This window comes from Crinia signifera, chromosome 6, assembly GCF_055691185.1.
Source record: "Crinia signifera chromosome 6, ASM5569118v1, whole genome shotgun sequence".
Classification (NCBI taxonomy): Eukaryota; Metazoa; Chordata; class Amphibia; order Anura; family Myobatrachidae; genus Crinia; species Crinia signifera.
The window spans coordinates 13,363,306-13,938,878 of NC_139222.1; the positions used below are offsets into that span (position 1 = coordinate 13,363,306).

General features: G+C 47.5%; 19 protein-coding genes, 2 long non-coding RNA genes and 1 pseudogene across 40 annotated transcripts; 16 read left to right on the forward strand and 6 right to left on the reverse strand.

Moving 5' to 3' along the window:
* The first annotated feature begins 3,067 nt into the window (after positions 1 to 3,067).
* On the forward strand, positions 3,068 to 4,761 carry LOC146009521 (uncharacterized; annotated as a pseudogene).
* A 3,158-nt stretch (positions 4,762 to 7,919) lies between these two features.
* On the forward strand, positions 7,920 to 57,261 carry LOC146007453 (NACHT, LRR and PYD domains-containing protein 12-like). Its single transcript, XM_083145808.1, has 12 exons — positions 7,920 to 8,245; positions 32,924 to 32,981; positions 35,452 to 37,129; positions 39,422 to 39,505; positions 40,426 to 40,596; positions 40,692 to 40,862; positions 45,784 to 45,954; positions 46,065 to 46,235; positions 53,033 to 53,203; positions 54,306 to 54,485; positions 55,180 to 55,267; positions 57,012 to 57,261. Exons 1-11 carry the CDS (start codon positions 8,072 to 8,074, stop codon positions 55,229 to 55,231), a joined length of 3,081 nt encoding a protein of 1,026 aa, XP_083001934.1. The 5' UTR covers positions 7,920 to 8,071; the 3' UTR covers positions 55,232 to 55,267; positions 57,012 to 57,261.
* Positions 57,262 to 78,561: 21,300 nt separating this feature from the next.
* Positions 78,562 to 88,798, reverse strand: LOC146007454 (uncharacterized). Of its 3 annotated transcripts, none has more exons than XM_083145812.1 (5): positions 88,637 to 88,798; positions 87,225 to 87,358; positions 85,913 to 86,095; positions 80,868 to 80,991; positions 78,562 to 80,411 (listed from the first exon to the last, which is right to left on the reverse strand). In XM_083145812.1, the coding sequence occupies exons 2-5, from the start codon at positions 87,300 to 87,302 to the stop codon at positions 78,700 to 78,702; spliced, it is 2,097 nt and encodes a 698-aa protein (XP_083001938.1). In that variant the 5' UTR covers positions 87,303 to 87,358; positions 88,637 to 88,798; the 3' UTR covers positions 78,562 to 78,699. The 3 variants fall into 3 exon arrangements, with proteins under 3 accessions (XP_083001938.1, XP_083001937.1, XP_083001935.1); XM_083145811.1 differs by having other exon boundaries at positions 88,603 to 88,686; XM_083145809.1 differs by having other exon boundaries at positions 87,225 to 88,798.
* Positions 88,799 to 92,170: 3,372 nt separating this feature from the next.
* LOC146009522 (NACHT, LRR and PYD domains-containing protein 12-like) lies at positions 92,171 to 104,386 on the reverse strand. The gene is made up of 14 exons (XM_083149964.1): positions 104,282 to 104,386; positions 101,173 to 101,221; positions 98,778 to 100,470; positions 97,536 to 97,622; positions 97,266 to 97,350; positions 97,181 to 97,188; positions 96,929 to 97,099; positions 95,845 to 96,015; positions 95,555 to 95,725; positions 95,065 to 95,235; positions 94,163 to 94,333; positions 93,445 to 93,624; positions 92,887 to 92,971; positions 92,171 to 92,410 (listed from the first exon to the last, which is right to left on the reverse strand). Exons 1-13 carry the CDS (start codon positions 104,369 to 104,371, stop codon positions 92,923 to 92,925), a joined length of 3,096 nt encoding a protein of 1,031 aa, XP_083006090.1. The 5' UTR covers positions 104,372 to 104,386; the 3' UTR covers positions 92,171 to 92,410; positions 92,887 to 92,922.
* Positions 104,387 to 111,542: 7,156 nt separating this feature from the next.
* LOC146010075 (uncharacterized) lies at positions 111,543 to 163,274 on the forward strand. 6 transcript variants are annotated; one of them, XM_083150957.1, is made up of 20 exons: positions 111,543 to 111,673; positions 138,029 to 138,144; positions 140,486 to 140,570; positions 141,178 to 141,330; positions 142,816 to 142,938; positions 143,986 to 144,090; positions 144,225 to 144,362; positions 145,030 to 145,146; positions 145,460 to 145,582; positions 146,258 to 146,362; positions 147,284 to 147,388; positions 148,017 to 148,130; positions 148,922 to 149,008; positions 149,164 to 149,256; positions 149,666 to 149,785; positions 150,270 to 150,338; positions 151,762 to 151,830; positions 152,733 to 152,787; positions 162,394 to 162,442; positions 163,067 to 163,274. In XM_083150957.1, exons 2-20 carry the CDS (start codon positions 138,054 to 138,056, stop codon positions 163,081 to 163,083), a joined length of 1,818 nt encoding a protein of 605 aa, XP_083007083.1. In that variant the 5' UTR covers positions 111,543 to 111,673; positions 138,029 to 138,053; the 3' UTR covers positions 163,084 to 163,274. The 6 variants fall into 6 exon arrangements, with proteins under 6 accessions (XP_083007083.1, XP_083007082.1, XP_083007084.1 ...); XM_083150956.1 differs by lacking the exon at positions 111,543 to 111,673 and adding an exon at positions 126,496 to 126,585; XM_083150955.1 differs by lacking the exon at positions 111,543 to 111,673 and adding an exon at positions 136,986 to 137,850.
* Positions 136,900 to 213,841, reverse strand: LOC146010124 (uncharacterized). The gene is made up of 4 exons (XR_014444730.1): positions 213,643 to 213,841; positions 208,614 to 208,751; positions 138,012 to 138,125; positions 136,900 to 137,839 (listed from the first exon to the last, which is right to left on the reverse strand). It is a non-coding gene; the product is annotated as an uncharacterized LOC146010124 (long non-coding RNA).
* LOC146010025 (uncharacterized) lies at positions 168,415 to 190,261 on the forward strand. 6 transcript variants are annotated; one of them, XR_014444716.1, is made up of 7 exons: positions 168,415 to 168,472; positions 170,768 to 171,151; positions 171,681 to 171,845; positions 173,280 to 173,462; positions 174,807 to 174,930; positions 175,244 to 177,237; positions 182,098 to 182,389. XR_014444716.1 is itself a non-coding variant. In XM_083150832.1 (7 exons), exons 2-7 carry the CDS (start codon positions 170,774 to 170,776, stop codon positions 182,148 to 182,150), a joined length of 2,397 nt encoding a protein of 798 aa, XP_083006958.1. In that variant the 5' UTR covers positions 168,415 to 168,472; positions 170,768 to 170,773; the 3' UTR covers positions 182,151 to 182,389. The 6 variants fall into 6 exon arrangements, 5 of the variants coding, with proteins under 5 accessions (XP_083006958.1, XP_083006957.1, XP_083006959.1 ...); XM_083150832.1 differs by having other exon boundaries at positions 175,244 to 176,737; XM_083150833.1 differs by lacking the exons at positions 168,415 to 168,472; positions 170,768 to 171,151; positions 171,681 to 171,845; ... (1 more) ...; positions 174,807 to 174,930; positions 175,244 to 177,237 and adding exons at positions 180,745 to 180,940; positions 182,489 to 182,844; positions 183,755 to 183,907; ... (1 more) ...; positions 187,231 to 187,354; positions 187,483 to 190,256 and having other exon boundaries at positions 182,098 to 182,406.
* LOC146010012 (uncharacterized) lies at positions 197,776 to 208,337 on the forward strand. 2 transcript variants are annotated; one of them, XM_083150777.1, is made up of 6 exons: positions 197,776 to 197,931; positions 201,326 to 201,712; positions 201,951 to 202,121; positions 202,477 to 202,626; positions 203,770 to 203,833; positions 205,315 to 208,337. In XM_083150777.1, exons 2-6 carry the CDS (start codon positions 201,344 to 201,346, stop codon positions 207,405 to 207,407), a joined length of 2,847 nt encoding a protein of 948 aa, XP_083006903.1. In that variant the 5' UTR covers positions 197,776 to 197,931; positions 201,326 to 201,343; the 3' UTR covers positions 207,408 to 208,337. The 2 variants fall into 2 exon arrangements, with proteins under 2 accessions (XP_083006903.1, XP_083006904.1); XM_083150778.1 differs by lacking the exon at positions 197,776 to 197,931 and having other exon boundaries at positions 200,898 to 201,712.
* LOC146010055 (uncharacterized) lies at positions 213,818 to 222,170 on the forward strand. Its single transcript, XM_083150908.1, has 6 exons — positions 213,818 to 213,974; positions 215,675 to 216,181; positions 216,931 to 217,071; positions 219,854 to 220,033; positions 220,117 to 220,240; positions 220,326 to 222,170. The coding sequence occupies exons 2-6, from the start codon at positions 215,687 to 215,689 to the stop codon at positions 221,483 to 221,485; spliced, it is 2,100 nt and encodes a 699-aa protein (XP_083007034.1). The 5' UTR covers positions 213,818 to 213,974; positions 215,675 to 215,686; the 3' UTR covers positions 221,486 to 222,170.
* Positions 222,171 to 224,291: 2,121 nt separating this feature from the next.
* LOC146010006 (uncharacterized) lies at positions 224,292 to 239,754 on the forward strand. Of its 2 annotated transcripts, XM_083150765.1 has the most exons (7): positions 224,292 to 225,283; positions 226,740 to 226,929; positions 230,965 to 231,446; positions 233,123 to 233,260; positions 234,303 to 234,500; positions 237,180 to 237,258; positions 237,495 to 239,754. In XM_083150765.1, exons 3-7 carry the CDS (start codon positions 230,982 to 230,984, stop codon positions 239,561 to 239,563), a joined length of 2,949 nt encoding a protein of 982 aa, XP_083006891.1. In that variant the 5' UTR covers positions 224,292 to 225,283; positions 226,740 to 226,929; positions 230,965 to 230,981; the 3' UTR covers positions 239,564 to 239,754. The 2 variants fall into 2 exon arrangements, with proteins under 2 accessions (XP_083006891.1, XP_083006890.1); XM_083150764.1 differs by lacking the exon at positions 226,740 to 226,929.
* Positions 239,755 to 242,416: 2,662 nt separating this feature from the next.
* LOC146010100 (uncharacterized) lies at positions 242,417 to 250,038 on the forward strand. 3 transcript variants are annotated; one of them, XM_083151015.1, is made up of 5 exons: positions 242,417 to 242,715; positions 246,564 to 246,726; positions 247,632 to 247,820; positions 248,223 to 248,301; positions 249,067 to 250,038. In XM_083151015.1, the coding sequence occupies exons 2-5, from the start codon at positions 246,649 to 246,651 to the stop codon at positions 249,927 to 249,929; spliced, it is 1,209 nt and encodes a 402-aa protein (XP_083007141.1). In that variant the 5' UTR covers positions 242,417 to 242,715; positions 246,564 to 246,648; the 3' UTR covers positions 249,930 to 250,038. The 3 variants fall into 3 exon arrangements, with proteins under 3 accessions (XP_083007141.1, XP_083007144.1, XP_083007140.1); XM_083151014.1 differs by lacking the exon at positions 242,417 to 242,715 and adding an exon at positions 242,761 to 242,853; XM_083151018.1 differs by lacking the exons at positions 242,417 to 242,715; positions 246,564 to 246,726 and adding an exon at positions 242,741 to 242,853.
* Positions 250,039 to 262,992: 12,954 nt separating this feature from the next.
* Positions 262,993 to 280,740, reverse strand: LOC146009523 (uncharacterized). The gene is made up of 9 exons (XM_083149965.1): positions 280,477 to 280,740; positions 279,159 to 279,291; positions 277,756 to 277,944; positions 276,911 to 277,031; positions 275,280 to 276,661; positions 266,861 to 266,986; positions 265,808 to 265,912; positions 265,275 to 265,398; positions 262,993 to 265,032 (listed from the first exon to the last, which is right to left on the reverse strand). Exons 2-9 carry the CDS (start codon positions 279,234 to 279,236, stop codon positions 263,141 to 263,143), a joined length of 4,017 nt encoding a protein of 1,338 aa, XP_083006091.1. The 5' UTR covers positions 279,237 to 279,291; positions 280,477 to 280,740; the 3' UTR covers positions 262,993 to 263,140.
* A 235-nt stretch (positions 280,741 to 280,975) lies between these two features.
* Positions 280,976 to 378,573, forward strand: LOC146010035 (uncharacterized). The gene is made up of 5 exons (XM_083150861.1): positions 280,976 to 280,995; positions 291,890 to 291,986; positions 372,279 to 372,467; positions 373,570 to 373,648; positions 376,377 to 378,573. Coding segments are annotated over exons 1-5 (2,298 nt in total). The 5' UTR covers positions 280,976 to 280,993; the 3' UTR covers positions 378,308 to 378,573.
* On the forward strand, positions 294,672 to 301,844 carry LOC146007365 (uncharacterized). Its single transcript, XM_083145713.1, has 4 exons — positions 294,672 to 294,691; positions 294,788 to 294,815; positions 297,663 to 297,732; positions 299,777 to 301,844. The coding sequence occupies exons 1-4, from the start codon at positions 294,672 to 294,674 to the stop codon at positions 300,598 to 300,600; spliced, it is 942 nt and encodes a 313-aa protein (XP_083001839.1). The 3' UTR covers positions 300,601 to 301,844.
* LOC146010027 (uncharacterized) lies at positions 308,839 to 331,251 on the forward strand. Its single transcript, XM_083150839.1, has 5 exons — positions 308,839 to 309,046; positions 314,972 to 315,068; positions 319,817 to 320,005; positions 322,588 to 322,666; positions 328,830 to 331,251. The coding sequence occupies exons 1-5, from the start codon at positions 308,868 to 308,870 to the stop codon at positions 330,731 to 330,733; spliced, it is 2,448 nt and encodes an 815-aa protein (XP_083006965.1). The 5' UTR covers positions 308,839 to 308,867; the 3' UTR covers positions 330,734 to 331,251.
* Positions 350,077 to 361,221, forward strand: LOC146010118 (uncharacterized). The gene is made up of 3 exons (XR_014444724.1): positions 350,077 to 350,276; positions 359,312 to 359,405; positions 360,393 to 361,221. It is a non-coding gene; the product is annotated as an uncharacterized LOC146010118 (long non-coding RNA).
* A 4,769-nt stretch (positions 378,574 to 383,342) lies between the features above and the next one.
* Positions 383,343 to 402,251, forward strand: LOC146010067 (oocyte zinc finger protein XlCOF29-like). Of its 4 annotated transcripts, none has more exons than XM_083150936.1 (5): positions 383,343 to 383,898; positions 393,806 to 393,886; positions 397,325 to 397,510; positions 398,363 to 398,454; positions 400,530 to 400,659. In XM_083150936.1, exons 1-5 carry the CDS (start codon positions 383,815 to 383,817, stop codon positions 400,537 to 400,539), a joined length of 453 nt encoding a protein of 150 aa, XP_083007062.1. In that variant the 5' UTR covers positions 383,343 to 383,814; the 3' UTR covers positions 400,540 to 400,659. The 4 variants fall into 4 exon arrangements, with proteins under 4 accessions (XP_083007062.1, XP_083007059.1, XP_083007058.1 ...); XM_083150932.1 differs by having other exon boundaries at positions 383,351 to 383,898; positions 398,363 to 398,441; positions 400,530 to 402,251; XM_083150933.1 differs by lacking the exon at positions 397,325 to 397,510 and having other exon boundaries at positions 383,348 to 383,898; positions 398,363 to 398,441; positions 400,530 to 402,251.
* Positions 402,252 to 410,127: 7,876 nt separating this feature from the next.
* On the forward strand, positions 410,128 to 421,259 carry LOC146010043 (uncharacterized). Its single transcript, XM_083150881.1, has 5 exons — positions 410,128 to 410,237; positions 412,682 to 412,778; positions 414,018 to 414,203; positions 416,366 to 416,444; positions 418,097 to 421,259. The coding sequence occupies exons 1-5, from the start codon at positions 410,149 to 410,151 to the stop codon at positions 419,833 to 419,835; spliced, it is 2,190 nt and encodes a 729-aa protein (XP_083007007.1). The 5' UTR covers positions 410,128 to 410,148; the 3' UTR covers positions 419,836 to 421,259.
* A 3,161-nt stretch (positions 421,260 to 424,420) lies between these two features.
* On the reverse strand, positions 424,421 to 446,888 carry LOC146010090 (uncharacterized). The gene is made up of 10 exons (XM_083150992.1): positions 446,741 to 446,888; positions 444,666 to 444,854; positions 436,107 to 436,182; positions 435,908 to 435,993; positions 435,655 to 435,769; positions 428,380 to 428,477; positions 428,118 to 428,229; positions 426,614 to 427,165; positions 424,853 to 425,122; positions 424,421 to 424,772 (listed from the first exon to the last, which is right to left on the reverse strand). The coding sequence occupies exons 3-10, from the start codon at positions 436,147 to 436,149 to the stop codon at positions 424,474 to 424,476; spliced, it is 1,575 nt and encodes a 524-aa protein (XP_083007118.1). The 5' UTR covers positions 436,150 to 436,182; positions 444,666 to 444,854; positions 446,741 to 446,888; the 3' UTR covers positions 424,421 to 424,473.
* An 8-nt stretch (positions 446,889 to 446,896) lies between these two features.
* On the forward strand, positions 446,897 to 494,648 carry LOC146010114 (uncharacterized). The gene is made up of 7 exons (XM_083151036.1): positions 446,897 to 447,033; positions 447,549 to 447,738; positions 449,946 to 450,023; positions 450,121 to 450,218; positions 450,617 to 450,758; positions 465,705 to 466,940; positions 493,324 to 494,648. The coding sequence occupies exons 3-7, from the start codon at positions 449,990 to 449,992 to the stop codon at positions 494,352 to 494,354; spliced, it is 2,541 nt and encodes an 846-aa protein (XP_083007162.1). The 5' UTR covers positions 446,897 to 447,033; positions 447,549 to 447,738; positions 449,946 to 449,989; the 3' UTR covers positions 494,355 to 494,648.
* Positions 475,562 to 486,702, reverse strand: LOC146010096 (uncharacterized). The gene is made up of 7 exons (XM_083151010.1): positions 486,511 to 486,702; positions 486,295 to 486,388; positions 483,601 to 483,698; positions 483,336 to 483,471; positions 481,983 to 482,080; positions 481,775 to 481,883; positions 475,562 to 476,585 (listed from the first exon to the last, which is right to left on the reverse strand). The coding sequence occupies exons 2-7, from the start codon at positions 486,326 to 486,328 to the stop codon at positions 475,711 to 475,713; spliced, it is 1,350 nt and encodes a 449-aa protein (XP_083007136.1). The 5' UTR covers positions 486,329 to 486,388; positions 486,511 to 486,702; the 3' UTR covers positions 475,562 to 475,710.
* An 8,486-nt stretch (positions 494,649 to 503,134) lies between the features above and the next one.
* LOC146009524 (uncharacterized) lies at positions 503,135 to 563,174 on the forward strand. Its single transcript, XM_083149966.1, has 14 exons — positions 503,135 to 503,256; positions 503,581 to 503,672; positions 506,489 to 506,586; positions 507,777 to 507,933; positions 513,563 to 513,660; positions 513,793 to 513,904; positions 516,243 to 517,549; positions 540,669 to 541,706; positions 550,131 to 550,203; positions 556,039 to 556,136; positions 559,548 to 559,659; positions 561,400 to 561,497; positions 561,586 to 561,694; positions 562,151 to 563,174. Exons 2-14 carry the CDS (start codon positions 503,642 to 503,644, stop codon positions 562,882 to 562,884), a joined length of 4,065 nt encoding a protein of 1,354 aa, XP_083006092.1. The 5' UTR covers positions 503,135 to 503,256; positions 503,581 to 503,641; the 3' UTR covers positions 562,885 to 563,174.
* The last annotated feature ends 12,399 nt before the right edge of the window (positions 563,175 to 575,573 follow it).

Here is a 575,573-nt window from a genome sequence, read left to right on the forward strand (position 1 = left end):
CCATTTGATCCTGGACTACAAACCCGGAGATCTCCATTTGGACACCTCGCTCCAATTTTCCAAATTTGGATACAAATCTTTTCTTCATTGCCATACCAGGAGGTCGAGGACATCACTTTGCCCTAACAACACTGTGGAAGGAGTTGGTTATTGGTGCCATCTTGGGCCACTCCAACACAGTGGTTCTCCCCCTGGACTAGTGCTTGGGAAATAAGCTTTTCCCCTTGGACATACAAATCCGGGACTTTCCTTTACATCAGAGTTCCATGGTTGGTGAGGATTTCTGAGCATTTTACTGTATATTAATTTATCAATTTCTTATGATACCAATTTTTAACATTGCTGGTGAAATCCACCTTTTAGCATTTGCTAGCTATTAAATCATTGTGATAGATTAACCAATTGGCTATGTTTTATTTATTAGGGCTGCTCATCCCCCTTTTTCTGTTTTTGGTTTTGACTATCCTATTTTAGAGCAGCAGCTTGGCAAGGACAACTCCTGTCAGGCGCCCCTGGCCCAACCTCACTACGTGAATCTTGGTCCAAACCTACCCTTTTTCTATTCCCAGCATATAGTCTGGCTGGAGGAAGTTACTGCGTGATGTCAGGGATGTGTTTATTGCCGTGGAGAGTGCTGTATGCCCGGCAGCCTGACCTCAAGCACGGCAGCCTGACCTCAAACCTGGCATGGTTATTCCAGCTGCATATGGAGACCTCGATGCTGGTGGCTTAAGGATGATACGCGGGTTCCAGCAGTCACTTGCGTCCAGCATGTGAATGGTGCTGCTGATGTGTGCCGCTGGAGTCCGAGGTGGTGGTGATATTAGTAGGGATGAGGACTGAGGGATTTAGCGGGGGCATGTGTGGGGTCTCAAACTGCTGTCGCATTCTGCAAAAATGGGGGCAGTTGGTTCAGCAGCTATACATCATTGGTGGAGGCGCTCCAGACAATGAAGCATTTTGGAGGGCTGCATGACATCACGCGCTAAAAACTGCTACCCTCTACCCCCTAACACACCCACACCACCAGCCTGCCACCCTCTACTTCCTAACACACCCACACCTCCAGCCTGCCACCCTCTACCCCCTAACACACCCACACCACCAGCCTGCCACGCTCTACTCCCTAACACCCCCACACCACCAGCCTGTCACCCTCTACCCCAACACACCCACACCACCAGCCTGCCACTCTCTACTCCCCAACACACCCACACCACCAGCCTGTCACCCTCTACCCCAACACACCCACACCACCAGCCTGCCACCCTCTACACCCTAACACTCCCACACCACCAGCCTGCCACCCTCTACGTGTGAACACAACCAAACCACCAGCCTGCCACCCACTACCCCCTAACACACCCACACCACCAGCCTGCCAACCTCTACCCCCAACACACCCACACCACCAGCCTGCCACCCACTACCCCCTAACACTCCCACACCACCAGCCTGCCACCCTCTACGTGTGAACACACCCACACCACCAGCCTGCCACCCACTACCCCCTAACACTCCCACACCACCATCCTGCCACCCTCTACGTGCGAACACACCCACACCACCAGCCTGCCGACCTCTACCCCCTAACACACCCACACCACCAGCCTGCCACCCACTACCCCCTAACACTCCCACACCATCAGCCTTCCACCCTCTACCCCCTAACACACCCACACCACCAGCCTTCCACCCTCTACCCCTATCACACCCACACCACCAGCCTGCCACCCTCTACCCACTAGCACACCCACACCACCAGCCTGCCACGCTCTACTCCCTAACACCCCCACACCACCAGCCTGTCACCCTCTACCCCAACACACCCACACCACCAGCCTGCCACTCTCTACTCCCCAACACACCCACACCACCAGCCTGTCACCCTCTACCCCAACACACCCACACCACCAGCCTGCCACCCTCTACACCCTAACACTCCCACACCACCAGCCTGCCACCCTCTACGTGTGAACACAACCAAACCACCAGCCTGCCACCCACTACCCCCTAACACACCCACACCACCAGCCTGCCAACCTCTACCCCCAACACACCCACACCACCAGCCTGCCACCCACTACCCCCTAACACTCCCACACCACCAGCCTGCCACCCTCTACGTGTGAACACACCCACACCACCAGCCTGCCACCCACTACCCCCTAACACTCCCACACCACCATCCTGCCACCCTCTACGGTATATAGCAGCTTGTTCCTCTAACCAATCCTAGCACTACAGTATATAGCAGCTTGTTCCTCTAACCCAGGGCTGGGCAATTGCGGCCCTCCAGATGTTGAGGAACTACACATCCCAGGATGCTTTGCATTAGTTTTGCTATGTGGCCATGCTGAAACTGATGCAAGGCATGCTGGGATGTGTAGTTCCTCAACATCTGGAGGGCCGCAATTGCCCAGCCCTGCTCTAACCCATCCTAGCACTACAGTATATAGCAGCTTGTTCCTCTAACCCATCCTAGCACTACAGTATATAGCAGCTTGTTCTTCTAACCAATCCTAACACTACAGTATATAGTAGCTTGTTCCTTTAACCCATCCTAGCACTACAGTATATAGCAGCTTGTTCCTCTAACCCATCCTAGCACTACAGTATATAGCAGCTTGTTCCTCTAACCCATCCTAGCACTACAGTATATAGTAGCTTGTTCTTCTAACCAATCCTAGCATTACAGTATATAGCAGCTTGTTCTTGTAACCCATCCTAGCACTACAGTATATAGCAGCTTGTTCTTGTAAGGATCCTAGCACTACAGTATATAGCAGCTTGTTCTTCTAACCAATCCTAGCACTACAGTATATAGCAGCTTGTTCCTCTAACCCATCCTAGCACTACAGTATATAGTAGCTTGTTCTTGTAACCCATCCTAGCACTACAGTATATAGCAGCTTGTTCCTCTAACCCATCCTAGCACTACATTAGATAGCAGCTTGTTCTTCGTAGCAACTGATACAAGATGGAGTCTGTTGCAGCTAAGATGACTGTATGTATTTTGTCATTATTGTGTAACGCAGGACTCGCTGCCAGTGGTGAGATTGTAGTTATGACAACAAAGGAAACATCCGCTTACGACAAACATCAACATATTAAAGATAATATCATGCTAACAAGGGGACCAGAAAATGGAAATCCTTCTGTATACCAGCTGAGCATGGATCTTTCTGACTCTGGATATCGTACATACAGCCTGGGGAAAGAGAACCTACAGACACCCAATAAAGTGATTCTATTAGTAGGAGCTACAGGAACGGGGAAAACGACCCTGATCAATGGGATGGCCAACTACATCTTGGGTGTAGACTGGAAAGATGACTTTAGGTTCCAACTTGTCCACGAGGTTACAGGTAAATCTCAAGCTCACAGCCAAACCTCTGTAGTTACAGCCTACAAGATAAACCATGAAAGTGGCCACCGAATCCCATATTCCCTCACCGTGATAGACACACCAGGGTTTGGGGACACCCGAGGAATAGAACAGGACAAGAAGATCACAGAGGACATCGATGCATTCTTTACAGCGGACAGTGGTATTGACCAGATAGACGCTGTGTGCTTTGTAGTTCAGGCATCTCTGGCTCGGCTGACGCACACCCAGAGATATATTTTTAATTCTGTGTTTTCTATCTTTGGGAAAGATATCAGAGACAACATCCTGATCCTGATCAACTTCTCAGATGGAGCAAAACCTCCAGTACTGGCGCCATCAAGGAGGCTGAGATCCCAAGCCCTCTGAACAACGATGGTGAACCCGTTCACTTCAACTTCAACAACTCTGCTCTGTTTGCCAACAATCAGACCAGTGACATGAGCTTTGATGAGATGTACTGGAAGATGGGGGAGCAAAGTATGAAGTCATTTTTCAATGATCTGATTAAAATAGAAACCAAAAGTCTGAAGCTGACCAAGGAAGTTCTCCGGGAACGGAAAGAACTTGAGATTACGCTGCAGGCCTTACAGCCACAGATAAAGGCCGGGCTAATGAAACTGGATGAACTAAGTAACACAATGGAAGTTCTGCAGCAGAACAAGGACCGTATGGATGCTAATAAAGACTTTGAGTATGAGGTCACCAAAACTGTCCCCGTGCAGGAAGAGAACAACACAGGTGGCTTCATAACCAACTGCCAGCAATGTCACTTTACGTGTCACTTTCCATGTAAGCTTCTTGATGACTCAAATAAACATCGCTGTATTGCTATGTGTGATGGAAAGTGTACAATGTGCCCGGGTAAATGTGTTTGGAACGTGCATTTCAATCAAAAGTATAGGTGGGATTATGTGAGTAGAACAGAAAAAATAACCTACAATGAACTGCAGAAAAATTATGAAGCCGCTTCTGGAGAGGTGATGACTGCAGAAAAGTTGTTCAAAGAACTAAACATGGAATATCGTATTGTGAAAGAAACCGTGTTTGACATGATTAACAAGTCCTCCCAGAGCCTGAAGCGCCTCCGTGAGATCGCTCTAATACCAAACCCTCTGTCAACCCCTGAATACATTGACCTGATGATACAGAGCGAGGAACAAGAAGCCAAACCAGGATACCGGGAGAGAATAAAGTCCCTGCAGGAGGTCAGGCAGCAGGCGGAGTTGTTGGAGAAGATCGAAAATGGAGAAGAGCTGTTGCCTGAAGGACAGGGAATGTTTAGCAAAATGTTGACTACTGCCAAGGTTGCTGCCAGAGGTGCTGCCAAGGGTTTGGAGAAGACAGTGCTTTCCTTCTTTTCTAAACCGTAATGTGCACAATGAGTCCGAACACATCAAAGCCATTATTTGGAGAAAATAACAATAAGAAGTTGGTAATTCACATACAGCTACGAGGAAATTATCGTTATTTTATATATTAACCACAAAAATGTTGTTTTATTCTCACAGTATGCGGGTTATCACAGTGATAGGCGGGGTGTTAGGTGTAGGAACTAAAAAGGGGTGTTAGGGTTACACACAAAAAGGGGAGGGTTAGGCTGCCTGAGGGAAAGGGTTAGGAGGTAGTGATAGAGGGTTGGGGTACTTACGGAGCCTCAATCTGGATCCTCTGCATCAGGATTCCTTTGTCTGTCTTTTGACCACTGGCATCCTAAGAACCGGTAACACGTATGTATACCAATATTGGTCTTATTCCACAAATCACTGATGGAGAAGTTGCATTCCTACGTTATACTCCCACAATCTCCACAGTAGCTATGGATAAGTTGTCTTCTACTCACATTATGCTTGCTTACATATATATGTAAGGAAAGGCTTTACTGTACCTGTTACATACAGAGTGATAGGTGCATGTATATGTATAATTGTTTCTAAAGTATATTACACAATGTTTTCTGATTTGTTACACATGATACGTGTTAGAGAATTCATAAAATAAAGGCTATATAAGTACATGTGTGTCCTTGTATTCCTATACCAGATTACATGATGTACAGTAATAAACCATTTGGCACTATGAGCTGTATAACACTCTGTATTAATGCTGTCTCCTGTATGTCTGATCCTTATATAAAAACAGAGGAACCACTAGAAACTAGTGTTAAATAAGGCGCTTATAAATCCAAAAATATATAATAATTGAACACTGTGGGGGAAATGTAATAGGATGAGAGATTCAGAAAGTGAGAGATTTGGTAAGAAATCTCAAGTTTTTTAAAGCGGCAATCATTTACACTGCAAACCCTGTTTGATTGTTGAAGTATAAATGATCATCCTATTAAATTTCACCCTTAATGCAGGGTTGCCTACCCTCCCGGAATGGCCGGGAATCTCCCGCAAATCAGGTCCCCCTCCCGTTCCCCCGGGAAAGGTGGGCAACCCTCCCGGATTCAGGAGCCGATCGTGGCATTTAAATGCCGCAGTCCGTGGGTCTCAGAGGAGGGGCAGAGCTAAAATGTCACAATCGCGTCATTTTAGCCCCGCCCCCTCCACAGAGATCTGTGAATTAGGCTATTTTACATCCTGGGGGCGGGACTTAATGATGTCACGCTCAAGCCCCGCCTCCAAACGGCTGCTGAAAGTCTCCTCTCCGGGCTTTTCCCAGAGAGGAGAATCTAAAAGTCGGCATCCCTGCCTTAATGTTTGTTATAAAAATAAACAGCAGACCTCTATACAGTATGTACAAATAAACTGTCCTTTGCCTGATTCTCAAATATGCAGGGTAGGGACAGAGAGAGATTAAGGGTAACCAAAAGGTGGAGATATTGCACTACTTAATTTTATTTAGCGCACCATGAATGGATACACACACATGTGGACATTAATGGGGAAATTTACCAATATGAAAAACCTAGTTTTTCGTATTGGTATTTCCCCTACGGCTGCATACGACTGTTTGAGTCGTATGCAAAGTCGTGTTCCGGAGGGGAAATTACAAAGCAGTCAGCAGTAAATAATTCTCCCACTAGAATCAGAATCAGCTGTATTGGCCAGGTATACTTATGTGTACTGGGAATTTGGTTTGGATTGCTGTGCAACAGCCAGGGTGGGAACAAGTGACAGTACAGATCTATAGCACACATACAGATATGCACTAGGTGCATCCTGATGAGGGACACGGACATGGGGACATACAGTTGCTGAGCAGTACAGCGCCCAGGCAGCCATTTAGTGGCGCCACTTGGTGATTGCTACAGCCAGTTTGGTAGACAAATAAAAACAGTACAGATATAGGACACGTACAGATGGAGCGCCTCTCTTCTTTGGCTGGGGATCGCCAGCACGTCTCCGCTGGCGATCGCCGGCGCAGAGGCGCTCCATCTGACTGGGATGCGCGTGCATGTGAGTTTCAGCTGCTGCAGGTCCCTGCCCATCTCCACTTATGGGAGACGGACAGGGATAGGGGGACGGCGGGGCGTCGAGGGGCACCGGGGGAGGAGGCGGAGCCAGCTCTGTAGCCACGGGATGTGCACGAGCATCTCGCACGCGCACGCCCCTGGAATAGAATTGCCAGCCCCTGCAAGGAGGAGAGCTGCTACATCTGTATGCATTAGATGTATCCTGATGGGGGACATATAATTACGGAGCTGTACAGCACCCAGGCAGCCATTCAGCGGTGCCACTTGGTGATTGCGACAGCCAGATAGGTAAGAAGTAAAAAAACAGTACAGATATGGAACACTACAGGGGAAATAAGGGGTACATGTTTTGGCTGGGTGGCACAGATCCTAGGCAGCCATCAGCGGCGCCATCTTGACTTCGCTACTTTCAGGGCAGCAGTGAAAGGGCTTCTCCCCTTCAGCACGCTAGGGCCAGCATGGATGGATAGAGAGGCTGGCCTGCTGCTGGGGGGTGGGCCAGCATGTCAGGGGCCCTGGCTGTAGCTGGGGCTGGAGGGATTCAGTCAGTGGGGCGGGGGGGTTAGCAGGCTTCCGCTGTGGAATTGATAAGGGGCAGCTGATGCAGAATCAGCCCCACGGTGCTGTCAGAAGAAAGAAATCTAGATATTTCTCCCCTTTTTAGTGTGGGGGCGGAGGTGGATTCAGCCACACTCACGTAAATTCAGACCACCAATGTGCCTTCACAAAATGGTTCCCAGTCTTACACTCCGAGTCTGACTCCTCGCTGCACAGTTAATGTAGACCTTACCTTGCTTGTTATCTGAAGTGCGCGTCTCCACTACAAGTGTCTGATGTTTGCCCCAGATGTGTGTTGCTGCCACTGTATGGGATTGTGATCAGTCACCAGGGCCGCCGAGAGGCAGGGGGGGCGGGTACATTTTACCTGGGCCCGGGCCCCGACACACAAAAAAAAAAAAAAAAAAAAAAAATATTAAAGGGGGCGTGGCCACGGGTCCGCGATTAGGCCACGCCCCCGAATGTGCCTAAGCCCGAGGCGGGCTAGACGGGGGGCAGGGTGCCATCTGCCCCCCAGGCCAGTATAATTTATGTGTTACAGGGCCGCCCACCTGACTACCAGAGGCAGGTACATGTCATGATGCTCCGTCCTGCCTCCTGCTGCTCCCCATGCCCATTCTCACCTATGTAGTAGTAGCAGCACGGGGCTAACAGAAAATGGCTGCCCCCGTAGCTGGCTACAAAAAGATGGCTGCCTTTGACCAATGGAGAGCCAGGTTTCCTCTCCCAGCAATTCCAGAGGCAAAAGAGTGAAAAGGGGCGGAGCTTATCGGGGTTTGCTGCACTACGTAGTGCTAACTGCACTTCAAAGAGGAGCAGCATTAAAAGAAACCTTATGGAGCCCCCAGAGTCCAGACTGCAGGAGAGAGAGGGCAGAGGTGAGGACAGACTACTACTCCACTCCTTTAGCAATCAATGGCAGGGGCTCGGTTTACATAATAAAGTCTATATATATATATTTTTTTTTTGTGTGTGTTTGTATACAAGTTATATGTGTTGGTATCTTTGTTTTTCCCATTACATATGTTTTCCAATTAAGAAAAATTAGTTGCATGATTTTTTTTTTTTGCAGACATAGGGCCAGAAGCACTAAGCTTTCAAAGTGATAAAATAGAGAGTGCTAAACAGCCAGCCAATCAGCCCTTGTCTGCCATGTCACAGACTGTGTTGGAAAATGTCAGACGGGAGCCGAATGGTTGGTTGCTTATCACTCTCCATTTTATCACTTTTAAAGCTTAGTGCAACTCGCCCCTAAATCCTGTGGGTAAGGGATTTTTTTATTTTTTTTTATAAGCAGCCTGCCTGCCAATGGTGTGTGCGGGTGCAGGGTGGTGGTGGTGTAGTTTGTAGTTAGGGGTAGTGTTTCTGCAACTGCAGGGTTAGGGGTGGTGTAATTTCTGCGGGAGTGGGTGCAGGGTAGGATGTAGTGTAGTGTGATCAGGTACAGGATTAGGGGTAGTGTGTGCGGGGAGCAGGTGCAGGGTTATGGGTGGTGTAGTGTGAGTAGGTGCATGATTAGGGGTAGCGTAGTGTGTGAACAGAGCAGGAACATGGTTAGGGGTGGTGTTGTGTGTGCAGGGAGCAGGTGCATGATTAGGTGTAGTGTGTAAATGGAGCAGGTGCAAGGAGCGGGGGGGTGGGTAGTGCATGCAGGGAACAGATGCAGGGTTAGGGGTGGTATAGAAGAGCAAGTGATGGATTAGGGGTAGTGTATGTGGGAAGCAGGGTTAGGGCTAGTGTGGTGTGTGTGTGTGTGTGTGTGTGGAAAGTACGTGCAGGTCAGGGGTAGTTTAGGTAGTGTGTGTGTGAGGGATGTGGGGTTAGTGGTAGTATAGTGGGGTTAGTGGTAGTATGTAGGGAGCTGGTGAATTGTTAGGGGTAGTACCTGTCCTGTGCCCGGGACATGGAAGCTGTGTGCAATGCATGGGAAGAGACTAATTAAGCTAATCGGAAACTTTTAATTGCATAATTGCGTGGCCAGAGATGTCAGAGCAAGTGCTGACAATTTTTTTTTTTTAAATATGGATTTTAATTTTAACTGAGCTTAAAAAAAACTGAATATCAAACTTTTTGCGCATACCGGTAAACCCCACATGTGCCTAAACCACACCCACATTACACAAGCCATTCCCTGAACATTATTGTCATGGCTATGCCCCTTGAAAAGTTGGGCCACTTGCTTGTGTCTGTCCCCCAGGCTGAAAGTTGCCAGCCAGCCCCTGCCGGTCAGCGATGGCTGTCCTGCTCCAAGTTCCTGTTTCACAAGGTAATGCCGCCCGCAATGCATGGCTATGGACAGGGGGAACAGACAAAAAGCATGTGTGTGTGTAACAGACTGTGTATGTATGTATATATGTGTGTGTAACAGGCTATGTGTGTGTGTAACAGGCTGTGTGTGTGTGTGTGTGTAACAGGCTATGTGTGTGTGTGTGTAACAGGCTTTGTGTATATGTGTGTGTGTGTGTGTGTAACAGGGTATGTGTGTGTAACAGGCTTTGTGTGTGTGTGTGTGTGTGTGTGTGTGTGTGTGTGTAACAGGCTATGTATGTATGTCTATATGTGTGTGTGTGTGTGTGTGTGTGTGTGTAACAGGCTATGTATGTATGTATGTATGTCTATATGTGTGTGTGTGTGTGTGTAACAGGCTTTGTATATATATGTGTGTGTGTGTGTGTGTGTGTGTGTGTGTGTGTGTGTTACAGGCTATGTTCTGTATGTGTGAAGGAACAGGCTATGTATGTATATATATATGTGTGTGTGTGTGTGTGTGTGTGTGTGTGTGTAAGTAACAGGCTATATGTGTGTGTGTAACAGGCTATGTATGTATATGTGTTTGTGTAACAGGCTATGTATGTATATGTGTGTGTGTAACAGGCTTTGTATATATGTGTGTGTAACAGGCTTTGTATGTATATATATATATGTGTGTGTTTGTGTAACAGGCTATGTGTGTGTGTAACAGGCTATGGCCCTCATTCAGGTTGGTTCGCCCCCCCGCACGTTCACACAGGGGAGCGATGTTGTGCATGTGCAGCCACTTTGTGTGAGCGGGCGCGGCAAACCGATTATTTGCCGCCCCGATCGCATGCAGCAGTGTGAACGGAAGCGTGGGGTGGTGGATATGGGTTGCGCCGATGGGAACTCCTATGACGTGGGTGCCGGGGGAGGGCAGCTGATGTCACCGGATGTCAGCTGCCCACCCTCTTCTGGTACAGGAGCGCCACAGATCTAAGACCGCAGAGACTGACTTAGATCTGCGAGCGCTTGAGCAATCATTTGATGGTCGGCGACCGCACTGCCCGGCACACAAGCTGCAAATCGATGATTACTGTATGTAAAACATCCGTTCGCATGCGTGAAATCGGAGGTATTTAGATAACCCGCAAAGCTGCAAATTTTGCAGCTTTGTGGTCAATCAGAATGACCTCCAATGTGTGTGAAGGGAACAGGCTACATGGGGCCCATTTATGACAGATCATATATGGAATGCGATCTGGGTGGGACCATACTGCCCAGGATCACATGACATTAAAGAGGTTTAATGGACACAATCCCCCCTCTCCCTCCAGGTGCACATACCGCTGGCCATCACAATGCATCTGCTCTTGGCGCCGGATCTGTAGCTTTGGGGGACACAGCAGATACCGGCAGCTCAGCTCGGCAATACTGCAAGTAGTGGCATCTGCTGCTTCTTGCCAGAACTGTTGCCGCTTTCCCTGCTGCGTGTGTGAGCTTGGGATCCTTATACTCCAGAGGCGGCGCTTCAAATGGGGATGATCGTGCCAGCCACAGATCTTGGAGAGAGGATCCGTGGGCTAGCCACCCCTGCTGTATGGCATAGGGGTCTGGGCAGCGCAGGGGGGCAGAGGGTCCCTGTGACGGATGGGCAGACAGCAGTGGGGTCCTTGCGGAGGATGGGAGCTATTACCTAGTTCTCATCGTCCGCAGGGACCCTGGCGCTATCTGCCCATCCGTGACCACGACCCCTTACTCCCATGGGCGCAACCCATATCCACCACCCCACGCTTCTGTCCACACTGCTGCATACGAACGGGGCGGCAAGTAATCGATTAGAATTTTGGCTCATTCTGTGTAGCATAATGTGTAAGGGGCAAGTATAAGGGGTCTACTATTGTGTTGCATAAAGGGTATATGGTGTGGTACACACCCCTATATCCTTTAATGGCCACACCTCTTTTCTGTTGCTCGCCACTCCAGGGGGGCCCCGTGACGCTGTTGTACCGGGGCCCAGGATTTCTCTTGGCAGCCCTGTCAGTCACCACAGTGAGGTGCCAGCCCGAGATTTTAACTGCTCACACTATAGCTAAATACTTAACCTGACAAGAAAGACATGTTATTGCTATTGGTTGAGTATTGCTTCATGTCCACACTGTGATGCTACAGTCTGTATAATAAAGGTATTCAAATTTTGCAACACAGCAATGGACCTCTAACCCGGGTCCATCTCACAAGCGGCTGCTGGGATGGTTTTTTTTTGGTGGTCTGACGATGGCCTGTCGTATAGTCAGAGAATGGCTGCACGGGTCTCTGAATCATTGGCTAACCTCCCCCGTACACACATAGCAAACATTATACAGTAAATCCCCTCACACTGACTTTACATACTTCAAATGGCCTCCCAGGTATAATACATGGCAATGCCAATGAGTTAGACCTGAGCAAAGCCCCTTGTGTACCCTGATTGCTGGCCCCTGTCTTCTGGGATCTTGGGAAGACGGCATGTGCCGAATATCAAGTATCTGGTTTTCCTTTATTGCTCCTCTCCGTGATGTCACATAGAGATAATACATTTAGTACCACCATTTATCTCTATCTTACTAAGCTATACAGCAGTGAAAACACCATTCATATACATCCAGTGGTTTTTGCATGACGCCAGAACGAACAGAAAGACAAAAACTTGGAATGTTTTTAAAGCTCGTACACAGTCCCTAGAAGTATATTTCTCAGGGTTTCCCCTCATACATAGTGGAAGGAGGCTTCTCTCTGAGTACAGGGTGAAAAGGACCTGTTTCCCCCTGTATTTCTATAACCAGCACCAAGCTCTTGGCCAAAATATGGTGGACAAAAAGAGTAGGGCTCCAACAGCCAGCAGTGTCATGCCACATCCGAGGCTGGTCAGGTCCCTGAGGGGAGTGGGGATCGTCCAATAATGGGGTCCTCCCTAGGCTGAATCCCGGGGCTGTCCCCAGCACCCTTAGACTGAGTGCTGGGCTGATGTTCAGGGGCATCAAATTATTTATAGGTTGGGAGGGGAGCAAGATTTTGTATCAGTGCCCTCCTTTTATGTTCCAGAAGAGTGGAACAAGCAGCGCTCTGTTGCTATATATATATATATATATATATATATAACCCCTGGGCGTAACATCTCTTCCACCTCCTGCGTTACTGCTGGCCGCTCTGCTTCGGATATGCGATAGGGCCTTTGCTTAATGACCACCCCAGGTAGAGTCACAACATCATTTTGGATGATCTGTGTCATTCCCGGGATGGCAGAAAACACATCTTGGTAGCGCTTCACCAAGTTCACCACTTCCTGTTTCTGTCCAGGAGTAAGCGTGACTTCACCCTCCTGTCAGACACTGTAATTGACTGGTCCCACTGCCTCTATGATCTCATAAGGGCCCCACCATTGAGCATACATTTTGCTTTCTGTGGTGGGTACAAGCACGAACACTTTGTCTCCTGGGTTAAAGGACCGGTTGACTGAGGTAACGTCATACATTTGCTTCTTGAGGTAACGTCATACATTTGCTTCTTGAGGTAACGTCATACATTTGCTGCTGATGATGTTGGGCCCTTTCCATGTGTTCGTGGTGCAATCTTGATTTATTTATTTCTCTTTCAATTGTCCTGGTGACACAGCTCACATTGGGGATGTAGGAAGGTCCGGCGGAGCCAGGCACCTATGCTAAAAGCTTTGAGAGGTAGGCTCCTCCCACTGCATCCCAGCATAACCAGTTCATGTTAGGTGCCCACCGGAGTGGGTGCTATGCTGAAAGGGCTGTGACAGCAGCCAGAAGAATTGAGATAGGTGTTTTTGTTTTATTAATTTTACACTTAGTTAGGTAGGAAACAGTGTGAGGATTCTGAGAATTTACACATACTGTCAGCGCAGCAGGGGCTGGCAGAATCGCGTCCTGTTAGTGCCCTATGCACAGAGAGACGCTGTCTGGCCTCTCTGTGCAGCGCTACTCAGCCTCTTTTAGGAGGCTACCTGGGGTGCCCTGAACCGGCACCCCGCAGGGGGGGGGGATGGGCGCTCCGTGATAGCGGCGCCATTTTACATAGGGTTTGCAAGCTGAATCTCCTTAGAGAAAGCAGCTTGTTACAGGTGCCTGCGGGCGATTCCAAGTGATCCCAGCTTGCAGGGGAGGCACAAGGATTGGAGAATCTAACTACAGGGGGGTAGTTGGCGCCACTGAGCCACAGACCCCGCGGTAGCAGGGACGGGATGCAGTTACAATCCCGGCGTTCAGAATCCCGACGCCGGAATCCCGACCGCCGAAATGCCGACACTTTCTCCCTCCTGGGGTGTCCACGACACCCCTGGAGGGAGAATAAATTAGTGTGCCGAGCGTAGCGAGGCACCGGGCCCGCTGCGTGGCAAGCGCAGCGAGCCCACAAGGGGGGGCGATCCACGTCCCCCCCTTGTCGGCATTTCGGCTGTCGGGATTCCGGCGCCGGGATTCAGTACTGAATCCGCAGGGACAGATGGTCTCTTCCCTGCACTCTGTTGGCGCCATTTTGGAGAAGCTGGGTGCGGAGCTGAAGCAAATTCCTGCAGGGTGAATGATTCTCCTGGGCATCGCCACCCTCGCTGACCGGAGGAAAAGGTCGAGAGCTCCAGACAGATAAGTACTGGCATATATTTACTTAGTACTATACGCCTGACATTTTGCACTGTGTGGTTTCTTTTAATCATGACAGAAAGGCAGTCTGCTGAAATGGGGGAGGGAGTGATTAACACATTGAGGGCATGCAGAGTTTGTGCACTGCAATTAAACCCTGAACAGATGACTCAAGGGGATATGTGCCCCAGCTGTAGTCAGGGGAGCAGTTGTAGTCAGGGGAGCACCAGCTCAGAGGGTAGAACAGCCAGAACCAGCGTGGGCTGCGGCCCTGGGCAGGTCGGTCACTGCTTTGGTGCAGATGTTGGATAGACAGAGGGATGAAGTGGTAAAGTCTCCTAGACCAATGTCATCCTCTCAACAATCTTCTGGCTCCATTCCTTTAACGCAAGGAGAACCAGCTTATCTGCTAGTGATGCAGTACACAGCTAAGGGGATTAGCAGATTTAATGCACTCCTGGACAAGTATGAGAGAGATCCTGAGGTTGCTTCTAGACATTCCCATTCTTCTCCTCCTGCCTTAGAGGATTCATCTTTGGGCTACCAACCAGAATCTACTTATTTCTTTAGCACCTTCTAGAAGATAATAGACAGGGGGGGGGATTTACTAAGAATACAAATTCTTAATACAAATCAATACGACTGGCTACGGCTGTATTTTTAAAGAAATACAATTAGTAAATAGGGCAGATTTACTTATTTATGAATTCGTATTCGGCCGATGGAGTAGCCAGACGTATTCAGGCCAATATGAATTCGTATTTAACGACCATATATACGGCCACTAAAGACAAATAGGAGGCGGCAGCCTGCACGGATCAGTCAGATCCGTGCAGGCTGCACGGACCGAGCCGGTCCTGGTATTAAATAGGGGTTCCCTGTATTTTATAAAGCCAGCACCAGGCCCAAGGCCGGTCCTGGTTCCCAAAATACGGCGGACAAAACGACTAGAGGGCCCCCTGTATTTTGTGAACCAGCACCGGGCCCAACCAGCCAGCAGGGTAATGCCACAGCCGGGGGGGGACTTTTTATACAAGTCCTCCCTGCCAAAGCATTCACCCAGTCAGCCTGGGCAGGGGTCCTGGGGAAGTGGGGACCCCCCCCCCCCCAATGAAGGGGTTCCTCCTTCCAGAATTTACCGACCTAGACTGAAGCCTGGGGCTATCCCCGGTGGCCACCGGCCTGATGAATGTGTAAATATATAAAAAACCTATTTGGTTCTGCTGTGGAACTAGTGCCCGAGCAAGCCTGGGCTGCATATTGGAACTTGGAGAACCACAAGTCCCAGCTTGCTGGGACTCTTAGTTCCACAGCAGAACCAATAGTTAAATACAAACACACACAGACCAGAAAACTAAAACTTTATTACATTCAAACCATACTTATGGGGGTCCTCCGGGCCCTAGGGTGACCAACTCATCCCTTTAATCCGGGACACATATTAATTACACAGGTTCTGTGGCAGTTTAAACCAGGTGAAAGCCAGCCACAGAACCTGTGTAATTAATATGTGTCCCGAATTAAAGGGATGAGTTGGTCACCCTACCTCCGGCGTAGATCACATCCATTCTGTCCATCACAGCAGCAGTACGCACTGACTGGTCTCCAGAAACATGGCCGCTACACAGTGGACACTATTAACCACAAGTTCTACTCTGTTCACAGGGAGGCCAGGGCAGGGGCGGGGATAAAAGAAGCCGAGTAGGGGCCGGGCTGTTTCCAGTGCTGGGCGGGATCAACTGTCAGATCAGCAGCTTCATGTGAGAGTGACCAACATGATGTGTGTGTAGGGGGTGGGGAGACCTTGGCTGCCTGGTGCATATACAGTGTCAGGGCTGTGTGCTGGCTGCATGCTGTTATATGGCAATGGGAAGCGTGTACCATGGTGTTATTACACAGTGTCATACTGCCAGGGCTGTGTGCTGGCTACATGCTGTTATATGGCAATGGGAAGCGTGTACCATGGTGTTATTACACAGTGTCATACTGCCAGGGCTGTGTGCTGGCTGCATGCTGTTATATGGCAATGGGAAGTGTGTACCATGGCTGTTATTACAGTGTCATACTGCTAGGGCTGGGTGCTGGCTGCATGCTGTTATATGGCAATGGGAAGCGTGTACCATGGCTGTTATTACACAGTGTCATTCTGCCAGGGCTGTGTGCTGGCTGCATGCTGCTATATGGCAATGGGAAGCGTGTACCATGGCTGTTATTACACAGTGACATACTGCCAGGGCTGTGTGCTGGCTGCATGCTGTTATATGGCAATGGGAAGAGTGTTCCATGGCTGTTATTACAGTGTCATACTGCCAGGGCTGTGTGCTGGCTGCATGCTGTTATATGGCAATGGGAAGCGTGTACCATGGCTGTTATTACAGTGACATACTGCCAGGGCTGTGTGCTGGCTGCATCCTGTTATATGGCAATGGGAAGCGTGTCCCATGGCTGTTATTACAGTGACATACTGCCAGGGCTGTGTGCTGGCTGCATGCTGTTATATGGCAATGGGAAGCGTGTACCATGGCTGTTATTACAGTGTCACACTGCCAGGGCTGTGTGCTGGCTGCATGCTGTTATATGGCAATGGGAAGCGTGTACCATGGCTGTTATTGCACAGTGACATACTGCCAGGGCTGTGCTGGCTGCATGCTGTTATATGGCAATGGGAAGCGTGTACCATGGTGTTATTGCACAGTGACATACTGCCAGGGCTGTGTGCTGGCTGCATGCTGTTATATGGCAATGGGAAGCGTGTACCATGGTGTTATTACACAGTGTCATACTGCCAGGGCTGTGTGCTGGCTGCATCCTGTTATATGGCAATGGGAAGCGTGTCCCATGGCTGTTATTACAGTGACATACTGCCAGGGCTGTGTGCTGGCTGCATGCTGTTATATGGCAATGGGAAGCGTGTACCATGGCTGTTATTACAGTGTCATACTGCCAGGGCTGTGTGCTGGCTGCATGCTGCTATATGGCAATGGGAAGCGTGTACCATGGTGTTATTACAGTGACATACTGCCAGGGCTGTGTGCTGGCTGCATGCTGCTATATGGCAATGGGAAGCGTGTACCATGGTGTTATTGCACAGTGTCATACTGCCAGGGCTGTGTGCTGGCTGCATGCTGTTATATGGCAATGGGAAGCGTGTACCATGGTGTTATTGCACAGTGACATACTGCCAGGGCTGTGTGCTGGCTGCATGCTGCTATATGGCAATGGGAAGCGTGTACCATGGTGTTATTACACAGTGTCATACTGCCAGGGCTGTGTGCTGGCTGCACGCTGTTATATGGCAATGGGAAGCGTGTACCATGGCTGTTATTACACAGTGTCATACTGCCAGGGCTGTGTGCTGGCTGCACGCTGTTATATGGCAATGGGAAGCGTGTACCATGGCTGTTATTACACAGTGTCATACTGCCAGGGCTGTGTGCTGGCTACATGCTGTTATATGGCAATGGGAAGCGTGTTCCATGGCTGTTATTACAGTGTCATACTGCCAGGGCTGTGTGCTGGCTGCATGCTGTTATATGGCAATGGGAAGCGTGTACCATGGTGTTATTAGTGTCATACTGCCAGGGCTGTGTGCTGGCTGCATGCTGCTATATGGCAATGGGAAGCGTGTACCATGGTGTTATTAGTGTCATACTGCCAGGGCTGTGTGCTGGCTGCATGCTGTTATATGGCAATGGGAAGCGTGTACCATGGCTGTTATTACACAGTATCCTACTGCCAGGGCTGTGTGCTGGCTGCATGCTGTTATATGGCAATGGGAAGCGTGTACCATGGCTGTTATTACACAGTGTCATACTGCCAGGGCTGTGTGCTGGCTGCATGCTGTTATATGGCAATGGGAAGTGTGTACCATGGCTGTTATTACAGTGTCATACTGCCAGGGCTGTGTGCTGGCTGCATGCTGTTATATGGCAATGGGAAGCGTGTACCATGGCTGTTATTACAGTGTCATACTGCTAGGGCTGGGTGCTGGCTGCATGCTGTTATATGGCAATGGGAAGCGTGTACCATGGCTGTTATTACACAGTGTCATACTGCCAGGGCTGTGTGCTGGCTGCATGCTGTTATATGGCAATGGGAAGTGTGTACCATGGCTGTTATTACAGTGTCATACTGCTAGGGCTGGGTGCTGGCTGCATGCTGTTATATGGCAATGGGAAGCGTGTACCATGGTGTTATTACAGTGTCATACTGCCAGGGCTGTGTGCTGGCTGCATGCTGTTATATGGCAATGGGAAGCGTGTACCATGGTGTTATTACACAGTGTCATACTGCCAGGGCTGTGTGCTGGCTGCATGCTGTTATATGGCAATGGGAAGCGTGTACCATGGTGTTACTGCACAGTGTCATACTGCCAGGGCTGTGTGCTGGCTGCACGCTGTTATATGGCAATGGGAAGCATGTACCATGGCTGTTATTGCACAGTGTCCTACTGCCAGGGCTGTGTGCTGGCTACATGCTGTTATATGGCAATGGGAAGCGTGTTCCATGGCTGTTATTACAGTGTCATACTGCCAGGGCTGTGTGCTGGCTGCATGCTGTTATATGGCAATGGGAAGCGTGTACCATGGTGTTATTAGTGTCATACTGCCAGGGCTGTGTGCTGGCTGCATGCTGCTATATGGCAATGGGAAGCGTGTACCATGGTGTTATTAGTGTCATACTGCCAGGGCTGTGTGCTGGCTGCATGCTGTTATATGGCAATGGGAAGCGTGTACCATGGCTGTTATTACACAGTATCCTACTGCCAGGGCTGTGTGCTGGCTGCATGCTGTTATATGGCAATGGGAAGCGTGTACCATGGTGTTATTACAGTGTCATACTGCCAGGGCTGTGTGCTGGCTGCATGCTGTTATATGGCAATGGGAAGCGTGTACCATGGCTGTTATTACACAGTATCCTACTGCCAGGGCTGTGCTGGCTGCATGCTGCTATATGGCAATGGGAAGTGTGTACCATGGCTGTTATTACACTGTCATACTGCCAGGGCTGTGTGCTGGCTGCACGCTGTTATATGGCAATGGGAAGTGTGTACCATGGCTGTTATTACACAGTATCCTACTGCCAGGGCTGTGTGCTGGCTGCATGCTGTTATATGGCAATGGGAAGCGTGTACCATGGCTGTTATTACAGTGTCATACTGCCGGGGCTGTGTGCTGGCTGCATGCTGTTATATGGCAATGGGAAGCGTGTACCATGGCTGTTATTACAGTGTCATACTGCCAGGGCTGTGTGCTGGCTGCATTCTGTTATATGGCAATGGGAAGCGTGTACCATGGCTGTTATACTGCCGGGGCTGTGTGCTGGCTGCATGCTGTTATATGGCAATGGGAAGCGTGTACCATGGCTGTTATTACACAGTGTCATACTGCCAGGGCTGTGTGATGGCTGCATGCTGTTATATGGCAATGGGAAGCGTGTACCATGGCTGTTATTACAGTGTCATACTGCCGGGGCTGTGTGCTGGCTGCATGCTGTTATATGGCAATGGGAAGCGTGTACCATGGCTGTTATTACAGTGTCATACTGCCAGGGCTCTGTACTGGCTGCATGCTGTTATATGGCAATGGGAAGCGTGTACCATGGTGTTATTACACAGTGTCATACTGCGAGGGCTGTGTGCTGGCCGCATGCTGTTATATGGCAATGGGAAGTGTGTACCATGGCTGTTATTACAGTGTCATACTGCCAGGGCTGTGTGCTGGCTGCATGCTGCTATATGGCAATGGGAAGCGTGTACCATGGTGTTATTACAGTGTCCTACTGCCAGGGCTGTGTGCTGGCTGCACGCTGTTATATGGCAATGGGAAGCGTGTACCATGGCTGTTATTACACAGTGTCATACTGCCAGGGCTGTGTGCTGGCTGCACGCTGTTATATGGCAATGGGAAGCGTGTACCATGGCTGTTATTACACAGTGTCATACTGCCAGGGCTGTGTGCTGGCTGCACGCTGTTATATGGCAATGGGAAGCGTGTACCATGGCTGTTATTACAGTGTCATACTGCCAGGGCTGTGTGCTGGCTGCATGCTGTTATATGGCAATGGGAAGCGTGTACCATGGCTGTTATTACACAGTGTCATACTGCCAGGGCTGTGTGCTGGCTGCACGCTGTTATATGGCAATGGGAAGCGTGTACCATGGCTGTTATTACACAGTGTCATACTGCCAGGGCTGTGTGCTGGCTGCACGCTGTTATATGGCAATGGGAAGCGTGTACCATGGCTGTTATTACACAGTGTCATACTGCCAGGGCTGTGTGCTGGCTGCATGCTGTTATATGGCAATGGGAAGCGTGTACCATGGTGTTATTGCACAGTGTCATACTGCCAGGGCTGTGTGCTGGCTGCATGCTGTTATATGGCAATGGGAAGCGTGTACCATGGCTGTTATTACACAGTGTCATACTGCCAGGGCTGTGTGCTGGCTGCACGCTGTTATATGGCAATGGGAAGCGTGTACCATGGCTGTTATTACAGTGTCATACTGCCAGAGGTGTGTGCTGGCCGCATGCTGTTATATGGCAATGGGAAGTGTAACCCCTTAGTGCACCGCTCACCTTGGGACACTGGGGTACTGAGGTCCATTATGCTAATCCATTCCAGCAGAGCTTCCGTACTCTTCAATAAAAAGGGACGGTTTGGTGCAATTATTGTTGCTTTATTTTTGCAACCTTAAGCAAATATTAATAACAATTACAAGTGCATTCACACACATGGTAACAATGTTTCACCAGTTATAATTTGGGTACCAATACAATCCTATTACATTACTCTCTGTTCCCTTTTCTGATGGGACAAAACAACCAATATTCAACAAAACACTAAATTTTTTGCGTAAACCACGTTAAGTGAACACAAGCAATATGCAATCATGCGCCATCACTTAAGGTCCATACACACTGGGTGTCTATGTCCAGCGTGTATGGACAGCGATGACCACTGTCATCGCTGCGGGGAAAGCCGCTCAGTGCATACACACTGAGCGTCTTTCCCCCTGCCTGACGCCGACGGAGGGGGGAGGATGGCGTTGCATAGCGGAGCAGATGAGCGGCTTTCCCGGCGATGTTGCAGGAGCGCGCAGCAGCGCTCATCGCCGGGCCATACACACAGGGCGGCTTTGAGCTGAAAACCGCTCAAACCTGCTGTTTTGAGCGACTTTCAGCTCAGTCGCCCAGTGTGTATGGGCCTCTATTAGAACAATCTCACTGTGCTTCCTATATGGATTCTGTAATCCGACCTATGCACAGGTGACAGGATTTGCTAAAGTGCGGTAGCGTAGTGGGGAAATGAGCGCGTCCAGAAAGGGGCCAAGTGTGGAACATCCAATCCTGACGTGTAGTTACTAGCTTCAGCCTGGTGTACAAAACTACTGCCTGAGGCGAGTGACTGGTCTGCACCTGTGCCAGCTCCTAGGTAACGCTAGTGTGTGTGCTCTCACATTGCCACTCTCAGCTACACCCTTGATGTAGTCCTGTGGGGCTCAGTGAAAGGGGAAAACTGCTTCACTCTCCTTCTTACGCTCTCCTTGCAGGCGGCTTCCCCTTCTCCTCGCACACGCTGCACACCGCAGTGCTTGCGCTTCCCGGGGTCTCACACTGTGCACGCAACACTGAACAGCCAATCTCTTCTCCCTGCTGGATTGCTGACCTGATCCTCCTTTAGGGAGACAATGCTCTATTCCTGCACTTCCCTGGTAATGTATGATTGCCAGCACCTGTGGGGAGCTAGGTAACTGATAAGAAAGGTGTCACCACAGGTGCTGGCAATCATACATCACCAGGGAAGCCCAGGAACAGAACATTGTGTCCTCCTGGAGAGGGGCATGCTGGGAGGTATGGATAATGTATGATTGCCAGCACCTGTGGGGAGCTAGGTAACTGATAAGAAAGGTGTCACCACAGGTGCTGGCAATCATACATTACCAGGGAAGCCCAGGAGCAGAGCATTGTGTCCTCCTGGAGAGGGGCATGCTGGGAGGTATGGATAATGTATGATTGCCAGCACCTGTGGGGAGCTAGGTAACTGATAAGAAAGGTGTCACCACAGGTGCTGGCAATCCTACATTACCAGGGAAGCCCAGGAACAGAGCATTGTGTCCTCCTGGAGAGGGGCATGCTGGGAGGTATGGATAATGTATGATTGCCAGCACCTGTGGGGAGCTAGGTAACTGATAAGAAAGGTGTCACCACAGGTGCTGGCAATCCTACATTACCAGGGAAGCCCAGGAACAGGGCATTGTGTCCTCCTGGAGAGGGGCATGCTGGGAGGTATGGATAATGTATGATTGCCAGCACCTGTGGGGAGCTAGGTAACTGATAAGAAAGGTGTCACCACAGGTGCTGGCAATCATACATTACCAGGGAAGCCCAGGAACAGAGCATTGTGTCCTCCTGGAGAGGGGCATGCTGGGAGGTATGGATAATGTATGATTGCCAGCACCTGTGGGGAGCTAGGTAACTGATAAGAAAGGTGTCACCACAGGTGCTGGCAATCCTACATTACCAGGGAAGCCCAGGAACAGGGCATTGTGTCCTCCTGGAGAGGGGCATGCTGGGAGGTATGGATAATGTATGATTGCCAGCACCTGTGGGGAGCTAGGTAACTGATAAGAAAGGTGTCACCACAGGTGCTGGCAATCATACATTACCAGGGAAGCCCAGGAACAGAGCATTGTGTCCTCCTGGAGAGGGGCATGCTGGGAGGTATGGATAATGTATGATTGCCAGCACCTGTGGGGAGCTAGGTAACTGATAAGAAAGGTGTCACCACAGGTGCTGGCAATCCTACATTACCAGGGAAGCCATAGAACAGAGCATTTTCTCCCTGAAGGAGAGGGTCAGGTAGGGAGCCATGTGCTGGAGCATACAGAAAGGCTATAATCTATCCCAGTCTCCCCAGTGACCCCACATGTACTGGGATGGACAGGACATGAACTACAAGCTCCAGAGTAGCACAGGTTGCTGCATGTAGCTGGTCTGGACCCCTCTGTTATGTGCCAACCCCTCTATTATCTCCTATATATTTGGCTACATCTGTCACTCAAAGTGGGTGTCTGTGTGTATAACGCTCTGTTCCTGGACTTTCCTCTTAGGGCGGTATTCAATGAGAATACCTGCAAGGTGCAGCAAATCCTTTTTAGTATTCGCTGCACATTCGCCACGTTCCGGAGCCGGCGGGCTCCGGTATTCAACGAGTCAGGGGCTCGCTGCCCCTGACTGGCGAATATGAGCTCCTGCGGCGATTGCCGCAGGGAGCCTGAGGACGGTGCCAGGCAGAGAGATGGAAGTCTCTCTGCCTACCCCCGGGTGCCAGGCAGCACAGGCTGCCCCCCGGGGGTGCCAGCAGGGGAGCGTATATTCACTACACCCGATCGTAACGATCGGGTGCAGTGAATATATGAATATGTAATGAGCGGCTCGGCTCCGGCGCCCCCTGCTGGCTGTTGTGTAAAAAATATATATATATTTTTTTTTAATTAAATATATATTCATGTGCTTACAGCACATGAATAAAAATAGCATGCCCCTGCTCAGAATAAAATTCCTGATTTTTTGACACCAAATGTAAAAAACAAAAACACTTTATTTTAAAAGTTCACATTCCACTTCACCATAAAAAGATAGCGATTGCTACTCGGTGAATCATGGTGAAAAAAACCTTGAAATGTATTCGCCATGTGGTCATTGAATAGGGTGATTCACCGTTTTAGTCAGAAATTTGCCAAACAGCACAAATTCGCCATAAAAACATGGCGAATCAGGCTCATTGAATACTGCCCATAATGTGTGATTGCCTTCATCTGTGCTGAACACCTTTCTGAGAAATTAACCTGTTTAAAACAGGTGATGGCAATCATACATTAAGGGGAAGTCTAGAAACAGAGCATTGTGTCCCTCCTGGAGAGGGTCATGTTGGGAGGTATGTGACAGAGAACCAGCCCAGTGAGCCCACATGTTGCCCAGCACTGCTACTCCACAGCCACCAGGTGAGCGCCCCCCTCCCGCGATTTGCGGCAAAACCTCCCCCTCCGCGCGCCCCCCCCTCCCATGATTCGCGGCAAAAACACCCGCTTCCCCGCGACCCCCCACCGTGATTCGCAGCAAAAACACCCCCGCGACCGCCCCTGCCGCGATTCGCTGCAAAAGGAACCCCCCACGACCCCTCCCGCAATTCGCGGCATAACCACCACCCCGCGACCTCGTGCGAATCGCGGCAAACCCTCCCCCGCGACCCTCCCCCAATTCGCAGAAAAAACACCCCCCCCCCCCCCCCCGCGCGACCTCCCTCCCGCGATTCGCTGCAAAAAGAACCCCCTTGCACGATTCGCGGCACCCCCCCTGCGACCCCCCTCCCGCGATTCGCGGCACCCCCCCGCAATTCGCAGCAGCCCCAGGATTAAATGGCACATGCAAAACACTAACATGGCTATGGTCGACAATGAAAAAGGTTGACATGAGTTTTTGAAGATTTATTTTTAATTTTTTCATATTCATTGTCATGTGTCGGCATGGACACCAATGAAGTGCCACACTTATGTCAACATTTACATGTGTTGACCTTTCTGTGTTGATTTTTTCTTGTGGCGATTCGCGTCACACCCCCCGCAACCCCCCCTCCCGCGATTCACGGCACCCCGGCACCCCCCGCGACCCCCCCCTCCCGCAATTCGCGGCAACCCCCCACCGGAACCCCCATGAACCCCGCCCTCCCGCGATTCGCGGCACCCCCCCGCGATTTGCGACAGCCCCAGGATTAAATGGCACATGCAAAACACTGACATGGCTATGGTGGACAATGAAAAAGGTTGACATGAGTTTTTGAAGATTTATTTTTCATTTTTTGAATGTTTTCATATTCATTGTCATGTGTCGACATGGACACCAATGAAGTGGCACACTTATGTCAACATTTACATGTGTTGACCTTTCTGTGTTGATTTTTTCTTGTGGTGATTCGCGTCACCCCCCCCCCCCCCCCCCGCAACCCCCACTCCCGCGATTCACGGCACACACACACACCTCCCCCACGATTCTCGGCACCCCACCCCGTGACCCCCCCTCCCGTGATTCACGGCACACCCCCCGTGACCCCCCTCCCATGATTTGCCGCAACCCACCCCGCGACCCCCCTCCCGCGATTCTCTGCAATCCCTCCCCTCCTGCGATTCGCAGCATCCACCCCCCCTCCTACAATTCGCGGCACCCCCCACGCCCCCCCCCCTCCTGCAATTCGCGGCACCCCCCGCGACCCCCCCTCCCGCGATTCGCGGACACCTAAGTTGCAATACAGGCATCTTTCATACAATTCTAACCATATTTCTCATATACAAACGTTCACAAATTAAGGGGGCGCAGCCCCTTACGACGGTGTAAAGAGCGCCCGTAGGGCGCGATGAATCACCTAGTATAGTATATATTTCCTACATACACCAAGGCCTTGCCAAGTAGTGTCTGCAGTCACATGGGGGTCTGTGTAATTCTTGGCGCTGTGAATAGCGCCAGGACAGAGTTCCATATGCAATACTAATCAGCGCACACATGGTGCAGTATACGGGTACACAAACGCCTATATGTGTTGTCCCTTGTATAACGCTGGCCTGTTCCATGGCGCTGTACAATGGTCACAGGTGATAAGTCTTCTGACGTGGTGTGTAATATCCTGTCCCTCACTTGTACCCGAGTGTACTGACCCTTTAATCGCTGTAGTAGGACTCCTCCGTGTGACTGGGCTGCTGCCAAGTATTACATTACAGGCCTGTATAAAGGGGTCATGTATCCGATACTATGATGGAGATAATGGACCATGCAGCAAACCTGTGTAAAGGGGTCATGTGCCCGGTACTATAGTGGAGATGATGGACCATGCAGTGCACCTGTGTAAAGGGGTCATGGGCCCTGTACTATGATGGAGATGATGGACCATGCAGTGCACCTGTATAAAGGGGTCATGGGCCCGGTACTATGATGGAGATAATGGACCATGCAGCGCACCTGTATCAAGGGGTCATGTGCCCTGTACTATGATGGAGATAATGGACCATGCAGCGCACCTGTATCAAGGGGTCATGTGCCCTGTACTATGATGGAGATAATGGACCATGCAGCGCACCTGTATCAAGGGGTCATGTGCCCTGTACTATGATGGAGATGATGGACCATGCAGTGCGCCTGTATAAAGGGGTCATGGGCCCGGTACTATGATGGAGATAATGGACCATGCAGTGCGCCTGTATAAAGGGGTCATGGGCCCGGTACTATGATGGAGATAATGGACCATGCAGTGCGCCTGTATAAAGGGGTCATGGGCCCGGTACTATGATGGAGATAATGGACCATGCAGCGCACCTGTGTAAAGGGGTCATGTGCCCTGTACTATGATGGAGATAATACAGCGCACCTGTATAAAGGGGTCATGTGCTATGTCCTATGATGGAGATAATGGACCATGCAGCGCACCTGTGTAAAGGGGTCATGTGCCCGGTACTATGATGGAGATAAGATAGTTGGGGGATTGGGGGGTTCGTTGCACAAGATGGGGGGGACTCAGTTATTCAATCTGAATGGCCCCCTGTCATGTGATTAGGTGAGACATATCAGTCAATCACAGGGGTGTGCTACCACAGACAAAGTAGGTTAACAGTTAGGGTGTTGAGGAGAGGAAAGGTTTGTCTAGAGTGGTGCACCAGTTAGCAAAAATAGAGAATCATAAAATATACCTTTTTATTATTGAATTTTAAAAAGGACTGCGAAATATGACAAGCAACATGAAACAAGTGTATTAAAAAGATGCACGTGCGGAGTCTTGGATCCGCTGTCACAATACTAGTATGTGCTTATAGCACTGTTTGTGGGACACTTTGATTTCTTCCTTGGTCAGTATTATAATATTTGATAATTCAGGAGATATGTCACCAGCTAGTATGTGGTCTGTGTTTGACTATTAGCTGCTGGAGGTTTTGTTATTTAAGAGTAAAGCTGGTGGTCTGTTGTTCATATGAGGGTATATGTATTGTTTACACAGATGGTTAATTCAACAGCATATAAATCACACTTTCATACTCTTATATTGTGGGCTGTTATGATACACTACGGTGCAGCGGCACCAATAGGTGTTCTAATATTAAATCCATATACAGGTCAAGGAGATTCTGCTGTGGGCAAACAAACCTAGAAGCCGTTGTGGATAAACGGCTAAAGAATAAATCACCCGACAATAGCAAAGGATAGATTGTATTATTGCCAACACTGTATGGGCTATGATAGTCCCACTAATAAACAGTTGTGGCAAGATACACTGCGGTTAAGGTCTCCGCTGTTGTCACATGTGCTTTGCAAGTAACTGCCGTCTGCGGCGTCTCCTCTTCAGGAGAGCGTCAGCCGCGAGGCAGTCTAGCGTGTACTCATTAGCACGCTAGATGCCAGCTATCAGTTTGCAGCATATAGGTAATTACACAAAAAACATTAGAGTCCTGAAAAGGACTAGTATTCACACAGATAGATGTTACTCATCTTTGTTCTGTTTTTTCAAGAAAAGGAGTTTTTAAAAAAATTAATATTTTTTTTTCCTGTGTTTTTATATTGTTTTTATTGAGTGTTTATGTATGAATAAATTAGCATTTATTTTAACTCTGGGCGCCTATTGAAATTATCACATTCACCCACATCCCAGTGATTTGAAGACGTCCACACGGCTTGGTTGGCCGGCGTACGCTTCGCAGATCTTCCTCAGGGCAACCTCGTTGTGTATTGTGTAGTGACGTATGGGATGGGTGACACCTTGTCCTCCTGGCTGCTAGGGTCTGTCACCTTCTGATGTACTCCCGGTAGTGATGTATTATGTATGGGATGGGTGTCACCTTGTCCTCCTGGCTGCTGGGATCTGTCACCTTCTGATGTACTCCCGGTAGTGATGTATTGTGTATGGGATGGGTGACACCTTGTCCTCCTGGCTGCTGGGGTCTGTCACGTTCTGATGTACTCCCGGTAGTGATGTATTGTGTATGGGATGGGTGACGCCGTGTCCTCCTGGCTGCTGGGATCTGTCACCTTCTGATGTACTCCCGGTAGTGATGTATTATGTATGGATGGGTGACGCCTTGTCCTCCTGGCTGCCGGGATCTGTCACGTTCTGATGTACTCCCGGTAGTGATGTATTATGTATAGGATGGGTGACGCCTTGTCGTCCTGGCTGCTGGGATCTGTCAGTCTGATGTACTCCCGGTAGTGATGTATTATGTATGGGATGGGTGACGCCTTGTCCTCCTGGCTGTCGGGATCTGTCACCTTCTGATGCACTCCCGGTAGTGATGTATTGTGTACGGGATGGGTGACGCCTTGTCCTCCTGGCTGCTGGGATCTGTCACGTTCTGATGTACTCCCAGTAGTGATGTATTGTGTATGGGATGGGTGACACCTTGTCCTCCTGGCTGCTGGGATCTGTAACCTTCTGATGTACTCCCGGTAGTGATGTATTATGTATGGGATGGGTGTCACCTTGTCCTCCTGGCTGCTGGGATCTGTCACCTTCTGATGTACTCCCGGTAGTGATGTATTGTGTATGGGATGGGTGACATCTTGTCCTCCTGGCTGCTGGGGTCTGTCACCTTCTGATGTACTCCCGGTAGTGATGTATTATGTATGGGATGGGTGACACCTTGTCCTCCTTGCTGCTGGGATCTGTCACCTTCTGTTGTACTCCCGGTAGTGATGTATTGTGTATGGGATGGGTGACACCTTGTCCTCCTGGCTGCTGGGATCTGTCACGTCCTGATGTACTCCCGGTAGTGATGTATTGTGTATGGGATGGGTGACGCCTTGTCCTCCTGGCTGCTGGGATCTGTCACCTTCTGATGTACTCCCGGTAGTGATGTATTGTGTATGGGATGGGTGACACCTTGTCCTCCTGGCTGCTGGGATCTGTCACGTTCTGATGTACTCCCGGTAGTGATGTATTATGTATGGGATGGGTGACGCCTTGTCCTCCTGGCTGCTGGGATCTGTCACGTTCTGATGTACTCCTGGTAGTGATGTATTATGTATGGGATGGGTGACACCTTGTCCTCCTGGCTGCTGGGATCTGTCACGTTCTGATGTACTCCCGGTAGTGATGTATTATGTATGGGATGGGTGACACCTTGTCCTCCTGGGATCTGTCACCTTCTGATGTACTCCCGGTAGTGATGTATTATGTATGGGATGGGTGACGCCTTGTCCTCCTGGCTGCTGGGATCTGTCACGTTCTGATGTACTCCCGGTAGTGATGTATTATGTATGGGATGGGTGACACCTTGTCCTCCTGGCTGCTGGGATCTGTCACGTTCTGATGTACTCCCGGTAGTGATGTATTGTGTATGGGATGGGTGACACCTTGTCCTCCTGGCTGCTGGGATCTGTCACGTTCTGATGTACTCCCGGTAGTGATGTATTATGTATGGGATGGGTGACACCTTGTCCTCCTGGCTGTTAGGTTCTGTCACGTTGTGATGTACTCCCGGTAGTGATGTATTATGTATGGGATGGGTGACACCTTTTCCTCCTGGCCTTCTGGGATATGTCACTTTCTGGTGTACTCCCGGTAGTGATGTATTCTGTATGGGATGGGTGACGCCGTGTCCTCCTGGCTGCTGGGATCTGTCAGTCTGATGTACTCCCGGTAGTGATGTATTATGTATGGGATGGGTGACACCTTGTCCTCCTGGCTGCTGGGATCTGTCACGTTCTGATGTACTCCCGGTAGTGATGTATTATGTATGGGATGGGTGACGCCTTGTCCTCCTGGCTGTTGGGTTCTGTCACGTTGTGATGTACTCCCGGTAGTGATGTATTATGTATGGGATGGGTGACACCTTGTCCTCCTGGCTGCTGGGATCTGTCACGTTCTGATGTACTCCCGGTAGTGATGTATTATGTATGGGATGGGTGACACCTTGTCCTCCTGGCTGCTGGGATCTGTCACCTTCTGATGTACTCCCGGTAGTGATGTATTATGTATGGGATGGGTGACACCTTGTCCTCCTGGCTGCTGGGATCTGTCACCTTCTGATGTACTCCCGGTAGTGATGTATTATGTATGGGATGGGTGACGCCTTGTCCTCCTGGCTGCTGGGATCTGTCACCTTCTGATGTACTCCCGGTAGTGATGTATTATGTATGGGATGGGTGACACCTTGTCCTCCTGGCTGCTGGGATCTGTCAGTCTGATGTACTCCCGGTAGTGATGTATTGTGTATGGGATGGGTGACACCTTGTCCTCCTGGCTGCTGGGATCTGTCACCTTCTGATGTACTCCCAGTAGTGATGTATTATGTATGGGATGGGTGACACCTTGTCCTCCTGGCTGCTGGGATCTGTCACCTTCTGATGTACTCCCGGTAGTGATGTATTATGTATGGGATGGGTGACACCTTGTCCTCCTGGCTGCTGGAATCTGTCACGTTCTGATGTACTCCCGGTAGTAATGTATTATGTATGGGATGGGTGACGCCTTGTCCTCCTGGCTGCTGGGATCTGTCACGTTCTGATGTACTCCCGATAGTGATGTATTATGTATGGGATGGGTGACACCGTGTCCTCCTGGCTGCTGGGATCTGTCACCTTCTGATGTACTCCCGATAGTGATGTATTATGTATGGGATGGGTGACACCGTGTCCTCCTGGCTGCTGGGATCTGTCACCTTCTGATGTACTCCCGGTAGTGATGTATTGTGTATGGGATGGGTGACGCCTTGTCCTCCTGGCTGCTGGGATCTGTCACCTTCTGATGTACTCCCGGTAGTGATGTATTATGTATGGGATGGGTGACGCCTTGTCCTCCTGGCTGCTGGGATCTGTCACGTTCTGATGTACTCCCGGTAGTGATGTATTATGTATGGGATGGGTGACACCTTGTCCTCCTGGCTGCTGGGATCTGTCACGTTCTGATGTACTCCCGGTAGTGATGTATTGTGTATGGGATGGGTGACACCTTGTCCTCCTGGCTGCTGGGATCTGTCACGTTCTGATGTACTCCCGGTAGTGATGTATTATGTATGGGATGGGTGACACCTTGTCCTCCTGGCTGTTAGGTTCTGTCACGTTGTGATGTACTCCCGGTAGTGATGTATTGTGTATGGGATGGGTGACACCTTTTCCTCCTGGCCTTCTGGGATATGTCACTTTCTGGTGTACTCCCGGTAGTGATGTATTCTGTATGGGATGGGTGACGCCGTGTCCTCCTGGCTGCTGGGATCTGTCAGTCTGATGTACTCCCGGTAGTGATGTATTATGTATGGGATGGGTGACACCTTGTCCTCCTGGCTGCTGGGATCTGTCACGTTCTGATGTACTCCCGGTAGTGATGTATTATGTATGGGATGGGTGACGCCTTGTCCTCCTGGCTGTTGGGTTCTGTCACGTTGTGATGTACTCCCGGTAGTGATGTATTATGTATGGGATGGGTGACACCTTGTCCTCCTGGCTGCTGGGATCTGTCACGTTCTGATGTACTCCCGGTAGTGATGTATTATGTATGGGATGGGTGACACCTTGTCCTCCTGGCTGCTGGGATCTGTCACCTTCTGATGTACTCCCGGTAGTGATGTATTATGTATGGGATGGGTGACACCTTGTCCTCCTGGCTGCTGGGATCTGTCACCTTCTGATGTACTCCCGGTAGTGATGTATTATGTATGGGATGGGTGACGCCTTGTCCTCCTGGCTGCTGGGATCTGTCACGTTCTGATGTACTCCCGGTAGTGATGTATTATGTATGGGATGGGTGACACCTTGTCCTCCTGGCTGCTGGGATCTGTCACCTTCTGATGTACTCCCAGTAGTGATGTATTATGTATGGGATGGGTGACACCTTGTCCTCCTGGCTGCTGGGATCTGTCACCTTCTGATGTACTCCCGGTAGTGATGTATTATGTATGGGATGGGTGACGCTGTGTCCTCCTGGCTGCTGGGGTCTGTCACGTTCTGATGTACTCCCGGTAGTGATGTATTATGTATGGGATGGGTGACGCCTTGTCCTCCTGGCTGCTGGGATCTGTCAGTCTGATGTACTCCCGGTAGTGATGTATTGTGTATGGGATGGGTGACACCTTGTCCTCCTGGCTGCTGGAATCTGTCACGTTCTGATGTACTCCCGGTAGTAATGTATTATGTATGGGATGGGTGACGCCTTGTCCTCCTGGCTGCTGGGATCTGTCACCTTCTGATGTACTCCCGGTAGTGATGTATTATGTATGGGATGGGTGACGCCTTGTCCTCCTGGCTGCTGGGATCTGTCACGTTCTGATGTACTCCCGGTAGTGATGTATTATGTATGGGATGGGTGACGCCTTGTCCTCCTGGCTGCTGGGATCTGTCACGTTCTGATGTACTCCCGGTAGTGATGTATTGTGTATAGGATGGGTGACACCTTGTCCTCCTGGCTGCTGGGATCTGTCACGTTCTGATGTACTTCCGGTAGTGATGTATTATGTATAGGATGGGTGACGCCGTGTCCTCCTGGCTGCTGGGATCTGTCACCTTCTGATGTACTCCCGGTAGTGATGTATTATGTATGGGATGGGTGACGCCTTGTCCTCCTGGCTGGTGGGATCTATCACGTTCTGATGTACTCCCGGTAGTGATGTATTATGTATGGGATGGGTGACACGTGGTCTAATCTGTCTCCTTTCAGTTTAGGTCAAGTCTGGTCCTCACCGATTTCGGCACCATGGCGGATCCATCTGTACAAGGTAACTCTGCTCTGGATTGGTTCAAACTTGCAGACCGGTCAGCAGGGCTGCAATTTTTGCTGATGGACAAAACCATGCTGAACTGCAGGTGGGGCAGATGTAACAGGAGCAGAGAGAGTTAGATAATAATAAGGGGGGGTCAAGGGGGACAGCTGTGAGGGCCACGATGTTTTGAGGGGCCCCAGAACATGGCTGTGGGAGCAGTGATGTACTCAGCTACCGAATGTGTGTTCCCGGCCATTCCACCCGTTGATGTGTGGCACCTGCCGCAGGCCACCTTATGTGTGCTCCCAGCTGCCTGATATGTGTCCCCCGCACTTGGCTGCTTGATCTGCAGTCCTGGAAGGAGGTGACGAGGCGGTTATGATCAGGGCCACCAGAAACCGGTAAGCACAGCTGGGGTGTCAAGCCAGAGATGCTTTTCCCTCTGCTGACTATCCCCTTCTGGCTACCGTGACCCCATGCGGCACCCATCAGACAGATCTCCGGCGGCTCCTGTCCTGCTCCCCTTTCGGCTGACACTTCAAAATGCGTTCTAGCAACCAGCCAGTTAGAGCTCGTGGATCTGCAGCCACAATTACTGATTAGCTGTCGGAACACGAGCTCCGATTGCCTGACAAGCCCGCACCACATTTGAAATGTCCGTGGAGAGAGGAGCAGGAACAGAAACATGCTCCACTCTCCTCCTCTCCCTATCTTCCGGCTACATCAGCAGCAGCAGTGAAAATAATGTAAATTACACTACTCTGAGCATTGTGTGAGGGACACTACTGGGGGCATCATATACAGGAGTACTGGGGCATTACAGTGTGTTACATAATATGTAATAGACATTACAGTGTGTGACATAATGTGTAATGGGCATTATGGTGTGTGGTATAATGTGTGATTGGCATTACTGTGTGCAGCATAATGAGGGATGGGCATTACAGTGTAGATTTTTTTGCAGCAGGCCTTCGGTGCACACTGACCCTGTTTTTAGTGTGTGTGTGTGTGTGTGGGCAACAATTCCATTTCTGGCACAGGGCACCAAAATGTCTACTGGGCACATGTGTATTAGTGTTTATTCTAGCACCCGCTATATTTGAAAACCTATGCAGTTCCTCTTCCCTGCCTGGGGTGTCGCTGTCTACTATAGTGCTTCTAGCACAGTGTGGTCTGTATATCAGCACTGATATGCAAACAAGACCTGTGCTAGAAACACCACAGCAGACAGCGACACCCCAGGCAGGGTCTAGGATTGGGGGGGGGGGGGGGGGTGCAGAAATATCAGTGCACAGGGCCCCAAGATTTCTGTTGCCGTCCCTGGATGTGGTTGGGTTATATTTTTTCTGTGCAGGGTAAATACTGGCTGCTTTATTCTTACACTGCAATTTAGATTTCATTTTGAACACACCCCACCCAAATCTAACTCTCTTCACATGTTACACCTGCCCCACCTGCAGAGCAGCATGGTTTGATCCATCTGCAAAAATTGCAGCCTAGGTAACAGGTCTGAATTAGGCCGTTTTTGTCTGATTTCATATAGAGCCAATTACCGTTTTCATTGCGGTACATAGACTATACCGTCCTTCGCATAGGTCCCTGCAACTAATAACGCTTAGGGCAGTATTCAATGAGGCTGATTCGCCATGTTCTACGGCGAATGTGTGCTATTTTCATGCTCTAAGGTGAATCTTTTTGCTGAATAAGTGATTCACCCTATTCAACGAGCAATATTTGCCGACGGCGAACAGTGAATGACGGACAATTCACCGTCTGATAGTCTCCGCAATTCACTGTGGTTTTTCAATGGGTTTTTCAATGTGATTCGCCATGAGTGTATTCAATGATCAGATGGCGAATTGCTTTCTTAGTCACCGTGTAGCAATCGCCATCTTTTTATGGTGAACTGGAATGTGAACTTTTAAAATAAAGTTTTTAGTTTTTTTTAAATTTGGTGTAAAAAAAATCAGGAATTTTATTATGTGAAGGGGCATGCTATTTTTATTCATGTGCTTACAGCACATGAATATATATTTAATTTAAAAATTATTATTATTTTTTTTACACATAACAGCCGAGAGCCGCTCATTACATATTCATATATTCACTGCTCCTACCCGGTCCCCTGCTAGCTCTCCTGGGGGGCAGCTTGTGCTGCCTGGGTCCCGAGGATCCCTCCTCCCCCCCACATACATTCTGGGGCAGGCAGGGAGACTTCCATCTCCCTGCCTGCCACCATCCCCCGGCTCGCAGGGGTTAAGATTTGCCATCAGGGGCAGTGAGGGCTGCGGCATTGAATACTGTGACAGCTAGGGCTGGCAGCGAAGGCTCCAGCCCTCCGCAACATGGCGACAGTGCAGCGAATCCTAAACAGGATTCGCTGCACATGCGATTAATGTCATTGAATACTGCCCTTAGTCTAAATTAACTTTAGGTTGAAAGGAAACTGGTGAAGCCTTGTTTTATGTTCTCCTCTTATCTACAGACTGGAAACTACAGTATGTGATGTCTCTGAAAGAGGGCTACCGGCACATTGAAGAGAGGCACTTCCTATCAGCCAAGGCTACAGGCCTGGAGAGGCGGTACCCCAGACTACGTGTTCTATGGGGAGGGGAGGAAAGTTTTGGCGTCTTCAAGCCAGTGGAGGTCAGCAAGTCCCCAGGCACATATTCCCCATCCACTGTCCAGGCTCTGTACGTACCGGATCACATCGGTTATGTCCCCAAAACTGTGGTACTGCAAGGGAATGCTGGGATTGGGAAGACTGTGACCTCCCAGAGGATGACCCTGGACTGGGCCTCTGGAAGTCTGTACAAGGACAGATTTGATTTTGTATTTTATATGAGCTGCAGAGATATGAACCGTATCACTGGTAATATAAACCTGGCTGGGCTCTTGGCTAAAGCCTGCTATGCGCAGTGTTCAGACTCTGTGGTCAGATCTATTTTTAGTGATCCAGGAAAAATATTATTGATCATCGACGGCTTTGAGGAGCTGAAATGGTCCCTAGAGAAAAACCATGAAGAGTACAAAGACCCGTTCCAGGAGACCCACAAAGATGTCCTCCTGAGGGCTCTATTCCATAAGCAAGTGTTGAGTGACCTGTCGCTTCTGATAACCACCAGAAGGCTTTTCCTGGAGAAACTGCAGGATAATGTCCAGTCGCCATGTTCAGTGGAGATTCTAGGACTTACTGGTGGAGAACTTCAGGAATGTGTTGGCAACTTCCTCTCTAACCCGGAAGTAGCTGACCAGGTTCTTGACATAATAAGAGGAAACGAAGCTCTGGGTGCACTATGTTCCATCCCTCTGTTGTCCCAGATGGTGTGCACCATACTGAAACAGGGAGGAAGAACTGATTCTCTGGCTCACTGTAAAACGGCCACCTCTATTTATCTTCTGTACCTGAAGAATGTCATAAGGCAGGATGGTGGTAAGCAGACTGTCAACACCTGTATTAAGAAGCTTTGTGCTCTGGCCAATGAGGGAGTCCTGAGTCAGAACTCCCTTTTCGAGGATTCTGACCTTGTGAGACATGGACTTGCTCTGTCAGAAGTGGAATCTGTGTTTCTGAACCAGAATGTGTTCCATCAGGACACAGGGAACATCTGCTACAGCTTCGGTCACCTGAGTCTACAGGAGTTCTTTGCTGCTCTACATTATGTGCTTGGTGGGGAGACCAAGCCTGGGGAAGACTCCTTACTCCCCAAGGTCTGTAAAGGATCATCTCTATCGGATCAGTCTGCAGATCACCCACACCTAACACTGACCGTGAGGTTCCTCTGTGGTCTGCTCAATGAGAAGCAACTGCCAGAGTTTGCCAACTGTATTGGATGTGGTGTTACGCTGAAGGCCAAGCCTTTTGTTAAGAAGTGGATCTCTTCTCTGGATTCGAGGAACCGCATTAGGGTCTACAGCGATGCCCTTTACTGCATCTTTGAGATGCAGGATGAGGCCTTCAGAGGGCGAGCATTTCACCATGTGAACTTGATCTTTATTCCTGGTTCATATTCTGGCGCTATGGAAAACGTATGCACAAGAGAGCTATTCTATAGCCTGGTAAATATAGAGGTTTCTCTGTCTCTCGCTATAGAGAACTATTTGCTGCGTCCCGCTGACCTGGACGTGCTGTCTCCATTGTTTCACCGATCTCCAAAACTATCGTAAGTGTCTACTCCCATCTTACTCTATACTACAACTTATAACTGGGTATAAGTGTTTGTGCTAACCTAACAAAAGGCAATCAAATATTTATTAAGCATTTTGGAATGGTGGGGGGCGGGTTTGCTTGGGCTTCTTGAAACAGATTTGCTTTTAATTTTAAGCTAGTATTCTATAATTCTGTTTTGGATGGGTTCCTTGCTGTATCTATGATATGGGTGCATTAATTGTGGTGTTGGAAACACAAGAAAGGAGAGGTTTTTTTTTTTTCTTAGCATTTATAAAGTTACTCTGTGTAGCGAAACGTACGTCTGTGTGTTATGTTCATTTACATGAATTGCAGTTACAATGTTGAATGCAATGTTCTATTCATGTTTGTATGTTCCATATAAGTTAAAATACACATAGCATGGAGGTAGGCGGGACCTGTGAATAAGTAGAATTTGTTATACACTGGGGTTTTGTCAGAAAAAAAGACTGACAAAGAAAGAAAAAAACGCTTTTTGGGCGCACCTTTTGTTAATGATTTAATTGAGTAATTTAATACATAACTTTTATTAAAGACTTTTTAAAATTGGGTGGCACAAATATTTGGGTCATTTATATTAAAAATGTAGTGTGATCCTTGAACTGGTTTAGTTCAAGGAATATTCTTGGATTTGTCACACATTAATTTATCATTTGAGCACTGTTTTTATCAGAGGTACAATTACCTGGCTGGAATATGCCCTACAAAGAGGGTACCGTGCATCCAATGGTCCCAAAATATTGTTCACTAACGTGTTTCGCTCTGGCAGGAGCTTTCTGTTTGAGATACATATTCTCATTGAAAAAGCAACTCTGTGCAGCGAAACGTGCGTCTGCTGTGTATTCTGTTCATTTAAATTAGTCGTATATTACAGATAACACTGAAACCATGTGTCAGTTGGCAATGACTACACCTGTGCACCAGCTAGGTGGTCCGTTAGGACGGTGAGATCCCGACCCTAAGCTGGCTACAGACTGAGTATTATGCCGTCAGGTAGATCATACCAGCATATCACCTGCATCACTCAATTGTGTACCGGCGAAATCGGTTCATCCGTCGCATGCGATGATGTAATGATTGAACTAAGATATCACTAGCGAATGCATGCTAATGAAATAATCCTTCATTAACACCGTGCCAGTATGTACCGGCCCATCCCCGCTAACAGGGAATTGTTCCGATGCCAAATTATTCCACATCGCTCCAGTGTGTGATGAGTATTCGATCTTACTCATCACAACATTTCAGTTATTTATAAGCCACAATGTAACGAGGTGGCAATTCTGAGGGTTACATTTACTAAAGCAATCCGTAAACACAATCCATTAAACTAAAAGTTGGGCAGAAGTAATATTCTATCCGTTTGTGATTGGTCTACTTAAACAGATAATTAAATATTTCGTCGAGGTAAAAAATTGCACCTAATTTCCAGCTTTCCTTTCTAAGCACAAGTAGAGTATATAGAGGTGTAGCAAGATCAGTTTGGATGTGGCGCTGTTACTAATAAACTTCTATTACATGAAGAACCCATATCCCCTGGTACGTATGCTTTACAGTGGCTGAAATATTCCAGTCCCACACCTACACGCAAGACTGCAACCCATTCAGTTGTTTAATATCCTACATATATTAAAAGGCTACTGCTCCTCCTGGCCCCTAAGGGGGGGGGGATTCATGTGTAGTGCGTGCCATTACTGCCATTACTGTTATGACATTCTGGGCTTTGAACTAGTTTCTATTATAAGTACACAGCGTGACACCAGCTTATTGCAATATTAGATAGAGTAAAAGCAAGATGTAGGCATTAAAGATTCCAGTTTTGCTGGTCTCCATATTTGAATGAGACACAAGGTGGGAATTCAGTTGCTATGTGCTTCTTATTACCACCCCGCACGGACCCCCACCCCCTCACCTGTGTCCGTGCAGCGCTGTGCTGCCCAGACCAGTGACCTCCTCCTCCCGGCACTGTTAATCCTCTTCCAGGTGCAAGGAGGAGAGCCAGCCCACAGCAGCAGCATCCAGCCGGGTAAGGGAGGGAGGGGAAGCCACCGGGACCCGCTGCACATCGCTGGCCACATCGCAAAGGATTGATCTTAACGCAATTAATGCAAAAATGATCGCATATGTTAGGACATACGCAATAATTATCTCTGCGGTAGCCGGCGATGTGTGGCGAAGTGGGAGTGCGGATGTTAGTGCAACCCACCCTATATCTGCAGCTAGCATTAAACTCTGTATATTAACCAGTCTTTATTATGTCTTTAAGCTTTGGAAGATGCGGGTTTCCTGAGGAAGGAGAACAGCAGGCTTCCTGGCTGAGTAATCCTGACAGTAACATCCAGGAGTTGGAGTAAGTCTCTGATGTGTATATGCAGCGCATCTAACATGGAAACACTGCAGTTCTTCTTTCTCACCACTAGATGGCGGTAACACCACTGAGGTCTTTAGATACAGTGCTGGACGCCAGAGTGTCTGTGTGCGTTTTCTTAATGACTATCCTACCTTAGACTAGTGGTTCCCAAAGTTTTTTTTCAAACCATGGTTCCTTAGTGTATCAGAATTTTCTTTTTTGTTTTTCCAGCACCCAATGTCACATGCCCTCTACGATGCCACATCGGGTGCTGGGAGAGGAGTGGAGGGCGGGGCTCAGCGGTGGCAGAAGAATTTTAAAAAGTCATTTAAAACTCTGGACAGCCCTCTGATTGGCCAAGAGAGCTCTTTCAACCAATCAACAGCCGCCTGAATGTGAGGCATCTGATTGGCTGATAGCTCTCAGCCAATCAGAGGGCTGGCCAGTGTAATTATTTTTTTTATTTTCTGCCACTGCCAGTCCTCCTGCACAGCGCTGTGCTCCGCCGCCACCAGCGTACCAGGCTGCTGATCGCATTAAAAACCACATCCGATAACTCAAACAATTCGATATATATTATGTGCAGCACATAATATTTTTTACAAATAATATTACAATCTTTCGATTTATCACAGATGCAGTCGAAATTGAAGGATTGTATGCAATATCATCCTAGTGTATGGGCAGCATTAGGTTTAATTATGTGGTGAGGGTCAGGAATTACTTCTGTTTGTCCGCATAGTGCACGATTGGCAGCCACCAGCACTGGTTTTGCCTATAAAAATATCCATAAATAATTTGCATTGGTCCTGGGTCACCACTGCAAGGGTCTTTATGCACCCCAGGTTGCCACAGCACACAGTTGGGAACCGCTGCCTTAGGCTAGGTCTAAACCTATTCCACCTGGTCTCTCCCTGTAGGTTGCGGGAGTGTGTTTTGGCACCATCCTTCTATAAGGATCTTGGTGCCTCTCTCTATACCAACCGAACCATCACCAAGCTCAACCTAGGCCATCAGCAGCTGCTGGATGCAGAGTTAAAAATGATCTATGATGGACTGAGACACCCGGGCTGTACCGTGCAGGAGCTGACGTAAGTATCCTACCGTACGCATTACTGCGGGGTGTATAAACGGCGCTGGCCAGTACCTGGTTCTGTTCTGTTACCCAGACCCGTTATCTCTGTAGGTTCTATTATTGCGACCTTTCTCCGTTCAGCTGGGCAGGGCTTGGCACCACTATTAAAGCAAACCGTTCCCTCCGCAAACTGGAAATGGCGCTAAATAAGCTGGGGGATGATGGAGTCGAGGCATTGTGTGAGGGGCTGAAGGATCCGGGCTGCACCCTGCAGGAGCTAAGGTGAGCGTTCCGCAGCAACTTGTACACCGACCTGCATAATACCGAGGGGTATGGACGTCTGAGAGAAGGCTTGTTTATTAGATCGACATTCATCTCTACACTGACCATGATGATTTTTTTTTACATACACACACATACATACACACACACATACATACACACACACATACATACACACACACATACACACACACACACACACACACATACACACACAAATGGAGCTGGCACTCTTCAAAGCCTGGTCAACTCAGTTCCGGTGCCCTGCCGTCCAAACAATGAAGTCCAGACACCATATACAATCGTGTAACGGCACTCAGATCCTCCCAAATAATGACATTAGGCAGACAGTTTGTCTTATCAACGTTTCATTTCCAACACGGAAATATCATCAGGATACAAATCGCATATAAAATTATGCTCACCTTATACCCCAGAGGTAGTGCTGGAGTGACATTATCCCGGGCCGCCGATCAACGTGCGTCGCTGGACCGTCGCGTCACGACGCATTCGCTGTGACACGCTGACATCAACGCGCTCGGCAACAGCTGTCATGCGTTTCCAGATCCCGGCACTTGGTGTGACACTCCAGTTACTATGGAAACATAACAAAATTAACAAACCTACATATAATGTGCAAAAATAAACAGCGAGACAAAGTACATAAAACATAATGAATATATAACTATGTATGCTGCGAAATTTTCCAAAAACTGAAGCATATTCAAAAATGCTAATACTGTAAACTGAGTTACAGCGAAGTACAGTAACTAGATGACTAGTCCGCATAATTCAGAGCCCACAATAATGCATACAAATATACACCTAAAACATCAAGTTGCTCACAGGACCTTAGAAAGTTAGTCTACTGAAGTTCTAATACACGTAACCACTGTGGCCGGCTATAGCTCAGGAAAAACATGATAATGGCATGATCTCATTTAAGCCTTTTGGAAACAATACATTTAATCGATGTATCCACCTGGCTGCTAATAGAGCTGCATTCCTGTCACCACCTCGTGCCGATTGGCCAATATGATCAATCATTCGATATCTAGAAGAAGATTTTGACCCATCTGAACTTAAAAAACTTTTTTGATTTGGATGTGCAAATATTGCACTTGTTACGTTTAAAAAAGCCTTTGGCTTGATCCCAAGGATTGTGCCTTGCCGATTTTTCCTTTTCGGTAGCATGCTGGGCGCCAATTTATCTTTTTAAGCTACGTGCTTTTTTAAAAACCACAGCTGGTTGTGATGGTAGTATTTTATTCAGAATTGGGTCAAGCTGTAGGACATTCCAATGCTTTATCAGTACCTCCCTGATGAACCTTCCATGTGTATTATGTGGTGGTAAAATTCAATCCATCCTTTCTATTAGTTTTTTCTTTGCAATAGATCTTCTCTATTAGAACTCCTGGTCTTCTCAAGAGCTTGGTCCATTACTTCCTCTGGGTATCCTCTCTCCAAGAATCTATCCTTCTAAATCTTTAATTGTTCCTCAGTCAACTGTATCCGTACAATTCCTTTTAATTCTGGTAAACTGTGATAATGGAGTATTTGTTTTCCTCTGCTTCTTGTGGTTGCTTTGGAAATGAACGTATGAGTTAGCATCAACCTTTTTTATATAATTTTTGGTGACGACCTTGTCTTCCTCCTTCATCAAGACCAGATCTAAATACTCTAATTCTTCTCTATTCGTTTGGTATGTAAATGACAGGTTATACTCGTTCACTTCAATCCTCAGCATAAAATCTTTAAAATCCTCCGATCCGTTCCAAATTATTAAAATGTCGTCTATGTATCTAATATACAAGACAATTTTGTAAAGGAATGGGTTGTTGTAGATGTTTTTCTGTTCCCAGCTTCCCATGTGTAAGTTGGCGAAGCTGGGTGTACCCATCGCTGTCCCACACACTTTATTATAAAATTGCTCTAAAAATTTAAAATAGTTGTGACTTAAAATAAATGTTATTAAAGTGCAGATGAATTCTTTATGAGGAGTGTCCAGGTCTTCGCCATCATCTAAAAACTCTCTACAAGAGTTGATCCCCTTTTTATGATCAATTGAGGTATAAAGAGACTGTACGTCCACTGTTGCCCATAAATACTGCTCCTCCCATTTGATGTTTTTCAGGATCTGGAGAACAGCTGTGGTGTCCCTGACATATGATTTTAGACCTGGTACATATTTCTTTAGGAATACTTCCACGTATTCTGATAAGTTTGCCATCAAGGAGTTAATCCCTGCCACTATTGAGCGGCCCGGTGGATTCTGTAATCTTTTGTGTATCTTTGGTAAGAAGTAGAAAATTGGGATCACTGGAAAATTCTTTATCAGGAACTGTTACTCATCTTTGGTAATTACTCCTTTATGTAATGCCTGTACTAGTAAAGGTCTCAGTTCTTCGAGATAGTCTAATGTTGGATCTTTTTGTAATTTAGAGTATGACTTCTCATCTCCCAGAAGCCTCAAAGCTTCGTTCTCATAATCCTGTCTATTCATTATAACTATATATAATGTGATTCATCGCGCTCTTCACACTGTCGTAAGGTGCTTAGCCTTTATTGTGTGAAATATGGGTTGGTGACGGGTCTGGGTGTGCTGTGGATTGGGGAGAGCCCGTTGTGCTGTGTTGGAGGGGCAAGTGTGGTGTTTGACAGGTGGATGTGGGGCTGCTGCATGTGGTTTAGTGGTAGGTGGTGGGTGGGTGTGGCATTGGTGTGGGTGGGTAAGGGTCGGGTGCAAGAGGAGCAGCTGTGTAGCCGGTGTGTGCAGGGGTGGCGGGGGTACTGTAGTTGTGTTTGGCTATGGTACGGGTTGGGCGCGAGGCATGTGTGAGTGTGCTGCAGGTGGGGGAGGTGTGGTTGCAGTGTTGCTTGAGGTGCAGAAATATGTCCAGGGGTGCTGTTGGTGGGGATGGTGTGGTGGGTAGGGTAGGGGCATGTGCAAGGGTAGTGCAGGTGTAGCGGAGTAGATACCTGCTTTGCAGGTCACTGGCTCTGCACAGAGAAGCTTGTGTGCCTGGTGGGTGTAGGTGCCCCCCAGGTGCCGCAGTTGGGTGTAGCTGGGGTCCTTCCCGGGCCATAGCCATGCTCAGCTTGGGGCCAAAGGTCTGCAGGGAGGCCAGCCAGTTCTGGCCATCTGATCTGCGAGCACACTTACTACACAGCCATTAGCAGGGTGTGCCAGAACTGGCTGCCCTCTTGCGAGGCACTGCATGGGAGCGCCCAGGGGTGGTGTTATTGCAGGTGGCAGGGGTGGCTGATTGTTGTCCTTTATTCTTACATAGTCACTGCTGCCATGTTCCCGGGCAGCAGACCCCACTGGGCTGCATGGATGGATTAATCAGCGGGCGGTGGTTAGTATGGCTCCGTACAGCTGATGCTGGGCACATACTTAATGATGGTTGTGGCAGGGTTGGCCGGGTCCCTGGGGCAAGAGGCACTGTTGGGCAGGACGTGTGCCGGGAGACGGAGGGGGGCGGCGTCCTGCTCTGCCAAGAAGGTCTGCCGGGAGGCAGGCAAGCGCCTCCCGCACAATATATGCTGCTGGCAAAAAGATGGCAATCGGTGCAGACGCCATCGATGGTTGCCGTGGATGTTCAGCTCACAGTTTAAAAAAAAAAAAGTGTAAGAAATATGTTGATTAACGTTATGCTTCGTTATTATCAAATTGCCCTTTCAAGAATTCCCAGCAACTTGAACAGTATTGACTCCATGATCTGCCCTTTTCTGTTCAAAAATAATTCGGTAGTATTTAAAAAAAAAGTGTCAGGATAAAATAAGTGAAAATAAGTTACCTGTGAGATGAAGGTATGACATTGGCTTTACATTACTAGAATCAGGTGAAATGTAAATAAAACGAACAGATACTTAGTACACTCAAACCATAAATACATAATTTTTTCTCAAAGTGACTCGATGATCCATCTAAAAGATCCGGATCTTTTTACGGATTGAGCGCTGGGTCCAAGGGCGTAACTACCATAAGTGCAAGGGGTGCAGCTGCTATGGGGCCCAGAGGTAAAGGGGGCCCTTGTTTGCGGTCTTAGTAATATGTTTTACATACATTTATCACCATCAGTTAAATAGGGGGGCCCTTACAATCTTTTGCTATGGGGCCTACAAATATCTAGGTACGCCTCTGACTGGGTCCCAGCTCTTTTTGGTGGCCCATTTTGCCCATCTCTAGTTCTACGGATGGCCAGCCAGCTGTAGCAGTACTACGGACGTGGGAAGGCAATCACTGCGCGCTTGCTATGTACACAGGTTTGCAGCAGCAGCCTGCGACTGGCAGCTGCTAGCTATCTGCACTCAGCATCCATACACATGTCTCTGCCCTTACTGCTCTCACTCCAGAACTGTCACTGTGTAGGGCAGTGGTTCCCAAACTGTGTGCCGTGGCTCCCTGGGGTGCCTTGGGACACTTGCAGGGGTGCCCCGGGTTGGTGGTCCAGGACCAATTCAAATTATTTATGGACAAAACCAGTGATGGTTGTTGCCAATCATAAAGTATGTGTACAAACAGAATCAAATCCTACCCTTTATCACGTAATGGAACCTAAGAATCACCTATAAACACAATCTACTTCATTTTATATTTATTTTTATCCTTTTTTGGGGCTGAAGGGGTGCCCTGGAAAAATTCTGATACTCTAGGGTGCCATGATTCAAAAAAGATTGGGAACCCCTGGTTTAGGGCATAGTGACTCCGCCCAGCATTATACACACGCTCACAGATTGACAGTTCTGGGCTATTATATATGATATATATGTATGTTATTCCGGAGTGGGGGCACTCGTAGGACTTGGTCAATCAATCACACCAGACTGGGGGACTTGTTCGTTGTTATATTTCCCAGCATGCCCTGTCACGATTTTGCAGTTGAAATGTGTGATCTACTGTATCTTCTACCCACAGGATAGATTACTCTGGTCTGACCCCAATCTGCTGTGAGTATCTGCGCTTGGCTCTCCTTACTAACCGCTCACTCACCATTCTGTACATAAGGGATAATGATCTTGAGGACTTTGGCTTAAAGAGTCTCTGCGAAGGACTCCTACACCCAGGCTGCGCCCTGAAAGAGCTCAGGTAATTGTGCATGTGATATAATGCGTTTTCTCGGTTCCTTAAATTCATCGGAGTATTAGTGAAGGATGGAAACGAAACGCGTTGGATCACATGACATCATCTCTCTGCAGGTTACGTGACTGCAATTTCACCTCCTCCTGCTGTGAGGATCTTCGCGCCGTGCTGCTCACAAACCGATCCCTGACTGCGCTGGAACTGACGTACAATAACCTACAAGACGACGGTATTAAATGTTTGTGCGAAGGACTCCTGGATCCGGCCTGTACCCTGCAGGAGCTCATGTAAGATGTCCAGCTTATGTAGTCCCTGCTTTTTTACAGGGGATTCAAAGTTTGAAGAGTTTGGCTTGGTCATATATATGTAGGTCCTCTACGAGTATTAATAACTGAGTATTATATAGTCATCTCAATACCTGATCCTAGGGGCGGATTGGTAACTAAATCCAGCCTGGGAAAAATATTGAAGTGACTGGGGGGGGGGGGGTGGTAGTAACACTACTGACCGGGATGGAATGGAGATACTACTGACCCGGTAAGGGGGGGGGGGGTGCTTGTGTACTACTGCCGCTTGCCTGTCTTCTGTGCCATGCTCACCGCACCGCCATGCTGAAGCACTCTCAGGTGACATGATGACGTCAACCAAGGGTGACCAGCGGGCGGCCGCATCCATCTTCAAACTGGTCAAAGCCGCGGCCATACTTACTGTGGACAGCACAGCCAGGCCCAGGGGGGAAAGCGGCCAAATCTGAACCAACCCACCGGGAAATGCTCCCACCCTTCCTGCTCCTTATGTTAGTTACTGGGATACCAGAGTGTTTGTTTCACGCACAGTACAAAATACAATGTGTAGCCATTTTCTGGATCCTGGATCTCCAAGAGCAGGATTTTGCAATCTCTGTCCTCAAGGTACCCTAGGTGTTCAGGCTGTCCAGGCATAAGTCACATTCTGTTTGGGGGAAATGGGGAGCGGGGAAGTAAACCAGTGCACAGGTTTATATCAAATATATAAGTAGGTAATTGTAAGGTATCCACAAATATTTTTTGTATATAAAGGGAGAGAAAATGACAGCAAGTCTCCCTAATTAAGATGTGTGGAGATGCGCCCTAGAGAGTAAATGGAGTATTTGAGGGAAAACTGGAAAAATACTCCTTTTTTTTGGGGGGGGGGGCACTCTTTGAGAAAACATTACATGAATGTAATCTTAAATATTAATTTATTGTGATTTTTGACAATTTACAAGAATTAGTGGAACAAAGCGAAAGGTCACCTCCAAAAGAGCCTCTTATGCCCCTTTCAGACCGCACTAAAAAACCGGTGGTCCGCTCTGTGCATATCTAATGAGCGGACCACTATTGCCCCCCCCCCAACTTGGGCAGCGCAGGAAGGGAATGATCGCAGTGGGGGTTCCTGCAGTGTATGTTAGGTCAGTGGAGGGTCCCTAAAGCGGATGGGAATTAGTAGTACTAGTATCCCCTGCCCCCAGCATGATCATTCCCTTTCCTGCGCTGCACTGCCCAGGTAGGAGAAGGGGGGGGGGGGGTTAGACCACTGTTGTGCCGTCCCTCCAGCAGCGTCCGCCCTCCCACCCACCTGGCAGCGGTGTTTGCACTCCCACCCGACAGCACTAGCAGTGTCAGCGCGAGCACCCCCCAGCCCGGGAAGCAGGTATATGGGGTGCATCGGGCAATGGGTAGGCCGGGGGGACAGTGCTTAGACCACTGGCTTTGACCCTGTATTTGAAAACTTTAAAAAAATGGGTCGGCCAGGTATGCAAAAAAACGGCATTTAAACGGTAATATACCGTTAAAGAGATGCGGTGTGTAAGGGGTTTTACCAGGCAGACCCATTTTTGGAAACTTTTTCAAATACAGGGTCAAAGCCAGTTATGCGGTCTGAAAGCAGCATTACTGTATGTAATGTGTTAAGGTAGTGGTTCCCAAACTTTTTTGAATCACGGCACCCTAGAGCATCAAAATATTTTCAAGGCACCCCTAGGCCAAATGCTTCTTATCAAGAAATTCAGAAAAAAAAATATTAAATGAAGTGAATTGTGTTTATATGTCAGTTATGTGGTGAGGGACAGGATTTGCTCCTGTTTGTGCACATATATTATGATTGGCAGCCACCAGCACTGGTTTTGCCTGGTACATTGACCACAAATAATATGACTTGATCCTGGTCCACCAACCCAAGGCACCTCTGCAAGTGTCCTGAGGCACTATACCAGTTCAGGTTTTAAAAATATCCATGCTTGTGCACAGATGGTGTAAGCCAACTGTTCTTATGCATGGACAGTGTAACAGTTTACAGAGGCTGAGAGAGTGCTCTGAATGAATAAAGGGGTGTTCAAATTTAACTTTTAATAGTAAAATTTTAAAATAAATACTAGACAGATGTACAGACATCGACACACATAAGCAAATTGGTATGATGGTTAGTGCATAGGTATACTGCTTAGATTATTGAGGATACTTAAGCTGGGTACACATACATACAATCGTCGGGCCGTTCTTTTGATTATCGATTGTATAGGTGTGTACGCTGTCCCGATACCCTCTGTATGATCGATAAACGGTCTTGTCCGTCCATACTCGGTCGGTCTAAGGTTTAGTGCTGTTTAATATTCATCCGACTGGCTGGGCCCATATCGGAACAGAAATGCAGTATGTACGCACGTTTTATCGATATGATTGCCGTTCTTGCGAATATACTCCCAAAGCTGGAACGCCCATGTGGGTGTTGACTAGCTGCATGATCTCTCCTGTAGCACAGCATGTAAACAAGAAGCGTTCCCCTTCTCCCCTCATTATATATTCCGGCCATAACATGTATATTTTAAGAAATAATCGTTTACATATGTATACCTTTATTCCCATTGTTTTCTTTATAGAATTTCAATAAGAACTAGATATTAAAGATATCTGTGTGTGTGTGTGTGTGTGTGTGTGTGTGTAAATATATTAGGTACTTGTTTCCTAGCACGGCACCTGTCGTAGGTGATCGCATACCTTAACTTAAGGTATGCGATGCTTAAGGTATGCGATGCTTAAGGTATGCGATGGACGGGACCGACGCGATTTCAGGGCTATTTTTAGCCTTTTCCCCGACAATTAAAAAATCGCGTCCATCACATGCCTTTAAGTTAAGGCAAGCGATGCGATGGACGCAATTTTACATAGGGAACAATGTTAAATGGGCCAATGGACCTGATTTTTCATTGTATACCCACCTTTATGGGTATTTGACATGACAAATGCCCCCCCCCCCCCCCCCCCATTGTTAATGCCACCCCACGATCAACGCCAACCCGAAGCGTGGCGAGCGCAGCGGTACTTTTTCATACCCCACTATCCACGTCGGCGTGGAGTTGATTTTATATAGTGTGGCGAGCGCAGCAAGCCCGGTGAGGGGACGCGTAATACCTGTGAAGTAATGCAAGTCCCCTCCCGGGGCTCGCTGCGCTCGCCACACTCTATAAACTCCACGCCGACGTGGATAGTGGGGGTATGAAAAGGTCGGAGGACGCGAACCGCCGCCCCACGCGGGCTCGCTGCGCTCGCCACGCTTCGGGTTGACGTTGATCGTGGGGTTGCATTAACAATGGGGGGGCATTTGACCCATCAGGGTTGGGAAACAATAAAAATTGGGGTCTGGGGGCCATTTAACATTGATTCCAATGTAAAAATTGCGTCCATCGCATGCGATTTGGTTGCATGCGATGCGATTTTTGCGGGTCGCGATGGATACAATCTTTATCGCAGGCGCCGTGCTAGGAAACAAGTACCAAAAAATATATTCTATTTTTTTATAGACTGCAATGTTGTGGACCATAGCAGCAAGAATGCAAGCACAAACCTTTCTTTTCCTCAAGCTCATGATGGGAGTGATAGAAAACAAACGGAACGAACAAACGTCTGATGTAAAAGAAATCGCTTTTGTTTAGGTTCCGCACTCATGCCTCTTTGTTTTGGTATGCCCTTAACCCAGCCAAATTATGATAATATTGTTTATATCTGACGTGTCAATAGCCTGAATCGGGAGATGTGTACGGTGGTAGAACCTTTTTCTTGCGACTGTTTGGACGGGAGTAGATCAGACATCACAAGTAAAATTGTACAGGTGTGTACGCACGTATCGGCTGGTGTTTGTGGGTGGTCGGTCACGTGTATGGTCGAACGCTCGCAAGAAAACAGGGATTGTATAGATGTGTACTCAGCTTTAGGCCGTACAAAGATCTGGAACACTATCATTTCCTCTCCTGTTGGAGATCTAAAGCAGTTTGTTTCAAAAACCAGTTTACACACTGTCTATATAAAAGAAACAGCGTTTCAGATGTGGGCAAGTTTTTTGGCTGGTTATTTGAAGTTAATGCAGCAGGTTTGTGCTGTTATTGTTTAACGCTTCAGAATGCTAAGTACAATAAATCGTTAAATATTTGAGAGCGTATATTCTTCTAACATGGTTGTCAAAAACACCCTGTAGTGTCACCGAGTGACCCTATGCAACGTACACAATGGAATATAACATATGAAGAATTTCCCGTGAAAAATAAGGGTGTAAATTTATGAAGTATAATTTCTAACAGTGGCGTTTACAATACGCCAAAAATATATATATAATGTTAATGGTTCTCGTACATACGCCAGCCGAAAAGCCGCAGTTGTATATATGCAGAATTGTGATAAATAGGTAATAAGGTGTCTCTCCCCATAGAGGTAAAAAATTTGGAACGAAAAAAGGATGAGGGGGAAGAAACGGGAGAAGGGAAAATGAAATAGAAAAAGATGTGCAGGTGAGAGATAAAGTGGGAGAGAGATAAAGTAGAGATGAAAGTCTCCCAGAGAGATCCCTGACACACAAACTCAAACCGACTTTATATACCTTTTTGGCATAGGCGGGTTGCCTGATTAGTTTCGGGAAGTCACCTTTCCGTTTTGGCAGAGCCACCCAGGATTTGCCAGCTGCCACTCTATATAGGTGGGCTTTTTAGGTATTGTGGGAGATTGCTGTCATTTGATGGGGTCTGAGGGATAGAGGAAAAAAGAGGGAGGAGCTCTCTCCTCTATGAAGCAGCTGCTGCCCAGCTTTATATACCTGTAGTAAAGGTGGAAATTTAGCACCAGTTGTCAGAGAGGTCACCCTTCCCTTCTCTGTGTTATCCACACTTCTTCTAGGTATTATGGGTGAGCATGCTAAAGTGTAATGGAGAGAGTTTTTTTTAGAGAGGCAACGGAAGGGATACTGCTGTCCCTGTTTGTCCTAAGGGCCCCCTGATTAGATAAGTTCCAGTGCAGGGTGATCTCTTTGGGTATTTCAGGGATGAGTGTTCCCAGACAGGCCAATTTATGGATGTGATTTTATCTCCTCCCACAGGTGTGCTGCTGTCCTCCACTTGTAATGTGTTACAGTGGTGGGGGATGAGCGGCACCTGGTATAGTTGCCCAAGCGATAGGGGATATATATTATGGCTATAATGCACCCACAGTTGTGCTGCTGTCCTCCACTTGTAGCGATACTACAGTGGTGGGGGAGGAGCGGCACCTGATTCAGTCGCCTGGCACTGAGGGGGAGAAAAAGCTTCGGATAGATAAAGTGTACAGGTTGGCAGAGCCTGTGAAAGAATCGGCAGTAGAGATAAGAAGATAGTAGAGCCGGGGCAGAGGCGGAGAATACCTGTCAGTGCGCCCAGCGGCACTGCGTCTGCATCGGTCTGTGATTGGCAGCTGCGGGAGACTCTGTGAATTCGCGTCACTGAGTCCACGGACACCGCTCTCAAATATTTAACAATTTATTGTACTTAGCATCCTGAATTGTTGAACAATAACAGTACAAACCTGTTGCATTCACCTCAAATAACCAGCCAAAAAACTTGCCCTCATCCGACACTGTTTCTTTTATATAGACCGTGTGTAAACTGGTTTTTGAAACAAACTTTCATTTCCTCTCCTGTTTGCCAGCTAAAGTAGTGTTTCAGATCTTTGTTCTGCCTAAGTATCCTCAAATCAGTAGACCTATGCATTAACCATCATACCTATTTGCTTATGTGTGTCTGTCTATACGTCTGTCTGGTATTTATTTTAAAATTGTACTATTAAAAGTTAAATTTGAACACACCTTTATTCATTCAGAGCACTCCCTCAGCCTCTGTAAACTGTTATACTGTCCATGCATAAGAACAGTTGGCTTATGCCATCTGTGCACAAGCATGGATATTTGTAAAAACTGAACTGGTATAGTGCCTTAAGAGCCGAGCTTGGGAAACCTCAGACCTACAGGAACTATTGGGTCTCCCCTAATTCAGTTCCTCACAACTGAATGTAGTCCCCTTTGAAGGCACTTGGGATGCCGCTTGGTCCACAGCTTTTCCTACTGCGACCTGACCTCGGCAGCCTTTGACTATCTCCGTGCTGTCATCACCACAAACCGATCCCTGTGGAATCTAGAGTCTGTAGGGTTCTGGGGTGATCGACTTGTGCGAGGTGCTAATGAGTCCAGCCTGTGACCTGCATGAGCTGATGTGAAACTGTGGTAACGGGCTTCATAGACTATTGGGGCCAATCTCATGGAATATTGGAGAGGACATCTTGGAAGGTTACTACAGAAAACGGGTCTTCAAACCTGTTGGCGAGATGCACCAGAGCACAGCTGTACATGGACCAGATTGTTTAACTTGTTGTAGTTTTATGGGATGACTTGTGATGTTTTGCTTTACACAGGCATATTGTATAGGAGAGGAACAGTAACTACATGTACACGTCTGCCTTTCTTGTAGGATGGTAGCATCTGCAGTGTTTCCGTACAGGAGTATGTTAGACTTTTTTAGTAGGACCACTGAAATCTAATAATTGGACTCAACTGGTGCTCATACAGCATTTAAGAAGGGTGCTCTAATGTGGTCTCCTAATGAACAAAGTGGAGACTGCAGTCAGTTGAGCTGCTGTGACATCACCACACTTTGTATTTGAAGTTGCAATCCACAATGTAGATTTCAAGACCAGCCTGTCTTGAGCCCTAAGTGCATCGGTGGTGTGAACTTCGGGGTACTTCTAATGAATGAACACATGGTCTGTCTCCACAGTTTGAACGGCTGCGAACTGTCCACCTTATTCTTTGTTTACCTCCACTCTATCATTACTGAAAACCGCTCTCTGACCCACTTGGGCCTGGAGGAAAACACTTTTAAAGAGTCAGATGTCACGGTTCTGTGCCAGGCCCTCAAAGACCCAAGCTGTAAGCTGCAGGTAGTGAGGTAAGAGGTGGGATCAGAGATGATCAATCTGTGCAATGTTTATCATAAATGCTTTATTGAATGGGTGGCCAAACCGGTCCTCTAGATCTGTGGCTTAGGGGGCACTGTGACCACCCTCAGACTGAGATGGGCACAAGTATTGGTAAACTACACTTCCCAGCGTGCCCAGCCCCCGTGTCGGCATTCCCTAATAGGGAAACACTGGAAAGGCATGCTGGGACTTGTATTTTCACAACAGCTGGAGAGCCACAGGTTGCCCAATCCTGTCCAGGGTATGAGTCATTTGTGTCGACTCATATTAGGTCAACATGCATTGTCAACCACTGAAGGTTGACACAAGCAATAGGTCGACAATGAGATGGTCAACAGTTAAAAGGTTGAGGAACCCCACGAGGGAGAATAGTCCCTGTTGGTCAGAATCCCGACTACCATATGTGTAATAATGGGGAATTTATTATATGTAGACTGGACACATCGCCCATAGCAACCCATCTGGTTATAGCTATTTGTTACCAAGTGCAGTCTAGAACATGGCCAGAAGGTGGTTGCCATGGGCAACATCACTTTATTTTTTCTAGAAGCTTTGATTCCCCCTTCTAATGTAGGGATGGGATGGCCATTGGTGCGATGGCGATTCTGTCATTGAAGTTATACACTATGTGATGGACAACATCAATAGAATTAGCTATCGATGGTCCATTGTCTTTGACTGACTGGCCAATAGGCCAATCAGAATGTGGGGACGGGGCTTCCGGGTTTATCGGGGGGAGGAGCTATGCTCGGTGTCCCTGCACTTTGAAAAAAAAAAATAAACCATGTTTCTGCTGTGCCATCGATGTAAGGAAGCAATCTGGTTCTCCCCCATCGATGGCAAAAGTATTCAGCCCTAAACAATCGATTTATTTCGAATCATTGATGGTCGACACCCATTCCTATTCTAATGTCACTTGCTTAAGTTCCAAGCATGTCGCCTACTTGTGTTTGCACATACTGAGGGCTTAGATGGGTACAATCCATAAAACAGGTAATATGTATGTTGGGGTGGGGGGGGGGGTGTCTACTACCTGGAAAATGGCAGCTAAATGGGGTCTGTCTGTTACAGATTCGGTTTCTGTGACCTGACCAGCACCTCCTGCGATAATATCCTCTCCGTTATCAATGCTATTACATCTCTGACCGAGCTGGAGGTGACCATGAACGTTGGTGTGGAGCAGCCGCGCTCTGAGGTGGATGCTCTGTGCGAAAGGCTGAACCATCCGTATTGTACCGTGTACAAGGATAAGTAAGTAGAAGTAGCCTGTCTTGTATCTGTAGTGTATGGGTGCTGTGCCGCAGTCTCTGTATACCGCGCACATTGCTGACCCCTGGGGTGTCATGTGACTCGAAGCGCCCCACCTAGACAACCACAGACTTTGATCTACCCCTTGTAATTTTGTCCTTTAATGTGGTATCCCCAACTAGCTGCAGATACTGGTTCATCGTAACCATTGGTGGATCCAGAACTATGAATATGATACTACCGTATCTATGTATGTAATTATGAAATGATCCTATGGTACTGTATAGTCCTTCCTATAGAGTGATCTAGAACTCCCGGGAACACCTTGGCTGCTGGTGTAAGAACTTTGGCTTTGACAACCTAGAACAACCCCATAGTACAAAACTCCATCACATAAATTTAACAAATACAGTACATTCATCGTGTCTGACCGGCCAGGTCCAGGTGGTGGTGTCTTAAGCGAAGCCCAGGCTCTGACTGGTGTTCCCTATCCAGGGTGTGGTTGGAGCCGGGGCTTCAGGGTGAAAGGGGTATGAAATGATGCTAAATCTCCCCCTTCATCTAGCAAGAAAATACAAATCTTCCACAAGGTAACCTTCACACTGTGCTTGTAGACTGCACCGTGTCTTGTGATCCTTATATCATTGTGTATTAATGATTCCCCGTACACTACTCCATGAACTACTGTGTCTTTTAGTATGCTAGACGTATACTCGGTGAATCTTCGATACAAGAGACAGTCATGGTGAGCCCATTCCTGCGATTGTACGGCCTGGCTTTTAAAGGTAATATTGGATGCTTATTGTGAATATAAGGTTGTATTTACTAATCTGTAGAGCAGGCATTCCAAACCACGGTCCTCAGGGCACACCAACAGTGCAGGTTTTAGTGATATCCAGGCTTGAGCACAGGTGACTTAATTAGTACCTGAGCTAGTTTGATTCAATCATCTATGCTGAAGCCTGGCTATCACTAAAACCTGCACTGTTGCTGTGCCTTGAGGACCGTGGTTGGTAATGCCTGCTGTAGAGGATTGTTCTGCCTACTGGTGGGTGTGGATATAGGAATATGTGTGTAATATGTTAGACTATCAAGAAAAACAAAAAAGTCCTGCGCTACACCAAGTCGATGGTGTTTAGAGCCAATGGTAATTGGTCGGCCAGACCTAGCTCACTGTTAGGTGCTGCTGTTCTAGTTGGGATTGCTCAGGGTCCCAGACAGAGGCAAAAAAGAGTGGACAGATAGAACTGCGCACCCAAACTGGAGTTAGATAATACAATTTAATAATAAACAAATAAAATATACAGATAAAAATACAATAAAAAAAATCAAGAAAATAAAAAATAGGAAATATATATAGCTTTTTGCCATACATACTGTATACTCTCTGAAGAAGCCGCTGACAACTATGAACAGGCCGGGAAACGCGTAAGAGGAATATCTTATTGGCATTACATTTAAGAGGACTGGTACCCTAAAAACCACCACGACCAGCTTGCCTGAAAAACCACTCCGGACAAAGTTGTACATCTGGCTAACCAGCGCCATCAACTGGGAGAACAGGATATAGCAGCACTCGGGAATGTACAGTGGCTGCCATCAATAGTATATGTACTAGATATGTACTAGATATTACTAGGCTAGTAATATCTAGTACATATACTATTGATGGCAGCCACTGTACATTCCCGAGTGCTGCTATATCCTGTTCTCCCAGTTGATATATATATATTTCCTATTTTTTATTTTCTTTTTTTTTTTTTATTGTATTTTTATCTGTATATTTTATTTGTTTATTATTAAATTGTATTCTCTAACTCCAGTTTGGGTGCGCAGTTCTATCTGTCCTTTCTGTTAGAATATCAGACTGATGACGATGATGGGGTAGAACTAGTTCCCTTCTTCTGGCAGACAGGTCAAGTTCTTAAGGTGCCCACAGACGCATCAATTATCGAATGCGTTTTGTACTTTTTAAGCACAAATTCCATCTTATGTACAATTATTGGATGGTGTTTATGGGCTTGTGCGATGCGATGCGCGTTCCCGGGAGCCCGATATTGTATGTTTAAAAAAGTACGTGCTGCACATACTTTTTAGACTACATCTGAAATTTAACATTACAAACATGGGTTCATCACATGCATCCAAGTGCACATCTTATAGCAAGCTGGAAGAAAAATTGTATAGAACCATTGTACAGTCAAAAACGCAGAGCACAGTACAATTGTAGCGTCTGTGGGCACCTTTAGATAATGCGGTTGTTGGGACATGGGCCTAGCTTGGACAAGCCTGACTTGTGGCAAGAAGGGTTATGAGAAGATGAGCGGTAACAAAAAGGTGAAAACTTGGGTGGTGAGTAGTTATTGTGTCTTAGGGGTGTCCCAACTGCCAAGATGTGGATCTATATACAGAAAGTAGTGGGGTTCTGCTTGTAGCAGACTATGTATTGCAGTACTTATCTGTAGTACTTATTACCCTGTATGTGTTCTCAAGTCCTTTCAATTCCCCCTTTTATGTTTTTATATTTAGATCCAAGAACAGTATGACCTGGACATGTGCGCCCCACGGAATGCATCAGCGGTGTCTCTGGGGATAACGGAAACCCTATAGGCGCTAATGTACTTGCCACCCGTCGGACGGGTCTCCAGCATTTGATCTCCCAGGGAAAGCGGTCACAGTCATGGTGGCGCACGTGCCTTACATTTCAGCCCATTGTGTTGCCTTACTTGTAATCCAATGTATATGAAGCGTATCCAATAAAGTATCTCACTCGGCATAACGTGTCGTTTGCTAAAGGCTACCTGTGGTGTTGGGCTTATCTGGATGAATGTGGAAAGGTTTGTTTCGGTCTGCGGGCCAGACTTGTTCTCACTATTTATATATCTGACGACCCCTCTCGACCAGCACTCGCACACCATTCCAAATGCAGCTATACCTGTGTAAGATCTCTCTAGATCCAACATTCATTCCTCTGGGTGAGTGTGGCTTGGATGCTGCTGGAACCCTGAGGACAGTCCCATGTTTCCCTGGTGCACCCGTACATCGCCACCTATGGTCCTGGCCTCCCACTGCCTGTCTGTTATCGCTTGTGGAGCTCGTTATGGTGGTGCCACCTCATCAATGGTCCTACACCCACTGGGGTGCCCAGGGAATTGCCAGTGTATGTTGCTTGCTGGCCACCTGTGGTCATCTCCATCCTCCAATGGCAGGGAAGTCCAGGAGGCCATCTTTTATGGAAGTCGAGTTACACACACGCCATTTTAGGATAGTATGGCCGCCATTTTGGTTCGCAGAGTTGCGCAAATAAAGTTTCCATACCCGAGTATGCGTGGCAAAGTGGACCAGAAGAGTAGCCATACTATCACACATAAATTCATAAATACATACTGACCCTAAGTAAAATATAGTTAAAGGTTTAGAACGCCACACATAGCTTAGTTAGCCCTGCATACATCTATCTGTATCGTGTTTAGTACCGTTCCGTTCAGCTCATTATGCGAAGTATTCCGGTCATTGCGAATATATCGCAATGTACATTGCCCGAGAGATATGGACATAATCCATATTCCAGAGACAGTTTCTGTTGTAAGTAGTTAACAAAGGAAACTAGCTCAAACCGGTTCTTATCCTTGCTGACGCCGAAACCACCAAACAAAGGACTCTTAAAGTTCACTCCCCTGCACCTGGTCAGACCAGGTACAGCGTCTAACCTCCAATCACAGTGGACCGGACATATGATCTCTGACCAATGAGAATGGCCTTTGACCTCCCCCTTCTGACCCTATAAGATAGGCGACCCAGAGCAGCCAAACTCTCTTCGGCACATCTACTTTCCCTGGACCTTCCTACCGGACTATAGTTCATTCCTGAACGATAGTGAGCTCTGACCGGACTGCGCTTCGCATATTTGATGAGACGGGTAAACGGTTGCATTAACGGTATTTATCCTTATTGTATTGATTGGCTGATTGTGTCTTGTATCTGTTTTCTCTCCCCTTAGCAGAGTCTGTTTAGTATTCATTGTTAGTATATTGTATCACCTGTTATACCTGTTTATTCTTATTTCTGTAACCCCCTTTTGTCCATTAGGGACTTAAATACAAACCTTTTACGGAGTTCTAATCTCCTTATTCCTATTCAGTGGTCGTGTCTGTTTATTCGCATAATAGCGATAAGGTATATTGCGGACACAGTCCGATAAGGTATATTCGCAGATTAGAGACAAAGTACTGCGAAGGAATCTCTGAATAAGGTATTGGTTCTTGGTATACATAATACAATAAAAGGTACGCTACGCTGCGCTACGCTTTGTTCGCACGTAGTTAGGTATAAAGGGTACGTTGGTTGCGGACTTATTACGTAACCAACGCTTTTCACTTATCGTCACTCTGGTTATATTTTAATCACCATTAACAATTGAGGGCTCGTCCGTCCGCTCCACAGTCCAGAACTCAGTACCAGGCGTGCGACTCGACCTATACCAGCAAAAGGGTGGAAGTATTTATTTTGTTTCCATTGCTGGATAGGCCGAGTCCGCGGCGGTGCGGGGTTCGGGAAGTGCTAGCGCTGAACCCGGAGTACAATAAGTGAAAGCCACGTGTGTTAAAGCATATCATACCTAAGTGTTTAGTAGACTGTACTTCTGCCTGCCACAAGTAGTTTAACGGGGTATAGTGTCTTGGGCTGCTTGTTTATTATAGTATATGTACCACGTGCGATAAGGTTCGCACACGTGGAATCTGTGTTTATTATAGTACATAGAGGATCCCCTCTGTGCAAAACTATAATTGTTTATTGTTAGTTACCGCAAAAACAGGGACCACGCCACGTGGCGACAAGTCCTGGACCTTTTGCAGTAACGTAAAGCGTCTATTGTGTATTACGCAAGGTGCGCGCGCACGTGCCCATATCGGGAAATTTTCGCATCTTTGTACGTGATTTACGGATTAAGTGCGGGATTTATTTCGCATCTTGATACGTAACTTTCGGACGGAGTTAAGGGATTTATTCCACATTTAAGCGCAATTACTGCGTATAGCGAAACCCGAGTGCAACCTTGCAAATACACTATAGAACACGTGGGTGGCCGATTCATCGGCGGCCTGTGAACAGTGCATGTACACACGTGGCTGTTCATTGGTACTGCACATGCAGCACACATAGGAACGCAAAGGTGAACAGTATTTAACCACTAGCTTTATTTAAACAGTATAGCAATATACTGCGAATGAGGCGGTGATTAATAAAAGAAAATAAGTTTTTTTTCTTTTTGTTCATTTTTTTTTTTAACAAGCAACGCAAGCATTATTTTAATAGATTCCTATAGAGTGTTATAAGGGATTTATACCTGCATAAGTATCCAGTGAAAAGCTACCAACTTGGGAAGATTTTCTGTACAGAAATATTTCAAATATATGCATAAGACCAAGGTGTAACCAGCGCCCAGTGTGAAAAATAACTGAGGCGAACGGGTGTGTGACGACACGACTCAAGCGCAGTGTAGTCCAGTGTAGGACAGTCCAAGTAGGACAAGGTTAGGGTTCACGTGACGACGTGCCCATAGGAACTGCCCCTTCAGTGGAATTGATTCCGCTAGGAGGGTACAAGAAGATACATCGGAACGCACTTGTTTCCGATTAGCTACTTTAGAAATCCGATTTTTGGGGGTATAGGAAAACAAGTTTGTTATACCCTGGAAAAATTGTGCCGCATCAAGCAAGTTGGCTAGAAGTTCGCTGCTAGTTGAAAGACTTGGTGATTGAGTATCATACCTCGTATCCTTCGCACCTGCTTGACTGTGGGATGTTCTAGGAAGCTGTAGAAGTGAGTGTTTGGGGAGCTCTCAGATAAGTAATAACCCACCGATATCTATTAAGCTGTGAACGTTTATTCCTGTAACTATGGGTAATAACGGGTCACGCTGTGATAACGTGCATGTTAGGGAGGAAGCAAGCCGGCCAAAAGGATCGGCTGCTTTTATTATGTGCAAGAAGCACGGTGAACTCGCAGTTGTTTACCAAAATAAATGGAGAAAAATGACACAAGGCAGCAAGTTAGAATTTCCCAGTGTTGGTAGCTTCGATCCGGAAATCTTATCGGCAGTAAAAGATGAAATATGCCTACTCTCCAGTCGTAAGGAGAGAATGAAGCATATAAATATTCTTAAATTGTGGCAGAAGGAAGGACAGGAACAATGGGGAAACAGAGGTTTGGCAATACCTGACGCAATCAGCCACAATATAAATGCAACCGCCGCCACAATAGGAACAGCTCCCCCACCCCCATATGTGCCGAAGGGGATAATGACGCATAAGAAAGGAATAAGTAATAATGTATCCGTTGCTAACCTGTACCCTGTCTTATCCCCTTACAAGGAAACCCGAGAGGAAAACGAGCAGCTGTTGGCACTGGCCGTCTCTCATGCAATTAATATGATTGAGGGAAAAGCTCAACCCGCTGTTGAGGCCCCAGCACAGGAGGAGGAGACGGCTGATGCCAACAGCATAGTATCGGACTCAGGTAATGATGCACCACACAGCACAGACACAATTGACTCCCAAGCAGGTCCCAGTAATGCGAATGTGGTACAAACATACCCTGTACGCACACTGGAGGTTCCCTATGGTAAGGCAGACAGAGAGGGTGTGATACCTACCAGAAAGATGACCATGCTAAACCCATGGACACGGTTAGAGCTGCGGTCCATCATTACAGATTTCCCTGACCCAAGGAAAGATCTGGCAGTGTGCCGGAAATTTGTAAGGGATCTAGGAAACTCTGATGAGCCCACCAACAAGGATTGGAGAATCATGTTGAGGGCCTGTCTCCCCACTCACATTGACATCCCGAAATTCATTCAGGATAGTGGATTGAAAGTGGACAAGGAGATAAATGATGAGATCAACCAGGAGAATATACGCCTGATTAACTTACAGTTGGGAGTATATTTTCCTGCGGCAGTAGAATATAGCAAGATTTTCACCATCAAACAGAAAGATGGCGAAACTGCTGCTGATTATTTTACAAAGGCCTTACTGGAGGTATCAAAGTACACTGGTGTCTCCGAGCCTAAGGACGACCCCCACCTGAGGGAGATGATTGTCTCTGTGCTGGTGGAAGGGCTTAGGGAAAACCTGAGAGCCAGAGTCCAAACTTCTTTTCCAAATTGGCGTGGAATGACAGTGGATGCCCTACGGGAATCTGCTGTGGACCACGACCGCAACATCAAGAAGCACAGGGAACTGCAAACTGACAAACTGATGATGGTTAGCATCCAAGCCCTTACTAATGCCCCAAACAAAGCTGCATACCAACAACCACGAAACACCAGGGACACAGGTAGAAAACCAATTATCTGTTACAACTGCAATAGGGAAGGTCATTACTCAGCTCATTGTAGGGCAGGAAACCCCAGGAGTTACCAAACACATAAGCGAGAATGGGAATCTCACAGAGGTGAGACACGGAGATACCCAGCCCCTAGACAATGGGAGGAGACAGACAGGTCACGCAACATGCCTCCTCCCCATCTGATGGCTGACACTGTGCTAAGGGCAACGCAGGTCAGACAATAGGAAACAGGTCATACCTGTATCCTACAGCCAGTTAGATTAACTCAACACCTTGGAGAAGAACCTCAGGTGAAGGTTGATATAGCTGGAGTAAGGCAAACCTTTTTGGTTGATACAGGGGCGGCCAGATCTGTTCTCAACACTCCTCTTCACTTGGGTTTCACTAACCAATCAGTAGCGGCAATTGGGGTAACAGGAAAAATACAACATTACCCACTGACGAAACCAGCAGAGGTTACAATCGGGCCTTTGCATACCAAACACTCTTTCCTGTTGGCTGCAGCGGCCCCGACTAACCTTCTGGGTAGAGATTTACTATGCAAAATGGGATGTGTCATCTATTGCACCCCCGATGGGGTATTCCTGGACACTCCTAAAAATCTTACACAAGAAGTGCAAGATATGCTGGACAGTCCTCAGAGGCTAATGTTGTGTTCTACTGTTGTAGAATCAAATCCATCTAGGGTAGCTGAAATTACAGCACAAATACCGGGTTCCCTTTGGACTAAAGATGGACAGGACGCTGGGCTAATGGCAAATGTAGCTCCAGTAGAAATCCGCTTAAAAGAAGGCAGGATAGCCCCAAAAATACCGCAATACCCTTTAAAACCTGAAGTTGAGCTAGGAATATTTCCAGTGATCCAACGATTGCTCCAACAGGAAATCCTAGTTAGAACTTCCAGCACGGCCAATAGTCCCATCTTTCCTGTGAAAAAGAGCGGGGGGAGGGGCTACAGACTAGTGCAGGATTTAAGAGGGGTAAACAAGGTAGTTGAGAGCCAATTCCCCGTAGTGCCAAACCCAGCTGTCATCCTAATGCAAATCCCACCTCATTGTACTCATTTCACAGTCATTGATTTGTGTTCAGCATTCTTCTCCGTCCCTTTGCATCCTGACAGCCAGTATCTGTTCGCCTTTACTTACAGAGGAGTACAGTATACCTGGACACGACTCCCCCAAGGATTCATAGACAGCCCCAGCATCTTCTCCCAGGCCTTGCATGATTGTTTACAATCCTTTCAACCCATGAGTGGTTCGATACTGATACAATATGTTGATGACTTATTGTTGTGTTCTGAGTCACTGGAGTCATCAGTGGATGACACTAGACAGCTGCTGATGCATCTCTCAGAGACAGGACATAAAGTATCAAAGGATAAGCTGCAATTATGCCAGACCAGGGTTAAGTATCTGGGCCACTGCCTTACCCAAGGGCTGAGACACCTCACCGACGACAGAATCCAAGCGATTCAGAATATGGTACTGCCACAGACCCAGCATCAGATCCGTACGTTCCTAGGCATGTGTGGATACTGTCGCAACTGGATCCCAGGTTTCTCTATTCTGGCATTACCACTACAAGAGATGGTTTCCTCAACTAAGCCAGATCGGGTCTCTCATACTGAGGAATCTGAGCTGGCTTTCGAGGAACTAAAGGTGAGCCTAACAAAGGCCCCAGCACTGGGAATGCCAGATTATGGGAAACCCTTCGAACTGTACGGAACTGAATCAGGTGGGTGTGCGGCAGGAGTGCTTGTACAAAAACATGGTGATGCCAACCGACCAATAGCGTACTACAGTGGCCAGCTGGACACAGTAGCACGCTCACTCCCAACTTGCTTACGAAGTGTGGCTGCAATAGCACAACTAGTAAGTAAGAGTGAGGACGTAGTGTTGGGACACGATTTAACTGTTCATGCTCCCCATGCTGTCTCTGCCCTCCTAAATTCTGCCCAAACACGTCATGTGTCCTCAGCACGGTTCACTAAGTGGGAACTGGCGCTGATGGCCCCAGTAAATATTACCATCAAAAGATGCAACACACTAAACCCAGCCACATTCCTTCCTCATGTGCCTTCCAAGGCACAAAGGGTGGAGGGTGATGGGAATGTTGCTGAATATGGTAAAGCAGAGTTTAGTGAGAGTGAGGACAAACATGATTGCATGTCCTACCTGAATCAGACCTTCACAGCACGTCCTGACATAAGCGACAGCCCATTAAGTGAGGTAGACATAACCTTATTCACAGATGGTAGCTGTCATAGACAGACGGACACGGGAGAGCTGTGCACAGGTTACGCAGTAGTAGATGGAGAAGGTATTGTGGAAGCTGAACCCTTGGGACCACCTCACTCAGCACAAGTAGCGGAACTGGTGGCACTAACCAGAGCATGTGAACTGGCCCAAGGAAAATCAGTCAACATATATACCGACTCCAGATATGCTTTCGGAGTAGTCCATGATTTTGGAGCCCTATGGCGCCTCCGAAATTTCATGACGGCGGCTGGCACACCAGTGGCGCATGCGACATATATTAGGAGACTTCTGGGAGCTATTCAGCTTCCAGACAGAGTGGCTGTTATCAAGTGCAAAGCTCACACATCAGAGAAGGACCCGGTGTCACTTGGTAACAGCCGCGCTGATGAGGCAGCGAAAAGGGCCGCATGCCCTGTAAATATTTTCACCCATCCTACCAACCTTTGTACACTGAACATAGTATCCACATCCAAACTGATAGACATGCAGAATTTGTGTTCCCCACAGGAAAGAGCAGTATGGAAGTCGAAGGGATGTGGCCAAGAGTCTACCGGACTTTGGAGAGATGGACACGGGAAACCAGTGGCCCCCAGGGCATACCTTCCTAGTCTAGCCGAGGCGGCCCATGGGCTGACACATCTTGGGAAGGAAGGTATGTGCAAGCTGGTAAAGGCCTACTGGTGTGCACCAGGGTTCGCTTCTCAAGCAGGTAGAGTGGCAATGTCATGCCTCACCTGTTTGAGGAAGAACGTTGGAAAAGCCATCCCAACAGAGCCATCCCACATCCCTCCTACAGAAGGCCCTTTCCAGGTAATACAAATCGACTTCATACAGTTACCACCCTGTAGGAATTTGAAATATGTATTAGTTTGTGTTGACATGTTTTCTAGCTGGGTGGAGGCTTTCCCCGCTGCCTCCAACACTGCTACCTTTACAGCAAAGAAAATATGTCAGGAGTTTGTCTGTAGGTATGGTATCCCAAAGGTCATTGAGAGTGACAGAGGCACTCATTTCACAGGAGAGGTCTTCCAAATCATGTGTAAACTCCTGGGGATTAATAGTAAACTTCATACTCCATATCGTCCCCAGGCGAGCGCCAAAGTTGAGAGAATGAATGGTACTATTAAGAACAAATTGGGTAAAGTTATGGCTGAAACAGGGTTGTTATGGCCAGAGGCACTGCCTATTGTGCTGTATAGCATTAGGACCACTCCCAGGACTCCGCTCAACTTGTCCCCCTTCGAGATATTGTTTGGTCGGCAGCCACACATCATGATAGACCCACAGGATGATCTCAAATGTAACAATGAGCTAACTGTACAGTATCTCCTAAAGCTAAACAAACAGCTAAGGGAGCAACAAAAGCAGCTGAAATTACTGAACCCTGATATGCCTACAGAGAATTGTCATAATCTTAAACCAGGAGACTTTGTTATGATCCGAAATTTTTTACGCTCAGGTTGTTTGATAGACCGTTGGGAAGGACCGTACCAAGTTTTGTTGACCAGCACTACGTCAATTAAAGTCGCAGAGAGAGAGACTTGGATACATTCGTCCCACTGCAAGAAAGCCAGTAACCCAGAGTCCCAGTGTGCAGAGAGCGAGAGAGAAGAAGTGTCGCTAGAAGCATTGTTTCGGGAACACTGAGAAGCAGCCAAGGTCGAGCAACCTGAGCGAACAAAGGTCTAAGAGCAGAGCAAAATAAAAGTCCCCTGGTAGAGATGATGGAAGGACTCCAAGCAAAAGGTTCACAGCTATGCATATATGTCTTTGTTTTCTTTCTGTGTTCTTTTATTCACCCAAAGATACTCGGTGGCTGCCACATCCTAGAGCGATCGGAGCGGAGTTCTGACAGTGTAATAATGGACCCAGATATGGGTGAGGTAGAATCCCTAAACCAGCTTGACACTTTGCCCATGACAGGAGAAGGTAAAAGGTATGAGGGAAACGTAGTTCAAGGGCTATGTGATGAGTTATTGTCTGGTGAGTACTGTGTCTGTAGATATTGTCAACCTAAAATGGAAGAAGAATGCATCCAGCGATGTCAGTCGACAAGTAAGGCAACTACCGGCCGACATCCCTTGAGTGATTACCACTCACTAGTGGGTAAGGTTTTAAACCAAACAGAATGCTGGGTGTGTTCACAAGTGTTACATAAAAGGAGTAGTGTAGGCCTAGTCCCATACCCGCTTAATATTTCAGAGATAAGCGTATTAAATAAGGGGAGGCCATTGGATAAGAGATACCTGTATACCAGGTCCCCTAGTCTTAGATTACACCCATACCAAGTGGATAAGTCCCTGGTATGTATGAACTTCTCGAGTTCCAGAGCGATTGGTACTTGGGAAGTGACATGGCATAACCAGACAATAACTTACTCCCAGCGTCCAGATGGAGAGCCTATTGATAAAGAATTGTTGTTAAAAATCCGAACCAGTGGGAGACACTATAAATATGTCTACACGGTGAAGAGAAGTAAAATGATGGCCGGCAGAGTATCAGCCGGCTACTGTAATGTAACCCTACAGCCAGAAATCTGTGAGGAACAAGTCAGGGAACAGGGGACGGGGATGTTCTTATGGATAATGTGTGACAAGATCATGAAATACTCTGTCCCTTATTTTCTCCCTGACGATGTTTATTATATTTGTGGTAGGAGGGCGTACAAATGGCTCTCCATGAACTACGTTGGTATTTGTTATCTAGGCAGAGTGTTACCGGAAGTGATGACCCTCACACATGATGAGATGATGAACATACACAGAGGTATTTCTCCTCCTTACACTCATACCCATTATGACCAAATCCATAAAAGGGATTTAACCATCAGGAAAGAACCCCTAGCTTCCGAAATGATACACGAGTCGTTCGGTATCCAACTCCTCATTGCTTTAGATATCACCCATACCGCCAGAGGAGTCATAAATTTTAAATATATACAAGCATTAGCCAGCTTGATAGATAACATCACTGAGATTTATGATGACACCTTTAGATACACTGGAAAAGAGTTGCAAGCATACAAAAGAGAGCTGGTCCAACATCGGATGGTGTTGAACTATCTGACAGCTATGACAGGAGGATATTGTGTCACCCTTTCTACACAGTTTGGGGTGAAATGTTGTACATACATCACCAACAATACTGAAGACCCAGAAGAAATCATCGATCACCGGATGGATGAGATTCTTCAGCTTAAATGGGAATTTAGAAGGGAACATAATATCAGCCTGGCAGAAATAGGTAACAAAGTTAGTGAATGGACCTCCTGGTTGAATCCAATGCACTGGTTCTCTGGTTTAGGAGAATGGGCGCAAGGGATCATAGCTAGCATAGGAAAACTCCTTCTCTGTATCGGTGGTGCCATCATAGTCTTTGTGCTATTGTTCAAATGTATAAAGGTGGTGACCCGGGGAAAGACAAAACGTACCGAAATCATGAGTGTAAGAACGAGAGATACAGAGGAAGACCAGGGTTTGGTATATGACCCTAAAATCGAAACCACCTCCCTTTAAGGAAACCATATTTGTGAACGTGTATATGTTGTAACCACCCCTGTTTTTATTTTTATCCCAAAATTGTACATTATCCTTCGTGACCCTGAGTAGGTTGTTCGATAAATGCGGCCCATCGTTTATCCATGATCCTGGATCGGCCGAGAGCAGATGGCTTACTCCCCTTATATGTTTAATTCATGTATCCCAATTTCTCTGTTAGGATTATGAATTTCTGTATTGTCGTGTGAAATGTTTTTATATTGTAACAGTTTTATAATTACTGTTAAAGGGTGGACTATGGAAGTCGAGTTACACACAAGCCATTTTAGGATAGTATGGCCGCCATTTTGGTTCGCAGAGTTGCGCAAATAAAGTTTCCATACCCGAGTATGCGTGGCAAAGTGGACCAGAAGAGTAGCCATACTATCACACATAAATTCATAAATACATACTGACCCTAAGTAAAATATAGTTAAAGGTTTAGAACGCCACACATAGCTTAGTTAGCCCTGCATACATCTATCTGTATCGTGTTTAGTACCGTTCCGTTCAGCTCATTATGCGAAGTATTCCGGTCATTGCGAATATATCGCAATGTACATTGCCCGAGAGATATGGACATAATCCATATTCCAGAGACAGTTTCTGTTGTAAGTAGTTAACAAAGGAAACTAGCTCAAACCGGTTCTTATCCTTGCTGACGCCGAAACCACCAAACAAAGGACTCTTAAAGTTCACTCCCCTGCACCTGGTCAGACCAGGTACAGCGTCTAACCTCCAATCACAGTGGACCGGACATATGATCTCTGACCAATGAGAATGGCCTTTGACCTCCCCCTTCTGACCCTATAAGATAGGCGACCCAGAGCAGCCAAACTCTCTTCGGCACATCTACTTTCCCTGGACCTTCCTACCGGACTATAGTTCATTCCTGAACGATAGTGAGCTCTGACCGGACTGCGCTTCGCATATTTGATGAGACGGGTAAACGGTTGCATTAACGGTATTTATCCTTATTGTATTGATTGGCTGATTGTGTCTTGTATCTGTTTTCTCTCCCCTTAGCAGAGTCTGTTTAGTATTCATTGTTAGTATATTGTATCACCTGTTATACCTGTTTATTCTTATTTCTGTAACCCCCTTTTGTCCATTAGGGACTTAAATACAACCTTTTTACGGAGTTCTTATCTCCTTATTTCTATACAGTGGTCGTGTCTGTTTATTCGCATAATAGCGATAAGGTATATTGCGGACACAGTCCGATAAGGTATATTCGCAGATTAGAGACAAAGTACTGCGAAGGAATCTCTGAATAAGGTATTGGTTCTTGGTATACATAATACAATAAAAGGTACGCTACGCTTTGTTCGCACGTAGTTAGGTATAAAGGGTACGTTGGTTGCGGACTTATTACGTAACCAACGCTTTTCACTTATCGTCACTCTGGTTATATTTTAATCACCATTAACACTTTGCTGCCTCGCAGACAATTCCAGCTTCTACAGCCTTGATTAGTGGGAATTTCTGCCCCCTGATGATGGGTTCCACGTGATGAATCAGTGTGGGGTTCCTTTTTCTCATCATCCTCATGATGTTTCTAGGACCCATTTGTCGGTGGGTTCTACTGGCTGAAGAACACACTTGCACTATTATAACGGCTGGCTTGTCCTGCAGATTCATGGTGTGCACATGCCTCCTAGAGGGTTATGGGTAATTTTGTCACCATTTTTTGTGGGCACACCAGGGTCCTCCCTTGCCTGCCCATCAGTGAGCAAAGGAGCCAGCGAGTGTGAAACTCGACGAAGGTGTGGGCTCCGGGGCTTTGTGCATATTTGCGCATGCGCAAACCATCCACCATCAGGGCCAAAATCAAAACTGATGAGCCGGTCTGAATTGGGCCCATATGGATTTTAAAATAGATTATTTTCAACCTAGTTAATCCATGAGAGCCTGGGTGTATGCATTTTTTTTTAGCCGCATTTGCAGTTTTGCAAGGATTGAGGAGTCAATCAAATCAATATGGGAGGGGTCAATTGCATATGCCCAAATCCGCATTGGCCCAGGCAAAATAGCATCAGCCTCGTCCCTGTGACAGAATACACACTTCCACTACACAGCCCTGGCACTGTATAAGGACAGCCTATGTCTGAGCCTCGGGAGAAACCCATGATGCTATGCAGGAGGCATAAGGCCAGTGGCGCAGCCTCATAAATTTTGGGGATTACTTTTTTGGGGGGGCAATTGTATTCCAGTACTGCGCAGTTACATATTCTTATAGGGATTTATATATACTGTATATAGATATTTACATTTTCCTAGGATTGCGAATTTGCACAACAGCGATCAACTCTGATTTTCTAATGCGTTTTCCATATATTGTCCCATATTAAGCTGTTAAAGTGGCAACAGCACACCCAAAGTAGGGTGGTCAATCCCAGGATAGGCGGGAATTGGCCCCAAAATCATTTGGATTTGAATGCGCAGTCTAATGCCGGGCAGCATCTGAGCACTTGTTTAAACACTGCCCGGCTGTTTCTGACCAGGTGTGATGTTAGAGGTCATGCTGGGCAGGCCGCACCTACGCACACGTCTGCCACTTGCTCTGCTTCCACCCGCTCAGTTTGGCATCCCGCCCCGCCTTCTCCAATGTTTTTGTTGGGAGTTTTTTTTTTTTTTTTCAAAATACATTTTTATTAAGTCAAGCAGCAAAGTATACCACAATTACATCGTAAATTCACTGTAATATAATATACAGTAACAAATAGCTACATTTGAATAAGGAAAACTGAATACGATGTCCAAGAAATCAGAGAGCTGCATCGACTTATATTTATAGAGAAAAAATATGGGGGGAAAAGGAAACAAACTCAACCAGACAAACAGGAGGGAATAGGTGCACAAAGAGAAGGGGTATGCCTCAGATTTGTGACACATATATCAATAGAGAATGGGGGGGGGGGCGGGAGAATAAACAGCTCACGTAGTACTAGGGATGGCCATTGTTGCCTTTGCCATCGGTGTTTACCATCGATGGCAAAAGTGCAACTGACCATCGATTAACCATAACTATGCAATGGATGACCATCGATGTTTTTACACATCGATGGTCATCCATTTTCTGTGACTGATTGACCTGTGGGCCAATCAAAATATGGGGGCGGGGCTGCACTGGTGTCCTGGGCGGAGCTATGCTCAGTGTATCAGGAAAAAGAAAAACAAAACTATTTGTTTAACCTTGACATCGATGGTGGGAAACCATCTGGTTCTCCCCTATCGATGGCAAAACTATTCGCCATTAGCCATCGATGTTTTCTAATCATCGATGGACGATGGCCATCCCTATGTAGTACTGTCATGAGTAGGGGATAGCAATATAGACATGTCTATCTGGTTATGGGCTATGAGGGAAAGACCCTGCCTTTCTCTGTACTCGCTCCATTTGAGCCATTTGATATGGATTGATGAAGAAGAGGAGGAGGAGGAGTACTTGCAGTCGGCCGTCTCAAAGAGAAAATGTGTATGGACTTTGTTAACAATATGATGTATGTCGGGTATAGAGGGTGATTTCCAGAGCTGTCTGATATCAGCATTAGTAGAGACCCATAGGCGAATCTAGGGGGTGATCCGGGAGTACATAGGACCACCCATTAGGCTTTCCAACGAGCCCAGCCCCGTGTCTCTAGCCCCCTGGGAACCGGAGATACTGCCAGACAAAGCTGGAACGTTTTCCCTATAGGATAACATGGGACCCGCTAATTCCGACCCCCACCCAGTTCAACGGCTGCCAGTTCCCCCTTCGGCATCACTGAAGCTCGAGGTTGATCTCAGTCGAACCCAAATCGCTGGGCCTTCAATCTGATACCAGGCTGGATCCATATGGGTTAATTGGCTCCAGGGATATTGAGGTTAAACCGTTTTTTTTTTTTTTTTCATTTCTTAAATGTAATTTCATGACTGTTTATGTTCTTTGAGGGCAGATTTCTCTGGAACCAAACGGCCCAGTTTCACGGGACCAAAATCATTCGAAGCCAACTCAAAAGTTCTTCAATATGATACTGGTCTCATGTAAATGGGTCAGTTGGTTCCGAAGATATAGCTGGTTGGTTAAAGGGGGGTAGGGAGATGGGAGTGGTTGTCTCGCCCCTCACACCAGAAAATGCAGGGACTAGGCTGGTGTATAAGGGGTCAGCCTGGGAATGTCCCTGCATGATCCTAGGACCATATTCCCTGGTAAATCCCTGCATTTTCTGTTGTGAAAGGGGTATTCTTTCAAACAGCCTTGACCTGCAGTTCTCTGAATACAGCCGGGCAGCCCCCTGCTCTCTGCCCAGCTGTCAATGATTCTGCTCCAATTCGTCTCCCCGCTTTCACCTCAACCCACCCCCCCCTTTAATCATGTGGTGCCGGCGCCCGGCGTGCTCCCCCGACGTCACGCACAACAACAGCGCTCACAATATTTCACATGTCCACTCGGCTAGAGGGGACACCAGGAGGGGAGTGGGAGCGTGCTCTGCGCTGCGCTCTGCTCCTCTCCCCATAGAAGCAGCTGCACCGCTCTCCATCTCTCCCTGCAGCAGCAGCGAAGGCTCATATAAATATTTACAGTAAGTGGCACTTTTGGGGGCATTGCTTAAGGGACGCTACAAGTGGCGGTATGTAGGGGCATTACGCATAATGTGTGGCTTAATGTGTAAGGGGTATTACGGTGTGCAGCATCATGTGTAAGGGGCATTATGTGTGCAGCATCATGTGTAATGGGTACTATGGTGTGCGGCATCATGTGTAATGGGTACTATGGTGTGCGACATCATGTGTAATGGGTACTATGGTGTGCGGCATCATGTGTAATGGATACTATGGTGTGCGGCATCATGTGTAATGGGTACTATGGTGTGCGGCATCATGTGTAATGGGTACTATGGTGTGCGGCATCATGTGTAATGGGTACTATGGTGTGCGGCATCATGTGTAATGGGTACTATGGTGTGCGGCATCATGTGTAATGGGTACTATGGTGTGCGACATCATGTGTAATGGGTACTATGGTGCGCGGCATCATGTGTAATGGGTACTATGGTGTGCGGCATCATGTGTAATGGGTACTATGGTGTGCGGCATCATGTGTAATGGGTACTATGGTGCGCGGCATCATGTGTAATGGGTACTATGGTGTGCGGCATCATGTGTAATGGGTACTATGGTGCGCGGCATCATGTGTAATGGGTACTATTTTGCACGGCATCATGTGTAATGGGTACTATGGTGTGCGGCATCATGTGTAATGGGTACTATGGTGCGCGGCATTATGTGTAATGGGTACTATGGTGCGCGGCATCATGTGTAATGGGTACTATGGTGCGCGGCATCATGTGTAATGGGTACTATGGTGCGCGGCATCATGTGTAATGGGTACTATGGTGCGTGGCATCATGTGTAATGGGTACTATGGTGCGCGGCATCATGTGTAATGGGTACTATGGTGCGCGGCATCATGTGTAATGGGTAATATGGTGTGCGGCATCATGTGTAATGGGTACTATGGTGCGCGGCATCATGTGTAATGGGTAATATGGTGCGCGGCATCATGTGTAATGGGTACTATGGTGCGCGGCATCATGTGTAATGGGTACTATGGTGCGCGGCATCATGTGTAATGGGTACTATGGTGCGCGGCATCATGTGTAATGGGTAATATGGTGCGCGGCATCATGTGTAATGGGTACTATGGTGTGCGCATCATGTGTAATGGGTAATATGGTGCGCGGCATCATGTGTAATGGGTACTATGGTGCGCGGCATCATGTGTAATGGGTACTATGGTGCGCGGCATCATGTGTAATGGGTACTATGGTGCGCGGCATCATGTGTAATGGGTACTATTTTGCGCGGCATCATGTGTAATGGGTACTATGGTGCGCGGCATCATGTGTAATGGGTACTATGGTGCGCGGCATCATGTGTAATGGGTACTATGGTGCGTGGCATCATGTGTAATGGGTACTATGGTGCGCGGCATCATGTGTAATGGGTACTATGGTGCGCGGCATCATGTGTAATGGGTCTATGGTGCCATCAAGCAAGAACCCCCTAGCAATGAGCACGTAGGTAAGCAGCACTTATGTGGCAAATATGTAATGGGCATTACGGTTTGTTATATAGTATGTAATGGGCATCATGATGTGTGGCACAATGTGTAATTGGCATTACGGCATGTGGCTTTATGTGTAATGGGTATGACTGAGTTTGCTAAAATGTGTAATCGGCATTACTGTGTATTGTCTAAAGTGTAATACCACACCCCTTTTTGTGATGCCACGCCTCCTTCCCATGAGGCCATGCCCCCTTTTTACCGCGCGGCTGCGCCTCGCAAAGGTCCCCCTGCTGTTATGTCTAGATCTGGGACCATCCATTACCATAATTCTAGATTCGCCTATGTAGAGACCAGAATATGTCCCAGAATATAATTGTCACCCAGAAGGAGTTGTGAATTGTGATGGAACAACGCTACTACAGGATCAGTGGGCACATTTATCCCTAACACATCGCCTATGAGGGAAAATACTTCAGCCCACAGCGGACGCAACATCGGACATTCCCAAAATATATGGAGGATGGAGCCAATACAGCCGCAGCCTCTCCAACAAAATTTAGAAACCGAAGGCCATATTCTGTGTTGCCGCTGAGGGGCGAAGTACGCCCTATGGCAGAGCTTATAGAACATTTTGGAATGGTTAAGACGTTTAGATAGTTTAAAGTACGAGTGAGAGACAGTGTCCCAGTCCTCCTCGGACAGAAACCTAGACAGATCATCCTCCCACCTAGTATGGACTGCTCATTCTCCAGTCTTATATTTGCTAATCTGATAATTGTACCATTTCGATGTCCTGCCCTTGTCCCCTGGGGAAGACCATCTAGAAACAATTATTTTAGGGAGGGAAGGTATAGCTGTGGGTTTACCAGGATGCGAAGTTAGCCAATGGCGTAACTGGAGGTATTTATAAAAATCTTGTTTGGGAAGATCACATTTTTCCTGTAGGTCAGAAAAGGGCAGGAGGGTGCCTGACGGGCATAGTATTTTTAAGGATGTGATACCTGCTGAGTACCAATAATCCAACCTCAAATTAGGGATGATAGGCTGTGGTTGAGAGGCCCGGCAAAGAGACATCCACATCATCCGTGATGACTTTATGCCAAACGGAGAGGGTGGCTCTAATGGTGACACCTGGGCCTGCCCAAACTGGTATTGCCTGTGGGGGAAGCCAGAATAAATCAGTGAGGTAGACATTGGGTAAAAAGGAGCGTTCAATTAGTACCCAGGGCTTAGGTGTCTCAGAAGCAAACCAATCCCTCGCCTGGCTAACTAAACAAGCCGAATGGTAAGCATCCATATCCAGCTACAGGGCTGGATTAAGCTTCGGGGGGCCCCCCTCCCACTTGTCATTACTGGCCGCAAACTGCATGGGAGAATATTACACTGTCAAAACACAGAATAAAGGCAGTATAAACGTGGTCAATGGGTAACTGCAGGGGGGTTAATATAAACACACATATATATATATATATATATATATATATATATATATATATATATATATATATATATGTTACTCTGTAGGAGCCCTGACAGGCTCAGCGATGCCTCTGATTAAAAACCCTCCCATGACGAGGCCACAGCTCAGACCCATGGGCCTGAGAAGCATATGATGAGCTCCACCAAGCAGAGCTCAGCACACACCTCTCAGCCTCTGACCTCTTGTGCAAAGTCTCATGGCGCCTAGTCAATTCCCAGTAATGTACTGCGCACTTGTGCAGTCAGTGTGCCTTGGCTCCCGATGATCAGCACCATTAACCATTGTCACAGATAGGTGAAGCTGCAGAACTACCCCACATAGAGGGGGGCCCAGGGGTACTGACCCCCTGTGCCCCCTAATCTGGCCCTGCTTGGATAGCAGAATTATCTTAGATGCTGCTATACGACCAAGCCAGTATATCTCGTGTAACCCCCCCATTCGCCTATGAGTTTTTTCCAAATGCGCAAATTAAAGGTTTGAAATTACAATCGAATATATCAGTCTCTGGTCACCTGAACACCCAAGTCGTTGATAGATTTAGTTTGCTATGCATAGCGGTATTGGTCCTTCAGTAATTTCACATCTTTTGGGAGCATATTGAAAGGGGGAGCTTCAGTTTTGGAAGTGTTTAACTTATAATATGAGATGTTAGAGTAACCGCTCAAGACCTTATGCAGTTCAACCAGAGAGTCTTTGGGTTGTAAAAGACACAAAAGGATATTGTCTGCAAAAAGGCTAATTTTATGGGGTATCCCACCTATTATGGGCCCCTGGATAAGCACAGTGGATCTGTTTTTTTCCGCTAGGGGTTTTATGGCCAGTGCAAAAATAAGCGGGGACAGGGTGCAGCCCTGCCTAGTGCCATTTGTTATGCTAAACCCTGAAGACAAACAGTCATTCACAAACACCTTCGCAGAGTACAGAGCAAAGATAGAGTCCATAAATCTACCACCGAAACCGAACTGGAGCAGGTAACCCCAATGGAGTCTATCGAACGCCTTTTTGGCATCGAGCAACAGAATCAACAGGGGAGTTGTCTTAATCCCAACTCTCTACAATATTAAAATCTCTGTGGGTGTTATCCGGGACCCTGCCTGCCGGCACAAACCCAACCTGATCGGCAACAATAAGGGAAGGTAGAAGGGGAGATCAGCGATTTGCAATCAACTTAGCATATAATTTGAGGTTTGTATTTAACTGAGCTATGGGGCGGAAGTTCTCCAGAGCCGTAGGAGGTTTACCGGGTTTAGGGATCGCAACTTGACGTGCTTCAAGCATCTCCTTTGGGAAACCTCCAGTATCAGAAGCCTTGTTAAAAACCTTTAATAGTATCGGGGCTAGGATCAGTTTGAAGCATTTGTAGAAGTTTGACGGATACCCGTCCGGGCCAGGAGCTTTGTCCCTTGGCATAGATCCAATAGCTGCCTTCACTTCAGTAATATAGTAACATAGTAATTAAGGCTGAAAAAAGACGTTGTCTAAGTGGCCAAAAATGTATCCAGCTTTGATGTAAATTTATTAACAGTAGTTGCTGTAACCATCCCACCGGTAATGAGTTCCAGAATGTCACTGCTCTAAGGGCCTTATTCTGATCTGAGCTCCGTGCAAATTTTGTTTGGAAAAAGGGCAAAACCATGTGCACTGCAGGTGGGGCAGATGTATGTAACATGTGCAGAGAGAGTTAGATTTGGGTGAGTTATTTTGTTTCTGTGCAGGGTAAATACTGGCTGCATTATTTTTACACTGCAATTTAGATTTCAGTTTCAGCACACCCCACCCAAATTTAACTCTCTTTGCACAGGTTGCATCTGCCCCACCTGCAGTGCACATGGTTTTGCCCATTTTCCGAACAAATTTGTACTGAGCTCAGATCAGAATAAGGCCCAAATGGTGAAGAATCCTCTTCTTAATTCAGTACGGAATTTCTTTTCCTCGAGCCTCAGTACATGCCCGTGTGTCCTAAGTATAGGCCTGTTAGTGACCAATCATCTCCCAGTTCCATATGATTCCTAATCCTGTATTTGAACATACTAATCATATCTCCTCTCACCCTCCGTTTCTCCAGTGACAACATATTCAGCCTGGTTAACCTATCCTTGTATTCTAGTGATTCGAGATCTTTTACTAGCTTAGTCGCCCTTCTTTGTACCTGTTCCAATTCATTTATGTCCTTTTTAAGGTGCGGTGCCCGGAACTGAACACAATATTCCAAGTGTGGTCTCACCAATGCCTTGTAAAGAGGCACCATCACATTGGCATCCCTTGAATCCATACCCCTTTTAATCTATGCCAGTGTCCGGTTTGCTTTTGCTGCTGCACATGAGCAGGGTGCACTATTACCCAATTTATCATCTATGATGACCCCCAAGTCCTTCTCTACAGCAGAATTTCCTAGAACTCCATTTAGCCTATAAGTAGCTTGTTCATTTTTGTTTCCATAATGAATTATTACCAGGTGCCCATTGGCTCTCTCTGGTAATTATGTCTAAGCCTTCAGATTAGGACCTGGAATTGTATAGGGGCTGACTGTGAAGTCCAATGGTCCCAAGAGATACAACAGTTTCTGTCTCCTCTCTGATGGTCATCAATGTATCTGGTACTATCTGAAAAGTCTAACCTTCCATGTCTGAGAAATTCTGCATTATCCACCGGCTGGTTTTGTGGATAAAACGTGATTCTTCTAGAGATGAGGACCTGTAGTTAGGGTCTTCTGATGTTACTACTGCAGATAGACCATAAGATCTTTCTTTCCATGGTTAACAAAGAGATAGACTAGGGATGGCCATCGTTGCCATTGCCATCGATGGCAATTCTGCAACTGACCATCGATTGTGCTAAACTATGCTATGGACGAACATAGATATTTTTACATATCGATGGTCATCCATTGTGTTTGATTGATTGGCTTGTGGGCCAATCAAAACGCGGGGGCGGGGTTTCGCGGGTGTTGGGGGCAGAGCTATGCTCTGTGTCCCAGCACTTTGAGAAAAAAAAAGCAAAACATTGTTTGCTGCTCCATCGATGGAGGGAAACCATCTGGTTCTCCCCCATCGATGGCAAAAGTATTCGACATCAGCCATGAACCATCAATGATTTCAAATCATCGATGGTCGATGGCCATCCCTAAGATAGACCTGTTCAGAGAAAGTTGGACATCTGTTTGGTCTTCACCAACACAGCTAGAACATGCAATAGGTTGAACTAGATGGGAGTTTTATTGAAGATTTGATGTTGCTATGGGGCAACCAATCTATTTAGCACCTTCTAGAAGATAACAGAATCTGATTGGTTTGCCCCAGCAACCATCCCATCTAAAACAGAACTTCCATCTTCTTAAATAAACTCCCATGTATCTTTCTTTGAAAAGAAACATCTACATATATGAATCACGCCATAGACAGAGTAAAATACCATCATCATCAATATTATAATAATACTTAAACTACCACTTAATTAAATGCATAGAACGATTATAGTCTTGTTTTTAGTATCCATTCCATCCATAGGTTCCCGACTTTGGGACCACGGAAATTACATATCTTTAGGACTGTTGATGTGGTTGTGGACTAGAACCTTTGCCACCATCAGAAACGATGAATGTTCTTTTGGAATGGGTCCTCTGGTGCTTATCCAGATGTGTACGGTGGGTGAAGCGTTTTGCGCAACTGGAACATGGAAACGGCTTTTCCCCTGTATGAACTTTTTCATGCGCAATAAGGTTGGACTTCAGAATGAAGCTTTTTCCACATTCCGAGCACAGAAAAGACTTCGGTTCCCTGTGGATTCGCTCATGAACGAGAAGATTTGACTTTGCCGTGAAGCCTTTTCCACACACCGAACATATAAAGGGTTTTACTTCTTTGTGAGTCCTTTCGTGTATAACAAGGTTTGACTTGATGGTGTAACCTTTCCCGCATTCGGAGCACACAAAGGGCTTCACGTCTCTGTGGAGCCTCTCATGGACGACGAGGCTGGACTTGAGCGTGAAACTTTTCCCGCAATGAGAACACACAAAGAGCTTCAGTCCACTGTGTACATTCTGGTGCCGAGACAGATCCGATCTGTACATGAAGCATTTGCCACATTCGGAACAAGGAAATGGTTTCACCCCTGTGTGGGTTCTTTGATGGGTGGCCAGGGAATGGCTGTGCCGGAATGATTTACCACACACTGAACAGCCAAATGGCTTCTCTCCCGTGTGCACTCTTTTGTGTCTCACCAGGCTGGATTTGAAAGTGAAACATTGGTCACATTCCGGGCAACAAAATGGCTTCTCTCCTCTGTGAGACCGCTCATGGGCCACCAGCGAGGACTTCTTTGTGAAAACCTTCCCACATTCACAAATCAGGGTCTTTCTCGTGTGATCTGTTTGATGCCTCTCAACATCTGCTTGACTATAAAAAGTTTTATGACATTTAGAGCAATAATATATCTTGGTTGCATTTTTTGTGTTTTCTTCTTTCCCAGAGACTGATACCTCCTTAATATAAAGAATTTTAAATGGCGCATGGGCTGGGGATTCATACGTTTTAGTGCCTGTGAGATTTCCATCTTCACATGAGACTGATCCATCGTGAGAAGATGTATACTGTGTTTGACCTGTGGGTGTAGACATTTCAGTGTGTGTGAGGTCTTCTCCATCATGTGAGACTGGTTCCTCCTTAATATAATTAGATGAATACTGTGTATGACCTGTGGGTGTAGACATGTCAGTGTCTGTGAGGTCTCCTCCATCACATGAGACCGGTTCCTTCTTAGTATGAGTAGCTGTATCCGATGTATGACCTGTGGGTGTATAGATGTCAGTGTCTGTGAGGTCTTCTCCATCACATGAGGTGGGTTCCTCCTTAATATAATTAGATGTATACTGTGTTTGACCTGTGGGTGTAGACATGTCAGTGTCTGTGAGGTCTTCTCCATCACATGAGACCGGTTCCTCCTTAGTATGAGTAGATGTATCCTGTGTATGACCTGTGGGTGTATAGATGTCAGTGTCTGCGAGGTCTTCTCCATAACGTGAGACTGGTTCCTCCTTAATATGAGTAGCTGTATACAGTGTATGACCTGTGGGTGTATACATGTCAGCGTCTGTGAGGTCTCCTCCATCACATGAGACCGGTTTCTCCTTCATATGAGTAGATGTATATATCGCCATGTTTTTGTGGTCTACTCCATAGCATGAGACTGGTTCCTCCTTAATATGAGTAGATGTATATGGTGTATGATCAGATTGGATTCTGGTCTTTGGTCCACCTGAAAATGAACAAGAAATAAACATGGATGAAACATTTTCACATAAATATTAAAAGTAATATGGTTCTAAAAGTGCGGGGTGCATCACTTCCGGTTGCGGCAGAAGGATTTTCAATAGGGTTTTTAAACCTTCAGTGAGGATCAGACACTCGTATTTCCTTGTGTGGAAAAGACACAAAGCTTGAAACAAGTTAAGGCACTGAAGCAGTACCTATCTGGATGGGAGGAGTGCTTGGTTAGCCAATGAGGGGTATTTCGGATCACCCCCATCAGTGAAAAACCATAGTGAACAGTTTTCCTACTACTGCTTGCCAGAGACTACTTGTGTTACATTTATTTTACATTACTGGGTTATTTACTAAAGCCAGCAAGTGTTTGTCAAAACTCCACTGGGTTCCGTAGCGCAATATGATGCAGCGAAGACGAAAGAAGCCTACATACAGTAACTCCTCTTACCCAGTGATGTGAGGGGCCGGTGATTCTCCGTCATCACGTCCTTGTACAGACCCCTGTGTTCCTCTATATACTCCCACTCCTCCATGGAGAGATAGACAGTGACATCCTCACACCTTATAGGAACCTGACACACACAATGATACAGTCATCACCCAGACACATCCCCCGGTGTTACTGTATAATGTCCCATTCCCAGCAGTCACCTCTCTGGTCACATCCCCCGGTGTTACTGTATAACATCCCATTCCCAGCAGTCACCTCTCCGGTCACATCCCCCCAGTGTTACTGTATAACATCCCATTCCCAGCAGTCACCTCTCCGGTCACATCCCCCGGTGTTACTGTATAACGTCCCATTCCCAGCAGTCACCTCTCCGGTCACATCACCTGGTGTTACTGTATAACGTCCCATTCCCAGCAGTCACCTCTCCGGTCACATCCCCCGGTGTTACTGTATAACGTCCCATTCCCAGCAGTCACCTCTCCGGTCACATCCCCTGGTGTTACTGTATAACGTCCCATTCCCAGCAGTCACCTCTCCGGTCACATCCCCCGGTGTTACTGTATAACGTCCCATTACCAGCAGTCACCTCTCCGGTCACATCCCCCAGTGTTACTGTATAACGTCTTATTCCCAGCAGTCACCTCTCCGGTCACATCCCCCGGTGTTACTGTATAACCTCCCATTCCCAGCAGTCACCTCTCCGGTCACATCCCCCGGTGTTACTATATAATGTCCCATTCCCAGCAGTCACCTCTCCGGTCACATCCCCGGGTGTTATTGTATAATGTCCCATTCCCAGCAGTCACATCTCCTGTCACCTCCCCCGGTGTTACTGTATAACGCCTCATTCCCAGCAGTCACCTCTCCTGTCACATCCCCCGGTGTTACTGTATAACGTCCCATTCCCAGCGGTTACCTCTCCTGTCACCTCCCCCGGTGTTACTGTATAATGTCCCATTCCCAGCGGTCACCTCTCCGGTCACATGCCCCGGTGTTACCGTTTAACGTCCCATTCCCAGCAGTCACCTCTCCGGTCACATCCCCCGGTGTTACTGTATAACGTCCCATTACCAGCAGTCACCTCTCTGGTCACATCCCCCGGTGTTACTGTATAACGTCCCATTCCCAGCAGTCACCTCTCCGGTCACATCCCCCGGTGTTACTGTATAACGTCCCATTCCCAGCAGTCACCTCTCCGGTCACATCCCCCGGTGTTACTGTATAACGCCCCATTCCCAGCAGTCACCTCTCCGGTCACATCCCCCGGTGTTACTGTATAATGTCCCATTCCCAGCAGTCACCTCTCCGGTCACATCCCCCGGTGTTACTATATAATGTCCCATTCCCAGCAGTCACCTCTCCGGTCACATCCCAGGGTGTTATTGTATAATGTCCCATTCCCAGCAGTCACATCTCCTGTCACCTCCCCCGGTGTTACTGTATAACGCCTCATTCCCAGCAGTCACCTCTCCTGTCACATCCCCCGGTGTTACTGTATAACGTCCCATTCCCAGCGGTTACCTCTCCTGTCACCTCCCCCGGTGTTACTGTATAATGTCCCATTCCCAGCGGTCACCTCTCCGGTCACATGCCCCGGTGTTACCGTTTAAAGTCCCATTCCCAGCAGTCACCTCTCCGGTCACATCCCCCGGTGTTACTGTATAACGTCCCATTACCAGCAGTCACCTCTCCGGTCACATCCCCCGGTGTTACTGTATAACGCCCCATTCCCAGCAGTCACCTCTCCGGTCACATCCCCCGGTGTTACTGTATAATGTCCCATTCCCAGCAGTCACCTCTCCGGTCACATCCCCCGGTGTTACTATATAATGTCCCATTCCCAGCAGTCACCTCTCCGGTCACATCCCCGGGTGTTATTGTATAATGTCCCATTCCCAGCAGTCACATCTCCTGTCACCTCCCCCGGTGTTACTGTATAACGCCTCATTCCCAGCAGTCACCTCTCCTGTCACATCCCCCGGTGTTACTGTATAACGTCCCATTCCCAGCGGTTACCTCTCCGGTCACATGCCCCGGTGTTACCGTTTAACGTCCCATTCCCAGCAGTCACCTCTCCGGTCACATCCCCCGGTGTTACTGTATAACGTCCCATTACCAGCAGTCACCTCTCCGGTCACATCCCCCGGTGTTACTGTATAACGTCCCATTCCCAGCAGTCACCTCTCCGGTCACATCCCCCGGTGTTACTGTATAACGCCCCATTCCCAGCAGTCACCTCTCCGGTCACATCCCCCGGTGTTACTGTATAATGTCCCATTCCCAGCAGTCACCTCTCCGGTCACATCCCCCGGTGTTACTATATAATGTCCCATTCCCAGCAGTCACCTCTCCGGTCACATCCCCGGGTGTTATTGTATAATGTCCCATTCCCAGCAGTCACATCTCCTGTCACCTCCCCCGGTGTTACTGTATAACGCCTCATTCCCAGCAGTCACCTCTCCTGTCACATCCCCCGGTGTTACTGTATAACGTCCCATTCCCAGCGGTTACCTCTCCTGTCACCTCCCCCGATGTTACTGTATAACGTCCTATTCCCAGCAGTCACATCCCCCGGTCACATGCCCCGGTGTTACCGTTTAACGTCCCATTCCCAGCAGTCACCTCTCCGGTCACATCCCCCGGTGTTACTGTATAACGTCCCATTCCCAGCAGTCACCTCTCCGGTCACATCCCCCGGTGTTACCGTATAATGTCCCATTCCCAGCAGTCACCTCTCCGGTCACATCCCCCGGTGTTACTGTATAATGTCCCATTCCCAGCAGTCACCTCTCCGGTCACATCCCCGGGTGTTACTGTATAATGTCCCATTCCCAGCAGTCACCTCTCCGGTCACATCCCCCGGTGTTACTGTATAACGTCCCATTCCCAGCAGTCACCTCTCCGCTCACATCCCCCGGTGTTACTGTATAATGCCCCATTCCCAGCAGTCACCTCTCCGGTCACATCCCCCGGTGTTACTGTATAATGTCCCATTCCCAGCAGTCACCTCTCCGGTCACATCCCCCGGTGTTACTGTATAATGTCCCATTCCCAGCAGTCACCTCTCCGGTCACATCCCCGGGTGTTACTGTATAACGTCCCATTCCCAGCAGTCACCTCTCCTGTCACCTCCCCCGGTGTTACTGTATAACGCCTCATTCTCAGCAGTCACCTCTCCTGTCACATCCCCCGGTGTTACTGTATAACGTCCCATTCCCAGCAGTCACCTCTCCGGTCACATCCCCCGGTGTTACAGTATAACGTCCCATTCCCAGCAGTCACCTCTCCGGTCACATCCCCCGGTGTTACTGTATAATGTCCCATTCCCAGCAATCACCTCTCCTGTCACATCCCCCGGTGTTACTGTATAATGTCCCATTCCCAGCAGTCACCTCTCCGGTCACATCCCCCGGTGTTACTGTATAATGTCCCATTCCCAGCAGTCACCTCTCCGGTCACATCACCCGGTGTTACCGTATAATGTCCCATTCCCAGCAGTCACCTCTCCGGTCACATCCCCCGGTGTTACCGTATAATGTCCCATTCCCAGCAGTCACCTCTCCTGTCACATCCCCCGGTGTTACTGTATAATGTCCCATTCCCAGCAGTCACCTCTCCGGTCACATCCCCCGGTGTTACCGTATAACATCCCATTCCCAGCAGTCACCTCTCCGGTTACATCCCCCGGTGTTACTGTATAATGTCCCATTCCCAGCAGTCACCTCTCCGGTCACATCCCCCGGTGTTACTGTATAATGTCCCATTCCCAGCAGTCACCTCTCCGGTCACATCCCCGGGTGTTACTGTATAATGTCCCATTCCCAGCAGTCACCTCTCCGGTCACATCCCCCGGTGTTACTATATAATGTCCCATTCCCAGCAGTCACCTCTCCGGTCACATCCCCGGGTGTTACTGTATAATGTCCCATTCCCAGCAGTCACCTCTCCGCTCACATCCCCCGGTGTTACAGTATAACGTCCCATTCCCAGCAGTCACCTCTCCGGTCACATCCCCCGGTGTTACTGTATAATGTCCTATTCCCAGCAATCACCTCTCCTGTCACATCCCCCGGTGTTACTGTATAATGTCCCATTCCCAGCAATCACCTCTCCTGTCACATCCCCCGGTGTTACTGTATAATGTCCCATTCCCAGCAGTCACCTCTCCGGTCACATCACCCGGTGTTACCGTATAATGTCCCATTCCCAGCAGTCACCTCTCCGGTCACATCCCCCGGTGTTACCGTATAATGTCCCATTCCCAGCAGTCACCTCTCCTGTCACATCCCCCGGCGTTACTGTATAATGTCCCATTCCCAGCAGTCACTTCTCTGGTCACATCCCCCGGTGTTACTGTATAACGTCCCATTCCCAGCAGTCACCTCTCCGGTCACATCCCCCGGTGTTACTGTATAACGTCCCATTCCCAGCAGTCACCTCTCCGGTCACATCCCCCGGTGTTACAGTATAACGTCCCATTCCCAGCAGTCACCTCTCCGGTCACATCCCCCGGTGTTACTGTATAACGTCCCATTCCCAGCAGTCACCTCTCCGGTCACATCCCCCGGTGTTACTGTATAACGTCCCATTCCCAGCAGTCACCTCTTCGGTCACATCCCCCGGTGTTACTGTATAACGTCCCATTCCCAGCAATCACCTCTCCTGTCACATCCCCCGGCGTTACTGTATAACGTCCCATTCCCAGCAGTCACCTCTCCTGTCACATCCCCCGGCGTTACTGTATAATGTCCCATTCCCAGCAGTCACTTCTCCGGTCACATCCCCCGGCGTTACTGTATAATGTCCCATTCCCAGCAGTCACTTCTCCGGTCACATCCCCCGGCGTTACTGTATAATGTCCCATTCCCAGCAGTCACTTCTCCGGTCACATCCCCCGGTGTTACTGTATAACGTCCCATTCCCAGCAGTCACCTCTCCGGTCACATCCCCCGGTGTTACAGTATAACGTCCCATTCCCAGCAGTCACCTCTCCGGTCACATCCCCCGGTGTTACTGTATAATGTCCCATTCCCAGCAGTCACCTCTCCAGTCAGCAGCTGGATGATCTTGTTGGTGAGTTCCAGGATCTTCTGCTCATTGTCTCTCCCATGTATCAATGAGTGAGGTGGAGGCATCATGACGGGGCTCTGGGTCCTGCCAAATGTTCTTGAAACACAGTTGTTGAGTACTACATGCTCACCAGACTTCTTTAAAAGAATACATTCCTACACAATGAGAGACATTAATATCAGTGTACAGAGTGGCAGATGTCTTTCCAGAGAAGAAAAATCACTAGACTAGATGGTTCACATTGATGTTCCCAGACCCCTCATCTCCCCGGTCAGGTCCATGTGTCAGTAATAGATATAAGGGACGACACTGTGACACCCCCAGACCCCCTCACCTCCCCAGTCAGGTCCCTGTGTTAGTAATAGAGATAAGAGTGATGTCACTGTGACGCTCCCAGACCCCCTCACCTCCCAGGTCAGGTCCCTGTGTCAGTAATAGATATAAGGGACAACACTGTGACACCCCCAGACTCCCTCACCTCCCCAGTCAGGTCCCTGTGTCAGTAATAGAGATAAGAGTGACGTCACTTTGACGCTCCCAGACCCCCTCACCTCCCCAGTCAGGTCCCTGTGTCAGTAATAGAGATAAGAGTGATGTCACTGTGACGCTCCCAGACCCCCTCACCTCCCCGGTCAGGTCCCTGTGTCAGTAATAGAGATAAGAGTGATGTCACTGTGACGCTCCCAGACCCCCTCACCTCCCCGGTCAGGTCCCTGTGTCAGTAACAGAGATAAGAGTGATGTCACTGTGACGCTCCCAGACCCCCTCACCTCCCCAGTCAGGTCCCTGTGTCAGTAATAGAGATAAGAGTGATGTCACTGTGACGCTCCCAGACCCCCTCACCTCCCCAGTCAGGTCCCTGTGTCAGTAACAGAGATAAGAGTGATGTCACTGTGACGCTCCCAGACCCCCTCACCTCCCCGGTCAGGTCCCTGTGTCAGTAATAGAGAAAAGAGTGATGTCACTGTGACGCTCCCAGACCCCCCCCTTACCTCCCCAGTCAGGTCCCTGTGTCAGTAATAGAGATAAGAGTGATGTCACTGTGACGCTCCCAGACCCCCTCACCTCCCCGGTCAGGTCCCTGTGTCAGTAATAGAGAAAAGAGTGAGGTCACTGTGATGCTCCCAGACCCCCTCACCTCCCCGGTCAGGTCCCTGTGTCAGTGATAGAGATAAGAGTGAGGTCACTGTGATGCTCCCAGACCCCCTCACCTCCCCGGTCAGGTCCCTGTGTCAGTAATAGAGATAAGAGTGAGGTCACTGTGACGCTCCTAGCCTCTCTCACCTGTCCAATTAGTAGGTAGATGATCTCTAAGGTGAGATCTAATATCTTTTCAGTAATATGATTTTTCTCTTTGTCCATGCTGTAGTACAGATGGATGTACGGTGTGATATTCAGGGTACTTTAGGTACTGCAAACTGAAAATATTAAATTGCAAAACTACATAGAGCATAAAAAGCAATGTTAATGAAAATAAATGACATCACCGACAATGACATGGAAAACTATACAGTGACATCACAGTGATTGCATTACATGTTCACCTTTCTCTCAGACATCATACTGCCAACATTCCACCACTCCTCTCCCATAGTGACATCACACATCCAGCATCGCAACACACCCTCTCCCCATGACATCACACATTGAGCATTCCACCACCCCTCTCCCAAAGTGACATCAGACAACCAACATCACCCCCTTCCCCCCACTGACATCTCAGATAGCACCCCCCCTCTACCCTGTGACATCACACTGCCAGCATCACCCCTTCCCCATGATGTCAGATAGCCGCCATTGTATAACCCTCTCACTACTGACACCACACTGCAAGCATCACATCACCTCCCTCCGCCAGTGACATCATAATGCCAACATTGCATAACCCTCTTACTACTGACATCACCTCCCTCCACCAGTGACCGCACACTGCCAGCATCACATCACCTCCCTCCGCCAGTGACATCATACTGCCAGCATCACATCACCTCCCTCCGCCAGTGACATCATACTGCCAGCATCACATTACCTCCCTCCGCCAGTGACATCATACTGCCATAATCACATCACCTCCCTCCGCCAGTGACATCATACTGCCAGCATCACACCACCTCCCTCCGCCAGTGACATCATACTGCCAGCATCACATCACCTCCCTCCGCCAGTGACATCATACTGCCAGCATCACATCACCTCCCTCCGCCAGTGACATCATACTGCCAGCATCACATCACCTCCCTCCGCCAGTGACATCATACTGCCAGCATCACATCACCTCCCTCCGCCAGTGACATCATACTGCCATCATCACATCACCTCCCTCCGCCAGTGACATCACACTGCCAGCATCACATCACCTCCCTCCGTCAATGACATCACACTGCCAGCATCACATCACCTCCCTCCGCCAATGACATCACACTGCCAGCATCACATCATCTCCCTCCGCCAGTGACATCATACTGCCAGCATCACATCACCTCTCATAAGTGAAATCACACTGTCAGCATCCCCCTTATTATCAGTTACGTCACATGAGCTGCCCGACCACCTCTTAACTACTGACGTCACAGAATCTCCTCCCTCTCCCAGTTACGTCACGATGCCATCATCTCTCGCCACCGCCGGTGACGTCACACAGGTATGGTATAATATTACATACATAGGATCGGGGGGAGTATGAGCCCTGAACAGACCTCTCCCCGCATACTTCACAATACCCGCATACTTCAGACTGGAACCGGAAGCCCATGCGTTCCACTCACACTTTATTTCCGGGTACTGCGTTCCAAATCTGTGCTTAGTTTCTCTTCCTGAATCTGAGATCGATTACTTCTCCCTCGCTTCTCGTCTTCTCCCGTGCCGCGCAAGGCCCACTCTCTGCAGATTAACTCATTCTTCCCCAATCAGACCCCAGACCCCGGCCCCACCCCGATAGACACCCGTCACTGGGATAGCGGGGAAATGTTCCAGCACACCATAGTACAAGACTTTACTGGTCATGTTACCGGCCGGGTATGGGTCATTGGGTTGACCCTATTTATGTCGACATGCAATGGGTCGACAACTGAAGGGTGACAGGGCTTTGGTCGACACCAGAAATATGTTTCCAGGGTAAAGGTCGACACAAGCATTAGGACAACAATGGGAAGGTCGACCTGAGTTTTTCACGTTTTTTTGTCCCGGATGTCGACATGGACACCGTATCGGTGTACCGCTTCCCCTCTCATGGCTTGTTGTCCTCAGCACACTATTATATTCTCCCACCACACTGTAGTGGATGGTAGGGTATGATATACCGCATGTTGGCTAAAATAAATGTGAAAAATTTATGTCGACCTTTTCACCGTCGACCGTTCTCAGCTCCTAACTGCCATTTTTCCAACAAGCCTTCACCGACCGGTTACGGACGATGCTCACAGCAGAAGCCGGACAGCCACCTCCCGACCTCTGACATCACATCCACATGACACGTGACTGCACAGTGAGGAGTAAGGTCGGTGGGCTAGTAACCACGGCTAGAAAAGCGAGCCTGTGAGGGGACATTTTGGTTCCCACTTTCAGACATTTCTCCTCACCCTAAATACTTTTATTGGCCTGATATTATCATTGCCTCTGGCCTCCACATTATTACTGGACAACAGACAAACGAGTCATATTGCCAAACGTATTCCGACGCTTGATCCCAATCACACAGCATACACACCTGGGGATTCTAATCTGTTTACGGCAGGCATGTCCAAACTCCAGCTGTTGTGAAACTACAAGTCCCAGCATGCCTTGCCACAGTTTCGCTATAAGGGAATGCTAAAACTATTGCAAGGCATGCTGGGATGTGTAGTTTCACTGGCCGCATAAACAATCCTGCCTGCCTACACGGGGTCTACACCAAACAAGAAAGATGAAATAGTAAAAATTTAGAATGTGATTAAAGAAATTAAAAGTATCCAAAACATATAAGGGTTAATTAGCCCCTATATATGCATTGTATATGTGTGTTATTTATATTATATATATATCTCAAGGATTTTAGAATATCACTATTTTCAGGCAATACAAATGTATCACTTGTGGAGAAATGGCCACCGCACTATGAAGCAATTACTTTGTATCAGACAGTTTTCCCTTCAGGGTATTCTGCCATACACCAGAATCCCCAAGCGTACAATCTCGAGGGGTTGTACGACTGATTGTATGCTCATAGGTCAGATGCTAGAAGTCAATTATGACCTCTATCGTCCATCTCCTCCTAGGCTCCGAGACCCCTTGGCAATGAGCACTGACCCTTGGCAACAAGCACTGACTCCTTGGCTGTATGCAGCAGCTGGATTGTATGACGGATTGCGAGTACTGTTCCTTGTGTGTCCAGACAACCAATTCTGCCGGGGAGTTGAAGGGAAATCTGGACACAATGATGATTGTAAGCAGGTCTTTCTGATGCATGGCCAGCTTCATAATGGAACAATACATTGCTACATACTGTACTCTTGGTATGTTAATGCCTAAGGGGATACATTTATAGTATAAGCTTCTTCCAGATTAATACCTATTTTCTATACTAGTGGCCCCTACACAGAGGGCGATTTCATTGCATTTACTAAGAGATCTCATTAGATCACTTAGAAAAAGCCCCTACAGCACTCTGTGTATAAGGGCCGTGCATCGCTATCGCCGGTGATTAATATCCAGCATGCTAAATCTATAATCGCCTGTGTTCTCAATGAGAACATTGGCGCTGACACATCGCTGTGTGCTGAGCAATCTAGCACCACAGAATGCCCAGCAAGTCTCCCAGTGTGTAAGCCACATTAGTCTTTGTATAGTATGTAATATAGGGCTGGTGATACACGCAGTTAACTTGATACGTAAACCGTACACTTTCACTTGTCATTATTGTCCCAATAAAAAAATAGTTTTGAAACAGCTTAGTATATTTATTTATTAATGTGATAGGCAGGGCTATTTTTCAGCAGGCTCCAGCAGGATCTGAGGCCCTTATTCTAGTTCACTCTCTGACAAAATCCTTCTTAGATGGACAAAACCATGTGCACTGCAGGTGGGGCAGATTTAAAGTGTGCAGGGAGAATTAGATTTGGGTGGGTTATTTTGTTTCTGTGCAGGGTAAATACTGTCTGCTTTATTTTTACACTGCAATATAGATCTCACTTTGAAGTAAAACCCCACCCAAATCTAATTCTCTCTGCACAAGTAACATCTGCCCCACCTGCAGTGCACATGGTTTTGTCCATCTAAGAAGGATTTTGTCAGAAAGAGTGAACCAAAATATAGGCCTCAGTTCCTGCTGGAGCCTGTTGAAAAATAGCACTGGTGATAGGTATTATTACTATTAGCATTGGATGTTGTGTAACGCACAGACACTGGAAAACTACGACTGCAATAAGGGCCAGTGTCTCACCGACTACATTCTCATACACTATTATCAGCTGTTTTATAGCCATGCGGTAGGGGGATTAACCGATTCTGGTACTGCAGGTGTAACAGACCCCCATGGAATCTGTGTGCAAGTTGTCAGATGGAACAGTCATCCCCTTTCACAAGCTTCTACCTGCTGGGGTCTAGCCAAGTGTGGAAGGCATGACATTTACCCATAGTCCTCTAGGTGGCATGGTGGTACAGTGATTCTGCGGGACAAGCCAGTAATCGTGCAAGAGTGGTCGTTTTATTGTAATTCCTGTTGTATTGTATATAAGAGGCATTTTCAGCCAATAGAGAACACCGACATCTGTAATAAGTTGTTACTATGGGGACTTCCCTACCGCTGGGAGGATGGAGATGACCATAGGTAGCCAGCAAGCAACATACACTGGCAATTCCCTGGGCACCCCAGCAGGTGTCGGACCAGTGCCGAGGTGACGCCACTGTGGTGACAGGACGCGATGTACGGGTGCACCATGGAGACACGGGACTCTGTCCCCAGTATCTGGGAGGCTTCCATAGACGGATGCTGGCTGGTTGACTGAGAACAGCCTGATGGAGAGTTAGAGATCTCCGGGGGAGGAGCATAATGGGGCCGCACATTCGCCTCAGCATCCAAGCCACACTCACCGAGAGGAATGAATGTTGGCTCTAGAGAGAATTAGCATTTGGAATGGTGTGTGAGTGGTGGTAGTGAGATTTATAAACAGGGAGAACAAGTCTGGCCGCAGACCAAACCAAACCTTCCCACAATCATCCAGATAAGCCCAACACCACAGGTAGCTTTAAGCAAATTCAACGTTGTGATACTTTATTGGATACGCTTCAAATCCATTGGAGTACAAGTAAGGCAACACAACGGGCTGAAAAGTAGGGCACGCGCGCCACCACGACTGTAACCGCTTTCCCTGGGAGTGCAAATACTAGAGACCCATTTGATCGGTCATTAGTGCATATAGGGTTTCCGTTATCCCCAGATAGTGCAGTGTGGAGGGGGATGATAGACACCGCTGTCAGATTCCGTGTGCCGCGACCTAAAAAAAAAAAAAAAAAATGAAATTACTTGGAGAATGTACATTAGGGGAACAGGGCTGTGCCCCGATTGGTTACTTGTAGGATCTGTGACCCAAACTAGTGTACACCACAGAGCGTCTGCCCGGCGCATACATACTGTAGTTTTCCCATTTTTTTTTTAAATAGCAATCATTTACATGGCAAAATCAACCTGGTTTTGCAGTGTAATTGATTGCTGCTTTTAAAAAAAAAATTATGGAAAAACTCTCACTTTCTGAAACTCGCACCCCATTACATTTGGCCCTCTGTGTATGGGACAAAGTCTTAAACTGGGTACACACGAACCTGTCTGTAACGGGGAGCCCAGAACTTACATTCACTTGTCACAGTATGGCCCTCGTTACTGACGGAGGATTGCGTGGGCGCGGCATCATCAGCGACATAGGACTGACACACTAGACTACATTTAGATTTTCCAAATATCAAATTTTTTCACCTTTTAAAGCGAAACCGAACCACCGGAACGGGTCCATCATGACGGTTTCTTGTATTTAAGATAGACAAAGGTCCCGTCTTGTGTCCTAAAAAAAAAAAAACAGGGGTTCAGTGACTAGTTCCAGGAGTTGTTTACAGAGAATCGTTGATACACAAGGATAACAAGACGACTGCGGTCTACAAGTATAGAATGAAGGTCAAGTCTCTCGCTCTCCTCCTCTCCTCAAGGTGTTCCCGGAAGTTCTAGATCACGCTATAGGAAGGATTATACAGTACCATCGGATCATTACATAATTACTGATGAGGCTCCAAGACCTAGCTTCATTCATAGTTCTGGACCCACCATGGTTACGATGAACCAGTATCTGCAGCTAGTTGGGTTAGGGATACCACATAAAAAGAACATTGATAGGAGAAAATGGCAATGGGTGGGGTCAAAGTCTAGGTGGAGCCCAAAGCGACGACACCCTAGGGCCAGCCTAAAGAACGGTATACAGAGACTGTGGCACAGTGGGCAGCACGGAACCCATACACATTAGACACCAGACACGCCACTTACTCATTTCTCTCCACGGTACTGGCCGGATGCTTCAACCTCTTGCACAGAGCATCGATGTCCGAGCGCGGCTGCTCCTCATTGACGTTCATGGACACATCCAGCTCGGTCAGAGACTGATTAGTGTTGATGATGGAAAGGATGTCATCGCAGGAGGCATTGGTCAGGTCACAGTATCCGAATCTGTAACAGACATGACCACATTTTGCTGCTTTCTTCTAGGTAGGAGACACCACCAACCACCTCCCACCCACGACCTAAATATTGCCAGCCGTTTATGGTTTGTGCCAATCTAAGGAATCTGTACGGCCTGACATCTGTATTAAACAGTGTGACTGCGCTAGGTGATTAAATATTGTGAAATGTCATAAATATTTAAAAAAAAAAAAAAAGGCAAAACGGTGCTTGTACCCTTAATCAATGCTTTAATTAAACAAAATGTATATAATAAAAAAAAAAAAAAATAAAAAAAAAAAAAAAACAACCACACAAAAAATACATATACATGAATACAATAGACAAAGTAAAAATGAATATTTTCAAAAATATAAAAAAAAAACACAACAGTCACTGTTCGTTTTAGTCAACATACTTGGAATCTAAGCGATTTTAAGCGGGCAGATTAAAGCTTTATATTAATAAAAAAAAGAAAAATGGACATGAGCCATAGCAACCGCCTACCATTTTATAGAACACACTTGCTAACCATAAAAGCTCTTACCTCACTACCTGCAGCTTACAGCTTGGGTCTCTGAGGGCCTCGCACAGAAGTTTAACTCCGGACACGTCAAACTGGTTTCCAGACAGGTCCAGTAGGGTCAGGGAGCGGTTTTTGGTAATGACGGACCAGAGGTCACCACAGGATGAGGTGGTCAGATCGCAGCCGTACAAACTGCGGAGAGAGACCAAGCTTCCGTTCATATGAAATTCCTTGAAGGCTACCCCACCAATGGCTTTGGGGCCCAGCCATTTGGCATTGCCATCACCCACCTAACCAGAGTGACTATAGGTTTGTCCCATTGACCGTTACAGTGGGACAAACTAGTAGACTAAAAGATCTACAGACACATACAAAATTATGATGATGAACCATTAAGTAGATTCAAGTCGACTACACAGTTTAGAATAGGGTGGGTTCTACCATTAAACATGGAAGGGTATTTCAGAGCCAGTTAAAGGCTGGTCTAGAAACCTACATTGTGGATTGAGACCATACAGAAAAGCTGGTGATGTCACAGCAGCTTAACTGACTGCAGTCTCCACTTTGTTCAGTAGGAGACCACATTAGGACACTCTTCTAAAATACAGTATGAGCATCAGCAGTGTCCAATAGGATGGCAGAGCATCACAAGCCATTCTAGAAGACTAGAACAGAGAAGTAAATGATCCAATTACAGTTGAGCACTTGGCCCATTTCACCAAGATGTTTGAAGACCTGAGGAACTAGAGGTTGGCTTCAGTGTTCAGCACTATATTAGGATTGTTCTAGGCACCAGTTTTCTGTAGGAACTTATCAAGAGGTCCTCACCACACTAGGAGTACCGCACACCCCAGCTTCTGGAGGATCGCCCAGATATACCAGTCCCAGATGGTCTATGAAGCCCGTTACCACATTGCGCTCACCTCAGCTCACGCAAGGCACAGGCTGGATTCATCAGCGCCTCGTACAAGGCCTTCACCCCAGAATCCTTCAGACTATTCCACGTCAGGTCTAGTTTCGACAGGGATCGATTTGTGGTGAGGACAGCACGGAGATCATCACAGGCTGCGGAGGTCAGGTCACAGTGGGACAATCTGTGGAGAAGAGACTTCATCATTCCCAGCTGCATCCCAAGAGCTGTCGGATGGGTGACTAAATTATGGAAATCCCAACAGTCACCGTAGGCCAGGTGTCTCCTAAACCTGGCCCTCAAGGCACCCTACCGGGTCAGCTTGTGCACAGGTGGTATAATCTAACTGAGCCACCAAGTCACATGTGCTTATGCATGGACATCCAGAACACCTGGACTGCTAGGGTGACTCGAGGACCTACATATATATATGACCAAGCTAAACGCCTCAAACTTGGACTCCTTTCAACAAAAGCAGGGACTACATAAGCTGGACATCTTACATGAGCTCCTGCAGGGTACAGGCCGGATCCCGGAGTCCTTCACACAAATATTTTATACCATCGTCTTGTAGGTTATTGTACGTCAGATCCAGCGCAGTCAGGGATCGGTTTGTGAGCAGCACGGCACGGAGATCCTCACAGCAGGAGGAGGTGAAATTGCTCTCGTGTAACCTGCAGAGAGATGATGATGTCATGTGACCCGACGCGTTTTGTTTCCAGCCTTCACTAATACTCTGATGATGAATTTAAGGCCCTGAGAACTCAACGCATTATATCACATGCACAATTACCTGAGCTGCTTTAGGGCGCAGCCTGGGTGTAGGAGTCCTTTGCAGAGACTCTTTAAGCCAGAGTCCTGGAGATCGTTATCATTCATGTACAGTATGGTGAGGGAGCGGTTAGTAAGGAGAGCCGAGCCCAGATACTCACAGCAGGCTGGAGTCAGACCAGAGTAATCCATCCTGTGGGTAGAAGACAGTCCTCAATGATCACACATTTTAACCAAAACCGTGACAGGGCATGCTGGGAAGTTTAGTTCCACAGCAGCTAGCGGACCACCTGAGAAATTGGCCATACATGTAACCCTTAAAGTGCATCAGATTACCCAGCACCTACCAATCTGTATCTAGATCCGCCCTTCCGTTTGCCTACTGTGAATAGCTTCAGTCTCCGCATCAGAGGACTGTGGTGAGCGTCAGAGAGGTCAGATGTCCACTTCTCACCCCTATGAAAGTACGCAGCCTGTACAATAACCCAGATAAGTGTTCTGAACCCCATCACATGTCCTCACCCACATAGCCCGGATAGGATAATCCCACACAGATCACTTACAGGTGATCAAGGCTTGTGCAATCCAAGGTAAAGGCGTCCTCATTGGCCAAGTCAGCCACTACCCAGAGTCCTTTGCATGTCAAACATTGGTCACCAAGCCCAGGATAGCTGGCAGCGGAATAGCAGTTTGGAAGAGGTGCAGATTTGGTTTCCTACGGTTACCCCACAACATACACAGCTGATTGGACAGCTCTCGCTCGGTGACATCACATAACACCTCATCCTACAGCCCAGAGTATGCAGTCAGGTTGTCGACGGAGACCATGCTGACATACGTCTAGGATCTTGACATGGTTAGAAAATTTATACTTTAAAAACGTCAACATTAACAGGATGGCAACATAAAATGTCGACACTGCCATAAGGTCAACAACAGTGCCGGCATTCTGAACATGTCAACATTTCTTTAGAGTCGCCATGGTCAGTGTAGACCTGTATGTCGATCTAATACACTAGCCCCCCCCCCCCCCCCCCCCCCATCAGACGTCCGTACCCCTCACATCACCCAGTATCCTGTAGGTCGGTGTGCAAGTTGCTGCTCACCTTAGCTCCTGCAGGGTGCAGCCCGGATCCTTCAGCCCCTCACACAAAGCCTCGACTCCATCATCCCCCAGCTTATTCAGCGCCATATCCAGTTTGCGGAGGGAACGGTTTGCTTTAATAGCGGAGGAGAGTTCGACACAGCTGGACGGAGACAGGTCGCAATCTTCCAACCTACAGAGATAACGCGACAGGACTGGGTCACAGAACAGAACCGAGCACTGGCCAGCGCAGGTTATACGGCACGATACTCACGTCAGCTCCTGCACGGTACAGCTTGGGTGTCTCAGTCCGTCGCAGATCATTTTTAACTCGGCGTCCGGCAGTCGTTGATGGCCTAGGTGAGCTTGGTGATGGTTCGGTTGGTATAAAGAGAGGTGCCCAGATCCTTATAGAAGGAGGGTGCAAAAACACACACCTGTAGACTACAGGGAGAGACCAGGTGGAATAGGTTAAGACTTAGTCAAAAGTATCATGGTCATAAACAAAAGCAGCGTCCAACACTGTACATGAGGACCTCAGTGGTGTACTGCCATCTAGTGGTGAGAAAGTAGAACGGCAGTGTCGCCACATAAGATACGCTGCATATATACCAGAGATTTAGACTTACTCCAACTCCCGGATGTTACTGTCGGGATTACTGAGCCACGAATACCCTGCGCGCTGTTCTTCCTCAGGAAATCCGCATCTTGTAAAGCTTAAAAGACATAACAAAGACTGGTGAATACACAGAGTTAAACACAAGCTGTAGATATAGACGTGTTCCTAAAAGTTTGAATGTTCTAAGAGCTGGGAATCAGTCATTGGTATACACAGGCCTTCTAACAGACCAATCCTGTGGTCGGTTCATCCTACAGGAAGTCAGAGCTCTGCCTATCGCAGCCTGGACTGGCAGTCCCGGAGGGAACCGAACACCTGCCAATGGGGCTGCCTTGTGTGTGACATCGCATGCGATGGCTGGAGCACGCATTGTGCAGTTACATATTGAGCAATGCAAGCGATAGGCCAGTACGATGCACCTGACCGGATGGTGTATCGCTCAGTGTGTGGCCAGCTTAGGTCAGACCATCTAGCTGGTGCACAGGTGTAGACATTACTAACAGACACATTCTATAGGCCCACAGTTCTCGCCCATCTCCGTGCGGTGGAGGTCATTCATATTCACTTGCTCCCCTACACGGTCGCACAGGGGTGTGATGTTTCGCGACTGCACATGCTTGGTGCGAGCGGCCGCGGTGAATTGATTAGTCGCTGGTCGCTCGCACACAGCAGTGCGGGGGGGGGGGGGGGGGCGGGGGGTGGGAGGCCATGAAAACACTGGGCGTTCCCATGGTAATGTGGCCCGGACGCTGATGCAGGGGGTGGGCAGCTGACATCAGCAACCATCACATTATTTTGCCCTGCACACAAAACTGCGAATGGCGGTTTATGCAAAACATCCATTCTAATGCGTGTGGGGGAACTCTGTGTATGAGGTGTGGGGGGGGGGGGGGGGGCGTTTGATTGACTTAACCTGGATTACCTCCTGTGCGTTTTATAACTCACTGATAGATAATTGCATTCAGCATTGTCCAGGCAATTCATGTAAACGAAGCACACAACACACTGCAGACGAACGTTTCGCTACACCGAGGAGCTTTCAGTAGCCATCTAACTCCACAATGAATGCACCCATATTCTAGATACAGCAAAAAACCCACCCACAAGAAGATTTCAAAAAGCCCAAGCAACACCCACATCACCACCACCCCTCTGTTATGCCAATATATATTTTATAGCCTTATTAGGTTAGCACAAACACTAATACCAGTCATAAGTTGTATTACAAAGTAAGATGGGAGTAGACACTTACGACAGTTTTGAAGATCGGTGAAACAATGGAGACAGCACGTCCAGGTCAGCGGGACACAGCAAATAGTCCTCTATAGCGAGAGACCGAGGAACCTCCATATTTGCCAGGCTATAGAATAACTCTCTTGTGCATACGTTTTCCATAGCACCAGAATATAAGCCAGGAATAAACTCCAAGTCCACATGGCGAAACGCTCGTCCTCTGAAGCCCTCATCCTGCATCTCATAGACACAGTAAAGGGCATCACTGCAGACCCTAGAACCACTTCCCCCAGAGATCCACTTCTCCAAAGCAGGCTTGGCCTTCAGCGTAACACCACATCCAATACAGTTGGCAAACTCTGGCAGTTGCTTCTCATTGAGCAGACCACAGAGGAACCTCACGGTCAGTGTTAGGTGTGGGTGATATGAAGACTGATCAGATAGAGATGAGCCTTTACAGACCTCGGGGAGCAAGGAGTCTTCCCCAGTCTTGGTCTCCCCACCAAGCACATAATGTAGAGCAGCAAAGAACTCCTGTAGACTCAGGTGACCGAAGCTGTAGAAGGAGATCTTCTCCGTATCCTGGTGGAACACATTCTGGTTCAGAAACACAGATTCCACTTCTGACAGAGCAAGTCCATGTCTCACAAGGTCAGCATCCTCAAAAAGGGAGTTCTGACTCAGGACTCCCTCATTGGCCAGAGCACAAAGCTTCCTAATACAAGTGTTGATATTCTGTTTACCACCATCATGCCTTATGACATTCTTCAGGTACAGAAGATAAATAGAGGTGGCCGTTTTACAGTGAGCCAGAGAATCTGTTCTCCCTCCCAGTTTCAGCACAGTGCACACCATCTGGGACAAGAGAGGAATGGAACATAGTGCACCCAGAGCTTCATTTACTCTTATTACGCCACGAACCTGGTCAGCTACTTCCGGTTTGGTGAGGAAGTTGGCAACACATTCCTGAAGCTCTCCGCCGGTAAGTCCTAGAATCTCCACTGAACACAGCGACTGGACATTATCCTTCAGCTTCTCCAAGCAAAGCCTTCTGGTGGTTATCAGAAGCGACAGGTCACTCAACACTTGCTTTTGGAATAGAGCCCTCAGGAGGACCTCTTTGTGGGTCTCCTGGAAGGGATCTTCGTACTCTTCATAGTTATCCTCTAGGGACCATTTCAACTCCTCAAAGCCATCGATTATCAGTAATATTTTTCCTGGATCCCTAAAAATAGATCTGACCACAGAGTCTGAACACTGCGCATAGCAGGCTTTAGCCAAGAGCCCAGTGAGGTTTATAGTACCAGTGATACGGTTGATATCTCTGCAGCGCATATAAAATACAAAATCAAATCTGTCCTTGTACAGACTTTCAGAGGCCCAGTCCAAGGTCATCCTCTGGGAGGTCACAGTCTTCCCAATCCCAGCAATCCCTTGCAGTACCACTGTTTTGGGGACATAACCGCTGTGATCCGGTACATACAGAGCCTGGACAGTGGATGGGGAATATCTGCCTGGGGACTTGCTGACCTCCGCCGGCTGAAGAAGTGTGCCCGAGTAGGGTAATGTATCCTCCTCCCCCCGATTAACCTGTAGGACGCGTAGTCTGGGGTACCGCTTCTCTAGGCCTGCAGCCTTGGCCGATAGGAAGTGCCTCTCTTCAATGTGCCGGTAGGCCTCTTTCAGAGACGTCACGTACTGTAGTTTCCAGTCTGTAGATAAGAGGAGAACGTCAACCAACACAAGACACATAAATACTCTTGACTTTTAATTAGCAAAATTCATACATATAAATATGTATGAAGACCGGTGACTGAATCTCGACAGCAGCCATTTTGATACGGGCGGGATAGAATTACGCTGGGGAAGGGGGGGGGGGGGTCCTGGTTTGGCTGCAAGAAGGTTAGGGTAAGGCTCTAATGGGGAGGGTTAGGATGTGGGGGCGGTAGGGGATTTAGACTGATGGAAGGGAGGGTTAAAGAGGGGGCGGGTTCAGGTTCCCGCCATCGGTATTCCGAGCACCCGTATGTGTTTCTTATCAAGCAATACAAAAATAAATGTGGGGAAGTTGCCGATGTGAACCATCTTCTACATTTTATACAACGCACTTGGTAAATGGCAACATCCCTATTTTCGTGGCTTGATAAATTCCTCCACATTGTCTCAGTTACCAAAAAAATACATACACGAGCGCAATGGATCCTAGGCAGCAATGCTGACCACTACGCTGCCAAATACACAGCAAGTGTGAACGGAAGGGACGGAGAAGTGAACATCCCTAATATGAGGAATGGATCATCCGGCCAACACGGACAGGTGAAAGTCTTTGTTTGGGCCATCTGAAACCACTGGTGCCAATAATAACCCACACCCAGGAGGCGGCATTCAGAAGAACCAATCCGGAGCAGAGTTACCTTGTACAGATGGAGCCGCCATTATGCCGAGGACCACACTTGACCTAAACTGGAAGGAAGGGACAGATTAGATGCATGTGACCCATTCCATACATAATACATCACTACCGGGAGTACATCAGAACGTGACAGAACCCAGCAGCCAGGAGGACAAGGTGTCACCCATCCCATACATAATACATCACTACCGGGAGTACATCAGACTGACAGATCCCAGCAGCCTGGAGGACAAGGTGTCACCCATCCCATACACAATACATCACTACCGGGAGTACATCAGAAGGTGACAGATCCCAGCAGCCAGGAGGACAAGGTGTCACCCATCCCATACATAATACATCACTACCGGGAGTACATCAGAACGTGACAGATCCCAGCAGCCAGGAGGACAAGGCGTCACCCATCCCATACATAATACATCACTACCGGGAGTACATCAGAACGTGACAGATCCCAGCAGCCAGGAGGACAAGACGTCACCCATCCCATACATAATACATCACTACCGGGAGTACATCAGAACGTGACAGATCCCAGCAGCCAGGAGGACAAGGTGTCACCCATCCCATACATAATACATCACTACCGGGAGTACATCAGAACGTGACAGATCCCAGCAGCCAGGAGGACAAGGCGTCACCCATCCCATACATAATACATCACTACCGGGAGTACATCAGAACGTGACAGATCCCAGCAGCCAGGAGGACAAGGTGTCACCCATCCCATACATAATACATCACTACCGGGAGTACATCAGAACGTGACAGATCCCAGCAGCCAGGAGGACAAGGTGCCACGGATGTCACTGCAACCCCCCGCGCCCCCCCCCATCCCACGATTCGCGGCACCCACACACCCCCCCCCGCAATTCACGGCATCCACCCACGACCCCTCCTCCCGTGACCCCACCCCCCCTCACCTCCTCTCCCCCCCCCCGCGTGATTCACGGCAACCCCAGGATTAAATGGCACATGCAAAACACTGGCACGGCTATGGTCGACAATGAAAAAGGTTGACATGAGTTTTTGAAGATTTATTTTTCTTTTTTTGAATGTTTTCATATTCATTCTCATGTGTCGACATGGACACCGATGAAGTGCCACACTTATGTCAACATTTACATGTTCTGTGTTGATTTTTTCTTGTAGCAATTTTTTTCCAGTGACAACCATGAACTATGTGCACGTCAACCTACACATCATCAACCAATTCTTTGTATAATATATAACACCTGTTCTGTTTTACTGTAGGTGTTTTAAGTCAGACCTTTTACTGCTACTATTACTGTTTATGTAAATGCATTCTGAATGACAGCAACATCCTACCATCCTTCTACAAGAATATATAACCAACTAGGTGATTCATCGCGCCCCGTGCCTGCCCCCCCCCCCTCCCGCAATTCACGCCCCCTCCCACGCTTTGCGGACCCCCGCCCTCTCCCGCGATTCGCCGACACCTGCGCCCCCTCCCTCCCTTGATTCACGGCACCCCCAAGCCCCTCTTTAGTCCCCCGTATACTCACACACCCCTATCACTACCCAGCTTCCTGCTCTCCTGAACCGTAACTTCCACCACTGGGGAGTCGCTGACGCTGTTTTGCCCACATGCCCCTATCATGCCTCATAGCCCAGCCTCCTGCTCTCATGCACCCGAACTCCCACCCAGTAGGAGGAGACACTGATTAAGGGCCACCATCCTGTACTGCCACGCTGGACCCTCACCCATTGGCAGAAGCTGCACAGTATCTCCCACCCTCCTCTTTAGTCCCCCTTATGCCCACACACCCCTATCACTACCCAGCCTCCTGTTTTCCTGTGTCGTGACCTCCGCCAGTGGGGAGCCGCTGACTCAGAAACACCCTACTATACTATTGCACACACACACCTAAACAACATGCACACACAGCCCCCCCCCCACACCCACAAATGTCACTGTACCATCCACACTATCAATGTACATCTTACTCTGTAACCGCTTTTTAATTAAACAAAACAATACACCCCCCTTCCAAATCATATGCTCTCTATTTAACACATTTCACCTATAACTCAAGTTGCAATACAGGCATCTTTCATACAATTCTAACCATCTTTCTCATATACAAATGTTCACAAAGTAAGGGGGCGCAGCACCTTACGACGGTGTGAAGAGCGCCCGTAGGGCGCGATGAATCACTTAGTACACAATACATCACTACCAGGAGTACATCAGAACCTGACAGATCCCAGCAGCCAGGAGGACACGGCGTCACCCATCCCATACATCACTACCGGGAGTACATCAGAAGGTGACAGATCCCAGCAGCCAGGAGGACACAGTGTCACCCATCCCATACATCACTACCGGGAGTACATCAGAATGTGACAGATCCCAGCAGCCAGGAGGACAAGGTGTCAAAGACTTGGGGTGATTTCGGTACTTATGTAATATCTGGACTCCCGTTTTTCTTATGAGAACGCGTCCCCTCGCGGGGCTCACCACGCTTCGGGCACGGTGGCTCGCTGCGCTATATAAAATCAACTCCATGCGTAGTTGGATAGTAGGGGTATGAAAAAATGGGGTGCATTTAACATGGGAGTCCAGATAATACATAAGTACCGTGATTTCTTACTAGATCGGTTTGGGTCAATGCATGAGGCAGCTGTGGCCTAATACACCCAAGGAGCAGACAGTTCTGTACAAGAGGAACAGGCCAGCGTTGTACAAAGCACAACAGGTGGAGGTGTTTGTGTACCTTCGTACTGCACCGGGTCACAGTAAAGAGGATTTTTACCCCCGAGCTGCATAATCCGAGCATCTGAGAACTGGCCACCTCCAGAGCAGCGTCACCCTCTGTAGCTGGGACTCACACCCATGGCCAGGCAGGGATTAGGAGCCCTCGCAAATACTGTAGTCACAAAGCTTATTCACATAGAAGTGACTGCTGTAGACAATGTATATGTGTTAGTGTATGATGCAACAATGATTTATTACAGGTTTGATATGCCAGAGACCAGAATTACACCCCACCCAACAACAGCCTCCTCCTCCCCCCCGGATGAGTCAGTGTATCCCGACTCGAGTCTCCACACAGCAGCCTCTCTGCCCTCATGTGATGCTTACTCACCAAGGTACATGCCCACTTCACACTAACAGACTGGCACGGCAAGCCTCGCCTGAGGAGCTTAAAATCCAGAGAGAGATATAGAGAGACCATCACTTACAGCCCCAAGCACACCACTCAATCTCAGGGGGGGGGGGGATTGAGCAGTCAGGTAGTTTAAACCACAGATTAGGCAGTCTTCCAAGTACCTAGAACGTATAGTTCTCTCATTTGTGACCAACCTCCAGCCTTGGTCCATGTGTTACAACATTACCACACCCTCTTATTTCCTTCTCTGCTTCCCATTGCCATATAACAGCATGCAGCCAGCACACAGCCCTGGCAGTATGACACTGTGTAATAACAGCCATGGTACACGCTTCCCATTGCCATATAACAGCATGTAGCCAGCACACAGCCCTGGCAGTATGACACTGTGTACTAACACCATGGTACACGCTTCCCATTGCCATATAACAGCATGCAGCCAGCACACAGCCCCTGCAGTATGTCACTGTGTACTAACACCATGGTACACGCTTCCCATTGCCATATAACAGCATGCAGCCAGCACACAGCCCCGGCAGTATGACACTGTGTACTAACACCATGGTACACGCTTCCCATTGCCATATAACAGCATGCAGCCAGCACACAGCCTGCCCTGGCAGCATGTAGAACATATAATAAGACAGATCACATGTATCCCACCAGACCAAGCAGCCTATGTTTACCCCCATACATACATACATACATACATACATACATACATACATACATACATACATACATACATACATACATACAGCCGTCCGCTCCGTTCTCACCTGTCACCGGGTAGCTGCTGATCTCTGACTGCCGAGTCCCGCCCCCAGCACTGAAACTTAACAACCCGGCCTCTCCCCGCCCTCCTATATCCTCCTGCCGCCAGGGGGCGCTTACTCGCCTCCCTGTGTACAGAGAGTAAGCTTTGCAAGTATCAGTGTCCGCTGTGCGGCGGCCATGTTTCCGGAGACCAGTGAGAGAGAGTGTGCTCAGTGCTGCTATACGGCGGCACGGCCCGGGGTCATGCACTGCAGGCTGCAGCTGCTGTGTGATTGGCTGGCACTCACATACACTTGCACAGCCATGATGAGGGTGAGGGGCACTGGGACTGCTGGGGGCATGTAGCCAGATTTGTGTTGTGGAGCATGTGGGGGCAAGTTGCCCCCACATGCTCCACAACACAAATCTGGCAAGGATATGAACTGGTTGTCACCATAACCCACCCAGTCCCTTTGGTCATCTCAATTTGCGGCGGGGGTGCGCAAAGTGCAGCCATTTTCCCAGTGACAAATGCATGAGCATTGGATAATCCCCCTCTCTCCCCTTGCCCAATCGGAGTCCTTCATATTTGGTTTTCAACCCCAGTCCTCAAGTACCACGGGTAGGTCATGTGTTTATGGATTACTTCTGGGTCAGTAATTAACCCTGAGCACCTGACTGCCGGAGTTGAAAACGGCTCTTCTAATATGATTCCCCTACCCCTCATTATGGTGGGAAGGAGAGGCAGAAGAGCATGGCCGCACCATGCCAATAAGTCACAAGATGGCCGCCTCAGAATAAGGCACAAGATGGCCGCCTCAGCTGTGTGTAATCAACCGGACCCATTTATCGTCTCAGTTAATCTCCCCTATAAACCCTGTTTCACCTGATATCTTTCACAATCAACTACGGGTTGACTTCACTAGGCCCCGCTATAGAGGTTTAGCCAGACTGTGATTCAAAATGGAGTCACGCAACTTTGATAACACAGGAGAATGGAGTCTCAGAAATAAATGAGGCAAAGAAAGGTAAACAATCATTTGGAAAGGTTTGCAAATACGTGAGGTAATGATCAATAGAAAGTTAACTGCAATCACTAACTTATTCATACTAGAATCTGGACAACTGCATGACTTGTGAGGAGCAGGGATTGGGTAAATGGGGTTATTCAGTCACGCACGTAGAGAGCTGAATTCAGTCCCCCGGCCGATGGGGGGGGGGGGTCTGTGCATACGTGAATATGTGCAACCCCCCTGAGCGAACGGCTCTGCTTTTGCGCATGCACCAGACCATGTATCTGCACACAGTTGGAGAACTCTACCCAAGGTCATTGGTCCATTTCCCACCATGGTCCTATCAGTGTGGAGTTTGTATATGCTCCTCATGCTTGCGTGGGTTTCCCACACTCCAAAAATATACTGGCAGGTTTCATTACTCCTGGCACAAATGAACCCTAGTGTGTATAGATGTGCGTGTACACGTGGAAGAGAATATAGAGTGTGAGCTCCACTGGTGCAGGGATTGATGTGAAGGATATTGTCCGTGAAGTGCGGTGGAATATGTATGTGCTATGTAAATAATTGCTATCAATTATAATAATGAAAGGTTTCATCTAACTGTGCTATTTCAAAATGGGATTTGTGAGAGGTAATTCACAGATAGTCCACAAGGGGGCAGTGTTACAGCAATGTTATTACTATATTTACAGTGAGGCTGCAACAGTGAGTACAGGCACGGCATATTGTGTATTTTTGGCTGAAACCTGACATTAGAGGAAGGAGTGGGGCCCTTAGGCAGTGGGGGCCAACTGGGTTTCAGGGAGATTGTCGCAGCTATCAAGAGAGTGTGCCATGCTCTGCCCAAAGTGTGTCTATTGTCACTGTGATATTGAAAGCCCTTCCCCCAGCGTACAATTGCGCATCTGCATGTGCAAGGGCTGATACACCCACCCGCAACAGTATTTCGCGTATAGACTTAAAATGTTCCCTATGAAAATAACAATTCTATAGAAATAAACTGGAAACGAATTAAACGTCAGTATTTAATATGAGTAAAATTATAGGGGTGTTTATAGCCCCATACCGTGACTCCTGCGGAGGTCAGTACCGGCGCCCCGCCTCCTTTTGTCCCCGCTGTGCTATCTGCAGTGCAGCCAGCTAGCAGTGAAGACTCCGCCCCCCTCCCACAGACCATGGCTCCCTTTGAAAACTGTAGCGGTCCCGTGCATCTGCCCCCGGTCCAGAGCACCTTTAAGCAGTCTGTGCCAGACGGTCGGAAGCAAAAGGCATCTGTCCCTACCAGAGAAGTGGGGCCAGTGTGATTGGCCAGCTTCTGTCATTGCCGCTAATCCAGCCTCAGAAACATGCTGGTATGAGGGCTGCGCAGGGCTGGACTGTCTCTTCCTCCCATTCTCTCCTATGTCGATGCGAGTGCAACACTGGGCCTGGAGATGAGACCTCATAATCTCCTAATTAAGGCGCTCCGCAGTAAGAAACAGCCTAAAACCATCCATCCAGTAGGAGAAGGGCAGGATGGTACTTGTATCAGGCCGTTGCCATAGACCTGCCTACTTGTTTTTTATTCATGGTTATAATTATAGACGCCACTGCCATCACTGCAATGCATTACATTATAATAGTGGTGCACCCAACTTTTCTGCCAGAATGCACCGCTGCTGATATACTATACATTACACTGGCAATGCTGCAGTTGTGTACCCCATGCACTCCACCCTCTCCCTGTCTGCTGCAGTGTTTGCAGGGACATGATTCCTGGGGAGGTGGAATGATGAATGGAGTCATGAGGGAGAGGGCCTCTAAATTGGCATCATGTGTTTAATGTACCATGGCATAATGTGTATAAAGGGTTCTACTGTGACGTAATATGTATAAGGGGCTTTACTGTAACCGTTATGTGTATAACCAGCACTACTGCGGGAGTTGTGTGTACAAGTGGCACTATTTGGCGGTCTTATTTGTATAAGTGGCACTACTGTGGGCGTTATTTGTATAACCGGCACTACTACAGGCGTTTTGTGTCTAAGTGGCACTATTGGGAGCGTCTCATGGGTATAACCGGCACTACTGCGGGCGTTATGTATATAAGTGGCACTACTGATGGGCTCTTTTGTGTATAACCATCACAACTACCAGCGTCATATTTATATATATTATATATATATTGTAAGCGCCACTATTGGGGGCCTTGTGTATAAGCTGCACTACTGCTGGCATTGTGTGTGCAAGCCCCACTATTACTGTTGGGGGCATTGTGTGTGCAAACCGCACTACTGAGCCGAGCTTTCGGGTCCTCCCTCCGGGTCCAGGAAAAAAATATTGTGCATAGGTGCGGCCTTCTGCTGCAGATGCCCAGTGTACCAGCTTCTTCTACCACATTTACTGTATGTGTGGATAGGAGCCCTAAAGCCCCGAGTTCAGCCATTGTCACCGAGGACATGGTCGTATGGGGCAACCGGGTGTATGGGGCAACTGTTGCTGGGAGCGCGCTCCCGCGACCAGCCTTGGGGAGGTCGCTGGTCAGAGGAGAATGCTCATGTGATGTGACCAGTAGCTTATCCCGGCAGAGAGTCTCGTTTTTATCAGCAAGTCTCTAGTCATCTCTAGTTGCTGATGAAAATGGGACACTGAGCAATATATTGCTCAGCGATCATATTGCTCCGTGTGTGCTGGGCTTTAAACATCGCAATGGACCAGAGAGCAGCTGCCAGGAGGAAGAGACAGTGTCTATGTGTATTTATTTATTATATGTTTAACCTTTTCCTGACCACTTATCCTATTTAAATGTGTGAAACAGCCTATACTATAGACCAGGCATGCCCAAAGTCAGGCCCGGGGGCCAATTGCGGCCCGTGCTGTCATTTCAAGTGGCCCTCCAGCTGGAAGCGGGCAGAGCATCAGATGTGGGAAGCACAGCACAGGACACTAAAGGTGGGGCCCCGGCGAGCGTGCCTTTACCTTGCTGTCTGCTGCAGTGAGGAGGTCCCGGCCACCACAGTCAGATGGGTTTGGTGTCCTCCCCTGCTGCTACAATCATATATCACCCTACTACACAATCACAGTGACAGCAGTGTGTGGGGAGGGGGGCAGCAAGGGGGAAGCTTGCTCCCATAACATGCAGAGCGGAGGAGGGCAGCAGCGGGAGCCCAAGCATCTACTGTTCTTGCAGTGCCTGCTTTGCCTCTTCTTCCTCTGGGGGCTGGGAAACATACAGAGAAGGGAGGGGGCAGAGTGGGGGACATACAGTGAAGGAGGGTCAGGCTGGGGGACATACAGTGAATGGAGGCAGTGATGGCCATTCAGAGAAGGGGGAGCAGGGGCAGACTGGGGGACATACAGTGAATGGGGGCAGAGTGGAGTACATAGTGAATGGGAGTCATACAGTGAAGGAGGGTCAGGCTTGGGGACATACAATGAATGGAGACACTGATGGACATTAAGAGAACGGGGGCATGCTGTGGGACACAGTGAATGGGTGCAGAGTGAGGAACATACAGTGAATGAGAGACATACAGTGAATGGGGGCAGGCTGGGGGAAATACAGTGAATGGGGCAGGCTGGGGGATATACAGTGAAGGGGCAGGCTGGGGGACATAGAAAGAATGGGGGCAGAGTGGGGAACATACAGTGAATGGGGGCAGGCTGGGGGACATAGAGTGAAAGGGCAGGCTGGGGGATATACAGTGAAGGGGCAGGCTGGGGGACATAGAGTGAATGGGGGCAGAGTGGGGGACCATTCTGATGTGATTAATGATTCAAAGAATGTCAGGCTGAATGGTCGGCCCCCACACATTTACACTTCACCAAATCTGGCCCTCGTCGCAAAAAGTTTGGACACCCCTGCTATAGACCATCTGTACTGTTACATATTAATACAGTATCCAGTGTATAAATAGACCAATTTTCAGGGCCGTTACTGCTTCCCCAGACTCCCGTACTTACTCCAATGCGCTGCAGAGGGGAAGATTTGTTTGCCACTGAATCAGGGACTGAGGCGTGGTGATGCTGCCTTCGCCTCCTGCACTGTGGAAACTTTGCTGAGTAACCAGGGAGTTATTTGTGAGAGGAGAGGGTGCAGGGATTGCAGTATGAGTCACAGAGCCCAAACTGCTGGCGGTTAGAGAGAGGAGGGGAAAGTACCAGTTACATAAGAGTTTTTACTTTTGGGAATACTTCATTAACCACTGCACAGTGCAGCAGCGTGCTGCAGCGGGCTGTGGGCCCCCTGGGGAGGGGGGGGGGCAGTAAAGTCCCAGCCAATCAGCTCCTTGCTGCCATGTCACAGTCTGTGTTAGAAAAATGACAGTTGTTCTCTTTTCTCAAGAATAACGGATTGCAGCAATAATTCTGTCTATAAGCTGATTACCACAGAGTGCTGTGTACCTTGCTCTGTTTTTAGAGTCCGGCTTCTCCTATTTACTCACTCAGCAAATAGCATCAAGTCCATCGTCATAGACCAGGACTTACCGGCGGCTGTGATAGAAGCAGTAGGATCAGGGCCGTAGCTGACATCACTTGACTCCCCCCTGAAACGCTGCAAATTGTCTGAATAAACCCCTCAGATGCTGTTTCATCATCTTACACTGCTCCCTGGCACATACATACTGTACACTTAATGGCTGCTGAGCTATATGATAACCCTGCTCAGCTCCCTACACAAACCAGCGTGTATAACAGTGAGTACAGCTGTATCTAAAGTTAGTGTCACACCAGGGGTCTGAGTCGCAGAGACTGAGACCTCTGGTGGGGACCTGGACCGGTACCTGAACCGGGGAGGTTGCAGAGGACCCTTACGCATGTGATGCGAGACAGTGCACCCAGAGCCAGTAATCAGACAGAGGTAAAAGTACAACAAGATTTATTATGCAGAAGGTTGTCACGGTACAGGCAGTAAAGTATGCAATGATGGAATATATACAGTCACTGTAGATAGCAATACTTTACAGCTGGATGGAATGATGACATCGATGGTGGAACATCGGATCCGGAATATCGGATTTGAAGAGGCAACTGTGGGTCCGGAATGACGGACTGTAGTAGAGACTGTAGGTCCGGAACAACGGACGGAAGCTGTAGACTGTGGGTCCGGAATATCGGACTTCAGGATCGATGGTGGGACATCGGATAGGACCAGAGTCCTGGAGCTAGGCTTGGATTGCTGGGCAGCGGATACTGGATCACAGGAGATGGAACACCCGGACTTCTCAGGAGATGGAATACCTGGAACACACTGCAGCAATGGAGACCATACACCAGCAGGTAACACTTGCATAGACAAATGACAACTGAAGCACTAGCATTGATCTGAGAGCTCCCAGCATACTTATACCCACTGGGTGGCCAGGATTGGCCGGGCAGGTATGACAGGGAGATCAGATCAAACAGGATTGGACGGGAGTGACATGTGACTGGGAAAACATGGCAGCCCCCATGTCAGGCTATGGCGGGAAAGACTGTTTGTACATGCCATGCTTGTGGCCAGGAGCATTAACGAGTGCAGCTGTGGTGAGCTGATGTATCAGGTCAGACTGCAGGCCTGGCTGCACAGCTGCAGCATTAGGGAGTTACTGGAGAGACTGTGGAGAGGCACTAGAAGGTAAAATAATGTCTGTTTTATCCAGATCGTGACAGGTCCCATACTTTATAAAGGCACAGCACGCAACGTTGCTGAAACAAGGGGTGTGGTCTCAAAAGGCAGGGGTGTGGCCACACAATAGGGTGTTCAATTAAAATTATGCCACACAGTAGAGCAATTGTATTCACATTACACTGTATGTAGTGCTCCTGATTCATTTTATACCGCACCCACTCAAACATGTCTTTAGCTGTGACGGCATCCAGCCTGCTGATCAGGGGCACAGTGGCGCTGAGCAGGCATGCTGCTGCTGTGTTATGGTGACACAGGCTGCCAGCTTACTTACGCGCCACAGCTAGAGCACCCTCTACATCCAGCGCACTACTCAAATGCACAACTTGCCTAATTGTAGAACTGGCCCTGTGCTTGGGGGCTGGACTCAGCCATTGCCTTCATTTTCAGAAACAGTCCACTTCAGCACACCCCCCCACCACCACCACCCCCCCCCCCCTTTCTGCAACGCTGGCTATCCCCACCACTGCTGTGTCCACAATCAGACGCAGCATGTCACTTATGCTGTGGCTTAGGCAGCACTGGGAGCCATCTTGTGGAACGAGATCTGCACACGTGCGGTAGAACCATCAGGGTTGTGTCCGTTTATATCCTGCGCCAATCCTTCCGCCTGACTACCAACCAGCTCATTAAAGGACAGCTGCCATCTTAATGCATTAAGGAATGTATCAGGTTACCAGAAAGCCTGCACCGTCATAAAGATTCATCATATATCACAATCAGTAACCAGAAGAGAACACACAAGTGAAAGAAGCCCTTAGGAAAATTGCACATGGAAAAAATCTCATTGCCATAATGCAATTTCCCTGTGGGGATTTTTTTTTTTTCAGGTGTTTTTTTTTTTTTTTTTCATGTGTGTTGTAATTGTTTTATGGGTTTTTTTTCTATGTGGGCTTTTTTTTTCACATGGGGGTTTTTCCATGTGGATTTTTTGGTACTTGTGTATTTGCAGGTCGCCCAATTAACATATCTACGCAGGCGTTGTGAAATCGCATCATGGCGCGTTTTCGTGCTGTGGGATGCGGTGCGATCTCACTAGTTAATATGGTACTTGTATATTTAGCACGGCGCCCGTTACGCAGTTAGCGTAGTGGTGCTGTCAGAATCAGTGTAGTGCTGCATAGATAACATAGTCAGTCAGAAGTAGCGTAGTGTTCCCGCTCCCTGTCAGATTCAGTCAGAGGTGAAGGTGAAGTGACTGTGTAATGGCCGCAGAACCTGTGATACAAACTTGTGTTAATGGCCACCCAATGCACTTAGGTATGAAGGGGCGCAAGTGGCGCTGCCATATTAAAATGTGTCATAAGAAGGTCAGTCTCCGTGTGGCACATCCCGGGTTGCCGTTTACTTTTCCTTACACTGATACGGTTAATTTATTCATGGCCGGAGGAGCTCACAAGTATCCGTGTCTGTGAGCGACAACTGAAGCTGTCAAATAAAACAACGGTGCTGTATAATAATCTGATGCGGGAGGCCTGTACCGTGGACCTAATGGCACAGCCCCAACTCCGTATTGGCGGTCCAGGGAAAATCGACGAGAGCCTCTTTGTACAAAGGAAAAGTCACGTGGGACGGATGCTGCCTCAACAGTGGCTATTCGGAGGCATTTGTGAACCACAGGTTTACCTTCGTTGATTCGGAGACTGGGGTTCACACACAAAGCCTTGAGCGCCTTTGGGGATCCTGTAAATGGCGCAACAAGCGTCAAAGAGGCACCGCGCGCCAGAATCTGGACTCCTACCTACAGGAGTTTATCTGGCGATAGACTGTGGGCGCCGAAAATGCTTTTGAACGTATTATTTATTTATTGCTGTTATTGTAATTTGTTCATTTGATATTTTCTAATTAATTATTAAGTAAAATACAGTTAATCGTTAACACATGTCATCATTACTGTCTCAGATGTATGATATGGCAGGTGAATGTGTTCCTAAAACTCCCCCCCCCCAATATCCACTTCACCCCGTAGCGTGGTAAGCGTTACGCCCCCTCCCAACCTTTTCATACCCCACTATCCACGTCGGTGTGGAGTTGATTTTATAAAGTGTATTCCATGTCCCATCGCGGGGTCGTTGTGCTCACCACGCTTCGGGCTCGGTGGCTCGCTGCGCTCGCAACACTTTATACAATCAACTCCACGCCGACGTGGATAGTGGGGGTATGAAAAGGTCGGAGGATGCATACCGACGCCCCTCGCGGGCTCGCTGCGCGCGCCACGCTTCGGGTTGGCGTTCATCGTGGGGTGGCATTAACAATGGGGGGGGGCATTTGTCATGTCAAATACCCATAAGGGTGGGTATACAATGAAAAATTGGGTCCATTGGCCCATTTAACATTGTTCCCTATGTAAAATCGCATCCATCGCATCGGTCGCATCGCATGCCTTAACTTAAGGCATGCAACGGACGCGATTTTTTAATTGTCGGGGAAAAGGCTAAAAATAGCCCTGAAATCGCGTCGGTCGCGTCCATCGCATACCTTAAGTCATACCTCCCAACTTTTGGCTTGAAGAAATAGGGACACTCGCGCGGCTTCGCCGCGCGAGCGTCCGAAAAGGGGGTGGGGCGTATGCAAATGAGGGCGCGGTTTATGCTAATTAGCCGCGACCTCATTTTCATACGAGAATAGATGCTGTGCGCATGCGCACAGCGTCTATTCTACTAGATTGGGGGGTCTCCCAACTGTCACCCCCCGCAGCGGGACAATGCCTGCCGCGGGTGGGACAGAGGGACAGGACCCGAAAATCGGGACTGTCCCTCTAAAATCGTGACAGTTGGGAGGTATGCTTAAGTTAAGGTATGCAATGACCTGCGACGGGCGCCGTGCTAGGAAATAAGTACCGATAAATTAACTAGTGAGATCGCATCACATCGCACGGCACGAAAACGCAGAATAGCCCACTAAGAAAATAGCTTAGTGGGCGCCCTGCAAATACACAAGTACCGAATTTTTTTTCCCATGTTGTTTTTCCCCCATGTGGGTTATTTTCATATAACCGCTCCTTCTACACTGATCTCCTTGCCCCGCACCCCAAGCTGACATCTTCTCTCAATTGATGACATCAAGACTCACAGATATAAATAACCCTCTGTGATAAGTTCGGCCTTTGGTCCGTTAGTAATTCCCTGAGCCAGCGTAACTCACTGAGCCAAGCTTGTGTTGCAGCCCAGATAAATTATTGATGCACAGGACAGGATGCTGTGCACAGGACAGGATGCTGTTGTCCTGAGTCACGGGGGATTATGAAACATCAGGGATCAGACACCGGTCTCCAAACTATGAGCCTGATTCAGATGTTGGCAGACGGAGAGTCGCTGCTGATTGATTTTAGAAGCATCAGCAATGTACAGATAGGGTAATGTAGCAGGAGGCGTCTGTGATATTATTTGCACATCCAGGCAGATTTCCAGCAGGTCCTCCTCTGTTTTGCAGGAGGTAGGGGTCTAGAAGCCGGGCGGCTTGCATTGTTTATAGGCTCGCTAGGCCGCAAACGACCGCTGCTTAATTGCTTGTTGCTATTTTGTGTGTCATTCTGTAATGTGATGTGATGAATCAGAGTGTATGCCAGCGACATCTACTGGAACAATTAGGTACTGCAAGTACTATCATCTCTATACTGTATGTCTAGTGCAGGCAGGGGTGGCCAAACCTGTTCTCAAGATCTACCAACGGTGCATGTTTTCCATGCAACCTGTGGTTCTATAGGAATGAATGCAGCAGGTTTTAAAATGTGACAGTTAGTAATGACTACACCTGTGCACCAGCTAGGTGATCTGGGGAATGTGGACCGTTGGTAGATCTCGAGGACCGGTTTGGCCACCCCTGGTCTAGTGTCTGTGTGTCTCGGAAACACTGCCATCTGTTGGCAGCGAGTGAGTCGTACTGTTAGGCACAAGGTGCCGGGAATACAAAGTGGAGGTATCGAGACGGCTCAGACGTGCTAGGAGACCCGGAAACTGTGAAGCTAAATGGGTCCTAGCTGGTAATCATCACCGGTCGACATGGGCCACAGAGTAATCAACAGGGTAACGAAGGGCGATAGCCCTGGAGGCCCACTGGGTAGTAGCGAGGGTAGGTGACTGACCAGGAGGTGGAGATGATCAGCACTGGTAGGGAGGAAACTGTCTCGGCCCCTAACTCCGTTGTCACCCAGTACGTCCCACGGTAGGTGCGGAGGCCCTAAATCTTCTCGCACGGCAGCCACGTTTGAAGCACGGGTTAAGCCTGTACAACTCCGGTGCCCTCCAAAGCGTCTTAGGTGGTGGCCACAACCTACCGTTGGAGGAACGAGGTGGACAAGGGGAGAGCTAACTGAATGACCCCGGTGGCCGAGACAGATGGCAGGGAGAAGGACACGGGAATGGACGAGAGCCCTGGTAACCCCTGCACACTGAGCCTAGCACTGATAACAATACATAAAATAATAAACCACGGTACAGCAGGAATAAATGGGAATAAGGAGTGTGTAACGATACCACTCCAGGGCACAAGGCAGAAGACAGGAATATCTCCAAGGAGACTGCAGGAAGCCGGAAGCCAGGAAAAAGTCTGCACGGATCCTCTGAGCTGCAGGATCCACCGACAACAGGCAGGGAAGAAATCCGGGTATGGCAGCTGGAGCGACCACGAGTATAAGGCAGGGAATGAACTGCGGTGTGGGCTGAAGAAAACGAGAAAGACACCCAGGGTGCCTATGCAATCTTATAACCAGCGGTTTGCTGGACTGAGCAATCTCCATTTATAGGAGAAGTGTGCGTGCAGCACACTGAGCGGGGCGCGTCGTGATGACGCGGCGGGGAAGGACGCCGGGCAGCAGGACGTGGTTGCTAGGCAACGCCCCGATGCTCGGGCGCCGGGTGTGACGTCACCGACGCTCGGGACGTTGCTGACGCTCGGGGCGTTGCTGAGCAACGTCCTGATCGTCAGAGGACCGCCCGCCGTGCACCCCGGAGGACGGGGAGGCGACTGCACGGCGGCGGCGTCTGACAGTACCCCCCCCTCGAGGAGAGGTCAACCGACCTCTGAAACCGGGCTTGTCCGGAAACGACTGAAAAAACCTCCTCTTGAGTGAAGGAGCATGGAGATCTTGATCAGCGACCCACGACCTCTCTTCCGGTCCAAAACCTTTCCAATGTACTAAAAAGAAGATCCTCCCTCTGGAAGTCTTGGAATCCAGGATGGAATCAACCACATACTCCTTTTGGCCCTGACGTAAGATGGGCACTGGCCTGCGGACAACCGGCTGAAGAGCAGGTTTGAAAAGAGAGCAATGGAAAGTGTTGTAGATCCTGAGAGAGCGGGGCAGCCCTAATCTAAAAGCGACCGGGTTAACCTTTTTGATAATCCTGTAGGGACCGATGAAACGTGGACCCAATTTGCGTGAGAATTGCCGGAGCTTGATATTCTTGGTCGAAAGCCAGACCCAGTCCCCAACCTTGAACTGGCACGGTCTCCTGTGGCGGTCAGAGAAGTGTTTGGCTGACCTGGCAGCAGAGAGGAGCGCTCCCCGAACCATGCGCCAAACCTTTCTCTTCAACGCCACCCACCTAGAATTACCCACTTTGGCATCCGTGGGAAAGAAAGAATTTGCTCTAGGGTGGAAACCGTAATTGCAGAAAAACGGGGACATCCTGGTAGCGGCATGCCAAGCATTATTATAAGAAAACTCCGCGAAAGGCAGATTCTCCACCCAGTCCCTTTGGGTCTTGGAAACGTAACACCGTAGGAATTGTTCCAAGGATTGGTTAACCCGTTCCGTCTGACCATTCGACTGTGGGTGAAAGGCCGTCGATGGACTAAGTTTAACCTGCAGGGCTACACACACTGCTTTCCAAAAACTGGCAACGAACTGGACACCTCTGTCCGAAACAATGTCAGAGGGCAGGCCATGAGCCCGAAAGATATGGGTGATGAATAAGGAGGCTAACGTTTTAGCCGAGGGTAAGCCTTTGAGGGGTACAAAATGTGCCATTTTACTAAATCTGTCGACCACAACCCAAATGGTATTAAAACCCAATGATGGTGGAAAGTCCGTAACAAAATCCATGGAGATGTGCGTCCAAGGTTGATCAGGGACCGGTAACGGCACCAGCTGCCCTATGGGGGAAAGACGAGAAGATTTGTTCTGAGCACATGCGTTACATCTGGACACTAACTGCTCAACTTCTGTCCTCATGTTTGGCCACCAGACCGCACGCGACATTAAGGAAAGTGTCTTGGAAACCCCCGGATGGCCGGCGGATTTACATGAATGGAATTCAGAAAAGACCTTTTCCCGGAGCTTCTGGGGAATAAATAATTTACCCTCGGGAGTGGTGGCAGGAGCCGAACTTTGGGCCAGCAGCACCGAATCCAGTAACCCTTGCGTGAGTCCGGCCAGAATGCATGAAGGTGGAATAATAGGATCGGGACGAGAAACTGGATCTTGTATGGCCGCAAAACTCCTGGACAAGGCGTCTGCTAAAACATTTTTTGCCCCAGGTCGATAAGTAATTAAGAAATTAAACCTGGCAAAAAACAGAGCCCACCTCGCCTGCCGCGAGTTCAATCTCTTGGCTGAACGTAAATATGCCAAATTTTTATGATCGGTAAAGATCGTGACCTGATGTTTGGCCCCTTCCAACCAATGCCTCCATTCCTCTAAGGCACATTTAATGGCCAGCAACTCCCTATTACCGACATCGTAGTTGCATTCGGCCTCCGAGAATTTCCTGGAGTAGAAAGCACAAGGATGTAGCAAGCCATCCAGTTTGTCCATTTGAGAAAGCACCGCACCTACGCCAATCTCTGATGCGTCTACCTCGAGGATAAAAGGGAATTCGGGATCGGGGTGTCGAAGAATGGGCGCAGAAGAAAATGCCCGTTTGAGCTCTTTAAAAGCCTCAATGGCAGAACCCGGCCAGGATGCAGGATCGGCTCCCTTCCTGGTGAGGGCCACAATGGGGGAGACAATATCTGAGAAGTGGGAAATAAACCTCCTGTAGTAGTTCGCGAAGCCCAAAAATCTTTGAACCGCCTTCAAATTCGAAGGTTGCACCCACTCCCGAATGGCCTTAAGCTTGACAGGATCCATGGCGAAACCCTTGGGAGAGATAATGTAACCAAGGAACGAAATAGAATCTACCTCGAACTCACATTTCTCGAGCTTGGCAAAAAGATTATTCTCCCTAAGCTTCTGAAGCACAGCCCTGACATGCTGGCGATGAAGATCCAAAGAAGAAGAATAAATTAAAATGTCGTCAAGATACACCACAACAAAGATACCTAAAAACTCCCTGAGAACATCATTGATAAGGTCCTGGAACACAGCGGGTGCGTTGGCAAGGCCGAACGGCATGACTAAGTACTCATAATGGCCCGAGTGAGTGTTGAACGCCGTCTTCCACTCATCTCCCGCCTTAATGCGGATGAGATTATACGCTCCGCGTAAATCAATCTTAGAAAAAACCACAGCTGCACGCAACTGATCAAAAAGAACAGAGATCAACGGCAAAGGGTAAGAATTTTTTACCGTGATGTCATTTAACTGACGAAAATCAATGCAGGGCCGTAAGGTCCCGTCTTTTTTTTTAACAAAAAAAAAACCTGCTCCAACTGGAGATTTCGAGGCTCTGATGAAGCCTTTTTTTAGGCTCTCCTCCACGTACTCCTGCATTGCCTTCTCTTCAGTCAAAGACAAAGAGTACAATCTACCCTTGGGTAATTTAGAGTCCGGTAACAAATTAATGGCGCAGTCATACGGGCGATGCGGAGGAAGAGAGTCCGCCTCTTTTTTAGAAAAAACATCAGCGAATTCCGCATACTGGGCTGGCAACCCGGCAGGAATGGAAGTGGTGAGAAGAGCTGGAAAACTGATACACTGCTCAAAACATTCCTTGCCCCACCGTATCAATTCCCCAGACCGCCAATCAAAGACCGGGTTATGTCTCTTAAGCCAGGGAAGGCCAAGCACAATGGGTGTAATGGGACACTGGAGAACAAAAAACTTTATGCTCTCCGAATGGGAAAGTCCAACTCGAAAATCCAATAACTCCACAAAATGAGTGATGGCTCCACCGAGCAGGGTATTACCGTCTAATCCGCAAACCGTGAGCTGGGATGTCAACGATTGCAGCGGTAATCCCAAATCAATGACAATTTTACTGTCCAAAAAATTGGCTGCGGCGCCAGAATCCACTAACGCCTTACCCTCCCAGGAACTGAAACTAACTGGGATAAACAATGAATCAGATGGGGAAAACAATGAAAGGCCCGAGAAGATACTCCCCCTTACTTCTGGGCTCTGCCGTTTCCCTGTAACAGGGGACATTTGTTCAGGATATGATCCTTAGATCCACAGTACATACATAGCCCCAGGGAGCGTCGTCGGGCCTTCTCCTTGGGAGTGAGCCTAGAAAATAACCTGGTAGCCCCAAGCTGCATGGGTTCACCCAGGTCTGGGGAAGTCTCCTCTGGTAGCTCAAAACTGGGTAATGCTTGAGCCTCTCTTTCGCACCGCCTCTCCCTAATCCTCCAAACAATACGTATGGCTAAAAGGATTAATTTATCCAAAGAAGGAGGAGAGGGATATTGCACCAAACCATCCTTAACGTTATCCGCCAGACCTAGGCGAAACTGACTCCGTAGGGCTGGATCATTCCACCCAGAGTCGGCGGCATAACGTCTAAACTTGGCGCTGTACTCCTCGGCAGAAAGATGACCCTGTTTCAGGGCTCTAAGATAAGCCTCCGCGGAGGCTGATCTGTCAGGATCGTCATAAAGGACTCCTAATGCCTGAAAAAAGGCATCTACCGAGCGGAGAGCAGGATCGTCAGGAGCCAGACTAAAGGCCCAAGACTGGGGGTCCCCCTGGAGAAGGGAAATCACAAGACCCACTCTCTGTTGCTCAGAACCTGAGGAGTGTGGTTTTAACTGAAAAAACAACCTACAACTCTCTCTAAAATTCATGAAATGGGGCCTATGACCTGAAAACCTATCAGGGAAGTTAACTTTGGGTTCCTGGTGAGAACCTGCTGGTGGCTGAGCTGAGAATCTGGTCTCTACCTTAATTGACAAATCCTGTAACTGTTTGGTCAGGAGCGAAACCTGATTGGCCAAAGCTTGGGCCGCGTTGGGATCCATGATGACCGAGCAATATCCAATGAAAAAATAGTGGTAAGGGGATATGGACCGTTCACTGCGGGGGTGAATGGCCCACAGAACTGTTGGCTGGTTATACTGTTAGGCACAAGGTGCCGGGAATACAAAGTGGAGGTATCGAGACGGCTCAGACGTGCTAGGAGACCCGGAAACTGTGAAGCTAAATGGGTCCTAGCTGGTAATCATCACCGGTCGACATGGGCCACAGAGTAATCAACAGGGTAACGAAGGGCGATAGCCCTGGAGGCCCACTGGGTAGTAGCGAGGGTAGGTGACTGACCAGGAGGTGGAGATGATCAGCACTGGTAGGGAGGAAACTGTCTCGGCCCCTAACTCCGTTGTCACCCAGTACGTCCCACGGTAGGTGCGGAGGCCCTAAATCTTCTCGCACGGCAGCCACGTTTGAAGCACGGGTTAAGCCTGTACAACTCCGGTGCCCTCCAAAGCGTCTTAGGTGGTGGCCACAACCTACCGTTGGAGGAACGAGGTGGACAAGGGGAGAGCTAACTGAATGACCCCGGTGGCCGAGACAGATGGCAGGGAGAAGGACACGGGAATGGACGAGAGCCCTGGTAACCCCTGCACACTGAGCCTAGCACTGATAACAATACATAAAATAATAAACCACGGTACAGCAGGAATAAATGGGAATAAGGAGTGTGTAACGATACCACTCCAGGGCACAAGGCAGAAGACAGGAATATCTCCAAGGAGACTGCAGGAAGCCGGAAGCCAGGAAAAAGTCTGCACGGATCCTCTGAGCTGCAGGATCCACCGACAACAGGCAGGGAAGAAATCCGGGTATGGCAGCTGGAGCGACCACGAGTATAAGGCAGGGAATGAACTGCGGTGTGGGCTGAAGAAAACGAGAAAGACACCCAGGGTGCCTATGCAATCTTATAACCAGCGGTTTGCTGGACTGAGCAATCTCCATTTATAGGAGAAGTGTGCGTGCAGCACACTGAGCGGGGCGCGTCGTGATGACGCGGCGGGGAAGGACGCCGGGCAGCAGGACGTGGTTGCTAGGCAACGCCCCGATGCTCGGGCGCCGGGTGTGACGTCACCGACGCTCGGGACGTTGCTGACGCTCGGGGCGTTGCTGAGCAACGTCCTGATCGTCAGAGGACCGCCCGCCGTGCACCCCGGAGGACGGGGAGGCGACTGCACGGCGGCGGCGTCTGACACGTACTGTCACGACTAGGAGGTTGTGGACTCAGTCATGACCTTGGTGGTTTGTTGGAAGCACTGGATGATCACGGTAACTCGAGCTGACGGGACGGAGTGGCAGGACTGGGCAGTACGGATGGCACAGGAACTTAAACACGCCTACTTGGCTAAACAGGAAGTGGAAATAAAGGGATAACTTAGAATGGCCTTCTTGGCGAATGAAGGGAGCTTTAATACAAGGATAACTGAAACAGGCCGCTTTGACAATGAAAAACAGGATCCGGACGATGTACCCGGCTGAGTGGACCAGAGGTGTGGACAGAAGAGACAGGAGACTTGAACAGGTATATTCACCAGGCTGACTGGACTAAAATGGGAGCGGTTCAGGACTGAAGAAATACTGTATCCGGAGAAGAAGCAGGAACTGGATCGGAGCTGGAGTCAGGGAAGCTGAGAGCGTCTGGTTAACAGTTTGGAACCCGCACTGCGACACGGTAACGCATAGTGTCTGGTCAGCGACTAGAAGGCTGCACCGCGGCTGAGGAGCAGATAGCGGTGATCACAGCTTGTAGTCCAGACTAAATAGAGGAAATAACAATAGGGGTGGGGTGGTGCATTATCAATAGCAGCTGGCACTGGGTTGTCAAGCCCAAAGGTAAGTTAAAAAAAAACAGCGCCAGCTGTTTCCAATAATTGAGACAAGACGGTTCTCAATTAATATTTAATTAATAACAAGGGTGATGTACATCTATCACATAATAAATGAAAAAATACACATAAAAATATGATTAAAAAAAAAGAGAGCAATCAGTGGAATATATCAGGAATATTGTAGTATTGAGATCTCCAATTCTTGGAGTATTTGAATTCTAGGTGAAAGGTGTAAATTATGAATATCCTTTGAAAATCTTCTGGATATTGTGAGTCCAGTGATGGTGACAGCAAATGTCCTTAGTTGCCCTATATTTTCAAGGGCTCAGGCCTCCCAATTTGGCGTGCTTGTTATCCTCCTTGCAGCTGCAATTTGGGATAGTGCAGGTATCCCAAATATGCAAATGTCCAGTAACATAGGAGTGTTAAACGTCGGTGGGAGAGAGGACAGGTCACAATAAGGGTGGGTTATCCAAGACAATTGGGTCAGCTCAACGCATTTCCCCAGATATTAGCGTCCGGCTTCTTCAGGAGCAAATGGAGGAAATGCAGCGTGGATAGCCAGGAATACTGGATGACTGGAAATGATATAGCTGCAGTCAGGATACAAAGCAGGTGCCAGGAAACAGGCTTGTACAGTGATGAGCATCTGGAACATGCAGCAGACAGGCCGGTGATGGGGGGGGATCAATGGGGACAACTGACCCGGGCCCCGACGATCTGAGGGGCCACGAGTACAGCTCACAGCACGCCCTCCCAGCTCTACACTCAGCCCCCCCCCCCCCAGCTGCACTACCAGGGCCGGTGCAAGGCACCGGAGCGCCCCAGGCGAGGGGGGGTGGGGCGCCCCGGTGCCTACGGGGGGGGGGGGGTACCTGCTGCGCTGTGTGATCTGGCGGCGGGGTCCCTGCAGTGATGCGCGCTATCCGGCAGGCAGGCGGCGGCCTGGGAAGCGCTGATGGGTTTGAAAACTCGCCGCACGCTGATTGGCTGAATCTCAGCCAATCAGCATGCGGAATGTTTTCAAACCCAGCAGCGCTTCCCGCGCCGCCGCCTGGCTGCCGGATAGCGCGCATCACTGCAGGGACCCCGCCGCCAGATCACACAGTGCCGCAGGTACCCGGCACGGACACCCCTGCAGCCTCCATGCGAGAGGCGAGGGGCGAAGTGCCGCCCTCCAGTGGCTGGCGCCCTAGGCAAATGCCTAGATTTGCCTAGTGGTGGCGCCGGCCCTGTGCACTACACACGGCTGGCAGGCAGGAAGAGAGGAAGAACAGCCGCACCTTACACTGGAAGTGTTTTGGCAGCAGCAGGTGGATGTCACCAAGCCCCACCCCCATAGCAGCCAACGGAGGAAAGTCGCGGGTCCGATATGTATAAGTATGTAGCGCAGCAGGGAAGGGGGGGGTGGGGGGGGACCCGAATTTGGGAGCCTCCTGGCATTCGCTTACTAGTTGTTTTATAAGTTGTTGCATTCATAGAATTGAACTCAAGATAATAAAGTAAAACATAACTTACCTGTAATGATCTGTGAGTTGCTCTGTCTATAGGTCTGACCGTGTAAGTGAGATCAGGGATAGTACAGGTTGGGTCTCCCTTATCCGTGTATTCCAAAAACCAAATAGTCAGAAGACCACGTTTTTTCAGAATATTTTGTTTTTTGTTTGTTCCCCCCCACCATTTTTTTTTTCACACTTACCTCATCCCCTGATGCAGGCAGGCAGAGAGGAAGAACAGCCGCACCTTACACTGGAAGTGTCTTGGCAGCAGCAGGTGGATGAGGTGGATCCCCTGATGTCCACGGCGACCTCCGGGATCCTATTCAGCGGCATCTCCTGTCCCAGGGACGTATTGAGTGAGTGCACGGGTGCGGCAGTGATGTCACCTCAACCTGTATTTACTCCTAAGCACAGATCTAGAGAAGTGCTACTGTGCATTCACCTATACATACAGACTAAAAGGGTTACGGATGACTTGGTCAACAGTCAAAAGCTTGACCACTATTGGTCAACATAGGAGTGATAGAGATCAGATTAATGCACACGAGAAACTGCACTGTGGCATCTGACAGATAGGTGGCACTATACCACAACATATCCTCACCCTGGAAATTAGGATGCATACAAATCCAATAATAATAATAATATCTCCAGAAGAACTCAATGCCCTCTACATAAATCAGGAACAAAATAGGGAGGATCAGAATTGCATAAGATACATGAAGGTACGAGTGAGGCAGCCATCTTGGGCACACTACATGGGATTACCCTCGGAAAAATAGGCAATGCCTAGCATAATGGGGGTGCAACAAAACACAAAAAGTTGGCCGCACGAGCAAATAGTGGTATGACAATGAGGAATTGTGTACGTGTGGGGGCTATAGGGGGAGGAAGGTAATATAGATATCGATACAGGGCATAGTTGCAACTACGGATAGCCATTGTCGCCATTGCCATTGATGGTTGCCATCGATGGCAATAGTGGAACAGACCATCGATGGTGGCATACTATGCAATCTATGACCATCGATGGTTTTTACCGATCGATAGCATCAATTTCCTTTGACTGATTGGCCTGTGAGCCAATCAAACCTGGTTGGCCGGACTTCATGGCTGTTGGGGGCAGAGCCATACTCTGGAGAGAGAAAAAAAATATTTGGTTATGCTTGCCATCAATGGACGGAAACCACCTGGTTCTCCTCAATCGATGCCAAAACTATTCTACATTGGCCATAAACCATCGATGATGATTAGGAATTGGGACACTCGTCCACTCTTCCGGGGCACAGGGAGGGTCACGAGATTTTCCGGGCATTCTGGGAGTATAGTCAAGTATGGGAAGGGGCTGGGCATGATGTGGTGGTATAGACCCGTGGTTCTCAGTCCTCAAGGACCCCCCAACAGTGCACGTTTTCCAGGTCACCCGGCAGGTGCGCAGGTGCACTCATTATTCACTGACACATTTTAGAAGATCACAGGTGGAGCTAATTATTTCACCTGTGATTCTGTGTGGAGACCTGGAAAACATGCGCTGTTGGGGGTACTTGAGAACCACTGGTATAGACAGATAAGGAGATTGGCCCCGGACCATATAGCAGGAAGAAGTAAGTGGCAACAACAAAATAATAGCAAAGGAGATATAATACAATATGAATAAGGACAAATGACAGAATAACATACATTAATAATGGAATGACACAATGTTATGCAATGACGGGCAGAATTACCGGGTGACGCTGCAGCAGGGTGGGGTAGTAGCTGTCCCGGGATTGCTTGAGAAATGACTTAATTTGAGGTTATAGAGTAGAGCAAAGTCCAAATCTGGTTCAAACGCCGGTTAAATTACCGGCTTGACGATGGCAGGTCTTTGGGATTTATCAGTCGTAAGTCAGTAGGTTGAAAGGTGCAAAAGATTGTCCTAAAAAAAATAACCATCTGTTGGCAGTTTTGTGTCAACCATTCGCATGTCGACCTTAACCACTGTCTACCTTTTATCTGTCAATCTTTTGAACCTGTAGATCTAATGCATCCTAAAAAGTGACTGTGTATTTAAGTTGTGATGCTCTGTCCAGCCAGAGCAGCCCGGGGGCCCCCACGCCCAGATGCCAACCTCAAATTTTCTGACACTATGCACAAATAAATAGGACTTACTTGGAATTATGCCTCTGTCTCAGTGCAGTCCATGCTGGTTCCCTGCTTAAAAACATAGAGGGTGGTGGGGGGAGGGTGCTAATCTAGATTGGAGGCATTCTCAAACCTTTTCTTTAACCCCAAATTTTCTGACACTATGCACACTATGAGGTTTGAGAATGCCTCAATCTAGATTAGCACCCCTCCCCCACCACCCTCTATGTTTTTAAGCAGGGAACCAGCATGGACTGCACTGAGACAGAGGCATAATTCCAAGTAAGTCCTATTTATTTGTGCATAGTGTCAGAAAATTTGGGGTTGGCATCTGGGCGTGGGGGCCCCGGGCTGCTCTGGCTGGACTGTCTAAGGGCATCACAACTTAAATACACAGTCACTATTTATATCCTGTATGTCTATTATTTATGTATGCACTCTTTATTTCACATACTCTCTACCTCCAAACATATAGTAGGGACCTCCATTCTTATAATTTCACCACTTTACTATCCCTATTCTTTATTGTGATGCCCTGGGGGGGTCCTTGGCTGGATCATGTTTCGGGGTTCCCTGCGTCCCAGGTGGTGACCCCAGAGTGTTAGGGACCTGCTCGACAAGAGGTGACCTGGACGATTGGTGGGCAGGCCAATATCACTGGCCAATGATATACCAACAACCTCTTATTATATATTATATTATAATGTAATGATAGCATAGTGCATTTGCACCCTCTATCTCTGTGTTGCCCAGGAGAGCCACCCGAGATTCAGGAGTCTCCCAAAAATCCCTGGTGAGAAGGCAATTTTTTTTATCTCGGGCCTGGGGGGGGGGGGGCAGGGTAAAAATCAGTCCCTCCTTTTGTCAAAGCCCTCTTATCTCCACATTTCACTCACAGCTCTCCCAAACTCACTCAGCGACCATCTTCGTCCACGTACTTATCTCCATCTTTGGCCACCAGCCCCTAGTAGTACATTGATCACATCCTAACTCCTTACATCTAAGCTGTAATGTGTATTCAATTGTGGCATTTATTTTACCTGTACTCTATTTTTGTTATTTACTTACTCTGATGCTAAGTTTTCTCTCTCCCTGTACTGTTCCTTTGTACGGCGCTGCTAAACACTTGTGGCGCCTAATTAATAAAAATATAATAATGTATTATTAATAATGGTACTTGTGTAGTTTCACGGCGCCACTGTGCGCACAATCTGTGTTAGAAACTTGTCAGCCTGCCAGACACTGTGTTCTCAGCGCAGCGCGTGCCTGCTTTACATATGTAATCTACGTTATCAGCGTAGCGCTGGCAGCAGCAGCGCACGCTGCCCAGCGCTGACAGGTCATTGTGGTACTTGTAGTTCCTGCACACCGCTGACAATGGGGGCATGTAAACTTGACACCCCAGCACACCGCTAACGTACGGGGCTTCTAAACTAGACACCCCGGCACACGCTAAAATTTAGACACTAAAGCATCTAAATCCAGACTCCCTGCAAACCGCTAAGAAGGGGACATCTAAATTTAGATGCTAAAGCGTCTAGATTTAGTAGGGTGTAGGGGTACATAGGGGTGCACTGTGCATAACACTCTTAAACCTGTTCACAATGACACTAGTCGACGCAACCTTGTAAATTCCACTATCCACACCACCCCGAAGCGTGGCGAGCGCAGCGGTAGGCATCCGACCAACCTTTTCATACCTCCACTATCCCCGTCGGCGTGGAGTTGATTTTATAAAGTGTGGCGAGCGCAGCGAGACACCGAGCCTGAAGCGTGGTGAGGGGACGCGGATACCTGTGAAGCCCGCGAGGGGACGCGGATACCTGTGAAGGTATCCGCGTCCCCTCACGGGGCTCGCTGCGCTCCCCGCAATTCGGGCTCGGTGGCGAGCGCTTTAGAAAATCAACTCCACATAGTGCAGGGCTGGGCAACACCGGCCCTCCAGATGTTGATGAACTACACATCCCAGCATGCCTTGCATCAGTTTCAGCATGGCCACATAGCAAAACTAATGCAAAGCATCCTGGGATGTGTAGTTCATTAACATCTGGAGGGTCGGTGTTGCCCAGCCCTGTCATAGTGGATAGTGGGGGTATAAAAAGGTTGGCCGGACGCGTAATGCGTCCTCTCGCGGAGCTCGCCACGCTTCGGGTTGGCATGGATAGTGGAATTAACAAGGTCGACAGCTGTTATGTCGACTAGTGTCATTGTGAACAGGTTTAAGATTGTTTTGCACAGTGCACCCCTATGTACCCCTAGACCCAACTAAATTCAGACGCTTTAGCGTCTAAATTTAGATGCCCCCCTTCTTAGCAGCTTGCAGGGAGTCTGGATTTAGATGCTAAAGCGTCTACATTTCGGACACCCCCTTTGATAGCGGTGTGCCGGGGTGTTGCACGGAGTCTGGATTTAGACGCCACGCTGATAACGTAGCGCTGCGCTGAGAACAGCTAGAGCGGCACGCGCACAGAGTCTGGCAAGCTGCCAAGTTTCAAAGACAGACTGTGGGTGCAGTGGCGCAGTGAAACTACACAAGTACCTTAATAATAATAATAATAATATTATTAATAATAATTAATAAAGAATCTTTTGTTGGGTCATTGCAGAGGGCTGGGGGAATTTTTGACTTTTTTTTTCCCTTTTTACACACACAGATAGGTTAATGATGTCTCATAATTAAGAAAGAATAATGGGTTTCTTGTTATTAAAACTCCCATTTAGCATGTTAAAAAAAATATTAATTACGTGTTGTATAAAATTTCGATGTGAGTAATCTTTCCTGCAGCAGGAGAATACATAATACATAATTTAATTAATTGACAAACAATTTACACACCCAAAACAAAGATACAAGGTGCAGCCCTCAGAGATGCTATTTATGATATAAAGAAATACGGACAGCACATTATACACTGTAGTTGTGTTACTAGTAGACTGGTATAACTGGTATGTTCCGCAGTAAGTTTAAAAATTCAACCGCGTACAAGTACATACATGTTTTAATTACAAAGTATATGTGTGCAATTTAATTGGTTTTATATGTGATTTCTGAATATGCACCTGTTCCCTTATTAAAATCTGTTGAAAGTAATAAAAAAAACTATTATTTTTATATATAACATCATGTGATCATTGCATTTAAGTATGCCAAAATACTGTACACCTGTATTATTAATTGTTATTTGTATTCGTATTTATTTACCATTTATAATAGATATTTGTAGAGGTACACTGAGGTTGTAGAGAGTTGAGCTGAGCCGGGGTACTGTTGGGAGGTGTGGCCTAACTGTGGGGGAGGAGTGGCCACATCCGCTTTGAAATGAAAACAAGAAAACTGTATATTTAGTGCTGTAGAAGGGGGGGAGTCTCCAGGTACTAGTGGAAACTCTTAGTTGGCAGGCTGCTTTTTATATGCAAGGTAAATACTGGCTGGTTTTGAATGCAGAGTACAGATAATGGGCAGCTATGATTTACAATTAAGCTGGGAGATTCTTTTACTACTATAAATCTCTCTGCGTGCATTACGTCTGCCCGTCGTGTATTGCAGCATGGTTTTGCCCACGTTTAAATAGCTAATTAAAGGATTTTATTGCTTCATTAAAGTACTATATTGAGTTTTATTAAGGTGACTATAATTTACACATTTGCTGCAAACACTGCCAAGTCTTACCGTACTATTCCTTTAAACTGGGACACTCGCGAGGAATTTCACAGGTTCTGTGGTTGGCTGATTTCAAGCCTGTAAATTAGCAGGCCAGGCGATTATCGATAGACGCAAGGCGGTTTAGTTCTCTCAGGGGTAGATTTATTAAGCTTGGTGAAGTGATAAAGTGTCTGGTTTTTATCACCGGCCAATCAGCTCCTACCTGTCATATTTCAAATCAAGCCTGTAACTTCACAGTTAGGAGCTGATTGGCCGGTGATAAAAACCAGACAGTTTATCACTTCACTGAGCTTAATAAATCTGCCCCTCAGTCCTTACCTATTAAATTGTTGGCCCGAATGTCCCAAGCTTAAATAGAAGGTTAGAGAAAAAGTTCCACTAGGGGGATTTAAACATTCTTGGAATAGAATCTAAACATTGTTCAAGTTGGGTACGCACTATATGATTTACCTCACTGACGATATTGTTAGCGATGTCTTTGATGCTGCCGGACAAGCTAAAACACACACACACCCCGCCGAATAGACTGTAGTTGGCGATATAGTCAGTCTTGCCTGCATGTTCTGACAACGGGGGGGGGGGGGGGGGCACGTTAACAACACATGGGAGAGTGCATCGTTAACGATACAGTGGGTACACGCTACACGACATGCAGGGCAGCCGAGAGGAATGCTGGGCCCCGGTAAAATTTTGGGGGCGTGGCCTAGTCGCGGGAGACGTAGCCACCTCTCGCCATTAGGCCACACCCCAAAAAATGTTTAGGGGGTGAAAAAAACACTTTAAAGTAGAGGGGGGGGGGGGGAGTGTTATTGTCGCCCCCCCTCAGCAGCAGCACACACCTAGAGCTCTCAGCTCTCATGCTGAGCCTGCTGTCAGCACATCACGTGCTGTAGGTATGTGCTGCCCAGGAGGGATGGAGGGGGAAGGGGGGAGGGGTCGGACCAGCAAGCCTGGGCCGGGTAATTAGTACCCACTCCCCCCCCCCCTCTCGGCGGCCCTGACGACATGCACAGTAATTCAGTATCGTTTAGTAAAATCACATAGTGTGTACCCAACTTTAGACCCTGGTTAGGTAAGATACGTAACCAAATGCCAAAGATAAGGATCAGGACAGAGCAGGGGGGTCATTTGTGTACACTGTAATTAAAACCGGTGTGCACTGACTCGCAGGGACAAGAACTACCTACAGTAAGGGCACAGACCCATCCAACCAGTCCGATGGTGACTCAGGATCTCCGTATACTGTCCACCTTCCAGTTCAGGATAATAAATGTGCTGTGCTCTGCATCCTGTATTTAGATGTCCTCTTCGGGTGTGTCATTCGTCAATTAGCTCATTTATTATAACTTAATGACAAGGACTTTTACCTTCTCCTTCTGCAGGCTGTTATGTAATAATGTTCCCCTTGCCTCTTAGTGGTACATGCCAGGGCAATTAACGCACATAAGTATTGTATGTGTCCGGAACAAACCATGTTGCGATGGCAGGGGAGCAAATACATTGATGTTGTTTCTGTGCAGAGTAAATAGTGGCTGCTTTTGCATGCAGCCCACAGATGTAAGACAGGGGGGGGTTTTTTGCACTGCAATTTAGATTTCATTGTAAACACCTCACCCAAATCTAATCTCTCTGCACCTCTTACATCTGCCCCCTGCAGTGCAGCACAGTGTTACACCCAATTTTTTTTTGAAAATGATTACTCTGCACGGCACCACGTGCAAATGGGTTGCTGCATGCAGGAAAGGGGACCATGTCCCCCTTAGCAACTAACCCAGACCCTCACTTGTAACCCTTCAACAAGCACAGGCATGGATAAAGAGTCTATGCTGTTCGGTGGTGGGGGTTGGGGGCTACAGGGAACTTCTGAAGAAATCAATCCTCCCTGGGCAGACAGGGTCTCCAGTCAGTTTCCAATATTCATGTAGAGATCCAATGGTCCGGAAGATGCCTGGTTGTGAAGGAAATAGGAATATAACCAATGTGATCACCATACAACAGAGATTCCGCCAGACCCGTTCCCCCTGTGTCTATCCAGCCTTCTAGCTCATCTGTATTGAGCCTCCTGCCCCATGTCACTTCAGCCTCCTGTACCATCTCTTTCAAGCCTCTTTCCCATATGTCTCTCCAGGTTCTGTTCTCATCTCTTTCTATCTTTCTGCCCTATGTCTCTCCAGCCTCCTATACTGTCATTTCCAGCTTCCTGCCCCCTATGTCTCTCCAGCTTCCTGTACCGTCTCTTCAAATGCTCTTGCTCCCTGTGTCTCTGCTGCCTCTGTTACCATCTCTTTCCAGCCTCCTGACCTCTGTGTCTTTGTAGCCTCCTGCCCCCTGTGTCTCTCCAGCCTCCTGACCTCTGTGTCTCTCCAGCCTCCTATCCCATCTCTTTCCAGCTTCCTACCACCTATGTCTCTCCTGCCTCCTGTCCTGTGTCTCTCCAGCCACCTATCCCCAGTCTCCTGACCTCTGTGTCTCTCCAGCCTCTGTTCCCATCTCTTTCCAGCCTCCTGACCTCTGTGTCTCTCCAGCCTCCTGTCCTATGTCTCTCCAGCCGCCTATCCCATCTCTTTACAAGTATCCGGACTATGGGTCAACATACACAGTCAAAAGGTCAAACACTATTGGTAAACATGCACTCGATCGACATTTACAATAGGTCAACACAGGCAAAACAAGTCAACATTGTAACTGCCGACACATGAAAAGGTCGACATGAGTTTTTAAAAATGTTAACAAATAATGTTGATATTTTACCACCCATGTGGACTCTGCATTGGGGCTTAAAGTGTGCTCTAATGGCAGAAATGTCATGTATGCAGTCTACGGTATATAAACAGAAATACCAGTGCATCCAGTATATGAGGTGGGGTTTGCTGGCAGTAGAGGAAAAGAGGAAGAGGGGAAAATCCTACAACACACACCCAGTCAGGCGTGGTCAGTTATACCTCCTGGCCGATACCTGCTGAACTGGCCAATCAGTGGGTATCTGTGACTTATGTTTAGCTTTTTCTTTTATTATTGAACTCAAGTTGGCTGGTTTCTCTTTCAGTGGATTCAATTGTGCAGGATTTCCCCGACTCGGTCCTCAGTCTTGAGTCGTTCCAACCTTGATCATTGATGGTATAATCAAACTGACCCCAGAACAGACTGCCCAACACAGGGCACCAGTGAGGAGCAAGTGAAATTCATTGTACTGGCTGGTGTAGGCTTCTCCACATACCCTCTCATAGGTACTAAGGGACGTGAAAGCAAGACAGAATCCTGCCTCGGATACTGTTCTGGACTCAAAAGCCTTTGGAGAAGAGTGAGTGGCAGGGGCTCAATATCCCACCATGTTTGACAGCGTTGGGGCTATAGCTGACCTACAGAGCAACTTGGCATCGGGTCTGTCCACCCAGCCAGCAATGCGAGATTTTGGCCAAAGGGCTTGAAATTTTGCCATGAGTGGTGGGTCCCACCCCAAAATAGAGATGACAATGAGAAGGGACAAGTGTCAAAGGTCCTCTGGGAAGATTGTGGTCCTATATGGAGATTCTCCAGTAAGGCTGTCACCATAACCAATGCATAAGTGCCTGTGTACCTTGGAGCACTTATTCAATGTTTGGGTATAGAGAGTAGGAGCTGACAATGGTAGCAGATGAGGGCCCTCATGGATGCCTTCTTCCAGTGCAAAGATGACATAGATAAACCGAGATCTGGCTGAATAACCAGAGTGAAAGATACTTGTTAAATTGGTCAACTGTACGTTATGCCAGCTGTCTTCATGGACACCATCCCCTGCTCCAGAAAATTTGATTCCACCCAGTAATTGACCACGGGGAAATCCAGCTGAAACAGTGTTGAATCCCACCACTCATACTTAGCCATGGTCTTGCGCAGCTCAGTAGCCCAATCTGGTAGGACCAGTATCGATGGGTGGATGATGGATCACTCTACCATTCGCTTGATGGGGTTTGGTGGACTCGCAAAGCTGTGAATTCGCAGCCTTGCATATCAACCAGAATAACCCCCTATGACTGAATCTTCACCCAAGAAGGAACATACTAGTTACTTCCTATTGCTGATTGGTTCCGTGTGATTGCATTGTCACCACCAAGTTCCCAAAAAGTTTCTTGTATAGCGAATCGACGGCGTCAATCTAGATCGTCAATCACATGGTCAACCATTCTTGGTCAAATGCGTCTAGTTAGAAACCAAAAGATAGTCGACAGCATCTACAGGATGTACAGTATCGAAAGATAGACAAAAGCGCTAGACCGAGGGGAACATGGTCGACAGTTACTTGGTCGACACAAGTTTCTCAAGTTTTTGTTGTTGTCTATATCAACATTGGTTGACATGGACACCAAATAAGCATACCGTGTCCCCTCGCATGGTTTGCTATGCTCGCCATGCTTTGGGCACTATCATAATCTGACTCTATGCCTACTTGGATGGTACAGTATGAACCAAGTCAATCTAAAGCAAAAAAAAAACCCTGAAAAACTCTTGTCAAGCTAGTGACTGTCGATCACGTTCCAGTCGGTCTAACATTCGTTACTGCCCATCTAGACACTGACGACTATCTTTAGGCTTCTAACTAGATGTGTTCCACCAAGATTGGTCATTCACGGAATTGTTGATCTATACGCCGTCAACCGGTTACAGTTCCCAAAACACCATGTGGGTCATTCCGGTTCATTCGTTCAAACCAGTGTTTTTTTAATGCGCATGGGTCTCCATGGGATTACGGAAGGGACGGGATGTGCCGAAAATATGTCAGTCTCCAGTGACATATATTTGCAAGCCCAGGAGAAATGATTCGAAGATCGCTGACCATCGCATGATTTTTCCAGCTGAGGGCACATGTATCTTCGTGACACATCCCCTCAGATGGTTGCGAGTGGAAATGGCGGCCGGGCGGCGTTACAAGGACTCAGTAAGATGCGAGTTTAGAATCAGAGCCCACATTTCAGAGAAAGACAGATCTGCCCAAGATGCGCCCAACTCAAGATCGGCTGGATATATGCAAAAATGCATAAATGGGCACCAGGTACGTGCAGTGAATTTTTAGCTACAATAAAGTAAAAGATTTGTTAGATTTTAATGTGCCAGGGTTTGTGTACGTGCTCTATAAACATGTATCTCACCGGTGTTAATACTTCCACTTCTGTAATCTGAAAATGCTTACTGGTAAATAAAGATGGCAGCTGTCCAAGGCACCTGCGGCTTTCCCAGGAGTAATCTATGACTATAAATGGAAGGGTTTGGCACACATCCATTGCTGTATTGCTTAGGCTTTCCACCAACCGAACATCTACCAAATAATATCAAATTATAGTACTGTAGTTCTTACATTGGAAACACAATGGACTGTCTGAAAAAATAACAAAAAATCTAAAAAAATAAAAATACCTGCAATAGTTAATGGAAGTGTACAGAGAGCACATGGCCAGCCTTCTTGGATGACTTCCCAGTCTACTAGTAGTTATTTTAAAGCCTCGTTAAACTGATAATTGTAGAATTAAATAATTGCAGAAGCTTTTTCTCATCTGCAAAAATTAGAAATGCTGTTTTTTTTCTCCTTACGCGTTATTTGAGACACTCAACACAATCATGATGTTGTCATGGTTAGTATGATGAATATCTACATTGACATTTATTATGTTGACACTTGTTGACATGCTTAGAATGTCCCTGGTGACCTATCTGGAATAGTGGGTCCAGCTGCTGCAATGGCGTCTTCCAGGGCAGGATGATTTCCGGCAGATCTTTCCAGGATGAAGATGACTAATCCTAACCCCTAACTATCCCCCTAGTGCCTAACCATCTCCTCCCGTAGCCTAACCCTCCTCCACTGATCCATGCAGTCAGCTTTTCAAATGTTGACATTTCTGATGGTATTGGAAACATGTCGACATTTTTGCTTACGCCAACAAGTTCAATGTCGATATAATAACTGTCGATATTATGACCACATTCAGTTTTGCCTAAATGTGAACATCATCAGGGTGCTTCTCAGAATGAGAAGTGTTTTGGACTGCACACCCTAATTTTAAACGTAATGGGGCAGATGTATTAACCCCTTACCGACGCAGCATGTTTTTGCCTTCCTGACAGAGGCCTTTTTTTCAAATCTGACAGGTATCACTTAAGTGGGGATAACTTTTTTTTCCTTTTACTTATCCCAGTGATTTTGAGATTGTTTTCCCGTGACACATTGTACTTTAAGTTAGTGATAAAAAATTTTTTTTAAAGTTAGTGATAATTTTTTTTTTTGTGAAAAATACCAAAATGTCGTAAAAAAAATGAACATTTTGCATTTTGCAATTTTAAAGTTAGTGATAATTTTTTTTTTTTGTGAAAAATACCAAAATGTCGTAAAAAAAATGAACATTTTGCAATTTGCAAAATGTTACATTTGTAACAAAATGTCGTAAAAAAAATGAACATTTTGCAATTTGCAAAATGTGAGACAAATAATCATACCACTCAAAATAGTTAATAACTAACAAAGACCATATCTAAACTTTATTATTACATCATTATTTCAACTTTCTTTTATTGCTTGTGAGACAAATAATCATACCACTCAAAATAGTTAATAACTAACAAAGACCATATCTAAACTTTATTATTACATCATTATTTCAACTTTCTTTTATTTTTTTTGGACGCTAGGGGGCAGCAGAGTCTAAATTTTACACATAACACAGTAAATGCTGCTTTTGGCTGTTCACGTTTGAACAGCCAATCGCAGCGATCGCCCATGGCGGGGGGCATCACTGCCCCCCCTGGGCAATGAGGGAAGATGTCTGCTGTCAGGGACAGCAGACATCGTCCCTCTGTCACCGCGTCTCTAGACGCGGTGACAGTTACAAGTGATGACGTACATTTATGCCATGTGTCGGGAAGTACATCCCGACCATGACGTAAATGTACGTCAAATGTCGGGAAGGGGTTAAGCCTGACGGAGAGATAAAGTGAAAGGTGATAACGTACCAGCCAATCATCTCCTAACTTTCATTTTTCAAACAGCTGATTGGCTAATACGTTATTACCTTCTACTTTATCTCTTCACCAGGTTTAATACATCTGCCCAGTTAAGTGGTGCTACCATGCTGAAGGTTCTAGAACCATGCAGGAGAAAGAAAAATGCTGATGTACACTTAAAGAAAACTTTGATAAACTCTTACAATTAACATAAAGAATAAGACAAGTATAAATGTGGCCAAAAAAGTGGGCCCACCCACCACATCCAGGTGAACCTCATTAGATGGGTCTTTAACATCCCTAGTACTACCATTTTTCACAGTAGCTACTTGTCTAAGCAAAGAAAGAACGTTACTTACACGTTTCGTCTGTGTATATACTTCATCAGGGGCAACAGCATTTATTGTTTGGGGAAAGGGGCATTTTTAGAATAGTCTGTTCATCTAGGCTTTTGGCATAACAATGGTGGAAGGGGATTGCGCCACACATAAGATCAGTTGTTTTATAATGCTTTGCTCATGTATGTTATTTTTATCTTATTTACCTGGAAGTCCAACATATAAAAACTATGGTACATTCCTGAAAAGAGGAGGTCCATGGGTGTTCTCTGTATTCGGGCATCTTTTTTTATGGTCCTCAATATCATGTTGAACTTTCATGACAAATTCTCATGAATGAAATCACAAAACTAGAGATATCTGGATTGATGCCCAGATTGTGTTTGGGAGGTTTCGGCTGTTGGGGAGGTCCGACATAACCAGTTCTACATTTCCATCTCTTCGCTCCGAGCCAAGTTTCACACTATATATTATTACCAGACAACTATCCTTCTCTTTACTCTTGTACTGGGATCCATCGCCTCCACTCTTCCTCTCTTGGGACTTCACCCATCTCCGGTGACTGCTGAGACCCAGGTAAGACAAAAGCCCGGTCAGGATAATTGGAGATATGGACAAACCAGATGTGCAATAGGTATATTCACTTCATATGATAATATGTGTTAATATGGAAACAGAATAATTAGCAATGATTTAACGCTGCTGTGTAGACGCATGTTCCTCTGTCCACTTCTCACCCCAATGTCAACATCAGTGTCTTGCAGGTTTCCTAAGCAGAGATGTGGAAGATATTATGCCTTTCTGCCTTCTTTGGGGTCTTTGTCCCATCAGTCAGCGCTCAGAAATGGGACCTGGATAAAATGAGACAATGTAAGTTATTCATATTGGACACTACACTCTATCTGTACATCAGGGTAATTACATTGGGTGCCGGACGGGGTCCCGACAGTCATTAACCCGACAGTCGGGATCCCGACTGTTAAAACACCGACGGCCGGGTTCCCGACGGCCGTCGGCTATTTTCTCTCGTGGGGGTCCACGACCCCCATAGAGAGAGAATAGAACAGGTGGCTCGCATAGCGAGCGCAGCGAGCCCGCAAGGGGCTTTGTTGCGCTGGCCACGCTGTCTGAGTCCGGGCAGTCGGGATCCAACTGTCGAAGAAACATACCACACCCATTACATTAAGGCTTGGATGGCATTCTTCAATAAGACAAAATTTTCAAAGCTAAACTAATGACCTTAGGAGGATCAATGTGGAATACCATAGCCAGGATTACTAGGTGATGGACCCCCTGCATGGTGTGGGATACCATACCCAGGATTACTAGGTGATGGACCCCCTGCATGGTGTGGGATACCATAGCCAGGGTTACTAGGTGATGGACCCTCTGCATGGTGTGGGATACCATAGCCAGGATTACTAGGTGGTGGACCCCCTGCATGGTGTGGGATACCATAGCCAGGATTACTAGGTGATGGACCCCCTGCATGGTGTGGGATACCATACCCAGGATTACTAGATGATGGACCCCCTGCATGGTGTGGGATACCATAGCCAGGGTTACTAGATGATGGACCCTCTGCATGGTGTGGGATACCATAGCCAGGATTACTAGGTGATGGACCCTCTGCATGGTGTGGGATACCATAGCCAGGATTACTAGGTGATGGACCCTCTGCATGGTGTGGGATACCATAGCCAGGGTTACTAGGTGATGGACCCTCTGCATGGTGTGGGATACCATAGCCAGGATTACTAGGTGGTGGACCCCCTGCATGGTGTGGGATACCATAGCCAGGATTACTAGGTGATGGACCCCCTGCATAGTGTGGGTTACCATAGCCAGGATTACTAGGTGGTGGACCCCCTGGATGGTGTGGGATAACATAGCCAGGATTACTAGGTGGTAGACCCCCTGCATGGTGTGGGATACCATAGCCAGAATTACTAGGCGGTGGACCCCTGCATGGTGTGGGATATCATAGCCAGGTTTACTAGGTGGTGGACACCCTGGATGGTGTGGGATACCATAGCCAGGATTACTAGGTGTGGACTCCCTGGATGTTGTGGGATACCATTGCCAGGATCTGGGGGATTGCAATGTCACTCCCACTGACCAAAATGATCCAACAATTGCCATTCTGCTAACGAATAGGGTAGCAACAGGAAGCCTCCCAGAAAATAGAGATTGTCCACCACTGGCTCCAGCAATGTGATCTCACTGGAGAGTCAATGTTGATGCAGATTATTTGACGCTGCATACTCTGACCCAGTAAAGGGTCAAATATGCCTGCAGTGGCATCTATTTACTTAAGACAATATGGGCAACTTCTCAACTGGTCTACTTCTCCACTCTATAGTCTTGGTATATCTCCCCCACAGTATCTGAAAGAACAGCGGTGGGGCACTGGGGACAGTGAGGTAAGAGACAGGGGTAAAGCGGAGGGAGAACAGGGGTGACTGTGGTCCTAGATAGGAGCTGATAGAAGAGAAAGACACTGGTTTGGTAGAGACTAAGGAGAATACAAAGAGACATCTTCTAGTGTCAACATTATTGTGGTAGCATTATAAATGTTGACATGGCAACTGTGGAGAGTAAGTGGTGAGAGATACTGTAGGAGGACAACATGGTATGGGGTAGGAACAAGGAGGCACAGTAGAGCACAGAGTTATTGATGAGCATTAGGAGGACAACATGGTGTGAGGTGAATAACAGGAGGCACTATTTAAGCGACAGAAACGGACACGGTGGAGAGAGATAGGAGGTAGATGAGGTGGATTGTAGATAATATTGCAGAAGACCTTGGACAGTAGATGAGATAATTCTAGGGCAATTCTGGAATATACACAAGGGACCAGTTGCAGGTGTATCCAACTCACTGATGCCCTCATTGATCATGGCCTATGTTGAAATAATATTTACCATCCAGTTTTTTTATGTTTGTGATTATTGTTTTTGTGGGGGGGTTTATGTGTTTTTGTTTTCTGTTTTTTTTTTTCTTTTGTGTTTTTTGTTTCCTCTTGTGGGAGACTGAAATTAGATGAGAGATTAGGGTTAGATGATTATAGGGCTTCTATATACAGCAATAATGAATATAAAGCACATTTGTTTACAATACGAAGGCTATGGTGCTGGGGAGGGTGACTGAGGGAGAGGTAGGTGACCGCTGTAAGGCAGATACTGTGGTTTACAAATCTTTATCTTCCAGGCTCATGTGCGGGTGACGCCATACAAAGCTTCTCCTCAGCGGTGGCCAACCAAGCTATGACAATCGGCAATGACCAGAAACTGCAGTAAGTGTACAGAAGGGAATGCGTGACCAAGTATGAGCAATCGGGATTAGGTGAAAGCTGGAGCGGTCCAGACTCCGGAATGCCGGACCGGTCAACTGCCTGCATGACCTGGGCTGCTGAAGAGCCCAGTCCCCAATAAAACAACGATATCTTTTGAAGGAGATGCTTAGGGGTACATTTACTAAGTCAGGAGTTCTATTGAAGATGAGATGTTACCCATAACAACCAAATCAGATTCTTTCTATTATCTTCTAGAAGGTGCTGGAAATGTATCCAATAGATTTAGGTGTAAGAAGAGTTAAGAGGATGGAATCAAACTAGTCGAACAGCGGTCTAATAAGTTACTCCTACTTTTACTTAGAACCCTTATTTTAAATAAAATAAAAGTACATTTTTAAACTTGATAACATCTGATGTGTTCTCCTAGATTGTCCACCTGTTGTACAAAAAGTTTCTGCTCTAGTACAGTTGATAACCACTGGTGACCCCTTCTGGCATCTACAGCCTGGAGAGGGTACCCAACGCTGGTTGGGGCATTGCTTCTGGGACCACCAGAAAGGGCACGATAACCCTGATAGTGAGGTTTGTCACCTCGTCTCCCCACCAGGTATGATCAGACATCCGACGGTGCAGGACCTACATATCATCTAAGATTATGGCAAGGAAGCCCTCAAGACTGCAGTGCAAACCTTCAGACTGGCTCACCAGGGAAAATCTATGTTTCTATGAATTACTATGGAGAGCTGGACAGCGACTTTCAGTAAGTGAGACTGATTTTGTTGTATATGGAGGGTTGTGGTTCTACTTACAACATAAGGCATTCAAGCCAATACTGGTAATGCAAACCAGGGGTGGGTGCATCTAGTTGTAGAAGTTTATTCTAGGCCGGTGCTGGTGCCGGCTATTTGGCAGTCATCTGATATGAAAATGGTCAAAGCAAATGCTTGAAGGTAAACGAGGTACAATTTCTAGGTACTGTAGATATCTGAATATATGGATATCAAAAGAAAGGCCAGGGTGCAGGCAAAGATTATGGCACCTGCCTAACAAGATAATGGTGAGGAGAAAGCCAAGGTCAGGGCAAGCAGCCAGCAATAGAATGGCCAGGATGCAGGCAAAGATCAGGGCAGTTGTCTAGCAAAAAAATGGTTATGACCAATCCAGGGTCAAGGCAGGCAGCCAGCAATAGAATGGCCAGGGTGCAGGAAAAGATCAGGGCAGGCGCCTAGCAAAAGAATGGTTATGACCAATCCAGGGTCAAGGCAGGCAGCCAAACACAGAATAGCCATGGTGCAGGCAAAGATCAGGGCAGGTGCCTACTGTAGCAAGAGAATGGTTAGGACCAAGCCAAGGTCAGGGCAGGAAGCTAACAATATAATGGTCAGGGCTAAGCACGCATCAGGGTGGGCAGCTAATTATTAAAGAATCAGGTTTCAGGCAAAGGTCAGAGCAGAAGGACAACAGTAAGATTGTCAAGGTCCAAAGAGTAGGCTTGTCCAAGGACCCGGAATAGTGTTAGACCATTAAGCACAGCATACTGAACCCATTAATAACCAAATGTCAAGCTGAAGGAACAACACAAGCCTTGTGTCCACAGCATCTGTCACCAGTTATCTCCAGTTATGGAAGGATTCTTTACAGTAAGAGCAGTGAAAAGTGGTATCTTCACCCATATAGTATTGGCAGGCACTGTAGAGAAGATTGATCATTTAGGAACAGATTATGTAGGGTACTGGTATCAATTATACCATCCATTTCCGATATAGGCTTAGGCAGGAGTATGTATTACTGTTTGTGAGGGTTTTATCTATAAATAGCGGAAGGATGACTTTTATGAGTGACATATTTCTATAATACCCATTATCTGTGCAGGGCTATATTACAGGTCTTAATCCGTAGATTTGAAGAAAAATATTGGCATTATAATTGCTTCGTTTCAGAGTTATGTGGCAAAATATTGACAATGCATCACCATTGTGCTCTGGAACTGTGACAGTGGATGAACTCCCAGCCTGTGCACTTGCTGCTAATGGATCATGTGACCTGCCGGGTGGTCTGGAAACTGTGACAAATTAGTTACAGCCACCGCTACATAGGGATTTTTCTAAATTCGACCCCCTAAGGGAGTGAAAACGTTTCAGATATCTAGTTGATAAGATAAAGGGGAACTGGCAAATGTATTTATTTTATACAGTTCCCCCCTCTCCTGTATGCTATATATGTTAGTGCCTTTTTCTGTCTCTAGGTCACAAGTTCAGGCTGGTGTAAAGACTGGGAATAATAAGAGAAACACCGCTAATCTGGAATACACCTATACATTGGATGTGAGCAAAGGAATACTCACTGACACCACAGCCCCTAATTCATGGTGAGTACTGGAGATTAAACATTCAAAAGATCACAGGAGACCATGCCATGTACGATGAGGTGGCGGGGTTGGGGGAAGATGGAAGGAAAGGGTTTGTGGTACAAAAAGGTCAAGCCCAGATCTACCAATAGCCAGCTGCCTAGGGGCACCAGAATTTGAGTCTGCCTATCACAAAATTAAGAAGACCTGACTGTACCAGGTGAAAAAGAAGAAGAGGAAAAGAGGGGGGCAGAGAGAAGTCAGCTGGAAAACGAGGTGAGACGTAAAGTCACATGGAACGGTATATCATTGTGTGGGGGACAGGTGGTGACCGCGTAAATGGGTGCCCAAATGTTAAGATGCTGGGGCCTTCATAGAGTATATAACTGAAGCTGCATTAGCGTACATAGATGCGTAGAAGATGTTTAAATGAACTTTTCAAGACTTGGATCTGGTGAAGGAACTTAGTTTTGGGAACCATCAAGAATGCATTTTTCATGAGATGCAATGTCAAGTCTTTGGGCTCTCTTTGTGGTGGCAGAAAGCTAGATGAAGGGACCCCAGGGTGTAGCCAATTGGTTTCTATGTGACTACTTCTCGATTGGTCCACTTCTCCTCTCTTTTCACTGCTTGATACATCGGCCCCTATGTCTCTTGGATAAGTGTTTTAGGTATCATGGACTCATTGACTTGGGAGGGTTGAGGCCACTACTGTTTAAGGAAATAAATGAGTCATGGGAGGCAGAACATATAGGAGTTCCAGAATAAATGAGGTAGCCTGATATTATAAGGTACCAGCAGGGACGGTGGGAGAGTGGAAAGTGGAGGGGTACTAATGAGAGACAAAGAAGAATGGGAGACAGAGAGAAAGAGGAGGGGGAAAAAGAAAGAAGAAAAAGAGTAAGAGGCAAGTATGTGCTACAGGCCTGTTCGTGGGTCAGAGATACTGGGATTCAAGAGGTCCACATCTCAAAGATCCATAGGTAATTGGTGCAGGAACAGTAAATTATAATATAAATAAGTACAAATAATTTTTCGATGTGTTTAGAATCTTATATTTATCTCCAGGTCACAAGGTCTGGATGGCACGAAAAACGCAAATATGGACACAAACGTTGCCAGTAACTCCTATATATTGAATGCAATCAGAGGGACCGTTGCCCCCACCGCTCAGTGAGTATTGGAGATTCTACATATAAAGGTCTCAGATGGAGGAGAGAATGTGTAACCTTGAGAAACATTTGTGATGGAACAAAATTGATGGAAATTACTATAAATATATCATTTGAGTGTTCATACACCTCCAGGTCAGACGATCTTGGCGAAACAGAGGAAACGGAGGGAGGAAGTGATTATGCAAACATTGTTAATATGATGATCTTGAATAATGTATTGGATGAGGCGACAGATATATTACTCAACGACACCACAGATCTTAATGAACAGTGAGTACCATAAATCATCTTATATATATATATATATATATATAGATACAGAAGTACTAACACACTTGCATATATATGTTTAGTGTCTGTGAGTCTCCGAAACAGTGCCATCTCCTGGCAGAGAGTGAAACTGCATCTCTTTCTCACATGCACAAACACGCATATATAAAAGTCTAACTGAAGGGGTAGTTATGGACAACTCTAATATTTGGGGCAAATTATCTGAGATGGGCCTTCTATTGAATATGGGATGTTGCCCTAGAAACCAATCAGATTATACTTCTTCTTCATTTTGGACCTTCTAGAAGTTAATAGATAGAATCTGATTGCTGGATATGGGCAACCTCCCGTGTTAAATACAACTCCCATCTGTGTAAATGTACCCCTAAAGAGCACAGGCCTAGTTCATGTTCATATATAAATGCAATTGCGATTCTCTATATTACGGAAATGCTAATGTCAATGAGTGAAGCAGCCGCCCTGGAAATTAAGAGGCGCCCATCCAATCGAAAAAATGAGGAACATTGGGGCTATGGGTAGGCCTATGGCTAAGCAGACTGGACACAGCGGTAGAGGAGCTGGGGCCTGCAAAACATCCATACAGGCCTTCCTTTTCCCCAACCACTCCCCATAAAATGATGTGGATGTTTGTTTTATATATCTCTAGGTTAGACGGCCTCAATGACACTGAGGCAGGAAATGACACAAGCATTGTTGATGTGAATCTCCCTTATACTGAATTGAATATGGAGACTGATATATTACTCAACACCGCAGATGCACAGTGAGTACCGTAGATTGTACATATAAAAGTCTAAGAGTGGGACAGGCATATACAACTCTGTTATGGTATCTTGTCTTTAGGCCAGCAGTAAAAAGGTCAACAGTCCATTGGACAACCACTTTGGGTTGACTAGAGTTTCTCCCACTTTTAACCATTTTTAGAACTTTTTCATAGTCCACTTGGACTACGACTGGGAACAGTAGAGGCCCCTGCGCTAAAAGTGAAAGATTGAAACCCCAAAAACCTAAAAAAAAAAACCTCATGTTGTCCTTTTCGAGGAGACCGGTTGGTTACTGTTTTGATATATCTCTAGGTCAGACGGTCTTAATGACACGGAGACAGGAAATGGCACAATCACCGTTGATTCGGAATTGTCTTACATTGAAGTGGATATGGAGACAGAGATACTCAATGGCAACGCAGATCTTATCCCACAGTGAGTACCGAAGATTATACATATGAAAGTCTAATACTGGGGGGTAGGTATGGACAACTCCAGTATTATGGTAGTTAGACGCTGCTGCTTACATACAACCTAGCTCCACCAAATATGGCATGGTGGTGTTGTTTGACAGGGGTTAGGTTTTTGCCTAGGTTTGACCTACATCAGGGCCATGGAGGTCTACGGGGTGACCCCCAACTAGGCTGCATAGTCCTCAGCTGCAAGACAAGTATGCCTTTGTGCTGATCATGCTAGACATGCATCCTCAAGGGCCTTAGAGTCCCCAGACAAACACGTTAGTTCTTAGATAAAAACCATGGGAAGGCCTTAAACATGTTGCATTTCACTGTGATGCAAATATCCAGTATCCTTGAGGTAAATATTGGGAACATGTCCAGGCAATGCTTGTACTGCAGTGATAGGACATGAGCAATGAGGCAGAGGAGCACCTGGCAGGGGTTGCTGTAGGGGCTTGGTGATACACCCACCACTCTTGGACCCACCTGAGCCACTAAAGTCTTTGGTTACAGGGGCAGGCAGTAAATCAAAAGTGTTTTGCTCAGGCATTCGAAAAACTAGAATGTCTAAAGTGCCCGAAGGCTTAATCCGGCCCTGGCTGGGGTTGTGGAGGATTATAGTTATATAATGATAGTGTTTATATATCCCCAGGTCGGATGATCTTAATGACACGGAGTCAGAAAATGACACAAACACTGATGACTATGACGCGGGTGTGATCCCAATGATAATCCTCAATGGCACCGCGGATCTACGGTGAGTACTGGAGATTATACACATAACCGTATAATGCTGGGGGTCTACATGCTCATTGCCAGGGGCAAGTCCACCGCCGAGTAGGATCAATCAGTTTCTAACTGCCATGTTACACGCTGGGTTTGAAAAATAACAGTTAAGAGCTGGTCGGTTAGTAGGTTGGTGCCGATTCAGATCGGTACGCATAGGTCCGAATTCAGTGCCATCACCGATCCTGGGGGTCTGGGTATGCGTATAGTCGCTCATGCGCGAGCACATTCGCCGTAGAGAACTCCTTTGTCAAGACTCACAATCACCGCGGCTTTCGCGGCGTACTCCTGCGAACGCAAGTGGGTGCTGCTCGGCGCCGGGTGGATGATGTCACATGGCGTCAGCGGCCTCCCCGATTTCACACAAGAACGGGCAAGATAAAAGTAAGTCCTGGATTACTTTTCTCTACGAAGAGAGGAGAAATCATCCGGTGGTTGGCAAAGACATGTGCCCTCCCGCGCACCTATGGGAATGCCCAGCGTTTTCATGGCGATCCCATGGATGGGCCCCATTCTTGCCGCCGTCTGCCCCCCTGTCCCGCCTTGATGCTTGCCTATGGCTTGGCAACTATGCAAGTCCCCGAAGCCATTCGCACAGGGGGGCTGCACAGGAGCATAATAGCACTCGCACAGTCCACAAAGTATCGGGGCGCGGCCACACTCATACTACTGCGAGTCAACCAGGATCACCTCCATAGTCTTTTAGTTGCAGCAAATGTTGCATGCTACCAACCCGGGCAGCGCCAGGTATGCCAGCTACTATAATGTAATTGGGTACAGTGCGTCAGGAGAGAGCAACTGGCGTTGTATGGGCAATGGTTGGGGTGATATAAGACTGCAGAGCTGGGGGGGGGGTTATAACTGTATAATGATAGTGATTATATATCCCCAGGCCGGATGATCTTAATGACACGGAGTCAGGGAACGACACAAACACTGATGACTATGACGTATTTGTGATCCCAATTATAATCCTCAATGGCACCGCGGATCAACAGTGAGTACTGGAGATTATACACATAACCGTATACTGCTGGGGTAGGCCCGGACACCCTCACCCATTACTAGACATGCTGCAGAAGGAGCCCTGGTGCTTTCCCCTTCTCCCTCATATCTTTAATAACTGGCCTCAGTGGTGTAACAAGAAATTTTGCACCCATCTGCCAAAAATCCCCCCCCCCATCCATTTATTAGCATTATTTACCTAAATGCTCATGGTTTCATGCTCGTTGTGAGGGGTTACATGCTCCTTGCCAGGGGTTTACATGCCCCAGTAGCACCTCTGGGATCTGTCTCCTCCAAGGCGGCAACCATTTTTGGAAGGACATTTTCAGCAGATTCCATAGGGTTGGCCAGACCCATTGGAATCTGCCCTCACAGTGCCTGCTCCCCCAAGCCACTGCTTGGGCTGCAGCGCCGTTGTTACGCCACCGGCTGGACTTCTCCACCCCCAAAGTGGCATAACACCGCTCTGATCGATACGCATTATAAATGTGCGTAAAACCATCTGTGAATTGGGCCCATAGATTGTAGGGGTCTGTCGTAATCAGCCAGATATTCCCTGTACAGTCTGCAGAATGTGGTTAAATTATTATAACTTTATAGTTGTTTGCGTTTATCTCTAGAGCAGAAGATCTGAATGACACAGACGCAGGAAACGCCCCCAGCGATGAGGATTACACCTACGCACTGGGTGCGGACGCGGGAACAGTCTCAGCCACCACAGCAGCTGCTTCACAGTGAGTCCTGGTGGTTTTACCTATAGGACCAGGTGCTTGAAGCCGTGGCAGCCCAATTCAGGGTCTACAGGCCCGAATCAGGCCTGACGAATACGCAAGGCCGATGATTATCGAATGACTACAGATGCATACGGATTGTAGCGCGCATGCGTCCGCCGACAAACAAGCATCTATTCTTATCGCTAGCCATTGGCAAGTTGATTGACAGGAAGCCGGCCTTTGTGGGTGTCGCCAGGTAATTTCCTGGGAGTGTCCGGGAAAATGCAGGCGTGCCCAAGACTTTTCAGGGGCGGACTATGACGTCAGCTCTGACCTCGATCAGCCTGTATCTTTCACACTGGTGCCGCCTGGTCATCTATAGATGGTCATCCATCTTCTTTGACTGACTGTCCCCTGGGCCAATCAGCACGTGTGGGTGGGGCTTTAGGGTTGTCAGGGGCGGGGCTATGCTCAGTGTCCCGACACCTTGAAAAAAGAAAAAAAAAAACATTGGTTCTGCTGTGCCATCCATGGAGGGAAACCATCTGGTTCTCTCCCATCGATGACATCAACCATCAATGATTTCAAATCATCGATGGTCAATGGCCATCTCTATAATATAGATGCATGGGCTGCAATTGTGGAGCTTCTGTACCAGCTGATTGTGCACCAGGAGAGAGGACCAGTGGTGTCGTATGAGCAACGGGAGAGCTGTTGGGATGGCACAAGGAAGATGCATTGGAGGGGAGGACTGGGGCTCTACAGGTTGGGGAAGTATTTTATATCTATGTAATGTTTCTGTGTATCTCTAGAATAGCCGGTCTGGACAATACAGGAGATGAGGACACCAGCAATGAGGATTACACCTACACACTGGGACCCAGCGCCGCTCCTGCACAGTGAGTCCCGGATGGTGGTTATACATAGGGGGCCTCATATGCTGGGTGTAAGAGATCCGTTCTGCCCTACCCCTGTGCCCCACCCCTTCCCCCCCTGGTACTTATGCTAAGGAGTACTATAGCTATATAATATTTGTGTTACTATATATCTGTAGGTCAGGTGGCCTGGACAACACAGATACAGGAGATGAGAGTACCAGCAATGAGGATTACACCTACACACTGGGGGCCAGCGCCGCTCCTGCACAGTGAGTCCCGGTGGTTATACATAGGGGGCCTGGCTAGTGACGCACTTCTGGCAAAGGCCTGTTGGGCCATCAAGTTCTGGGCGCAAATCTAAGGGGTGTGGTCAATGTGGGGACTGCAGATAGAGGGGGCTACAGGGGTATACATGGTCCAACTGCAGGGGCCTCCTCTCAGTGGCCATGTTTGTCCCTTATCGCATTGTCACCGGGGCCCAGACAGACAAAAGAGGTCTCCTGTCTGCTCACATTATACACCAGCTGATTATGTATCAGACATGGGACCAATGGGTGTTCAATGGGCCACCTTGAGCAGGTGGAGGGTACTAGTGATGAACCAAGATGGCCGCGGTTGAGTAAAAAAAAATGGCAGGATTAAAAATATATAATGATGGTGTTTTTTTTATATCTCTAGGTCAGGCAGTCCTAATGTCACGGAGACAGGAAATGACAACGACACCGGTAACATGGCAGACTACAATCCATCGGATTCACACGTGGAGATAAGCAATGACACCTCATTATTCTTTCTACAGTGAGTACTAGCACTGGGACAGGTGGGGAAGTTGAATGTTCAAATTAATGGGCAGCACCTGATTGGCTGAGAGAGCTCTCTCAGCCAATCAGGGGCCGTCCATTGATTTGAACGGGAGTTCTGGTAGTGGCGGGCAGGAGATTCCAAAACTCCCATTCAAATGAGTGGGCGGCTCCTGATTGGCTGAGAGAGCCAATCAAGGGCCGCCCATTCATTTGAATGGGAGTTTTGAAATCTCCCGGCCCTGCTACTGCAGTCTGTTCCCCGGAGGATGCAAAGCGGGTAGAGTGCCTCTTCTGCCCGGCGCTTCCCCGCGCTGCAGACTATAGGTGTGTGCCAGCGATGAACATGACCGGATACGATTTGGGACGATTTCACCCGATTTCTCGGCCCGATCCTTCGTGTATGGGGGCCTTTAGGTCCGATTGTCACTAAGGAGGGAAGATAACGACATCATGTTACTGTTTTTTTTCTGTATCTCTAGGCCGGAAGATAATGACAGGAATCCAAACCCGCCCGGTACACAGTATATGAACCCGGGCCATGTCGTACAGTGAGTACCGGGGATTACGGATATAAAAGATTATAGTCCAGTTTGCAGTGTCACCCCCTCTCCGCTCCAGAAACAAGTAGGGATCCGTGAACTCTGTTCAGAAATAATGGTCCGATTCAGACCTGGTTGCTAGGTAGCGTATATTCGCTGCCTAGCTACCATCTGTCTAAGTATTTAAGTAAATATTCCCCTTACAGTATGGCTCCTTTCACGCGAAAACCCAGGGTCCATTCCGAGTTAAGGAACATGGTTTCAGCCCGTGTTCCAGCTGATCAAAACCCCGGCTGAGAGGGCCCACCTTCCCTTTCACAGTATTATGTGCTATATACATTGTTCACCATTAGGTGGAACCAGTAGTGGAACTTGTGGGTTGTGGGTCCAGGAGCAAAAATATAATGTGGGCCCCCTCCTCCACTCCAATCCAAGTTCACAATATATAACATGGCAGTGGGTGACAAGGAGAGGCAGAGGATTACAGGGAGAGGCAGGGTGTGACACAGGGGCATAATTAGATATTTGTAAGCCCCATAGCAAAAGTTTTTAAAGGCCCCTATTTAGCAATCGAGGGTGATAAATGTATGTAGACAGTAAGGATGGGCCCCCTTCAGCTCTGGGCCCCATAGCAGCTGCACCCCTTGCAGCTATGGTAGTTACGCCCTTGGTGTGACAGGTAAAAACAGTGGGTGACAGGGGCAGCATTGAGCCTCCTAGACCTCAGGGGCCCGGTGTACTGCACCTGCTGCACCAATGGTAGTTCCGCCTCTAGGTGGAACATAGGGCCCCTTACAGAATTTTTCTATGGAGCCTACAAATATCTATGGTACTTATGTAGTATCTGGGCGTCCGATTTAGAAATCGCATCGCATCGCATCGCATGCGACCAAATCGTATGCGATGCGATGGTCAAGATTTTTCCATAGGATTCAATGTTAAAATGGTCTTAGTCCATTTTAACATAGAATTCAATGGGAAAAAGGGGTCCTTTTCCTTTCCCCACTATCCAAGTGGGCATGGAGTTGGATATAAACCTGTGGCGAGCGTAGCGAGCCACCGAGCCCGAAGCGTGGCGAGCGTAGCGAGCCCCGCGAGGGGACACAGAATACTTTTTAAGAAATATGCGTCCCCTCGCGGGGCTCGCTTCGCTCGCCACGCTTCGGGCTCGGTGGCTCGCTGCGCTCGCCACGCTATATAAAATCAACTCTATGCCCACTTGGATAGTGGGGAAATGAACAGGACCTTCTTAACATTGAATCCTATGCAAAATCGCATCGCATCGCATCTGATTGTATGCCTTAAGGTAAGGCATACAATCACAAAATCGGCAGCCCAGATACTACATAAGTACCATATCTATTTACGCCACTGTGCCAATGTAACGTCTTATCAATCATTAACACTGTTTGTTTTATTACTTTTCCTTTAGGTCACAATACAGACGCAAACGGGAACTCATGCCCTTCGATTTAGTTTACATTGATATAAAGCTTATGGTGTAAGTACTGAAAGTATTAGAAATATTAGATGTCGAGCAGAAAGTGGTTATAACCAAGAAGAGACCGAAATAATGATATGGAAAGTTGAGTTTTGGGAATACCCTGTTCCTTCTTCAGATGTGCAATGCATTAAGAGAACGATAGCAATAAATGGATCAGAGTGAGGGGCTGTTGAGAAGAGGTTTTTGGTGAGAATAATGGTTAGAATTGGATCAGTGTACGAGCTGGTTTCAGTTTCGGCACTGATTAGATACTGAGCTTGTTATACGGTTAGGCCCTGAGAATAAGATGACTGAGGTTTGTTAGACATTGTTTAGAGTTAGATCTCTCCTAGTTAGATCTCCCTTTGTTGGGTTTAGATCTCGATCTACCTAAATGGTTCATCTTAGACTAGAATGTTAGATGGGATCGTGGTTGGGCTTTGGTAAGGACTGTTAGGGTGACTATTACCCTTGGATTGGAGCTTCTGTTGGGTTTAGAGGGTATTTAGAATTTGGTGGCCACTGACTTAAATGAAGCCGCCCCAGTGATAGAGGATGTCAGGAGAACAATGGAAATTAAGGAATAACTGAAGTCTGATCCAGGAGTAATGGCTCCTGACAGCACTGAAGGGACTTTCTCACTGACTCATAGATGGTTTCCTGTACAGGACCATAAGCCTGCAACATCTTCACCAAAGCTTCTGAGGAGCATTTTCGTAACTCTATAAATGAACCCAATGGGGCATTACTCATATTGTGGGGTTATTGTACAATAAAATGTTACTCTGCTGCATATCTACATTTTCTGTTTCCAACCTCACCTAATCTAGGTCACCATTACACAATTAGCCTCATGTTACAATAAAGAGAAATCTAGTGTAGGGTCACAACATGTAATGGTTCTCTGTCTCCTCTTGCAGTTCTTACGGCCCACTTTCCGATGCCTCGGCAATGAGAGAGCAGATTAAAGGTTTGGTAAGTACCACGTTATAAACAGCACGCTACAGTTATGATAATATACAGCAAATGGTCATTTATTAACCCCTTCCCGACATTTGACGTACATTTACGTCATGGTCGGGAAGTACTTCCCGACACATGGCGTAAATGTACGTCATGGCTTGTAACTGTCACCGCGTCTATAGACCCGGTGACAGTTTCAACATGTCTGCTGTCCCTGACAGCAGACATGTCCCTGCATGCCCAGGGGGGGCTGCGATGCCGCCCCCCCGTCGGCGATCGCTGTGATTGGCTGTTCAGTGTGAACAGCCAATTACAGCGTTTTCTGTGTCACCGGCGAATAACGTTCGCCGGTGACACGCGATCGGAGGTGATTGGTGCTGTAAAGTACAGCACCAATCACCGCGGGGTGTAAGGGTGACACTGGTGTCACCCCACCTCACCCCGCCCGCCCCCAAAGGCCGTGATTGGTTCGTCGGACCGACGGACCAATCACAGCCAAGGAGGGGGATTTAAACTAACGGTGACTGCACTGCAGACGCCATTCCGGTCTGGAATTGCGTGCAGTGCGGTCACCGTGCCTAGCTGCCGCAGTATACTGACCTGAACCGAGCAAAATACTTACCTGATCACTGCTTCATTACTGCTTGTAGTGTGCTTGTAGTGTGCTGGATGCTTCCTGGATCCTGTTACTGACTTCCTGTGTTGTGAACTTGTGCTGCTGCAGTGTAATAGCGTTATGCCCCTTTCCCACTGCAGGCTTTACACGTGTAAATGCCGTTTTTTTAGCCTTTTTAAACGGCTAGAGCTGCAGTGGGAAAGCTCCAGGTTGCTTTACACGGGTAACAAATACCGGTTTTTGTTACCCGTGTAAAAAGCAGTGTTTTTAACGTGTAAGAGCCGTTTTTTCGGCAGTGGGAAAGGGGTAGCCCTTACACGTTAAAAAAAAAACGTCATGGGGTCCCCCCCCACTGCCGTAACCAGCACCAGGCTGAAGGAGCCGGGGCTGGTATTAAAAAAATCAGGAAACCCGACAAATAGGGGTTCCCTGATTTTTTTAATACCAGCCCCAGGCTCCAGGTCCGGGGCTGGTTCCCAAAATACGGGGGACAAAATGACTAGGGGTCCCCCGTATTTTAAGAACCAGCCCCAGACCAAACAAGCCAGCAGGGTAATGTCCCAGCCGGGGGACACTTATAATATAAGGTCCCGCGGCCAAAACATTCTCCCTACCGACCAGTCAGCCTGACCAGGGGCCCTGGGGGAGTGGGGACCCCCCCAATAAAGGGGTCCCCCCCCTCCAGGACTTACCTGACCAGGCTGAAGCCTGGTGCTGTCCTCGATGCCCCTGGGCGGTGGGCATCGAGCTGATGGTATGGTGTAAAAAATAGAATAAAAACCATTGTCTTTTACTGGTGAACTATGAGTCCCAGCAAGCCTCCCCCGCAAGCTGGGACTTGGAGAACCACAAGTCCCAGCCTGCGGGGCATTAAAGGGCCCGCTGGGTCTTGTAGTGCCACAGTAAAAGAAAGAGTTAAATAAACACACTGACACACGTGAAAAATAAAAGTTTAATACATACATAACACATACATACTGATACTTACCTATCTTGAGCCCGTAGGTAGCCCTGGTCCTGATGTCCTGGTCCGTGTCGGCGTCTGTATCCATGTCGGCATCCCTGTCGGCGACGGCGTCGGCGGTCCGGAGTCCGAAGAAATCCATTTGGGAAGCTGTGGAAGGAAACCATACTCACCTGTCCCAGAGCGACGTAGTCCAGGTAAGGTCTTTGCAAAAAAAACAAACCGACACCCGAAACCAGACCGGACTGACGGAGACGCACGTGTGTTTGTTTACATCGTGCGGCTCCGCCTCCCGAATGCCGCTATTGGCCGCCTTGCGGCCTAGCGGCTCCTGATTGGCCGCTAGGCCGCAAGGCGGCCAATAGCGGCATTCGGGAGGCGGAGCCGCACGATGTAAACACCGTGCGTTCTCCGTCGTGTCCGCTTGGATTCGGGTGTCGGTTTGTTTTTTTGCCAAGACCCTTACCTGGACTACGTCGCGCTGGGACAGGTGAGTATGGTTTCCTTCCACAGCTTCCCAAATGGATTTCTTCGGACTCCGGACCGCCGACGCCGTCGCCGACAGGGATGCCGACATGGATACAGACGCCGACACGGACCAGGACATCAGGACCAGGGCTACCTACGGGCTCAAGATAGGTAAGTATCAGTATGTATGTGTTATGTATGTATTAAACTTTTATTTTTCACGTGTGTCAGTGTGTTTATTTAACTCTTTCTTTTACTGTGGCACTACAAGACCCAGCGGGCCCTTTAATGCCCCGCAGGCTGGGACTTGTGGTTCTCCAAGTCCCAGCTTGCGGGGGAGGCTTGCTGGGACTCATAGTTCACCAGTAAAAGACAATGGTTTTTATTCTATTTTTTACACCATACCATCAGCTCGATGCCCACCGCCCAGGGGCATCGAGGACAGCACCAGGCTTCAGCCTGGTCAGGTAAGTCCTGGAGGGGGGGGACCCCTTTATTGGGGGGGTCCCCACTCCCCCAGGGCCCCTGGCCAGGCTGACTGGTCGGTAGGGTTAATGCTTTGGCCGCGGGAACTTATATCATAAGTGTCCCCCGGCTGTGACATTACCCTGCTGGCTTGTTTGGTCTGGGGCTGGTTCTTAAAATACGGGGGACCCCTAGTCATTTTGTCCCCCGTATTTTGGGAACCAGCCCCGGACCTGGAGCCTGGGGCTGATTGTAAAAAATCAGGGAACCCCTATTTGTCGGGTTTCCTGATTTTTTATTACCAGCCCCGGCTCTTTCAGCCTGGTGCTGGTTACGGCAGTGGGGGGGACCCCACGCCGTTTTTTTTTTTAAATTCTCCCTCCCCCCCTATCTTTACACTGCTTAAACGGGTTTTTAAACGGGTAAGTGGGAATGTGACAAAAACAGCTTTTAAACGGTAATTTACCGTTTAAAAGCTGCAGTGGGAAAGAGTCTTTTGGCTCTTACCCGTTTAAAGACCCGTTTAAAAAAAACGGGTCATTACCCGTGTAGGCAGTGGGAAAGCAGCATTAGATAGAGAGAGATAGATAGAGAGAGATAGAGAGAGATAGTGTCAGAGAGTGCTATATTTTGTGCTGCTGCAGTGTGATATAGTTATAGATAGAGAGATAGAGAGAGAGAGATAGAGAGAGATAGAGAGATAGTGACAGATTGTGCTATATATTTTTTATATAACTGACTGCTGCCCCCCCTTTTGTGCTGATCAGTATAAATTAACTGATCAGCAACTTTTTGGGGGCGCAGGGTTTTTTTTTATATATATATATACCTGTCAGTGCTGCTGCTGCAGTGTTATAGAGTGATAGATAGTGAGAGATAGAGAGAGATAGTGACAGAGAGTGATAGAGACTACTATATTTTGTGTCTGCTGCCCCCATTTTGTGCACCCCCAGCAACTTTTTGGGGGTGCAGGGGTTATTTTTCATATATATAACTGTCAGTGCTGCTGCTGCAGTGTCATAGAGTGATAGATAGTGAGAGATAGAGAGATAGAGAGAGATAGTGACAGAGAGTGATAGAGAGTGCTAAATTTTGTGTCTGCTGCCCCCGCCTTTTGTGCTGATCACTATATCTGAGGTGATCAGCAACTTTTTGGGGGTGCAGAGGTTTTTTTTTTTTTATATATATACCTGCCAGTTGCTGCCAGTTGCACTGTCAGTTGCACCAAAGGTTGTGCACCTGCTGCCCCTCACTGGTAATCAGTGTTGCATCACTGATCACCTTTTTTTTTTTTGAGGCTGCTGTGGGGTCTTTTTTTAATTTTTTTTTTTACACACACTGTGATTTTGTGGGTGTCCTGTGGCCACTGTGCGCTGATCAGTGACGTACATCACTGATCAGCTTTTTCGGCACAGGGTTGATCTTTTTTTTTTTTTTTTTATCAAATTCCTGTTGCCTTTGAGCGCTGTTCAGTGACGGACGTAACTGACCAACATCTGTGCTCAATTTTTGGCGCAGGACCTTTTTTTTTTTTTTTTTTTAACCTCTTCAATTTTTTATTTTTTTTAACCCCTTCAATTTTTTTTTTTTGTATAAAGTATTTTTTTCTGCACTACATACACACTACACACTACATACCCCCCGGGTTGAAATAAAGTTTGTACCCCCCCCCCTACACTGTACACGTGTTGAAACATTTCACTACCAGTAACACAAAAATAAAAATGGCATCCCAAATGTCATCCCAAATGTCATCCCAAATGTCATCCCAGTCATCCAGAAGAATGTATTCAGCGGAGGAGGCATATGCCATGCTTGCCTCTGACTCTGACACAGCCAGTGATGCAAGCGGGGAATTTGAAGGCTTCGTCTTAAGCTCCTCTTCCTCCTCTAGTGATGAGGGACCCCCTCAAAGACGCCCCCGTAGAGCAGCTGAGACCCCCCCCCCCAATAATTGATCTCGTATGGACCCCACCACCAGACAATTTTGAGCCCCAGGTTTCTGAGTTTTTGGCCATGCCAGGAATCCAATTTGATTCCACAGGTCTCAGAGAAATTGACTTTTTCAAATTATTTTTCTCTGATGATTTTATAAATTTAATTGTGGACCAAACTAATTTATATGCCCAGCAGTTTATTGCTCAAAACCCCACGTCATCATTTGCTAGGTGGACCCCTGTAGATGCAGTAGAGATGATGACGTTTTGGGGTCTGGTGTTTCATATGGGCATAGTAAAAAAGCCAGAAATTAGGCAATATTGGAGTACAGATGTTCTGTACAGCACCCCATTTTACCGTATGGCCATGCCCCGGGCTCGATTTGAGACGATCCTTAAATTTTAGCATTACAACGATAATGCACAGTGCCCACCCAGAGATGATCCCACCTTTGACCGGCTATTCAAAGTCAGGCCGGTCATTGATCATTTCAGTGCCAAATTTGAAGAGATGTACATCCCAGATAAATTCATTTGCATAGACGAGTCCCTTATACATTTTAAAGGAAGGGTTAAATTCCGCCAGTACCTTCCCAGTAAGAGGGCAAGGTATGGCATAAAAATGTATAAGCTGTGTGAAAGCACCTCAGGGTACACCCACAGGTTTAGGGTATATGAAGGGAAGGATTCAAGAATTGAACCGCCAGAATGCCCCCCCTCCCTCGTAGGTGTTAGTGGAAAAATTGTCTGGGATTTAGTGCACCCCTTCCTGGATAAAGGTTATCACCTCTATGTGGATAACTTTTACACCAGCATCCCCCTGTTTAAGGCCCTTGGTTCAAGAGGTACAGCAGCTTGCGGTACTGTGCGCAAGAACCAAAGAGGCCTCCCAAAAACGCACATTGCCCAAGTAATGAGAAGGGGTGAAAGCAGGGGAATATGCACCGAAAATATGTTGTTGGTCAAATATAAGGACAAGAGGGATGTCCTTATACTGACAACAATTCACGGAGACAGTACCACCTCCGTCCCTGTACGAGGTACCAGTACCCACACCTCCAAACCTAATTGTATCCTGGATTACAATAGGTACATGGGCGGAGTGGATCTTTCAGATGAGGTACTGAAGCCGTACAGTGCCCTGCGGAAAACAAAAATCTGGTACAAGAAGCTGGCCGTGTATATCATCCAGATGGCACTGTATAACGCTTACGTGCTATTCCGTTCTACCGGCCAGAGGGGGACATTTATGCACTTTCAAGAGGAAGTCATAAAGGGCCTAGTATTTGGGAACCAGCAGGCAGAGGGCCCCAGTACTTCTAGTACTGGCCCCCGTATTGTACCAGGGCAGCATTTTCCTGATGAAATCCCCTCCACTGGAAAAAAGAGCAGGACACAAAAAAGGTGCAAAGTTTGCTATAAAAAGGGAATAAGAAAGCAAACTATTTTCCAGTGTGACACTTGCCCCGACAAACCCGGCCTATGTATAAAGGAGTGTTTTAAAATATACCACACATCTATGGATTATTAGGTTCATCATTTCACCGTGCTTCGGGGGTCTTGCTAATGCCACATAGCACCCACCATTCATTCCACCAGAATCTGAGCCGCAAAATCCAAAAATCACTCCTTCCCTTCTGAGTCCTGTCATGCACCCAACTGGTATTTTTTGGTCACATGTGAGGCATTGCCGTACTCTGGAGAAATTGGGGCACAGATTTTGGGGTGCTTTTTCTCCTTCATACCTTCTGAAAATGAAAAATTTTGAGCCAGAACTGCATTTTTGTGTAAAAAATGTAATTTTTCATTTTCACTGCCCAGTTGTATCAAAATTGGTGAAACCCCTGGGGGTTTGAAATGTACACTATACCCCTAGATGAATTCCCTGAGGGGTGTAGTTTGCAAAATGGGGTCACTTGTGGGGCGGTTCCACTGTATTGGTGCTTTGGGGGTCTTGCTAATGCGACATAGCACCCACCAACATTCCACCAGAATTTGTGCTGCAAAATCCAAATATCACTCCTTCCCTTCTGAGTCCTGACACTTTTTGGTCACACATGAGGCATTGCCGTACTCGGGAGAAATTGGGGCACAGATTTTGGGGTGCTTTGTCTCCTTCATTCCTTGTGAAAATGAAAAATTTTGAGCCAGAACTGCATTTTTGTGTAAAAAATGTAATTTTGCATTTGCACAGCCCAGTTGTATCAAAATTGGTGAAACCCCTGGGGGTTTGAAATGTACACTATACCCCTAGATGAATTCCCTGAGGGGTGTAGTTTGCAAAATGGGGTCACTTGTGGGGGGGTTCCACTGTATTGGTGCTTGGGGGGTCTTGCTAATGCAACATAGCACCCACCAACATTCCACCAGAATCTGAGCTGCAAAATCCAAAAATCACTCCTTCCTTTCTGAGTCCTGCCATGCACCCAAATGGTATTTTTTGGTCACATGTGAGGCATTGCCGTACTCGGGAGAAATTGGGGCACAGATTTTGGGGTGCTTTTTCTCCTTCATACCTTCTGAAAATGAAAAATTTTGAGCCAGAACTGCATTTTTGTGTAAAAAATTTAATTTTTCATTTTCACTGCCCAGTTGTACCACAATTGGTGAAACCCCTGGGGGTTTGAAATGTACACTATACCCCTAGATGAATTCCCTGAGGGGTGTAGTTTGCAAAATGGGGTCACTTGTGGGGGGGTTCCACTGTATTGGTGCTTGGGGGGTCTTGCTAATGCGACATAGCACCCACCAAAATTCCACCAGAATCTGAGCTGCAAAATCCAAAAATCACTCCTTCCCTTCTGAGTCCTGCCATGCGCCCAAATGGTATTTTTTGGTCACATGTGAGGCATTGCCGTACTCGGGAGAAATTGGGGCACAGATTTTGGGGTGCTTTTTCTCCTTCATACCTTCTGAAAATGAAAAATTTTGAGCCAGAACTGCATTTTTGTGTAAAAAAATGTAATTTTTCATTTTCACTGCCCAGTTGTATCAAAATTGGTGAAACCCCTGGGGGTTTGAAATGTACACTATACCCCTAGATGAATTCCCTGAGGGGTGTAGTTAGCAAAATGGGGTCACTTGTGGGGGGGTTCCTAAATTTTAGCATCTTATGGTGCCTAGAAACCTACATGGTGCCTAAAAAATAATCTCATAAAAAGGAGGCTCCAAAATCAAGTAGGTGCTCCTTCTATTATGAAGCCTGTGGTTTGGTCAACGTGCACACTAGGGCCACATATAGGATATTTATGAAAACAAAAGAATTGGGGGAATCAATTTTTAGTCACATTTCTCTAGTAAAATGTACTGTGTTCCTTAGAAAAATGTATTAAAATTGCAAATCTGCAAAAAAAATGAAATTTTGAAATTTCACCTACACTTTGTTTTAATTCCTGTGAAACACCTAAAGGGTTAACAAACTTCCAAAATGCTGTTTTGAATACTGTGAGGGGTGCAGTTTTTGAAATGGTATCATTTATGGGGGTGTCTCACATACAAGTCCCTCAAAGTCACATCAGAACTGAACTGGTCCCTAAAAAAATCAGTGTTTGAAATTTTCTTGAAAATTTGAGAATTTGCTATTCATATTGTAAGCCTCCTAGTGTCCAAAAAAATTAAAAGGAAGTTGAAATAATGATGGAAACATAAAGTAGACATATGGTCTATGTTAGTTATTAACTATTTTGAGTGGTATGATTATTTGTCTCACAAGCAGAAAATTTAACATTTTGCAAATTGCAAAATTTTCCATTTTTTCACGACATTTTGGTATTTTTCACAAAAAAACACAGACTGTATCGACCCAAATTTACCACTAATTTGAAGTACAATGTGTCACGAAAAAACAATCTCAAAATCACTGGGATAAGTAAAAGCAAAAAAAAGTTATCCCCACTTAAGTGAGACATGTCAGATTTGAAAAAAGGGCTCTGTCATGAAGGCAAAAACAGGCTCCGTCAGGAAGGGGTTAATTGTGCATTAATGTGCAATGTAAGGACGGCCCCCTCTCAATAACACATGCAGCTCTTGCGTAGCTGACTGGGAACCTCGTGACCAGTTACTGGGTGACCAGACCTCGGTGGGTGCTGGTAATGTTCTCTGCAGGGAACGCCCATCCAGAGAGCTTCTAGAGGACTCTACTGTATAGTTACAGATGGGCACACTCTGGCGGTGCCGGAACTGTAACTCTAACCAGCGCTGGTCTTAAGGAAAAAAGTTATACGCATTGACAATTGCTGTATGATGGGGCATGTTTTTGGGGAGGAACTGGCCAACTGGAGACACCATCAGTAATAACAGCTGGACACCGAAGCTATATTGGCCAGGGTGATGGAACACATATCAGCTTCCTACAAGCTACTGCACAGCGCATTCCACTTGTAGGAAGCCCAGAACCACCCCACCCAATGCACACAGCAACCACTGAGGGCCGGATTGCCATTACCTCCAGGAAGGCTATGTTTCATGGCATCTACTGACACAATTATGTTTGCTTAACGCGTATATTGTGGCTGTGATGGGTGGTGGTTCCTGACCTTCTAAGAGTGAAATGCGCTGTGGTCCAAATAACAAATGTTTCTATGCTGCTTTAGTGCCATGATATGATTGGTTGATGAGCAATGGTTTACCACCCTCCATAACAAACCATCGATAGTTGTGCATACGGCATCTTTGCATACGTAGAGCGGACCGGTGCTCATCATAGGCGATCAGCCACCATTGCATTACTATAGGATGCATTCCATCAACGGTGTAAATACAATCGCCATTGGACCATCAATGGTTGCTAACCATCCCCACTCTCCGTTGAATTACGATTTGTTTCAAGCACATCCCACCCTTACATCTTCCCATGACCTTTTATTATACAACATAGACTAACATATAGACATTTGGTATAAATGGTGCTCTCCAAAACAAAATGGCCGACCAATGACTAACGAACCGACACACGCATGGCAATGTACAGTGTAATACTGGTAATTGTTAGGCCATGTTATCAGATGCCAGATTGCAATGGGTTATTGTACATTTATGCTACTTGCTAAAAGTAGCCCCATCCCAGTAATCACCTCCCATAATGCTTCAGACCATTTCCATAGCAACTAACATTGATGCCCAGAACGTGTACATTATCAGATATTGAAAGTTTCTGTTTCTATTTCTAGATGAAGGAAGGAATAAAAGATTACTGGACAAAGATGACCAACTGTTTACGTAAGAACTGTATTAATCAATAGCAATAATAACACATCCATTATAGGATAATGTGGTCCTGACAAGAGCCAGAAATGACAATTAGAGTCTTCAGTGACCTCATCAGGTTATGATGTCACATTATAGGGCCGATGTAGTGGCGGCGGTTCAGGAAAGATGAGACTCATCCAACGCCACACCCCCAGGTTCTGATTGGCCCATGGCCCAGTCAATGAAAGAGCATATTTGACCATCGATAGTAATCCATTACATATAGCCAACCGTTGATGGTCGTCTGCCATGTTGCCATCGATGATAACCATCCACGGTAACCTCACCGATGGCCATCTCTACAAGTAACACTATTGGTGGATTGCACGGTGTATGCTAATGAGCCCTTGTATCTTCTTCCCATAAACCCTCCATATTGCTATACATCAAGGCTGGCCAACTGGTCTTCAAGATCTATTACCAGCTCACGTTCTCCAGACACATTCTTCAGATCCACATGTGGCCTGGAAACCAGGGACTGCTGGTAGATCTCGAGGACCGGATTGGTCACCCCAGGTCTACATGATTGATGTATAACACAATATGCTGCATGCACCTGTCAGTGTAATGATGTCTTTATTTTTCCTCCCACAGTTGATGTTGTTGAATAATGTGCCACAGTGATAGCAGTGACCCCAGTCGTGGGCAAATCTCTGAAGAGAACCGTGCGCCACCTCCCCAATGATCACATGCTGGGCCTGGACAGAGTAATTGGCGTCCGGTATGGAGATGTCTTGCTGGGCCCACTACGCTCGTTATTTGTTGTAATAAAATTGATTGTATAAAACATAAAATAAACTGACTTTAGACAAACTGTTTTATTTTATTTTTTTACCTGGTATATATATATATATATATATACAAATCCAAAAGGGAAGCAGCACTCAGGAGGCAGTTTCAAACAGTATAAATCTGTATTAAAGCAACAAGCTTTCGGGGTGTGACCCCCTTCGTCAGGTACATACAGCAAATAACAAACAGTGAACTTACCCCTGATATACCCCAAGGCAGGTCTGACTCACCCATACACGCTGCCGCCGGCGCAAAGCGCTGAGACAGGAAATACGTCCTGTAGTATCCGGACTCTTCATTGCTAAGCAACAGCAGAGCTTGCGTCTCACCTCAAATGAGGAAGTGCGCGCTGCACATTAGACAGTGGAGCGCACACATAGCAAGAAGCCGGAAACCAGGTGCGGGGAGGACAGGTTGCTAGGCAACCATGAATACAATCCTCGCTGCGCTGTGGCCAGGCGCTGTATGCACAGTTGCAGCGATGTTTGGGGAACCAGACCTGTAACAAACAAAGACACCATAAGTGTTGTGAAAATAAAAAGTAAAGAAAGCACTGTCAAAAAAATATAAAGCATGTATAAAAAAAGACAACATATATTGAAAAACAATATGACAAAAAATAGCATGAATCACATGATGGCATTCCAATTAATTTTGTCATTAAGACCAAATGGATGTGTTACATTAGGTTTCAAAATCCATTTGGATTCCAGTCTAAGGAGCTGTCTGGCACGATCGCCTCTCCTCAATGACTCCGGAATATGATCTATAATGAAATATTTTAAAGAGGCCAGTGGATGCTGAAGATTTTTAAAGTGGCGAGCCACTGGTTGATCAATGGCTCTGCCCTTGAGTGACAGATCTATAGCAGATCTGTGCTGACCCATTCTGACCCTGAACTGGCAGGTGGTTTGGCCAACATAATAAAGCCCACAGGGACACACAATCATGTATACAACAAAAGGTGTGCGACATGAGACCACATGACGTATAGAAAAAACTTTATCTGTATGCGGATGTTTAAAATCCTTACAGGATATCATAAATCTACATGTAACGCAGTTCAAGCAGCTATAACATCCTGCTGCTTTAAAGGTGGTATTGGGTGCCCGGGGGATGCCCATGCCGGTAATTTCCGTTTTAACCAGCCTGTCACGTAAGTTGGGGCCCCGTTTAAAAGCTGCCATAGGGCGGGATGTACGGAATCCTGGCAGATCTATATCGGATTTCACAATGGGCCATAAAGATTTTGTTGCATAACTTAAGACAGGACTGGCAGTGGAAAAGGTGGTAGTCCACGGTATCACATCAGTGAGCGGACGTGTTTTAGGCTCGAGTAATTTTGAGCGTGGCATGGACATAACTTTGTTTTTTTGGGCAAGAAGAAGGGCTGGGTCATAACCTCTGCCAAGGTATTTTTTAATGAGTGAGTCCAGCCTATCAGACAACACAGAGTGATCACTGACAAGGCGGGCTACCTCTCCATCCCCTACTGGCATCAATACCAGATAAGCTACAAATTCTTTTACCTATGTACGGGTTCACTTGTTACTGTTTTTATGTATTTTTAAACCGCTATATGTTGTTTTTTGAATAAATGTACTTTTTACAAAAGCAATATCACGCTATGAGTTCTTCCCTCTCTGGGAGACTTTTTTGGTTTTAAGGCTCTTGGAGAACACTCGCTGGAAACAATACCAGGACCGAGATACTTCGAGTGTGAGTCTGACTTTTAAGAAAGTTAATCTATTTTTCTCACAAGGTGATTCACTCGTGTATTTTTTGTATACACCACAAGGTGGCGTAGTTCACCTAACTATTTTTCTCATGCACAAAGCACTCATGAGAAAAACCTTTTTCAAAGTCACTAAATAAGCACTTATATTAATAAATCCTTCCTGCCACTTTTCCCATGTCCGGAATGGTCCACTGAGACGTGCCGACAGGAGAAAAGGTGAAGGAGTGACATCGTCTGATTGAAAGACATTGCTACATGCGAGCACCCACCTACTTGCTGGTACGCATATATCAATGTTTGAGAAGGATTACTGTATCACGAATTGTGTAAAAACACTGAAGGCGCAGAGGTCATACCACTTCGCTATATATATATATATATATATATATATATATATATATATATATCATGCTAAATCTTGCTGCTAAATCACCAAAATCTCACAAAAGCTCTTTGGCCTGAGGTCTGCATTTCAGTAATGCAGGGGCGGAAATTTACTAAGAATACGAATACAAAAATTTGTATTTGTATTTTTAAATGAGTGCATACGACTGGCATCGCTGTCGTATTGCAATTATGAGTTTGTATTCCGGAGGAAACTTTACCAATCAGTCATATTTGACTGATTCGTATTATCCGATAGCGTATGGATTTGTTTTTAAATACAAATTGGTATCAGCAGTGGTAAAGCAAAAAAAATATTTCGAAAAACGGTGTGGGGTCCCCCCCACGGCCATAACCAGCCCCAGGCTCACAGAGCCGGTCCTGGTTTAAAAAAAATCAGGCTATCAATAAAAATCTAAATTAAAAAAAAAAAATTAAAAAAATCAGGGGTGAAAAAAACATCTAGGGTTCCCCTTATTTATTAAAACTAGCACTAGGTCCAAGGGCCGGCCCTGATTCTCAAAATATGAGGGACAAAATGACTAGGGGTCCCCTGTATTTTTAGAACCAGCACCAGGCCCAACCAGCCAGCAGGGTAATGCCACAGCCGGCGGGAGACTTTTTATACAAGTCCCCCCGGCCAAAGCATTCACCCCCTGACCGGTCAGCCTGGGCAGGGGTCCTGGGGGAGTGGGGACCCCCCCCAATGAAGGCCCCCCCCCCCCTCCTCCAGAATTTACCTACCCAGGCTGAAGCCTGGGGCTGTCCCCGATGCCTCTGTGCGGTGGGCATCGGGCTGATAAATGTGTAAAAAATAGAATAAAACTATTTTATTGCTGTGGAACTATGAGTCCAAGCAAGCCTCCTCCGCATGCAGGGACTCAGAGAACTACAAGTCCCAGCATGCGGGGCGTTAAAGGGCCCGCTGGAACTTGTAGTTCCACAGCAATAGAAATAGTAAAATAAACACTGACACACCAGAAAAATAAAACTTTATTCCATACAGAGCCCACACATACATATACTTACCTATGTTGAGCCCGTATGTAGGTCAGCATGTCCTGAAGAAATCCTTTGGGTACCTGTGGAAGGAAACCATAATCTTCCGGCATAGGATTTAGAAAAAAAACACACTAAAGCCGACACCAAACCAAACTGAGGTTTAACGTGATTTTTTTTTGCCAAGTCCCCTGGATTCTACTTTGGAACTAATAGGGCTTGATCTACGCCGGAGGATCTGGTGAGTAAACTAGGAATCACCATTCTTTTGAATGGTGATTCCTATTCCATATGTTCTATCGATGGCATAACCATTCGTATTTGTATTTACAAATACGAATGTGCCATGAATACGAATACAAATGATCGTATTTTCAGAATAGTAAATCCTGAAAATACAAATAACCTAGAAAATGGTATTTTACAATCCAAATACGATTGGTTTTTTTTTTAGCTGTAAATTTCCCCCCAGGGTCTTGAAGCGGCCAGGGTCAATTTTGGGAAATCCATGGGATAAAAGAAAATGAGATTGCCGTATCCATATTCGTCACTAGATGGCAGCAGAGCACAGCAGATGAGAACTATATTCAGGGCAATTATACTAATTAATATTTATATATTACTGTGGTGATAAAATAACTGGCTTTTGTTTATATTACACCCCAGAAAGAGAAATTAAATCCATGGTTTAGTTTTCTAGATTATTAAGTCCATGGATAGGAGTTTAGGAGACAAAAAGGTGTAAAGGTGAGGCTGCTTCTTTCAGGCCCCCCAGACAGGTTCGTGGCTGGAAACTTTGGGCCTTATTCTGGTTCATACACTCCCGCCACGCGTTCGCACAGGGGAGCAATGTTTTTCTTCTGCGCATTTATGCCGGGGGTGGGCAGCTGCCCGCCCTCTTCCCGTAGAAGGAGCACACAAAGCTAAGACACCAGCAAAACATCCATTCGTAGCCGTACGGGAGACTCTGCGAGGGGGTGGGGCTGGCGGCTGTGCAAGCAGCAGGTGGCATTTTAGCCACATGGAACACTGCGAATTTTGCTAGCTCGGGTGGTAGGTGAGCGCTCTGAATTGCTATAGCAACATGCTGTTATTATGATTATTATTATACAATTATATTATTATACTATTTTTTTATTATATTATTATTACTATTATACAATTATATTATTATTATACTATATTATTATTATTATACTATATTATTATTATTATTATTATTATTATTATTATTATTATTATTATAATTATACTATATTATACTATATTATTATTACTATTATACAATTATATTATTATTATTATTATAATTTATTACTATTATACAATTATATTATTATTATTATTATACTATATTATTATAATTATTATTACTATTATACAATTATATTATTATTATTATTATTATTATTATTATTATTATTATTATTTATTACTATTATACAATTATATTATTATTATTATTATTATACTATATTATTATTATACTATATTATTATAATTATTATTAATATTATACAATTATTATTATTATTATTATTATTATACAATTATAATATTATTATGATTATTATTATTATACTATTTTTGTATTTATTATTATTATTATTAATAATAAAATATACTATAATAAGTGTAATAATAACAAATACATATAATACAAATATAATAATTTAAAAAATTATAGTATAATAATAATAATAATAAAATAATAATAGTATAATAGTAATAATAATAATAATATAATAATAATAATAATAATAATATAATAATAATATGTGCAATGCATAATATACAACAGTATATTGTCCACTCTGTTAATTAAAATAAAATGAATGTGGTGTTATTATACTACAATATGTATATAAGTACATTGACCCACTTTAGGGTGAATGGTTTGTTCTGGCTGCTCCTGTATAGCCTTCCCCTGTATGAAAGATAAATCTGTCTGCCCAGCACAGGAAGGGTTACAGGAGCTAGTGTGGGAAGGGTTGTGGGCGTGGCACAGCTTGCATCATGTGACTGCTGTGCTGGTCACATGGTACGGAAGTCAGTGCTGCAGACTGGTGCTGGGAAGCCTTTTCCAGGTCAGACACATTGTTATGAATAGTAGTATGATGTAGTTATAAAGCACTGGCAACCAGGGTGGGGGTGATGCTCTGCAGTGAGCACCCGGTATGTGCCCAGGCCAGGCCCTGGCACACGTGATACACTGACCCCATTGCTGTTAGCACACAGGCATGGCTGCAGTGAGAAGCAACTAATCAGCTTATAGCTATCATTTATCTAACTGAGGCTGTAAAATGATAGCTGCAATCTAATTGGTTGCTATGGGCAACACCGCCTTTGGCATACCTCTCAACATGACCCTCTCCATGCAGGAGAAAATGCTCTGTCCCTGGACTTCCCTGGTAATGTGTTATTGCCAGCACCTGTGAGGAGCTAGGTAACTGATAAGAAAGGTGTCACTACAGGTGCTGGCAATCATACATTACCAGGGAAGTCCAGGAACAGAGCATTGTGTCCTCCTGGAGAGGGGCATGCTGGGAGGTATGGATAATGTATGATTGCCAGCACCTGTGGGGAGCTAGGTAACTGATAAGAAAGGTGTCACTACAGGTGCTGGCAATCATACATTACCAGGGAAGTCCAGGAACAGAGCATTGTGTCCTCCTGGAGAGGGGCATGCTGGGAGGTAGGGATAATGTAGGATTGCCAGCACCTGTGGGGAGCTAGGTAACTGATAAGAAAGGTGTCACCACAGGTGCTGGCAATCAAACATTAGCAGGGAAGCCCAGGAACAGAGCATTGTGTCCTCCTGGAGAGGGGCATGCTGGGAGGTATGGATAATGTATGATTGCCAGCACCTGTGGGGAGCTAGGTAACTGATAAGAAAGGTGTCACCACAGGTGCTGGCAATCATACATTACCAGGGAAGCCCAGGAACAGAGCATTGTGTCCTCCTGGAGAGGGGCATGCTGGGAGGTATGGATAATGTATGATTGCCAGCACCTGTGGGGAGCTAGGTAACTGATAAGAAAGGTGTCACCACAGGTGCTGGCAATCCTACATTACCAGGGAAGCCCAGGAACAGAGCACTGTGTCCTCCTGGAGAGGGGCATGCTGGGAGGTATGGATATTGTATGATTGCCAGCACCTGTGGGGAGCTGGGTAATTGATAAGAAAGGTGTCACCACAGGTGCTGGCAATCCTACATTACCAGGGAAGCCCAGGAACAGAGCATAGTGTCCTCCTGGAAAGGGGCATGCTGGGAGGTATGGATAATGTATGATGGCCAGCACCTGTGGGGAGCTAGGTAACTGATAAGAAAGGTGTCACCACAGGTGCTGGCAATCATACATTACCAGGGAAGCCCAGGAACAGAGCATTGTGTCCTCCTGGAGAGGGGCATGCTGGGAGGTATGGATACGGTGGTATTCATTCCCTAAGCTGGGCTACCGGCACTGTGTATAGTGTCATATACAGCCTTCCAAGGATGGACCCTCGCTGCAAAGTGTCGTCTCAGGATGTATTTGCAATATTACGGTCGACCTCCCAACTTTCTTGACAGGCAACAAGGGACTCCTGCGTGTGCCCGAAAGTAGGGGGCGTGGCTTGTAAATCGCCTCATTCCCACGAGGCCACACTCGTGTTTGCGCCGCTGAGGGGGCCTGACCAGCAGCTATGTCAGCTGGTCAGGCCCCAGCCCCTTTAGTACAGCGTCTATTCAGGTGACAAGGAGGGACTCCCAACTGCAACCTGATGCTTGTGTTGACCTCCCAACCCTGTCGACCGTAGCCATGTCAACCTATTTTATGTGTCGACCTAATATGGATCCACCTAGTGACCCACACCTAATATTACTGGCACCTCCGTGTCATTTCTATACAGATTGCTCACACTGGGCACCCCTCTACTGGGGGAGTCGGAAGTCTTGCCCTCACCTGTGTCCTGAGTACAAGCATACCTTCGCACTGTCCCATCTGTGGACCATAGGGTCCCTTTGTCAGGGGGAGAAGGTTGGGGTATCCGAACCAGGGTGAGATTTCAGCAAGATGATCTGCTTAGACGTCGGGGCCAACCAGGAGTCCGGTTGAAAGCCGATTGGGTTGTGGTGCACCACAAAGGACCTGTTGTAGCGTTAGGTAGACCTACACTCAGAAGCTGGACCATGCATGAGATGAACATCTTCCCCCAAGATCCACTGTCTATCCGCTTTGAGGGTGCAGGGTGATAGGTAACTAGATCTTGCACCCCACTGCATGTACGTCTTCATGATGTATGGTATCAAAGGGTACAATTCCCCCAGAATTCTCAGACAGGAGAACCATCCAGAGTTCCTGTCGCATTGTGCCCATAATCCCTTGGGTTTTGTCTTCCAGAATTAGATGCCGACGACGATGCCAAAATGCATTGTTGGCTATTGCCGTAACTATGCCGGGATGAGAAACAATATCGCTAACGTCATGCTGCATGGGTTCCCGACCACGGTGGAGCGGATCAAAACCTGGCTGAGATCCATCAAGCAGAGCGGATACGTGTGCGAGGACATGGACGCCATGGCCGCCAAGATCCACCAGGGCAAAAAACACGACTCGTATCGAGTTTGCTCCGAACATTTCTCCGACAGCTGTTACGTGTTCTGCGGAGAGAAGAAGGTACTGAGGAAGGACGCCGTTCCGACAGTCTTTGCAAAGGAAGGAGAGGTAGCGCCTTGCGTCACGGAACAGCGCAGCAGGAAGAGAAGGTGCCTTGTGGGCAAGCAGGTAAAGGTACAGCACGGTTAACGTTGGCTTTGTGAATTTGGCCTAGCTGATGTCATCACTGCCTGTGGTGGCTGGGAAGAGTGGTAGGTAGGAAGAACATGTCCTTCATTTAGTAAATGAACACATTATTTATTATTTTATTTATTAACAGTTTTTTATACAGCGCACACATATTCCACAGCGCTTTACAAAGTATAGTTGCCCATTCACATCAGTCCCTTCCCCAGTGGAGCTTACAATCTATGTTCACGCACACATACAGACATTCTTGGTTAATTTTTGTTGGAAGCCGATTGACCTATCAGTATTGTTTTTTGGATTGTGGGAGGAAACCGGAGTACCCGGAGGAAACCCACGCAAGCACGGGGAGAATATACAAACTCTGCACAGTTAGAGCCATGGAGGGAATTGAATCCATGACCTCAGCGCTGTGAGGCAGTAATGCTAACCATTACACTGTCCGTGATTACTTGTTTGCAAGTCAGTAAGAGAAGTCATTTTATTCATTATCATTTCATTTTACTTTTAGGCTAAGGAATATGTGAAGAAGCAATGCAATGAGTACTCGCAACAGGGATCACCTGAAGCAAAGTATATCTATAAAGACAAGTCCAAAACTGTCAATGATGGAGATGAGATAACTCAAATAATATTAAATCTCACACTGGAGATCATCAGCCTCCTGACCGGGGAGGTGAGGGGGTCTGGGGGCATCACAGTGATGTCACTCTTATCTCTATTACTGACACAGGGACCTGACTGGGGAGGTGAGGGGGTCTGGGAGCGTCACAGTGACATCACTCTTATCTCTATTACTGACACAGGGACCTGACTGGGGAGGTGAGGGGGTCTGGGAGCGTCACAGTGACATCGCTCTTATCTCTATCACTGACACACGGACCTGACTGGGGAGGTGAGGGGGTCTGGGAGCGTCACAGTGACATCACTCTTATCTCTATCACTGACACAGGGACCTGACTGGGGAGGTGAGGGGGTCTTGGGGCATCACAGTGACATCACTCTTATCTCTATTACTGACACATGGACCTGACTGGGGAGGTGAGGGGGTCTGGGAGCGTCACAGTGACATCACTCTTATCTCTATTACTGACACAGGGACCTGACTGGGGTGGTGAGGGGTCTGGGAGCGTCACAGTGACATCACTCTTATCTCTATTACTGACACAGGGACCTGACCGGGGTGGTGAGGGGTCTGGGAGCGTCACAGTGACATCACTCTTATCTCTATTACTGACACAGGGACCTGACTGGGGAGGTGAGGGGGTCTGGGAGCGTCACAGTGACATCACTCTTATCTCTATTACTGACACTGGGACCTGACTGGGGAGGTGAGGGGGTCTGGGAGCGTCACAGTGACATCACTCTTATCTCTATTACTGACACAGCGACCTGACCGGGGAGGTGAGGGGGTCTGGGAGCGTCACAGTGACATCACTCTTATCTCTATTACTGACACAGGGACCTGACTGGGGAGGTGAGGGGGTCTGGGAGCGTCACAGTGACATCGCTCTTATCTCTATCACTGACACACGGACCTGACTGGGGAGGTGAGGGGGTCTGGGAGCGTCACAGTGACATCACTCTTATCTCTATTACTGACACTGGGACCTGACCGGGGAGGTGAGGGAGTCTGGGAGCGTCACAGTGACATCACTCTTATCCCTATTACTGACACAGGGACCTGACTGGGGAGGTGAGGGGGTCTGGGAGTGTCACAGTGACATCACTCTTATCGCTATTACTGACACAGGGACCTGACTGGGGAGGTGAGGGGGTCTGGGAGTGTCACAGTGACATCACTCTTCTCTCTATTACTGACACAGGGACCTGACTGGGGAGGTGAGGGGGTCTGGGAGCGTCACAGTGACATCACTCTTATCTCTATTACTGACACAGGGACCTGACTGGGGAGGTGAGGGGGTCTGGGAGCGTCACAGTGACATCACTCTTATCTCTATTACTGACACAGGGACCTGACTGGGGAGGTGAGGGGGTCTGGGAGCGTCACAGTGACATCACTCTTATCTCTATTACTGACACAGGGATCTGACTGGGGGGGTGAGGGGGTCTGGGAGCATCACAAAAATTATTATTTCTCAATATTTAGGACTACACAGTTGTGAAGAAGTCTGGTGACAGTGCCACACTGAACACTTGTCTCCAAGGAGGACTTAGCAGGACCCAGAGTCCCATCACGATGCCTCCACCTCACTCGCTGATACCTGAGAGACACAATGACCAGAAGATCCTGGAACTCACCAACAATATCATCCAGCTGCTGACAGGAGAGGTGACTGCTGGGAATGGGGCATTATACAGTAACACCGGGGGATGTGACAGGAGAGGTGACTGCTGGGAATGGGACGTTATACAGTAACACAGGGGGATGTGACAGGAGAGGTGGCTGCTGGGAATGGGACGTTATACAGTAACACCGGGGGATGTGACCGGAGAGGTGACTGCTGGGAATGGGGCTTTATACAGTAACACCGGGGGATGTGACCGGAGAGGTGACTGCTGGGAATGGGACGTTATACAGTAACACCGGGGGATGTGACCGGAGAGGTGACTGCTGGGAATGGGACGTTATACAGTAACACCGGGGGATGTGACCGGAGAGGTGACTGCTGGGAATGGGACGTTATACAGTAACACCGGGGGATGTGACCGGAGAGGTGACTGCTGGGAATGGGACGTTGTACAGTAACATCGGGGGATGTGACCAGAGAGGTGACTGCTGGGAATGGGACGTTATACAGTAACACTATGGGATGTGACCGGAGAGGTGACTGCTGGGAATGGGACGTTATACAGTAACACTATGGGATGTGACCGGAGAGGTGACTGCTGGGAATGGGACATTATACAGTAACACCGGGGGATGTGACCGGAGAGGTGACTGCTGGGAATGGGACGTTATACAGTAACACTGGGGGATGTGACCGGAGAGGTGACTGCTGGGAATGGGACATTATACAGTAACACAGGGGGGATGTGACCGGAGAGGTGACTGCTGGGAATGGGGCATTATACAGTAACACCGGGGGATGTGACCGGAGAGGTGACTGCTGGGAATGGGGCGTTATACAGTAACACCAGGGGATGTGACCGGAGAGGTGGCTGCTGGGAATGGGACATTATACAGTAACACCGGGGGGATGTGACCAGAGAGGTGACTGCTTGGAATGGGGCATTATACAGTAACACCGGGGGATGTGACCGGAGAGGTGGCTGCTGGGAATGGGACGTTATACAGTAACACCGGGGGATGTGACCGGAGAGGTGACTGCTGGGAATGGGACGTTATACAGTAACACCGGGGATGTGACCGGAGAGGTGACTGCTGGGAATGGGACGTTATACAGTAACACCGGGGGGTGTGACCGGAGAGGTGACTGCTGGGAATGGGACATTATACAGTAACACCAGGGGATGTGACCAGAGAGGTGACTGCTGGGAATGGGACAGATACAATAACACTGGGGGATGTGACTGGAGAGGTGGCTGCTGGGAAAGGGACATTATACAGTAACACCGGGGGATGTGACCGGAGAGGTGGCTGCTGGGAATGGGACATTATACAGTAACACCGGGGGATGTGTCTGGGTGATGACTGTACCATTGTGTGTGTCAGGTTCCTATAAGGTGTGAGGATCTTACCATCTATTTCTCCATGGACGAGTGGGAGTATATAGAAGAACACAAGGATCGGTATAAGGATGTAATGATCAAGAATCAAGAAACACTAAAATCAGTGGGTAAGCAGATATTTAATTTTTCATCTGCATGCATGACCTGTGTATTATATTGAGTAATGTGAGATCTATACAATAGACACATAAAAAACAGTAGCATAATATACAATGTGAACACCTGTGTACTAATCGCAGGAAGCATATTGCTAAACATGATTGAGAAAGTAGAAAGATTTAGGGTTTAAATTCATTTAGGTGCAAGCCGGGATCCGCAGGACAAGTTGGGCAATACAGAAGATGATACTGAATACAATGTTGACATGTTCTAAGTGACTTCGGAATACAAAGTCTTACAGAATATTTTTTTTTCCTACAGGTGACTTTCCGAATCCAATTGCACGTGAATATCAACAATCAAACTGCTTTCAAATGGGCAACCAAAGAAAAACGTTGAAGAAATCGGTATCCGATATATCCAATGAGATTGACTTCTATGAAGAAAGAAATTTGATGGAACAGATGGACTATATAACCTTTATTAAGGGGGAACCGGACTCATGTGGAGAAGAAAATGTAATTGACATCGATATTTGTACAGTTAGAGATCTTGAGAAACATTCACCTGCGCACATGAAGGAGGAACCCGTCTCCTATGACAGAGGAGACCTCACCTACCCTGATGTATATACCCCCACAGGCCATACACAGTATACAGCTACTCATAGTATGGAGGAACCTGTCTCACGTGATGGAGGAGACATCACAGACACTTTGAGATCTCCTCCACAGGATACATCTACTCATATTAAGCAGGAACCAGCCTCATGTGGTGGAGGAGACCTCACAGACACTGACATATATACACCCAAAGGTCCTACACAGTATACATCTACTCATATTAAGCAGAAACCAGCCTCATGTGATGGAGGAGACCTCACACACACTGATAATTATACACCCACAGGTCATACACAGTATACATCTACTCATAGTATGGAGGAACCAGCCTCATGTGGTGGAGGAGACCTCACAGACACTGACATGTATACACCCACAGGTCATACACCGTATACATCTACTCATACTAAGGAGGAACCGGTTTCCTGTGTTGGAGGAGACCTCACAGACACTGACATGTATACACCCACAGGTCATACACAGTATACATCTACTCATATTAAGCAGAAACCAGCCTCATGTGATGGAGGAGACCTCACACACACTGATAATTATACACCCACAGGTCATACACAGTATACATCTACTCATAGTATGGAGGAACCAGCCTCATGTGATGGAGGAGACATCACAGACACTTTGAGGTCTCCTCCACAGTATACATCTACTCATATTAAGCAGGAACCAGCCTCATGTGGTGGAGGAGACCTCACAGACACTGACATGTATACACCCACATGTCATACACCATATACAGCTACACATATTAAGGAGGAACCAGACTCATGTTATGGAGAAGACCTTGCACACTCTGACCTATATACACCCACAGGTCATACACAGTATACAGCTACTCATATTAAGGAGGAACTCCTGTCATGTGGAGATTACACATATATGTCATTTACGTGCTCCGAGTGCTCAGAATGTTTTGCGTGTAAGTCCGATCTCATTTACCATCAGACACTTCATAGAAGAGAGAAACTGAGGTGTTCGGAATGCGGTAAATACTTTTCCAATAAGTCCAATCTTTCAAACCACCTCCGAGGCCACACGGGAGAGAAACCATACACGTGCCTCACGTGTGGCAAGTGTTTCACCAGGAAAAGCACTCTGGTCATACATCAGAGAATACACACAGGAGAGAAGCCCTTCGTTTGCGTGGACTGCGGGAGAAGTTTCCATGGGAAAGGTAACCTTCGGAAACATCAGAAGGTTCATAGGACAATTAAATCAACCAATGTTAAAAATGTGATGCCGCTACCTCTGGCCCTCCTAGTAGACTCTAATATTGCTCCTTATCAGGTGCTTTAGTAAGGCGACACCTCCGGTGCAACAAAAGACTGACCATTATGTCTGCGGACATTTGGTAGAACTTTGAGTGAAGTATGTATGACCACATTTTTTAATAAAGCCATCAGAAAGTGATGTGTTTCCAATAAGGCACCAATCGGTCATTGGATTTTAGCATTGGCCACTGTTAAAGCACATTCTTTGTTGACCATCGTCCACAAGAGAACCTCCTCCAGTCATCGCCGTTTTAGCCAGAGGTGGAATTAGACCTCAAGAGGCCCTAGGCAAGATACCGGTTTGGGGCCCTCCTCCCTCAAACAATCCATAGCACTATATTTTTGCTTAAAACCTGTCACATTTAAAGTAAACCAACTGTCCACATACATTGGATGAAACCAAGTTGAGTGCATTTTTTATCCTATCAAAGGGACTTTGGGAGTGTGGGCAGGTACATGTGATGTCATGACTTCACAGGGTAGTGTGCAATGCTCCTTTGGGAATGTTTTGAAGGCCAGTATATCTTTATGGGGACCTGCTGGGCCCTAGACGTACACTTAGGTTGCCTTGTGGAAAATCCACCTCTGAGTGGAGCTCAAGTGATGTCCTTAAATGGATGAATTGGTGTCTTGCTTTCGAGATTACTTACCATTGGCCTTTTTTGGGCAGGGCTGATGTGGCTCACTAGTGTACGCGCAGAATTAAAATGGGGATTAGACTTCTTTGATCTTGATTCCCAAATCTTAATACAGACATGTTGTAAAAAAGTGTTGAAGCATTGAGATAATTCCAACCACGGGAAACTAGGGTTGACCATCCGTGGTTGACCACCAATGATAGATGGATTTTCTATTGATGGTAGAGATCCAGCGGTTCTCCACCACTGATTGTACAGAGCTCCCACTGTACAACTGAAATGCTGATGCAGCATCTGTAGGATAAAGACTCCCTCCCCCGCCAGCAACTGCGATTCGAGTGATGCGCCATTGGATGGCCATTGGTCGCAACGGTTGTAGCCCTTGGCTGGAGCCTACTCGAATTGGCATGGTGGAACTTCTCTGCCAATTCCAGGAAGTCTGCGTTCAACAATGTAGACCACCCCATGGCCGCAGAAGACATTAAATATGATGTCACAAGTGGGCAGCCATTTTGAAATGGGTCTGCTGCCATACATATTGGGCACTACACCTAAAGCATATGGAGAGGAGATGGACTGCAGATGGGGCAGATGTAATATGTGCAGAAAGGTTAAAGCCACTCACCTAAATGATGGTGCAATGTAACAATATACCCATCGCTGTACACAATACAACGCGATATAAAAGTAACATCCACATTGTTCCCATTGGACAGGAAGAACATCCAATGAGACAATGCAATGAACGACTGACTGGGTCTACTACACACTCTGGGCCTATTTCAGAGCTGTTCGCTAGGCTGCCTAGTGAACAGGTCAGCACCGATGCTTGGGGGTGGTAACGAACTGACTTATTTCATCCGCAAATCGCCGAAGATGTGGCGGGCGCTTACGTCCTGTAATGTCACCCGCCTGCCCATAAAATTCCAGGCGTTCCCCTTGGTACAGCCCCAAATGGCCAATGTTTTCAAATTTGATTGTGTCCAAATCACTATATATTGGCCCTGCGCATGTGACCCGCGGTGTGTGTGTGTACAGCCGCAGTACCGGTTGAGACGCACAGAAATGCATTGTGTGGTCCGTCTTATGGGCCTCAGCTGTGTAATGTCATACGCTGAGAGGGACTCTGGCAGACACAGTACACATTTGCGTATTTAGGTAAATAATCTGGGTACGCTGACCTCAGAATGAGCCGGGCAGGAGATCTATGGTGCAGTTAGGGTTAGGCTGGCTGGGTGCGTAGGGTCAGGATGCAGCACTCATGGGTTAGCATTGGCTGTAGAATTCTTACCAAAGATTGCTGCCATTTCTGGCATCGGGATTCTGCATTTGCTCAGATGATCGATGGTGCGTCCGATGTTGCGTCCTATACACAAGAGACAGATTAGAGACTCCAATGTTGGGTGTTATGTGAGGGACATTACACGTATATACTAGTTGCACTCCATATGAGGGGATATATGTAGCGTGGCCGCCCTATGGGAGGTATATTACACACACACACACATATATATATATATATATACACATTAGTTACACGCCATATGAGGTGATATATGCAGTATGGCAGAGGTATGTAATACCCCTTTCACACTCGCAGTTTTATCCCGGGTTTTTGCACGTGAACCAACATCAACCCGGGATTTAGCTCAGTGTGAAAGGGTCTTAAAAGAATATCCCGGGATGAGCACCCCGGGATTTCTACCCAGGTCCTGACCTGGGTAGATTCCGGAATCAACCTGGGATGCGGTCAGAGTGAATGGTCCCGTACCCGGGATTGGGTACACAGGACTTTAAAAAAATCTGCTGATTGGAGCTTTCTTGGGCTCACAAATGCTGATGTCATCTTTCAGAGCCCTGGAGTCCATTTCTAATGACATGCATATGTATTTGCAGGGATTTCCCAGCATCAGTGTGAATGGAGCTGTCCCGGGTCGATCCCAGGTCTGAGTGCAGTGCGAAAGGGTACATTCCCAGGAAGCGTCCGGGAACACATTCCCGGGTATGACCCGGCTCTGCGAGTGTGAAAGGGGTATAATACCCCTAACATGCTGATAAATACTGTATTTCCTGGGTTATTGCACATTAGGGTGACCAACTCATCCCTTTAATCCGGGACACATATTAATTACACAGGTTCTGTGGCTGGCTTTCACCTGGTTTTAAACTGCCACAGAACCTGTGTAATTAATGTGTCCCGGATTAAAGGGATGAGTTGGTCACCGTATTGCACATGAACGCGCAACAACCCAGGAAATTGGTCAGTGTAAAACAGTCCTGAAAAATTGTCCCGGGTCCAACATTCCGGGATGTCAACCCGGGACTTTCACGGGTCCAGGGGCAGTGTGAACGGGTATCCCAGGTCGACGCGACCCGGGTCCCGTTCACTGCACTATAAAGGTGCCGCTGGAAGATGCTGACATCTCCCAGTGCCACCCGCCTGGCTTTATGCTGCTTGCAAGCCAGGTCGCACCTGGGAATTTGTACCCGGCTTGCGACCTGGTTTCCAAGTGCTTTCTAGTGTGAAAGGGGAATGAGGTACATTACACGTATATACCAGGTACGCGCCATGTGAGGGGGGGGATGCGGTCATTCGTCAGACTGCATTTAGGTCTACAGTCATTAGGTCGACCCCACTAGGTCGACTGGCAGGAAGGTCGACCTGACTTAAGGTCGACATGGGCCAAGGTCGACATGACTTAAGGTCGAATTTGCATAAAGGTTGACATGAGGAAGGTCGACTGGTCATAAGGTCGACATGGGTTTTTCACTGTTTTTTGAGCCGACATGTGCCGACAGGCGGTATTTCATGCCCTACCATCCACTAGGGCGTGGTGGGAGAATAAAATAGTGTGCCGAGCGCAGCGAGGCACCGTGCCCGAAGCATTGCGAGCGATGCGAGGGTCCGATTCTCATTGCCAACTGTGTCCATGTCGACTGTGTCGACATTCGGATAAAAAAACAGTGAAAAACCCATGTCGACCTTATGACCAATCGACCTTCCTCATGTCGACCTTTATGCAAATTCGACCTTAAGTCATGTCGACCTTGGCCCATGTCGACCTTAAGTCAGGTCGACCTTCCTGCCAGTCGACCTAGTGGGGTCGACCTAATGACTGTAGACCTAAATGCAGTCTGACGAATGATCCCATTCCGTGAGGGGATATATGCAGCGTGGCCGCGCTATGGGAGGTACATTACACGTGTTTGTGTGTGTGTGTGTGTGTGTATAGATAGATATTTTATATCCATCCATCTAGTAGCGGCTAGTAGTGACCATGTAACATGGTCATGGAGTGAAAGCTGTCAGTCACAGTCACACACTTATGAACAGCGGTCGGGGCGGGGACTGTATATAACGCTAGGAAGTTAGCCCCGCCCCCTGCACAATCCAGCAGTACAGCACGTGACCCGGAAGTCAGGTCCGGAGCGGCGGGGACCTGGGCCTGGCTGCAACCATAGCAACGGGTATGTTCACACTGGCGCCGCCCGGGTGACTGCCTGCCTGCCTTCCCTATCTGATGCAGCGCCGTGTAGTGAGTTGTGTTACCCTGTAGTGCTGCTGACACAGCTGGGGCAGAGTGAGGCTGGGGGGGCGTTATGTGAGGGGGTGTGCATGCGGAGTCACAGTGATGCTCTGCAGTGTATGACCAGTTACTGCGATGCTCTGCAGTGTATGCCCAGTTACTGCAATGCTCTGCAGTGCATGCAGTTAGTGATGCTCTGCAGTGCATACAAAGTATAGTGATGCTCTGCAGAGCATATAGAGTTACACTGATGCTCTGCAGAGCATATAGAGTTACAGTGATGCTCTGCCGGGAGTACAGAGGTACAGTGATGCTCTGCCGGGCGTACAGAGGTACAGTGACGCTCTGCCGGGCGTACAGAGCTACGGTGACGCTCTGCCGGGCATACAGAGCTACAGTGACCCTCTGCCGGGCATACAGAGCTACAGTGACGCTCTGCCGGGCATACAGAGCTACAGTGACCCTCTGCCGGGCGTACAGAGCTACAGTGACCCTCTGCCGGGCGTACAGAGCTACAGTGACGCTCTGCCGGGCATACAGAGCTACAGTGACGCTCTGCCGGGCATACAGAGCTACAGTGACGCTCTGCCGGGCATACAGAGCTACAGTGACCCTCTGCCGGGCATACAGAGCTACAGTGACGCTCTGCCGGGCATACAGAGCTATGGTGACGCTCTGCCGGGCATACAGAGCTACGGTGATGCTCTGCCGGGATGTTACAGTGATGCTCTGCAGTGCATACAAAGTACAGTGATGCTCTGCAGAGTATAGAGATTTATAGTGCACCTGGGTTAGAGTGGTGCCCTTCATGCAGACAGTAGTGCCCCACTTTCAGCGTTCCAGTGTTGCTCTGCATGGTGGTATATCATGTCGCAGCTGCTAAAAAACAGCTATGATGTGCACCAGATTTCTGCAATTCCGATATATCTTATGTGCATGATGAGTAAGGGGGGCTGGGGAAAGATCTGTGAAATGTTCCGTGTACACTACAGGGTTAAGTGGCCGAGAGGTCACCCTGTGGGCTAGCCATGACCCGAGGTAGGTGGTGATATAAATAAATAATAATACATTTTATTTATGTACCTTGTTCTCCAATAGGACTCAAGGCACCTAACAGACAGAATGAATGTAATACAGTACAGGAACAATGAAGTACAGAAAAGCTTTTCATAAACGATACTTATGGAAACGCTTGAGTAAACCGGAGTCTTCAATGTGTTTTTGAGCGATTCTAGAGTGGGGGCCTCACGAACTGTGCGGGGAAGTGAGTTCCATAGAGTCTGAGCCGCATGGCAAAAAGCTCCACCCCCCAGATGAATTATGGGAGATCCTAGGTACTGCTAAAAGTCCTTCACCTACGGATCGCAGTACTCGGCTGGGACAGTATGGAATCAGAAGCTGCTTCAGGTACCTTGGGCCTTGGTCATGTAGGGCTTTGAAACTCATGATAATACCCACTGATGGTATATGTGGTTCTCTTTTTCTGCAGCAATGGAGAACATGGAGAGATGTTTTGTTGAAGGATGCCGCAATTGCGGAGGAGAGAAGCCAAATGTAATCATGCACGCTTTTCCGAACAGCCTGGGGAACATCAAAACCTGGCTGAGGTGCGCCAAGCGGGACGACTGCAACATCAGGAACACAGAGGAACTGGCTAAGAACAATATTAAGGGGGAAATAGACGACGGGTTCTGGATTTGTTCAGAGCATTTTACAGAGCAGTCCCACGAGCCTGGTGGTGGGCTGCGGAAAGGACTGAAAGGGGGTGCTGCCCCAATGATCTCTCCACAAAGGTTGGCGTCGCCATGTGAGAGAGCTCCTGTCCATGAAACAGCCCAAGAACATGTAAGTGGAGACAGTGCAGTACGTGTCAGCCATTATTGTGTAGACCAGTGTGGAAAACATGCAGATCTCCTAGTTGGTGCACTGGTCTACACAATAATGGCTGACACGTGAGGATTGAAGTTGGCAAACATGGACTTAGACCACAACTGGTCAATCTGCGGCTCTTCAGCTGTCCCGAAACTACGGGTCCCAACATACCCTACCACCAATCAGCTGGTAAAGCATGCTCGGACCAGTTCCACGGGCTTGCCGTAGGCTTATGGCATAACGGGAACATGCAATAAGTCATTATTAAAGCATATGATGCCACCATCGGAGGACATCTAGGCATTTCTAGGGCTGTAGACCACAAGGAGATCCATGAGCTCATGGTGAAACTATGGTTTGACCGAGATTTGGCCAAAGTTTACCCAGGAAGTTTTAAAGGGTCCTAAAGAAGCACCCAGAGATTATTCTATGAGCAGATGCATGCCGCCATATAAATCAAAGGTTTCCGAGGTGCCTTATGCCACCATAGTGCTAGCATTGAAAGTATTGCCACATCATAACTCAGACAACTTGCCGTACTTGTAGGATCCACGAGTTCTATCCCAGATCAGAAAATTATCAGAGTATTCCCAGCCACCTGTCTTTGAGCTGCTGTAGAAACATTAACTCACACATCACAACCTGTGATCTCTTCTCTGTTGCATCTAGCACACTCTGGTCTGTATCTCTGTGCTGAGATACGGACCAGTATGTGCTTATTCTAGATTGGCTTACTCTATTTTTATGTTCCCGACATTGCAAGCAGCATAACTACTGATTAGCGGTATTCGGGGGGGGGGGGGGGGGTGGAGATTACAATATGTTCCTGTCAACGTATAACTAAATTCAGTATTCTTAATTGTCTTCCATGAATTACTTGCAGGTAAATATATATGAGCCAAGCCTATCCACTGCATTTTCCCAAGACACTTCACAAGAATGCAAAAGAAATTCTCTTAAAGATGAGGACGGAAAAGAAATTACTCAAAGCATATTAAACATCACCATGGAGATCATCTACCTTCTGACTGGGGAGGTGAGGGGAGTCTGGGAGTGTCACAGTGACATCACTCTTATCTCTATCACTAACACAGGGACCTGAGGGAGTCTGGGAGTGTCACAGTGACATCACTCTTATCTCTATTACTGACACAGGGACCTGACTGGGGAGGTGAGGGGGTCTGGGAGTATCACAGTGACATCACTCTTATCTCTATCACTAACACAGGGACCTGACTGGGGAGGTGAGGGGGTCTGGGAGCGTCACAGTGACATCACTCTTATCTATATTACTGACACAGGGACCTGACTGGGGAGGTGAGGGGAGTCTGGGAGCATCACAGTGACATCACTCTTATCTCTATCACTAACACAGGGACCTGAGGGAGTCTGGGAGTATCACAGTGACATCACTCTTATCTCTATCACTAACACAGGGACCTGACTGGGGAGGTGAGGGAGTCTAGGAGTGTCACAGTGACATCACTCTTATCTCTATCACTAACACAGGGACCTGAGGGAGTCTGGGAGTGTCACAGTGACATCACTCTTATCTCTATTACTGACACAGTGACCTGACTGGGGAGGTGAAGGTGTCTGGGAGCGTCACAGTGACATCACTCTTATCTCTGTTACTGTCACAGTGACCTGACTGGGGAGGTGAGGGGGTCTGGGAGCGTCACAGTGACATCACTCTTATCTCTGTTACTGTCACAGTGACCTGACTGGGGAGGTGAGGGGGTCTGGGAGCGTCACAGTGACATCACTCTTATCTCTATTACTGACACAGGGACCTGACTGGGGAGGTTAGGGGGTCTGGGAGCGTCACAGTGACATCACTCTTATCTCTGTTACTGTAACAGTGACCTGACTGGGGAGGTGAGGGAGTCTGGGAGCGTCACAGTGACATCACTCATATCTCTATTACTGACACAGGGACCTGACTGGGGAGGTGAGGGGGTCTGGGAGTGTCACAGTGACATCACTCTTATCTCTGTTACTGTCACAGTGACCTGACTGGGGAGGTGAGGGGGTCTGGGAGTGTCACAGTGACATCACTCTCATCTCTATTACTGACACAGGGACCAGACCGGGGAGGTGAGGCGGTCTGGGAGCGTCACAGTGACATCACTCTTATCTCTGTTACTGTCACAGTGACCTGACTGGGGAGGTGAGGGGGTCTGGGAGTGTCACAGTGACATCACTCTCATCTCTATTACTGACACAGGGACCTGACTGGGGAGGTGAGGGGGTCTGGGAGCGTCACAGTGACATCACTCTTATCTCTATTACTGACACAGGGACCTGACCGGGGAGGTGAGGGGGTCTGGGAGCGTCACAGTGACATCACTCTTATCTCTGTTACTGTCACAGTGACCTGACTGGGGAGGTGAGGGGGTCTGGGAGTGTCACAGTGACATCACTCTCATCTCTATTACTGACACAGGGACCTGACTGGGGAGGTGAGGGGGTCTGGGAGTGTCACAGTGACATCACTTGTCTGGAGATGTTTCAGTTGATAGAAAAGCTCAGATGTATAAGGAGGATTAACATCAGTGAAAGGGATGCATTAAAGTTGTCTGTTTCTCTGCACATTTATACTTATTAGTCTTTATATATGTAGGATTATACTCATGAGAGTAAGACACCAATCTGCTGTCCCACTCTGTCACAAGGATTAAGCAGGACCCAGAGCCCCATCACGGTGCCTCCATCTCACTCACTGATAAATGGGAGAGACAATAACCAGAAGATTCTGGAACTCACCAACAAGATCATTCAGCTGCTGACCGGAGAGGTGACTGCCAGGAATGGGACGTTATACAGTAACTTCGGGGGATGTGAACGGAGAGGTGACTGCCAGGAATGGGACGTTATACAGTAACACCGGGGGATGTGACCGGAGTGGTGACTGCTGGGAAGGGGATGTTATACAGTAACACCGGGAAATGTGACCGGAGAGGTGACTGCTGGGAATGGGACATTATACAGTAACACCGGGGGATGTGACCGGAGAGGTGACTGCTGGGAATGGGATGTTATACAGTAACACCGGGGGATGTGACCGGAGAGGTGACTGCTGGGAATGGGACATTATACAGTAACACCGGGGGATGTGACCGGAGAGGTGACTGCTGGGAATGGGACATTATACAGTAACACCGGGGGATGTGACCGGAGAGGTGACTGCTGGGAATGGAGCGTTATACAGTAACACCGGGGGATGTGACCGGAGAGGTGACTGCTGGGAATGGGACATTATACAGTAACACCAGGGGATGTGACCGGAGAGGTGACTGCTGGGAATGGGACATTATACAGTAACACCGGGGGATGTGACCGGAGAGGTGACTGCTGGGAATAGGACATTATACAGTAACACCGGGGGATGTGACCGGAGAGGTGACTGCTGGGAATGGGACATTATACAGTAACACCGGGGGATGTGACCGGAGAGGTGACTGCTGGGAATGGGACATTATACAGTAACACCGGGGGATGTGACCGGAGAGGTGACTGCTGGGAATGGAGCGTTATACAGTAACACCGTGGGATGTGACCGGAGAGGTGACTCCTGGGAATGGGACGTTATACAGTAACACCGGGGATGTGACCGGAGAGGTGACTGCTGGGAATGGGACATTAGACAGTAACACCGGGGGATGTGATCGGAGAAGTGACTGCTGGGAATAGGACGTTAGACAGTAACACCGGGGGATGTAATCGGAGAAGTGACTGCTGGGAATAGGACGTTATACAGTAACACCGGGGGATGTGACTGGAGAGGTGACTGCTGGGAATGGGACGTTAGACAGTAACACCGGGGGATGTAATCGGAGAAGTGACTGCCGGGAATAGGACGTTAGACAGTAACACCGAGGGATGTGACCGGAGAGGTGACTGCTGGGAATGGGACGTTATACATTAACACCGGGGGATGTGACCGGAGAGGTGACTGCTGGGAATGGGACATTAGACAGTAACACCGGGGGATGTGATCGGAGAAGTGACTGCTGGGAATAGGACGTTAGACAGTAACACCGGGGGATGTAATCGGAGAAGTGACTGCTGGGAATAGGACGTTATACAGTAACACCGGGGGATGTGACTGGAGAGGTGACTGCTGGGAATGGGACGTTAGACAGTAACACCGGGGGATGTAATCGGAGAAGTGACTGCCGGGAATAGGACGTTAGACAGTAACACCGAGGGATGTGACCGGAGAGGTGACTGCTGGGAATGGGACGTTATACATTAACACCGGGGGATGTGACCGGAGAGGTGACTGCTGGGAATGGGACGTTATACACTAACACCGGGGATGTATCTGGGTGATGACTGTACCATTGTGTGTGTCAGGTTCCTGTAAGATGTGAGGATGTTGCGGTCTATTTTTCTATGGAGGAGTGGGAGTATATAGAGGAACACAGGGGTCTGTACAAGGACATTATGGTGGAGAATCAGGAGACAATCTCACCACTGGGTAAGTGCACCTTTATAATATTCTTGTTTGCTTAAGTTTAGAAGATCATCAAATACAGTTTTTAAGTGCCTTTTTGAATGAAATGTGTTTGTTACTGAAATTTTCTTATGTTTATTTATTCTTTTTAGATATTCCAATAAATTATGAGGCCCAATATACATCTACTCATACTAAGGAGGAATCGGCATCATGTGATGGAGCAGACTTCACAGACACTGACATGTATACACCCACATATCATACACAGTATACATCTACTCATATTAAGGAGGAACCGGTCTCATGTGATGGAGGAGACCTCACAGACACTGACACATATACACCCACAGGTCATAAACAGGATACATCTACTCATATTAAGGAGGAACTGGCCTCATGTGATGGAGGAGACCACACAGACACTGACATGTATACAGCCACAGGTCATACACAGTATACAGCTACTCATACTAAGGAGGAACCGGTCTCATGTGATGGAGGACACCTCACAGACACTGACATGTATACACCCACATATCATACACAGGATACATCTACTCACATTAAGGAGGAACCGGTCTCATGTGATGGAGGAGACCTCACAGACACTGACATGTATACACCCACAGGTCATACACAGGATACATCTACTCATATTAAGGAGGAACCGGCCTCATGTGATGGAGGAGACCTCACAGACACTGACATGTATACACCCACAGGTCATACACAGTATACATCTACTCATACTAATGAGGAACTGGTCTCATGTGATGGAGGAGACCACACAGACACTGACATGTATACACCCACAGGTCATACACAGTATACAGATACTCATACTAAGGAGGAACCGGCTTCATGTGACGGAGAAGGCCTCCCACATCCTGAGCTTTGTACACCCACATGTCCTACACAATGTATAGTGCCATATGAGTGTGAGAAGACCACTGCTGGGGACATGTCCACGGATTATACGGAGATAGGATACTCATCCAGTGACGCAGACCATGCACAAAATGTGTATATTCCCAACCACATGTACCAAAAATACCAATTTTTGGACATGGGAAATGTGGATTCAGACATCTACGCACTGATCAAACACGCACATACCAAATATTCATTCATTCACATTGAGGAGGGTTTCCCTTTAAAAGATGAGCACAGTCCTTACACCGACATGTATATTCCCACCGATCACCTGCCACATACATCTCCTATTACAGAGAAATCCATCTTGCGTGGCGCAGGAAACATCGCAGACCAAAAAAACATGTCTGCTCAGGCCTCCGTCCATCCTACAGCAGGGAAATTGCCCAGGGCCAGCAGTCGCTTGTTTTTTAAATGCCCCGAGTGCTCGGAACAGTTTGCGCATAGGTCAGGCCTAGTCGATCACCGGCGGAGTCACAGAAGGGAGAAGTTGACGTGTTCGAGTTGCGGTAAATTATTTTCGAACCGATCCAGTCTCTTAAATCATCTCACCAGCCATACGGGAGAGAAGCCGCACGTGTGTCCAGTGTGTGGTAAATGTTTCGCCAGGAAAAGCAATCTGATGACCCATAAGAGGATTCACACCGGTAATACATGAAAAATAACCAAGCCATTAGTGCTCAGGCTAAGGAAAGCGAATTTACTCCCATGGTAGTTCTCCTCTTTACCAGATTGTGAAGGAACGTTCTACAGTTTTATCGGTGCTTGACCTGATGGACAATTCTTGCCAGAAATGAAATTTTCTTGCCGCGCCGGAAATACAGGCTTGGACTCTATCAGGATTAGCATCTGTGTTGTCCATTTGGATTGTCTGCACAGTTTAATCTTAATATTCTTTCATATTGAAAATATTAATATCTTTATTAAAGACCATTACTAATTACCTGAATATTGGGACTAATTCATGTTCGTATGTACCGGAGCAATTGTTGTCAGACTGCGCAAGGTTGCCGCCGCGATCCTGCTTGTACTAGGAAATAACAGCAGTTCCTTAGCTTAGAGAATCGTAACGGCATTTGCAAACCAGAATTAGGCCCATTGCTGGGTGCTTGAAATGTGAAGATAACGTCTGTGATGACGGATGTTTCTTTTTGTCTGCCACTATTCAATAGTTGATTTAAAGAGAAAAACCGGTACGACGCCATATGCAATACTTCTGTCTCATTGGCTGATGGAGTCAGGTGTTGCAGCCGGCTGGTTCCTCCTGGAGGTAGGATGGTGGAGCGATTCTGTAGCAGGTCGTAAATAAATGATTGCACATTGATACAAAGAACCTGAATGCATCCACGTCTTTGTGTGGTTCAGTGGTATGAGATGTGTCTGACTTTTAAAGCAGTGATTCTCAATGCAGCCTGACAATCCAGGGTTTAACGCAATCCAAAAAGGGGGTGTTGTCTTTTTTAAAGTGGCAGTTATAAACAAGGTTTTACTCGGTTCTCAAATCTGGATCTTATTGGGTATCCAAAACATGTGACAGCCGTCAGCCTATAAGATCCGCCGGTGCTGTGATGATTCGCACTCATGAATAATTCATGTCTAATAGGATCAAGACCCCTAGAAAGGAGTCTCTGGAAGCTGGGCTAAACCCGTTGAGCGGAATACACTTGGGACTGGAGAGATGGGCTAAACCCATGGGCTTATCAATACCATACACCAACACCGTTGTTCCCGATCTATCAAGAAACCGAAACCTGCCGCATATATGAATTGCTCAAATGTACATTCTATGACATATCGAGTGGACTTGCGCATTGCACAACTATCATGAAGTGACCATGGAGTCGGAGACCAGGAGAAATGTCATAAACCAGGATAGCCGGCCACAACGTTCGTGATTCTTTGATTTGCATCACAAACCACCTGCACATTGGTGTGATGTTTAAGAAACACATATTTTCTTGCCCTAGGTCAGCCATGGGCACTCCAGCTGCTGTGAAATTACACATCCCAGCATGCATTGCCACAGTTTTAGCATTCCCTAATAGCAAAACTGTGACAAGGCATGCTGGGACTTGTAGCTTCACAACCGCTGGAGAGCCGCAAGTTGCCCATGCCTGCCCTAGATAGTCTCCGCTCAATCGGTGGGCAGAGGCTTATCACCCTCTCTGTGATTGAATCAGAATGAGGCTTCCTTCCTGGATGCTCATTGGCTGGTTTCAAAGGAGTCTGGGAGCGGCTATGGAGTGTGTGAAGCCTACTTATTCCTGGGCACAGCATGATGACACCCATCCAGTATATATATATATATATATATATCTTACATACAATGAAGAAGGGCACTACTATGGGGCATACAATGAAGTAGGACACTACTATGGGGCATACAATGAAGTAAGGCACTACTATGGGGCATACCATGAACTAGGACACTAAAATGGGGCATTCAATGAAGTAAGGCACTACTATGGGGCATACAATGAAGTAGGGCACTACTATGGGGCATACAATGAAGTAAGGCACTACTATGGGGCATACCATGAAGTAGGACACCACTATGGGGCATACAATGAAGAAGGGCACTACTATGGGGCATACCATGAAGTAGGACACCACTATGGGGCATACAATGAAGAAGGGCACTACTATGGGGCATACAATGAAGTAGGGCACTACTATGGGGCATATAATGAAGAAGGATACCACTATGGGCCGTATTTAATGTGACCCTCGCTGTTTAACCCCCATGCCGGTTGCTCTATTGCAACTATTCAACGTTCTGGGGGAATCCTTGCTGTCCAAGGACGGCGAGGATTCCCCCAAGGCTTCGCGGCTAATGCAGGGAGCCCGCTGCATTTAGCCACGAGCCTTGCTGTTTTAGCAGCCACACATTTATTTTAGTTTATTATTATTTATTAACAGTTTCTTATATAGCGCACACATATTCCGCAGCGCTTTACAGAGTATAGTTGAACATTCACATCAGTCCCTGCACCAGTTGAGTTTACAATCTATATTCCCTACCACATGTACACGCACACACAGAGATTCTCGGGATAATTTTTCTTGGAAGCCAATTGACCTACCAGTATATTTTTGTCTTGTGGGAGGAAACCCGGAGTAAACCCACGCAAACACAGGGAGAATATACAAACTCCCCACAGTTAGGGCCATGGTGGGTATCGAACCCATGACCTTAGCGCTGTGAGACAGTAATGCTAACCATTACACCACCCATGCTGCACACATGCCTTTTCCCCTTCGCTACAAAAACCTAGCAAGGGAAATGGCGTGTGTAGGGGGTCAGTAGAACACTACTTTGGGGCATACAATAAAGTAGGGCACCACTATGAGGCATACAATGAAGAAGGACACCACTAAGATGCATACAAAGAAGTAGGACATCACCATGTGGCATATAATGAAGTAGGGCACTACTATGGGGCATACAATGGAGTAGGGCACTACTATAGGGCATACAATGAAAAAGGGCACCACTATGGAGCATACAGTGAAGTAGGGCACTACTATGGGGCATACAGTGAAGTAGGGCACTACTATGGGGCATACAATGGAGAAGGACACCAGTAAGATGTATACAATGAAGTAGGGCACTACTATGGGACATACAATGAAGAAGGATACCACTATGGGGCATACAATGAAGTAGGATACCACTATGGGGCATAAAATAACTTTAATGTCCTCCTATGAGGACGAATTATATTCTTCCACCTCACTTCCAACACTTCCAGGTCATCTTTACATAATACTGATTGCTGTATGAAGACAACCAGCTTTAACTCAGATTTTTAACATGGTCATTCAATTTTGGAAACCCAACCAGTTTTGGTTGACCCTTTTCTTAGAAGGAGATTAGATGGGCCAAGTTTAAGTGTGTTCCAAGTCTGAAGGCATTCTGGTACTTGTTTCCTAGCACGGCCACAATCGCGGCCATCGGGTGTAATTTTTAGTGGTCTGCGACGCGATGCCCCCGATTTTCCCATTGAAATGCATTGAAAAAAGTCAAAATTGCGTCGGTCGCATCGTATGCGGCTAAAAAAGGCTTAAATGGTCCAGACGCGATGCCCCCGATTTCCCATAGGAAACAATGTTAAATGCCTCAATGTACCCGCGATGCCCCCGATTTCCCATAGGAAACAATGTTAAATGCCTCAATTTCACAAAATCATCATAGGGAACAATGGTAAATGGGCCAGAAACCCCCAAAAACACCCCTGAACAGTGAAATGTCCCCCCAAAAGCATTTTACGCCACCCCACGATCCCGAAGCGTGGCGAGCGCAGCGGTACGCGTCCTCCGACCTTTTCATACCCCCACTATCCACGTCGGCGTGGAGTTGAGAATAGAATAGTGTGGCGAGCGCAGCGAGCCCGAAGCGTGGTGGGCGGACGCGGATACCTTCACAGGTAAACACGTCCCTTCGCGGGCTTCACAGGTATCCGCGTCCCCTCGCTGCGCTCGCCACACTTTCTATTCTCAACTCCACGCCGACGTGGATAGTGGGGGAATGAAAAGGTTGCAGGACGCGTACCGCCGCTGCGCTAGCCACGCTTCGGGTTCGCGTTGATCGTGGGGTGGCGTAAGATACTTTTGGGGGGACATTTCACTGTTCAGGGGTGTTTTGGGGGGTTTCTGGCCCATTTACCATTGTTCCCTATGATGATTTGGGTAAATTGAGCCATTTAACATTGTTTCCTATGGGAAATCGGGGGCATCGCGGCTAAATTGAGGCATTTACCATTGTTCCCTATGGGAAATCGCGGGCATCGCGTCGGTACCATCGCACCCGATTTTTTAGTGCATGCAATGGCCCCAATTTTTACTCACAATGCCCACGATCATGATCGTTGTGGCCGTGCTAGGAAACAAGTACCGGCATTCTATATAAAATATTTAAAAAAAGAGACCGAAACATAAAATTTAACGGCAGATAAGAACCACTTGGCCCATCTAGTCTGCCCCTTTTTTAAACCTGTTACCTCAAACCATATTTGATCCTTATTTCTTTGTAAGGATATCAGTATGCCTATCCCAAGCATGCTTACATTGCTCTACTGTATTTGTCTCTACCACCTCTGATGGTGGGCTATTCCACTTATCTACTACTGTTTCTGTGAAGTAATTCTTCCTCACATTTCCCCTGAATCTTCCTCCCTCTAGTTTTAGTGTATGTCCTCGTTTCTGAGGACGTGCACCAAACCCTTGATATATTTAAAAGTTTCTATCATGTCCCCCCTTTCCCTTCTCTGCTCTAAAGTATACATATTAAGATCTTTTAGTCTTTCCTGGTACTGTACGTTTTGTGATGTAGGCCACCATTTTAGTTGCCCTTCTTTGTACAGTCTCTAATGTATTTATATCCTTCTTGAGATATGGCCTCCAGAACTGGACACAGTACTCTCGGTGAGGTCGTACCAATGACCTATACAGTGGCATTATTACTTATTTATTTCTACTGCTGATACCTCTCCCTATGCAACCAAGCATCTGACTTGCCTTCTTCATTGCTTTGTTACATTGCCTACCTGCCTTTAAGTCCCCTGAAATAGTGACACCTAGATCCCTCTCTTCCTCAGTAGTTTCCATTATAGTGCCATTTATACTATATTTAGTCTTTGGATTTCTGAGACCCAAGTGCATGATTTAGCATTTTTTGGGCATTAAACTAAAACCATGCACTTGGGCCTCAAAAAGCCAAAGACTAAATATAGTATAAATGGCACTATACTGGAAACTACTGAGGAAGAGAGGGATAGAATTAGAACCTTCAGGTGGCGCTCTAGAACTACAATATCTGGCAGGTGGCTTAGAGGTGACTAACGATGCCTGGCAAAGCTCGGAACGCGTGCCTTCTGGATAAAGCTCAATATAGATTACTTTTCAATGCACACTCTCAATACGCTTCAGGTCATAAACCACATAGTTTCCTCCGGGTACTCGGGTTTCCTCCCACAATCCAAAAATATACTGGTATTGTAGGTTAATTGGCTCCCAACAAAATTAACCCTAGAATGTCTGTGTGTGCGTGTACATGTGGTAGGGAATATAGATTGTAAGCTCCACTGGGGCAGGGACTGATGTGAATGGTCAAATATTCTCTGTACAGCGCTGCGGAATATGTGTGCGCTATATAAGAAACTGGTAATAAATATACAATATCAGTGCTGTCACTACCATCTACTTACCAGAACACCTTGGTACACAACACGGAGTGTCCTGAGGAGCTGACAATCTAATCAGCCAAAGAGCGCACGCATAGGGTTGCCTACCTGACCCTCTCCAGGAGGACACAATGCTCTGCTCCTGGGCTTCCCTGGTAATGTATGATTGCCAGCACCTGTGGGGAGCTAGGTAACTGATAAGAAAGGTGTCACCACAGGTGCTGGCAATCATACATTACCAGGGAAGCCCAGGAACAGAGCATTGTGTCCTCCTGGAGAGGGGCATGCTGGGAGGTATGGATAATGTAGGATTACCAGCACCTGTGGGGAGCTAGGTAACAGATAAGAAAGGTGTCACCACAGGTGCTGGCAATCATACATTACCAGGGAAGCCCAGGAACAGAGCATTGTGTCCTCCTGGAGAGGGGCATGCTGGGAGGTATGGATAATGTATGATTGCCAGCACCTGTGGGGAGCTAGGTAACTGATAAGAAAGGTGTCACCACAGGTGCTGGCAATCATACATTACCAGGGAAGCCCAGGTACAGAGCATTGTGTCCTCCTGGAGAGGGGCATGCTGGGAGGTATGGATAATGTATGATTGCCAGCACCTGTGGGGAGCTAGGTAACTGATAAGAAAGGTGTCACCACAGGTGCTGGCAATCATACATTACCAGGGAAGCCCAGGAGCAGAGCATTGTGTCCTCCTGGAGAGGGGCATGCTGGGAGGTATGGATAATGTATGATTGCCAGCACCTGTGGGGAGCTGGGTAACTGATAAGAAAGGTGTCACCACAGGTGCTGGCAATCATACATTACCAGGGAAGCCCAGGAGCAGAGCATTGTGTCCTCCTGGAGAGGGGCATGCTGGGAGGTATGGATCATGTAGGATTGCCAGCACCTGTGGGGAGCTAGGTAACTGATAAGAAAGGTGTCACCACAGGTGCTGGCAATCATACATTACCAGGGAAGTCCAGGAGCAGAGCATTGTGTCCTCCTGGAGAGGGGCATGCTGGGAGGTATGGATAATGTAGGATTGCCAGCACCTGTGGGGAGCTAGGTAACTGATAAGAAAGGTGGGTACTTATGTATTATCTGGGCTCCCATGTTAAATGCTCCCCATTTTTTCATTCCCCTACTATCCAACTACGCATGGAGTTGATTTTATATAGTGTGGCGAGCGCAGCGAGCCACCGTGCCCGAAGCGTGGCGAGCGCAGCGAGTCCCGCGAGGGGACGCGGTCTCATAAGAAAAACGGGAGCCCAGATATTACATAAGTACCGAAAGGTGTCACCACAGGTGCTGGCAATCATACATTACCAGGGAAGCCCAGGAGCAGAGCATTGTGTCCTCCTGGAGAGGGGCAAACTGGGAGGTATGGATAATGTATGATTGCCAGCACCTGTGGGGAGCTAGGAGGTAACTGATAAGAAAGGTGTCACCACAGTTGCTGGCAATCCTACATTACCAGGGAAGCCCAGGAACAGAGCATTGTGTCCTCCTGGAGAGGGACATGCTGGGAGGTATGGATAATGTATGATTGCCAGCACCTGTGGGGAGCTAGGTAACTGATAAGAAAGGTGTCACCACGGGTGATGGCAATCATACATTACCAGGGAAGCCCAGGAACAGAGCATTGTGGCCTCCTGGAGAGGGGCATGCTGGGAGGTATGGATAATGTAGGATTGCCAGCACCTGTGGGGAGCTAGGTAACTGATAAGAAAGGTGTCACCACAGGTGCTGGCAATCATACATTACCAGGGAAGCCCAGGAACAGAGCATTGTGTCCTCCTGTAGAGGGGCATGCTGGGAGGTATGGATAATGCAGGATTGCCAGCACCTGTGGGGAGCTAGGTAACTGATAAGACAGGTGTCACCACAGGTGCTGGCAATCATACATTACCAGGGAAGCCCAGGAGCAGAGCATTTTCTCCCTCATGGAGAGGGTCAGGTAGGCAACCCTGCTGTACATGTTATATATCACAGTACAGATATATATCACAGTGACAGTACAGATATACATATCTGTACTGTCACGTTTTCTTGTTCCCACCCTGGTTGTTGCACAGTACTTCAAATCTAATTCCTAGTATACGCAAGTATACCATACCCTCCAACATGACCCATTGCATTCGATACACAATGCTCTGCTCCTGGACTTCCCTGGTAATGTATGATTGCCATCACCTGAGTTGAAACACCTTTCTCGTCAATTACCTAGTTCCACACAGGTGCTGCCAATCATACATTGGCAGCCATTCAGCAGCGCCACATGGTGATTGCACAGCCAGCTAGCTAGCCAGTAACAGTACTGATATATATATATATATATATATATATATATATATATATATATATAGATAGATAGATAGATAGATAATTACTGAGCTGTGCAGCACCCAGGCAGCCATTCAGCGGCGCCACAGCCAGCTAGGTAGCCAGTAACAGTACTGATATATGTATACTAGATGTACTCTAATGAGGAACATGGACATGGGGAACATATAATTACTGAGCTGTGCAGTACCTAGGCAGCCAATCAGCAGCACCACATGGTGATTGCACAGCCAGCTAGGTAGCCAGTAACCGTACTGATATATATACTAGATGTACTCTAATGAGGAACATGGACATGGGGAACATATCATTACTGAGCTGTGCAGTACCCAGGCAGCCAATCAGCGGCACCACATGGTGATTGCACAGCCAGCTAGGTAGCCAGTAACCGTACTGATATATATACTAGATGTACTCTAATGAGGAACATGGACATGGGGAACATATAATTACTGAGCTGTGCAGCACCCAGGCAGCCAATCAGCGGCACCACATGGTGATTGCACCAGCCAGTACCGTAGATATAGAACACAAAAGAACAGTACAGGGTACACAGAACTAGGCATAACACAATTAAAGCACAATACAGCTGAGCTAACTATGTAATGTGGGCTAGGTGACATGAGGGAGATTGCTAGACTAATGAGGGAGATTGCTGCTATGTCAGGGAGTCTCCTGCAGAATGCAGGAGGGTAGGCAGCTATGGGTATACCTGGCCAATAAAGCTGATTCTGATAGACCAGAAGCAGCAGTCTTCTCTTCCTGCAGGTGAAAACACTCTATTGAACATTTGATGCCAACCCCCCCGGTCTTACACCATCCCTTTAAAACTGAACGCTCATGGATTACACAGGTTCTGTGGCTGATTAAGACCAGATGAAGTGCAGGCTTGAAGTCAACCAGCCACAGAACCTGTGTAAGTCATGAGAGTCCCGGTTTAAAGGGATAGTGAGGTAAGCGTAGAAACCCCCCATTGCTTTGTCTTTTCATGGCCTGGAGGCGGCACTGAGAGGGTTAACGCTGCTGCTGGCCAACTCACAGGCTGGAAGCCAGAGGGCGGGCTCAGACTGCACCGCATGAGTGGTGAGCAGATCACATGACACACAGGCCTGGCTGGGCGGCTGCTGCTGCTGGGATTCCTTCCAGGTCAGTGTGTGGAGCAGAGATGCTTATATCATGTATATTCCTTATTGCAGTGTGCAGGCTGCTGTGATACCAGGCACCTGTGATGCTTGTGTAGCACAGCTGCTGCTGCTGCTAATACTATTTATAGACACTTATGGCACAGCAAACTCTGCAGCACTTTACATTTGTAACAACCTAGGGTAGCCCATGGTTAGCAACCATCAATGTTACTTCCCCGCCCTATTCGAAAGAAGTACTTTTTCCATTGAGTTGCTGTTATTCTGTGTTTGCCTATGGTACGGCATGCTGGGATGTGTAGTTCCACAGCAGCTGAAGTGCCACCAATTTCTTGCTCCTGCTGTATTTCATTTTGTAGTTCATTCCCACCATGACATAACTGTGCAGAGTTTGTATATTCTCCCCGTGCTTGCGTGGGTTTCCTCCGGGTACTCCGGTTTCCTCCCACATTCCAAAAATATACTGGTAGGCTAATTGGTTTCCAACAAAATAACCCTAGACTGTCTGTGTGCGTGTATATGTGGTAGGGAATATAGATTGTAAGCTCCACTGGGGCAGGGACTGATGTGTGTTCAACTATACTCTGTAAAGCGCTACGGAATATGTGTGCGCTATATTATAACTGGTAGTAATATTCTCTGTACAGCACTGTGGAATATGTGTGCGCTATATAATAACTGGTAATAATATTCTCTGTACAGCGCTGCGGAATATGTGTGCGCTATATAAATAACTGGCAATAATATTCTCTGTACAGCGCTGAGGAATATGTGTGCTATATAATAACTGGTAATAATATTCTCTGTACAGCGCTGCGGAATATGTGTGCGCTATATAATAACTGGTAATAATAATCTCTGTACAGCGCTGTGGAATATATGTGCGCTATATAATAACTGGTAATAATAGTCTCTGTACAGCGCTGCGGAATATGTGTGCGCTATATAATAACTGGTAATACTGGTCTCTGTACAGCGCTGCAGAATATGTGTGCACTATATAATAACTGGTAATAATATTCTCTGTACAGCATTGGGGAATATGCGTGGTCTATATAATAACTGGTAATAATAGTCTTTGTACAGCGCTGCGGAATATGTGTGCGCTATATAATATAACTGGTAATAATATTCTGTACAGCGCAGTGGAATATGTGTGTGTTATATAATAACTGGTAATAATATTCTCTGTACAGTGCTGTGGAATATGTGTGCGCTATATAATAACTGGTTATAATATTCTCTGTACAGCGCTGCAGAATATGTGTGCGCTATATAAATAACTGGTAATAATATTCTCTGTACAGCGCTGAGGAATATGTGTGCGCTATATAATAACTGGTAATAATAATCTCTGTACAGTGCTGTGGAATATGTGTGCGCTATATAATAACTGGTAATAATATTCTCTGTACAGCGCTGCGGAATATGTGTGCGCTATACAATAACTGGTAATAATATTCTCTGTACAGCGCTGCGGAATATGTGTGCGTTATATAAATAACTGGTAATAATATTCTCTGTACAGCGCTGCGGAATATGTGTGTGCTATATAATAACTGGTAATAATATTCTCTGTACAGCGCTGCGGAATATGTGTGTGCTATATAAATAACTGGTAATAGACTCTGTACAGCACTGTGGAATATGTGTGCGCTATATAAATAACGTCATGATATTCTCTGTATAGCACTGCGGAATATGTGTGCGCTATATAATAACTGGTAATAATATTCTCTGTACAGCACTGCGAAATATTGCTGCTTTCAGACCGCATATCTGGCTTTGACCCTGTATTTGGAAACGTTTCCAAAAACGGGTCTGCCAGATAAAACCCCTTTCACACCGCAGCACTTAAACGGTATATTACCGTTTAAGTGCCGATTTTTTGACACTGGCAGACCCGTTTTTGGAAACTTTCCAAATACAGGGTCAAAGCCAGTGCAGCCTTCAGCCCTCCCCTCCGTGCAGCTCCCCCCCCCTCGCGCGTGTCGACCGAGAGCGTGTCGATGCCCCCCGCGCATGTCAACGCCCCCCGCGCATGTCGACCCCCCCGCGTGTCGGCGCCCCCCCCCCCCCCCCCCCCCCCCCCGTGTCGACTTACCCCGTGCCGGTACCTCCGTTGTGGATCCCGGCACTGCAGCTCAGTATGCTCGGAAAGCACTTATGAAAAAAGTGTCTTCCAGAAAATGGCTGCCCCATAGGAAACCCAGTTTAAAAAAACTGTCTTTCGTATGGGGGCAGCCATTTTCTGAAAGACACTTTTTTCATAAGTGCTTTCCGAGCATACTGAGCTGCAGTGCCGGGAACCACAACGGAGATACCGGCACGGGGTAAGTCGACGCGGGGGGGGCGCCGACACGCGAGGGGGGGGGGCTAAAGTGCTGTGAATACTTAATGAGTGCTCATTAAGTATTCACTGTGCTGAATTTAGGACCCAGCTCATTGGCTGGGTCCTAAATACCGTTTCAGAACCGATTTTGAGCCTAAAATACCAGTTCTGAAACGGGTAGGACCCTGCATTTTAACCGGTTAGAAAAAACGTTTTTTTCTAACCGGTTAAGTGGTCCTGCACCTTTCAGACCGCACACATTACCGTTTTAAAACGGTAAAAAAACGGCAATATACCGTTTTTAAAGTGCGGTCTGAAAGGGGCATTAGTGTGTGCTATATAAATAACTGGTAATAATATTCTCTGTACAGCGCTGCGGAATATGTGTGTGCTATATAACTGGTAATAATAGTCTCTGTACAGCGCTGTGGAATATGTGTGCGCTATATAAATAACTGGTAATAGACTCTGTACAGCACTGTGGAATATGTGTGCGCTATATAAATAACGTAATGATATTCTCTGTACAGCGCTGCGGAATATGTGTGCACTATATAATAACTGGTAATAATATTCTCTGTACAGCGCTGCGTAATATGTGTGCGCTATATAATAACTGGTAATAATAGTCTCTGTACAGCGCTGCGGAATATGTGTGCGCTATATAATAACTGGTAATATTCTCTGTACAGCGCTGCGGAATATGTGTGCGCTATATAATAACTGGTAATAATATTCTCTGTACAGCGCTGCGGAATATGTGTGCGCTATATAAATAACGTAATGATATTCTCTGTACAGCGCTGCGGAATATGTGTGCGCTATATAAATAACTGGTAATAAATCATAACGTCGACATCCTGGTGTCATAAGTGTCATTGTCGACCCTGATTAGATTAGCAATGAGCACCTTGCCTGATTATTCGCTCACCTCTAATTAGTCTGTATGGGAGAACATCATCTACCTCCCGAACTCGGGGAGAAGAAGACCATTTCCTGAAACGACGGTCTAGTGACCACACCCTATTTCTATGTTACACATGTATTATGTTTTTCCATCTTCCAGTATTAGAAGCCATCGAAAATGCCAAAGTGTATCGTCAACTATTGCCGTAATTATGCCGGGACGAGGAGGAACATAGCGAATGTCAGCCTGCACGTTTTCCCAACCACTGTGGACAGGATCAAATCCTGGCTGAGGTCCATAAAGCAAAGCGGGCAAGTCTTCAGGAATCTCAATGCAATGGCAGCGAAAATACAAAAGGACAAGAAGGACGACTCGTATCGGGTTTGTTCCGAACATTTTTCGAAAGGCAGCTACGCGTTCGTTGGTGGCAAGAAGGTGTTAAGGAGGGACGCTGTGCCCACCATCTTCATGCACCAGGGAGTTGCGGTGTCTTGCCTCAACGACCTGTGGCGTAAGAAGAGGAGAAGTAGGATGCTGAGCCACCAGGTGGGTCCTCACAGGGCAGTTACAACTATTGTTTTGTAATACAGTCATTTATAGCAAGCGCATAAACAATAGGTTTTATCGACTTTCATAAAATAATTGTGCTTTGGTGACGATCTCACCACTGACTCTGCCACTGAGGCAGCCATGCAGCAATGACGCTGCACTGTCTAGAATTAAGTTGCTGTGTTTTAAAAACCTATATTATCAGGGTAATTCCACACTTTTATTTTACTTCTAGGCAACTAAACCTCTGAAGAAGAGATCTATTGGATTTTTACAACCTCGATCACAGTCACCGGAAACCAAACGTGCCTACAAACCAATGTCCCGTACTATAAATAACAGCAAAGAGCTGACAAGGAGACTAATAAATCTCACATTTGATATCATCTACCTGCTGACTGGGGAGGTGAGGGGGTCTGTGAGCGTCACAGTGACATCACTCTTATCTCTATTACTGACACGGGGACGGGGAGGTGAGGGGGGTCTGGGAGCGTCACAGTGACGTCACTCTTATCTCTATTACTGACACAGGGACCTCACCAGGGAGGTGAGGGGGTCTGGGAGCGTCACAGTGACATCACTCTTATCTCTATTACTGACACAGGGACCTGACCGGGGAGGTTAGGGGGTCTGATAGTCACAGTGATGTCACTCCTATCAGAGTGTTAACATTCAGAATGTAGAAATAGATTTAATTAAACTGGAGATAAAGGAGTAGCTTACTTGTGTCCACTTATTTAATAGTGCCTCTCTATTTGTAGGATTATATTGTTGTGAAAAAATCTGGAATATTGGGCAGGTCACAGAGCCCCAATGTGGAACCTCCACCTCACTCCCTGATACATGAGAGAGACAATCACCAGAAGATCCTGGAACTCACCAACAAGATCATTCAGCTTCTGACTGGAGAGGTGACTGCTGGGAATGGGACATTATACAGTAACACCGGGGGATGTGACCGGAGAGGAGACTGCTGGGAATGGGACATTATACAGTAACACCGGGGGATGTGACCGGAGAGGTGACTGCTGGGAATGGGACATTATACAGTAACACCGGGGGATGTGACCGGAGAGGCGACTGCTGGGAATGGGACAATGTACAGTAACACCGGGGGATGTGACCGGAGAGGAGACTGCTGGGAATGGGACATTATACAGTAACACCGGGGGATGTGACCGGACAGGTGACTGCTGGGAATGGGACATTATACAGTAACATTGGGGGTGTGACCAGAGAGGTGACTGCTGGGAATGGGACGTTATACAGTAACACCCGGGAATGTGACCGGAGAGGTGACTGCTGGGAATGGGACGTTATACAGTAACACCCGGGAATGTGACCGGAGAGGTGACTGGTGGGAATGGGACGTTATAACACCCGGGAATGTGACTGGTGGGAATGGGGCGTTTATACAGTAACACCGGGGGGATGTGACCGGACTGCTGGGAATGGTGCATTATACAGTAACACCAGGGGATGTGACAGGAGAGGTGACTGCTGGGAATGGGACATTATACAGTAACACCGGGGGATGTGACCGGAGAGGTGACTGCTGGGAATGGGATGTTTTACAGTAACACCGGGGGGATGTGACCGGACTCCTGGGAATGGTGCATTATACAGTAACACCGGGGGATGTGACAGGAGAGGTGACTGCTGGGAATGGGACATTGTACAGTAACACTGGGGGATGTGACCGGAGAGGTGACTGCTGGGAATGGGACATTGTACAGTAACACCGGGGATGTGACGGGAGAGGTGACTGCTGGGAATGGGGCATTTATACAGTAACACCGGGGGGATGTGACCGGAGAGGTGACTGCTGGGAAGGGGAAATTATACAGTAACACCGGGAGATGTGACCGGAGAGGTGACTGGTGGGAATGGGGCGTTTATACAGTAACACCGGGGGGATGTGACCGGAGAGGTGACTGCTGGGAAGGGGACATTATACAGTAACACCGGGGGATGTGTCTGGGTGATGACTGTATCATTGTGTGTGTCAGGTTCCTATAAGGTATCAGAATGTCACTCTCTATCTCTCCATGCAGGAGGAGTATATAGAAGGACAAAATGATATGATGATGGGAAATCAGCAGCCACTTATGTCGCTGGGTAAGAGGACAATTAATTGATGTTATTCTTATATATACATCCCATGTGTTGGGAATAAAGCATGTGGGAATTTATTATATTCTATACAGTCCACTCCAGAATTATTGGCACCTTATAGTACATGGGGGCAGTATGTTCATTCATCCTCTTCCCTTAATTCTTTTTTAACTGTTGTATGCTTTTCTTGCTTTATTTAAAAAAAAAATCTCTCCCTGATTGTATGTAAAAGTCATTACAACTGACTAGTAATAGTTTTTAGAACAATTTTCAACTCACTGAAAGTCAAAAATTGTCATGAATCACTGCTCGTGACCGTGCATCTCACCTGCGCCCTGACTCTGTTAACCAATCCGCTGGCCCAATCCTTTGGCTTACTGCAGTCATGTGTCTTACTCTTCCAAGCACCATCCTCTAAGGGGGATATAAGGGAAGCTCTGACAAGTCTCCAGTGCCTTGAACAAGTCGTCGATTCTTGACGCTTCGTACTGGGCTCCAGTCTCCTGACTGCTTCTGTTGCACTTAACAGTGCTTGTTGCTGCTGCTGCACCTTCTGTACAGCTTGCTCTATCCACCTGCTGCCTAATTAATTCCGCACCTGTGGTTTCTAGCCTCTCATTGTATCCTAGGATTCTCAGCTAGTCTACTAAGACTCCTGCACCATTGGTTCCCAGGCCGTCACCCTGGCCATTGGTTCCCAGGCCGATATCCAAACCACTGGTTCTCTCTCAATTTAAGCTCTCTGAGTCACAGTTAATTACAGGGAAACCCAGGCAGAGGGCTGCAACCTGCATGTTGATTGCGACGAAACCCATCATGTGGTGTTCCTTGGAGAAGACCACCGGTGGGTTAGATTCTGCACCTTTGTTCTGGGTATTTGCCAATTTCCTAATACTGCCTGTGTCCTCTGTGTCCTTGTGTATTCACCAGCCTGCTTGTCACCTCACCTCCTGCATATGCGCAAGCTCTACTAAGTTTCTCTTCTCATTGTCCACCACTGGCCCACCGAGGTCATAGCTGGGAACATAAGTTCAGTCAAACCATTGTATTTCACGTGAGTTGCCAGCTCTTCAGCCATGTTGATTGATTCCAAAGGGATTGTACATGTGTGTAGGGATGGTCTTCAGCCATTAATGATTTGAAATCATCTCTGGTCTCTGACCAATGAGGACTTATTTCACCATCAATAGTATTTTACCAATCAAACAGTGCTACCCAATATTTTTTTACCCAAGCTTTTAGGAAAACCGTCCACAAAGCCCCACCCCTTAGCTCTAATTCGCTCACAGCTTTATGACCAGACCAGAGGTGACCATTGGTGGCTGAAACCTTCAATTGTTTCCATACAGATCCTGAATGTTACTAGGGCAGAAGAATGTTATATATTATGGGAGATTTAGTGTAATTTATGGGGTGGGCAGGTAACATTTTGCAATTCTGACAAATGTCTTAGCAGTAATTCTTTTTTATTATTTTTGTTTCAGATTGCTTCCATAAAAGAAATACGTCCCCCATTGGGATTTGTTCTTTAGACTCTATAGACATGGATACAAGTGTTATTATTGATTGCCAGACGTCAGACTGCTTTCCAATCCGGAACCCAAAAGAGAAGATGAAGAAATCTGAGAAGAATGCATCTGTCTTGTGTGAAGAAAATAATTTCACAGACACTGACTTGAATTTACCCACAGGTCATACACCGTATGCATCTACTCATATGAAGGAGGAACCGGTCTCACATGATGGAGAAGACCTCACAGACCCTGACATGTATACACCCATAGGTCATACACAGGTTACATCTAGTCATATGAAGGAGGAACCGGTCTCACGTGATGGAGAAGACCTCACAGGCACTGACATTTATACACCTACAGGTCATATGCAGTATACATCTACTCATACTAAGGAGGAACCAGTCTCATGTGATGGAAGAAACCTCACAGACACTGACATGTATACATCCACAGGTCATACACAGAATACATCTACTCATACTAAGGAGGAACCAACCTCCTGTGATGGAGGAAACCTCACAGACACTGACATGTATACATCCACAGGTCATACACCGTATACTTCTAGTCATAATAGGGAGGAACCAGTCTCATCTGATGGAGGAGACCTCACAGACACAGACATGTATACACCCACAGGTCATACACGGAATACATCTACTCATATTAAGGAGGAATCGGCCTCATGTGATGGAGAAGACCTCACACACACTGATAATTATACACCCACCAGTCCTACACCGTATACAGCTACCCATATAAAGGAGGAACCAGCCTTATGTGACAGAGGAGGCCTCACAGACACTGACAGTTGTACATCCACAGGTCATACACAGTATACAGCTCCCCATATAAAGGTGGAACCAGCCTTATGTGACAGAGGAGGCCTTACAGACACTGACATGTATACACCCACAGGTCATACACAGTATACATCTACTCATATTAAGGAGGAACCAGTCTCTTGTGATGGAGGAGACCTCACAGATACTGATAATTATACACCCACAGATCATACACCATATACATCTACTCATAAGGAGGAACCAGCCTTTCGTGGCAAAGGAGGCCTCACAGACACTGACAATTATACACCCACAGGTCATACACATTATACAGCGACTCATATTAAGAAGGAACCAGTCTCATCTGACAGAGGAGAACGCGCATGCACAAATAATTATACACCCACATATAATACACAGTACACATCTAGTCATATTAAGGAGGGATCACTGTCACATGACGGAAGAGTTCTCACAGACACTGACATGTATACACCCACATATTATACACCGTATACATCTACTCATATCAATGAGGGATCAGTCTCACGTGATGAAAGAGACCTCACACACGCTTACATGTATACACCCACATATCATACACTGTATACATCTACTCATATTAAGGAAGAATTTGCCCCACGACATGAAGAAAATGTCACAGCCAGTGGCACTTATACATTCACCAATTATGCTCCATATCTATCCGCTCATATAGAGAATACCCCACCGTTGTATGAAAACAACCATCTGCAGGATTATTTCTTAGGCTTCAATAGAAGAAGCAGCAGCAGCAGAGACACAGATGTCCATGCACTTATGAGACATGCGCAAACCAATTATGCACCAATGAATGTGGGCCCTGCATCCCGGCAAGAAGAACTTGCTGCATATGCTCCAACTCATGCCTCCAGAGATCATAGAAAACCCAAATCTGTCCTGGTCTTGGCTAAACCTGTCTCAGGAGAAGAAGGCCGCGCCAGGCCCGCCAAGGCAGACCACGACACTTATACACTCACAAATCATATGCAATATTTATATAAACCATTCAAATTTTTATTTGATCATGCAGAGATGCCACTTCTATCGGGAGACAATGTCTCTGAACTGTTACCGTGCTCCGAGTGTCAAACATGCTTTATTTCAGCGCATGATCTTTCCTTACATCGAGGAGTCCATGCAGCAGAGAAGCAAACTGCTGGTGGGAAGCGTGGAAATGGCAAACGGGTTTTTGCCATGTCCACTTTTTTCCCTCCATTTGTAGAGCAGCTATAGAAAACACTGTGGAACATCCCACCTGGACTCACGGACATTGACATAAAGGCACCCACATATCCTACACAGTATACAGTGGCATCAATTATGGCAAGTTGTCCAAGTTCTGAAGCAACAAACTCTTCTTATCGATGGAGAACAGTCTGTCACATTGCTGCAGAGAAATGTTGGTCCCAATATTCTCTGCTTTTGCTTTATTTCAGTTATAATGGAGGTTTTTCGGGCATGGACTGCCTGTTTTGTGTCCTGTCACTGCATCTCAATTGGAGTCAATTCAGGCCTTTGACTAGGCCACACCAAAACCTTCATTTTTGAGTCCTTCAGGTGGACTTGCTCTTGGGTTTCGGATTTTTGTCTTGCTGGTTCACCCAACGGCACATAAGCTTCAGATCATGGACTGATGACTGGACATTCTCCCACAGAAATTTCTGGTGGAGAGCGGAATTCATGATTTCCTCAATTATGGCAAGCCGCCCAAGTCCTGAAGCAGCAAAGTATCCCCACACCATTTCATTGCAACCACTGCCATGCTAGACTGTTGGTATCACGTCTGAATTGTGGAATGTTGTGTTACAGACTTCCAAAAAGCTCAATTTTGACTCATTTTCAAACAGAACATTGGCCCAAAAGGCTTAGGGTCATTACTGCCTTTTTGGCATATTAAGGAGGTATCCATGTGGTGGAGAAGACCTCACACGCTGACAATTATACTCCCACAGATTATACAATGTATATTTTTAATCTTGTAAAACGAAGTTCAATTTTTATGGCCCATCTGTTTATATCACATAAGAAGACCCACACTATTGTTGTAAACTCGCGCACATCAACTCTTGCAGATGGTGTAATGGTTAAAGTTCTGCCACAGTGTTGGTAGCCTTGACTTGAATTGTGGAATGTACAAATATACCGACTTTTATATATAACATATCAAGCGAGTTACTTGTTTTTCTGTTCTTGATCTAGAATGGCTATTTTGTCTAGGGTTCCTTTTCAAGACTGTTAAGACTACTCCATCCATTCTCATTCCATAAAATGTAAACTAAAACATCTTTCTTTAGACTCGAGTGCACCCAAACCAAACAACTCTTACCTCAATTATCCTGTTGCGTTCAGACAAATATGAGACTGGAAGTATATCACTAGAGTTTCCCAGTGTATGGAAATAGATGAAATGTTTTATATATGGTAGAGAACACGACTTACCTTTCTCCCGTAATGTTGCAAAGGACTTCATGGTGTGGTGTAAGACCTCTTTATTCCTTAAATAGGTGGGTTCCTTCATTGTTTTTTGTGATATTAAGATGTCATTTCGGTACATTCTTCAACTGGTATGATTGTGTCCTAGTAAAATGAACCGGTTTAGCTACGTGGTGGAAGATAACGTAAATGTCATGGTATTTACACCAACAGGCTAGCTAGTTAGATGGTCAGGAAGTGGAGCTAAGATTAAACTGTGCACAAGAATGATCTGGACCAGCTGTGTTACTGCGTCTCCGTACTATCAACAAGCCAAAATTCATAAAGACATAATAAATCTATTTTTTGGCTATTGATACATTTTTGGGCAAAGATGATTGGTGGTGTATATACGATGATGGCTTGCGGCCGGTTTCACAACCATCAGTGATTTTGACTAGATGATACTTTGGGGGAAAATTTACTAAGATGCAAGGTCTTTTTTCACATGGGATGTTGCCCATAGTCCCATCTTAGTCAATTTCCCCCTTTATATTCTACTTCATGCTGGGTTCCGATGAGCCTCAACGGGAAGAAATTGACAGCGAGAATAGACAGTCTGTCCTGTTACAGGCTATTTTTGAAAAACATCAGGAGCTGATTGGTCTGCACTTTATCTCTCTCCAGGATTTGATGAATTCCTTCAGAAATTGTACTGAGTATTTGGAAGTAGTCTCAGGGTTCTAACAATATCAAACAACTTCGAATGCTTTCTGGTTTGTCCCAGACTTTGTTATATAAGGAGGTAATTAGTGAGCCTTCAACATTTTGGACAATATTGACAGCTTTCATAAGTAACCTCTCTGGCCTGTACAGCCATCACCAAGCTGAATACATACACAGCAACAATAATCATAAATGAATATGATAATGACTCATAAGAGGCATACACATGGCGAGATTCTGGCTATGTCCAACTTTGACTATGCAGTTTCCCCTTGAAGGGCATGGAGCCGATTTTGACTATGTGTGATTTGGCCTATGGTCAAATACGCTGTATGCGATATAGCCCAAATTTCCTTGCCTGCAAAGTCAATTTATACTTGCGATACCAACCTTGTGAGGCCGCGCATTCGCACCGCAAGCAGGGTAACTTTTCTTACGATTTTGACTATATAGTCACTATTGCAAGCTAAAATCGCACTGTGTGTGTATACACCTTTACATACACAGGTATCTCAATTAGCCTCTGACTAATTGCTACCGTGTTTCCCCGATAATAAGACACTGTCTTATTTTTTTTTTTCCCTCAAAAAAGACCATAGGTCTTATTTTCGGGGGAGGGCTTATTTTAATAGATGCTCCATGTTACCGTACATGCCCCACTGTGCCTTTACAAAATGCCCCAGGAAGGGGGGCGTGACCACGGCAGAGCGGGTGTAGGGAAGCGTGGTATGGGAGCTCCCTGGAATACATCCTGATAAAAAAAAAGCAAATGCCCTAGCCGGAGAGTGTTGGAGGGAGCCAAAGGCTGAGAATACTTGCCGTTTGATGCTCGGAGAGTGCAGGACTGAGCTGGGCTGTTTTATCTTGTGGCTGGCGGCAGTGCAAGCCGGCTGACGGAGTGAGGACGCGGGGCGCACAGCAGTGACGTGCGGCAGCCACAGCTGTCCAGATAGTGGAGAAGCCGGAGAGGCGCTACGGGAGGGGAGCTGAGCGGCTGTACGGGACCTTGAACTTCATCTACATTACAAGAACCAGGAGGGGAGGTGCAGGCTGGAAGGATTGCTGCATGAGGAGCGGCTAGCCAGAGACGCTGAGGCTGGGCAGACGGGGGAGTGCCCCAGGAGAGAATCGCAGTGGCTACACAAGAAAACTCTGTGAGAGGAGGTGAGCGGAGGGCAGCAGGGGTCAGCGGGGGTCAGCGGGGGCTGAGCGGGGGCTACACATATGAGGTACATCAAATTACATGGGGAAAATGATAGGGCTTAATTTCGGGGGAGGGCTTATTTTGGACCAGCGTCCAAAATCTGGGGTAGGGCTTATTATCGGGGTAGGTCTAATTATCGGGGAAAGACGGTAGCAAAAATCACAGGGGAAAGGCTATTCAAGTAAATAACGTTTTTCCCTGCACACAAGATCATGGCGCTACTCTCACACAGAAACCCACTGATGCCGCGTAAACTGCACAATCAATAAGGGTTTTCCCCGCACGTGACATGATTTTGTGGGTTTTTACGCTGACTTACTGATGCAAGGTTTAGTCTGTGGGGTTTGGACACTGGGTATTCAGTGCTAAATTAATACTTTTGGCTTCGGCAATTAGCTAATTAAATACCCCCCATAGAGTACCTTACTAACAACTTTAAAGGCCTCTATGTTTAGGACCATGAACACTATCTTGATAACTCCCTTCCTGTAGTTCCATGTCAAAAAGCAGGGTCACATCATCTATGGTAAATGCCGGTACTGACTTATAATCAAAGAATCCTTTATTGTTATGCATCCCTGCCCAACATATGGCCCTCTATCTGTTGTGGAACCACTTACCCCGCCACAGTTTTAGCATTTCCTAATAGGGCATGCTGGCACCTGTGGTTCCCCCAACAGGCGGATGGCTGGGGGATACACGTTAAGCATCCCTGTGAATCTAATGCACAGTACATACAGTGTATTCTGGGCATTATATGGACAAAAGTATTTGGCCACACCTGTTAATGATTGAATTCAGGTATTTCAATCAGACCTATTGCCACAGGTGTATAAAATGGAAGCACTGAGCTATGCAGTCTCCATTTTGCGATACAAAATGGGTTGTTCTGAGGAGCTCAGTGACTCCCAGCATGGCACTGTGATAGGCTGTCATCTCTGCAACAAGACGTTCTGTGAAATCTCATCCCTGCTGGATATTCCACGCTCAATTGTAAGTGTAATTAGAAATTTGAAGTATTTAGGACAACAGCAACTCAGCCATAAAGCGGAAGACGATGTAAAATCGGGGTCAATGACTGCTAAGGCGCATGGTGCGTGAAAGTCCCCAAAGCTCTGCTAATTCCATAGCTGAAGGGTTCTAAAATGCCACTGGCATTAATGTAGGCACAAAAACAGTGTGTTGGTAGCTTAATGGAATGGGTTTCCATGGCAGAGCAGCTTACATTACCAAGTCCAATGCCACGGTTGGATGGAGTGGTGTAAAGCACTGACACTGGACTGTGGAGCAGTGGGAACGTGTCACGTGGAGTGACGAATCACACTTCTCTGTTTGTTAGTCAGATGGTTGAGTCTGGGTTTCGTGGATGCTGGGAGAACGTTACCTGCCTGACTGCATTACTGTGAAGTTTGGTGGTGGAGGGATAATGGTATGGGGGTTGTTTTTCCAGGTGTGGGCCTAGGCCCCTTATCTCCAGTAAAGGGCAATTTTAATGCTTCAACATACCAAGAGAATTAGGTTAACGCTAGGCTTCCAACTTTGTGGCTACAGTTTGGGAAAAGCCCTTCTCTATTCCAACACGACTGTGCCCCAGTGCACAAAGCAAGGACCACAGTATAAAGACATGGTTTGTGGAGTTCAAAGTGATATGGTCACTAGATCATCATACATTAGGTTTACACAAGCATTAGGTCAGCAATCAAAAAGCCAACATGAGTTTTTCACTTTTTTTTTTTTTTAGCCAACAGGCGGTTTTTCATACCATACTATCCACGAGGGTGTGGAGGAAGAATATAACAGTGCGCCGAGCGCAGCGAGGCACTGTGCCCAAAGCAGGGTGAGGGGATGCAGTGCACCGATAAGGTGTCCGTGTTGACTTACATCGAAACCCAGGACAAAAAGATAATAAAAACTCATGTTGACCATCCCATGTGTCCACCTAATGTAGGTTGAACTTTGCAGTGTCTGCCCTATGACCCATACCCAAAAGAACATGAATGTCCGGCACAGAGCCCTGACCTCAACCCCATGGATCTGTAACAGAAATTGCAAGTCAGGCCTTCTCTTGTAACATCAATCCGTGCCTGACCTCATAAATGCTCTACAGAACGAATAGACCGCACAGGCGGTGTACTCACTAACATTACTGCCTCACAGCGCTGAGGTCATGGGTCCTATCCCCACCATGTGTTATATATACAGGGCAGTACGTATGGTGTAATGGTTAGCATTACTGCCTCACAGCGCTGAGGTCATGGGTTCTATCCCCACCATGTGTTATATATACGGGGCAGTACGGATGGTGTAATGGTTAGCATTACTGCCTCACAGCGCTGAGGTCATGGGTTCTATCCCCACCATGTGTTATATATACGGGGCAGTACGGATGGTGTAATGGTTACATTACTGCCTCACAGCACTGAGGTCATGGGTTCTATCCCCACCATGTGTTATATATACGGGGCAGTACGGATGGTGTAATGGTTAGCATTGCTGCCTCACAGCGCTGAAGTCATGGGTTCTATCCCCACCATGTGTTATATATATGGGGCAGCACGGATGGTGTTATGGTTAGCATTACTGCCTCACAGCACTGAGGTCATGGGTTCTATCCCCACCATGTGTTATATATACGGAGCAGTACAGATGGTGTAATGGTTAGCATTGCTGCCTCACAGCGCTGAAGTCATGGGTTCGATCCCCACCATGGCTCTAACTGTGCGGAGTTTGTATATTATCCCCATCCTTGCGTGGGTTTCCTCTGGGTACTCCGGTTTCCTCCCTCAACCCTAAAATATACAGGTAGGTCAATTGGCTCCCAACAAAATTAACCCTAGAATGTCTGTGTGTGCGTGTACATGTGGTAGGGAATATAGATTGTAAGCTCCACTGGGGCAGGGACTGATGTGAATGTTCACATAAATTCTCTGTACAGCGCTGCAGAATAGGTGTGCGCTATACAAGAAACTATTTAGTAAATTTAAAATATATATATATATATTTTTTATATTACATATATAATATTTATATACATATTATGGATATATAAAATGTCAATAAGAGAAGTGAGATGTATACATACAAATTACAGCTATATATAGATAAATATATATATCTATATACAACCTCATGATAAAGGAGCCCCCTGTGAGGAGGAGGAGAAGGGATACAGAGGACACATCACGCAGCAATGGAGGGCAGACAATGGGGGAGAGCACTGCCAGGCCGCCTTGCTCCCCCTCTCCTCAGAAGCCCCCTGGGGCGGGGCCCGGCTATGACTGGCAGGGCGGGATTGGTGCTGGCGGGTCACGTGGCCGCGCCGTCGGCCGCCTGACCCGGAAGTTCCTGTCCGCGCAGAACGGTTTCCAGGGACGGGGGGCCCCGTAGCAACCGGCGCCGATCACCTGCAGTGTTAATTACCGCGTTACGATACACCGAGGCCGACGGAGGGGCGTGAGGCGAGTATTAGCATGGTGCCGCGGCGTTATTAGCGCCGGTGTTATCGCTGTTCTAGTATTGCGTTTTATCACCCCCGTATTATCGCGATAGTCCTGCAGTATTGCTGCAGGATGGCGATATCGCTGCATATGCAGCATTATTATAGCAGGTATTCATTAACCAATATCATAACATGAGGCAGGGGGTAATACTGCATTATGAAGGGGGGGAGGGGTTGCAGATTCAATCCTGAGGATCAGGTGGGGGAGGGGCAGTAGTGTGGGGGTATATAAAAGTACGGGATGCAAAGAGTGGGTGGGTGGTGTGATGCCCTCCGGTGGTGAGGCAAGAGCTGGGCTAAGTAATAAGGGAGTGCGCTGTCTGCTCTGGTACTTCTAGCACAGGCCGGTCTGTATCTCAGTGCTGAGCTACAGACCAGACTGTGCTAGAAGTACCAGAGCACAGAGTAGACACCCCAGGAAGGAAAGCAGAACCACTTGGTCTGCAGATGGTGGTTAGTGACGGGGAGAGGGCACTCTGGTGCAGGAAGTGGTAATGAGTGGTAGGTATGACTTGGTCACGAAGCACAAACTTGTGGCATAATTAGCGGTTCGCTCCATGTCTGACTTCATGTAGTCGCCTACGAGTGTGGTCTGTGAGTGTTCCCTGCACCAATCCGCACGCATGGTCGTGTTTCATCCTGCCCACAAATCATAAACACATCCTAAGCCTACATTAAAGAAGTCACTCTGCATGCAGAATTGTATGTCCAAGCCATCATGTGCTTCCTCAATGGTCTTCTTCAAAGTGCAGATTAAGTACATGTGTTCTGAGACGTCCAGTGTCAGAAATGCAAATATCAGTCACGATTATTCAGGCTTTCCTAAATAATTCTAGCTAAGATAGACCAATTACATTTCTCATCCAAATCTTACTGCACATTTTACATCTGCCCCACTGCAGTGCAGCATGGTTTCGTCCATCTGCAAAAATTGCAGCATCGCTAACAGGATTGAATCCGGCCCATAGGCGCAGGAGAGCTGCAGCAGGGTTGAGGGGCTCAGGTAGTTGCTGGTTGCATTGTACGGTTAGTCTGGATTAAGCGGACGAACGTAGAGGAAGGAGGGGTTCGGAGTTGATTAAGGTTCTTGGCTGCTATGCTGATGGTTAGAAGGAGGGGTCAGCAGCAGCAGCTGCCTTCTGTAACCAGTTTCCCCCTCTGCCTAATTTATTCAAGACAGGAGCAGAATATATATAGTTGTACATAAAGGGGATTTGGGTCCTATTCATATTATAGTGTGATCCTCGGTCAGTGAAGATTAATATGATACATTTAAAAGTCTAAAATTCACTTATAATTAAATCGGAGAGGTCAATCCAATCAACAAAGCGTTAGTTCCATCTATCCATCCATCTCACGTTCTCCCTCGGATTCTAACCTTAGCCTTCATGTGTCCAACATCACGTAACATCATTCTGCATCATTGTTCATTAGCTTCTCCTTAATTCTCCGGAGCAATCGAACGGGACCAGGCGGTAACGCAGCAGAAAAGGGTTTAGTCTCTCTGGTTATAGGAATATCCTAGTTTTCTGTCACGTCCGTCTCTGAAGGCCTCTTCCTCACTCATTGTATAAAATCAGTACAAAAAGAAAACCCCACCGCAAAACACATCTTCACTCTGTGTCCATTTGTACATAAGGTGATTTTGTTCTTCTGCAGAAACCAGAAAAGATGCCGAAATGCTTCGTTGAACGCTGCAGCACGTTCGGGAGAAAGAAGTTCCCCTCCCCGAATTTAGTCTTGCACGTCTTTCCGAACAGTCTGGACAAAATCAGAACGTGGCTGAGGTGCATCGAGCAGAGCGGGCAGGCCATCGGGAACGTCGACGAGATGGCAGAGAGAATATTTAAGGGCAAGAGGTACGACAAGTTCCGGATCTGCTCCGAGCATTTCACTGAACAGTCCTACGTACCTTTTGGGCTGCGGAAGACTTTGAAAAAAGACGCTATCCCGACCATCTTCCATGACGTCCCACCGCAGGAGCTAGGCGAGGAGAGTTTGGAACCGCCGCGTAAGAAAGCTCATGCAGATTTCTCCGTGCCAAACGCAACTCAAGGGCACGGCGATGTAAAAAGGAAGCCATCATTGAAACCAAGTTCCAAGCGGTCAATAGATCTCATTGACTTCAGCCCCTTACTTAATCCGGGCCATCAGAAAGGTGACCCGGTAAGTCTTCATTTTTCTGCTGGTTACAAAAATACTCTCTGCGGTAAATGCCCATCTTGCCCCTTTGGAACATATTACATTGTGTAAACTCAGCAGTAACACATAAGCCCCATCAACTCCAGAGCAACACAAACTCCTTGGATAGGTCCTTGGTGGCAATCAAAGACCTCGGTGCTGTGAGGCAGTAATGATAACCACTACTCCAATTGTTCCCTGTTTCCTGTGGCCTTTAATACCCCTCCCTTCCCACCTGACACACACACACACACACACATATATAAAACATGATGACGTTGCAGGCATAAGGAGAAAGCTGCCCCTCAAATTACCCAAAATCCTTATCAGGGGGACTTCCAGGTTCATTTGAGGCTAGATACTTTGCTCTTTGACTGCCACAGCCTGGGCCAACCATCCTGTAAGTACACATCAGAATTCTAAGGCAGAGAAAATCTTATAGACTTTCGGCGCCCCTTACATAATGTAGGTCTTGAGGTTAATGCCCACCCCTAACAGAAGTGATGCTAACTTGGCCAGTGGAGCAGGGACGTGTAGTTAATTTCTTCTCTGAAATGCATGGGACATCAATATATCCCTTTTACGTGTGGATGTTTTTCACAATACTTTGACATAATGGAAACTAGCATAATGTTGTGTCTGACAAGTTAGGTGTCTATAGTTGGGGTATAAGAATGCTATTCGAACAGATATGTTTATATAACAATCCTCTTATTTCTTCTGTTTACTTGTAGGCTAATAGAGATTTAACAAACCGATCAACTGAGTGTTTCCAGCTACCTTCACCAGAGACCTGTACAGACAAGGATAAAAGTAAAATTACTCAAAGGATATATAATCTCACTCTGGAGATCATCTACCTGCTGACTGGGGAGGTGAGGGGACCTGGGAGTGTCATAGTGACAGCTCTCCTCTCTATTTGTAAAAAGAAAAAAGACTGGTGAGGGAGTCTGGGAGCATCACAGTGACATCACTCTTATCTCTATTACTGACACAGGGACCTGACTGGGGGTGAGGGGGTCTGGGAGCGTCACAGTGACGTTACTCTTATCTCTATTACTGACACAGGGACCTGACTGGGGAGGTGAGAGGGTCTGGGAGCGTCACAGTGACGTTACTCTTATCTCTTTTACTGACACAGGGACCTGACTGGGGAGGTGAGAGGGTCTGGGAGCGTCACAGTGACATCACTCTTATCTCTATTACTGACACAGGGACCTGACTGGGGAGGTGAGGGGGTCTGGGATTGTCACAGTGACATCACTCTTATCTCTATTACTGACACAGGGACCTGACTGGGAGGTGAGGGGGTCTGGGAGCGTCACAGTGACATCACTCTTATCTCTATTACTGACACAGGGACCTGACTGGGGAGGTGAGTGGGTCTGGGAGCGTCACAGTGACATCACTCTTATCTCTATCACTGACACAGGGACCTGACTGGGGAGGTGAGGGGGTCTGGGGGCGTCACAGTGACATCACACTTATCTCTATTACTGACACAGGGACCTGACTGGGGAGGTGAGGGGGTCTGGGAGCGTCACAGTGACATCACTCTTATCTCTATTACTGACACAGGGACCTGACCGGGGAGGTCAGGGGGTCTGGGAGCGTCACAGTGACATCACTCTTATCTCTATTACTGACACAGGGACCTGACCGGGGAGGTCAGGGGGTCTGGGAGCGTCACAGTGACATCACTCTTATCTCTATTACTGACACAGGGACCTGACCGGGGAGGTGAGGGGGTCTGGGAGCGTCACAGTGACATCACTCTTATATCTATTACTGACACAGGGACCTGACCGGGGAGGTGAGGGGGTCTGGGAGCGTCACAGTGACATCACTCTTATCTCTATTACTGACACAGGGACCTGACCGGGGAGGTGAGAGGGTCTGGGAGCGTCACAGTGACATCACTCTTATCTCTATTACTGACACAGGGACCTGACCGGGGAGGTGAGGGGGGTCTGGGAGCGTCACAGTGACGTCACTCTTATCTCTATCACTGACACAGGGACCTGACTGGGGAGGTGAGGGGGTCTGGGAGCGTCACAGTGATGTCACTGTTATCTCTATTACTGACACAGGGACCTGACTGGGGAGGTGAGGGGGTCTGGGAGCGTCACAGTGACATCACTCTTATCTCTATTACTGACACAGGGACCTGACTTGGGAGGTGAGGGGGTCTGGGAGCGTCATAGTGACATCACTCTTATCTCTATTACTGACACAGGGACCTGACCGGGGAGGTGAGGGGGTCTGGGAGCGTCACAGTGACATCACTCTTATCTCTATTACTGACACAGGGACCTGACTGGGGAGGTGAGGGGGTCTGGGAGCGTCACAGTGACATCACTCTTATCTCTATTACTGACACAGGGACCTGACTGGGGAGGTGAGGGGGTCTTGGAGCGTCACAGTGACATCACTCTTATCTCTATCACTGACACAGGGACCTGATTGGGGAGGTGAGGGGGTCTGGGAGCGTCACAGCGACATCACTCTTATCTCTATTACTGACACAGGGACCTGACCGGGGAGGTGAGGGGGTCTGGGAGCGTCACAGTGACATCACTCTTATCTCTATTACTGACACAGGGACCTGACCGGGGAGGTGAGGGGGTCTGGGAGCGTCACAGTGACATCACTCTTATCTCTATTACTGACACAGGGACCTGACTGGGGAGGTGAGGGGGTCTGGGAGCGTCACAGTGACATCACTCTTATCTCTATTACTGACACAGGGACCTGATTGGGGAGGTGAGGGGGTCTGGGAGCGTCACAGTGATGTCACTCTTATCTCTATTACTGACACAGGGACCTGACTGGGGAGGTGAGGGGGTCTGGGAGCGTCACAGTGACATCACTCTTATCTCTATCACTGACATAGGGACCTGACTGGGGAGGTGAGGGGGTCTGGGAGCGTCACAGTGGCGTCACTCTTATCTCTATTACTGACACAGGGACCTGACTGGGGAGGTGAGGGGGTCTGTGAGCGTCACAGTGACGTCACTCTTATCTCTATCACTGACACAGGGACCTGACTGGGGAGGTGAGGGGGTCTGGGAGTGTCACAGTGACATCACTCTTATCTCTATCACTGACAGAGGGACCTGACTGGGGAGGTGAGGGGGTCTGGGAGCGTCACAGTGACGTCACTCTTATCTCTATTACTGACACAGGGACCTGACCGGGGAGGTGAGGGGGATCTGGGAGCGTCACAGTGACATCACTGTTATCTCTATCACTAACACAGGGACCTGACCGGGGAGGTGAGGGGGTCTAGGAGCGTCACAGTGACATCACTCTTATCTCTATTACTGACACAGAGACCTGACTGCGGAGGTGAGGGGGTCTGGGAGCATCACAGTGACATCACTCTTATCTCTATTACTGACACAGAGACCTGACTGGGGAGGTGAGGGGGTCTGGGAGCGTCACAGTGACATCACTCTTATCTCTATTACTGACACAGGGATCTGACTGGGGAGGTGACGGGGTCTGGGAGCATTATTAATATAACAGAGACCTTAAGATCAACCATATATAAATGATGTTTTTTTTATAGATGCTTATGGGAATGTCATTTGGTCCTGTATATTCCGTATATGTATTTCTGCACAGTGATCTTTATCAGTGCCTCTCTTTGTACAGGAGTGCGTCGTTGTGGAGAAGTCCGGTGACGGTGTCACACCAAGCAGCCATCCCCAAGTTTCAGGCAGGTTGAGCACAAACCAGGGCTCCATCACCGTGCTTCCACCTACACAGGAAAAAATTAATGACCAAGAGGTATTGGAGTTGACCTTCAAAATCATTCAGCTGCTGACCGGAGAGGTGACCGCGGGGACTGGGACATTATACAAGAACACCGGGGAATGTGTCTAGATAATGACTGTCTCATTATTTGTGTATATCAGGTCCCTTCAAGGTGCGAGGATGCTACGGTCTATTTCTGCATGGACAAAGTGGAGAAAATAGAAGGGGACGGGGATCAAAACAAGAAAGTGAAGACTGAGAATCACCAGCACTTGCGGACACCTGGTAAGAGGACGTTTATTCTCTGCGTTCCCTTTTTATATAGGGAATGTTTATCCCTAAAATCTAATTCTATTTCCTTTCATCGCAGCGGTTATAAATCGATTGGGTGAATATTCTGCTGCTGTTATAAAGCAGGAAGTGGTCTCGAATGCAGGTGGTGATCTCACAGGCATGTGTACACGCGCAAGTCACGCAAAGAGCACACCTACTCCTATCAAGGAGGAGTCAAGTGAGGACGACAGTCTCGTGGACGACGGCGTTTACGCTCCAATAGATCCTACACCGTATAGACCTACTCGTATTAAGGAGGAATCTGTTGACTTTGAGGAAGGAGATCTCTCAGACACTGACATGTATACACCCACAGATCATAAACCGTATACAACTACTCATATTAAGGAGGAATCGGTCTCCAGTGAAGAGGAGGATATCGCGGAGGAGTATTCACCGGCAGATCATGCATCCCTTCATATTAAGGAGGTTTCGGTCTCCGATGAAGAGGATAATTTCACAGACACCGATGTCTACATGCCCAGACGTCGCGTGCACTACAGAGCTAATTACGTCGGTGAGGAAACAGACTCGTGCGATGAAGAAAAAGCAACAGGCGCTGGCACATACGCCCCCACCAACTACACCGCATATCCGTCTACTCACACAGAGCATACCCCACCCATGTATGAAGCCGACCACATGCAGAAGGATTTCTTGGGTTTCGATGAAGGAAGCGGCATAGACACGGATGTCTGCGCGCTGATAAAGCACGCACACACCAAATATTCATTCACACCCATTGAGATGGGCTTCGCCTCAGAGGAAGACGAAACTCCCGTAGAGACTCAGACCTACGCCCCCAAAGAGCATAAAAAACCCAAACCTCCCCCCGTCGCAGATGATTCTCTCTCGGGCGAAGAGGGAAGCTCCACGTCCGCCAAGAAAGAAACGTCTTATAAGTGTTCAGAGTGTTCAGAAACATTCCTCCGCCGGACAGATTTTGCCAACCACCGGAGAGACCACCGCAGAGAGCGACTGACGTGCCCAGAGTGTGGGAAACTGTTTTCCAATAAACCCAGCCTCCTAAACCATCTCACAGGCCATACGGGAGAGAAGCCATATTCCTGTTCCGTCTGCGGCAAATGCTTCACCAGAAATAGTAACCTGATCGTACACCAGGCAGTTCACATGGAGAGGAGTCCTCTGGGAGCTCGGAACGTGGGGGAGGTGTTGTACGTAAAGCAGATCTTGTGAAACGTATGTTGTTATGCAAGTGGTTAACCCGTGTAGTCACTATTGATCAAACCTCACGCCGCCACGACAAGCGTTTCGCCAATCTTCGCGGACGAAGCCATTTCTCCGATCGTGTTTTATAATCCATAAAATGGAGTCCGACTCTTTGTGATCTGCACATTAGCATGCCAGTCAAGTCTGTCAGACGTCGCCCTTCCGAGTTAATGCAAAGTTCACATTGACCGTGTCGTATATGTCTTTCGTCTCCTGTCGAACCTCGTTCATGTTAGGTCTTTCTTAGCAACCAAGTCTCTTTTGCGTTATGTGGCCAAAGTATTAGTTGTTCCAGCAAGCGGACGGATGTAGACAATTCACCGAAGAGAGATAATTTTTTCTTGCTGGGAAACCTTTTTGTTATACATATATTACATTATTGCAGGGATAGTTATGTTTTGGTCTTTTATTATTTACAATAAAAATAATGACGATGAACTGAACTTGATCCAAGAAACATTACACATTTTAATTTGCACAATTCCATTGTTTTTTTTTTTTTTTTTTTTTTTCTTTTCTTTCATATTGAAAATAACAATGTCTTTATTAAAGACCTGAATATCTCTTGATGTGTGTTTGTGCTCGTTCTGTAAAAATAATCTCCGGTAATAAAACATGCTTGTACCCTCATTATCTCACTGAGGTAAATTAAGTGTTGTGTCTTCATTTTTTTTTTTTTTTTTTACTTTATAAAAAAAAAAAAAATTGAATATATAATATATCCGGAATAATTCAGATATTATGGGTGTTGCGGTGATGGGTGGACAGCTGGACTGTACATCCTAATTCTACACATGTGTCTCTACCATGCTGAGATTTGTATTTCCACGCAATTATGCCAAACACCTTCATTTTACTACAGTTGTGCTGTGTTTTCAAAGCTGTCAGGCCATAAATTTGGCGATCGTTACTGATAGATATAACTGCTCATAATTGTATTTTGTTCTATTTTGAATATGAGGGCAGTTTTGCATGTAATGGGGGTGTTTTCACACGATATATGCATCGTCTCAGAACATTATGGAATACCCCTTTCACATGCCAACCCTGACCAGCGCTTTTGGATTAAACCTGGGTCTCCCATTATACAGAGGAGATCTGTGTTTAATCCTTCTTATAACCCGGGTTATAAGGTTTGGTGCATTCACACTTCACCTCGACCTGGGTTGAAATGCGGTGAGAAAGGCGCTTTTGAACTAGTAAATATGCCACAAATTGTTTAACCAAATCATATTAGAATTATTTTTTTTTTTATTAAAGGTTTGGTGCATTTGGTATTTTTTTATTAAGTCATTAATATCTGGAGTATTGTTATTTTTTTTATATATATATATATATATATATATATATATATATATATACCGTGTGTGTATGTATGTATATATATATATATATATATATATATATACATATACACAAACCCCCTCTGCCTAACTAACTGCCAGTGTTTCAGATAGTTGGCAATCCCAGTATTGTTGATAGTCACTGGACATTTAAAGGCAGGGCTGCAACAGGGCTCAGCTGGCCCCACCCCCTCAGACCATGATGTCATAAATCTGACATCACGCTTATGCTGCCCATACATATGTTAGATATTGCATGCAATCCTTCGATTTCGACCACATCTGGCCGATAAATCGAATGATTGCATGCATTTTTAAGCTGACATTCGACGCGATGCGCGGGCCCGCCGTCGAATGTCGCATCGATAGATATAATGAGCTGCACATAATATTTATTGAATTGCATGAGCAATCGCATGTGGTTTTTAACCACATGCGATTGCTCAAATGCAATCAGCAGCTGGGCCGGGATGGGGACCGGAGCGCTGGCGGGGAGCCGGTACCTTAATCCTGGGGACCTGAGGGGCTCAGTAGCAGCAGGAGAGGCATGGTGGCTGTGTAGCGGGGACCGGAGTGGTGGAGCTTTCAGGCGGCGGGACTCAGCAGCAGCAGGGGAGACATGGCGGCTGTGTAGCGGGGACCAGAGTGGTGGAGCTTTCAGGCGGCGGGACTCAGCAGCAGCAGGGGAGACATGGCGGCTGTGTAGCGGGGACCGAAGTGGTGGAGCTTTCAGGCGGCGGGACTCAGCAGCAGCAGGGGAGACATGGCGGCTGTGTAGCGGGGACCGGAGTGGTGGAGTTTTCAGGCGGCGGGACGCGGCAGCAGATGACTGTGAAACACTGGACGGCCCTCTGATTGGCTTGAGAGCTCAGCCAATCAGAGGGCCGTCCCAGTGTTTCAAAGTCACTGCTGCTGCTGCCTGAAAGCTCCACCGCTTTGGTCCACAGCTCCGGTCCCGCCTACACAGCCCCACACTACCCCTCTTCCAGCACCCGATGTCCATCGCAGGATGGCATGCGACATCGGGTGCTGCACTGGGCGCCACTTGATGCGATCAGATGCGATGGGACATCGCATTGCGATGTCCCATCGCATCTGATCGCATAATTGTATGGGCAGCATTAGGCAGATGAACCACTGCAAAAGGGTATAGGACCATCTTGTGTAATGATACTTTTAAGGTCCAGTCCTGTTAATGAACAACATCATCTCTTATACACTCCCAACATAAAACAGGGACTGGGTTCCAATTGTAGTAATTCTACAGTGATACAAATAATCCAGTAGCCATATTCAAGATGAACTGAAATCATTTTTATGGGGATATGTGTGTAGAAAAAGGCGACAAAGTTATTTTGTATTACATTCACTCCTTGAGTGGTGTTTTTTTTTTTTGGGGGGGGGGGCAGGATAAACCCCAGAAATATCCACCACAGCACCTAGGGGAAAACCCCACCCCCCCCCTGTCACTCACCGCCAGCCAGTGCAGTCCCGATTCCCCACCCCAGATCGCCTGTTTTCTCCTGCCACTGCACCCGCCGCTATTCACAGACCGCAGTGACCAGGTGGCAGGCTGCTCACTTGTGTGATTGGCAGTGGCGGTAGCCGCAGGGGTGGGGAGTCAGCACTGACTGGAGTGTAGAACCTGTGTGTGTTTGAGGAGCCTTAGTGGGAGCGTGGTGGCAACAGCTGTTCCGGGCAATGGAATGTCCGGGCCTGGCACTGGTGGTGGCTTTTAACGAGAAGATCGCACTTAAAACAGAGGCAGAGGACTGCTACTGGGAAGTACCGCCTCTGACCACTAGAGGCCACACGACGGACCAAATTACGGTAATAACATATGTTATTGTGAAAGCACATTGCAGAAGATGGCATTTTGACAGGCTTTTAACTAGTAGAAATATAATAAAATCGTATGTGGATGTGTTGGGGAGCGTAATATAGCTTGTTAAAGGTATATGATTCTAGTCATTCTATAATTCTAGTCCAGGAGATCCAGGCGGACCAGATGCTCCTGGTTCTGATAAGTTCTTCCATGTTGTAACAGTGATTTGTTTTTTCTCTAGTTAACTAATGAAAACCAGATGTTCTGTATAAGACAACAACAGGATATGTCACGTAATAGTCCTTCCAGAATAGTCTTTGGAAAGGACCCTTCACATACACACTGAAACAAAGTCATAAGACCAGCCACAATAAGTGCCAATAGAATACGCAGTTAGAATACCAGACTTGGACTTAGGAAATGATGGTTATGACATATTACTAGGAGTGTCAGCCCAAATCATCAAGTTATAAAACTAGCCACAACTGCACCCAAGGGTGAGCTGGTCGTATGGTGGTCGTGGGTGTCACATGAGGAGAGGAGTAAGGAGATAAGCAGTGATGGGGAAGCCGAGACGTGAAGATGTCTTATTATGTGGTATTGTATTGAATTACATTCTTGTGTATGATGAAGAATAAATAATTATATCTTTTATAATACTTCTGGTAAATGTCCTTCTTGCATGGGGATGGCAATAGCACTATGAGGGGTACAAACACGCTTTAACAAGCTAATATGCTGGAAGCTGAGTGATGCTAAGGTCCTAGCATGGACTTCCTCCATGATAACCTGTCTCTGTAACATGTGGTACAGATGCTGGTGTTCTGTATACTGATGCCTTGGTTTAGGGGGGGGGCTTAATGTTTGGTTGTGGGATGGGAGGGGTTAGGTGCTAGCCGAGTATTGTTAGAGTCAGGGCAGGCTGGGGGGAGGCGGAGGGTAAGTATAATTACCTGACCCCGTTAGCATTGCCCACTGACTCCTGTGAGCGCAGATAAAGGGTATACGGTCGTATTATCGACTGCCTAATGACAGTCATTAGGTTAACACCGTTGGGTCGACATGCAACTAGGTTGACAGGGTTCTAGGTCCACATGGTACAAGGTCAACATGGGTTTAGGTCGACATAGCGTTAGGTCGACATGGGTTTTTTTCACTGTTTTTTGAGCCGACGTGCCGACAGGCACCATTTGATGCCCTACCATCCACTAGGGCAGGGCTGGGCAACACTGGCCCTCCAGATGTGGATGAACTACACATCCCAGCATGCCTTGCATCAGTTTCAGCATGGCCACATAGCAAAACTAATGCAAAGCATCCTGGGATGTGTAGTTCATCAACATCTGGAGGGCCGGTGTTGCCCAGCCCTGCACTAGGGCGTGGTGGGAGAATAAAATAGTGTGCCGAGCGCAGCATCGCGAGCGATGTAAGGGGCTGCGGTTGACTTCCAACTGTGTCTATGTCTACCTCGGGACCTGTCGACCTAACGCTTTGGCTGACAGATTGGCTGCTGGCTGGGAAACTTTCCAACTTTGCCAGGTGGAGAGGAGTGACACCTGATTTTCAGGAGCCTCCCCACCATTACGGGAAGATTAGGTTATTGCTCTTTGCATAACAGAATGTGAATAATCGGACATTCAGAGTGCCGACGCTATAGTGGCAACAGCGTCACCCTTCGCCCACCCCCACATAAGTGCTTGTAGCCCTGCGGGGCACAAACACTTTTATGCGAGATCGCCGCTGGCAACTCAATCCTCCCCTCAATGTCAGCATGCCAGGTAGGTTGAAAGCTAAAACGTTGACGCTTATAAATGTCAACATGGCTAAAATGCCAACCTGTGCATAATCTGAATATTTAAGTCAACACTAGAATGTCAACACAATGGTTTTTTTTTCGCCTATTCTAACCTAACCCTAAAAATAACATTTTGGGACTGTGTCGACTAGATGTGTATTTAAAACAGATTTTAATCAATAAAGATCCCTAATTATCATTATTGTTATTAATGTATTGACTTTTCATATTGATTTTTATTTTTTTGTATTAATGCAGGCAATAAGGGGTTGGAGTAGTTAACTGTAGATGCACAAGATGCAGCGATGTTTAGGACCTTGAGAGAGTTAATAGGTCTGAGCATTCCCCCTCCTTCCTCCCTATACACAGGGAATCATTGCAGCATTGCTATAGGCTCAGCTTGTCACATGACACTGTCATCATTGCTGCTGCTGGAAACTCCTTTCAGGTCAGTGTGTTGCAGGCTTGGGGTGATATATTATTATAAGTATCACTCCTGGGATACAATCTCCCTACCTATAAAAAAAGGGGCAGACTAGATGGGTCAAATGGTTCTTATCTGCCGTCAAATTCTATGTTTCTACCTGCTGCCTGAGAAGTTGCAATCAGACATACGTGTCCTCCTGGGCAACTTATCATGGGCTGGGGGGACTGGTGTGTGTGCTAAGGGTAGGGGGGTACGCTGGTAGTTTGGGTTGGTTATAACAGACAGGTACAGGGCTAGACCACACCTCCTCCCAACATGACCCTCTCCAGGAGGGACACAATGCTCTGCTCCTGGACTTCCCTCTTATTGTATGATTGCCATCACCTGTGGTAAAACGCCTTTCTCATCACTTAACCAGTTCAACACAGGTGATGGCAATTTTATTATTATTATTTATTAACAGTTTCTTATATAGCGCACACATATTCTGCAGCACTGTACAGAGGATGTTTGACCATTCACATCAGACCCTGCCCCAGTGGAGCTTACATATTCCCTACCACATGGACATGCACACACAGACATTCTAGGGTTAATTTTGTTGGGAGCCAATTGACCTACCAGTATATTTTTGGATTTTGGGAGGAAACCAGACTATCCACTCAAGCATGGGGAGAATATACAAACTCTACACAGTTAGGGGCATGGTGGGAATCAAACCCATGACCGCAGCGCTAACCATTACATCATCTGTACTGCCCCCTACAATCATACATACAAGTCCAGGAACAGAGCATTGTGTCCCTACTGGATTGAGTCATGTTGGGAAGTATGGCTAGAGGTGAATGTAAGGGACAGGTACACTGGTAGTGGGGGAGGTAAGGGACAGATACACTGGCAGTGGGGGAGGTAAGGGACAGGTACACGGGCAGTGGAGGAGGTAAGGGACAGGTACACGGCTAGTGTGGGAGGTAAGTGACAGGTACACAGGGTAGTGGGGGAGGTAAGGGACAGGTACACGGCTAGTGGGGGAGGTAAGGGACAGGTACACAGCTAGTGGGGGAGGTAAGGGACAGACACGGCTAGAGGTGAATGTAAGGGACAGGTACACTGGTAGTGTGGGAGGTAAGGACAGGTACATGGCTAGTGGGGGAGGTAAGGGACAGGTACACGGGGTAGTGGGGGAGGTAAGGGATAGTTACACAGCTAGTGGGGGGAGGTAAGGGACAGGCACACAGCTGGTAGGGGAGGTAAGGGACAGGCACACGGCTAGTGGGGGAGGTAAGGGACAGGTACACTGGTAGTGGGGGAGGTAAGGGACAGGTACACTGGTAGTGGGGGAGGTAAAGGACAGGTACACTGGTAGTGGGGGAGGTAAGTGACAGGCACACGGCTAGTGGGGGAGGTAAGGGACAGGTACACGACTAGTGGGGGAAGTAAGGGATAGGTACACGGGGTAGTGGGGGAGGTAAGACATACCTCCCAACTGTCACGATTTTAGAGGGACAGTCCTGATTTTCGGGTCCTGTCCCGCTGTCCCACCCGCGGCAGGCATTGTCCCGCTGCGGGGGGTGACAGTTGGGAGACCCCCAATCTAGTAGAATAGACGTTGTGCGCATGCGCACAGCGTCTATTCTCGTATGAAAATAAGGGCGCGGCTAATTAGCATAAGCCGCACCCTCATTTGCATATGCCCCGCCCCCTTTTCGGACGAGTGTCCCTATTTCATACGGACAGAAGTTGGGAGGTATGGGTAAGGGATAGTTACACAGCTAGTGGGGGGGAGGTAAGGGACAGGCACACAGCTGGTAGGGGAGGTAAGGGACAGGCACACGGCTAGTGGGGGAGGTAAGGGACAGGTACACTGGTAGTGGGGGAGGTAAGGACAGGTACACTGGTAGTGGGGGAGGTAAGGGACAGGCACACGGCTAGTGGGGGAGGTAAGGGACAGGTACACGACTAGTGGGGGAAGTAAGGGATAGGTACACGGCTAGTGGGAGAGGTAAGGGACAGACACACGGCTAGAGGTGAATGTAAGGGACAGGTACACTGGTAGTGTGGGAGGTAAGGGACAGGCGCACGGCTGGTGGGGGAGGTAAAGGACAGGTACACTGGTAGTGGGGGAGGTAAGGGACAGGCATACTGGTATTGGGGGAGGTAAGGGACAGGTACACTGGTAGTGGGGGAGGTAAGGGACAGGCACACGGCTAGTGGGGGAGGTAAGGGACAGGCACACGGCTAGTGGGGGAGGTAAGGGACAGGTACACTGGTAGTGGGGGAGGTAAGGACAGGTACACTGGTAGTGGGGGAGGTAAGGGACAGGCACACGGCTAGTGGGGGAGGTAAGGGACAGGTACACGACTAGTGGGGGAAGTAAAGGATAGGTACACGGCTAGTGGGAGAGGTAAGGGACAGACACACGGCTAGAGGTGAATGTAAGGGACAGGTACACTGGTAGTGTGGGAGGTAAGGGACAGGCGCACGGCTGGTGGGGGAGGTAAAGGACAGGTACACTGGTAGTGGGGGAGGTAAGGGACAGGCATACTGGTATTGGGGGAGGTAAGGGACAGGTACACTGGTAGTGGGGGAGGTAAGGGACAGGCACACGGCTAGTGGGGGAGGTAAGGGACAGGCACATGGCTAGTGGGGGAGGCAAGGGACAGGTACACTGGTAGTGGGGGAGGTAAGGGACAGGTACACTGGTAGAGGGGGAGGTAAGGACTGGTAGTGGGGGAGGTAAGGGACAGGCACACGGCTAGTGGGGGAGGTAAGGGACAGGTACACTGGTAGTGGTGGAGGTAAGGGACAGGTACACTGGTAGTGGGGGAGGTAAGGGACAGGCACACGGCTAGTGGGGGAGGTAAGGGACAGGTACACTGGTAGTGGGGGAGGTAAGCACAGGTAGACTGGTAGTGGGGGAGGTAAGGGACAGGCATACGGCTAGTGGGGGAGGTAAGGGACAGGTACACTGGTAGTGATGGAGGTAAGGGACAGGTATACTGGTAGTGGGGGAGGTAAGGGACAGGTACACTGGTAGTGGGGGAGGTAAGGGACAGGTACACTGGTAGTGGGGGAGGTAAGGACAGGTAGACTGGTAGTGGGGGAGGTAAGGGACAGGCACACGGCTAGTGGGGGAGGTAAGGGACAGGTACACTGGTAGTGGGGGAGGTAAGGACAGGTAGACTGGTAGTGGGGGAGGTAAGGGACAGGCATACGGCTAGTGGGGGAGGTAAGGGACAGGTACACTGGTAGTGAGGGAGGTAAGGGACAGGTACACTGGTAGTGGGAGAGGTAAGGGACAGGTACACTGGTAGTGAGGGAGGTAAGAACAGGTAGACTGGTAGTGGGGGAGGTAAGGGACAGGCACACGGCTAGTGGGGGAGGTAAGGGACAGGTACACTAGTAGTGGGGGAGGTAAGGGGCAGGTAGACTGTTAGTGGGGGAGGTAAGGGACAGGTACACTGGTAGTGGGGGAGGTAAGGGACAGGTACACTGGTAGTGGGGGAGGTAAGGACAGGTAGACTGGTAGTGGGGGAGGTAAGGGACAGGCACACGGCTAGTGGGGGAGGTAAGGGACAGGTACACTGGTAGTGGGGGAGGTAAGGGACAGGTACATGGGGTAGTGGGGGAGGTAAGGGACAGGCACACGGCTAGTGGGGGAGGTAAGGACAGGTACACTGGTAGTAGGGGAGGTAAGGGACAGGCACACGGCTAGTGAGGGAGGTAAGGGACAGGTACACTGGTAGTAGGGGAGGTAAGGGACAGGCACACGGCTAGTGGGGGAGGCAAGGATATTTACTAATGGTATAATTTTTAACCCCTTATGTCCTAAATTTTCTTTAAGAGAAACCAAGAGTTACGTGGTTAGCTAACAGCGCCGGCCTTGTATGTGCAGCTTCATCGGGGGACACTGGGGAAAGGGGTTATATGCAATTGGAATCAGCATTTTATGTAACGTGTGGCCTATAATGTGGGCAACTGATTGATGTTTCAAGCAATCTCCAGGTTGCTTGTCATCAGGGAAAGTTTAAATAAAGTTCTTCTGATGTCTTTCAGAGCTGAAACCAAGCAAAATGGCGGAATGCTTCATTGCCGGATGCACCAATAATAGCGCACGGAAGACTTCCATGCACGAGTTTCCCAACAGTCTGGAGAGAATCAAAACCTGGCTGGGGCTCCTAGTGCAGGGCGGGCAGCCGATCGAGAACGTTAATGAAACCGCTGAGAAGATATATGAGGGAGCGGGAAACTACGCGTTCCGAATATGTTCAGAACATTTCACCGGCCAGTGTTATGTGCAGGGGCAGAAAAGAATATTAAAAACAGATGCTGCACCAACTATATTCCCCAGTGACGGCCCGTGGAATCCGCCACTGAAAAAAGCACGTATGGACTCGTCCGACGTTCCGTGCGCCAAAGTTGGACCATGCTGTGCGGAAACCCCTTTTGATGTGAATGCTAACCAAGGCACCGACACTTCCTGTGATTTTGCTGACAAGAGACCACCGCCTTCCCCGGGCTCTTGTCAGTATGTGGCGGTAAGTGATAGCAAACCTCTTGGCGTGGAATGCTTCATTGAAAATATACCCCATTGGAGTTAAACTGTCTCCCACACACATATAAAACTACTGGTGCTTATATAAGACTGTGGGAGGAAATCAGATTACCTGGAGAAAACCCATGAAACGTACAAACTCTACACAGATGGTGCTATGGTTGGAATCGTCCTCCATGGCCCCAATACTGTAGTTGAAAGCGACCTCCATTCCCCCAGTTCTGTGGTTGGAACCAACCTCCATGGCCCCAGTGCTGTGGTTGAAAGTGGCCTCCATTCCCCCAGTGCTGTGGTTGGAATCGAACTCCATGGTCCCAGGGTTGTGGTTGGAAGGAACACCATGGCCTCAGTGCTGAGGTTGGAATCAACCTCCATTCCCCCCAGTGCTGCGGTTGGAGGTGACCTCCATGGTCCCAGTGCTGTGGTTGGAATCGACCTCCATGGTCCCATTGCTGTGGTTGGAATCGAACTCCATGGTCCCAGGGTTGTGGTTGGAAGGGACACCATGGGCTCAGGGCTGTTGTTGCAACTGTCCACCATGGCCTCACTGCTGAGGTTGGAATCGACCTCCTTTCCCCCCAGTGCTGCGGTTGGAGGTGACCTCCATGGAGCCAGGGCTGTGGTTAGAAGCGACCTCATGGCACCAGTGCTGTGGTTGGTATCGACCTCCATTACCCCAGAGGTGTCATAGAAATCGACCTCCATGGCCCCAGTGCTGTGGTTGGAATCAACCTCCATTCCCCCAGTGCTGTGGTTGGAATCTACCTCCATTGCCCTAGTGCTGTGGATGAAAGCGACCCCATGGCCCCAGTGCTGTGGTTAGAATCGACCTCCATGGTCCCAGTGCTGTGGTTGGAATCGACCTCCATGGTCCCAGGGTTGTGATTGGAAGGGACCCCATGGCCCGGGGGCTGTTGTTGGAATTGTCCACCATAGCCTCAGTGCTGTGGTTGGAAGGGAAACCATGGCTCCAGGGCTGTTGTTGGACGGGAGCACTGTGGTACCAGTGCTGTTGGTGGAATTGACCTAAATGGTCCCAGGGCTGTGGTTGGAAGGGACCTCATGGCCCCAGGGCTGTTTTTGGAATTGTCCAGCATGGCCTCAGTGCTGTGGTTGGAAGGGACCTCCGTTCCTCCAGTGCTCTGGTTGGAAGGGACCCCATGGCCACAGGGCTGTTGTTGGAAGGGACCTCCATTTCCCCAGTGCTATGGTTGGAAGGGAACTTCATTCCCCCAGTGCTGTGGTTGGAATCAGCTTGCATGGCCACAGGACTGTTGTTGGAAGGGACCTCCATTTCCCCAGTGCTATGGTTGGAAGGGAACTTCATTCCCCCAGTGCTGTGGTTGGAAGGGACCCCATGGCCTCAGTGCTGTGGTTGGAAGGGAACTTCATTCCCCCAGTTCTGTAGTTGGAATCAACTTGCATGGCCCCAGGGCTGTGGTTTTAGTCCACTGCCACGGCTCCAGTGCAATGTTTGGAATCAACCCTGATGGCCCCAGTGCTTTTCAATGATCTGCAGGCATATACAAAATGAATGTAATTCATCCTTAATCAATGCTAAGATAAACCACAGAGTTATGCTGTACTGTTGTACAATGTGTTTGTTCGGCTGTAGGCGCAGGAATATCATTGGCAATCCTGTATACCTTCTACATCTAGGGTAAATCAAGTCTCAAAAATAACGGCACTCGGTATTCCCAAGAAAAGTCATTGGAAGCTGACGGACAACCCAGGAGCAAAATGATTGAAAATATACTAAATCTCACCCTGGAAATCATCTACCTCCTGATTGGACAGGTGAGTGACACAGTGACATCACTATTATCTCAATGAATTTAACAGGCAGCTTGCGGTAGAGGTGAAGGATTCTGGAGATGACACGGTGACATCACTGTGCTATTATTCAGTTAGTACAGGTTGAGTATCCCTTATCCAAAATGCTCGGGACCAGGAGAATTTTGGATAACGGATTATTCCGTATTTCGGGATATTTTAATATTTCAATGATGTATTTTGAAGTAACTTGCATTTATGCTGTATAAACACATAATATACACACAAATATATTTTATTACCACATAAAATACACACAAATATATTTTAATTGTTCAAAAAACAAGGTTTCAAAAACGTGCAACAAAATGTGTGTTCTCTCTCAGCACTGAATTTGAATGCCAAGCAATCATTGTCTTGCACATATATAGTGCCAGTTACATATCATGTCCCCAGTGATGCTGTTACAAATGTCCCCAGTGAGTTTTTAGCAAAAAAAAAAAAAAAATTTCACTTTCTGGAATGTCCGTATTTCGGAATAATTTGGATAACGGATATTCGGATACGGGATACTCGACCTGTAATTGTTTCCTGCCTTTTATTAAACCCCAACAACCCGCCCAGTGGTGTAAGTATACACTAGGTGCCCCCCCTGCCCAAAAGGTTTCAGGCTAACTACTCCTCACCTCTATGAGGTGAAGTACCACCACTTACCACTAGAGGCCACTCGCTGGACCAATTTAATCCTTTGTGAAAGTGAAAGCAATTTTCGCAGGGACACTGATCTGTTTCAAACTTGCTGGATATGGATAGAGGGAGCTGTGAGGACAGAGATTGGAGGTAGGAGCAGATAGGGACTGGGGGGTGGCGTGGAGAGTTTGTGGGCTAAAAACTGTCACAGCTCAAAGTAGGATTAAGGACTGGTGGCTGATATGGGACCCTACTGATGCATTCCCATGGTGGGTCCTTTTTGCCCCAGGCCGCCATTGACTGTTATACTTGATTAATTTATTAAATGCACTAATGACCAGAAATCTTCATGTGACTTTTGTCTCTCAATATGTAGGAATATATCCTTGTGAAGAAGGCTGATGTTCCTTCTGAACCTACAACACTGAGCACTTGTCACCCTGTATCTAGAGAACTGGGCAGGACCCAGACCTCCATCACGGTGCCTCCACCTCACTCACTGATACAGGAGAGGCACAATGACCAGAAGATCCTGGAACTCACCAACAAGATCATTCAGCTGCTGACTGGAGAGGTGACTGCTGGGAATGGGATGTTATACAGTAACAACGGGGGATGTGACCGGAGAGGTGACTGCTGGGAATGGGACGTTATACAGTAACACCGGGGATGTGACTGGAGAGGTGACTGCTGGGAATGCGACGTTATACAGTAACACCGGGGGATGTGACCGGAGAGGGGACTGCTGGGAATGGGACATTATACAGTAACACCGGGGGATGTGACCGGAGAGATAACTGCTGGGAATGGGACATTATACAGTAACACCAGGGATGTGACCGGAGAGGTGACTGCTGGGAATGGGACATTATACAGTAACACCGGGGGATGTGACCGGAGAGGTGACTGCTGGGAATGTGACGTTATACAGTAACACCGGGGGAGGTGACCGGAGAGGTGACTGCTGGGAATGGGACGTTTTACAGTAACAACGGGGGATGTGACCTGAGAGGTGACTGCTGGGAATGGAACATTATACAGTAACAACGGGGGATGTGACCGGAGAGGTGACTGCTGGGAATGGGGTGTTATACAGTAACACTGGGGGATGTGACAGGAGAGGTGACTACTGGGAATGGGGCATTATACAGTAACACCGGGGGATGTGACCGGAGAGGTGACTGCTGGGAATGGGACGTTATACTGTAACACCATGGATGTGACCGGAGAGGTGACTGCTGGGAATGGGACATTAAACAGTAACAACGGGGGATGTGACCGGAGAGGTGACTGCTGGGAATGGGGCGTTATACAGTAACACTGGGGGATGTGACCGGAGAGGTGACTGCTGGGAATGGGGCGTTATACAGTAACACCGGGGGATGTGACCGGAGAGGTGACTGCTGGGAATGGGACATAATGTAACAACAGGGGATGTGACCGGAGAGGTGACTGCTGGGAATGGGACATTATACAGTAACACCGGGGGATGTGACCGGAGAGGTGACTGCTGGGAATGGGACATTATACAGTAACAACGGGGGATGTGACCGGAGAGGTGACTGCTGGGAATGGGACATTATACAGTAACACCGGGGGATGTGACCGGAGAGGTGACTGCTGGGAATGGGAAATTATACAGTAACACCGGGGGATGTGACCGGAGAGGTGACTGCTGGGAATGGGGCGTTATACAGTAACAACGGGGGATGTGACCAGAGAGGTGACTGCTGGGAATGGGACATTATACAGTAACAACGGGGGATGTGACCGGAGAGGTGACTGCTGGGAATGGGGTGTTATACAGTAACACTGGGGGATGTGACAGGAGAGGTGGCTGCTGGGAATGGGGCATTATACAGTAACACTGGGGGATGTGACAGGAGAGGTGGCTGCTGGGAATGGGACGTTATACAGTAACACGGGGGATGTGACCGGAGAAGTGACTGCTGGAAATGGGGCGTTATACAGTAACACCAGGGGATGTGACCGGAGAGGTGACTGCTGGGAATGGGGTGTTATACAGTAACACTGGGGGATGTGACAGGAGAGGTGGCTGCTGGGAATGGTGCATTATACAGTAACACCGGGGGATGTGACCGGAGAGGTGACTGCTGGGAATGGGACGTTATACTGTAACACCATGGATGTGACCGGAGAGGTGACTGCTGGGAATGGGGCATTATACAGTAACACCGGGGGATGTGACCGGAGAGGTGACTGCTGTGAATGGGACGTTATACAGTAACACCGGGGGATGTGAGCGGAGAGGTGATTGCTGGGAATGGGACATTATACAGTAACACCGGGGAATGTGACAGGAGAGGTGACTGCTGGGAATGGGGCGTTATACAGTAACACTGGGGGATGTGACCGGAGAGGTGACTGCTGGGAATGGTACATAATGTAACAACAGGGGATATGACCGGAGAGGTGACTGCTGGGAATGGGACATTATACAGTAACACCGGGGGATGTGACCGGAGAGGTGACTGCTGGGAATGGGGCGTTATACAGTAATACCAGGGGATGTGACCGGAGAGGTGACTGCTGGGAATGGGACATTATACAGTAACAACGGGGGATGTGACCGGAGAGGTGACTGCTGGGAATGGGACATTATACAGTAACAACGGGGGATGTGACCGGAGAAGTGACTGCTGGGAATGGGGCGTTATACAGTAACACCAGGGGATGTGACCGGAGAGGTGACTGCTGGGAATGGGACATTATACAGTAACAACGGAGGATGTGACCGGAGAGGTGACTGCTGGGAATGGGACATTATACAGTAACAACGGGGGTTGTGACCGGAGAGGTGACTGCTGGGAATGGGGTGTTATACAGTAACACTGGGGGATGTGACAGGAGAGGTGGCTGCTGGGAATGGTGCATTATACAGTAACACCGGGGGATGTGACCGGAGAGGTGACTGCTGGGAATGGGACGTTATACTGTAACACCATGGATGTGACCGGAGAGGTGACTGCTGGGAATGGGGCATTATACAGTAACACCGGGGGATGTGACCGGAGAGGTGACTGCTGTGAATGGGACGTTATACAGTAACACCGGGGGATGTGAGCGGAGAGGTGATTGCTGGGAATGGGACATTATACAGTAACACCAGGGAATGTGACAGGAGAGGTGACCGCTGGGATTGGGACGTTATACAGTAACACCGGGGGATGTGTCTGGGTGATGACTGTATCATTGTGTGTGTCAGGATGTCACTGTCTATCTCTCCATGCAGGAGGGGAAGTATATAGAAGGACACAAGGTTCTGTACAAGGATGTGATGATGGAGAATAGTCAATCCCCCATATCTCCAGGTAGGATGCGATTGTCACTGCAGTGTCTGTACACAGTCTGTATTATACAGGATTTCAGGGACAACTGAACAGAATATTTTTCTATAGTTATTAGTAAAAGTAAAATCATTTGATTTCCTAGTTATCCTACAGAAGATGGGCTTTATAGAAAAATATTACGTTTCTCCAACCTTACTTTATAGCCAAAATATGATGCACATTATAATAATCCATCAGGTCACATTTTGTATTTACAGATACAATTGTAATTAGCCTTATTGGATCGCCATCTACTGCAACTATGGAGGAACCAGCCTTCAATGATGGAGGAGACCTCACAGACACTGACATGTATACTCCCACAGGTCATACACAGTATACATCTACTCATATTAAGGAGGAACCAGCCTCTTGTGATGGAGGAGACCTCACAGACACTGACATATATACACCCACATATCATACACAGTATACATCTACTCATACTAAGGAGGAACCGGTTACATGTGACGGAGGAGAACTCACAGACACTGACACGCATACTCCCACAGGTCATACACAGTATACAGCTACTCATATTAAGGAGGAACCGGCCTCATGTGATGGAGGAGACCTCACAGACACTGACATGTATACTCCCACAGGTCATACACAGTATACAGCTACTCATATTAAGGAGGAACCGGTCTCATGTGATGGAGGAGACCTCACAGACACTGACATGTATACACCCACAGGTCATACACAGGATACATCTACTCATATTAAGGAGGAACCGGCCTCATGTGATGGAGGAGACCTCACAGACACTGACATGTATACAGCTACAGGTCATACACAGTATACATCTACTCATACTAATGAGGAACTGGTCTCATGTGATGGAGGAGACCACACAGACACTGACATGTATACACCCACAGGTCATACACCATATACATCTACTCATATTAAGGAGCAATCAGCCTCATGTGATGGAGGAGACCTCACAGACACTGACATATATACAGCTACAGGTCATACACAGTATACATCTACTCATATTAAGGAGGAACCGGTCTCACGTGATGGAGGAGACCTCACAGACACTGACACGTATACACCCACAGGTCATACACAGTATACAGCTACTCATATTAAGGAGGAACTAGTCTCATGTGATGGAGGAGACCTCACAGACACTGACATGTATACAGCCACAGGTCATACACAGGATACATCTACTCATATTAAGCAGGAACCGGCCTCATGTGAAGGAGGAGACCTCACAGACACTGACATCTATACACCCACAGGTCATACACAGGATACAGCTACTCATATTAAGGAGGAACCAGCCTCATGTGATGGAGGAGACCACACAGACACTGACATGTATACACCCATAGGTCATACACCATATACATCTACTCATATTAAGGAGGAACCGGTCTCACGTGATGGAGGAGACCTCACAGACACTGACACATATATACCCACAGGTCATACACAGGATACAGCTACTCATATTAAGGAGGAACCGGTCTCACGTGATGGAGGAGACCTCACAGACACTGACATGTATACACCCACAGGTCATACACAGCATACATCTACTCATATTAAGGAGGAACCGGCCTCATGTGTCAGAGGAGACCTCATAGACATTGACATTTATAAACCCACGGGAGAGCCATGCAAATCCAACATTTCTACAGACCTTGAAGCTGGAGCTTCTGAAAACACAAACCCTGGTGATAGCGTAAGAGTACCAAGCTCCAACATGATGGTCAAAAATATTAATAAACCTTTTTACAAAATTCTGGGGAAACCGGACATGATGTTGATTATGTACAACTGTCCTGACTGTGACCAGTCTTTTAGAAGTAACTTGGCTCTTGCGAGACATCAGATACTTCACTCAAGAAAAAAATGGTTTCAGTGTTCATGCAGTGGTGGTATCCCCACCATTCGCGCACAAGGTGCATCTACTCAAAGTAAGAAGGAACCCATCTCAAGTTTTGGAGGAGGCCTCATAGACACGGACCTCCATAAACCTGCTGCTAATGGATGTAAACCCAACATTCCACCAGATTCCAAGGTTGGAGATCTTGAAAGCCCCAAAACAGAAAACTTGCCAAAAGCAGGCGGCAAGGCGGTACCGGGAACTAATAATAAACCTTTTTACACCATTGAACAGAGGCCGGACATGATGGTGATTTTGTACAACTGTCCTGATTGTCACGAATCTTTCAAGAGTAACCTGGACCTGGCTAAGCACCAGATAATACACTCGGGAGGAAAACGGATTCAGTGCTCTAAATGTGGGATACGCTTTTGTCGTTGAGGCTACTGTGGTTATTCATTGGTCCATATATATTGTTTCCTCAGGGACTAATTGGCCACTGGATCTCAAAGAGCCGACAGACTCATGTGATTGCCAAGGTCATTGATGACTGGCTCAGATGGCACATGAGTTAGGGCCTTCTCGGATGAGAGGAGTTATCAAATGTTTCCTAATAAAGTTTATTTAGTTTTCATGGGTGTGAACCTTGTGGCATCTTTTAGTCCGTATCTAAAGGCCCCCATACATTAGGCCAACTTGTCCTTCAGACAACAAGTCGGACCTAATTTCCCTGGCAGCTCCCCCGGGACAGGTCAGATACAATTAGCCACTTGATATTCCATTTTTTACATGCGATAAATCATATCTGATTTTGTACCTCCAGTACATAATAGTGTCCAACTAAAGTCCCATAAGCAGTCTTCTAACTTAGAATACGGACATTCAAACTGTAAATGAAGTAGAATAGATGCTATGTATACAAGAAGGTACAGTATGTAGAGGAGATAGTGCTCAATGAGAATCTACTAGTGATCATAGAACAGGGGTTCTCAAACTTGGTCCTCAGGAGCCCAAACAGCTCATGGTTTCCAGGTCACCCAGCAGGTGCACAGATGTACTCAATACTCACTGACATTTCCCAGGTCACCCAGCAGGTGCACAGGTGTACTCATTACTCAATGACACATTTCCCAGGTCACCCGGCAGGTGCACAGGTGCACTCATTACTTACTGACATTTCCCAGGTCATCCAGCAGGTGCACAGGTGTACTCATTACTCACTGACATTTCCCAGGTCACCCGGCAGGTGCACAGGTGTACTCATTACTCACTGACATTTCTCAGGTCACACAGCAGGTACACAGGTGCACTCATTACTCATTGGCACATTTCCCAGGTCACCCAGCAGGTGCACAGGTGTACTCATTACTCACTGACACATTTCCCAGGTCACCCAGCAGGTGCACAGGTGTACTCATTACTCACTGACATTTCCCAGGTCACCCGGCAGGTGCACAGGTGTACTCATTACTCACTGACATTTCTCAGGTCACACAGCAGGTACACAGGTGCACTCATTACTCATTGGCACATTTCCCAGGTCACCCAGCAGGTGCACAGGTGTACTCATTACTCACTGACACATTTCCCAGGTCACCCAGCAGGTGCACAGGTGTACTCATTACTCACTGACATTTCCCAGGTCACCCGGCAGGTGCACAGGTGTACTCATTACTCACTGACATTTCTCAGGTCACACATCAGGTGCACAGGTGCACTCATTACTCACTGACACATTTCCCAGGTCACCCAGCAGGAGCACAGGTGTACTCATTACTCACTGACATTTCTCAGGTCACACATCAGGTGCACAGGTGCACTCATTACTCACTGACACATTTCCCAGGTCACCCAGCAGGTGCACAGGTGTACTCATTACTCACTGACACATCTCCCAGGTCACACGACAGGTGCACAGGTGCACTTATTACTCACTGACACATTTCCCAGGTCACCCAGCAGGTGCATGTGTGTACTCATTACTCACTGACACATTTCCCAGGTCACCAGGCAGGTGCACAGGTGTACTCATTACTCACTGACACATTTCCCAGGTTACCCAGCAGGTGCACAGGTGTACTCATTACTCACTGACACATTTCCCAGGTCACCCAGCAGGTGCACAGGTGTACTCATTACTCACTGACACATTTCCCAGGTCACCCAGCAGGAGCACAGGTGTACTCATTACTCACTGACACATTTCCCAGGTCACCCAGCAGGTGCACAGGTGTACTCATTACTCACTGACACATCTCCCAGGTCACACGACAGGTGCACAGGTGCACTTATTACTCACTGACACATTTCCCATGTCACCCCAGCAGGTGCACAGGTGTACTCATTACTCACTGACACATTTCCCAGGTCACCCGGCAGGTGCACAGGTGTACTCATTACTCACTGACACATTTCCCAGGTTACCCGGCAGGTGTACTCATTACTCACTGACACATTTCCCAGGTCACCCGGCAGGTGCGCAGGTGTACTCATTACTCACTGACACATTTCACAGGTCACCCAGTAGGTGCACAGGTGCACTCATTACTCACGGACACATTTCCCAGGTCACCCAGCAGCTGCACAGGTGCACTCACTACTTACTGACACATCTCCCAGGTCACACGACAGGTGCACAGGTGTACTCATTACTCACTGACACATTTCCCAGGTCACCCAGCAGGTGCACAGCTGTACTCATTACTCACTGACACATGTCCCAGGTCACCCAGCAGGTGCACAGATGAACACATACCTCACTGACACATTTCCCAGGTCACCCAGCAGGGGGTTGGGATCATTTGGTCTACAGCATTATGGTCGACAGTCATATGGTCGACACCATTAGGTCGACATGGGAAAAGGTCGACAAGTGTCTAGGTCAAAAGGTCATTAGTTCGACAGGTCGTTAGTTCGACAGGTCATTAGTTCGACATTGTCTAGGTCGACAGTGAAAAGGTCAACATGGGCTTTTCACAGTTTCTTTACATGAATGTCAACACAGTCAACATGGACACATTTTAAAGTGCACTGCATCCCCTCGCTACGCTCGGCACACTATTTTATGCTCCCACCACGCCCTAGTGGATGGTAGGGCATGAAATACCGCCTGTCAGCACGTTGGCTCAAAAAACTGTGAAAAACCCATGTCGACCTTTTGACTGTCGACCTAATGACCTGTCGAACTAACGGCCTGTCGAACTAATGACCTTTCGACCTTTTCCCATGTCGACCTTTTCCCATGTCGACCTAATGGTGTTGACCTTATGACTGTGGACCATAATGCTGTAGACCAAATGACCGCATCCCTTCTGGACTTGCTTCTAAATGTATGAGTACCATCACCTGTTCTTGAACAGGGTAAGTGATAAGAAAGGTGATTCACCACAGGTGCTGGCAATCATACAGTAACAGGGAAGTCCAGGAGCAGAGCATTATGTCCTCCTGGAGAGGGGCATGCTGGGACGTATGTTCTCTGCAGCTGTTGTTGAACTACAAGTCCTAGCATAATGTATAAGTCTGCTCCATCTATCCGAACACAACAGCAATTCTGAGATTGCCTCCAGCTCCAAAGGCTCCCAGTCTGCTAAAAGGTACCATATATAAACTACAGCCCCCATAATGCCTTGCAGTGTAAAGTAATCACATCCTGTGTGTTTGGGAACTGTGACACATGAATGATCTATACTGAGGACTGCAGAACTCTGTGTACTGTATGTCAGCTAGATAAGGTAATACTGGCAATATGCTATACACCACATTAATTTATTTATTTATTTATTAACAGTTTCTTATATAGCGCAGCATATTCCGTTGCGCTTTACAATAGCAGACAGTGAAACAACAAAACAGGGTATTTACAGACAGTCAAAATGTAGGAGGGCCCTGCTCGCAAGCTTACAATCTATAGATATACCATGGCTTACCATACTGCCCCTTTCATCTGGGGCGCTCACAAAACCTGTGTCATTTATGAGCGTCCCGGTTTAAAGGGAACGTCCGATAACCCTAATTATTTATTATGTGTTGCATTTGGCAGGTTAGATAAAGTCATACTTGCCTACCTGACCCTCTCCATGAGGGAGAAAATGCTCTGTTCCTGGCCTTCCCTGGTAATGTAGGATTGCCAGCACCTGTGGGGAGCTAGGTAACTGATAAGAAAGGTGTCACCACAGGTGCTGGCAATCCTACATTACCAGGGAAGCCAGGAGCAGAGCATTGTGTCCTCCTGGAGAGGGGCATGCTGGGAGGTATGGATAATGTAGGATTACCATCACCTGTGGGGAGCTAGGTAACTGATAAGAAAGGTGTCACCACAGGTGCTGGCAATCCTACATTACCAGGGAAGCCAGGAGCAGAGCATTGTGTCCTCCTGGAGAGGGGCATGCTGGGAGGTATGGATAATGTATGATTGCCAGCACCTGTGGGGAGCTAGGTAACTGATAAGAAAGGTGTCACCACAGGTGCTGGCAATCATACATTACCAGGGAAGCCAGGAGCAGAGCATTGTGTCCTCCTGGAGAGGGGCATGCTGGGAGGTATGGATAATGTAGGATTGCCAGCACCTGTGGGGAGCTGGGTAACTGATAAGAAAGGTGTCACCACAGGTGCTGGCAATCCTACATTACCAGGGAAGCCAGGAGCAGAGCATTGTGTCCTCCTGGAGAGGGGCATGCTGGGAGGTATGGATAATGTAGGATTGCCAGCACCTGTGGGGAGCTAGGTAACTGATAAGAAAGGTGTCACCACAGGTGCTGGCAATCATACATTACCAGGGAAGCCCAGGAACAGAGCATTGTGTCCTCCTGGAGAGGGGCATGCTGGGAGGTATGGACAATGTATGATTACCAGCACCTGTGGGGAGCTAAGTAACTGATAAGAAAGGTGTCACCACAGGTGCTGGCAATCATACATTACCAGGGAAGCCCAGGAACAGAGCATTGTGTCCTCCTGGAGAGGGGCATGCTGGGAGGTATAGATAATGTATGATTGCCAGCACCTGTGGGGAGCTAGGTAACTGATAAGAAAGGTGTCACCACAGGTGCTGGCAATCATACATTACCAGGGAAGCCCAGGAACAGAGCATTGTGTCCTCCTGGAGAGGGGCATGCTGGGAGGTATAGATAATGTAGGATTGCCAGCACCTGTGGGGAGCTAGGTAACTGATAAGAAAGGTGTCACCACAGGTGATGGCAATCATACATTACCAGGGAAGCCCTGGAGCAGAGCATTGTGTCCTCCTGGAGAGGGGCATTCTGGGAGGTATGGATAATGTAGGATTGCCAGCACCTGTGGGGAGCTGGGTAATTGATAAGAAAGGTGTCACCACAGGTGATGGTAATCCTACATTACCAGGGAAGCCCAGGAACAGAGCATTTTCTCCCTCATGGAGAGGGTCAGGTAGGCAAGTATGGATAAAGTAGAGATTTAAATTAACAACCAATCAGCTCCTAGCTGTCATTTTTCATGTACAGCCTCTAACATGTGTGCCATACTTGCCTACTTTTGAGAACTAGTTTTAGGGAGATTATAGTTGGTAGTAGAATTTTGCAAAGCGCCCCCATTGAGGGGGGGGGGGGGGGCGTGTCTAGTTCCTTATATGGAGAGATTGTGAAAAGAGATTGTGAACGTAGCACCTAGAAACGTGGGTGTGTACTGCTACATCTGAGAGGAATCTTTTAAAATGACTTATATCCAAATGTAGATGAGCCTCAAAGCAGTTACTAAGAGCTACTATACTGTACTTGGTAAAGTGCTGGGAAATGCTGCTGATGATTCAATGTAAATGTATCTGTCTCTCATTACTTCTCCCCCCAAAAAATGCAACAATGTAATGTGGGCTAGGTGACATGAGGGAGATTGCTAGACTAATGAGGGAGAGAGGTAGATTGCTGCTATGTCAGGGAGTCTCCTGCAGAATTGTGGGTAACTATGATGTGTGCTTATTGGTAGTTTATCGCTCACCAGCTTAATACATCTGCTCCAAAGTGATATTAATATATTGTGCAATCATTTATATCAAAATATGAAACAAACATGTATGTATGTATGTATGTATGTATGTATCACTTATGGCCTGTGTGCAGTATCCATCCGTGTACAGACAGATGACCAAATAATCCGCTTAAGAGATCTCTGCTACCAAACCGGACTCCTGTCTGTAATCATTCTGCACCACTCTCCCTGAAGGTTCAGGAGACCAGCATGGGAAAAATGTAGACATATGAACGTTCTGTCAACATGGCCATGAGATCAGCATTGTGCATGTCAACACCCAGCATAACGTTTTTACTGTTACAGCCCTAACCCCAACAGCAACCTAACCCTATTCACAGCCTAACCCCCAACCACAGCTTAACCCCAACCACAGCCTAACCCTATTCACAGCCTAACCCCAACAGCAGCCTAACCCCAACCGCAGCCTAACCCCCAACCGCAGCCTAACCCCCAACCGCAGCCTAACCCCAACCACAGCCTAACCCTATTCACAGCCTAACCCCAACAGCAGCCTAACCCTATTCACAGCCTAACCCCCAACCACAGCTTAACCCCAACCACAGCCTAACCCCAACAGCAGCCTAATCCTATTCACAGCCTAACCCCAACAGCAGCCTAACCCCAACAGCAACCTAACCCTTTTCACAGCCTAACCCCAACAGCAGCCTAACCATAACCACCGCCTAACCCTATTCACAGCCTAACCCTATTCACAGCCTAACCCTATTCACAGCCTAACCCCAACAGCAGCCTAACCATAACCTAACTCTATTCACAGCCTAACCCCAACAGCAAGCTAACCATAACCACAGCCTAACCCTAATCACAGCCTAACCCCAACAGCAAGGTAACCCCAACCGCAGCCTAACCCCAACCGCAGCCTAACCCCAACCGCAGCCTAACCCCAACCACAGAATAACCCCAACCACAGAATAACCCCAACCACAGAATAACCCCAACCGCAGCCTAACCCCAACCGCAGCCTAACCCCAACTGCAGCCTAACCCCAACCGCAGCCTAACCCCAACCACAGCCTAACCCCAACCACAGCCTAACTCTAAACCGGTTCTCTCTACATTGTGATAGTTGACATGTTTACTGAGTATATATTGTCCATTTAGACATTTTGAATGTCAACAATTATGTCGGTATTCCAAATGTCAAAATGGTAAAGGACTACAGGGAAACTACTGTGGTGGGTCACCCTCTCCAACTGCAGCTAATGCCTTGTAAAAGTGCTGGATCTGTAGTGTGGGGATGCGATTTTCTGAAAACCTCAGTATCCGAAAGAGGGGGGGTGGGACTAAATGATGTATGTGCCCCATTCTGTGCCATCAGCCACCCCTATCACGCCTCAGGAATGTCTCCCGAAGGGGATATATCAGATGTGCTGGGCACATTTGTGAATATGTCTTTAATCATGTTATTCACTTTCCTTTTTAAGGTTCCATGTGTGTAATATATACACCTGCTGATACTGGCGGCACCCAGCATACCAGTAATCCATTGTCCGGCCTTCTGTGTTGAAAATGGACAAGGACAGAAACAAGATAAATGAGAGGATATTAAATCTCACCATAGACATCATCTACCTGCTGACCGGGGAGGTGAGGGGGTCTGGGAGCGTCACAGTGACATCACTATTATCTGTATTACTGACACAGGGACCTGACCGGGGAGGTGAGGGGGTCTGGGAGCGTCACAATGACATCACTCTTATCTCTATTACTGACACAGGGACCTGACCGGGGAGGTGAGGGGGTCTGGGAGCGTCACAGTGACATCACTCTTATCTCTATTACTGACACAGGGACCTGACTGGGGAGGTGAGGGGGTCTGGGAGCGTCACAGTGACATCACTCTTATCTCTATTACTGACACAGGGACCTGACTGGGGAGGTGAGGGGGTCTGGGAGCGTCACAGTGACATCACTCTTATCTCTATTACTGACACAGGGACCTGACTGGGGAGGTGAGGGGGTCTGGGAGCGTCACAGTGACATCACTCTTATCTCTATTACTGACACAGGGACCTGACCGGGGAGGTGAGGGGGTCTGGGAGCGTCACAGTGACATCACTCTTATCTCTATTACTGACACAGGGACCTGACTGGGGAGGTGAGGGGGTCTGGGAGCGTCACAGTGACATCACTCTTATCTCTATTACTGACACAGGGACCTGACCGGGGAGGTGAGGGGGTCTGGGAGCGTCACAGTGACGTCACTCTTATCTCTATTACTGACACAGGGACCTGACCGGGGAGGTGAGGGGGTCTGGGAGCGTCACAGTGATACTTACCTCTAGTAACTAAATAAAAATAAGTGAAGTATTAATATATAAGATTCGTTCAGATGTCATTAGATCCTGACATACAGTATAAGGTATTTTGGTAGAGAATGTCAGGAACAGGGGATGATTTACACATTATGACATGAGAAGAATTTACTGTGTGGATGTACTTGTGTCCAGATAGTTCTCTGCCTACTAGTATTTATGTCTCCCAATATATAGGACTATATTGTTGTGAAGAAACCGAGCGTACGTATCAAACGCAGTAGCAGTCCATATGTATCAGGAGGGATCCGCAGGACCCAGCGTCCCATCAAGCTGCCTCCACCTCCCTCACTGATACATGAGAGGCACAATGACCAGAAGATCCTGGAACTCACCAACAAGATCATCCAGCTGCTGACCGGAGAGGTGACTGCTGGGAATGGGACATTGTACAGTAACACCGGGGGATGTGACCGGAGAGGTGACTGCTCGGAATGGGGCATTATACAGTAACACCGGGGGATGTGACAGGAGAGGCGACTGCTGGGAATGGGGCGTTATACAGTAACACCGGGGGATGTGACCGGAGAGGTGACTGCTCGGAATGGGGCATTATACAGTAACACCGGGGGATGTGACAGGAGAGGCGACTGCTGGGAATGGGGCGTTATATGGTAACACCGGGGGATGTGACAGGAGAGGTGACTGCTGCTGGGAATGGGACGTTATACAGTAACACCGGTGGATGTGCCTGGGTGATGACTGTATCATTGTGTGTGTCAGATTCCTATAAGATGTGAGGATGTCATTGTCTATCTCTCCATGCAGGAGGGGGTGCATAAAGAAGGACACAAGGATCTGTATGAGAATGTGATGGTGGAGGATCACCGGCCCCTCACATCACCGGGTAAGAGGAGGCTTTTCCACGATTGTTTTTTCAAACAAGGAAGCCTGTGTGGTATATTTTTTTTTATGTCGAAATTTTTGTAATTTCCACACGCTTACCATTTCAGTATGTCAACATGGTTTGAGTTGTGAAGGGGATTGGAATCTGCACAATGTAAAACATATTTATACAGCAATAAAGTAGTACCAACAGTAGGCTCTCTCTGTCAAAAATTCTAGTAGCTCAAGGTTGTGGGTGATCCCGGCAGGTACTGGGGTGCCGCCAGGTACTGGGGTGCCGTCAGGTCTTACTAGGGGACAAGGCTGCTACAGGAGGCTGGGCAAGGCAAGTATGGAATTGGAGAAAATAAATAGAAAGGAAAGGACTCTCTCTTTTTGTGGGGCTTCCTTGTGTAATATTTACTGTGTATAAAAATTATCTTTTATTAGTTGTTAAGTAAAAAAATGTTTTGCCAACGTACAAAACATATACATAAATAAAATAATCTATTTACCCCGTATTTGGTGACTCATTACGGTGGGGTTATACTGCGGACTTGAGAAAATCTTAAGGACAATATTGTACTTTGGCGTAATAATAAATAGTAAACAGTCAAGAGTTGCCATATCAATGCTGGCTACTGCTCCTTATTGCAGTGGTACAGTACATAATACAGATATCACCAATAAAGTTATTAAAAAGCAATGGTCCAAGTACAGATCCACCGTTGACAAGGAGGCATCTTGCTACCTTCTCCAATCTGAGTGCAATTTATTTTTGTCACAGATGGACCTAAAACCAGAGAGAACCTGGGAAGACATCCAAGAAATGTGACTGATGCAACTTTATTTAAAGAACCCGACAGTCATACACCGACAGAACATAAAAAATGTCCATCTACTCATGTTAAGGAAGAACCCGTTTCTTGTGATGAAGGAGACCTCACAGACGTTGACATGCATAAACCCACAGGTCATACAACATTTAAAGCTACTCCTATTAAGGAGGAACTAGTCTCATGTGATGGAGGAGACCTCACAGACGCTGACACATATACACCCACAGGTCATACACCGTATACATCTCATATTAAGGAGGAACTGGTCTCATGTGAGGGAGAAAACCCCACAAATACCAGTACAGGTCCTACAAAATGTACGTCTACCCTTATTGAAGAAAAAACGAATCTCTCATGCGATAGCAGAAAAAGAACTTCTCAAATGCAGACACAAAACACCGCAGAGGCAAAGACATCTGTAGAGTTAATATGTACCGAATGTGGTGAGCGGTTTCCGACAATGCCAGGGCTGGTAGCACATCAAGGAATTCACATTGCTGAAAAATTATTTCAGGGTAGGAATCGAATCCTCACTTTATACCCTCCTCCTCATCCGTGTCCTCCAACTCCGCAACCGCCACCTCGTCATCTTCCTCGTCCTGTTACGCAGAAACCTCACGTTCTGCACAAACTATTGAAATGCTCCTATTGTGACAGAAGTTTCTACAATAAGTTATCAATTAACATACACATGAAAACCCATAAAGATAAGACCAGACATTTATCAAATGACCCTCCTCCTCCTCCTCCATCAGGGTCTAGACCAGTCACTGAGAAAAAAACCTCAAAATGTTCCAAGTGTGGGAAGTAGTTTCTGACTAAATGGAGGCTGATTAGGCACCTGAGAATCCATACTTGTGTACCGCATGAAGCGAGAATTTCAGGAGGACTTGCCAAACTCTGCAGAACTGCAAGAGATATCACACAGTGCCCATAAGCGCTATCTCCGTTAACATGTGACAAGTGACATCTTATGATAAAGATGGAGTACAATACATAACTTATATAGAAACACAGGTAACTGCTGCTTCCAAAGTTCCAATTGAATAACACTTGTTTCAAATCTGAAAAAGATATCTCCAAAAAATCCCAATATTGGAATTATTGGAGGGAAAAAGCAACAATCTAGTGTAGTATTTTTGACCAGAGGATGCTTTTATTTAATAGATGCACTCACAATTCACCGATAAAATCAAGGCACATCAAATTCTCCTCAAGGCATATAACAGCTGGGCTTCCGACGAAGGACAGAAGTCCGAAACGCGTTAAGTGTGTGTGGACTGTCCACCGTCCAATTTCTGCTCCCTGTGCCATCTACGGGATCCTTGTGCCGGCGCCTGGATTCTACCGCCCCTGTGAATCATCTTGGGTGATAGATCCTACGGGGAATTGGCCCAGCAGCTTTGCCTGGTGGACTTGTCAGTGCTGTTTTAACTGTTTTACCTTGTGAGTGCTTCCTGTAAATAAATATTTTGCTATTGCTATTACGTACTGCACCAATGGTATTTTTCCTGCTTGGTCTCCGTTACACCCATCAACAACTTTGGAGGGTGTGGAGACTTGTTATTTTAGGTTTCGATTGCTCTCATATGGTCACTGGAATTTATATGGAATAAGCCCAGCTGTTATATGCCTTGAGGAGAATTTGATGTGCCTTGATTTTATCGGTGAATTGTGAGTGCATCTATTAAATAAAAGCATCCTCTGGTCTAAAATACTACACTATATTGTTGCTTTTTCCCTCCAATAATTCCAATATTGGGATTTTTTGGAGATATCTTTTTCAGATTTGAAACAAGTGTTATTCAATTGGAACTTTGGAAGCAGCAGTTACCTGTGTTTCTATATAAGTTATGTATTGTACTCCATCTTTATCATAGGGTGTCACTTGTCACATGTTAACGGAGATAGCGCTTATGGGCACTGTGTGATATCTCTTGCAGTACTGTTTCTATCATTGGTGATTGACAAAGACCAATTTCACCTGTTCCCTAGCTGCACAATCTCAGATAGCGCCAAAATTCCTGAACAATTTCTGTCAAACTCTGCAGAAGACACCACTGATGAGGAACCATCGGCGCAAAGTGTGAGGGGATCTCGTTTTGAATCTTGGAATATATGCAGAGTGGAACGTTTTGTGCACTTGAGAAGCCAAAATACCAACAACCTTGGATTCTTGACTTTATCTTGTAGGGATATGGTCGCTAGGTCAAAATGCATGAAGATCGACAGGGTCATACGGTCGACATGGGCAAGGTCAACAAGTCAAACGGTCGACATGGGTTGTTTCACTGTTTTTTTTTCAGTCAACATGTGCCGAAGGCGGTATTTCATGCCATAACATCCACTAGGGCATGGTGGGAGAATAAAATAGTCCCCGAAGCATGGCGAGCCATGCAAGGGGATGCGGTGCTACGTATCGGTGTCCATGTCGACGGTGTTAACATTCAGGTAAAAATACAATGAAAAACCTCATGTCAACCTTTTGACTGTTGACCTTGCCTATGTCGACCTAGTACTTGTGTCGACCTAATGACCATGTCGACCTAGTAGTGTCAACCTAATGACTGTCGACCTAATTCTTGTCTATCCAATGATCCATACCCCATCTTGTAAATGTATTTTTCAAATTAAATTGTATTAAGATTTTTTTTATTATTATTATTATTATTATTATTATTATAATTCTTCTGTTTATTTGGTCAGCCAACAGAAGAACAGCATAAAAAAGGGCCAAAAAGGCATATTTCAAATACAGTAGCAAGTAAAAGGAAAACAACAAAAGGCAGGTCAATAATGGGAAAGTAAAGGGTACGGGAAGAAGAAGAGAAGAGGAACCACAAAACAGTATAGGAAGGGTAGGTATACAATAAGCATCCAATAAAAAGAAAAGACAACAGCATTGGGGTAGAATTAAAGAAGTGAAGAGAAATAATCAGTCATTACCCATGGTGTCATGTACGAAGGTAACACTCAGGAGCCAGGGGACAAGGGTCTATACTCAACAAGCAGTGTGCCCAAACTTGGGTGGAAACTTGCCCACCTTGCGTGCCAAATCTAGGTCTCGAGGGCAGAGATAAGAGGGGGAGAGCTAATTTTTCCAAGCTGAAGCAAATCAGGGTTTATACTGCCGCCAAAATGTGCACAGCCATTTTTTTTTATTTGCTGAGCATTGGGGCCTCTAGAAAAATCGAATTCAGTGGGCCATAAATCAAGTCCTAGACTGGCACAATATTCCAACATTTCCACGATACAGATGTGTCCGCATACATCTTGGTTTTGTCGTGCCATGTATGGCACTATTTGGCACACCTTGGACTCTGCAAAAATAAAATTTAGAATCCATCTATTTGCTACATTTGAACAGCTAAGCCGTGTTTTACATGTGACAAATTGAGTAAAAAAAACAAGATGTATATGGACACATCTGTATATCATTGATCTGAAGCCACCCAAAACAACTGGGTGGATGAAGAGGACTTTTTATTAAGTCTCTAAGGCAGGGATGGCAAAAAAATGGGTGTGGTCAGGGGAGTGGTCATATGACACAAGGGGGAGTGGCTACATGACAAAACTTTATGCCCCCCACAGTGCTAAGTATGCCCCCAGTGCTACACATATATGCCCCACGGTGCCAGATATGCCCCCAGTGCCACACATATATGCCCCACGGTGCCAGATATGCCCCCAGTGCCACACATATATGCCCCACGGTGCCAGATATGCCCCCAGTGCCACACATATGCCCCCACAGTGCTAGTTATGCGCCCAGTGCCATATATACCCCCACAATGCCACACATATGCCCCCACAGTGCTAGTTATGTGCCCAGGGCCAGATATGTTACCACAATGCCACATATGCCCCCCCACAGTGCTAGTTATGCCCCCCGTGATAATTTCCCAGCAGCAGCACTCACCGTTGTTGCTGGTGCTGCCGGGCTGGGAGATGACTGTCTGGCCGGGCGTCCCCCTGCAGTCCGACTCCTGCATGTCATGGAGGGGAGGAGAGCACAGCACAGCGCACATCTCCCCCCCCCCCCCTCACTTCCCTGTGACTGGTCCATCCACGAATCAAAGCTCGCGGGCCGGCTCCTGATTGGCTGCCGGCCCGCAAGCTCTGATTGGCGGACGGCCCAGTCACAATGATGCACACTAAGGGGTAGGAGAGATGCGCAATGCGTGCTCTCCTCCCCTCAAGGAGATGGATTCGGGCCAGGGAACCGGCAGCGTGGGGGACGGGGACGGAGGGCAGCAATAGCCGCACTTAGCAAGGGGGAGAGTCACATGCGGCTCGAGAGCCGCGGGTTGGCCACCCCTGCTCTAAGGAGTATAATACCAACTAACTACTACAAGTTTGATGTAGGCTCTTACATTTTGGTTGAAATAAAGCTCTTGGCTTTGGCCAGTCTCGTTGTTCCAAGCATCCTCTTCAGGAGGAAGATCCAGACCTCGCTCTAATTTCATGGGGTCTCAAGGAGGGGAAGATGGTGTCTAAGAGGAGAACGTAAAGCTAGAAGATGATTACAAAGACTCTCAAAAGGGGTAAGGGTTCGGAGGACAAGGAATGTAGGGAGTATAACAAATGGTAAATTAGAAGGAATTCAAAAGAGCTAAGTATCTGGGATCAGGTTTTCTGTTGGTGATAGGGATAAATATTGACCCTGGTCAGAAAAAAATTGAATTTAAGACCAGTTTTGAAGAAGATCCTTAAGGAAACAGTATTATGCCACATAGCGGTTAGGGTAGATGTCGGGGAGGCAAGAATCATTTTAAGAGAGTAGCAATCTCTTAGTTTAGACACAGGAGTCAATATGCCGAGGGCAGTTTCCAAAGAATTTGAAAAATGTTCATAATCCGATTCAATGTCAAACCAGGAATTAGAGCCAGGGAGCATAGAAAGCAATAATTTGGAAAAAATTAGAGGCAAAATAGTGGAGTTTGAAATCAGGAAGACCTCTAAGTCCGCTTGGGACTGACCTTGCTAAGGTTTCAAATGCAAATTGTGGGGTCTGTGGTTCCAAATACAGCTGGACAAGGGCTTTTTGAATTCTATGAAGCAGGAATAGACATGAGAAGTTTCTGAAAAATAGAGCCATTTTGGAATAATAATGATCTTAAAGTCTACGATCCTACCCAGCCACAAAATAATACGTTCGTTCAAAGATGTCAACTCGGTCTGCATTCTAGAAAATAGAGGTTCACAAAAGAGGGAATTATAGCGGGGGGGGGGGGGGGGTTCAGATAAATCCCCAAATACGTAGATCTTTTTGGGTTGCCATTTGAAGTTCGAATTAGTTCAGAGGCTTTCAGCTTCACGAGGGTGAACATGGAACAGCGTGGCTTCCGACTTGGAATAGTCCATCTCATAGCCGGAAATAGTGCTGTAAGACTGAAGAAAAGGTTAGGGCAGAGGTTCCCAAACGTGGTCCTCAAGGCACCCCAACGGTCCAGGTATTAAGTATATCCATGCTTGGCCACAGGTGACTTAATTAGTAACTCAGTCAGTCTGATTTAACCATCTGTGCTGAATATACCTAAAACTTGGACCGTTGGGGTGCCTTGAGGACCGCGTTTGGGAACCTCTGGGTTAGGGCGTAAGATCACTGGTTGAGTCAGGGAATGGAGAATATCATCTGCACAGAGAAATCTTTGAGATTGGTATGGTCCACTTGCACATTGTGAGATCCATTAGCAAAATCTGTGAGGGGTTGGTGGCACCTTGGACCATTATTGGTTGGTCTCCACTCCTCTCTTCCGAACATGAGTTTCCATGAGCGGCCCATGACGTGTATAAGGACAATATAAAACACAGTATTCGGAGTATATGCATCCCTGCCTAGACTACCAGAATGGTCGCCTGGCCCCCCAGAAGAGTAAGCAAGTCTCTCATATCCTGCTCCTGGTGCTCTCAACCCCCTTTTTAAAAGTAGATCGTTTGTCTGAAGACACTGGTCAATGTCCTAAATGTAAAATGCCTAATGCAAGCTTTTACCTTAACTTCTGGGAATGTGGGAAAATTGGAGTCTTCTGGAACGAACTTCTAAATTATTTAAACGCTCTGTTCTCTAAAATGACACAAGCACCCAGTTACTTGATTTTTTTTTTTTTTTACTTTTTATGGAATCTTGGTCCAAAGAAGCAGCCGATTGTCCCGATCCCATCTCTCATTCCCGATCCCATCTCTCATTCTCACAATAGGATTCTCAAGCAATCCCCCACTATAGTAGAAGTGAACAATTCATTATGAAAAGCATTGGGGCCGATTCACACCCGAATTCGGCCCCATTTTCGATGGTGGAGGGTCTGCGCATGTACAAACCCCCTTTGGCCAGTATGACACTGCTGAGGTGTTTGCACTGGGAAGGAAGGGATCGGCGGCAGGGGGAACTCCAAGCGCTTTATCGACATCCCTATAAAAACATGAAGTCAGCGCCCGCCCCCAATTCTGCGATCTGCTGACTTTTCAGAGCGAAGGCTGAATAAATCATTCGATGGTCCGCTACAAATCTCCTCACATGATAGCGACTGAATTTGGACAGCGGTGGGGAGGGGTGCGGGCGTTTGGTGCTTACCTGTCCGCTAGGCTGTGCGTACATGCCGCCTAGCGTTCAGCTCTGAATCAGGCCTAATGTTTCTTGAGTGACAGGCCGCCCAGGCCTGATGTAGAGAAGGGTGCTCCTAGATTTTATTTTTGAAAAATTAGAAATTTTAATTTCTAGTCTTCGTAGCCATGCAGTAATGGGCCGCAGTTAAGTTGCAAGGACATTTGTAAAAAAGTAGGTATATGAACGAAAATTTACAGAGGAAATGGTTCTAACAGAAGTGGATATATCAATGGGCCCAACATGGAATACATCCAAGGGTTCTAAAAAAGCTTAAAGAGGCGCTGGTAGCACCATTAACAGAATGATTCGCCCAGTCACTAGCTAAAAGTGCGAGTACTGGAAAAGAGCAAATGTTGAACCACTACGCAAAAGTGGAAGCAAGGAATAGGCAAGTAACTATAGACCCGCAAGTTCTAGATCAGTAGTAGGGAAAGTAATGAAAACACTGTAAAAAGGAAAGTTGTGAAATCTCAAACCCAGTAATTTATAGATCCCAAACAGCATGGATTTACTGCTGGGAGATCATGCCAAACAAATCTCATTTACTTTTTTTTTTACTCCATGACTTAAATAATAGATCAAGGGGGAGCTGTAGATATAACTTATCTAGACTTTAGTAAGTCTTGACATGGTCCTGGATTGGATTCTATGACCGTTGAATGACTCAGACCAGACGCTAGCCCACCCTACTTTATTTTACATTTCAATGTATTAAAACTTGAGATGTAGAATTACAAACTATTCCTTATTATTTTTTTTGCAAACCACTATTCATTTAGTTTATCCATTCTGGGGTACCATCTCTGTTATAAATCTTTGTATGTTAGCCATACCTTCCCTTGTAGATCATAAGCACTTCCTGAAGTTCCTTTCTTGTTACCAGCCCTTCCCTTGCCAATACTTCAGGGGCATCTTAAACACTCCATAAGTGGCATAACTTCTCTTCAGTGTATCAAATGCCCCTTTCACAGAGTGGACTGCTAACCAGGTCCGGCATGGCCGACAGGCTATCTTGATCTGGCTGGTTGTAGTTTCCCCTCTATTTAGTCCAGAATGTTGCTAACTTTCTAACAACCATTGAATAAACCAGATCATCTGAAAGCAAACATTGGTCCTAGACTGTACCCATGCAGTCCAGGCATCGTAATTTACATTTGGAAATTATTTCTTTCTTACTCATTCCCATGGATTCCTGTGAGGTGGCCCTATGGTTGCTTGGCTTTGCCTACGTCTCCTCAACTGGTCTGGCTCTTTCCTCAGATGCTCTCTTGCAGTCTAACCGGCCTCAGACGTTGCCTCAAGAAAGAGCATAACTTTCTTTTCCACTAGATGTCTCCACTGAAGCATCTGGACATTCTACCTCCGTATCATGAATTCCATGATAACTTTGCAAACAACATGCTGAGGTTATTACTTCATCATCGGAATTGGGACTGCCATATTGTCTTGATCTCTGATAAAACTAGCCTTAGAGGAAGGGTCTCTGCTCTCTCTTCTTTCCTCTCATTGCATAGCTTTTAGAGCAGATCAAGTCGGCTACAGATTTGACCAAACTATCTTAAGGGGGCTTATAAACTCATTCCAATATGACAGAGAAACAAGTGGAAAACCAGATCATATTATGCTCTTTGTAATCTGTCATGTCCCAAGTATACTTCGAAATTGATTTTCTCAGGTTCTATTTTATGTTACTGTGCTTTTTCTCCAAAGTTCTTCCCTTCCATCATGTACATGTCAAAGAGTAACTCCCCCTTCTCCATCAGAACAAACTCTGTTGTAAACTTTGAGTTAAGACACTTAGGTTATTCTGGTTGGTGCGGCCAAACGTGCGTATGTTCCATATTAGCGTACGCTCTCCGTACGCGGCCGTTGAGGTTAAGTCCACCCACAAATCAGCCGCATACGTACGGCCAGAAACAACGTCGAAGGGGAGTGGCGTACAATTGAGCGTACGCCAACGTACACGGACGGATCACCCCTTAGACTCCGACAACTGGCGTACAACAGAGCGTACGCCACCGTTTACGGACGTCTCTCGTCCGTCTTTCCACCGACTTCTTGCAGCTATCTGAGCGTACGCCAGCTTGCACGGACGGGTCCCTATTGTTTATTAAATTCATAGCAGATCAGATAGTGGTACAGTTCGGTATTTTGGGTACTATACAAAGATTGTGTGCAAAATAGTGGGCATGGGCTTAAAACATTGCTGAAACATACTTTGTAGGTGTTAGATGTGGTTTATTTTATTGTATCATAAATACAAAACCTATGTTTGTATTAGAGTGAACACGTTGACACAGGTCGACTTGTGTAGATTGAGTGTGCTACTGTGTAAAGTCTATGAAAGCACGTAGTGAATGTGTATAAATGTTTAACAAATACCTACCTTAGCATATATAAGCAGGTCTAAAAAAGATTCTTACCTTAAATTAAACAAACCTTTAAATGTCGAGAAGTATAGAAAGATAAGCTTCCAATGTGTTTGAGTGCTGTGTGTGGCTTGCAGGTAGTGAAATCATGGTTTGGACTTAATAGACTGCAGCATTGCTTATTACATTCAGGTGTATGTGTTTGAGTAGTAATCAGCGTTAATTAGCAAACCCAGGCGCACGCAGGCATGCGGTATCTGTAGGGGTGGTCTGAGGTGGCGGTTGGCAGCCGCCTGTTTTGTGTCCGAAATGAACGGTGCTTTAGGTGATCGAGCGGTTGTAGCACCGTTCATTTTTGGTGCACACCCCCGTGTACGCCCATGTTTACGACCATTTTCCATCATTATTTCGGCCGCTCCCCTCAACACGTCCCTATGCCGCCCCCAATGCCCGTACTCTCGCGTACAGGTTTTTTCGCACGGAAAGACCCGTCCGTAAGCGTTGTCGAGTGTTCGTGCCTGCGCATTGGAGATGGTACGCATGCGCAGATCATTAAAAACCCCGGAACGTACGCGTACGGCCCAGCCGCACCAACCAGAATAAACCCCTTAATGCCATTCCGGTGGTAGATTATTTCTGGAACTAGTCCCCAAATGGAACCAACCTTCTGTTTTGAAATCTGTGCAAGGCTTTCAGGTCAATTTATTGAAGACAACTTCTACTTCTCTGGTGCGCCCACGGCGGCCTTCGGGATCCTCTTCAGCGGTCCCAGGGGTGCATTGCGCGAGTTTGCAGGCGCGCCGGTGACATCATAATGCACCCCTGGGACCGGAGATGCCACTGAAGAGGATCATGAAGCCCGCCGGGGACGTGGTAAGTATGAAAAAAGGGTCAGGTTTTTGGAATATTTTGGCTTTTGGATATATACGGATAATGGATACTCAACCTGTATAGTGTTATTGGTTTTCGCTTTCCTATGCTTTTATTAAAATATCTGTTACAAAGCTCTTTGCATTGTTGAGAGGTAGACTCACGCATCTGTCCACACTTCCAGATATAATGGATGTAACCAAGATTACGCTCCAGGATTACTAGAAGAGAATGAATTAGAAGTGGACACAAAATGTGTGTAAAAATGATTTAATAATAATATAAAATGTATGTTTCTTTACTACAATTAACACATTGATGAATCCGCATGGAAAATACCATCCAGTCTTCAGCTCCACGGTTTAAAAAATATCACAATTGATGAGTCTGCGGTAAGTAGGAAATCCCAAACAATCTCTTTAAGGTTCGGTCCTTTTAAAGGTTTTAACTTCCATAAGATATAATCAGGGCATATTATGTACACAGCAGATGGCAGGATGGAATAGTCCACAACTTGCAGGCCTTGGTGAAAACCGCCACAATGTTTTAAAATGGCGACCGTGTAAAAGGTCCAGTTAAATGACAAAATGGTTGCCACTTTAAGACATTGGGCAGACTCGCTGGGATCACGCCAATGGCGCAAGTAGAAAAGTTAGATTAATCGGTTAAGGTATAGATGATAGACAATATCTAGGTCGACACCTGAGAATAGTCAAAAGTAACAAAAAGGTAAATGTAACACAAGGTTAATGTCGACATGAAACGGTCGATACTGTAAAGGTCGACACGAGTCTTTATTTTAAATTGCGTCTGTCGACACAGTCACCGTATAAGTGTACCGCGTCCCCTCGCACTACTCGCTGTTGACCTTTACTTGCGTCGGCCTTCTGTCATTGTCAACCTCAGGTATGTCGACCATTAGTGGCCGACCTACTCATTGACAAGCTAGACATTGTTGACCATGGGACCGGACAGCAGAGTAATCCTGCCATCTACGGTGTAAGTAACACAGTCAGCCTTCATTATATCTTATGGAACTGAAAACCTATAGAAGGAATATACCTTCATCATAGTCGCAGGCTATTACATTTCCTCCTAACGTTTACACCAGGCATGTCCAACCTGCGGGCCTCCAGCTGTTGTGAAACTACACATCCCAGCATGCCTTGCCATAGTTTTACCATTCCCTAATAAAGCTGTGGCAATGCATGATGGGACGTGTAGTTTTACAACAGCAGGTTGGACATGCCTGGTTCACATATATACACGTATGATATACAAGTGTTCCTTTAAATCAGGGATGGGGAACCTTCGGCCATCCAGCTGTTGTTAAACTACATATCCCAGCATGCCCTGCTACAGTTTTGCTATTTGGCCATGCTAAAACTGTAGCAGGGCATGCTGGGATGTGTAGTTCAACAACAGCTAAAGAGCCGAAGATTCCCCATCCCTGCTTTATATGGTCTCCCCTCCTAATGTAATCATTGGGGTCGATCCTATTATTTGTGAAAGGGTGCAAGGTGCTGTTCGGGTTAGGGATGGCCATCGTTGTCATTGCCATCGATAGCAATAGTGCAACTGGCCATCGATAGTGTGAAACTATCCACTGGATGACCATCAATATTTTTACCTATCGATGGTCATCCATTTTGTTTGACCGATTGGCCTGTGGGCCAATCAAAACACGGGGGTCTGTGTCCCAGCCCTTAAAAAAAACAAAACACAACAGCAGCAAAACTTCGGTTTTGCTGTGCCATCGATGGAGGGAAATGATCTGGTTCTCCCCCATCGATGGTAGAAGTATTCGATATCAGCCATAAACCATTGATGATTTTGAATTATCGATGGCCGAGTGCCGCTCCAATGCTGGCAATGGCACCTGGTCTCTCACCCTTCGCAGGGCCCATTCACTATAAATTGCTTGCAATCCTATGCGCGAGCAATTTAGCGCAAATTCTGTCTGCCGTAAAGTGCACCCGGTGCTGTGATGATTCGTATTCGCCAATCATCTGCGGCTAATAGGATCGACCCCTTACCTGAAGTGTCAAACATCCCTTACTTTATATATAGTATACTGTATATATAATCATTTACTCTAGACAAGAAAAGCCAATGTAATTTTATATAAAGTAATAATACTATATGTACAATATGTTAAGGGATAGTACAAATGAACATTGCATACATGGGATATACTACGGACAGTGGTCTCATACTATTTTATTTTACAGCCTACATGTTAGGTATTACAGGTTATGCAAATTTCAGACAAGTAATGCCAATATATAAAATTCTCCAAATGCGTATATAAGAAGTGGTCCGATATAACCACTTAGCATTCGGACGTCCTCATCTCGGTGCGCAGTAGGGCAAATTGGGGCAGATGTACTAACCAACGCTTAGTGCAGAAATGCACTAAACACTATTTAACTTGGGGGGATTACGTCATCCCTAATGTATTACTAGCGCTCCTAACGTGCATGCTGAGTTACGCTCGGCTGGGCTGTCCCCTGCAATCCCCCCAGTGATTAGAGGCTGGGATCGATGGTTTAACAGCCCCCCATGCGTTATATCGCCCTGGCCACTTTCGCCAGCTCAGGGCCAGCCCCAGCAGCAGGGCTAGCGTTGTGCCCGCAGTGGGGGAATAGGACAACGCTAGCCCTGCTGCTGGGGCTGCGCATCTTGCAATAAAAGCAAGATCTCACGCATGCCCAATAGAGCCTGCCAGGGGGAAGCGCTAGTGCGCATGCGCAGGGACGCAGATAGAGAGCCGTTATTGCTGGGCTAGGGGTGGGCTAATACATTCGGCCGCAACAGGTGCCCGCTTCTCCATGTTATTCAGGAGAGGCGGGACCCATTATTTTAAAAACGTTACGGGCAGATTGATACATCTGCCACATTGTCTGTTATAGGAAATAATACACTACTATTAATTAGTATAGAGATCAGAGGTCACCTCTGATTACCGCGACCTTTGACTCTACGATTAAAGAATGAATCGAGGACAAACGGTCTGTGAATTGTATTTTGACATTATTACTTACAAGAATAGAAGTAATTTGGGATGGAAGTTATTATAAATAATAATTTCAAAATACAATTCACAGACTGTATGTCCTCGAAGAATTTTGTATCTTTCGTGCACTGTTATAGCAAGGTTACCTAATACTCTAACTAGAGATAAACTTGTATACTGTTGTTATTTGGTACGCATCAAGTTCATCAAATGGCTTACAAGAATATAAGTAATTTGGAATGGAAGTTATTATAAGCCATTTGATAAACTTGATGCGTACCAAATAACAACAGTATACAAGTTTATCTCTAGTTAGAGTATTAGGTAACCTTGCTGTAACAGTGCACGAAAGATACAAAATTCTTCGAGGACAAAGGGCATAATTCACGTTTATTTGGAAAGGGGCGAAACATGCACATATTTGCAGACCCCGGCAATGAACGGCTTTGGCGAGTTACACACTCACCAGGCTGTTCGTTGCGGGAGAGGGATGGCAGGGGGCGGACGGTGACGGGAATGGGGCTCCCCCATGGGAACGCCCAGCACTTTAATGACTTTCTCATGGAAATGCTGGCCATTCCCATGGGCACGCGGGCAGGCCGATGTCCGCCGGGGGCGGGCGGGTGAGATCACAGGAAGTTAGTCACTCTTCGTCGTAGCGCTCGCAAATAAAAGTCAGTTTCCGCTGACTTCTATTTGCAAAGGCAGAAGAAATCAATTGATGGACAGCGACGGGGATATCGGCAGCGGTGGAGCGAACAGGCTTTCTGACGGGCAACGAGCAGCGTCTCAGGCGCTCAGTAAGCGGCGATTTTTTTTGCAGCTTATCGAGCCAACCTGAATCAGGCCGAGACTGAATTGCTTTATTACATATTTACTTACAGTATAATAATTTCCATCCAAAATGATTTCTGTTCTTGTAAGGACATTTGATAAACTTGATGCGTACCAAATAAAAACGATATACAAGTATTTTAGTTAAGAGTATTAGGCAAAACACTTGTCACAGTGCTAAACAATTATTCTTCTTTTTATTTATTATTCTATTTTAACTAGGCCATGATTGAGTGACCCGGCAATAAAAAAAAAAGTTTCAACATTTGGAATAAAGAATTAATGTTGAAAAAAAAAGTTTCTGGTGACTAGTTGGGGTTTTATACTTAGATCCATCCATCTATCTCATAACCAAGAAAATTGTTGGTCTCCTCTGCGAATTCTCGAAAATTGAGCAAGAAATTTTCCCCATTGGAAGACTTCTCTCGGTGGTGGTTTGTCTGATAGGCAAAGAGATTTTTCGAACAAGACTTCTCAGAGGACGAAAACTGCTGATGGACTTTCTCGTGGGCCACAAGATTCGAACTTTTGCAGAAAGCTTTCCCACAGTCCGAACACATATAAGGTTTTTCTCCTGTATGAGTTCTCCGGTGAGTCGCCAGGTTGGAGCTGCTGGAAAAACATTTTCCGCATTCAGAGCAGGAAAATGGTTTTTCCCCAGTGTGAACGCGCCGGTGCCTAAGAAGATGAGGATTACTGGTGAAATCCTTTCCGCAATCTAAGCACACAAAGGGCTTTTCTCCCGTGTGAGTCCGCTGATGTTTCAGAAGGTTGGAGTCCTGATTAAATCTCTTGCCGCAATCCAAACATTCGAAAGGTTTCTCGCCTGTGTGTATTCTCTGGTGCCTGATGAGATGGGGGTTGCGGGCGAAACGTTTCCCGCATTCCAAGCAGGCAAATGGCTTTTCCCCAGTGTGAGTCCTCTGATGCATTATCAAGTTTGAGCTGCTCGAAAAGAATTTACCGCACTCCGTACACTCAAACGGTCTTTCACCCGTGTGAGTCCTCTGGTGTCGGATGAGGTGCGGACTGCTGGAAAAACATTTACCGCATTCGAAACATATAAAGGATTTGGAAATGTTTCTACAGTTGCTGTTTACCCATGTTGCAAAGTTGAGATCCATTTGTGGTCTGCCGTTCTTCCAAGGGTTTTCCTGCCCAGAAAGTTCACTGTTGCACTGCCCATTTTTTGCGGTGATGTAATGGTCATCGGCAAAATGGTCGCTGATTAATGCGGAGGAAGATTCTTTGTTGATATTAGGGGACTTGTATTTTGAGTGTGATTGATCTGTGGGTCTATAAGGCTCCAAATCAGTGAAGTTTTCACACAGGTCTGATTCTTCCTTAATATGAGTAGACATATATTGTGTATGACCTGCGGGTGTAAACATCTCAGTGTAGGTAAGGTCTTCTCCATCACATGAAACCGGTTCCTCCTTAATACGAGTAGCTGTGTACTGTGTAAGACCTGTGTGTTTATAATTATCAGTGTGTGTGAGGTCTCCCCCATCACATGAGACCGGCTCCTCCTTAATCTGAGCAGATGTATACTGTGTATGGCCTGAGAGGTCTTCTCCATCACATGTGATGGGATCCACCCTAATATGAGCAGATGTAGATGTATACTGTGTATGATCTGTAAGGTCTCCTCCATCACATAAGATGGGTTCCACTCTATTATGAGTAGATGTATACGGTGTATTTTCTGTGAGGTCTTCTCCATCACATGAGATCGGTTCCTCCTTAATATGAGTAGATTTATACGGTGTATGATCTGTGAGGTCTCCTGCATCACATGAGGCTGGTTCCTCCTTAATAGGAGTAGATTTATACGGTGTATGATCTGTGAGGTCTTCTCCATCACCGGAGACAGGTTCCTCCCTAATATGAATAGATGTATACGGTGTATGATCTCTGGTTGTATACATGTCAATGCCTGTGGGATTTCCTACATCACATTCCTTCTTAACACCAGTAGAGGTATACTGTGTACAATCGATGTTTGCAGAAACGTTGGTGAAGTTTCCTTCTTGACATGCTACCGAGTGGTAGGGCCCCTCCCGAACAGACGTTCCCTGACTCTCATCATCCACAGAGCTATTCCGGCATTTTTCTTCCCCTGAAGTTCTAAGGTTGTGTGTGTGAGTGTTTGTATTAATGCCAAAATCAATACAGGAATGGGATTCTCCAGGAGGTTTATTATTTGCTATTGAGGAATCTGCAATGATAAACACACAGCGGATTCAATTTTAGTAAAATATAACTTAAGCGGATTTCTCACATTGATTATCAACTATAAAGGCTAAGGCAATTGTAATGTCACATAAGCAATAACAGTAAGCCCATCTCTTAAACCTTGACCATCTAGGTGGCCTACAAGTTATTACAACTGTTTCATCTTATGGCAGGTAAATAACATCCTTACTCAAAGTATTTAATAACAATCCAATATGATGTTACCCAGAAATGTGAGGGGCCGGTGATTCTCCATCATCACGTCCTTGTACAGACCCCGGTGTTCCTCTATATACTCCCACTCCTCCATGGAGAGATAGACAGTGACATCCTCACACCTTATAGGAACCTGACACAGACAGTGATACAGTCATCACCCAGACACATCCCCTGGTGTTACTGTATAAAGTCCCATTCTCAGCAGTCACCTCTCCGGTCACATCCCCCGGTGTTACTGTATAATGTCCCATTCCCAGCAGTCACCTCTCCGGTCACATCCCCGGTGTTACTGTATAACGTCCCATTCCCAGCAGTCACCTCTCCGGTCACATCCCCCGGTGTTACTGTATAATGTCCCGTTCCCAGCAGTCAACTCTCCGGTCACATCCCCCGGTGTTACTGTGTAACGTCCCATTGCCAGCAGTCACCTCTCCGGTCACATCCCCCGGTGTTACTGTATAGCGTCCCATTGCCAGCAGTCACCTCTCCGGTCACATCCCCCAGTGTTACTGTATAATGTCCCCATTCCCAGCAGTCACCTCTCCGGTCAGCAGCTGGATGATATTGTTGGTGAGTTCCAGGATCTTCTGGTCATTGTGCCTCTCATGTATCAGTGAGTGAGGTGGAGTCACTGTGATGGGGCTCTGTTAAAATTGGATACACAAGTTACATTTTCATATAATAGCATGTTATCAATGTACTCCATAATCTACACTTGCAGTATATGCCCTCGGGCAGATTTCTGGAAGAGATGTAGACAGGTGAAGGGCGTTCAAAATCCCGACGCCGGAATCCCGACTGCCGAAATCCTAACACTTTGTCCCTCCGTGGGTGCCAAGCATAGCGAGGCACCGGGCCAGCTGCGTGGCGAGTGCAGCAAGCCCGCAAGGGGGGGCGATCCACGTCCCCCCTTGTCGATATTTCGGCGGTCGGGATTTCTTATGTATTCCAGGTGAAGCTGCGTATATCAATTAACCAGCTTCTACATATCATTATATAGAATAGAAGCATGATATGTGCGCTAGTGTTACCGTCAAAAACTTCCCTAGTTCTGCATGCAACTTGTAACTGGGCAGCTTTATATTCACTGGGAAATTGGGAGTGGAACTAAAAACCTCCTACAGCATAACATGGTCTTATTACTTCAATGGGCCTTCACTATACGTTTTTCCAATTCATACACAAAATTAAAAACAAGAGATAACAGTGATGTCACTGTGACGCTCCCAGACCCCCTCACCTCCCCGGTCAGGTCCCTGTGTCAGTAATAGAGATAAGAGTGACGTCACTGTGACGCTCCCAGACCCCCTCACCTCCCCGGTCAGCTCCCTGTGTCAGTAATAGAGATAAGAGTGATGTCACTGTGACGCTCCCAGACCCCCTCACCTACCCGGTCAGGTCCCTGTGTCAGTAATAGAGATAAGAGTGATGTCACTGTGACGCTCCCAGCCCCCCTCACCTCCCCGGTCAGGTCCCTGTGTCAGTAATAGAGATAAGAGTGATGTCACTGTGACGCTCCCAGACCCCCTCACCTCCCCAGTCAGGTCCCTGTGTCAGTAATAGAGATAAGAGTGACGTCACTGTGACCTCACCTCCCCAGTCAGCAGGTAGATAATCTCCAATGTCAGCTTTAATATCTTCTCAGACATTACATCCCTGTCCTTTTCCATAATCAGGCTCCTTTGAAATGGTTGGAGGATTGTTCTGCCTCTTGTGACTGGTCATAGGGTGACCTCAGAAGACTGAAAGAGTAGATCAGATTGTTTAACATGATTCACAACAAGTGCATTGTGGGGTAGAATAATGTCGCACTTCCCTGTGACTATTACAATAACACATAAAGTACACATAGAAACATAGAATGTGACTGAATAAGACCCACTTGGCCACTCACACGGGTCAATTTTGTTTATTATGAGACAATTGACCTATCAGTATATTTTTGGATTGTGGGAGGACACCGGAGTACCAAGAGGAAACCCACGCAAGTACGGGGAGAATGTACAAACTCCGCACAGTTAAGGCCATGGTGGGGATCGAACCCATGACCTCGGTGCTGTGAGTCATGTTAAAGTCTAAATTGCATTTCCGTGCTAGAATACAATATGCCGTTTATTCGCAATTGCGTATGTATGCATAGTGTTCATTCTAGCACCCCCTATCTTTGAAAACCCATGCAGTTCTTGTTCCCTGCCTGGGGTGTCGCTGTCTGCTGTGGTGTTTCTAGCACAGGTCTGGTTTGCATATCAGTGCTGATATATAGACCACACTGTGCTGGAAGCACTACAGCAGACAGCGACACCCCAGGCAGGGAAGAGGAACTGCATGGGTTTTCAAAGATGGCGGGTGCTAGAATGAACACTACGTATGCACTTGGCGGTTTACCGCCCCCGTCACAGTAGACTACACAAGGTCAGGTCCATAAATATTGGGACACACTTCTCATATTTTGGGCTCTATACAACAACAAAATGGGTTTGAAATGAACCAAGCAAGATGAGCTATAACTGCAGCCTTTCAGCGTTAATTTGAGGGTATTTACATCCATATCAGGTGCACGGTGTAGGAATTACAACGGTTTCTACATCTGCCTCACACTTTTGAAGGGACCAAAAGTAATGGGACAAACTAAACAATCCTAAATCACACTTTTACGGTTTAATATTTTGTTGCAAATCCTTTGTAGCCACTTACAGCTTGAAGTCTGGAACGCAAAGACCTCACCAGATCATGTATGCATGTGCTTTGTGTGGGTACTACAGTACACATTGCGTATATTTGCTGAGCGTGCGCATTACGATATAATATGTTAACACTTAGAAAAGCTATAAAGACACACAACTGCATTCTATGCTATATAATATATATATTGGATACTTAAGGTTTAAATATACAGTTCCCCTATGTATCCAGCAATAAATATATCCCAGGGTTAGGAGCACTTGTTCGCACCATGTTTGGTCTCATATGATCAGTATTTTACCAGCAGTAACCCGGTCATTGCGGATGAATAATCGCACACTGTGTTCGCAAGTTATGAGTAGAAGTAGATATGTACAAAGAGATGCAGTAAAAATACAAGAATTGCAAGGCAGGAGTATGAAACTATATACTGAACTAAGCCAGCTTATGGACCATTGAGGACTTAGAGGGTGTGTGCCTCTTAAGGCCCATACACAGAGTATGACTTTGAGCTGAAAATGGCTCAAAACAGCAGGTTTGAGCGGCTTTCAGCTCAAAGCCGCCCAGTGTGTATGCCCCAGCGGTGAGCGTTGCTGCGCGCTCCCGCAACATCGCCGGGAAAGCCGCTCATCCGCTGGTTGTACCAGCAGATGAGCAGCTTACAGGACGGCTTTGCATGGCGCTCCGCTATGCAAAGCCGCCCCTCCCCCCTCCGTCGGCGCCGGGCAGGGGGGAAAGACGCTCAGTGTGTATGCACTGAGCGGCTTTCCCCGCAGCGATGATAGCAATCATCGCTGTCCATACACGCTGGGCATAGTCGCCCAGTGTGTATGGACCTTTAGACTAAAGCAGTGGTCTCCAACCTTTTTCGGGGTGCGAGCTACTCGCGGCAAACTGAACCACCCGAAGAGCTACTAAAATAAAAAAATAAAAAAATCTGCCTAATAACCAAATAATGCCCTTTACACATTATGCCACACACTGTAATGGCCCTGACACACTTTGCCGCATACATAACTGTGCGCGCCAAAAATTGGTGTAGCCACATAGGGTGCATCCAATGAAAATGGGGTGATACAAATATGCCCCCAATAGTGCAATGCCATATACACATATGCCCAAATAGTGCCAGATACACATTTGCCCCCAATAGTGCCAGATACACATATGCTCCCGCAGTGCCAGGTATGCCCCCACAGTGCCAGAAAAAGGAATACCCCCACGGTGCAATCTGTGCCCCTATGGTGCCGGATATGCCCCCACAGTGCCAGCAAGTAGTATGCCCCCAGTGCCAACAAGTAGTATACCCCCAGTGCCAACAAGTAGTATGCCCCCACTGCCAAAAAGTAGTATGCCCCCACAGTTCCAGCAAGTGGTATGCACACACTCTCACACACAGCACACTCACCATTGTGTCCGGTGTCGTCCTGCAGTGTCAGTGTCTCTGCTGCCGCAGCTTCTCCTCTTCTCGGGGAAGGAGAGCACAGCACAACGTACGTCTCTCCTTCCCTTCACTTCCTTGTGACTGGGCCGTCCGTCAGCGTCAATCAAAGCTCGCGGGCCGGCTCCTGATTGGCTGCCGGCCCGCGAGCTCTGATTGGCGGATAGGCGGCCAAGTGACAGGGATGCTCAGTGAGGGGTAGGAGAGACGCGCAATGCGCTCTCCTCCCCTCTCCTCCGGCTCATAGCGTTAGCGTAGAAAGCAGGCGGCCGTGGCAGGGAGAGACAGGCGGGCGGGCAGCAGAGTGGTCGAGCCACCCGATTCGCTGCCGTGAGCTACTGGTAGCTCGCGAGCGACGGGTTGGCGACCACTGGACTAAAGAAAGGAGACCTCATGAGTGCATTGTGTGTTATGTGCATTATTGTATACAGTACATAGATATCTGGTAACACACCTACACGATGTCTGAATACTGATATCACTGGATCCGGGACGCGCTGGTGTACGTATGTATATTTGTTGGTTGTAATTCTCATCTATGTTAAATCCATCTGCTGTAATACTATAGGCTGTTAGGATGGGTGTGGTATAACACACCGACTGTCGGAATTCCAACAGTCGTTATCGTGACGTCGGAATCCCGACTGTACAGCGGGGGGAGCGCAATGAAGCCCATTGCGGGCTCGCTCTGCGGGCACGGTTGCAAGCTGCGCTCGCCACCTATTTTATTCTCCCTCTATGGGGGTCGTGGACCCCCATGAGGGAGCAGTCGGGATTCCGACGTCGGAGTAATGACTGTCGGAATCCCGACTGTCGGTGAGACGTCCGGCACCCGTTAGGATAGGTATCTCTTTGCTGTAACTTTATCTAGATTGCTAGTATCTGTTTGTTACAGATAATTACAGTAAGGTATGGATATTTACATGTTGCTGTTAGAGTATCTCTTCTCTTTGCTGAATAAACCTGTTTTGTGCGTTAGACCACAATACAATAGTATATACAGTTGTACACTCTTTCTTAAAGGTATTAAGGTGTACATAACCACACCAGAGGTATGCTATGCCAATAGACACAGCTTGCATCCGCAACAAACCATCTTATAATGTTTATTAAGTTATGGAACATAACAACATAACATAAATCTTATGTGCAACCATCAGTGGCACCCAGGATGTATCGCATCAGATGCGGGGGGACTCAGAGAGCTGGGCAGAGAGACACCAGGCAGGGGGACTCCGAGAGCCGAGTGGGAGGAGCCAGGTAAATTTTAATCAAAATCATGCAGATGAATAGGCAGCCGCTGATTGGCTCAGAGAGCTCTATCAACCAATCAGTGACTGCCCATTCTTTTTTATATTCTCCTACAGCCCAGCTCCCTCTGCCTGCAGCTATCTGGATTTTACATGTGATATATTGCATCAAAAACTACATAGGTTATAAAAACATAAAAATTGTATTCAACTTTGATGTCCCATTTAACCCCTACAGTGGTGGGGTTTTTTGCAGGGAGCGCTCCCCACTGGGCAAGTTTTTTGCACAACCACACCCCCTGGGTCCGGGCAGCGCCACTGAACTGTCTATCAGCCGCTGCCCGATCCTGCCCCCGGCAACCCGGCTGTGTGCGGCGTGACGATGCACACAGCAGGGGGAGGGAGGCAGGGCCGGGCAAGAGGGAGCGCAGGCAGTGGCACTCCCGAGAATTTTCCAGGTTTGCCAGTGGTGCAATTGAAACTGGGAACCTAAAATCAAAAATACTGCATTGTAAATGATAACGAGATACTTATTACAGTATAAGTAAGAATATAATAAAACGATACACAAATACTAGAGTCTAAAGCCCCATTCACGCTAGACGATATATCAATCACTATCGTCAAGGACTGTGTGTACTGAGGGAGGACATCAATGACCGATATTTGTATGTATGCGCAATATCGCTAGCCAGGCACAATCGGCGGTGGAGCGTATAGTCTAGCTGTGGGGCTTAAGAGGTAAGTTTACTAAAATGTGTGTTTTAAGAAGTGAGAGATGCCGATAGCAACCAGATTCTAGCTATTATCCTTCAGAAAGTTCTAGATAAATGATAAGTAGAATTGGAATGTGGTAATATAATAATATACAGATGTTCTATGTAATAAAAGACATAGATATTAAAGGGGAAGTGAACAAAGAAAATAATGAGATACAGATACTAAAGTTACAAATCTACTATAAGAGACATATATTTACAATGCAATTCATATTATATGGGGTACAGATAATGCAGTGTAAGTGATCATATAAGAAAATAGTTATTACAGTGTCAGTTATAATATACTCAGGCTGATATCACAGTGTTAGTGATGACAAGATAGTTATTACAGTGTAGGTGGACCATATAATACAATAAGACTCAGTCATAACACGGCATGTGGCCATATTAGACCAGGTAACATAATACACTGATACTGGAACAGTACTGATGATGGAATATAACAGATACAGACCTCTCAGCAGTGAATGGGGGTCAGGTTTCAGGGTAACACCAGAAACAGTGTGGTTGGGACGGTGAGAGTGGTGGGAATTGTAGTCAGAGCTGCGGACGACGGGCGCCATTTTGTCAGGGACCCGCAGGGACAAGTCGCCGGCAACTGACGGCACATTCCTTTTCACTAGCGCTGAACGGCAGAGGGATGAGAGGGGTCACGTGACGCGAGCTGCCCAATCGGATCCCGCGCCCTGCCCAGCCTGAGGTTGATAGAGCAGGAGAGTGTCCGTGCGCTAGCTGTCTCCCCGTTGCTGCGGCTCTGGCCTCATTTTGCTGACTACATGAGCACAGATAGGGTCAAATGTCAATTTCTGACATCATATCAATTGCATTTAAATATGTATGTCATTGTCTCTCACTGATGTGTGTTTTTTGACATGCAAATGTCTGCCAGCAGTAAAAATAAAACTTTATGCGTCGCAGAGACTAAAACTAAATAGTCTCTGCGACGCATAAAGTTTTAGTGAATGTTTTCTGAAATTAATACAGGGTTGCCTACCCTCCCGGAATGGCCGGGAGTCTCCCGAAAATCGGGTCCCCCTCCCGGCCCCCCGAAAGGGTGGGCAACCCTCCCGGATTCAGGGGGGACCGCCGCTGCACCCCCGATCGCGGAATTTAAATGCAATCCGTGGGTCTCAGAGGATAGGGCGGAGCTAAAATGGCAAAATCGCTATTAAAGTCTACAACCCTGAATTAATACAACCACTTAATTTCTTGGGTGGATTTTGCGACTGCCGTAGATTCTTTTTCCGTAGTTGTGTCCGCCATTTTATGCTAATGCTAGTATTCCTTGCCCTGATGTATAGAATCCAAATGGGATGACCATTTTTTTGTAGCTGCAGTCAGGACTTGCGCCAGCCCCAAGGCTCAATGTGGACTGGAAACACTATGGGGTGCGTAAGGGATTAGCATACACATCCCTGAGCAGTCTTCTAGGCGTAAGATCACGAATGTGGTGGCTTCTGCTGCTTTAAGCTACCTAAATCATCAGCTATTGTGTTGTTGACAGGAACAAAGGGTCCCCATAAAAAAATACCTAGGGTAATCACCAATTTTACTCTGGACAATCCAGTAATTTAGACCGGCGTCCGGGCAGTGTGGTGTTCCCGGACTATGCAATGTCCAGGAATATGCAGCTACTATTCCCAGGCATTGTATAGTCCAAGAATGCCACCCCTCTGGAGTCCGGTCTTAATTACCAAACTGTCTGGAGTAATCCCGAACGGAAGGTGGTAACCCTAAAAATACCCCAGGTCCAGTAACCCAGCAATCTTTCCGGGTCAGCTAGCAAGGCTCCAACCAGGAAGGACCTGGTTGAGCTGCAGTGTAAATGGGGTAACCCAGGTCTTCCAACCCATGATCTGTTCAGAGCATGGGGAGAGTGAGATTTACTGGAGGTTGCAGATGATGTCATCTCTAAGTGCCGTCAATGCACCCGTGTGCAGTTTGAACGGCGTCAACTCGAGAATAACCGTCGACGCTGCAATGTAAAGGGGTATGTCCAGGAAATGACCCGGATTGGTTTCAAATCCCGGGTCAGGCAATGGCTTTTAGTGGAAAAGAGGTAGTCATATACTCCCTTGACCCGGGTCCAGCTTTTTCACAATATATCTGGGTTGCCCATTATACAGAACGCGACACAGGTTTAACCCTTCTTATATACCCAGCGATCATGGTGGTGGGAGCAGGGGCTACACTGCAACACTCGTTAACGATGTGCACCATTCTCTGTACATGCAGGATGACCCAGAGCACCACTAATCACCCGCGGGAGCGTGCATCCTTGCTGATACTCATCATACACACTAAGCGATAATTGAAACAATCTCTCACGGTAATGGGAAAATGAGCGATATCGTTTAAAATATTGCTTAGTGTGTATGGGGCTTATAGATAAGTCAGCGATGAATGCTAAATAATGTCAAATAATGCTACATGAGTCAGGCACCTACCTAAATTCTTACTATGGGGTCCATTGATCAACCGGTGATAAAAACCCATTCTGAATGATAAAACTCACCGTGTATGATAAATTCTGCTGCAGCCAATCAGCTCCCAACTGTTGTTTTTCAAATACATGGCGGTTGGATCTGATTGGCTGGAGAACCACTCATCACATTCAACACGTTTTATCACTCATTGGTAAATGAGCCCCTAAGATCTATAATACCTTCACCGCAGTTCCCACCGCTGACATTTCCGCCAAGAGATACCGTCGCTCCCATCCATGTATAGAACTAACCTGTAGCCTCTAGTCCAGTGACTTCACAAACATTACCAATACATCTCTCCTTTATTATTTTATCATTTATGTTCACAAATTTGTCATGTGTAAAGAAAAGATTTGGTGACATTCGTTATAAAAAAGTCTTCGAATTTTAAATTAAGTTAAACATGGATGTGGTTGATACAGTGGTTCCAAAACAAGGTCCTCAAGGCTACCCTGCAGTCCAGGTTTTCAGGATATCCATGCTTAGGCATAGCTGACTTAAGCCCCATACACACTAGACGACGGAGGCTTCAGCCGATATAGTTAACAATTGCGCAGCAATGCTGAACGATACTGGCCGCCGATATAGTTATGCGATGTCACCAGGGCCCGCTAACCATGCAGTTCGTTAGATATTCATTTATTACCAGTTATTTATATAGCACAAACATATTCCGCAGCGCTGTACAGAGTATAGTTGAACATTCACATCAGTCCCTGCCCCAGTGGAGCTTACAATCTATGTTCCCTACCACATGTACACGCGCACACAGACATTCTAGGGTTCATTTTGTTGGGAGCCAATTAGCGTACCAGTATATTTTTTGAATGTGGGAGGAAACCGGAGTACCCAGAGGAAACCCACGCCGGTACGGGAAGAATATACAAACTCCGCACAGTTAGGCCATGGTGGGAATCGAACCCATGACCTCAGTGCTGTGAGGCAGCTATGTTAACCATTACACCGTCCGTGCTGCCAGATATCAATCATCGCTTACAATACGCAGGAGTGGCATCGTTAACATTATCAAGTGTACACACTAGAAGATATGGTTCAGACAGCCCTTTCTGAAGATCCTTATTATACCATCTGTGCACAAGCAGGGAATATCCCTACAATCTGTACGGTTGGGGGACCTTGAGGACAGCACTTCGGAACCACTGGGTTATATATTTGTATTGTAGAATAAATAACGGCGGACTTTATTCTTCTTTAACAGTATGCTATAAATTGAATAAATAACCGTTTAAGATATGCAATTGTTACATTGTCTTGTCTACCTAATATACCACACCCAAATAATATTTATGTTTAAATACTTATTTGCTATTCAGTCAATTGGAATTTAGGACGGTCACGCCGTATCAGAGAAAGGTAAATTGCTTCCTGCTCCGGTGAGTCCGTTGATGTGCCATAAGGCTGGAACTTTTCATGAAGGACTTTCCGCATTCGGGACAATAAAACGGCTTCTCCCCGCCGTGGACTCTCTGATGGGTGACGAGGTTGGAGCTCTTGATAAAGGATTTCCCGCAGAATGAACACACGAAGGGTTTCTCCCCGGTGTGCGTCCGCTGGTGCGTAACCAGGATTGACTTCTGGTTGAAACTCTTCCCGCATTCGGTACAAGGGAAAGGCTTCTCTCCCGTGTGAATCCTCTGGTGTCGGATAAGGTGGGGGTTAGTGGAAAAATATTTCCCACATACATAGCAGAAGAACTCGCTCTCTTTGGTATTAAGTCTCTGTTGCCGGTAAAAGTCTGATGGTTTGGTGAACCTTTTGTCCCGGTCATACAAATGATGCTGTTTCGGAACTGGGTGCACCTCCGAATTTGAGTTGCTGCCAAACGTTCTCCACCAGTCGGGACAGAGAGTTGCCTTGTCCCCTACGCAAGTCCTTGGATTCAACGGAAGGGTTGATTTGTTGGTCGCAGTCTCCCTACGTTCGGGGTAGTTTACCAACGACGGGTCATGTGCTTTCTCTGGGCACAGGTCCCACTTGCCAAAATCTAGAATGTCAATATCTTTATAGAGCTGGTCCATCGGAGTAAAGACATTAAGATTACTCTCCGCGCTGACACCTGTGGGGGCGTAAATATCGGTATCCGTGAAAGTTCCTTGTTCATAGAACACGGGTTCCTCCTTTATACTAGATGTGTATGGTGTATGACCTGTAGGTGTATAATTATTAGAGTCTGGGAGGTCTCCTCTGTCACACGAGACCGGTTCCTCCTTAATATGAACAGATGTATACCGGGTAGGACCTGTGGGTGTATAGTTATCAGGATCTAGGAGACTTCTTCTTCTTGCACAAGAGACTGGTTCCTCCTTAACAAATGTATGTTGTGAATGATTTGCAGGTGTATAAATAAAAGTATTGTTAACATTTCCTGGTTGGCAGGAGACTGATTCCTCCTTTATATCAGAAGGTGTCCGATCTATCGGTGTATAACTACCAGTATCGGTGACGTCTGCTTGTTGACAGAAGATGGATTCCTCCTTTATATCACTAGGTGTATACCGTGTAACATCTGTGCAAATATCTTTGTCAATATTTCCTTCTTCGTGCGATACAGTTTGCTTTGTCATTTCAGTCCTGTCCCTCTCGGACGATCCCATTATCTCACCTTCTTCCTTAATATTCAGGCATTGTGCTTGAAGACTTTTAATGTTATGATTCTCCTCATTGATAGACTTGCGCTCTGCAAAACCAGGGTAACAGCCTTCAGATAAAGTTGTGTCAACCGCCGATCCATCTGAAGAAAATAAATACACAGTAAAGACAAGTGTAGTATATTAAGTGTTTATGGTTGAAGAACATGGATAAAGCAAGCAGGACTTGGCAAAGTAGAATGACCCAGAGTATTCACATGATGCGAACACAGAGGAAGTGGGACTCCGGAGGAACGCAATGCATTCAAATGCAACACAACCCGAAATCTCTAGAATATCTTATTGCCAGAGGCGTTAATAGTAAAATTAGTAATAAGTAAATCTCTTCTTACCCAATCTATGGAAGGGCTGTTGCTGCTCTATTATGTCCTTGTACAGATCCTTGTGTTCTTCTATATACTCCCACTCCTCCATGGATAGATAGACAGTGACATCCTCACACCTTATAGGAACCTGACACACACAATGATACAGTCATCACCCAGACACATCCCCCGGTGTTACTGTATAACGTCCCATTCCCAGCAGTCATCTCTCTGGTCACATCCCCCGGTGTTACTGTATAACGTCCCATTCCCAGCAGTCACCTCTCTGGTCACATCCCCGGTGTTACTGCATAACGTCCCATTCCCAGCAGTCACCTCTCCGGTCACATCCCCCGGTGTTACTGTATAACGTCCCATTCCCAGCAGTCACCTCTCCGGTCACATTTCCTGGTGTTACTGTATAATGTCCCATTCCCAGCAGTCACCTCTGCGGTCACATTCCCAGAGTTACTGTATAATGTCCCATTCCCCGCAGTCACCTCTCCGGTCACATTCCCTGGTGTTACTGTATAATGTCCCATTCCCAGCAGTCACCTCTCCGGTCACATCCCCCGGTGTTACTGTATAACGTCCCATTCCCAGCAGTCACCTCTCCGGTCACATCCCCCGGTGTTACTGTATAATGTCCCATTCCCAGCAGTCACCTCTCCGGTCACATCCCACGGTGTTAATGTATAACGTCCCATTCCCAGCAGTCACCTCTCCGGTCACATCCCCCAGTGTTACTGTATAATGTCCCATTCCCAGCAGTCACCTCTCCGGTCACATCCCCCAGTGTTACTGTATAAGGTCCCATTCCCAGCAGTCACATCCCCGGTGTTACTGTATAATGTCCCATTCCCAGCAGTCACCTCTCTAGTCAGCAGCTGAATGATCTTGTTGGTGAGTTTCAGGATCTTCTGGTCATTGTGTCTCTCATGTATCAATGAGTGAGGTGGGGGCATCATGATGGGGCTCTTGGGTTTTCTCAGTCCTCCAGATGCAGGGAGACAGTTACTGGATGTCTTACATTCATCAGACTTATTCACGATAATATAATCCTAAATAATGAAATAGACATTTCTCTAGAACAAAAGCACAATAACTCTTTAAAACATTCCCTCACCTCCCCAGTCAGGTCTCCGTGTTGGCAATAGAGATAAGAGTGATGTCACTGTGACCTCACCTCCCCGGTCAGGTCCCTGTGTCAGTAAAATATAAGAGTGACGTCACTGTGATGCTCCCAGACGCCCTCACCTCCCCAGACAGGTCCCTGTGTCAGTAATAGAGATAAGAGTGATGTCACTGTGATGCTCCCAGATCCCCTCACCTCCCCGGTCAGGTCCCTGTGTCAGTAATAGAGATAAGAGTGATGTCACTGTGACGCTCCCAGACCCCCTCACCTCCCCAGTCAGGTCCCTGTATTATTACTATAGATAAGTGATGTCACTGTGACGCTCCCAGACTCCCTCACCTCCCCAGTCAGGTCCCTGTGTCAGTAATAGAGATAAGAGTGATGTCACTGTGACGCTCCCAGATCCCCTCACCTCCCCAGTCAGGTCCCTGTATTATTACTATAGATATAAGTGATGGCACTGTGATGCTCCCAGATCCCCTCACCTCCCCAGACAGGTCCCTGTGTCAGTGATAGAGATAAGAGTGATGTCACTGTGACGCTTCCAGATCCCCTCATCTCCCCGGTCAGGTCCCTGTGTCAGTAATAGAGATAAGAGTGATGTCACTGTGACACTCCCAGACCCCCTCACCTCCCCGGTCAGGTCCCTGTGTCAGTAATAGAGATAAGAGTGATGTCACTGTGATGATCCCAGACCCCCTCACCTCCCCGGTCAGGTCCCTGTGTCAGTAATAGAGATAAGAGTGATGTCACTGTGACGCTCCCAGATCCCCTCACCTCCCCAGTCAGGTCCCTGTATTATTACTATAGATATAAGTGATGGCACTGTGACGCTCCCAGACTACTCACCTCCCCGGTCAGGTCCCTGTATTATTACTATAGATATAAGTGATGTCACTGTGACGCTCCCAGACCCCCTCACCTCCCCGGTCAGGTCCCTGTGTCAGTAATAGAGATAAGAGTGATGTCACTGTGACGCTCCCAGACCCCCTCACCTCCCCGGTCAGGTCCCTGTGTTAGTAATAGAGATAAGAGTGATGTCACTGTGACGCTCCCAGATCCCCTCACCTCCCCAGTCAGGTCCCTGTATTATTACTATAGATATAAGTGATGTCACTGTGACGCTCCCAGACTACTCACCTCCCCGGTCAGCAGGTAGATGATCTCCAGAGTGAGGTTTATAATGCTTTCAGTCATCTTGTCCCTGTACTTGCTCATTTTTAGTCCATGTGGATTGGGGAATCTCAGTAAAATTCTATACTATATTTAAGAACTGAAAAAGGTAAAAAAAAAAAAAAAAAAATATTAGAACCAGACCTTATATTTAAAGATAATTTATCAAGTTTTACATTTAATTTGCATTGTTTGCTATACAAGAATTTCAATCACCTCGACGGAAGGGTGGCCCAGCACTCTGTGGTGCGTTTTGCTGGGGCAGGACAAACTGCCCTGGTAGGATTTTCCTGCCCCAGCAAAACCCACCACTCAAGGGGTTAAACAGCGATGCAGCCCCTGTCATATTATGTGTGGCAAGCACTACTCAGCTGTGTATAGTGCCACTGCCACCTACATAATAAGTTTCTATCATGCCCTCCCCCACATGGATCTGGAAGGGTCTGCTACATGATTCTAAAATGATTGGAGGCAGTATTATTGGTGACACCATATGCCGCAGTCCAGTGTCATCAGAAGCTTGGCAGAAATCACCAGGAAAATGTTGTGGCGTCCATTTTACCGGAGACCTGCACAAGTGCAGTAGACTCTGAGACAGCCACCGCTAGGGTTCCTTAGTGACCCTAGCAGCCAGAGTGTACAGCGCTGCTGGCTATAGAGGAGGGGCCTATGTGGAGCCTACGCATTGTCCTCCTCCTCTCTGGAAGTGACTCAGTCAGGTCAGGCGCAAATAACGAGTTTCAGCTGCAAATCTTACACATTTTACTGTATCTCCATCCTATTCTAAAATATCGACGGATATTGTAAGATCTGTCTTTCCGTAATATGGTCGTTCTGGGTGGATACTGGGCGGTGACAACGTGACTGTAGCGAAGTCATGGGTGTGAAGCTAGAGGCCCATGTTATTCTATAACAATATATAATGACAGATCTCTATATGATAATCTAGTGGTAAATTACAGATAAAAGGTCTGTGTCCTATTATTATATGTTATAAAAGGCATATATTATAATACAGTGGTATCATACTATAATTGATATACCATAACACAGGGACAGAATACAGGAAGTATTAAATAATGACATTATAATACAGCAATATAACAATTAAGAGAAATGATACATACCAACAAAAGGGATATAATATAGATAAACAGGTGGCACTATAGGGATTTAATGTATATATAGACTATTGTTATTGCTACATAATTACAGTGATACATTACAGATAGTACACAAGTACATACATATATAGTACATACATATATAATAACAGATATATTACCTTCCATTAGACACTGGGCAGCAGATAATACTACAAACTACAATAAATACTTCCTATATACGACCTTAGAACCCCATTCCGGAAGTGATAGCTGTGGGAAGCAAAGGATGTTGGGTGTTGAAGTCATTTCCCCGGCACGCTGAAGCCGTCACATGACTAAAACCATCCAATTGCCGAGACTGAGACTGAGTTATCCAGTCACAAGAGAACGAATGCCCCGCATGGAGACTGTGGCGGCAGCCATGTTTCCAAAGACAAGTAATCATTGCATCAAATCTTAGGAATCACTTGACCTGGAGCAATACCTAGCAGGTCTCCTACAGTAGGCGCTAGTATCTTCTTATTTATTAAGGAGTACATCATGAACGGCGGCCATATTGCCGTGGCCCAAACTGAAGACAGCGAAGTAGCATAGTGTTATCTCCTATCATTCTAGCCTAGCGTGTGTGGTCTGCAATGTATCCGCCCATAGACAGACAAATACATCCGGGACAGGAGGAATATCACACAGACTGTAATGTATTATATGTGTTATATATACTGCTATATTCACTTACTGTGCAGCTTATATCACTAATATGCACATTATACTGTAATATGTCCAATCCCATCTGTATTATACTGCACTACTGCCTATGTTACTGATATACATCATATACATCAGTGTAATAAGGGGGATGTGTATTATACTGCACCACTGCCTATGTTACTGATATACATCATATACATCAGTGTAATAAGGGGATGTGTATTATACTGCACTACTGCCTATGTTACTGATATACATCATATACATCAGTGTAATAAGGGGATGTGTATTATACTGTATATAATTATATCACTAATATGCACCTTATACTGTAATATGTCCAATCCCATGATCTGTATTATACTGCACCACTGCCTATGTTACTGATATACATCATATACATCAGTGTAATAAGGGGATGTGTATTATACTGCACCACTGCCTATGTTACTGATATACATCATATACATCAGTGTAATAAGGGGATGTGTATTATACTGTATATAATTATATCACTAATATGCACCTTATACTGTAATATGTCCAATCCCATGATCTGTATTATACTGCACCACTGCCTATGTTACTGATATACATCATATACATCTAGGGTTACCACCTTTTTGTTGAGAGATTCCCGGACAGTGGCCCGCCCCTTGACACACCCGCTGCCCCACCCATGTCCCGCCCCAGCCCCGCCCTTTGACCCGCCTTATGTTGATTTTTTTTTAACCCTTGCTTTAATTTCATTCTTGATTTTGCATACCATAATGCCAGTTACATGTTACATCATACACAGTAATGCCCATTACACGATATGCCAGAACTTAAAATGTTTTTTGGTGGGGGCGTGGCCTAACAGCCATTAAGAGAAGACGCGCTTCTAAAGAGCTCCGTTAATACCCACGGAAAAACCCCAGATCTGCACCTTGCTTCCCCCATCGGAGGGTCAGACTTGCCCTACCTGACCTCCGGAGAGTGCCTGGACACCGACTGCGGAGCCGGGGAGGGCCTCCTGCCTTCCTGCGGGTTGCGGCCTGGTGTGCCACGGAAGCCGGGACCTAAATTTTGAAGCGGACGGCGGGGACGCGCTGGCGCACGTTGATTAATCCACCCGGCGGAGGCTGAAGCGGCGGAGGGAGGAAAACAGGTCGGCCGGCCTGCGGGTGGAACAGGAGGCGCAGGAGAGAGGCTGGGATCCCACCGCTACCCGAAAGCTGCTGCCGCCATTACAGGAGGGCGCGCTGACACGCTACTTCAAGGAGAGGTAAGGTGCTGCTGAAGACTGCAGCATCCCCCCTCCCTAGCCCTATAATCGGGACCAGCCACAACCTGACCATAGCAGAGCCCCACATACCCAAGCTGAGAACCATCTCACCCTCAGAGAGGAATAGAGTGGGCAAGCACCATCCCTACCTGTCTCCCCAGCTAGAAACAGCCCTGCTGCCAGCGTGACCCTCAGCCCACCTGCCGCAATCACCAGAGAGTCAGGGGGAGGCACATCAAAGAGTGACCCTGTGCCCATTTCACACCAGGGGGTCCTAGCACCACCCAGGCCTGGACCTAATATTTAAGCTAGTGAGCACTGTGAGACCCAGAGAAAAACTACCTAAAGACCCCAGGGCTCACACTAAACTCTAAGGCACAGAACCCACCAGCTAAACAAGGGTTAAAAAAAAAAAAAAAGAAAAGATCACTGCCTTACCAAGTCTGGGAGAATCATAACTACTGCTCTAGCTACCTTTGAAGATAAATGATCCTGGAGCCCCACCTAGTGGACCAAATAAACAACTGCATCACCAGAAAAGTTAGAAGCCAGGACAGTTAAATAACAACTCCCGAAAGGTGTCCCAACCTTCAGTATCACACCCTCACGGCTCAGAGCTACTCACCCGCCGCACAATAATACTATCAGTAAACGGAGAAAAACCAACCATATTGGCGTCGCGGGACTTTGCGACTCCAGTTATCACACATACTGGACTCTTTGAAATACGCTGATCAAAATACAAATATGATGTAACTGTATAAGTTCGCCTCTGTCATTATATAAAATAAAGATAGTGCATACAGCGATTACCACATTAGTAACAAGATCGCAAAGACACCAACACTACAACTACCTACCTCAAGTGAATCCCAAGGCTTAGCATGCCAGCTAAACGCCAAAAAGACGCCCCGAGCACTTCACAAGTGAGTTTCTTCAAGGCTCAAGCTTCCCCGACAACCACAAAGCTGTCGGCCCCATCCGCGGCGGCAAACCAAAAACAACTCTCAGCTCTCTCAACCCCGTTTGACCCCAAACAACACTTACAAACAGACGACTCGGATATGGGAGACGATGCCCCTTTGACGGTGGGCCTAATGAAGCAACTCCTTGCCTCCTTTAAGACAGACATGTCGGCGGAATTTAAAACAGCTCTGCAGACATGCCAGCAGTCCATTGATGATATCGGGCAAAGAACGGATCATCTGGAGACCAAATGTGAAGAAATAGTCTGCTCCCACAATGACCTCCTCACCTCACATGACGAACTACAAGCTGAAGTGACATCTTTACGGAATAAAGTGGGGGAGCTTGAGGACCGATCTAGACGGAATAACGTCAAAGTAAGAGGGATTCCGGAATCGGTGTCCAATTTAGAACCAGAAGATTATGTAACGAAAATATTCAAACAGCTACTACCAGAAGCAAGCAGCCAGGATTTGCTATTAGACCGTGTGCATAGACTCCCTAAACCCAGATCAGCCCCACAAGAAGCAACAAGGGACACTATAATGCGCTTCCACTTCTACCATATCAAAGAAAAAATACTGCGGGCAACGAGATCCAAAGACCTGGCAGCACCAATACTGGGCCCCCTTCAAATATTCGGGGATCTCTCAGCTACTACCATAGCCCATCGACGTACCTTCCTGCCAGTGACCAAAGCACTACAAAAAGCCGAGATTCAATACAGATGGGGGTTCCCCACCAAACTGATCATACGGCGCAATGGCTCTACAGACGTAGTGACGACACCAGAAGATGGCATAAAGCTCCTCGTCAAATGGAACTTAGATGGCATCGCGGCAGCGACCTCAAAACCCCCCAGACTGAACAACGACTGGCTCACGTCGAAATAAGCTGGGAACACCCTTGGACTCAACATATCCTTTGAATTTAGCCATAATTGAACGCTGAAAGTTTGGCAGTTTACGTCTAAGAGATATGTGAGGTGTCTGTGCAGTTAGCCCGCACCTGATGAAAACCCGGGGATTTCCCCTGACTGCCCCACCCTACAATGGGCTAGCAATAAAAAGGGGCGGGCTGACGGTCCAGATATCTCTCCCTCTTATGTTTCCCTGTTGCTATGCTCATCGCTCATGGCGATGCCTGGAAAGTTACCCAGGAGTATTATTGTTATAAAAACTGTTACACTACTGTTATATAGATAGTATGTTATACTGCATTTGTTTAGATATTTGCTAAAACTAATCTGCACTAATCTTATCCAACACAATCTCACTAACCAGAGAATGACAGAGGCGCATATTCTCTCCGCGCCCCCTAAATGTGCCACCGCCTAATGTGGCCTTGTCTAGTAGTACCTAATTGGTACTCTCAAACCCCCCCGTATTACCCCTGTTTTTTCCCCCCACCTAACCAAAAGGTACGGTCCATAATATACCTCACTAATCGAACCACTCCTTTGATTCTGCAAAGTAATGTTCTTACACCGAACTCCAGACTAGCACGCCAAATTCAGCTAAAAAATGGTTAACGTTTTGTCTTTAAATGTTAAGGGTCTTAACTCACCGAACAAAAGGAAACTAGCATTACATCACTTTGCTAAAGTGAAAGCGCATGTGGTGGCGGTCCAGGAAACTCACTTTATGGCCTCTTCTGCACCTAAATTCACTAACTTTAAATTCCCTACTACCTACACCTCCAATGGCCCCAAAAAAAAAGCAGGAGTAGCGATCCTAATATCCTCAGCATGCAAATTCATATTAGAAAAACAAACAACAGATTCAGAGGGTCGCTACCTAATTCTAAACGGTCAGTTGGAAAATAAACAAGTCACGATAGCGAATGTATATGTACCTAACTCCAAACAGATTCCCTTTATACGAAAATTTTGCACAGTACTGCAAGCTAACTGCTCGGGAAGCCTACTACTCCTAGGCGACTTTAACCAGGTATTAGACGCCCATATGGATAAGTCAACCCCACTCCGAACTCTAACCAAACCCACCCTTAAAGATCAATCCAATCAATTTAGGAAGATTCTAAACGAATATGCCCTATATGATATCTGGAGGGCAAAAAATCCCTCAAGTAGAGACTATACCTTCTACTCCCCAGTACATAATTCTTACTCTAGAATTGATTTAGCCCTCTCGGACAAATGGACACTCCAGCAGATCAAAAAAGCTAGTATAATCCCCATACCCTGGTCTGATCACTCGGCCTTATCACTTAGGTGGGACTTAAACCATTACCACCCTGGCTCGAGACAGTGGCGCCTTGGCAACTACCTCCTAGACATCCCAAGCGTTAAGGAGGCTATACAAAAAAATCTACAAATGTTTCTGGATACAAATGATCCAGCTGACACAAACACTTTTAACTACTGGTGCACTTTGAAAGCAGTGGTCAGAGGGTCAATTATACAAGCAGCAGCCAGGCACCGCACCAATCAAAATAAATTAATGAAAGATGTAGAAACCCGCCTAGCTGAACTAGAATCCAAACTTAAACTTTCCCCCACTGACAAATCAATATACAAAAATCTACTTAAAACTAGGGAAGAATGGAACGTGCTATCCCTCCAGGAGGTGCACAGAAACCTCTTTAAATTGAAACAAAAATTTTATGTCCATGGCGATAAAGCCGGTAAGCTATTAGCACGAAAACTTAGGAGCAAGGTGGCACAGGAGAGAGTAAAGGGGGTGGTAAATCTGAAAGGCACGAAAGTTACGGATCCGTCCGAGATTGCGAATGCCTTCGCCGAATATTATTCCTCACTGTACAATTTAAAAGACGACCCTGAGACCCCCCAACCCACTATGGAAGGCATAGCCTCCTTTTTAGAAAATATCTCTCTGCCCTCCCTGGACCCGACCGCTCTTGCTACTTTGGAGAGCCCTTGGTCAATTGATGAGATTGAGAAAGCCATATCTGACCTGCCACTAGAAAAAGCACCAGGCCCCGACGGCTACACTAATAAATTTTACAAAACCTTTAAAAACTCACTTTCCCGCCCAATGCAACAAGTATATGAAGAGGCTTCCGCAAAAGGGACCTTCCCAACAGAAATGTTAGAAGCAAGAATAGTCGCGTTCCCCAAACCGGGGAAGAATCCCTCTAGTCTTGCCAATTTTCGCCCCATTGCACTTCTAAACACCGATGTGAAAATATACGCAAAGCTCATTGCCAATAGACTTGCGCCGCTGCTCCCATCACTCATCTGTCACGACCAGGTGGGGTTTGTGAGCGGCCGCCAAGCATCGGATAACACTAGGAGACTGGTTGATGTCTTGGATGCCTTCTCCGTGTCCCCTGAGCCGCTGCTTCTGCTCTCGTTGGATGCGGAGAAGGCGTTTGATCGCCTGCACTGGGGGTATTTACGGGAAGTGCTGATTAAATTTGGTATTAAAGATAGGGCCCTATCATCAATATTAGCCCTATACTCGAACCCATCAGCAAAAGTCTTCATAAATGGAATGCTATCAGTTGCCTTTACTATATCCAATGGCACGCGCCAGGGCTGCCCCCTATCTCCCCTAATGTTCGCCCTGGCAATTGAGCCGCTGGCCGAAACTATCAGGACTACAACTACAATAACAGGCCCCTCACTGTTTGATCACTCGCAGAAAATATGCTTGTTTGCGGATGATGTACTGTTGACTATTACAAACCCCAGCACCTCCTTGCGGAGCTTACACAAAGTACTACAGGTATATTCATCAGTATCCTTTTATAAATTAAATTGCTCCAAGACGGAAGCCCTCCCGATTCACTTCACCCCCACCCTGCTAGATCAACTTAAATCTAAATACTCATATGCATGGCAGGATAATAGCATCAAATACCTGGGTATACAGGTCCCGGCAAAGACCCAAAACATTCTTTCATATAACTACCTCCCACTATTAGCTAATCTTAAAAAATTAACACAGGAATGGATGATGCAACACGTGTCATGGATGGGTCGAATAGCGGCTCTAAAAATGGTGCTGCTTCCAAAATTGCTGTATTTATTTAGAACAATACCCATATTGCTACCAGACTCCCTACTCGCAAAATTCGATAAATTATTTATAGCATACGTTTGGAAAGGCAAAAAGCCGAGGCTGGCAAAAAAGATTATGGCTCAACCCAAAGCATATGGAGGCCTGGCGTATCCAGACCTCCAAGCGTACCAAAGGGCCTCGTTACTAGCCTCTATAGGGGCATGGATGACAACTGATGAACCCAAACCCTGGGTCATAGTGGAAAGAGGCCTGGTATCTCAATTTCCCCTCGTGGATTTACTATGGCTACCTCCACCGGAGGTAAAACAAATTGTCCGTCCCTCTATAGTGGTCCAGGCGGTATGTAAAACATGGAACACACTGAGGACCCGTATGCTGGGAGGGCCACAACCCACACTAGAATTATCATTGAGGGGACTAGCACGCCTGATCCCAGACCTGTCCCTCGACCTATGGATAGCTAACAACATTATCACATTGAAAGATTTGACAGAATCAGGAACAATACTTTCCTTCACCCAAATTCAAGAAAAGTACTCCATACCCTGGCAAGAGTTCTATAAATATTTACAGGTGCGACACTGGCTACAAACTGTCTCCCCACCCCCCCAAGCCCTGAAGCCAATACCCAATACATTAATGGCATTACTCCAAAAGACAAACAATAAAGGAGCAATATCTAGGTGGTACAATTCTCTAGTCACACCTCAACAATACTCAAAATTTCCCTCTCAAGTCAAATGGGAAACAGATATGGGCCTGCCTATATCAGAAGAGGAATGGCAATCCGTGTTTCAGATGTGCTTTAAAATGTCTAAGTGTATATCCCATATAGAACAATTTTTTAAACTATTACATAGGCTGTATATGACCCCCGCCCTCCTCCACAAAATAAGCGCTACGAACCCAAGATCCTGCTGGCGCAATTGTGGCGGGGTGGGATCAATATACCACATATTTTGGACTTGTCCTCTAGTGGCTAACCTCTGGAGGAAAATATTCCAATTGACCTCTAATATACTACACCATACTATTGACCCACAGCCGAAAGTTGCACTGTTTCATATCCTCCCAGACATAGCCTCATACTCTGATAAATATGTTGTCGGCCACATATTGGCCTCAACCAAACGTCTCCTAGCCCGCAACTGGAGGACAACTAACATACCTAGCCTTAAAGAGATAGAAGAGGCAGTACAATCACACTTTGAATTTGAAACAGCTGGCACATCCTATAACTCAACGCCATCAACTTCCGCAACTAGGCTATGGCAGACTTGGGTGGAATACAAATCAGAACTAGCAATGGAAGATTGAACAATGTATGTACCTATTAACTTCGACCATTCTAATATGTTGTATCACTGTACTTTTGCACTATATTATTACACTATGGAAATGTAACCGTACCCCCCCCCTCCTCCCCCTCCCCCCCCCCCCCTATCTTTGTTCTGTACCACACCCCCCAAAAAAAAATGGAAAAATCAAAGTCATGAGACACGCTTGAAATGTTTTTTTATTGTATATTTGAATTTGTGACATTCAATAAAAATTTAAATTTGAAAAAAAAAAATGTTTTTTGGTAAGGAGGAACAATACAGACAGTGCCCGGCGTAGGCGCGCGGCAAAAATTTTCAACATAATGCTGATTACATGTCACATACCTATTACATAGTGTACAAAATGCCATAGTATACCACATGCCATAATGCTCATTACACGTCACACAGCGTGATGCCCATTACACAATATGCTAGGACTGAAACCATTTTTTTGTAAAGGAGGAATAAAATAGACAGTGCGCGCGGCAAAAAATTTAAACATAATGGCGATTACATGTCACACACCCATTACATAGTGTACAAAATGCCATAGTATACCACATGCCATAATGCCCATTACATGTTATGCCACACACGATGATGCCCATTACACATCATGCTTATTACTTGTTATGCCAGGACTCAATTTTTTCCGAAGATAGGGACAACACAGACACAACTGCCACCTCATAAACAAGCGGAGGGAGCCGGGCGGCCGGGGAGGGCAGACGGGGGACTCATTCCCGGACTATGTATAGTCTGGGAAAGCCACCCGTCCGGACTCCGGTCTAAATTACCGGACTGTCCGGAGTAATCCCGGACGGGTGGTAACCCTACACACGCCGCAGCCTAAACCTAACCCCTACCCTACAGCCTAACTTTATCCCTACCTAATCTTAAACTCCCCCGGCATCCCAAAACGGAAAATACTGACCCCTCTAAAAATCCTAAAATAACCCTAATCCCTAACCCTCCCGTCCCAAATCCTGACCCTACACATTCTAATCCTTACTCTCCCGCCCCTATAGCCTAACACTAACCCTCTGCTACAGCCTAAACCTAAATAGCAGGGGGCTCACAAGTGAAACATCAGATACAGATTATGCCTACCAGGGACAGCACATAAATAGCGCAGAGCAGGAAAAGGTCAGACTGTGTAAAATGGACTCATATTTACCTCTACCACGGACCTCCTATTCCTGACAGCCGGGTGGGCGGGGCTTGTTCTCCTAATGCGGGCCGGTGGGTGTGCGCGGTATACATCAGTCAGTCAGCAAGCGTGTTGTGCACGGAAGGAGGCGAGGGCGGGGCCATGTATGACAGGCGGCCCCGTACACCAATCGCCCCCCCCCCCCGGACCTTCCCCAGTAAAAGTAATAGCCAATCTGGCCAGGCTTCACCCTGCCCGCCGTCAGCTCCGTGTCACAGCAGGGTTAGCCGGCCACCTGACCTGACTGCAGCTGCTGCGCCCAGAGGCAGTCGCGCTATTTAAAAAATCGCGCCTGCCCTGCTCGCAGTCCAGCTGTCAATCAGGAGCCGCCGAATTCGATTGGCTGGCTGACTGCGAGCAGGGCAGGCGTGATATTTGAAATAGTCACAGGCGGAACTGCTCATCCTTCTCCTCACAGTCGCAGCGCTGCCGGTCTCTAGCTGGCTGTCCCCGGCAGCGCTGCGCAGGATCTCCAGTCTGGTCTCCAGTTCCCGGACATTCTATAGTCCGGGAACGGCACCCGTCCGGACTCCGGACACCCGGTCCAATTACCGAACTGTCCGGAGTAATCCCGGGCGGGTGGTAACCCTATATACATCAGTGTAATAAGGGGATGTGTATTATACTGTATATAATTATATCACTAATATGCACCTTATACTGTAATATGCACAATCCCATCTGTATTATACTGCACTACTGCCTGTGTTACTGATATACATCATATACATCAGTGTAATAAGGGGATGTGTATTATACTGTATATAATTATATCACTAATATGCACCTTATACTGTAATATGCACAATCCCATCTGTATTATACTGCACTACTGCCTATGTTACTGATATACATCATATACATCAGTGTAATACCCACCACAGAGCATAGGGGCGAGGGGGGATGACAGGAGGGGAGGGGGGAGCGACCACTGTGGGGGGTGCCCGGAGAGGTATGGGCCAGTGACACAAACCTTCATATTGGTGGTATGCCCGGGACAGCCCACTGAAGTGGTGAAATGATTAATCTACCTGGTACTGTGTTGTATACATTTACATACTGCAATTTAGTAACTAATATATCACTGATATACATCATGTGCTGTGATATATACACAAAGCAAAGCAGACAGCGACACCCCAGGCAGTAAGGGGAACTGCATGGGTTTTGAAAGGCGCAGGGTGCTAGAATGATCACTAACCTACATTTATACCAGCCACACTACTCCAGGATCCCCTGTATCTGCACTAGGTTTGGCCATCGCTGCCATCAGTGGCAGTAGTGAATCTGGATATCAATAGTGGAAAACTATGCAATGGATGGCCATCGATGTTTCTACCTATAGATGGTCATCTTTCTTCTTTTTTGTTTTTTTTGTTTACTGATTGGCTTGTGGGCCAATCAAAACATAGGGGTGGGGCTTCACGGTTATCAGGGGGTGGAGCTATGCGCTGTGTCCCAGCACTTTGAAAAAAAATAATAAACATTGGTTTTGCTGTGCCATTGATGGAGGGAAACCATTTGGTTCTCCCCATTGATGGCAAAAGTATTCAACATCGGTTATAAACCATTGATGATTTTGAATCATCGATGGTCTGTGGCCATCCCTACTGTGCACAGATCTGTGTTACACTGCACTAGCCGGGGTGCTGGGTCAAATGTCTTTTTGTTGAGTGATGACGTGAGTGAACGGCTGGCCATGGAGATCACTTGTACTTGGGGTTGGATCTCCCTCCAACTTGTCTGCAGCCCATCACTTAGCACTGTGTGTCCCGAGCTGTGGTGATGTGGGGTGAGGGAGGGCGATCCAGGGCACGCACAGAACCCCACCTCCATCCAAATGCTCTCAGCTCCATATTTCACACATCGAGAAATGTAAGAGAGCCCTCTGCTGGGGACCTGGGGAAGCTGCAGCCGGCGGATCACTAATATAACTCTCATACATTACTATACTCACACTACATGTAATAGCTGATCTGTAACTATACTGTCATATATATTACTGATATGTCACATATTGTAATATACCAAATACAGCAATGTAATACCTGAGCTGTATCACATCTTACTGTACATTATTCTATCAGTAATATAGAAACTTTTACCTTTTAGGAGTAAATCTTTACAGAGGATGGGGAAATCCAGGAAAGAACAGACTGAACGGATACTGAACCTTACCCTGGAGATCATCTACCTGCTGACTGGGGAGGTGAGGTCACAGTGACATCACTCTTATCTCTATTACGAACACAGGGACCTGACTGGGGAGGTGAGGGGATCTGGGAGCGTTACAGTGACATCACTCTTATCTCTATTACTGACACAGGGACCTGACTGGGGAGGTGAGGGGGTCTGGGAGCGTCACAGTGACATCACTCTTATCTCTATTACTGACACAGGAACCTGACAGGGGAGGTGAGGGGGTCTGGGAGCATCACAGTGACATCACTCTTATCTCTATTACTAACACAGGGACCTGACTGGGGAGGTGAGGGGGTCTGGGAGCATCACAGTGACATCACTATTATCTCTATTACTGACACAGGGACCTGACCGGGGAGGTGAGGGGTTCTGGGAGCATCACAGTGACATCACTCTTATCTCTATTACTGATACAGGGACCTGAGCGGGGAGGTGAGGGGGCCTGGGAGCGTCACAGTGACATCACTCTTATCTCTATTACTGACACAGGGACCTGACCGGGGAGGTGAGGGGGTCTGGGAGCGTCACAGTGACATCACTCTTATCTCTATTACTGACACAGGGACCTGACCGGGGAGGTGAGGGGGCCTGGGAGCGTCACAGTGACATCACTCTTATCTCTATTACTGACACAGGGACCTGACCGGGGAGGTGAGGGGGTCTGGGAGCGTCACAGTGACATCACTCTTATCTCTATTACTGACACAGGGACCTGACCGGGGAGGTGAGGGGGCCTGGGAGCGTCACAGTGACATCACTCTTACCTCTATTACTATTACATGGACCTGACTGGGGGGTGAGGGGGTCTGGGAGTGTTACAGTGATACTTACCTCTAGTAACTAAACAAAAATAAGTGAAGTATTAATATATAAGATTCCTTCAGATGTCATTAGATCCTGGCATATAAGGTATTTTGGTTTGCAGGAACAGGGGATGATTTACACATTATGACATGAGAAGAATTTACTGTGTGGATGTACTTGTGTCCAGAAAGTTCTCTGCCTACTAGTATTTATGTCTCCCAATATATAGGACTATATTGTTGTGAAGAAATCCAGCGTACGTATCAAACGCAATAGCAGTCCATATGTATCAGGAGGGATCTGCAGGACCCAGCGTCCCATCACGGTGCCTCCACCTCACTCACTGATACATGAGAGAGACACTGACCAGAGGATCCTGGAACTCACCAACAAGATCACTCAGCTGCTGGACGGAGAGGTGACTGCTGGGAATGGGACGTTATACAGTAACACTGGGGGGATGTGACCGGAGAGGTGACTGCTGGGATTATGACATTATACAGTAACACCGGCGGATGTGACCGGAGAGGTGACTGCTGGGAATGGGACATTATACAGTAACACTGGGGGGATGTGACCGGAGAGGTGACTGCTGGGAATGGGGCGTTATACAGTAACACTGGGGGATGTGACCTGAGAGGTGACTGCTGGGAATGGGACGTTATACAGTAACACCGGGGGATGTGACCGGAGAGGTGACTGCTGGGAATGGGACGTTATATTGTAATACCGGGGATGTGACCGGAGAGGTGACTGCTGGGAATGGGACGTTATACCGTAATACCGGGGATGTGACCGGAGAGGTGACTGCTGGGAATAGGACGTTATACAGTAACACGGGGGATGTGACCAGAGAGGTGACTGCTGGGAATGGGACGTTATACCGTAATACCGGGGATGTGACCGGAGAGGTGACTGCTGGGCATAGGACATTATACAGTAACACCGGGGGATGTGACCGGAGAGGTGACTGCGGGGAATGGGACATTATACAGTAACACCGGGGGATGTGACCGGAGAGGTGAATGCTGGGATGGGACGTTATACAGTAACACCGGGGGGATGTGACTGCTGGGAATGGGACGTTATACGGTAACACCGGGGGATGTGACTGGAGAGGTGACTGCTGGGAATGGGACGTTATACAGTAACACTGGGGGATGTGACCGGAGAGGTGACTGCTTAGAATGGGACTTTATACAGTTTCACCGGGGGATGTGACCGGAGAGGTAACTGCTGGGAATGGGACGTTATACAGTAACACCGGGGGATGTGACCGGAGAGGTGATTGCTGGGAATGGGACGTTATACAGTAACACCGGGGGATGTGACCGGAGAGGTGACTGCTGGGAATGGGACGTTATACAGTAACACCGGGGGATGTGACCGGAGAGGTGACTGCTGGGAATGGGACGTTATACAGTAACACTGGGGGATGTGACTGGAGAGGTGACTGCTGGGAATGGGACGGTATACAGTAACACCGGGGGATGTGACCGGAGAGGTGACTGCTGGGAATGGGACGTTATACAGTAACACTGGGGGATGTGACTGGAGAGGTGACTGCTGGGAATAGGACGGTATACAGTAACACCGGGGGATGTGACCGGAGAGGTGACTGCTGGGAATGGGACGTTATACAGTAACACCGGGGGATGTGACCGGAGAGGTGACTGCTGGGAATGGGACATTATACAGTAACACCGGGAGATGTGACAGGAGAGGTGACTGCTGGGAATGGGACGTTATACAGTAACACTGGGGGATGTGACCGGAGAGGTGACTGCTGGGAATGGGACGTTATACAGTAACACCAGGTGATGTGACCGGAGAGGTGACTGCGGGGAATGGGACATTATACAGTAACACCGGGGGATGTGTCTGGGTGATGATCATTGTGTGTGTCAGGTGCCTGGAAGATGTGAGGATGTCACTGTCTGTCTCTCCATGCAGGAGGGGGAGTATATAGAGGAACACAGGGGTCTGTACAAGGACGACATGAAGGAGAGTCACCGGCCCCTTACATCACTGGGTAAGGCGAGTTCATGGTGTTACAAAATGACAGTCAGCTGGTACCAATGTTTTTGAGTTGCCCAAACCATTTGTTATATTGTTTTTCTTTGTACCTTATTGTGTGTACACACGGTACAATTTGCCTTCCGATGTTGACGATGATATTGCGGGGGCCTTAGGAATATACACAGTGACATATAGGGGGTAATTCACACTTGATCGCTGGTCTGCTAATCTTCGGAGCCCAAAGTTCATTAAGCCGCCGCCGCCGCCCACGGCAGTTTTAAAACCCGCCCATGTGCAAGGCTGCCAATGGCGTCGCAGCCTTGCAAAATCCTGCACCTCCATTCAGAATCGCTCGCCATTGCAACATTCCTCCTCTACGTGCAGTGGCTGAGTATCCCAGGACTCACTCGTTGACTGTGAAGAAATTGGCTGATCGGGGCCGGCGCTGACGTCCGAGGTAATGACAGAAAACGGCATTTTTCCTGGTCACTGTCAGGAAACGGCCGGGTGCCGCCCCGAACGCCGGCGGCCTGTCTCTCACCCTGCATACGGCTAGCGTTGAAAAGCAGACGCTGGCTTTTATCGGTCGACATGGTGTTTTTCACAGTTTTTTTACCTGGATGTCGACGCTCGGCACACTATTTTATTCTCCCGCCACGTCCTAGTGCAGGGCTGGGCAATAGTGGTCCTCCTGCTGTTGATGAACTACACATCCCAGGGTGCTTTGCATTAGTTTTGCTGTGGCCATGCTGAAACTGATGCAAGGCATGCTGGTATGTGTAGTTCATCAACATCTGGAGGGCCGCTATTGCCCAGCCCTGCCCTAGTGGATGGTAGGGCTTGAAATACCCCCTGTCGGCACATGTTGGCTCAAAAAACTGTGGAAAATCCCATGTTGACCTTTTGACTGTCGACCTAGACATTGTCGAACTAATGACCTGTCGCCTTTTTCCCATGTCGACCTAATGGTGTCCACCTAATGACTGTCGGCCATCATGCTGTAGACCATATGATCGCATCCCGCGAGAAGAAGAAGAAGTAGGTCTGAATCAGGCCCATGGTGTCAGCCGGTTGTGCGATAGCCCAGCGGTATCGATAAATATAATATGTGTGGGAATGAGGGACAGAGCGGTGGCGACAATGGCGCTGCAGCTCAGGCGGTGGCTTGGGTCAGCCAGGTCTGTGGAGGCGCATGGTCTCTGCAGATTCCAATGGGTCTCGCTGTCTGTATCTGAAAACGTCATTCCAAAAATGGCCACTGCCTTGGAGAAGACAGAAGCTTAAGGTCCTACTGGATAGATGCTAGAGGTCCTACTACTATATACACACAGCTCAAAAAAATTTAGGGAACACTAACATAACACATCACATCCTAGATCTGAATGAATGAGATATTCTTATTAAATGCTTTGTTCTTTACATAGCTGAATGTGCTGACAACAAAATCACACACAAATTATCAACAGAAATCAAATTTATTAACCCATGGAGGTCTGGATTTGGAGTCGCACTCAAAATTGAAGTGGAAAAACAAACTACAGGCTGATGTAATGTCCTTAAAACAAGTCAGAATGAGGCTCAGTAGTGTGTGTGGCCTCCACGTGCCTGTATGACCTCCCTACAACGCATGGGCATGCTCCAGATGAGGTGGCAGATGGTCTCCTGAGGGATCTCCTCCCAGACCTGGACTAAAGCATCCGCCAGCTCCTGGGCAGTCTGTGGTGCAACGTGGCTTTGGTGGATGGAGTGAGACATGATGTCCCAGATGTGCTCAATTGGATTCTGGTCTGGGAAACGGGCGGCCAGTCCATAGCATCAATGCCTTCGTATTGCAGGAACTGCTGACACACTCCAGCCACATGAGGTCTAGCATAGTCTTCTATTAGGAGGAACCTAGGGCCAACCGCACCAGCATATGGTCTCACAAGGGGTCTGAGGATCTCAGTCAGGCTACCTCTGGCAAGCACATGGAGGGCTGTGTGGCCCCCCCAAAGAAATGCCATCCCACACCATTACTGACCCACTGCCAAACCGGTCATGCTGGAGGAGGTTGCAGGCAGCAGAATGTTCTCCTTGGTGTCTCCAGACTCTGTCATGTCTGTCACATGTGCTCAGTGTGAACCTGCTGTCATCTGTGAAGAGCACAGGGCGCCAGCGGTGAATTTGCCACTCTTGGTGTTCTCTGGCAAATGCCAAGCGTCCTGCACGGTGTTGGGCTGTAAGCACAACCCCCACCTGTGGACGTCGGGCCCTCATACCACCCTCACGGAGTCTGTTTCTGACCGTTTGAGTAGACACATGCACATTTGTGGCCTGCTGGAGGTCATTTTGCAGGGCTCTGGCAGTGCTCCGCCTGTTCCTCCTTGCACAAAGCCGGAGGTAGCGGTCCTGCTGCTGGGTTGTTGCCCTCCTACTCCCTCCTCCACGTCTCCTGATGTACTGGCCTGTCTCCTGGTAGCGCCTCCATGCTCTGGACACAGTAAACCTACTTGCCACAGCTCGCATTGATGTGCCATCCTGGATGAGCTGCACTACCTGAGCCACTTGTGTGGGTTGTAGACTCCGTCTCATGCTACCACTAGAGTGAAAGCACCGCCAGCTTTCAAAAGTGACCAAACCATCAGCCAGAAAGCATCGGAGCTGAGAAGTGGTCTGTGGTCACCGCCTGCAGAACATCTCCCAACGTGTCCTGCTAATTGCCTATAATTCCCACCTGTTGTCTATCCCATTTGCACAACAGCATGCCAAATTGATTGTCAATCAGTGTTGCTTCCTAAGTGGACAGTGTGATGTCACAGAAGTGTGATTGACTTGGAGTTACATTGTGTTGTTTAAGTGTTCCCTTTATGTGTTTGAGCAGTGTGTATACATCTTGACAAAGGTCCCAGAGGCAGACCGAAACGCTGATCCTTTTAACTGCTGCAAGACTGGTGAGCGATTCACCCCTTTGAACTCTACATATCCCTATAACCTTGGCAATGGTCATGTGACTCCAATTGTAAAGCGCAACGAAATATGCTGCACTATATAAGACACTGTAAATAAAAAAATAAAATGTAACTACCTGACAGCAAGCAAAAAAACCCCACTGGCAATGCATAGGAATCCCCTGGCTACATGCTTGTAACCCCTGGTAACGATCTTGTAACCCCTGGCAACAAGCCTGTTATTCTGGTATCCAGACTCATGATAGATTGACTCTAGGTGGACAGCCATAAGGTCAACCACTATTGGTCGAAAGTGAAGGCGCATCATTTCTAGTTAGAGGGCAAATATGAGAGGAGTAGTGCAGTGGAGGAGCGGTGGGGCGAAGTATGGGAACAGTGGTGTAGGTATGGAAGCAGTAGCGTGTGTAGGAAGGTGGGAAAGGGCGGTGGTCAGATGGAGCGGTGGGGGTAATCAAGGAAGCAGTAGCGTGTGGGAAGAAGTGGTGATGGAGCAGGGTGTGGGGAACAAGAGAAGAGAAGGAGGTGGGGCTGGACAGAGCAGATGCAAATACAGGGTTGGAGCAGGTGAGGGGGTTCCAATGTGATGGTTTAGTCTACATAAAGACCAACACTAGCCCAAGTCCACAATATACAGGTCCTTCATCTTCTTGATGTCATGCAGTTCCCTTGACCCTTGGGGAGACTGACGCTCGTTGTCTGGCTACGTGGCTTATATATTTTCTACTATGTCGTTCGCTGATGGATATTAACCGATTTAAAGATGTACCGGTCAGTGCCTAGCACCACATTGCATGGTCCGTTCTTATATCTTGCACATGCTCAGTCAGTACTAACATAACCAGACACCATGTCTGAGATGCACCATGTTTTCTAAAGACCCATCTAGAATTCCCCTATAATCCTTTGCTTTTCTAAATGCTCATTCTCTTGGATTGTCTTCCCATTCCGTTTGGAACATTGGCCCTTATTCTGATTGAGTCGGATGGCTCCGAGCGCGGACGGACAGCCGATGTTTGGTGTTTGCGCATGTGCGAACGCCTCTCACGAGGTCCGTGCAGAAAATGATCGTACGGAACCATCCGAGCAGGGGGTGGAGAGGGGTGTGAAGGGCTGTTTGGGCTCATTGCCATATGCATACGCCCTGCGTTTCATGGGCGTTCCCATGAAAAGGCTGGGCGTATGTATGGTAATGCGGCCGTGACGCACATGTGGGGGTGGACAGCTGACATAGCCGGATGTCAGCTGCCCACCCATATCCCTGCCTTCATACGGAAAAATGTCTGAGTGGTCTGGAGCACTCGGTGGGGGAGGTTTCCCACAGATGGAGGAGGTGTTCACATGAAATATAAACTCGCGGTCCGTTCAATCGGCGTCTTACCGCACTCGGACGGTGTGAGCGATCCGTACGGTAGGCGGGGCTAATAACACTCGGTTCCTATCCGAAATATGCGTCCGTCCGATTCAACTAGACTAAGTGCCATTGTGAGGAATGACCTCTCTGGCCAGTTCATCGGTCCTCACTGCTGAGAAGTCCAATGGCCAGCTCTGAGCCTTTACCATTACTGCAGCCCAACAGTGATTTCCTACTCTCTGGGGTCCTCGGCTGTATGTTCCTCATGCAGTCATTCCATAGGTTGAACGTTCTGCTTAGGTGACCTGGAGCAATTGGTCTAATGCTCGGATATCTGGGTCCATGAATTTGTGACTCCACCGGTTCCTTCCAAACGCTGATTGTTTTATTTTACTGCCCAGGTCCATGCTGACTTCCCCTGAAAAACTCTTTTTTTGGGTTCAGAGAAGTGGGTTCTATATAGGTATAAAACTCAGATTCTCTGCCTTGTATTCTTCTGTCTCCTCTACACGGGTCCTGTCCTGCCCAACATTTATAGTCCAACACAAACTCTGATGTTTTCTGATAACCCAAAGGGATAACCTACAGCCTGGTCATATTTATATTCCACTGTGCTAGAGGCAAGAACAAACTGAAGCAAAGTCTAACCAGAAGGTATATTTGTATGTTTTGCAGGTGCTTCTGAGAATGAAGATGACTCCAACACCAAGTTTTCTTCTTTGGATTGTGAACACGCGGACATAAAAGTTATCCAAAATGACCAGCAGTCACAATGCTTTAACTTGCATAATATCCAAAATGGGTTAAAATCAGGTATAAATGTGACTCAGGAATTCATCTCCCATGCGGGAGAATATATTACAGAAGCTGACATTTTTAGGTCTACAGATCATAAACCGTGTACATCTGCTCCTGCTAAAGTGGGAACAGATTCAGACGAGGAAGGAGATATAAAAGACACTGACATATATACACCCACAGGTCATACACAGGATACATCTACTCATATTAAGGAGGAACCGGCCTCATGTGGTGGAGGAGACCTCACAGACACTGACTTGTATAAACCCAGGGGTCATACAGCGTATACATCTACTCATATTAGGGAGGAACTAGTCTCATGTGGTGGAGGAGACCTCACAGACACTGACATGTATACACCCGCAGGTCATACACCAGGTGATGTCAATCTTAAAGGTTTTAAAAGCCCAGGCTCATCTGACCTTGCCCCAACAATCAGCACCATGGGTTCCTCTAAGCAGTTGTGTACAACACTGAAACTGAAAATAGTTGACGCTCACAAAGCAGGAGAAGGCTATAAGAAGATAGCAAAGCGTTATCAGATGCCTGTATCCTCTGTTCGAAATGTAATTAAGAAATGGCAGTCATCAGGAACAGTGGAAGTTAAAGCAAGATCTGGAAGACCAAGAAAAATAGCAGACACAACAGCTCCCATTATTGTGAGAAAAGCCAGTCAAAATCCACGTTTGACCTCATGATACCTCCAGGTAGATCTGGCAGACACTGGAGTTGTGGTACACTATTCCACTATAAAGAGATACTTGTACAAATATGATCTTCATGGAAGAGTCATCAGAAGAAAACCTGTTCTACGTCCTCACCACAAAAATCAGCGTTTGAACTTATAGACAAGCCTGATGCATTTTGGAATCAAGTTCTGTGGGCCGATGAGGTTAAAATAGATATTTTTGGCCAGAATGAGCAAAGGTACGTTTTGAGAAGGAAAGGCACGGAATTGAATTAAAAGAACCTCTGTCCAACTGTTAAGCATGGGGGTGATCAATCATGCTTTGGGGTTCATTTCACGAGTAGAAGGAAAAATGGATTTAATAAGATTCCAGCACATTTTGGACGCTAACTTGATGCCATCTGTGAAAAAGCTGAAGTTAAAGAGAAGCTGGCTTCTACAAATGGATATTGATCCTAAACACACCTCAAAATCCACGGTGGATTACAACAAGAGGCGTAAACTGAAGGTTTTGCCATGGCCTTCACAATCTCCTGACCTCAACATAATTGAAAATCTATGCATAGACCGTAAAAGAGCCGTGCGCCACAGACAGCCCAGGAATCTCAAAGAACTGGAAGACTTTTGTAAGGCAGAATGGGTGAAGATACCTCAAACAAGAATTGAAAGACTCTTGGCTGGCTACAAAAAGCGTTTACAAGCTGTGATACTTGCCAAAGGGGGCAGTACAAGGTATTAACTCTGCAGGGTGCCCAAACTCTTGCAAAAGTTTTTTTTTTTAAACTTTTTTGAAAAAGCTGTCCCTTGGCGACAGCGAAACGCGTCAGCGCTGCCTACCTCACCTGCCCCTAACTGCCACTATACTCCTCTGCATTCTAAACCTCGGATCCAACCAGCCGTTTCCATCAGGTGGGCCATTTCAACAACAGTCACCTACAGTGGACTCCTTCCCTCAAGTTTTTCACCAATAAGGGATGACACAGCTGACCTGCAATCCAACCAGGATATAAAGATCTCCCAGAAGAACTACATTGGTGGACCTCAATGGTAATTATACCCATCTTCAGTTACCACCTTTTAACGGCATTAATAGGAGTGGATCCCATCAAAATCCTTACAATTGGCATCAAGGGCAGTGTGTATATTCTTTTAACCCAATTTTTATCTCTGTTATTATCATTTATGTATGTGTACCAATAAATGTCAAATTTTTAATCAAAAATCCTCATTGGTTTTAGAGCTACCTGCCCCCCCCCCCCCCCCCCCCCTCCTTTTGTAGCTTTGGTAGCTGCTTGGCTGAGCAGACCGTACCAGCGCCCCTCTAGCTACACAGTTGCTTCTTTCCTTCCGAATGTAGAAAGCTGTTTGCGGTGACAGAGGCATTTGTCTTCCATCTGAGAACGGGAGAGAAACCATTTTTCAGTGCTCTGAATACGGCAAGCGGTTTGGAGATGGAATAACTTTAATCAGGCATAACAGAAGTCACACTGGGGAGAAAGCTTTCCAATGTTCCAAATGTGGGAAACGGTTTGCAGAGCGGTTGCGATTAGTCAGCCATCTGAGGACTCACACGGGAGAGAAGCCGTTTCAGTGCTCTGAATGTGGAGAACGGTTTGCAGAGAGAAGGGACTTGGGAAAACATAATAGAAGCCACACTGGGGAGAAACCCTTCCACTGAAAGTGAGGAACAATTTGAAGAGAGTAGGGAACTAGATAAACATCAGATTACTCACCCTGCCATTATAAAGCACACCTGCCCTGAAAACATTTAGACAAAAGTCAACACTTACTAGACATACGAAGGTCCACACCAAAGATCAGACCTATGCCTGCTCTGTGTTTGGGAAAAGTTACCGATATCAGTTATCGCTTCTCAAACATGAGAGGATGCATGGGAAAAACACTTGATGGGAGTGTAACTGAATTTGTTTTACATGCAGAGGAAATAGTGCCCGAATTTGCATGTAGCACACACATTCCGGGCAGCTCAATGTCAACTTTGAGCATTAGGGACGATATTTCCAACAGTCGAAAATAATGGCCAGGACCTGTTCAAGCCCTGCTATTTATTCCTGACCACTGCAGATTTGACATTGTTAAGTCTCAGGGCAGACTATAGGCATTTGATCCCCCTTAAGCCACCCTTCCCGGGCGGCCGGATTACATGTGATGCATTACATGCAGTCCCGCTCCCCACCACTGGGAGGGGGGCCTGGGTTGGAGATTGGATGTCCAACCTCCGATCCAATGCGCACAGGATCGTCCATCGGATTGATGTCAAACACCTTCGATTTGGTCACTTTTCACCTGGTTTCTCGTCCCGATCGGTCGGAATCGGGTGAAAGGTGGCCAAATTGGAAAAGTGTATGGGGGGCCTTTCGACTTCACTTATGTTCTCTTTCCAACTCTAAAGGTGTCCACACCCTTGCCCCCACCCTACAGAATAACATGTCTTGGTCAAGGTCCAAAATTTCACCGCCTTGCTGGATATTGTCCTAACTCTAAATGTGGCCCAAGTTGTCTTTAATTAAATTATTTTTAATAAAGTTTAACCTTTAAAAAATAAAAATAAAATAATGCATTTTTTGTTATTTGTATTAAAAATCAACCATGTCTTTGTCGACAATCGGAAAGGTCCACATTAAAAGTTCACATGGTCAACAGATGAATTGGTTGACATTGCTCGAGGACATCAGGTGCAAAAGGTTCAAATGCTTGACATGAGAATGGTCAACACATGTCTTTTATGTTGCTTAAACATTTTTGGGTTAGGCCTAAACACTAGGATTAAGCTGTGGAGGGAATGAATTTTGGATTCTGTTCACCATTCAGCTGTCAGAGCCTAGACATTGTCGTTCTATTAATGATGATCATGGGGGATACATGATAAGGGATAGCGAGGGAGTACTAGATAGGGCAGAGATCTGATAGTCCATTATGAGTCATGGAGAAAACCGGATTGATTATGGATGTAGGACGGAGCACTGGATCAGGCAGAGATCTGGAAGGGGAGGATGAGACTTGGGGAAGATGGGAGTAAGGATTGAGGAGGGAGCACAGATCTGAGGAGGCAGAGATCTGGTAGGGTAGATTGAGACATGGGGAAGATAGGGCTAGGGATGAAGGAGAGAGCACTGCATCAGGCAGAGATGTGGTAGGCTAGAATGGGACATGGGTAGATAGGATTAGGTATGTGGGATGGAGTACAGAATTGGGCAGAGATCTGGAAGGGGAGAATGAGAAATGAAGGAGATAAAATTAAGGCTGGAGGAGGGAGCACTGGATCAGGCAGAGTTTTGGTAGACTAGGATGAGACATGGAGAAGACAGGATTAGGGATGAAGGAGGGAGCACTGGATCAGGCTGAGATCTGGTAGGCTAGGATGTGATATACAGTAGGAGATCTGGTAGTCTAGGTTGGGTCATGGAGAAGACGAGAGGATTAGGGATAGAGGAGGGAACACTAGATTGGACAGAGATCTGGTAGGCTAGGAGGAGACATGGGGGAGATGGTATTCGGGTTGGACGAGGGAGCACTGGAATAGGCAGAGATCTGGTAGTCTAGAATGGGTCATGGAGAAGAAAATACAGGATTAGGGATAGAGGAGGGAACGCTAGATTGGACAGAGATCTGGTAGGCTAGGAGACATGGGGGAGATAGTATTTGGTTTGGAGGAGGAAGCACTGGAATAGGCAGAGATCTGGTAGTCTAGGATGGGTCATGGAGAACACAAGACAGGATTAGGGCTAGATGAGGGAACACCAGATTGGACAGAGATCTGGTAGGCTAAAATGGGACATGGGGAGATAGCGTTAGGGTTGGAAGAGGAAGCACTGGAATAGGCAGAAATCTTGTAGGCTAGGTTGAGACATGTGGAGATAGAATTATGGAGGAGGAAATACTGGATGGGTTTCAGATCTGGTGTGGTTGGGGTTTTGAGGGAGCATTGGAAGTTTTTGGAGAGTCTTGTGGAACAAGGGAGGAAGGTCCCATAAATTGGGGAAAAAAGGGCTTGAACTAAGTAGTGTAATGCAAGGCCATTATTGAGAAGGAAATGTGATCTATATGCCTACTAATACAGAGCAAATCTTAAATTTTTTACACAAGGTGAGGCAAAAACCTCCTAGATTGTCAGTATATGGAGTAGCTGGAGTTACCCAGAAACCACAGCGGCACCATTTCAGTGTTTACACTTAAAGAGTTGGTTGATTGGTATCTTATGTCTCTCCCCACAGGCTCACCACATCTTTCTCTATATTAAAATCCCCCAAATTATATAAATGGGATGTGTTTCACACCTGAATAAATATCCAGATAAAGAATATATATAGCCCTTGTGCTAAGAACACTTGCAGTCCAGCGAGCATGTCTGAATCAGGCCCTTATGGTATGAGCGGACTGAGTGTGTCACCGTGACAACAATGCCCCGTCATACCCACATTATCCACAGCGTGGCCCTGCTTCTTTCACGACTGATATCTTTTAAGATTTTTCTTAATGGTGAGCATCAAAAAATGGTTCCAGTTGATGGTTCCATCTACACAGTCTAGATCAGGCATGGCCAAACTATGGCTCTCCGTCTGTTAGTAAACTACACATCCCAGCATGCCTTGCCATAGTTTTAGCATTCCCTAATAGCTGTTAGGAGAGCAGGTGTGGAGACCCAGTTGTGGCTGCCACAGCAGTCCTACTCATCTTCTGCAAACTAAGGCTTCACCTATAACAGCCACATTTGTGGGGGCAATTTAGATCTGCTCCGACTCCAGTGCCGCCAGGTCTTAATTAGGGACAAGGCTGCTTGCAGGAGGCTGGGCACCACAGGAGGAGGGTCTGAGAGGGCTTGACATCACACCACCTACTATATGTGGGAGTTGGAACCACGGGTGCAACAATGCACAAGGTCTTCCCTAGGATACAAATTCCTACTTTACCAGGGGTGCAACTATGCACAAGCTAATACCAATAAATACCCCACAAAAGGGAAATGGAATAGAAATAACAGGATCGTATATGGCGCAATGCAGCCCTGATGTTACAGTTCCCAAAGTGTCACCAACACCCTGTAACTATACAAAAACACAAAAGATGCAACTTTTAAACAGTGAGGCGCAGGGTATACTCAGACTATTTGGGGTCTTCTTCCTTGATGTAATTTCTCTGATAGTGTCGAGATCCGATCTCAATATCCGTTTTCCAGTCAAGGTAAGTGTTTGTGAGCAATAAAAATAAAATAAATAAAAGTTGATTTTAGTGTGTGTGTAATTATTTGACTTAAGTCCATACAGTGAAAGTGCTCTTCAGTAGAGTGGATCTTGACACTATCAGAGACATTACATCAAGGAAGAAGACCCCAAATAGTCTTTGAGTATACCCTGCGCCTCACTGTTTAAAAGTTCCACCCCACAAAAGGGAGGCTGCAAGGCAAAGGGGTAACACCACAGAACCAAACCCCCTATGCGGGAAAAGCAACAATGCATATAGATAATACAAAACTCAAGACATATAATCAAAAGTTAACTTGTAACTTATCTGGTACAGGTGGTATAACCAAAATAAGCCAGTCTTGCTGGAGCAGACAGGTATCCAGTAGGGAGAGCTGGGTTTAATAAAAAAAAAAAAAAACGCCCTTGTTTGGCATCAACCGGCGCCCCCCGTCTGCATTGCTGCTGTCGTCCAGAAGACGCAAGTTTGGGGCGTTGCCTAGCAATGTCCCTGACACTTCCGTCCTGCTGCCCAGCAGACCCCGGAAGGACAAGGCCACCGAAGGACCCCGCGCCTAGGCTCCAGTGCGAACACTACTCTGTTCTTCTTAAAGACAGAGGTGGATATTCTGATTCACTTGCAAAGGCAAATTCACTCTCAGATGGACAATGCCATATGCACTGCAGGTGGGCCTGATGTAACATGTGCAGAGAGAGTTAGATCAGGGTTGCCTACTTTTGAAAACCAGTTTCAGGGAGATTTTAGATTCTGAGGGGGTGGGTCATGTTCCACCCAAAGAGCGTGTCTAGTGACACCTATGGGCGTATCTAGTGACACATATTTGCGTATCTAGTTTGCCATATGATATGGCAACGGCAACGAAGGCCATCCCTATTGTAAACCACAGCTTCACAAATTGTTTTATCTCCCTCTGCCCCCTCCCCACTGCTTCTTAGCGATCCTTCCTCCTCTCCCTCACCAGGCCCTCACGATGCTGCTGCTTCATAAAAAATGATCCCCCTCCACACTGCTTCCCAAAAAAATGAATGAAGCAGTGGGGAGAAAAAAATGCTTATGAAGTAGAAGAGGGAGCAGGCAGGGGAGAGTTTATATGAAGCTGCGCTGCTGCAGGAGCTTGGAGGCCTGGAGGGGGGAGACGGTGCCTGAGTGAAGAACCCTTCTAAAAGATCAGCGGGGAGCAGAGGGACATAAGTCATGTTTAGTATGCACCGAAAGCAGCACAAGCTCGGCAGCTAGTCAATCTCACCCGCTCCCAGTGCTGCGCTGCCTGCCGCTGCGTACTTCTTATCCTGCAGTGCAGTCACCAATCTATACGTGGCTGCTCCCACTCTCCATGCAGCGCTGTCCGCCTGCCTGCCCGCTGCTGCTGTGGACAGCACTATCCACAAAGCCCAGCAGCGGCCAGCATTAAATAGGACATCATGATGTCGCGCTTAAATGGCAATTCATGACTAGCACGTGCGCAGTCACAGGTTTCTCCGTAAACCTTACAAAAAAAGTGGGAGGATCACCTCTATTCCCGTGAGACCGGGAGTTAGAACCAAAATGCGGGCGGGTAGGCAAACCTGAGTTAGATTTGGGTGGGGTGTGTATTTCAAACTTTACCTCAAATTGCTGTGTAAAAATAAAGCAGCCAGTATTTACCCTGCACAGAAACAAAATAACTCACCCAAATCTAACTCTCTCTGCACACGTTACATCTGCCCCCCCCTGCAGTGCAGCATGGTTCTGTCCATATGAGAGTGAACCTATACCTCCCAACTTTTATGCCCCTTGAAGAGGAACACAGGCGAGCTCCCGAAAATTAGGGGGCGTGGCTATCTAAAAAAAGGGGCATGACCTATACTCTCATCTTCCCGCGAGGACACGCCCCGTTTTGCCACTGTGGGGACATGGCCTAGAGCAGTGGTGTCAAACTCATGACCCTCCAGCTGTTGTAGAACTACATGTTCCAGCATGCCCTGCCACAGTTTTAACAATCCATTATATAAAATCTGTGGCAGGGCATGCTGGGATGTGTAGTTCTACAACAGCTGGAGGGTCATGAGTTTGACACTACTGGCCTAGAGGCTCTGTGAGCCTCTAGCCCTGCCCCCAGCCCCCCTGCCGCTGCTCAGCAGCTGATGGGGGACTCCCAACAGCCCCACCCACCACAGGACACTGCTAGCCATGGGAGGGACGAGGAAACGGCCCGAAAACCGGGATGTTCACGCGGTAATCGGGACTGTTGGGAGGTATAAGTGAACCAGAATAACCCCCAGGCACCAATGTGGCTACTGTGTAATTTACATGGATTTAGATCAGGCACGTCCAAACTATGGCCCTCCAGCTGTTGTGAAACTACAAGTCCCATCATGCCTTGCCACAGTTTTGCTATTAGGGAATGCTAAAACTATGGCAAGGCATGCTGGGATGTGTAGTTTCACAACAGGAGGGCCACAGTTTGGACATGCCTGATTTAGATGGACATAGATTTGTTTGGGGTGTATATTTCAAACTGTACCTCAAATTGCAGTGTAAAAATAAAGCAGTCAGTATTTACCCTGCACAGAAAAAAAATAACTCACCAAAATATAACTCTCTCTCTGCACATGTTACATCAGCCCCACCTGCAGTGCAGCATGGTTTTGTCCATCTGAGAGTGAATTTGCCTTTGCTAGTGAACCAGAATAATCCCCAGACACCAATGTGGCTTCTGGGTCATTTACATGGATCTCAGATGCCACTGAAGGTTTGGGTAGGCATATCACCGAGGAGGAAGTGTTAGACATAGTATATTGCCAGAGTGTGATCTATTTTTTTTGTGTTGGTTTATCCCCCATAAAAAATTGCACTACCACTTTTGCATTATACTATAGCTGGGCGGCCATTATTCTGTAGCCCACACCAGTTAGGTAGGAGGACAACATTACTGTTACAGGCAGCATTGTACAGAGGTGTAATACACAGATAACATCACAGGGTGAGTAGGGGACAGATACCACTTGACCTGGAGCAATACCTAGCAGGTCTCCTACAGCAGGCGCTAGTATCTTCCCATTTATTAAGGAAGACATGATGAGCGGCGGCCATGTTGCCGTGGCCCAAACAGAAGACAGCAAAGTAACAAAAGTTTTCTCCTATCATTCTAGCCTAGCTTGTGTGATCTGCAATGTATCCGCCCATAGACACAGACAAATTACATCCGGGACAATTATCACACAGACTGGTGCAGGGAATGTCCTGGGCTGCAGGTAATGTATTATATGTGTTATATATACTGCTATATTCACTTACTGTGCAGCTTATATCACTAATATGCACCTTATACTGTAATATGTCCTATCCCATCTGTATTATACTGCACCACTGCCTATGTTACTGATATACATCATATACATCAGTGTAATAAGGGGATGTGTATTATACTGCACCACTGCCTATGTTACTGATATACATCATCATATACATCAGTGTAATAAGGGGATGTATATTATACTGTATATAATTATATCACTAATATGCACCTTATACTGTAACATGTCCAATCCCATCTATATTATACTGCACCACTGCCTATGTTACTGATATACATCATATACATCAGTGTAATAAGGGGATGTGTATTATACTGTATATAATTATATCACTAATATGCACCTTATACTGTAATATGTCCTATCCCAAGATCTGTATTATACTGCACCACTGCCTATGTTACTGATATACATCATATACATCAGTGTAATAAGGGGATGTGTATTATACTGTATATAATTATATCACTAATATGCACCTTATACTGTAATATGTCCAATCCCATCTGTATTATACTGCACCACTGCCTATGTTACTGATATACATTATATACATCAGTGTAATAAGGGGATGTGTATTATACTGTATATAATTATATCACTAATATGCACCTTATACTGTAATATGTCCAATCCCATCTGTATTATACTGCACCACTGCCTATGTTACTGATATACATTATATACATCAGTGTAATAAGGGGATGTGTATTATACTGTATATAATTATATCACTAATATGCACCTTATACTGTAATATGTCCAATCCCATCTGTATTATACTGCACCACTGCCTATGTTACTGATATACATTATATACATCAGTGTAATAAGGGGATGTGTATTATACTGTATATAATTATATCACTAATATGCACCTTATACTGTAATATGTCCAATCCCATCTGTATTATACTGCACCACTGCCTATGTTACTGATATACATTATATACATCAGTGTAATAAGGGGATGTGTATTATACTGCACCACTGCCTGTGTTACTGATATACATCATATACATCAGTGTAATAAGGGGATGTGTATTATACTGCACCACTGCCTATGTTACTGCTATACATCATATACATCAGTGTAATAAGGGGATGTGTATTATACTGTATATAATTATATCACTAATATGCACCTTATACTGTAATATGTCCAATCCCATCTGTATTATACTGCACTACTGCCTATGTTACTGATATACATCAGTGTAATAAGGGGGATGTGTATTATATTGCACCACTGCCTATGTTACTGATATACATCATATACATCAGTGTAATAAGGGGATGTGTATAATACTGCACCACTGCCTATGTTACTGATATACATCAGTGTAATAAGGGGGATGTGTATTATACTGCACCACTGCCTATGTTACTGATATACGTCATATACATCAGTGTAATACCCATCACAGAGCATAGGGGTGAGGGGGGATGACAGGAGGGGAGCGACCACTGTGGGGGGTGCCCGGAGAGGTGATGCGCCAGTGGCGCACACCTTCATATTGGTGGTATGCCCGGGACAGCCCGCTGTAGTGGTTAAATGATTAATATACCTGGTACTGTGTTGTATACATAGTGCAATTTAGTAAGTGATATATCACTGGTATACATCTTATGCTGTGATATATACACAAAGCAAAGCAGACAGCGACACCCCAGGCAGTTAGGGGGACTGCATGGGTTATGAAAGGCGCAGGGTTCTAGAATGATCACTCACCTCCCTATATTTATACCAGCCACACTATTCCAGAGTCCCCTGTATCTGACTGCACTAGGGATGTCCATCGCTGCCATCAGTGGCAGTAGTGAAACTGGCCATAAATAGAGGAAAACTACATGCTAGACCCGGTAATTTGGCTGCAGTGAGAACAGGGTATTAATGAATACCTGTCCATAATACATCTTTGTACAAGAAAGAAACAACCTAACACAGCAATAACCAAGCTTCACAGACTTGAGCAAAAGTGTTTTCATCATACTGGATACCACAAATATGGCGCCGCAGAAGGCTGCCTCAGAGCTGTGCAGCTCAACCAAACTATATGTCTCTCCTTGTCCTCGTTCATCACCCCCGCGAGTGCGGTGACCCTGCCAAGTGTGGTGACGAAGCACAGCAGAGAAGCCCTTCTGAAATGGAGCTCACCCCTGGAGCAGACCACCCGTATGGGCCTGACGGAGCGGGAGGTGGGCATATTAGCAGCCCTCACAGTCCACGCTGCCATTGCTGCCCTGTGCAGAAAGGATGCAGCAAAGTTGTTGCCAGCAGGGAAGTCTGGCATGGTCGAATGGTGCAGTAACCGCAATAGGGGCTGCCGGGCCGGAGTTGCTGTCAGGTGGAAACGCAGAGGCCATAGGTCTGCCCTCCCAGCAATCATGCTATCAAACACGAGATCTCTTGTGAACAAGATGGATGAGCTGTCCCTGCTAATACAAGACGCAAGGTCGGCCACTGCAAGATCCTCCATCCTATGCTTCACAGAAACCTGGCTGGAAGACCATATTGCTGAATCCTCAGTGACTCTGTCAGGCTTCGGCCTCCTCAGGACTGACCGCGACAAAGCACTCTCGGGCAAAATCCAAAGGAGGGGGCATCTGTCTCTACATTAACGACAGGTGGTGCACCGACATAAAGTCCCTGGGCAAGTCATGCAGCCCCCAACTAGAAACTCTTACCATCGAATGCAAACCTTTCTACTCCCCTCAGGAAATTGCCTCTATTATCCCAGTAGGAGTATACATCCCCCCACAACCAAGTCCAACAGAAGCCCAACTTCAGCTGGCCACTCTTAGACACTTAGACACCCAGACTCGCTGCTCATTGTGCTTGGCGACTTCAACTGTGCCAACCTGAGCCAGGAGCTCCCAAAATACACGCAGCAGGTCACATGCCACACAAAAGAGGGCCGAACGCTAGACCACTGCTACACCACCATGAAGTCTGCATACCGATCCATACCCCATGCAGCACTGGGTCTCTCCGACCACTGCATAGTCCACCTTCTTCCGACATATATCCAGAAGCTAAAGTCTGCTAAGCCTGTTATCAAGTCTGTCAAAAACTGGTCAATCGAGGGAAAAACAAAGCTTCAGGCCTGCTTCGTCTGCACTGACTGGACGGTGTTCGAAGCCTCTGCCTCTGACATAGATGAACTAGCGGATGCAGTCACATCCTACATCAGCTTCTGCAAGGACTTATGTGTACAAACCAACCAAATCCGATCCTTTAACAACAACAAGCCATGGTTCGGTAGCTAGCTTAGGAAACTCCGCCAAGCCAAGGAGGAGGCATACAGCAGCGGGGACAGGACACAGTACAAAGAAGCCAGGAACTCCTTGACTCGGGGTATCAAACTCACAAAAAGGAAATAAACAAACAAGTTGACGAACAACCTCACAGCAAAGGACCCTGCGGCAGTATGGAAGGGCATGCAAAACATCACAAATTACAAGAAAGCCCAACCACAGTGTGAAACCAGCCGTGAACTTGCAGAAGACTTGATCAAGTTCTACTGCAGATTTGAGCAGGCCGTACCTCCCCCACTCCATCACAAAGACCACCACACCCAGGCCCTCCACGTGGACCAAGGCGAGGTAGAAGCAGTACTCAAAAGAATAAAACCTAAGAAGGCTGCAGGATCGGATGGTGTGTCGCCATCCAGCCTTAGGACCTGTGCAGCTCAGCTCGCCCCCATCTTCACAACGATAGTCAACTCCTCCCTGGACTTGTGCAAGGTTCCTGTCTGCTTCAAATGCTCTATCATCTTCCCGGTCCCTAAGAAAACACCCACGAGGGACCTAAATGACTTCAGGCCAATTGCCCTAACTTCAGTGGCCATGAAAGCATTCGAAAGACTAGTACTGAAGCACCTGAGAGAAGTGACAAACTCTCACCTTGACCCCATGCAGTTTGCCTACCGGGCGAACAGAAGTGTAGAGGATGCGGTCAACCTCGGGCTGCACCATATTTTACAACACCTCGACCACCAAGGCACCTATGCAAGAGTCCTATTCGTGGACTTCAGCTCAGCATTTAATACTATCGTTCCCGGCATCTTGCAGTCAAAACTCCTCTCCTTAGGAGTCCCAGGATCAACATGCTCATGGATAGTGAACTAATGGCAAGGGAACAGGTGGTCAAAGCCGGCGCCTTCTCGTCCAGCACACGAACAATCAGTACTGGAGCCCCCCAAGGATGCGTCCTCTCCCCTCTGCTCTTCTCTCTCTACACGAATGACTGCACCTCAGCTGAGCAGTCAGTGAAAATCATCAAATTTGCAGCTGACATCACTATCATCGGCCTAATCAAGGATGGTGACGAGACCGCGTACAGGCATGCAGTGGAGAAGCTGACACAGTGGTGCAGCAGCAACAACCTCGATCTAAACCCCACCAAAACAGTTGAGATGGTGGTCGACTACAGGAAAAAACCAAATGCACTAGCCCCGCTAACAATAGCCAACGCAGTGGTGTCGCGGGTTGATTTCTTCAAATTCCTAGGGACAACCATGTCCAGTGACCTAAGATGGGGATTAAACATAACCACAAACATCAAAAAGGCCCAACAGCTCCTGTTCTTCCTGAGGCAACTCAGGAAATTCAACATCCCACAGGAGCTGCTGTGCGTATTCTACACCGCCATCGTGGAGTCTGTCTTATGTTCCTCGATCACAATCTGGTACGGTGGCGCAAGCGAGAACGACAAACAAAAACTGCAGAGGGTAGTGAAGACTGCGGAAAGGATCATAGGGACCGACCTCCCCCCGATAAGGGATCTGTTCTCATCCAGGGTAAGGAAACGTGCTGAGAAGATCGCAAACGACAAGCTGCATCCTGGTCACAACCTGTTCGACATCCTACTATCCAGAAGACGGTTCAGGTCTGTCCCCATCAAAACGTCCAGATCCGCAAGAAGCTTCTTTCCGTTAGCCGTCCATCACCTGAACAATCCAATGAAAGCGAATTCAATCCCAATATCAACAGCCAAACAACGTGTCCCTACTTGGCGACCTGACCACCATAGTCATAGCTAGAAATAAAATGCTTGAAATGTCTTTATGTAATGTCCCCCCCCCCCTCCCCCACCCTTTTCATCCCTGCTTGATGCTAGACCAGGGCTGGGCAATTGTGGCCCTCCAGATGTTAATGAACTACACATCCCAGCATGCCTTGCATCAGTTTCAGCATGGCCACATAGCAAAGCTAATGCAAAGCATCCTGGGATGTGTAGTTCATCAACATCTGGAGGGCCACAATTGCCCAGCCCTGTGCTAGACTGTAATCCACAAAAAAATCCTAGTGTTCGCAAGCATACATGGCCAATGAAGTTGATTCTATTCTGTATTCTTATGCCCCTTTCCCACTGCAGGCTTTACACGGTAAAATGCCGTTTTTTTAGCCTTTTTAAACGGCTAGAGCTGCAGTGGGAAAGCTCCAGGTTGCTTTACCTGGGTAACAAATACCGTTATTTGTTAACCGGGTAAAAAGCAGTGTTTTACCCGTGTAAGAGCCGTTTTTTTTGGCAATGGGAAAGGGTTTTAAACGGTATTTAGAAATAATAATAAAGGTTAAGAACATGATTGGTGCATGTGATGTTTTTAATGACAGGCAAGGTTTACTAGAGAGTTTAAACGTGTTGCTTTGTGGTTTACACGGGTAAGTGTGAATAGGACAAAAACTGCTTTTAAACGGTAATTAACCGTTTAAAAGCTGCAGTGGGAAAGGGTCTTTGTGGCTCTTACCCGGGTAAAGACCCGTTTTAAAAAAACGGGTCTTTACCCGGGTAGGCAGTGGGAAAGCAGCATGACTGTACGTTATTCTACCAGTAATATAGAAACTTTTACCTTTTAGGAGTAAATCTTTACAGATGATGGGGAAATCCAGGAAAGAAAAGACTGAACGGATACTGAACCTTACCTTGGAGATCATTTACCTGCTGACTGAGGAGGTGAGGTCACAGTGACGTCACTCTTATCTCTATTACTGACACAGGGACCTGACCGGGGAGGTGAGGGGGTCTGGGAGCGTCACAGTGACATCACTCTTATCTCTATTACTGACACAGGGACCTGACCAGGGAGGTGAGGGGGTCTGGGGGCATCACAGTGACATCACTCTTATCTCTATTACTAACACAGGGACCTGAATGGGGAGGTGAGGGGGTCTGGGAGCGTCACAGTGACGTCACTCTTATCTCTATTACTGACACAGGGACCTGACCGGGGAGGTGAGGGGGTCTGGGAGCATCACAGTGACGTCACTCTTATCCCTATTACTGACACAGGGACCTGACCGGGGAGGTGAGGGGGTCTGGGAGCGTCACAGTGACATCACTCTTATCTCTATTACTGACACAGGGACCTGACCAGGGAGGTGAGGGGGTCTGGGGGCATCACAGTGACATCACTCTTATCTCTATTACTAACACAGGGACCTGAATGGGGAGGTGAGGGGGTCTGGGAGCGTCACAGTGACGTCACTCTTATCTCTATTACTGACACAGGGACCTGACCGGGGAGGTTAGGGGGTCTGGGGGCATCACAGTGACATCACTCTTATCTCTATTACTAACACAGGGACCTGAATGGGGAGGTGAGGGGGTCTGGGAGCGTCAGTGACATCACTCTTATCTCTATTACTGACACAGGGACCTGACCGGGGAGGTGAGGGGGTCTGGGAGCGTCACAGTGACATCACTCTTATCTCTATGACTGACACAGGGACCTGACTGGGGAGGTGAGGGGGTCTGGGAGCGTCACAGTGACATCACTCTTATCTCTATTACTGACACAGGGACCTGACTGGGGAGGTGAGGGGGTCTGGGAGCGTCACAGTGACATCACTCTTATCTCTATTACTGACACAGGGGCCTGACCGGGGAGGTGAGGGGGTCTGGGAGCGTCACAGTGACATCACTATTATGTTTATTACTGACACAGGGACCTGACCAGGGAGGTGAGGGGGACTGGGAGCATCACAGTGACATCACTCTTATCTCTATTACTAACACAGGGACCTGAATGGGGAGGTGAGGGGGTCTGGGAGCGTCACAGTGACATCACTCTTATCTCTATTACTGACACAGGGACCTGACCGGGGAGGTGAGGGGGTCTGGGAGCGTCACAGTGACATCACTCTTATCTCTATTACTGACACAGGGACCTGACTGGGAAGGTGAGGGGGTCTGGGAGCGTCACAGTGACGTCACTCTTATCTCTATTACTGACACAGGGACCTGACCGGGGAGGTGAGGGGGTCTGGGAGCATCAGTGACATCACTCTTATCTCTATTACTGACACAGGGACCTGACCGGGGAGGTGAGGGGGTCTGGGAGCATCACAGTGACGTCACTCTTATCCCTATTACTGACACAGGGACCTGACCGGGGAGGTGAGGGGGTCTGGGAGCGTCACAGTGATACTTACCTCTAGTAACTAAACAAAAATAAGAGAAGTATTAATATACTAGGTGATTCATCGCGCCCTACGGGCGATCTTCACACCGTCGTAAGGGGCTGCGCCCCCTTAATTTGTGAACGTTTGTATTGTGAGAAATATGGTTAGAATTGTATGAAAGATGGCCTGTATTGCAACTTGAGTTATAGGTGAAATGTGTTACATAGAGAGCATATGATGTGGAAGGGGGTGTGTATTGTTTTGTTTAATTAAAAAGCGGTTACAGAGTAAGATGTACATTGATAGTGTGGATGGTACAGTGACATTTGTGGGTGGGGGGGCTGTGTGCATGTTGTTTAGGTGTGTGTGCAATAGTATAGTAGGGTGTTTTTGAGTCAGCGGCTCCCCACTGGTGGAGGTCACGACACAGGAAAACAGGAGGCTGGGTAGTGATAGGGGTGTGTGGGAATAAGGGGGACTAAAAAGGAGGCTGGGAGATACTGTGCAGCTTCTGCCAGTGGTTGAGGGTCCAGCGTGGCAGTACAGGATGGTGGCCCTGAGTCAGTGTCTCCTCCTACTGGGTGGGAGTTAGGGTGCATAAGAGCAGGAGGCTGGGCTATGAGGCATGATAGGGGCATGTGGGCAAAACAGCGTCAGCAACTCCCCAGTGGTGGAAGTTACGGTTCAGGAGAGCAGGAAGCTGGGTAGTGATAGGGGTGTGTGAGTATACGGGGGACTAAAGAGGGGCTTAGGGGTGCCGTGAATTGCGGGAGGGGCGCGGGGGGTGCCGTGAATCGCGGGAGGGGGCGTGAAGCGCGCGAGGGGGCGTTGCGAATTGCGGGAGGGGGGGTGCGCGGGGTGACGTGAATCGTGGGAGGGGGCGTGAATCGCAGAAGGGGGGGTGCGCGGGGGGTCCACGATTTGCGGGAGGGGGGGGCGCGGGGCGCGATGAATCAACCTAGTTGGTTATATATTCTTGTAGAAGGATGGTAGGATGTTGCGGTCATTCAGAATGCATTTACATAAACAGTAATAGTAGCAGTAAAAGATCTGACTTAAAGCACCTACAATAAAACAGAACAGGTGTTATATATTATACAAAGAATTTGTTGAAGATGTCTAGGTTGACGTGCACATAGTTGTCGCTGGAAAAAAATTGCCACAAGAAAAAATCAACACAGAAAGGTCAACACATGTAAATGTTGACATAAGTGTGGCACTTCATCGGTGTCCATGTCGACACATGAGAATGAATATGAAAACATTCAAAAAAAGAAAAATAAATCTTCAAAAACTCATGTCAACCTTTTTCATTGTCGACCATAGCCGTGTCAGTGTTTTGCATGTGCCATTTAATCCTGCTGTTGCCGTGAATCATGTGCGGGGGGGAGGGAGGGAGGAGGTGAGGGGTGTCCGCGAATCACGGGAGGAGGGGTTGTGGGTGGATGCTGTGAATTGCGGAAGGGGGGGTCGCGGGGGGGTGTGGGTGCTGTGAATCGTGGGTGGGGGGGCGCGGGGGGTTGCAGTGAATCGTGGGGGCGGGGGGTTGCCGCAATGACAGGAGGGGGGGTCGGGGGGGATAGAAATCGCAGTAGGGGGGTACCGCGAATCGTGGGAGGGGGGTCGCAGGGTGCCGCGAATCGCAGGAGGGGGGGTGTCACGGGGTGGGGCCGCGAATCGCGGGAGTTGCTGCGGGTGCCGCGAATTGTGGGGGGTGTGCTGCGAATCGCGGGAGGGTGCCGCAAATCGCCACAAGAAAAAATCAACACAGAAAGGTTAACACATGTAAATGTTGACATAAGTGTGGCACTTCATTGGTGTCCATGTCGACACATGAGAATGAATATGAAAACATTCAAAAAGTGAAAAATAAATCTTCAAAAGCTCATGTCAACCTTTTTAATTGTCGACCATAGCCATGTCAGTGTTTTGCATGTGCCATTTAATCGTGGGGTTGGAGTGAATGGGGGTGGGAGGGAGGTGGGGGGTGTCTGCGAATAGCGCAGGGGGGGGGTCGCGGGGGGTGCCGCGAATTGCGGGAGGTGGGTGGTGGGTGACACGAATCGCGGGAGGGGGGTCCCGTGGGGGGTACTGCGAATCACGGGAGGGGGTCGCTGGGGTGCCGCAAATAGCCACAAGAAAAAATCAACACAGAAAGATCAACACATTAAATGTTGACATAAGTGTGGCACTTCATTGGTGACCATGTCGACACATGAGAATGAATATGAAAACATTCAAATGAAAAATAAATCTTCAAAAACTCATGTCAACCTTTTTCATCGTCGACCATAGCCGTGTCAGTGTTTTGCATGTGCCATTTGAACCTGGGGTTGCTGTGAATCGCGGCAGCTGGGGGGCGGGTGGTGGGGGGTGTCCACGGGAGGGGGGGGTGGCGGGGGGGGGTGTGTGTGCCATGAATTGGGGGAGGGGGGGTCGCGGGGGTGGGTGCTGTGATATGCGGGAGGGGTGGGCGCAGGGGTTGCAGCGAATCGCAGGAGGGGGGTCGCGGGGCCGGGGGGTTTGCCGCGAATCACGGGAGGGGGGGGGTCAGGGGGGTGTCGCGAATCACGGGAGGGTCGCAGGGGGGATGGGCGCGGGGGTGGGGTGCCCCGAATCACCGGAGGGGGGTCGTGGGGGCTGGGGTTGCCGCAAATCGTGGGGGGGGGGGGGTGGTGCCGCGAATTGCGGTAGGGGGGGTTCGCGGGGCGGGGGAGCGTGCAAATCGTGGGAGGGGCCCGCGAATCGCGGGAGGGGGGGCGCTCACCTGGTGTGTCTGGTGAGTAGCTGTGTCTTTGCTGGGTAACATGGGGAGGCAGAGGGTGTCTGGCACTGTGCATACCTCCCAACATGACCCATGCCAGGAGGGACACAATGCTCTGCCGCTGGACTTTCTTCCTAATGTATGATTACCTCCATCTGTGTTGAACAGGTTAATTGATAGGAAAGGTGCTTCAACACAGGTGATGGCAATCATACATTAAAAGGAAAGTGCAGGAGCAGAGCAATGTGTCCCTCCTATGACTGTGGGCTCACTGGGCTGGTTCTCTGTCATGTGAGTCAGAGGCTCCACCCAGCGTTAGAGGGTCAGACACACTTTGAGTGACAGATGTAGCCAAATATATAAGAGATAAGATTCATTCAGATGTCATTAGATCCTGGCATATAAGGTATTTTGGTAGAGAATGTCAGGAACAGGGGATGATTTACACATTATGACATGAGAAGAATTTACTGTGTGGATGTACTTGTGTCCAGATAGTTCTCTGCCTACTAGTATTTATGTCTCCCAATATATAGGACTATATTGTTGTGAAGAAATCCAGCGTACGTATCAAACGCAATAGCAGTCCATATGTATCAGGAGGGATCCGCAGGACCCAGCGTCCCATCACAGTGCCTCCAACTCACTCACTGATACATGAGAGAGACACTGACCAGAGGATCCTGGAACTCACCAACAAGATCACTCAGCTGCTGGACGGAGAGGTGACTGCTGGGAATGGGAGGTTATACAGTAACACCGGGGGATGTGACCGGAGAGGTGACTGCTGGGAATGGGGCGTTATACAGTAACACTGGGGGATGTGACCAGAGAGGAGACTGCTGGGAATGGGACGTTACACAATAACACCGGGGGATGTGACCGGAGAGGTGACTGCTGGGAATGGGGCGTTATACAGTAACACTGGGGGATGTGACCAGAGAGGTGACTGCTGGGAATGGGACGTTATACAGTAACACTGGGGGATGTGACCAGAGAGGTGACTGCTGGGAATGGGACGTTACACAATAACACCGGGGGATGTGACCGGAGAGGTGACTGCTGGGAATGGGACGTTATACAGTAACACCGGGGGGATATGACCGGAGAGGTGACTGCTGGGAATGGGGCGTTATACAGTAACACCGGGGGATGTGACCAGAGAGGTGACTGCTGGGAATGGGACGTTATACAGTAACACCGAGGATGTGACCGGAGAGGTGACTGCTGGGAATGGGGCATTATACAGTAACACCGGGGGATATGACCGGAGAGGTGACTGCTGGGAATGGGGCGTTATACAGTAACACCGGAGGATGCGACCAGAGAGGTGACTGCTGGGAATGGGACGTTATACAGTAACACCGAGGATGTGACCGGAGAGGTGACTGCTGGGAATGGGGCGTTATACAGTAACACCGGGGGATGTGACCAGAGAGGTGACTGCTGGGAATGGAGCATTATACAGTAACACCGGGGGATGTGACCGGAGAGGTGACTGCTGGGAATGGGACGTTATACAGTAATACCGGGGGATGTGACCGGAGAGGTGACTGCTGGGAATGGGACGTTATACAGTAACACCGGGGGATGTGACCAGAGAGGTGACTGCTGGGAATGGGGCGTTATACAGTAACACCGGGGGATGTGACCGGAGAGGTGAATGCTGGGAATGGGGCATTATACAGTAACACCAGGGGATGTGACAGGAGAGGTGACTGCTGGGAATGGGGCATTATACAGTAACACCGGGGGATGTGACCGGAGAGGTGAATGCTGGGAATGGGGCATTATACAGTAACACCGGGGGATGTGACCGGAGAGGTGAATGCTGGGAATGGGGCATTATACAGTAACACCGGGGGATGTGACCGGAGAGGTGAATGCTGGGAATGGGGCATTATACAGTAACACCGGGGGATGTGACCGGAGAGGTGAATGCTGGGAATGGGGCATTATACAGTAACACCGGGGGATGTGACCGGAGAGGTGAATGCTGGGAATGGGGCGTTATACAGTAACACCGGGGGATGTGACCGGAGAGGTGAATGCTGGGAATGGGGCGTTATACAGTAACACCGAGGGATGTGACCGGAGAGGTGACTGCTGGGAATGGGACATTATACAGTAACACCGGGGGATGTGACCGGAGAGGTGACTGCTGGGAATGGAGCGTTATACAGTAACACCGGGGGATGTGACAGGAGAGGTGACTGCTGGGAATGGGACGTTATACAGTAACACCGGGGGATGTGACCGGAGAGGTGGCTGCTGGGAATGGGACGTTATACAGTAACACCGGGGGATGTTACCGGAGAGGTGACTGCTGTGAATGGGGCGTTATACAGTAACACCGGGGGATGTGACAGGAGAGGTGACTGCTGGGAATGGGACGTTATACAGTAACACCGGGGGATGTGACCGGAGAGGTGACTGCTGGGAATGGGACGTTATACAGTAACACCGGGGGATGTGACCGGAGAGGTGACTGCTGGGAATGGGGCATTATACAGTAACACCGGGGGATGTGACAGGAGAGGTGACTGCTGGGAATGGGACGTTATACAGTAACACCGGGGGATGTGACCGGAGAGGTGACTGCTGGGAATGGGACGTTATACAGTAACACCGGGGGATGTGACAGGAGAGGTGACTGCTGGGAATGGGACATTATACAGTAACACCGGGGGATGTGACAGGAGAGGTGACTGCTGGGAATGGGACGTTATACAGTAACACCGGGGGATGTGACCGGAGAGGTGGCTGCTGGGAATGGGACGTTATACAGTAACACCGGGGGATGTGACAGGAGAGGTGACTGCTGGGAATGGGGCGTTATACAGTAACACCGGGGGATGTGACCGGAGAGGTGGCTGCTGGGAATGGGACGTTATACAGTAACACCGGGGGATGTGACCGGAGAGGTGACTGCTGGGAATGGGGCATTATACAGTAACACCGGGGGATGTGACCGGAGAGGTGACTGCTGGGAATGGGACATTATACAGTAACACCGGGGGATGTGACCGGAGAGGTGACTGCTGGGAATGGGGCATTATACAGTAACACCGGGGGATGTGACAGGAGAGGTGACTGCTAGGAATGGGACATTATACAGTAACACCGGGGGATGTGACAGGAGAGGTGACTGCTGGGAATGGGACGTTATACAGTAACACCGGGGGATGTGACCGGAGAGGTGGCTGCTGGGAATGGGACGTTATACAGTAACACCGGGGGATGTGTCTGGGTGATGACTGTATCATTGTGTGTGTGTCAGATTGTCACTGTCTATCTCTCCATGCAGGACGGGCAGTATATAGAAGGACACAAGGATAACATCAGAAACGTGATAGTGGATGATCACTCGCCCCTAGAATCACTGGGTAAGGGATCATGGTGAGATTAGGAAAATGACACGATGGCAATTAGCTGCTACCAATATTTTTGTCTTGTTCATATCGTTCGTTATATATTATTCCTGTGTCTCTTAATATCGACTATATCCTCTAACGAAGCTAATAAAATAATAAATATCAATAAGACGGCCAATAAAGAAGTAGCATAGATAGATATATATATATATTTGTAGAAAATAAGGAGAACTCACCAGACTTCTTTTTGAGAGTATAAAAGTTTTTATGTCTTACGTCATCATATCATCAAAAGTTGTGTCGACGTTTCGGGCAGCTTAGTGCCCTTCATCAAGACAAGACACCAGAGGCATAGGAGGCAGCCTCTGGTGTCTTGTCTTGATGAAGGGCACTAAGCTGCCCGAAACGTCGACACAACTTTTGATGATATGATGACGTAAGACATAAAAACTTTTATACTCTCAAAAAGAAGTCTGGTGAGTTCTCCTTATTTTCTACAAATATATTGGTGGCCCAGGATTGTGTTTCATGAACTTGGAGCTTGGGATAGATACCCCAGCAGATGTCTGCAAGCAGATTGTGTGTGCCTACTCAAACCATCCAAATATAAATAAATATATATATAGAGAGAGAGAGAGAGATATAGAGAGATATATATATATATATATAGAGAGAGAGAGAGATATATATATATATATATATATATATATATATATATATATATATAGAGAGAGATATATAATATATCTATATATATCTTCTAAGGTTCATCGAGACGGGATACGGTTGTATTGTCGACAGCACTTAGGTCAACAGTCATTAGGTCGACAGGGTTCTACCATCCACTAGGGCATGGTGGGAGAATAAAATAGTACGCCGAGCGTAGCGAGGCACCGTGCCCAGAGCAAAGCGAGCGATTGGGGGGGGCTGCGGTTCACTTCCAACTGTGTCGACATTCGGGTAAAAAAAAACAGTGAAAAAACCCATGTCGACCTAAGGACCTGTCGACCTAACGCATGTGTCGACCTAACACGTGTCGACCTTGTCCCATGTCAACCTAGACACCTGTCGTCCTTCACCCATGTCGAACTACAACCCTGTCGACCTTGCCACCTGTTGACTCAACGGTGACGACCTAATAACTGTCGGCCGAAGTATGGTCGATTAAAACGATCCGCACCCATCTTGACTTCTTCCCATCTGCTCCTGAGACATTAAGCTGCTCCCTACAATCGCCCCGCTCCGAGTCACTGAGGTCTTCCCCGCTCAGCCATAAAACTCAACCTGGGCAGTGCAGCACTTTGTACATGGCCCTGACAAGACATCATTTGAATGATTAACATTTGGTCGGATCGGGCAGCATGCTCTCCATTTACACTGCCTGAACTGACATCACAAGGGGGTGGGAGCTTGTCCACTGAGCTGTCAATCACCGGCGGCTCGCGGCGTGGCCAAATCTTTCTTTTGGAAGATCAGTATAGCAGATTATGTGGATGTTCAGATTACAGACCCCTACATTTACGTACCATAAGGTCTTGTATACCCTATTACTTTACATGTAATTACCATCCTTAATCCAAGACACATTAATACCCCTTTCATACGTGCAACCTGGCAATTACCCAGCATTTCGAGTGTCGGGTCATTTTGCCGGGTGCAGTCTGAGCTGTCAAGCCCATCATTTGTTGCCTTACACGGGTAATTTGTGTAGTGTGAAAAGGTCAAATTTGGTGACCCGGGATGACCCTTTCACACTATGCAAATTTCCGGGTAGGACCACTTCACTCAATGATTTGCTGTTATGTCTGAAAGGGGTATAATCTGCAAAATATATATATATTAGCGTTATTATCTCCTATATATTTGGCTACATCTGTCACTTAAAGTGGGTGTCTGTGTCTATAACGCTCTGTTCCTGGACTTTCCTCTTAATGTGTGATTGCCTTCATCTGTGCTGAACACCTTTCTGAGAAAATTAACCTGTTTAAAACAGGTGATGGCAATCATACATTAAGGGAAGTCTAGAAACAGAGGCCCTTATTCAGATCGGTGCGGATATTCCCGCATTCTTACGGAGCGGTCCAGCACGCCACGGTGTTTTGCCGCATGCGGCCATCGTCCGTAGAAACGCCACGTGTCCTCCGCATTCGGACGGACTCACTCGTTAAGAACAGGGCGTGTTTACGGACGACATACAAAGCATGCGTGTGCGGGAGAAACACTCCGATTCGGCACGGTATCACAGAGTATTACAGAGTATGCTCGGGAATACCGCATCCGAACGGGGGCCAAGCGGTGCTACCGCACGTAAGCGGAGTATTTCCGCCAAAAAACCCACTATGAACTATCTTCTGCAAAACATCACATGACCCACTTATTCAATTACCTAGCCTCATAAAAAACAGCTTATTTGGAATTGGAATCAATTAGATTCCAATATATCCTTACAAGCATGCCTAACACATGCATAGCCCACATTAACCCTTACAGCAATGTAAGTGCAATGGTTTCTATTAAAGCACTGACAAGCGTCCTATTAGTGAGTAATGAGTAAAGGAGTAGATTGTATTGGGTTCAGGTGTTAATGGTTGTAGTCATTAGGCGTACGTTCGCCTACCGCATGAACGAGTGGTGTCCGCAAAGCAATAGTACACTTGTGGACACCGCACATTTCAGCCCTTTTTGCTCGCGTGCATTCGGAGTGGTTTCCGAATGTACGCCCCCCAACATAAGTGTACTCCCCCGTGTCCGCCCATGTTTCCGCCCCGTTTTGCCCACTTTGAAACTACGCCCATGTGTCATTCCGCATGACGCCCATAATACGCCCCTATTTCCCGACCGATTGCGGTGACCAGTTTTGGACGGGCTTTGTCCGAACTGGTACCGAGTCAAGGCGTGGCACATGCGCGTAGCGTTCTACACGCATGCGCAGACGCCGTAAAGACGCAATCCGTAAGAACGCGGTAAAGTCCGCATCAATCAGAATAAGGGCCAGAGCACTGTGTCCCTCCTGGAGAGGGTCATGTTGGGAGGTATGTGACAGAGAACCAGCCCAGTGAGCCCACAGACAGTGCCAGACACCCACTGCCTTCCCATGTTGCCCAGCACTGCTACTCCACAGCCACCAGGTGAGCGCCCCCCTCCCGCGATTTGCGGCAAAACCTCCCCTCCCGCGCGACCCCCCCCTCCCGCGATTCGCGGCAAAAACACCCGCTCCCCCGCGACCCCCCCTACCGCGATTCGCAGCAAAAACACCCCCGCGACCCCCCCTCCCGCGATTCGCTGCAAAAAGAACCCCCCCACGACCCCTGCCGCAATTCGCGGCATAACCACCACCCCGCGACCCTCCCGCGAATCGCGGCAAACCCTCCCCCGTGACCCCCCCCCCCCCGATTCACGGAAAAAACACCCCCCCCCGCGACCTCCCTCCCGCGATTCGCGGCAAAAAGAACCCCCCCGCGACCCCCCCTTGCACGATTGGCGGCACCCCCCCTGCGACCCCCCCTCCCGCGATTCGCGGCACACACCCCCCCCCCCCCGCGCAATTCGCAGCAGCCCCAGGATTAAATGGCACATGCAAAACACTGACATGGCTATGGTCGACAATGAAAAAGGTTGACATGAGTTTTTGAAGATTTATTTTTAATTTTTTTAATTTTTTCATATTCATTGTCATGTGTCGACATGGACACCAATGAAGTGGCACACTTATGTCAACATTTACATGTGTTGACCTTTCTGTGTTGATTTTTTTCTTGTGGCGATTCGCGTCACACCCCCCGCAACCCCCCCTCCGGCGATTCGCGGCACCCCGGCACCCCCCCGCAATTCGCGGCAACCCCCCGCCGGAACCCCCATGAACCCCGCTCTCCCGCGATTCGCGGCACCCACCCCCCCCCCGCAACCCCCCCCCCCCCGCAAATCACGGCACCCCCCGCGATTCGCGGCAGCCCCAGGATTAAATATTAAATGGCACATGCAAAACACTGGCACGGCTATGGTTGACAATGAAAAAGGTTTACAATGAAAAAGGTTGACATGAGTTTTTGAAGATTTATTTCATTTTTTGAATGTTTTCATATTCATTGTCATGTGTCAACATGGACACCAATGAAGTGGCACACTTATGTCAACATTTACATGTGTTGACCTTTCTGTGTTGATTTTTTCTTGTGGCGATTCGCGTCACACCCCCCGCAACCCCCCCCCCCCCGCGATTCGCGGCACCCCCCGTGACCCCCCACCTCCCGCAATTCGCGGCAACCCCCCACCGGAACCCCTGTGAACCCCGCCCTCCCGCGATTCGCGGCACCCAACCCCGCGACCCCCCCCTCCCGCAATTCGCGGTACCCCCCGTGATTCGCGGCAGCTCCAGAATTAAATTGCACATGGAAAACACTGACATGGCTATGGTCGACAATGAAAAAGGTTGACATGAGTTTTTGAAGTTTTTTTTTTCATTTTTTGAATATTTTCATATTCATTCTCATGTGTCGACATGGACACCAATGAAGTGCCACACTTATGTCAACATTTACATGTGTTGACCTTTCTGTGTTGATTTTTTCTTGTGGCGATTTGCGTCACCCCCCCCCCCACAACCCCCACTCCCGCGATTCACGGCACACACACACACACCTCCCCCCGCGATTCGTGTCACCCCACCCCGTGACCCCCCCCTCCCGTAATTCACGGCACACCCCCGCGACCCCCCCTCCCATGATTCGCCGCAACCCCCGCCCTGTAACCCCCCCTCCCGCGATTCGCGGCACCCACCCCCGCGACCCCCCTCCCGCGATTCGCGGTACCCCCCGTGATTCGCGGCAGCTCCAGAATTAAATTGCACATGGAAAACACTGACATGGCTATGGTCGACATGAGTTTTTGAAGTGGTTTTTTTTTTTCATTTTTTGAATGTTTTCATATTCATTGTCATGTGTCGACATGGACACCAATGAAGTGCCACACTTATGTCAACATTTACATGTGTTGACCTTTCTGTGTTGATTTTTTCTTGTGGCGATTCGCGTCACACCCCCCCCCCCCCCACACCCCCCCGCAACCCCCACTCCCGCGATTCACAGCACACACACACACCCCCGCGATTCTTGGCACCCCACCCCGTGACCCCCCCTCCCGTGATTCACGGCACACCTCCTGCGACCCCCCCTACCATGATTCGCCGCAACCCCCGTACCCGTAACCCCCCTCCCGCGATTTGCGGCAACCCACCCCGCGACCCCCCTCCCGCGATTCTCTGCAATCCCTCCCCTCCCGCGATTCGCAGCATCCACCCCCCCACAACCCCCCCTCCTGCAATTCGCGGCACCCCCCGCGACCCCCCCTCCTGCAATTCGCGGCACCCTCCGCGACCCCCCCTCCCGCGATTCGCGGACACCTAAGTTGCAATACAGGGCATCTTTCATACAATTCTAACCATATTTCTCATATACAAACGTTCACAAATTAAGGGGGCGCAGCCCCTTACGACGGTGTGAAGAGCGCCCGTAGGGCGCGATGAATCACCTAGTAACCTATATATCTATCAATTTTTTAGATGCTTTGACAAGTACGTGTGGATACTGATCATAGTAATCCTTTTGGTTTTAGCCATATTGGGTTTCCTTACCGTTTGAAAAAACTAGTGATATACTGGCATGTATTTTCCCTCTGGATAATAAACACTGGCGGATGGGAGAAGGGTTTTTTTCTATCCTCCTCCACCCCCTTCCCCCGTCCCTCACTATTCTCCTTCGAGTCTCCTCCTAAACAATAGTGTAGAATTCATAGCATGTTAAAATGTTTAATACTGACTATTAAGATTGTCCGTACGGCATTGTTTCACCATTTAGATACCCCGGTACCCCTGAAAAAGTCCCGAATGGGACGAAAAGCGTAGGCTTTAAGTGGTATCAAGTTCTGGACAAGTTGATGTGAAAACCTTGTCTGAAATACTATTGTGTGTTTTTTTTATATTGCTATATGGAATAAATCGTACATATTTTATATTGATGTGTATTTGTCCCTGGTGAAACATCTATCAGCACCTGTCACCTGTGTAGAGTCACATTTTGCAGTATCTAATCTGGGTTTACAGATCTTCCGCTTTGCTAGAGGTAAAAAAATATAATTTTGACTCCACATTGACTAACTAAAAGGTGTTTTTCTTTTTTAGGTGTCTCTGAGGATGAAGATGACTCCCACCCCAAGATTTCTACTTTAGAATGTGGGCACAGGGATATACAGGTTATCGAAAACTACCAACAGCCACAAGGCTTTAACATATATAATATCCAAAATGGGTTAAAATCGGTAAGAAATGAGACTAAAGAATCTATCAAACATGAGGGAGGAAATTTTAAAGACACACATAAGTCCAAAGATCATACAAAGCGTACAGCTACCCGTACTAAGGAGGAACTGGCCTCGTGTGATGGAGAAGACCTCACAGACACTGACATGTATACACCCACAGGTCATACACGGTATACAGCTACTCATATTGAGGAGGAAACGCTCTCAGATGATGGAGACCTCACAGACACTGACACATATGCACCCACAGGTCATAAACAGTATACATCTACTCATAGTATGGAGGAAACGGCCTCATGTGATGGAGAAGACCTCACAGACACTGACATGTATACACCCACAGGTCATACACGGTATACAGCTACTCATACTGCAGAGGAAACGCTCTCAGAAGATGGAGACCTCACAGACACTGACACATATACACCTACAGGTCATACACAGTATACATCTACTCATATTAAAGAGGAACCGGACTCAGATGATGAAGAAGACCTCACAGACACTGATCTGCATATACCATATATTTCTGTTCATATTAAGGAGGAACCAGGCTCATCTGATGGAGAAGACCTCACAGACACTGACATGTATACACCCACAGGTCATACACCGTATACAGCTACTCATATTAAGGAGGAACTGGTCTCGGATGATGATGGAGACCTCACAGTCAGTGATAGTTACGCACCTTCATTTACATCAGGTGATGCTGATGGTGAAATTAAATCAGTAGTGATAGAAAACATTAAATTGGATGAACCTGTAGAATCGATTCCCCAAACTTCCCCCGCCATAGATAACATAAATATTACCTCTAGTATTCAAGGATGCGCAATTTCTACACTAAACCCTGCTCCTCCTCATCAAGTCAAAGAAATCAGGATGAAAAATGTATTTTTGGGCTGTTTTGGCCCATATGGTCCAGGCCACTCCGTACAGTTTGAGCAAAATAAAACTTTTGGTGATATCTCAAATCTTACAAAATATTGGAGAGAGAACTCTAGGAAGAAAACCCCGCAGTGTTCCGTGTGCGGGGAATATTTTTTGAGGAAAGCCCAACTCATCGCCCATCAGATGACTCACACCGGAGAGAAACCTGCTCAGTGCCCTGAGTGCGGGAAACAATTTCTTAAAAATTACAAACTGGTTGCACATCTAAAAACTCACACGGGGAAGAAGACGTACCCATGTTCCCAGTGCGGGGAGCGCTTTACCAAGAAAACGGTGCTGGCGAAACATCAAGCGAGCCACTCGGAGCCTAAAAGTTTTGTGTGCCCCGATTGCGGTAAAAGGTTTAACAAGAAGTGGAGGCTGGAGAGCCATCAGATTAATCACCTAGAAGAAGCGCCCTTTAGCTGTTCTGAATGCGGGAAGCAATTTCCGGAGAAATGGAGACTGTTAGGTCATCGGAAGCTTCACATGGAAGAGAAGCCGTTTCAGTGCTCCGAGTGCGGGAAGCGGTTTGCCGAGGAAGGGGCATTGGACAAACATAAAAAAACTCACCCCGCCGAGAAGCCTTTCCAATGTCCCGAATGCGGGAAATATTTTGCAGACAGTCGGACTTTATGGAGACATGAACTGACTCACAGCAGCGTTATAAAGCACCCCTGCCCCCAATGTGGGAAAGAGTATCGAAATAAGTTGTCGCTTACTAGACATATGAACGCCCACACCAAAGATCAGACCTATGCCTGCTCTGTATGTGGGAAATGTTACCGTTACCAGTTATCGCTTCTCAAACACGAGAGGACGCACGAGTGAAAGAAAGAAATCTGCGCCTGGAGAAAGCATGAAGTGATGGGAGTGTAACTGAATTTGTTTTCCATGCAGAGGAAATAGCGCAGGATTTTGCATGTAGCGCACTTATTCCAGGCAGCTCAATGTCAACTTTGAGATTTAGGCCCCTCATTCTAATTCATTCGGTCCCTGCTATTCAATCCCCGATACTTTAGATTTGACTTTGTTAAAAATCTGGATATTCTCCTAACTTTAAATGTGGCCCATGTTGTCTTTATTGAAATGATCTACTACATAAAAGCTGTCTTTCTATACAAATCCACAGTTTACAAGCGAAGATCATGAAATTTAACATACGAGCGTATTAAAACATGGCCGAGGCAACTAAAGAAATGTGAAATCGAAATGAATTGCTGTTAATTTTTAATTCATTAAAAAACACAAATTGAGTTATTTGAAGCGGCCTCTACTGGTCACTGGAGGTACTTCACCAAAGAGCTGAGAAATAGTTATATATAAAAATTAAAAAATGATATATATATTTGTGTGTGTGTGTGTGTCTAGTGTCTGTGAGTCTCCAAAACACTGGCATCTGCTGGCAGAGAGTGAAACGACATCTCTTTCACACACATGCACAAATACAGAAGGTAGCAGACTAGCTTTCAAAGCTTTTGCTTCGAGCAGGCTTACTAGTGCAGGCATGTCCAAACTGTGGCCCTCCAGCTGTTGTGAAACTACATATGCCAGCACGCCTTGCCGCAGTTGTAGCATTATCTAATAGCAAAACAGTGGCAAGGCATGATGGGACTTGTAGTTTCACAACAGCTTGGAGGGCCATAGTATGGACATGCCTGTTAAAAGGGTGTATATATGTGTGTGTGTGTATTTGATCATAACTCTGGAATGCCTGGAGTAATTTACACCAAAATTAACACCCGCAATCCAGACACTGCCGTGGGCCCCAAAAAGGGGGTCTGGCCACTACAAAGTGGGTCATGGATGTGAGATATGGTAGAGTATAAGATATGGTAGAGTAGCATAACATAGAGGGAGGTAGTGGACATGGGGTTTAAGAAAAAAAAATTTGTTCAGATCTGCGAGCCCACCACATACAGGTGTAAGCCGGTCACTCCATGGGTATGGCGAGGGGTTAAGCTTAAAACAAAAAGAATAACATTCAAGTAATGCTAATTGAACAACCAAACCCAAGCAACGCCGGGACCTCAGCTGGTTTTTAAAAAAGTAACTTCAAATAAAAAGTTTTTAAAACCAAAAAAACTATTTTCTTTGTTATTTGTATGAAAAATCAACAACGTCTTTCTTGACAATCGGAAAGGTGGTCACCATATTATGGATGTGGATCAGATATCAACAGTGACAAAAGTTTGACATGGTCAAAAAGGTCAACAGATATGAGACTGGCCAAACTATGTCTTTTTATGTTTTTGTAACACTTTTGGGTTAGGGTTAGGCTGTGGGAGGGAATGTTTAGGGTAAGGTAACGGAGGAAAGTTCTGATTAGATTTGGGCTAAAACGGAACCTGTTGACCACTCATCGGTCAACCTATCCTATTGTCTACCTAGACTTTTTGTTTATTATTAGATTTTTTTTATTTATTTTTTTACCTTACACATCCATACGTCCATCTGAGGGATATCCGCGTATTGTCCCAATCTCACACCAAAGATTATCGATAATAGATTCTATTAAAGGCTAGCTTCTATAGGAGGAGAGTAACACTAGTGTAAATGGAAGTGCTATACAGCAGGGAGTAATCTCACCTTTACTATATTAGCCTTTATTTATAAGGTGCTGGTCATGGGGAATAAATGATTAGGGATGGAGGAGGGAGCACTGGATCAGGCAGAGATCTGGTAGGCTAGGAAGAAACATGGAGAAGACATGGCTAGGGGTTGAGGAGGGAGCAGCACTAAAACAGGCACACAGTACATATAGTAAGCCAAGATGTGACATGGGTTGATTGGATTATGGATGGAGGATCAGGCACACATCTGTTATGGTGGGATTATTCACGACTGATAGGATTAAAGATGAAAGATCAAACACTGAATCAGGCAGAGATCTAGTATGATAGGATGAGTAATGGGGGAGATCAGATTAGGGATGGAGGAGGGAACATTGGACCGCTAAAGATCTGGTAGCTAGGATGAGACATGGGGAAGATAAGATTAGGGATGGAGGAGAACCACTGGATCATGCAGAGATCTAGTAGGCTAGGATGAGTAATGGGGGAGATCAGATTAGGGATGAAGGAGGAAACATTGGACAGGTAAAGATCTGGTAGCTAGGATGAGACATGTGGAAGATAACATTAGGGATGGGGAGAACCACTGGATCAGGCAGAGATCTAGTAGGCTAAGATGAGTAATGGGGGAGATCAGATTAGGGATGGAGGAGGAAACATTGGACAGGTAAAGATCTGGTAGCTAGGATGAGACATGTGGAAGATAACATTAGGGATGGAGAAGAACCATTGGATCAAGCAGAGATCTGGTAAGCTAGGATGAGACATGAGGAAGATAAGATTAGGGATGGAGAAGAACCATTGGATCAGGCAGAGATCTGGTAAGCTAGGATGAGACATGGGGAAGATAAGATTAGGGATGGAGAACCACTGGATCAGGCAGAGATCTGGTAGGCTAGGATGAGACATGGGGAAGATAAGATTAGGGATGGAGGAGAACCACTGGATCAGGCAGAGATCTGGTAGGCTAGGATGAGACATGGGGAAGATAAGATTAGGGATAGAGGAGAACCACTGAATCAGGCAGAGATCTGGTAAGCTAGGATGAGACATGAGGAAGATAAGATTAGGGATGGAGGAGAACCACTGGATTAGGCAGAGATCTGGTAAACTAGGATGAGACATGGGGAAGATAAGATTAGGGATGGAGGAGAACCACTGGATCAGGCAGAGATCTGGTAGGCTAGGATGAGACATGGGGAAGATAAGATTAGGGATGGAGGAGAACCACTGGATTAGGCAGAGATCTGGTAAACTAGGATGAGACATGGGGAAGATAAGATTAGGGATGGAGGAGAACCACTGGATCAGGCAGAGATCTGGTAGGCTAAGATGAGTAATGGGGGAGATCAGATTAGGGATGGAGGAGGAAACATTGGACAGGTAAAGATCTGGTAGCTAGGATGAGACATGTGGAAGATAACATTAGGGATGGAGAAGAACCATTGGATCAAGCAGAGATCTGGTAAGCTAGGATGAGACATGAGGAAGATAAGATTAGGGATGGAGAAGAACCATTGGATCAGGCAGAGATCTGGTAAGCTAGGATGAGACATGGGGAAGATAAGATTAGGGATGGAGAACCACTGGATCAGGCAGAGATCTGGTAGGCTAGGATGAGACATGGGGAAGATAAGATTAGGGATGGAGGAGAACCACTGGATCAGGCAGAGATCTGGTAGGCTAGGATGAGACATGGGGAAGATAAGATTAGGGATAGAGGAGAACCACTGAATCAGGCAGAGATCTGGTAAGCTAGGATGAGACATGGGGAAGATAAGATTAGGGATGGAGGAGAACCACTGGATTAGGCAGAGATCTGGTAAACTAGGATGAGACATGGGGAAGATAAGATTAGGGATGGAGGAGAACCACTGGATCAGGCAGAGATCTGGTAGGCTAGGATGAGACATGGGGAAGATAAGATTAGGGATGGAGGAGAACCACTGGATCAGGCAGAGATCTGGTAGCTAGGATGAGACATGGGGAAGATAAGATTAGGGATGAAAAAAAAAGGGAATTTTTTTCAAAGATAGAAAAAAACGGAAAGTATGCCTCTTTGTGGTGCACCAAATTAAAGATACATAAGATATAACTTTTATTTATTCTTAGATAAAATTAGGCGAAATAAAAACAAACACATTACATATACAGACAAACATATATGAATATAAAAAGGATAATGAAATCCTCACAACGTGGGACCCCCTGTCCAAGATTTATTACAAATACATTTTATTGATACATGTAAGGTTGCTTTGATCAGTGTGCTTTGACAGTAGTAACACCTTATTAATAATGCGACCTAGAGGTGAGAATCCCTTGATTAGTGAAAAAGGGAATATTAATTTAATAGTAGCGCTGTGCTGTCTCCCGCGGTATCCAGCTCTGGAGTGTACTCCTAAGATTTAGCATGCATATGAGACCCAAACTGGCGGCTTTCAAATTTTGTGCCTTGATTAATATATATACACTGGTTGGTGATTTCTCAGTAGGTCAGTCAGGCTCTCCTGGGCATATTGTGCAAAATCACAAATTGCTCTCTATATAGTGGAGTAGTCTGATAGTCAACACATAACATTTTTAATGCGCAGATAATTAGTTAATTAGCACATATATATACTGAATAGGTGCACCTTGAATTAGTGTGCATCCATTTTGACATGAGACCAATCTGAGAGCAGGATATACCTGCTAAAGTTATTTGCAAAGATAGATGGCACTAGAAAAAGTTACCGCGCTCACCACATATAATGAGTGTTTTTTCTTAGGTCAAATGCAGCAATGATGTCAGTGAAAAATCTCACATGGTTTACAAATCGCCTCATGTGTAGAGGGGCAACACCGTTTACTATACTTTTAAGCTAACGGGCAGCACACTACTAGGGCAACAGGGTGCCGTGTAATAAGTCAGCTCAATTAGGGACTAGAAATACGTGGTGCAGCCGGCATGTACCACGCGTCTATGCCTAATAAACCCGCTAGCGCACTAGCGGGTTTATTAGGCATAGACGCGTGGTACATGCCGGCTGCACCACGTATTTCTAGTCCCTAATTGAGCTGACTTATTACACGGCACCCTGTTGCCCTAGTAGTGTGCTGCCCGTTAGCTTAAAAGTATAGTAAACGGTGTTGCCCCTCTACACATGAGGCGATTTGTAAACCATGTGAGATTTTTCACTGACATCATTGCTGCATTTGACCTAAGAAAAACCACTCATTATATGTGGTGAGCGCGGTAACTTTTTCTAGTGCCATCTATCTTTGCAAATAACTTTAGCAGGTATATCCTGCTCTCAGATTGGTCTCATGTCAAAATGGATGCACACTAATTCAAGGTGCACCTATTCAGTATATATATGTGCTAATTAACTAATTATCTGCGCATTAAAAATGTTATGTGTTGACTATCAGACTACTCCACTATATAGAGAGCAATTTGTGATTTTGCACAATATGCCCAGGAGAGCCTGACTGACCTACTGAGAAATCACCAACCAGTGTATATATATTAATCAAGGCACAAAATTTGAAAGCCGCCAGTTTGGGTCTCATATGCATGCTAAATCTTAGGAGTACACTCCAGAGCTGGATACCGCGGGAGACAGCACAGCGCTACTATTAAATTAATATTCCCTTTTTCACTAATCAAGGGATTCTCACCTCTAGGTCGCATTATTAATAAGGTGTTACTACTGTCAAAGCACACTGATCAAAGCAACCTTACATGTATCAATAAAATGTATTTGTAATAAATCTTGGACAGGGGGTCCCACGTTGTGAGGATTTCATTATCCTTTTTATATTCATATATGTTTGTCTGTATATGTAATGTGTTTGTTTTTATTTCGCCTAATTTTATCTAAGAATAAATAAAAGTTATATCTTATGTATCTTTAATTTGGTGCACCACAAAGAGGCATACTTTCCGTTTTTTTCTATCTTTGAAAAAAATTCCCTTTTTGCTCTAAATCCATGCCCAGTGGTGGCACACCCTTATTCACTATATTTAACCATTTAAGACTAATTATTTAAGGGGTCTAATTGAACTTAACCTGTATTCCTGTGCGATCAACACTCCCTTTTTTTGTGTTAAGATTAGGGATGGAGGAGAACCACTGGATCAGGCAGAGATCTGGTAAAATAGGATGAGACATGGGGAATATAAGATTAGGGATGGAGGAGAACCACTGAATCAGGCAGAGATCTGGTAAACTAGGATGAGACATGGGGAAGATAAGATTAGGGATGGAGAACCACTGGATCAGGCAGAGATCTGGTAGGCTAGGATGAGACATGGGGAAGATAAGATTAGGGATGGAGGAGAACCACTGGATCAGGCAGAGATCTGGTAAAATAGGATGAGACATGGGGAATATAAGATTAGGGATGGAGGAGAACCACTGAATCAGGCAGAGATCTGGTAAACTAGGATGAGACATGGGGAAGATAAGATTAGGGATGGAGAACCACTGGATCAGGCAGAGATCTGGTAGGCTAGGATGAGACATGGGGAAGATAAGATTAGGGATGGAGGAGAACCACTGGATCAGGCAGAGATCTGGTAGGCTAGGATGAGACATGGGGAAGATAAGAAATGGGGCTGGGTGTACCTAATATCTGTTGACATTGTTCCTTGGGCCCCGGAAACCCCCTCCACATTTGGAGGGATTGTCCCTCATTACAATCTTACTGGAGTAATGTAATCTCTATTTCTACGAAGATACTGGGCAGGTCCCCTGTTTTGGCTGTTTCACTATTCGTCGGGATCTGTCCCAAGATATAAAAAAATCCCTCTTATGCCGTTTGCAGCAAAGGCAGTAATTCCGGTATGCTGGCGATCTTCCTCTCCTCCAACAATCAAAGAGTGGTTCCATAGAATAGATATGTATATGGACATGGAGGTCTTCCACTGCAGATGACTCTATGACTCCTTTAGAGACACTTGGGCTGCATGGATAACCTTTAAAGAAACCCCCACATATGGGATGGCACTAGAGTCTATCCCCTCCCCACTATCTTATGTTTCACTCTAGTCACTGTACCCCCAGGTTCTGGCAGATATATATATATATATATATATATATATATATATATATATATATATTTCCAAGACTGTCTGCACTCTGCAGGTTAAACCGGACAACGGGCCCCGGTGCCCCAGCAAACAATCATACAATACTCCAAAAATGATTGGCACTCGGGAGGCAAAGTCATCAAAGAAAACGGATGTGTATTACTGAGCTTTCGGGGTAGGATTGTGCTCTGAAGAAGGGGGTCAAACCCCGAAAGCTCAGTAATACACATCCGTTTTCTTTGATGACTTTGCCTCCCGAGTGCCAATCATTTTTGGAGTATTATATATATATATATATATATATATATATATATATATATATATATATATATATATACCCATGGGAAAATAAATGTACATTCTCTTTTTATTTGATTGTCTTTGCTGATATGTATCGGATCTGATCCTCCCCGACCCTTAAACTTACTCACTATTTTCCCTTCTTTCCTTCCGTTTCTTTATACCTCCTTTTTTTGGTACAATTTGTGTTGGATTATATGATGATGGAGATGGTATTATCTCTTGCTGTACCGTAATTTTGTTTACTATGCTCAAGTAATTTTCAATAGATAGATAGATATATATCTATATATATATATATGTGTGTGTGTGTATATATATATATATATATATATATATATATATATACATGTATATGTATGTGTATATATATATATATATATATATATATGCCAGCGTAGGCTGAATGATTTCACACAAGACGGTTCACAATGATAAATTATATTTAATAAATTTAAATGAGAATAATGTAGAAAAAAATATTTCAAATGTTAATAAGAAGAAGAAGAAGCATAAAACGAGCAGGGTGAATATGTCACATATATTATACTTTATCAAGGTACTGTATATATATATATTGCAAATATAGACCATTTATAGAAGATGACTTTTATATTCTCATTCCTATGGGGATCCACTGATGAGCACTGAAAGATGGAAAATGACTTGTAATCCAAGAGAGGGTGAATCTGCCTCAGTGTTCCCAACGTATTGCTCAGTCATTTCAAGAGCTCAAGATTCCTGAGAGCAAATCACTGTGATGTATTAGAGATCGGGCTAAGTACCCAATATCATTGTTCACAGAATCAGTTCCTTGTGGTGCTCTAGACCTTCAGGAGGTGAATCACAATTAGGTGAGTTCCAGTTGGTGATGTAAATAGCGCAACGCGTTTCTCTGTATAAATTGGCTGATTATGTGATTGAACAATTATATGGGATACCTAGCCCAATCCTTAATACATCAGAGTGCCCCCCCCCCCCATACATTCATTTTTTTTAACCTACATGCTCATTGCCGAAGGTTTCTATGCTCGTTGTCAAATGTTTACATGCTCGTTGCCATGGGTTGCAGGCACTGTATGCCTGAGCTCCCCTGACAGAAGCTAGAGGTCCAATAGACCCCTAGCATCTGTCTTCAATAAGGCGGCGGACATTATTGCATGGACGCTGTAGCCGACAAGTGCAATCGAGTGGCCCCGGCATTTCACTTTCCACCTCAAATCACCCCTCTGGCCCCTTTCAGCTTTAAGGAACTCTTGGTCCAAACATAGCATAGGAAGGAAGCAGGCACTCACCACCAAATATAAACGTTGCAAAGGTAGTTTAATTCCTCAGGCAGCCATAGTAAGATATGATTAGTCAACCTTTGAATCCACAGCAGTATACAGTGTGATGGTGTGCCTGATTATCCAATCGTGGCTATACATATAGCAGTCCTCCTCTCTGGATACAGTATATGCGTCCCCCCCGGCTCCTTCAATGCAGCCCACGCGAGCATCTCCTTCTACTCTACCAATAACCTGTGTAGTCAAAGGCTTTTCATCATATCCTTTTCTGACAGCTTCCGGCCTCAACAGCCCATCTCTGTACTGCAGCACACTGCAGGGGAGCAGAGCGGGAGCCACATCCCCCCCCACATTCATCCTGCCTCCGGCTCCCACAGGTCACTGCACCATGACCCTGCGCTCCCCTCTACCACCGCTAGGTCTGCGGAGCCCTTGCTACACCATTGTGGAGAAGACAGGATGGAGGAGGGAGATCTGGTAGACTAGGTTGAGACATGGGTAAAATAGGATTAGGATTGGAGGAGGGAGCACTGGATCAGGCAGAGATCTGGTAGACTAGGTTGAGACATGGGAAGGATAGGATCAGGATTGGAGGAGGGAGCACTGGATCAGGCAGAGATCCGGTAGACTAGGATGAGACATGGGAAGGATAGGATCAGGATTGGAGGAGGGAGCACTGGATCAGGCAGAGATCCGGTAGACTAGGATGAGACATGGGAAGGATAGGATTAGGATTGGAGGAGGGAGAACTGGATCAGGCAGAGATCCGGTAGACTAGGATGAGACATGGGAAGGATAGGATTAGGATTGGAGGAGGGAGAACTGGATCAGGCAGAGATCTGGTAGACTAGAATGAGACATGGGAAGGATAGGATTAGGATTGGAGGAGGGAGCACTGGATCAGGCAGAGATCCGGTAGACTAGGATGAGACATGGGAAGGATAGGATTAGGATTGGAGGAGGGAGCACTGGATCAGGCAGAGATCCGGTAGACTAGGATGAGACATGGGAAGGATAGGATTGGGATTGGAGGAGGGAGCACTGGATCAGGCAGAGATCCGGTAGACTAGGATGAGACATGGGAAGGATAGGATTGGGATTGGAGGAGGGAGCACTGGATCAGGCAGAGATCTGGTAGACTAGGATGAGACATGGGAAGGATAGGATTGGGATTGGAGGAGGGAGCACTGGATCAAGCAGAGATCTGGTAGACTAGGAAGAGACATGGGAAGGATAGGATTAGGATTGGAGGAGGGAGCACTGGATCAGGCAGAGATCTGGTAGATTAGGATGAGACATGGGAAGGATATGATTGGGATTGAAGGAGGGAGCACTGGATCAGGCAGAGATCTGGTAGACTAGGATGAGACATGGGAAGGATAGGATTGGGATTGGAGGAGGGAGCACTGGATCAGGCAGAGATCTGGTAGACTAGGATGAGACATGGGAAGGATAGGATTGGGATTGGAGGAGGGAGCATTGGATCAAGCAGAGATCTGGTAGACTAGGAAGAGACATGGGAAGGATAGGATTAGGATTGAAGGAGGGAGCACTGGATCAGGCAGAGATCTGGTATACTAGGATGACACATGGGAAGGATAGGATTAGGATTGGAGGAGGGAGCACTGGATCAAGCAGAGATCTGGTAGACTAGGATGAGACATGGGAAGGATAGGATTAGGATTGGAGGAGGGAGCACTGGATCAGGCAGAGATCTGGTAGACTAGGATGAGACATGGGAAGGATAGGATTGGGATTGGAGGAGGGAGCACTGGATCAGGCAGATATCTGGTAGACTAGGATGAGACATGGGAAGGATAGGATTGGGATTGGAGGAGGGAGCACTGGATCAAGCAGAGATCTGGTAGACTAGGAAGAGACATGGGAAGGATAGGATTAGGATTGGAGGAGGGAGCACTGGATCAGGCAGAGATCTGGTAGACTAGGATGAGACATGGGAAGGATAGGATTAGGATTGGAGGAGGGAGCACTGGATCAGGCAGAGATCTGGTAGATTAGGATGAGACATGGGAAGGATATGATTAGGATTGGAGGAGGGAGCACTGGATCAGGCAGAGATCTGGTAGACTAGGATGAGACATGGGAAGGATAGAATTGGGATTGGAGGAGGGAGCACTGGATCAGGCAGAGATCTGGTAGACTAGGATGAGACATGGGAAGGATAGGATTGGGATTGGAGGAGGGAGCATTGGATTAAGCAGAGATCTGGTAGACTAGGAAGAGACATGGGAAGGATAGGATTGGGATTGAAGGAGGGAGCACTGGATCAGGCAGAGATCTGGTATACTAGGATGACACATGGGAAGGATAGGATTAGGATTGGAGGAGGGAGCACTGGATCAAGCAGAGATCTGGTAGACTAGGATGAGACATGGGAAGGATAGGATTAGGATTGGAGGAGGGAGCACTGGATCAGGCAGAGATCCGGTAGACTAGGATGAGACATGGGAAGGATAGGATTAGGATTGGAGGAGGGAGCACTGGATCAGGCAGAGATCTGGTATACTAGGATGACACATGGGAAGGATAGGATTAGGATTGGAGGAGGGAGCACTGGATCAGGCAGAGATCTGGTAGACTAGGATGAGACATGGGAAGGATAGGATTGGGATTGGAGGAGGGAGCATTGGATCAAGCAGAGATCTGGTAGACTAGGATGACACATGGGAAGGATAGGATTAGGATTGGAGGAGGGAGCACTGGATCAAGCAGAGATCTGGTAGACTAGGATGAGACATGGGAAGGATAGGATTAGGATTGGAGGAGGGAGCACTGGATCAGGCAGAGATCTGGTAGACTAGGATGAGACATGGGAAGGATAGGATTGGGATTGGAGGAGGGAGCACTGGATCAGGCAGATATCTGGTAGACTAGGATGAGACATGGGAAGGATAGGATTGGGATTGGAGGAGGGAGCACTGGATCAAGCAGAGATCTGGTAGACTAGGAAGAGACATGGGAAGGATAGGATTAGGATTGGAGGAGGGAGCACTGGATCAGGCAGAGATCTGGTAGACTAGGATGAGACATGGGAAGGATAGGATTAGGATTGGAGGAGGGAGCACTGGATCAGGCAGAGATCTGGTAGATTAGGATGAGACATGGGAAGGATATGATTGGGATTGGAGGAGGGAGCACTGGATCAAGCAGAGATCTGGTAGACTAGGATGAGACATGGGAAGGATAGGATTAGGATTGGAGGAGGGAGCACTGGATCAGGCAGAGATCCGGTAGACTAGGATGAGACATGGGAAGGATAGGATTAGGATTGGAGGAGGGAGCACTGGATCAGGCAGAGATCTGGTATACTAGGATGACACATGGGAAGGATAGGATTAGGATTGGAGGAGGGAGCACTGGATCAGGCAGAGATCTGGTAGACTAGGATGAGACATGGGAAGGATAGGATTGGGATTGGAGGAGGGAGCATTGGATCAAGCAGAGATCTGGTAGACTAGGATGACACATGGGAAGGATAGGATTAGGATTGGAGGAGGGAGCACTGGATCAAGCAGAGATCTGGTAGACTAGGATGAGACATGGGAAGGATAGGATTAGGATTGGAGGAGGGAGCACTGGATCAGGCAGAGATCTGGTAGACTAGGATGAGACATGGGAAGGATAGGATTGGGATTGGAGGAGGGAGCACTGGATCAGGCAGATATCTGGTAGACTAGGATGAGACATGGGAAGGATAGGATTGGGATTGGAGGAGGGAGCACTGGATCAAGCAGAGATCTGGTAGACTAGGAAGAGACATGGGAAGGATAGGATTAGGATTGGAGGAGGGAGCACTGGATCAGGCAGAGATCTGGTAGACTAGGATGAGACATGGGAAGGATAGGATTAGGATTGGAGGAGGGAGCACTGGATCAGGCAGAGATCTGGTAGATTAGGATGAGACATGGGAAGGATATGATTGGGATTGGAGGAGGGAGCACTGGATCAAGCAGAGATCTGGTAGACTAGGATGAGACATGGGAAGGATAGGATTAGGATTGGAGGAGGGAGCACTGGATCAGGCAGAGATCCGGTAGACTAGGATGAGACATGGGAAGGATAGGATTAGGATTGGAGGAGGGAGCATTGGATCAAGCAGAGATCTGGTAGACTAGGAAGAGACATGGGAAGGATAGGATTAGGATTGAAGGAGGGAGCACTGGATCAGGCAAAGATCTGGTATACTAGGATGACACATGGGAAGGATAGGATTAGGATTGGAGGAGGGAGCACTGGATCAGGCAGAGATCTGGTAGATTAGGATGAGACATGGGAAGGATATGATTAGGATTGGAGGAGGGAGCACTGGATCAGGCAGAGATCTGGTAGACTAGGATGAGACATGGGAAGGATAGGATTGGGATTGGAGGAGGGAGCACTGGATCAGGCAGAGATCTGGTAGACTAGGATGAGACATGGGAAGGATAGGATTGGGATTGGAGGAGGGAGCATTGGATCAAGCAGAGATCTGGTAGACTAGGAAGAGACATGGGAAGGATAGGATTGGGATTGAAGGAGGGAGCACTGGATCAGGCAGAGATCTGGTATACTAGGATGACACATGGGAAGGATAGGATTAGGATTGGAGGAGGGAGCACTGGATCAAGCAGAGATCTGGTAGACTAGGATGAGACATGGGAAGGATAGGATTAGGATTGGAGGAGGGAGCACTGGATCAGGCAGAGATCCGGTAGACTAGGATGAGACATGGGAAGGATAGGATTAGGATTGGAGGAGGGAGCACTGGATCAGGCAGAGATCTGGTATACTAGGATGACACATGGGAAGGATAGGATTAGGATTGGAGGAGGGAGCACTGGATCAGGCAGAGATCTGGTAGACTAGGATGAGACATGGGAAGGATAGGATTGGGATTGGAGGAGGGAGCATTGGATCAAGCAGAGATCTGGTAGACTAGGAAGAGACATGGGAAGGATAGGATTAGGATTGAAGGAGGGAGCACTGGATCAGGCAGAGATCTGGTATACTAGGATGACACATGGGAAGGATAGGATTAGGATTGGAGGAGGGAGCACTGGATCAGGCAGAGATCTGGTAGACTAGGATGACACATGGGAAGGATAGGATTAGGATTGGAGGAGGGAGCACTGGATCAAGCAGAGATCTGGTAGACTAGGATGAGACATGGGAAGGATAGGAACTGGATTGAAGGACGGAGCACTGGATTGGTCAGAGATCTGGTAGCTAGGATGAGACATGGAGAGATAGGATTATGGATGGAGGATCGAGCACTGGATCAGGCAGAGATCTGGTCTGAGTGTGTCACCATGAGAACAGTGCCATGATATACCCATACAGTCCACAGTCAATAGGTCTACCTCAAAAGGTGGACATGCAAGGTGAAAAGGTCAACATGAAAAACAGCGGCATGCAATAGGTCAAAATGTCGACATGATAAAGGTAGACACGTGAGTTTTTCATGATTTATTTTTTTTAAACCGGCTTGGTTTTTTCTTCACGATCCCTTTTGGCATAGCGGGAGAATAGAATAGTGTGCTGAGTGTAGCGAGGTGCCGAGTCCGAACCAAGGTGAGGGAAGTGAGCCATGTGAGGGTACGCATTACACTGAATGGGGCATTCCACAATTGTCGACATAGACGCCCAAAAAATGTGAAAAACTAATGTTGACATATTCATGTGTCTACTTGTTTTAATGTCGAAATTTTGACCATGTCGACTTTTCCCATGCGTACAGCATCTATTCAGCACTGCAGAGGGCCAAAAAAACAGGGGCGTGACCTTATGACGCATAATCTGTGAGACCACACCCCTTTCCATCGGCCACACCCTCTTTTTGGGAGTGTCCCGCTTACCAAGCCCCAGATGTTGGGAGGTATGCTATTGCATGTCAACCTTTTGGGGTAGACCTATTGACTATATAGACAGTTTCTATCTTATTTCATCCACGCCCGCATTAAAATGGCCAACATTAGCGGGGGAGGGGTCTAATTCCCTACAAAGCCAAGGAGTGAAATCTGATGTCAGAGATCTGATGGTCTGACCTGTCCTGGGGCTATGAGAGCATTAACGGTGGCCAGTATTATAGGGTGGGGTGTAATTGGTGACCAGCGTTAAAGGGTGGATTCTTATTGGTGGACAGCATTATATGGTGGGTTCTTATTGGTGGACAACATTATAGGGTGGGGCATTATTGGTCACCAGATTTATGGGTAGATTTTATTGGTGGACAGTCTTTTAGGGTGGGACGCTATTGGTGGACAATCTTTGAGGGTGGGGTTTTATTGGTGGCCAGTGTTATATGGTTTTGATCCTGTTTTTGCTGTGGCCAGGGCTAGAGATCAGGACTCTGGGAGACTGATGACCACATGTTATAGCCATTTGCCAGAAAGGCAAATCACTATCACTATGTCTCTAGGACTGGGGAGAGATGCCCGTTGGGTGTGATCCGGCAGTAACTGTGGTTATCAGGCAGTATGCAGCCCTTCCATATAGGAAATGAGGGCAGCAGTTCCACCTTGTCAGGACGGTTACTGCTCCAAGTATCATTCTTCCTTTATTTAGTACCGTATCTATTTTGGTGACCCAGATAAGTGGTGGGATTGTCTCTTGTGCCAATGTCAGGTTCCATCTCCCCTGTCTGACATTCTGGGCGGTATTCAATGAGCCTGATTCGCCATGTTTTTATGGCGAATTTGTGCTGTTTGGCGAATTTCTGTCAAAAACGGTGAATCACCCTATTCAATGACCACATGGCGAATACATTTGAAGGTTTTTTTCGCCATGATTCACCGAGTAGCAATCGCTATCTTTTTATGGTGAAGTGGAATGTGAACTTTTAAAATAAAGTGTTTTGTTTTTTACATTTGGTGTCAAAATATCAGGAATTTTATTCGGAGGAGGGGCATGCTATTTTTATTCATGTATATATTTAATTTTAAAAATAATATTTTTTTTTATTATTTTTTTTTTTTACACAGCAGCCAGCAGGGGGCGCCGGAGCCGAGCCGCTCATTACATATTCATATATTCAGTGCACGATCATTACAATCGTGTGTAGTGAATATACGCAGGGCCGTTTCTAGACAATTTAGCTTCCAGGGCAAATAAATAAAAATGCCCCCCCCCCCCCCCCCCAATACATATCATGAAATACAAGAAATTGCGCGCGCCGAAGGCGCGCGCGCCGAAATAGGGGGCGTGGTTTATTTTAAAAGGGGGTGTGGCTTAAAATAAGGGCGTGGTCTAGCAGCAAAACAATTACCTTACATCTCACTTTTGCAACCTGCATGTCCAGACATTGGTTACCGCAGGAATTGTCATTGTCCTCCCGCACTTAAGTTGGCGGGCTGAAGACCACACGGTGACATAAAAATATAAAGCCCCACACAGTTACCTAGTATGCCTCACAGATCAAGGCCAAACAATGACAGGCTACTTAAATCATTATACACTTTTTTATCCGTGATGCCAATTACACATTACATATTATGCCGCACACCATGATGGCAAGTACACAATACTCCCCACAACGTAATGCCTATTACACATTATGTCCAACGCGCCGCTGACGCACAACTGATGCCGTTTACTAATATGCCCCCACAGTGCCATACATATATGCCCCCACAGTGGCAGATATGCCCCCACAGTGCCACACATATGTCCCCACAGTGCCACACATATATGCCGCACAGTGACAGCTATGCCCCCACAGTGCCACACATATATGCCCCCAAAGTGAGAGCTATGCCCCCACAGTGCCACACATATATGCCCCCACAGTGAGAGCTATGCCCCCACAGTGCCACCCATATATGCCCCCACAGTGACAGCTTTGCCCCCACAGTGCCACAGATATGCCCCCACAGTGCCAGATATGCCCCCACAGTGCCACACATATGCCCCTACAGTGCCAAATATGCCCCCACGGTGCCACATATATGCCCCCATAGTGCCACACATATGCCCCCACAGTGCCAAATATGCTCCACAGTGCCACACATATGCGCCCACAGTGCCACACATATGCCCCCACAATGCCAAATATGCCCCCACAGGGCCACATATATGCCCCCACAGTGGCAAATATGCCCCCACAGTGCCACACATCTGCCCCCCTCAGTGCCAGACCTATATGCCCCCACAGTGCCAGAGGATAATATCCCAGCAGCAGCACAACTCACCGTTGCTGCTGCTGGGGAGAGCAGAGTCCGGGTCTCCGAGTCCCGTTGCCGCCGCCGCTGCTTCTGTTTCCCAGGGGAGGAGAGGGGAGCGCATAGCGCATCTCTTCTTCCCCTTCACTGTGACGGCTGTCAGACAATCATATCTCGCGGGCTGGCTCCTTATTGGCTGCCGGCCCGCGAGCTGATTGGCTAACAGCCCAGTGACACAGCGAGGGGAAGGAGAGACTTATGCGCTCCTCTCCCCTCCAAGTCCACCAGAGAGATCATCTTTTTGGGGCGGCGGACGGGGCGTGCGGGGGGGGGGACAGCGGCGTGGGGGAAGCTGGCGGGCGCCCTGGCTGCTAAACAGAGGCGGACAAGCCGTGCGGCGCCCCGGGCGGCTGCATGGCTTGTCCGCCTCTAGAAACGGCCCTGAATATACGCTCAACCTGCTGGCACCCCCGGGGGGGTAGCCTGTGCTGCCTGGCACCCGGGGAGCCCACCTAACCCCCCACAAAGGTCTGGGCTAGGCAGAGAGACTTCCATCTCTCTGCCTGGCACCGTCCTGAGGCTCCCTGCGGCATTCGCCGCAGGAGCTCATATTCGCCAGTCAGGGGCTTGCTGCCCCTGACTCGTTGAATACCGGAGCCCGCTGGCTCCGGAATGTGGCGAATGTGCAGCGAATCCAAAAAAGGATTCGCTGCACCTCGCAGGTATTCACATTGAATACCGCCCTCTGTGTCTAATGATTAAAGTGGGGGTGGCGGGAAATCAATCACATCTCAATCACCTCCGCCATGTGCCAATCTGGCGTGGCCAGCCCTAAAGTAGTCAAATATGCGCACCCCCCCATAAAAATTCGGTCTGGATCATTAAGTCCACCAAACTATGGTCAACGTGCACTGGGCGAAACATGATAGAGGCCGCCATGGCTGAGATCAACAGGGGTCAAAAGATCGATGCAAGCATTAGTTTGACATTGGGAAGGCGGACAATCAGAAGATCGACATGGTTTTTTTTTTAAATCTTTTTGTCCCGAATGTCTACATGGACACCAAAAAAAAACGTATCGCACCCCCTCGCATGGTTCGCTACCCTTCGCGCTCAGTGCCTCACTACGCACGGCACAGTATTATATTCTCCCTCCACGCCCTAGTGTGGAGCAGGGCATGAAAATGTCAGTAGGTAGCATACTTGCCTACTTTTGAAAACTAGTTTCAGGGAGATTATAGTTGGTAGTAGAATTTTGCACAGCGCAGCATTGAGGGGGCGTGTCATGCCCCACCCAAAGGGCGTGTCTAGTTCCATATATGGAGAGATGGTGAAAAGAGATTGTGAATGTGGCACCTAGAAGCGTGGGTTTGTAGTGCTACATCTGAGAGGAATCTTTTAAAATGACTTATATCCAAAAGTAGGTGAGCCCCAAAGCAGTTAGTAAGAGCTACTATACTTGGTAAAGTGCTGGGAAATGGTGCTGATGATTCAATGTAAATGTATCTGTCTCTCATTCCTTTTTTCCTTAAAAATTTAACATTGTAATGTGGGTTAGGTGAAATGAGGGAGATTGCTAGACTAATGATGGAGAGAGGGAGATTGCTGCTATGTCAGGGAGTCTCCTGCAGAATGCAGGAGGGGAGGTAACTATGATGTAACAGTGTAATGTGGGCTAGGTGACATGAGGGAGATTGCTAGACTAATGAGGGAGAGAGGGAGATTGCTGCTATTTCAGGGAGTCTCCTGCAGAATGCAGGAGGGGAGGTAACTATGATGTAACAGTGTAATTTGGGCTAGGTGACATGAGGGAGATTGCTAGACTAATGAGGGAGAGAGGGAGATTGCTGCTATTTCAGGGAGTCTCCTGCAGAATGCAGGATAGGAGGTATATATGGTGTAACAGTGTAATGTGGGCTAGGTGACATGAGGGAGATTGCTAGACTAATGAGGGAGAGAGTGAGATTGCTGCTATGTCGGGGAGTCTCCTGCAGAATGCAGGAGGGGAGATAACTATGATGTAACAGTGTAATGTGGGCTAGGTGACATGAGGGAGATTGCTAGACTAATGAGGGAGAGAGGGAGATTGCTGCTATGTCAGGCAGTCTCCTGAAAAATGCAGGAGGGGAGGTAACTATGATGTAACAGTGTAATGTGGTCTAGGTGACATAAAGGAGATTGCTAGACTAATGTGGCAGAGAGGGAGATTGCTGTTATTTCAGGGAGTCTCCTGCAGAATGCAGGAGGGGAGGTAGCTATGGTGTAACACTAAACAGTATAATGTGGGCTAGGTGACATGAGGGAGATTGCTAGACTAATGAGGGAGAGAAGGAGATTGCTGTTATTTCAGGGAGTCTCCTGCAGAATGCAGGAGGGTAGGCAGCTTTGGTAGGTAGTAGTGTGAAATTTTCAGCTAAAAAAATATATGAGAAGCAAATCATGCCCCTCACCACATAACTGACCTTAAGGATGACAAACACAATTTAATTAATTTAATATTTTTCCCCTGAATTTCTCAATAAGAAACTAGGGGTGCTCTGAAATTTTTTTTGGTACTTAAGGGATCCGTAAGTCAAAAGCTAATGCTATTGCATTATAATATAGCTGGGCGGCCATTATTCTGTAGCCCACACCAGTTAGCTTGGAGGACAACATTACTGTTACAGGCAGCATTGTACAAAGGTGTAATACACAGATAACATCACAGGGTGAGTAGGGGACAGATACCACTTGACCTGGAGCAATACCTAGCAGGTCTCCTACAGCAGGCGCTAGAATCTTCCCATTTATTAAGGAAGACATGATGAACGGCGGCCATGTTGCCGTGGCCCAAACTGAAGACAGCAAAGTAGCATATTGTTATTTCCTATCATCCTAGCCTAGCGTGTGTGATCTGCAATGTATCCGCCCATAGATAGACAAATACATCCGGGACAGGAGGAATATCACACAGACTGGTGCAGGGAATGTCCTGGGCTGCAGGTAATGTATTATATGTGTTATATATACTGCTATATTCACTTACTGTGCAGCTTATATCACTAATATGCACCTTATACTGTAATATGTCCTATCCCATCTGTATTATACTGCACTACTGCCTATGTTACTGATATACATCATATACATCAGTGTAATAAGGGGATGTGTATTCTACTGCACCACTGCCTATGTTACTGATATACATCATATACATCAGTGTAATAAGGGGATGTGTATTATACTGCACCACTGCCTGTGTTACTGATATACATCATATACATCAGTGTAATAAGGGGATGTGTATTATACAGCACCACTGCCTATGTTACTGATATACATTATATAATACATCAGTGTAATAAGAGGATGTGTATAATACTGTATACAGTAATATACACACACACACACTCATGTAATAGTATACTTAATAAACTGCAATATATACATATAAACAGAAGGGGAGGGTTTAACCCCAATTCTCACTCAATATAGACGGAGCAGCACCTCTGGGGGATCCCCTGTTAGATTGGACCCGATGTGGTTAGCAATGGGTAAAGAATGGGTTCAGAGGGCGCTAAGAGAGAACGTTCAATGTTTATAATCGCCAGGTAAGTGCATGGGGCCTTGTGCACTTACCTGACAATTATAAACATCGAACGTCTGTAGCATTGTTTTATACTGTATTGAACTTATTGTACATCATTTTTTATTCTATATATTATGCCCGTTCGGCAATTTCTTATTACATTTTTCATTATATATTTGTGTGTCCTCTCTTAGCGTTCTCTGAACCCTTTCTTTATATATATATATATATATATATATATATATATATATTCTGCTTGTATAAACCGGCACTCTACGTTTCGAACCTTTAAGCAGGGATGGGAAACCTCCGGTCCGCGGAGCCAGTTTGTCTAGCCCACCCACCCGTCCATCTGTACGGGAGACAAGGAAGGAAGGGAGGGAGGTGACGCGGTGACGTGGGTGGGAGCAAGTTCAAGTGAAAGGCGTCCAGCAGCGGTTATTCAGCGGCACCTGGAGTGTGGGACGGGGGAATTAGGGTACTTTTGAAGTTGCTAATTTTGATATGGCCCCGGAAGGATTTTATCCATTACAAATGGCCCTTTTAAGAAAAAAGGTTCCCCACCCCTGCTTTAATAGTTCGTCTTCAGGCAGTGTATAGACAAAAAATACAAACATTACAAACCTTATATCCCTTTGCTGCGCATGGAGAAACCAAGGGATATAAGTTTAGTACTGTTTGTATATTTTGTCTATACACTGCCTGAAGATGAACCATTAAAGGATTGAAACGTCGCATAGAAAGCGTGTGATGTGAGTTTTCGTTATGTACAAAAGTCCGCACATAGTCCAACAGAGCGGCACCCAGCGGGTTTGAATAAAGACACACTCACGTAGAATCCTTTTGTTTTTTTTGCCGTTTGCAAGCTCTCGGGATTGAATTCCTTTTGTCAGGCAGCATACATAGGAGATAACCAGTACATATAAGTACTCACCTTACCTTAGCTTCATAGTAGTACAGTGCGCATGCAAGCCTCCCAGCGTCTGGAAACAGGCCAGTGTATGACTTCCGAGGGTTCTACCCTACCTCATCGGGACACGTCCTGCCTGTTGGTTGCCAAGGAGACGCACACGCTGTTCAAGCTAATTCATGTGGACACATCACAAACACTATATATACAAAGATATAACATTAAAAGCAGAGATTAGCGGAAACATCTAGCAGCATCTACATCCGATCAAGATTACAGATATCAGATGAACATAATAACCAGGAAAATATTCCAATTCAGTTGTTCATTTAAACCAGGGGTGTCCAACCTTTCACCTTCCCTGGGCCACATTAGAAGTTGAAAATTTGGTTTGGGCCGCACATAAAATAACAGTAACGATACCTGATCATATATAGATATTAGTCTCCTGACTACCAGAAAGTGGCTTACCTGAGAGTTTGGATGCTGGAATGAAGACTGTCTGCTTTAATGGATGCTGGTACGAGGACTGTCTGCCTTGAAGGATGCTGGTATGAGGCCTGAAGTAATGGATGCCTGGAGGGAGAGAAGATATTGGTTAAATATGGAGATAGGTGGGTGGAGAATGACAGGAGACTACCAGAAAGTGGCTTACCTGAGAGTTCGGATGCTGGGATGAGGGCTGTCTGCCTTTAGAGATGCTGCAGTGAGGACTGCCGTTAAGGATGCTGCCTCTTGTTGTGCGCAGATGTGTGCCTGGTATGATAATGTACAAGGTAAGACAGTAATGGGGTATAAGGGCCACAACATTTCAGAGGAGACCGAGGAGGAACAGGGCTGCGGACATTGTATACTGGGAATAATAAGAGATAGCGAGCTACGCAGCAGTTAAATGCTTACTGCCCCCTTAGTGTCACATATTCATAATGCCCCCTGGTAATGCCACTTATATTCATAATGCCCCCTGGTAATGCCACTTATATTCATAATGCCCCCTGGCATTACCAGGGGGCATTATGAATATAAGTGGCATTACCAGGGGGCATTATGAATTTAATGCCCCCTGGTAATGCCACTTATATTCATAATGCCCCCTGTAGTGATTACTCACCACAGCTAATGGTAGTGGGGTATGATAACGTGACCGCTGGCCTGGCTGCCTGCTTGATCCTGCCGACGCCGCCGCCACGCATCAAAAAATCATCCAGCCCTGCGCGCTGCACGTGGGGGAAGCGCCAGCACAGACGTCCTTCGCGCGGGAGCAGCTGAGTGCGCCTGCGCATGCACACCAGCGCTCCCGCGGCCATTTTAAGTGTGGGAGAACTCGATGCTGGCCGCGGCCATCTTTACTTTGGGCACAGTGCCGCGGCCAGCACGAAGACGCTGCTGCGGGCGGAGTTGCCCTATAATTTATATTTAGATTATCTATAAAATGCACTGGGCCGCAATACTACCCGACCTGGGCCGCATGCGGCCCGCGGGCCGCGGGTTGGACAAGCCTGATTTAAACCCTTTGGGCTTGACGGTGTCCAGTAAAACAAATCCATTTATATTCTAACTGTAATAAAAGTTTATTTCTGTCCCCTCGACAATTGCTCGGGGCCACATGATCTATGATAATGGGGGAAATTTACTAAAGGAAATTTGTAAAAAAATTGGTGTATTTGTATCCAGAAATACACTTATTTTTGACATTAACTATCCCGAAAATACGGCAATTCGTAGTCGCATTGATGTGCTATCAATACAAATACGAATTGCCGTATTTTCGGGATAGTAAATGTAAAAAATAAGTGTATTTCTGGATACAAATACACCTATTTTTTACAAATTTCCTTTAGTAAATTTCCCCCATTGTGTCTGAAATTAGCTAGGCTGTGATTTGCTGCCACAAAATGCCTTGGTGCACGAATTGAACAGGGGTGCATTGGTATTCTCTCTTTAAATGTCCTCCTGGTCTTGCCAGTATAGTGTTCATTCTAGCACCCGCCATATTTGAGAACCCATGCAGTTCCTCTTCACTGCCTGGGGTGTCGCTGTCTGCTGTGGTGCTTCTAACACAGTCTGTATATCAGCACTGATATGCAAACCAGACCTGTGCTAGGAACACCACAGCAGACAGCGACACCCCAGGCAGGGAAGAGGAACTGCATGTGTTTTCATAGATGGCAGGTGCTAGAATGAACACTACCAGTATAGCACAGACCACAAGGACATTTAACCATGTATATTACAGGCGAGCTGCTACATCCCAGTACATGTCTGATTTAAAATTTCTTCACTGTACGAGGATGGAAGAAACATTTAGTGGCAATCATATGGCTGCACTTTGTAACAACCTGGACTCTTAGTTTGTACCGCAGGATTCATTTGCAATAAAGGTGTCACATCAGACCTCATTATGACCAGTCACAAAAACATACGTGACTAAGGGAATTAAATCAGTGGAAGCATACCCTTCCACTGCATAAACCAGCTGGTTCTCCGACCCCTTGCCTGTTTACATCCTGCTATCTAACCACCACCCCCTCGCTTGCACCTCTTGTAATCTGTCTGTCTCCCCTTCCTACTAGATTGTAAGCTCCTCCGAGTAGGGCCCTCTTCCCTCCTGTTGTCAAAGCCCACTTCTCTTCACATGTCACTCACAGCTCTCCTATACTCCAACACTCAGTGACCATCCTTGTCTGCATACTCATCTCCATCATTGGCCTCAAGCCTCTAGTTGTATGTTGATTGAGTCCTCACTACTTACATTTAAGCTGTAATGTGTATTGAATTGTGGCGCTCTTTATTTGTACTGTATTTTTGTTATTTATTCAATGTTATGCCAAGCTTTGTCTCCCTGTATTGTTCCTTTTGTACGGCGCTGCGAAACACTTGTGGCGCCTTATAAATAAAATTATAATAATAATAAATCCCGAAAGCTTACAAACGGCAACAAAAAACCCCCAAAAATAAAAACGGCTTCTACCTGAGTGCGTCTTTATTCAAACCTGCTGGGTGCCGCTTTAATGGACTATGCATGTATGATTTAATGAGCTGGGCACCGCGGTAGGTGACACGTATTTGATGAAGGAGGGTGCCGGTCGACTGGAATAAATATATAGAGGGGGAGACCTGATAAGTTTCCAAAGTTTCAAGACCTTACGGTTTCATTATCAAGGTGCCGGAGACAACAAGAGGTAGGATAAAAACACACACCATTATGCCGATCTGAAACCCTCACCCGACCGGCGCCGCATGATGACATCACCAAGGAGAGACGGCCGGGGAAGCTGCGAAGGGCATTCAAGATCTGCCCATACAACAAACATGATAAATATTAGTGCAATAAATATATAGGCTCAATATGCACCAAATACAACATGTGCATATATAAATAAGTGTAATATACTAATACAGTGTAATACATATAGTGCATGAATGAAAAATAATAAAGGTAAAATATGCATGTCTCGCTTTTGGACCTGCCCTCACATCCAAACTTTTTGGAGCTCCATACACACTTACGCTACCTCTTCCCTGAACTTGCCCTTTCAACTTAATCAGGGCTGGGCAACACCGGCCCTCCAGATGTTAATGAACTACACATCCCAGGATGCTTTGCATTAGTTTTGCTATGTGGCCATGCTGAAACTGATGCAAGGCATGCTGGGATGTGTAGTTCATCAACATCTGGAGGGCCGGTGTTGCCCAGCCCTGAACTTAATGAATCTTGGGCATTATTTGGTTATGTCACAGACCAACTTTCTGTCCCTTAACATGATAAGAAACTCCTAGTGATTCTCTCAGCTGTAGACAGGAAAGCCATCCTACAACAGTGGATACACACTTCAGCCCCCTCTCTAGAAATGGCAACCTCTAGACTACTTTTCCTATTTACCATGGACTGGCTGGAGACATTGCTTCATATAGAATCTATGACCCCAGTCCTATTTAAATGCTGGGACGGATACATTCAGACTCTACCTCTCAGGACTAAAATGGCAATTGGGGCATGTTTCCAGTCCACCTCATGGTATAATCTGCAACTCCTTCAAAGCAAGACCCCTATTACAATCTAACTGTTACATCGCACACCACCCCTATCTCATCCTTCTCCCCTTCATTTTATACCCCTCCTCTCCCTTATCTCTTTCCATCAGTGGCGTAACTAAGTTTTGGGCGCCCCCCCCCCCCCCGCCGCCGCCCCGCCAAGCACCCGCTGCCCATGCAAACCCCCCCCCCCCCTCCCCCAATCCCCTGCAGCCTTACCTATCGCGCTGGTCCCGGCGGCTCCGTTCTTCTTCTGCTGAGGACCACCACAAAATGGCCGCCCCCATACAGCAGACAGTTTCAGAGAACTGTGTGCTATATGGGGGCGGCCATTTTGTGGTGCTCCTCAGCAGAAGAACGGAGCCGCCGGGACCAGCGAGATAGGTAAGTCTGCGGGGGATTGGGGGGGTTGTAACTATAGCACCGCAGCCCCCGGCGCCCCCACATGCACAGCGCCCCCCCCGGTGGCGGGGGCTGCGGTGCTATAGTTACGCCGCTGCCTTCCATCTCCTGCTGGATGGCTGGATCGGTCCATGGATGGGTTGATGGGTCGATGGCTCGGTTTTAAGAACGGGCGAATATTATAGTTTGTTTTGTTCTATTGTTTGTGTTACCCCTTTGATTCATGTTGTTGATATGATGTGGTGCCCTATTGGGGATTGATTTGTGACATCTTTGTGGCTGTCATCGTCGATTCTATAACAATTTAATTAACGTTACTATCTAGACACAGGGGCCACCATGTTATATGTCATATCCCTAAAATGTTTGATTGCAATTTATTGTTATTTGTTTTGGACAAAATTTGAAATTGTGGATCGGTCATCATCTACTACAACTATTTCATGTTTTTCTTTATTTGTAAACTTTATGATTGGTGAGGATCAATAAAATTAATTTTGGAAAAAAAAATACGCATGTCTCATACATTGTGACCAATGTACATTGTGGTTTCCGGACTAAAGTGTAACAGTTACTGCAAAAAGTTTTTTACACCGTAACAAAAAAACACGGCTAGTGTAAACGCAGCAAAGGGCATATTATGCATTTAAACAGACACATCCTACTCCAGTTACGTATCAAGAACCGCTCAAACAGATAAATGCCGTTTATTTCTACAGAAAATATGACGCACTGTCATTTTGTGGACAGTGTATCAAGCCGATGAAATGACTTTCGGCTCTGCATAGTGTTAACCCTCTGTCTCCCCCACGTTTAAGTTGTGGAATCTGTTCTATGATTCTATACCTCCGAGAGGATAGGGAATGGCGAGCTGTGGCAAAATGCCTTGCCGCTGGCTGGTCGCTGCTGCCTGACACCAGGGCCTGTTTAATAGCAGATCTGTGGGCCGCAGCCCTTTCTTTGAACGTACGGACAGTTTTGCCGACGTAACGTCGGCCACAGGGACAACTGATCAAATAGTATGTCTAAGGGTTAACTGCAGCGCTTGTGATATATGTAACCGACTTCTTGTAGGGTATGGAGGAAAAATATGTAAAATATTCCCAATATGGATTTTTTGTCGAATATATAGTCTCCACAATTTTCTTAAAAATAACAGTTTATTTCTCCACCAACCGACAGATCAGAAAAAAGTTTCAAGAAAAATATAAAAAAATACACAAATTTAAAAACCAGTTTAAAAACCAGTTCTTTCTCCTTAAACAAGAGAAATCTCTTTTAAGCTCACCGGATCTCCTGCGGATGTGATATTATCCTTTCATTCCTCAGATGTTATATAATCCACTTTCACACTTGTACTCCTCTTCTGGACGCCACACTGCCACTGTGGCTATCCTTCAGATTTTCCCCGTGTGTTGGGACTGAAGGGAAAGGAAGAGCTGGTGTCTCCGAGCTAGGTTTACGGCATTTCAGATGTTTAATGCACGTATCACCCTCCCATCCTCCCACGTGAGCAGCTGGAGACCGGAGCCTGTAGGAGAAAGCTACCGCACACAAGGGGAATAGTGCCGGAGCCGACGAGCGTGAGTTCAGAAAGTGAGAGATTTGGTGAGAAATCTCCAGGTTGTTTTTTTTAAAGCGGCAATCATCTACACTTCGAAATCAAACTGGTTTAGCAGTGTAAATGATTGCCGCTTTAAAAAAAACCTGGAGATTTCTCACCAAATCTCTAACTTTCAGAATCTCTCCCGAAGTGTCCGTGTTAGAGGAGTCCATGGGCTTCCCAAGTGGGTGCAGGCTTCAACACCTGTGTGCTGCAGCCACTGTATGTGGGAGCAGATTTGGACTGGTCGACCTTGCAAAAAGTTGTAAAAAGAAGACAGTGATTGTGCACTGGGTGCCTGCTAAATAGCTGAGTCAAACGATCATCAGCCTAGTACATGACACATTGGCAGAGCGGCGCTCCAAGATAAGCAGGAAGTAAAAGATCAAAGTAAGCTGGTGCCCTACGAGAGTCGTTGGATTCATCGGCACTGTCCCCAAAAGGCTTAAATGAACATGCCGGTTTTTCATATTTTCTGTAGAAATAAACGGCATTTATCGGTTTGAGCGGTTCTTGATACGTAACTGGAGTAGGATGTGTCTGTTTAAATGCATAATATGCCCTTTGCTGCGTTTACACGGTATCTGGACTATTGTTAGACAGCACTTACATCGACAGCCATTACATCAACAGCCATTACATCAACAGCCATTACATCGACACCATTAGTTCGACAGCTCAATAGGTCGACATGGTTTTAGGTCGACAGCTCATTAGGTCGACAGCTCATTAGGTCGACAGCTCATTAGGTCGACATGTTTTTAGGTCGACACTACCATTAGGTTGACAGTGTCTATGTCGACAGTCAAAAGGTCGACATGGGTTTTTTCACTGTTTTTTGAGCCGACATGTGCCGACAGGCGGTATTTCATGCCCTACTATCCACTAGGGCGTGGTGGGAGAATAAAATAGTGTGCCGAGCGCAGCGAGGCACCGTGCCCGAAGCATTGCGAGCGATGCGAGGGGCTGTGGTACACTTCAAACTGTGTCCATGTCGACTGTGTCGACATTTTGGCCAAAAAAAAAACAGTGAAAAACCCATGTCGACCTTTTGACTGTCGACATAGACACTGTCGACCTAATGGTAGTGTCGACCTAAAAACATGTCGACCTAATGAGCTGTCGACCTAATGACATGTCGACCTAAAACCATGTCGACTTATTGAGCTGTCGAACTAATGGTGTCGATGTAATGGCTGTCGATGTAAGTGCTGTCTAATATCCGTCCCAGACCCATTTACACTAGCCGTGTTTTTTTTACGGTGTAAAATTTTTTTTTTGCAGTAACTGTTACACTTTAGTCCGGAGACACCAATGTACATTGGTCACAATGTATGAGACATGCGTATTTTACCTTTTTATTTTTCATTCATGCACTATATGTATTACACTGTATTAGTATATTACACTTATTTATAAATGCACATGTTGTATTTGGTGCATATTGAGCCCTTATATATTTATTGCACTAATATTTATCATGTTTATTGTATGGGCAGATCTTGGGTCCCCTTCGCAGCTTCACCGGCCGTCTCTCCTTGGTGATGTCATCATGCGGCGCCGGTCGGGCGAGGGTTCCAGATCGGCATAATGGTATGTGTTTTTATCATACCTCTTGTTGTCTTCTGCACATTGATAAAGAGACCGTAAGGTCTTGAAACGTTGGAAACTTATCAGGTCTCCCCCTGTCTCCTTACCTCATACTGTGTGCCGCCGTCCACAGCCACCTCTATCTATACTCCTTATATCACACATCCTTCTCCTCTCGCCCAAACGATCAGAGCAATGTTATGGGGCTGCACGCCATCTCATGGACCTCACAGGTTTCCTCCATGCTTTAGAGCGTTCTTGCGTCTCTAAACCACATTCAACACATTTTGTCAGCTGGGGACTTCGTCAGGGGGTGTGGCTACCTCCTCTCCGCGTTAATCTTATGCTCCTCTCAATTATTGACCTTTAGAAGTATTTGCCCATTCAATTTTTCTGTGTACGTCCTTATTTCTAGCATAGTTTTTCCAACAGAAATGTACCGATACATTTTATTAATAGTTGGTTCAGCGATACACGGATAAACAAGACTTTATTAAACATCATGTTTACTTTTAAAATATATAACACTTTTATATCAATAAATTATCTCTTATGAAAATTAGAGATTAAAAAATTGAATCTACAAGGTAAAACAAATAAGTATCCAATTTCATTTATATGTCGTCTTACTATACATCGCTGTTCATTTCACAAGTTAGGTCAGCTTAACCCGTGGTGGGTCATTGAGAGGAGGCTGCAATAAGACTGTGTTGCACTGGAGACTGGACTACTAACATACCCTTAGGACACTTGTGCACTGGACTTTATCAACAGTATAGTCAGTTCCATAAATTTTGGGACATCAACACAATTTTTATTCACCCCCACAATGGATTTGAAATGAACCAAACAAGATGTGCTTTAACTGCAGCCTTTCAGCTTTAATTTGAGGGTATTTACACTTTTTAAGAAACCAAAACTAATGGGACAAACTAAACAATCCTAAATCAAACTTTCACTTTGTAATACTTTGTTGCAAATCCTTTGCAGTCAATTACAGCCTGAAGTCCGGAACCCATAGACATCACCAGACGCTGGGTCTCCTCCCTGGTGATGCTCTGTCAGGCCTCCTTCTGCAAATGTCTTCAGCTCCTGCTTGTTCTTGGGGCATTTTCCCTTCAGTTTTGTCTTCATCAAGTGAAATGCTCAATCGGATTCAGGTCAGGTGACTGACTCGGCCATTGCGTAACATTCCCCTAATTTGCCTTAATAAACTCTTTGGTTGCTTTTGCAGTATGCTTCATGTCATTGTCCATCTGCACTGTGAAGCACCGTCCATTGAGTTCTGAAGCATGTGACTGAATATGAGGACTTCTGTCAGGAGTCACATTATCAATGATACAAGGGAACCAGTTCCATAGGCAGCCATACATGCCCACGCCATGACACTACCACCACCATGCTACACTGATGAAGTGGGATGTTTTGGATCTTGATCAGTTCCTTTCCTTCTCCATACTCTTCTCTTCCCATCACTCTGGTACAAGTTGATCTTTGTCTCGTCTGTCCATAGGATGTTGTTCCAGAACTGTAAAGGTTTTTTTTTTTTTTAGATGTTGTTTGGCAAACTCTAATTTGGTCTTCCTGTTTTTTGAGGCTCACCAATGGTTTACATCTTGTGGTGACTCCTCTATATTCACTGTTGTGAAGTCTTCTCTTGATTGTTGACTTTGACACATATACACCTACCTCCTGGAGAGTGTTCTACATCGATCAGAACCAACGCCTGTGGCCTTCATCACTCAGACCCAGACCCCAGGCGTGACAAGCTGTATTACATCTTACTGTACATTATTTTGCCAGTAATATAAAATCTTTTACCTTTTAGGAGTAAATCTTTACAGAGGATGGGGAAATCCAGGAATGAACGGATACTGAATCTTACCCTGGAGATCATCTACCTGCTGACTGGGGAGGTGAGGTCACAGTGACATCACTCTTATCTCTATTACTGACACAGGGACCTGACTGGGGAGGTGAGGGGGTCTGGGAGCGTCACAGTGACATCACTCTTATCTCTATTACTGACACAGGGACCTGACTGGGGAGGTGAGGGGGTCTGAGAGCGTCAATGACATCACTCTTATCTCTATTACTGAAACAGGGACCTGACCGGGGAGGTGAGGGGGTCTGGGAGCGTCACAGTGACATCACTCTTATCTCTATCACTGACACAGGGACCTGTTATGTTATCATCTTTATTACTTTTTTTTTTTTTTTTTTGTAGAAAAAAAGACATTACAAGTAGGAAATAGACAATACATGTACATAAACATAAACAGTATTACAGCCGCCTCAAAATTAGCAGGATCTAATCAGATGGAAAAAAGAATCAGGGATAGAATCAAGCGTTATGTATAGATCCCCCTTCATAGTTGACCCTCACAATCGACCTAAATGGAGATTCACCAAATATAATATCCTACTGTACAAATTATATCCTCTTCCTAAGTCCAAAGCCTAAAAAAAACCCTTAATACCCCTTTTTACCGCTATTATACCAATCAGACTTGCAATGGAGCCTATCAGGAACTATAAATGAAATCAGGAGCGGGGCAGATCATAGAGTAAAAAAACAACTGTGATATATATTACCCACCACAACCCCCCCCCCCCCCCCAAAAAAAAAGGAAAATCTTTATACCTTATATTAAATATGTTATTGGAAGGTTAATATTACCTGTGTCAAGCAAGTTAAATTTGTGTTATATCCAAATATAATATTAATTATGCGTTATAAACACCTTATCAACTTATCCTAAATCTATCCGTGAGAGAAAAAAAAAAAATGGAGATTCACCAGATATAATATCCTACTATACAAATTATATCCTCTTCCTAAGTCCAAAGTCTAAAGAAACCCTTAGTACCCCTTTTTACCGCTATTGTACCAATCAGGCTAGCAATGGAGCCTATCAGGAACTATAAATGAAATCAGGAGCGGGGCAGATCATTGAGGAAAAAACAACTGTGATATATATTACCCACCACAACCCCCCCCCCCAAAAAAGGAAAATCTTTATACCTTATATTAAATGTGTTATTGGAAGGTTTAATATTACCTGTGTCAAGTAAGTTTAATTTGTGAAATATCCGAATATAATATTAATTATGCGCTTTAAACACCTTATCAACTTATCCTAAATCTATCCGTGAGAAAAAAAAAATAATAATAATTATCCACCCTTATAATATCTAGAATCAAACCACATCCCCCATATTTCATAAAACTTATCCACTGAGTTACCTAATATATATCCACTCCGCTCATGTTCCATTATATTATTCACCAAATTAATCCACTCTTGTATGCTTGGCCCGCTTTGTGCCATCCAAGATCTAGCTATAACTGTTTTGGCTATGGCACTTAAGTTAAGCGCGAGTCGTCCCAGCCTAGGAGACATACCACTGCTAGACCATACTCCCATAATAAGATTTAAAGGTCGAATCTCTTGTACAGGAATCCCCACTCTTCTCATTATTTCCACGACCTCTTGCCAGTATCTTTGCAATTTATCACACTCCCACAATAAATGCCAAAAATTACACCCTAATATTTTACACTTAGGGCACCTGTTGCAGGAGTCCTCTGAGAATCTACTCAATCTATCAGGGGTAAAATAGGTTCGATGGAGGATATTAAGTTGTATCTGGTGTATTCTAATTGACCTAGTGGATATTCCCGGGGCTGCCAAGGCCTGGCTCCAATTCTCCATATTTAAGTCACTGATATCCCCTGACCATTTCTGTCTCAATTTTACCAATTCATCCCTTTGCGTAATAGTGGTTAAGAACTTATAACACTTTGACAACCTCTTACCGCAACTCAATTTAGAAACAAATGTTTTCGCAGGATTTACGGTGATGCTAATAGGTTTATTTCGATGACCTTGAAGTGCGACACTTCTCATCTGAAGATACCTATAGAACATTGACTTAGGAAGAAGATATTCCTTTTGTAACTGTATAAAGGATTTTAACTCATTGTTTAGAAAGATCTGGCCTATTGTAGTTATACCGTAGGCAGACCATAATCTGGCGAAGTTTTGTCGATTTAATTGACTAAACTGTGGTAAAGTAAATACGTACATATCCGGATCTAGGTCATTATATTCCAATGTTTTACAAATCCACTTCCAGATGTTTCTAGCTTGTTTAAGGATCGAAGGGTAGGAAATCCTTCCTTGCTTCATCATAACTGCTTGTAAGGGTGAGTGACCCGGGAGCACTTTATTTATTAGTTGTGCTAGATCAGAATAGGTCCCACCCTCTTTGACCCAATCCCCCATATGGGCCAGTTGGGCGGCATAATAATACTGTTTAAAATTTGGCATAGCCATCCCACCTTTTTGGCGTGCTCCACAGAGAACAGATAATTTAATTCTGGGGGTTTTATTTTTCCATATAAAGGAGGAGATTATGGAATTAATCTTCCTAAAAATATTCTCTCTAATATAGATGGGGGATTGGGTGAAAACATATAAAAGTTTTGGTAGAAGTGACATTTTTATCAAATTTACCCGGCCTAGAACAGTTAACGGGAGTCTCAACCAACTTTTGCATCTATCTTTAAAGCCCGCCAAAATTGGATCCAGATTGTCTTTCACAAAATCAGAGGATTTACTTGAAATCATTATACCCAGGTATTTAAACCTATCCACCCTGGAGATACCATATAGCCTTGTCACCGCCCTGGTCTCATCCAAGTTGGTCATTAAAAGATGTGATTTATTATAATTAATTGTTAAGCCCGAGTATGACCCAAATTCCTGCAGCCTATTTATAATACTTGGAAGTTGTTCCTCGTAATTGGCCAATCCCATTAAAAGATCGTCTGCATACAGGGAAATGAAACTACTGTTCATTCCCACTTCCCCCAGCTCAGCTCTTAGTTTACTTGCAATTGGCTCAATGGCAAGAGCAAACAACAGAGGAGAGAGGGGGCATCCTTGTCGAGTCCCTCGAAAAAGGGGGAAGGAATCAGACGTAAACCCATTTAGAGATACTCTTGCTTTTGGTGCCTGATACAGTAAAAAAACCCAGTTAATAAATCTGGGACCAATCCCAAACGCCTTCAGTACTAATTTTAGATACGGCGATTCCACTGAATCGAAGGCTTTGTTTGCATCAAAAGATGCAACTACTACTTCCTTCTTTGTATGTTCTGCCATTTGGAGGTACGTATAAACCCTTCGGATGTTGATAGCGGTGGATTTCCCTCGCATAAACCCGTTCTGGTCACTATGAACCAACTTTCCTATCAATCTATCAAGTCTATTTGCCAAAACTTTGGCGAAGATTTTCGCATCGGTAGTGATCACAGAAATCGGTCGATACGAATCAACCGAGGTAGGATCTTTACCGCTCTTAAGGACCATGTTAATAATAGCCTCAGACATTGAGTCGGCCAATTTACCCTCCTCCATCATTTGCTGGAAAAAAAGTAATAATCTTGGTGCAAAGATATCTACATGACGTTTATAAATCTCGCCTGGAAGCCCATCTATTCCCGAGGCTTTGTTAGACGGGAGGGATTTAATTGCCACTTCCACCTCTGCCCTGGTAAAGGGAGAGTCCAAGATTCCACAATCCTCCCCAGCAAGGGATGGTAAGTTAATAGTGCTGAGATATTCACCAATATGTTCACTACTCGGATTGAGTTTGGATTCATATACCTTACTAAGATGACTTTTAAATGCCTCTACAATTCCTGAAGGGGTGGTCAGCAACTCGCCAGACTGCGTATATATTTTTGTTACTATATTACAGGGAGAATCGACTTTAGACAAATATGCCATATATTTACTCGCCTTATCAACATTCAAATAAAATTTATGCGAATTACTAAGTATTCTTTGGTTAGCCATGGTCTGGAGGTGTTCAACCCAATTACGTTGTGCTAACAGCCATTCTGATCTTAATGCTTCAGATTTTTCCTTCAGATATCTCTGCTCCATCTGAATCATACTAGATTCCAATTCCAGAGCCTTCTCCCCAGATTTCCTTTTTACAGTAGTTATTTCCTTTATCAAATACCCACGGAGAACAGCCTTAAAGGCCTCCCAGACAATAGTGGGAGCAGAGGAATCGATATTTTCGGAAATAATTTGCTCAATCTGTATTCCCAATTCATCAGGATCCCTAAATTGACTAAGCCAGCTAGGGTGGAACCGCCAATATCTGAACCCCACGTCCATCCTTAACTCAACCTGCATCAAAACAGGCGAGTGGTCCGAGATACCGCGGGATTTATACTCTATTGATGAAACCTTCTGGAATAAATTTTTAGAAGAAAAAATCATGTCAATTCGCGAAAATGTATTATAGGTAGGGGAATAACATGAGAATTGACTAGCACTGGGATTTTTCTCTCTCCAGATATCAACCCATCCCACCGTGGTGATAAAATCTGCCAACCCAGTACTCCCAGCATTATAGCCGGCTCTATTATTCCACCTATCTAACCCTGCGTTCATGACTGAGTTGAAATCCCCCAGGCATACTGTCAAATTATCTGGGCGGGCTGCGGCAAAGTCTACGGCAAGTCTCAATACCTCAAAATTAAATGGCGGGGGAACATAAATAGCCAAGATAGTATAACGTTTAGAATCAACAATCCCATCGAGAAACACATATCTACCCCTCGAGTCCTTTTTTATAGATAGTAGTTCAAAACCAAGATTTTTCTTAATTATTATAGAAACCCCACGTGAAGAGGATGAGAAATAGGAATGATACGATGCTCCTATCCATGGGCGATTCAGCGCCTGGATTTTATTTTCGCTCAAATGCGTCTCCTGGAGACAGATTATTTCAGCGGAAAACAGTTTACACTGCTTAAGTACCAAGGAGCGCTTGATTTTCTCATTTAGGGCCAGATGTACTAAGCTTCAAAAGTGATAAAATGAAGAGTGATAAACAGCCAGCCAATCAGCTCCTACCTGCCATGTCACAGGCTGGGTTTGAAGAATGAAAGGTAAGAGCTGATTGGCTGGCTGTTTATCACTCTCCATGTTATCACTTTTGAAGCTTGATACATCTGGCCCTTAACCCTCTCACGTTCCAGGTTACGAACCCAACCATATGTTTAAGTGGTACTCTTTACCTAGAACGGCGCCCATCGCGGTGATCGCGACATCGCGGGCAGCACATAAACGGCCGCGACGCGATGCCCGCGATCACCGCGATTTTCCCATAGGGAACAATGTTAAAAAGTCAGATTGATCGCGATTTTGCATTCAATGCCTCAATGCCCGCGATTTTACCATAGGAATCAATGTTAAATGGGCTACAGAGCCCAAATAGGCTCAATTAACCCTTAAATGTCACCCCAATTTTTTTACGCCACCCCACGATCCACGCCAACCCGAAGCGTGGCGAGCGCAGCGAGCCCGCGAGGGGCGGCGGTACGCGTCCTCCGACCTTTTCATGCCCTACTATCCACGTCGGCGTGGAGTTGAGAATAGAATAGTGTGGCGAGCGCAGCGAGCCACCGTGCCCGAAGCGTGGCGAGCGCAGCGAGCCCCGCGAGGGGACGCGGATACCTTCACAGTTATACGCGTCCCCTCACGGACTTCACAGGTGTCCGTGGCGACGCGGACACCTGTGAAGCCCGCGAAGGGACGCGTTTACCTGTGAAGGTATCCGCGTCCCCTCGCGGGGCTCGCTGCGCTCGCCACGCTTCGGGCTCGGTGGCTCGCTGCGCTCGCCACACTATTCTATTCTCAACTCCACGCCGACGTGGATAGTAGGGCATGAAAAGGTCGGAGGACGCGTACCGCCGCCCCTCGCGGGCTCGCTGCGCTCGCCACGCTTCGGGTTGGCGTGGATCGTGGGGTGGCGTACAAAAATTGGGGGGACATTTAAGGGTTAATTGGGGCTATTTGGGCTCTGTAGCCCATTTAACATTGATTCCTATGGGAAAATCGCGGGCATTGAGGCATTTTACAGTAAAATCGCGGTCAATCAGGCTTTTTAACATTGTTCCCTATGGGAAAATCGCGGTAATCACGGGTACCCGATTTTGATGTACCCGCGATTTACCCGCGATGCCCGCGATTACCGCGATTTTTTACCCCCGACGCCCGCGATTCTGATCGCGGGCGCCGTTCTAGGTAAAGAGTACCGTTTAAGTAACTAATTCTACAGAGTTTATCACCTTCCGACAGGGAGATTTGATACATATCCCCTTTTTTTTCAAGCTAACCGGCTGCATCATAATATACTCTCCAAACCAACTTGTATATGTACACGTACAAAGACATTACATTTAACATATACCCTCTTACCCACCCCCACCCTGTATAACCTTCCCGTTTAGGCATACCTAACCCTCCCAACCCCACACAACGTACCCCCCCTCTCGTTGGGGGCATTTTACTGAAGACCACCCACCCTTTAGGCGTGGCTAGCCCTCCGGCAACTCCATGCAGATATCTATCCACCACTATTCAATTCCCTACTCCTATCCCTGCCCCCCCCCCGCCCCCGTCTGCTCCAAACCTGTCAAACCTTAAATGGGCCATCCGCCGATTTAGAGAACCATGTGCCCACCCACAATATTAATACAGAAGATTTATCACAATCAAAGAAGGAAAAATAGGCAAAGCGGGAAAAACAAACAAAAAAAAAAAAAAACACAGAAAACAGTGTAGAGACTAGACCCTCGGCCACTGCACAGTTATCAATCTGATCCAGCTCCTAAGAGAAAATTAACACAGAGCATTTAATTCAGCCAATACTTTAACGAGCCACCAGTTGTTTAATACTGGGATGATATTTATCCAGCCACTCGGCGGCTTCCATTGGAGTATGGAAGAATTTGACCTCCCCATTGTCCACCACCCGCAATCTGGTGGGGTATAACATTGAATATTTAATATTCAGTTCCCGCAGCCGCCTTTTAACCTCCCAAAATTTAAGTCTCTGCTTTTGAATGTCCAGTGGGAGATCAGGGAACAGCGCAATCTTCTTGCCATTATGAAAGAGGTCACCCTTGTTCCTAGCAGCTCTCATGATGTTGTCCCGGTCCCTAAAGTGCAAGAGCTTAACAATTAAGGTACGTGGTGGACCTCCGGGGATCGGGATTTTAAATGGTACCCTATGCGCCCGTTCAATTGAAAAATAGGGAGACAGAGCTTCCTTGCCCAAGTTCTGTATTAACCAATCTTCAATAAATTTTTCTGGTGAGGCCGCTTCGACTCTTTCCTCAAAACCCACAAAACGGATATTATTCCGTCTCAAACGGCCCTCCATATCAAGGATCTTACGCTGCATCTCAGATAGTGAGCCTGCCATGATATTAACTTGTGACTGAATGGGGTTAATCACATCCTCAATGTCTGAAATCCTTGTTTCAGCTTCCGATAATCTATCTCGTATTTTCTGCGCATCATCCCGCAACAGGGTTATATCCGATTGAACTTTATTAATTTGCTCAGCTAAACGAACCTCGCTGGCATTTACCGCATCCAGCACGTTTTGCAGAGTGATTTCTTTTGTTGTTTGGGTAGGAACACTGCCCCCTTTCGTGGGAGTATTCTGAGGGGTAGATTCTCGAGATCCACTCGCATTTTGTACTTGTGTGCGTGCATACTTTTCTAGTCTGGTAGCAGCCGAACTTTGCCCTGTTTTCCCCATTGTTTTGTTCAGAGGCCCAGTCGATTTGACCCAAGGGAAAGCTTCGCTATAATATTGCTGCACTTCACCACACACACTATTGATGAGGATATTAAAGCCCCTATATTTCACAATAAATGCAATCGATCACCTATTGTTGTGGTTGGGCTTTCTAACACTGGCACAATTCTTCAGCACAGCTGTATTAGTTATGCCACAGTCCAGAAACACAATGTCTTGCCCTCACTTCAGTTCCTGTGACATACCAGGTATTGGCCCACAGAGCGTTTATACCCCAGGTGTGTGTGGACTTACCCGCAGACTGATGGTAATATGAGAAACAGCAATCACCTTGTTCCTGATGGAGGTCCTGGTCAGAGTCCCTTTATCAACATGGATTAATAGGAAGCTGTGTCCACCTGAACTGTCCAGGCCTTTTTCATCTTCCTCCAGACAAGCATAAATCGCTGAGGGTTACTTGTGTAGGGATAGCTCACGCTGCTGTGCCTCTGCTGTCATGTACCGAGTCTCTGTACCGCCACTGCACAACTCCTCCACAGCGTGGCGCCTCCGTTGGACAGCCCCGGATGGTCACCTCACATCAGGCAGGGCATGCATCAGTACACAGTCGGGACGTAGCCTCTGATTGCCGCTGCGTCACAGAAGCGGGGATGGGGATCAGCGGTGCTATATTGTGCCGTGAATCGGGATCAGGGCGCCGGGCATTCAGAATTAGCAGACAGGGGAGCCAGCATGGAGCAGGATTACCCGCGAGTCATGAAGACGCCGGAGAGCTCGCAGCTCCTCCCTCCTACACGCACGCCATGATGGCCTCGCCCCGACCACTGACACAGGGACCTGACCGGGGAGGTGAGGGGGGTCTGGGAGCGTCACAGTGACATCGCTCTTATCTCTATTACTGACACAGGGACCTGACTGGGGAGGTGAGGGGGTCTGGGAGCGTCAGCGACGTCACTCTTATCTCTATCACTGACACAGGGACCTGACTGGGGAGGTGAGGGGGTCTGGGAGCGTCACAGTGACATCACTCTTATCTCTATTACTGACACAGGGACCTGCTCGGGGAGGTGAGGGGGTCTGGGAGCGTCACAGTGACATCACTCTTATCTCTATTACTGACACAGGGACCTGACTGGGGAGGTGAGGGGGTCTGGGAGCGTCACAGTGACATCACTCTTATCTCTATTACTGACACAGGGACCTGACCGGGGAGGTGAGGGGGTCTGGGAGCATCACAGTGACATCACTCTTATGGTGCCCACACACGCATCGATCCCGGCGGTGTGATGCTATGCGATGGGGTGCGTGCTCCCGCGGCACCTCATCGCACAGTACAAAAAGTATGTGCTGCACATACTTTTTGTACTAGCTTTTTATCACATCGCATCGCATGCACAAGGCACACGATCCGATGCCATGTGTGCTAGTTAAGCACAGAACGCACGCCGGGATTGACGCGTCTGTGGGCACCTTAATCTCTATTACTAACTCAGGGACCTGACTGGGGAGGTGAGGTGGTCTGGGAGCATCACAGTGACATCACTCTTATCTCTATTACTGACACAGGGACCTGACTGGGGAGGTGAGGGGGTCTGGGAGCGTCACAGTGACATCACTCTTATCTCTATTACTGACACAGGGACCTGACTGGGGAGGTGAGGGGGTCTGGGAGCGTCACAGTGACATCACTCTTATCTCTATTACTGACACAGGGACCTGACCGGGGAGATGAGGGGGGTCTGGGAGCGTCACAGTGACACTTATCTCTATTAACTAAACATAAATAAGTGAAGTATTAATACAGTATTTGAGATTCTTCCTTTTGGCTAAGATCAAGTGTAGTATCTGTTTTTATCAGTGGGTGTGGACCAGCCCCTGGCAGAAGTAAAGAGAAAGGCTGGGCTGAGTAACTGCTCCAATTGGTGGAGAGGATGGGATCCCTCATGCTAAGGGCAGGGAAATGTCTGGCTGAGTATCTTTACCCTGCTGGGTGATAACATGGCCTCCCCCCAACTGGCAAGGGAGGGGAGAAACATCTGGCCCAGTAGATGACTCTCTTGATGGGGTTTGTAGCCCCTGAACGATGAGACAGTGAAAAGCCTGGTCTAGTATCCATTCTCTAGAAGCGGGGAAATGCTAAGATTGAGTAGATTTTTCCCATTCCAGAGGTTCGTAGCCTCTGATGTGGAGATGGTGAAAAGCCCAGCTTAGTACCTTAACCTTGGGATGCGATAAACACCGGGACTGAGCAGATTGCTCTTCTTAGGGGCCTCAACCCTCATGGAGTCAATGAAAAAAACTCAGTGGAGTATCCATTCCCATGCCAGGTTTTGGAAACCACACTAGCGTCCACTTGGTTGGACGCTGGCCGGCTGCTTAGAGCCAGGTGTAGCGTGGCTCCGGGGCAACCCAGAGGTGCCTTTAAATGTAAAAGGTGCGGCCATTCACGTTTTGGCACTAGCACTGCGTACTACCCCCTAAGTGTGCATTGCACATCCTTGCCCTGGGCCTTTTGGCTGGGGCAGGACAATTTTTCACACCACCACCCCGGCCTTCTGGTTGGGCTCCTCATTTTTTTTTAAATTAATTCTTTACTTACTTTTCACTCGTTTGTCACTTTTTCACCTTTTCCATTTTTAGTTTGTTTTGTCACCAATTTTGATGGGCTGGTGGCACAACCCTTATGGGCTGCCATTCTCCCCATGTACCAAGGCTTTCTCCTTAGAGGAGAGCCAAGGGTCCTCGATCCCCAGGGTGGTGCTTCGTCTAGCCCTGGGGAAGTTGGGGTAACCACGAGCTGAATGGCGGACGGAAGTCCACCGAGGGTTCCTCCAAGCTTCGGCGAGGAGAGCCCACCTGCCCTAACCCATTGGAAGGTTGAGGGAATAGGGTCTCTCTGATCTTTGGCAAGGAGGACCCACTGATCCCTATTTTCTCCTGTTGGGATTTTTGGCTGAGAGGGGTCAGGGGAGTAACGGAGCCCTTTCCTTTGTCTGTACTGCACTTATTTAGCTCATAGACTGGGTGTTTGGAGGCTCAAAGTTAATAAAATGAATATATGAGATTCTTGGCACACAGATGTCATTAGATGCTGTCATATAAGTTATTTTGGTTTGCAGAGAATGTCAGGAACAGAGGATGATTTACACATTATGACATGAGAAGAATTTACTGTGTGGATGTACTGGCGCCCAGAGAGTTCTCTGCCTACTAGTATTTATGTTTCCCAATATTTAGGACTATATTGATCTGAAGAAATCCAACGTACGTATCAAACGCAATAGCAGTCCATATGTATCAGAAGGGTTCGGCAGGACCCAGAGTCCCATCACAGTGCCTCCATCTCACTCACTGATACATGAGAGAGACACTGACCAGAAGATCCTGGAACTCACCTACAAGATCATCCAGCTGCTGACTGGAGAGGTGACTGCTGGGAATGGGACATTATACAGTAACACTGGGGGATGTGACCGGAGAGGTGATTGCTGGGAATGGGACATTATACAGTAACATCAGGGGATGTGATCGGAGATGTGACTGCTGGGAATGGGACGTTATACAGTAACACCAGGGATGTGACCGGAGAGGTGACTGCTTGAAATGGGACAATATACAGTAATTCTGAGGGATGTGACCGGAGAGGTGACTGCTGGGAATGGGACATTATACAGTAACACCGGGGGATGTGACAGGAGAGGTGACTGCTGGGAATGGGACATTATACAGTAACACTGGGGGATGTGACCGGAGAGGTGACTGCTGGGAATGGGACGTTATACAGTAACACCAGGGATGTGACTGGAGAGGTGACTGCTTGAAATGGGACAATATACAGTAATTCTGAGGGATGTGACCGGAGAGGTGACTGCTGGGAATGGGACATTATACAGTAACAGGGGGGGATGTGACAGGAGAGGTGACTGCTGGGAATGGGACATTATACAGTAACATCGGGGGATGTGACTGCTGGGAATGGGGCATTATACAGTAACACTGAGGGATATGACCGGAGAGGTGACTGCTGGGAATGGGACATTATACAGTAACATCGGGGGATGTGAGCGGAGAGGTGACTGCTGGGAATGGGACATTATACAGTAACACCAGGGAGATGTGACCGGAGAGGTGACTGCTGGGAATGGGACGTTATACAGTAACACCGGGGGATGTAACAGGGGAGGTAACTGCTGGGAATGGGACATTATACAGTAACACCGGGGGATGTGACCGGAGAGGTAACTGCTGGGAATGGGACGTTATACAGTAACACCGGGGGGGATGTGACTGGAGAGGTGACTGCTGGGAATGGGACATTATACAGTAACACCAGGAGATATGACCGGAGAGGTGACTGCTGGGAATGGGACGTTATACAGTAACACTGGGGGATGTGACCGGAGAGGTGACTGCTGGGAATGGGACATTATACAGTAACACCGGGGATGTGTCTGGGTGATGACTGTATCGATGTGTGTGTCAGGTTCTTATAATTTGTGAGGATGTCACTGTCTATCTCTCCATGTAGGAAGAACAATATATAGAAGGACAGAAGGATAACATTAGAAACGTGATAGTGGATGATCACTGGCCCCTGGCTTCATTGGGTAAGGGATCATGGTGAGATTAGGAAAATGACAAGATGGTACCAATATTTTTGTCTTGTTCATATTGTTTGTTATATTTTATTCCTGTGTTCCTTAATATCTGCTCTAATCCCTTTGCTGCTAGACGAGTTATGTCAATTTTTTAATTAGCATTTTAAGAAAAAGTAACAAAGCCAATAATAAAATAAATAGCAAATAAGGCGGCCATTAAAGAAGTAGCGTATATATCTTCTATGGTCCATCTTGACTTCTTCTAAGCTGCTCCCGAGACATTAAGCATCGCTACAATCGCCCCGATCAGAGTCACTGAGGCCTTCCTCTTGCAGCTATGGCAGCCATAAAACTCAACCAGGACAGTGCAGCACTTTATACATTGCCCCGACGAGATATAATTTTATTAATTAACATATGAGCTACACCTGGTGATATCTTGCAGAACGATCTGCAAATATATTTACAGACGGAGCGGGCAGTGGTAATGGAGGACATTTACTGGTCTGTTAATCACTGGTGGCTCCCGGCTCAGCTTTGGGGCGGTCGGTGGATTTGCCTCCAATTTAATGGCATCATTGCCAAAGCTATCATTTCTTGTGCCTCATTAAAGCCTTTTTTTTATATTTGTTTCTCTAAATCTGCTGCCGGACTCAGGGTAGTTCCTATTTCTCATTAGTTCCCTTGCAAAGATAAGTCTGCCAAAGCTAGATCTAATGAGAGTTATGTTATTCCTGTCCCATAATCATTTTGATCTTTGCAGCTCCAGTGGGCCATGGTTGGAGCAATAGCTTCTCACTTGACGTATATCTTTCCCTCACCGTTGGCTTGTATATCTCTAGCATGCGAGCAGATGCGTTTGCATACACATCCCCCTGCATGCGGCCAGACGGGAGAGAAATAATTTGATGGTTGCTCACCATCTAACTATTTTTTTCTTAAGGATGGAGATGGCCGAATTAGGGGCGAACACTGATGTCATGTGGCGTCAGCCGCCCACCCCAAGCAGCCATGGACACGCCTGCGTTTTCAGGGATACGCCCATAAAATGTTGGGCGTTCACATGCTTCCACACCCTGCCCTCCCATCCTGGAGCGATCGGATGGTGGAACGAATTTGGAAGCTGCGGTTGATAAAGAATCGGCCTCTTTGTCTCTTGTTGGTCTTTGTGTGCTTCTGCTCTACAGCAAAGGGCATCAAGGTCAACCTCTTCTTTCTTGCTTTGTTTCTTTCCCATAATGAAGGACCTGGTAGATTTTACACAATGGAAGCACACAAACTTTTCTGTGATTAATGTACGTTGTTATTTGCTGTTATCGCAGTATCTCAGCAGTGCCTCCAAAAGTGTAGCATATGCGTACCTTAAATTTGGCCTTGACTAATTACACTGTTAAGTTGCTCAATTATTTTTGACTGTGCTTTCACCCAAGTCTCTCTTCATTTTACTGTATATATTGAAAAAACTTGGGAAACCCTAACTACAGTTTAAATACAGTTTTAAGATGAGTTAAACAATTAGACAACACCAAATTTGTCAACATTTTACTAAACAGGAAACTTTCTTTGGAAGATGAGTATAGCAGATATTGTGCATTTGGGCATTCAGATTACAGACCCCTAAATCAATGTACCATAAGGTCTTCTATACATACTAGTAAGCCCGCTCAAAACTAATGCTCTGAAATCTAGTAGATGTAGTGTCACTTGCTGGCAACAGATGACAGTGTTTCGGAGCCACAAGGACATAGACATATATATATATATACGCCAGGGGCGTGCGCGCACGAGACGCTTGCGCGCCCCGTGGCAACGGAGCTTGGTGGGGTCCCCGCTGCTTCCCCTGCAGTTGCCACCGGTCCCCCTTGCCGCCCGACTTACTTTCTCCAAACTAGGGCATATTATAGACTTAAAAAATGTAGTATAATTGTAAACACTCTAATGTTAAACAACCCCCATCTCCCTATCATCCCTCATACATTCTATTTCATATATCCCTGTATCTTACATGAAATAAACCCTAGAAACTAGATACTGGTATTAACTAAATTATTTTTGTGGATACCTAGTAACTTTTTCATTACAGTCCTCAGTCAGACGCGCACATAGGTTCGGCGTTACTGATTAAGTAGATATGTGCTCCTTTTCTTTGCAGTGGCTTTTGTAATAATAAATGTCTTTAATATGGTGCGTTTCGTAGTGTACATATGCAGCTGCGGTCACACACCGTTGCTTTACAGATTTAGCTAGTCCTTCCGAACCTTTACCTTCCTGTTCAGTGACAGACAGACTCTGGGTGGCTCTGTGACTGATTTAGGTCCCACGCTCCTCTTGGTAATAAATACCCTACGGTCCCCAATTGCAGGTGGTTCTGCCAACCCCAGCAATAAATTATCTGACCTGTCTCCTATGCCAAGTCCTCTGTCAGATCTCTTATCTGTAATTCTGACAACTGAGTAGGGAGTGAGACAGAGTGGTTGTTTTCACCGGTTGTTTTCACTGCCTGTAATTACCACCTCCATTTTATTCACACTCTCAGTTTTTTTCTGAAAGGACAATAAACCCAGACTATAACTTATCATGACATATATACAAGATCTTACTTTTAACTTGTAGAGTCACATTTTGCAGTTTCTAAACCGGGTTTACAGATAATCCGCTGTGCTAGAGGCAAAAATATAATTTTTACCCCACATTGAAGCAATATCTAACTAAAAGGTGTTTTTCTTAAATTTTGCAGGTGTCTCTGAGGATGAAGATGACTCCCACCCCAAGATTTCTACCTTAGAATGTGGGCACAGGGATATACATGTTATCGAAAACTACCAAAAGTCACAAGGCTTTAACATCTATAATATCCAAAATGGGTTAAAGTCAGTAACAAATGAGACTAAGGCATTAATCTCACATGAGGCAGGAATTTTTAAAGAAACCGATAGGTCCACAAATCATACACACTGTACAGCTACCCATATTAAGGAGGAACCGGTCTCATGTGATGGAGGAGACCTCACAGACACTGACATGTATACACCCACAGGTCATATACAGTATAGATCTACTCATATTAAGGAGGAACCAGCCTCATGTGATGGAGGAGAACTCACAGACACTGACATGTATACACCCACAGGTCATACACTGTATACAGCTACGCATAGTAAGGATAACCCGGTCTCATGTGATGGAGGAGAACTCACAGACACTGACATGTATACACCCACAGGTCATACACAGTATACATCTACTCATATTAAGGATAACCCGGTCTCATGTGATGGAGGAGAACTCACAGACACTGACACATATACACCCACAGGTCATATACTGTATACAGCTACGCATATTAAGGAGGAACCAGGCTCATGTGATGGAGGAGTCCTCACAGACACTGCCATGTATACAGCCACAGGTCATACACCGTATACGTCTCATATTAAGGAGGAAGCGGGCTCATGTGATGGAGGAGACCTAACAGACACTGACATGTATACACCCACATGTCATACACAGTATACATCTACTCATATTAAGGAGGAACCGGTCTCATGTGATGGAGAAGACCTCACAGACACTGACATGTATACAGCCACAGGTCATACACCATATACATCTTCTCATATTAAGGAGGAACCGGGCTCATGTGATGGAGAAGACCTCACAGACACTGACATGTCTACACCCACAGGTCATACACAGTATGCGTCTACTCATGCTAAGGAGGAACCGATTTCATGTCATGGAGGAGACCTCACACACACTGATCTATATACACCCACAGGTCATACACAGTATACATATACTCATATTAAGGAGGAACCGGTCTCAGCTGATGAAGGAGACCCCTCAGACACTGACATGTATACACCCACAGGTCATACACAGTATACAGCTACTCATATTAAGGAGGAATCAGTCTCACGTGATGGAGGAGACCGCACAGACGCTGACATATATACACCCACATGTCATACACAGTATACAGATGCTCCTACTAAGGAGGAACCAGTCTCCTATGATGGAGACCTCACAGTCAGTGATAGTTACGCACCTTCATTTACATCAGGTCATGCTGATGGTGAAAGTCAACACTCATTAGTAATAGAAAACATTAAATTGGATGAACCTGTAGAGTTGATTGCCCAAACTTCCCCTGCCATAGATAATATAAATATTACCTCTAGTATTCAGGAATATATATTTACTACACTAAACCCTCCTCATCATCAAGTCAACGCAACCAAGACGGAAACCGTACACAGTCCAAAGGTCGAGTTTGAGCAAAAGGAAACATTTGGTGATATCTCAAATCTTACTAAATATTCGAGGGAGAAGTCTAAGAAGAAAACCCCGCAGTGTTCCGTGTGTGGGAAATATTTTTTGAGGAATGCCCAACTCCTCATCCATCAGATAGTTCACACCGGAGAGAAACCTGCCAAGTGCTCTGAGTGCGGGAGAAAATTTCTTACAAATTCACAACTGGTTGTGCATCATACAAAATTTCACACCGGAAAGAAGCTGCACCAGTGTTTCCAGTGCGGGAAATGCTTTGCCGAGGAAACGGTGCTGGCGAAACATCAAGCGTGCCACTCGGAGCCTAAAGCATTTGGGTGTCCCGATTGTGGTAAACCGTTTGTACATCTCACACCGTCCATTGTCTCTGGTTTTTAATGATATAACTTCTCAGGGTACACTCCCGAAGGAAATGCCTGGGGCTCAACGGTTTACAATTCCCAAACCTGGGAAAGACCCGGCTATTTAGGGTTTAGGGATCCAATATTATCCTCTATATTGTTGCTGTATTGTTCCTCATCCGCCCGAGTTTTTTTGTTTTTTTTTGGGAGGGGTTCAATTTCTGTATTGATTTTTTTTTTCTAAAAAAGACAAAAACTGTTACGTTGACATACAAGAAAAAATAAAACAATAACAAAATATGAGATTGGTACAGTGTCATTTGTAAACATTATAAAGCAATCATGTGTTCCATATATACCGAGTAAGAACAAGGAAATATTACAATATAGGTATAAGCAGATGGTCTTGTTAGTGGCCATCCAAGTCCTGGCAATGAATGCCTTAGCGATAGCACAGAGATTGTATACTGTACATATTGTTTAGTGTTTTTTTTTTTTTCTAGTGATTCATCATCAATAACTGATAAAACAGTGGAAACTACGACATCTGCAACCGCTGTCCAAAATCCGGAACCAGCAGGGCAGGCCCACAAGAGGAGCCTATACCTTCCCCCAAGCGCAATGCACACTTGGGACAACTCGAATCAGCCCTTCCCCCAAATTGAAAGAGCCGAACAGGAGTTATATAGATTCTATGGGGGTTATTTTGGTTCACTCTTTCTGACAAATTCCTTCTTAGATGGACAAAACCATGTGCACTGCAGGTGGGGCAGATGTTACTTGTGCAGAGAGATAGATTTGGGTGGGGTTTTACTTCAAAGTGAGATCTATATTGCAGTGTAAAAATAAAGCAGCCAGTATTTTCCCTGCACACAAACAAAATATCTCACCCAAATCTAATTCTGTCTGCACATGTTACATCTACCCCACTGCAGTGCACATGGTTTTGTCCATCTAAGAAGGATTTTGTCAGAAAGAGTGAACTAGAATAAGGCCCAATGTACCAAGAAGAGTTGAATTTGCTGAAACCTGATAGAATTGGTGGCATATTGGATATTCCCCAATTCTTTCTGCCAGTCTTCCTCTGAGATATCCCTCAGGTCAGTCACCCACTGAGCATGTAAAGTTGGTAAAGCCGTATTATGGAATGCCGTAAGCAAATCAGAGTAGATCTGTCACAAAACGGAGGTTAACCGCACTTCCCAGCTGCGCCTTGTCATACCTATTGCGCTGTCATCCCGCTGTCTCAGCTACCCAGCAGGACACTGCGCATTCCTGCGGGCCTCACCACGCCACCATTCCCCACCAGTTCCCTCCATGAGCAGCGCTATGACAATTCCTGGTTCTGCTACAGCCAGTCAGGAGACAGATTCCAGTCAGAGTTCCACTCCAGCCAATCAGCACTGAGCAGGAGGTATTAAGCCCATCTCCAGGCACTGGTAGTTGTCAGTGCTTTGTTGTCTGTCAACGCGTAGAGCTCCAGCCTGACTCAGCTTCTTAAAGACACAGTGCAGTTTCAATCTCCAGCACTACCTGACTTCAAGCTCTCCGGCTACCCTGCTCTGCTAGCATCCCCAGCTTCAAGCATTCTAGCTATCCTGCTCTGCTCCAATCCCCAGCTTCAAGCCATCCAGCTATCCTGCTCTGCTGGAATCCCCAGCTTCAAGAATTCTAGTTATTCTCTGCTGGAATCCCCAGCTTCAAGCATTCTATCTATCCTCTACTGGAATCCCCAGCTTCAAGCCATCCAGCTATCCTGCTCTGCTGGCATCCCCAGCTTCAAGCCATCCAGCTATCCTGCTCTGCTGGCATCCCCAGCTTCAAGCCATCCAGCTATCCTGCTCTGCTAGCATCCCCAGCTTCACGTCATCCAGTTAACCTGCTCTACTGGAAACCCCAGCTTCAAGCTATACAGCTATCCTACATCGCTGGTGTCCCCAGCATACAGATATACAGCTCCCAGCTTCCAGCTAACCCTACATTGCTGATTTTCCCGGCATCTTGTTATATCCTAATATTTCCCAAACCGATGGACAATAAGTTTCGCAGTTCCGTAAACTGTTACCCTTTATTCCTAACTACGGGCATACCAATGCATAGCGCCACGTAGTGTACCTTATCAGCATATCTCACGTTACACCAATACCCTTATGGCGGTATCCTTATCAGTAATAAGTACTTATACACACTCTCAATGTACCAGGTATCGCTTCTGTCAACACTTTCACTTATTGCGAATAAATTACACGAGACATGATATAAATTCGGAGTAAGGATACAAAGTCTTTCACAGTATGTATTTAATCCCTAATGGACAAAAGGGATAACAAAATATAAAGCGATCACACAATATACAAATCCTTATACAGTTCTAACAATAATTAACGAAAAGAGGAAAAGCAAATGTAAGCACTATCAGCTACCGTCTCACACGCGTCCCTCCCCCGAACCAGGGATCGTATTCAAAGTCTGAGCACAGTCAAGTAGAGTGTCCCTAGTCCGTTTGCAGCAATATAAAGGGTCCAGACAATGGAATACAATAAAGTTCTTCATTGGTCAAGAGGTCAGGTTTCGCCTCTCTGTATTGGTACAGTAAGGATGCACAGCTGGGTCTTTGCTCAAGGCTTCGTCATCATGTCCAGGGGTCCCTGCTGTGCATCTGGTTTCAACTGGATTTCTTCAGTTAGCCCTTCCTGGTGGCAATGTATAGATTATTATATATAATGTCCATAACTTCTGAATGATATATGCTGCGCATTTCAAACACCGGAAAGCTGCGAGTGAGAGACTGATCACATACATACTAAAAATGTCCTCTGGAAATCGTGTATTACCATTCATACTATGTGTTGCGATATTAAACCATAGACCTACAGTATATATTTTATTATTTGTGATTGAGTATGAGTCTATGTTTATTAGTATGGCTGCCCTTTACGTTACAGTACTCCTACTCACTTCTGTACACTCTTTACGTAAATCTGCAAACGAAAATGGCGGCCATAGACTTCTTCATCGTCACATCTTATGAATAAGTCTTAAATAAAACCCGCTAACTTCTGTCCTCGTTAGCCCAGCCCACTGGCAGCTCGTCCCAGTCCGGGTTCACAATTAACCTTAGTTGTGACAAGATTACGGAGACAAGGTGTTGTGGAAGCAGCCCCTTGATGGGAGAATCTTGCAGGACCAGGGTGGACTCCCCAAATTGCTTAGAGGGGGTATGATGGAGCTGGAAATATCTATAAAGATATGTGTTAGGGATCTTAAAATCCAGATCTGGGGCAGGATGTATTAAAATACATCACCGCCCTTCGCCGCCCCCCCGCCGCGATGCTGCCGCATATGTACTAACATATGCGGCTGGCATCACGGTGCGGTGACGGAGGCCCCCCGCTATACTTGGAATGTGGTGTGCGGGGGGTCTCCATCACCTCCCTGCCGCCACGCTCTCCCCTCACGCCGGGGACAGCTATGCATGCTGTCCCCGCCGCTTCCTCCTCCCCCCTGCAGCCGGAAGGATGTCCGGCTGCTTCACTAGGGGGAGGCAGGGCTTACCTTCCGGGGTCCAGGAGGACCCTTCAGGAAGGTAAGCCAGAGGGGGGGGTCGGCGAGGCGGCGGGTTTGCGTCGGCGGCGGCGGGCGGCGAAAAGAAGCCCATAGGCTTCTATAGGGTATCGCCACCCAAAGGTTAACATAACTTGAGTAAGCAGTGGCCGCAAAGATAAGTATAACCACACTACCATACCTTCCAACATGACCCTCTCCAGAAGGGACACAACATACCCTCCAACTGTACCAATTGTACTGTTTTTTTAAACATCAGCTCTGGCTGACTGAGGGACTCTGGGAGATGTAGTTCATAACACCACCAACTGCTCCCCAGGGAGCCTGGGGGAGTGGCTGTACAGGACTACATCTCCCAGGGTGCACGGCGAAGGGATGTAGCAGGCCCTCTTCCCCCTGCTCAGATAGAGACTGCGGTTGGGGAAACAAGTCACAGTGTACTGTGTGGCCAATTGGATTTCTCTCCCCACACCGCACTCAGCTGCTACAGCACAAGCCGCCCGCAGGTTCAAAGTGTGGGTGGCGTGACGTCACCAGCGGGCGGCCCAAGGTGCAACAGCATGGGGAACCCGGCAGGCAGCGGGGACTAACAGCGGCCATTTTGACGGCAAGATCCTGCACAGCTGGTGGGACTGACTGCTCCATTAGGGACAGCCAGGGCAGCATTTATTTTAAAATGGGACACTTAAAGAAATTGGGATGATATGTAGTGGATAGGTTGAGGCCACGCCCCCTTTACCCATGACCACACACCCCTGTACCGGTTTTCGTGTTGGAAATGTTGGAGGGTACCGTATGAAACAATGCTCTGCTCCTGGACTTTCCTCTTAATGCATAATTACCCTCATCTGTGTTGAACAGGTTATTGATTAAAAAAAAAGTGTTTCACCACAGGTGTTGGCAATCATACATTAAGAGGAAAGTCCAGTAGCAGACCATTGTGTCCCTCCTTGAGTCACTTTTACATTATACTATAGCTGGGCGGCCATTATTCTGTAGCCCACACTAGTTAGTTGGAGGACAACAACAGTGTTACACTTACAGGCATCAGTGTAATACACAGATAACATCACAGGGTGAGTAGGGGACAGATACCACTTGACCTAAAGCAATACCTAGCAGGTCTCCTACAGCAGGCGCTAGTATCTTCCATACCCTCCAACTGTACCGATTTAGCCGGTACAGTACCGTTTTTTAGTAGTCTGTACCGGCTAAATCTCCCTGTACCGATTGTACCGAATTTTCTCTCTATTCCCGTCCATAGCATACACTACAACAAAATGGCCGCCGCCCATACAGTATATATATCTGACCTCTTAGCAGCCACACGCCTGCAGCTGCGGCTCCCCTACATCTTTTTTTGTTGCTAGCCCTGACTGGCTAAGCCGCCGTCAATCACTTGTGCAAGGTCACTGATTGGCTGTGCTGCCGCCGGGTCCTTGGTTCAAGCAGCGCTTGAGCGCTTGCAGTCCCTCCCCGCAGGTGGCTGCGTGTGTGAGAGCAGCAGCAGCAGCCAAGCTCACTGATTGGCCGTGCAGCCGCCAGGTCCTTGGTTCAGGCAGTGCTTGAGCGCTTGCAGTCCCTCCCCGCAGGCGGCTGCGTGTGAGAGCAGCAGCCGGAGAGTCTGCAGCACGGAGAAGCACTAGAGAGGGGAGCAGCATCAGGTATATGCTGATAGCATATGCTGCTGGATTATGTGCTGGTAATCAGAGAGGATAATTCTAAATCTTTCTGAAGAAAAACTGTAACTGTCCATCAAAAGGATACGAAAGGGGATGTGGCCACGCCCCTTCACCCGTGGCCACGCCTCTTTTCTGAAGTTGTACCGATTTCTGGATTTGAAATGTTGGAGGGTATGATCTTCTTATTTATTAAGGAAGACATGATGAACGGCGGCCATGTTGCCGTGGCCCAAATTGAAGACATCAAATTAGCACAGGGTTATCTCCTATCATCCTAGCCTAGCGTGTGTGATCTGCAATGTATCCGCCCATAGACAGACAAATACATCCGGGACAGGAGGAATATCAAACAGACTGGTGCAGGGAATGTCCTGGGCTGCAGGTAATGTATTATATGTGTTATATATACTGCTATATTCACTTACTGTGCAGCTTATATCACTAATATGCACCTTATACTGTAATATGTCCTATCCCATCTGTATTGTACTGCACCACTGCCTATGTTACTAATATACATCATATACATCAGTGTAATAAGGGGATGTGTATTATACTGTATATAATTATATCACTAATATGCACCTTATACTGTAATATGTCCTATCCCATCTGTATTATACTGCACCACTGCCTATGTTACTGATATACATCATATACATCAGTGTAATAAGGGGGATGTGTATTATACTGCACCACTGCCTATGTTACTGATATACATCATATACATCAGTGTAATAAGGGGGATGTGTATTATACTGCACCACTGCCTATGTTACTGATATACATCATATACATCAGTGTAATAAGGGGGATGTGTATTATACTGCACCACTGCCTGTGTTACTGACATACATCATATACATCAGTGTAATAAGGGGATGTGTATTATACTGCACCACTGCCTATGTTACTGATATACATCATATACATCAGTGTAATAAGGGGATGTGTATTATACTGCACCACTGCCTATGTTACTGATATACATCATATACATCAGTGTAATAAGGGGATGTGTATTATACTGCACCACTGCCTATGTTACTGATATACATCATATACATCAGTGTAATAAGGGGGATGTGTATTATACTGCACTACCGCCTATGTTACTGATATACATCATATACATCAGTGTAATAAGGGGATGTGTATTATACTGTATATAATTATATCACTAATATGCACCTTATACTGTAATATGTCCTATCCCATCTGTATTATACTGCACTACTGCCCATGTTACTGATATACATCATATACATCAGTGTAATAAGGGGATGTGTATTATACTGTATATAATTATATCACTAATATGCACCTTATACTGTAATATGTCCTATCCCATCTGTATTATACTGCACTACTGCCTATGTTACTGATATACATCATATACATCAGTGTAATAAGGGGATGTGTATTATACTGCACCACTGCCTATGTTACTGATATACATCATATACATCAGTGTAATAAGGGGATGTGTATTATACTGCACCACTGCCTATGTTACTGATATACATCATATACATCAGTGTAATAAGGGGATGTGTATTATACTGCACCACTGCCTATGTTACTGATATACATCATATACATCAGTGTAATAAGGGGATGTGTATTATACTGCACCACTGCCTATGTTACTGATATACATCAGTGTAATAAGGGGATGTGTATTATACTGCACTACTGCCTATGTTACTGATATACATCATATACATCAGTGTAATAAGGGGATGTGTATTATACTGCACCACTGCCTATGTTACTGATATACATCATATACATCAGTGTAATAAGGGGGATGTGTATTATACTGCACCACTGCCTATGTTACTGATATACATCATATACATCAGTGTAATAAGGGGATGTGTATTATACTGCACCACTGCCTATGTTACTGATATACATCATATACATCAGTGTAATAAGGGGATGTGTATTATACTGCACCACTGCCTATGTTACTGATATACATCATATACATCAGTGTAATAAGGGGGATGTGTATTATACTGCACCACTGCCTATGTTACTGATATACATCATATACATCAGTGTAATAAGGGGATGTGTATTATACTGCACCACTGCCTATGTTACTGATATACATCATATACATCAGTGTAATAAGGGGATGTGTATTATACTGCACCACTGCCTATGTTACTGATATACATCATATACATCAGTGTAATAAGGGGATGTGTATTATACTGCGCCACTGCCTATGTTACTGATATACATCATATACATCAGTGTAATAAGGGGATGTGTATTATACTGCGCCACTGCCTATGTTACTGATATACATCATATACATCAGTGTAATAAGGGGATGTGTATTATACTGCACCACTGCCTATGTTACTGATATACATCATATACATCAGTGTAATAAGGGGATGTGTATTATACTGCACCACTGCCTATGTTACTGATATACATCATATACATCAGTGTAATAAGGGGGATGTGTATTATACTGCACCACTGCCTATGTTACTGATATACATCATATACATCAGTGTAATAAGGGGATGTGTATTATACTGCACCACTGCCTATGTTACTGATATACATCATATACATCAGTGTAATAAGGGGATGTGTATTATACTGCACCACTGCCTATGTTACTGATATACATCATATACATCAGTGTAATAAGGGGATGTGTATTATACTGCACCACTGCCTATGTTACTGATATACATCATATACATCAGTGTAATAAGGGGATGTGTATTATACTGCACCACTGCCTATGTTACTGATATACATCATATACATCAGTGTAATAAGGGGGATGTGTATTATACTGCACCACTGCCTATGTTACTGATATACATCATATACATCAGTGTAATAAGGGGATGTGTATTATACTGCACCACTGCCTATGTTACTGATATACATCATATACATCAGTGTAATAAGGGGGATGTGTATTATACTGCACCACTGCCTATGTTACTGATATACATCATATACATCAGTGTAATAAGGGGATGTGTATTATACTGCACCACTACCTATGTTACTGATATACATCATATACATCAGTGTAATAAGGGGATGTGTATTATACTGCACCACTGCCTATGTTACTGATATACATCATATACATCAGTGTAATAAGGGGGATGTGTATTATACTGCACCACTGCCTGTGTTACTGATATACATCATATACATCAGTGTAATAAGGGGGATGTGTATTATACTGCACCACTGCCTATGTTACTGATATACATCATATACATCAGTGTAATAAGGGGATGTATACTGCACCACTGCCTATGTTACTGATATACATCATATACATCAGTGTAATAAGGGGGATGTGTATTATACTGCACCACTGCCTATGTTACTGATATACATTATATACATCAGTGTAATAAGGGGATGTGTATTATACTGCACCACTGCCTATGTTACTGATATACATCATATACATCAGTGTAATAAGGGGATGTGTATTATACTGCACTACTGCCTATGTTACTGCTATACATCATATACATCAGTGTAATAAGGGGATGTGTATTATACTGCACCACTGCCTATGTTACTGATATACATCATATACATCAGTGTAATAAGGGGATGTGTATTATACTGCACCACTGCCTATGTTACTGATATACATTATATACATCAGTGTAATAAGGGGATGTGTATTATACTGCACTACTGCCTATGTTACTGATATACATCAGTGTAATAAGGGGGATGTGTATTATACTGTATATAATTATATCACTAATGTGCACCTTATACTGTAATATGTCCAATCCCATGATCTGTATTATACTGCACCACTGCCTATGTTACTGATATACATCAGTGTAATTAGGGGATGTGTATTATACTGCACCACTGCCTATGTTACTGATATACATCATATACATCAGTGTAATAAGGGGATGTGTATTGTACTGCACTACTGCCTATGTTACTGATATACATCATATACATCAGTGTAATAAGGGGATGTGTATTATACTGTATATAATTATATCACTAATATTCACCTTATACTGTAATATGTCCTATCCCATCTGTATTATACTGCACCACTGCCTATGTTACTGATATACATCATATACATCAGTGTAATAAGGGGGATGTGTATTATACTGCACCACTGCCTGTGTTACTGATATACATCATATACATCAGTGTAATAAGGGGATGTGTATTATACTGCACCACTGCCTATGTTACTGCTATACATCATATACATCAGTGTAATAAGGGGATGTGTATTATACTGCACCACTGCCTGTGTTACTGATATACATCATATACATCAGTGTAATAAGGGGGATGTGTATTATACTGCACCACTGCCTGTGTTACTGATATACATCATATACATCAGTGTAATAAGGGGATGTGTATTATACTGCACTACTGCCTGTGTTACTGATATACATCATATACATCAGTGTAATAAGGGGATGTGTGTTATACTGCACCACTGCCTATGTTACTGATATACATCATATACATCAGTGTAATAAGGGGGATGTGTATTATACTGCACCACTGCCTGTGTTACTGACATACATCATATACATCAGTGTAATAAGGGGATGTGTATTATACTGCACCACTGCCTGTGTTACTGATATACATCATATACATCAGTGTAATAAGGGGATGTGTATTATACTGCACCACTGCCTATGTTACTGATATACATCATATACATCAGTGTAATAAGGGGATGTGTATTATACTGCACCACTGCCTATGTTACTGCTATACATCATATACATCAGTGTAATAAGGGGATGTGTATTATACTGCACCACTGCCTATGTTACTGCTATACATCATATACATCAGTGTAATAAGGGGATGTGTATTATACTGCACCACTGCCTATGTTACTGATATACATCATATACATCAGTGTAATAAGGGGATGTGTATTATACTGCACCACTGCCTATGTTACTGATATACATCATATACATCAGTGTAATAAGGGGATGTGTATTATACTGCACCACTGCCTATGTTACTGATATACATCATATACATCAGTGTAATAAGGGGATGTGTATTATACTGCACCACTGCCTATGTTACTGATATACATCATATACATCAGTGTAATAAGGGGATGTGTATTATACTGCACCACTGCCTATGTTACTGATATACATCACATACATCAGTGTAATAAGGGGAATGTGTATTATACTGCACCACTGCCTATGTTACTGATATACATCATATACATCAGTGTAATAAGGGGATGTGTATTATACTGCACCACTGCCTATGTTACTGATATACATCATATACATCAGTGTAATAAGGGGATGTGTATTATACTGCACTACTGCCTATGTTACTGCTATACATCATATACATCAGTGTAATAAGGGGATGTGTATTATACTGCACTACTGCCTATGTTACTGCTATACATCATATACATCAGTGTAATAAGGGGAATGTGTATTATACTGCACCACTGCCTATGTTACTGATATACATCATATACATCAGTGTAATAAGGGGATGTGTATTATACTGCGCCACTGCCTATGTTACTGATATACATCATATACATCAGTGTAATAAGGGGATGTGTATTATACTGCACTACTGCCTATGTTACTGCTATACATCATATACATCAGTGTAATAAGGGGATGTGTATTATACTGCACCACTGCCTATGTTACTGATATACATTATATACATCAGTGTAATAAGGGGATGTGTATTATACTGCACCACTGCCTATGTTACTGATATACATCATATACATCAGTGTAATAAGGGGATGTGTATTATACTGCACTACTGCCTATGTTACTGCTATACATCATATACATCAGTGTAATAAGGGGATGTGTATTATACTGCACCACTGCCTATGTTACTGATATACTGTATATACATCATATACATCAGTGTAATAAGGGGATGTGTATTATACTGCACCACTGCCTATGTTACTGCTATACATCATATACATCAGTGTAATAAGGGGATGTGTATTATACTGCACCACTGCCTATGTTACTGATATACATCATATACATCAGTGTAATAAGGGGATGTGTATTATACTGCACCACTGCCTATGTTACTGATATACATCATATACATCAGTGTAATAAGGGGATGTGTATTATACTGCACCACTGCCTATGTTACTGATATACATCATATACATCAGTGTAATAAGGGGATGTGTATTATACTGTATATAATTATATCACTAATATGCACCTTATACTGTAATATGTCCTATCCCATCTGTATTATACTGCACCACTGCCTATGTTACTGCTATACATCATATACATCAGTGTAATAAGGGGATGTGTATTATACTGCACCACTGCCTATGTTACTGATATACATCATATACATCAGTGTAATAAGGGGGATGTGTATTATACTGCACCACTGCCTATGTTACTGATATACATCATATACATCAGTGTAATAAGGGGATGTGTATTATACTGCACCACTGCCTATGTTACTGATATACATTATATACATCAGTGTAATAAGGGGATGTGTATTATACTGCACCACTGCCTATGTTACTGATATACATCATATACATCAGTGTAATAAGGGGATGTGTATTATACTGTATATAATTATATCACTAATATGCACCTTATACTGTTATATGTCCTATCCCATCTGTATTATACTGCACCACTGCCTATGTTACTGATATACATCAGTGTAATAAGGGGATGTGTATTATACTGCACTACTGATATACATCAGTGTAATAAGGGGATGCATACCTCTCTTAATGTATGATTTGCTATTACCTGTTCTAAACAGGTAAATGGGTAAGACAGGTGTTTCCACAGAGGTGATAGCAATCATTGAGAGGGAAGTCCAGAAACAGAGCAAAGTGTCCCTCCTGGAGAGGGTCATGTTGGGAGGTAAGGGGATGTGTATTATACTGTATATAATTACAGATGGAGCACCTGTCAGCTTTGTGCAGGCTGGTGCCAGGCCCTCGCGCCCCGTTCCAATGGAGATCCCCACTGCTGTCTGCCGCCTCCCTGTCCGCCGTTATCGGTCCCCACAGCCTCTCAGCACCCTTCCCCTAACCCTACATGTCTCCCTGAAATGGAGACAGGCAGGATTTCCGCCACTGGCCCGCTGAGTGACTGGGACGTGCGTGCGTGTGAGACGCTTACTACTCCCAGTCTGATGAAGTCTCTCTCAGCCAGTGCTCGCCAGCAGGGACAATGTTTTATATATATATATCTATATCTATATCTATCTATATATATATATATATCACTCAGGCTATGATGCATAAATCTTTAATTAGGGCCAACAGTTTCAGGGTTCCCCCCGTCATCAGGGACCGCAACACAATAGCATACAGAATTACAAATGTTTAAATAACCCACAAACATTCCCCTCCCCCCCCCCCCCATAATCCCTAATTGCAGCAAGAGAGCTCACCTGCCACACTCCTTGTATCCAGCGCCGTAACCCGGAAGGACAAGTGCCCCCTGGCCGGCTTGGTATCTCGGCGTGCAGCAGCCGGGACAGTACTTCCGCCCTCCAGGCTGATTCATGCTCTGCCAGCCACAGGTGGAAGCAGTCATTGCCCGGACTGAGCTCTCAAAAGGGTTGCCTAGCGACCCATATGCACATGACTACAAAAACACTACAACCCACTATAAGTCAGCTCGGGACTTTGTCAGGGTGTGTGGCTACCTCCTCTACTGCAGAGGTCTACAGTTCCTGCTTGTTCTTGGGGCATTTTTCTTTCCGTTTTGTCTTCATCAAGTGAAATGCTCAATCGGGTTCAGGTCAGGTGATTGACTCAGCCATTGCATAACATTCCACTTATTTGCCTTAAAAAACCTGTGGTTGCTATAGCAGTATGCTTTGGGTCATTGTCTATCTGCGCTGCGATGTGCCGTCCAATGAGTTCTGAAGCATTTGACTGAATATGAGCAGGTAATATTGCCAGAAACACTTCAGCGTTCATCCTGCTGATTTTGTCAGCAGTCACATTATCAACAAATACAAAGGAACCATTTCCATTGGCAGCCATACATGCCCACGTCATGACACTACAACCACCATGCTACACTGATCAGGTGGTATGTTTTGGATCATGATCAGTTCCTTTCCTTCTCCATCCTCTTCTCTTCCCATCACTCTGGTACAAGTTGATCTTTGTCTCATCTGTCCATAGGATGTTGTTCCAGAACTGTAAAGGCTTTTTTAGATGTTGTTTGCAAACTCTAATCTGGTCATCTTGTGTTTGAGGCTCACCAATGGTTTACATCTTGTTTTGAACCCTTTATATTCCTTCTTGTGAAGTGTTCTCTTGATTGTTGACTTTGACACATATACATTGTTAGGGAAGACCAAGTGTGAACACTTGGTTGCAGCAGCTCAAATGACCTCTTTGCCTCCTTCAAGCTAAGGCTTCACCTACAACAGCCACGTTTGTGGGGCCAAATTAGGTCCGGCCCCAGACCGTTGCTGCCAGGTCTTAGGTAGGACAAGGCTGCTCACAGGAGTTTGAGATGCTGCAAGAGTGGGAGGTGATACAGCACACTCAGTCTTCCTATATGTGAGGATAGGACCCATGGGTGCAACATTGTACAGCTGTTACCTGGGAGTAAATACTAAACCCAAAAACTGAAAGTGCAACAATGCACAGGTGGAAAGAAATACCAAACGACAACTATTTACCAGCACAGAGTGCACCGAAGCCCTGGGGAGAAGCTAATCCTACGGTGCTGGGGACCGCAACAATGCAGAGGATGTAAAAAATAAGAATATAAAGACAAAACTTGCAGGGGAATGCCCCCTGACTTATCTGGAAGATGCTGCAGCAGACACGGCCAGGAAGACACTGAGGCTGGACACAACTCCAAGCTGGGATCTGGAACACGCTGGAACAGGAATGCCAAGTGACAAGACTCTGCTGAGAGCTATAACTGGTGTCTGCTCACTGCAGGAGCCGGTCTTTTATTGAAAAAGCCTGCCCCACCAGCATGTGACGTCAGCCTCCTCCAATGCCTGTTTGGGGCATTGCTTAACAACGCTACCGTTGCCTCCGGCCAGCAGGACGGGCTGCTGGAAGAAAATGGTCACCGCCTGTCTCTGTCCCGAGACTCTGATTCTACCGCCTCTGCTGGAGCTCAGGGAGGCGGCGGTGACCAAGTCACCACCTGACGTACACCTACGTCAGGTGGTGTTCTTGATTTGGCCAACTGTTGTGAAGGGGTTTTTCTTCACCAGAGAAGTCAGTCTTCTGTCATCCACCACAGTTATTTTCCGTGGTCTTCAGGGTGTTGCTGAGCTCTCCGGTGCATTCTTCCTTTTTAAGAATGTTCCAAACAGTTGCTTTGGCCACACCTAATGTTTTTGCCATCTCTCTGATGGGTTTGTTTTGATTTTTTCAGTCTAATAATGGCTGGCGTCACTGATAGTGACAGCTCTTTGGATCTCGTATTGGGAGTCAACAGCAACAGATTCCAAATGCAAATGTCACACCTGGAATCAACTCCAGACCTTTTACCTGCTTAATTGATGATGAAATAACGAGGGAATAGCCCACACCTGTCCATGAAGTAGCTTTTGAGTCGATTGTCCCATTACTTTTGCTCCCTTAAAAATTGGGAGGCACATATAAAACCTACACTATATACTGGTACCTGTTTTTGATGTAAATACCCTCAAATTAAAGCTGAAAGTCTGCAGTTAAAGCACATCGTGATTATTTCATTTCAAATCCATTGTGGTGGTGTATAGAGCCCAAAATATGAGAACATCACGTACCAAGATTGTGCAGGCCGTGAGGAGCGGAGGTTTGCCTAGTTATTACCCAGGGAGGAAAGCATAGTCTCAAGCACTGGGCTGGTTGTTGCAAGTCAAAAGTATGGTAGTCCCTAGTGGACCGAGACCATAAATTCCAAAGGTGGAGCCAGAATTGAGGCTGCAGGGATGGAATTGGTTCCAGATTAGAAACTTCAAGGTTCCTGACAGGAAGAGAGAGCCCTCTGCTGGGGATCCGGGGAGGCTGCAACTAATGGGTCACTACTATAACTCGCACATTAATCTATTCACACTACACTTTAATAGCTGATCTGTAATTATACCGTCATTTATATTACCTATATATCATATATTGTTATATTTTACAAATACAGCAATGTAATACCTGAGCTGTATCACATCTCACTGTACGTTATTCTGCCAGTAATGTAGAATCTTTTACCTTTTTATCTTTACAGAGGATGGGGAAATCCAGGAATGAACAGACTGAACGGTTACTGAACCTAACCCTGGAGATCATCTACCTGCTGACTGGGGAGGTGAGGTCACAGTGACATCACTCTTATCTCTATTACTGACACAGGGACCTGACTGGGGAGGTGAGGGGGTCTGGGAGCATCACAGTGACATCACTCTTATCTCTATCACTGACACAGGGAGCTGACTGGGGAGGTGAGGGGGTCTGGGAGCATCACAGTGACATCACTTTTATCTCTGTTACTGACACAGGGACCTGACCGGGGAGGTGAGGGGGTCTGGGAGCGCCACAGTGACATTACTCTTATCTCTATTACTGACACAGGGACCTGACCGGGGAGGTGAGGGGGTCTGGGAGCGTCAGTGACGTCACTCTTATCTATTACTGACACAGGGACCTGACTGGGGAGGTGAGGGGGTCTGGGAGCGTCACAGTGACATCACTCTTATCTATTACTGACACAGGGACCTGACTGGGGAGGTGAGGGGGTCTGGGAGCGTCACAGTGACATCACTCTTATCTCTATTACTGACACAGGGACCTGACTGGGGAAGTGAGGGGGTCTGGGAGCATCACAGTGACATCACTCTTATCTCTATTACTGACACAGGGACCTGACTGGGGAGGGGAGGGGGTCTGGGAGCGTCACAGTGACATCACTCTTATCTCTATTACTGACACAGGGACCTGACTGGGGAGGGGAGGGGGTCTGGGAGCATCACAGTGACATCACTCTTATCTCTATTACTGACACAGGGACCTGACCGGGGAGTCTGGGAGCGTCACAGTGACATCACTCTTATCTCTGTTACTGACACAGGAACCTGACTGGGGAGGTGAGGGGGTCTGGGAGCGCCACAGTGACATTACTCTTATCTCTATTACTGACACAGGGACCTGACTGGGGAGGTGAGGGGGTCTGGGAGCGTCACAGTGACATCACTCTTATCTCTATTACTGACACAGGGACCTGACTGGGGAGGTAAGGGGATCTGGGAGCGTCACAGTGACATCACTCTTATCTCTATTACTGACACAGGGACCTGACTGGGGAGGTAAGGGGATCTGGGAGCGTCACAGTAACATCACTCTTATCTCTATTACTGACACAGGGACCTGACTGGGGAGGGGGTCTGGGAGCATCACAGTGACATCACTCTTATCTCTATTACTAACACAGGGACCTGACCGGGGAGGTGAGGGTGTCTGGGAGCGTCACAGTGACATCACTCTTATCTCTATTACTGACACAGGGACCTGACCGGGGAGGTGAGGGTGTCTGGGAGCGTCACAGTGACATCACTCTTATCTCTATTACTGACACAGGGACCTGACCGGGGAGTCTGGGAGCGTCACAGTGACATCACTCTTATCTCTGTTACTGACACAGGAACCTGACTGGGGAGGTGAGGGGGTCTGGGAGCGCCACAGTGACATTACTCTTATCTCTATTACTGACACAGGGACCTGACTTGGGAGGTGAGGAGGTCTGGGAGCGTCACAGTGACATCACTCTTATCTCTATTACTGACACAGGGACCTGACTGGGGAGGTAAGGGGATCTGGGAGCGTCACAGTGACATCACTCTTATCTCTATTACTGACACAGGGACCTGACTGGGGAGGTAAGGGGATCTGGGAGCGTCACAGTGACATCACTCTTATCTCTATTACTGACACAGGGACCTGACTGGGGAGGGGGTCTGGGAGCATCACAGTGACATCACTCTTATCTCTATTACTGACACAGGGACCTGACTGGGGAGGGGGTCTGGGAGCATCACAGTGACATCACTCTTATCTCTATTACTAACACAGGGACCTGACCGGGGAGGTGAGGGTGTCTGGGAGCGTCACAGTGACATCACTCTTATCTCTATTACTGACACAGGGACCTGACCGGGGAGTCTGGGAGCGTCAGTGACATCACTCTTATCTCTATTACTAACACAGGGACCTGACCGGGGAGGTGAGGGTGTCTGGGAGCGTCACAGTGACATCACTCTTATCTTTATTACTATCACAGGGACCTGACCGGGGAGGTGAGGGGGTCTGGGAGCGTCACAGTAACATCACTCTTATCTCTATTACTAACACAGGGACCTGACTGGGGAGGTGAGGGGGTCTGGGAGCGTCACAGTGACATCACTCTTATCTCTATTACTGACACAGGGACCTGACCGGGGAGGTGAGGGGAGTCTGGGAGCGTCACAGTGACATCACTCTTATCTCTATTACTGACACAGGTACCTGACCGGGGAGGTGAGGGGAGTCTGGGAGCGTCACAGTGACATCACTCTTATCTTTATTACTATCACAGGGACCTGACCGGGGAGGTGAGGGGGTCTGGGAGCGTCACAGTGACATCACTCTTATCTCTATTACTGACACAGGGACCTGACTGGGGAGGTGAGGGGTCTGGGAGCGTCACAGTAACACTTATCTCTAACTAAACTTAATTGAAGTATTAATATATGAGATTCTTCCTTTTGGCTAAGATCAAAGTGTAGTATCTGTTCTTATCAGTGGGTGTGGACCAGCCCCTTGCAGAAGAATAGAAAAAGGCTGGACTAAGTAACTACTCCAATGGGTGGAGAAGATGGTATGCTTAGGGCAGGGAAAAAGCTGGCTGAGTACCTTCACCCTACCGGGGGGATGATAACACTGGGACTGAGAAGATTGCTTATCCTAGGGGGCCTCAACCCTCAAGGGAGTCAATGAAAAAGCCCAGTGGATTATCCATTCCCATGCCAGGAGCAGAGAAATACTTGGTTGGACGCTGGCCGGCTGCTTGGAGCCTGAGGTGTAGCGTGGCTCCGGCGAAACCCGGAGGTGCTTTAAACGTGAACTGGTGTCCCCACCATTCACGTTCTTGCTCTAGCACTGCGCACTTCCCCCTAAGTATGCAATTCACGTCCTTGCCCTGGGCCTTTTGCCTAGGGCAGGACAATTTTTCACACCACCACCCCGGCCTTCAGGCTGTGGTCCTCATTTTTATTCTACACATAATCTCGTTTGTTACTTTTTACGTTTTCTGTTTTTCATTTGTTTTGACACTGTTTTTTTGATGGGCTGGTGGTACGCCCCTTATGGGCTGTCATTCTCCCCATGTATCAAGGCTCTCTCCTTCAGGAAAAGCCAAGGTTCCTCGATCCTAATTGAGGTGCTTTGGATAGCCCTTGGAAAGTTGGGGCAAGCCCGAGCTGAAAGGCGGAGGGAAGTCCACCGAGTGTTCCTCCAAGCTACGGTGAGGATAACCCACCCCCCTAACCCTTTCAAGGGTTGAGGGAGAGGGTTTCTCCAAGCTTCAGCAAGGAGGACCCACCGGTCCCTATTTACCGCTCTTGGGCATCATTAGATGATGGCATATAAGGTATTTTGGTTTGCAGAGAATGTCAGGATCAGAGGATGATTTGCACATTATGACGTGAAGAATCCAGTATGTGTATGTACTTGTGTCCAGAAAGTTCTACTAGTATTTATGTCTTCCAATATGTAGGACTATATTGTTCTGAAGAAATCCAGCGTACTTAAACTCCATAGCAGGCCATATGTATCAGGAGGACTGAGCAGGACCCAGAGTCCCATTACGGTGCCTCCACTTCACTCACGGATACATGAGAGAGACAATGACCAGAAGATCCTGGAACTCACCTACAAGATTATCCAGATGATGACTGGAGAGGTGACTGCTGGGAATGGGACATTATACAGTAACACTGGGGGATGTGATCAGAGAGGTGACTGCTGGGAATGGGGCATTATACAGTAACACCAGGGGATATGACCGGAGAGGTGACTGCTGGGAATGGGACATTACATAGTAACACCGGGGGAGGTGACTGCTGGGAATGGGACATTATACAGTAACACCGGGGGGATGTGACCGGAGAGATGACTCCTGTATAATGCCCCATTCCCAGTAACACCGGGGATGTGACCGGAGAGGTGACTGCTGAGAATGGGGCATTTATACAGTAACAGCGGGGGATGTGACTGCTGGGATTGGGCATTATACAGTAACACGGACGGATGTGACCGGAGAGGTGACTGCTGGGAATGGGACGTTATACAGTAACACCGGAGGATGTGACCGGTGAGGTGACTGCTGGGAATTGGACGTTATACAGTAACACCGGAGGATGTGACCGGAGAGGTGGCTGCTGGGAATTGGACGTTATACAGTAACATGGAGGATGTGACCGGAGAGGTGACTGCTGGGAATGGGACGTTATACAGTAACACCGGGGGATGTGACTGGAGAGGTGACTGCTGGGAATGGGACATTATACAGTAACACCGGGGGATGTGACCGGAGAGGTGACTGCTGGGAATGGGACATTATACAGTAACACCGGGGGATGTGACTGGAGAGGTGACTGCTGGGAATGGGACATTATACAGTAACACCGGGGGATGTAACCGGAGAGGAGACTGCTGAAAATGGAGCATTATCCAGTAACACCGGGGGGATGTGTCTGGGTGATGACTGTATCATTGTGTGTGTCAGATTGTCACTGTCTATCTCTCCATGCAGGACGGGCAGTATATAGAAGGACAGAAGGATAACATTAGAAACGTGATAGTGGATGATCACTGGCCCCTGACTTCATTGGGTAAGGGATCATGGTGAGATTAGGAAAATGACAAGATCGCAAGTAGCTGGTACCAATATTTTTGTCTTGTTCATATTGTTTGTTATATTTTATTCCTGTGTTCCTTAATATCTGCAAATAAGGCGGCCATTAAAGAAGTAGCGTATATATCTTCTAAGGTCCATCTTGACAACTTCTAAGCTGCGCCTGCTCCCGAGACATTAAGCATCGCTACAATCACCCTGATCAGAGTCACTGAGGTCTTCCTCTTGCAGCTATGGCAGCCATAGAACTCAACCAGGACAGTGCAGCACTTTATACATTTCCCAGATATCATTTGATTAATTAACATATGAGCTACACCTGGTGATATCTTGCAGAACGATCTGCAGATATATTTACAGATGGATCGTGCAGTGTGAATGGAGAACATGTGCATGTGTGTGAATGGAGAACATGTGCATGCCTCCGCCCACTGATCTTGGAGCAATCACCTTGACGAGTGTGAAACTTGCCAAAGGCGTTTGCTCATGCACATAATTGTGCATGCGTAAAGCCCTAACATCGGAAGGGGGCGCACATTTGGATGTTGCGTGTGATCCAGAATCGGCCTCTTTGTCTCTTGTTGGTCTTTGTGTGCTTCTGCTCTACCAACAGCAAAGGGCATCAATGTCAACTTCTTTCTTCTTTCTTGCTTTGTTTCTTTCCCATAATGAAGGACCTGGTAGATTTTACATAATGGAAGCACACAAACTTTTCTGTGATTAATGTACATTGTTATTTGCTGTTCTAGAGGAGATTCTGCTATTATCTCAGCAGTGCCTCCAAAAGTGTAGCATATGCGCACCTTTATTTGGCCTTGACTAATTACACTGTTAAATTGCTCAATTATTTTTGACTGTGCTTTCACCAAGTCTCTCCATTTTACTGTATATACTGAGATAACTTGGGAAACCCTAACTATACTTTAAATACAATTGTAAGATGAGTTAAACAATTAGACACTATGGGTGAGATTTAATAGGATGAGATATTCAGAAAGTGAGAGATTTTGGAAGAAATCTTCAGTTTTTTTAAAGCGGCAATCATCTACACTGCAAAACCAGTTTGATTTTGCAGTGTAAATGATTGCCGCTTTAAAAAAACTGGAGATTTCTTCCAAAATCTCTCACTTTCTGAATATCTCATCCTATTAAATCTCACCCCAAACGTGTCAACATTTTACTAAACAGGGAACTTTCTTTGGAAGATGAGTATAGCAGATATTGTGCATGTGGGTATTCAGATTACAGACACCTCAATCAATGTACCATAAGGTCTTATATACATACTAGTAAGCCCGCTCGACGCTAATGCTTTGAAAGCTAATAGATGTAGTTTCACTTGCTGCCAACAGATGACAGTGTTTCGGAGCCACAAGGACACTAGACGTATATAGATGATCACTTTACCTTACAAGTAATTACCATCCTCAACCTAAGAAACATTTTTTAGACTTTTTTTTTTTTATTTTTGGTCTGCTCCAGGTTAGCAATGTTTATTTTTTTTTCTTTGCCCTTCTCCCTATCCCCCCTCATGCATTCTCTTTCATACATATGTAGCTGCGGTCACACACCATTGCTTTACAGATTCAGCTAGTCCTTCCGAACCTTTAACTCCCTGTTCAGTGACAGACTGTGGGTGTCTCTGTGACTGATTTAGCTCTCACGCTCTTCTTGGTAATAAATGCCTACGGTCCCCAATTGCAGGTGGTTCTGCCAACATCAGCAATTAATAAGTTGACCTGTCTCCTATGCCAAGTCCTCTGTCAGATCTCTTTATCCGTAATTCTGACAACTGAGTAGGGAGTGAGACAGAGGTATCTCCCACCGGTTGTTTTCACCGACAGTAAATTACCACCTCCGTTTTATTCACGCTCTCTTGTTTATTATGATAGGACAATAAAGCCAGACTATAACTTATCATGCCATATATACAAGAACTTGTAGAGTCACATTTTGCAGTTTCTAAACCGGGTTTACAGATCTTCCGCTGTGCTAGAGGCATAAAATATAATTTTGACCCTACATTGAAGCAATGTCTAACTAGAAGATGGTTTTTCTTTTGCAGGTGTCTCTGAGGATGAAGATGACTCCCACACCAAGATTTCTACTTTAGAATATGGGCACACGGATATACATGTTATCGAAAACTACCAACAGTCACAAGGCTTTAATATCCAAAATGGGTTCAAATCGGTAACAAATGAGACTAAGGAATTAATCTCACATGAAGCGGGAATTTTTAAAGACACCGATAGGTCCACAGATCATACACCGTATACATCTAATCATATTAAGGAGGAACCGGCCTCATGTGATGAAGGAGACCTCACAGACACTGACATGTATACACCCACAGGTCATACACAGTATACATCTACTTATACTAAGGAGGAACCAGTCTCATGTAACGGAGAAGACCTCACAGACACTGACATGTATGCATCCACAGGTAATACACAGTACACATCTAATCATATTAAGGAGGAACCGGCCTCATGTGATGGAGGAGACCTCACAGACACTGACATGCATACACCCACAGGTCATACACAGCATACATGTACTAATACTAAGGAGGAACCAGACTCATGTGTTGGAGGAAAACTCACAGACACTGACATGTATACACCCACAGGTTATACACAGTATAAATCTACTCCTATTAAGGAGGAAACTGTCTTATGTGATGGAGGAGACCCCACAGACACTGACATTTATACACCCACATGTCATACACCGTATACATGTACTCCTATTAAGGAGGAAACGTTCTCATGTGATGAAGGAGTCCACACAGACATAGACATGTATACATCAACAGGTCGTACACAGCATGTATCTACTTATGCTAAGGAGGAACCGGTTTCATGTGATGGAGACCGCACAGACGCTGACCTATATACACTCACATGTCATACACCATATACAGATACTCATACGGAGGAACCGATCTCATATTATGAAGGAGACCTCACAGTCAGTGATAGTTACGCACCTTCATTTACATCAGGTCATGCTGATGGTGAAATTATATCATTAGTAATAGAAAACATTGAAGTGGATGAACCGGTAGAATTGATTCCCCAAACTTCCCCCGCCATAGATAACATAAATATTACCTCTAGTATTCAAGACTGCACAATTGCTACACTAAACCCTCCTCAACATCAAGTCAACGAAACCAAGACAGAAAATGTTTTTTTGGAACCCTGTTTTGGCCCAACTTATCATGGCCACACCGTACACAGTCCAAACGTCAAGTTTGAGCAAAAGAAAACATTTGGTGATATCTCAAATCTTACTAAATATTGGAGAGAGAAGTCTAGGAAGAAAACCCCGCAGTGTTCCGTTTGTGGGAAATATTTTTTGAGGAAAGCCCAACTCATCGCCCATCAGATGACTCACAACGAAGGGAAGCTGCACCAATGTTTGCAATGCGGGAAATGCTTTGCTGAGAAAACGGTGCTGGTGAAAAATCAAGCGTGCCACTCAGGGCCTAAAACATTTGGGTGTCCCGATTGTGGTACACAGTTTGTACATCTCACACCGACCATTGTCTGTGGTTTTTTAATTACATAACTTCCGAAGGAAATGCTGGAGGCTCAACTGATTCCCAAACGTGGGAAAAACTCTGCTTTTTAGGGTCTAGGGATCAGATATTATCCTCCATATACTTCCTTATCTTCTTGGGTTTTTTTTTTATTCAATATCTTTATTATTTTCTGAAAGACAAAAACTGTTACTGTATGTTGACATACAAAAGCAAATAAAACATAACAAAATATGATGAGATTGGTACAGTGTCATTTGTAAACATTATAAAGCATATATGCAAAGTAAGAACAAGCAAATATATGTAGGTATTAGCAGAGGGGCAAAGCAAATGGTGGCCTCATGATCTGATGGCCATTAAACTCAATGGACATGTGGAAATGATATGACAATATGAGGGAGTATAGAAAAACAAGCGTTCAAGGTCAAGTGGCGTATGGAGATTCTAGCCATCTACCACAGGCATTGTGGAATTTACATTCTGCTTTCCTAGCCATGTACATACATGTATTTCTCATGGGCAATGGTATCGTTGACCAGAGATTTCCAAGTTGCAAGCACTGGACCGTTAGCGGCCATCCAAGTCCTGGCAATGAATGCCTTAGCGATAGCACAGAGATTGTATACTGTACATATTGTTTAGTCCTTCTTTTTTTTTTCTAGTGATTCATCATCATTAACTGATAAAACAGTGGAAACTACGACATCTATAGTGCAAGGCAAACTTGGGACAACTCAGATCAGCCCTTCCCCCATAATTTAAAGAGCCGAAGAGGAGTTATATAGATTCTATGTACCAAGAAGAGTTGAATTTGCTGAAACCTGATAGAATTGGTGCCATTTTCTGGGTGCACCCAGAATTTCTCCATCCTTTCTCTCCTTTTTCTGTTACATCCACATATACTGATTTAAAATGAACACACTGATAAAGTGGCAAAGAATGTGAAAATATAACTCATATGAAGACGAACAAAAGGAGCACTCTGTGCGGAATTAAAAACCCTTTCCCTTCAAACAGTCACCCACTGAGCATGTAAAGTTGTCAAAGCCGTAAGCAACTAGAGTAGATTCGTCACAAAACGGAGCTTAACAGCGCTTCCTAGCTGCACCTTGTCATACCTAAGGCACTGTCCCAGCTGCTATCCGGCTGTCTAAGCTTCCCAGCCAGTTACTGTGTGATCCTGCAGTCCGCACCACGCCGCCATTCCCCACCAGTTCTCTCCATGGGCAGCGCTATGACAATTCCTGGTTCTGCTACAGCCAGTCAGGAGACAGATTCCAGTCACAGTTCCACTCCATCCGTCTCACATGTACTTGATGGTTGAGTATGAAAGACAGAAACAGAAAGAGAGCTCCGCCCTCGTATAATATTGTTGGGTTACAGGCACACTTATACACAATACAGGATCAATCACAAGATTCTTAATGATGGATATAATGGTCAGGGGATTCCCCCTTTCTAGACACTCACACTGAATGGGAATGTTGAAGTATATCACAAGATAGCCAAAAACGATCTCTTTATTCTGTACGGATATTTCAATAAAGACGGGGATTCCCCCTTTCCATGTACTCACACTTTGATGATTTTAAAAACAGCGTGTCTGATGGTCTTTCTCCTGTATACTGAAGCCAAGAAAAACTCCAAACGGATAAAAAATATAATGCATCCTTCTCTTTTACTGGCAAATAAACTGGTGATTGACAGAAAATCGGGTTCATCGCGTCGATCGCATGCCTAAAGTACCTTAAACTTAAGGCATGCGATCAACCCGACGGGCGCCGTGCTAGGAAACAAGTACTGTTGTCTGTCAACACGTAGAGCTCCAGCCTCACTCCGCTTCTTAAAGACACAGTGCAGTTTCCATCTCCAGCACTACGCTACCTTGCTCTGATGGAATCCCCAGCTTCAAGATATCCAGCTATCCTTCTCTGCTGGAATCACCAGCTTCAAGCCACCCAGCTATCCCGCTCTACTGGCATCCCCAGCTTCAAGCCATCCAGCTAACCCGCTCTGCTGGAATCCCCAGCTTCAAGGCACTGGCTATCCTGCTCTGCTGGCATCTCCAGCTTCATGTCATCCAACTCTCTAGCTCTTTTGGCATTCCCAGCATCATGTCATCCAGTTAACTTGGTCTGTTGGAATTCCCAGCTTCAAGCTATCAGCTATCTTGCATTGCTGGTGTCCTCAGCAGCCAGCTATCCGCTACTAGTGTCCAGCTAACCCTGCATTGCTGGTATCCCCAGCATCTGCTTCATCATCAAAGCAATTTCTTCACTGTCTTCACGTCTTATAAGCAAGTCTTATATAAAACCTTCTAACTTCCGTCCTCACTACCCCAGCCCACTGGCAGCTTGTCCTAGCCCAGGTTCACAATTCACCTTAGCTGTGACAAGATTATGGAGACAAGGTGTCGTGGATGCAGCCTGCGAAGCAGACCCTTGGATGGAGAATCTTGCAGGACCAGGGTGGACTCCCCAAATTGCTCAGAGAGGGCATGACGGAGCTGGAAATATCTATCAAGATATAGGAGAAATATGGATGCCCTCCACCGTAGATTAGCGCTATAAATAAAATATAATTCCCCTGTTTGCAGGCACGTATCTGGGTTACGTCTCACATGTACTTGATGGATGAGTATGAAAGACAGAAACAGTAAGAGAGCTCCGCCCTCGTATAATATTGTTGGGTTACAGGCACACTTATACACAATACAGGGTCAATCACAAGATTCTTAATGATGGATATAATGGTCGGGGGATTCCCCCTTTCTAGACACACTGAACGGCAAACAGGGAAGTTATATTTTATTTATAGCGCTAATCTACGGTGGAGGGCATCCATATTTCTCCTATTTCTTCACTTTTGGAGGTCTGGTGTTTCCTCCAAGCCCCTACTGTGACTTGCTGCTATATTGCGCAATAGGAATCCCTCCTATCTTACCTTATTATCTATCAAGATATGTGTTAGGGATCTTAAAATCCAATTTCAGCTGCTGAAAAGACCTAAATCCCTCAGATTTATAGATATGGCCAAGCGTTATTACACCCAGTCTGCCCCATGGCTCCCTGAATTGCCATTCCGCTAGATCTGGGAGTTTTATAAAAGCCGAGGAGAGGAGAATATCTTATGTGGAATATAAATAGGTGAATGTTGAAAAATGTACAGGAATTTGAGTTGTAAGACCACCTTAACCAGGTGGAACATGTATATTTTAAAATGTGTTTTTACAAGTGTTTCCGGTAGGGAGGCGTCATACCGATCAACGAAAAGTAATCCATCATCCGCATATAATGAGATTCTGTCTTTTCATGATCCCACACACAGGCCTCGCAGAGCCGTACTAGCTCTGAGCTTGCAAGCCAAAGGCTTGATAGCCATAGCGAAGAGAACAGGGGAAAGAGGACACTCCTGATGTGTGCTCCTCTGGAGCAGGAACAAGGGGGAGACAAAGCCATTGACGGAAACCGGGGCAGAGTATAGCAGTTTTATCCAGCAAATAAAATGCTGGCCAATACCAAAATAATCCATGGTCTCCCACAGGAAGGTCCACTCCAAGGAATCAAATGCTTTGGCTGCATCCAACGAGACTATGACAGGTGGAGGCATCCCTGCAGGAGACCTATGTGACTAAGGTTGATCAACACAACACGTTGATCATGGTAAACTTCCCCGGCATAAAACCCGTTTGATCGTCATGTATAATTTGGCCTATCACTTCATTTAATCTTGTAGAACTTTAGCAAGGATTTTAAAATCCGTCGCCAGAAGTGAGATAGGCCTATAAGATTCCACATAACGAGGCACTATAAGTGCCTCGAACATAAAGTACGGAAGAGACCCTCTTTTTCATAAATCTGATTAAATACGTCTAGAATTCCATGCTTCTAGTATAGCTCATCGGGAATGCCATCTAGGGGCTTTACCTCCTCGGAATGAGGCAATGGCTGCAGTAAGTTCTTCTGATGTCAGAGATGCATCAAGCGTAGACTTTGTCTCTGGAGTCAATACCGAAGCACCACCCCTGCAAAATAGGTCTCAGACACGGTATGGGATTGGCGAGAGCTATATAGATGTTGGTAGTATTGAACAAATAATTGATAATATCAGGAATTTGTGTAACCAGGACCCCACACTGCCCCAGAATCTTGGCCACCATTACTGAGGGACAATCCGCTCTGGTCAGATTAGCAAAATAACTGCCCGGCCTATCGCCATTAGCATATCGTGCATGACCAGCAAAGATGCCCCCTGTGCAGCAAGCCATGCAGCCCGGGAGTCATCTGTTCCATCAGCTAGGTAAGTCTCGGCAGGAAGTCTCCAAATACAACTTGCGAGATCTATAAAAAATGATTTCAAATTAGCATCCGTCTTGATTAAAGTCCACCTCAAGAATGATTTGAAGCATCCCAAAGCACCGCAGGAGGAGCTGTGCCATCAATAAGTGTAAAAAATTCCTCCCACGCAGCCTTCAATTCCGACCCTGCACCCACGCAGGAGAGACAAAATTGATTAATCTTCAAATACGTGAAGCCACGTTGGCCTCCGAAATGTTTCGCGAAATAACAGGGAGTGATCAGACACTCCTCTGGACTCCTAGGTCACTGAGAAAATCCTCGGGAGCAAAGTTCTAGTAATAAGGGAGAGGTCGATCCTGGAGACTCCTCATAGGGGACGTAGATGTAGAAAAACATGAGAATTGAGAATTCATCACATTCCTCGCCCGCCATGGATCCACCAACTCTAACTCCTCAATCATGGCTGCAAAGTTACCCCCGTTTCCTCTAGGGACCGTGGTGGCACTATTTTTCCTATCCAGTAATGGATCTAGCACATTATTAAAACCTAACATAATAGTGTAACTGCCAGGGAAAAGGGCCATAAATTCTGCAGCTTTTTTAATGACTTCAAATGTACACGGGGAGAAATATAGACTACCATCAGCAGCAACGGGATCGAGTTCAGTTTACAACTCACAAAAACAAATCTACCGCCTGGATCGGTCTGGACTTGGTCAAGAAGAAAAGGGGTACTCTCACTTAGTAAGAATAAACACCTCTGGAAGCAGTCGTATGTGTTGAGTGGTATGACCACTCCACCCGAGGCTTTTTCAAAACCAGCAGGTCGACATGTGTCTAGGTTAACATGGCACAATGTCGACAGGTGGTTAGGTTGACACAAGCATTAGCTCAACATGGTCTAGGTCAACAGTCAAAAGGTCGACATGGTTTTTTTTTACTGTTTTTTTGAAGGCTAATGTCTAATATGGCGCATAACCAATGGTACGCTTCATTTTGTCGTTTAGCCCTGTAACGTTCCAGGAGAGTATTTTGTACTGTACTGAGGCCATCACGGAACATCAAAGAGAGAGATAATTACACAGAGCACCGCTTGAGACCGAAGAAATGTAACTGAGAATAAAAATTTAGGACTGCTCACTGTAGCAAAGGCGTAAAACAATAGAAGAGAACAAAATCAGGCATAATAACAACAACCCCCCCCCCCCCCCCTTTTTTTTCAATTCCGTATCCCTCCCTGCAATTTAGTCTTTGGTTAAAGCCCAGAAAGCCGGGAGATTGTGGTCCATCCAGGCCTCCTTGGGAGATGAGAAGAATTTAGAAGCTTGGGAGTCCAGACGGTGTATTCAGCGTTGCGGAGGGGGAAAACAGGGGCGCGGCCTAATTGTTGCTCATTTGCATATGCAGGTCTTATTTGCAGAGACCACGCCCCCTTTTCGGGCGCACATCTGCATAAGTTGGGAGGGAAGCGACTTAGGTCTACAGTCATTAGGTCGACACAGGAAGGTCGACTGGCCCCAAGGTCGACATGGGTCAAGGTCGACATGGGCCAAGGTCGACATGGGTTTAGGTCGACAGTCATTAGGTCGACATGAGTTTTTCACTGTTTTTTTTACCCGAATGTCGACACAGTCGTCATGAACACAGTTGGAGTTGAACCGCAGCCCCTTGCATTGCTCACTTAGCTCGCGATGCTTCGGGCACACTATTTTCATACCCTCCAACATCTGAAGGGCTAAAATCGGTACACAGGCAGTAAGGGGGCGTGGCCACAAGTAAAGTGGGCGTGGCCACCCACTTTCCGGGCATTTCAAATAAAAAGTGAGCGCTTAAATATTTCAATATTACTCTCCACACTTCTCTTGACTGTTATCCATCGTGACACACCTGATGCAGCCTGCATCTCATGTCACATGGTGGCTTGGTGGGCTTCTGGCATATTAAAATAAATAATTATATTTAATATACTTATTTAATAAATAAGTATATTAAATATGCTTATTTAATATACCAGCAGCCACCAAGTGACATGAGCTGCAGGCTGCAGCAGGATAACAGTCAAGAGAAGTGTGGAAATGTAATATTTAAAGCAGGGTTGCCGACTTTTTAATGCTCCTCTCCGGGAGAAGCCCGGAGAGGAGACTTTCCTTACCCGATTGGGGGGGGCTTGACAGTGACGTCATTAAGCCCCGCCCCCACTACGAGAAATCGAAGAAATGACTGATATCCATTGAGGGGGCGGGGCTAAAATGACGCGATTGTGCCATTTTAGCTCCGCCCCCTCCTCTGAGACCCGCGGATTGCGGCATTTACATGCCGCGATTCGGGGGGTTCAGGGGGGTCCCCCAGATTCCTGGAGGGTTGCCCACCCTTCCGGGGGACCCGATTTTCGGGAGACTCCCGGGAATTCCGGGAGGGTCGGCAACCCTGATTTAAAGTATTAGTACAGCCACATACCTCCCAACTTTTGAAGTTGGGAGGTCGGGACGTTCACGCGGCGAAGCCGCGCGCGCTCCCGAAAAGCGGGCGCGGCCTCACGAAAAGGGGGCGTGGCCTCACGGGGTGCCGCGAACTCCGGCCACGCCCCGTTTTCGCCGCTCGTCGGCGCTGAATAGACGCTGTGCGCATGCGCACAGCGTCTATTCTCGGCAAGCTGGGGGGCTCCCAACTGTCCCCCCCACCGCGGGACAATGGCGGCCCCGGGCGGGACGCGGGAACGGCCCCGAATATCGGGACGTTCCCGCGGAAAGCGTGACAGTTGGGAGGTATGCAGCCAGGCCTGAGCCACCTAAGTTGCTGCCGTGCACTTACAGTGTGTGCTGTGGCAGGCTCCTTCGATGCGAGATTATCCCAGCCCAGTGTCACACGCGCCGGGGCTCCGAATCCCGGCTGGCCACCGCAAGCCTGAGCAGCAGTGGCAGATTGGCGCCAAGAGCGAGACTGAGCTGAGGCCGGACGATTCCTACTCCTCCCATGAGTGGTGCTCGGTGCCGGTGCGTGACGTAATGACGCACGGCACCGGACGCTGCTAAGCACTCTTGGGAACGCCGGGTGGGAGGGGGTGGAGGGGATGAAGTCGGCGGCGCAGCACAGGGGCCCGGGAGCCAGGAGGATTCGGCGCACATGAGTAAGTGAGGCTGACGCCGGCTGCAATGAAAAAAAAAAAAATTCGGTACAATTATAATTTGCCGGTACAGACTGTTAAAAAACGGTACTGTACCGGCAAATTCGGTACAGTTGGAGGGTATGTATTTTATTCTCCCACCACGCCCTAGTGGATGGTAGGGAATGAAATACCGCCTGTGGGCACATGTCAGCTCAAAAAACAATGAAAAACTCATGTCGACCTAATGACTGTCGACCTTAACCCATGTCGACATTAAGTCATGTTGACCTTGACCCATGTCGACCTTTAACCCTGTCGACATTGGGGCCAGTCGACCTTCTGGGGTCGAACTAATGACAGTCGACCCAAGTCTCTTCTGACAGATGACCGTTTCCCGTTGGGAGGTATGCTACCACTTTTGCATTATACTATAGCTCGGCGGCCATTATTCTGTAGCCCGCACCAGTTAGATTGGAGGAAAACAACAGTGTTACAGGCAGCATTGTACAGAGGTGTAATACACAGATAACATCACAGGGTGAGTAGGGGACAGATACCAGTTGACCTGGAGCAATACCTAGCAGGTCTCCTACAGTAGGCGCTAGTATCTTCTTATTTATTAAGGAAGACATGATGAGCGGCGGCCATGTTGCCGTAGCCCAAACTGAAGACAGCAAAGTAGCACAGCGTTATCTCCTATCATTCTAGCCTAGCGTGTGTAATCTGCATGTATCCGCCCATAGACAGACAAATACATCCGGGACAGGACAGGAGGAATATCACACAGACTGGTGCAGGGAATGTCCTGGGCTGCAGGTAATGTATTATATGTGTTATATATACTGCTATATTCACTTACTGTGCAGCTTATATCACTAATATGCACCTTATACTGTAATATGTCCTATCCCATCTGTATTATACTGCACCACTGCCTATGTTACTGATATACATCATATACATCAGTGTAATAAGGGGATGTGTATTATACTGCACCACTGCCTATGTTACTGATATACATCATATACATCAGTGTAATAAGGGGGATGTGTATTATACTGCATATAATTATATCACTAATATGCACCTTATACTGTAATATGTCCAATTCCATCTGTGTTATACTGCACTACTGCCTATGTTACTGATATACATCATATACATCAGTGTAATAAGGGGATGTGTATTATACTGTATATATTTATATGGTACTTGTGTATTAGCCGGGCACCCAATTAGCATACGTACGCAGGCGTAGGCTAAGCTACGCTGTCAGCGTAGTCCAACGGCTGCCTAGCGTAGTTACCAAGTGACTCCACGGCAGCCCGGCTCTGTCCCCGGCGTCCATGCCAAGCCTAGTGAGCACCTCTCACACAGCGCCGGTAACCGTCAGATCCCCTGCGCTGGCGGACACCGGCGGAGAGGGGATCATGCGGGCACTGGCGGAAAAGGCGCTCCAGCTGTCTGAGACACAGGTGCGTCTCAGACGCTCCTGGATCTCAGTAATTATTAGCACGTGCACGTTATTCATAAAGTGCATCCTATGCACAATAAAGGAGACATTTTCAAACCCCCAGTATCCACGCCAGCCCAAAGCGTTACGCGTCCTCCCGACCTGTTCATACACCCACTATCCACGTCGACATGGAGTTGATTTTAAAAAGTGTGGTGAGGGGACGCGGATTACTTCACATGGATTACTTCTGGATGCTGACTACGCTGACACTACGCTACTTCTAACTACGCTGGCCGCGGGAACACTATGCTGATTCTGACAGGGACGCTACGCTAACTACGTACCGGGCACCTGGCTAATACACCATCACCATTTATATCACTATTATTGAGACCGCAAATGCAGCGTCGCACTGGGACTTTGAAACGGCTCAGTCCCGGTGCGACCCCCGCATTTTCGTCCGTTCACATTGCTTCAGCGAACCGGCAATATTGCTGGTCCACTGACATCATCTGCGGGGCGGAGCGTCATCAAGGGTGGGGGAGTAGGCTGCGCTGGCCCTGTGGTGAACGGGAAACAGGTCGATTAACCCATTCACACCTCAAAGCAACACAGCAACGAACCGGTAAGAGCCCTTCTTTTTTACTGGTTCCTATTGCTGAGTTGCTAACGGTTTGCGGGACCCAGTAATTGGGTGCGATGATACTATGCACCTTATACTGTAATATACACACACAAAGTCATGTGATAATATATACTTAATAAACTGCAGTGTATATATACACCTAGCAAGATAACTGTATTATATACATACTGCAATATATTATATCAATGATATACATCGTGTGTGTGTATTATACAGACGTGGCAATGTAGTAACCTATATGTCCGCGGTGCTAGGCGCTGTCCGTCTCCTCCGCCGGGCTACCCCGCTTGACCGAGGTTGTGGGAGGAATGTCGGCGCCGGCAGGAGTGATGCGGCAGCACACGCCGCAATCAGTGACTGACGGTGGGGGTTGCCTCAGCCGCTTAAGCAAAAAGAAAAAGTAAAAATAAAAGCAGCTTCTTAGTGAGGTAATCACTGCTGGTTAAAAAGGTGCGTCTGCTTCCTGCAGGCACCAAACAAAAAACTGAGGTAGTTGAGCCTGGAGGCGGGGTTGCAGGGGAGAGGGCCCTAGGCATCCTGGGAAATCTTTATCAAGCTTTGCTGATTGGTGCCTCGGACCCCCTGGATCCGCCTACAACCCAGATGTCCCCTGTGGGACCCATGGACCCTGACAATGAAATGACCATTATAGGGAGCCATACGCAGGTTCACCTAGGTGCCCTGCGCTGCCCCGCCCCCTCCAGACCTGATAGGATGGCCCAAGCTTGGTAGGACAGCCATTGCAGGGTTACTTGTGTCCCACATACATGTCTGGAGGTGCAGTAGTTAAGCCCTTCGTGTTTTCCTGGAGGTCTTGGTCCATGAAAGGTAAAGCAGAGGAGATGCAGGATCTGGCACATTGCTGAGGGCCCTGAATGAAAGCAGAACCCTAACACATGGTGGAGGAAGCATCACAGGGATCAATATTGGTGGAGGACACTACTGGGAGATCTAGCAGCATAACATACGGTCACTTGTACAGGCTCACACATATTTACATTACAACGTAATAGCTGATAGCTGATCTGTAACTATACGTCATTTATATTACTAATATGTCACATATTGTAATGATCCAAGTGCAGCAATGTAATACCTGAGCTGTATTACATCTTACTGTTCATTATTCTACCAGTAATATAGAATATATTCCCTTAGGAGTACATGTTTACAGAGGATGGGGAAAACCACCAATGAACAGACTGAACGGATACTGAACCTTACCCTGGAGATCATCTACCTGCTGACCGGGGAGGTGAGGTCACAGTGACATCACTCTTATCTCTATTACTAACACAGGGACCTGACCGGGGAGGTGAGGTCACAGTGACATCACTATTATCTCTATTACTGACACAGGGACCTGACTGGGGAGGTGAGGGGTCTGGGAGTGTCACAGTGACATCACTCTTATCTCTATTACTGACACAGGGACCTGACCGGGGAGGTGAGGGGGTCTGGGAGCATCACAGTGACATCACTCTTATCTCTATTACTGACACAGGGACCTGACTGGGGAGGTGAGGGGGGCTGGGAGCGTCACAGTGACATCACTCTTATCTCTATTACTGACACAGGGACCTGACTGGGGAGGTGAGGGGGTCTGGGAGCGTCAAAGTGACGTCACTCTTATCTCTATTACTGACACAGGGACCTGACTGGGGAGGTGAGGGGGTCTGGGAGCGTCACAGTGACATCACTCTGATCTCTATCACTGACACAGGGACCTGACCGGGGAGGTGAGGGGGTCTGGGAGCGTCACAGTGACATCACTCTTATCTCTATTACTGACACAGGGACCTGACTGGGGAGGTGAGGGGGTCTGGGAGCGTCACAGTGACATCACTCTTATCTCTATTACTGACACAGGGATCTGACCGGGGAGGTGAGGGGGTCTGGGAGCGTCACAGTGACATCACTCTTATCTCTATTACTGACACAGGGACCTGACTGGGGAGGTGAGGGGGTCTGGGAGCGTCACAGTGACATCACTCTTATCTCTATTACTGGCACAGGGACCTGACTGGGGAGGTGAGGGGGTCTGGGAGCATCACAGTGACATCACTCTTATCTCTATTACTGACACAGGGACCTGACTGGGGAGGTGAGGGGGTCTGGGAGCGTCACAGTGACATCACTGTTATCTCTATTACTGACACAGGGACCTGACCGGGGAGGTGAGGGGGTCTGGGAGCGTCACAGTGACATCACTGTTATCTCTATTACTGACACAGGGTCCTGACTAGGAGGTGAGGGGGTCTGGGAGCGTCACAGTGATGTCACTCTTATCTCTATTACTGACACAGGGACCTGACCGGGGAGGTGAGGGGGTCTGGGAGCGTCACAGTGACATCACTGTTATCTCTATTACTGACACAGGGTCCTGACTAGGAGGTGAGGGGGTCTGGGAGTGTCACAGTGATATAATTGTAATTAGATTGCAAGCTTGCCATAAAGAGATATTATAGTATGTACTTATTTTCTCTATTTGTAGGATTACATAGTTGTAAAAAAGTTTGATAAACGCTTGACGCTCAACACTTGTCCCCGTGAGCCAGGAGGGAACAGGACCCAGAGCCCAATCCTGGGGTCTCCAGCTCACTCACTGATACATGAGAGAGACAATGAGCAGAGGATACTGGAACTCGCCAACAGGATCATTCAGCTGCTTACTGAAGAGGTGACTGCTGGGAATGGGACATTATACAGTAACACCGGGGATGTGACCGGAGAGGTGACTGCTGGGAATGGGACGTTATACAGTAACACCGGGGGATGTGACCGGAGAGGTGACTTCTGGGAATGGGACGTTATACAGTAACACCGGGGATGTGACCGGAGAGGTGACTGTTGGAATGGAGCATTACATAGTAACACAGAGGGATGTGACCGGAGAGGTGACTGCTGGGAATGGGACATTATACAGTAACACCGGGGGATGTGACCGGAGAGGTGACTGCTGGGAATGGGACATTATACAGTAACACCGGGGGGATGTGACCGGAGAGGTGACTGCTGGGAATGGGACATTATACAGTAACACCGGGGGATGTGACCGGAGAGGTGACTGCTGGGAATGGGACATTATACAGTAACACCGGGGGATGTGACCGGAGAGGTGACTGCTGGTAATGGGACATTATAAAGTAATACTGGGAGATGTGACAGGAGAGGTAACTGCTGGGAATGGGATGTTATACAGTAACACCGGGGGATGTGACCGGAGAGGTGACTGCTGGGAATGGGACATTATACAGTAACACCGGGGGATGTGACCGGAGAGGTGACTGCTGGTAATGGGACATTATAAAGTAATACTGGGAGATGTGACAGGAGAGGTAACTGCTGGGAATGGGATGTTATACAGTAACACCGGGGGATGTGACCGGAGAGGTGACTGCTGGGAATGGGGCATTTTACAGTAACACCGGGGAATGTGACCGGAAAGGTGACTGCTGGGAATGGGACGTTTTACAGTAACACCGGGGGATGTGACCGGAGCGGTGACTGCTGGGAATTGGACGTTTCACAGTAACACCGGGGGATGTGACCGGAAAGGTGACTGCTGGGAATTGGACGTTATACAGTAATGCCGGTTTCACACACTCCGGCTCCTGCCGGATGGTGAAATCCCGCACGGCCGGGGAGCCGTGCCGCACACAGTAGATTATCATGGAGGGGATGGCCACAGCCCGGCAGCCGTCCCTTCCAGTGGCGGGATCCGGCTGCAGCCGTGCGGCCGGGCCGTGGCCGTCCCGTGTGAATGGACACAATAGTGTCCATTCACAACTAATGTGTGCGGCACGGCTCCCTGGCCGTGCGGGATTTTACCATCCGGTAGGAGCCGGAGTGTGTGAAACCGGCCTAACACCGCGGGATGTGACTAGAGAGGTGACTGCTGGGAATGGGACAATATACAGTAACACCGGGGGATGTGACAGGAGAGGGGACTGCTGGGAATGGGATATTATACAGTAAAACGGGGGATGTGACAGGAGAGGTGACTGCTGGGAATGGGACGTTATATAGTAACACCGGGGGATGTGACCGGAGAGGTGACTGCTGGGAATTGGACGTTTCACAGTAACACCGGGGGATGTGACCGGAAAGGTGACTGCTGGGAATTGGACGTTATACAGTAAGGCCGGTTTCACACACTCCGGCTCCTGCCGGATGGTGAAATCCCGCACGGCCGGGGAGCCGTGCCGCACACAGTAGATTATCATGGAGGGGATGGCCACAGCCCGGCAGCCGTCCCTTCCAGTGGCGGGATCCGGCTGCAGCCGTGCGGCCGGGCCGTGGCCGTCCAGTGTGAATGGACACAATAGTGACCATTCACAACTAATGTGTGCGGCACGGCTCCCTGGCCGTGCGGGATTTTACCATCCGGCAGGAGCCGGAGTGTGTGAAACCGGCCTAACACCGCGGGATGTGACTAGAGAGGTGACTGCTGGGAATGGGACAATATACAGTAACACCGGGGGATGTGACAGGAGAGGGGACTGCTGGGAATGGGATATTATACAGTAAAACCGGGGGATGTGACAGGAGAGGTGACTGCTGGGAATGGGACGTTATATAGTAACACCGGGGGATGTGACCGGAGAGGTGACTGCTGGGAATGGAACGTTATACAGTAACACCGGGGGATGCGACCGGAGAGGTGACTGCTGGGAATGGGACATTATACAGTAATACCGGGGGATGTGACCGGAGAGGTGACTTCTGGGAATTGGACGTTATACAGTAACACCGGGGGATGTGTCTGGGTGATGACTGTATCATTGTGTGTGTCAGGTTCCTATATTGGGTGAGGATGTCACTGTCTATTTCTCCATGCAGGACGGGCAGTATATAGAGGAACACAAGGATAACATCAGAAACCTGACAGTGGAGAATCACCGGCCCCTGGCGTCATTGGGTAAGGCTAGGTTTTGGTGAGATTAAGATAATTACAAGATCAATTTGCTGCTACCAATCTTTTTGTCTTGTTTATATTGTTTGTTTTATTTTATTCATGTTCTACTTAGTATCTGCTTCAACCTTTTTGTCAATTACTGTCGGCTCCCGGAGTGGCTGCACGGCCGGTCGGTGGCTCGCCCATACACACCGCACGATGCACTGATATATCTCTACATAACTGTATATCGGACATTGACTGTGTTGCAGAGCCGATCCAATATATCTCTGATGGTCCCTGCTTGCATATATATATATATCTATCACTCTTATCGGCCGTTCAATTGGTTTTATTTACTTTCTATCATGTAGCACTAAAGGTTATTTCCTAAGATTTGCAGAGTGTATCCTCCATTTTTTGTCTCTTGTTGGTGTTTGTGTGCATCTGCTCTACCCACAGCAAAGGGAATCAAGGTCAACATCTTCTTTCTTGCTTTATTTTTTAACTGAAATGAAGGGCCCGGCCGATTTCATACATTGGGAGTCCACAAACTTTTCAGTGATTAATGTACATTGTCATTTGCTGTTAACCCTTTGAGTACCAACTTGAATACAAATGTTTGCTTGGCAATTTTTAAACCTATTTTGACAAATTCACTTTGCACTCGAAGAGTTAAACGGGAGATTCTGATAGTATCTCAGCAGTGCCTCCAAAAGTGTAGCACCTTAATTTGGCCTTTACTCTGTTAAATTGCCAAATAATTTTTGACTGTGCTTTCACCCAAGTCTCTGTTCAATTTACTGTGTATTTTGAGAATTTAGGAAACCCTAACTACACTTTAAACACAATTTTAGGATGAGTTCTACAATTAGACAGCAATAAATGTGTCAACATTTTAGTAAACAGGAATCTATGTTTGGAAGATGAGTATAGCAGATATTGTGCATGTAGGCATTCAGATTACAGACACCTCAATCAACATACCAGAAGGTACATACATTTCACTTGACCTTACAAGCAATTACAATCCTCAATCTAAGAAACCATTTAATATTGAAGTTTTAGTGTTTTTTTTTTTTTTTAAATCTACTCCTGGTTAGCAATGATTATTTTTGTACTTTTGTAAATACAAAATAAATGAACAATATGCTACCTGTTGCACTACTTCCTATATACTGCCTCCAAACTAGGGACATCTTATAGACTGTAAAAGCCATAGGACTTTGAAAACTTATTTATATATAATATTAAATAACCCACCCACTCTCCACTCTATCCTCCTGCATGCATTCCTTTTCTCTAGAAACACCTGTGTAGAGAAACATTTAGCAGTTTCTAAACCGGATTTACAGATAATCCTCTGTTCTAGAGGCAAAAATTAAATTTTGACCCCACATTGAAGCAATGACTTTAGTGTTCATTCTAGCACCCGCCATATTTGTAAACCCATGCAGTTCCTCTTCCCTGCCTGGGGTATCACTGTCTCCTGTAGTGCTTCTAGCACAGTGTGGTCTGTATATCATCACTAATATGCAAACCAGACCTGTGCTAGAAACACCACAGAAGGCATCGACACCCCAGGCAGGGAAGAGGAGCTACATGGATTTTCAAATATGGCGGGTGCTAGAATGAACACTAGACTTACTAAAAGTTGTTTTTCTTACATTTTTCAGGTGTCTCGGAGGATGAAGATGACTCCCACCTTAATATTTCCACTGCAGATTATGGGCACATGGATATACATGATATCGACAACCAGCAACAGTCACAAGGATTTAACATATATGATATCCAAAATGGGTTAAAATCTGTAACAAATGAGACTAAAGAATCAATCTCACGCGAAGGAGGACATTTTAAAGACATAGGTCATACACAGGATACATCTTCTCATATTAAGGAGGAACCGGTCTCCTATGATGAAGAAGACCTCACAGACACTGACATGTATACACCCACTGGTCATACACCGTATACATCTATTAATATTAAGGAGGAACCAGCCTCAAGTGATGAAGGAGACCTCACAGACGCTGACATGTATACACCCACAGGTCATACACAGTATACCTCTACTCATATTAAGGAGGAACCGCTCTCATGTGATGGAGAAGAAATCACAGACACTGATAGTTACGCACCTTCATTTACATCCATTCATACTGATGGTGAAATTAAACACAACAACATATTAGTAATAGAAAACATTAAATTGGATGAACCTGTAGAGTTGATTCCCCAAACTTCCCCCGCCATAGATAACATAAATATTACCTCTAGTATTCAAGAATGCGCAATTGCTACACTAAACCCTCCTCATCATCAAGTTATCGAAACCAAGACGGAAAATGTACTTTTGGAACCCTGTCTTGGCCCAACTGATCCTGGTCAAATCATACACAGTCCTAACGTCGAGTTTGAGCAAAAGGATACTTTTGGTGATATCTCGAATCTTACTAAATATTGGAGAACAAATTCTAGGAAGAAAACCCCACAGTGTTCCGAGTGTGGGGAATACTTTTTGAAGAATGCCCAACTCCTCGCCCATCAGATGACTCACCATGGACAGAAACCTGCTCAGTGCTCTGAGTGCGGGAAAAAATTTCTTACACATTCCCAACTGGTTGTACATCAAAAATCTCACTCCGGAGAGAAGCTGCACCAATGTTCCCGATGCGGGGAATGCTTTGCCGAGAAAACGGTGCTGGCGAAACATCAAGCGAGCCACTCAGAGCCTAAAACATTTGGGTGTCCCGATTGTGGTAAACGGTTTAACAAGAAGTGGAGGCTGTTCAGCCATCAGATTAATCACACAGAAGAAGCATCGTTTAGCTGCTCTGAATGCGGGAAGCAATTTTCGGAGAAATGGAGACTAGTCGTCCATCGGAGGACTCACACGGGAGAGAAGCCGTTTCAGTGCTCCGAATGCGGGAAGCAGTTTGCCGAGAAAAGGGCATTAGAAAAACATAAAAGAACTCACACCGGGGAGAAGCCTTTCCAATGTCCTGAATGTGGTAAACGTTTTGCAGATAGTGGGACTTTATGGAGACATAAAATGACTCACAGTGGCATTAAAAGGCACACCTGTCCCCAATGTGGGAAACATTTTAGAGACAAATTCACACTCGTTATCCATCAAAGGACTCACACGGGAGAGAAGCCCTTTCAGTGTCCAGACTGCGGTGACAGGTTCGCTGAGAAAGGGAAGTTGGTGAAGCACCGACGGGTTCACACGTGTGAGAAAAGTAAGTGTCCGGAATGTGGGAAAGAATTTAAAGAGAAGTCGTCACTTACGAGACATCTGAGCATCCACACCAGAGATACCACTTATGCCTGCTCTGAATGTGGGAAATGTTACCAGTATAAGTCTTCGCTTGTCAAACACGAGAGGATTCATAAGGGGGATAAATAGTTGCTGGGTTCTAAACCGCAACGATTTGAGAGTTATTCTGAAGATAACAGCAAATCACTGTAAAGGTCCAGAGTTGGATACAATGCCGATGGTCACGTAAGATGGTCCTTCTAAATCACTAAAAAGTTGCACTGTGCATTCGTCCGATGATGTCTCAGGACTGGTTGAGTCTTTGGAATGTATTGGGCGTGACTAGTAGGTAGCTATGTAGACGTGCACAGATCTTTTTAGGGTCTTATGGGTGTGTTATGAGATATTGGACATGGTGTGTCCAATGGTTGCAACTGTAGCCAATCAAAGTGGGCATCCCAGCCCTTCTGCGTTCAGACACATGGCTCTACAACAGAGGAAGGACTCCTACTAGCTGTTTCAGTAGCTTCCAACTCGGAATCCATGCAGATTTGAACATGGACAAAACCATGTTGCGATGGACATTGGTGTAACTGGATTTGTTTTGCATACAGAGAAAATAGGGCCCAATTTTGCATATAGCGCACATATACTGAGTAGCTTAATCTCAACATTGAAATTTACGGCCCCCATAAACTATGCAATTTGGGCCCAATTTCACCCGATACTGGCAGATATGGCTGAGATATCGGGTGAAATCTGGTCCAAATCGCATGTGTATGACATCCGATACGATTTATAAAATGTATTTATTTTCTTGTATATAAAGCGCAGAATATGCCTTTGTGCTTTACAATTGGAATCAACAATGATAGGACAAAGTGGGTAATCACAGACTGATATAGAGGTAGGAAGGCCCTGCTCACCAGCTTACAATCTATAGGTCCCATGTGGATCGGAGGTCAGGTGGGCTGCACATAAGATTAATCGTATCTGCAGCCATTATCAGCACATCGCGCAGGTGGTTTTTAGCACTCGCCATGTATCAGATTTGATACGGTCCATTAGGGGTGTGCCGCACTGCTGGCACACGCCTATCTGCAGAGTGGGGAAGCACCGGGCAGGAAAGGCGCTCTTCCTGCTCTGTGGCAGTGGGCAGAAAATTTGAAAACTCAAATACAAAAGTATGGGCCACCAATGATTGGCTGAGAGACCTCTTTCAGCCAATCAGTGGGCGCCCATTCTTTTGTATGTTTTTTTTTTCTACAGCCCCATACCTGCAGCTCCCTGGGATTACATGTAATAAATGACATGCAAAAATGACACACTAAGTGCCAAATCGTAGGTGAGCTCAAGTCGCCCTAGTGTATGGGGGCCTTAGAGTCCAGTTAGGATGCAGCCTCTTCCCAACGCTAAATGTGACCCTACACACACACCCATCCTGTAGAGAAACATGTTTTGGTCAAGGCCCAAAATTATACCTCCTTACAGGATATACTCCTAACTGTAAATATAGCCCAAGAGGTTTTTTTTGTAAAAGTAACTTTTTGAATAAAGTACATAATTTTTCATGACTTCTTGGTTGTTGTTTTTTTTGTTGTACAAATGAGAGCAATCTTTTAAACCGGCAATGGACAATATTATCTGTAAATGGGCTCTCGCTCACTGACACGTCTATCTGAAGTATATATGTACATCTGAAGCAATAAGCATGCCAGTAAGTACGTTGTCACACCACAGATGTCCAACAATAGATTCTATCAAACGTAAGCATATATAATGATGTCTGAGTTTTGCCGGCTCCATCATTTTTAAAGGTGAAATAATTAAAAGGGCATGGCTTTGCCTTGTAAATGATTGCCCCTTTAAAAAATGTCCGAGTTCGTCCGCCATCCTGCACGGACGCACTTACATCCGGGCCACAGTATGAGAGAACTGTTAATTTGAATGAGAATACTAAAGCCTCACAGCACTGAGTAACCTCACCTTTTCTATATTATAATCATTTATTTATAAGGCGCCATACATAGCAAAAAGATACAAAGTTACACAGTAATGAGATTTTTTAGATACTTACCATTAAACCCTTTTCTCTGAATCAGGCTGCAGGTCACTGAACCAAGGGGATGCTGGAGGGGGCAATGGAGCTGGCACTTAATTTAAAAACACCGCTTTAATCCTAAACTCCTCCCCTCTGCAACGCTCTACAGGCAAGAGCAACTTGCAAAGAGTTTGGAAGTAAAAGCAATAACCCCAGTGAATTATAAAACAACAACAACAGGTAATAGATGGTCCAGATTAAACACAGCACGGCTAAGGGGGTTATTCAGATCGGGCCTGCGAATTCGTAAGGCATCCTAAAATCGAACAACTGCACATACATAAGGATTGTAGCGGGCATGCACGAAACTATTCAGCCACAAAATCCACAGTCTTTTCTAATGGCAAGTTGATTGACAGGAAACCGCCATTTGTGGGTGTCGCCCAAGCGGTTCAAGGTAGGATCCTACTCGCACAGGCAAAGTAGGTTCTGGGTTATGTACAGACTGCACACAGCGGGAAAAAAATCATTCGATGATGATTGAGTTAGGAATGGATTTGCAGCGAGCCGGTAGAGAACTTGGTTGCTACTACCCTGACATATTCCACAGAAGCCCCACTTTTCATCATTACCCTAGTAGATTGTCTGGTGCCGGTCTACCCACACTAGAATAGGCCAGGGTGACGATGCAAATGATACCCCATGCAATGATCTGCTTCATAGCATGCCAACCACATTTCTAAGCATCAGCAAGAACAATCAGAGAATATGTGCATTGGGTGGACAAAGCTTTCTCCTTGTATATATTCGCAAGGCCTGAACTATGTTCAACAGAGTGAGATCATCCTGGAGATAGCCCAATGGAGAAAATACCAGAAGGCCAATTTCCTGGTTGATATGGGCATCAGAAACGACCTTTTTGTTTGGAATGAAGAAACCAAACAAGAACCGCTCCATAATCATGAATAATGATATACGGTAACCTGCAAGACAAAAAACCCAACTTAGAAACATGCTAAGCTGAGGCAACGGTTATAGGTTAGAAGACCAGCTTCCAAGTAAACTTAAGGTCCACTGAATCCAAAGATTTAAATGTAGCCTACTTAAGAGACAAGAGATTTAGGTTAAAATCCCTCAGAGCAACCTGTTACATAGTTGGTAGGATTGAATAAAGACTTTCGTCCATCGAGTTCAACCTAGATATTATTATATCTTGTTATAACATTTGCTCCCCCGGTTTATTGTGAGTAGCCCTGGATATCTTCAGCCAATAAGTGTTCGTCAGACCTTGATTTGAACAAGTTAATTGTCGATGCTGACACCACCTCCTTAGGAAGAGAGTTCCAGAGTTTGACTGATCTGACTGTATAGAAATTTCTTCTTCGTACTGTCCGAAATCTTTTCTCTTCTAATCTATACTCATGCCCCCTGGTCCTAGTCTCTAGTCTTGCAGCAAACAGGGTCTGCGATAAATCGTTATATTGTCCCCTGATGTATTTATACATGTTAATCATGTCTCCCCTCAGTCTTCGTTTTTCTAACGTAAATAGCCCTAGTTTCAATAGTCTCTCCACATAGGTTATGACTTCCATCCCTCTTATAAGCTTTGTTGCTCTTCTGTTGACGGAAATGGTGGTTGAACACCTAAAACAAACCTTGTAAGATAGTCCAAACCTATGGAAGAGGAGCCAGATGCCACTTAAAATAAATTGTCTGGGTCAAAATCTGCATAAAGTCCATCTGGTTATAGGGGCAAACATGGGAAGGAACATGAGAACACGTGCCAAGTATAATAAGGGGAATTGCACCCAACAATAAGAATTGATGATGATGACAATCACCGTTATCTGGATGGCTGATGTCTAGGTATCGGCAGTTAATAGGTGCACACCATATGGTTGTCATAAATATGGTCAATAGGTCAACAAAAGCAAAAGGTCGACATGACTGTGGTTCATGAGTTTTGGGGGATTTTTTTAAATATTTCTTAACTTTTCTCATACTTTTCCATCCATATGGACTTTTGTTGGGAATGGTAAAGTGGGGTATACTAGACCGACAATGTCTAGGACAGGGGTGGCCAAACCGGTCCTCGAGATCTACCAACGGTCCACGTTTCCCAGGTTTCCTAGCTGGTGCACAGCTGTAGTCATTACTAACTGTCACATTTTCAAACCTGCTGCATTCATTTCTGCTATAGATCCACAGGTTGCCTGGAAAACCTGCACCGTTGGTAGATCTTGAGGACCGGTTTGGCCACCCCTGGTCTAGGAGGACACCAAAAGATCAACATGCACAAGGTCAACACTGGAAAAAAGTTGACGCGTTAAAAGGTCGATATGAGATTTTCACATTGGTTTGGTTTCAGTGTAGACACCTAAACACCTGGACCCTGTGATCACTATCCAGGGGGTACACTGATTGGGGGTGCTGACAGTGACACCACACCAATGTGGAAAATTCATGTCCACCCTTAATGTGTCAACTTTTTTTTAAGGGTTGACCTTGTGCATGTTGACTTTTTGCCCACAATTGCCGTTAGATAGAACTATGGTGGGCAAGTCCTGCTCATCTAGTAGTAAGGCACCACCTACAAGTCCTCATCTGGTCGACCACGGTACCTGGAAGATACATTTGTAAGAAAACATATACACTCTATAAAGAACACAGACATGTGCCTCTGCAAAGAACGTGAAGACCCGTGTGTGTATATAATAATTTTATTATAAAATGAGTACTTGAGACCTTTATTTTTTCCCTCTTTTCAGGCGCTTGCCCTCAAGCCTTGGAGCTGGCTCTTGGGGCCGCTCCTGCCTACGGGTGAGCCGAGCCGCTGAGGCTGCGGGAGGTGAGGGTGCCGGTGGATCCTGTGGCTCAGGCTCCCCTGCTGCCGATGCCCCACCAAGGCCGTACAGCGCGGGCATACTCAGGCCAGTCATTCTTTTTAAAACAGACGCCATCCCTTCCATGATTACGTTTTGCCTTTCCTGTGCGGAGGCCAGTCTCTCCTGTGCGGTCGCCAACTGCGACAAGCTGGCCCCAACACCTGTGAAGCCAGAAAAACAGCAATATAATTTCACTACATCCAATGACGTGAAAACGGGCAATAAATATCTGGGTATTCACCTTCCAAGGCTTCTGCTTGTCTCTCCTGGAGCGTCAGTTGTTGGCGCTGAATCTCCATGAGGCGGTCATAGTATTCTAGCGCCGCAGCCCTGTCCGACCGGAGCTCCTGGAGGATTTGTGGAGGCCGTGAGGATGTATCGGCAAGCAATGTGGCTGGAGACTCTGGGAGTGGTGGTAGCGGTAGAGGTGGCAGCCAAAGTGGCGGTGGTGATGACGGGCTGTGAGGATCCAGCCTTGGTGATCGCGGGGACTGTTGCTGGTCCTCAACATCTATGGAAATGAGTGAACATGACCCAGATTAAGTTATCCGACTGTTACTGCATAGCGATGGACAAGTGGCTTTCAAAGGACAGGAGTATATTTGAGGGAACAAACATCAAACCACCTGCAGACGCAGCTAAGGTCAACTGCTAAACCTTCCTCCATTGGATAAAGGCTACAATATGAATATATTGGCCATAATCTATCAATATTACTGGGAACACAAGCGCCTGAAGCCAAAGCCTTTACAGCTAGTGTCTCTTGTAGCCATTCATGTCCTCGGAAGTTATATTGGTCATTAAGGTCTGATTCAGTTTAATAATACCCCTTTCACATTGCACCTAATTACCGGGTTCATGCCGGTTTCTTGCCGGTTCGACCTGGTGATTTGTGCGATGTGAAAGGGATCACCGCTTGCAACACAGCAATATGAACCGGGTAAAAAGAAGGGTTCTTACCGGTTCATTGCAGGGTTAATCGGGGCGAGCGAACCATTTCCCGTTCACACTATGGAGGCGGCAGCTCTTGGAGCAGCGCCAGCACTAAGCGCTGCCTCCTCCCCCGCTTCCGATGACGCTCCGCCGTGCCCCCACATGACGTCAGCGATCTGGCAATATTGACTGTTCGCTGATACGATCTGAACAGACCGCACATGCAGGGTCTAACCGGGACTAAACCGTTTCAAAGTCCCGGTGGGACCCTGCATTTGCGGTATAAGAAAAGCCCAAAAAAAGCAAGTAACTTGTTCCTTAGGCTGCGAGTATTGGCAGCCTAGGGAACAGCTCTGAATCAGTCCCTTTGTGTCTAGAACAAACTGCGTTGCCAGGCAAGGCGAGAAACTACATTCATATTGTTTCTGTGCAGGGTAAATACTGTCTGCTTTTGCGTGCAGCCCGCAAATGTTAGACAGCATTATTCCTCCACTGCAATTTGGATTTCAGTTTGAGCACACCCCACCCAAATCAAATTTTGCACGTTACATCTCTCCCCCCCCCCTGCAGTGCAACTTGGTAATTATTGGGTTAACGGGTATCCGAATCGAAGATAGACAGCAGACAGCCAATAGGACAACACCAGATGGTCAACAGTTGACAGGTTCAAAAGGTCAATCATTAAATGGTCAATATGGACGTAGGTCGATTGAGTCAAAAAGTCGTTCGGATCAAAGGGTCAACCCAAAAGTGGTCGACACAGAAAAGGCCGGCACATGCTTTTCAGGTTAGGGGATAGAAACGCGAGGGAGGGTTAAGCTGTGCAAGGAGACGGTTAGGGTTAGGCACCAAGAGGACAATGAGTCAACTTTTTCCGTATTGTCCTTTTGCCAACCTTCTGAAACCATTGACCATGTAATTATGGACCTTCCGACTCCGTTAACCAGTTGATTATTTTAATCCTCACCTTGCTAATGGTTGGAATGTAAGTTGAAGCAGGCAAGGAGAAGGTAAGATACAAGGCCATGCTCCTAAAAGTAAGACGTAATTACGTCATTTAGGGTATTACCTTCAGCCATGCTGTGTTGCAGAGCAGACAGTGGTCTCACAATGTCCCCTCCATCCAACCCCTGAATCTGCTCTTGGTGGATGCAGACCATCGCCCTCTGCTCCAATGGTGTTAGCAGCAGATGGGCAATGGGCACTCCACTGTTCACTCTCATTTGTCTGTGATGCTCCCGGAGTTTCTCCTTAAGGCGGCGCTTGAAGTCCTGCCACCGTTTCTTCACCTCCTCCACGGACCGCGTTATGGGAGCCATTGTGTTGACGTTGTGTGTGATTTGCTGCCAAATGGCCAGCTTGCCTGCCGACGTGAGGCTGCTGCTTGAAGTCATGAGCATGTCCACCACATTGTTCACTAGAATGTCCACCTCCTGATAAGAAAAATTAGGCCGTCTTTTTTTCCCTAATAGATGGCTCGAATGTCTGGAAGAAACCGGGTGGTGGTTGAGGATGACTTGGCTTGACCGGCTTGGTTGCCTGGAAGCATTGGCTTGGGTGGCAAGGCTTTCATGATGTCTTCGCATTTGAGGTCTTCTGTGTTGCAGTGTCGCGTCTCTCCCTGAAAATAGTAAAATTACTTTATCTCTTTCCTTTATGTGCTTACATAATGTAGTTTTGCTTATGGTTTATAAATAATAAAATGCGTACAGGTTTCTTTTTTTTTGACCATGAAGAAACCTAAACACATCTTAGAGCAGCCATGTCAACGGAAATGAAATGTCAACTTGGTTCATTGGCACCTGAGCTACGCCATATTGTCCTCTGTTGTGCCCCATGTGAACCATTTCAGCCAATCACTTTTCAGGACAATTTAAAAGCCATGTACAGCCATATATCAAAGATATTCTTTGACTCGTCTCTCAACAGTTCCCTACATTAAAAGCTATTCTAACCCCCCTGTATTGGTCCAATCTCATGATACGCCAGGCCAAACAAAAATGATGGCCCCAAAAGCCACTTTTGCTAAATTTTGTCCAATTAATGCGCACCATCGGAAAGGGAAGGAATCACCCCCTAGGTACCTTAAATCAGTGCACTTGGCTCAGACAATAGGATAATAAAATATAACTATTATTTGTAGTAAAAAGTGAAAACCAGTGAGCATATAAAAAAAAAAACTATCAGAATAAATTACAAAAATAGGTTAAATATGTCATTTTTGTTATAATAAATTATTGAGTATTACATATAACTTATCACCTACTGTACAGTTGACCTTTTGGATTGACCTAGACCATGTATGGGAAAATTATGGCCCTCCAGCTCTTGTGAAACTACAAGTCCCATCATGCCCTGCCACAGTTTTGCTATTAGGGAATGCTAAAACTATGGCAAGGCATGCTGGGATGTGTAGATTTACAACAGCTGGAAGGCCACAGACATGGTCTAATATACCACACCTGTTGACCAATTTATTGTTTATATTATCATCCGGATCCCCTAGGACCCATTAGGTGGATCACATGGGTGTTACTGTATTGCGCCTTCTGTTATAATTGCTGATTACTCACTTGTGCCAGCGTCTGTAGGCATGCCGTCCTCTGTATACTGCTGGGCACGGATCATGTACATCTCCTCTTCCCCCTCCACATCTTCTATCTTAAAATAGGTCATGTCTTCTCCCTAAATAACCCACAATGCAATAGTAATGTCTGGTTCCAATCCAGGAGATTAAACAGAATAATACCATAGTATAAGACCCACACAGCTACTCTACAAATCATATAGTAAGAAGTCACAATTGTATTTGGTGAGACCCTAAATCCGACTGACCTGGTACTCCTGTGGGATCCTGTGGTTCCGCTCTGCACCGTCCCGGGAATACAGAGGACGGGGACATCTCTCTGGGGTATCTCTGTTACTGGAACCATCTGTAGGAGACACGCAGTGACTGAGGACATGGTATATATGTGATTATCCTGGGAATACAGAGGACGGGGGACATCTCTCTGGGGTATTCCTGTTACTGGGCCCATCTGTAGGAGACACACAGTGACTGAGGAAATGGTATATATGTGATTATCCTGGGAATACAGAGGACGGGGACATCTCTCTGGGGTATCTCTGTTACTGGGCCCATCTGTAGGAGACACACAGTGACTGAGGACATTGTATATATGTGATTATCCTGGGAATACAGAGTACGGGGACATCTCTCTGGGGTATCTATGTTACTGTGCCTACCTGTAGGAGACACGCAGTGACTGAGGGCATAGGCCCCAAAACCCCTATAATGTCTAAGTAACAGATATCTTGTATATGCTTCAACATTTGTAAAAGGGGAACTCGATACGGAACAATCCTGAAAAAGTACCGGGCTCCTGGAAGACTACTTATTGCAATCACATTCCACTTACTGAGAAGCTGCGGACAGATGCTCTTTTAGAAGATCCCAGTTAATACGTACATGTTGTCTTCAGCATGAAGCTAGTATAAAGCCTATGAGAATTTGTGACCCAAGTGTCTCAGTGACTGCCTGAACCAAAAGTAGTAGAGTGTGGGGAGGAGACTGGTCAGATCTCTGGGCAGGTAACACACAGTGACATGATGGGAGGGGGAGAGCAGGAGTATAATAGGGGCTGATGGCTCCTGATGTATGAGATACACCAGAGAGTGTGGGGAGGAGACTGGTCAGATCTCTGGGCTGGTAACACACAGTGACATGATGTGAGGGGAGAGCAGGAGTATAATAGGGGCTGATAGCTCCTGATGTATGAGATACACCAGAGAGTGTGGGGAGGAGACTAGTCAGATCTCTGGACAGGTAACACACAGTGACATGATGTGAGGGGGAGAGCAGGAGTATAATAGGGGCTGATGGCTCCTGATGTATGAGATACACCAGAGAGTGCAGGGAGGAGACTGGTCAGATCTCTGGGCTGGTAACACACAGTGACATGATGTGAGGGGGAGAGCAGGAGTATAATAGGGGCTGATGGCTCCTGATGTATGAGATACACCAGAGGGTGTGGGGAGGAGACTGGTCAGATCTCTGGGCTAGTAACACACAGTGACATGATGTGAGGGGGAGAGCAGGAGTATAATAGGGGCTGATGGCTCCTGATATATGAGATACACCAGGGAGTGTAGGGAGGAGACTGGTCAGACCTCTGGGCTGGTAACACACAGTGACATGATGTGAGGGAGAGCAGGAGTATAATAGGGGCTGACTTCTCCGGAGTCCCCCACTCGGCAGATACATTCCCCTCATTAGTCTGTACTGACAGAGGAGGGTGTAGGATAAGAGGCCGCTGTAGTGACAGAGGAGGGAGCAAGATAAGAGGCTGCTGTAGTGACAGAGGAGGGTGCGGGATAAGAGGCTTCTGTAGTGACAGAGGAGGGTGCGGGATAAGAGGCTGCTGTAGTGACAGAGGAGGGTGTAGGATAAGAAGCTGCTGTAATGACAGAGGAGGGTGCGGGATAAGAGGATGCTGTAGTGACAGAGGAGGATGCGGGATAAGAGGCCGCTGTAGTGACAGAGGAAGGTGCGGGATAAGAGGCTGCTGTAGTGACAGAGGAAGGTGCGGGATAAGAGGCTGCTGTAGTGACAGAGGAGGGTGCGGGATCAGAGGCCACTGTTGTGACAGAGGAGGGTGCAGGATAAGAGGAGGGTGCAGGATAAAAGGCCGCTGTAGTGACAGAGGAAGGTGCGGGATAAGAGGCTGCTGTAGTGACAGAGGAGGGTGCGGGATAAGAGGCCGCTGTAGTGACAGAGGAGAGTGCAGGATAAGAGGCTGCTGTAGTGACAGAGGAGGGTGCGGGATAAGAGGCTGCTGTAGTGACAGAGGAGGGTGTAGGATAAGAGCCTGCTGTAGTGACAGAGGAGGGTGCGGGATAAGAGGCTGCTGTAGTGACAGAGGAGGGTGCGGGATAAGAGGCTGCTGTAGTGACAGAGGAGGGTGCGGGACAGTGGCGTAACTATAGCACCGCAGCCCCCGCGACCGCGGGGGGGGCGCTATGCATGTGCGGGCGCTGCAGTGCTATAGTTACGTTACACCCCGCCGCCCGCCGCACCAACCCCCGCAAACCCCCCCATCCTCAGTCTTTACCTGTGTTCAGTAATCAGTATGCACTGGTCCCGGCTCCCTTCTTCTGCTGAGGACCACCACAAAATGGTCGCCCCCATATAGCACAAAGTTCTCTGAAACTGTCTGCTGTATGGGGGCGGACATTTTGCGGTGGTCCTCATAGCAGAAGAAGGGAGCCGGGATCAGCGCGTACTGAACCTAGGTAAGACTGCGGGGGTTAGTGCGGCGGGCGGAGGGGCGGGTGAGTGGCTGGGCGCCCTCCCTTTAACGGCGCGGGGGGGGGGGGGCGCCCAAAATGTAGTTACGCCGCTGGTGCGGGATAAGAGGCTGCTGTAGTGACATGAGGGTACAGGATAAGTGGCTGCTGTAGTGACAGAGGAGGGTGTGGGATAAGAGGCCGCTGTAGTGACAGAGGAGGGTGCAGGATAAGAGGCCGCTGTAGTGACAGAGGAGGGTGCAGGATAAGAGGCCGCTGTAGTGACAGAGGAGGGTGCAGGATAAGAGGCTGCTGTAGTGACAGAGGAGGGTGCAGGATAAGAGGCCGCTGTAGTGACAGAGGAGGGTGCGGGATAAGAGGCTGCTGTAGTGACAGAGGAGGGTACAGGATAAGAGGCCGCTGTAGTGACAGAGGAGGGTGCGGGATAAAAGGCTGCTGTAGTGACAGAGGAGGGTGCGGGATAAGAGGATGCTGTAGTGACGGAGGAGGGTGCAGGATAAGAGGCCGCTGTAGTGACAGAGGAGGGTGCGGGAAAAGAGGACGCTGTAGTGACAGAGGATGGTGCGGGATAAGAGGCTGCTGTAGTGACAGAGGAGGGTACAGGATAAGAGGCCGCTGTAGTGACAGAGGAGGGTGCGGGATAAGAGGCTGCTGTAGTGACAGAGGAGGGTGCAGGATAAGAGGCCGCTGTAGTAACAGAGGAGGGTGCAGGATAAGAGGCCGCTGTAGTGACAGAGGAGGGTGCGGGATAAGAGGATGCTGTAGTGACAGAGGAGGGTGCAGGATAAGAGGCCGCTGTAGTAACAGAGGAGGGTGCAGGATAAGAGGCCGCTGTAGTGACAGAGGAGGGTGCGGGATAAGAGGCCGCTGTAGTGACAGAGGAGGGTGCGGGATAAGAGGATGCTGTAGTGACAGAGGAGGGTGCAGGATAAGAGGCTGCTGTAGTGACAGAGAAGGGTGCGGGATAAGAGGCTGCTGTAGTGACAGAGGAGGGTGCGGGATAAGAGGCCGCTGTAGTGACAGAGGAAGGTGCGGGATAAGAGTCTGCTGTAGTGACAGAGGAGGGTGCGGGATAAGAGGCTGCTGTAGTGACAGAGGAGGGTATAGGATAAGAGGCCGCTGTAGTGACAGAGGGGGGTGCAGGATAAGAGGCTGCTGTAGTGACAGAGGAGGGTGCAGGATAAGAGGCCGCTGTAGTGACAGAGGAGGGTGCGGGATAAGAGGCTGCTGTAGTGACAGAGGAGGGTGCAGGATAAGAGGCCGCTGTAGTGACAGAGGGGGGTGCAGGATAAGAGGCTGATGTAGTGACAGAGGAGGGTGTAGGATAAGAAGCTGCTGTAGTGACAGAGGAGGGTGCGGGATAAGAGGCTGCTGTAGTGACAGAGGAGGGTGCAGGATAAGAGGCCGCTGTAGTGACAGAGGAGGGTATAGGATAAGAGGCCGCTGTAGTGACAGAGGGGGGTGCAGGATAAGAGGCTGCTGTAGTGACAGAGGAGGGTGTAGGATAAGAAGCTGCTGTAGTGACAGAGGAGGGTGCAGGATAAGAGGCCGCTGTAGTGACAGAGGAGGGTGCGGGATAAGAGGCCGCTGTAGTGACAGAGGGGGGTGCAGGATAAGAGGCTGCTGTAGTGACAGAGGAGGGTGTAGGATAAGAAGCTGCTGTAGTGACAGAGGAGGGTGCAGGATCAGAGGCCACAGTAGTGAATGAGGAGGGTGCAGGATAAGAGGAGGGTGTGGGATAAGAGGCCGCTGTAGTGACAGAGGAGGGTGTAGGATAAGAGGCTGATTTAGTGACAGAGGAGGGTGCAGGATAAGAGGCCGCTGTAGTGACAGAGGAGGGTGCAGGATAAGAGGCCGCTGTAGTGACAGGAGGGTGCGGGATAAGAGGCCGCTGTAGTGACAGAGAAGGGTGCAGGATAAGAGGCTGCTGTAGTGACAGAGGAGGGTATAGGATAAGAGGCCGCTGTAGTGACAGGGGGGGGTGCTGGATAAGAGGCTGCTGTAGTGACAAAGGAGGGTGCGGGATAAGAGGCTGCTGTAGTGACAGAGGAGGGTGCGGGATAAGAGGCTGCTGTAGTGACAGAGGAGGGTGCAGGATAAGAGGCTGCTGTAGTGACAGAGGAGGGTGCAGGATAAGAGGCCGCTGTAGTGACAGAGGAGGGTGTGGGATAAGAGGCCGCTGTAGTGACAGAGGAGGGTGCAGGATAAGAGGCTGCTGTAGTGACAGAGGAGGGTGCGGGATAAGAGGCCGCTGTAGTGACAGAGGAGGGTGCAGGATAAGAGGCCGCTGTAGTGACAGGAGGGTGTGGGATAAGAGGCTGCTGTAGTGACAGAGGAGGGTGCAGGATAAGAGGCTGCTGTACTGACAGAGGAGGGTGTAGGATAAGAGGCTGCTGTAGTGACAGAGGAGGGTGCAGGATAAGAGGCCGCTGTAGTGACAGAGGAGGGTGCAGGATAAGAGGCCGCTGTAGTGACAGAGGAGGGTATAGGATAAGAGGCCGCTGTAGTGACAGAGGGGGGTGCAGGATAAGAGGCTGCTGTAGTGACAGAGGAGGGTGTAGGATAAGAAGCTGCTGTAGTGACAGAGGAGGGTGCAGGATAAGAGGCCGCTGTAGTGACAGAGGAGGGTGCGGGATAAGAGGCCGCTGTAGTGACAGAGGGGGGTGCAGGATAAGAGGCTGCTGTAGTGACAGAGGAGGGTGTAGGATAAGAAGCTGCTGTAGTGACAGAGGAGGGTGCAGGATCAGAGGCCACAGTAGTGAATGAGGAGGGTGCAGGATAAGAGGAGGGTGTGGGATAAGAGGCCGCTGTAGTGACAGAGGAGGGTGTAGGATAAGAGGCTGATTTAGTGACAGAGGAGGGTGCAGGATAAGAGGCCGCTGTAGTGACAGAGGAGGGTGCAGGATAAGAGGCCGCTGTAGTGACAGGAGGGTGCGGGATAAGAGGCCGCTGTAGTGACAGAGAAGGGTGCAGGATAAGAGGCTGCTGTAGTGACAGAGGAGGGTATAGGATAAGAGGCCGCTGTAGTGACAGGGGGGGGTGCTGGATAAGAGGCTGCTGTAGTGACAAAGGAGGGTGCGGGATAAGAGGCTGCTGTAGTGACAGAGGAGGGTGCGGGATAAGAGGCTGCTGTAGTGACAGAGGAGGGTGCAGGATAAGAGGCTGCTGTAGTGACAGAGGAGGGTGCAGGATAAGAGGCCGCTGTAGTGACAGAGGAGGGTGTGGGATAAGAGGCCGCTGTAGTGACAGAGGAGGGTGCAGGATAAGAGGCTGCTGTAGTGACAGAGGAGGGTGCGGGATAAGAGGCCGCTGTAGTGACAGAGGAGGGTGCAGGATAAGAGGCCGCTGTAGTGACAGGAGGGTGTGGGATAAGAGGCTGCTGTAGTGACAGAGGAGGGTGCAGGATAAGAGGCTGCTGTACTGACAGAGGAGGGTGTAGGATAAGAGGCTGCTGTAGTGACAGAGGAGGGTGCAGGATAAGAGGCCGCTGTAGTGACAGAGGAGGGTGCGGGATAAGAGGCTGCTGTAGTGACAGAGGAGGGTGCGGGATAAGAGGCTGCTGTAGTGACAGAGGAGGGTGTAGGATAAGAGGCTGCTGTAGTGACAGAGGAGGGTGCAGGATAAGAGGCTGCTGTAGTGACAGAGGAGGGTGCGGGATAAGAGGCCGCTGTAGTGACAGAGAAGGGTGCAGGATAAGAGGACGCTGTAGTGACAGAGGAGGGTGCGGGATAAGAGGCTGCTGTAGTGACAGAGGAGGGTGCGGGATAAGAGGCTGCTGTAGTGAAAGAGGAGGGTGCGGGATAAGAGGCTGCTGTACTGACAGAGGAGGGTGCAGGATAAGAGGCCGCTGTAGTGACAGGAGGGTGTGGGATAAGAGGCCGCTGTAGTGACAGAGGAGGGTGCGGGATAAGAGGCTGCTGTAGTGACAGAGGAGGGTGCAGGATAAGAGGCTGCAGTAGTGACAGAGGAGGGTGCAGGATAAGAGGCTGCTGTAGTGACAGAGGAGGGTGCAGGATAAGAGGCCGCTGTAGTGACAGAGGAGGGTGCGGGATAAGAGGCCGCTGTAGTGACAGAGGAGGGTGCGGGATAAGAGGCCGCTGTAGTGACAGAGGAGGGTGCGGGATAAGAGGCCGCTGTAGTGACAGAGGAGGGTGCGGGATAAGAGGCCGCTGTAGTGACAGAGGAGGGTGCGGGATAAGAGGCCGCTGTAGTGACAGAGGAGGGTGCGGGATAAGAGGCCGCTGTAGTGACAGAGGAGGGTGCGGGATAAGAGGCTGCTGTAGTGACAGAGGAGGGTGCAGGATAAGAGGCTGCAGTAGTGACAGAGGAGGGTGCGGGATAAGAGGCCGCTGTAGTGACAGAGGAGGGTGCGGGATAAGAGGCCGCTGTAGTGACAGAGGAGGGTGCGGGATAAGAGGCCGCTGTAGTGACAGAGGAGGGTGCGGGATAAGAGGCCGCTGTAGTGACAGAGGAGGGTGCGGGATAAGAGGCTGCTGTAGTGACAGAGGGGGGTGCAGGATAAGAGGGCGCTGTAGTGACAGAGGAGGGTGCGGGATAAGAGGCTGCTGTAGTGACAGAGGAGGGTGCGGGATAAGAGGCCGCTGTAGTGACAGAGGAGGGTGCAGGATAAGAGGCTGCTGCAGTGACAGAGGAGGGTGCAGGATAAGAGGCCGCTGTAGTGACAGAGGAGGGTGCAGGATAAGAGGCCGCTGTAGTGACAGAGGAGGGTGCGGGATAAGAGGCCGCTGTAGTGACAGAACAAGGAGAATATGTGGCTCTCTGTAATAGGTGATTATTACTCACCTGTGCTGAGATCCGTAGGGATTTCGTCATCCTTACACTGCTGGTCACCCATCACATATGATTCATCTTCATCTTCCTCTATTACTTCTACTTTAAAATCATTCAGATATTCACCCTGACACACAACAAATAAATGAACACTTCAATACATTAACAATTATATTTAATTGAGACTATCAATGACAGTGTAATTGTGTCAGAGACAGCTGCTGTACATTTGGTATCTTTGATATTTGGAGAAACTGTCATCTACCTGATACTCCTGTTGGGTCCTGTGATTATCCTGGGAATACAGAGGATGGGGACATCTCTCTGGGGTATTTTTGTCATTGGGCCCATCTGTAGGAGACACACAGTGACTGAGGACATATATAGATATCAGATGATGAGTGTACCTAGCAGATCTTCAAAATTACTCTCTCATTTAACAAGAAATAAATGTTGTCTCTTACCTAGTGATGTAAGGGTCCGGTGATTCTTCACCAGCATGTCCATGTACAGACCCTTATCTTCTATATACTTCTCCTTCTGCATGGAGAGACAGACAGTGACATCCTGACACCTTATAGGAACCTGACACACACAATGTTACAGTCATCACCCAGATACATCCCCGGTGTTACTGTATAATGTCCCATTCCCAGCAGTCACCTCTCCGGTCACATCCCCCGGTGTTACTGTATAACGTCCCATTCCCAGCAGTCACCTCTCCGGTCACATCCCCGGTGTTATTGTATAACGTCCCATTCCCAGCAGTCACCTCTCCTGTCACATCCCCCGGTGTTACTGTATAACATCCCATTCCCAGCAGTCACCTCTCCGGTCACATCCCCCGGTGTTACTGTATAATGCCCCATTCCCAGCAGTCACCTCTCCGGTCACATCCCCCGGTGTTACTGTATAATGTCCCATTCCCAGCAGTCACCTCTCCGGTCACATCCCCCCGTGTTACTGTATAATGTCCCATTCCCAGCAGTCACCTCTCCGGTCACATCCCCTGGTGTTACTGTATAATATCCCATTCCCAGCAGTCACCTCTCCAGTCACATCCCCCGGTGTTACTATATAACGTCCCATTCCCAGCAGTCACCTCTCCGGTCACATACCCCGGTGTTACTGTATAACGTTCCATTCCCAGCAGTCACCTCTCCGGTCACATCCCCCGGTGTTACGGTATAACGTCCCATTCCCAGCAGTCACCTCTCCTGTCACATCCCCCGGTGTTACTGTATAACGTCCCATTCCCAGCAGTCACCTCTCCGGCCACATCCCCCGGTGTTACTGTATAACATCCCATTCCCAGCAGTCACCTCTCCGGTCACATACCCCGGTGTTACTGTATAACGTCCCATTCCCAGCAGTCACCTCTCCGGTCACATCCCCCGGTGTTACTGTATAACGTCCCATTCCCAGCAGTCACCTCTCCGGTCACATGCCCCGGTGTTACTGTATAACGTCCCATTCCCAGCAGTCACCTCTCTGGTCACATCCCCCGGTGTTACTGTATAACGTCCCATTCCCAGCAGTCACCTCCCCGGTCACATACCCCGGTGTTACTGTATAACGTCCCATTCCCAGCAGTCACCTCTCCGGTCACATCCCCCGGTGTTACTGTATAACGTCCCATTCCCAGCAGTCACCTCTCCGGTCACATCCCCCGGTGTTACTGAATAACGTCCCATTCCCAGCAGTCACCTCTCCGGTCACATGCCCCGGTGTTACTGTATAACGTCCCATTCCCAGCAGTCACCTCTCTGGTCACATCCCCCGGTGTTACTGTATAACGTCCCATTCCCAGCAGCCACCTCTCCGGTCACATCCCCCGGTGTTACTGTATAACGCCCCATTCCCAGCAGTCACCTCTCCGGTCACATCCCCCGGTGTTACTGTATAACGTCCCATTCCCAGCAGTCACCTCTCCGGTCACATCCCCCGGTGTTCCTGTATAACATCCCATTCCCAGCAGTCACCTCTCCGGTCACATCCCCCGGTGTTACTGTATAACGTCCCATTCCCAGCAGTCACCTCTCCGGTCACATGCCCCGGTGTTACTGTATAACGTCCCATTCCCAGCAGTCACCTCTCTGGTCACATCCCCCGGTGTTACTGTATAACGCCCCATTCCCAGCAGTCACCTCTCCGGTCACATCCCCCGGTGTTACTGTATAACGTCCCATTCCCAGCAGTCACCTCTCCGGTCACATCCCCCGGTGTTCCTGTATAACATCCCATTCCCAGCAGTCACCTCTCCGGTCACATCCCCCGGTGTTACTGTATAACGTCCCATTCCCAGCAGTCACCTCTCCGGTCACATCCCCTGGTGTTACTGTATAATGCCCCCATTCCCAGCAGTCACCTCTCTGGTCACATCCCCCGGTGTTACTGTATAACGCCCCATTCCCAGCAGGCACCTCTCCGGTCACATCCCCCGGGGTCACTGTATAATATCCCATTCCCAGCAGTCACCTCTCCGGTCACATCCTCGGTGTTACTGTATAACGTCCCATTCCCAGCAGTCACCTCTCCGGTCACATCCCCCGGTGTTACTGTATAACATCCCATTCCCAGCAGTCACCTCTCCGGTCACATCCCCCGGTGTTACTGTATAACGTCCCATTCCCAGCAGTCACCTCTCCGGTCACATCCCCCGGTGTTCCTGTATAACATCCCATTCCCAGCAGTCACCTCTCCGGTCACATCCCCCGGTGTTACTGTATAACGTCCCATTCCCAGCAGTCACCTCTCCGGTCACATCCCCTGGTGTTACTGTATAATGCCCCCATTCCCAGCAGTCACCTCTCTGGTCACATCCCCCGGTGTTACTGTATAACGCCCCATTCCCAGCAGGCACCTCTCCGGTCACATCCCCCGGGGTCACTGTATAATATCCCATTCCCAGCAGTCACCTCTCCGGTCACATCCTCGGTGTTACTGTATAACGTCCCATTCCCAGCAGTCACCTCTCCGGTCACATCCCCCGGTGTTACTGTATAACATCCCATTCCCAGCAGTCACCTCTCCGGTCACATCCCTGGTGTTACTGTATAACATCCCATTCCCAGCAGTCACCTCTCCTGTCACACCCCCCGGTGTTACTGTATAACGTCCCATTCCCAGCAGTCACCTCTCCGGTCACATCCCCCGGTGTTACTGTATAACGTCCCATTCCCAGCAGTCACCTCTCCGGTCACATCCCCCGGTGTTACTGTATAACGTCCCATTCCCAGCAGTCACCTCTCCTGTCACATCCCCCGGTGTTACTGTATAACGTCCCATTCCCAGCAGTCACCTCTCCTGTCACATCCCCCGGTGTTACTGTATAACGTCCCATTCCAAGCAGTCACCTCTCCGGTCACATCCCCGGTGTTACTGTATAACGTCCCATTCCCAGCAGTCACCTCTCCGGTCTCATCCCCCGGTGGTACTGTATAACGTCCCATTCCCAGCAGTCACCTCTCCGGTCACATCCCCTGGTGTTACTGTATAACGTCCCATTCCCAGCAGTCACCTCTCCGGTCACATCCCCCGAAGTTACTGTATAATGTCCCATTCCCAGCGGTCACCTCTCCGGTCACATCCCCCGGTGTTACTGTATAATGTCCCATTTCCAGCGGTCACCTCTCCGGTCACATCCCCCGGTGTTACTGTATAATGTCCCATTCCCAGCAGTCACCTCTCCGGTCACCTCCCCCAGTGTTACTGTATAATGTCCCATTCCCAGCAGTGACCTCTCCTGTCACATCCCCCAGTGTTATTGTATAATATCCCATTCCCAGCAGTCACCTCTCCGGTCACATCCCCGGTGTTACTGTATAATGTCCCATTCCCAGCAGTCACCTCTCTGGTCACATCCCCGGTGTTACTGTATAATGTCCTATTCCCAGCGGTTACATCCCCAGGTGTTACTGTATAATGTCCCATTCCCAGCAGTCACCTCTCCGGTCACATCCCCCGGTGTTACTGTATAATGTCTCATTCCCAGCAGTCACCTCTCTGGTCACATCCCCCGGTGTTACTGTATAACGTCCCATTCCCAGCAGTCACCTCTCCGGTCACATACCCCGGTGTTACTGTATAACATCCCATTCCCAGCAGTCACCTCTCCGGTCACATCCCCGGTGTTACTGTATAACGTCCCATTCCCAGCAGTCACCTCTCCGGTCACATCCCCCGATGTTACTGTATAACGTCCCATTCCCAGCAGTCACCTCTCCGGTCACATCCCCGGTGTTATTGTATAACGTCCCATTCCCAGCAGTCACCTCTCTGGTCACATCCCCCGGTGTTACTGTATAATGTCCTATTCCCAGCGGTTACATCCCCAGGTGTTACTGTATAATGTCCCATTCCCAGCAGTCACCTCTCCGGTCACATCCCCGGTGTTATTGTATAACGCCCCATTCCCAGCAGTCACCTCTCCGGTCACATCCCCCAGTGTTACTGTATAATGTCCTATTCCCAGCGGTTACATCCCCAGGTGTTACTGTATAATGTCCCATTCCCAGCAGTCACCTCTCCTGTCACATCCCCCGGTGTTACTGTATAACGTCCCATTCCCAGCAGTCACCTCTCCGGTCACATCCCCCGGTGTTACTGTATAATGCCCCATTCCCAGCAGTCACCTCTCCGGTCACATCCCTGGTGTTACTGTATAACGTCCCATTCCCAGCAGTCACCTCTCCGGTCACATCCCCCGGTGTTACTGTATAATGTCTCATTCCCAGCAGTCACCTCTCTGGTCACATCCCCCGGTGTTACTGTATAACGCCCCATTCCCAGCAGTCACCTCTCCGGTCACATCCCCCGGTGTTACTGTATAACGTCCCATTCCCAGCAGTCACCTCTCCGGTCACATCCCCCGGTGTTACTGTATAACATCCCATTCCCAGCAGTCACCTCTCCGGTCACATCCCCCGATGTTACTGTATAACGTCCCATTCCCAGCAGTCACCTCTCCGGTCACATCCCCGGTGTTATTGTATAACGTCCCATTCCCAGCAGTCACCTCTCCTGTCACATCCCCCGGTGTTACTGTATAACATCCCATTCCCAGCAGTCACCTCTCCGGTCACATCCCCCCGGTGTTACTGTATAATGCCCCATTCCCAGCAGTCACCTCTCCGGTCACATCCCTGGTGTTACTGTATAACGTCCCATTCCCAGCAGTCACCTCTCCGGTCACATCCCCCGGTGTTACTGTATAATGTCTCATTCCCAGCAGTCACCTCTCTGGTCACATCCCCCGGTGTTACTGTATAACATCCCATTCCCAGCAGTCACCTCTCCGGTCACATCCCCCGGTGTTACTGTATAACATCCCATTCCCAGCAGTCACCTCTCCGGTCACATCCCCCGGTGTTACTGTATAATGCCCCATTCCCAGCAGTCACCTCTCCGGTCACATCCCTGGTGTTACTGTATAACGTCCCATTCCCAGCAGTCACCTCTCCGGTCACATCCCCCGGTGTTACTGTATAATGTCTCATTCCCAGCAGTCACCTCTCCGGTCACATCCCCCGATGTTACTGTATAACGTCCCATTCCCAGCAGTCACCTCTCCTGTCACATACCCCGGTGTTACTGTATAATGTCCCATTCCCAGCAGTCACCTCTCCGGTCACATCCCCCCGGTGTTACTGTATAACGTCCCATTCCCAGCAGTCACCTCTCCGGTCACATCCCCCAGTGTTACTTTATATCGTCCCATTCCCAGCAGTCACCTCTCCGGTCACATCCCCCGATGTTACTGTATAACGTCCCATTCCCAGCAGTCACCTCTCCGGTCACATCCCCGGTGTTATTGTATAACGTCCCATTCCCAGCAGTCACCTCTCCGGTCACATCCCCTGGTGTTACTGTATAACGTCCCATTCCCAGCAGTCACCTCTCCGGTCACATCCCCCGGTGTTACTGTATAACATCCCATTCCCAGCAGTCACCTCTCCGGTCACATCCCCCGATGTTACTGTATAACGTCCCATTCCCAGCAGTCACCTCTCCAGTCACATCCCCGGTGTTATTGTATAACGTCCCATTCCCAGCAGTCACCTCTCCTGTCACATCCCCCGGTGTTACTGTATAACGTCCCATTCCCAGCAGTCACCTCTCCGGTCACATCCCCCGGTGTTACTGTATAATGCCCCATTCCCAGCAGTCACCTCTCCGGTCACATCCCTGGTGTTACTGTATAACGTCCCATTCCCAGCAGTCACCTCTCCGGTCACATCCCCCGGTGTTACTGTATAATGTCTCATTCCCAGCAGTCACCTCTCTGGTCACATCCCCCGGTGTTACTGTATAACATCCCATTCCCAGCAGTCACCTCTCCGGTCACATCCCCCGGTGTTACTGTATAACATCCCATTCCCAGCAGTCACCTCTCCGGTCACATCCCCCGGTGTTACTGTATAATGTCCCATTCCCAGCAGTCACCTCTCCTGTCACATCCCCCGGTGTTACTGTATAACGTCCCATTCCCAGCAGTCACCTCTCCGGTCACATCCCCCGGTGTTACTGTATAATGCCCCATTCCCAGCAGTCACCTCTCCGGTCACATCCCTGGTGTTACTGTATAACGTCCCATTCCCAGCAGTCACCTCTCCGGTCACATCCCCCGGTGTTACTGTATAATGTCTCATTCCCAGCAGTCACCTCTCCGGTCACATCCCCCGATGTTACTGTATAACGTCCCATTCCCAGCAGTCACCTCTCCGGTCACATCCCCCAGTGTTACTATATAATGTCCCATTCCCAGCAGTCACCTCTCCGGTCACATCCCCCGGTGTTACTGTATAATGTCCCATTCCCAGCAGTCACCTCTCCGGTCACATCCCCCGGTGTTACTGTATAATGTCCCATTCCCAGCAGTCACCTCTCCGGTCACATCCCCCCGGTGTTACTGTATAACGTCCCATTCCCAGCAGTCACCTCTCCGGTCACATCCCCCAGTGTTACTTTATATCGTCCCATTCCCAGCAGTCACCTCTCCGGTCACATCCCCCGGTGTTACTGTATAATGTCCCATTCCCAGCAGTCACCTCTCCGGTCACATCCCCGGTGTTATTGTATAACGTCCCATTCCCAGCAGTCACCTCTCCGGTCACATCCCCTGGTGTTACTGTATAATGTCCCATTCCCAGCAGTCACCTCTCCGGTCACATCCCCCGATGTTACTGTATAACGTCCCATTCCCAGCAGTCACCTCTCCGGTCACATCCCCGGTGTTATTGTATAACGTCCTATTCCCAGCAGTCACCTCTCCGGTCACATCCCCTGGTGTTACTGTATAATGTCCCATTCCCAGCAGTCACCTCTCCGGTCACATCCCCCGGTGTTACTGTATAACGCCCCATTCCCAGCAGTCACCTCTCCAGCCACATCCCCCGGTGTTACTGTATAACGTCCCATTCCCAGCAGTCACCTCTCCGGTCACATCCCCCGGTGTTACTGTATAACGTCTCATTCCCAGCAGTCACCTCTCTGGTCACATCCCCCGGTGTTACTGTATAACATCCCATTCCCAGCAGTCACCTCTCCGGTCACATCCCCCGGTGTTACTGTATAACATCCCATTCCCAGCAGTCACCTCTCCGGTCACATCCCCCGGTGTTACTGTATAATGTCCCATTCCCAGCAGTCACCTCTCCTGTCACATCCCCCGGTGTTACTGTATAACGTCCCATTCCCAGCAGTCACCTCTCCGGTCACATCCCCCGGTGTTACTGTATAATGCCCCATTCCCAGCAGTCACCTCTCCGGTCACATCCCTGGTGTTACTGTATAACGTCCCATTCCCAGCAGTCACCTCTCCGGTCACATCCCCCGGTGTTACTGTATAATGTCTCATTCCCAGCAGTCACCTCTCCGGTCACATCCCCCGATGTTACTGTATAACGTCCCATTCCCAGCAGTCACCTCTCCGGTCACATCCCCCGGTGTTACTATATAATGTCCCATTCCCAGCAGTCACCTCTCCGGTCACATCCCCCGGTGTTACTGTATAATGTCCCATTCCCAGCAGTCACCTCTCCGGTCACATCCCCCGGTGTTACTGTATAATGTCCCATTCCCAGCAGTCACCTCTCCGGTCACATCCCCCCGGTGTTACTGTATAACGTCCCATTCCCAGCAGTCACCTCTCCGGTCACATCCCCCAGTGTTACTTTATATAGTCCCATTCCCAGCAGTCACCTCTCCGGTCACATCCCCCGATGTTACTGTATAACGTCCCATTCCCAGCAGTCACCTCTCCGGTCACATTCCCCGGTGTTACTGTATAATGTCCCATTCCCAGCAGTCACCTCTCCGGTCACATCCCCCGGTGTTACTGTATAATGTCCCATTCCCAGCAGTCACCTCTCCGGTCACATCCCCGGTGTTATTGTATAACGTCCCATTCCCAGCAGTCACCTCTCCGGTCACATCCCCTGGTGTTACTGTATAATGTCCCATTCCCAGCAGTCACCTCTCCGGTCACATCCCCCGATGTTACTGTATAACGTCCCATTCCCAGCAGTCACCTCTCCGGTCACATCCCCGGTGTTATTGTATAACGTCCCATTCCCAGCAGTCACCTCTCCGGTCACATCCCCTGGTGTTACTGTATAATGTCCCATTCCCAGCAGTCACCTCTCCGGTCACATCCCCCGGTGTTACTGTATAATGTCCCATTCCCAGCAGTCACCTCTCCGGTCACATCCCCGGTGTTATTGTATAACGTCCCATTCCAAGCAGTCACCTCTCCGGTCACATCCCCTGGTGTTACTGTATAATGTCCCATTCCCAGCAGTCACCTCTCCGGTCACATCCCCCGGTGTTACTGTATAACGTCCCATTCCCAGCAGTCACCTCTCCGGTCACATCCCCCGATGTTACTGTATAACGTCCCATTCCCAGCAGTCACCTCTCCGGTCACATCCCCGGTGTTACTGTAAAACGTCCTATTCCCAGCAGTCACCTCTCCGGTCACATCCCCCGGTGTTACTGTATAACGCCCCATACCCAGCAGTCACCTCTCTAGTCAGCAGCTGGATGATCTCGTTGGCGAGTCCCAGGATCTTCTGGTCACCGTTGCTCTAATGTGCCAGTGAGTGAGGTGGAGGCACCGTGTTGGGGCTCTGGGTCCTCCTGACACACAGGCACACCAACTGGGTGTCACATGCTCACTGGATCTCTGTAATACTACCGTGTAATCCTGTGTACTGAGAGAAGATCCGGTACAAGGTAAATGAAGTTCCACTTTTTTTATTTAGTTTTTGTATTTAAAGGTTATTTCTGCAAAATAAACAAATCGGATTTGCTTTATAAGTAAAACCACAATACAATGGGGAAAATTGATGAAGATGTTGGTTTTTCTATGGGCAACCAATCAGATACTATCCATTATCTTCTAGAAGGTGCTAAATAAAAAAGAATATTCTGATTGGTTGCCCATAGGAACATCCCATGTGAAACAGAAGTCCCATCTTAGTAAATTTCTCCCCATGATATCTATATAAAGGATGTCAGTAGAACATTGGCCTAGATATACTACAGGTTATTCTCAGATTACAAAAAAATAAAGAAACATTGCGCTATGTGGCGGGACTGTGGAGGCTATGTGAAGGTTGTGGGGTTGGAATGTGGAGGCTATGTGGTGGCCATAAGGAGGTTCTGAGGTGGGAATGTGGTGGCCATATGGAGGTTGTGAGGTGGGAATGTGGAGGCTATGTGGTAGCAATATGGAGGGTGTGAGGTGGGAATGTGGTGGCCATATGTAGGATGTGAGGTGGGAATGTGGAGGCCATATGTAGGATGTGAGGTGGGAATGTGGAGGCCATATGTAGGATGTGAGGTGGGAATGTGGATGCTGTGTGGAGGCCATATGTAGGATGTGAGGTGGGAATGTGGATGCTGTGTGGAGGCCATATGTAGGATGTGAAGTGGGAATGTGGAGGTTGTGTGGTGGTCATATGGAGGTTGTGTGGTAGGAATGTGGAGGTTGCGAGGAAGGAATGTGGAGGCTGTGTGGTGGGAATGTGGTGGCCATATGGAGGGTGTGAGGTGGGAATGTTGAGGTTGTGTGGTTGCGATATGGAGGCTGTGAAGTGAGAATGTGGAGGCTGTGTGGTGGCCATATGGAGGTTGTGAGGTGGAAATGGGGAGACTGTGTGGTGGCCATAAGAAGGGTGCAAGATGGGAATGTGGCGGCTATATGGAAGTTGTGAGGTGGGAATGTAGAGGCTATGTGGTGGCCATATTGAGGTTGTGAGGTGGGAATGTAGAGGCTATGTGGTGGCCATGCAAAGTTTGAAAGGTGAGAATGTGGAAGTTGAGGGGTGGCTATATCATGGTTGCCTACCTGACCCTCTCCTTCAGGGAGAAAATGCTATGTTCCTGGTAATGTATGATTGCCATCACCTGTGGTGACGCCTTTCTTTTCAATTACCTAGCTCCCCACAGGTGCTGGCAATCATACATTATAGCTGTGTACACACGGTACACTTGAAGCTGAGCGACCATATTGGCAGCAATTGGAGTGTGCACCAGCGATAAATCGCCGGGTGCGCCCCCCCCCCCCCCGTTTTCAGCCCCTGAATGGTGGTTGGTCGGAGGAGCATGCTCCTCCAAACAGCGACTTCCCCCGGCAGTGTGACATTTTCATCTGGTCGCAGATGAAAACGGGACACTGAGCAATATGATTGCCAGTGACATATTGCCCAGTGTGTACGCACCTTAACAGGGAAGTCCAGGAACAGAGCATTTTCTCCCTGAAGGAGAGGGTCAGGTAGGCAGCCCTGCTATAAAGTGGACTTCAGGAGGAACTCAGGTGTGTAAATTACATGGGCACCAAGCATTATTATAAAGCAGCCATTAGTAGCTGGGCATGATGAGTGGGGACAAGGGGTGGTAATTATTATGAGGTTGCCAGGCTAGAATCATGAGGAGAAGAGGGGGAGGCACAGCCCCGCAATTACTACATCCCCGCCCGTCTGTGCCCATCTCACAGGGGTCACCCTGCACCCAGATAACTCATAGAGCTGATCCCCTCCTATCCATGTCATCCGCTTTTCTACCATTATATCTCTTTGTAAACATAGTGACTTACCCCCCTGCCAGATACTTCCTCCTCCTCTCACCCGGAAGTTCTTGCGCTCCACGCGTCCGGCCGTGCGTTCCAGGGCCCTGTGCGTTCCACAGATTTCCGGGTTGTGCGGTCCACCATACTGTCGGAATGTGCGGTCCACCAGACTTCCTGGTTTCTGCGTTCCATATGACTTCCGGGTTGTACGCTTCGCCATACTATTTTTTTTTATTGTGCTTGTTTATTAGCCTCCGATTTCAGTTTCCGGGGTTTGCGTGGAGGAAGCAGAGAGGAGCCCGGGTCGTGACTGTCAGCGGGTAACGATACATTATTATTCCTTGTGATTATTACAAGAAGTCCCATTATATCCCTTATATCCAGGGCTATTTTTGTGCAGGCTCCAGCAGGAACTGAGGCCCTTATTCTAGTTCACTCTTTCTGACCAAATATTTCTTAGATGGACAAAACCATGTGCACTGCAGGTGAGGCAGGTGTTACTTGTGCAGAAATAATTTGATTTGGGTGGGGTTTTACATCTGCCCCACCTGCAGTGCACATGGTTTTGTCCATCTAAGAAATATTTGGTCAGAAAGAGTGAACTAGAATAAGGGCCTCAGTTCTTGCTGGAGCCTGCTGAAAAATAGCCCTGCGGGTTATATCCATCAGTCCATATCAGTTGGCGTCGCCAGCAATTGCCCATTGATAACATAGGGAGGTATCCAATGCCACCGTCCCATTAATACAGTTAAATCATAAAAAAAAAAAAAAAAAAACTATTATTCCAAATACATGGATTTATAGTATATTATTTTATGTCTCTCTCATTACACAGGATTATACAGCAGTGAGGATTGGGAATACATTTGGGGAGTGTGTTATACTCAGCAACCATCCCAGGAGGACTGAGAAGGACCCAGAGCCCCACGTGGTGCCGGTGCCTCCATCTCACTGATTCATAGAGACACAGTGACTAGAAGATCCTGAAAGTCACCAACAAGAACATCTCGCTGCTGACCGGAGAGGTGACTGCTGGGAATGGGACATTATACAGTAACACCGGGGGATGTGACCGGAGAGGTGACTGCTGGGAATGGGACGTTATACAGTAACACCGGGGGATGTGACCGGAGAGGTGACTGCTGGGAGTTGGACGTTATACAGTAACACCGGAGGATGTGACCGGAGAGGTGGCTGCTGGGAATGGGATGTTATACAGTAACACGGGGGGATGTGGCCGGAGAGGTGACTGCTGGGAATGGGACGTTATACAGTAACACCGGGGGATGTGACCGGAGAGGTGACTGCTGGGAATGGGATGTTATACAGTAACACCGGGGGATGTGGCCGGAGAGGTGACTGCTGGGAATGGGACGTTATACGGTAACACCGGGGGATGTGACCAGAGAGGTGACTGCTGGGAATGGGGCATTATACAGTAACACCGGGGGATGTGACCGGAGAGGTTACTGCTGGGAATGGGGCATTATACAGTAACACCGGGGGATGTGACCAGAGAGGTGACTGCTGGGAATGGGACGTTATACAGTAACACGGGGGGATGTGGCCGGAGAGGTGACTGCTGGGAATGGGGCATTATACAGTAACACCGGGGAATGTGACAGGAGAGGTGACTGCTGGGAATGGGACATTATACAGTAACACCGGGGGATGTGACCGGAGAGGTGACTGCTGGGATTGAGGCATTATACAGTAACACCGGGGATGTGACCGGAGTGGTGACTGCTGGGAATGGGACGTTATACAGTAACACCGGGGGATGTGGCTGGACAGGTGACTGCTGGGAATGGGACATTATACAGTAACACCGGGGATGTGACCGGAGTGGTGACTGCTGGGAATGGGACGTTATACAGTAACACCGGGGGATGTGACCGGAGAGGTGACTGCTGGGAATGGGACGTTATACAGTAACACCGGGGGATGTGACCGGAGAGGTGACTCCTGGGAATGGGACATTATACAGTAACACCGGGGGATGTGACTGGAGAGGTGACTGCTGGGAATGGGGCATTATACAGTAACACCGGGGGATGTGATCAGAGAGGTGACTGCTGGGAGTTGGACGTTATACAGTAACACCGGGGGATGTGACCGGAGAGGTGACTGCTGGGAATGGGACATTATACAGTAACACCGGGGAATGTGACAGGAGAGGTGACTGCTGGGAATGGGACATTATACAGTAACACCGGGGGATGTGACCGGAGAGGTGACTGCTGGGATTGAGGCATTATACAGTAACACCGGGGATGTGACCGGAGTGGTGACTGCTGGGAATGGGACGTTATACAGTAACACCGGGGGATGTGGCTGGACAGGTGACTGCTGGGAATGGGACATTATACAGTAACACCGGGGATGTGACCGGAGTGGTGACTGCTGGGAATGGGACGTTATACAGTAACACCGGGGGATGTGACCGGAGAGGTGACTGCTGGGAATGGGACGTTATACAGTAACACCGGGGGATGTGACCGGAGAGGTGACTCCTGGGAATGGGACATTATACAGTAACACCGGGGGATGTGACTGGAGAGGTGACTGCTGGGAATGGGGCATTATACAGTAACACCGGGGGATGTGATCAGAGAGGTGACTGCTGGGAGTTGGACGTTATACAGTAACACCGGGGGATGTGACCGGAGAGGTGACTGCTGGGAATGGGACATTATACAGTAACACCGGGGGATGTGACCGGAGAGGTGACTGCTGGGAATGGGACATTATACAGTAACACCGGGGATGTGACCGGAGAGGTGACTGCGGGGATTGAGGCATTATACAGTAACACCGGGGATGTGACCGGAGTGGTGACTGCTGGGAATGGGACGTTATACAGTAACACCGGGGGATGTGACCGGAGAGGTGACTGCTGGGAATGGGACATTATACAGTAACACCGGGGGATGTGGCTGGACATGTGACTGCTGGGAATGGGACGTTATACAGTAACACCGGGGATTGTGACTGGAGAGGTGACTGCTGGGAATGGGATGTTATACACTAACACCGGGAATGTGACCGGAGAGGTGACTGCTGGGAATGGGACGTTACACAGTAACACCGGGGGATGTGACCAGAGAGGTGACTGCTGGGAATGGGATGTTATACAGTAACAACGGGGGATGTGTCTGGGTGATGATTGTATCACTGTCTGCGGCAGATGCCTGTAAGGTGTCAGGATGTCACTATCTATCTTTCCATGCAGGAGGGGAGTATATAGAGGAACACAGGGGTCTGTACAAGGACGTGATGATGGAGAATCAGCGGCCCCTCACATCACTGGGTAAGAGGAGACTGTCATGTAGTGTTTGTAGAGAGCAGTTTTGACGGTTATCCAAATACATATTATCTGATAATCACATATATATATATGTTCTCAGATGGGGCCAGTAACAGAGATACCCTAGAGAGATGTCCCCGTCATCTATATACACAGGATAATAAGGAGGAATATCCAAGGACCGCACAGGAGGATAAGGTTGGTGGGATTTACCGTTTCTTCAATAACGCTTCGGGTTTGCGTTGATAGTGGGGGTGGTACAGCATGAAAAATGACATTTGGGGGCCATTGAACATGTTTGATACTAATTTCAATGCATTTGGATGCATTTCTGTTAAAAATCGCATGCGATCAAATTGCATGTGATGCGATCGCATGCGATAAAAAAAATGCATAAAAACTGCAAAAATCGCATGCCATCGCATGCCACTACATATGGCATGCAATGCCGTGAAAGTCCACAAGTACCAAAGTGACTTCCAATATGTGACCTGCACATCAGCTGTGTGGCCTAATATATTTATATTCATCTTTACTAGTAATTACATAAAATGGATGGCAGTAAAGTATTCAATTTAGTTTTTGGTTTTAATTAGGTTAAAGACCTATTTAATATTAAGGTAGAAGATACAGAGGGAGAAGAAGAGATGGATGTGACTGATATTAAGGTGGAAGATATGGAAATAGAGGAGATGTATGTACCAGGTGACCAGCAGTATAAGGAGGATACCAGCACAGGTGAGTAATAATCACGTATTACAGAGAGTCAAATATTCTCCTTATTCTGTCACTACAGCAGCGTCTTATCCTACACCCTCCTCTGTCACTACAGCGGCCTCTTATCCCACACCCTCCTCTGTCAGTACAGCGGCCTCTTATCCCGCACCCTCCCCTGTCACTACAGCAGCCTCTTATCCCGCACCCTCCTCTGTCACTACAGCGGCCTCTTATCCTGCACCCTCCTCTGTCACTACAGCAGCCTCTTATCCTGCACCCTCCTCTGTCACTACAGCGGCCTCTTATCCCGTACCCTCCTCTGTCAGAACAGCAGCCTCTTATCCCGCACCCTCCTCTGTCACTACAGCAGCCTCTTATCCCGCACCCTCCTCTGTCACTACAGCGGCCTCTTATCCTGCACCCTCCTCTGTCACTACAGCGGCCTCTTATCCTGCACCCTCCTCTGTCACTACAGCAGCCTCTTATCCCGCACCCTCCTCTGTCACTACAGCGGCCTCTTATCCCGCACCCTCCTCTGTCACTACAGGAGCCTCTTATCCCGCACCCTCCTCTGTCACTACAGCGGCCTCTTATCCCGCACCCTCCTCTGTCACTACAGCGGCCTCTTATCCCGCACCCTCCTCTGTCACTACAGCGGCCTCTTATCCCGCACCCTCCTCTGTCACTACAGCGGCCTCTTATCCCGCACCCTCCTCTGTCACTACAGCGGCTTCTTATCCCGCACCCTCCTCTGTCACTACAGCGGCCTCTTATCCCGCACCCTCCTCTGTCACTACAGCGGCCTCTTATCCCGCACCCTCCTCTGTCACTACAGCGGCCTCTTATCCCGCACCCTCCTCTGTCACTACAGCGGCCTCTTATCCCGCACCCTCCTCTGTCACTACAGCGGCCTCTTATCCCGCACCCTCCTCTGTCACTACAGCGGCCTCTTATCCCGCACCCTCCTCTGTCACTACAGCGGCCTCTTATCCCGCACCCTCCTCTGTCACTACAGCGGCCTCTTATCCTGCACCCTCCTCTGTCACTACAGCGTCCTCTTATCCTGCACCCTCCTCTGTCACTACAGCGGCCTCTTATCCCGCACCCTCCTCTGTCAGTACAGCCGCCTCTTATCCTACACCCTCCTCTGTCACTACAGCGGCCTCTTATCCCGCACCCTCCTCTGTCACTACAGCGGCCTCTTATCCCGCACCCTCCTCTGTCACTACAGCGGCCTCTTATCCCGCACCCTCCTCTGTCACTACAGCGGCCTCATATCCCGCACCCTCCTCTGTCAGTACAGCGGCCTCTTATCCCGCACCCTCCTCTGTCACTACAGCAGCCTCTTATCCCGCACCCTCCTCTGTCACTACAGCAGCCTCTTATCCCGCACCCTCCTCTGTCACTACAGCGGCCTCTTATCCCGCACCCTCCTCTGTCACTACAGCGGCCTCTTATCCCGCACCCTCCTCTGTCACTACAGCGGCCTCTTATCCCGCACCCTCCTCTGTCACTACAGCGGCCTCTTATCCCGCACCCTCCTCTGTCACTACAGCGGCCTCTTATCCCGCACCCTCCTCTGTCACTACAGCGGCCTCTTATCCCGCACCCTCCTCTGTCACTACAGCGGCCTCATATCCTGCACCCTCCTCTGTCAGTACAGCAGCCTCTTATCCTGCACCCTCCTCTGTCACTACAGCAGCCTCTTATCCCGCACCCTCCTCTGTCACTACAGCAGCCTCTTATCCCGCACCCTCCTCTGTCACTACAGCGGCCTCTTATCCCGCACCCTCCTCTGTCACTACAGCGGCCTCTTATCCCGCACCCTCCTCTGTCACTACAGCGGCCTCTTATCCCGCACCCTCCTCTGTCACTACAGCGGCCTCTTATCCCGCACCCTCCTCTGTCACTACAGCGGCCTCTTATCCCGCACCCTCCTCTGTCACTACAGCGGCCTCTTATCCCGCACCCTCCTCTGTCACTACAGCGGCCTCTTATCCCGCACCCTCCTCTGTCACTACAGCGGCCTCTTATCCCGCACCCTCCTCTGTCACTACAGCGGCTTCTTATCCCGCACCCTCCTCTGTCACTACAGCAGCCTCTTATCCTGCACCCTCCTCTGTCACTACAGCAGCCTCTTATACTGCACCCTCCTCTGTCACTACAGCTGCCTCTTATCCCGCACACTCCTTTGTCACTACAGCGGCCTCTTATCCTGCACCCTCCTCTGTCACTACAGCGGCCTCTTATCCTGCACCCTCCTCTGTCACTACTGCGGCCTCTTATCCCGCACCCTCCTCTGTCACTACAGCGGCCTCTTATCCCGCACCCTCCTCTGTCACTACAGCGGCCTCATATCCTGCACCCTCCTCTGTCAGTACAGCGGCCTCTTATCCCGCACCCTCCTCTGTCACTACAGCAGCCTCTTATCCCGCACCCTCCTCTGTCACTACAGCAGCCTCTTATCCCGCACCCTCCTCTGTCACTACAGCGGCCTCATATCCTGCACCCTCCTCTGTCAGTACAGCAGCCTCTTATCCTGCACCCTCCTCTGTCACTACAGCAGCCTCTTATCCCGCACCCTCCTCTGTCACTACAGCAGCCTCTTATCCCGCACCCTCCTCTGTCACTACAGCGGCCTCATATCCTGCACCCTCCTCTGTCAGTACAGCGGCCTCTTATCCTACACCCTCCTCTGTCACTACAGCAGCCTCTTATCCCGCACCCTCCTCTGTCTTTACAGCAGCCTCTTATCGTACACCCTCCTCTGTCACTACAGCAGCCTCTTATCCTGCACCCTCCTCTGTCAGTACAGCAGCCTCTTATCCTGCACCCTTCTCTGTCACTACAGCAGCCTCTTATCCTGCACCCTCCTCGGTCAATACAGCGGCCTCTTACCCTGCACCCTCCTCTGTCACTACAGCAGCCTCTTATCCCGCACCCTCCTCTGTCACTACAGCGGCCTCTTATCCTGCACCCTCCTCTGTCACTACAGCGGCCTCTTATCCTGCACCCTCCTCTGTCACTACAGCAGCCTCTTATACTGCACCCTCCTCTGTCACTACAGCTGCCTCTTATCCCGCACACTCCTTTGTCACTACAGCGGCCTCTTATCCTGCACCCTCCTCTGTCACTACAGCGGCCTCTTATCCTGCACCCTCCTCTGTCACTACTGCGGCCTCTTATCCTGCACCCTCCTCTGTCACTACAGCGGCCTCTTATCCCGCACCCTCCTCTGTCACTACAGCGGCCTCATATCCTGCACCCTCCTCTGTCAGTACAGCGGCCTCTTATCCTGCACCCTCCTCTGTCACTACAGCAGCCTCTTATCCCGCACCCTCCTCTGTCACTACAGCAGCCTCTTATCCCGCACCCTCCTCTGTCACTACAGCGGCCTCATATCCTGCACCCTCCTCTGTCAGTACAGCGGCCTCTTATCCTGCACCCTCCTCTGTCACTACAGCAGCCTCTTATCCTGCACCCTCCTCTGTCACTACAGCAGCCTCTTATCCCGCACCCTCCTCTGTCACTACAGCGGCCTCATATCCTGCACCCTCCTCTGTCAGTACAGCGGCCTCTTATCCTACACCCTCCTCTGTCACTACAGCAGCCTCTTATCCCGCACCCTCCTCTGTCTTTACAGCAGCCTCTTATCGTACACCCTCCTCTGTCACTACAGCAGCCTCTTATCCTGCACCCTCCTCTGTCAGTACAGCAGCCTCTTATCCTGCACCCTTCTCTGTCACTACAGCAGCCTCTTATCCTGCACCCTCCTCGGTCAATACAGCGGCCTCTTACCCTGCACCCTCCTCTGTCACTACAGCAGCCTCTTATCCCGCACCCTCCTCTGTCACTACAGCGGCCTCTTATCCTGCACCCTCCTCTGTCACTACAGCGGCCTCTTATCCTGCACCCTCCTCTGTCACTACAGCGGCCTCTTATCCCGCACCCTCCTCTGTCACTACAGCGGCCTCTTATCCCGCACCCTCCTCTGTCACTACAGCGGCCTCATATCCTGCACCCTCCTCTGTCAGTACAGCAGCCTCTTATCCTGCACCCTCCTCTGTCACTACAGCAGCCTCTTATCCCGCACCCTCCTCTGTCACTACAGCAGCCTCTTATCCCGCACCCTCCTCTGTCACTACAGCGGCCTCATATCCTGCACCCTCCTCTGTCAGTACAGCGGCCTCTTATCCTGCACCCTCCTCTGTCACTACAGCGGCCTCTTATCCTGCACCCTCCTCTGTCACTACAGCAGCCTCTTATCCCGCACCCTCCTCTGTCACTACAGCGGCCTCATATCCTGCACCCTCCTCTGTCAGTACAGCAGCCTCTTATCCTACACCCTCCTCTGTCACTACAGCAGCCTCTTATCCCGCACCCTCCTCTGTCTTTACAGCAGCCTCTTATCGTACACCCTCCTCTGTCACTACAGCAGCCTCTTATCCTGCACCCTCCTCTGTCAGTACAGCAGCCTCTTATCCTGCACCCTTCTCTGTCACTACAGCAGCCTCTTACCCTGCACCCTCCTCTGTCACTACAGCAGCCTCTTATCCCGCACCTTCCTCCGTCACTACAGCGGCCTCTTATCCTGCACCCTCCTCGGTTACTACAGCGACCTCTTATCCTGCACCCTCCTCTGTCACTACAGCGGCCTCTTATCCTGCACCCTCCTCTGTCAGTACAGCGGCCTCTTATCCTGCACCCTCCTCTGTCACTACAGCAGCCTCTTATCCTGCACCCTCCTCTGTCACTACAGCAGCCTCTTATCCCGCACCTTCCTTTGTCACTACAGCAGCCTCTTATCATGCACCCTCCTCTGTCACTACAGCAGCCTCTTATCCTGCACTCTCCTCTGTCTCTACAGCAGCCTCTTATCCCGCACCCACCTCTATTACTACAGCGGCCTCTTATCCTACACCCTCCTCTGTCACTACAGCGGCCTCTTATCCTGCACCCTCCTCTGTCACTACAGCGGCCTCTTATCCTGCACACTCCTCTGTCAGTACAGACTAATGAGGGAATGTATCTGCCCAGTGGGGGAGTTAGGAGCCATCAGCCCCTATTATACTCCTGCTCTCCCCCTCACATCATGTCACTGTGTGTTACCAGCCCAGATATCTGACCAGTCTCCTCCCCACACTCTCTGGTGTATCTCATACATCAGGAGCCATCAGCCCCTATTATACTCCTGCTCTCCCCCCTCACATCATGTCACTGTGTGTTACCAGCCCAGAGATCTGACCAGTCTCCTCCCTGCACTCTCTGGTGTATCTCATACATCAGGAGCCATCAGCCCCTATTATACTCCTGCTCTCCCCCTCACATCATGTCACTGTGTGTTACCAGCCCAGAGATCTGACCAGTCTCATCCCCGCACTCTCTGGTGTATCTCATACATCAGGAGCCATCAGCCCCTATTATACTCCTGCTCTCCCCTCACATCATGTCACTGTGTGTTACCAGCCCAGAGATCTGACCAGTCTCCTCCCAACACTCTCTGGTGTATCTCATACATCAGGATCCATCAGCCCCTATTATACTCCTGCTCTCCCCCTCACATCACGTCACTGTGTGTTACCAGCCCAGAGATCTGACCAGTCTCCTCCCCGCACTCTCTGGTGCTTCTCATACATCAGGAGCCATCAGCCCCTATTATACTCCTGCTCTCCCCCTCACATCATGTCACTGTGTGTTACCAGCCCAGAGATCTGACCAGTCTCCTCCCCGCACTCTCTGGTGTATCTCATACATCAGTAGCCATCAGCCCCTATTATACTCCTGCTCTCCCCTCACATCATGTCACTGTGTGATACCAGCCCAGAGATCTGACCAGTCTCCTCCCCTCACTCTCTGGTGTATCTCATACATCAGGAGCCATCAGCCCCTATTATACTCCTGCTCTCCCCCTCACATCATGTCACTGTGTGTTACCAGGCCAGAGATCTGACCAGTCTCCTCCCTGCACTCTCTGGTGTATCTCATACATCAGCAGCCATCAGTCCCTATTATACTCCTGCTCTCCCCTCACATCATGTCACTGTGTGTTACCAGCCCAGAGATCTGACCACTCTCCTCCCCACACTCTCTGGTGTATCTCATACATCAGAAACCATCAGCCCCTATTATACTCCTGCTCTCCCCTCACATCATGTCACTGTGTGTTACCAGCCCAGAGATCTGACCAGTCTCCTCCCCACACTCTCTGGTGTATCTCATACATCAGGAGCCATCAGCCCCTATTATACTCCTGCTCTCCCCCTCACATCATGTCACTGTGTGTTATCAGCCCAGAGATCTGACCAGTCTCCTCCCCGCACTCTCTGGTGTATCTCATACATCAAGAGCTATCAGCCCCTATTATACTCCTGCTCTCCCTCTCACATCATGTCACTGTGTGTTACCAGCCCAGAGATCTGACCAGTCTCCTCCCCGCACTCTCTGGTGTATCTCATACATCAGGAGACATCAGCCCCTATTATACTTCTGCTCTCCCCTCACATCATGTCACTGTGTGTTACCAGAGATCTGACCAGTCTCCTCCCCACACTCTCTGGTTTATCTCATACATCAGGAGCCATCAGCCCCTATTATACTCCTGCTCTCCCCCTCACATCATGTCACTGTGTGTTACCAGCCCAGAGATCTGACCAGTCTCCTCCCCGCACTCTCTGGTGTATCTCATACATCAGGAGCCATCAGCCCCTATTATACTCCTGCTCTCCCCCTTACATCATGTCACTGTGTGTTACCAGCCCAGAGATCTGACCAGTCTCCTCCCCACACTCTCTGGTGCATCTCATACATCAGGAGCCATCAGCCCTATTATACTCCTGCTCTCCCCTCACATCATGTCACTGTGTGTTACCAGCCCAGAGATCTGACCAGTCTCCTCCCCACACTCTCTGGTGTATCTCATACATCAGCAGCCATCAGCCCCTATTATACTCCTGCTCTCCCCCTCACATCATGTCACTATGTGTTACCAGCCCAGAGATCTGACCAGTCTCCTCCCCACACTCTCTGGTGTATCTCATACATCAGCAGCCATCAGCCCCTATTATACTCCTGCTCTCCCCCTCACATCATGTCACTATGTGTTACCAGCCCAGAGATCTGACCAGTCTCCTTCCCGCACTCTCTGGTGTATCTCATACATCAGGTGCCATCAGCCCCTATTATACTCCTGCTCTCCCCTCACATCATGTCACTGTGTTACCAGCCCAGAGATCTGACCAGTCTCCTCCCCACACTCTCTGGTGTATCTCATACATCAGGAGCCATCAGCCCCTATTATACTCCTGCTCTCCCCCTCACATCATGTCACTGTGTGTTACCAGCCCAGAGATCTGACCAGTCTCCTCCCCGCACTATCTGGTGTATCTCATACATCAGGAGCCATCAGCCCCTATTATACTCCTGCTCTCCCCCTCACATCATGTCACTGTGTGTTACCAGCCCAGAGATCTGACCAGTCTCCTCCCTACACTCTCTGGTGTATCTCATACATCAGGTGCAATCAGCCCCTATTATACTCCTGCTCTCCCCCTCACATCATGTCACTGTGTTACCAGCCCAGAGATCTGACCAGTCTCCTCCCCACACTCTCTGGTGTATCTTATACATCAGGAGCCATCAGCCCTATTATACACCTGCTCTCCCCTCACATCATGTCACTGTGTGTTACCAGCCCAGAGATCTGACCAGTCTCCTCCCCACACTCTCTGGTGTATCTCATACATCAGGTGCAATCAGCCCCTATTATACTCCTGCTCTCCCCCTCACATCATGTCACTGTGTTACCAGCCCAGAGATCTGACCAGTCTCCTCCCCACACTCTCTGGTGTATCATACATCAGCAGCCATCAGCCCCTATTATACTCCTGCTCTCCCCTCACATCATGTCACTGTGTGTTACCAGCCCAGAGATCTGACCAGTCTCCTCCCCGCACTCTCTGGTGTATCTCATACATCAGGAGCCATCAGCCCCTATTATACACCTGCTCTCCCCTCACATCATGTCACTGTGTGTTCCCAGCCCATATATCTGACCAGTCTCCTCTCCACACTCTCTGGTGTATCTCATACATCAGGAGCCATCAGCCCCTATTATACTCCTGCTCTCCCCCTCACATCATGTCACTGTGTGTTACCAGCCCAGAGATCTGACCAGTCTCCTCCCCGCACACTCTGGTGTATCTCATACATCAGGAGCCATCAGCACCTATTATACTCCTGCTCTCCCCCTCACATCATGTCACTGTATGTTACCAGCCCAGAGATCTGACCAGTCTCCTCCCCACAGTCTCTGGTGTATCTCATACATCAGCAGCCATCAGCCCCTATTATACTCCTGCTCTCCCCCTCACATCATGTCACTGTGTGTTACCAGCCCAGAGATCTGACCAGTCTCCTCCCCACACTCTCTGGTGTATCTCATACATCAGGATCCATCAGCCCCTATTATACTCCTGCTCTCCCCCTCACATCATGTCACTGTGTGTTACCAGCCCAGAGATCTGACCAGTCTCCTCCCTGCACTCTCTGGTGTATCTCATACATCAGGAGCCATCAGCACCTATTATACTCCTGCTCTCCCCCTCACATCATGTCACTGTATGTTACCAGCCCAGAGATCTGACCAGTCTCCTCCCTGCACACTCTGGTGTATCTCATACATCAGGAGCCATCGGCCCCTATTATACTCCTGCTCTCCCTCTCACATCATGTCACTGTGTGTTACCAGCCCAGAGATCTGACCAGTCTCTTCCCCGCACTCTCTGGTGTATCTCATACATCAGGAGGCATCAGCCCCTATTATACTCCTGCTCTCCCCCTCACATCATGTCACTGTGTGTTACCAGCCCAGAGATCTGACCAGTCTCCTCCCCGCACTCTCTGGTGTATCTCATACATCAGGAACCATCAGCCCCTGTTATACTCCTGCTCTCCCCTCACATCATGTCACTGTGTGTTACCAGCCCAGAGATCTAACCAGTCTCTTCCCCGCACTCTCTGGTGTATCTCATACATCAGCAGCCATCAGCCCCTATTATACTCCTGCTCTCCCCTCACATCATGTCACTGTGTGTTACCAGCCCAGAGATCTGACCAGTCTCCTCCCCACACTCTCTGGTGTATCTCATACATCAGGAGCCATCAGCCCCTATTATACTCCTGCTCTCCCCTCACATCATGTCACTGTGTGTTACCAGCCCAGAGATCTGACCAGTCTCCTCCCCGCACTCTCTGGTGTATCTCATACATCAGGAGCCATCAGCCCCTATTATACTCCTGCTCTCCCCGTCACATCATGTTACTGTGTGTTACCAGCCCAGAGATCTGACCAGTCTCCTCCCCGCACTCTCTGGTGTATCTCATACATCAGCAGCCATCAGCCCCTATTATACTCCTGCTCTCTCCCTCACATCATGTCACTGTGTGTTACCAGCCCAGAGATCTGACCAGTCTCCTCCCCGCACTCTCTGGTGTATCTCATACATCAGCAGCCATCAGCCCCTATTATACTCCTGCTCTCCCCCACACATCATTTCACTGTGTGTTACCAGCCCAGAGATCTGACCAGTCTCCTCCCCGCACTCTCTGGTGTATCTCATACATCAGGAGCCATCAGCCCCTATTATACTCCTGCTCTCCCCCTCACATCATGTCACTGTGTGTTACCAGCCCAGAGATCTGACCAGTCTCCTCCCCACACTCTCTGGTGTATTTCATACATCAGGAGCCATCAGCTCTGTTCCCTAGTAGTTACATTTGTATATGTAATACATGATAATATTACAGTACTTAATGTTCTAGTAGGAAAGTCATATACTAGAAGTATTGTTATTAGACTGTTATGGTTGTGTGATTTGACATGAGAATGTGATTCTGACGGTTGCTTCTGTAATGTAGTTGCCCTCCATTACTAAATCTATAGATAATGACGGATTTGACCCTTCACATTATTAAGTTAGTGGTGTAAATAATAAGTGAGCTCCAAAGCGTATCAGGGAGCAAGGAGGCCGATATCAATTGGAGCACACTTATTATTTACTCACTGGTAGAATAGCAGAAGGTTGAGGTAGAAGAAGGCTACTCCGTAGGTGTGCACGTGGTGTGCAAAGCAGAGCTGGGAATCCCCGCAGGGAGATACGATGTGGGCTGTACTAAAAAGATCACAGAAATGGATGATCAGGATAATTGCCTGCATTTCCCCTCCAAGACACTAGGGGTGTGGTGAGTCAGTCAGCGAGAGATTTTGTGATAGTAATGTTTTTTTTTTTTTTTTTTTTTATTAAAGTGGCATTCTGTTACAGTGCAAAATCAGGCTGGTTTTACCATGTAAATGATTGCCACTTTAAAAAAAAAAACACAGACAAACTCTCACAAACTCAATTTCATACGTTTTTCTTTAATCATATAGATTATTGGAAAAATATACAAAATCAAATACAAAAATCTCAAAAGCAGTGAACGAACACGTGGCTCACAGGGATTAGTGTAACAAATTTAATAGGCTAATATGACCCAAGGGAGATTAATACAGAGCTTAATCAGCGGCGTAACTATAGCACCGCAGCCCCCGCCACCGCGGGGGGGGGGGGGGGCAGTGCATGTGGGGGCGCCGGGGGCTGCGGTGCTATAGTTACACCCCCCCCCCCCCAATCCCCCGCAGACTTACCTATCTCGCTGGTCCCGGCGGCTCCGTTCTTCTGCTGAGGACCACCACAAAATGGCCGCCCCCATATAGCACATAGTTCTCTGAAACTGTCTGCTGTATGGGGGCGGCCATTTTGTGGTGGTCCTCAGCAGAAGAAGAACGGAGCCGCCGGGACCAGCGCGACAGGTAAGGCTGCAGGGGATTGGGGGGGGGGGTTTGCATGGGCGGCGGGGGATTGGGGGTGCTTGGCGGGGCGGCGGCGGGGGATTGGGGGGGTGCCCAAAACTTAGTTACGCCACTGATCTTAATATAAAAAGAAAATGGGAGTGGGGAAAAAGGAGTAATATAGTAATATATTCCATTTTGGAGACAAACCAAATTCGGTTTAGTAATTCTTGATAGGATTTTTCCAGGCCTTAGCGACCTGAAGTTTAGCAGCACAGGTGATATGAAGAATCAATTTGTTGGAAGGGGTGAGTAACTGGTCTACTGGGGCGCACAGGAGCATTGTGGCTGGAGGTAGAGGGGGCAATCTGGTAAAGCTGAGTTTATGAACGATTGGACCATGTCCCAAAATGGCCTAATATGTGGACAGGTCAACCAAATATGAAAGCCAGATCCTTCATGGCAGCATAGTCGCCAGCATATTAGAGATGGAAGGGTACATAATATGTAGGCGAGTCGGGACTAGATACCAGCGTGTATTCATTTTATATGAGGTCTCCTTCAATTTCATATTTTATTCATTGAAATAAATATATATTTTTTGGAGGGGGGAGTAGTCAGTGGCAGGCAGAGAACAGAATTCTGCCCAGCGTACCTCAATGGGAGATTCAACTTGGAGCCCAACCCCTAGTATGTCTTTTGGGTATCACTAGAAAATAAATTCTATTTATATTTTACATAAACCAAGGTATCATTGATATTGTCAAAATACTTACATGGACATGTAGTATATCAGTTAGAAATGTTCTCTGTGGGAGCCTTTTGTCATAAAACAGATGATCCAATCCGTTCCAAACACACCAGAGCATGTAATCGGCCATTTTGCTTACATGACACAACGACCGCGCCTACAATGCCGACATCATGAACGTCTGCAGTCAAGAAAACGTTCATCCCAGCGGTGATATTTTTTGTCATGTTCCTCCACTTCCTGTAAGTGTAAATGATCTGAAGCAGCGCAGCACCTACCGTATATACTCGAGTATAAGCCGAGTTTTTCAGCCCTTTTTTTAGCTGAAAAAGCCCCCACTCGGCTTATACTCGAGTCAGTGGCTTCTTTGCTGCGTCCAGCCATCCACTTCGCTGCCCGGCTGCACTTTAAACATAGGCGCGGCTACGGCAACATGGCCGCCGGCCTCCTGCACTATACATGTCCTCAGTGCAGGAGGCCGGCGGCCTATGTTTAAAGTGCAGCCGGGCAGGGCAGTGGCGGCGGCGGACGCGTACCCCCCCCCCCCTCGTGGAGCCAGTCAGCGGCGCACCCCAAACACGCTGGAGGAGGTAAGCTGCGGCTGCTCCCTCCCCCCTCCGTGTGTGGTGTCCCTTGCATGGGATCAGTCTGTGGTGTCCCAGGGGTGAGCAGGGGGATCAGCCTGTGGTGTCCCAGCTTGAGCAGCCTGTGGTGTATTGTGCAGGATTAGCAGCCTGTGGTGTCCTCTGCAGGGGGAGCCCCCTGTGGTGTCCTGCTATTATGCAGGGGGAGCCACCTGTGGTGTCCTGCTATTAGGCAGGGGGAGCAGCCTGTGGTGTCCTGTTATTATGCAAGGGGAGCAGTCTGTTGTGTCCTGGTATTTTTATACAGGGAAATATACCAGTAGCTGTTGCATTTCCCACCCTAGGCTTATACTCGGGTCAATAAGTTTTCCCAGTTTTTTGTGGTAAAATTAGGTGCCTCGGCTTATATTCGGGTCAACTTATACTCGAGTATATACGGTATCCAACAGAACGAGCCAACAGGAAGGCTGCTCTGGCACAAATTGAAATGATTGGCGGGGACACAAGCGCTATACAAAGAGATGGCATAGTAATATCACATACACAGTAACATATATTGTTTTATATGAAATTCTTACCTTTACAGTTTAGAAAACAATAAAAATGCAATTGATGAACAAACATTTCTTGCAATAAAAATCCATTAATATGCTATTCTATTCAAACGAACCACCTGGTTCTGTTATGTTGATCGAAATTGACACACGCAGAGACGCCAAACATCGCTCCTCCATGTGAACGCTACCTGAATCCCCCAGCAAGGGGTCCGATGTTGGCGTTACGATGTTGAATGAGCGCTGATGGGGTAGGGAGGGCACAATTGGCTTAGGAATCCAATATCTCCGCAAACTTCTAATAGTCACAGTCTTGGGGGTATGAGTGCGATGCTTTGGTCATTTATATGGATGGTAAATAATTTGGTGCGTGCCACTTACTTAAACATTGTTAGGCACTACGTCCGTCCTTTCAGGGTAATGTCCTCTGATTTTGCAAAGGTGTTTGACGCTGTGCCGCATAAGAGGCTGATTAACCCTTTTGGTGCCAACATCTCTGTGAGAGGGGATGCAGTCAAAATCCCGACATTTAAAATCCTGACAAGGTCAAAATACCGACATATAGAATGTACAGGTGAAAAAGTCAACATGACTTTCGGTCGCGAGGTTGACGTGGGTTTTTTCACTGTTTTTTTCGACCCAACATGTGCCGACAGGCGGTATTTCATGCCCTACCATCCACTAGGGTGTGACGTGAGAATAAAATAGTGTGCCGAGCGCAGCGGTTGACTTCCAACTGTGTCCATGTCGACTGTGTTGACATTCAGATAAAAACAGTGAAAAACCCCATGTCAACCTCGCGACCTGTCGACCGACAGTCATGTTGACTTTTTCTCCGGTCTACATTCTATATGTCGGTAGTTTGACCTTGTCGGGATTTTAAATGTCAGGATTTTTGACCTTGTCGGGATTTTGACCGTCGGTCAATAGCTGTCGGGATTTCATACCGAATCCTGTGAGAGAGGTTCAAAATATCCCCTAAAAATGCCAGCGTCGCTTACATTTGTTATATAAACTCAAATAAAAAATGTTGTGTAAAAAAAGATTATGGGGGGGCATTCAAACACGGAATCCGACAGTGAAAATCCTGGCCCGATTACACCCTACTTGACAGTTTCTCGCCAGGTGGAATTCAACATTCCGCCTGATGAATGGCAAAAAGGGGGCGTGCCGTCAAAAACGGCCGTGGATTGACGCAAAACGGCCGTGGATTGACGCAAAACGGCCGTGAGTGCGACACTCCACAGACGTTTCCGACAAAACAGATCCGACTGGTTTTAATGTTGGATCTGTTTTGACGAGATCCGTCTTCAGTGCTGTCAGAAACGGCAGCCTTGAATATTTCCCCTGTCGGAAATAGCACTCGAGATTGAATACCCCCCTTTTATTTCCTATATAAAGTAAACATTACAGGTCATTATGACAAATACAAATGTTTGCTTGCCGATATTCTCACACATTTTTGACAATTTCACCTGGCACTCGAAGGGTTAATAAAATGGGGGATTCGGGACTAGGAGGTTAAAAATCTGCTGCTGGGTAAGAAAGTGGCTGCAGGATAGGGAACAGAGGGTGGTTGGATACCAGTAGGAAGCGGAGTACCACAGGGTTCCGTGTTGGGGCCTCTTCTGTTTAACAAATTCATTAATGATGTAGAGCAGGGGATGTCTCCGCGCTACAGAGGGACTTTTAGGATCCGTTTCTGTTTGTTGTTTGTACCAGCTTGCCAGGTCCCCTTCACCCCCTTGTCAAGAGTTGAGTACTGTTACTAGCTGCCTGACAGGTCTGTGTTACTGCAGCCTGACTTCTATATGTGCAGGCTCACCTGTCATAAGTAGGCCATTAGCCTGTGTGTCTGGCTGACCAGCTGCGGTGATTAGCTTTTTATGGTTCTTTTCATTAGGAGTTTCTCCCTATATTACCCAGCCTGCCCTAAGCTCTGTGCTGGCTAACTGCTAGTTTCTAGTGCTATTGCCGGTCATACCGGATGGACGAGGTCTCAATCAGCGGCTGTATCTCACAACTTACCAGAGTTAAATGATTGGAGGCATCCTGGTACCAGGTACAGGTGAGTTGTAGAGTTAATGCCTCAACAGGTCAGAGCTGGTCTAACTGTACATAAGGAGCAAGTGTTTGTGTACCTTGAAGTTATTTGTTTGATGGTAATTTGGTGACTTTTAATGTATTTTAAGATTAAGTTTATTATGGGGGATCATTCATATGTCCATCTATTTATTTTTGTTCCAACAGCTGGATGTGACTGCGGAATTTCGGAGGAACATCTCCTTTTATCCCGAGATTGTGAATCGGAAGAAAACTGCATCACAGGAGATCCAGGAGCACACTCATCTACCCCAGCAGTACTTCACAGTGCAAAAATATTTCACCCCTCTAAGCATGAGGACGATTCTAATAACTCTGATATTGGTACATCTATTACACCACTTTCTTGTTCTATAGGTGATAAACAGAATGCAAAAAGTATTACCCATGCACCAGCTATGGAAGGCGAGAAGCTGTTTATATGCTCTGAGTCGGGGAAATATTGTATTGACAAATCCGCTCGTGAGAAAACATTCCCATGCTCTGAGTGTGGGAAATGTTTTACATGGAAATCCTCTCTCTACAAACACCAGAAAGCTCACACAGGAAAACAGTTTCCATGTTCTGAGTGTGAGCAATCTTTTACTCACAACTCCGATCTTGTTAGGCATCAGAGTACTCACACAGGGGAGAAGCCATTTTCATGTTCTGAGTGCGGGAAATGTTTTACCCAGAAATCAACTCTGGTTAGACATGAGAAAAGGCACACGGGAGAGAAGCCATTTATATGTGCAGAGTGTGGGAGACGTTTTACAAATAAATCAGCTCTAGTTACACATGAGAAAAATCACACCGGAGAGAAGCTGTTTTCATGCGGTGTGTGTGGGAAATGTTTTATACAGAAATCATATCTTCTTTTACATGAGAGGTGTCACACAGGAGAGAAGCCATTTTCATGTTCTGAGTGTGGGAAATGTTTTTCACAAAAATCCCATCTTCTTTCACATGAGAAATGTCACAAAGGAGAGAAGCCATTTGCATGTTTTGAGTGCGGGAAATGTTTTACACGTAAATCAGCTCTAGTTACACATGAGAGATTTCACACCGGTGAGAGGCCATTTTCATGCACGGAGTGTGGGAAATGTTTTACACAGAAAGCGCATCTTCTTTCACATGACAGGTGTCACACAGGAGAGAAACCATTTTCATGTTCGGAGTGTGGGAAATGTTTTACAAATAAATCCGCTCTAGTTACACATGAGAAAATTCACACAGGTGAGAAGCCATTTTCATGCGTCGAGTGTGGGAAATGCTTTACACAGAAATTCCATCTTCTTTCACATGAGATGTGTCACAAAGGAGAAAAGCCATTTTCATGCGCTGAGTGTGGGAAATGTTTTACACTTAAGTCAGCTCTGGTTCGACATGAGAGATGTCACACGGGTGCAAATCCACTTCCATGCTCTTAGTGTGGCAAATGTTTTGCACTAAAAAAAAAAAAAAACATCTCTCCTGTGAAAGGTGTAACATGGTCGAGAACCCATTTTCCTGTTCTTACTGTGGAAATATGGAAACATCTCTTATCAAGCATCAGAGGATCACAATGGTGTGCAGCAATATTCATGTTCTGCATGTGGGAAATGTTTTACACACCATCTTGTTGCACATCAGGAGAATGTAGAGAAAGAAAATAAAGTATGATGCCCTGGTGACATAAGTGTGGTGATTTCTTTCATAGAGGGGTTTGTGGTCAAAATTCCAGCAGCAGCAAGTGATGAAAAGAGCCAATCAGCTCCTAACGGTCATGTTACATTATGTGTTTGCAAAATGACAGTTAGGGGCAGATTGGCTGGTACTCTTTATCGCTCTCCACTTTATTGCTTGTTCAAGCTTAATACATTTGACCCATAGTGGATTATAAAGATTCTAATTCCTGTACTCCTAAAATAGATGACCATACATTATTGGGGTAATTCAGACCTGATCGCAATTTGATTATCTATAGACTGCACATACATAAGGCCCTTAGCAGGCATGCAAGAAGTTGTGCAGCGTGGAACTCCTACTTGTTCTATTCGCAAGCTGTTTCCAAAGTGATTGACAGGAGCTGGCGTCTAAGGGTGGTAACCGTCCGTTTTTTTGAAAGTGCCAGAAAAATGCTGGGAGGGTCAGGCAGGCATACCCAAGCGTTTTAGGGGAGTGTGTGGGAGGTCCGCAACAGGCTGGATGTGCCTGTATTCATCGTAGCTGCGGAGTAAGTCTGGCTACTCTGAGCCTGCGGTGACTGGTGTAACAATCATGTCCCCAGACACCGGCCTCCGACTGCTCCCTACGTCCCTCACACACCAGCCTCTGACTGCTCCCTATGTCCCTTAGACACCAGCCTCCGACTGCTCCCAATGTCCCTCAGACACCGGCCTCCGACTGCTCCCAATGTCCCTCAGACACCGGCCTCCGACTCCTCCCTGTGTCCCTCACACACTGGCCTCTGACTGCTCCCTGTGTCCCTCAGACACCGGCCTCCGACATCTATCAGACACCGGCCTCCGACTGCTCCCTACGTCCCTCAGACACCGGCCTCCGACTGCTCCCTACGTCCCTCAGACACCGGCCTCCGACTGCTCCCTACGTCCCTCAGACACCGGCCTCCGACTGCTCCCGACGTCCCTCAGACACCGGCCTCCGACTGCTCCCGACGTCCCTCAGACACCGGCCTCCGACTGCTCCCGACGTCTTTCAGACACCAGCCTCCGACTGCTCCCGACGTCCCTCAGACACCGGCCTCCAACTGCTCCCTACGTCCCTCAGACACCAGCCTCCGACCGATCCCTGTGTCCCTCACACACCGGCCTCCAGCTGCTCCTGACGTCCCTCAGACACCGGCCTCCGACTCCTCCCTGTGTCCCTCACACACTGGCCTCCGACTGCTCCCAATGTCCCTCACACACTGGCCTCCGACTCCTCCCTGTGTCCCTCAGACACCGGCCTCCGACTCCTCCCTGTGTCCCTCAGACACCGGCCTCCGACTCCTCCCTGTGTCCCTCACACACCGGCCTCCGACTGCTCCCGACGTCCCCAGACACCGGCCTCCGACTGCTCCCGACGTCCCCCAGACACCGGCCTCCGACTGCTCCCGACGTCCCTCAGACACCGGCCTCCGACTGCTCCCTACGTCCCTCAGACACCGGCCTCCGACTGCTCCCGACGTCCCTCAGACACCGGCCTCCGACTGCTCCCTACGTCCCGCAGACACCGGCCTCCGACTGCTCCCGACATCCCTCACACACTGGCCTCCGACTGCTCCCGACGTCCCTCAGACACCGGCCTCCGACTGCTCCCGACGTCCCTCAGACACCGGCCTCCGACCGCTCCCAATGTCCCTCAGACACCGGCCTCCGACGTCCCTCAGACACCGGCCTCCGACTGCTCCCAATGTCCCTCAGACACCGGCCTCCAGCTGCTCCTGACGTCCCTCAGACACCAGCCTCCGACTGCTCCCTACGTCCCTCAGACACCAGCATCCGACTGATCCCTATCTCCCTCATACACCGGCCTCCGACTGCTCCCTACGTCCCTAAGACACCGGCCTCCGACTGCTCCTTACGTCCTTCATACACCGGCCTCCGACCGATCCCTATGTCCCTAAGACACCGGCCTCCGACTGCTCCCGACGTCCCTCACACACTGGCCTCCGACTGCTCCCGACGTCCCTCACACACTGGCCTCCGACTGCTCCCGACGTCCCTCAGACACCGGCCTCCGACTGCTCCCGACGTCCCTCAGACACCGGCCTCCGACCGCTCCCAATGTCCCTCAGACACCGGCCTCCGACTGCTCCCGACGTCCCTCAGACACCGGCCTCCGACTGCTCCCAATGTCCCTCAGACACCGGCCTCCAGCTGCTCCTGACGTCCCTCAGACACCAGCCTCCGACTGCTCCCTACGTCCCTCAGACACCAGCATCCGACTGATCCCTATCTCCCTCATACACCGGCCTCCGACTGCTCCCTACGTCCCTAAGACACCGGCCTCCGACTGCTCCTTACGTCCTTCATACACCGGCCTCCGACCGATCCCTATGTCCCTAAGACACCGGCCTCCGACTGCTCCTTACGTCCTTCATACACCGGCCTCCGACCGACCCCTACGTCCCTCATACACCGGCCTCCGACTACAGGGGGGATGTGATCAGAGAGGTGACTGCTGGGAATGGGACGTTATACAGTAACACAGGGGAATGTGACCGGAGAGGTGACTGCTGGGAATGGGGCATTATACAGTAACACCGGGGATGTGACAGGAGAGGTGACTGCTGGCAATGGGACATTATACAGTAACACCGGGGGATGTGACCAGAGAGGTGAATGCTGGGAATGGGACATTATACAGTAACACCGGGGGATGTGACAGGAGAGGTGACTGCTGGGAATGGGATGTTATACAGTAACACCGGGGGATGTGACCGGAGAGGTGACTGCTGGGAATGGGGCATTATACAGTAACACCGGGGATGTGATCAGAGAGGTGACTGCTGGGAATGGGACGTTATACAGTAACACAGGGGAATGTGACCGGAGAGGTGACTGCTGGGAATGGGGCATTATACAGTAACACTGGGGATGTGATCAGAGAGGTGACTGCTGGGAATGGGACATTATACAGTAACACCGGGGGATGTGACCGGAGAGGTGACTGCTGGGAATGGGACATTATACAGTAACACCGGGGGATGTGACCGGAGAGGTGACTGCTGGGAATGGGACGTTATACAGTAACACAGGGGAATGTGACTGCTGGGAATGGGACATTATACAGTAACACCGGGGGATGTGACGGAGAGGTGACTGCTGGGAATGGGGCATTATACAGTAACACCGGGGGATGTGACAGGAGAGGTGACTGCTGGGAATGGGACGTTATACAATAACACCGGGGGATGTGACTGGAGAGGTGACTGCTGGGAATGGGACATTATACAGTAACACCGGGGGATGTGACCGGAGAGGTGACTGCTGGGAATGGGACGTTATACAGTAACACCGGGGGATGTGACCGGAGAGGTGACTGCCGGGAATGGGACGTTATACAGTAACACCGGGGGATGTGACCGGAGAGGTGACTGCTGGGAATGGGACGTTATACAGTAACACCGGGGGATGTGACCGGAGAGGTGACTGCTGGGAATGGGACGTTATACAGTAACACCGGGGGATGTGACCGGAGAGGTGACTGCTGGGAATGGGACGTTATACAGAAACACCGTGGGATGTGACCGGAGAGGTGACTGCTGGGAATGGGACGTTATACAGTAACACCGGGGGATGTGACCGGAGTGGTGACTGCTGGGAATGGGACGTTATACAGTATCACCGGGAGATGTGACCGGAGAGGTGACTGCTGGGAATGGGACATTATACAGTAACACCGGGGGATGTGACCGGAGAGGTGACTACTGGGAATGGGATATTATACAGTAACACCGGGGGATGTGACCGGAGAGGTGACTGCTGGGAATGGGACATTATAGAGTAACACCGGGGGATGTGACCGGAGAGGTGACTGCTGGAAATGGGGCATTATACAGTAACACCGGAGGATGTGACCGGAGAGGTGACTGCTGGGAATGGGACATTATACAGTAACACCGGGGATGTGACAGGAGAGGTGACTGCTGGGAATGGGACATTATACAGTAACACCGGGGGATGTGACCGGAGAGGTGGCTGCTGGGAATGGGACGTTATACAGTAACACCGGGGGATGTGACCGGAGAGGTGACTGCTGGGAATGGGCCATTATACAGTAACACTGGGGGATGTGACCAGAGAGGTGACTGCTGGGAATGGGACATTATACAGCCACACCGGGGATGTGACCTGAGAGGTGGCTGCTGGGAATGGGACAGGAGATGTGACTGCTGGGAATGGGACATTATACAGTAACACCAGGGGATGTGACCGGAGAGGTGACTGCTGGGAATGGGACGTTATACAGTAACACCGGGGGATGTGACCGGAGAGGTGACTGCTGGGAATGGGACGTTATACAGTAACACCGGGGGATGTGACCGGAGAGGTGACTGCTGGGAATGGGACATTATAGAGTAACACCGGGGGATGTGACCGGAGAGGTGACTGCTGGAAATGGGGCATTATACAGTAACACCGGAGGATGTGACCGGAGAGGTGACTGCTGGGAATGGAACATTATACAGTAACACCAGGGGATGTGACCGGAGAGGTGACTTCTGGGAATGGGACATTATACAGTATCCCCGGGGATGTGACCGGAGAGGTGACTTCTGGGAATGGGACATTATACAGTATCCCCGGGGAATGTGACCGGAGAGGTGACTGCTGGGAATGGGGCATTATACAGTAACACCGGGGGATGTGATCGGAGAGGTGACAGCTGGGAATGGGACATTATACAGTAACACCGGGGGATGTGACAGGAGAGGTGACTGCTGGGAATGGGACGTTATAAACAGTAACACCAGGGAATGGGACATTATACAGTAACACCGGGGGATGTGACCGGACAGGTGACTGCGGGGAATGGGACGTTATACAGTAACCCCGGGGGAGGTAACTGCTGGGAATGGGACGTTATATACAGTAACACCAGGGAATGTGGCATTATACAGTAACACCGGGGGATGTGACCGGAGAGGTGACTGCAGGGAAGGGGACATTATACAGTAACATTGGGAGATGTGACCGGAGAGGTGACTGCTGGGAATGGGACATTATACAGTAACCCCGGGGGATGTGACCGGAGAGGTGACTTCTGGGAATGGGACATTATACAGTATCCCCGGGGATGTGACCGGAGAGGTGACTTCTGGGAATGGGACATTATACAGTATCCCCGGGGAATGTGACCGGAGAGGTGACTGCTTGGAATGGGGCATTATACAGTAACACCGGGGGATGTGACCGGAGAGGTGACAGCTGGGAATGGGATGTTATACAGTAACACCGGGGGATGTGACCGGAGAGGTGACTGCTGGGAATGGGACGTTATACAGTAACAGCAGGGGATGTGACAGGAGAGGTGACTGCTGGGAATGGGATGTTATACAGTAACACCGGGGGATGTGACCGGAGAGGTGACTGCTGGGAATGGGAAGTTATACAGTAACGCCGGGGGATGTGACCAGAGAGGTGACTGCTGGGAATGGGACGTTATACTGTAATATCAGGGATGTGACCAGAGAGGTGACTGCTGGGAATGGGACATTATACAGTATCCCCGGGGAATGTGACCGGAGAGGTGACTGCTTGGAATGGGGCATTATACAGTAACACCGGGGGATGTGACCGGAGAGGTGACTGCGTGGAATGGGGCATTATACAGTAACACCGGGGGATGTGACCGGAGAGGTGACTGCTGGGAATGGGATGTTATACAGTAACACCGGGGATGTGACCGGAGAGGTGACTGCTGGGAATGGGACATTATATAGTAACACCGGGGGATGTGACCGGAGAGGTGACTGCTGGGAATGGGACATTATACAGTAACACCGGGGGATGTGACCGGAGAGGTGACTGCGTGGAATGGGGCGTTATACAGTAACACCGGGGGATGTGACCGGAGAGGTGACTGCTGGGAATGGGACGTCATACAGTAACACCGGGGATGTGACAGGAGAGGTGACTGCTGGGAATGGGACATTATACAGTAACACCGGGGGATGTGACCGGAGAGGTGACTGCTGGGAATGGGACGTTATACAGTAACACTGGGGGATGTGACAGGAGAGGTGACTGCTGGATATGGGACATTATACAGTAACACCGGGGGATGTGACCGGAGAGGTGACTGCTGGGAATGGGGCATTATACAGTAACACCGGGGGATGTGACAGGAGAGGTGACTGCTGGGAATGGGGCATTATACAGTAACACCGGGGGATGTGACCGGAGAGGTGACTGCTGGGAATGGGACATTATACAGTAACACCGGGGGATGTGACCGGAGAGGTGACTGCTGGGAATGGGACGTTATACAGTAACACTGGGGGATGTGACAGGAGAGGTGACTGCTGGATATAAGATATTATACAGTAACACCGGGGGATGTGACCGGAGAGGTGACTGCTGGGAATGGGGCATTATACAGTAACACCGGGGGATGTGACCGGAGAGGTGACTGCTGGGAATGGGACGTTATACAGTAACACCGGGGGATGTGACCGGAGAGGTGACTGCTGGGAATGGGACATTATACAGTAACACCGGGGGATGTGACCGGAGAGGTGACTGCTGGGAATGGGACGTTATACAGTAACACCGGGGGATGTGACCGGAGAGGTGACTGCTGGGAATGGGACATTATACAGTAACACCGGGGGATGTGACCGGAGAGGTGACTGCTGGGAATGGGACGTTATACTGTAACACCGGGGGATGTGACCGGAGAGGTGACTGCTGGGAATGGGACATTATACAGTAACACCGGGGGATGTGACCAGAGAGGTGACTGCTGGGAATGGGACGTTATACAGTAACACCGGGGGATGTGACCGGACAGGTGACTGCGTGGAATGGGACGTTATACAGTAACACCGGGGGATGTGACTGGAGAGGTGACTGCTGGGAATGGGACGTTATACAGTAACACCGGGGGATGTGACAGGACAGGTGACAGCTGGGAATGGGACGTTATACAGTTACACCGGGGGATGTGACCGGAGAGGTGACTGCTGGGAATGGGACATTATACAGTAACACCGGGGGATGTGACCGGAGAGAGGTGACTGCTGGGAATGGGACATTATACAGTAACACCGGGGGATGTGACCGGACAGGTGACAGCTGGGAATGGGACATTATACAGTAGCCCCGGGGGATTTGACCACTTATTGGCAGCAACGGACATTTATTTCAGGTTTATGACATAACAGATCTTGAGAAAGTTCCCGGTTACCATAGGAACGAAACGCGTTGACGTCACTTTTGTCTCTTCACATCTGGGTTCTCCGTCCTTTTACACAGTGTGCGCATCCTCACATCAGCCCGCCTGCCGCCCCTTCTGAACGCGGCTTTCCTTCCAGTCTGTCCATAATCCCCTGGCGACAAGCCGGCCAGCTGTCTTCTACCACTCGGTGCAAACATCACGCATCGCATGCTGCCATTAAGGGGTTGAGCCTGCGCTCCCTCCTCCACCTGCCTACCAAACTGTGCGACCCATGCTGAGACAATTAATTATAAATCGCACTCTTCTATTATTCTAAGCCAGATGCTTCAGCAAAAAATTTGAATCCATTTTTATTTCTTTAGCACCCTCTAGAAGATAGTAGACAGGATCTGATTGGTTGCCCAAGACAACAAGACATAAATCACATATTATCAATTAACAATAATAACCAGGCAAAGAGGGTTTTATAGCAGGTCTTTACTTGGAATACGATTACTAACAGTCATTTGAGGGAAAACCGTTACCAACCACGCTGGGTGACCATGTGTTAAGCGGACATGGGCCACACCTGTAGCACAAAAAAAACATCTGTTCTTTTGTATTATAAAAACAGTCAATGGAAATAAATATGGAAACAAACCTGTTCAATCACCAACAACAAGACACAGGACAATAGCTGCAGGTGACCGTCGGGTACGTTCTGACGAGTGTCACACTCACCGGATCATGGAACAGGACAGGGTTGTCTGAGGGGAAGTAGAATCAGAACCTACAAACCCCGCTTCGACAGGTCTTCACCTGAGCAGAACTAGGAGACGGGAGCTCTTTGGCAGTATACGTCTAAAGGGCCTGATTCAGACCACATCGCTGCAGTGCGAAAGAGGCATGCAATTAGATGGGATGCAGTTAAGATCCCGTCGGTCGGGATCCCGGCGTTCAGAATCCCGACCGCCGAAATGCCGACACTTTCTCCCTCCTGGGGTGTCCACGACACCCCTGGAGGGAGAATAAATGAGTGTGCCGAGCGTAGCGAGGCACCGGGCCCACTGCGTGGCAAGCGCAGCGAGCCCGCAAGGGGGGGCGATCCACGTCCCCCCCTTGTCGGCATTTCGGCTGTCGGGATTCCGGCGTCGGGATTCTGAACGCCGGGATCCCGACCGCCGGGATTCAATACTGAATCCAATCAGATAGCTGATGCCGACAGAGTATGCATGTTCACCATCTTTGACCATTTCATACATATAATAAATGGATATTTAGAGTGGGGATGCTCCCAGTGGAGTGTCTGTCATGAGTGAAGTCTCTGATGTGTAACAAGATGTGATTTCCGGGTAAAACATTTCCCGCACTCAGAACACGGAAATGGTTTCTCACCTGTGTGAGTTCTCTGATGTCTAACAAGTCCCGAATTCCGGGCAAAACATTTCCCACACCCAGAACACGAAAAAGGCTTCTCACCCGTGTGAACCGACTGATGTCTCACAAGACCCGGTTTGTGTGTAAAACATTTCCCACACTCAGAGCACTGAAACGGTTTCTCACCAGTGTGACTTCGATGATGGATAACAAGATCTGACTTGAGCGTAAAACATTTCCCACACTCAGAGCAAGAAAAGGGCTTCTCCCCGGTGTGTACTCTCTGATGTTTCAAAAGGTACGACTTCTCTGGAAAACATTTCTCACACTCGGTACATGGAAACAGTTTCTCGCCCGTGTGATTTCTTTGATGTCTAACAAACTGGGATTTCAGTCTAAAACATTTCCCACACTCAGAACAGGAGAATGGTTTCTCACCCGTGTGAGTTCTCTGATGTGCAACAAGTTGTGATTTCTCTTTAAAAGATCTGCTGCAGAGACAGCAGGGAAATGGCTTTACCCCAGTGTGAGTTCTCTGATGTCTCACTAAGATATACTGATATAAGAAATATTTGCCACATTCAGAACACTGAAACACTGTATCACCTCTATGACCCGCACTATTGTCCAGTTTACTGGAATTCTCCTCCTGGTGAGACTGACCAGGTGATGCATCTGCACTGCAAAGACCAGGCTGGGCCATAGGACTTTCTCCTGTGAAACCTTGTGCAATGATGTCATCTTCTATTTTAAATCCAGTAAACAAAATGAGTTGTCCCTCCGAGACATTCCCGCCCATATGTCCATCTGTTGGAAATAAAATAAATGTATAAAAATAGACATCCTACATATCTAGTGAGGAGCACATTATTATACAAGGAGTGGTTTATACTGACACAGAGTCACAGAGTATAATAGGGGCTGATGGCTCCTGATGTATGAGATACACCAGAGAGTGTGGGGAGGAGACTGGTCAGATCTCTGGGCTGGTAACACACAGTGACATGATGAGAGGGGAGAGCAGGAGTATAATAGGGGCTGATGGTCCCTGATGTATGAGATACACCAGAGAGTGTGGGGAGGAGACTGGTCAGATCTCTGGGCTGGTAACACACAGTGACATGATGTGAGGGGGAGAGCAGGAGCATAATAGGGGCTGATGGGTCCTGATGTAGGAGATACACCAGAGAGTGTGGGGAGGAGACGGGTCAGATCTCTGGGCTGGTAACACACAGTGACATGATGTGAGGGGGAGAGCAGGAGTATAATAGGGGCTGATGGCTCCTGATGTATGAGATACACCAGAGAATGTGGGGAGGAGACCGGTCAGATCTCTGGGCTGGTAACACACAGGGACAGGATGTGAGGGGAGAGCAGGAGTATAATAGGGGCTGATGGCTCCTGATGTATGAGATACACCAGAGAGTGTGGGGAGGAGACTGGTCAGATCTCTGGGCTGGTAACACACAGTGACATGATGTGAGGGGGAGAGCAGGAGTATAATAGGGGCTGATGGCTCCTGATGTATGAGATACACCAGAGAGTGTGGGGAGGAGACTGGTCAGATCTCTGGGCTGGTAACACACAGTGACATGATGTGAGGGGGAGAGCAGGAGTATAATAGGGGCTGATGGCTCCTGATGTATGAGATACACCAGAGAGTGTGGGGAGGAGACTGGTCAGATCTCTGGGCTGGTAACACACAGTGACATGATGTGAGGGGGAGAGCAGGAGTATAATAGGGGCTGATGGCTCCTGATGTATGAGATACACCAGAGAGTGCGGGGAGGAGACTGGTCAGATCTCTGGGCTGGTAACACACAGTGACATGATGTGACGGGGAGAGCAGGAGTATAATAGGGGCTGATGGCTCCTGATGTATGAGATACACCAGAGAGTGCAGGGAGGAGACTGGTCAGATCTCTGGGCTGGTAACACACAGTGACATGATGTGAGGGGGAGAGCAGGAGTATAATAGGGACTGATGGCTCCTGATGTATGAGATACACCAGAGAGTGCGGGGAGGAGACTGGTCAGATCTCTGTACTGGTAACACACAGTGACATGATGTGAGGGGGAGAGCAGTAGTATAATAGGGGCTGATGGCTCCTGATGTATGAGATACACCAGAGAGTGCGGGGAGGAGACTGATCAGATCTCTGGGCTGGTAACACACAGTGACATGATGTGAGGGAGAGAGCAGGAGTATAATAGGGGCTGATGGCTCCTGATGTATGAGATACACCAGAGAGTGCGGGGAGGAGACTGGTCAGATCTCTGGGCTGGTAACACACAGTGACATGATGTGAGGGGAGAGCAGGAGTATAATAGGGGCTGATGGCTCCTGATGTATGAGATACACCAGAGAGTGCGGGGAGGAGACTGATCAGATCTCTGGGCTGGTAACACACAGTGACATGATGTGAGGGGGAGAGCAGGAGTATAATAGGGGCTGATGGCTCCTGATGTATGATATACACCAGAGAGTGCGGGGAGGAGACTGGTCAGATCTCTGGGCTGGTAACACACAGTGACATGATGTGAGGGGAGAGCAGGAGTATAATAGGGGCTGATGGCTCCTGATGTATGAGATACACCAGAGAGTATGGGGAGAAGACTGGTCAGATCTCTGGACTGGTAACACAGTGACATGATGTGAGGGAGAGAGCAGGAGTATAATAGGGGCTGATGGCTCCTGATGTATGAGATACACCAGAGAGTGCGGGGAGGAGACTGGTCAGATCTCTGGGCTGGTAACACATAGTGACATGATGTGAGGGGGAGAGCAGGAGTATAATAGGGGCTGATGGCTCCTGATGTATGAGATACACCAGAGAGTGTGGGGGGGAGACTGGTCAGATCTCTGGGCTGGTAACACACAGTGACATGATGTGAGGGGGAGAGCAGGAGTATAATAGGGGCTGATGGCTCCTGATGTATGAGATACACCAGAGAGTGCGGGGAGGAGACTGATCAGATCTCTGGGCTGGTAACACACAGTGACATGATGTGAGGGGAGAGCAGGAGTATAATAGGGGCTGATGGCTCCTGATGTATGAGATACACCAGAGAGTGTGGGGGGGAGACTGGTCAGATCTCTGGGCTGGTAACACAGTGACATGATATAAGGGCGGGAGCAGGAGTATAATAGGGGCTGATGGCTCCTGATGTATGAGATACACCAGAGGGTGCAGGGAGGAGACTGGTCAGATCTCTGGGCTGGTAACACATAGTGACATGATGTGAGGGGAGAGCAAGAGTATAATAGGGGCTGATGGCTCCTGATGTATGAGATACACCAGAGAGTGCGGGGAGGAGACTGGTCAGATCTCTGGGCTGTTAACACAGTGACATGATGTGAGAAGGATAACAGGAGTATAATAGGGGCTGATGGCTCCTGATGTATGAGATACACCAGAGAGTGTGGGGAGGAGACTGGTCAGATCTCTGGGCTGGTAACACAGTGACATGATGTGAGAAGGATAACAGGAGTATAATAGGGGCTGATGGCTCCTGATGTATGAGATACACCAGAGAGTGTGAGGAAGAGACTGGTCAGGTCTCTGGGCTGGTAACACACAGTGACATGATGTGAGGGGGGAGAGCAGGAGTATAATAGGGGCTGATGGCTCCTGATGTATGAGATACACCAGAGAGAGTGGGGAGGAGACTGGTCAGATCTCTGGGCTGGTAACACAGTGACATGATATAAGGGGGGGAGCAGGAGTATAATAGGGGCTGATGGCACCTGATGTATGAGATACACCAGAGGGTGCAGGGAGGAGACTGGTCAGATCTCTGGGCTGGTAACACACAGTGACATGATGTGAGAGGGGGAGCAGAAGTATAATAGGGGCTGATGGCTCCTGATGTATGAGATACACCAGAGAGTGCAGGGAGGAGACTGGTCAGATATCTGGGCTGGTAACACATAGTGACATGATGTGAGGGGGAGAGCAGGAGTATAATAGGGGCTGATGGCTCCTGATGTATGAGATACACCAGAGAGTGCGGGGAGGAGACTGATCAGATCTCTGGGCTGGTAACACACAGTGACATGATGTGAGGGAGAGAGCAGGAGTATAATAGGGGCTGATGGCTCCTGATGTATGAGATACACCAGAGAGTGCGGGGAGGAGACTGGTCAGATCTCTGGGCTGGTAACACACAGTGACATGATGTGAGGGGAGAGCAGGAGTATAATAGGGGCTGATGGCTCCTGATGTATGAGATAGACCAGAGAGTGTGGGGAGGAGATTGGTCAGATCTCTGGGCTGGTAACCCACAATGACATGATGTGAGGGGGAGAGCAGGAGTATAATAGGGGCTGATGGTACCTGATGTATGAGATACACCAGAGAGTGTGGGGAGGAGACTGGTCAGATCTCTGGGCTGGTAACACACAGTGACATGATGTGAGGGGAGAGCAGGAGTATAATAGGGGCTGATGGCTCCTGATGTATGAGATAGACCAGAGAGTGTGGGGAGGAGACTGGTCAAATCTCTGGGCTGGTAACACACAGTGACATGATGTGAGGGGGAGAGCAGGAGTATAATAGGGGCTGATGGCTCCTGATGTATGAGATACACCAGAGATTGTGGGGAGGATACTGGTCAGATCTCTGGGCTGGTAACACACAGTGACATGATGTGAGGGGGAGAGCAGGAGTATAATAGGGGCTGATGGCTGCTGATGTATGAGATACACCAGAGAGTGTGGGGAGGAGACTGGTCAGATCTCTGGGCTGGTAACACACAGTGACATGATGTGAGGGGGAGAGCAGGAGTATAATAGGGGCTGATGGCTCCTGATGTAGGAGATACACCAGAGAGTGTGGGAAGGAGACTGGTCAGATCTCTGGGCTGGTATCACACAGTGACATGATGTGAGGGGAAGAGCAGGAGTATAATAGGGGCTGATGGGTCCTGATGTAGGAGATACACCAGAGAGTGTGGGGAGGAGACTGGTCAGATCTCTGGGCTGGTAACACACACAGTGACATGATGTGAGGAGGAGAGCAGGAGTATAATAGGGGCTGATGGCTCCTGATGTATGAGATACACCAGAGAGTGCGGGGAGGAGACTGGTCAGATCTCTGGGCTGGTAACACACAGTGACATGATGTGAGGGGGGAGAGCAGGAGTATAATAGGGGCTGATGGCACCTGATGTATGAGATACACCAGAGAGTGCGGGGAGGAGACTGGTCAGATCTCTGGGCTGGTAACACAGTGACATGATGTGAGGGGGAGAGCAGGAGTATAATAGGGGCTGATGGCTCCTGATGTATGAGATACACCAGAGAGTGCAGGGAGGAGACTGGTCAGATCTCTGGGCTGGTAACACACAGTGACATGATGTGAGGGGGAGAGCAGGAGTATAATAGGGGCTGATGGCACCTGATGTATAAAATACACCAGAGTGCGGGGAGGAGATTGGTCAGATATCTGGACTGGTAACACATAGTGACATGATGTGAGGGGGAGAGCAGGAGTATAATAGGGGCTGATGGCTCCTGATGTTTGAGATACACCAGAGAGTGTGGGGAGGAGACTGGTCAGATCTCTGGACTTGTAACACAGTGACATGATGTGAGGGGGAGAGCAGGAGTATAATAGGGGCTGATGGGTCCTGATGTATGAGATACACCAGAGAGTGTGGGGAGGAGACTGGTCAGATCTCTGGCTGGTAACACACAGTGACATGATGTGAGGGGGAGAGCAGGAGTATAATAGGGGCTGATGGCACCTGATGTATAAAATACACCAGAGTGTGGGGAGGAGACTGGTCAGATCTCTGGGCTGGTAACACACAGTGACATGATGTGAGGGGAGAGCAGGAGTATAATAGGGGCTGATGGCTCCTGACTCCCCCACTGGACAGATACATTCCCCTCATTAGTCTGTACTGACAGAGGAGGGTGCAGGATAAGAGGCAGCTAAAGTGACAGAAGAAGGATAATATGTGACTCTCTGTAATAAGTGACTATTACTCACCTGCGCTGATGTCTACAGGGATTTCCTCCTCCTTACATTGGTGGTCACCAATCTCATACATCTCCTCTTCCTCTATAATTTTTACCTTAATATCAGTCAGACCCTCGCCCTAAATAAACAAAAAAAAAACATACATAGAGAGCTACCCTACTAACCAATTAGTGCCAAGGAATCTTGGTATTTTATTGATATCCTTTATCAAACCTACCTGATCCTCCTGTGAGGTCCTGTAAGTCTCCTCTGCACAGAGCTGGGAATACAGAGGACGGGGACATCTCTCTGGGGTATTCCTGTTACTGGGCCCATCTGTAGGAGACACGCAGTGACTGAGGACATTGTATATATGTGATTATCCTGGGAATACAGAGGTCGGGGACATCTCTCTGGGGTATCTCTGTTACTGGGCCCATCTGTAGGAGACACACAGTGACTGAGGACATTGTATATATGTGATTATCCTGGGAATACAGAGGACAGGGACATCTCTCTGGGGTATCTCTGTTACTGGGCCCATCTGTAGGAGACACACAGTGACTGAGGACATGGTATATATGTGATTATCCTGGGAATACAGAGGACAGGGACATCTCTCTGGGGTATCTCTGTTACTGGGCCCATCTGTAGGAGACACACAGTGACTGAGGACATTGTATATATGTGATTATCCTGGGAATACAGAGGACAGGGACATCTCTCTGGGGTATCTCTGTTACTGGGCCCATCTGTAGGAGACACACAGTGACTGAGGACATGGTATATATGTGATTATCCTGGGAATACAGAGGACAGGGACATCTCTCTGGGGTATCTCTGTTACTGGGCCCATCTGTGGGAAACACGCAGTGACTGAGGACATGGTATATATGTGATTATCCTGGGAATACAGAGGACAGGGACATCTCTCTGGGGTATCTCTGTTACTGGGCCCATCTGTGGGAGACACACAGTGACTGAGGACATGGTATATATGTGATTATCCTGGGAATACAGAGGAGGGTGCAAGATAAGAGGCCGTTGAAGTGACAGAGGAGAGTGTAGGTTAGTGACAAAGGAGGGTGTGGGATAAGAGGCCGTTGTAGTGACAGAGGAGGGTGTGGGATAAGAGGCCGTTGTAGTGACAGAGGAGGGTGGGGAATAAGAGGCCGCTGTAGTGATAGAGGGGGGTGCAGGATAAGAGGCAGCTGTAGTGACAGAGGAAGGTGCGGGATAAGAGGCTGCTGTAGTGACAGAGGAGGGTGCGGGATAAGAGGCTGCTGTAGTGACAGAGGAGGGTGCGGGATAAGAGGCCGCTGTAGTGACAGAGGAGGGTGCGGGATAAGAGGCCGCTGTAGTGACAGAGGAGGGTGCGGGATAAGAGGCCGCTGTAGTGACAGAGGAGGGTGCGGGATAAGAGGCTGCTGTAGTGACAGAGGAGGGTGCGGGATAAGAGGCCGCTGTAGTGACAGAGGAGGGTGCGGGATAAGAGGCTGCTGTAGTGACAGAGGAGGGTGCAGGATAAGACGCTGCTGTAGTGACAGAACAAGGAGAATATGTGACTCTGCAATAAGTGATTATTACTCACCTGTGCTGGTATCTGTAGGGATCTCCTCCTCCTTACACTGCTGGTCACCCCTCACATCTGTCTCTTCTCCCTCTATATCTTCTACCTTAATAACAGTCACATCCATCTCTTCTTCTGTATTAACCAGACCTTCGCTCTAATTAACCCCCAAAATAATGCAAGATAAGACAGTAAAATATCACTGTATATGACCTGCACAGGGTTTATACAGATCATACAGGGACAGTCACTTTGGTATATTGTGGAGACCCTAAATGCCACCTACCTGATCCTCTTGTGGGGACCTGTAAGTCTCCTCTGTACAGTGCTGGGAATATAGAGGGCGGGGACATCTCTCTGGGGTATCTCTGTTACTGGGCCCATCTGTAGGAGACACACAGTGACTGAGGACATTGTATATATGTGATTATCCTGGGAATACAGGGGACGGGGGCATCTCTCTGGGGTATCTCTGTTACTGGGCCCATCTGTAGGAGACACACAGTGACTGAGGACATTGTATATATGTGATTATCCTGGGAATACAGAGGACGGGGACATCTCTCTGGGGTATCTCTGTTACTGGGCCCATCTGTAGGAGACACACAGTGACTGAGGACATGGTATACATGTGATTATCCTGGGAATACAGAGGACGGGGACATCTCTCTGGGGTATCTCTGTTACTGGGCCCATCTGTAGGAGACTCACAGTGACTGAGGACATGGTATATATGTGATTATCCTGGGAATACAGAGGACGGGGACATCTCTCTGGGGTATTCCTGTTACTGGGCCCATCTGTAGGAGACACGCAGTGACTGAGGACATGGTATACATGTGATAATCCTGGGAATACAGAGGACAGGGACATCTCTCTGGGGTATCTCTGTTACTAGGCCCATCTGTAGGAGACACACAGTGACTGAGGACATGTATATATGTGATTATCCTGGGAATACAGAGGACGGGGACATCTCTCTGGGGTATCTCTGTTACTGGGCCCATCTGTAGGAGACACACAGTGACTGAGGACATGGTATATATGTGATTATCCTGGGAATACAGAGTACGGGGACATCTCTCTGGGGTATCTCTGTTACTGGGCCAATCTGTAGGAGACACGCAGTGACTGAGGACATGGTATATATGTGATTATCCTGGGAATACAGAGTACGGGGACATCTCTCTGGGGTATTCCTGTTACTGGGCCCATCTGTAGGAGACACACAGTGACTGAGGACATGGTATATATGTGATTATCCTGGGAATACAGAGGACGGGGACATCTCTCTGGGGTATTCCTGTTACTGGGCCCATCTGTAGGAGACACACAGTGACTGAGGACATGGTATATATGTGATTATCCTGGGAATACAGAGGACGGGGGCATCTCTCTGGGGTATCTCTGTTACTGGGCCCATCTGTAGGAGACACACAGTGACTGAGGACATTGTATATATGTGATTATCCTGGAAATACAGAGGACGGGGACATCTCTCTGGGGTATCTCTGTTACTGGGCCCATCTGTAGGAGACACACAGTGACTGAGGACATTGCATATATGTGATTATCCTGGGAATACAGAGGACGGGGACATCTCTCTGGGGTATCTGTGTTACTGGGTCCATCTGTAGGAGACACACAGTGACTGAGGACATGGTATACATGTGATTATCCTGGGAATACAGAGGACGGGGACATCTCTCTGGGGTATCTCTGTTACTGGGCCCATCTGTAGGAGACTCACAGTGACTGAGGACATTGTAAATATGTGATTATCCTGGGAATACAGAGGACGGGGACATCTCTCTGGGGTATTCCTGTTACTGGGACCATCTGTAGGAGACACACGCAGTGACTGAGGACATGGTATATATGTGATTATCCTGGGAATACAGAGGACCGGGACATCTCTCTGGGGTATCTCTGTTACTGGCCCCATCTGTAGGAGACACACAGTGACTGAGGACATGGTATATATGTGATTATCCTGGGAATACAGAGGACGGGGACATCTCTCTGGGGTATCTCTGTTACTGGCCCCATCTGTAGGAGACACACAGTGACTGAGGACATGGTATATATGTGATTATCCTGGGAATACAGAGGACGGGGACATCTCTCTGGGGTATCTCTGTTACTGGCCCCATCTGTAGGAGACACGCAGTGACTGAGGACATTGTATATATGTGATTATCCTGGGAATACAGAGGACGGGGACATCTCTCTGGGGTATCTGTGTTACTGGGCCCATCTGTAGGAGACACGCAGTGACTGAGGACATTGTATATATGTGATTATCCTGGGAATACAGAGGACGGGGACATCTCTCTGGGGTATCTCTGTTACTGGGCCCATCTGTAGGAGACACACAGTGACTGAGGACATGGTGTATATGTGATTATCCTGGGACATCTCTCTGGGGTATCTGTGTTACTGGGCCCATCTGTAGGAGACACGCAGTGACTGAGGACATTGTATATATGTGATTATCCTGGGAATACAGAGGACGGGGACATCTCTCTGGGGTATCTCTGTTACTAGGCCCATCTGTAGGAGACACGCAGTGACTGAGGACATTGTATATATGTGACTATCCTGGGAATACAGAGGACGGGGACATCTCTCTGGGGTATCTCTGTTACTGGCCCATCTGTAGGGGACACGCAGTGACTGAGAACATTGTATACAGTATATGTGATTATCGGACAATGGACCTCATTCTGGTTGACTTGCAAATCAGCATGTTTACAAGTCAACCAAACGCCACCCACCGGCCGTCCCTCCCCCCTCGCACACTGACTGCAGGTTAATGGATGTTTTGCATTAACATCCATTCCCAGCTCTACAGCGCTGCTACTCTCTGCTGTGTCAGATTTGCGTCACCTTGGTACGGGAAGAAGGCGAACGCGCAGGGGAGCGAAAGGATCAGGATGAGGGCCAATGTGTGCATCCATGTGTGACAGTCTCCGCTTACCCCGTGATGTGCGGGTCCGGTGATTCTCCATCATCAGCACAAATCTCTGTATTAGGTTTCCTTCTGCCTGCTACTAATGGGACTCTCTCATGTACTGTAAGTACAGAATAAGAAGACAATGGTCATACATGTGTACACAGAAGGTGGAGGCTAGACACTATATAATGCAACATGCATCCACCTGACATATCTATATAAATATATTTATATATCTACCTATCTAGATAGACAGATTTTGTAGCTCATTTGTCTGGCTGGGTCACGGTGATAGACGCAGACTCTGACACCAGACACACAAGGTCCTTCCAGGACTGGAGTCACACAGACCCGTCCAACCACAGCAGTGTATCATATGTATAATAGATACATACGAGGCGGAACATCTGCAGCTGTAGTATGATAACTCTATGTATGTACTTACGCTGTGTTTCTCTCACCCGGAAGACTTTACAATAACAACTTCCGCATTGTGCGTTCCACTAACATTATACTTCCGGCTTTTGCGTTCCACATGAAGCCAGGGTCCTTTGCATCAAATTCGGATCCGCCCCCTGGGCAGGCAGAGAACTTGAAGTGGTATTCTGAATTTCTACCCCCCGGGTGACTACGCTAAGACGGGGGAAGCGGAGCGGAGACATCGCTGCGCCGGGCACCCGGTAATACCATGTACAGGGGGAGCAGGCTGTGGTGTCCTGTCATTATTATACAGGGGGAGCGGCCTGTGGTGTCCTGTCATTATTTTACAGGGGGAGCGGCCTGTGGTGTCCTGTCATCATTATACAGGGAGAGCAGACTGTGGTGTCCTGTCAATATTATACAGGGAGAGCAGGCTGGGGTGTCCTGTCATTATTATACAGGGGGAGCTGCCTGTGGTGTACTGCCATTATTATACAGGGGGAGCAGGCTGTGGTGTCCTGTCATTATTATACAGGGAGAGCAGGCTGGGGTGTCCTGTCATTATTATACAGGGGGAGCAGCCTGTGGTGTCCTGTTATCATTATACAGGGAGAGCAGGCTGTGGTGTCCTGTCATTATTATACAGGGAGAGCAGGCTGGGGTGTCCTGTCATTATTATACAGGGGGAGCAGCCTGTGGTGTCCTGTTATCATTATACAGGGAGAGCAGGCTGTGGTGTCCTGTCATTATTATACAGGGAGAGGAGGCTGGGGTGTCCTGTCATTATTTTACAGGGGGAGCAGCCTGTGGTGTCTTGTCATCATTATACAGGGGGGGGCAGGCTGTGGTGTCCTGTCATTATTATACAGGGGGAGCAGCCTGTGGTGTCCTGTCATCATTATACAGGGATAGCAGCCTGTGGTGTCCTGTCATTATTATACAGGGAGAGCAGGCTGGGGTGTCCTGTCATTATTATACAGGGGGAGCAGCCTGTGGTGTCCTGTCATCATTATACAGGGGGAGCAGCTTGTGGTGTCCTGTCATCATTATACAGGGGAGCAGCCTGTGGTGTCCTGTCATCATTATACAGGGGAGCGGCCTGTGGTGTCCTGTCATCATTATACAGGGAGAGCAGGCTGTGGTGTCCTGTCATAATTATACAGGGGGAGCAGCCTGTGGTGTCCTGTCATCATTATACAGGGATAGCAGCCTGTGGTGTCCTGTCATCATTATACAGGGAGAGCAGGCTGTGGTGTCCTGTCATTATTATACAGGGAGAGCAGGCTGGGGTGTCCTGTCATTATTATACAGGGGGAGCAGCCTGTGGTGTCTTGTCATCATTATACAGGGGAGCGGCCTGTGGTGTCCTGTCATCATTATACAGGGGAGCGGCCTGTGGTGTGCTGTAGTCATTATACAGGGGGAGCAGCCTGTGGTATCCTGTCATTATACAGGGGGAGCGGCCTGTGGTGTCCTGTCATCATTATACAGGGGAAGCAGGCTGTGGTGTCCTGTCATCATTAAACAACTTCAATCACCCTCTCTGTTTGACAACGTGGAGCAAAGAGCTCTCCGAAACGTATCCACAAGGTGCATTACTCTATCGGACATTATTTGTATTGGAAGAACCATGCAGTCTGAAGACTTTCAGAGATAACCAACTGAATCAAACAAGGATCAGAGGGAAGTCCATCTAAAAGAATGACGTGGGTTATCTTCACGAAATTCTCGATAACCCAAATGGTGTTATGGCCCTTCGAGAGAGAGATTTGTGATGAAATCCATGGAATGTATGAGTCTAGGAAGGACTTGGACCAGAAAGAGGCAGAAGTGTCACTGCTGGAGCTTGATGTGAAACTTAGTTGTGCAACCATACAAGAAGAAATACATTTCTGGACATTGGTTTTCATGGTGTGCCACCAATATGAGGTTTAGCGGAACTTTCTGGACTCCTGCTTGACCGGAAAAATAAGAAGGGTGGCCCCAATAAATGGAGCTTTTTAAGGAGATTTGCGGGTACAAAGGTTTTCCCTTCCAGGTGAAGACTGCAGGATTCAGACAGAAGGTACCATTTGGTAACAGTAGACTCAGCACACATCGGCCGAGAAAGAGCATCTGCTTTACCATTTGTAACCATATCTCGAGAGGAACAGTGCCCAGAAGAATGTGATCCGTGTATACAGTTACAGGAAATCTCGTACCCTCCAAGAGATGATAGCAAGAAGTTCCTGTTTTTCCAATGGGATAATTTTTTCTGCATGAGAACATTTCCTAGAAAAATATCCACAACTTTGCCTCAAGCTCGTTGTGAAAGGTCTGGCCCAACTCCTTCAGAAGAAGAATCTACTTCGAGAATAAATGATTGGGTAACTTTTGATTCCTTTAACACTGGTGCCGAGATAATAGATGAAAAAGTTTAAAAAAAGGTTGAATTAACTTCTGCAGATCACTGACGGATCAAATTTTGCAATTTGAAATTGGTGCCAGAAAGGTGGAGAACCCTTTATGTACTTGTGATAATTGGTGAAACCGATCTCTGTGTGGCTTTCAGAAAAGTAGGCTTGGATCAGGTGGTAATAGCATAAACTTTTTGGGTATTCAGTTGGAGACCTGACCTGGAAATATCGTATCAGAAGAATGGAATGGACTGAACTTCAAAAACTCTTTAATCAAAGTTAGATGAGTTGGGTAGAAAAAATGCTGAAAGATTAAAAGGTGTTTGAATATCATCTTGATGAACAGAGATTTCCTGAAGACCCTGACCCAGCTGCCTTTGTGAAGCCTCCAGACCTTCCAGACGACTTGCAGTTTTCTGCAATAAGTCCGTTTCAAATCCTTGACCACTTGCCAAGTCCGTCTGACCAGGGCAAACTGTCATGCTTGGTGTAGACGTCCGTGAACCCAGACTGGAATCTGAATTTGCCTGGAAGCAGAATGTAGTAGGGTAGGTATTGGCCTGATGTTTCTTTTCATGCCTTGGAATATGAGAACATGCAGGAGTCTCAATGGAGAAGGTAGTGAACTGGTCCAAACCAGAAAGGTTGGGAACAAACACATATCATGAATGCACTACAGTCATTAGGCGGCTGAGGTTCCAGGTTGGCAGAGGAATCTGAAAACTCAGGACTGGGGCTGGTAAGCTGGACTACTGACTGGATATGAATTAAATTGAATCTGAATTGGAACCGGAATGAATTGGAACCGGACTGACACCAGAGTAATGTGAAACCTGAATAGCTGGATATCTCAGAATAGATACAAGGTATCCCTATTGTCTGCACAATTACTATGAGCATCATTGCACCGGCAATCTAAAAACAGCACAGTAAGTCCTTGTATTACTTGTTGGTGATTGGCTGAAACTTCTATTGGACCAGGCATAGAGCTTCTATTGGTAGTGTTGCTGACAGCTGATTGAGGTCTTTCTGCCTTTCGTATTGTCAGAAATTAAAATGCATGCTTGATCGGGTTGAGGTCAGGTGATGGACTCGACCATTGCAGAACATTCCTCTACCTTGCATTAAAAACCTCCTTCGTTGCTTCCTCAGTATGTTTTGGGTCATTGTCCATCTAAATGGTGAAACACCATTCAATCAACTGAATCCAAGCAGACCATATATCTCTATACACTTCAATGTAAGCCTTGTGTTAGGATCCGATATGATTTCCCGGCAGTCGGGATCCCGGCGGTCGGAATCCCGACACTGGAATCCCGACCGCCGAAATCCCGACAAGGGACATGGATCGCCCCCCCTTGCGGGCTCGCTGCGCTCGCCACGCAGCGGGCCCGCTGCGCTCGCCACGCAGCGGGCCCGGTGCCTCGCTACGCTCGGCACGCTATTTTATTCTCCCTCTATGGGTGTCGTGGACACCCACGGAGGGAGAAAGTTTCGGGATTTCGGCGGTCGGGATTCCAGTGTTGGGATTCCGACCGCCGGGATCCCGACCGCCGGGAAATTAACCGCATCCCTTGTGTTAGGGCACACCTAGATACCATGTGTGTCCCAATGTTATGCTATAATTTATGTTCCTTTTGTCTGCTTAATTAAGACATAAAGGGATAGGCCAGACCTAATCATAAAACATCTGTTGAGTCAATTGTTACCGCTAATTGTTGCGGTTTCAGAGCCAAGGGGTAACCCAAGCCTCTTTAGAGGAACCTTTCAGGTCCATCTGAACTCCATTTACGATCCATCTGAATTCCATTGATGATGCCTATGTGCTGATCTGAACTCCATTGATCATGTCTACTGTTTGTGCAGCTTCTATAATGGAGAAGAGTGTGTGGTCTCTGGGTAGTAGTGTAGCAGCAGTGGGGAGATAGGGACTTGAACAACCGAAAGTGTCGGATGGCGCTGAGTTTAGTTTTCAAGCTTTATGGTGTATTTCCCATGAATCGTGGTGATGTTGGATCCAATCACATAGAAATTAAATGAGAAAAAATACTCAAGGATAATTTGAAAACAGGATTTCCTTAAAACTGAAAGAACACGAGTGGGTGTAGATAATAGAAACCGAGTTTTGCTGGTGAATGTAGAAAGCATACTAAATTCACAAGGATAAGGGTAGTATTGTGTGTATAAAGGTTTCTTTATAACTTCCTACAGATCACCTCGTGAAGTAGTCAAGTGTGAAATACCTGGATTAGACTGTCTTCCAAGGGTGCGTATCACAGCTAAATACTGTAGTCCTCACATAAAGGTATCTTTATGGGTGTGATCTTCTATGCAATCGTTTAATATACCCACTCAATGATGGAGGCATGAATAAAAGAGGTCCACTTAGTAAAAATATAGTTTTAATAAAGCGTGGTCATCAAGTACAAAGGACATCAAAAATGTGATAAATAAAATAGGATATAAAAATAAAGTCACCTGGGTATGGCAATAGTGGCCACTTACTGCTCACCCAGATGTCTCACAGGTCAGTCACTCCCCGCCTGTGAGACATCTGGGTGAGCGGTAAGTTGTCTTTTTCAAGGCTGCGGAGTGACTGACTATTGGAGCGAGATTTATACCATTGTAATGGATTACTTCCGGGTCCCTTCAGGGGATTACTTCCGGTATCGGCATTTTAATGTTTAGTATTGTTAGCATGTGCCCGTTTAGATAGTATATGCAGGTAACACCCTCTATTATAATGGCTATTAACTAGTTAAATGATATGCCGAAAGTGAGCTGTGCAAAAATAACTGTATGAAGCCGCGTGCTGTGACTTCCGGTGCATGGAATGCTAGTCACGCGTTCCGGAACTTAAATGGCCATCCTCTGTAGTCCGCTCGGCGTTGACGCCACATCCTTTCAACCACAATTGCGGTAGACCATGACTTCCTGTCCATGGACCACGACTTCCTGTCCACGGAAAGATGATCATTCCGTAAGTTGGGTGACCATCTTGTGGAGCCCTCTCCGCATCATCCAGGTATTGATGTCGTGGGCTATAGCGCATACTCAATGGCATGCAAACTATGCGTTCCAGAGAGCAAGCGGCCGTCTTTAATTTCGGGAGATAGGGACTTGCTAATAACCAGAGAATGTGGGATGGAAATTCTGCGGGACCTACCTGCAGTCATATTCCTGGGTTTATTAGAATAATTTATATCCATAATAATAGATCGGGCTACACATGGGAAGTAATGCTATTTTATAAAAGTATTAGTAGGAATTTAATTATTTCCGAAATGTAACCATTATACATTTTTCCCAACAGAACTGCATCAGAATTCATCTGCTGATATTAAGGAGGAACCGGTCACCTGTGACAGAGAAGACCTCACAGACACTGACATGTATACACCCACAGGTCATACACCGTATACATCTACTCCTACTAAGGAGGAACCGGTCTCCTGTGATGGAGGAGACCTCACAGACACTGACATGTATACACCCACAGGTCATACACCGTATACATCTACTCATACTAAGAAGGAACCAGTCTCATGTGATGGAGGAGACCTCACAGACGCTGACATGTATACACCCACAGGTCATACACAGGTTACATCTACTCCTACTAAGGAGGAACTGGCCTCATGTGATGGAGGAGACCTCACAGACACTGACATGTATACAGCCACAGGTCATACACAGTATACAGCTACTCATACTAAGGAGGAACCGGTCTCACGTGATGGAGGAGATCTCACAGACACTGACATGTATACACCCACAGGTTATACACAGGATACAGCTACTCATATTAAGGAGGATCCAGTCTCATGTGATGGAGGAGACCTCACAGACACTGACATGTATACACCCGCAGGTCATACACAGGATACAGCTACTCATATTAAGGAGGAACTGGCCTCATGTGATGGAGGAGACCTCACAGACACTGACATGTATACACCCACAGGTCATACACAGGATACATCTACTCATATTAAGGGGGATCCAGTCTCATGTGATGGAGGAGACCTCACAGACATTGACATTAATACACCCGCAGATTATAAACCTTATACAACTAGTCACATTGAGCAAGGATTGGGATCTTCTTGCATAAATGACCAACGAGGCAGCAGCAAAAGTCAGAGGAGCAGTGAAATCAAATCCTGGTCCTGCTCCGAATGTGGGAAATGTTTTATCAAAAAATGTCTTCTACTCAATCATCAGAGAAGTCACACAGGAGAGAGACCATATTCCTGCTCAGAATGTGGGAAATGTTTTATGCATCATACAGGACTTCTTAAACATCAAAGAATACACACTGGAGAGAGGCTGCATCCTTGCTCAGAGTGTGGAAAACATTTCACCAGTAATGCAAATCTTGTTGTACATCAAAGGATCCACACGGGAGAGAAACCGTACCCCTGCGCCGAGTGTGGAAAATCTTTTATGCAGAATTCAGATCTTCTGCAACATCAGCGAACTCACACGGGTGAGAAACCATTTCCCTGCTCTGAGTGTGGGAAAAGTTTTGTGCAGAATTCAGATCTTGTGCAACATCAGCGAACACATACAGGGGAGAAACCATTTACTTGCTCTGAGTGTGGGAAATGTTTTACCAGCAAAACAAAGCTCAATGGGCATCGGAGGAGTCATACAGGAGAGAAACCGTATTCTTGCTCTGAATGTGGGAAATGTTTTCCAGCTAGCAAGGCCCTTGTTGAGCATCAGAGAAATCACACAGGAGAGCGGCCATACTCCTGCTCTGAGTGTGGGAAATGTTATGCCAGCAAAGACAGTCTCCGTAGGCATCAGAGATATCACTCAGAAGAGCGGTCGTTTCCTTGCACTGTGTGCGGGAAATGTTTTCCATGCAATTCAGAACTCATTAGACACCAGAGAATACACACAGGTGAAAGGCCTTACTCCTGCTCTGAATGCGGGAAATGTTTTACATGGAATTCAGAACTCATTAAGCATCAGAGAATTCACACGGGAGAGAGGCCCTACTCGTGCTCTGAGTGTGGGAAATGTTTTAGAGCTATGTCGTGTCTTAATGTACATCAGAGAGTCCACACCAGACTGAAGCCTCACTCCTGCCCTGAGTGTGAGAAATGTTTTTCAGCTATCTCCTATCTGTCTGTACATCAGAGGGTCCACACTGGGGAGAAGCCATATCCTTGTTCAGAGTGCAGTAAGCGGTTTGCATGGAAGTCGCAGCTTGTTGTGCATCAGAGGAGTCACACAAGGAAAAACTTACTCCTGTCGTGAATGCGGGAAATGTTTTACCAGTAAGACCAGGCTTAGTACAGATAAGTCCTACAAAGCAGCGAGCACACAGTCATGGTTGCATTTAATTCAGAACATGTGGGGAATCAGACAAGAGTTGATATAATCTGAGGAATCCTGACCTTCTAGATGTCTACATTGTCACAATGTCGACATTTGAAATATGTTATTTACAACGTCGACATGGTAACATGTCAACATTATTCCTGCTGACAGTGAAAATACTGACTGAACTATTCTTAAGTTAACGCTGCAACTTAATATATTGTCAGATAAGTAAAAATAAAATCATGTGTCATATAAATGAGTGTTTGGTTTATCAGTCAACCGTGTATAGATCAACTTGCACAAGGTCAACGGGGGAGTATTAAAAGTAAAAAAAATATGTAAAAAAAACACACGTCAACCATAAGCAGTGTCAACTATTAACATATCGACGCTCTGACCTAAGACACATCAAACTTATAACTGTTGACCTAAAGTTGGGATATCAAATTGAGTTACTAAAACGTTGGCTACGTAGGGGTCTAGCTGGGTAGAGTAGCCCCTCAGAATTCTACTGAGGAAATGATAAATCTCTAATCACATTCCCCCAGCCTATTGTCCAGCCGCTAAAAGGCATTGGGAACACTGACCGTCTGCTCTAAACAAACATATAACAGGAAGTAACAGGTGTTGTTAATTAGCAGACAGTGATTCACCATAGATCTTAGGAAAACCCGGATCTAATTATTTCTTCTGCTGCACAAAATTCTGGACTGGATAGTCCACATTTGCTTCATGTGGAAGTCGAAAAAGGGAGAGAACCCGGACCCAGTATTGATACTTTATACCAAAAGGTCACATGTATAGGGTTGCTCCCTGGGTGGTCTGTCAGGTTGTGACCACAGGACCGAGTTTGAGAACCCCTGATCTACATATTTGAAAAGTACTGCAGTTCAGCATTTGTTACCTACTCTATGCAATGTACTATCACTTTGAGCTGTGACAGTTTTTAGCCCACAAACTCTCCACCCCACCCCCACCCCTCATCTTCTCCTACGGCCAATCCCTGTCCTCACAGCTCCCTCTCTCCATATCCAGCTAGTTTGAAACAGATCAGTGTCCCTGCAAAAAATAGCTTTCACTTTCCGTTTGGTCCATGGAGTGGCCTCTAGTGGTCAGTGGCGGTAGTTCACTTCATAGAGGGGAGGAGTAGTTAGCCAATATTAACATATATATTGGTACACTGAGTAAAACATTTCCATGTAAATTGAATTTCCTGATCTCAATTTACATGTAGCTGTCTCCTATCTGTCTGTACATCAGAGGGTCCACACTGGGGAGAAGCCATATCCTTGTTCAGAGTGCAGTAAGCGGTTTGCATGGAAGTCGCAGCTTGTTAAACCCCCCGCCCCAAAAGCTAATCCTAAACCACCCATCCTATAAGTGGCTGAACCTAAGTCCCCCCTTAGTGCATAAACCTAACCCCAGCTTCCCCGGCCTGACCCTAACCCGCCCTGGCATACTTACGATTGGGATGCCGGCGTCTGCACCTTATCCATTGTGAAGTCCTGATGGCAGTTGGGATTCCGGCCACTGGGATTAGAACTGCGTCCCTTGTAGATATATACATGTAAGTTGCATAGCGGTTCCTGTCGATCCCATTGTAGTAAGAAGTGTTGGTACTTGTGTAGTTTCACGGTCGGCACTGCCCGTGGATCGATTTGCATGCGATGCGATTTAGAACACGTCGCTTTCCATGTCAGCCCGAAGCGAGCCCCGCGAGGGGCGGCGGTACGCGTCCTCCTGACCTGTTCATACCCCCACTATCCACGTCAGCATGGAGTTGATTTTTTAAAGTGTGGTGAGTGCAGCGTGGCGAGCGGGCCCGGAAAGTGAGCCTGAATCATGGCGAGCGCAGCGACCCCCGCGAGGGGACGTGGAATACATGTCAAGTAATCTGCGTCCGCTCACCACGCTTCGGGCACGTTTTCCACGTCCGCTCGCCACTTTTTTGTAAAATCAACTCCACATTGACGTGGATAGTGGGGGGGGGGGGGGTGCTAAATCCACGATCCGCGGGCAGTGCCACCGTGAAACTACACAAGTACTGAAGTCTTATTGTATTGCCATTATGCTTGTATCCTATAGGTAACCTTTGATTATTACCAGCTGTCTACACAACATGACCCATTCCATACCCATTCCATACTCTGTTCCGCGACTTCTGTGCCAGTGGCAGTTACAGAGGTGGGGCTGCAGCACAGTCCAAAATTCAGTAGGGGAGCCCCACCAACTGCCAATGAGTCCCAGACTGTAATGTTTGGCAGCATTTGGGGTGGCAGGTGGTGTGGCCCCCTATTTGAATTTTGAACTGTGGCTGGCTGACTTCAAGACTCCATTTCTCCTGGTTTTAATCAGCCACAGAACCTGTGTAATTAATATGTGTCTGAAATTAAAGTGATGAGGTGGTGTATATATAAATGAGGTGGTGTATCTGTAGATAGTGCCATGTGTCACGCTCTCACAAGCCGCTATAGACCCTCCCCTGTCTCCATAGCCTGCCTTCACTATTGGTGGTCACAGAGGCGTAACTATAGCACCGCAGCCCCCGCGGGGGGGGGGGCGCTGTGCATGTGTGGGCACCAGAGGGATGTGGTTCTATAGCTAGCCCCCTCCCGTCCGCCCATCTGCCGCCCGCAGCCTTACCTGTCTTGCTGGTCCTGTCCCGGCTCCCTTGCTGGCTTCATTCTTCTGCTAGTGAGATGGACCACAATAAAATGTCCGCCCCATATAGCAGACAGTTCTCTGAAACTGTCTGCTGTATGGGGGCGGACATTTTGTGTTGGTCCGTCTCACTAGCAGAAGAATGAAGCCAGCAAGGGAGCCGGGACAGGACCAGCAAGACAGGTAAGGCGGGGGGCGCCCCCCATTAACGGCGGGGGGGGGCGCCCAATTCATAGTTACGCCACTGGGTGGTCAGCTGAAAGCCCAGGCTTCTCTGCAGCAGCCACGCCTATCTGGCCAATGGTGACTTCCTTAAGCAGCTGGCACTGCCTCTCCCGGCCGCCCACTCTGGGACCTGACTGATCCAAAGTTAAAAAGTTTTATGGGCCAGATCTATCAAGCTTCGGAAAGTGATAAAATGGAGAGTGATAAACAGCCAGCCAATCAGCTCCTAACTGTTATTTTTCAAACCCAGCCGGTGACATGGCAGGTAGGACTGATTGGCTGGCTGTTTATCACTCTCCATTTGATCACTTTCAAAGCTTGATACATCTGGCCCTATATTCTAGTGGGAGAAAGTACCTGTCACATGACAGGGCAGAACAGTGGGAGGAGCAAGGTCAGAAGAAGGGAGTCCAAACAGATGCTCGCCACGCTTCGAGCACATTGGCTCACTCTGCTCACCACCTGGTTACTAAAGGCAACCTGTGGTGGCATGGGTAGTGACACTGCAAGGCCCAGGTAGTAAGCCAGCGGCCTTGCTCCTCCTCCTGGGCATGAGCCACCTGCATTGCTCCGCCCCCTGGGTGTGAGCCACTGTCCTTGCTTTTCCACCTGGGTGTGAGCCACCTGCCTTGGTCCACCCCCTGGGCATGAGGAAGCGGCCATGCTCCTACCACTGGGTGTGAGCCAACGTCCTTGCTCCTTCCCCTAGGCATGAGCCACCTGCCTTTCTCCTCCACTTGTGTGTGAGCCATCTGCCTTGCTCCACCCCTCGTCATGAGAAAGTGGCCATGTTCCTACCCTGTGTGTAAGCCACTGTCCTTGCTCCTCCCCCTGGGTGTGAGACACCTGCCTAGCTCCCCCCCCCTGGGCATGAGCCATCTGCCTTGCTCCACCCCTGTGAATGAGGAAGCAGCCATGCTCCTACCCTGGGTGTGAGCCACCGGCCTTGCTTCTTCCCCTGAGTATGAGCCACCTGCCTTGCTCCACCCCCTGGGCATGAGGAAGCAGCCATGCTGCTACCCTGGGTGTGAGCCACTGTCCTTGCTTCTCCACCTGGGTGTCAGCCACCTGCCTTGCTCCACCCCCTGGGCATGAGCCACCTGCCTTGCTCCTCCCCCTGGACGTGAGCCAACCGCCTTGTTCCTTCCCCTGGGCATGAGCCACCGGCCTTTCTCCACCCCCTCGGCATTAGCCACCTACCTTTGTCCTCCCCCTGGGCATTAGCCACCTGCCTTGCTCCACCCCTGGGTGTGAGCCACTGTTCTTGCTCCTCCCCCTGGGGGTGAGCCACCTGCCTTGCTCTGGCCAAGCGGCTCTAATACACCCCCACTATCTGGTACCTGCTTCCATCAGCAGTCACAATATACAGTTCACAGGAGCTCACCACAGTAATCTTTCTGGTGAAGGGAGATCTCTCCTCTGGATTAAGAGAGCACAACTCAACCGGCTAAGGCTGCTGCTTGACGCTTGCTCTACTAGTCCCAGTGGGCACTTGGAATGGTGTTTACTCCACCGATCGTAGAAGTTTACCTTCCCCAACATGACGATATATAATACCTGATCACTTCAACCAGAACTGAGGCTTATATTTGCATATTTTAGAGATGTTACAGCATTGGTGAGTGCTCCGACCGTGTCAAGTCTCCACAGAAGATACGGTATGTCCTCTGGTTAGCTGCCAGTACTGCACTCTTATCCGTTTAAGAACAAAGCGCAACATAATATCCATCTGAATATCTTAGTGGAAACAGTAGCAATCAGTGCGCTCAGTGTGGTTCTGGATGACCTTAGTCCTTCAGTGAGGTATATAGGTGACCTTTTACCTGAACTCTGATGTCTGAATTATACAACGCCATTTAATTCATTTATATATTCATGGCTGAAAATTATATTGTGTTTTTTTTTTATTAATTTTGAATGTGTCAGCTGTATTTATAGTAGCACCACCGGAACTTTTTGCTTTTGACGCGTTTCTTGGCACTGTGCAGTTTCTTCAGAAGCAAAAAACACCCCGATACGGTCCTTTTATAATTATTTTATTTCTATAATCCCTTTTCTCCTGCAGGACTCAATGTTGCTTTACATACAAAACATGGTACATTGTACAAAGGCAGAAGTATTACAGCTGAAACTAATACAGAAATAATTACCACAAATTAAACCCAGACGGAACAATGGGCGTAAGGCAGGCCTGTCCAACCAGCGGCCCTTCAGCTGTTGTGAAACTACACATCCCAGCATGCCCTGCCACAGTTTTAGCATTTTCTAATAGCAAGTGTGGCATGGCATGCTGGGATATGTAGTTTTACAACAGCTGGAGGGCCACTGGTTGGACAGGCCTGCTTTAGACATTACCAGCCTGCCTTACGCACATCGATATTTTTCAATATCGATGGTCATCCATTGTGTTTGATTGATTGGCCTGTGGGCCAATCAAATCATGGGGGGCGGGGCTTCGCGGGTGTCGGGGTGAAGGAGCTATGTTCCGTGTCCCGGCACTTTGAAAAAAACAAAAAAAACCGTTGTTTTGCTGTCCATCGATGGAGGGAAACCATCTGGTTCTCCCCCATCGATGGCAAAAGTATTTTGAATCATCGATGGTCGATGGCCATCCCTACTATATACTCCTCCTCCTCCATGGAGAGACAGACAGTGACATCCTCACACCTTATAGGAACCTGACACACGCAATGATACAGTCATCACCCAGACACATCCCCCGGTGTTTACTGTATAACGTCCCATTCCCAGCAGTCACCTCTCCAGTCACATCCCCCGGTGTTACTGTATAACGTCCCATTCCCAGCAGTCACCTCTCCGGTCAAATCCCCCGGTGTTACTGTATAATGTCCCATTCCCAGCAGTCACCTCTCCGGTCACATCCCCCGGTGTTATTGTATAACGTCCCATTCCCAGCAGTCACCTCTCCGGTCACCTCCCCCAGTGTTACTGTATAATGTCCCATTCCCAGCAGTCACCTCCCCGGTCACCTCCCCCGGTGTTACTGTATAATGTCCCATTCCCAGGAGTCACTTCTCCGGTCACATCCCCCGGTGTTACTGTATAACGTCCCATTCCCAGCAGTCACCTCTCCAATCACATCCCCCGGTTTTACTGTATAATGTCCCATTCCCAGCAGTCACCTGTCCGGTCACCTCCCCCGGTGTTACTGTATAATGTCCCATTCCCAGCAGTCACCTCTCCGGTCACATCCCCCGGTGTTACTGTATAACGTCCCATTCCCAGGAGTCACTTCTCCGGTCACATCCCCGGTGTTACTGTATAATGCCCCATTCCCAGCAGTCACCTCTCCGGTCACATCCCCTGGTGTTACTGTATAATGTCCCATTCCCAGTAGTCACCTCTCCTGTCACATCCCCCTGTGTTACTGTATAACGTCCCATTCCCAGGAGTCACTTCTCCGGTCACATCCCCCGGTGTTACTGTGTAACGTCCCATTCCCAGCAGTCACCTCTCCGGTCACATCCCCCGGTGTTACTGTATAACGTCCCATTCCCAGCAGTCACCTCTCCGGTCACATCCCCCGGTGTTACTGTATAATGCCGCATTCCCAGCAGTCACCTCTCCTGTCACATCCCCCGGTGTTACTGTATAACGTCCCATTCCCAGCAGTCACCTCTCCGGTCACATCCCCCGGTGTTACTGTATAACGTCCCATTCCCGGCAGTCACCTCTCCGGTCACATCCACCCCCCCCCCCGTGTTACTGAATAACGTCCCATTCCCAGCAGTCACCTCTCCGGTCACATCCCCCGCTGTTACTGTATAACGTCCCATTCCCAGGAGTCACCTCTCCGGTCACATCCCCCGGTGTTACTGTATAACGTCCCATTCCCAGGAGTCACTTCTCCGGTCACATCCCCCCGTGTTACTGTATAACGTCCCATTCCCAGCAGTTACCTCTCCGGTCACATCCCCCCCTTCCCGTGTTACTGAATAACGTCCCATTCCCAGCAGTCACCTTTCTGGTCACCTCCCCCGGTGTTACTGTATAACGTCCCATTCCCAGCAGTCACCTCTCCGGTCACATCCCCCGGTGTTACTGTATAACGTCCCATTCCCAGCAGTAACCTCTCCGGTCACATCCCCCGGTGTTACTGTATAACGTCCCATTCCCAGCAGTCACCTCTCCGGTCACATCCCCCGGTGTTACTGTATAACGTCCCATTCCCAGCAGTAACCTCTCCAGTCACATCCCCCGGTGTTACTGTATAACGTCCCATTCCCAGGAGTCACCTCTCCGGTCACATCCCCCGGTGCTACTGTATAACGTCCCATTCCCAGCAGTCACCTCTCCGGTCACATCCCCCGGTGTTACTGTATAACGCCCCATTCCCAGCAGTCACCTCTTCTGTCACATCCCCGGTGTTACTGTATAACGTCCCATTCCCAGCAGTCACCTCTCTGGTCACATCCCCCGGTGTGACTGTATAACGTCCCATTCCCAGCAGTCACCTCTCCGGTCACATCCCCCGGTGTTACTGTATAACGTCCCATTCCCAGCAGTCACCTCTCCGGTCACATCCCCCGGTGTTACTGTATAACGTCCCATTCCCAGCAGTCACCTCTCTGGTCACATCCCCCGGTGTTACTGTATAACGTCCCATTCCCAGCAGTCACCTCTCCGGTCACATCCCCGGTGTTACTGTATAACGTCCCATTCCCAGCAGTCACCACTCCGGTCACATCCACCGGTGTTACTGTATAACGTCCCATTCCCAGCAGTCACCTCTCCGGTCACATCCCCCGGTGTTACTGTATAACGTCCCATTCCTAGCAGTCACCTCTCCGGTCACATCCCCCGGTGTTACTGTATAACGTCCCATTCCCAGCAGTCACCTCTCCGGTCACATCCCCCGGTGTTACTGTATAACGTCCCATTCCTAGCAGTCACCTCTCCGGTCACATCCCCCGGTGTTACTGTATAACGTCCCATTCCCAGCAGTCACCTCTCCGGTCACATCCCCCGGTGTTACTGTATAACGTCCCATTCCCAGCAGTCACCTCTCTGGTCACATCCCCCGTTGTTACTGTATAACGTCCCATTCCCAGCAGTCACCTCTCCGGTCACATCCCCCGGTGTTACTGTATAACGTCCCATTCCCAGCAGTCACCTCTCCGGTCACATCCCCCGGTGTTACTGTATAACGTCCCATTCCTAGCAGTCACCTCTCCGGTCACATCCCCCCCCCCCCCCCCCCCGTGTTACTGAATAACGTCCCATTCCCAGCAGTCACCTCTCCGGTCACATCCCCTGATGTTCCTGTATAATGTACATATACATGTAATGTATAATAATGACAGGACACCACAGCCTGCTCCCCTGTACAATAATGACAGGACACCAAAGGCTGCTCAGCCTGTATGATAATGACAGGACACCAGAAGCTGCTCCCTGTATAATAATGACAGGACACCACACCACAGGCTGCTCCCCTGTACAATAATGACAGGACACCACAGGCTGCTCCCCCTGTATGATAATGACAGGACACCATAGGCTGCTCCCCCTGTATGATAATGTCGGGACACCACAAGCTGCTCCCCTGTATAATAATGACAGGACACCACAGGCTGCTCCCCTTGCATAATGATGACAGGACACCAAAGCCTACTCCCCCTGTATATTAATGACAGGACACCACAGGCTAGTAGTCCCCCTGTAGAACAGCACATAACATTACACGATGACCGGCAAGGCGATGTCTCCTCTCCGCCTCAGCTCGGTCACCCGGTGCCTGAAGCGGCTGCCAGAGGGCAAAAACAGTACTTCTGCAGCCCAGGGGGCGGGACCGGATGTGACGCACCTGTCACTCTATTCTTGTGGAACGCAAAATCCGGTAGTGCGGAGGTTAATGGAACGCACAAAGCGGAAGTCGCCTGTGTAACATCTTTCCTTTGAGAGAACCGAGACCGTTTTTTGGCTGAGTGTAAGTACAGGAGAGACAAAGCTGATTAATGAGGACGATGTAACTTACATATGCACCACTGCCTCCTGTCTCACACAGTTCATCCAGCCATATATAGAAATATACATATAACATTAGCCATTGATGTATCACAGTGAGAGTCAACCAAAGATATAAGCTACCAATCTGTATATGAGTGTGTATGTGTGATGAGTGTGTGTGTGTCAGTCATATTGCATGCTCTGATGTATGGTCTCCTCAAGCGTATGATCAGTGTACAGTACAGGAGAGAGTCCAATACAGAGATGGCGCTAAACCAGGTTACTGTTTTCCTGTATTTGGCAGCTTCTTCATCAAATACCAGTTAAGAGAAATAGGAGGACACAGAGGTCTGTACAAGGACGTGATGGAGAGTCACCGGCCCCTCACATCACTGGGTAAGAGGAGACTCTCAGTTACTGTATAGTGGAGAGGCGTCTAGGTGGTTACTTATGCTGGGTACACACCAGGACGACTAGGGCCCGATCCCCACAATCTAGATCCAATTCTGATCAATTGGATGTAGATTGTGTGCTGATTGGGCCCTTTTCTGACCTGGTGTGGACCGATACCGATCCGATGCGCGATCCCGTGGGTCGGTCGTTATTGAGATCCTACCTGCTGCAGGTAGGATCTCAATGACGACCATACAGCCGGGTGCGGGTCGCCATCGGATCGGACGAGACACTGACGACCCGCTCACGATGTGCATCGTGAGCGGGTCGTCCTGGTGTGTACCCTACATTAGATGCACACATCAACTCTGTATTCCCAGGATAGCCACATATATACAATGTCCTCAGTCACTGTGTGTCTCCTACAGATGGGCCCAGTAACAGGAATACCCCAGAGAGATGTCCCTGTCCTCTGTATTCCCAGAATAATCACATATATACCATGTCCTCAGTCACTGCGTGTCTCCTACAGATGGGCCCAGTAACAGAGATACCCCAGAGAGATGTCCCCGTTCTCTGTATTCCCAGGATAATCACATATATACCATGTCCTCAGTCACTGCGTGTCTCCTACAGATGGGCCCAGTAACAGAGATACCCCAGAGAGATGTCCCCGTCCTCTGTATTCCCAGGATAATCACATATATACAATGTCCTCAGTCACTGTGTGTCTCCTACAGATGGGCCCAGTAACAGGGATACCCCAGAGAGATGTCCCCGTCCTCTGTATTCCCAGGATAATCACATATATACCATGTCCTCAGTCACTGCGTGTCTCCTACTAATGGGCCCAGTAACAGAGATACCCCAGAGAGATGTCCCCGTCCTCTGTATTCCCAGGATAATCACATATATACCATGTCCTCAGTCACTGTGTGTCTCCTACAGATGGGCCCAGTAACAGAGATACCCCAGAGAGATGTCCCCGTCCTCTGTATTCCCAGGATAATCACATATATACAATGTCCTCAGTCACTGTGTGTCTCCTACAGATGGGCCCAGTAACACAGATACCCCAGAGAGATGTCCCCGTCCTCTGTATTCCCAGGATAATCACATATATAACATGTCCTCAGTCACTGCGTGTCTCCTACAGATGGGCCCAGTAACAGGAATATCCCAGAGAGATGTCCCCGTCCTCTGTATTCCCAGGATAATCACATATATACCATGTCCTCAGTCACTGTGTGTCTCCTACAGGTGGGCCCAGTAACAGAGATACCCCAGAGTGATGTCCCCGTCCTCTGTATTCCCAGGATAATCACATATATACCATGTCCTCAGTCACTGCGTGTCTCCTACAGATGGGCCCAATAACAGAGATACCCCAGAGAGATGTCCCCGTACTCTATATTCCCAGGATAATCACATATATACAATGTACTCAGTCACTGCGTGTCTCCTACAGATGGGCCCAGTAACAGAGATACCCCAGAGAGATGTCCCCGTCCTCTGTATTCCCAGGATAATCACATATACACAATGTCCTCAGTCACTGCGTGTCTCCTACAGATGGGCCCAGTAACAGAGATACCCCAGAGGGATGTCCCCGTCCTCTGTATTCCCAGGATAATCACATATATACCATGTCCTCAGTCACTGTGTGTCTCCTACAGATGGGCCCAGTAACAGAGATACCCCAGAGAGATGTCCCCGTCCTCTGTATTCCCAGGATAATCACATATATACCATGTCCTCAGTCACTGCGTGTCTCCTGCAGATGGGCCCAGTAACAGAGATACCCCAGAGAGATGTCCCCGTCCTCTGTATTCCCAGGATAATCACATGTATACCATGTCCTCAGTCACTGCGTGTCTCCTACAGATGGGCCCAGTAACAGAGATACCCCAGAGAGATGTCTCCGTCCTCTGTATTCCCAGGATAATCACATATATACCATGTCCTCAGTCTCTGCGTGTCTCCTAGAGATAGGCCCAGTAACAGAGATACCACAGAGAGATGTCCCCGTCCTCTGTATTCCCAGGATAATCACATGTATACCATGTCCTCAGTCACTGCGTGTCTCCTACAGATGGGCCCAGTAACAGAGATACCCCAGAGAGATGTCCCCGTCCTCTGTATTCCCAGGATAATCACATATATACAATGTCCTCAGTCACTGTGTGTCTCCTACAGATGGGCCCAGTAACAGAGATACCCCAGAGAGATGTCCCCGTCCTCTGTATTCCCAGGATAATCACATATATACCATGTCCTCAGTCACTGTGTGTCTCCTACAGATGGGGCCAGTAACAGAGATACCCCAGAGAGATGTCCCCGTCCTCTGTATTCCCAGGATAATCACATATGTACCATGTCCTCAGTCACTGTGTGTCTCCTACAGATGGGCCCAGTAACAGGAATACCCCAGAGAGATGTCCCCGTCCTCTGTATTCCCAGGATAATCACATATATACCATGTCCTCAGTCACTGCGTATCTCCTACAGATGGGCCAGTAACAGAGATACCCTAGAGAGATGTCCCCGTCCTCTGTATTCCCAGGATAATCACATATATACAATGTCCTCAGTCACTGTGTGTCTCCTACAGATGGGCCCAGTAACAGGAATACCCCAGAGAGATGTCCCCGTCCTCTGTATTCCCAGGATAATCACATATATACAATGTCCTCAGTCACTGTGTGTCTCCTACAGATGGGCCCAGTAACAGAGATACCCCAGAGAAATGTCCCCGTCCTCTGTATTCCCAGGATAATCACATATATACCATGTCCTCAGTCACTGCGTGTCTCCTACAGATAAGGCCAGTAACAGAGATACCCCAGAGAGATGTCCCCGTCCTCTGTATTCCCGGCACTGTACAGAGGAGACTCACAGGACACCACAGGAGGAGCAGGTAGGTGGGATCTCCAAATACCAAAGAATAGTGACTCACGGGGGGGGGGGGGGGGGGGTACACACCTTACCCACAGGTTTTGGTAAGCATACATTCCAATAGTATGTAGGATTACTGTTGCGGCAGATTTTATAAAATATCTATATTTTAATAGAATAGAGTGAAATTCACTCCCGGGAGTACAAACAATATTAACACTTAATAACATAAGGGCTATAGAATGAGTGTAAAATAAATATAAGTCTAAGGCTTGTGTGACCTAATTCGTGCTGTGCAGCGAATCCTGCTTTGGATTCGATGCACAATCGCCAGGTTCCGGAGGGCTGGTGCATTCGCTGCCAGACCTCCCTCACCCCCTATTCAACCCTTCAGGGGCTCACTGTCCCTGGAGGCAAATTTTAACCGCCGGGGGATGGGGGCAGGCAGGGAGATGGAAGCCTCCCTGCCTGCACCGGACACTTTGGGGGTGAAGGAGCGCTGGCAGGGACACAGGGAGAGCCCCACGAGAGCTGGCAGGGACACACGGAGAGCCCCCCTAGAGCCGCTGCACTCACTGGTCCCGATCCTGCATATGTAAGGATCGGGACCAGAGTGCAGTGAATATATGAATATTAATGAGCGGCTCCTGGCTCCCCTGCTGGCGAAATGTGTAAAAAAAAAAAAAATACAAATTACAAAAAAAGCCCAATTTTTTTTTATGTATATATTCATGTGCTGCAAGCACATGAATAAAAATAGCATGCCCCTTCACAGAAAAAAAATCAGATTTTTTGACGCCAAAAATAAAATAAAATCCCTTTGTTTTAAAAGATCACATTCCAGTTCACCTAAAAAAGATGACGAATGCAAAACGGTGATTCATGGCGAAAATCACTGGAGAAAGCAGTTCTCCATTTGAGCATTAAATACACTCTCGGCGAATTTGACTAAAAACCCCATTGAAAACCACCGGCGAATCGCACACGGCGAATCGGCAGACATTCGCTGATCACTTGCAGCGAATTGCCTCCATTGAATAGGGAGAACCGTTTTTTCAGAGGAAAAATTCACCGTTAGCCTGGATAAATGCCAGATTCCCTGTAAACTACGGCGAATCTGAGGCATTGAATACTGGCCTAAATGTCTTACATAATACTCTTATATTCTACAGTTCATTTAATTACACATTAATCATTAATGTTGTGGTTTAGGATGGAGATCTTCAAAGCATTAAGGTAGAGGTTATAGAGGAAGAAGAGGAGATGGATGTGACTGATATTAAGGTAGAAGATGCAGAGGGAGAAGAGACGGATGTGAGGGGGGACCAGCAGTGTAAGGAGGAGGAAATCCCTACAGATACCAGCACAGGTGAGTAATGATCACGTATTACAGACAGTCACATATTCTCCTTGTTCTGTCACTACAGCAGCCTCTTATCCTACACCCTCCTCTGTCACTACAGCGGCCTCTTATCCCGCACCCTCCTCTGTCACTACAGCAGCCTCTTATCCCGCACCCTCCTCTGTCACTACAGCAGCCTCTTATCCCGCACCCTCCTCTGTCACTACAGCGGCCTCTTATCCCGCACCCTCCTCTGTCACTACTTCGGCCTCTTATCCTACACCCTCCTCTGTCACTACAGCGGCCTCTTATCCCGCACCCTCCTCTGTCACTACAGCGGCCTCTTATCCCGCACCCTCCTCTGTCACTACAGCGGCCTCTTATCCTGCACCCTCCTCTGTCACTACAGCGGCCTCTTATCCTGCACCCTCCTCTGTCACTACAGCGGCCTCTTATCCTGAACCCTCCTCTGTCACTACAGCGGCCTCTTATCCCGCACCCTCCTCTGTCACTACAGCAGCCTCTTATCCTGCACCCTCATCTGTCACTACAGCAGCCTCTTATCCTTCACCCTCCTCTGTCACTACAGCAGCCTCTTATCCCGCACCCTCCTCTGTCACTACAGCGGCCTCTTATCCCGCACCCTCCTCTGTCACTACTTCGGCCTCTTATCCCGCAGCCTTCTCTGTCACTACAGCAGCCTCTTATCCCGCACCCTTCTCTGTCACTACAGCAGCCTCTTATCCTGCACCCTCCTCTGTCACTACAGCAGCCTCTTATCCCGCACCCTCCTCTGTCACTACAGCGGCCTCTTATCCTGCACCCTCCTCTGTCACTACAGCGGCCTCTTATCCTGCACCCTCCTCTGTCACTACAGCAGCCTCTTATCCCGCACCCTCCTCTGTCACTACAGCAGCCTCTTATCCTACAGCGGCCTCTGTCACTACAACGGCCTCTTATCCCGCACCCTCCTCTGTCACTACAGCGGCCTCTTATCCTGCACCCTCCTCTGTCACTACAGCAGCCTCTTATCCCGCACCCTCCTCTGTCACTACAGCAGCCTCTTATCCTACAGCGGCCTCTGTCACTACAACGGCCTCTTATCCCGCACCCTCCTCTGTCACTACAGCTGCCTCTTATCCCGCACCCTCCTCTGTCACTACAGCAGCCTCTTATCCTACAGCGGCCTCTGTCACTACAACGGCCTCTTATCCCGCACCCTCCTCTGTCACTACAGCGGCCTCTTATCCCGCACCCTCCTCTGTCACTACAGCGGCCTCTTATCCCGCACCCTCCTCTGTCACTACAGCGGCCTCTTATCCCGCACCCTCCTCTGTCACTACAGCGGCCTCTTATCCCGCACCCTCCTCTGTCACTACAGCGGCCTCTTATCCCGCACCCTCCTCTGTCACTACAGCGGCCTCTTATCCCGCACCCTCCTCTGTCACTACAGCGGCCTCTTATCCCGCACCCTCCTCTGTCACAACAGCGGCCTCTTATCCCATTACCCTCCTCTGTCACTACAGCGGCCTCTTATCCCCAGGATTCCCAGGATAATCACATATATACCATGTCCTCAGTCACTGCGTGTCTCCTCCAGATGGGCCCAGTAACAGAGATACCCCAGAGAGATGTCCCCATCCTCTGTATTTCCAGGATAATCACATATGTACCATGTCCTCAGTCACTGCGTGTCTCCTACAGATGGGCCCAGTAACAGAGATACCCCAGAGAGATGTCCCCGTCCTCTGTATTCCCAGGATAATCACATATATACAATGTCCTCAGTCACTGCGTGTCTCCTACAGATGGGCCCAGTAACAGGAATACCCCAGAGAGATGTCCCCGTCCTCTGTATTCCCAGGATAATCACATATATACCATGTCCTCAGTCACTGTGTGTCTCCTACAGATGGGCCCAGTAACAGAGATACCCCAGAGAGATGTCCCCGTCCTCTGTATTCCCAGGATAATCACATATATACAATGTCCTCAGTCACTGCGTGTCTCCTACAGATGGGCCCAGTAACAGGAATACCCCAGAGAGATGTACCCGTCCTCTGTATTCCCAGGATAATCACATATATACCATGTCCTCAGTCACTGCGTGTATCCTCCAGATGGGCCCAGTAACAGAGATACCCGAGAGAGATGTCCCCGTCCTCTGTATTCCCAGGATAATCACATGTATACCATGTCCTCAGTCACTGCGTGTCTCCTACAGATGGGCCCAGTAACAGAGATACCCCAGAGAGATGTCCCCGTCCTCTGTATTCCCAGGATAATCACATGTATACAATGTACTCAGTCACTGTGTGTCTCCTACAGATGGACCCAGTAACAGAAATACCCCAGAGAGATGTCCCCGTCCTCTGTATTCCCAGGATAATCACATATATACAATGTCCTCAGTCACTGTGTGTCTCCTACAGATGGACCCAGTAACAGAAATACCCCAGAGAGATGTCCCCGTCCTCTGTATTCCCAGGATAATCACATATATACCATGTCCTCAGTCACTGCGTGTCTCCTACAGATGGGCCCAGTAACAGAGATACCCCAGAGAGATGTCCCCGTCCTCTGTATTCCCAGGATAATCACATATATACCATGTCCTCAGTCACTGCGTGTCTCCTACAGATGGGCCCAGTAACAGAGATACCCCAGAGAGATGTCCCCATCCTCTGTATTCCCAGGATACTCACATATATACCATGTGCTCAGTCACTGCGTGTCTCCTACAGATGGGCCCAGTAACAGAGATACCCCAGAGAGATGTCCCCGTCCTCTGTATTCCCAGGATAATCACATATATACCATGTCTTCAGTCACTGCGTGTCTCCTACAGATGGGACCAGTAACAGAGATACCCCAGAGAGATGTCCCCGTCCTCTGTATTCCCAGGATAATCACATATATACCATGTCCTCAGTCACTGCGTGTCTCCTACAGATGGGCCCAGTAACAGAGATACCCCAGAGAGATGTCCCCATCCTCTGTATTCCCAGGATACTCACATATATACCATGTGCTCAGTCACTGTGTGTCTCCTACAGATGGGCCCAGTAACAGAGATACCCCAGAGAGATGTCCCCATCCTCTGTATTCCCAGGATACTCACATATATACCATGTCCTCAGTCACTGCGTGTCTCCTACAGATGGGCCCAGTAACAGAGATACCCCAGAGAGATGTCCCCGTCCTCTGTATTCCCAGGATAATCACATGTATACAATGTACTCAGTCACTGTGTGTCTCCTACAGATGGGCCCAGTAACAGGAATACCCCAGAGAGATGTCCCCGTCCTCTGTATTCCCAGGATAATCACATATATACAATGTCCTCAGTCACTGTGTGTCTCCTACAGATGGACCCAGTAACAGAAATACCCCAGAGAGATGTCCCCGTCCTCTGTATTCCCAGGATAATCACATATATACCATGTCCTCAGTCACTGCGTGTCTCCTACAGATGGGCCCAGTAACAGAGATACCCCAGAGAGATGTCCCCGTCCTCTGTATTCCCAGGATAATCACATATATACCATGTCCTCAGTCACTGCGTGTCTCCTACAGATGGGCCCAGTAACAGAGATACCCCAGAGAGATGTCCCCATCCTCTGTATTCCCAGGATACTCACATATATACCATGTGCTCAGTCACTGCGTGTCTCCTACAGATGGGCCCAGTAACAGAGATACCCCAGAGAGATGTCCCCGTCCTCTGTATTCCCAGGATAATCACATATATACCATGTCTTCAGTCACTGCGTGTCTCCTACAGATGGGACCAGTAACAGAGATACCCCAGAGAGATGTCCCCGTCCTCTGTATTCCCAGGATAATCACATATATACCATGTCCTCAGTCACTGCGTGTCTCCTACAGATGGGCCCAGTAACAGAGATACCCCAGAGAGATGTCCCCATCCTCTGTATTCCCAGGATACTCACATATATACCATGTGCTCAGTCACTGTGTGTCTCCTACAGATGGGCCCAGTAACAGAGATACCCCAGAGAGATGTCCCCGTCCTCTGTATTCCCAGGATAATCACATATATACCATGTCCTCAGTCACTGCGTGTCTCCTACAGATGGGCCCAGTAACAGAGATACCCCAGAGAGATGTCCCCGTCCTCTGTATTCCCAGGATAATCACATATATACCATGTCCTCAGTCACTGCGTGTCTCCTACAGATGGGACCAGTAACAGAGATACCCCAGAGAGATGTCCCCGTCCTCTGTATTCCCAGGATAATCACATATATACCATGTCCTCAGTCACTGCGTGTCTCCTACAGATGGGCCCAGTAACAGAGATACCCCAGAGAGATGTCCCCGTCCTCTGTATTCCCAGGATAATCACATATATACAATGTCCTCAGTCACTGCGTGTCTCCTACAGATGGGGCCAGTAACAGAGATACCCCAGAGAGATGTCCCCGTCCTCTGTATTCCCAGGATAATCACATGTATACCATGTCCTCAGTCACTGTGTGTCTCCTACAGATGGGCCCAGTAACAGAGATACCCCAGAGAGATGTCCCCATCCTCTGTATTCCCAGGATAATCACATATATACCATGTCCTCAGTCACTGCGTGTCTCCTACAGATGGGCCCAGTAACAGAGATACCCCAGAGAGATGTCCCCGTCCTCTGTATTCCCAGGATAATCACATGTATACAATGTACTCAGTCACTGTGTGTCTCCTACAGATGGGCCCAGTAACAGGAATACCCCAGAGAGATGTCCCCGTCCTCTGTATTCCCAGGATAATCACATGTATACAATGTACTCAGTCACTGTGTGTCTCCTACAGATGGGCCCAGTAACAGAGATACCCCAGAGAGATGTCCCCGTCCTCTGTATTCCCAGGATAATCACATGTATACAATGTACTCAGTCACTGTGTGTCTCCTACAGATGGGCCCAGTAACAGGAATACCCCAGAGAGATGTCCCCGTCCTCTGTATTCCCAGGATAATCACATATATACAATGTCCTCAGTCACTGCGTGTCTCCTACAGATGGGCCCAGTAACAGAGATACCCCAGAGAGATGTCCCCGTCCTCTGTATTCCCAGGATAATCACATGTATACAATGTACTCAGTCACTGTGTGTCTCCTACAGATGGGCCCAGTAACAGGAATACCCCAGAGAGATGTCCCCGTCCTCTGTATTCCCAGGATAATCACATATATACAATGTCCTCAGTCACTGTGTGTCTCCTACAGATGGACCCAGTAACAGAAATACCCCAGAGAGATGTCCCCGTCCTCTGTATTCCCAGGATAATCACATATATACCATGTCCTCAGTCACTGCGTGTCTCCTACAGATGGGCCCAGTAACAGAGATACCCCAGAGAGATGTCCCCGTCCTCTGTATTCCCAGGATAATCACATATATACCATGTGCTCAGTCACTGTGTGTCTCCTACAGATGGGCCCAGTAACAGAGATACCCCAGAGAGATGTCCCCGTCCTCTGTATTCCCAGGATAATCACATATATACCATATCCTCAGTCACTGTGTGTCTCCTACAGATGGGCCCAGTAACAGGAATACCCCAGAGAGATGTCCCCGTCCTCTGTATTCCCAGGATAATCACATATATACCATGTCTTCAGTCACTGCGTGTCTCCTACAGATGGGACCAGTAACAGAGATACCCCAGAGAGATGTCCCCGTCCTCTGTATTCCCAGGACTGTACAGAGGAGACGCACAGGACCCCACAGGAGGAGCAGGTAGGTGGGATTTGTGCTTCATTACATGTCTTTAGAGCAGGTTTGTGTGTGCCTGATTCACAAATATTCTACTTCTTAACCTCAATAAATCAGACATTATTAAAGTTTCATTGTATTTATTTGTGGGTTTAGGGTGAAGAACCAATTAATATTAAGGTGGAAGACCTAGATGAAGCTGAAGAGATGTATCTATGGGATAATCAGAAGTGTAAGGAGGAGGAAATCGCTACAGATATCAGCACAAGTGAGTAATAATCACTTATTGCAGAGTCACATATTCTCCTTGTTCTGTCACTACAGCGGCCTCTTATCCTGCACCCTCCTCTGTCACTACAGCCGCCTCTTATCCTGCACCCTCCTCTGTCACTACAGCAGCCTCTTATCCCGCACCCTCCTCTGTCAGTACAGACTAATGAGGGGAATCTATTAACTATGGGGGGAGTCAGGAGCCATCTGCCCATATTATACTGCCCCCCCCCCCCCCCCCCCCTCACATCATGTCACTGTGTGTTACCAGCCCAGAGATCTGACCAGTCTCCTCCCCACACTCTCTGGTGTATCTCATACATCAGGAGACATCAGCCCCTGTTATACTCCTGCTCTCCCCCTCACATCATGTCACTTTGTATTAGCAGCCCAAGGATCTGACCAGTCTCCTCCCCACACTCTCTGGTGTATCTGGTACATCAGGAGCCATCAGCCCCTATTATACTCCTGCTCTCCCCCTCACATCATGTCACTGTGTGTTACCATCCCAGAGATCTGACCAGTCTCCTCCCCATACTCTCTGGTGTATCTCATACATCAGCAGCTATCAGCCCCTATTATACTCCTGCTCTCCCCTCACATCATGTTACTGTGTGTTACCAGCCCAGAGATCTGACCAGTCTCCTCCCCGCACTCTCTGGTGTATCTAATACATCAGGTGCCATCAGCCCCTATTGTAGTCCTGCTCTCCCCCTCACATGATGTCACTGTGTGTTACCAGCCCAGAGATCTGACCAGTCTCCTCCCCACACTCTCTGGTGTATCTCATACATCAGTAGCCTTCAGCCCCTATTATACTCCTGCTCTCCCCTCACATCATGTCACTGTGTGTTACCAGCCCAGAGATCTGACCAGTCTCCTCCCCACACTCTCTGGTGTATCTCATACATCAGGTGCCATCAGCCCCTATTATACTCCTGCTCTCCCCCTCACATCATGTCACTGTGTGTTACCAGCCCATAGATCTGACCAGTCTCCTCCCCACACTCTCTGGTGTATCTCATACACCAGGAACCATCAGCCCCTATTATACTCCTGCTCTCCCCCTCATATCATGTCACTGTGTGTTACTAGCCCAGAGATCTGACCAGTCTCCTCCCCGCACTCTCTGTTGTATCTCATACATCGGAGCCATCAGCCCCTATTATACTCCTGCTCTCCCCTCACATCATGTCACTGTGTGTTACCAGCCCATAGATCTGACCAGTCTCCTCCCCACACTCTCTGGTGTATCTCATACACCAGGAACCATCAGCCCCTATTATACTCCTGCTCTCCCCCTCATATCATGTCACTGTGTGTTACTAGCCCAGAGATCTGACCAGTCTCCTCCCCGCACTCTCTGTTGTATCTCATACATCGGAGCCATCAGCCCCTATTATACTCCTGCTCTCCCCTCACATCATGTCACTGTGTGTTACCAGCCCAGAGATCTGACCAGTCTCCTCCCCGCACTCTCTGGTGTATCTCATACATCAGGAACCATCAGCCCCTATTATACTCCTGCTCTCCCCCTCACATCATGTCACTGTGTGTTACCAGCCCAGAGATCTGACCAGTCTCCTCCCCGCACTCTCTGGTGTATCTCATACATCAGGAGCCATCAGCCCCTTTTAATACTCCTGCTCTCCCCTCACATCATGTCACTGTGTGTTACCAGCCCAGAGATCTGACCAGTCTCCTCCCCACACTCTCTGGTGTATCTCATACATCAGGAGCCATCAGTCCCTATTATACTCCTGCTCTCCCCTCACATCATGTCACTGTGTGTTACTAGCCAGAGATCTGACCAGTCTCCTCCCCGCACTCTCTGGTGTATCTCATACATCAGGAGCCATCAGCCCCTATTATACTCCTGCTCTCCCCCTCACATCATGTCACTGTGTGTTACCAGCCCAGAGATCTGACCAGTCTCCTCCCCACACTCTCTGGTGTATCTCATACATCAGGAGCCATCAGCCCCTATTATACTCCTGCTCTCCCCCTCTCATCATGTCACTGTGTGTTACCAGCCCAGAGATCTGACAGGTCTCTCTTCTTCAACACACACTCTTTCCATTTGCAGATGCACACAAGCCTTACAGAAACTCATATTATAGTATATAGACGTAAATCTTGCTTCTGTGGCGGCCCGGTACTATGGCCACTTTACACTAAAAGCCACCACTAATTGTATAACAATGTGCTTTTTGGTGTGTGTATGTATATATATATATATATATATATATATATATATATATATATATATATATATATATATATATATATATATATATATATAATGTCTATTTCTACTCCTATTTTATTTCCAACAGGTGGATTCACAAGTAGGAATTCCTCGGAGCAAACTGAACATTCGTCGTCCGAATTTAAAATTGATGATTGTGACATTACACAAGATTTCACAGGAGAAAATGCTATGACTGTAAATATACGGCCAGTCTCTCACAGTGCAGATGCATCGCCTGTTCTGTCTCAGCCTGAAGAAGGTTCTCCTTCAGACAATGTTACAGATAGTACAGGTCATAGAGGCGATTCAATCTTTCAGTGTTCAGAATGTGACAGATTTTTTATACATCAGTCCCTCTTTATAAGACATCAGAGAACTCACACAGGAGAGAAGCCGTTTCTGTGTTCTGAGTGCGGGAAATGTTTTACAGAGAAATCGCAACTTGTTGTGCATCAGAGAATTCACACGGGAGAGAAACCATTTTCATGTTCTGAGTGCGGGAAACGCTTTAGGCTAAAATCCCATTTTCTTAGACATAAAAGAAATCATACAGGTGAGAAACCGTTTCCCTGTTCGGAGTGTGAGAAGTGTTTCCAAGAGAAGTCATACCTCGTGAGACATCAGAGAACTCACACCGGTGAGAAGCCGTATACATGCTTTGAGTGTGGGAGATGTTTCACGCGCAAATTGAGTCTTGTTGAACACCATAGAATTCACACCGGAGAGAAGCCTTTTGCGTGTTCTAAGTGTGTCAAGTGTTTTACACACAAGTCAGATCTTGTTAAACACGAGAGAAATCACACAGGTGAGAAGCCGTTCCCATGTCCAGAGTGTGGGAAGTGTTTTACGCACAAACCCGACCTTGTTAAACATCAGAGAATTCACACAGGTGAGAAACCATTTTCATGCACTGAATGTGGGAAATGTTTTACACACAAATCTGGCCTCGTTCAGCATGAGGTCATTCACACAGGTGAGAAACAGTTTCAATGTTCCATTTGCACTAAATCTTTTACACACAAATCCTATCTAGTTAAACACCTGATCACTCACAAAGGCGAGACGCCATTTTCATGTTCTGTGTGTGGGAAAGGATTTCCATATAAATCCTATCTCATTAGGCATCAAAAAAATAACGCCTGCAAGAAGCAGTATCCGTGTTCTGAGTGTGCGAAATGTTTTACAAGCAAATCCGATCTTGATGAACATCAAAAATGTCACACGGTTGACAAACCATATCCGTGCCGCGAGTGCGGGAAATGTTTTCTTTATAAATCTTATGTTGTTAGACATCAGAGAACTCACACAGGCGAGAAACCGTTTCCGTGTCATGAATGCGGGAAATGTTTTACACAGAAATCACATCTTATTACACATCAGAGGCTTCACTCTTGACAGCTACTCAACAGGGAGCAGATCTGTGCGTAAAGTGGTAAAAGTAGGCATTAATACATTTAAAAAAAAATGTATACTTAATGGTATATTGACATCACTTAGTTGTGCCAATTACAATAACTAATCACAGAGTAGATCAACACGTTATAATGTGTGTATCACCTACAGATATAAGTGTAATTTAGGTCATCAACATAAACCATTGGTTCATTTAAGAAGTTCAATAATATAATACTTTTCCACTGATGGTCATTCATAAAACTGCATTAACGGTGAAAATGTAGCTGTGTGTCTATAATTTTGTGCAATCATGCTGACGTGTGTCATTGAGGGTCATGTGACTACAGAAGGGCATGACATACCTTCTTCTGGGAGGAGCTAAGTGGTTCTTGGCTTGTTTTGCAAAGAAAAAAAGACATTGGTGTTAGAAGTGGGGATATATGAGCAGACTTTTTAGGTAAATAAGATGGAGACCTGGATGAAGAGGCTGGTCCTATTATGCAGCATTTACTCTCTTCTTCCGGCACATTTACATGAGCAAAGATGGCAGACTTGTACAACTGTATGGCAAAGTGGTGTAACACAATGATACTTATGTACATAGCCCCATATGCAAATAAAATTAATAGATAAAAATGAAATGGGACTTTGTGTATTAAAAGGTTGCTTAAAATCCAGATTTTGGCAAGACGGTCATGTTTTCCAGGGACTGTACCACTTGTGGGCTGTGGTTGTGTTAGTGGGGGGGATGAGTTGTAAGACCCTCTCCCTGCTTAACAAAGCAGCAGGGGCAAAGACACACTGAATGTGCCCAACATCTTTTCGGCAGGAGAGAGGGACTGTAGAGTATTAGCAGTGGAGGGCTGAGAATCTAACACGCATGCTGAGATATCACCAGAAAAATTACATGGTGTCCATTTTCTTGGTGACTTTACTACTGAGCATGTGCAAAACAGCTTGCATTAGCCTCTGTGATTTCTACAGCACTGCTGCAGGACTCCAGAGGGGTAGGTATTCACAAAATGGGTGCAGACTGTGTTGGATTCGGGCCTATGTAGACTCCAGCCATTCTGAATACACCAGGGGAGTATTCACTAGGACTATATCACATGTATTGCCGTTAACCAAGATGAGGTGATTGACAAAAGATGACGTCTTACATAAACTATAGGACATCACATGACACAACCCATGTTTCATCATTGCATATGTGTATTGAACACTACAAAGGACTAGAAGCAGTAACCTTCTGTACAGAGTACCCTCAATCCATTATAGAAGCTATTTGTTTTATTCTTGAGATCAACTTTTTTATTTGAAGAGTATTCTGCAAAAACAGGAACAGCTATGGGGAAAATATTTGCCCCAAATTCTGCTAATCTTTTCATGATGTTTTGGGAGAAGAATGGGTACTTGTGTACTAGCACGGCGCCCATCGCATCGCAGACCATAATACATGCGATGGTATGCGATGCGATGGCAGCCGATGTTATACAATTTTAAATTGTATACCATGGAATTGTATGCCATTGTATCGCATATACAATGGTATGCGATTTAAAATTGTATAAGCACCCTAATGGGGGCTAACAATGTTAAATGCACCCCCACGCCACCCCCACTATGAACGTGAAACCGTTATAGATATAAAAATAGTTATAACCCTGTCCCTTTTGCTGTGGAGGTACTGGAAAAATAACTTGCATTAGGTGTAGTGATTCCACTACCTGATTTAGGCAAGCTGCCTTGTGTGAATGTTTTGGAAGGCTCGTAGGAAAAAACAGTTGTGGTGGCCGGTTTTTGAAGGACACCACAGATCCATGAGTCACCACCTCCTACCCAAGCATCAGAAGTGGTCCTGAGCAGTGGCGTAAGTTACCCCATGCAGCCCGGAGGCAAGATAAAAGTTAGTGCCCCCCCCCCCAGAGAGAGAGAGAATGAATGAATGAATGAAGGAGAAATAGAGAAAGAAGTGTCAGAGAAAGAAAGAATGTTAGGGAGAGAGGGAATGTCACAGACTCACCGTCTGCCGCTGCAGCGCCTCCCACTCAGTTTTGTGGACTCCCAGCTCTTCATCACTGTCCCACAGTGACATTGTTGGCAGGCTGGCTGGCTTGCTCAGCCTCAGGCAGGCCGACTTCCGCCCCAGGTGACAGGGTGGAGTGGTGATGTTGCCGCGGGCGCATACACGCAATGGTACAGGGGAGGGGGCGGGGCGGCCAGCACACACGCACCGCGCAATGGTACAGGGGAGGGGGCGGGGCCGTCAGCACACACGCACCGCTACCACTGCACACAAGAGTGCGGGGAGCAGGGGGGGATCGCCCACCCACACCACACAAGGTTACGGGGAGGGGGCCACACATCAGCACCACTGCGCACAAGGCTACGGAGGAGGGGGTGCTGCATATGCATAATATAGCCGCATGTCGCTGAATAAGATAAGTGCGACAGGCGGCAGTTATGCAACACAGCGCGGGCCCCCCCTCCCTGTAGCCTTGTGCGCAGTGCCCCCCAATGTAATCAGGGCAGAACATCGGAGGCAGTGGAGCCACTGCCCCCTTTAAGCCTGGCGCCCGGCGGCAGATGACTCCATTGCCTCCGGGAGTTCCGCCACTGGTCCTGAGCCATTCCTGGGCAAAGAAGAGAAGATGGCTTCCCGCCTTGGGATTCCCCAAAGGGAGGCCCATCCTGTCAGACTGCAGGTTTGTCTGACTTAACAGGGGGCTGTCTAGTGGCCCAATGCTGTTTAGGTTTGGGCTTTACTAGTTTTTGGGAACCTGCATGCCTGGAAAAACTGCTTGGTTTTTCATGAGGAACAAAAGGAAGGCCCTTTCAGTCACTCTGCAGATGCTGCTCTGGGCAACCGTCCACTATTTTATCCAGCTCCTCTCCGAAAAGAACTTCCCCTGAGAAAGGGAGTACTTCTAAAGCATGTTTGGATTCCATATCTACTTTCCAGGATTTCACCAAAGCATGCGCCGGGATAGGACTGAGGTTGCTGAAGCTTTAGCTGCTAAGATACCTGCATCCATGAAAGTTTTACCTTGGTGGCAGATCCACCACAGGGTGACAGGGGTGGTCGACCCGGGGACCCCACACATCAGGAGCCCCTACACTCGGGGAGGAGGTGGTTGGTGGGTGGCAGGCAGCGGGGTCCAGGCAGGGGGTCCTTGCAGCGGCTGGACACTGCCCATCCGCCGCAGACACCCAGCGATGCAGCAGCCCTAGCACACTTTGCAGCGCGGGGATGGGTGCCCCGGTCCTAAGCCGCCCGGCACTGCCTGTAAGGGTGATGGTGTATTACGTGGGTGACAGCCAGTGTCCACGTTATACAAAGTCCAGCAGCTGATGTAACTTCGCTCTCAACTGTTGCATCGCTCCTGGTGTCCCGCCAGTCAGTGCCCGATGTATAAGTATTATCCTCCCCGGGGGTAGTCAGGCAGCAGCAGTGGTGAAACTCCCGGAGGCAATTGCCTCCTGATGTTGTGCTGCACCGGGTCCCCGCTTATCAGATATGCACAGGCAGGGACCTGCTCATTTAATATGCATATCTAATAAGTGGGAACTGGAGCAGTGCATATTGAATGTGCGGGTCCATGTCCAGCTCATTTAATATGCACTGTACTGGGTCCCCGCTCATTAGATATACAGGAGGGAAGACCCACTCACTCAGGCAGCAGTCTGACTCCTGCCAAGATGCCTGCGGCCCCGGTAACCTTTTGGGGGTGTGGCCTAATCACAGGAGGCATGGTCATGGCCCCTAGTGAATTTTTTTTATATTTTATTAACATTAGGGGGACAGTATGACTGTGATCACCCACCCCCTCAGCAACCTCTCTTAAGCACAGCACACTACACCATGTGCTGACAGAATGAGCTTCTCACATGATGACCGCATGAGAGCTCATGCTGCTGCCCTGGAGGGAGAGGGGGTTAGACCAGGGCCCCTTTCATCAAGCCCATCTGGGTATTTAGTACCTGCTCCTTCCCCCTCTCAGCAGCCATGGCAGTGAGCATGGAGCCAGGTATGAGACAGCAGAGCCATGGCTGCCTATGAGTGACCATCAGGGTAAGTAGATTGCTGGTCCCCTCCCCTGCCCTCCCAGCATTGACACCCACTGCTCTCCCCTCTCCTACCCCTGCTGGGTGTTGTGTGGGATGGCCCAGCTCTCCTCCCTCCTATAGCTGGATCCCTCCCTCCTCCCACCACCGCTGTGGGCTCCGCCAGGCACATGTGGGAAGGTCTGGCTCTCCTCCGTCTTCTGCCTGCAGCTGGATCCCTGCCCGGCACTCTGTCCCTGCTGTCCCTCTCCATGCCCCTGCTTTCTCTCTCAGCCCTGGTGTCACTCTCAGTTCCTGATGTGAATCTGCCCTTGTTGTCCTTCTCCCTGCCCCTGTTGTTCCAGCACTTGCCTCTTCTTGCCCCTGCCGTCCCTATCGCTGTGTCCCTGCCATTCCTCTCCCTGCCCGTCATCCTTGTCCCTATGTCACTGCTGTCACTCACCCTGTATCTTTCCCTGCTGTCCTTCTCTCTGCCCCTGCTGTCTTTATGTCCCTGCCAATGCTGTCCCTATCCTTGCCCTCCCTCTCTCTGTCCCTAATGTCACTGGCCCAGCTGTCACTCCCTCTGACCCGGTCACTCTCCATCCTCCGCACTGCTGTTAAGCCGATCTCAGCCTACTGCACACCACCGCTGAGGACGACCACAGCCTCCTCTGCACTGCCGTTGCCGCCAACAACAGTCTCTTCCTCCACAATCACAACCTAAGGTGATCTTACCCTGCTTTTTTTTCTCTTTGCTACTTGTATGTCTCTGTCATCACTCTCTCTGTCCCTGCCATATTTCCTCTGTCTTTGCCATCTCCCTCCGTCTGTCACTTTCCTTGTCTCTCTGTCCCCATTGTCATTCTGTCTCTTTTCCTCCTGTCACACACTCCGTCCCCGCCATCCCTCACTCTTCCTGTCATCCCTCTCTCCCTGCCATCCCTCACTGTCGTCACTCATTTTTTCTGTCTCTGCTGTCTCTCACTCTCTGTCCATGCTGTTCCTCTCTCTGTCCCTGATGTCCCACTATCTGTCCCTATATCCCTGCTGTCACTCTCTATCCCTGAATTTTGGCTCATACTGGGGCAGATGTATGAAGGATCGGTATGGGGGAGAAGTGGTATCAGCGCACGCTATGTGCACTGATACCGCTTCTCCCCCATGTATGATGGAGCCAGTGTGTGGTAAAGGACAGGGGAGCTATGCGCCCCTGTCCATATCGGTGCTGCTATCTAAATGATAGCATGCCAAATGTATGAACGGTCAGCATCGCTGACCATTCCGCATGATGCCGCTTTTGGCTTCGCCAGCAGCAGGCTGGCGAAGCCCTATCTAAACAGCAGGGACAGCGCTGTCCCTGCTGTTAGCTCTGGGCTGTGCTGGGGATCTCGCGTGAGTAGCGAGATCCCGCCCATGCCCAGTCCAGCTGACAGCGCATCAGTGGAAACTGATGCACTATCTCCAGGAGGGGACATTATTCAATAATGTTGAATTTTGGCTATATATATATATGTGTGTGTGTGTGCAGAGGAGTAACTCTGGGAGGCAATGGAGTCATCTACCACCGTCCTCCTGCTCTCAAGGAGGCACCTCTCCTCCCCTACCAGTTTGAATCAGTTAATTAAAAGCCATCGATTTTGTTTCTGTGGCTGACTCCCCCTCCTAACATCATTTTTACAAGTGTCACACCCTGTATTACAACCCATGACCTGTCTTACTGGATACAGACACCTTACTGCTATCTCTGATAGCGGTCATCCACGTAGTGTCACTGTAACGGGTGCACCTGTGTGACATCCCTCACTGACCCGTTGTCAAACATGTGCACCTGTCTGACATCCTTTAATGTCTAGTGAGGTGTAATCAGGCGCAGATAAAGAGGGAGACTCTTGTATCTGCTGCGACGCGTTTCGGGAGCTAAAATCTGCTTCCAGGCAGTATAGGGAGAACACAAATCAATCAGAGAGATATGGAGCCTCTTTCAGAACGAAATGCGTTAGCCTGGTGACTGATATGCCCCCGGGGTTACAGGAGGACTGGTGAGATGCTGACCAGTGGGAGGATTGTGGAGCCGCCACCCTCTGCTGCACTAGCCATGGTCTATCTGGTACTAGAAGCGGACAGGTCTGAGAAGCATCCCTTGGAGCAGGGCTGGGCAATAGCGGCCCTCCAGATGTTGATAAACTACACATCCCAGCATGCCTTGCATCAGTTTCAGCATGGCCACATAGCAAAACTAATGCAAAGCATCCTGGGATGTGTAGTTCATCAACAGCTGGAGGGCCACTGTTGCCCAGCACTGCCTTGGAGGAATTGAGGTTTATACCAAAACAAGCGGTGTGTATGAAAGTGTAATGGTGCCCATACACTTATACGATCAGACGCAATGGGACGCCACAGTGCGATGTCCCATCGCATCTGATCGCATCAAGTGGTGCCCAGTACAGCACCCGATGTCGGGTGCTGGGCTGTCCAGTGTTTCAAAATCATCTGCTGCCGCTGCTGAGTTTCACCGCCTGAAAGCGCTTTTTCCCAGACTCCACTGCGGTCCCCAGCTCCATGGCCAGTTTAGTACGCACCCGCTCCCCGCCAGTGCTCTGGTCCCTGAACCCGCCGCTGATTGCATTTGAGCAATCGCATGTGGTTAAAAACTACATGCGATTGCCTATGCAATTGGATAAATATTATGTGCAGTTCATAATATCCATCGATGCGACATTTGACAGCGTGCCTGCGCATCGCGTCGAATGTCCCCTTAAAAATGCATGCAATCATTCGATTTATCGGCCAGATGTGGCCGAAATCAAATGATTGCATGCAATATCTCACATATGTATGGGCAGCATAAGACTCTTTGTTACATTTACTTGGATTCTACTTGCTTGGCACTTAAGCGCTATCGCGACACCATTCTCTTTTTTGACTGCACATTCCCTACAACTCTTTAATCTAATGAGTCTTCTTCATATACATGTATGCTTGCACTGTATCAACAAATATATGTCATACATTAAACAAGGAATTAAAAAGACACAGCCTGGGGCAATAATTTAATACTCATTTTAAGAATATAAAAATATTTTTGAATATTTCACGCAACACAAATTTTCATTGAATAACAATAAAAGTGATGTTTTAATGAATTCTATTTCTTCAAACAGTGCGTCAACAGAGACAAGCTTTCTTTTTCTTTACCTTGTCCATCTGGAAATCGCTAGGTCCTGAAGATTGTAGGACTTTCCGTATATCTAGACTGAAGTCATATTCTCCTAATACCTAATTACTATTAATCATCAGATAATGTGTGGGCTCCCCCTTTTGGCGGTCCCGGTCAAAAATTGATCGGGTTTGGCCAATCGATTGCTGAATCAGATTTTTAAACATGTTTAATAATCTTGTATTATCTGCGGTTGTTTTTTATATGTGTGGGCGTTCCCGTCTCGTCTTCTTCCTCTATTTACATTATAAAAAGGGACAGCTGAAATGACAATCGATTGAGGTGATGTATGGGAAATTAACAGATATGAAGATGCAATCTTTTGATCGAAAAAATCTGCCGATCACTGAAATAAATCTGTAATGTGTGGGCAAGTCAGATAGATTGTAGTAACCATTTATCTGGGGGGAAAAAAAAAATCACTGGATCAGAGAAGCAATTAATTGTGATCGCAGGTGTATGGGGCCCATTACTCTATATACATATTTTTCTATATATAAAAATTCTTTATGTACATTATATAAATCTCTGGTTATTACTTTTAATGTAATTAATTAAGGCACTACTGTTTCCCATCCAGGAAATATGGTGCCCGGCCTGCGTTCCAACTAGCCGGATATTCGGCTTATGCAAAATACAGGAATTATGATGCCGGATATGCGTCCCACTGACCAGATATCCGGCATGGACTAAATGTGGACTGCAGTCCAGGAGATCTACCCAATGAGGTTGCGGGATATCCTGCCACTCCTCTATGGTGGCGTATGGCTGTGCGCCGCCCCATGGGGAGTGGTCGGACGTACATGATCTGTCACTCACCCCAACTGTCCGCTCCGGGATGGTGGCACGCACGAGTGATCTATGCAACAGGAAGAGCATGGATGGGCTTTGGGTTCCATTGACCAAAATGACGAGTTTTACGCACTTCCGGTATCGGACCCGGATCCGGCACCCGAATATCTCCTCTCTTAGAGGTATTATTGATATTTTATATAAATTGATATATTAACAAGTAGTTCTGTCTCCCCTGAATAGAAATATGTATTTTACATTCTTTTAGTGTTTTAGTTTATTTCGCTGGTGTGGTCAGGTATATGATGTCACTGTTATTACAAAGGGTATTTGAACCCGGTCAGTACAATGAGTTAGTCACCTTTGAGAAAGCTGCAGGTAGCAGCGAAACGCGTAAGGTGCTATTCCCCAGCAGACACCAGCTTTAATCTACACCCTTGGCAGAGGATCCGGCCTCCTTATTCCTGTGGGTTTGAAGAAGTTTGACAAGCAACCACAGTACACCCTTCTTCACTTTGGGCTGTTATCCTCTCAGGACAACAACTGGTCCCCCCATTCCACTTCGAGGCAGTGGATGTGGACACAAACACAGTACCACCTCCTAAACTCACTATTACCCGAAAGGGTGGATTACAATCTGAGGCCTGCTTTTCATATGAATACACGCACAATATTGCCCACTGAGGCCCTTCACATTCTGGCACTGTGGAAACTAAGGGCGACTATTTATCTGATGTCTGATCTCTCAAATATTCTATGTTTTTATTAACATTAAATTTCTTCCTACCTTTTTATTCTATTGTATTGGGGCTGACTACCCCTTTTTATGATCACTGCTTAGCCAAGCACACCCCTACTTAAGCGCCTTTAGTGATATTTTATATCCTTTTTTTCTGCCATATCAAGTATAGACTTTTTGAATGTACTCATGACTAATGTTATCATTTACATAAAAGGATATTTACAGCTGTTGAGTATCTGAGTGTAGTCGTTTCTGATGTGTAACAAGATAGTTTTTCCAGGTAAAACATTTCCCACACACAGAACATAAAAATGGTTTTTCACCTGTGTGAATTTTCTGATGTAAAACAAGATATGATTTCCAGGCAAAAGATTTCCCACACTCAGAACATGAATATGGTTGTACACCTGTGTGTGTTCTCTCATGTATAACAACATGTGATCTCCGGGAAAAACATTTCCCGCACTCAGAACATGAAAATGGTTTCTCACCTGTGTGATCTCTCTGATGTATAACAAGAGATGATTTCCGGGTAAAACATTTCCCGCACTCCAAACATGAAAATGGTTTTTCACCTGTGTGAGTTCTCTGATGTATATCAAGATGTGTTTTATCTGGAAACAACTTCTCACATTGAGAACACGGAAATACTGAATCAAGTCTATGACCTGTACTATTTTTCACATTGCCCGAATTACAAGGAGGACACTCGTCATGGTGAGACGGTCCAGGTGGTGCATCGGCACTGTACAGTAGTGGCCATGGCCATATAATTATGGTCACAGGATTGTATCCTGCAGAACTTTGCGTAATGTTGTTATCTTTGAGTGTAACATCTGGAGACAAAGGGAGACGTTCCTGCACGGTATTCCTGCTTGTGGGTCCATCTGTTGGCAATAGAAAAAAAAATACAAAGAAATCACATTGAGGACATTTTTATAGAATTAAATGTGTGGTCACATGGAACCGCCGTGACTGGTAGAGATCCATGTGATTCGGGGAAGAGACACCCGTTTGTGAGGTAACTCTTGCAGCTGCCAGTACTAATGGTGACTGTTGTGGCATCTGGCATATCATCAGTGGGCGGCAAATGTTCCCGCTTGGACACGCACCATCCTCCGCATTAGCGAAACGCAGCGTAAATCTGTCTACCCGCACCTACAGACACATTTTTTTGTCCAAGACGACCCATTACCCAGCAAGCATCAGAGGACAAGACACCCCATTAGTTGGTGGCACCGTCCAATCTCAGCGCCCAACCAGTCACCATCCTCACACACGCTGGCAGCCGATGGGGGTCATGTTAATGGCGGAGCCTTGGCCGTCTGTGGCTGTGCATGGATTGCCGAAACAATGAACTTAGATCATTGGGGCCCATCACAGCTGTCCACTTTGACCCACCCGGTCGCCTGACCTTCCTTGATGTGACCAGCCCAGATATGCCCTCCCCCATAAACGGTGCACTCTCCTCCTATATGTGGTCTTGTTAAGTTGATACTAATTTTGGATGGTATGATGGCTCCTGATGTATAAAATACACCAGAGAGTGTGGGGAGGAGACTGGTCAGATCTCTGGGCTGGTAACACACAGTGACATGATGTGAGGGGGAGAGCAGGAGTATAATAGGGACTGATGGATTCTGATGTATGAGATACACCAGAGAGTGTGGGGAGGAGACTGGTCAGATCTCTGGGCTGGTAACACAGTGACATGATGTGAGGGGGAGAGCAGGAGTATAATAGGGGCTGATGGCTCCTGATGTATGAGATACACCAGAGAGTGTGGGGAGGAGACTGGTCAGATCTCTGGGCTGGTAACACACAGTGACATGATGTGAGGGGAGAGCAGGAGTATAATAGGGGCTGATGGCACCTGATGTATGAGATACACCAGAGAGTGTGGGGAGGAGACTGGTCAGATCTCTGGGCTGGTATCACACAGTGACATGATGTGAGGGGGAGAGCAGGAGTATAATAGGGACTGATGGCTTCTGATGTATGAGATACACCAGAGAGTGTGGGGAGGAGACTGGTCAGATCTCTGGGCTGGTAACACACAGTGACATGATGTGAGGGGGAGAGAAGGAGTATAATAGGGGCTGATGGCTCCTGATGTATGAGATACACCAGAGAGTGTGGGAAGGAGACTGGTCAGATCTCTGGGCTGGTAACACACAGTGACATGATGTGCGGGGGAGAGCAGGAGTATAATAGGGGCTGATGGCTCCTGATGTATGAGATACACCAGAGAGTGTGGGGAGGAGACTGGTCAGATCTTAGGGCTGGTAACACAGTGACATGATGTGAGGGGAGAGCAGGAGTATAATAGGGGCTGATGATACTGATGTATGAGATACACCAGAGAGTGCGGGGAGGAGACTGGTCAGATCTCTGGGCTGGTATCACACAGTGACATGATGTGAGGGGGGAGAGCAGGAGTATAATAGGGGCTGATGGCTCCTGATGTATGAGATACACCAGAGAGTGTGGGGAGGAGACTGGTCAGATCTTAGGGCTGGTAACACAGTGACATGATGTGAGGGGAGAGCAGGAGTATAATAGGGGCTGATGATACTGATGTATGAGATACACCAGAGAGTGTGGGGAGGAGACTGGTCAGATCTCTGGGCTGGTAACACACAGTGACATGATGTGAGGGGAGAGCAGGAGTATAATGGGGGATGATGGCTCCTGATGTATGAGATACACCAGAGAGTGTGGGGAGGAGACTGGTCAGATCTCTGGGCTGGTAACACACAGTGACATGATGTGAGGGGAGAGCAGGTGTATAATAGGGGCTGATGGCTCCTGATGTATGAGATACACCAGAGAGTGTGGGGAGGAGACTGGTCAGATCTCTGGGCTGGTAACACACAGTGACATGATGTGAGGGGAGAGCAGGAGTATAATAGGGGCTGATGGCTCCTGATGTATGAGATACACCAGAGAGTGTGGGGAGGAGACTGGTCAGATCTCTGGGCTGGTAACACACAGTGACATGATGTGAGGGGAGAGCAGGAGTATAATAGGGGCTGATGGTATCTGATGTATGAGATACACCAGAGAGTGTGGGGAGGAGACTGGTCAGATCTCTGGGTTGGTAACACACAGTGACATGATGTGAGGGGAGAGCAGGAGTATAATAGGGGCTGATGGCACCTGATGTATGAGATACACCAGAGAGTGTGGGGAGGAGACTGGTCAGATCTCTGGGCTGGTAACACACAGTGACATGATGTGAGGGGAGAGCAGGAGTATAATAGGGGCTGATGGCACCTGATGTATGAGATACACCAGAGAGTGTGGGGAGGAGACTGGTCAGATCTCTGGGCTGGTAACACACAGTGACATGATGTGAGGGGAGAGCAGGTGTATAATAGGGGCTGATGGCTCCTGATGTATGAGATACACCAGAGAGTGCGGGGAGGAGACTGGTCAGATCTCTGGGCTGGTAACACACAGTGATATGATGTGAGGGGAGAGCAGGAGTATAATAGGGGCTGATGATACTGATGTATGAGATACACCAGAGAGTGTGGGGAGGAGATTGGTCAGATCTCTGGGCTGGTAACACACAGTGACATGATGTGAGGGGAGAGCAAGAGTATAATAGGGGCTGATGGCTTCTGATGTATGAGATACACCAGAGAGTGTGGGGAGGAGACTGGTCAGATCTCTGGGCTGGTAACACACAGTGACATGATGTGAGGGGGAGAGCAGGAGTATAATAGGGTATGATGGCTCCTGACTCCCCCACTAGCAGATACATTTGTCTTAGTCTTACATACCTTTTCTTAGATTTGTAGGTATTTCCTCCTCCTTCCACTGCTGATCACCCCTCAAATATGTCTCTTCTCCCTCTGTATCTTCAGTCTTTATATCAGTCACAGACATGGCTTCTCCCTCCGTATATTCTACCTTAATATTCTTCACATGTATGTCTTCTTCTCTCTCTTTATCTTCTACCTTCATATCAGTCACATACATCTCTTCTCCGACCTCTTTATCTTCTGCCTTTATATCAGTCACATCCGTCTCTTCTTCTCCTTCTGTATCTTCTACCTTAATATTAGTCACATCCGTCTCGTCTTCTCCCTCTGTATCTTCTGCCTTTATATCAGTCACATGCATGTCTTCTTCTCCTTTTTTATCTTCTGCCTTCATATCAGTCACTTTTGTGTCTTCTTCTCCCTCTGTATCTTGTCTCCATATTAGAAAGGTTCTCACCCTAAATAATCACAATATCATAAGTTATTAGTAGAGACAGGATTATATGCATTTGCATATTTGCATATGCATTTGCATATTTTGCCCATTCTCACTGGTTATTGCATATTTTACCTAAAATCTAGTGATGGTGCATATTTTAGTCCCCGCCCTCTTCCCACCCGTGAGTTACAGGACTGCTTTGCTTTGCTGCTGCTAGCCAGGTAGTGGTAGAGTGTGCAGGCTGGGGCAATATGTGCGCAGTGTGGAAACCTTGGATGTACGCTATGTCTGACACTGCTCTAGGCTGCCAATCCATGTTGATAAAAGTCAGTCGGGGCGGATGCCATTACGAAGTTCTTGAACCTTTGCCTGCCCCTGGCCTGGGACTTTACACCAAGAGACAGACTTCTGCAGCAGAGGAGGCGGTCAGAAGGGTTGTGACATCCCGCGGTGCAGAGAAAATGCTGTGTCACAGTGAGTATGCGACGCAGGGAGGAAGCCTTCCACTGCGCCGCCCTCACACGCTATGCTGACATTTGATCCATCGGCGCTGGAGATGAGGGTCCGTGCAGTTGATGCATTAAGAGCTTTGGACGCTGCAGTATGCTGTAGCAGCCAGCATCCTGACATCTGCAGATGCTGTGGGCCTATTTTTGAGGTTTATTTGCAACTAATTGTATGCTGATTTTTAAATAAATAAGTTAAAAATTACTTTTTTATTATTTAATGTAGCATATTTTAACACTTTTCATGCATATTTTAAGTATTTTTCATGCATATTTGCATGCATATGTCAAGCTTTTTTTGTTGCATATAATCCTGTCTCTAGTTATTAGTTACTTTAATATTACACAGTACAATAGTGTATAAGACACACACAGCTTCTGTACTAGTGTTCATTCTAGCACCCGCCATCTTTGAAAACCCATGCAGTTCCTCTTCCCTGCCTGGGGTGTCGCTGTCTGCTGTAGTGCTTCTATGTGGTCTGTATATCAGCACTGATATGCAAACCAGACCTGTGCTAGAAACACCACAGCAGACAGCGACACCCCAGGCAGGGAAGAGGAACTGCTTGGGATTTCAAAGATGGCGGGTGCTTCCAGGCATCTCAGGGACGGGCTCCTTTCGGAGCCCTGCGCCTGCCAGATGATACATCCTGGCGGTATTGCAGGGTACCGCAATGCGATGTCGGGCGATGTCACCGCCCGGCATCGTATTCCAATGATAAATGCGCCCCTTAGTGTTATAGTATACAATGTGAATAAGAAGAGGTGATGACTACTACCACGGTGTATACAGCCCAAAGGACAGAACGCTGGAGGTATACAGGGCACTGGCCAAGTATAATATATAAAACATACTTTTATTAACAACTAATAAAATAATAGAAATCCCAGAAAACAATCTATAAATGGCAAAATATCCCCTCTCTCATATATATATATATATATATATACAGAAATAACGCAGCACTATAGGATATCACCATATGTGGAAGCTCTGCACCTAATTCTACAGCATATATATATATATATGGCTGCAGAACTGGGGTAAGTGCTAATTATGGGGGACTTTGATTATCCAGATATTGGTTGGAGAAATGAGGCGTGTTGTACCAATAGGGGCATCAGGTTTCTGAGCACATTAATGACCACTACATGTCCCAAGTGGCTGAGGAACCAACTAGAAGCCGGATCTAGTAATAACCAATAATGTAGAGGTACTATCAAATACTCAAGTCAGGGAGCACCTGGGAAACAGAGCAATAAGCGTCACCCAACGTGGCTGAATAAGAAGGTAAGGGAAGTAAGCGTCACCCAACGTGGCTGAATAAGAAGGTAAGGGAAGTAAGTGTCACCCAACGTGGCTAAATAAGAATGTAAGGGAAGTGTAACCCAACATGGCTGAATAAGAAGGTAAGGGAAGTAAGTGTCACCCAACGTTGCTGAATATCAAGGTAAGGGAAGTAAGTGTCACCCAACGTGGCTGAACATCAAGGTAAGGGAAGTAAGTGTCAGCCAACGTGGCTGAATAACAAGGTAAGGGAAGTGTCACCCAACGTGGCTGAATAACAAGGTAAGGGAAGTAAGTGTAACCCAACGTGGCTGAATAACAAGGTAAGGGAAGTAAGTGTAACCCAAACGTGGCTGAATATCAAGGTAAGCGAAGTAAGTGTCACCCAACGTGGCTGAATAACAAGGTAAGGGAAGTGTAACCCAACGTGGCTGAATAACAAGGTAATGGAAGTAAGCGTAACCCAACGTGGCTAAATAACAAGGTAATGGAAGTAAGCGTAACCCAATGTGGCTGAATAACAAGGTAAGGGAAGTAAGCGTAACCCAACGTGGCTGAATATCAAGGTAAGGGAAGTAAGCGTAACCCAACGTGGCTGAATATCAAGGTAAGGGAAGTAAGCGTAACCCAACATGGCTGAATATCAAGGTAAGGGAAGTAAGCGTAACCCAAACGTGGCTGAATATCAAGGTAAGGGAAGTGTAACCCAACGTGGCTGAATAACAAGGTAAGGGAAGTGTAACCCAACGTGGTGGAATAACAAGGTAAGGGAAGTAAGTGTAACCCAACGTGGCTGAATAACAAGGTAAGGGAAGTAAGTGTAACCCAACGTGGCTGTATAACAAGGTAAGGGAAGTAAGCGTAACCCAAACGTGGCTGAATATCAAGGTAAGGGAAGTAAGTGTAACCCAACGTGGCTGAATAACAAGGTAAGGGAAGTGTAACCCAACCTGGCGGAACAACAAGGTAAGGGAAGTAAGTGTAACCCAACGTGGCGGAATAACAAGGTAAGGGAAGTAAGTGTAACCCAACGTGGCGGAATAACAAGGTAAGGGAAGTAAGTGTAACCCAACGTGGCTGTATAACAAGGTAAGGGAAGTAAGCGTAACCCAAACGTGGCTGAATATCAAGGTAAGGGAAGTAAGTGTAACCCAACGTGGCTGAATAACAAGGTAAGGGAAGTGTAACCCAACCTGGCGGAACAACAAGGTAAGGGAAGTAAGTGTAACCCAACGTGGCGGAATAACAAGGTAAGGGAAGTAAGTGTAACCCAACGTGGCTGAATAACAAGGTAAGGGAAGTAAGTGTAACCCAACGTGGCTGTATAACAAGGTAAGGGAAGTAAGTGTAACCCAACGTGGCTGAATAACAAGGTAAGGGAAGTAAGTGTAACCCAACGTGGCTGAATAACAAGGTAAGGGAAGTAAGTGTCACCCAACGTGGCTGAATAACAAGGTAAGGGAAGTGTCACCCAACGTGGCTGAATAACAAGGTAAGGGAAGTGTAACCCAACGTGGCTGAATAACAAGGTAAGGGAAGTAAGTGTAACCCAACGTGGCTGAATAACAAGGTAAGGGAAGTAAGTGTCACTCAACGTGGCTGAATAAGAAGGTAAGGGAAGTACGGGTAACCCAACGTGGCTGAATAACAAGGTAAGTGTAACCCAACGTGGCTAGGATTTTCATATCCTTTTTCATTATTTTCATTCATTTTAATATATTATTCACCTCATACTCTCCTTATCACTTTATATTTAGTGTCATCTCTTGATGATAACTCTTTATAATCACCGCTTACCATGCATTCATTTTGCTTGTTATTCACATTAGTTTGGTTTTCATTAACACCTCAGGATGTGTTTCATTTAATTCTCCTATATTTGGCACATTCATTCATACATCATATATCGGCACTTTTTTCCTAGGAACTATGGATCCTATATCCATATATCAATTTACATATATATCAACAGGCACATTGTATAATTTGAATGTGTTAGCTCCTCCACCTAGCGCGCCTCTAGTCTGTCTCCTGCGCACAGCAGAGACGTTTGGCAGCCAGACCCGCGGTGATTCTACTTATTCACCCGGGGAAACGACGGATGCATTGAATCACTACAAAGCTGGTGCCTCTGTGTAGCGGCTGCCATAGAGGTGGTGCACAGATGGAGGCACCACTGGCGCACACCTACAGTTCTTATCGGTGGTATGCCTGGAAATTTTCCAGGAGAGCCTGTTCCTGCAGTGCATCCCAACTCGAGAAACTTCCGGCCATACCAACGAAGCCGTTAAAGACTGAGGGGTAGGATGTATGATGTAGTGATAAGAAGTAATAAAGTACCTGGTACTTTATCACCGGCCAATCAGCTCCTGACTGTTAAGTTACAGGCTGGGTTTAAAAAGGGACAGTCAGGAGCTGATTGGCCGGTGATAAAGTACCAGGCACTTTATTACTTCTTCTCCCTTATCACTGCTTCATACATCTACCCCTACGTCCTGAGTCTATTTTAAGTACAGTTTTATCTAGGAGAAACCCTCTATGGCTATTTAGCAACAATTGTAACATCTATGACTGTGAATGAAATTACAAGCAGTACTGAGTTGAATTATGAGTTTTCACATTTTCTAGTTCCAAATGTCGTCATAGTCAACATGGGCACTGTCTAAGTCAGGGGCTCGAAGACCTACTAAAGTTAAAATAAAAAGAAATCTGCCTAATAACCGTAAAATGCCACTTACACATTATGCCACACACCATAATGCCCAATGAACATTATGCAACACACCATAATGCCCAATGAACATTATGCAACACACCATAATGCCCCATACACATTATACCACACACCGTAATGCCCCATACACATTATACCACACACCGTAATGCCCCATACACATTATACCATACACCGTAATGCTCAATACAGATTATGCCACACACCAAAATGTCCATTACACATTATGCTCCTCCCTAATTCACATTACACATTTTGCCACACACCCCAATTCCCATTAAATATTAGGCCTCACAGTAAGGCATCTAATTACTCAATGCTAGGGGTGACTCGAGTGAGTAAGGCTGGGTATGGGCAGGATAAGATGGGTAGTTGGGTTGGGAAGCGGTAGGGTAGGAGGAGATGGGAGGCTGGGTATGGGCAGGAGGAGATGGGCATGAGGATATGGGAGGCTGGGTATAAGTGGTTGGCGACCATTGGTCTAACAGTACCGCATGCGTTCGCCATGCTTCATCACATGCAACTCCCAGGGAGCTGCAGGCAAAAGGAGCAGGGGAGCGATGGAGAGGAGACCAGGGAATGTCAGCGTGCGGAGGATGCCTGCAAACAGAGCCGGGCGGAGGAGCAGGGGGGAGGTGGCAGAGAGAACCAGGGAGCCCGACCAGGGGAAGCAGCTGCCGGGCAGCACTTAAAAAAAAAAAGCCCATACAAATGAATGGGCAGCCACTGATTGGCTTACCTTGCCCGGCTCCCTCCACGCGGATCTCTGGTTGCGGGCATCCACCACCCACTGCCGTCCCCTGCCCAGCTCCAGGCTGCACATAAAATTTAGCAAATCTTATGTCTGCATGTGCAATTTGGGCCAATTTCACAGCCAGATTCATCCGAATCGGGTGAAATCGTGCCCAAATCGCATAGTGTATGGGGGCCTTAAGAGACCTAGTGAGATCACGCCTTGTGTAGGCCCCATTACTGCACACCTTTCACTCTTCATTAGAGATCTCCCATGGCTCTGCTGTCCGGAGCACGGATTTTTTTATATAGAGTTCTTTGCTACTCCCCATGTTTCCTGCCCAATCCTCCTGAACCCCAATAGCAGATGTAGCGCCCTTATTTAAAAAGGGAAGTAAAACACATTCAGCAAATTATAGACCCGTAAGTCTGAAATTACTGGAGGGTGCATTAAGCAACAGTATTCAGGATTACTTGGTGTGCAATAAGACTATAGACTATAGATGGGAGCCAGCATGGATTTGTGAGGGATAGGTCATGTCATAGTAATCTAGCTTCTCTGAGGAAGGGAGTGAGGACCTAGACCTGGGCAATGCAGTAGATGTGATCTATTTAGAGTCTGCGGTACATTGGTTAATGCTGTCCCGGAAGACGAGAGGCGATACCGCATCTACAGAGCCCTTCCCTGCTGCATGCAGAGCCGCCCACCTGCTCCGGGCACAGCAAAACAACAAGCCCAAAAACAAGCTGCCCACGACCAGCAAATAACCTGCAAAAAATATCAAGCCTAATTCCTCTTCTTATACATGGAATTGGCAACTATGGCTTCTCAGGACACCACAGGCCACTCCCCCTGTATAATAATAACCAGACACCACAGGCCACTCCCCCTAAATAATAATATTACCAGAACACCACAGGCTGCTCCCCTGTATAAAAGACACCACAGGCCACTACCACTGTATGATAATATTAGCAGGACATCAAAGTCTGCTCCCCCTGTATAATAATAACCAGACACCACAGGATGCTTCTCCTGCACAACAACAGTACACTACAGGCTGCTCCCCCGTATATTAATACTAACAACAACAAGATAGCTTAGGCTGCTGCCCCTGTATAATTATAATGAAAGGACACCACGGGCTACTCCCCCTGTATAACAACAACAAGACACAACAGGATGCTCCCACTGTATAATAATACTAACAAGATATCTCAGGCTGCTGCCTCTGTATAATTATATTAAAAATACACAACAGGCTGCTCCCCCGGTAAAATAATGAAAGGACACCACATGCTGCTTCTCCTGTATAACAATTAGGACACCACAGGCTGCTCCCCGGTATAATAAAACTAAGAACAGGACACCTCAAGCGGCTCAACTGTATAACAATACTAATAAGAGGGCCACACAGTTTGATCCACCTGTACAATAAAAATAATAACAGTACACCAAACACTGCTCCCTCTGTATAATAATAACAGCACACCACTGGCTGCTCCTCCTCCATAGTAAGACACCACAGGCCGCTCCCCCTGTATAATGGGACACCACAGGCCGCTCTGCCTGCATAGTATGACAACACAGGCCGCACAGACTGCATAGTAGGACACCACAGGCCGCTCCCCCTGTACAGTAGGATGCCACAGGCCACTCCCCCTGTATAGTAGGATGCCACAGGCCGCTCCCCCTGTATAGTAGGATGCCACAGGCCGCTCCCCCTGTATAGTAGGACGCCACAGGCCGCTCCCCCTGTATAGCAGGATGCCACAGGCTGCTCCCCCTTTATAATAGGACACCATACGCTCCCACCTGTATAGTAGGACAGCACCCATACCCCCCCCCCCCCAACATGACCCTCTCCAGGAGGACACAATGCTCTGCTCCTGCACTTCCCTGGTAATGTATGATTGCCAGCACCTGTGTTGAACAGGTTAATTGATAAGAAAGGGGTTTCAATACAGGTGATGGCAATCATACATCAAGTGGGAAGTTCAGAAGCAGAGCATTGTGTCCCTCCTGGAGAGGGTCATGTTGGGAGGTATGAGCACATGCTAGTCCCCTTGTATAGTAAGGCACTACATGATGCTCCCCATGTGTAGTAGGGCACTACATGCTGCTTCCCCTGTACAGTAGGGCACTACATGCTGCTCCCCCTGTATAGTAGGACGGCACATGTTACACCCCCTGTATAACTGGCTGACGCCATTACCTGCTCTGTTGGAGGACGGATACTTGGAATTGCGGAAGTCGATTTGAACTTTGAAGTAAGTAACATAGAAGGCGGAAGTCTTATGGAACGCAGAGGGCGGATCTCAGATGGAACGCAGGGGGCGGAAGTCGGGTGGAACGCAAAGGGCGGAAGTCGGGTGGAACGCAGAGGCCGCCAGTCGAAGCGGACACCCAAGACGAAGGCCGGGTGACACTAGAGGCCGTGAGTCTGGTGTGTAACACTCTCAAACGGAAAAGAGGACAGTGACTGGGTGAGGGTGAGTTTCTGCATACCTATGTAATGGGATCAGATGGTCACCATACCATACCTACAACCCAGGACCCAATGCCCTCATGTTCTCATCATGATTATCTCATCATGATTATATCACTGTGCCCGCCTTATACATGCCTACCACTCACCCCATAATGCCCCCTGCACAGTGCCCGCCTTATACATACCTACCGCTCACCCCATAATGCCCCCTGCACAGTGCCCGCCTTATACATGCCTACCGCTCACCCCATAATGCCCCCTGCACAGTGCCCGCCTTATACATGCCTACCGCTCACCCCATAATGCCCCCTGCACAGTGCCCGCCTTATACATGCCTACCGCTCACCCCATAATGCCCCCTGCACGGTGCCCGCCTTATACATGCCTACCGCTCACCCCATAATGCCCCCTGCACGGTGCCCGCCTTATACATGCCTACCGCTCACCCCATAATGCCCCCTGCACGGTGCCCGCCTTATACATGCCTACCGCTCACCCCATAATGCCCCCTGCACGGTGCCCGCCTTATACATGCCTACCGCTCACTCCATAATGCCCCCTGCACGGTGCCCACCTTATACATGCCTACCGCTCACCCCATAATGCCCCCTGCACAGTGCCCGCCTTATACATGCCTACCGCTCACCCCATAATGCCCCCTGCACGGTGCCCGCCTTATACATGCCTACCGCTCACCCCATAATGCCCCCTGCACGGTGCCCACCTTATACATGCCTACCGCTCACCCCATAATGCCCCCTGCACGGTGCCCACCTTATACATGCCTACCGCTCACCCCATAATGCCCCCTGCACGGTGCCCACCTTATACATGCCTACCGCTCACCCCATAATGCCCCCTGCACGGTGCCCACCTTATACATGCCTACCGCTCACCCCATAATGCCCCCTGCACGGTGCCCACCTTATACATGCCTACCGCTCACCCCATAATGCCCCCTGCACGGTGCCCACCTTATACATGCCTACCGCTCACCCCATAATGCCCCCTGCACAGTGCCCGCCTTATACATGCCTACCGCTCACCCCATAATGCCCCCTGCACGGTGCCCGCCTTATACATGCCTACCGCTCACCCCATAATGCCCCCTGCACGGTGCCCGCCTTATACATGCCTACCGCTCACCCCATAATGCCCCCTGCACGGTGCCCGCCTTACACATGCCTACCGCTCACCCCATAATGCCCCCTGCACGGTGCCCGCCTTACACATGCCTACCGCTCACCCCATAATGCCCCCTGCACTGTGCCCGCCTTACACATGCCTACCGCTCACCCCATAATGCCCCCTGCACAGTGCCCACCTTATACATGCCTACCGCTCACCCCATAATGTCCCCTGCACGGTGCCCACCTTATACATGCCTACCGCTCACCCCATAATGCCCCCTGCACGGTGCCCGCCTTATACATGCCTACCGCTCACCCCATAATGCCCCCTGCACGGTGCCCACCTTATACATGCCTACCGCTCACCCCATAATGCCCCCTGCACGGTACCCGCCTTATACATGCCTACCGCTCACCCCATAATGCCCCCTGCACAGTGCCCGCCTTATACATACCTACCGCTCACCCCATAATGCCGCCTGCACGGTGCCCACCTTATACATGCCTACCGCTCACCCCATAATGCCCCCTGCACGGTGCCCGCCTTACACATACCTACCGCTCACCCCATAATGCCCCCTGCACAGTGCCCGCCTTACACATGCCTACCGCTCACCCCATAATGCCCCCTGCACGGTGCCCACCTTACACATGCCTACCGCTCACCCCATAATGCCCCCTGCACGGTGCCCGCCTTATACATGCCTACCGATCACCCCATAATGCCCCCTGCACAGTGCCCGCCTTATACATGCCTACCGATCACCCCATAATGCCCCCTGCACAGTGCCCGCCTTATACTTTCCAATATGGTTCTGTAAATCACATATGCAAACATATAAGTTGAAAAAATCACAGGACAAAAAAATAGCAAAATATGTGACAATTTCCAGGGGGCTCAGTGCAGGTAAGTACACCAAAGACACCAACTGATATTAGGTTATATTTACAGCATATTAATGAGCAGAAGAGTCTGGAACTCATAAACAAAATCATACAGTTGCTGACCAGAGAGGTGACTGCTGCGTTTCATGCTACTCCGATTCATATAGGGTCTTTTCGAGACTGGACTTAGTGCTGCTCTCGAAGGACCTATTAAATAAAGTACTGAAGGTTGAATACAGGTCGCGGGGCATTTCTGACCATTCCCCGATAACTGTAGATTTAGATTTAGCAAGGCTGGTTGGGTATAGGAGTTGGAAATTGCAGCCATACTGGCTTACACAGATGGGAGAGGTGGAGGAGGTGGAACAGTTGATAGGGGAGTATTTCCAACTGAATGGGGGCTCGGTTTGTGGGGCCATCTTATGGGACTCCTTCAAAGCTTATATTAGAGGGGTGTTTATAAAGAAGATTGCCTTTGCCAAGAAGAACTATCGTATGGAGACTGAAAGACTGGAGGCTAGGTCAGTGGAGTTAGAAAATAATTATGTATCTAGTGATCGGGAAGTGGATCGGGTAGCGTGGCAGGCTGCTCTTAATGTATGGCGGGATCACGTCCAGGACACTTTCTGCCAGAGAGTGAGAACCGGAGATCATAAGCGGTATGTAAACGCAGATCGGGGTGGGAAATGGCTGGCGTTGATGGCTAAGAATGAGCAGGCTTCTAATCTTATCTCTGAAATAGCGGATGAAAAAGGTAACAGGGTGACGGATACCCCTGCAATTGTTTCCTGCTTCGTGTCATATTATAAAAAAGTGTTTGCCTCTCAGACCCTGAATAGTAATGATAGCACTGCTGAATACTTGGGGGCATTGGGACTCCCGCAAATTTCTGGGGACTCTAAAGAGTTGTTGGACTCTCCAATCACTCTGGAAGAGGTTACGTCGGTGATTCAAGCTCTCCCCCGAAATAAGGCTCCGGGGTTGGACGGGTTACCGGGGGAATTTTATTTAAAATATTCTAATGTCCTGGCTTCTTCACTATGGGAAGTATTGGGTGGTGCCATGGCAGAGGGTAGGCTTCCTCCGTCTATGGAGGAAGCGTATATAGTTATGATTCCCAAGGCAGGGAAGGACCCCTCTCAGGTTGAATCCTATCGGCCTATTTCCATTATGTCCTCGGACGCCAAGATCTTTGCAAAAATATTGGCCAACCGATTGGGAAGAGTGTTAGATGAAATTGTTCACCAAGACCAGACAGGTTTTAGACCAGGAAGGTCGACGGCGGTGAACCTGAGGCGGGTCCTTTCTTTTATCCAAATTATTAATTCCGGTAGTAGGGGCGCGGCGGTGGCTTCGTTTGATGCCAGTAGAGCTTTCGACGTAATTGAGTGGGAGTTTTTGTGGCCGGTATTAAGAGCTTTTGGCATTGGGGAGGGATTTATAGGATGGATAAGATTACTGTATCGACAACCTTTGGCCCGAATATCGATTAACGGCTTCACCTCCGCCACCTTCCCTTTGGCCAGAGGTACGAGGCAGGGGTGTCCGCTGTCCCCGTTGTTGTTTGCGGTGGCAGTGGAGCCCCTGGCTCATCTACTCAGACAGAAGCTGGGCTGTCATAACTCTTGCGGGAGTAAATTGGTTTCTTTGTACGCCGACGACCTCCTAATTGGGTCTGACAGTCCGGATATTGATCTCCCATTAATCGTGAACCTTCTAAATGAATTTGGGGGTATGTCAGGTATTAAAATGAATTGGGACAAGTCTCATGTAATGTTCCTGGGTCCCGTGTCCCCTGCTATTCAGTTAGCCTGTCCGTTAAAAATATCTAGGAAATTCAAGTACCTGGGCGTGGTAATCTCCGGCGATCCGCGGGAGTACATCGCGGATAATCTGAGGCCGCTTTTAACGGAAATTAAAACCAAGTGTCGGAGATGGGTGGGTCTGCCACTTTCGCAAATGGGCAGGGTCAATTTGTTGAAAATGTGTATACAGCCTAAACTTTTGTATCTGTTGCTACATTCCCCGTGTTATGTAGGTGTAAAATTCTTTCATGAGCTAAACAGTGTTCTTTCCTCATTTGTGTGGAGAAATAGAAGCCCCAGGATTAGATTACCTATCTTGACCCGGGACAGAGTAGAAGGGGGCCTTGCCCTCCCGGATTTTAGACTTTATTACTATTCATCTCAGTTAAGTCATCTATGCCCATGGATACAGGGCACGGAGGGGGTCGGGGAATTTGAGTCCCTGGCGATATCAGGGCAATTTGGGGGGTCTCCTCTTCAAGTGCTCCTGGCGGGGAAGTTATGGGGTAACGCTCCCCCCCTGTTAGCCCAAGCCATACGCGTTTGGAGACAGGTGCAAAAGATGACAAACTATGCGGATACTGATCCACAAACCTCGGTTTTGTCCTTGTCAGAGGGTAAAAATTTGAGGGGTCAAGGAGGGAGAGTGTGGGAGGCATATGGCTTATTGGAAGTGGGAGCTTGGCTGCAAGATGGGGATGTTCGATCCTTCGAGGACTTACAACAGGGGCATGATCTCCCTAGGAAAATGTACTTCAGTTATCTCCAGGTCAGGAGCGTGTTAGTATGTATGTTAAGGAAGGGAACCCTGAAGATTCGGGAAGCTCCCTGTAAGGCGCTGGTAAAAAAATTGGGTCCCAGGAAGCACCTTTCCAAACTATACAGATATATCCACTCCTTTAATCAGGAAGGCGGCTGGGACAATTTGAGGTCTCAGTGGGCTAGGGTCATCCCTCGTGTCTTGCTAATAGATTGGAGAGAGATCCTATCGGCCACGAGTAAATCCTCTATGTCCCTCTCTGTACAGCAGGTTCAATTCAATATTTTTCATCGAATATACTTTACTCCGGAGCGATTGAGGCGAATGGGGAACATCGATAGTGTGGGGTGCCCTAGGTGTGGAGTGGAGCCTGGTACACACTGGCATTTAGTTTGGGAATGTGTGCATGTACAAGCGTTTTGGTCTGCCATTTGTAATATTATGCGGGGGCTAGGTATCCCAAGTTCAACCTTCAGTACTTTATGTTTAGTATTGGGGGTGGTGGATGTCCAATTAAGTGGGCACTGGACCCAATTGATCAGGATCTTAGTATCCTGTGCTAAAGTAATCATAGCAAGGAAATGGATGGCAATAGTGGGGCCTTCAGTGGTGGAATGGACCAATTTAGTTAATGCTACTTGTTCTCATGAAAAATACGTGTATGCAACACGAGGTTGCTTCCCCAAATTTTACAAGGTATGGGGTGGGTGGACGTCATCTAAATTCTATATAGCTTTATAAAGAAATTTTGACTCACTTACCACAAAATATTCTCCTTTTTCTTTTTATCACTTAAATGAAATATTTGTTACACAGTTTATCAACGACAATAATGATTGAAACAATTTAAAAATTATGGCAAATAAGGTATTGGCACGATTGAGGACGAAGTGGATATATTATTAGATTTGATTAGATTTCTGTTTGTTTTCTTTAATGAATTATTAACATGTACTATGGGGTATTGGATATATTAAACATTGTGTGGTTACACGAGGGTGGGTTTAGAGCAGTATAGGGCATGGGGTGGGGGGTGGAATATTATTAGTATACAGGTCGTCAAGTTTTTGGACCCACTCACTCATTAATAATTGTCTTTATACACAGGCTGAAATTTGTTGGCACTTTTTAAAAAAAAAATGATAACGTTTGTTAAATATGACATGGGAGTAAATATTTAGGGGGGTGGGTTAAGTAGAGGAGTATAAGTGGTATAAGATTAAGCACGTTGAAGTCATGAGAAATAATGTTATAGTGATCGAGTATTGGTTCTCTTTTTTTTTTTTTTTTTGTCATATGGACTGGATCAGAAGGGCTTGCCCGGTTTAGTGCCATCTACAGATGAATGTTCTATAACATACAGGTGTAGAGATTTCCTGTATAGTGGGGGGAGTGACCGGCCATGGGGGAAGTAAGCTTTTTTTTGTATATGTGATGTATTGTATTTATGTGTGTTGTATGTATTTTGCATATGAAAAATAAAAACTTAATTAAAAAAAAAAAAAAAAAAGAGAGGTGACTGCTGGGAATGGGACGTTATACAGTAACACTGGGGGATGTGACAGGAGAGGTGACTGCTGGGAATGGGACATTATACAGTAACACTGGGGGATGTGACAGGAGAGGTGACTGCTGGGAATGGGGCATTATACAGTAACACCGGGGATGTGACCGGAGAGGTGACTGCTGGGAATGGGACATTATACAGTAACACCGGGGGATGTGACCGGAGAGGTGACTGCTGGTAATGGGACGTTATACAGTAACACCGGGGATGTGACCGGAGAGGTGACTGCTGGGAATGGGACATTATACAGTAACACCGGGGGATGTGACCGGAGAGGTGACTGCTGGGAATGGGACGTTATACAGTAACACCGGGGGATGTGACCGGAGAGGTGACTGCTGGGAATGGGGCATTATACAGTAACACCGGGGATGTGACCGGAGAGGTGGCTGCTGGGAATGGGACATTATACAGTAACACCAGGGATGTGACCGGAGAGGTGACTGCTGGGAATGGGACGTTATACAGTAACACCGGGGGGATGTGACCGGGGAGGTGACTGCTGGGAATGGGACGTTATACAGTAACACTGGGGGATGTGACCGTAGAGGTGACTGCTGGGAATGGGATATTATACAGTAACACCAGGGGGATGTGACCGGAGAGGTGACTACTGGGAATGGGACGTTATACAGTAACACCAGGGGATGTGACCGGAGAGGTGACTGCTGGGAATGGGACGTTATACAGTAACACTGGGGGATGTGACCGGAGATGTGACTGCTGGGAATGGGACGTTACACAGTAACACCGGGGGATGTGGCCGGAGAGGTGACTGCTGGGAATGGGACGTTACACAGTAACACCGGGGAATGTGACCGGAGAGGTGACTGCTGGGAATGGGACGTTATACAGTAACACCGGGGGATGTGACCATAGAAGTGACTGCTGGGAATGGGACGTTATACAGTAACACCGGGGGATGTGACAGGAGAGGTGACTGCTGTGAATGGGACGTTATACAGTAACACCGGGGGATGTGACAGGAGAGGTGACTGCTGGGAATGGGACATTATACAGTAACACTGGGGGATGTGACAGGAGAGGTGACTGCTGGGAATGGGGCATTATACAGTAACACCGGGGATGTGACCGGAGAGGTGACTGCTGGGAATGGGACGTTATACAGTAACACAGGGGGATGTGACCGGAGAGGTGACTGCTGGGAATGGGACATTATACAGTAACACCGGGGGGATGTGACAGGAGAGGTGACTGCTGGGAATGGGGCATTATACAGTAACACCGGGGATGTGACCGGAGAGGTGGCTGCTGGGAATGGGACATTATACAGTAACACCGGGGGATGTGACCGGAGAGGTGACTGCTGGGAATGGGACGTTATACAGTAACACCGGGGGATGTGACCGGAGAGGTGACTGCTGGGAATGGGACGTTATACAGTAACACCGGGGATGTGACCGGAGAGGTGACTGCTGGGAATGGGACGTTATACAGTAACACCGGGGGATGTGACCGGAGAGGTGACTGCTGGGAATGGGACATTATACAGTAACACCGGGGGATGTGACCGGAGAGGTGACTGCTGGGAATGGGACATTATACAGTAACACCGGGGGATGTGACTGGAGAGGTGGCTGCTGGGAATGGGACGTTATACAGTAACACCGGGGGATGTGACCGGAGAGGTGACTGCTGGGAATGGGACGTTATACAGTAACACCGGGGGATGTGACCGGAGAGGTGACTGCTGGGAATGGGACGTTATACAGTAACACCGGGGGATGTGACCGGAGAGGTGACTGCTGGGAATGGGACGTTATACAGTAACACCGGGGGATGTGACCGGAGAGGTGACTGCTGGGAATGGGACATTATACAGTAACACCGGGGGATGTGACCGGAGAGGTGACTGCTGGGAATGGGACATTATACAGTAACACCGGGGGATGTGACCGGAGAGGTGACTGCTGGGAATGGGACGTTATACAGTAACACCGGGGATGTGACCGGAGAGGTGACTGCTGGGAATGGGACGTTATACAGTAACACCGGGGGATGTGACCGAAGAGGTGACTGCTGGGAATGGGACATTATACAGTAACACCGGGGGATGTGACTGGAGAGGTGGCTGCTGGGAATGGGACGTTATACAGTAACACCGGGGGATGTGACCGGAGAGGTGACTGCTGGGAATGGGACGTTATACAGTAACACCGGGGGATGTGACCGGAGAGGTGACTGCTGGGAATGGGACATTATACAGTAACACCGGGGGATGTGACCGGAGAGGTGACTGCTGGGAATGGGACATTATACAGTAACACCGGGGGATGTGACTTGAGAGGTGGCTGCTGGGAATGGGACGTTATACAGTAACACCGGGGGATGTGACCGGAGAGGTGACTGCTGGGAATGGGACGTTATACAGTAACACCGGGGGATGTGACCGGAGAGGTGACTGCTGGGAATGGGACGTTATACAGTAACACCGGGGGGATGTCACAGGAGAGGTGACTGCTGGGAATGGGACATTATACAGTAACACCGGGGGATGTGACCGGAGAGGTGACTGCTGGGAATGGGACGTTATACAGTAACACCGGGGGATGTGACCGGAGAGGTGACTGCTGGGAATGGGACGTTATACAGTAACACCGGGGGATGTGACCGGAGAGGTGACTGCTGGGAATGGGACGTTATACAGTAACACCGGGGGATGTGACCGGAGAGGTGACTGCTGGGAATGGGACATTATACAGTAACACCGGGGGATGTGACCGGAGAGGTGACTGCTGGGAATGGGACGTTATACAGTAACACCGGGGATGTGACCGGGGCGGTGACTGCAGGGAATGGGGCATTATACAGTAACACCAGGGGATGTGACCGGAGAGGTGACTGCTGGGAATGGGACATTATACAGTAACACTGGGGGATGTGACTGGAGAGGTGACTGCTGGGAATGGGACGTTATACAGTAACACCGGGGAATGTGACCGGAGAGGTGACTGCTGGGAATGGGACGTTATACAGTAACACCGGGGGATGTGACCGGAGAGGTGACTGCTGGGAATGGGACGTTATACAGTAACACCGGGGGGATGTCACAGGAGAGGTGACTGCTGGGAATGGGACATTATACAGTAACACCGGGGGATGTGACCGGAGAGGTGACTGCTGGGAATGGGACGTTATACAGTAACACCGGGGGATGTGACCGGAGAGGTGACTGCTGGGAATGGGACGTTATACAGTAACACCGGGGGATGTGACCGGAGAGGTGACTGCTGGGAATGGGACATTATACAGTAACACCGGGGGATGTGACCGGAGAGGTGACTGCTGGGAATGGGACGTTATACAGTAACACCGGGGATGTGACCGGAGAGGTGACTGCTGGGAATGGGACGTTATACCGTGACACCGGGGGATGTGACCAGAGAGGTGACTGCTGGGAATGGGACGTTATACAGTAACACCGGGGGATGTGACCAGAGAGGTGACTTCTGGGAATGGGACGTTATACAGTAACACCAGGTGATGTGACAGGAGAGGTGACTGCTGGGAATGGGACGTTATACAGTAACACCGGGGGATGTGACCGGAGAGGTGACTGCTGGGAATGGGACGTTATACAGCAACACCGGGGGATGTGACCGGAGAGGTGACTGCTGGGAATGGGACGTTATACAGTGACACCGGGGGATGTGACCGGAGAGGTGACTGCTGGGAATGGGACGTTATACAGTAACACCGGGGGATGTGACCGGAGAGGTGACTGCTGGGAATGGGACGTTATACAGCAACACTGTGGGATGTGACCGGAGAGGTGACTGCTGGGAATGGGGCATTACACAGTAACACCGGGGGATGTGACCGGAGAGGTGACTGCTGGGAATGGGACATTATACAGTAACACCGGGGGATGTGACCAGAGAGGTGACTGCTGGGAATGGGATATTATACAGTAACACCGGGGGGATGTGACCGGAGAGGTGACTGCTGGGAATGGGACATTATACAGTGACACCGGGGGATGTGACCGGAGAGGTGACTGCTGGGAATGGGACGTTATACAGTAACACCGGGGGATGTGACCGGAGAGATGACTGCTGGGAATGGGACGTTATACAGTAACACCGGGGGATGTGACCGGAGAGGTGACTGCTGGGAATGGGACGTTATACAGTAACACCGGGGGATGTGACCGGAGAGGTGACTGCTGGGAATGGGACGTTATACAGTAACACCGGGGGGATGTGACCGGAGAGGTGACTGCTGGGAATGGGACGTTATACAGTAACACCGGGGGATGTGACCGGAGAGATGACTGCTGGGAATGGGACGTTATAAAGTAACACCGGGGGGATGTGACCGGAGAGGTGACTGCTGGGAATGGGACGTTATACAGTAACACCGGGGGATGTGACCGGAGAGGTGACTGCTGGGAATGGGACGTTATACAGTAACACCGGGGGATGTGACCGGAGAGGTGACTGCTGGGAATGGGACGTTATACAGTAACACCGGGGGGATGTGACTGGAGAGGTGACTGCTGGGAATGGGACGTTATACAGTAACACCGGGGGATGTGACCGGAGAGGTGACTGCTGGGAATGGGGCGTTATACAGTAACACCGGGGGATGTGACCAGAGAGGTGACTGCTGGGAACGGGACATTATACAGTAACACCGGGGGATGTGATCGGAGAGGTGACTGCTGGGAATGGGACGTTATACAGTAACACCGGGGATGTGACCGGGGCGGTGACTGCAGGGAATGGGGCATTATACAGTAACACCAGGGGATGTGACCGGAGAGGTGACTGCTGGGAATGGGACATTATACAGTAACACTGGGGGATGTGACTGGAGAGGTGACTGCTGGGAATGGGACGTTATACAGTAACACCGGGGAATGTGACCGGAGAGGTGACTGCTGGGAATGGGACGTTATACAGTAACACCGGGGGATGTGACCGGAGAGGTGGCTGCTGGGTATGGGACATTATACAGTAACACCGGGGGATGTGACCGGAGAGGTGACTGGTGGGAATGGGACGTTATACAGTAACACCGGGGGATGTGACCGGAGAGGTGACTGGTGGGAATGGGACGTTATACAGTAACACCGGGGGATGTGACCAGAGAGGTGACTGCTGGGAATGGGACATTATACAGTAACACCGGGGATGTGACCGGAGTGGTGACTGCTGGGAATGGGACGTTATACAGTAACACCGGGGGATGTGACCGGAGAGGTGACTGCTGGGAATGGGACATTATACAGTAACACTGGGGATGTGACCGGAGAGGTGACTGCTGGGAATGGACGTTATACAGTAACACCGGGGGATGTGGCCGGAGAGGTGACTGCTGGGAATGGGACATTATACAGTAACACCGGGGGGAAGTGACCGGAGAGGTGACTGCTGTGAATGGGCCATTATACAGTAACACCGGGGGGAAGTGACCGGAGAGGTGACTGCTGTGAATGGAGCATTATACAGTAACATCGGAGAGGTGACTGCTAGGAATGGGACATTATACAGTAACACCGGGGGATGTGACCGGAGAGGTGACTGCTGGGAATGGGACGTTATACAGTAACACTGGGGGATGTGTCTGGATAATGACTGTATCATTGTGTGTGTCAGGTTCCTATAAGGTGTGAGGATGTCACTGTCTATCTCTCCATGCAGGAGGGGGAGTATATAGAGGAACACAGGAGTCTCTACAAGGACGTGATGATGGAGAATCCCCAACCACTTGCGTCACTGGGTAAGAATGTTGCTTTTATTGCTTTTCAGAGTGTATATAATAGGGTCCGTGTTCACCGGAGGTGCGGGAGGCTGGCCAAAAAAGATTTTCTTTTAAAGTAGCAATCATTTAAAAGGCAAAACCATTCTTTGTAAATTATTGACACATCCCACACATCCAACAAACTCAATTATCTTATAATCACATATATACCATGTCCTCAGTCACTGTGTGTCTCCTACAGATGGGCCAGTAACAGGAATACCCCAGAGAGATGTCCCCGTCCTCTGTATTCCCAGGATAATCACATATATACCATGTCCTCATTCACTGTGTGTCTCCTACAGATGGGCCCAGTAACAGATACCCCAGAGAGATGTCCCCGTCCTCTGTATTCCCAGGATAATCACATATATACCATGTCCTCAGTCACTGCGTGTCTCCTACAGATGGGCCCAGTAACAGAGATACCCCAGAGAGATGTCCCCGTCCTCTGTATTCCCAGGATAATCACATATATACCATGTCCTCAGTCACTGCGTGTCTCCTACAGATGAGGCCAGTAACAGAGATACCCCAGCGAGATGTCCCCGTCCTCTGTATTCCCAGGATAATCACATATATACCATGTCCTCAGTCACTGTGTGTCTCCTACAGATGGGCCAGTAACAGAGATACCCCAGAGAGATGTCCCCGTCCTCTGTATTCGCAGGATAATCACATATATACCATGTCCTCAGTCACTGCGTGTCTCCTACAGATGGCCCAGTAACAGGAATACCCCAGAGAGATGTCCCTGTCCTCTGTATTCCCAGGATAATCACATATATACCATGTCCTCAGTCACTGCGTGTCTCCTACAGATGGGCCCAGTAACAGAGATACCCCAGAGAGATGTCCCCGTCCTCTGTATTCCCAGGATAATCACATATATACCATGTCCTCAGTCACTGCGTGTCTCCTACAGATGGGTCCAGTAACAGGAATACCCCAGAAAGATGTCCCCGTCCTCTGTATTCCCAGGATAATCACATATATATACCATGTCCTCAGTCACTGTGTGTCTCCTACAGATGGGGCCAGTAACAGAGATACCCCAGAGAGTTGTCCCCGTCCTCTGTATTCCCAGGATAATCACATATATACCATGTCCTCAGTCACTGTGTGTCTCCTACTGATGGGCCCAGTAACAGAGATACCCCAGAGAGATGTCCCCATCCTCTGTATTCCCAGGATAATCACATATATACAATGTCCTCAGTCACTGCGTGTCTCCTACAGATGGGCCCAGTAACAGAGATACCCCAGAGAGATGTCCCCGTCCTCTGTATTCCCAGGATAATCACATATATACAATGTCCTCAGTCACTGCGTGTCTCCTACAGATGGGCCCAGTAACAGAGATACCAAAGAGAGATGTCCCCGTCCTCTGTATTCCCAGGATAATCACATATATACCGTGTCCTCAGTCACTGTGTGTCTCCTACAGATGGGCCCAGTAACAGAGATACCCCAGAGAGATGTCCCCGTCCTCTGTATTCCCAGGACAATCACATATACCATGTCCTCAGTCACTGCATGTCTCCTACAGATGGGCCCAGTAACAGAGATACCCCAGAGAGATGTCCCCGTCCTCTGTATTCCCAGGATAATCACATATATACCATGTCCTCAGTCACTGTGTGTGTCCTACAGATGGGCCCAGTAACAGAGATACCCCAGAGAGATGTCCCCGTCCTCTGTATTCCCAGGATAATCACATTTATACCATGTTCTCAGTCACTGCGTGTCTCCTACAGATGGGCCCAGTAACAGAGATACCCCAGAGAGATGTCCCCGTCCTCTGTATTCCCAGGATAATCACATATATGCCATGTCCTCAGTCACTGCGTGTCTCCTACAGATGGGCCCAGTAACAGGAATACCCCAGAGAGATGTCCCCGTCCTCTGTATTCCCACGATAATCACATATATACCATGTCCTCAGTCACTGTGTGTCTCCTACAGATGGAGCCAGTAACAGAGATACCCCAGAGAGATGTCCCCGTCCTCTGTATTCCCAGGATAATCACATATATACCATGTCCTCAGTCACTGTGTGTCTCCTACAGATGGAGCCAGTAACAGAGATACCCCAGAGAGATGTCCCCGTCCTCTGTATTCCCAGTATAGTCACACATATATACCATGTCCTCAGTCACTGCATGTCTCCTACAGATGGGGCCAGTAACAGAGATACCCCAGAGAGATGTCCCCGTCCTCTGTATTCCCAGGATCATCACATATATACAATGTCCTCAGTCACTGCGTGTCTCCTACAGATGGGGCCAGTAACAGAGATACCCCAGAGAGATGTCCCCGTCCTCTGTATTCCCAGGATAATCACATATATACAATGTCCTCAGTCACTGTGTGTCTCCTACAGATGGGCCCAGTAACAGAGATACCCCAGAGAGATATCCCCGTCCTCTGTATTCCCAGGATAATCACATATATACCATGTCCTCAGTCACTGTGTGTCTCCTACAGATGGGCCCAGTAACAGAGATACCCCAGAGAGATGTCCCCGTCCTCTGTATTCCCAGGATAATCACATATATACATGTCCTCAGTCACTGTGTGTCTCCTACAGATGGGCCCAGTAACAGAGATACCCCAGAGAGATATCCCCGTCCTCTGTATTCCCAGGATAATCACATATATACCATGTCCTCAGTCACTGTGTGTCTCCTACAGATGGGCCCAGTAACAGAGATACCCCAGAGAGATGTCCCCGTCCCCTGTATTCCCAGGATAATCACATATATACCATGTCCTCAGTCACTGCGTGTCTCCTACAGATGGGCCCAGTAACAGAGATACCCCAGAGAGATGTCCCCGTCCTCTGTATTCCCAGGATAATCACATATATACCATGTCCTCAGTCACTGCGTGTCTCCTACAGATGGGCCCAGTAACAGAGATACCCCAGAGAGATGTCCCCGTCCTCTGTATTCCCAGGATAATCACATATATACCATGTCCTCAGTCACTGTGTGTCTCCTACAGATGGGCCCAGTAACAGGAATACCCCAGAGAGATGTCCCTGTCCTCTGTATTCCCAGGATAATCACATATATACCATGTCCTCAGTCACTGTGTGTCTCCTACAGATGGGCCCAGTAACAGAGATACCCCAGAGAGATGTCACCGTCCTCTGTATTCCCAGGATAATCACATATATACCATGTCCTCAGTCACTGCGTGTCTCCTACAGATGGTCCCAGTAACAGAGATACCCCAGAGAGATGTCCCTATCCTCTGTATTCCCAGGATAATCACATATATACAATGTCCTCAGTCACTGCGTGTCTCCTACAGATGGGTCCAGTAACAGAGATACCCCAGAGAGATGTCCCCATCCTCTGTATTCCCAGGATAATCACATATATACCATGTCCTCAGTCACTGTGTGTCTCCTACAGATGGGGCCAGTAACAGAGATACCCCAGAGAGATGTCCCCGTCCTCTGTATTCCCAGGATAATCACATATATACCATGTCCTCAGTCACTGCGTGTCTCCTACAGATGGGCCCAGTAACAGAGATACCCCAGAGAGATGTCCCCGTCCTCTGTATTCCCAGGATAATCACATATATACCATGTCCTCAGTCACTGCGTGTCTCCTACAGATGGTCCCAGTAACAGAGATACCCCAGAGAGATGTCCCCGTCCTCTGTATTCCCAGGATAATCATATATATACCATGTCCTCAGTCACTGCGTGTCTACTACAGATGGGGCTAGTAACAGGAATACCCCAGAGAGATGTCCCCGTCCTCTGTGTTCCCAGGATAATCACATATATACCATGTCCTCAGTCACTGTGTGTCTCCTACAGATGGGCCCAGTAACAGAGATACCCCAGAGAGATGTCCCCGTCCTCTGTATTCCCAGGATAATCACATATATACCATGTCCTCAGTCACTGTGTGTCTCCTACAGATGGGCCCAGTAACAGAGATACCCCAGAGAGATGTCCCCGTCCCCTGTATTCCCAGGATAATCACATATATACCATGTCCTCAGTCACTGCGTGTCTCCTACAGATGGGCCCAGTAACAGAGATACCCCAGAGAGATGTCCCCGTCCTCTGTATTCCCAGGATAATCACATATATACCATGTCCTCAGTCACTGCGTGTCTCCTACAGATGGGCCCAGTAACAGAGATACCCCAGAGAGATGTCCCCGTCCTCTGTATTCCCAGGATAATCACATATATACCATGTCCTCAGTCACTGTGTGTCTCCTACAGATGGGCCCAGTAACAGGAATACCCCAGAGAGATGTCCCTGTCCTCTGTATTCCCAGGATAATCACATATATACCATGTCCTCAGTCACTGTGTGTCTCCTACAGATGGGCCCAGTAACAGAGATACCCCAGAGAGATGTCACCGTCCTCTGTATTCCCAGGATAATCACATATATACCATGTCCTCAGTCACTGCGTGTCTCCTACAGATGGTCCCAGTAACAGAGATACCCCAGAGAGATGTCCCTATCCTCTGTATTCCCAGGATAATCACATATATACAATGTCCTCAGTCACTGCGTGTCTCCTACAGATGGGTCCAGTAACAGAGATACCCCAGAGAGATGTCCCCATCCTCTGTATTCCCAGGATAATCACATATATACCATGTCCTCAGTCACTGTGTGTCTCCTACAGATGGGGCCAGTAACAGAGATACCCCAGAGAGATGTCCCCGTCCTCTGTATTCCCAGGATAATCACATATATACCATGTCCTCAGTCACTGTGTGTCTCCTACAGATGGGCCCAGTAACAGGAATACCCCAGAGAGATGTCCCCGTCCTCTGTATTCCCAGGATAATCACATATATACCATGTCCTCAGTCACTGTGTGTCTCCTACAGATGGGCCCAGTAACAGAGATACCCCAGAGAGATGTCCCTGTCCTCTGTATTCCCAGGATAATCACATATATACCATGTCCTCAGTCACTGTGTGTCTCCTACAGATGGGCCCAGTAACAGAGATACCCCAGAGAGATGTCCCTGTCCTCTGTATTCCCAGGATAATCACATATATACCATGTCCTCAGTCACTGCGTGTCTCCTACAGATGGGCCCAGTAACAGAGATACCCCAGAGAGATGTCCCTGTCCTCTGTGTTCCCAGGATAATCACATGTATACCATGTCCTCAGTCACTGCGTGTCTCCTACAGATGAGCCCAGTAACAGAGATACCCCAGAGAGATGTCCCCGTCCTCTGTATTCCCAGGATAATCACATGTATATAATGTCCTCAGTCACTGTGTGTCTCCTACAGATGGGCCCAGTAACAGAGATACCCCAGAGAGATGTCCCCGTCCTCTGTATTCCCAGGATAATCACATATATACCATGTCCTCAGTCACTGCGTGTCTCCTACAGATGGGCCCAGTAACAGAGATACCCCAGAGAGATGTCCCCGTCCTCTGTATTCCCAGGATAATCACATATATACCATGTCCTCAGTCACTGCGTGTCTCCTACAGATAGGCCCAGTAACAGAGATACCCCAGAGAGATGTCCCCGTCCTCTGTATTCCCAGGATAATCACATATATACCATGTCCTCAGTCACTGCGTGTCTCCTACAGATGGGCCCAGTAACAGAGATACCCCAGAGAGATGTCCCCGTCCTCTGTATTCCCAGGATAATCACATATATACCATGTCCTCAGTCACTGCGTGTCTCCTACAGATGGGCCCAGTAACAGAGATACCCCAGAGAGATGTCCCCGTCCTCTGTATTCCCAGGATAATCACATATATACCATGTCCTCAGTCACTGCGTGTCTCCTACAGATGGGCCCAGTAACAGAGATACCCCAGAGAGATGTCCCCGTCCTCTGTATTCCCAGCGCTGTACAGAGGAGACTCACAGGACCCCAGAGGAGATTCAGGTAGGTGGGAATTATACAAATCAAAGCTGTGGCATATAAAGATAAAAAGACCTAACCACAAATACCTTAGAAATAGATTAAAGAAGTATAAAACCAAGTTGGTAACTACAGCATACAGATTCCGGGGTTCAGAATAAACTCGGACACTTCCTGGATGCTGCAAAGATAAGCTGCGATTGGCTGTAACAGGTCATATGATCGGGCGGATGACATCAGAGGCCGATCACATGCCCCATCAGTGGGAGACAATCGCCTTGTGTCCGGAAGAAGCGTATCGGTGAAACACAATAGGCCATTGTCTAGCAGTGTCAAAAATGTTATTAAAACAAAAAAACGATTATCTAAACTGTCAGCTCATTTGAATCAAATTAAAATGGAGTGGTACCCCTATGAGGGATAGACTGAAGGTCTGCCTAATAGAGCAATACGGGTACTTGTTTCCTAGCACGGCGCCCACTAAGCAAATAGCTTAGTGGGCTATTCTGCGTAGGAAAATCGCATCGCTTAGCGTGTATAGTGCTGTGCGATGCATGTGATGCGATGTCCATATTAAGTGCACAGGAGTGCTTATACGATGAAATATCGCATAGGATCGCATGGCACCAAATGCAATGCGATATTTCATTGTACAAGCACCCATGCCATGAGATGTAATGGGTGCTTACTATGCCATGTGATGCAATGAGATGTGATTTGTGCATAGTATTACATGTGATGGGTGCTTACAATTGTAAGCACCTCCTGCATTGTTTGGCGTCACCCCCAGTATCCACGCCACCCTGAAGCGTGGCGAGTGGCAGCGAAACGCATCCTCTGACCTTTTCATACCCTTACTATCCACGTCGGCGCGGAGTTTTATTAGTGTGGCGAGCCACCGAGCCCGAAGCGTGGCGAGCGGATTACTTTACATATATTCCGCTGCGCTCGCCACGCTTCGGGCTCGGTGGCTCCCTGCGCTCGCCACACTATATAAAATCAACTCCATGCTGACGTGGATAGTGGTGGCGTTGATAGTGGTGGTGTTTTATGAACACATTCACACCTGCAAAATCATGCAACTGACACAATAATGACGACATGTGTTGACTAAGAACTATAATTTACTTTTAAAACAGTAAAGATATATTAAGATCATGCAATCAATTAGTGAACACATTATTTAGTTGTCCCTAGGGGGAAGTGTCAGGGCGTGCAGGATACGATTACATGGGTTTTCCCCACCCAATGTTTTTCGCCACATAAACTCCTGCAGGTATGATTGTAGCATGTGTCTTGCGGCGCCCCGATGGCGTTTATTGCGCCATTTGCATTCGCCCCACATTCTCTCTATGTTCTGAGTATGTACCCCTGTTTATGGGTCGATGAAATAGTAGCGGTGGTTAACCTGGGCGTGCTGATCTCCTGCCAATTGGAGCTGATCACTGCTATACGCCCTCCAGCAGTCTGTGTATATTGTAGATCCAGGCTCTAAATTATCAATGTTAGCCGTCATCAATGTGCTGGCATTGTTGGTGGCCACCAACGTCAGGAAAGACTGCCCTGTTTCCCTGCATATTCCCCCAAACACCCACTGCTGGGGTAACATCCGGCTTACATTGCTCTTTCTCCTCACGAATAAGCTTTCATCCACCTCCACTACGCCATCTGGTCCACCGATACAGCGCTGGGGCTACGCCATGATGTCCATCGAGCAAGCCTCCCACATCTACATATTGTATAATACAGTGGATTTTTTGGACATATCCAGCTGTTGCTGACAGTAGTCGATGGATGTCAGCTCCTGCGCCCAGGAATATATGAACCTCACCAAGGTGAGAAAGGGTAAGCGGCACCCTGGAAACCAGAGTGCCGCTCTGAGGCTCACCTTTAGGTGGCAAACCTTGACATGGCACCGCCACATACCTTCCTTCACACTTAGGAGCATAATGTGTCCATTGGCGCAATTCACCGCCACCGGTAGTAGATAATGGCGCTGAGAAAACTCAATTGCCTTCGCCTGCGGCAATGAAAACAAATTCATCGAAGCATCCATACCGTCAGCTTTCACAAAACATGAAAATTCTCCAACAATAAATCACCAGCTCAGAAATACACTTCCACTTCACTCAGAAAATCACCTCAGAATGATTTATGTGAGGATGTGACAGGGGGCGGGATTAACAGGGAGCGGGAGACAGTAAGCGGGAACGGGAGTGGAACTGAAATCGCATCGCAGGCATTGCATATCACTAAAACGCGGCATGCCATGTGATGCGATTTCAGTACGGTACCGTACGTACAGGAATTGTACGCCGTGCTAGGAAACAAGTACCGCAATACCTAATGTAAGAAAACACAGATTGATTGCAAGAACAATCAAATAGAGGTTATCTGCTGGCTAACGTTTTTTCTGCCAATGACCCACTAGAGGTCAGTAGACCAACAAAGGTGATTCACAGGAACCTATGTCTTCCATTATAAAACCGCCATTAAAAATCAAAGTGGATATAACAGTGCCATTTTACAAAACATCCACTAGAGGTTAGCAAAACATTACAAATGAATTACAGGAATTTATACCTTGAAAAATAGCATCAACACTATTTTCATTAAAGTTTATTATATACAAAGTGTTACAAAATAAAGTAACAACAGAACAACAAGCAGTCTTCATTGAAGTTTGTAAAACCACCAGAAAGGACAATGGCCCTTATTCATTAAGGCCCAATATATGTCCCAGGCAGACTGCGAAAAAATAGATACAGTGTAATTAATATTACTGACAGTGAGAGGCCAAGAAGGCAAACGGCTACAATTTCGTATATATCCTTCTGACGCGACAGTGATAACTAGACACTGAACTTGACAAGCCTATTTTTTTTTAAAAATCTATATACACACTTTTTCTTCCTTTATAGGTGCAATATGTGCATGTCATGTATGTGTTTGTTAATTTTAACCTTTAATATTTCACTGAAATAAGGAGGGGTACTACCGGTGTACTCATATGCTAAACAGACACAGAGAGAACCTCCCCCTTAGCTTTTAAAATTAAATTCAATAAAGTTTAATGTTTTAAAAATAAAATTTTCTCTCCGGGAGTTTATCCACAGTGCAAAACTCTTTCCCCTTTCTTGTTCTTAACTGTACCTTACTTGCCCGGATAGCACCCCCACCACAATATAATCAACACAGGCGGATTTCCAGAATCCCAGGACAAAAAGGGAATCTTTCCAACTGTGTGCGGACTATCAACTCTCCTTCCCCCGATTCCCCTTTCAAAAAAGGTGAGGATTACAGTAGGGCCTCCACTTACATGAAGGGGGACTGTCACTATATGGTCTGTAAGGCAACTGTGTGTATTATACACTGATATTCTACTGTTGAATCTCAATGAAGCCAGATGTTAGTATTGTTTTGTGTCTTCTTTAGGATGAACACCTGTTTAATATTAAGATAGAAAATATTGATGATGAAGAGGAGACGGATGTGAGGGGTGACCAGCAGTGTAAGGAGGAGGAAATCCCTACAGATACCAGCATAGGTGAGTAATAGTAATAATAATTTTATTTATATAGCGCTCTTTCTCCAATAGGACTCAAGGCACTTAACAAAAAGAATGAATGTATTACAGTACAGGAACAATGAAGTACAGAAAAGCTTTTCATAAACAATACTTAAGGGAATTAAGGAAATGCTTGAGTAAACAGGAACGTCTTGAGTCTGTTTTTTACAGAGGGGATGGCTGGCAGCCATCCCCTCTGATGTTCAATGTCCCGCCTGCCGAGTGCCGGAAAGGGGGCGTGGCTGTGAGATGCGGCTGGAAATCGTCGAGCTGCAGCCAGGAGCACGTCAATTCCCAGCCGTTCTCTGCAGAACATGCCAGACTGCTTATGAAGTTGGGCACATTCTGCCGAGATCACTGTTCAATGCTGTTGGTGAAGACAGCATTGAATAGGGCCCCGCAGCCATCTCCCCCATCGGGAATAGCGACGGGAGATTGAATATCCCCCAAAGTGTCCATAGTAAGTAGTCAGCTATCATTTATCTAGCACATATTATTGTGAGTGTCCACAATAATATGAGTGTATTCCCAGGATAATCACATATATACCATGTCCTCAGTCACTGCGTGTCTCCTACAGATGGGGCCAGTAACAGAGATACCCCAGAGAGATGTCCCCGTCCTCTGTATTCCCAGGATAATCACATATATACCATGTCCTCAGTCACTGTGTGTCTCCTACAGATGGGCCCAGTAACAGAGATACCCCAGAGAGATGGCCCCGTCCTCTGTATTACCAGGATAATCACATATATACCATGTCCTCAGTCACTGTGTGTGTCCTACAGATGGGCCCAGTAACAGAGATACCCCAGAGAGATGTCCCCGTCCTCTGTATTCCCAGGATAATCACATATATACCATGTCCTCAGTCACTGTGTGTCTCCTACAGATGGGCCCAGTAACAGAGATACCCCAGAGAGATGTCCCCATCCTCTGTATTCCCAGGATAATCACATATATACCATGTCCTCAGTCACTGCGTGTCACCTACAGATGGGCCAGTAACAGGAATACCCCAGAGAGATATCCCCGTCCTCTGTATTCCCAGGATAATCACATATATACCATGTCCTCAGTCACTGTGTGTCTCCTACAGATGGGCCCAGTAACAGAGATACCCCAGAGAGATGTCCCCGTCCTCTGTATTCCCAGGATAATCACATATATACCATGTCCTCAGTCACTGCGTGTCTCTTACAGATGGGCCCAGTAACAGAGATACCCCAGAGAGATGTCCCCGTCCTCTGTATTCCCAGGATAATCACATATATACCATGTCCTCAGTCACTGTGTGTCTCCTACAGATGGGGCCAGTAACAGATACCCCAGAGAGATGTCCCCGTCCTCTGTATTCCCAGGATAATCACATATATACAATGTCCTCAGTCACTGCGTGTCTCCTACAGATGGGCCCAGTAACAGAGATACCCCAGAGAGATGTCCCCGTCCTCTGTATTCCCAGGATGATCACATATATACAATGTCCTCAGTCACTGTGTATCTCCTACAGATGGGCCCAGTAACAGATACCCCAGAGAGATGTCCCCGTCCTCTGTATTCCCAGGATAATCACATATATACCATGTCCTCAGTCACTGTGTGTCTCCTACAGATGGGCCCAGTAACAGAGATACCCCAGAGAGATGTCCCCGTCCTCTGTATTCCCAGGATAATCACATATATACCATGTCCTCAGTCACTGTGTGTCTCCTACAGATGGGCCCAGTAACAGAGATACCCCAGAGAGATGTCCCCGTCCTTTGTATTCCCAGCACTGTACAGAGGAGACTGACACGACCCCACAGGAGGAGCAGGTAGGTGGGATCTCCAAAATATCAGAAGCTGAGTGTGTCTGACACTCAGATATTATACTGTTATTTTATTGTATTCCGATTTATTTAGGGTGAAGATCTGAAAATTATTAAGGTAGAAGTTATTGAGGAAGAAGAAATGTATGTTCTCGGTGATTATCAGTGTAAGGAGGAGGAGATCTCTACAGATACCAGCACAGGTGAGCAATAATCACTTATTACAGAGTCACATATTCTCCGTGTTCTGTTGGGATACACACTGATTATCTGTCCAATCTTTCTAGTTGGGATTAAAATCAGGTAGTGTATGGGAATAAATGACAATTTACCATTTGCTCCTGAACACTGGAAAACAGACAAAAATGGACGTTCAGACAAAATAGTTAAAACCGTTTGATTTAATTAATTTATCCAAACTACCATTGTTGCCCATTTTCCGACTTTTGGGAGCACACTTGATTTGCTCCCATACATGACCATATTTCTGATTCCAACCAGAAAAATTGGACAGATAATCTTACAGTGTGTATCCGAATGCTCACAGAGGCTTTGGAATTGAGACCACTGGCCCGTATGTTATGATTCCATCGCATTGCATTGTATGTTATAACTTCCTCAGGGATCAATTAAACTTGTTATATGCATATTCTTCCCAGCAGATGGACACAACCGGAATATCACGGAGGCTCATTTAATTTTGCCTCCAGATGGTGAAATAAAAGATAATGACATCACACGCGTTTCTACCGGAAAAAATCCTACCAACTCATTTATCCATCACAGTGCCGATACATCATCTGGTTCTTCTAATCCTGGAATGGAATATTTTCCCGATAACCCCGATATTGGCACATTTATCACAGCTCTGAGAGTAGATAACATATTTCCCTTTCCCATAGATGAGAAATGTTTTACAGATGATACAAAAGCAATAAATCATCAGCCAGCTAAGACCGACGAGAGGCCATATTCATGCGCAGAGTGCGGAAAATCTTTCACGCAGAAGTCAAATTTCCTCATACACCAGCGAAGTCACACGGGGGAGAAACCGTTTCCCTGCTCCGAGTGTGGGAAATGTTTTTCTCAGAAATCCGATCTCCTGATCCACCTGAGAAGTCACACGGGCGAGAAGCCCTTTTCGTGCTCTGAGTGTGGGAAATACTTCACCCGGAAATCAGGACTTGTTATACATCAGAGGCTTCACACAGGGGAGAAACCGTTTCCATGTTCCGAGTGTGGGAAATGTTTTACGCATAAATCCGCACTAGTTCTGCATCAGAGGACTCACACGGGGGCAAAACCGTTTTCCTGCACCGAGTGCGGCAAGTGTTTTTCACACAGATCGCATCTGGTTAAACATCAGAAAACTCACCCCGGTGAGAAAGCTTAGGGCCTAAAATGTTTTAGAACCAAATTTAATTTTACGTCACACAGGTGCAACTCGGTTATCGTGTTCTGTGTGTGTGGGAAATGACGGACTCTGATCTACCTAAACCATAAATTATTACTACAGGTGTAAAACATTTCTTTTTCATGATATGAAGGGTTGAGTTTGTTGCTGTTCTGTTTGTATTTCTTGTATGTTTTTAAGTGTTTTTTTTTTTTAATCCATTTTTTTATGATCGATTCTATGATTTTGTATGTTTATCTACCTTCTGTGACATCGTTGTATAGTTTAACTTATTTATTAAATACATTTCATAGTCGATTTCCATCTGGGATTTAATTCTGATTTGCCAAACTCCCCTCCACTTCTGGTGTGAGTGCTTGTCCTACCAGTACACCTAATCCGGACTGTTGGACATGCCAGTGAGCTTGCTGGGTAGATAGAACCATTGTTTGTGTGTCCTTTCTCGTACCACCTTAATTTTTATTGGGGGTCTTTGCATGCGCTTAGGTGCTAATGCGCAGGTGCTGGGGCGTTTCACACTTTGATTGGCAGCCAGGGGGTGGGCACCCATAGAAAATCTGGGCGGGCCCCCTGGAATGCAGGCGTTCCCCGGCCTGCTCAGGGGCGGGCGGATGACGTAACATGACCCGCCCATAATTTGGTGAAAACTGTGTAGCAGGAAAGTAAGCCGTGGGCTATTTCTCAGCTGCGGACAGAGGAGCAACCAAGGAACGATTTCTCCTCTGTCCGAGCAGAAGTGTCCGACTACCACCAGTATACCGGTGCCGTAACCGGAACAATGAGTATGACGCTACCTAGTATCCCAACTGCCGGGATGCCGAATGTACAGATGGGGCCACTCTCATTGTGGCTGCAGGCGCGCCTTCCGCAAATTTTTGGCGGATGGAGACCCGGGGGACGCGTAAGAGTCTCACGCGCTTGCGTGTCCTTTGCCGGGAATAGGCCGCGCTCTGATGAGAGTGGGCCCCATCTGGAAGTATGCTGGGCGGGTTAAGTTTAGGCGCTAGGAGCGGTGATGTGCTGAGAACACATCTGGCCTCTTTATAACCAATAATCTTTGTTTAAATGCCTTAGAGCAGGGGTGTCAAACTCAAATTCATCGGGGGCCGCATCAGTAGTTTGGTCACCCTCAAAGGGCCGCTGTATAATAAAAATGCAATGACACCACAGGCTGCTCCCGCTGTATAATAATAATGCAATGACACCACATGCTGCTCCCGCTGTATAATAATAATGCAATGACACCACATGCTGCTCCCGCTGTATAATAATAATGCAATGACACCACAGGCTGTTCCCGCTGTATAATAATAATGCAATGACACCACAGGCTGTTCCCGCTGTATAATAATAATGCAATGACACCACATGCTGCTCCCGCTGTATAATAATAATGCAATGACACCACAGGCTGCTCCCGCTGTATAATAATAATGCCATGACACCACAGGCTGCTCCCCGTGTACAATAATAATGACACCACAGGCTGCTCCCCCTATATAATATAAAAGTAATGCCATGACACCACAGGCTGCTCCCCCTGTATAATAATAATGCCATGACACCACAGGCTGCTCCCCCTGTATAATATAAAAGTAATGCCATGACACCACAGGCTGCTCCCCCTGTATAATAATAATGCCATGACGCCACAGGCTGCTCCCCCTGTATAATATAAAAGTAATGCCATGACACCACAGGCTGCTCCCCCTGTATAATATAAAAGTAATGCCATGACACCACAGGCTGCTCCCTCTGTATAATAATAATAATGCAATGACACCACAGGCTGCTCCCCCTGTATAATAATAATACCATGACACCACAGGCTGCTCCCCCTGTATAATATAAAAGTAATGCCATGACACCACCACCAGATATATTGTTTTTTTATGTAACTTAACTGTATTTTATCCCTCAGGCTCCTTTACTGCTGCTACTGCTGCTGCTCCAGTAATTTCAATTCCACTCTCTGCGCCGCGGCCTGTCCTGCTGTGGCCCCCCGACTCGGCCTGCCTTCCTTCCTCTCTGCAGACGTGTGGGTGGGAGGCGTCATCGTCATGACATCCCCACCCAGCGGCTGCCACTGCCTCGATAAGAGGGAACAGGCTGCCGGGCCCTCCTCCACGTAGCCGTGGAGGCCGGCGGTCATGTTCCTGTGGCCGCAGACATCTTAGACCACAGGAACAGGGCCGCCGGCAGTGCAAAAAAAACCTCTCAAAAAAGATCTAAAAAAAGAGAATAAAAGGTGAAGGCTGGCGGCGGCTGCGCGGGCCACATGACGAGGTCTGTCGGCCTGGATTTGTCCCGCGGGCCTTGTGTTTGACACCCATGCCTTAGAGTATTGTCACTTATTAGTAAATGGACTTTAGATCATTGTTTGGCTGCTTGGAACGCTCTGTAGAGCAACAATAATATGTAGAAGATACTAAAACACAAATAAAGTTACAGACTTATCCGGCGCTCAGTAGCGCATTCCTTTTGCCGAAAATTCCTTCAGCATATATTCCACATGTAAGGGATATAAACAAAATCTCTCATGGTGTAGTACCACATGTAACAGGTTTATTACATAAGAGACAATTAAGACAATAGAAACAATTAACACAAATTGTCACAAATCAACATTAAAATGGATCCTCCGTTTGCCAGCATATAAAGGGGGTAATTACCAGATCAGTGGGAACTGTAGACGTACAGTTCAAATGGGCGTGTTGTAATAATTCCCTGGAGTTAGGATACCGGCTCTCCTTCTCTCCTCTGTAACGCCGTCCTGCTCACCAAAGTCACTGGCACCCTCCTTCTGTGTTGCTGCGCAAACTGGGTATTTCGTGTGCGGGCTTACACCACCGACGCGTTTCCTCCCCACCTGGGGACTTTATCAAGGTGTAGATTCCGCCCGCTGCTATGGTCACCAGGTTCGCTCCAAGTTATGCGAATATATTTATGGGACACTGGGAAAATGAATTCATATGGGACCAGTGCCCCTTTGGAGCGAACCTGGTGTCCTGGAAAAGATACATAGATGACGTGTTTTTTATTTGGAGGGGAGGAGAGGAGATTTTAAAGAATTTTTATACTTACCTCAATAATAACCCTTCTAATATTGAATTTACATTTGAAAGCAGTAGAGAAAGAATACATTTTTTAGATATTACTATTTATGTTGAGGACCAAAAAATATGCACCAAAAATTTTAGTAAACCTACGGATTCTGGTGCATACATTAATGCCAACAGTTGCCATCATCCTAATTGGCTCAAGTCGATCCCCGAAGGCCAATTTAGAAGGTTGAGAAGAAACTGCACAAAAAAGGAAATATATGATTCTCAATCAAAAGAGATGGAACACAAGTTTGAAGCCTCAGGTTACAAAAAAGATTCATTATCTGTCACTAGTAATAAAGTTGCAGAGCTCAACAGAGAAGCTCTTTTGAAACCAAAGGAAAAAAATCAAAAAAATGATTCAGAGACATTCAAATGGGCCTTTGTCACGACTTTTAGCAGCCAATATAAAAATCTTGAGCAAAGTCTTAAGAAACATTGGGGAATCCTGAGGAAGGACCCAATAATTGGTGGTTTACTGCCGGAGGTCCCAAAATGTATTTACCGCAGAGCACCCACCATCAAAAGCACATTAGTTCCGGTCAGAGCACTCTTTACTAACAAACAAATGACAACGGTCAAATCAAAAGGTTTTTTTCGCTGTGGGCTATGTATAGCCTGCAGACATGTAAAAGGCAGCATCAATAAAATAAATGAAGTCAAAATAAACATTACTCAATTCAAGATCCAGGAGTTCATGACTTGTAACAGCAGCAATATCGTGTATGCTATTGAATGTACATGTAATTTATGGTACATCGAGGCAATTTAAAACGAGATTAGGTGAACATCTGCGAAATATCAAGAAAGGCGTTAAAACACACGCTCTTTCTGAGCATTTCAGGGTTCATCATAATAGCTGCACTTCTGGAATGAAATCTTTTTGTGGGATTAAACATATAAAGAAAAATATTAGACAAAGGGACCTGAAATCAGCATTGGCAAAAGCCGAAATGAAAACTATTTATGAGTTGGGGACCCTCATGCCTGGGGGTCTCAACTCAGATTTCAAAATAAAGTGGTTCCAGTAATAATCTTAACCCCTTCCCGACATTTGACGTATATATACGTCATGGCCGGGATGTACTTCCCGACACATGGCATAAATGTACGTCATGCCATTTAACTGTCACTGCGTCTATAGACGCGGTGACAGTTTAAACATGTCTGCTGTCCCTGACAGCAGACATGTCCCTGCATGCCCAGGGGGGGTGGCGATGCCTCCCCCCGTCGGCGATCGCTGTGATTGGCTGTTCAAATGTGAACAGCCAATTACAGCGTTTTCTGTGTACCGGCGAATAACGTTCGCCGGTGACACAGGGATTGGTGGTGATTGGTGCTGTAAAGTACAGCACCAATCACCACGGGGTGTAAGGGTGACACTGGTGTCACCCCACCTCACCCCACCCGCCCCCAAAGGCCGTGATTGGTTCGTCGGAGCGACGGACCAATCACAGCCATGGAGGGTGATTTAAACTAACGGTGACTGCACTGCAGACGCCATTCCGGTCTGGAATTGCGTGCAGTGCGGTCACCGTGCCTATCTGACGTGATATACTGACCTGATCCTTGCAAATACTTACCTGATCACTGCTTGTAGCGTGCTGGATGCTTCCTGGATCTGACTTCTTGTGACTTCCTGTGTTGTGCTGCTGCAGTGTGATAGAGTTAGAGATAGAGAGAAATAGAGAGAGATAGTGACAGAGAGTGCTATATTTTGTGTCTGCTGCCCCCCCCCTGTTGTGCTGATCAGTATATCTGTGCTGATCAGCAACTTTTTGGGGGTGCTGGTTTTTTTTATATATATATATATATACAGCTGTGCTGCGTGTGCAACTGACTGCTGCCCCCCCTTTTGTGCTGATCAGTATAAATTAACTGATCAGCAACTTTTTGGGGGTGCAGGTTTTTTTTTTATATATATACCTGTCAGTGCTGCTGCTGCAGTGTCATAGAGTGATAGATAGTGAGATAGAGAGAGATAGTGACAGAGAGTGATAGAGAGTGCTATATTTTGTGTCTGCTGCCCCCCCTTTTGTGCTGATCAGTATATCTGTGCTGATCAGCAACTTTTTGGGGGTGCAGTTTTTTTTTTTTATATATATAACTGTCAGTGCTGCTGCTGCAGTGTCATAGAGTGATAGATAGTGAGAGATAGAGAGATAGAGAGAGATAGTGACAGAGAGTGATAGAGAGTGCTATATTTTGTGTCTGCTGACCCCCCTTTTGTGCTGATCAGTATATCTGTGCTGATCAGCAACTTTTTGGGGGTGCAGGTTTTTTTTTTTTATATATACCTGTCAGTTGCTGCCAGTTGCACTGTCAGTTGCACCAAAGGTTGTGCACCTGCTGCCCCTCACTGGTAATCAGTGTCGCATCAGTGATCACCTTTTTTTTTTTTTTTTGAGGGTGCTGTGGGGTCTTTTTTTAAAAAAAATTTTTTACACACACTATCACAGTGTGTGTAAAAAAATAATTTGTGGGTGTCCTGTGGCCACTGTGCGCTGATCAGTGACGTACATCACTGATCAGCTTTTTCGGCACAGGGTTGATCTATTTTTTTTTTTGATCAAATTCCTGTTGCCTTTGAGCGCTGTTCAGTGACGGACGTTACTGACCAACATCTGTGCTCAATTTTTGGCGCAGGACCTTTTTTTTTTCTGCACTACATACACACTACACACTACATACCCCCCCGGGTTGAAATAAAGCTTGTACCCCCCCTACACTATACACGTGTTGAAACATTTCACTACCAGAAACACAAAAATAAAAATGGCATCCCAAATGTCATCCCAGTCATCCAGAAGAATGTATTCAGCGGAGGAGGCATATGCCATGCTTGCCTCTGACTCTGACACAGCCAGTGATGCAAGCGGGGAATTTGAAGGATTCATCTTAAGCTCCTCTTCCTCCTCTAGTGATGAGGGACCCCCTCAAAGACGCCCCCGTAGAGCAGCTGAGACCCCCCCCCCCAATTAATTGATCTCGTATGGACCCCACCACCAGACAATTTTGAGCCCCAGGTTCCTGAGTTTTTGGCCATCCCAGGAATCCAATTTGATTCCACAGGTCTCAGAGAAATTGACTTTTTCAAATTATTTTTCTCTGATGATTTTATAAATTTAATGGTGGACCAAACTAATTTATATGCCCAGCAGTTTATTGCTCAAAACCCCACGTCATCATTTGCTAGGTGGACCCCTGTAGATGCAGTAGAGATGATGACGTTTTGGGGTCTAGTGTTTCATATGGGCATAGTAAAAAAGCCAGAAATTAGGCAATATTGGAGTACAGATGTTCTGTACAGCACCCCACTTTACCTTATGGCCATGACCCGGACTCGTTTTGAGTTAATCCTTAAATTTTTACATTACACCGATAATGCACAGTGCCCACCCAGAGATGATCCCACCTTTGACCGGCTATTCAAAGTCAGGCCGGTCATTGATCATTTCAGTGCCAAATTTGCAGAGATGTACATCCCAGATAAATTCATTTGCATAGACGAGTCCCTTATACATTTTAAAGGAAGGGTTAAATTCCGCCAGTACCTTCCCAATAAGAGGGCAAGGTATGGCATAAAAATGTATAAGCTGTGTGAAAGCACCTCAGGGTACACTCACAGGTTTAGGGTATATGAAGGGAAGGATTCAAGAATTGAACCGCCAGAATGCCCCCCCTCCCTCGTAGGTGTTAGTGGAAAAATTGTCTGGGATTTAGTGCACCCCTTCCTGGATAAAGGTTATCACCTCTATGTGGATAACTTTTACACTAGCATCCCCCTGTTTAAGGCCCTTGGTTCAAGAGGTACAGCAGCTTGCGGTACTGTGCGCAAGAACCAAAGAGGCCTCCCAAAAACGCACATTGCCCAAGTAATGAGAAGGGGTGAAAGCCGGGCACAATCCACCGAAAATATGTTGTTGGTCAAATATAAGGACAAGAGGGATGTCCTTATACTGACAACAATTCACGGAGACAGTACCACCTCCGTCCCTGTACGAGGTACCAGTACCCACACCTCAAAACCTAATTGTATCCTGGATTACAATAAGTACATGGGCGGAGTGGATCTTTCAGATCAGGTACTGAAGCCGTACAGTGCCCTGCGGAAAACAAAAATCTGGTACAAGAAGCTGGCCGTGTATATCATCCAGATGGCACTGTATAACGCTTACGTGCTATTCCGTTCTACCAGCCAGAGGGGGACATTTATGCACTTTCAAGAGGAAGTCATAAAGGGCCTAATATTTGGGAACCAGCAGGCAGAGGGCCCCAGTACTTCTAGTACTGGCCCCCGTATTGTACCAGGGCAGCATTTTCCTGATGAAATCCCCTCCACTGGAAAAAAGGGCAGGACACAAAAAAGGTGCAAAGTTTGCTATAAAAAGGGAATAAGAAAGCAAACTATTTTCCAGTGTGACACTTGCCCCGACAAACCCGGCCTATGTATAAAGGAGTGTTTTAAAATATACCACACATCTATGGATTATTAGGTTCATCATTTCACCGTGCTTCGGGGGTCTTGCTAATGCCACATAGCACCCACCATTCATTCCACCAGAATCTGAGCCGCAAAATCCAAAAATCACTCCTTCCCTTCTGAGTCCTGCCATGCACCCAACTGGTATTTTTTGGTCACATGTGAGGCATTGCCGTACTCGGGAGAAATTGGGGCACAGATTTTGGGGTGCTTTTTCTCCTTCATACCTTATGAAAATGAAAAATTTTGAGCCAGAACTGCATTTTTGTGTAAAAAAATGTAATTTTTCATTTGCACAGCCTAGTTGTATCAAAATTGGTGAAACCCCTGGGGGTTTGAAATGTACACTATACCCCTAGATGAATTCCCTGAGGGGTGTAGTTTGCAAAATGGGGTCACTTGTGGGGGGGTTCCACTGTATTGGTGCTTTGGGGGTCTTGCTAATGCGACATAGCACCCAGCAACATTCCACCAGAATCTGTGCTGCAAAATCCAAATATCACTCCTTCCCTTCTGAGTCCTGCCATTTTTTGGTCACACATGAAGCATTGCCGTACTCGGGAGAAATTGGGGCACAGATTTTGGGGTGCTTTGTCTCCTTCATTCCTTGTGAAAATGAAAATTTTTGAGCCAGAACTGCATTTTTGTGTAAAAAATTTAATTTTTCATTTTCACTGCCCAGTTGTACCACAATTGGTGAAACCCCTGGGGGTTTGAAATGTACATTATACCCCTAGATGAATTCCCAGAGGGGTGTAGTTTGCAAAATGGGGTCACTTGTGGGGGGCTTCCACTGTATTGGTGCTTCGGGGGTCTTGCTAATGCGACAAAGCACCCACCAAAATTCCACCAGAATCTGAGCTGCAAAATCCAAAAATCACTCCTTCCCTTCTGAGTCCTGCCATGCACCCAACTGGTATTTTTTGGTCACATGTGAGGCATTGCCATACTCGGGAGAAATTGGGGCACAGATTTTGGGGTGCTTTTTCTCCTTCATACCTTATGAAAATGAAAAATTTTGAGCCAGAACTGCATTTTTGTGTAACAAAATGTAATTTTTCATTTGCACAGCCCAGTTGTATCAAAATTGGTGAAACCCCTGGGGGTTTGAAATGTACACTATACCCCTAGATGAATTCCCTGAGGGGTGTAGTTTGCAAAATGGGGTCACTTGTGGGGGGCTTCCACTGTATTGGTGCTTTGGGGGGTCTTGCTAATGCGACATAGCACCCACCAAAATTCCACCAGAATCTGAGCTGCAAAATACAAAAATCACTCCTTCCCTTCTGAGTCCTGCCATGCACCCAAATGGTATTTTTTGGTCACATGTGAGGCATTGCCGTACTCGGGAGAAATTGGGGCACAAATTTTGGGGTGCTTTGTCTCCTTCATTCCTTGTGAAAATGAAAAATTTTGAGCCAGAACTGCATTTTTGTGTAAAAAATTTAATTTTTCATTTTCACTGCCCAGTTGTACCACAATTGGTGAAACCCCGGAGGGTTTGAAATGTACATTATACCCCTAGATGAATTCCCTGAGGGGTGTAGTTTGCAAAATGGGGTCACTTGTGGGGGGCTTCCACTGTATTGGTGCTTCGGGGGTCTTGCTAATGCGACATAGCACCCACCAAAATTCCACCAGAATCTGAGCTGCAAAATACAAAAATCACTCCTTCCCTTCTGAGTCCTGCCATGCACCCAAATGGTATTTTTTGGTCACATGTGAGGCATTGCCATACTCGGGAGAAATTGGTGCACAGATTTTGGGGTGCTTTTTCTCCTTCATACCTTATGAAAATGAAAAATTTTGAGCCAGAACTGCATTTTTGTGTAAAAAAATGTAATTTTTCATTTGCACAGCCCAGTTGTATCAAAATTGGTGAAACCCCTGGGGGTTTGAAATGTACACTATACCCCTAGATGAATTCCCTGAGGGGTGTAGTTTGCAAAATGGGGTCACTTGTGGGGGGCTTCCACTGTATTGGTGCTTTGGGGGTCTTGCTAATGCGACATAGCACCCACCAAAATTCCACCAGAATCTGAGCTGCAAAATACAAAAATCGGTACTCTTTACCTAGAACGGCGCCCGTCGCGGGCATCGCGGGTACATTTATGTATGGCCGCGACGCGACCGACGCGATGCCCGCGATTTCCCATTGAAACCAATGTTAAACATGGAAATCGTGTCGGTCGCGTCGCGGCCGGCCATAAATGTACCCACGATGCCCGCGACGCGATGCTCCCGATTTCCCATAGGAATCAATGTTAAAAGGCGCGATGGACCCGATTTTACTGTTAAATGGCTCAATCCACCCGATTTGGCCATAGGAATCAATGTTAAATGGGCCACAGAGCCCATTAACCCTTAAATGTCCCCCCAAATTTTTAACGCCACCCCACGATCCACGCCAACACGAAGCGTGGCGAGCGCAGCGAGCCCGCGAGGGGCGGCGGTACGCGTCCTCCGACCTTTTCATGCCCTACTATCCACTAGGGCGTGGTGTGAGAATATAATAGTGTGGCGAGCGCAGCGAGGATACCTTCACAGATATGCGCGTCCCCTCGCGGGCTTCACAGGTGTCCGTGGCGAGGCGGACACCTGTGAAGCCCGCGAGGGGACGCGTCTACCTGTGAAGGTATCCGCGTCCCCTCGCGGGGCTCGCTGCGCTCGCCACGCTTCGGGCTCGGTGGCTCGCTGCGCTCGCCACACTATTATATTCTCACACCACGCCCTAGTGGATAGTAGGGCATGAAAAGGTCGGAGGACGCATACCGCCGCCCCTCGCGGGCTCGCTGCGCTCGCCACGCTTCGGGTTGGCGTGGATCGTGGGGTGGCGTTAAAAATTTGGGGGGACATTTAAGGGTTAATTTGGCCTATTTGGACCCAAATCGGGTCCATTGAGGCATTTAACTGTAAAATCGCGGTCAATCTGCCGTTTTAACATTGTTCCCTATGGGAAAATCGCGGTGATCGCGGGCATCGCGGGCATCCCGATTTACCCGCGATGCCCGCGATTACCGCGATGACCGCGATTTTTACCCCCGACGCCCGCGATTTCAATCGCGGGCGCCGTTCTAGGTAAAGAGTACCCAAAAATCACTCCTTTCCTTCTGAGTCCTGCCATGCACCCAAATGGTATTTTTTGGTCACATGTGAGGCATTGCCGTACTCGGGAGAAATTGGGGCACAGATTTTGGGGTGCTTTGTCTCCTTCATTCCTTGTGAAAATGAAAAATTTTGAGCCAGAACTGCATTTTTGTGTAAAAAATTTAATTTTTCATTTTCACTGCCCAGTTGTACCACAATTGGTGAAACCCCTGGGGGTTTGAAATGTACATTATACCCCTAGATGAATTCCCTGAGGGGTGTAGTTTGCAAAATGGGGTCACTTGTGGGGGGGTTCCTAACTTTTAGCATCTTATGGTGCCTAGAAACCTACATGGTGCCTAAAAAATAATCTCATAAAAAGGAGGCTCCAAAATCAAGTAGGTGCTCCTTCTATTATGAAGCCTGTGGTTTGGTCAACGTGCACACTAGGGCCACATATAGGATATTTATGAAAACAAAAGAATTGGGGGAATCAATTTTTAGTCACATTTCTCTAGTAAAATCTACTGTGTTCCTTAGAAAAATGTATTAAAATTGCAAATCTGCAAAAAAAATGAAATTTTGAAATTTCACCTACACTTTGTTTTAATTCCTGTGAAACACCTAAAGGGTTAACAAACTTCCAAAATGCTGTTTTGAATACTGTGAGGGGTGCAGTTTTTGAAATGGCATCATTTATGGGGGTGTCTCACATACAAGTCCCTCAAAGTCACATCAGAACTGAACTGGTCCCTAAAAAAATCAGTGTTTGAAATTTTCTTGAAAATTTGAGAATTTGCTATTCATATTTTAAGCCTCCTAGTGTCCAAAAAAATTAAAAGGAGGTTGAAATAATGATGGCAACATAAAGTAGACATATGGTCTATGTTAGTTATTAACTATTTTGAGTGGTATGATTATTTGTCTCACAAGCAGAAAATTTAACATTTTGAAAATTGCTAAATTTTCCATTTTTTTACGACATTTTGGTATTTTTCACAAAAAAACACAGACTGTATCGACCCAAATTTACCACTAACTTGAAGTACAATGTGTCACGAGAAAACAATCTCAAAATCACTGGGATAATTAAAAGCAAAAAAAAGTTATCCCCACTTAAGTGATACCTGTCAGATTTGAAAAAAAGGGCTCTGTCAGGAAGGCAAAAACAGGCTGCGGCGGGAAGGGGTTAAAGAAACCCATTATGCTGTTATTTAATTCTGCTGCTATTAAATTGTGCTGCTATGAAAATAAATTTTGCTACTATTTTACTGCTAATAATATTTTAAAACCTTTTTGGGCTACTGCTTTATTAGTTTGGCCAAAACAGAGAGAAGGGTACATTTTTTTACACTATTTTTCACACTATTCTTTTATGTACTTTACCACTTCAGCACTTTATCTCTTCCAGCACTTTCAATATTAGCACTTTCAATAGAAGTATTGCAGTCGCCATATTCGTTTTTAAACTATTCTTTTATCATTCTGATAAGTGAGAAATTGACATATTGTTTTTATCTTTTCATCAAAAGCCTTCAACACATGCACTGGACAAAAGTGACGGACTTTACTGGTATTTAGAAGCGCACAGCGTCTAGATTGTATTCAGACGTCTGTGGCGCCATGGTAACCCTGGACGCTGGACATCTCGCTACGAAGCCAGCAACAGGAAGCCGGCAGCTGCGGAGAGGATTATGGGACTCGTAGTTTTTAGATGTCTAGGAATCCGACCGCGCTGCCGGGGCTTCAATAGGATTGGTCAACAGCCTTTTAAAAGTCAGGTGCAGCGGGTGGAATCTACACCTTGATAAAGTCCCCAGGTGGGGAGGAAACGCGTCGGTGGTGTTAGCCCGCACACGAAATACCCAGTTTGCGCAGCAACACAGAAGGAGGGTGCCAGTGACTTTGGTGAGCAGGACGGCGTTACAGAGGAGAGAAGGAGAGCCGGTATCCTAACTCCAGGGAATTATTACAACACGCCCATTTGAACTGTA

Excerpts from the sequence above, each read along its gene's own strand:
- LOC146007453 (XM_083145808.1), top strand. The coding sequence starts at position 8,072 with ATGGAGAGCCAGGTTTCCTCTCCCAGCAATTCCAGAGGCAAAAGAGTG. Across the intron at positions 46,236-53,032 it reads TGTACCCTGCAGGAGCTCAT|TTTGAACGGCTGCGAACTGT; the intron begins GTAAGATGTCCA and ends CTGTCTCCACAG. Across the intron at positions 53,204-54,305 it reads TGTAAGCTGCAGGTAGTGAG|ATTCGGTTTCTGTGACCTGA; the intron begins GTAAGAGGTGGG and ends TGTCTGTTACAG.
- LOC146007454 (XM_083145812.1), bottom strand. The coding sequence starts at position 87,302 with ATGGACAAAGAGAAAAATCATATTACTGAAAAGATATTAGATCTCACC. Across the intron at positions 80,992-85,912 it reads TCCAGCTGCTGACTGGAGAG|GTTCCTATAAGGTGTGAGGA; the intron begins GTGACTGCTGGG and ends TGTGTGTGTCAG. Across the intron at positions 80,412-80,867 it reads CCGGCCCCTCACATCACTGG|GTGGACCAAAGACCAGAATC; the intron begins GTAAGAGGAGTT and ends GTTCATTTTCAG.
- LOC146009522 (XM_083149964.1), bottom strand. The coding sequence starts at position 104,371 with ATGGTCTCTCTATATCTCTCTCTGGATTTTAAGCTCCTCAGGCGAGGC. Across the intron at positions 97,351-97,535 it reads AGTAACATCCGGGAGTTGGA|TCTACAGGTGTGTGTTTTTG; the intron begins GTAAGTCTAAAT and ends CTCTCCCTGTAG. Across the intron at positions 93,625-94,162 it reads TGTAAGCTGCAGGTAGTGAG|ATTCGGATACTGTGACCTGA; the intron begins GTAAGAGCTTTT and ends TGTCTGTTACAG.
- LOC146010075 (XM_083150957.1), top strand. The coding sequence starts at position 138,054 with ATGTGGAAGATATTATGCCTTTCTGCCTTCTTTGGGGTCTTTGTCCCA. Across the intron at positions 149,257-149,665 it reads GCCAGCGCCGCTCCTGCACA|GTCAGGCAGTCCTAATGTCA; the intron begins GTGAGTCCCGGT and ends TTATATCTCTAG. Across the intron at positions 151,831-152,732 it reads ATTGATATAAAGCTTATGGT|TTCTTACGGCCCACTTTCCG; the intron begins GTAAGTACTGAA and ends CTCCTCTTGCAG.
- LOC146010025 (XM_083150831.1), top strand. The coding sequence starts at position 170,774 with ATGCCGACGACGATGCCAAAATGCATTGTTGGCTATTGCCGTAACTAT. Across the intron at positions 171,846-173,279 it reads TCAGCCTCCTGACCGGGGAG|GACTACACAGTTGTGAAGAA; the intron begins GTGAGGGGGTCT and ends CTCAATATTTAG. Across the intron at positions 174,931-175,243 it reads AGAAACACTAAAATCAGTGG|GTGACTTTCCGAATCCAATT; the intron begins GTAAGCAGATAT and ends TTTTTCCTACAG.
- LOC146010012 (XM_083150777.1), top strand. The coding sequence starts at position 201,344 with ATGCCAAAGTGTATCGTCAACTATTGCCGTAATTATGCCGGGACGAGG. Across the intron at positions 202,122-202,476 it reads TCTACCTGCTGACTGGGGAG|GATTATATTGTTGTGAAAAA; the intron begins GTGAGGGGGTCT and ends CTCTATTTGTAG. Across the intron at positions 203,834-205,314 it reads GCAGCCACTTATGTCGCTGG|ATTGCTTCCATAAAAGAAAT; the intron begins GTAAGAGGACAA and ends TTTTTGTTTCAG.
- LOC146010055 (XM_083150908.1), top strand. The coding sequence starts at position 215,687 with ATGCCGAAATGCTTCGTTGAACGCTGCAGCACGTTCGGGAGAAAGAAG. Across the intron at positions 217,072-219,853 it reads TCTACCTGCTGACTGGGGAG|GAGTGCGTCGTTGTGGAGAA; the intron begins GTGAGGGGACCT and ends CTCTTTGTACAG. Across the intron at positions 220,241-220,325 it reads CCAGCACTTGCGGACACCTG|CGGTTATAAATCGATTGGGT; the intron begins GTAAGAGGACGT and ends CTTTCATCGCAG.
- LOC146010006 (XM_083150764.1), top strand. The coding sequence starts at position 225,247 with ATGGGGAAGCCGAGACGTGAAGATGTCTTATTATGTG. Across the intron at positions 225,284-230,964 it reads TGAAGATGTCTTATTATGTG|AGCTGAAACCAAGCAAAATG; the intron begins GTATTGTATTGA and ends GATGTCTTTCAG. Across the intron at positions 234,501-237,179 it reads TTCAGCTGCTGACTGGAGAG|GAGGGGAAGTATATAGAAGG; the intron begins GTGACTGCTGGG and ends CTCTCCATGCAG.
- LOC146010100 (XM_083151015.1), top strand. The coding sequence starts at position 246,649 with ATGGACAAGGACAGAAACAAGATAAATGAGAGGATATTAAATCTCACC. Across the intron at positions 247,821-248,222 it reads TCCAGCTGCTGACCGGAGAG|GAGGGGGTGCATAAAGAAGG; the intron begins GTGACTGCTGGG and ends CTCTCCATGCAG. Across the intron at positions 248,302-249,066 it reads CCGGCCCCTCACATCACCGG|ATGGACCTAAAACCAGAGAG; the intron begins GTAAGAGGAGGC and ends TTTTTGTCACAG.
- LOC146009523 (XM_083149965.1), bottom strand. The coding sequence starts at position 279,236 with ATGAGCAAGTACAGGGACAAGATGACTGAAAGCATTATAAACCTCACT. Across the intron at positions 276,662-276,910 it reads ACAGCCCTTCCATAGATTGG|ATGGATCGGCGGTTGACACA; the intron begins GTAAGAAGAGAT and ends TATTTTCTTCAG. Across the intron at positions 265,033-265,274 it reads CCGGCCCCTCACATTTCTGG|ATTCCTCAATAGCAAATAAT; the intron begins GTAACATCATAT and ends TTATCATTGCAG.
- LOC146010035 (XM_083150861.1), top strand. Across the intron at positions 372,468-373,569 it reads TCCAGCTGCTGACTGGAGAG|GAAGAACAATATATAGAAGG; the intron begins GTGACTGCTGGG and ends CTCTCCATGTAG. Across the intron at positions 373,649-376,376 it reads CTGGCCCCTGGCTTCATTGG|GTGTCTCTGAGGATGAAGAT; the intron begins GTAAGGGATCAT and ends TAAATTTTGCAG.
- LOC146007365 (XM_083145713.1), top strand. The coding sequence starts at position 294,672 with ATGATCATTGTGTGTGTCAG. Across the intron at positions 294,692-294,787 it reads ATGATCATTGTGTGTGTCAG|GAGAGTCACCGGCCCCTTAC; the intron begins GTGCCTGGAAGA and ends GACGACATGAAG. Across the intron at positions 294,816-297,662 it reads CCGGCCCCTTACATCACTGG|TGTGTATACATCTTGACAAA; the intron begins GTAAGGCGAGTT and ends GTGTTTGAGCAG.
- LOC146010027 (XM_083150839.1), top strand. The coding sequence starts at position 308,868 with ATGATGAGCGGCGGCCATGTTGCCGTGGCCCAAACAGAAGACAGCAAA. Across the intron at positions 309,047-314,971 it reads GGGAATGTCCTGGGCTGCAG|GAGTAAATCTTTACAGATGA; the intron begins GTAATGTATTAT and ends TTTACCTTTTAG. Across the intron at positions 320,006-322,587 it reads CTCAGCTGCTGGACGGAGAG|GACGGGCAGTATATAGAAGG; the intron begins GTGACTGCTGGG and ends CTCTCCATGCAG.
- LOC146010067 (XM_083150932.1), top strand. The coding sequence starts at position 383,815 with ATGTATCCGCCCATAGACAGACAAATACATCCGGGACAGGAGGAATAT. Across the intron at positions 383,899-393,805 it reads GGGAATGTCCTGGGCTGCAG|AGGATGGGGAAATCCAGGAA; the intron begins GTAATGTATTAT and ends TTATCTTTACAG. Across the intron at positions 398,442-400,529 it reads CTGGCCCCTGACTTCATTGG|GTGTCTCTGAGGATGAAGAT; the intron begins GTAAGGGATCAT and ends TTTCTTTTGCAG.
- LOC146010043 (XM_083150881.1), top strand. The coding sequence starts at position 410,149 with ATGTATCCGCCCATAGACAGACAAATACATCCGGGACAGGACAGGAGG. Across the intron at positions 410,238-412,681 it reads GGGAATGTCCTGGGCTGCAG|GAGTACATGTTTACAGAGGA; the intron begins GTAATGTATTAT and ends ATATTCCCTTAG. Across the intron at positions 416,445-418,096 it reads CCGGCCCCTGGCGTCATTGG|GTGTCTCGGAGGATGAAGAT; the intron begins GTAAGGCTAGGT and ends TACATTTTTCAG.
- LOC146010090 (XM_083150992.1), bottom strand. The coding sequence starts at position 436,149 with ATGGACATGCTGGTGAAGAATCACCGGACCCTTACATCACTAG. Across the intron at positions 435,994-436,106 it reads CCGGACCCTTACATCACTAG|ATGGGCCCAATGACAAAAAT; the intron begins GTAAGAGACAAC and ends TGTCTCCTACAG. Across the intron at positions 427,166-428,117 it reads GCCTACAGACGCTGGCACAA|GGAGAGACGCGACACTGCAA; the intron begins GTGAGTAATCAG and ends TACTATTTTCAG.
- LOC146010114 (XM_083151036.1), top strand. The coding sequence starts at position 449,990 with ATGATGGAGAATCAGCGGCCCCTCACATCACTGG. Across the intron at positions 450,219-450,616 it reads GGACCGCACAGGAGGATAAG|GTTAAAGACCTATTTAATAT; the intron begins GTTGGTGGGATT and ends GGTTTTAATTAG. Across the intron at positions 450,759-465,704 it reads TAAGGAGGATACCAGCACAG|CTGGATGTGACTGCGGAATT; the intron begins GTGAGTAATAAT and ends TTGTTCCAACAG.
- LOC146010096 (XM_083151010.1), bottom strand. The coding sequence starts at position 486,328 with ATGATGGAGAATCACCGGACCCGCACATCACGGG. Across the intron at positions 483,699-486,294 it reads CCGGACCCGCACATCACGGG|ATGGGCCCAGTAACAGAGAT; the intron begins GTAAGCGGAGAC and ends TGTCTCCTACAG. Across the intron at positions 483,472-483,600 it reads GGTCCCCACAAGAGGATCAG|AGCGAAGGTCTGGTTAATAC; the intron begins GTAGGTGGCATT and ends GGGGTTAATTAG.
- LOC146009524 (XM_083149966.1), top strand. The coding sequence starts at position 503,642 with ATGGAGAGTCACCGGCCCCTCACATCACTGG. Across the intron at positions 506,587-507,776 it reads GGACACCACAGGAGGAGCAG|GATGGAGATCTTCAAAGCAT; the intron begins GTAGGTGGGATC and ends GTTGTGGTTTAG. Across the intron at positions 550,204-556,038 it reads CCAACCACTTGCGTCACTGG|ATGGGCCCAGTAACAGAGAT; the intron begins GTAAGAATGTTG and ends TGTCTCCTACAG.